Source organism: Pteronotus mesoamericanus, unplaced genomic scaffold (genome assembly GCF_021234165.1).
Source record: "Pteronotus mesoamericanus isolate MK-2021 breed Mesoamerican mustached bat unplaced genomic scaffold, CSHL_Meso_final contig_90, whole genome shotgun sequence".
NCBI classification, from domain to species: Eukaryota; Metazoa; Chordata; class Mammalia; order Chiroptera; family Mormoopidae; genus Pteronotus; species Pteronotus mesoamericanus.
This window is the reverse complement of record NW_026555277.1, coordinates 45043598-45620313: the sequence shown is the minus strand read 5'-3', so window position 1 is coordinate 45620313 and position 576716 is coordinate 45043598. Positions and strand designations below refer to the sequence as shown.

Below are 576716 nucleotides of genomic sequence, written 5' to 3'. Positions count from 1 at the left end.
ACTAATTACAGTGTCAGGTTCCACAGGTTATGGGCTCAGTTCCACAAGACTCTCACCTGAAGTGTCAGATGCCAATCCCCAAGCTGAGGTTGTCACCTGTGCTTCTGACCAACTTTCTCTAAATTCAAGGTTCTTATGAGCTAGAGTGGCTCACAGAACTCAGGAAACTAGTTTACTTACTTATGAGATTACTGGTTTACTATAAAGGATATTAAAGAATAAAAATGAATAGTCATATGAGAGATACACAGGGCTTGGTCCCTATTACAAAAGTTTCTGTCCCAGAGGAATTTGGGGCCTCATATATAGATGCAAATGGTTCACCAGCCTGGGAGCTCTCCAAATCCAAGTTTTTAATGGAGGCTTCATTCATAGATATGGTTGATTAAATCATTTGCCACTGGTGATTGATTTAAGGAAGTCATGGGACAGCAAAGTCTTAACCCTCTAATCACTTGGTTGATTCTCCTGGCAACCATCCCTCTCCCTGAGGTATTTTTCAAAAGTCACCTCATTAACATAATGTAATCACTCTAATTACTTAGGAAATTCTAAGGTTTTAGGAGCTCTGTGACAGAAACAGGGGTGAAGATGGAATACATATTTCTTATTATAAATCATAATACCACACATGAGTATATGATATTAAAGCCATGAGACTTGGGGCCGTATTATGACTTTTGTGAGCCCTAGGCAATTTTGTCTGTGTGGGCCCCTTTCTCCATTAAAAAAACACACATATATATGTAAACCTATTTTTGCCCCACCCTTATATTAAGATGAATATAATCTAGACTGAAGCTATTATCATATTTAATTTTTATCTAATTTTAAAATAAATTAAAATATTTTCATGGACCACTAAAAGTATTGCATAATTGTTAAAGTAACCAGATTAGGCCCAAGATGGAGTCACTCATGCTAAGCCTCATGTCAACAAACCAAAACTTTACTAACTTTTTGTGCTTGGTTCTCCTAAAAAAGGAAGGCTTAGGTCAACCAATCAGCACTGGCTTACTCAGTACAAGTTACCTGACCAGGCTTCAAGATATCCCTTTGCTCCTCCATGTAAGGAAAATAACCCTGCTTTAACCAATCAGCAAATGCCAGTGTAACTTTCTTTTTCCTACTCATTTTGGACTGTACAAATCGCTTGCCTTGTGAAGCTCTTCAGGGATCCTTTCTATCTGCTGGATTTGATGCTGCTCCAATTGCTGAATAAAAGCATAGTATATCAGTAAATTGCCTATGAAAAATTTTCTTTTAACATATCCAATTTTATGTATCCTTCCCAAATCAATCACACATGATGGCTTGCTTCTACTTAGCCTGCCTCCAGCTTCCCCGTGCCAACAACCTCAGTCAGGGCATACCTGAAGCCTCACCTCCTTTCCTGTATAAAGCTTTCTCACTCCCCCGCCTGCCTTTGACGCGGTGGCTAACTCCCTTGTTCTATAGGAATAACGGGCTCAAGCTCCTCATCTATTTCTACAGGGACAAAACCATTTGAAGGGAGGAGGTCAAGAAGCTAGAGTTTCTTGACCTCCTCCGGATAGTGGAAGGATCAAATATGTGAATGGTAAAGTCACCTGGAATTATGACAGGGGTGATCCCAGAGGACTCCTGGGAAGGCCAAGGCAGAACTCAACCCAGAGAGAGTGTCCAGGTTCTTGTCATCATGAAGGAAATAATTCAAGAACAAGGTGGAGAGATTCACCAAAGCACAGCAGATCTTTCGAAGTCATAGTATGCACTCAAGGACGAAGGGAGTACCGCTCCGAGAGTGAGTCACACCGAGGGGGTCTGGGTGGAGGTTTTTATTAGTTGTGGCTAAGGAGGGAAAATAGGGATGGTTCATGGTCTCAGATGCAGGGGGAGGGATGTTGTCAGTGTAGCTCATCTCAGTCCCTCCTCTCTTAGCAGTGGTTGTTTTGGTTTTCTCAGAACTGTCATGGTGATCTGGAGGGCAGAGAGGCTTCAAAACTGTGATGGGGTGAACATGGCTGCCAACTCTGCCGAGGCTGGTTTTTGTTTGTCTTAACTGTTTCTTACCCCAGGAAATTGGGAGGGGAATAACAGGACAGGTGTTTAGCTGCAAGTCCCTTCCTCAGTGCTCTAACTTAGAAAGGGAAGGAGGGGTAGAGCCTGGGGCCTCTGTTCCCTGTGCTAACTTTCCTGCCTCAGGAGAAGGGTTGAAGAATAGACATTGATGGACATTGGTCATTTGAGAGAGAACCCCAAATGTTGAAGAAACAAGTAAGAATTACTAAGGATTCATAGATGGTGGCAACAGAGAGGGATAGTGAGTGATAAAGTCTGATAACATGAGAGTCGAAGCTACCGCTTTTTAGGAAGATGAGAGGAGAATGTCTAGGAAGCAACAAAAAGGAACAGGAAGGCCCTCTCCCCCATCAGTTGCAGTGACAGGAGGGATATGGGAGATCTAAGAGCTACTGCAGGAGGAGCAGCATCCCCACGGAAGAGCCAGGGGAGAAGGCAGCCTACAGAGAAGGCCTGAGGGTTAAGGGGACAGGGCTTATTGTGGCCATGAATTCCAGAGAGTCAATGGTTTTAGCAGGTGTAGAGGGTTATGAAGCGGGGTCAGAATGTAGAGCATATTTTGGGGATTAGTTCTCGCAAATGAGGGCTAAACTGGGGGACCTGGGCTTTTTTCAATAACTGATAAAAATGGAGGCGAAGGACATATGATGGATGGTTGTGGTGAAGCTTCAGGTGTTGAGAGGGAACAGAGAGGTAAGGATCTTGTCAAGGAGGATTCTGAGCTCTGGTGCTTCTTCCAGAAACTTCCCCTGGAGGTGTGGGGGAGGTGTGGGGACCTGCGGAGGGTCAGCTGTCTACTGAGCCTGTGGTGCTTTGTTTCAGCTCCAAAGATGGAGGTGTAGAGGATTCAAGAGGGCAGTGTCACAAGTGTGAAGGTTTCCAACTTTGGCAAAAAGACAGCCTGGGAAGCCTGCCTTAGCTGCCTCAAAAGGCTTACCAAGCCCTCAGCATGAGCCTGATATACAGGCATTAAATATATGTTGAATGAATGAGTAAATGAATGAGTGAATTTCCTTTACTAAACTGAACACGTAACTTTCAAAGTCTAAATCATCTGCATTAGAACAACTCTTTGGGTAGATACCAGCCAGACTTCTGCACAATTAAAAGACAACAAAACAAAAGGGGAAGTATGTCCTAAGAGAAAATTCCAGAATGAAGAAAATTCTTACAAATCCTAAAATGGCCATTTTCTAGGAGTAATAATTTAAAGATCCAGACTACAGAGGACAGGACAGGAAGTTATAGAAAGGGGAAAGGAAGGAAAGAAGGAGGTAAAGAGACTTTATTGGTGGCAGGGGAGGGTGAAGAAAAGATATGATGAGTTTTCAACATCACTTTGAAGTAAGAGCCAGCACTGAGCGAAGTGGAGCAAGTGTAACGTGCATTTCCTCTAAATCACACCAGCCTGGGGCGAAGTTGCGGTACTGGCGTCCAAATACTAAAAAGAAAAGAAAATCAGTTATTTCATTTTTCTTCACTCGCCACTCTGAGGGATCGCGCAGTGTTGCCGCGGTCTGGCCTTGCAGCGGTGGCTGGGAGCAGCTCCCTGGGCCATGGGTGAGGGCCCTGGGAAAGCCATCAAGTGCCTCTTGCCCTTGGATTCCAGGCCTGCTCCAGGTGCACAGCCCTGCAGCAGCTTCTAGAAGAGTCATATTATGCTTCCCGCTTAAAGTGTAGTCCTCTCAAGGCCATTCTGATAAAATGACAGATTAAAGGGACTTTATAGCATTTTTAATCTAATTCCCTATCCGATGCAGAGGTCCTTCAGAAAATGGCATTCTACTTCAAAGTGACACAGCATTTACCAGCCCAGAGTCAGGACATTCCATTTTGGTCCTTTTCAATGAATAGAATGTTAAGGCTCGTTGAACTGAAATCCCTATAGCTTCTTTAGTAGCATTCCTGTCAGAATTTGTAATCAGTTCAATAAGATCAGTGGCTGCCAGTTATATGCCACAGGGTGTCCCTCTAATGACCAGAATTCAGAGTCTCTCTTACGAAACAGCTGATTCAACCCTGGTGCAGTCTTACTAATCAATCTCTTCTATATGCATTATTTATAAATGTTCTTCTATTACATTATTAATTCATCTATTCTTTTTATTCAGTCCAACAGGCATTAAAGTAATTGTGGAATGCCTACTATGCGTCAGACACAAGGGTTATAGTCACATTGGTAAATGAGTCGGATAAAGTCCTACTCTCCAGGACTTTATTGTAGAGGAAGACAGAGCCAAAGAAACAAGCTATAAATCCAAAGTGAGTCAAATGCTGTGTTATGGGAGTTATTAGAGTTCATTAATGTTCTTAGCTGGGCCACCTGGTGTTATAATTCAAATAATATTTGAATTATAATACCAGAAATCAAGTTGCTGTTTTTTTTTCAGTACATGCTAGACCTAAATGTAAACTCCACTCACCTTGGATAAATTTGAATATGTCCTGTGTTTTTATCAGTTATTCATTTACAGATCATCCCCAGTGGCAGGCCATGTGGGTGGGGCAAACCCAGTCCTGGGCAGCCCTGGAGGGAGTAAGTGGATGGTGGGGTGGGGGTGGGGTGGGGCAGGAAGGTGGGTTGACCCTGGGTACATTTCACTGTTGTCAAATTTCAGACTCTCTGGTCTTTCTCTAGTGGGTAAAGTTACTTCTCAGTTAAACATAAGTTCCCAGGACTCTGCTGATAAAATAGAAACACTTATTGTCTATTGATTATTCAATGAAGGAACAAGGTCAGAAACATTAAGCACAAATATTTCAAAAATATATACAGGGATTCTTCAGTTCCTTCTTCCCTCCCTCCCTCCCTCCCTCCCTCCCTCCCTCCCTCCCTTCCTTCCTTCCTTCCTTCCTTCCTTCCTTCCTTCCTTCCTTCCTTCCTTCCTTCCTTCCTTTCTTTTGTGTGTGCACAGATCTAGTGAGCCTCAGTGAAGAGGAAAGCAATCAGGAGGAAGATGTTTTCTTAGGACACTGTTGCATATTTCAAGACAAAGTGATTACTAAATATATTTCCCAAATGTCAAATCGCGTAAGTTAAGAGGCTCATTTCAGTGATAGCATTCCTAGCCTCAGGCCATCTTCATAATTTTTACATTTTCTTTAACTTAATGAAATCTGCCCTGATTAAAAAAACAAGATCTCCATAATTAAGCTCCAAGTTATGGCTGAGGGAAGAGGAGGAGTCTAATTATAGCCTTGTCCTGTGGGAAAGAATGTGGGCTGGGCTTTAATCCCAGCTCCTAACCCTCTTGTCATGCGATCTCCAGTAGGTTCTTGAACCACTCCACAAATGGGGGCAAAGAGAGGCTTCCTGTCATGGGACAGGTGTGAGCGTCGGCCAGCTGTTCATTTACTCAGCAAATACTTACTGAGCATCTTCTCTGTGTTCCAAATCCATACGACTCTTCTACGTGCCTGGGATACAGCAGTGAAAACGACATACAAAGATCCCTGTTTTTGTAGGACATACACAGCACAGGGGCTTATGGTAAACAATAAGCATAATTAGTAAGTTATTTATGTAGAAGATGATAAGTGCTAGAAAAAAATGAAAATAGGGCAGGAGGGACTTGGGAGGGCAGGAAGGGGCTCTACAATTCTCACTTTAAATAGGGCTGTGCAAGTAGGCCTTATTGAGACAGTGAAATTTAAGCCAAGACTTAAAGGCATTACCTAAGCAGGTGGCTAGAAGACCTTTGCGGGCAGCAGGAACACAGTGCAAAGGCCCCGGCGTGGGAAGTTTCCTGGCATGTTAGAGGGTAAAGGAGGCCAGGGTGTCTAGGACAGAGTTAAAAGGAAGATCTGGGACCGGTGGGGGTCTGGGTGTCAGAAGACTGTGTAAGACCTTGTAGGTTGTTCTAAGGATTTAGGTTTTTAGTCAAGGGAACCACGCAATAGACAGAAAATCCTCCTAGGTTGAAATTCTATTGTGTTGAAAACAGACTTCCGGGGAGCAAGCAAGGAAAACTGGGTTGGAGATAGTAGCCGAGGTTAGAGATGATGGGGACTCAGGCATAAGAAGAAGTTGTGAAAGTGGTGGGATTCTACTGAACTGCCCGGGAAAGGGCTGGCATGATTTCTCGGTGGGTTGGATTTGGAACATGTGTATGTTTGTGAGTCAGGAGCTAGATTTGAATATGTTTAATTTGAGATGTCTATCAGACGTCAAAGTGGAAATGTCAAGAGGCAATTGGCTATGACTGGAGTTGGAGGGAGGAGTCTGGGATGGAGATAGGCGCTGAGGAGTCATCAGAGATCCACTAAGATAGAGAGCAAGTTAATGTATTGATAGCAACTAATATTTTGTTGTCATTATATTTTTCCCTCCATAATCCCACTCCAATGACAAATAGGGATGTCAGGCTTTTGTTTCCTTTTGTTTCAGGGAACTGGTTTCCAGTTTGGCAATGGAAAGCGTCCATGTCACGAAAGCAACCCCCTTTCATGGCTTTTGTCTTTGGAAGCTTGGGTTTCTGAAAAGGGCCTCCCAAGGAGAGAGGCAGGTGGTTTGGGCCCAGTTCATCCTCCTTGTCACCATTCAGATAAGCCAAGCTTCCTCAGTCAGAATACAGCGTCCCCCTAATTTCATGTATTGGTTTAGCGGTGTCCCAATTTGTGAGAAGCCCCTACCACCCTCCCCGTATTAACCCCATGACACATTTAAACACTGGGATGTGTGAAAGCATTAAGTGACAGTTTTTGTTGCAGATGGCACATGCCTCACCTCATCTATAAGTGCCTTGAATCTGATTACTTCAAAAAAAATTGTACCATATTTTAATCATGCTAATTTCAATTTTACCTTTCTGGCAACCTACTTATTTCTTTAAAATCTGAATCTCAACCACTCTCTCTAGTGAGTGAAGGGTTTTTATTTATTTCTTTGGAGCTATTCATTTCTTCATGGATAGGAAGGTGATCCTCCTTGTTAGGAGTTTCTCTCAACAACCTTTGCCTAAAACTGACATTCCCAGAAATGTTTTCTCCATTGTAGTCACTTTGATACCTTCCTTATAATATCTGTCCCAAGCCCTTTCTCTATTTGAGTCCCTGTCTTCAAGCTGTTTCATCTTTGTCCTCAGTAAATGTGCATTCTTCATTGCTGATGAGATGGATGCTGATTGATATGAGGAGGTTCCCTCATGGACCCTCAGGTTCCAAATCCTATCTCTGTGTTAAATTTTTAATTTTCCTTCAAATTTCAGACAAAGGGTTTTGGGGAAATACTCTTCTGCTGAGCTTGATCATCCCTTTTTGCCCCTTAAGGAAAATAAATTTCTATATTTATCACCTCTCATGCATTCATCCATCTAGCCAGTCAGCCATCCAACAACTAATTAGTAAACACCTGCTATTTTGGGGAATCAGAGATGCTTAATGGTGTCCTTGTCTTTAAGGACTTGAAAAAAAGACTAACCAATTAACAAACCAATTGCAAAAAGTATATACAAAAATACCTAGGTAGCACAGAGGTGATGATTACCTACTGTGAACTAGGGCGGTGTTTCAGTTTTCTATTGCTATGTAACAAGCCACCCCAAAATTATTGTTGGCTTGAAACAACAATAGTTTGTACCTCATGATTCTATAATCTGGTGTTGGCTTGCCTGGGACACTGTCCTGCTGTATGTGCTGTGGCTGCCGAAAGTCTACGATGACTTCTTCACTTGTATGTCTGGTTTATTCATCTAGGATGACCATAAGAACCGGGTGCTGGCAGGCATCTCTCACCCACGATGTGTCATTTCCACCTGGCTTGCTTGGATTTCCTCATAGTATGGCTGCCTCAGGGTAGTTGGAGGTTTTTTGGCAGGTAGCTTCTAAGAAGAAGGACACAGAAGCTGCTAGTTCTCCTCAGGCATGGGCTTAAAAATCTGAGGCTATCACATTCACCACATTCTGTTGTCAAAACAGGTCATGAGACCAATTCATGGGGAAGAGACCAAGAACTCACTCCCTGACAACTGGAGTGCCATGAAGGTACATGGATGGAAAGCATTATTGGTAGCCAATTTTGGAGATTACAAAGGCGCAAAGGTCAGGTAAAGTGCTGTAAAGAAGTGATTAAATAGGCCAAAGAAAAAATTGTTCAAGCACAAATCACTTAATTTTCTGTCCTGTATGAATTAAGACTGCACATCCCCACCAATTCCTACCATCACCCAGAGAACTAAGCATGGCTCACTTTTGGCATAAAGATAAGACATGCAGAGTAGCTATTTGTGATGTAATAGTTTATTGTCAATACTTACCTTTTTTTTTTAGAAAATGTTTTATTCTCACTCAAGGACATTTTTTTCATTGCTTTTAGAGAGAGAGGGAGAGAAACATCAATGTGTGAGAGAAGCATCAATTGGTTGCCTCCCATATGTACCTGGATGGGGATCATATCTACTCAGACAAGGGATTGGGGCTTGAGAATCCAACCCATAATCTAGGCATGTTCCCTGGCTGGGAATCGAACCTGCAACCCTTCGGTTGTGGGACGACACTCCAACTAACTGAGCCACACCAGGGTATTGTCATTACTCATCTTTTAATTAGCCTGATCCACAATTTGTCTCTCCATGTTTTTGGCATTCTTTTTTTCCCATTGTGACATATCCCCAGTCAATACCAAACTTGTCAATACCTAGAAAAGAAGTAGGTCCTTTTAGTCTCTGTGTCATTTAATTTTGTCCTGATCTTGATTATTTCCTTCTTTCTATTCGCTCTTTGAACATGTGGACTGGTACAGCCACTGTGGAAAACAGTATGGAATTTCCTCAAAAAACTAAAAATGGAACTGCCTTTTGATCCAGCAATTCCACTGCTGGGATTATACCCTAAGAACCCTGAATCACCAATTCAAAAGAACCTATGCACCCCAACGTTCATAGCAGCACAATGTACAATAGCCAAGTGCTGGAAGCAACTTAAGTGCCCATCAGTAAACGAGTGGGTCAAAAAACTATGGTACACTTATATAGTGGAATACTACACAGGAGAAAGAAAGAAGGAGCTCCTATGCTTCATTATGGATGAAACAATGAATGAAACATGGATGGAACAGGAGAGCATTATGCTAAGTGAAATAAGCCAAGCGGTGAAAGACAAATACCATGTGATCTCACCTATAAGCGGAACACAATCAATAAAACAAACATGCAAACAAAAACTATAACCAGAGACATTGAAATAAAGAACAAACTGACAGTTAACAGAGGGGAGGGAGAAAGGGGAGGGGGGTAACAGCGGAAAGAAGGGGAAGGGTCATGAAGGAACATGTATAAAGGACCCATGGACAAAGCCAAAGGGGGGTAAGATTGAGGGTGGGAGGTGGGGGTGGGTGGGGTGGGGGAAAGTGGTGGCGGGAAAATGGAGACAAGTGTATCTGAGCAACAATTTAAAAAAAAAGAAGTAGGTCCGTCAGGAACATATTGAGGGAAGGATTCCAATGGGCTCATGAAGACTGATGAACACTTGGCCTCTTTTGGTCCCACCTGCGGAGAATACTGGAGAGAATACAAGATATATCAGGAACCCAATTTCTATGAAAGAAAACAAAATGGTGTGTGTTGAAAGCGCTGGTCTGGGAACTAGGCAGGCAGTGATGTGGCTGTGGCTGGGGAGGCCTGCCAGCTCTCTGGGGGCCAGGAATTTCCTGCTGCCTTGATGGAAACATGGACTCCAGAAACCTGGCCATCTCTGTTCCTATGGGACTAGCAGAACCACTGTATGAAGGCAGTGGCAGGAAGAGCAGGAGGAGTGCTCCAAGTGAGAAAAAAGAGGCTTTGGTGGGGGCTCCTTGGCGAGCCACCTTTACTGGCTAAAGTCTCCCCACCCTTCTCGTACTTGGGAGATTCTGTGTTCTACTTTCATTTTATTACAGGAGACTGTTGCCAAAGTCCCGGTGTAGGGTCTGAATGAAGCTAATGCTTTGTAAAGGAATGGCCCAGTGTCTCTGTGCATGCTCACCTTCAACACACACACACACACACACACACACACACACACACACAGACTTGTGCCCCCTGCCTAGGCCAAGGAAGTTCAGTTTTTGCTTTGTGTGCACAGCAGCTTGTTTTCCCGACAGATCCCTGTACTTTTTCAGGGCACTGACAACTCTGCCTGGGAGCTGCCTTCTTTCATTATCACCATCAGAAACAGTCCCTCCAAAGTCAAATGGGGGCGTGTCTGGGAACACACGGCACCTTCAGGATCCAGATGCCACCGTATCCAGCCTAAAGACAAATGACACAATTTGTTGCCTTTAATGAAACAGAGGTTAACTTGGAAATTAACAGCATGAGCTATGAGCCCCCAAAGACCCCTCCGCGTCAGGGGTCCAAGCTTGGCAGGATGCCACCGTTGCTCTTGGAACAGGTCGTTCCGAAAGGAGACAAGACCAAGCTGACTCTTCATCTCTAGGTGCTCCAAACGCTTTTGTTTTTATATTTTCCCCAAATGAGTTTTGAGAACCAAAATTTTCTGAGGAATTTTGGTATCAAAACTTGGGGAAAAAATGGACATAAAGAATTACCATAACTTTAAGAGGTTGAAATTACCATCATGCCCATTTTACAAAGGTATGAGGAGATGAAGATACTAGTCCACGTGTACACAGCTGACAGTGGCAGAGACTTGAACCCAGGACTCTTTGGCCCTAAATGGCCTCCCCTCTCTAACGAGGAGTCTGCCAGCCATGGAGGAGCTATGAGGAGCTCCAGGCTGGGCATTTCCACTGCTCCGCCCAGGGTGCTCTCTCAGGTCTGGTCAGCTCCCCACTCTCTCCTGGTCCAAACAGTGGCTTGTTTCAGCTTCTCTTTATTTTTTATTTTTAACCTCTGGAGCTTTCATCACTCCCTCCCCCAGTCTTCTACCCCCAATTTTGGATGCACAATGAGCTGCAATTTATTCAGTTCCCTGCTTCCTCCCTGCTCAAGAGAAGCACTTAGACTTTGTGTTTTAACGATTTCACTGCAGGTCTCTACAGGGATGCAGAGAGGGAATGACAGAAATAAGAGCTCTGCAGAGTCTTTATTGTTCTTGTCTCAGGTCTATGGTTTTTGATCCCTGTTGAGATGGATAAGAAAGCCCTGGTGGCTATCAAACATTCATTTTTGTTTCAGATAGTAGAGCTCACTAGCTCCCTTCTCTTTCCACTGTCCCCCAGCTTAGGAATGGAAATTGGGGTGCTTCCTCCTTTAGAAAGCTTATCTCCAGCCAAAAGACTCTAGCCCCTCTGGGCACTGGAGAATCCTTGCCTCATCTGGGCAGTTTGTCTCTCTGGAGCCTTCCAGGCTGAATCACTTCCCCGACTTCTGCCATTCCAAACTTGTCCTCTGGGGGCGCTGTCTCACTATGATTTGGCCCTAATCTTTTGAGGCCAAGGGGACCCTGGCTTAATAAAGTAATTGGGCAGCTGCCCCTGGCTGATTATTAGGACATTGGTCTCAAAAGGCCTCATAGGACACGGAAGATTAAATAAGTCCCATCAGCCAGGTCCCTGACCAGGAGATCACCTATTTTCTTTAAATTTAAAGCATTTAATTTCTTATTGCCTAGGAAAAAAATCTCATAAGGGAGTCTGAGACATGAACAGAAAGAAGCACTGCTGTAAATTTTTTTTTTTCCAGTGGAGAGATGATACAATAGGTTGGAGTAGAATAGGTGATTGTCTCACCAGGTCACTCTTAGGGGACAGCAGAGATGTTGTAGCTTGAAAATAGTCTAGTATCACCCGCAGCTGTGAAATGGGAGGGAAAGTAAGCATTCTCAGCAGGCAGTGAAAGTCAGTTATTCATTACCTCCAAGACTTGACAGTACACTGAACACACCACATTATATTTATGCTGCATAAAATAACGTGATACAATTTTTTACGACCCAATTTAATCCAGTAGAGGATATCAGTTTAATAAAGACAAGGACAATAGAATTAAAATTTTCTATATATCTACATAACAGAAGGCTAGTAAAAAAAAAGGGTGTCGTGCTAATTTGACAGGAAATAGACAGAGTTGTCAAAAAATTGTAAAATGGAGAGGAAATGCCTCACTTGCCTATCACTCCATGTTGGTACCTTCACAACCTTGCTTACCTTCTAGATATCCATGGCAACTGGCTGGAAATGGCTAATATAAATATAGAAGTATCACCACTAGCTGCTCCTTGGACACATGGAGAGATGTGGGCTCAAAGCAAAGTATGCTTTCATCCAGGAAGGAAAATACACGTGACACGTGGGTGGATTTCAATTTTATGCCACCCATCAAGCGTTTATGGAGCTTCCCCTAAGAGTTCACCTCAGGGCTGGGCTCTCTGGGGACGCAGACAAGCCTGTGACCGAGTCCTTGTCCTCAAAGACCTCACAGCCCACAGTGGTACAAGTTACTCTGATGCGTGTGTTCTTTCTTTTAATGGTTTGGGGTGGAGGGCAAATCCTAATGCTTTTTGTTCATTCTGCCTAAAGGTGTTTTTTAACCTGCCTTCCCAGTGCCAAGTCTGTGGTGGTGTCAGCCCCTCAAGGCTCTTTTTTCCTTTGTCTGTCAATCAACTCCCTTGAATCACCTACCTTGCCTACCGGCCAGAGCCCAACTCTAGATCAATCCAACCACTGGCTCCCTTTTTTTCCTCAGGATCACAGGGGTGGATCTGGGGCTGTCAGGTATCTATTCCTATCAGACTGTTGTCAAATCCTGAGTTTTTTTCTTTCTAGGGTGGCACTCAGCCACTGCCACTCAGAACGCCAAGGCTTCCCTGCAGGAGAGGGAAGAGAAAAGGGAGTCTGAGAAGCAGTCAGGCCCCATTCCCCAGCTGCAATCAGTAGTTCCATTTCCATCTGTTTTACATCTAAACTCTCCATAAACACTGTCAAATCCATATAAGGCTTGGCAAGGATGGAAGCTGAAAAGCAACCACTGGATGTGATCATTTAGAGAGTCTCTAGGGGCCTGGGTGGTTAACTTTACGGGTCAACTTGACCAGGTCACAGTGTGCCTGGATATCTGGTTAAACATTATTCTGGATGTATCTGTGAAGGTGTTTCTGGGGGAGATTAGCACTTGAATTGGTAGACGGAGTAAAGCATTTGGCCGTTCCCAATGTGGGTGAACATTGCCCAGTCTGCTGGGGGCCTGGATAGGACAAAAAGGAGAGGAAAAAAGTATTTGGTTTCTGCCTGACTGCGAAGCTGGGCACTCAGTCCTATTAATTCTGTTATCCTGGAGAGCTTTGACTAATACGTGGCCTCAGATTAGTTTCAGAGGAGTGGAAGGGGCAGAAGCCAGTCTGAAATGAATTGATGAGAGGTGAGAAAGTGAAGGTTAGGTGTTTTGTCTAGGATGCATCTATGAAAATAACTCAATAGCATGGGGCCTGGTATGCAGGGGCAGTCTCTCCTTCCTTCCCTCCCTTGAGGGGAGGAGGGGCATAAATTTTAGGGAGCATTTTCTTTGAGAATTCATGACTCCAAGGGCAGAGGGGAAGCAGCGCACAAGTTGAGAAGGAGAGACTGAAAATGAGTGCAGGTAAGGCAGTTGGTGGCACGTGGTCCCCAGGGAGCAGGTAGGGAAGGAGTCCAGAGCACGGCCTGGTTGTGTGAATTCAGACAAGTTATTCACGCTCTTGAAAACCTCTCTACCTTTATTTGTAAACTGGACACTCCACTGGCTTATGAGGGTTAAACGAGATGGGCCTGGTACATAGGGTACAGTCACTCCTTCCTTCCCTCCTTCTTGCTCAGCTTCCTGACGTCACTGTCCACTGTCTGCTGGTTTCCACGTCTCTGTCTGCACCTGTGATGGGGGCCAGGCAGATGGGATCTAAACCGTGACTGGACCATGCACTAATTTTGGGTAGGTTATCCAATCTACCTAAGCTTCAGTATTGGCATCTGTAAAATGGGAATAATATTTCTACTTTAAGGGTTATTTGTGAAGGTTGAACAGAATTGTATATATAAAGCTCCTAATGAAGTACATAACTTGCACAAAATATAGTCAAGGAAAAAGATAGCCTAAGTGACTCAGCAGAGGTTAAAGGCTTTATTCAGCTGATGTGCATCAGGGAGCACCTGAAGGCCGGGTGACTCTCTGAGACAAAGCAGGATTGTAGTTTTATGGGGTGAAGAGAAGAGACAGGTTTGCATCCTTCTGGTTTGGCTTAGATAGTCACTTTAATCACTGATCGCTGTGAAACTTGGCCTTGGAACAGTGCCTCTTGTTCAGGATCATTGGCGCAAGCCCAGGACAGTTCTTTTAAGAGCTGTTTTTTTTTGTTTTTTAAACTTTGCAGCTTGTCTGCTAGTCAAGGTTACAAGAGGAGGAGGTAACAAAAAAGAGAGGAAAGAGAAAAAAGGAGGAAAGGGGGCAAAAGGAGAAAGGGGACAATGGTTGAAGCAAGGAAATCTGGGGGCCTTTTTCGTGTCTGTTCTCATTCTTTGTAATAGTAAATAAATGTGCTGAATGAGTGAATAAGTACATTCATGTCTGGTCTAGGAACTCAGCTGAGAGACAGAGTTATCCAGACGAAAATTCTTCTCATTCATGCTTGTTTTTATTTATTTATTTTTAATAAACAGGCATTTTCATTTTATTTTTTCCATTACCATTTATCCCCCTTATACCTTCTTCCTCTTCCACCCACTCCGTCCAAGCCGCAGTGACCACTCTGTTGTCCATGTCCATCAGCCCTTTTACTTTATTGCTCATGCTTGTTTTTAAAAACAAGACTTTAAATATATACAGGGTGGGACAAAAAGTAGCTTTACAGTTGTTCCTATAGAAAATAATACAATAATTAATAACAAGAATAAACTCTGCATTTTGCATACTCATAACTGTAAACCTACATATTCCCCACTCTGTATATTTAAATGATATACATTAAATTATTAAATAATACACACACACATATGTGTCTGTGTGTGTGTGTCTCCCAAGTTACTCCGAACTCTCTACCCAGCAGTCTCCTTTTCTTTAAATATTGAGGCAAAATGGTTCAAGATTCCTTCCTTGGTGGTTACAGGAATTGTTGTCTTTTGTGGGTTCTCTCAAGAAGTATTTTTGAGATTTCCCAAGAATGTTTGCATTAGTCAGAAATGGGTCCTGACTATTGCTCGTCACCTCGGCTGGCCATCTTGCTCCAAAAGGCCACCCCTTCCTTCTGGGTCAGCATTTGCCACCTTTTATAACCTTTCTACAGGTTGTTCTGATTCTCATTCTTCCACATAGGCACAGGTCCTTTCCTCTTCGACTAGGACACAGCTAAACTCAACTCATAAAAAAAATTTCACCAAAACTTAACGAAAGGTTTATTGGTGACAGCCTCAACATATAAAAAATAAATCCTAACAGGATCACAGGAATTTAGCCCCTAACCAGCAGAAAACCTAGCTCCTCCGCAGAGGCTGACCCTCCTCTTGGCTTCCTGCTGCCACCTGTTCCAGGCCTAGGGGCTGTCATCCCATGAACACAGACAAGCTTATGGCCATCCCTTCTGCCCAGATTCAGGCCCCTGACATCCTTCGGGACCCCCAGGAGGGTGTGTGGGAAAGCCTCCACCTGCCTTATTTCCATTTCCTCCCTGTCCTTATCAATGTCCCCTCTTCCCATAAAGACAGCTCTTACTAAATAAACAGTGGTTTAATGTCTCCATGTGTCAACGTTCAAAAATGGTAGAAGAGGCTTTATCTTTGCCTAATCAAATTGCTGTCTTAAAGTGTTTCTCCTTCCCAAACAAAAATGTCGTCTTGCCCCAAAGACAATGTATTGGTTTCCTATGGCTGCTGGAACAAACTTCCACAAACTTGGTGGCTTAAAACAGCATACATTGATTATCTTCCAGTTCTAGAGGCTAGAAGTCTGAAGTGGGTCTCACGGGGCTAAAATTAAGGTGTCAGAAAGGCCGAATTCTTTTTTGGAGGCTTTAGGATCTAAGTTCTTGCCTTTTCCAGTCTCTAGAGGCCTCTAGCTTTCATTCCTTGGCTTGGTGTCTCTCTCCATCTTCAAAGCCATCAATGTCCAGTTGAGCCTCTCCCATTTCTCCCACTGACTCTCCTGCTTTCTTTCCCTTGTTCAGGACTCTTTTGATTACAGTGGGCCCACCCAGGCAAACCAGGATGATCTCCCATCTCAAGATCTTTAAGCACATCGACAAAGTTGCTTTTGCCATGTAAGGTAACATTGCCAGGTCCTGCGGATGGGGACATGGACATCTTTGTGGGGGTGGAGGATGGGGGGAGCATTATTCTGCCTATCACAGACGAGTTCTCCTTCACTGATTAAGAAATGGAAAACACCTTTTGATGACTTTAAAATAGTGGTTTGTTCTGAGTATACATATAAATAACTCATAATAAAATGGAGACATTTTGTTGCTGGAATTCCTCATGGGAAGAGTTATATTTGTTTGTAAGAAATAAGGCAATAGGGATGCGGGGGGATAAGGGAATTGGAGTATGTGAAATGTGGAAGGGGGTTGGGTAGAGAAGAGAGACAGACACTTAGAAAATTTTAAAGTTAACAAAAGAAGGTCACTGTAGCATGTCCTGGTGCGGGGTGGAGCCTATTAATCGGAGCACCTATTTTTTTCTAGGAGAGGGTAATGGAGCCAGTACGTAAACTTTATAAAAAGTTTATAAAAAATGGGGCAGAGCTACTTAATAAATGAGATAGAAAATTGAGGTTCTGAAGGGACCCAGGAACTGTGCGGGGAAGAGAGAGAGAGAGAAAGAAAGAAAACAACCAAATTAAATCAAACCAAAGAAACAGACCGAGGACAAAACCTCTGGCCAGAGTGGACAATGGAGACATAGGATGTGAGAACTCCCTCCTTTTTCTGAGACCTTCATTCAAGATTGCTCACCAGTGCCAGGGGGGAATGAGGCAGGCGGAAATGGGAAAAGATGCCGAGTTCTACACCAGAGATGATGTGTGGCAAAGGCAGGATTTAGAGAGAAGAGAACCATGAGATTCCTCAACCACATATGATCTAATTTCCCCTCAGCCCCCACAGACACTATGCATTTTCTGCATTTTATTAAGAGTGTCAGTGCACTTGCTCTATCTCCCTCTTTGGGTCTTAAGCTCTTGAGGAAAAAGCCTGAATAGTCTTTATTTTAGCGACCTCTGCAGGAGATGACACAGAACTGAGGCAGTGACTTACAGTTATACTCAAAGTATTTAATAAGCATCTGTTGGATTTAATTGAAATTGTCCGAGACAACCTGATCCCATTGTCATTCTGAGAAGTTTCAGTCCTAAGAGCCACAACTGTCCCAGGTTACTGTGCAAAATCCAAGCAGGGGTGACCCTTAATGCTTGGTGTCTCAGTCCACTGCACAGGAGGAGGCAGGGCAGGGTCATGGGCTGGACGTGCTGAATTTCAGAAGTCTGATCTCTCTCCCCATTATCCCCAGGGAGGCTGGGCCAGCATTGCTGAGTGATGACCCAAAGTTCGTGTCGTTTTTTCTTATAGAAGCTCCAGCAGGAATATTAGCCTTTCAGTACAACTCCACCTTACATATATTATGTTATTTTCACATCTTTAGTATTTCAAAAAAGCAAAACTCTAGCACTAAGTGAGGACACAGAGGAGAAAAATTGTTTAGTAAAAGGAGACATACATTTGGCATTAAAAAAAATGTCTGGGGAAAGAAGGTACAGACAATCAGGATGTGACAGCAGCCGGACCTTCCAGGAGAAGACACAAGGAGAATCTTCATTTTTATTTCCTCACTTGATAAAACGCTGGAGGTCTTATGCTGTCACAGAGAAGGTAAGCCTGTGATATTTATGTAGCTAATTTCACGTACTTTGACAGTTGCATGACAATTCCAACAGTTAAAAATCCATCTTCCGCCTCTCATCACACTAGGATGTTGATGCTGTGTTGGTGTGTTCTGGGTGCATCCTGAAGCTACACTTAGAGAACTAAGGTCTTTCAGAGTCTTTTAGAATTAAAAACATACCTGCTTTGGACTGATTTACTTACAAAATAACACATTTCTGGATGGACTGAACAATAAACTACAGAGATCATTTCAAGTTGAATTGCAGGAAAATCCAGCCTCTCTCCTAACACATATTATCCTTGTCAAATTCCTAGCAGGCCCTCCCTAGTCAGGCCACCATGTCTTTGCAGATGATGTTCCCCCTGCTTCAAATGCTTCCCATCCATGTACTAATGGGGTCAAGGTCATCTTCAGCTAAGATCAAATGTCATCCTTCTCAACCCCAAGCACAGTGAATCACTCCCTTTTTTGTTCCCCCATGATTTTATACACCTCTCTCTAGTGTTGCTTTTATGTTGCTATAATTATTTGTTTTCATGCCTGGCTCTTTTTCTAGATTGTGAATCCTTTTGTGACAGAGATTATTTTTTTGAGCCATTTTCTGGCTTCTCTTTGTATCCCATGACCTGCATGAAAATTAAAGTAAAACAAAATCCCCATGTCATTATCAAGGAACTGGCAGTTATGAATGCAAACAGAACAGCTTAAAATTCCCTCTACAATAATTAGGATAATAAGAAACTGTAAAAAAAAAAAGAGGAAAACTGGTAATAAAGAATATGATAATGGGTACAAGGCACATACAATACAAATATACACATGCCCAAAATTAAAGTGCACAAAGACGATGCTTTCCACTTTCTACCATTGCCAGATGGACTTACGTAAACAAGAAATAACATCAATAGTGTTAAGTCACACCTTCCTCATTCACTCCTTTATCATTTACTCTTGGTTGTGTTAGAAACCACCCTCTCCACTTATGTCATCTTCAAAATAGGTGGTTGAAATAATAGTTATATTTTATATTTGGAATAATTGGTTTTATTGCTCATTATTTATGTTTTTCTGTAGCCCAAATTTTTCCTTTTAACACTCATTATTCTAGATAAGGCCCTCCAATGATTTCAACAGAATAACTAGTTGGGTTGTATAGGTTTCTGAAAAGTTCCAGGTCTTAGAATGACTTTCATGAAAAAAAAAAAAAAAAAGGTTGAATGGCCATTGCCATCTTGTGTCCCTCTCCTTTTCTTGAAAAATTCTTAAAATAGAATACATTGTCTCCTGGCAGTGTAAGTTCTTATAGAAAAATGTAAAATTATCCTAATTTGGGCCCATTGGACATTTTTATAGGTAATGCATTTAAAAGAGATAAATGCATAGCTGGGTGATGGTAGATTTCGTGGAGTATCTCTGCCTCCCAGTTCTTTTCCCCTCCACCTGATTTCCACCCCAGCCTCAGCACAGGTATGACTATTAGTATACCTAGCTAACAGGTATGACAACTGGAAGAAGTTTCTTACGCACCAACAAGGAACCATAAATGTGTTCTATTTCCTCCCTTAACAAAACAAGTAGAAGGGGAAGGAGTAAAGATAATTATTTTAATTTGTTTGGAATAAAAACAGGATACAGAAGACACAAAAAGAGATGTATTAGCTCTCAGATTAAGCTAATGACTAATGAGAAAGGATGAAGAAAGTAAGAATAGCCCAAAAGGACATTACTCCTTATCTGCCATTAAAGAAATTCTAAATGTATGCTGGAATAGACAGATATAAATTGAAAGTTATAATACACAGAATATTTGTGGAAAGTCTGAAGTTGATGAGGCATATTAAGAGTATTTACCTTCTAAATCATACTAGAATAAAAAAGAAATTGATGTTGCTCTTATATCAAAAATCTATAATAAAAAGGGACCTCAAGGAAAAATAATGTTTAAAACATAAACTAGGATGACAGACCTAGTATTGCAATAATTACTGTGCCATCCAATTTGAAACAGTGGTTTGATAATTTGTAGTTAATGAACCCTTTGGAAGGTGGTGAAGATAAAGGAAAAAATCTTCATAAGGAATGAGGGAAGATGAGAAGAAGCGTTTAAGACGGGAAGAGAAAAGCTGTGTGCGTTGGCATTGCCGTTCAGAAATGAACCTGGACGGGTGGGGGCTGCAAGGCAGGGCGGAAGTGCTGAGCTGACGGGATTTTTGTTATGGTTTTTATTATTGAAATTTTCTTTTAGTTTTGTTTTTATATTAGATTTTCCTTGATTAAATCGAAGCATTAATGACTATAATCTACAACCATCCTAACATATATAATGTAGGTTAAAAATCTTTTCCCACTGCCCCTATCCTAATCCTTCTGAGGTTATCAACATTAACAACCTGCTGTATAGCTTTCCACAATTTCCTTTATGTGCACACACACACAAACATAAACACATATACTTAGGACTTACTTATTGGGTTGTTGGTGGTGTTTCTTTTCATAGAAATAGAATCATACTATAAATGAAACTCTGTAAATTACTTTTCTTACTTAACAAAACACTACAGACAACAATAGCTCAAGATCAGTCCTTTTAACAGTTGCCTAATAGTTCATGGCATATCATAATTGAGTTAAGAATATCTCTTATTCTGGGACATTTCAGTCCTTCCCAGATTTTTGCTTCTATAAATAATGATATGACAAATATTCTGGAATATCTTTATAAACTGAAGTTTTTATTTCTGTCAGATTTCACAAAGTGCGACTTCTAGACAGTTGGCTGTATTGTCTATTAAAAAAAAAGAACTTGAGGAAAAAAGAGAGGATGTATTTTTGCAAATTCATGCATATTTACTTTTGCCCTCGTTTTCTGAGTTATTTGTTACTCTAGCATAATTTAGCCCATCCTGACTGATACCTAGAAAAGAGGTTCAGTTGAGAGATACTGAAGTCTGATCTCAAGGGGGTAGAGTAATCAGATAATAGCTCAGGGGGTTAAAGAGTGGGGGTGTAGTGAGAAAGTGTAAGTAGCAAGTGTTGAATTTCTTTCAAGGTTGCTTAAGTGCTATCAGAACCCAGTTCTGCCACTTAGTTAAGTAAGTGCTCTTTGGGAAAATCTAGGAATAATTCTACAACACTTTTTAAATAGCCCTAGAAACATTAACTGCATAAATAATGACAAAACCAAGACATATACTGTAGAATTCTTTATAGATAAAGAGTCCAGCAGCTTTTATGTATCTCAATGTGCACCGTAGATATAAGAGTATCACACAATAAATTCCTCTGTGTTTATTTCTAGGAAAAAAAATTGTTTTTCTATACGAAATACTTTTCCTTTTATTAGTTAATGAGAATTATGTCAACATTCCTACAAAACCCTTGTTCCCTGTTCTCATCTTCTCTTGGCTGCCAGGGGTTAAAACATGTTTCCTTTACCTGGATGGTCTGGTAGAGCTTTCTTCTCTTAGGATCTCGCTCAAGGACAGGGATCAGGTTTGGGGTGGCGCTCAGACCTGCAGGACTCAGACAACCCAGAGTGGCTGAGGCAGCCAAGGCTTGTTACTGACTACACCCAAGACAACTTGGGATATTTTGTAACTGGAAAAGGCCCAGTTAGACAGTTAGACGGTCTAAAGGGAGAAAACAATGTCAGTAAGGGCCTTATTCCCAGCAGATAAAGACCAAAATTGTTCACCATCATGCAAGATCAGAGTTTTTGGTCACATGCTTTCAGTGGATTATGAAATTGATTTATATTTAAAATAAAGCAGAATAGAACACATCAGCATTCATCTGATGTAGCAGAGGTAAGGTTTTGAGGTTTGTTTTGTTTTGTTTTTAAATGGGACTTTTGTTTCTGGGGGGGGGTGTGTGTGTGTGTGTGTGTGTGTGTGTGTGTGTGTGTGTGTCCCTGTCCTGGGTTGGGGTGTGTGTGTGTGTGTGTGTGTGTGTGTGTGTGTGTGTCCCTGTCCTGGGTTGGGGTGTGTGTGTGTGTGTGTGTGTGTGTGTGTGTGTGTGTGTGTGTGTCCCTGTCCTGGGTTGTGATGGATAATTTCTTACTGAAGATCCTGGGTCAAAACAATTCGAAAGCCACTGGTCTAGAGACTATGGGAGCTGGAATTCATTCTGAGGACAGGACAGACCAGGAATATCGAGACCCAAAGTGGGTGACACCAAAAGGTGGGCAAAAAACTGGACATTGCCGAGGAAAGGAGACCTTAGGAAGCGAGCGCCAGTGGTGGCACCCTGACTTTGAAGTGAGCTGGAGACAAGCATGCGGACAAAAGGGGACGGTTCACATGGGTGTGCGGCACTGCCATGGCTGCACATAGTTTGTGAGAGTCAATAAATGTTTCAATTGCTATACCACGTCAGTAGCAATTTGTATTAAATCTCTCTCCTTGATCTTGGATCAATTTCCTCCTGCATAATAATCAGAGGGATAATCTGAGAGGGAAACTGAAGGTCAAACCAAAGGAGTGGCGCAGAACAGAGGGGGCTGGGGTGAGGTGAGAGTGAAGCGAACGGGGAGGACAGCGAGGTCTGAAGCCGGCAGACTCAGAAGCAGGTCAGGGGCTGGGCCTTCAGGCAGAGACCTTGAAGATGCTGAAGACATGTTTTTAGGTGGTTCTGCTGTTCGGTGTAAAGGCCAGCCCCACGAAGGACCAAATATCTTTCCCTTTGTTGCCTGGCTTTTTGGCTTTGTTATTTTATTTTAGGATGATAATGCCTTTCAATCTTTCATTAAAATTTACTTCAAATTCTTTCCTTAAATCAGGAGTATGTGCATGATAAATAAATAAGTAGAGATCGGTCAGATTTAGCTCATTTTATGTTTGTCTTACCCTCTTGTTTTCACTAGCCTTCGGCAAGTATATCGGCTATAGCTTTTTCCCTAACAATAAACGTTCTAATTAGAGAGCATCAGGCACACCCAAAAGGATGACTAAACTTGGGATCCACAGATACTTTAAACAGTTGCAATAGTTTCTACTAAATTGTTACCTTCTATTTTTCTAATTTAACTTGCAGGCTTAATTTTCTGACCTCTGAAGACTATTCCAGCCACAGAACCAGAACTATCACAGTACGGAGATTTTTTTACCCCCTCTGTCATCCAGGCTAGAATTGTAATTCTGGGTGTGTACAGTGTCACCGCAGTTAAATTGCTGATACAGAACTCTGTTTAGGTTATTGGCAGCGACAGAGGGCGAAACGTGTGCTTCTTGGAACATTTATCTTTTCCTCTTTGTTTTCAGGAAGATTTTAAGAAGGAAAAGATCTTAGTTAGGATAGTAGCATATTTTATTTAACCTAACACTGGTTACTAAATACAAACACAACAGAGAACAAGATTTGTTTTTTGAAAAACATAAATCTACTAAAAAGTTAACTTCTGTCATAATGTCAATTGCCTTTGGTCACTACTTAACCACACCCTTACTTTCATTTGTTTCATTTTTTAATTTATCTATTTATTTACTCTTTGCAGATTAAACTGGTTTGTGAAGATTTGCCTTTGGCCCATTAAAGCCTCTAACAATCAGCTTCTCACTTCAGGCGCCAGTTTTGTATCCATTGATCACTTGGCTTTGTGCATTTTTAGCTTTGATTAATTCTAAAACTCACATTTTCTCTGCTCTGCCACATTGTTCATTTCTTAAAGAGCCCATGCTCCCAACTGCCTGATGGGCATTCAAAACCTGTAGGAAAAATCAAAGAAAAATAAAGAGATTTTTAAAACCCAAAGAGATTTTTTCTATAATTTTAAGTACTACTTCCCCATTTTTATATATATTTGATAGAAAGATACAAAATATCTAAAGGAAAAAAAGTTGTATGCCTCTCCTGTCCATCCATTTTTATATATATTCAAATAGATGTTTTGATAAAAAGATACAAAAATGTCTAAGAAAAAAACAGTTGTATGTCCCCTCCCCACAAAGAGCCAACACAAAGTTTCTGAAAGAGAGGTTTGGTCTGAATTTGGAGATAGCAGAAGTGAATTTTAAAGATAACATGGTTTACATGTGTGCTGAGACCCCTAATTGCCCCTTCTCTGGCTGGCTTGAAAAATTAAACATGCCATGTCCTGGGTACGACCTGATGTGTGTGGCTCCTCATTGCTTTGAACAGTTCCAGGTCCTTAGTAATTTGAGTTTGTCTCAAAAATTACTGAACTGCACGGCAAGAAATTAAAGTAAAAATTACGTTCATCCATCACCTTTTATGAGCCATGAAAAACTACATGGGGAATAAATCTCTGCAAGCAAGACAGCTTCTGTTATAAGTGGTTCTTCTCCCTTTAAATGCATTAATATGCAAACCCATAACCTGTCCTGTGCTCAGCTTTGTGTGAGAAGGAGAACAAATCAATCCCCTCCTTCTGTTTACTGTGTTAACACTGTTTTCATCTGGGCCTGGGGTATGGGAAATAGTGCTGCTTCTCCCTTAAAGGGGTAGGCACTCAGGAAAACCACCCCCGCCCCCCGAAAGAGGGAGGGAGTCAGAACTTACTCCGAGCTTACCATGGGCGCCCAACCCCCTGAATAATTCTGAGAGTGTTTTGTTATCTCCACTTTCCAGTGGGGGAATATAAAGCTCAGGGAGCCTATGTCTGAATCCAGCCCTCTCTAAACACTTCTTAGATTCCTCCAGGATGTTCCTCAAAAAGCAGTCAAAGGAAGCAAGGAAATGAGGCCCCAAGCAACTAGAGTCTTTCAAGTGTCTGCAGAATGGAGAATGGAGAATTCTGCCTATCACCAGTTTCTAAAGACAGAACCTTCACTCTGCTCACAGTTTGCCCAGAAGTCACAGCAGCTGTTCACTCTCTGTGATCATCTGAGTTGTGAGTGGGAAGGTGCCACGAGTGAGTCATGCCATGTGCTCCCACACAGCCCTCAGGAAGGTATGGGAGGCTCCCACCTCCACGTGCTGAAGTAATTCATTCCTGCCCGGGTAACATCGTTGTTCCCTAGGTGTTTGGCAGTCAGTCCCCCTTCCCCCACCTCCAAATAGTTAATAGTTATCAAAGTCAGAACAATTGCCTTCCAAGCAGAAACCCACTTTCTCTACCCTTTGCCAAAAGTCAAGTTGCAGTGTCCTTGGCTGGCCACTGATCACAGGGCACTGTGGTCTTGCTAGCTCTTTCTGGCTCTCTGAGCAGACACTTGGCACTGGTTGGTGCTCATGTGAAGAAACCAGAGAGCAATTCCTCCCTGCAGGTGTCCTGAATTCAAGGCTGTTTAAGCAGCAGCCTCAGTTGATAACTGTTTCACAGCAAAGAAAAATCTCAAGCCTTTTTCACAATTAAGATGCTCTCCTTGTAAACAACCAAATTGTAAATGTTTTCCTGCTCATTACAGAGAGGGTAGGGTGCCTGGTCACACATTCCCCCCACATAACAGCAGGTCCACATCATGTAATACCCTGTGACGGCTTCTGTAGAAAGTGTAATATGGTGAATGACATTCTTATCTCTGTCCACAGCCCACTGTTGGGCTCACAGTGCTCACTCTACATCCTCTCTAACGTCCCCTAGGTCCCCAGCCCCTTGTGTATCCACTGCACCCACCTTGCCAGTCAGTTTCCCTGACTGCTGGAGGAAAAGCACACAACAAGGCCAAAACAGTGCCACATTTTCAAAGGGTCACATTTCAGTCTTTAGCAAGGCTCGTAATGCAGGTAAGCAACAGTCATCTCCAAGTGATTTCTGATCACAGTCACGTCCCCACCAGGGACATGTGTCAATCTTTTACACAGGTGACATCACCAGTGCCTAGGATAGCACCTGGCATAGAGTAGGTGGTTACCTTGTAAAAAACGGGCACAAGTTCTTGGCAGCCCCTCTCATCAAGGTGGGGAGTCTATTTCTTCTACCCTGACTCTGAGTTTGACCACGTGACTGCAAAGCTTCATTAGCAGATGTGACGCAAGAAAGGCTTTAAAAGTGCTGGAGCCCTGAGGCTTACCTTCAGCTGCGGCTGGGAGTACTTCTATGATCATGTGACAATCCCAGGATAGTACCCAATGGAGCACAGACGGGCTGTCCCAGCAAAGTTGTTCTACGCCTCGGCCGGCCTGCCCACCGCGGGAATGGGGAGCAAGGCCATGCTGGACCGTGCAGCCCCAGCTGTGCCACCAGCTGATTACATAACCCCACCCCCCAAGAAACAGACCAGAAGAATGGCCCAACTGGCCTACTGAATCATGAACAAGTAAAATGGTTGTGGTCTTAAACTGTTAAGTTTCGAGATGGTTTGTTACACAAAAATAAATAACTGAAATTGTAAGCAGATAATAAATATAGAATGAGGGTAGGCCAAGCTGCCTGTGTGTTGGCTGAGGAGAAAAGCCAGCACTGGAGGCTAGAGGTTAGGAATGAGTCAAATGATGGAAGCGTGGAAACCTGGGGGGAGAGACACAATGCCGACCACCAAGGAAGGGAAACGCGTCTCCTCCCCCTTAAGAAGCAGTGTGTGTCTTCTACCCTATTTTTCTGACTCTAAACACATCTGCCCACACATAACACACCAGGCAGTCACTGGCCACAAAAGCCAGCTGCAGGCAATGATACCTGATCCAGACAATTGTCCTAGACCACTCCTGGTTGCTTTGGATCTCAAACTCCACCTTTTGATTCCTTGGCCTTCAGATTGCGTAGTTATACTTTGTTCTTTGCCACTGCTGGTTCATTTGGTTCTGGAAACTTCTATGAGATGCTTCCTTATATTTTTGGACTCAACAGTCTATTCTAAGCTCTGTTTGCTCCTTGGTTTCTGCATTCTCAGTGGCTTTAGGTTCCCCTGGGAGTGGGGGGAGGCGGGAACTCCCGAGCCAGCATTAAAGCATTCAGACATTTTGGAGGGTAACTATGATCCCTGAGGCCTCCTGTCACCTGGGGGATGGAGTGTGTGTTTCTCTGTACACCAGACACTTGGTGTGTGCATTGCAGACGTACAAACCAAGGGGCTACATGACAACTTTATCCATTCCATCGCGAAGATAAGAATGAAGCTGTTTTCCACATGCTCCCAGGCAACATGAATTAAGCTGCCACTCCTGCTGCTGCTTTTCCTAATAGATTCCAAGAGGCGAGATTAAGAGGCGGGACTGGGGGTGGCACCAGAAAGCCCTGGAACACAATGTACAACAGGCAGTTCTGTAGGAGCCTCAGGACCACCCACCTAAGTGAGGAGGACAGGAAGAGAACAGAGAGGTCCCCTTTACTCTGGCCGGCCCACCATGGACGACATTAGATCTGGCAAGACAAGTCCGCTTGTTCTGAGCAACTGTCCCAGACAGCAGCCAAGCATTCAAACACAGTGTTCTCATGTTTATTTCCCTGACCTCCATGCTACCATGGCTTTGGCTGCTTCTTATCTCTTAGGTTTAGACAAACTATTTAGACTTCCTCTTGGGCTCACAGGACCCATCTTTCTTTGGATCTAGGTGTCCTCTTCAAAATCCCCTATAGGAGGAAGGTGACTAACTCATATCAATTTGCCCAGTTTTAAAATGGAAAGTCCTGATTCCCAGGAAACTTTTCACTCCTGGACAAACCAGGATGGTGGGTCACTCTAGGGAGGAGACCCCCAGAAATCCCAGATGGACTGGCTAATCCTCCAGCCCCACATGCATCTGGGGAAACCCACATTGATGGGGCATCTAATCTATAAAATGAGAGACAACCATAGTATATGTCGCTTAGGGTGGTTGTCAGAATTCAGCGAAACAGGAAATGTGAAGTGCTTACTGCCATGTAAGAGGTGCCAGTAAATATTTATTATAGTTATTATTATTGTCATTATTAATATTACCTAGGAACATATTCTAAAAGAGCTAAATTAGTCTAACCCAATAGGAGAGTTTAGGACTTGGTGCTGAAGAATCAATGAAAACTAATATAACATTAGATAAAATGAATAAGATCAGAACTTTAGGGCCATGGAGATGCGTACTCTCTATACCAATAACCAACTAATAGTATTTGATGTGAATTACCCATTGTTCACATAGCTTTTGGAAAGAGTGCCTGACTCTCATTTACCAAGAGGGCTCAAGAGAGGGGACTGGTGCCAACCAGGCAATATTACATGAATGAAGCAAACTACTTGAGGAAATTTATGAAAACGTGATACATGTGTTTTGCCTTTGGCAACTAACATCTATTAAGCACCAGCTGATTCAGAATCCCTGTGAACAGATCGCAGAAATCTATGCTTTTAACACCTTCCCCAGGTTATTCTTCACACTCTGAAGTTTGAGAAGCCCACATGAGACCTTGGCTCCTGGCAGAGGAAAGTTGCACCTTGCTCACTACTGTACCCCAATCTCAGCCCCAGCAAGGGGTCTTGGGCTCAGTAAGTGCTACCCAAATGAGTGTTTACTTATCAATCTGTTCTTTTGTATCTGATGCTAAGGATTTGGTTTGCATGGGAAGTATTTCTCTGGACTGAGACGCCAACACATGTTCTAGTCACCGAGGCGTTTATTTAAACTAGTTTTTCGCCCTGGTGGTAATGATTAGGGCTGAAAATGTTTTGAAAATGAACAAATTTCACGAGGAAAGGAACAAATTAAGTCTGTGCAGGCAAGAGGTTTTGATTACATGGAAACCGCACTTTAAAAACAATCGCCCAGCTTGCTACGAGAGGTACAGTTGCTCCTCTGTTCAATTAATGCCATCTGCTTATCCACCAAGAGACAAAGGCCCCTCCCAAGCAACACCAGGCACCAGAATGAGGACAAGTAATCTAATTCTCTACGACACTTGCATCTCCATTTTAATATGGAAAATCTTGATGAAATGGATTCTGTAAGAACAGATTTGCATTATTGAAAAGCCATGCCAGAATGAATTAGCATGAAGAAGAAGCAGGAAAACACTAGATTAGATTATTCAGAACAATTTGATTATCCACCTATTGGCACAGTTGTTTCATGTACATTTAGTAGGCGTTAGAGACACTAAGTATTGTTCTTTCTGCTAGTGAAAAATTGAATTACCAGTCTTGTCTGGGTGGTTAATTTGAACACTTTCTCTGTTATTTCCATGTCATTGGGTTATTTTGCATCTTATCTTGGTTTATAACAGTAGTAGCAGAGCAGTGATTGGAAGAGGGAAATACCATACATAGTTTCATCTCAGCCTCAGAGCCATCACACCTGAGTATTGGGGTCTGTCTGGAAAAAGCCCAGCCATTCTAAATATAATGAGAATGGGTATACAACATCGATGTAACCTGGCAGCCAAGGAGAGTGGACTGGAATGCACATGCATGAACAATAAAGACTTCACTATATTAGTCAGTGGACGCAGTAGCCCTTGAATGAGCATGTGTACTGTGTGGCCGTCACATTCAAAATGACTGAGCAAGTAGAGCAATGATCTACGTCAAATTTTACGTTAAGCTTGAACATTCCTCCACAGAAAGTATTTGGATGATTCAGGAGGCTTTTGGGGATGATGCAATGAGTGTGGCACAAATGCTTCAAAGATAGTTGAGAATCTGTTGAAAGTAATCCATGTTCTGGGAGGCCTGCAACAAGCAGAACACCTGAGAGTGTTGAACGTGTATGGGCTGCAATCAACGAAGATCTGTGTGAGGTCCCAAGGTGCCTACTTTGAAGGAGAATGAAGCATCATTGTACTACGTACAATGTATCTTGTATCTTGTATTTTCTTTAATAAATGTCTTTAATGAACTGCTGACTTTCAGTCAAGATGGCAGTGCAGACAGACATGGCACACCTCTTCGCACAACCACATCAAAATTACAACTAAAATATAGAACAACCATCACACAGAACCATCAGAAATCAAGTTGAATGGAAGTCCGACAACTACAGAATTAAAGAAACCACATGCATCCAGACTGGTAGGAGGGGAGCAGACATGGAACAGTCTGGTCCTATACCTACATGTGGTGGATAAAAATTTGGGAGGGATATTTTGGGAGTGAGGAGTCCCAGTCCCACACCAGGCCCCCCAGCACAGGGTTCCAGTGCCAGAAAGATAAATCCCCACATCTTCTGGCTACAAAAATCAGCAGGAATTGAGTAGGTGGGAGAAACTTCTGGAGCCCCAAGCAGTTCCTGTTAAAGAATTCACACACAGACTCACCTACTCAGACCCATTCCCTCTGAGCTCCAGCACTGAGGTAGCAGCTTGAAAGGCACCATTGGTATATAGGGAGAGACTGAGGTGTCTGGCATCAAGAAGAGAAGAAACCATTGTCCCTTTTCTAAACCTTCTCCCCACAGAGCCAGCAAACTGGTGCCATATCTGAGACTTCATCAACCTGGCTAACACTGTTTGACCTGCCTTGGAGATCCCCAGAGACTCCGTCTCATCCAACTTACTGGCCCACCCAAGCTGTTTTTCCATATGAATGGCTGGTCTTGGCTCATGCTTCACAACTTCCTAAATCCTCTCAAACAAACAACAGCTGGCCTCAGTGAGCTCCAGGCCCAGCGCTAGCAGCAGCCAGCCTAGATTTACAGTTTGGCTTCTTCTGGGAATCTCCAAGCCCAGCACAGGTAGCAGCCATCTCAGATTACTTTATATCTCATGTAGGGTGGCCCTGGACAAAACACAGAATACTGACCTTGGCCTGTACCATCCAGGAAGCCCCAGATCCTGTGCACCCAGTGGACAGCTATAGACCACATCAGGGCACCACCACCCTGCCCCTGCACAGCTGATCCTCCACAGAGGGTTGAGGTTGGTGATCAGTGGTCACAGCCAATCCTTATAGCTGACTAGCCTGGGTTAATCCCTCTCATTGATCTGCCAATAGCAACCAAATCTCAACTACGAGAGGAGGGCGTACTCAGCCCCCTTGAAGGATGTACCTCGAGAACCCAGCTTGGATGATAGGGGAGGTTGTGCCACTGGACCCAACAGGACACCTACTACATTAGGTCACACTACTAGGACACGGAGTCAAAGCAGCTCTACCTAATACATAGACACAAATACAAGGAGGCTGCAAAAACAAGGAGACAAAGAGACATGGCCCAAGTGAAAGAACAGATCAAAACTCCAGAAAAAGAGCTAAATGAAATGGAGATAAGCAATCTATCAGCTGCAGAGTTCAAAACACTGCTTATAAGCACGCTCAAGGAACTTAGTGAGGACCTCAACAGCATAAAAAAAAAATTCAGTCAGAAACAAAGGATACAGTAATTGAAATAAAGAACAATTTATAGGGCAACAACAGTAGAGTGGATGAAGCTGAGAATCAAATCAATGATTTGGAACATAAGGAAGCAAAAAACAACCAATCAGAACAGGAGGAAGAAAAAAGAATCCAAAAAAATGAGGATATTGTAAGCAGTCTCTAGGACAACTTCAAGAGGTCCAACATTCACATCTAGGGGTGTCAGAAAGAGAAGAGAAAGAGCGAGAAATTGGATATCTATTTGAAAAAAAACAATAAAAGAAAACTTCCCAAGTTTGGTGAAGGAAATAGACATACAAGTCCAGGAAGCACTGAGAGTCCCAAACAAGATGGATGCAAAGAGGCCCACTCCAAGACACATCATAATTAAAATGCCAAAGTTTAAAGATAAAGAGAGAATCTTAGAAGCAGCAAGAGAAAAGCAGTTACTTACCTACAGGGGAGTTCCCATAAAACTGTCAGCTGATTTCTCAAAAGAAGCTTTGCAGGCTAGAAAGGATTAATTGGCAAGAAATATTCAAAGTCATGAAAAGCAGGGACCTACAACCAAGATGGCTCTACCCAGCAAAGCTATCATTTAGAATCTGAGAGCAGATAAAGAGCTATCCAGACAAGAAAAAACTAAAGGAGTTCATCATCACCAAACCATTATTATATGAAATGTTAAAGGGACTGATTTAAGAAAAAGAAGAAAATAAAAACTATGAACAATAAAATGGTAACAAGTGCGAGTCTATCAACAATTGAATCTAAAAAACAAACTAAGCAAACAAGAAGAACAGAGACAGAATCATGGATACAGAGTGTTTTGATGGTTGCCAAATGGGACAGGGATGTGGAGGAACGGGTGAAGAGGTGAGGGGATTAAGAAGTAGAAATAGATAGTTACAGAATAGTCATGGGGATGTAAAGTACAGTTTAGGAAATAGAGTAGCCAAAGAACTTACACGCATGGCCCATGGACATGAACAATGGTGGGGGGATTGTCTGACAGAGTGGGAGGTGCTGGGTAAAGGGGGGCCAAAGGGGAAAAATCAGGACAGCTATAATAGCATAATTAATAAAATATAATTAAAAGAATACATATTTTTGAAATTACATGATTGGGTACTTTCTGGACAGACCTCATATACCTAGGTGAAATCTACCCAGAGAACACCACAGTTTCTCCTTACCCACAGTTCAGTCAGCCATGGTCCAAAATACTCAATGGATAATTCCAGAAATAAATAATTCATAAGTTTTGAATTGAACACTCTTCTCAATACTGTGATAAAATCTCTTGCCACCCTGCTCCATTCTACCCAGGACATGAATCATCCCATTGTCCATCTATATGGCACCTGCCCCTTATTCACCTAGAAGCTTTCTTGGTTGTTAGATGGACTGTCTCAGTATTACAATGTTGTGTTCAAGTAGCCTTTATTTTACTTAATAATGCCACATTCACATAGCTTGTACTATAGTAAGTTGTTATACTTTTTCTATTTTATTATTGGTCATTGTTATTAATCAATTACTGTGCTTAATTTATAAATTAATCTGTGTCATGGGTAACATGTATAAGAGAAAACATAGTATATAAAGGGTTTGGTACTACCCAGCGATAAGGGGGAACTGAAATATAAAGGACAAGGAAGAGCAAAATGGTTACAGACTGGCACATTCAGGATTGTGGGCAAGACCTGAACTGTTCCTTTTATGGGTGACCTGGGATGGTGGCTGTAGATACCTGAACTGCTGAGGTCTTGAGGAGACAGGAGTGGGGAAGACTACTTATAAGCTAATGTTAGTGTGGGTGTGACTTACAGACAAACATGAGGTCCCCAAGACATTCCCTAAAGACAGTGTGGGCAAAGTCACCCCTCACCACCAACTACCAAGCCTCCTTCAGGCTGCCCTTGTCAGATTGAAATTCATTCACTATTTCTCGAATGCGTACTACATTCCAGGCTCAGTGTTTGTCTGCTTTATTGTAATTTGGTATTAGAAAACATACACTTAAAATGGAAAAGACAGCCAAGTGTTTCCTCTGCTTTATGACTTTCTGTTTTTGTGCCTAAATTCCTGGGTAGAGACAGGGACTGTGTCTTGTTCAGTCAGAAACTATCTCAGGGCTTGGAGCTTGGCTGGCACATATGAAATGAACAATGCATGAATAAAAAAGTAGATAGTCACCTTGTGGTCTTGGTCTTATCATCCCCATTTTATAAACAAGGAAACGGAAACTCAGCTGTACTTATGCTTAAATGACATGCCTGTGGCACACACAGCTAAGATGTGAGCTACAGAGCCTTGCCCACCTTCGTTTTTTGGCTGACTACCATGATGGGTGGGGTGGAGGGCCAAGCCTTCATCCCCTCTTCTATAAAGTCTAGGAATTCCATTCCCTTCCTCTGTCAGGGGCACTGCTCAGGGAAATATCTGGTTTTCTCAATTCCTTCACCAAGAAACCATCCCTTCCTAACTGGTGGCTTTTCTAAAGAGACAATTAAAGCTGGGCATCCTAATTGACCAATAACCCTTTTCTCCTGATGTTCTTTCTGGTTCAAAGGCTTTGCTGGGTCCTGGCTGAACATGACTCGTGGTGACTTATTGCTTCAGGCTACCACCACTGCCGTTACAGTGGGAAATTATAACAGTGAGAAATTATAACTCACCCCACAATTCACCTGACTTTGTTTCTCCAACTGCAGTCTCTGACTAATAGGTAGCTTGTAGATAAATGGCATGTTTGTATAAGAATCATAGGAACTAACTTCCGAAGACTCAGACTCAGACCTTCAGGCATCCCAGCTCTGGGCCATTTGCTGACCTTCAGTGGTGGAGGCAGGATGACATGAAGCTGGAATGATGTGATTCCAGGATGACACACACTGGACCATCACTGGCCTTATCGGAATGGACTGTGCTGGTCTTCATGTAGAGAACTTTGCAACCCTCTCCCTTATCTCTGTGTTCTGTTCTCCTTTCCCTCCTTATAAAAACCTCTGCCTCCCCTGAGAGGTGGAGATGGGTTTTGCGATGAGTACCCCATCTTCCCAGGAGATGGCCTTTGAGACATGAGTCCCCCATCTTCCAGGTGGCTGGCACCTGAAAATAAACCACTTTCCTGTACATTAGCACCTGCCTCTTGAGTATGGGCTTTCATAGCGGCGGGCAGCTGGGCCTGCGTTCGGTCATACCAGTACTTTCCCTGCCGCTGCTGGCCCTGGGATCTGGAGCTCCCAACACCTGGACTTCCAGCACCGTTAGTGTACCCCTCAGGCCTCTGCCCCAGTCTCTGAAGGGCAGAGCTGCAAGGGTCCCTGCCATGGATTTTCTGTCTGCCCAAGACAGTTTGGAGAACTGTGCTGGGTTTGTAAATAGATGGGGGTAAGGTGGGATACAATGCCGGAGAAGCTACTGGGACCATATCATAAAGGATTTTATGTGTCATGGTAAGTTATGTTACTGTCTCTGAAGGCAACTAACTCATTGGATATCATCCCAAAATTTTCTAACTCGCCAACCATGGATGGAAGCAAAGCTTTTCCCCCAAACTCAATCATGCTATATGACCGATACTCAATCACGGTACATTTTCCTCCATGGAGCCTAGACAGAGAACTGAAATTCTTTTCAATAGTCTTCCAGGCAGCCACTACCAATGCACTGAATTGTCCCATGAGATGAAATCTGTTTGCCAACTTGATTCTAGGCATGCCCCCTATTTCCCTAAGTGGAGAGAGAAAGATCCTGTCATCGAGGGCCCCCCAAGCACTCCTCCCCTCCCCTCCCGTCCTTGCTTCAGAGATCTATATACAAATAACCCTCTGGGTTAGTCACCCTGAAGGACGAACTCTCATTCACTCTAAAAACAACAAGCATCTGTGGCTCTCTCAGAGGCCCTGGGCAACGGCAAACCTCTGGGGAGAAGGCAGGCTTCCCTGCTAAGCGCGCTCAGACTGTCACCCATCAAGGTTTAATCTTGCTTCCTCTGTCAATGTATGGGAGTGGCGCCCTATTTTCTAAGGTTGAAAAACGCATCATTAAGTCCATGGACAGTATGCGGCCATTAACCAGAACAGCGCTTCATTAAAAGAAAGCTTATAATGTTGCCCAAAAGTTCCGTCTGAGCTTTCTGGTACTTTCTAGTCTCCTTTGTTGGGAGAGAGAGCTCACCGCCCAGAGCTTCTCCCAGGGGCGTGGAGCCGAGCCTCCGATGACTGACAGCTCGGAAAGGCACGCGGGGTTCCCGCTGCTGCTTTCTATTTCGGGCACGGTGCTGCGGGGCTAGGATTCTGTTACAGATCAGAGCGAATGCAGACTGTTGTCACCCATGAGCAGAGGCCGCTGTGTGAGGAATTTAAAAGTGAAGTTTATTCAGCCCCAATTAAATCCCATTTTACAAATTCCGCCTGACTCCCCGACAGGAGAAATCTCATTAAATTTTTTCACACTAAGCCAGGCTAGGTGGCAGTGCTGGGCTGTGCCGCTGTGCCGGCCGGGGCGCTCAGGGAGGGCTGTCAGAACGGTGCTGGGGTTTCTCAGCAATGGCAAAAGGATTTATGTGGTATAACTAAGTACCAGGAGGACAAGGTTATTTCTAAGCAGGCATTCGAAAATAAAAACGATGGGCATGAAAAGGGAAAAAAACAATCCTTGAAGAGAAGCTTTGGAGCTACCTGGGGCTCACAAATCAAAAGAGAAAAGGTTTTTTCTTTGTCTTGGCTTCTTTAACGAAGGCCAATTCTCTCCAGTCAGGGATACCCAGTCAGCATTATGGGCTTTATAATGGCTGGTAATTAAAGCAATTTTTAAAAGAGCATCACAGATAAAGCCTCCTGGGTTGTCTTTTAGCTATTGAATGGGTCATCACTAGAGGGTCGGTCCATTTTGTTCACTCATCACCCTTCCAGGAACTGGAAATCATTAGGATACCCTAATGGTAACATGTCCTCCTCACCACTCACCTTCTTAACCCGCCTAGGTATCCGGGAAGCTCAGTAGAGCAGGCACAGAATCAAATTCTCACTCTCCATTCCTGACGTGGAGTCAGACTCCGCTGCGCCCCTGGCCCCGCTTTCCTGTGGTGTGGCTGTACCGCAAGCCTCCCTTCCCACCCCCGGGGAAGCCTAGGGCAGCTTTAAATCCAAGCAGCCAGCTCCTGCCCCTCCTCCGTGGGCCTTGCTGGACCTCTGTCAGCTCCCATGGGACCTCTTATGGATGAGGCATCCCCAGACTCGAGTACCATAATCCCCAGACAGAAGCACCATAAAGGATGAGGAGAAGGATGAGTGGAAAGCGTGGGGAGACCATTACCATGTCCTCGTCCTGCACCTGAGGTTTGTCTATGTCAGACCTGGGGGTCACAGAGAATGAGTACAGCACATGCTGGGGGCAGAAGGCAGAGAAGCTTGGCTATCTCCTATTTTCCTTCCTTCCTTCTTTCCTTCCTTCCTGCCTGCCTGCCACTTAATTTATAAAGTCTAATTAGCTGAGAGTAAAATAAATGAAAGAGCCCAGGGTTTCCACACCATTTCAGAAACAACCTTGCTTTGACTAGTCTTTCAGTTCCCATAGATTTACATTTGGCAAAAGGACACTTCAATTACGAAGAAAGGAAATAGAAAAACTGGCTTTTCTGTGATGTTTCCTGTTTAAAACAACGAAGAAGCCCCGTGTAGAATTCTGGGTGAGTTGAATGAGAACAGAGTGTAGCACCATTTCATCCTTATGCTGACTTAAAAGACAAAGGAATGAAAAGTGCATCTTTTAGAGGAAAACTGTCTTCACTTTTGCTTTTTTGCTCAAACAGGAGATCTGGGGTTCTCTCAGCTGCCAGACTTCCCAGACACCTTCCAGCCCAGATACAGTCAGGGGCCGCATCACAGTGCTCGGTCAACAATGGACCACATATGCACAGAGGTCCTATAAGATCACAGCAGAGCTGAAAAATTCCCATTCCCTAGTGACGATGTAGCACAAGGCATCACTCACAGGTTTGTGGTGATGCTGGTGTAAACAATCCTACTGCACTGCCAGTAGTATTAAAAAATAGCACATCAATTATGTATAGTACATACTACTTGATAATGATAGTAAATGACCATTATTGGTTAATGTATTTACTATAGCATATTTTATCATTATTTTATTTTTTAAATATCTTTTATTGATTATACTATTTCAGTTGTCCCAGTTTTTTAGCCTTTGCCCCCTCTGACCTGCATCCCCCCTCCCTTCAGCATTCCTCCCTACTTAGTTCATGTCCATGGGTTGTGCATATAAGTTCTTTGGCTTCTCCATTTCCTATATTATTCTTAATATCCTCTTGTCTATTTTGTACCTACCAAATATGCTTCTTAATCCCTACACTTCCCCCACCCTGTTCTCCTCCTTCCCCCTCCCAGCTGATAACCCTCCAAATGATCTCCAGATCTATGATTCTGTTCCTGTCCTGCTTGTTTGCTTAGTTTGTTTTTTTTTTAGATTCAGTTGTTGATAGTTGTGAATTTGTTGCCATTTTAATGTTCATAGTTTTGATCTTTTTCTTAAGTAAGTCCCTCTAACATTTCATGTAATAACGGCTTGGTGATGTTGAATTCTTTTAGCTTTACCTTGTCTGGGAAGCACTTTATCTGCCTTTCCATTCTACATGATAGCTTTGCTGGATTGAGTAATCTAGGTTGTAGGTCCTTGCTTTTCATCACTTTGAATACTTCTTAACAGTCCCTTCTTGCCTGCAAAGTGTCTTTTGAGGAATCAGCTAATAGTCTTATGGGAACTCCTTTGTAGGTAACTCTCTGCTTTTCTCTTGTTGCTTTCAAGATTCTCTCTTTATCTATAACCTTTGGCATTTAATTATGGTGCGTCTTGGTATGGTTCTGTTTGGGTCCAACTTGTTTGGGACTCTCTGTGCTTCCTGGACTATGTCTATTTCTTTCACCAAATTAGGGAAATTTTCTTTCATGATTTTTTCAAATAAGTTTTCAATTTCTTGTTCTTCCTCTTCTCCTCTGGTATCCCTATGATTCAGATGTTGGTACATTTGGAGATGTCCCAGAGGGTTCTTATATTATCCTCTTTTTAAAAAACTTTTTATTTCTTGCTATTATGGTTGAATGCTTATTTCTTCCTTATGTTCCAAATAATTGATTTGAATCCTGGCTTCCTCTCCTCAACTGATGGTTCCCTGCAGATTGTTCTTTATTTCTCTTAGTGTAACCTTCACTTCTTCCTTTATGTTGACGTACTCAGTGAGTTATTTGAGCATACTGATCACCAGTGTTTTGAACTCTGCATCTGATAAGTTGGTTATCTCCATTTTGTTTAGTTATTTTTCTGGAATTTTGTTCTGTTCTTTCATTTGAGCCATATTTGTCTCTTCAATTTGGCAGCCTCCCTATGTTTGTTCCTGTGTATTAGGTAGAGCTGTTTTAACTCCTTGTCTTAGTAGTGTAACCTATTGTAGAAAAGGCAGCTACCAATTGTGTGGGGTGGAGCCTTAGGTAATTGCCAGGGTGGGGCAACCCACATCACTGCTTTGTGGCTCTGTGTGGGGGGAGAGCTCAGAGAGGGGACAGTGCCACTGCCTGGTTCCTGGAGGTTTGCCTGGCACTTGCCCCATTTCTAGTCACTTCATCCACTTCCTGTATGCAACTGGCACCCTTTCAGCTGTTGCCCTGGTGCTGAATCCCACAGTGGGTGGGTTTGCATACCTTCTAAGTCCATGCGGGCCCTGTAAACAGAGTCTCCTGAAAATCTGGCAATTTCTTCTGCTGCCCCAGCCCCCACTGATTTTTATCCACCACACATGAATGTGGGACCATCCATTCCACTGTCGCCTCTTCAAGCCACACCATGTCTCCATGACTCCGCCCCTCCTACCCATCTGGATGAAAGTGGCTTCTTTACATCCTTGGTTGTGGGACTTCCATACAGCTCAATTTTCTGATGGTTCTAGGTGTTATGTTTTAAGATCTAGTTGTAATTCTTTCTGTGGTTGTGTGAGGCGGCAAAGCATGTCTACCTATGCTTCCTTCTTGACCAGAAGTTTATCATTATATTAGTGTACTCTTTCTACTTAAAAAAGGTTTGCTGTCAAGCAATATGCCACATTATGTTGGCAGCAGCCTCATATGCCTGATATTTACCATGTCTCTTGACTGCATCATTTTCTCTTGTGTTTGACTTAACCTTGCATGGTTTTATATACTAACTTGTACAGTGTTGTAGTCTAGGAGCACTAGGCTATACTATATAGATTAGTTGTGTAGTAGGTTATACAACCTAGGTTTGTGTAAATCTATAATATTTGCACAATCACAAAATTACCAGTGATGCACTTCTTTAGAATATATCCCTGTCATTAAGCGGCATATGACTGTACTTGTATACAGAGTCTCAGCGGGACTAAGCCAGCAAGACTGAGTCTGAGGGCAAAGCCTAGAATGGCTGGAAGCCAGGAGCTGGCCCATATAGAGGCACGCAGGGCTAAGTCATGCCAGAGCTAATAGCAGAAATGAACTATTGAAGGAGAGAATGGGAGTCAGGGAGCTCTCAGAAGAGGGGTAGGGAGCCATTGATAAACCATAGAGCAAGGTCATACAGCTCAATGCCTATAAAGGCCCAGCTGGTAACTGAAACGAGGGCCAGGTGTAGGGTGTAAGACAATAGGGAGCAGTGGGAACTGTGTCAAACAGAAAGCCAAATGCCTCTCGTTGAAGGGTGCTGACCCTTCTCAGATCCATTGCGTTGTGGCCATGAAAGAATGTAGGCCCAGTATTACAAAATCTTCCCATGTTTAATGAAAAGCATGAAATCTTTTTATTTGAAACATCCAAATGTTAAAACGCTGGGCAAGTCAGTAAAATTTAGGTGGGTTTGGTCATATGACACAGGCCCCTGACCTGCATAAAATTTAAATTAGCAGGCAAAACTTAAATAAAGAAACGAGAGAAGCAGGCCCAAGGCTGAAGATGACACAGACGGGAGTAGATGGGGTTCCGGGAAGAGGTGAGCTTGGGGGGAAAGGGCCAGCTTTCCGAGGCGCACGCAGAGCACAGCCACAGCAAGTCTCTCCGCATGACCTTCCCGCACTGCCATGGGGCCTCCCCACCACCAGCCCTGTCTCTGCTTCTGAGGAACAAAGGAGCTCCCTGGAACCCTAGTTTCTTTTTCCAAACCATGTGTTACCTTCAAAAGTACTATGCAATTTACTTATTGTTTATTGTCCGTCTCATGCAGCTAGAATGTGAGCTCCTCCAAGGTGAAGGTTTCCATTTTGTTCATTGACTTACTACTGGAACAAAGCTTTCTCCACATAGAAGGTAGTAAATAAATACTTATTGAAAGAAAGTACAAATTCGTATTTCTTCTTACTGTCATGTAGCTCTAAGGATGAGATTTTGAGGAGCTTCTTTCCTTCTGTATTTCCTTTCTCCTCTGTCTTGCCCAGAATTCAGTCCAAGTCAGCAAATATTTATTGAGTATCTATGCTGTGCCAAGCCTCAGACTGAGTTCTGAGTGCACAGGGGGAAAACAGAAACAGTGACTAGCCTCGAGGAGCTTCTAATCTAAGAGGTGGTATAGACACATGCACGCATGACCATAAAGCACATGATCACTGTTATTACTGGGGTATGTATAAGGTGCTACCAAAAACAGAGGAGGCCCACTGTGCTAGGGCTTCAAAGACATGCAGAGTTTACCAGAAGTAAAGGACCTCATGGGCATCCAAAGGGTGAGAGTAGGGAGGGGGGAGGGGTAAGTCAACAGAATGATGCTATGAACTTAATTTTGTGGGGTATTTAAATGAAGTCACTTATAGGACGTTGGCTTACACCCCTGTGGAAAATCTGTCCATTGATATTTTGATGCTTTCCATGATGTTGCAGTCCGTTTGCTAATTAAATATTTCATAGGCCGTTCTGCGTCCTTCCTCTTTAGCTTCTGCCTTGAAAACTTCCTGCAATTTAGATCCCTGACTCTGGGCTGGTTATAGGTTCTTGGACTTGAACTGCAAGACATGTGCTTTATCTCATATTTTGATGGCCAGCATAATTTTCCACTTATTTTTTAGAAACAGAAATTTTACTGAAAGGAGGACATAAGTGATGTGAACAAAGCACTTTCTCTGTGGGTTCGTGCTTGTGTCAGTTTTTTAAAAAACAAAATAACCTCTTATACTCTGAGCACCTTCTCTTTTTGCTAAAGCTATCAGGCATTCTAACTTCACTGCATCAAAACCCTGAAGGTCTTTCTTTTTTTCTGAAATTGGTTTAACTATTCAACAAGCATACTCAGACCTATACACTGGAATGGGTGAGTTTGCCTTCCTATAGTTTCCTGGGTTGTTTTTCCTACGTGGCAGGAATGAAAGATTAAACCGTGTCCAAATTGGATGCTTCTGGAAGTAGGAGAAATGCTCTGACTTTCCAATCTCTCAGGCTCCATGCCTGAAAGGGGTGGATACCCCCTTGACTCCTGAAGCAGAGTGAAGCATGCTCACAAGAGGTATTTAAAATGTTCTAAATGTGACTTGAACCAGTTTAAGAACAGTGCTCCTCAAGAACAACTTGAGTTCCTAAATTGGCATCTTCTAAAAAGCCTACTGCACAAACTCGGACCTATGCTGAGTATAGCCTTTTAACAAAAAAAAAAAAAGTTTAAATACAGAACTGGAACTAAATCTGGGTTTTTTTTCAGCCATAATAAGCAAATATTTGCTGAGTGCCCCATTATATAGATATTCTACTAGGTGCTGGGGATACAGAATGAATAATATGTAGTTCTTTTTTAAAAAGGTGTTCAGTTCATTAATCTGGTAGCTACAGATTCACATACAATGTATGTGTCTATATACATTATATATATATATATATATTACATCAAAACGGTTGCATTACAAATATAAAGAAAATCACAAGGGCATAGAGGAATGTATAAGCCTTAAAAACAAATTTTTTCTTTTTATTAAAACAGAAAATTCATTATATATACAGAAAATCTTGAGAAAACATCTGAGCAAACCATACTTTGCTCCTATGTAGGATAAACATAAAGAATTTTTTAACCCCGTATTCTACTGAGAGTTATCTGAAAGCAGGATGTATAAAGTAAATATAAACAGAAAAGGACTTCTAAGGAATAGCAAGAATTTCATCCTCGTTATAATTAACCCAGAAATTATTATTTTTCCTCCTCAATCCAGTCAATACTGAAGCCAATAGGACAGTACTATAGGAGGGAAAGGCATTTTATAGGTGTTTTTATTTAAGCTAGTCACATAGTATACACAAATGAGTAAGATAGCCAAGAGATACCTCAAAAACTAGAATTTAGTGGCAGTTGGTGACAACTTTATTCTTTGAAGACTAAACTTGGAGCAATTTCAGGGTGGGGTGGGGTGGGGAGAGAGGACATTCACTCTGGTACAAGGTGTGACCGGTGTCATATAAACAGGTGTAGATCAGTATGGAGGTCAGTGAGCATGACAGAGGCAGGGACAGCAAAGAAAAGGGATTGGACCCACCCCAGAAAATATCAGATTTCCGAGATCCTAAGATACCTTCAATTATAAAATGCCATTAATTTACAAACAACTCAGGGAAAACAAATACTACCCTTTTAATTTTCTACAAACACTACAAATTTTAAATTTCTACTCACCTTTGTATAATTATGTAGTACTTTCTTTTGTTAGTAATACAATCAAGTCTTGAACCTAAGCTTTTTTAGAACATTAAATTGAAATGTTTTTTCTGAATTATTTTGGGTCAATAGCAGCTATGCTTACCATCACATGATATATTGATTTTTCACAAATCATGCTTTGCACTTCTTTGACCTCTTTATTACCTTTGAGATTGGCAATATGATTTTGAGTCATATAAAAACCCGTGCCTGCAATTTCTATTTGGCTACTGTAGTCTTCCCCCCACCAATGGAATTACTAGAAATTAAACTGGTGGAGAGACTTAAAACGGGTGCACCAAAAGGTTATTTCTTGTATCCAAGATGTACAGCTTAAATCAGCACCCTCATGGCTGAGCAGGAACTGAAAAAACCCTTTTCTAGTGTGTATATGGGATACCACCAAAGATGCTTAAATATGTACTATTCTTTATTCAAAACAAAGCAGGAGCTTGACATCTGATGTCTATGAACCATTTTACCGTGCACTTCTTTCTAGAGTAGAAGACAACTATTGTGCACCTACTGTGTGCCAGGCATTGGGCTGACACTTCTAATCACCAACTTCATTTATTTTTTACAGTGATCCTGAAGGGTATTATACTCTTTCTATAGTTAAAGAAATGGAAGGTCAAGAAGTTATGTAATTTGTTTGAAGTTACATGGACAGTAAGAGTTTAAACACAATTTGACTAATTCTGAAGTCCATGAGGCCAAAGAGGAAGACTTCTGTTGTGTTGTCTTTCTCTGCAATCAAATATAGAATGGGTTCTTGGAACTCTCGAAATCAGACCCACACCATTGATAACCATTCTGTACTTTGCTGCCCCATTTGTCCTGATCTGTCTTGATCAGCTCCACCCACCTCGTGTGCTGACACAGGAATCTTCTCACCCAATGCCTCTTTATACAGTTATCTTTGACCTCAGGAGTGAATTTACCATCCCTTAGAGCCCTTGAAGTCTTTCTTGATTGCACCCTTTGCCCAATCATTTATTTTTTCTTTGTTCTTTATAATCACATACATTTTGATCCTCTCTTATGGTACTTATATTCTCTCTTGCATAACATAATTGTCTTATTTCTTCCCCATGGTTTATTGGGGGCCATGAGACCAGCATTCCATGAAATCAGTGCCCATGGTTTTGTAGACCCTTCAAACAATGCCTGTCAGAAGTACCAGCAACATGACATCTTCTTTCCCAGACACAGAAACATTCAGGTCACATGAGTGGCTCGCTGCCTAGTCCATCCACACATTCTTATAGCTAGATAGATGATAGATAGATAGATAGATAGATAGATAGATAGATAGATAGATAGATAAATACCTATAGATATCCATACATGATATATGTATATTTGTAACACCAAGTTGGTGCTTAACCCTGCCTCTCTGAACATCTTTGTTTTAGAATTGCTTGAAAGGAAAGGGAAAGGACATTTTCTACCTAAATTTATGCGAATCAAAAGAGAAGTAGTAATAAGCTTCAATCCAAAATAAAATGCAAAAAATGACTCCAGAACTTAGATAAGGAAATGCTGTGTCAGAAATGGTTTGTAGCCAAGCGAATTTAAGGGAATAGAGGTGGGCTTAGCTAGCATGAAATCTGCTTAAAATCCCAACACTACCTATATTTCTACCACAAGTATAGCAGCCTGTGCCCTTCAAGGTAGCAGATCCTGAAAGCTATGTGTTTGCTGTTCATCTTCCCTCTTCTATGTATACTGACCCATCTTTTAACACTTTCACAAACCACCACTCAGTACTGATGCCCCAATATGTCAAAGCCAAGTTTATCATCAAATAATATTATGACTACCATTGACATTATGACCCATATTACTGGCTGTCTCTTGAGGTGAAAAAAAATCATGTATCACCTCAAAGTTTAGGAACATCTCCAAATGCATACAAGTCCTAAAGTAAAGAAGCCCATTTAAATTAGTTTTAATACCTACAGATTTATTTTGATAGAATTATTGTGAGCAGATTTATTTTGACAAAATACCACCCTTATGGTTCTAGGTCCTTCTCACAGTCCCAACTTTTTGGGAAGGCTAACTCAGAAGATCTCACCCAACTGTTCTCCTTTAAGAAATTCTATTTTAGGCACTACTGTTCTATAACAAAAATATAGTCAGGATATGAACTTTGACAGTCTCTGCCAAGTTTATCATCTCATTAAGGCTTGTTAGTTCCTGCGGTGACACTGTAAAATTTCCATTTAGAATTAAAACCCCAAAAGTATTTTAGGTATGAGTAGGTGGTTTTTGTTTTGTGCAATAGTTTCTCATGGAAACCTATTTGTAGTTGAACCATTGTTTGCCATATTTTATTTAAATAGAATTTTTGTTTGGAAAGCTACTTTTAATATACTTTCATGAGCCAACTTTGGTGTTTTGGAGATGTTATATGATATTCAGAATACTTTATATCAGAGAAAAATGTCTTGTTTGAAGACCTTTGAGTGACTTTTCCATTCAAAATATGTCAGCCTGTCTGTTCCTAAAAACTCAAGGGAATGTGAGCACGGCTTTATCCAGAGCCTACAGTGAAGGTCAGTAAATATTTATGGAGCACCTACTTTGTGCCAGACTGTTCCGGATGCTTGGAGATAATTGGTGACCAAAGACAGAGAAGGGCCATGAGCTCTTGGATTTTACACTCTGGTGGAAAAGAACAGGAAATAAATAAATGAGAGCAGCATGGAGAATAATTAATGCTCTGAAGGAAATAAAGCAGGTGAAGAGGAAGAAGGTGGCTTGTGGGGGTAGGAGAAGAGAGGCGTCTCTGAGGAGATAACACTTAAACTGAAATCCAAATAAATCGAAGGTGCCAGCCTTGAGTAAAGGAAGAAGATTGTAGACAGAAGAAACACCAGGTACAAAAATCCCTGAGATGGGGCAAGCTTGAGATCCTCAGGCACAGAGAGGGAACGAGGGAGGAGCGCCCGGGTAGTGCCTGGGTATGAAACCAGAGAGACAGTGGAGAGGCAGTCAGGGGCCAGGCTGGGCAGGGTCTTGAAGGCTGGGATAAGGAACTGCAATTTATTCCAGGGACAGTGGGAAGTCATCAAAGGGTTGCATCAGGGGAGCGGTGTTATCTGATTTACATATCACCAATGTACGCTAGCACTGAAACAGCTTTAGGCAGCTTTTTTTTTTTTTTTGAAGGTTTTATTTATTTAGACAGAGGGGAAGGAAGGTATAAGAGAGGGAGAGAAACATCAATGTGTGGTTGCCTCTCATGTGCCTCATACTGGGGACCTGGCCCATGACCCAGGTATGTGTCCTGACTGAGAATCGAACCAGTGATCCTTTGGTTTGCAGGCTGCTGCTCAATCCGCTGAGCCACACCAGCCAGGGCAGCAGCTTTTTACTTAGCACCTTGAGATCAGTTATCTCCACCATACCCACATCCCTATTAATCTTGGCTGAGCCTCCAAGTTCAAGCCCTTGCAGTCACCATTCCACTTCTGGGGTTTATCTCCCTATACCCCACTCCTTTCCCTCAGAATGGTTCTATTTTGCCTCTAAGAGCCCTCACTCCATATTAAACAATCCCCTTTCTTCTCGACATCCTCATATTTATCCCCTTCACCTTCTTGCCTTAACTGAAAGGCAAGGCAGTCCTTGAGGTGCTGCTTAGCTGAGGGTCTCTTCTGAACATTCCCAGGGTGTTCTCCCAAGGGCACAAGGCGGAAGGTGGGCACCCTCTGCTCTCCACACAGCTGCTTGCTCACATTGCTTGCGCATGCCCTATTCTGGGTTACAACGGATCTTTTTGGCAGTCTCCTCCAAGCCATCCTTGTTCGTTCCTTTTCCTCTGCCTGTCCCTTAAGTTTTCGGGTTCTTGGGACTCTTTCCTAGACTTCTTTGCTTTCTTACTTAACACTCTTCTCTTGGGTTTTCTAATTCCCTCCTCCCCCACAGATTCAATCTTTATCTATAACCTGAAGGCTCTCAAATCCATGATTCCAGTTCAGACTTCTTTCTTGAGTTCCAAACTCTTAAACCTTACTGCCTCCTGGAAACCTCCACTTGAGTATACCACAGGCACTTTAAACATAATATGTCAAAACTGTGTTAAATTTATTAATGTTACACTTATTAACCTCGACCACCACCCAAGCTGCTCCTCTTCCAATAGTTTCTCTGTGTCTGTTGAATTGTTCTATTGCCTAAGCTAGAAACCTGGAAGTCACCTGGACTCCTTTTTCCCCTGACTCCCAGCCACCATTCAAATTCTGTTGCTTTTACCTAAAAATTTCTCATATTCTATTGCCTTAGTTCAGACTTTCATCACCTCTTACCTGACGAGTACTAACTGACTAGCAAATATCTTTGCCTCCAGGCTTCCCCGTCAAATCCATTTTCTAGGGGGTTACCAAAAGTGATCTTTATTAAAACTGGTGCACACATTTGTTGCGCTTACCCGCTCAGTACCCATTCACCTTTATTTGGCTGGTAGTATCCTTTCGTGGAGGGACCACCTGCCCCTTCCACCCTCTAGGAGTTTGAATGGGGTACTGACCCTGGTTCAAAGGGTAGAGCATGAGAGCAGCCTAGCCAATCAGCACACAGCCCCAGACACAGCGGTTGGTTCAGAGAGGGCATGTGACCAAACTGGTCTAATCAGAAAAAGTACTGGGACTCAAGTGAAGTACCAGGAAGAAAAGCTTTCCTTATACTGGCTTTAACTCTGGACAGACATGGCCCCAGAATGATCACCTGAGAGACCTGGAGAATGAAGCCAAAGTTTAAGAGAGCAGAGCCAAAAGGTGACAAAGGACCATCCTGGTAATATAATTTAAGCCCTGTATCAAGATTTGATGGAAGCCACTTTCCACTTTTTAACCTTTGCACTTTTCAGTAATGTGACTGGTAAATTCGTGTTTTTGTATAAGCTCGTTTGAGTTTTTATTTTCATCTACGACTAATCCAGACTCATGCCATTCTTCTGCTTCATGGTTTCCAAGTGTTCTTCAGGATGAAGTTTAAAGTCCCTAGCCTGTCATAAAAATCTTTATGATTCAGTACCTGCTTATCTTTCCAGCTTCATCGTTTGCCACCCTGCCCCCCACACCTCTCCTTGGTCTCCCATCACTCACGGCTTCTTGTAGGTCTCGGAATTTATCACCTTTCCATTCACCATCATGTGTTGTACTCCCAATTGCCTCTCTCTAGAAGAATCTCTGTTCCTCTCATTACCTCATTTTATTTTTTTTCTTCAAAATTGAAATCAGGAATATTCTCTTCCAGGGAATCTTTGCTGATTTTCTTTCCTAAGTTTAGATTAGGAAACCTCCTTTGTGCCCCTTTGACGTGTAATCCTCAATAATTTTCTATGCTGTTGGTCTCTCCTCCTATTACGAAAAACACCTTGAAGGCAAGATCTATGTCTATCCTTAAATGTCTACCATTATGCTTGGCACAGACTAAGATCATCAATAACATTTGAATCAATAAGCGTCTTTCAATGTTACTTACATTTATAGGCAGTAAATTACACATTCCTTAAAAGAGGGGATACTATTTTACTCTTATTTGTATCACTCATGGCATGAATTTGGCTTCTTATATAGTATACACTTTGTAAATATTTGTTTAAAAATGGATGAAGAAAACATATGCCGTCAGACTATGCCACCTGGTACCTCTTCTTGTTGTTGTCAGCCACCAATTTCCCCGCCTCCCCATCATTCACTTCAGCTTTTCATACCACTCCTGACATTAGCAAACACTTTGCTAATGCCAACATCTGTGAGGACGCAACTAATTACTGGCTTCAGACATTCAGCTCCTCACCTCTCGTGGTGAATTTCCCCACCCCACTTCAGCTACCAATGCCTATGTCTAGGTCTTGTCGTCAATAGCTACACCTCATCTTAAAATCTCAATTTTATGCCTCTTACAACCTCCTGCCAACCTTTTAGCACTTACACTGTAATAATTCTTCGTCCTCATTTGAACCTTCCGTCTATACACTCCACCACTTTTTACTCTCTCTTTCTCCCTGATGTCCTCATCTTCCTCCCTGTCTCTCATAGCTTGGCGTTCTCATCAGTCCCCTTCAGTTGGATCATGCCCCAGACGAGTGCTGGGGGCAGAGCAGGAAAGAAAACACAACCTGGTTCTGTGCTCCCAGAATTTACAGTCTAGTGGGAGAACAGATATTAAATATGAGGAAACATACAGATGTATGGTTAAAAATTATGAGAAGTGCTTAAAAGGGAAAGTACAGGAGGCAAGGAGTTTGCATAATAAGATGATCTAATCTAGTCTCTGGGGAAAGGGAAGGCTTCCCTGAAGAAAGAATTTTCTTTCTTTTTTTTTTTTTTTAAAAAGAGAAAAGTGTACCTGCAGTTTAAATGTTAACTTTTAATTACTTTAGAAATCCACTCAACTTTTACCTAGAAAAAGCACTGATAATTGCCTTGTAATGGATCTCAATACTTCTGGTCTCAACACCCTCCTGGGCATGTCAGCCTTCCTACGTATCTCCTATTGTCTATATTTTCTGTCTCTCTCCCCCTGCCTGAGGATGCTGCTGGAGACACCATCATAATGATCAAAACAGATAAGGCCATTGGAGACCCTGAAAATAATTGTTACCTTTCCTGCCATGTGCAAAACACAAGCACAATGTTTCATATTTGTCAGTTAAAATAAAACTCAACACTTTGGATTTTGTAATTAAAAGCAGCTTATTGGCTCCTTGGCTCTCTCCCCACAAGGCTTTCTGGAAACTCATTTGTCCTTCCCTGGTCAGTGGCTGAAGCCTTCCCCAGAGTCTGGGAGCCTGGCTCTCTGCAAGGGTTATCGTCATTTGACCTGTCCAGCCGCACTCTGACAGCTTAATGTCTGAGTCACTAAACTTCCTTGCCACCCTGGCAAGGACATCTGCTCGGTTGATTACAAAATGCTGTGTTTCTCTTACATACCAATAAAGTCCATTCTACTGCTCCAGGGAATAAATCATCCCCTTGTAGCTGGTTGAAACAAATTACAACTGCTCTCTGCCAACCAGGACAGACCTGCTGAGGACTGGCTCTCCAAGCAAAGAATTCCCTGAGCCCCAGGAGCTTCCATGTCCTGCTTCCCACTCATTGTACAGTACTAACCCATAATTTGCCTCAACCGTTCCTCTGGACACCTGATTCCCCTGGAGACAGGAGTAAAATGGCCAGAAGAGATAATGTGGCTCTTGGAAGAAAAAGAGAGAATTATTAGCTCTTTCAGACTTGAGAGCTTGAGGAATAAATACTTTTCAATTGGTTGCTGCATATTCTTGACTAAGGATGTTTCTGAAGGTGTTTAGGAGATTAGTTAATAAGACAAGTGTGTGTATATATATATATAGAGAGAGAGAGAGAGAGAGAAGAGGGGCCAGTGCAAGGAGCAAGAGAACAAGAATGATCTTGAATGTTAACCACTGGGAGTCCAAGGAGTTATGACTTGCCTAAAGCCATCTCAGATAGGTTTTTCACCTTTTGAAGAGTTCCTCCTCTCTGTGTTGAAGTTTTATAGCCTCTAATTCTTGACATAAACTTTCCTAGTGGCCCTGGCCAAGTGTCTCAATCGGTTAGAGCGTCGTTCTGATCCAAGGGTGGCCAACGTTTTGGCATCTCTGGCTACACTAGAAGAGTTTTGTCTTGGGCTACACATTAAATACACAAACACTAATGAAAACTGATGAGCACATAAAAGGTTTTAAGTAAATTTATGATTTTGTGTTGGGCAGCATTCATAGTCATCCTGGGCTGCTTGTGGTCCGAGGGCCGTGGGTTGGACACCCCTGCTGGATACACCAAGTTTGCAGGTTCAATCCCCTGTCAGGAAACATATAAGAATCAACCAAAGCATACATAGATAAGTGGAATAACAAATCCATGTTTCTCTCGCATTCTGTCTGCCTGTCTATCTCTCTCTCTCTCAAATAAATAAATTTAAAAAAAAAAACAAACGTTTCCTAGGATCACTCTTGTGATGGGTGTGATGGGTGGTTACTGAACTAAATAGGAGGAGGTCAAAGCCAGGTACACCTGCTGGAAGGGTAAGTTTATCAAGGTGAGAGATGAGCTAAGACAAAGACTATGTGGATGGGAAAGAGAGGAGGATGGAATAAAAAGATCTTTAGAAAGTAGAACTGGAAAGATTTGTAAATTATCTATATCTGGAGGAAAAGGAAGAGGAAGAGTTCGTGATAAGATCTAAATTTCTGGCTTGAGCCATGGTGTACATTTTCACTGGGCGGGGCGGGGGAGGGGGATAGAGGTGGATGGAGGAGGACAGTAGCGAGCCCTGGGAGGCGCCCGTGGAAGGGAGCAACCCTGACAGCCATAGAAGGTAGAGAGGGGCATACATTCTGACAGTCCTAACTCTTCACAATTGGGCCTAATCGGTTGTGCCGCTCTTTCCCACTGAGCTGGAACCCAGCCTCAGAGCACTTTGCGATATAATGGTTCCTGGAAGTCATTATCAGTTAATTAAATTTAGTTCTGATGATTAAAGCTGTTTGCCCCCTCTTAAAATCCCAGAGGTTTAGGAGCATACTTTATGGATAAGAAAGCGGCGGCCCTGACTTAGTACCTGTGTAGCAAACTCACTGCTACCCAGGCCAGCTTCCTCACTGCCATATTCAGACTCTGCCTTTTCCCTGCATCTCTGAGGGCACTGGGCAAACAGGTCTCAGTAACTAAGATCTAAAAGGGCGGCATTGCACCACCCGGACCTGGGCTCTCTCCATGTCCGTAGTCTTCATACAAGCCAAGCAGCACCAAGCTTCCAACAACCACAGGGAAGTGCCCCTTTGGCCTCCCCCATTTGAAAAGCTGTGTAGACAGCAGCCCTGGTTCATCTGGAAACCTAGAGCCTGAATCTTGGGAGCCTGAGTAACGATCGCCCCCCAGGGAAGGGAGACAATAGCAGTATTGACCTGCTGGTGGGAGGCAGCCCTTGCCCGCATGCTCCAAGGACAGCTCACAGACAGGCTTTTCCTTCCACACAATTGCTGGCTGTTTCCCATGTTCCACATGAGAAGGGGCGCACATTCCAGACAAGGGGACTATTGATTTTCCCACCGAAGGAGACACGTGGCATCCAGAGGTCGAGCTCAGGCCGGGGCCATGTTTGCGGGACTAAGACTTGCCTTTTCCCAGAGGCTTGGATTGTTCTGACAGCCTCCCCAGCTGTGTCCTCTGTGCTGGGAACGTTTCCTCAACTGCTCTATACAAACACCCATACTCAGTCTTCTGGGTTTATTTATCGACCAAAGTCAAGGAATGAGTACCCTCTCAGGAGGCTGGTGGGCTCCAGAGGGCTCTGCCACAAACAGGTGGGGGAGGGCAGAGGTGGGACCCCCAGGCTGCTCCTTCTCCATACAGTCTGAGCAAGAAAAGCAGAACTGAGACAATAAAGAGGGCTTCAGGCCACAACTCTACCCCTTCAAAAGAAACTCTACATGGCTCTGCCTCTAACTAGCAAGACAGAGGATGTAGATGGCTTTCCTCCCTCCTTACCTTTACCAATGGCATGAGAATTCTTTAGCAATAGCAGTAACAATAATGATGAATTTTATTGGAAAAGCACCTAACATCAAATGAGAAATGCTCATGAAATGCTCAGTACAATCTGCAGAGGTGAGTACAAATGTGTTTCAAAGCATGTGCTGGGTCGGGCGCTGTGCTGGATAAGAGTGTCAGGGAGGTAGGCAGAGGGGCAACAGTCTCTGACCTGCAGAAACCCACTGTTATGTGTGTGTATCAGAACGGGGAAGACAGCAGGGCATTTTGACTCTGTCTCCAGTCCCGAGGAGTTCTCAAATTTTTGCTGCCCTTCAAGGGAAATTATGTGCAGGGGAGTAGGATAAAATCTGTGCACAAAAATTGATTCTTTCCAAAGTCCAGGCCCAAGTAACAGCAAACTTGGAGAGATTGATTCAAAAGCTACCTATACCTCACTTGAAGAGTGTGCTTACAGTCTAATGCAAAGACAGCGACCAGATTCATCATGAGTGATTATTCTGATGGGAATCTCAACTCTGCTATTTTACTAGTTGTGCAACCCCAGACAAGGTGCTCAAGGAAGTCAGCAAGTGCATGTCAGCTTCCCGATCTTTAAAATGAAGTTACTGTTACTGTTTACTTTATATGTTGGTAGTGAAGAATAAATGAATTAATGTTTGTGAGTGCTTTGACTTGTACCTGTCACATGTGTAATACATGATAAATACATGCTAGTAGTTGTTGTACTGTTATTTCAGTGACCACATGGATGGTGAATTGGACAGAAATAAGATTAGAAGCAGCAATACCAGTTCAGGCATTAGTGAAAAAGGCCAGAGGAGAGTCAGGAGAGCCTCTCTGAAGCCCTTTCTTCTTCCTTGCTTTCCTCCCACCTACCCCTATTCCTTCCTATTTTCTCTTTTTTGGTAGCATGAGTATGAATAAGAAATGGGGAGTGCCCTGGCTGGTGTGGCTCGGTAGATTGAGGGCTGGCCTGTAAACCAGAGGGTCACCAGTTCAATTCCCAGTCAGGGCACATCCCTGGGTTGCAGGCCATGTCCCGGGGCGGGGGGAGGGGCGCAACGCGAGATGCAACCACACATTGATATTTCTCTGCCTCTCTTTCTCCCTCCCTTCCCCTCTCTAAAAATAAATAAATAAAATCTTTTTTAAAAAAAAAAGGAAGAAATGGGAAGAGTTAAGGGCAGATTAGGTGGCCTTTGATTGGAACTAGGGCAAGTTCAGACCCCAAGCTCTGGGAAGAACCAAAGACCCATCCAAGCCCGAGACCATGAGGGAGCATCCATAAGTCAAATGCTGGAAACCAAATATGCAGTTGATGTGCCAAGGGTGAAGGAAGATTGGAATCAGAAGGCTGGATGCAGAGACCAGAGATTACAGTTGGGGAATGGGGTGAGGATGAAAGCGGGGTGATAGCAATCAGAGAGGTCCAAAAGAATTGCCATGAGCTCTGGCTGGTGTGGCTCAGTGGACTCAATGCCAGATTGTGAACCAAAGGGTTGCTGGTTCAGTTCCCAATTGGGGCACATGCCGGAGTTGTGGGCCAGGTCCCCAGTTGGGGGCATGTGAGAGGTAAACATTGATGTTTCTCTCCCTCTCTTTCTCCCTCCCTTCCCCTCTAAAAAATAAATAAATGAAAAAATTGCCATAAATAGTCCTAGGAGGTTGAGTAGCTATGTTGAACGGTCCTAAAGGGTCAGAGACAAAAAGGATATAATCACTCATCACCAGTAATAATAATGGATAACATGTCTTTAGCACTTCCTCTGTTATGGCAGTATTCTAATCCCTTCATGTCTGTTTCTCATGTAATATTGAGCGGGTGCTATTATTCTCCCCATTTTGAAAACTGAGGTTCAGAAAGTTGAGCTTCTTGCTCAAAGTCACAGAGCTGGATATGATGGGGTAGAATCAGACTTGGGACTAAATTTGACTGTGGAGCCCATACGCTATACTCTGCTGTCACCTTGTACTCAGATACATGAGCTGAACATCCCTAGTGCCCTAGTCTCTGGACAAAGCCTTCTGAAGTTTACACAGACGAACCGGACTTGGCCCCTGTTCTCCTGGCTAACAGTGCAGCAGTAGAGGCAGCTATCGAATCAAAGTAAAATTTGTTAAGCAGCATGATACATTTAAATTATTTTAAATCTAAGTAATACATTTTTTTCAGGACCATATTATATCTTGCTGTGGAAAGTGATCAAGGTTGTCCAGAAGCAACATCAGGAACGTGAAAGTAACTTGATCTAACAGATTCTGAATTAAGGGAGAGGACCAACAGAGGCAGCCAGCATGCAAGGCTTTATGGCGTGACTAAAGGGAATAAAGACAGAGGACTGGCCAAATGAACTTGGCCCAAGTGAGAGGCAGCCCACAGGAGCAGAAAGAGCAGGGACTTTGGAAATAAAGACAACTGCTGCTCTCTAGTCCTGGGGCCTGGAACAAGTCTCTTAACTTACATAAAGTGAAAATACCTTACTGTCTCAGAGAGTGGTGGTGAACATTAATCAAGATAAGCTATTGACAGAACCTACTACAGTGCCTGACATTATAGCAGATACAAATAAATGGTGAATTGATGGAGGAGTGGAAGAGGGGTAGGAAGAGAGGAAGATGATGCAAAGAGAACGCCAAGGGGAGGATGTCTTCTAAGCAGCTCCTGGAAGGAACAGGTTATTAACTTTACAGGCAGCCATGTCATCCACGGAGGTGGTGGGGATGGCTTTCTGGTCTTCCGATCCATGCAAAGCTATGGAATAAGCTAATAGCACTTGGGAGGTTTCCGCAACACACTGCAAGACCGTACAGTTCTCCCGCGTTGGCAAATTTTACTCGTGCACTCCTGAAACGGCAGGGAACATGCAGGTCTGCAGCCCCAGGGGGAAACAGGGAAAAATGGGGGCGGGGCGCTGCGGGGGTTGGAGGGAGGCTGGGGGGCTGGCAACTAAAGGGCAAGAAAGCAGTGTTATCACCAGAAAAGCTGATTACCTGATGGCTTCCCAAACCCCTGGGAGACCAGCGAATGCTCGACATCTAAGGTCTCCCCCACAGATGGCCCTGCTGCGCCCCCTGAACCGCAGTCACAGCAGCCCTCGCACTTAGCGCGCGCAGGCAGGCAGATAATGCGCTGCAGCGTTCAAGGACAATCACACTCAGCAAAGCGTGAAATCAGTTTTTTTCCGACGAAGTCCCTCCAGGCTGAAGGAACGGTTTCTATCTTCAGAAAGAGAGGAGTAACCTGTCATTCCCTGAAGCAATTTACCTCTTTCAGTGGAAGCGAACGTTCTTTTAAAAATCGGGGGCATCTGTGCCAAACCAAGGACTGCCGGTGTGTCCAGGCGCGCGGTACCGGAACAGAGCCGCGAAGGCGGCTGGCTCTCTTCTCCGCCTCCAGGCCGAGGGCATGGGATGGTGGTGGCCACGTTAGAAATGCAGATGTCACACGTCAGCAGCCCAGAGCCATTCAGTTTGCATTCATTAAGCACTTCCGATGCCTCGGGCCCTGGGTCCCATTGTGTTGTAAAAAGAGACAGAAAAATATAGGACTGTTTATAGATGTGCAGAGTCAGATTATCTGGGTTTAAGTCTCGACTCCACTTACAAGCTGTTAACCTTGAAAACTTGCCTTTCTTTTTTGTGCCTTGATTTCCTTATTTGTAAAATGGGAATATAAAAATGATGTCTGTTTCATGAGAGTATTTTAAGGCCTGTTATGATACATACAAATGCTCCTAGAAACACTCCTGGCACACTGCCAATGCTCCATAAATGTTAGTAAATGCTATGGTCTGAATGTGTGTCCCTTCAAAATCCGTATGTTGAAAACCTAATGCCCAACCTAATGGCATTAGCAGGCGGGACCTTTGGGAGGGGATTAGGTCGTGAGGGCAGAGCCATCATGAATGGAACTAGTTCCTTATAAAAGAGACCCAAGAAAGCTCCCTTTGTCCTTTTGCCATGCACAGCTGTAACAAAAATAAATAAATAAATAAATCGCCAACCAGGAGGAAGTGGGCCCTCATCAGACACCCAATCTGCTGGCACCATGATCTTGGATTTCCCAGTGTCCAGGAATGTGAGAACTAAATGTTATCATAAGCTATGCAGTCTGACGTATTTTTGTCACAGCAGCCTGAACAGACTAAGAGAGCACAGAGAAGCAAACCCATTTGATTAATATGGTTCATGCGTGAATTGATGGAATGAGGTACCCCACTGTATGAGGGCACTGAGCAAGGAGTGCCTGGAAGAGCTCGTGGGTGTGGTGGTGGCTGGGCCGAGTCTTGAGGAGCGATCGGGAAAGCTTGCGACAGGAAGCCGCGCATCACGTCTAGACCCGAGGTTCGTGTGGGGAAAGAGCAGGTAGTGAGGGAGGAAAGACTGGCAGGGGAAGATCGCAGGTGGCCTTGAATGCCATGCCAAGACATCCGGGATTAGGTAATGTGTTGCAAAGATGAAACTAAAATGCCGTGTCATTATTCATTCACCTAGGAAATGTTCTCTCATCAGGAAGGTAGAATTAGAGTTTGTTTGTTTTTAACAAAATTGATTTTTTTTCAAACCTCCTATCCCTTTGCCAATAAACTGTTGTGCCACTGATGCTGCTTCATATGCCATTGCCTGTGCTAGTTGGGCTGTGATAATTGTTTTTCCTCATGGGCTGACTGAAGCATTGGCCTGTGAGGCAGGAGTTCAAGTTCAAATTAAATGGCATTTGCCCTTATTTAGGTCCACCTGTTTTGAATATTTACAGAGCTTGAAAAAAGAAACAAGTGAGCAAGTGGACAATCTGTGATGGTCTAGGTTGGGCAGCAATCCTCCTGGTAAATGTAAGCACAGGTCTACATATGCACCCCTTCCAGAGCTCTGTCTAGGCCTAGGGGTGTCCTGAAGGAACTTTTAAGTGTCCTTATCAGGATCCTTTTCATTTTCACCTCACAGCGATCTTGCCTCCTTGCCCAGGGCTCATGGTCCAAAAACAAGGTAATTTGGAGAGTCACATGCAGTATATCAGGAGGTACCTAGGCTTCCGTGGCAGAAGACCTAGGCTGGTCTCAGCTCAGAGCCTTTGTCTTCTCATTCCTAAAAGGGGCGTCCAGATGCTGCTTATCTCATGGCTGAGAGAATGAAGTGAGGTCACCATTGAGAATGGTAGCCACAGCACAGTGTGGACAATTATTGTTATTCACTCTGAGCCCTCAGTCTTGCAACTTCTCCACCTTCCAGGTACACTCACAGTATCACCCTCACAGAATTCATATTTGCCCCTGGCTGGTGTGGCTCAGTGAACTGAGTGCTGTACTATGAAGCAAAGGGTCACCAGTTCCATTCCCAGGCAGGGCACATGCCTGGGTTGCGGGCCAGGTCCCCAGTAGGGGGCATGCGAGAAGCAACCACACATTGATGTTTCTCCCCCTTTTTCTCCCTCCCTTCCCCTCTCTCTAAAAATTTAAAAAATTAAAATCTTATTGAAAAAAAGAATTCATATTTGCACAAAACAACAGCACAGCACAGGGGCACCGTCTCATTAGAAACGTGGGACCATGCTGCCCATTGAGGGTAAGAGCTCAGGTTTGGGTCTGAACCTGACCCTGGGCAATGGGGAGCAGGTTCTTATGGAGGGAAAGGGGATGGTGCATATGAAGTGTTTTTCTTTGATCTCAGCCTAGTGAACACCCAATAAATGGCAGGTCCTGGCTCAGCAGTAAGGGTGTTTGAGAGGGGAGCAGTGGTAGTGGTGTTGGTGGGGCTATTTTAGGTGCCGAAGGGTTGTACTTCAGGGAAAACTGAAGACAAAAGCACAGGGTTAATGTCAGGGGAGCCAGAACAAGAGAAAATGACAGACTCACAGAGAATAGAAATGCAGATACAATGGCAGGCAAGGAGAAAGTGAGGGAAAAGGCAAGCAGGCATTAAAGGGAGGGTGGTGGCAGGCCTGTAACACAGGGGTGGTGGCACTGGAAAATTGGACAGGGACCATCACTGCGAGCAAGATGTGTCAGCTGCCTGAGCCTCTTTTTCTTTATGGGTAAAATGGTGGGGAAGGTAGGTGGGAGGGACCTTGGTGCAATCAGTGCCTTATGAGGTAGAAACATCCACTTTCCGGTTTCAGACAACATGGGTTGATGTCCAGGTGCCATGCCTGGCACACAGGAGGCCATATCGCTTATCATCCAAACCAGGTCACTTCTGAGAGTGAAAGGAAGAACTATTATGTTTTATAAAATTGCACCAGGGCAGTAGGACAAACCTGGACTCTCCAGGTCCGGCACGGAGTAATTTCTCAAATAAACATTGGCTTTCCTTAGGATTCCTTAGTGGGAATCACACGGTTAGAAAAGGCACTCACCGAATTCTCCTTTTTTCTGAAAAAAGGTGGATATTGGGCAAACAAATGCCTGATGCCGGTAAACAGAATGTGTCAATAGGTTAGAAGGTAATGGTCAGAGAAAATACAGGAACTTTAGTTAGGTTTAAGTTTCAGATACACTACAAATAATTTTTAGTGTTAAGTATGCAGGGAACATACTGTAAAAACCGGTCGTTGTTTGTTGAAATTCAAACATACTGGGTATCCTGTATTTTTATTTGCTAAATCTGGCAATCCTACCATGATGGAACACAGGATTCTATGGAGTCAGTTATTCAATTCAGTTAAAAACTATTCAGCGTATACTTTCTATCTGCCAGACAACAGTGCTGGATGCCACAGTGGCATCTCAGGAGAATAAGACACCCTTTCTGCCACCGATTCACAGGCCAGTGAAGGAGGGAGGGGAAAGGAATTAAGGCGACATTTACTGAGCACCTATTAGGATCTGGGCTCAGTCACTGATGTTTTATATGTTGTCTTGGTAAATCAGGGTGATTCCTATTTTTCAAGTGAGAGAATTAAGGCCCAAAGAGAAATCATGTGCCTAAGGTTTCAGAGTTCTTAAGTCAAAGTTAAAACCCACATCTGACTCCAGAGCTTGGCTCTGTCCTTTGAAAACACATTTTCCATAAAGACATAGGAGTACACAAATTGCAACATCTATAAGCTGTGAGAACACAAAGGAAAGAGATAAACTCTGCTTTGGGTAATCAGGGAAGTTGTTATCATCATCTTCTTTTAGTTTCAAGTGAAATGACTTCATTATATAACGAAGGGGGGGTTACTAAAAGGAAAACCAATGAACTGAGATTTGTGATTGGAGAACTGTTGGGAGTTGAGGCGTCTCTCTTCTCCTCTCTCCGTCTCTCCCTGAGTCTTGTGGTCTCTGTCTTCGCATCTTCCCTCCTCTCTCCTTGGTGTGATCCATTCTCTTCTCACTACTGGCTGCCTTCCTCTGCTTAGTCACAGATTCTGCTCCATCAAAACTTTGACCTGTGGAGTCAGCATGATTTCTCAGGGCCCCAAACACTTCCAGACTTTTGTTTAAATTCTCACCAGTAAATGCCTCAGTATTTCAAAATCCCTGGTTTAATTTTAAAAAATAGTCTTATGAGGTATATTTTACATGCCCCCAAATTCACTCATTTCATAAGTTTTGCCACAGATTATGAGGCAGTTTATGAATGAGCTGCCCTCAGTCAGTGCTCATCCCTAGCTCACACACCCACCCTGGATCCAATAGCTGTGACCTGAGGACAGGCCACGTGACTGTCCTTTGAGCACGTGCGGAAGGTTGAGCAGTTTCACTTAGGATTGTGGACCTTCAGCACTGTGACTGACATGCCTAATATAGGAAGGTTCTAAGAGGAGATGACATTTGATATGGGTCTTGAAGGACGGCTTAGTATTCACCAGGAAGAACAAAAGGGGGAAAAAAAAACCAGTCCAGCCAAGGAACATCACAGGCAAATGCAAAGATGCACAAAGCAGGAATAAGCAGAGAATAGTGTGCAGTTTGGAGAGCCTGCAGCACAGGATCCTAGATGGGAAGGCAGGATGGTATAAGGTAAAAGTTTCCAGGTTGGCTACTTGGGTGGATGCGCATTGGAGATAGAATGAGATTGTGCCTCTACGAGAGGTCTAACTTTAGGAGGGAAGACCGATGTGCTGGTTCGGGCATTCTGAGTTTGAGTGGCCTATAGAACACCTAAATGGGGGAGGTCCAGGAGGTACTGTAGTAAGACTCATACTTAGGAACCTATAATAAACGTCACCACACACTTTTCTGAAGTTCACCAAAAATGTAGCCCTTGGAAGACCTTGATGCTGAGCTGTAAGACAGCACAGCAGGAAAGTAAAGCCACTTCCCCAAAGATACCTGCTCAAACCACCCTGAGGGTGGACCACACCAAGTTCCACATTGTTGACTCAGCCCAAATTCAACCACCTGTGTAGCTTGTGAGGCAGTAGAGAGCAGCAGAAATCTGGCATGCTTTATGTGAAATCTATGCTTAGCCAGCACGTTTAGATATTAAATGTTGAAAAGAAAAATATGACCTGCCATAAATTCTCATTACACACATTATTGCCCTAATAGTACAAGCACAGATAGGCCCCTAGAGAATTTTCTGATTTGTCATCAGTATCTAGTTTTAGCTTTTGATTTATTAATTTGTTCTTTTTTCACATATACTTATGTAAACATTTTAGAAAAATGGATAATTTTTTTTAAAGGCAGAAAAGAAAAATCACCCTAAATCCCACCACCCAAAGATAAACCAATGTCAAGTATCTGCTTCAAGCTTTCTTTTTTCCTTAAAGTTAAATTTTAATTCTAAGTACTACACACAGAAAGTTATACATCAGCTGGTACAGAAAAGTTTGTGATAAAAAGCAGCTCGGCTCCATCTCACCCTCGTCAGACTGTCCTGCTTTCCCAGGAAGAAGATGTTTAGTGGATCCTGCTTCCCATGGGGGCTGCTGCCAGAGCTCATGTCTGTGTATCCAATTTGCTGGCCACTAGTCACATGCGGCTCTTTAAATTAAAATTAATTAAAACTCAAGAAAAGTAAAAATTCAGTTTCTCAGTCTCCCCAGCTACATTCAAACGCTCAATAGCCACATGTGGCTACCATATTGGACAGAGAAGATACAGAAAATTTCTGTCATCGCAGAACATTTTATTGGACAGTGCTACTTAAGACAAAAACATACTTTTACCTTTATCTATTGATTGATCAATTTTAGACAGTATCAATGGCCTTCATGCTGTTTCTATTCAGATGTTTTTTTATAAATTTTTAGAAAAACTAAAATAGAATGAACATACAGAAAAGCATATCTGCCATAAATGTAAATGTTAGTGACTTATCACCAAGTAAATAATTGCGTAACTGTCCCCCAGAGCAATAAATAGAACATTATGAGGAACCCAAACTTCCTCTTATGCTTATCCCCAATTACTAACTACTCTCTCAATATCCCCACTTCTATCACCATGAGTTGTTTTTCTCTCTTTTTGCCAGTCTTTAGTAGCCAGCCTTTTTTTCATACAAATTATGGACGTGGGATTCATCTCTATTGTGTGAAGGAGAATTCATTCATTGGAATAGTATTGCTGCATAGTTTGCACTGTATGAATATACTACTGTTTTTATTCATTCTACTATTTAGAGACATTTGAGTTCCTAGTTTGATGCTATTATGAATAATGTAGCATGAACGTTCCTGTACATATCTCTTAGTATGCAGGAATAGACGTTTCTCTTGGCTATAAACTCAGGAGTGGAATTTCTGGATCATAGGAAGTTGTTATCGTCACTCAGCTTTAATAGATCTTCCTAAAGGGATTGTACCAGTTTGCACCCAGCAGTGTTTGAGAGTATCAGCAGGGGCTCCACATCCTCGCTAACTCTTGATAGTCTAACAATTACATCATCATGCTTTAAATTTGCATTTCCCTGAAAACTGATGAAGTTTAAGATCTTTTCAGATATCTATTGACTATTTAGATAGTCTCTTCTTGTTAGTGTCTGAGTCTCTTGCCTATATTATTGCTGGATTTTTCTCTTTTTTGAAATATTGATTTGTAGTTATTTTAAATATTTTATGGATATAAGCACCCTTTCACTTATATGTGTTGCAAGTATCTTCTCTCAGACTGTACCTTTCAAATATCTTTTGATGAAGAGAAAGTTTATAATTTTAATACAGTCCCTTGTACTAGTATTTTCCTTTATGGTAATATTTTTGTGTCTTACCTAAGAAATCTCTCTACAATAAGTTGGTGAATATATTCTCCTATCTTATTTTCTAGAAGCTTTATGATTTGACTTTTCACATTTATGTCTATAAGTGAAATAGAATCTGTTTTTATGAATGATGTGAGGTAAAAGTCAAATCTCACTTTTTCAGTATGGGAACCAATTGGATCTGTATCATTTATTTTAAAAAAAATCCTTTCCTATTTCATTTCAGTACCACCTTTATCACAAGTCACACACCCTGGCCACGTACATGGATCTGCTTCTGAATTCTCTCTCCCAGAGATCGGTAAACTAAGACCAGCTGCCCATTTTTGCAAATGAATTTGTATTGTAACACAACCATGCTCATTCATTTGTGTATTGTCTTAGTTGTATTCATGCTACAACAGCCGGGTTGAGTTATGACAGACCATGCAAAGCCTAAATAGTTTTTATTATCTGGTCCCTTTCAGGAAAAAAGAAAAAACAAACTGACATCTACATTCTGTTCCTTTTTTTTTTTTTTTTAAATTCTTGCTTTAATACTATACTGTCTTAACTATGGTAGCTTTACAATCAATCTTGATTTTTTTGTAGAGTAAGTCTTCCAGTTTTGTTCTTCAAGATGGTTTTGGTTATTCCTGGGCCTTGGTATTCCCATTGGAATTCTATTCAGATATATTTTGATTATAACAATGTTCTTATACAAATTGCATAGAAAGTTTTGTAACTTGTCTTATAAATGACTTGATAGGTAGTATAAATCTTTCCATGATATTAAATGTTCTCCTGCAACATTAATTTTAATGACTTCATAGCATTCAATTACGCAGATAAACTATCATTTATTTAACCAAATACATTGCTTGGCTATATGTCTTATTTACCTATCATTAAATTATAAAATACTTCTTTAGCTTGTTCATACTCTTTTATTAAGTAATTTCATTTATGGGAATTGAACCAAAATAAATTATCTTCAAAGGAAAAAAATGCATGAAGTGTTTATCACAACTATTTATAATTATGAAAAATTAGAAATGACTAATTCACTGGCACTTGGTAAATGGCTAATTATGGTACTTCCACTTCTCAGAACATTGTGCAAATGTTTAAAACAATGCTCAGGGAGACTGGAAAATTATTATGGAATGTTTTATGCAATAAAATATGTGTACTCTTTAATTATAAGTATTAAAATATAGCTTCTCAGAAAAGGTCTGGAAGAATATACAGGCATACCTCTCATTTTATTGTGCTTCCCTTAACTGTGCTTCACAGATACTTCATTATTTACAAATTGAAGGCAAGACACTCCACCAGCAAAATGAGTATGACTCACTTCATTGTGATACTCACATTATTGCTGTGGTCCAGAACCAAATTGCAGGATCTCTAAGGTATGCTTGTACACCAAATCAAAGTTAGTTAATACCAGGGAGTGGCGTTTGTGAGGTGAGGGCAAGAGAAAGCACTGCATTCACTTTTGTCTTGCTTGAATATTTTATAGAACTTATGTTACAATAAAAACACTTGCAAATCATTTTTGAATAGATTGCATGATGCATGAAATGATAAAATGGCAATGCCCTAAGGAAAAGATAAGCCTTCTGGAAAAAGCAGTACTAAGGCTTAGTTTTAAGCATAAACAGATTCAGATTTAAAGGCAAGTCTAAAACACCCCAGCTTGGCAAATGAATATAGCACAAAAGCATCGAATCCACAGAGGAAGACTCAGTCAGACCAGAATTATTTCCTTAGCCACACTGGATACCCTCATTACCAGCTCCTCAGTGACTGTGACCTGGAGTCTGAGGGTCCTTAGAGACTGGTTGAGACAATCAGAGTCAACTGCATGTGGTTCTCATTTCAGAGTGTGCGCTAAGGGTGATCTTGGGAGAGACTGAAAGCGACACTGGAAAATGCATTGCATGGGGCTCTCCTGTGAGTATCTTTTGGGGACCATAAAAGCAGACCACGATCTGGTGGGTGGGATTTTCTCTCTGAAGAGGCAAATATCCCAGTAGCTAATCATCTTGGAAAATGTCCGTGAGGTGGGGCTTTGGATTAGTGGAGAGAGGAACATCTCTCTCTCCTCCTACAACAGTACCAGCCAGGAGCAGCTGAGCACAGACACTGGGAGGGAGGTCTGTAGGAAGTTTGGTGGTAGATGCAACCCATCGCTGGCCATGAAGAGGCAGGTGGGAAGGAGCCACACTGTGATATAGTTAACGAGAGCAGAAGCAGCAGAACAGAAAGGCTGCTCCTACAGCAGCCGACATCCAGACCTGGAAGCGATGTTTACAGAACGAGACCTCTGACGTCAGAGGGCCCATGTCTGGCTGCCAGCACCACTGTAAAAAATACTGATGCCCAGGCCTCACTCCAAGCCAGTTCAATCAGAATGTCTAGAGGGGCAGCCCAGCGTCTGTTCATTTCAAAGCTCCCCAGGGGTTTCTAATACACAGTCTGGCTTGAAGACCACTGCTTCAGGGTAGCATTTCCCCACACCCTTGGGTGTTGGACTCTCACCATTTCACTTAATTTGGTTTGTGCTGCCCTGAAGAGTAATGATGGGTAATACTTTCATTCATCAACAACAAGCCACAGAGTCCTATAAAATGACTCCATTAGCCCTGGCAAGCTGCCAGCCCTTCTCTTCCTTCTTTGCCAGAGAATTAATGAGATCATTTATTGAAAGGTAGAAAACGAAACACTGCATTTCCTAGTGTTGTGGGTCAGACTATACACATTCTGCTATACTTACACTTCCATCAGAAGGAGTAAAGGGGAAGGACCCTGGTTATATGCCATGCCGTCTTCCCATATGTTATTTCTCTTCATCCTCTTGAAAAATCTGGGAAAGTAGGTATTACGATCCACTCCTTCTTATAGAGAAGGAAACTAAGACTTTAAATGGATAAGAAATTTGACCAAAATTACGTGTAGTGTAAGTGGCAGAGTGGGGACTTGAACAAGGTTTATCGAACTCTAAAGTTTATCTCTCGTCTTTCTTTTCATTTTAACACCCGCTCTCCCTTGTTCACTGTTGCACATGAAGCACTTAAATAATATCTGGCAAATAGCAAGTGCTCTATAAGTACCAATTTCACCTGGAATTTTACTGTGAGGATGAGACTGCTCACCAAATCCTAAACGTGAATTGTAGAAATTCAACTGTGTTGGAGAAAAATATCAAAGCCTAGAAATTGTGACTGGGTGAAGAAAATTTCCCAGCCTATGGCTGAACTCTTTATTCTGAGGATGTAGTGCCCTGTCAATCCATTTATACAAAATAAAAGATTAAGATTCAACTTTTCTAAAACAGAAAGAATGTGATAGGTTGTTAAGTGCTTTTAAAATGCAAAGCAGGTTCTCGAACTTATTGAACTCTTTTCTTAATTAAGCAAATCTTTTATCCAGAGAAGGGCAGTAAGGTTCAGGAGTTTCAGTGATTTCCACTGTGGGTGGGTCAGGTTGTGAAAGGACCACGTTTGGAAGCACGTGGGTTCCTCTGATGTTCTGGAAAGGGCAGAAACAGCAGGTAAGAGCAAGTGTAAAGGACAGCAGGGAATGACAAGTCTTCATGACAATCATCTCAGGCCTGGCCCCTTGTCAGAGCACGGCTTCTCCCAGGGTAAGACAATGAGGGTCTCCGGTGAATGAGGGTCCCTCCCATCACTCCTAAATATGGTTTCCCTTAGAGGGGCTCCCACTATCTCATCTCCTGGGAATGCCACTCACTGTCTTTGAAGACTGGTCTTGCAGAAATGGAAATATATTTTAAGACAGTCTGACTTCCTAAAGAAACTTTAGGACAAAAAGGGGAATGAGAGAGAGTACAAACCATAAAGATAGACTATGAAAATGATATTTTATGTTTCTATTATTTATCCCACATGGCTTCTGACTCCAAAGGATCATTTCATATTACATGTCCTGCAGGTCTTCCCTCCTTTGCTTGTGCCAGGTTGTCCCCATTATACCCAAACTTGTCTCCCAAGCGTTCTTGACCCATGAGGGAAAATGGTCTGCTTCCTCTCCACCACCACCTTCAGTATAGTCTGTGGTCTGAGAGATGGCCTTGCTCTCACTGAGCTGATGAGCAGGCCCACGGTGGTCGATACACAAGCAAAAGAAACTTACTCCTCAGATGAGAATCCTGTTTCTTTTCACAAAGCTAGGTTTTGTCCATGTAGATTGCAATGGAATAATATCTCAAACACTAAACAATATCCCTTCTATTAGACAGAAAGGAACAGAAATATTATTTTTTAATAATGGCATCATGAGCACAGCAAAATTTTTTTTTCCTGACTCTGTTCCTGGTGGTGTATAATCACACTCTGATTTCCTAGAAAGCATCTTCAAATAATAAGCTCCCATTGCTGATGGGCCTTGTTACAACATCGTAGTGTCATCCTTTAGCTAGGCAGTGGGTCCTTTCTTTGTGATTTATATATTAGTTGGAAGATACACATTTTGAGGGATTTTGATCAGGAATTCCAAACTCTCAGTAAATGCAATCTCCACAAGCAAATATCACAGGAAGCCCTGGAGACATGATGAGCTCTGTATTTGCTCATGCTGTGAGTGTATTTTCATGTGCCCCATAAGCTCAGATAGCAAAGGACCAGTCTTAAAGAGTAATTAGAGACAGTACTCACTTATGTCTTACAAAGTCACACTGGATGTCTGCTAGAACATGTAAGTAGCCACGGCTTCTGTGAAACAATAGTATAAAGTGACAGTAGAAGGTAGTGTGTGATTAAAATACAGCTGGAGCAGAGGTAAACAAAGATGACTGAGATAAGAATAAATTACAAAGAAACTAAAAATGCAGTAGCGGAATTAATATTTACATTCAATGACTTACAAGCAGAAGGAGCATTGCTGAAAATCAGATTAGCTCTGCAGAGAATGAATTGCAGAAGGTCTCAGAGAATGCAGAGAAAATGAAATAAAGAGATGAAAACAATAAGAGACAATATGATAGCCATGAAAAGCAGGGAAACTTTTCATCCAATAGATGAAATATAGATTTTTTATTATTAAAAAACAGAATAGAAACAATAATCAAAGACACACTGAAGAAAACTTTCCTGGGCTTAAAAACAAATAAAACTTTATATTTCTTAAGTAAACTTTTTATTTTGAATAATTTTAGATTTATAGAAGAGTCACAAACATGGAGTGCCTGTACACCCTTTCTACAGTGTCCCCTAATGTTAACATCTGCCTTAAGATTTGTCAAAACTAAAAAAATAGCATTTACACATGATTATTAGCTACAAAGATTCACCACTTTTTCTATGGTCTCCTTCTGTCTCAGGATCCAGCCCAGGATATCACATTGCATTTAGCCTTTACATTTTTTATAAAAATGGAATTGCAATGGGAAACCGTAACACTGAGCTATCTACCCAAGCTGCTCAGAAGTTACTTCTTATACCTCACCCTGTCTCGTTCTCAACTCCTCTGGTTTTTAATTTTTCAATTCCTCTGAGTGCTCTCCTCGCCCCTGAGATTGTGCACACTATGACCCTAGAACTTCTATTATAATGACTTCATTCCCCACACGCACTGTACCACCTCCAGGGCCTTGAGTAATGGCCCCGTTGGTTCCCCTCCTCGGTTCCAAGCACCCTCTCACCCTGCGCTGCTTCCTTGGGGCACCATCCCCCCTGCCCCTGTGATATGTGATCAGAACCCAGTCAAGATGAATTTCTCTGCTACTATGTAGTCTGGCTGAAAAGACAATTTAGGTTTAGAGAGGTCAAAGGAAAAATGAAAAATCAAAGCCATTTCTTTTTGTACACAACTCAATATGCCCCTCTCTTTCCTTTGAGAAATGTGAGACCTTTTGAGAATGCCATGATTTCAGTTTCACAAAAGAAAAAACTTTCATGGCTGGGCTTGGGTCGGGGGAGGAAGTTCTCTTTTGGGTATTATTATCCTGAGAGGTCACTGCAGCCTGGGATCAGACCCTCAACCTTGCAGGCTTAGCAACCTACACTCATCAGCTTTTCAGAAGATGACACAGCGGAATACCCACCCATGATAACAAAATCTCTAATAAGTGGGAATAAAATCAGAACACCATCTCATTCATTTGCAATGAGCAATGCACCTGACAGACGAGTCTGTCACCGTGTGAACTTGACCAGCCAGCTCCACAGAGCCAAATTATCTGATGGGTGCTTGGTGACTATTAAAGCAGAACAAGGGAGTTAGGGGATGTGAAAATTTAATGTCATCGGGCCATGAAAAACTGATTTCTTTTGTAAGCACGGGCCTGTTCAGGGCTTTGGGCACTTGCTCGGGGTGGGTGGGCACTCTCCTGGGCACTATTTGGACAGCACTTCTTTTCTCTGCGCTGCCACAGCTGACCAGTCCTTCGGCTCAAGCGCACATTCTTTAGATGTGACCATCTGTTTTTTCAGATTCTTGTCCAAGCATGGGAATCGCTTTGGCTCTTTAGGCTGCTGAATATGATTAATTATAGTGGGTCTTTATTTTAATTTCCTAAGACCCACTTATTTCGGATTCCTTTGTGTGTGCGTGTGTGTGTCTGTGGGTACTTACTGTCAGGTATATACTGTCTATGTTCCCTTGAATGTAGCTCTCCCTGACCCCAGCAAAGTGGGGAGGACTTCAAAAAGAGAACATCAAGAACTGCCCCACACCCCAACATGCCAGGCCTGCGGCAGGTGACCCAAATGAACCTAGTCCCTGCCTTTGTGGAGCTTGTGATCTGGTGGGGGAATACTGCCCTTAATAAAATAACCACACACATGACAGAAATTCCAGGAATGCTGTGCAGGGCAGGACGGGTTGCCACAGACCACCTAATGAACACCTGCTCTAGTTCGTGAGGCTGGGTAGGGTTTTCTTGAAAGAGTCACACTTGAGATGGTATTTAAAGCTTCAATGAAAATTAACTAGAGCAAATGGGGAGGTCGGAGAGCTGGACATCTTCCAGGCCCCCTTCTGTCCTCTTCCACCTGGCCCTCTGCCCCTGCAGGCTGACCACCTGGGAGTACATCACCAGCTCTCCTCCCCTCTCTGGCTTTCTACTAGGGAGCCCTAGCTGCCTAGGGAATCAGAGGGAGGGAGGACTGTGAGGTCAAGGTACGTCTTCACTGTCTTCCCTGTGGAGTTGCCCGTGGTTAGCTGGGTCCTTCGACAACAGCTTGCAGTTCCTGCACCCTCTCTCCTGTAGCGCTGCCCTTTGACCCATGAGAGAGGGCCGCTGCCATGCACACCATATTTTAGGACTCTGGTCCTCCTGCAGCGACATCCCTGCCCACAGGGTAAGAGACCCTGCCTCTCCATGTTGTGTGCCCGCACCCCATCTCTCTTTCAGAGTGTGGACTACCCCAGCGATGTCAGGCCTCTTAGCCCGAGGCCCGAGTGTTGGCCAGAGGGCAGTGGTGTATGGTGGTGGGTCCTGGGCCGAGCATGGGTGTGAGGGCTGGGGTGTCCGTCTGTATGAGCGAAGTCACTTGCAATGGCAAGCAAAGGCGGGGTGGGAGGAGAAGGGGTGGGCTGTGAGCCTGGAGCGCGGGTCCAGGTGTTTCTCTTCTGCCACATTTCTGCACAGAACCCTGAGCAGTCTGACGCGTCTATATTCAAACTTAGTCTGCCAGGCTCTTATAAAGGAATATTCGCCAAGGTCAACAGATGAAATATACTTCGCTTAGTGGTGGGTTAGTTCGAGTTACAACTTTCAAATGTTCAGACACGTGGTTTGGGAGGTCTCTGATTGTTCTCCTGTCCTGGGCCCACAAGTGTGTGACATGAGCCTGCCTTCCAGTAGCCACCCCCTCCCTCGTCCTGTCCCGCTGGGCCTGGGGGTGGGATGCCCCCGGCTGCTGCACAACCCCACGTGCTTCCCCCATACTCACACTTGTGTAAAAGGCCCTCTGCTAATGGACTCTCCTTGAAAGTACTCTTGTGAGCGGGCCATCTGTTTCCTGTCAGGACCCTGACTGGTTCAGCAGGTGTTTCAGGCAAAGGGAACAGCATGGGAACAGCATTCGATACACACACACACACACACACACACACACACTTTTTTATTTATACCTTTCAGTTCTTCTGTAAGCCATTTATTGTAAGAAGCAAGGTAGAGGGAGATGTTAAAAGAGGGAGAAGGGCTATGGGTTATGGCTCTTAAGCCAAAAACAGAGAGAGTGAGAGAGAGAGAACACATGGGAGGGGCTGTGGAATCTCAGCTGCCACCACATATTTCCTCCTATCCCCTACGAAAAGTGAGTGCGCCCAAGCTCTCTATGCAGAGCCTGACTGGCATGCACTAACCCTTTGGTATCTTCAAATGCTTCCATGACCCCGGCCGGCCCCTCCCTGCAGGAAAACTGGATTCCCGTCCCCTCTTACCCCTCTCCTCAGGAACACTATTCCCCAGTTTTGCTCATGTGACCTCCCACACTCCCCCAGGGCCCTAGCATTTATGCAAATGTCCCTCCATATGCAAGTGTGTAAAGCCAGCTCAGGTGAGGTCACATATTCAAATGTAACTGGATGTTGAACAAACACCACATGTGGTAAAATCAAAATACAATTTTATTTTTGTCTCCCACCACCCTTTTGCAAGTTATTCAGTAGGGATACATCTCCTCCTGACCCAGATGAAACTGCCAGCAAGCTTGCAATTTTTCTGCTCACTCTGAAGTAATAGATAGTCCTGGGTGACTTTAAATTGCACAGTCTAATTTAGTTTTTAGAATGTTCAGTCCCAAACTCTAAACTGGATTTAGCTTGGTGTCTCCTCCTCGCTGTCCCCCAGCTTGGGCCGACTTTAGGGTGGGAGACTACAATGGGAAATACAGTGGTGTGGATCGTGTTCCCATTTCTCCCCCTGGGGCCCCCCTCCTATTCAGTTTCCACAGTGGGATAGGCAGGTGGAGTTGGTGGGGGTAGAAAAGGCCTTACTTGCAACGTGTGATCTCATCTGACACCATGCTCTCTCATTTTGGTAGGTGCTTGAGCTGATTCTTTCTTCCTTGGGTGTCTCTCTCAGGTTCTCAAGAGTTTCCTATTAGGCCCTTCTAGCCTGAATTTCTCTTCACCCAAGGACCTGCATCTTTTTTATGGGTGGTAAACTCCTTGCCCTCCCATAAATTAATAGGACCTCCGGCTGCCCTTCTTGAGTGTAGCCCACATGTATTCCTTGTCCAGGCAATCTCTACAAGTGCCAGAGATCTGAAGGTAGCAGCCTCCCGTGGGTCCATGAAGAAAGCAGGCAGTCAGCCTCTTTGTCTCCCCATCTCCTCTACATTTCCCAGGTGCTGTCTGTGTGCACATAAGGTCATCATTGGGTCCTTGGTCCTATTCCCATCATGTGTCCATCTCTTCTTTGGCTGTTGAAAGCTCAGAGGTAAGTTGGCAGTTCCCTTTTAATAATCCTGTGGCAGCCCTGCAGCTTGTACATCTGCGTTTTAATATTTCTGCTGAATCGTATCTCAGAGAGTGTCGTAGACCAGGTTCTCTGATGTGAAGATCTGTGCAGGAAATGTATTGGGTGTACTCTTGGCAGTGAGACCTGTGGGGGAGGGAAAGAAGCAGGACGGGGCAGATCTAGAAGGTGAACCACAATGCAATACAGCAAAAGGTCTCAGCTGATCTTGGAGAGCTCTATAACTTGGATGGCCCTTTAAAGTTGTCTTGAAGTGGGGCAAGGGGCCAGGCCCTTACACTCCCTTATACTCCCACATTGACCTGCCAGTGGATATGTGGTATAACTTTGGTTATATTCCCCTCAGCTGGGGAAATGAGTGTTTCAGTCCTGGATGTGCAGGACCTGGGTAGCACACCACAGCATCCACTATAGGGAGGAGCACTCCTCCTGATGAAGCACTTACATCCTGGACTCACACTCCCTGAGTTTGAATGCTGACTCAACCACCTATTGGCTGAATGACTTTGGGGCAAGTTCCATAACCTCCTCACCTATAAAACAGATCAGGATTATATATATGTCACAAGCTTTGGTAAGGCCCCATTGAATAATCCATGTAAAGTGTTTAGATTAGTAGCAGGCATGTAGTAAGCACTCAATAAATGTTAGCTATTAACATTATGGTAGTTCCTATATTTTCTGGTCCAAACTTTAAATTCATTGTTTATATGCCTGTGTTGTAGATAATGGTCTCAGGTTACATAAAACCTCTGAGCTTTGAGGGGATTGATTCTAGGTCCTGGGTGTGATCTGCAGTGAACCTAACACAGGGATCAGCGCAGCTACTCAACAGTTATGACCCTACTACCTACCTCCTTTGAGACCCATCTGGAAAGGGCTAAGGTTGGTTGTTGACAACTAGCCTGTGCTGGGGCCTAGAGTGGGGCAGAGTCTGAGGATAGAGCAGAAACAAGATAAGGCTGACAGGTACTGCTTGACAAATGATATTCAGATACGTACAAACCTTGCTTCCAAAATACGGCTTCTGAGCAAGGCCAAAGATATTATGTTATCTATCATAAGATTTTCTTTTTCCCATGTAGAACCCTGCCAGGAGGTTAAATGATACAGAAAACACGGTGACAGCATGCTGTGTTCCTGACCCCATTATGTAGCCAGTGCGTGAAATATGTCTCCTTTGTAAATAAACAGTTATTCATCAAGTTTTCTCTCACTGGCGTGGTTCCCTACAAAACAGCATGATGTAAAGATGGGTTTCAGTGGCATCAGCTTGTTTGTAAGGAAAGGCTGGGCCTGCCTCTCCCTGGGCTATATTGTCACTAAATACTCCTGTCTTAAACTAGCCGTCTTCATGATGTGCATAACAGAGAGATCAGAACTTTTAGGTACCCGACCTGAATCTGTGGGCACGCTCTCATGTTGCTCCACTCCAAGGTTTAGTAGTTCCAACCTTAAGGCCCCAACTTTCAGGAGGTGGGAATGGGTCAAAGGGATATGAAGCCAGGTAAGAGGCCAGGACAGACCCAAGGATGCAGGCATTGTCCGTGGAGAGGAGGCAATGCAGCAGTGAGAAGCTGGGTGCCAACTTTGAGTGCAGGAGAGGTGGCAGCCTCACTTTGTAACATGTTACTAAAAACCAGAGGTTCCTTTCTTCAGCCTATGCAATTATTCACGGCTAAAGTCAATAGGAGCAAAACACATCAGTTATATTTAGTACTTTTGCCTTAGGATATATTAGTGTTCTAGAGTTTTATGTAGTGTGAGTACTTGCGCTGATCACCAAGTTGTTTATCTAATGCTCCTCCATGCACAGTAGGTGAGAAATGAAGCCACTAAGCTTGACACTCTCTGTACCTCTCCGCTCTATTGACACCATGGTGTGTCTGCTCATTCCTTCCTCTTACCCTCTTGTCACAGAGGAACAGGTGTCTCTACTGTTGTCCAGAACTCATCCTCTTCACCTGGTTTTCTTTCCCCATGTATTTTTAATACCCTCCTACCTCTATAGCACTTTTGCTCCATCAATTATCCTATAATTACGCAAATGCATGTTTTGCATAGTACTTGACATAAGAATTCAACTCATATGGCTACTACTACTACCAAGAAGATGCCAGTAAGCTATTTTCACATGTGGGTTCGTCCATACCTTCCACAACTTAGAATGGTATGTGCAACTAAGTGCTATTATGCTTGCTTATATGATCCTATCCCTCCTCATTATTATTATTAATTATTATTATTATACACCTGTATAAAACTTCTCCCAAGGTTTGCCTAAGGTGAGTAATAGAGTGACATATGACCAATGAGCCAGTTAGTTTTAATTGTGAAGAATTAAAAACCATTAACAAAATCATTTCACAGGACATTATAAGCTCTGATGATATACAGTTTCTAAGACAGTTCAGCTTCAGAGCTTTATTTTATTTTTATTATTTGTAATCCTCACCTGAGGATATGTTCATTGATTTGAGAGAGAAAGAGAGGAACATCAATGTGAGAAATATTGATCGGTTGCTTCTCACATGTGCCATGACCCAGGATCAAACCTGAAACCTAGGTATGTGCTCTGACCAGGAATTGAACCTGCAACCTTTTAGAGCACAGGACAGTGTTCCAACTGACTGAGCCATCTGGCCAGGGCCAGACATTTGTATTTTATCAACAATATAACTCCTGCTGTCCTGTCTGTAATGGGCATGGTAGGAGTCGTGATGCGGAGAGAACACGCTCGTCTGAGTAGCAATCCAGCCTAATGTAACAACAGCAAAAATTATTTCATCACATCTTCCACCACTTCCCACTGTCTTCTCCACCTTCACCAAAACACAGGCTCATGTGGCCTCTATTACCCCAAACTCAGCCATTAACCCAATATTTCCCCTCAACCTGCCATTCTATAGTCCTTCACAGCGCAAGTGTATTTCTGGAAGAAAAACCTATACTCATCATTTCTTTTTCTTTTTAATCTACTGGCTCCTGCTCCCACCATTCCATTCAAGCTGTCCTCCCCAAGGCTCCTACTTTTAGGATTCTTGTCCTACTCCTCTGACTTTCCTTTTTCTGTGAGTTTTGTTGGCTCTTCCTTTTTTATTTAAACCTCAAATTCCAGAGTTCTGTCCCCAACTGAGTTGCCAGACTTAGAAATAAATAAATATTTTTATCTGGCAACCCTCGCCAGCTCCCTTCTCATTTATCTAATCTCCCTGGGAAAGCTTGCCCATGCCTTCACCATCCCCTCTGCATACATGTCTCAAAATTCATATCTTCAACTCTGTTTCCCAACACTCACGCAGAGAAGTCCAGTAGCCTCCTGGATGTCCCCCAAACACCTCAGATTAAACGGGTCGTCTCCTCAAAACCTGCTGCTCCTCCTTTGTTCCTATCCCAATACACAGTAGCCTTGCTCCTCTTGCTAAGCTCAAACTTGCCTCTTTCAGAAAGAAGAAATTGATATGAATGGGTCATATTTTAAAAATATAATCAGGTCCTACTTACTTCCTATTTACTTGGGTGATCTTGTTATGCTTTAGAGTGGGGGCTGGCAAACTTTTTCTGTAAAGGGTGGGATAGAACCTATTGTAGTGGGCTCTACCTTCTCTGTTGAAACTCAATGTCAGCATTGACAATAGGTAAATGATGGGCCCAACTGTGCTCCAATAAAATTTCAGGTATGGACATTAAAATTCAAATTTTATATGATTTTCATTCCCCATGAAATATCATTCTTTTAATTTTTTTCCAATTATTTAAAAATGTAAAAATAATTCTCAGCTTGTGTAAAAACAAGCAATGGACTGCATTTGGCTCATGTGCTGTAGCTCGCCAACATTTACTATAAAGGTCACTATGTTGGTGGGGTTTTCTCTATTGTTTTTCTCCCTCCTTGTGGTAAGAGTAATTTGCTGACCCAGGGTCTTCTCTAAGTAGGTAGGTCTGACCATCTGTTTCTTCTTTCTACACGTCTAAATCAGGGCCAGTGATCAGCCTGGCTGTCCTGTATTCTGTCTCTTTTTGGCTTCTTCCATCCATATGATCAGTGTGGTAAGAGTTGAAATTTGAGTTTGGGCTTTGAGGGAAGAAAGAACAGCAAAATTGGGCAGATGTCTTAACCTGCTTCAGCCTATTCTTTTATAGCATTTTCCTTGTGTGTGTGTGTGTGTGTGTGTGTGTGCGCGCGCACATGTGCATGTATGTGTCTTCTTCCTTGGTAACTTCACAGTGGGTGGCTATCGTTTGGGAAGGGATTGTGACAGACCCTGGTTTTCTGGCCAAATACTAAATAATAGCACCTCAAATCACAGTCCAGACATACCTTGAAGATGTCACAGGTTTAGATCCAGAACACCACAATAAAGCAAATATCTCAATAAAAGTGAATCATGCAAAATTTTTGGTTTCTCAATGCATATAAAAGTTATGTTTACAATATACTATAGTCTCTTAAGTGTACAATGGCATTAGTCTAAAAAACAATGCACATACCTTAGTTAAAAATATTTTATTGCTAAAATTGCTAATCATCATCTGAGTCTTCAGCAAATCATTGTCTTTTTGCTGTTGGAGGGTCTTGCTTTGATTTTGATGAAAACTCAGTGTCTGCAAAGCACAATAAAGCAAAGCACACTGTAACAAGCTATGCCTGTACAATTTCTAACCAATGATATCACCATCCCTCCAGGACCCAAGCTATGGAATATAAATCATTTCTGTTTTGTGATCTGTAATCTCCAGCACCAAGCCGTCTTGAATTACTATAGGCACTATCGCTGTTTTGTGTCTTAATGTCAATACCCTCCTATCCTCCACTCTCAATGCTTTTGTAACATGTATTCAAATGGGTATAAAATAATTTTTAAGATTGCAGTGGGAGTAGGGGGGAAATTGCATGGTAATGACATGATACCAGACTAAACCAGAGATTTAATTTGTTTAGAGCAATGGTAAGTAAAAAAGTAATTGTGCAGAAAAACAAGACGGCAGCAATGAGCACATACAGGATGGTAGCCAGGTGCTTCAGAAGGAGAGGTTGGCCCCACAAAGTAAAGAGATGCTTTATTGTTTGGAATTCTGCATGTTCTAGGAATATATTAGAGACTTTCAAAGAATAATACAAGCACTTGGGAGGAATAAGCAGCAGCTCTGCAGGCAGCAAAGGAGAGGCTCCCAGGATCTGGAAAGTACTATTCCACACCTTTTTCTCTTCTCAGACTTCAGATTTATGAATATACTCACCCCAACCACCCTAATTAGAAGGGACTTGTAAGTCTTGGTTAGATTTAATATCTATGATATGTTTTCTACGTTTATTAACATCCTCCCTATGACCTGTACAAAAAGTACTTATAAAAACAGGGATAATAAAACCCTACTTCATATGACAAATATTCCCAGATCTGTTGGGAGCAGAAGTGCCACTTGAGACAACCTCTCCTTGAGGAGGTGACCTCAAAGACTTGCGAAAGGGAGATGCTCACCTTTGTGCCCTGCCATCCTTGTCTCCTGCCCACTGCTCTTGTCTCCAATCTCTATCCACTCTGCCTAATCCATCCTCATAAAGGGCATGTTTTTAAAGGACACATCTGAGCAAGGCTCAGAAACTCTCAGTGGTAGATTTTCCCCACAACCTACAAATAAAATCCAACTCCAGAGCAAGGTATTTAAGTCTCTCCCTTTGAGCTGGCTTCCACAGGCTTCCCAGCCCCATTTCTGACCATGCCCTCTCTGGCCTCCCTGAAGGTTCAGACACCTTGGGGGTTCAGGCACCGAACTTTCATTATGCTAACTGTTCAAATGACTTCTCTACAGCAAACAAACCATATGCTCTCTTGTTTCTGTGCTATTACACAATTCCCTTTATGTGAAATGGTTTTGTTCCTAGTCTCTGCCTATTAAAATCTTACTAAGCCTTCAAGGTCAAATCCTGTCTTCTCCATGAAAATTTCCCTTTCAGTCAATACCCCCGGCACATTGCCATGGCCTTTGTTAAACACTAGTTCCTTCTGACCTCTGTTATGTCAGTTTAATCATACATTTGTTCATTCCATAAATATTTACAAATGACCTTCTATGTGCCTGGCACTACATCAAGTACAGGAGATAAAATGGGGAGCAAGACTGACATCTAGACGTTCTTCCTGACCACATGGGGTGGCGAGGGGCACTGCTCTAGACCCTTAATAGCAGGCATAGTGGGATGAACCCAATGGTCCTGGGCAGCATAAATTAAGGAAGAATAGCAGTCAGTCTGGCTATCTCTCCTTGGTTTTATTAAATGGCATGTGCGACTTGATGAAAAAACTGAATTGCTTGGGAATTTTGATGGCCTTGACAAAAAGAGGACAGAAGAAAGAAACTCTGCAGAAAGTTGTTCTTTCTCTAAAGGGAGGAGGCTCTACAGCAAAAATTAAAATATCCAAGAGAAAGTTGGTTTAAGTGTTGCTGTACTGTATGGAGTGAAATGAAGTCATCCATGGGAAGTATTCTGCACCATGTCTAACATATGTTAAGGATCAAAAAATTTAGTTGCTGTTGTTATTATTATTGTTATTTTACCTCTTCTTCTGAATTGCCATGAAATCATTAACATCAGCATTACTTGTCAATTTTTTGAAGCTGGTTTTTTTTTTTTAAAGAATGGAGGATATCAGGATGGGGCAAACTGCTAGGGCTGCTCAAAGAGAACCAGTCACATTTGAGGTATAGACATTTTATTGGGTGCTTAGGAACCAGGATAAGAGCTTGACATATATTATTTTATTCAATCCTCAAAACACCCTATGGCATAGGTGCTATTATGATCTCCCAGTTTACAGGTAGAAAAATGAGCCACCAAGAACACAAATTATTTGCTCTAAGTTGCACAGTTACTAAGTGGGTGGAGTTGGCATTCAAATCCCAAATCTCTAAAGTTAACCCACTTTGCCCTATTGTCCTTCCACTAACCATGAGCTTTCTAGGGTATTATCTTAATCTTACAAAGAAGATTACTGAGACTCTAGACAGTTAATGACATGATCTATACATTTTGAAATCAGGACTACACTCCTGTCTTCTGACCCCCACTCAAGTGCTCTTTCCATTATAGGGAGCTGACTTTTATGTGAGAACAATCGCCATATCATGCATGATTGCTGTCTTCACTCCTGGGCTGACAGGATCACCAAACCCCAGCCAGGACTAGAGTCTTCTTCAATTTATGGCCTATTCTTTTCTGCTCTGGGTTATTCAGAGGTCAGTTTGGCTAATGGATGAGGGCTGCTTTGCAGCCTATATCCAATTTAAAGGCATGATGCCTGTCAGACTACCTTTTTAAAAAAAAGGGAGCTCTCATTGGAGTAGGGATGCTATTTTAGGGACAATTCTGTGATTGATTTTATGGAGTAGATCAGATATGATTCAGAAAGACAGTGTTGAAATTCATGACGTGTGAAAAAAAAGGAACCCATGTGCTCAAATGAACTCTTGATAAGAACAAAAAGATTTTCTGAAATATTTCACTAAAGTCTTTTGAGGCCATTAAAAAAGTGCTCAGCCAGGACTGAAAAGTGCATTAATGATTATTTCTTTACGGCAATTGAATTATAGCATCAATCTCCACCTGACTTGAATCACATTGAAGTAGGTTATTTTAAAAATTAGATACAAGTGTTTTGGTTTAAAAGGTGGCTGGCTGGTAACCCTTGACACAACTGCTTCAAACCTTCCAATTAAAAGCTATGAACACAGAGATGTCAAAAATGCATTTAAAAAACTGCAGGCTGTGACTCCTAGAATCTGGGGCTAATCAACACCAACTTTAATGCCAATAGAACTGGCCTGAGAATGCAGATTCTTTCCCACCCTTGCTCTGACATTAGAACCAGAGTCAAGTCTGCTAGACTGAAGATAGTAAGAGTAATAAAAACAGTTAACTCTGTTAAAAGATAAACTGAAGCATATTAAACATTTAAGAGTTTATTTGAGCAAGATTTCGTTGGAATTGGTCAGTGACAAACCAGAAGGTGTTAGGCATGATTAACTGACAGAAGCTAGTGGCAAGGGTTTATAGAGAAGATGCAGAAGCCAAACAAGGAAATCATTAGACTGACTGGAGCTTAAGCAGTTGCATTATTTGGGAAAGACTGGATTGTTTGTGACTGGTTGTTTCTACTGTTGAAGCATTTACAGGAATTGACTCTGGCTTAAGTTTTAGTTTTCTTACCGTGGCTACCAAGGCATTAGGGTCACCTCAGTCCAACAGCCTTCTTTGATTACATTAACAGCATTTACTAAGTGATGACTATGTATGAGGCATTTTGCATGAAATAAATCATTTAACCTTACCAACCACTCTATGAAGTAGAAACTATTATTTCTCTCATTTTATAGATGAAGAAACTGAGGCACAGAGGGGCTCAGAATCTTGCTCTGGACTGCAAAGCTAGTTAGTAATAAAGCCAAGATTCACACACTTTATCTAGTCCTTCTTTCACTGTGTGCACAGATCAGAAATGTAAGGTGTTCTTATCAGTAATCCAGGCAGCCATACTCTACAACATCCAGCTATAACAAAGTGTATTGTCCTAAAATGTCATTGCTAAATTATGAAGCATCAAACCAAATAAATAAAAAAAAAATGATTACACACGTAAGAAGAAACTGACCCTTGTACAATTACTTCTGCAGAAACTTAGTACCAAAATCTACCCAACACTCACAAAACTGGGGTTATAGAGAATTTGAACTATATATATATTATAATAAATAATATTATTAGAAAATATACCTTTTATTAAAAGGTTGTAAAAGCATTTACAAAAACAGATCTTATACTAGACCACAAAGAAAATTCAATAAATCTTAAAAAGTAGAGGCTGTAATGACTACATTTTCTGCCTAAAATGCAGTAAATCTAGAAATTAAGAAAAAGGGCTTTTTTTAAATGATAAAGCCCTCAACCTCCTGTAAATGAAAACACTATCATAAAAAACTGTCATTAAGAAAGGAAATCAATGCTGTAAGTATAGATTATTTAGAAAATTACAGTGAGAATATAGTACATAAAAATTCATGGAACATTGTGAAGCTATCCAAAGGAAAATTTATAGCATAAAGTTATCTAGTTATTTAACAACAACAAAATAAAATAAATGTCCTTATTTGACTCAATAACTTAGAAAATGAACAGCAAGGTAAATAAGAAAGAAGCAGAAACAAACACCGTGGAATTGATAGATGTGAACACTATAGGATGATTTTCTTAATGTTTCCAAGACTAATTTCATTTTGTCTCATCTGCTTCTGTGGAAGGTGGAAAATGAAATAATTAACTTCCAGGATACTTTAAAATTAGATGTGCTCATGTGAAATAAACCTTATCACTGAGACATCAATAAGAGATTGAGGATGTTTCTTGGACCACTCTTGCTTTAATGGTATACTTGAGTACAGAGCTGATTCAGTGTTTTCCCTCTTCCCCTTTGTGGAGAGCAGGACCAATAAAATGGCATTGGTCCAGGCAGGATAGCATGAAGTATATAAAACAAAGTAGAGTCCCTCATGTCAACCAAGATGGCTGCCAGTCATCCATGACACTTTGGTTCAAGAGGGAAATTACCTAAGTCATGCTAGACACATCTAACAAGAAGACACACCCAAGATATCTGCACACATGATCAGAATAGCCATGTCTGCAGAGTGGGACCACTCTGGGGAAAGGATCCTGGAAAAATTCTCCACTTGCCATCAGGGGTGCCAAGACACTTATCAAGAGACCCAGAAGGGTGGAGTACGCTACTTTCAAGGTATAACTGAGGCAGGCTCCAGACCACTGCTGAGACAACCAAACTCCACACACCAGAATGCTCCTCCCTGCCACAGTGATCTCCTTTGGCATTGGCTGCCGGAGGCTCTACCCTGCAGGACTGAGGACTTCATTTGCCCTGCTGCCCACCTGGCTCTGGAGATCCTTCCCTGCAAGATGCTGAGGACTCCCTTGCCCACTGAGCTGACTCCCGGACCTGCAGACTGAGACTCTGGGACTTGGGTTCAGTATTCCCCATTGATTGCTCTGTGTGTGTGTGTGTGTGTGTGTGTGTGTGTGTGTGTGTGTGTGTGATGTTTCTCTTAGATTGCTAGAGTATGAGTAGGATACTAATGTATGTTGAAGTTCTACTTTGAGTGAACCTGCATTCAATAAAAGCTGAGTGAATACCATAGTTACCTTGTGTGACTCTTGTCTATTCCTTGGTGCCGGGCTGCTCAGCAGGCGGCTAGCTGAGCAGTTGCCTGGCTGACTTATAGGAAAAACTATATTGTGAACATATGCTTGCAACACCATTCCCCTGGCTCATATTCTGTCTTGAGTGTACTTCTGATGTCTGATGTCATAATAACCATCTTGTGACCAGGAAGTCACAAATATGAGAGTAAGCCAATGGGCTTGAGATAGTGAATCTGAAGAGCAGAATGACTCTGAATCTGATGGCACTGCTGAGTAACTGTGTTATGTTAGAAAAGCCAGTGCCTTCTTGTTGAAGCCACTGTCAGTTTCATTTTCTGATGCATGTGGCTTCTAACTTACATGGTATACAAATCAAAGAACTGATCTTAGAAATAAAAACAAAACTCCTGGCAAAACTAATAAAATTAAGATTTAGGTCAGTATATATATATAGAGAGAGAGAGAGAGAGAGAGTTTTTAAAACTTTAGAGAATGTTATACTAATAAAATTGACAGTCTCAAAATGGATGTTTTGCTATAGGAAAAACTTAAAATAATCATTACATATTTAGGCTTTATATTTCCTTCTAATTATTGTATTAGTCAAGAGTTTGGTCAGAAATTTAAAGTACTCTGGGTATTTCAGGTAGAACATGATGCAGGACAGGGAACCATATGCTTAAAAAGCCATAGGGAAAAACAAATGGAAAGAGACACGCAAAAACATGGGAAGAGGCAGAGAAGCAAAGGTCAGGGAAGATGGCTGAGAGGGCTCAGCTTCCTCCTAGTTCTCAGGGAATCAAGAAGTTACTACTCTCCCCAGTCTGCAACTGAAAGTGACCAACCACTGCCAATGGTCACATTTGCCTGCAGGATCAAGGTGGGTGTCTTTGGGAGAAAAGGTCCTGGGGCTACCCTTCTGCCTTTGAAACTCACCAGGAGTGCCTCCTGTATTGGACTGTAAATCTGCTTGCGAAGGATTTGGGGAAATGTAGTTCTCAGATTTCCAGCTCCTGCAATGTAGAGCCAGCAGGGAAGGGGTGGCAAAAGACAAATGGTACAAAATACCAGTGGCTATTCTAGCACATTTATTTATATTATTTTTGAATATTTTTATTTAGGAAAAAACAAAAAGCCCATATTCTCTGTCTCTGTCACCCTATAACATATATAAATAATTATATATAACATATACATTATATAATTATATTTAATAATTGTGTTTTATATCCATTCATAACTATATATAATTACATAAATATATATTCCATGAAAAATCTCATGCTATATAACAGTGTACATCCTTCCCCCCAAAATATGTTATATTAAAATACTTGAAACAGAATTACATTCAAGTGGGTTTAACTACAGATGATTTAATGAAGTGATTATGTATAGAGATGTGGGTGAGGGTTTAAGAACTTCGAGTATATTGAGGTAGTTAACACCTCAATATATGTTGCTGACTAGCAACAATAAGAAGCCATTACCATCCCAGCCCTGAAATGAGCAAAGGGAATGTGGAAGTCTTAAAATATGTCCTTATATTCGTTGGTACTCTGCTCTTGAAGATATGGAGCTTAATTCCCTTCCACTTGAGCGTGATCTGGACTTAGTGACTACCTTCAAATGAACAGAATGTGGCAGAAATGATGGTGTGTGTGACTCTGAGGCTAAAAGGAGGAACATGATGTCCCCCTTGTTTTCCATTTTGGGAGAAGCCAGCTGCCATTTTGTAGGACACTCAAGAAACACTTTGGAGAGGCCCCCGGGGTAAGAACCTGAAGCCTTCCACAGGAGAGCTTGGAATCAGATCCGCCAGCCCCTGGCGATCCTTCACAGGATTGCAGTCCCAGCTGACATCTTCACTGTAACCTCAGGAGAGACCCTGAGCCAGAACCGCCCAGCTAAGCCGCTCCTAGATGCCCCACCCTCAGAAACTGTGTGAGAAAATACGTATGTTGCTGTTAAATTTTGGGATAATTTATTACACTGTAATCGAGAACTAATACAGGGAGAAAATAATGTCCCTAATTTCAATTACAGAGGAGGGGTTTCTGGTCTTTGCCAAGAACCATCGGGCCCAGGTGGGAGGGAGAAAATGCTCTTCCCTCCTGCCCTTCAACCTTCTGCCTGTACATACCTTGACCAAGCCTAACAGAAGCCGGAAGGCAAGTGAGCCTCAGCCTGTAAAGATTAGACTTGGGGCACAGAGCCAAGCAGAGCAGGTCAGAGGAGTCAATGAAAAATAATTGGAGCACATTTAGACCAATCTCACTGATGAATAGTATTTTAGTCAGGATTTGGTCAGAGAAGGAGAACCACTGGGAGAGATGTAATACGTGATATCTCATATGGATTGGACCTTATGCAGTTGTAGGAGCTGCTTCAAGTTTCTATATGGCTGTTACTTCTGTGTTTGGGGCTGGAGGCTGAAGTCAGCAAAACAGGCAGTGAGGAAAGAGATAAATGTGAAAGGGGAGCAGTAAGATCTGGATCCTGCAAAGACAGGCTGGAGCCTACATTGGTCTCTCAATACCCCCAGGTCTCCAATTGTGATGATGGGGTAGGATCTGCAGGAAATTGGTACTGTTCTCATGGAGCTGAAATGTATCCAGCCCAGGAGTCAGGGAAGGTGAAGGTGTTGGCACAGCTGCTGCCACACCTCAACCAGGCGAGGCAGCAGAGCAGTGACAACATCAGCTCCTTGTGTCCTGTACCGACCTGTGAGTGCATGAGAACACGGCTTCTGATTCACCTCCGCCTTCCCAATCTCACACAATTGTCTCCTGTGACCTGACCAACCCAGAACTACGCACGGAAGGGAATTCTGGACACAGTCCCAGCTAAACTAAATTGATGCAATGCACATTCACCACAGGGCTGCAAAAGGACAAAATATACAATAATAAGAGAAAAATGAAGTATTAAGAGAATTATCCACCACAGCTAAATCAGGTTTACTCCAGGGCAGCAAGGATAGTTTCATGTTAGATAAATGCATGAATGCAATGACATCAGTTCAACAATCTCAGTAAGAAAAATTGTATGATAATCTCGATAGGTGACAAAAGATATTCAGATAAAATTCAATATTCTTGTCTGATTAAAAAGTATTTTTTCGTAGAAATATAGGAATAGGAAGATACTCCCTTTAACATATAACATCTTATATTGACAGTCTGTATCACCCTTAATGTTGAAATACCAGAAATATTCCCATTAAATGAGGGAGAGGCAGAGATGTCAGATGTCTTCATTATTATGTAGCCCTCTTCTGGAAATTCTGTCTGATGCAGTAAGACATCAGAAAGGAATAAAGGGTAAAATTATTGAAAAGGAAGAGGCAAAATCACTGTTAAGTGCAGGCAATATGATTACATATCTTTAAAAAAAACTGCAAGAAAATCAGCTAAAAGCTCTTAACATTCATTCACAATAAGTGAAATGGGGGCATACAAGAAAAATGTTCAAAATCCAGTAGCTTTCCTCTAAGCCACCAATGCCACACAGATAAGAGTGTAATGGTATATTGGTGCATGGAAGCCAATCACAATAGAAACCAGGGAACATTAAGAGCCCCATGACATTGACATTTTTGAAGAATATTGGTCATTTATTTTGTCGGATGTCTCTCAGTTTAGGTTTGTCTGATGTTTCCCCATGATTAGATTCATGTTATGCATTTTTGGCAGTAATATCTCAGAGGTGATATTGTACCCTTGATGCATCCTATTATGAGGAACATGATGTCAATTTGCCCCATTATTAATGATTCGGACTTTGATCTATGTTAACGTGGTGTCTGCGCTTTCTCTTCTATGAGGTTATAATTTTTCTCTTTGCAGTTTTTAAGCACTTGTGGGAATTTATTTTGAGACGATGCAAATATCCTGTTTCTCATCGAACTTTCATCCATTGTCAACTATTTTATATAACACTGGCAAGGATGTGGTGAGATGTATATTCATACAAAGTGCTAGGTCACATTCTCTGAAAAACAATTAAGTGACCTTTATGAGGAACAATAAAAGTTGTCATAGTCTTCGATCTAACAACTTCCCTTCTAGGAATCTATTCTAGGGAGGATAGAATGTGGCCAAAAAGTTATTGTTTTCATTTTAGAAATATTTAGAATACTAAAAATTTGGTAAAGGTAAAAGTTCAACAATACATGGGTTCATAAATAAGTTATGATAGTTCTATATGAAAAAATAATCTACAATCCATTATAGTATTCTTAAAGAGTACTATACTATTCTTGAAGAATACTATATGGAAAAAAGTCATTAAATAACATTGAATGAAGATATGAAAGTTTTAATATATTTTATTGATTATGCTGTTACACTTGTCCCAGTTTTTCCCCCTTTGTTCCCCTACACCCAGTGCCCCTTATTCCCTCCAGCTATTTGTCCCCCTTAGTTCATGCCCATGGGTCATGTGTTAAGTTCTTTGCCTACTCCATTTCCAATACTGTTCTTAACATCTCACTGTCTTTTCTGTACCTACCAATTTGTACTTCTTTATCCTTGCAGCTTTTACCCCATTCTCCCCCTTCCCACTCCCAGCTGAGGACCCTCCAAATGATCTCCATATCTATGATTCTGCTTCTGTTCTGCTTGTTTGCTTGGTTTGTTTTTTAGATTCAATTGTTAATAGTTGTGAATTTACTACCATTTTAATGTTCATAGTTTTGATCTTTTTCTTTTTCTTAAATAAGTCCCTTTAACATTCCATGTAATAATGGCTTGGTGATGATGAAAAAAAAAAAAAAGCCTTTAGTTTTACCTTGTCTGGGAAGCACTTTATCTGCCCTTCCAGTCTAAATGATGGCTTTTCTGGATAGAGTAATCTAGGTCGTAGGTCCTTGCTTTTCATCACTTTGGATACTTCTTGCCAGTCCCTTCTAGCCTGCAAAGTGTCTTTTGAGAAATCAGCTGAGAGCCTTATCGGAACTCCTTTGGAGGTAACTCTCTGCTTTTCTCTTATTACTTTTCAGATTGTCTCTTTATTTTTAACCTTTGGCATTTTAATTATGATGTGTCTTGGTGTGGTCCTCTTTGTGTACATCTTGTTTGAGACTCTCTGTGCTTCCTGGACTATATATCTATTTCCTTCACCAAATTAGGGAAGTTTTCTTTCATTATTTTTTCAAATAAGTTTTCAATTTCTTGCTATTTCTCTTCTCCTTCCACACCCCTATGATTAAATGTTGGTACATTTGAAGCTGTCCCTGAGGCTTCTTACAATATCCTCATTTTTGGGGGGGATTCTTTTTCTTCTTATTGTTTTAATTGAATTTTTCTTTACTATTTCCCAAATCATTGATTTCATTCTTGGCTTCATCCATTCCATTGTTGGTTCTCTGTAAATTTTTCTTTATTTCACTTAGAGTAAACTTCATTTCTGCCTGAGTCTTTTTTATGCTATTGAAATACCCAATGAGTTCCTTGAGCATCTTAATAACCAGTGTTTTGAACTCTGCATCTGATAGATTGCTTATCTCCCTTTTGTTTAGTTCTTTTTCTGGAGTTTTGATCTGTTCTTTTGTTTGGGCCATATTTCTTTGTCTCTTCATTTTGGCAGCCTCCCTGTGTTTGTTTCTATGTGTTAGGTAGAGCTTCTTTGACTCCCTTAGTAGTGTGGCCTGTTGTAGAAAAGCACATGGGGTAAGTTGGATGGGGCAGAGCCTTAGGTCATCACCAGGGTGGGGCAAACCAGTGAACCAGGTTGATGGAGTCTCTGATATGGTGTCACCGCTCTGTGGCTCTGTGTGTGGGAGAGCCTAGAAAAGGAACAAAGCCACTGCCTGGCCTCTGGAGTTTTGTCCAGGAGAAAGTTGTCCCCTGGCACTCACTCTGATGCCAGGTACTTCAGTTTCTCCCTGTATGCCCTTCCAGCTATTGCCCCAATGCTGGAGTCCAGAGGAAGCGAGCCTGTGTTAAGTCCGAAGTCTGTGGTAGGTCCTTTAAGAGGAGCCGGCTGAGAATCTCACAGTTTCTTCTGCTGCTCCAACCCCTACTAGTTTTTACAACTAGAGTTTATGGGGACTTATCTTCCTGTCACTGGAACCCTGGGCTGGGTGGTCTGGTGTAGCTCTGGGATCCCTTGCTCCCAAGGTATCTCTCCTGATTTTTACACATCACATGTGGGTGTGGGACCTCTTGTTACACACTTCCTTGTCTCTTGTCTCTGTGCATCCCCACATCTCCACCTGTCTCTGTCCTTCCTAACCACCTGGATGAATGTGGCTTCTTTAATTCCTTGATTGTCGGACTTCCATACACCTTGATTTTCTGATGATTCTGGGTGATAGCTGTTTTATAGTTTAGCTGTAATTTTTGCCGTGGTTGTGTGAGGAGGCAAGCCATGTTTACCTATGCCTCCATCTTGACCCCGAAGATATGAATTTTAAACTTCATATATAGTATGTACTTATAGGATATTAATCTTTTAGAAAAACTACACCAAATTTTTTTTAAATTTTCTTTTTCACAGCTTTATTGAGATGTAATTCACATATCATACACCTCCATTTACAGTGCACAATCCAATGGTTTTTAGTATATTCAGAGTTATACAACCATCACTACAGTCAGTTTTAGAACATTTTCATCATCCCCCCCAACACCATACCCTTTATTTTTAAAATTATATTTTATTGATTATGCTATTATAGTTGTCCCAATTTTTCCCCTTTGTCCCCCTCTACCCAGTACCCCGCACTCCCTCCAGCAATCCACCCCCCGTTAGCTCATGTCCATGGGTCATGTGTATAAAGTCTTTTGCTGCTCCATTTTCTATAGTATACTTTACATCCCCATGGCTATTCTGTAACTACCTATTTGTGCTTCTTAATCCCCTCACCTCTTCACCCATTCCCCCACAGCCCCTTCCCATCTGACAACCATCAAAATGCTTTCCATATCCATGATTCTCTCTCTGTTCTTCCTGTTTTCTTAGTTTGTTTTTTCAGATTCAGCTGTTGATAAGTGTATATTTATTGCCATTTATTATTCATAGTTTCGATCTTCTTTTTCTTAAATAAGTCACTTTAACATTTCATATAATAATGGTGTGGTGATGATGAATTTTTTTCTCTGGTCTGGGAAGCTCTGTATCTGCTCTTCAATTCTAAATGATATTCTTTGCTGGGTAGAGCAGTCTTGGATGTAGGTCCCTGCTTTTCATAACTTTGAATATTTCTTGCCAATCCCTTCTCGCCTGCAAGGTTTCCTTTGAGAAATCAGCTGACAGTCTTATGGGAACTCCCACGTGGGTAACTAACTGCTTTTCTCTAAATAGTATTTGTTTCCAAGGGTAGATTTTCAGGTAATATTCATTGTTTCTTTTATATTTTGCTGTATTTCCCCAGTGTTTTACAATAATATACTTATGTGTTTTCCTAGAAACAAGTCTTAATAAAAAATGTCATGTACAAATTATATTTTTCTGCTTATTTTCTGGTATAAATCTGTGATCAATGTGTTACCTTCTGTGGAGTCAGTAACAAAGAGTTGATGGAACAACTGACAAAGCAAGTGAAATCACTTTGATGTGTTTGGTCACCATTAAAATGTGACATGTAATAATACTACAGGATTATATTCATCTGGTCAAACCATTTCATTGATCAACCCCACTTACTTAACCAGCAATTCACCTAATAGTTAGGCAATACTTTATAACTCACAATGTGCTTTCTTATACATTCTGTCATTTATTAAGTGCTGACCCGTTTTAGGTCATTTTAGTCTGACCATGAGGAAAATCTTAAAAATTTCATTGAAAACTAATATCACTTTTCCTCCTTAGACCTCTTTCCTTACTCAAAGCACACTGAGATAGGAAGAGCTGAGGCCTGAGACCCCCAAGGCCAGGGATTCAGTTGTCTTTCTGCTCCTTATCATCAATGTGACCCTCGCCCAGTCACTTAATCTCTCTGTGCTTCATTTTCCTGGCCTTCAAAACAAAGGATTTCTAAGATTTCATTTAGCTGTGCTAGTCTGTGATTCTCATGCAACATGTCAGTTCCTTCCATGTTCAATATGCTCAGTTCTTGTGAGTCACTGCAATGTCAACAAACATCAGTGCCCTTGCTATGTGTCTGCAAACATCATCCCTCAAGTACACTTTAGCAAGTTCATAGCAGAACAGGACTGAATTTTATTTTTCCCTGACAATCATAAGCACTGGGCATTTCCATTTCATTTCTCTAGAAACTTTAAACCTTTCTCAGTTCTTTGGTGTCAATTCTTTTCCTACTCTAACCCCTTGACAAACTATTGACCACATCACAGCAAAAGAACTTTATAACTAAGTGCACAGCTATTAGGCATTCTGCAGGAGGGTAAGCCCCAAAACTCCAAGCTCAATAAACAGTGTCTCAAATAAACACTTCCCAGTGTGTGTGGAGAAACAAGTGGGAAAAGAAGTAGAAACCCCCAATTCCCCTCAAGGAAACCATGCCTTGAACAACTATTTACAAGAATATGTTTTTCATTTGACCCTCCCACTAGATCCCATTCTTCCCAGTAAGAGCTATAGCACTTTTAATAAAATGAGCTCCTCATAGAACAGTTTGGTTAATGCCTGCGTTGCTTCATCTGAGGTCTGCTTTGGATAAGGCTTGCTAACCATGCCAAGTTTTTAGGACTTCCAGCAGTCTCTGTCAAACCAGGAGTTGGGAAAAGAATAATATTTATTGAGGAACAACCATGGTGTGGTTAAAGCCAATTATATCTAGTAGGCTACAACAACCTTATGAGCTATTTCATCTTCATTGTACCAAATGGGAAAAGTGCCTTGAAGAGATTAAATGAGTTACCCTAGGTCACACAACTAGGTTGATCTGCCTGAGAAAACCTATGTTCTTCCTACTGTACCATGGCTGTTCAGATCTGGGAAGTTCTGAGTTAGTTTCAGTCCATCTTCATTCTGTTGCTATAGGGTCATATATCCATTCAACAAACATTTAATCAAATGTCCGTTATATGTCAATGTCTTGGTCTGTTCTGGTTGCTATAACAAGACAACTTGGTGGCTTATAAACAACAGATTTATTTCTCACAGTCTGGAGGCTAGAAGTCTGAGATTAGGGTGCCAGAATAGTATCTTTGTATCCTCACATGGCAGACAACAGAGCACAGGAAGAGAATAGGAAGAAAGTTCTCTTATGACTCTTACAAGGGCACTGGCCTCATTCATGAGAACTCCACCCTTACGATCTCACTTAATCCTAATTATGTTCCAAGCTCCCCACCTCCTAATAACATCACATTGTGGAGGTTGGGTTTCAACACTGGGAGATGGACACAAATATTCAGTCCATACCAGTCAGGAACAATACTAGTTTCTGGAAATTCATCATTGAGTAAAAAAGAAAAAGTTACCCCATCTGTTGGAGCTTAACTTCCAGCGAGAGAGACAGGTAATGAACAAAATAAGTAAAATATCTAGTGAGGGAGTGGTGTTACGTGTTAACAAGAACAGTGGGATAAATTGACAGAGGAGCTTGGTTTGGGACGTGGTTAATTTTGAAATGTCTGTTAAACAACCAAATGAAGGATGAACTAGAGGACAGTTGGATACAAGGTTCTGGAGTTCAAGGGAGAGGTGGATGAAAACATTTCATTATAAAAAAAAAAGTCAGAGGAGAAATTCTAGGATTTTCTTCATTTGTCTTTTAATAGCCTCCCATTCTGACCCTGTCAACAAAGTCTGAGCAAGTGCAAAGACCTGAAGGCAAGAGAAGCAGTGTGTGTTTGAGAAGCTAAAAGCTGCTCAGTATAGCTGGAGTGTGGGATATGAGGGGGAAATGGAAAAAGAAGAGACTGGAGAAGTAACCAGAAGTCGGATGGAAAAGATCGTAAGGAGCTTAGACTTTATTCACAGAATGGGAGGTCCAGGAAAGGGTTTAAAGGAGAGATGGTGTGTGCTTTCAAGACAGAATTCTGGCTGCAGTGAAAACTGAATTGAGGGTGAGACTGGAGGCAGGAGGCCCACCCAGAATCTGCTGCAGGAGCCCAAGTGAGACTGGTGGCCTTAGCAAGGCAACGGCAAAAGACGGAGAAAAGTGAATGGGGTCCAGTTTGGTTTGGACTTAGAATCAACAGGGTTTGGTGATGGATTAGGGGTGACTGGTAGACAAGAGTGAGAAGCGAATTGACGATGCCCAGGTTTCTGGCTTGGACCCCTGGGTGGATGGCAGTGCCTCTACCCAGTATGGAGTCGGGAAGAGAAGCTGATTTGGAAAGGCCAAAGGTGAGTTTCATTTTGCATGTAGTTGTCAATATAAAAAACATCCTGTGAGAATATTTATAAGAATTTGTTTGAGCCAAACTGATGACATATGAAGGGGGTCCCGCCCAAAACAGAATTTATTAATTAAAAAAATTGCATATTAATTCTTACATGTTTAAATTTCAGTCACCTTCAAAGTACTCCCATTTGATGCAATACACCTATTGAGATGTTTTTTTCCACTGCTCAAAACAGTTTTTGAATTCATAGCTTTTGATGCCTTTTAATGTTTCTGCCATTTTTTTGTTTCATCTCTTCTACATCAGCGAAATGTTTCTTTTTGAGGACTTTTTTAACCTGGGGAAACAAACAAAAAAAATCACTCAGGGTGAGATTAGGTGAATAGGGAGGATGGAGCCAGGGGTCATGCCATTTTTGGTCAAAAACTGCTGAACCCTCAGTGTGATGTGGGCAGGCGTGCTCTTAAATCACCCATCATGAAATGGGCAAATGCATAGAAAGAGTCTTTAAAAAAAATTTGCTGAAGGTGAATGCAGCCTCTCCCAACAGCGCCAGCTGGTACACTGATACTGATGGTCTCCTAGAACACTCACCTAGCAGGGGAAGCCTACACCACAAGGGGCCCATCCTCCGAAAGATAATTCCATTTTTCAGGGGGGTCCCCCCTTGTATGCCAAAGAGCTAGATCTCAAATGCTCTGGGAAATAACAGTTTTGCAGCTTTTTCTATGTATTTGAAAATAAGGAGAGGACATAAAGGTCAATGAAGGTGGGAGAGAGCAAGGGAGGGATTGGATTATGGGATAGTTCATAAGTCTTTGAGCTCCCTTGAGTATTTTTACCCTTTAGAAGGAGGGGTCTGAAAAGAGCCATTTCAAAAAAGCATTCACCTAAATGCACAGAAATAATGGACAGGGCTTGCTTAAGGCAAAGATAAGCCTTTTACTAAAAAGTTATATACCTGGGATGCAACTACCCTCCATCACCTGCCCAATCGATTATGATCAGATCACCCTGTGATTTCCATAAAACCCCTTTTACATCCACACAGTTGATCCTTAAACAACATGGGGGTTTAGGAACACTGACCACACCACCAGCAGTCAAATTTTGTGTATATAACATTTGAATTCCCCAAAACTTAACTACGGTTGTTTATTCGCATGCGCAGATTCAACCAACCGTGGATGAAAAGACAGTATTTTCAGTCTTCAGTTGGGAATCCTCATTTGGGAATTGGTGGTTGGGAAACTGCTCTTGGGAAGGCAAAAGTACTGTTTTCTATCCTGGTTGATTGAATCTGTGGATGGGCACCCATGATAGGAAGGGCAGCCTGTATTTATAAAAAATATCTGTTATAAGTGGGCTTGCACAGTTCAAACTGTTTTTCAAAGGTCAAAGGTATATTGTGTTCCAGGTGGCTGGAGAAAATCCAGGTAAGCAGTTGAGTGTTTGGTTCTGAAATTTAAGGGCAAAATCTGAATTGCACATATTTGGAGTTCATGACATGCACCGCCCCCCCCCCACACCAAAATGGATAGTGTCACACAGGGCCTGTGTAGAACATGCAAAGTGAAGAGCCCAGAACCCCAAGGAGCCTTGCGTTTCACATGCAACAATGAGACACCTAACTGATTATTTTAGTAACCCCTGAGCTGAGTATTACCGTTTCTGTTTTCTCCAGAATTGATTGATTAGACAACCACTGGCACTTTCCAGCTCCCATACTTGGGAGCCTCATTTGTGTAGCATCTGGGACCCTTTGTCAAGACCGCTGACTTGCGAGTTATACATTTCATGCACAAGGAGCACCCGCCGCAGAAGGTGCATAGAGAAAGTTTGAGCCCTGTCATGAAGCTTTTCCTTTATGCCAGAATGATGCAATACTCTACACAGATTAAAAGAAAAATGCCCCCAGTTTTACAATTTTTGAGGCAAGAATATTTGGACTGTTGCTGCAGTTTAGACTGAGAGCCAGGAGAGTTACCAACATGGTAGAAGTCGAGCTATAGAACCTGAGAGATCAGTCAGACCTTGGAGGTTTTAGTACATGAAAACAGTCTTTTGGTTTTTTTAAGGGGAAAAAAATAATAAAATTTCCACATATCCCTCCCAGTAATTGGTCAAGAGAAAAGGTGGTTAGACAATAATTCCTCAAGAAGTATCACTAAATCCAAAGTATCTTGGTATTACTTTTTAGTGCCTTTCTATTGTAGGAGTTCATAAGAAGAAAGGGAAAATATTTCTATAGAGTCTTAAGAAAACCTTTCCATGTGGGCTGATCCCAAATACATAAAAGAATAGAGGTTTTTGAAAGGAACATTTTAAAATAATGGGTGTTTTTTCCTCTTGAAAAATTGTTATACAGTGTGATTTTAAAACATTTTAATCCCCAAATAGAAACCCACTGAAATGCAATAATTTCATTGTAGGATATACTGAATATAATACTTAACCCAGTGACTGCACATCAAAGTGAGGAAGATTATATGCTAGCATGGCACATGGAGCGCCTTCCATGATCCGCATAGCTGGCTGCCACAGAGCGCCTTCAGAACAAGCTTGACACTTCCAATGCCATTGTGTAAGTATTCATACTCAGCTTAGCCATGAGATATCACCCCTACATTTATATAAAGGGGAAACGAAAGTCATTTTCCAAGTTTGTTTCCACAGCAACAATATTCCATGTTTTCTTTTTCTATGTCTAAACATGTACAAGATTCTATTAGAGGGGGATGGAATAAAATCCTTGTAAAATGCCAGATAGGACCAATTATGAGTGTGAAAGCTCTAGTGATCATATTTAACAGGTGTTTATTAGAAACCTATTCTAAACCAGGAACTATGTTAGGCCCGGAAGTTATAAGAATCAAGAAGACCCAAAGCCTGCCCTCTAGATCACTGTATACTGGTCAGAGGTGGCCAGGTTAAAGGATGAATATAATGCATTATAATACTATTATATGTGCTATAATAAAGGTATATTTGATGTTTTAGAAGGGAATAATTAACCGCCTGAAGAATTCATGGATATTTGACCTAGATTTTGCTTAACTGGTGAGCAGTTGCCAAAAGAGAGAGGAAAAAAACAAAGAGAGACAGGAGACAATTAAGGCACAGAGAATTGTATATGCAAAAACATACAAATAGAGGTATGAGAGCAATGTCATTGAGAAAAACACTTTGCAATGATTGGAAGAGACATAGCGTGGAGGGAGTGGGGAGCATAATATAGGGCTAGATATGCAGGCTGGGAAGGACTACACGTGCCCAACCAAAATGTGAGAATTTGATCTTGTAGATGATAAGGATCCACAGAACCTACTAAACCAGAGGCATGATCAGATCTATGCTACTAGAATATTCACATGAGCTCCAGAGTGAACAATGGGGATAATTGGAAGCTTTGGGGGTGGGGGAGTGGGGATGGAGGTAGAGAGACCCATGTATAAACTTAGGTTCTTGAGAGATTACCCAGCAAACATTGGTTTGTTTTCTTGACGTCCTCTTCCTTCCACTCCATTCTTGTTTAACCCCAGTGTGGGCAGTTGAGCTGGAGAGAGTCCTTTGCTGGGATTTTGCAGATGAGGAATTTAGGCATGACAAGATAACTAACTAGTCCAAGGTTCTAGTGGCAGGGCTGGAATTTGAACCTTGGCGTTCTCACTTCAAAGGCTGGAATGTGTAATTATTACACTGTGTCACTTCCAATTGCAGGGGAGTTTTACTGTAAGGGTTAAATGAGAGGAGATGTGTCTCTTGCTGAGGTGATGGTAGAGTTAACCCTTTAATTGATTCGCTATTCCTCCCCCAGTATGTGTTCTCCTGTCATGAGCTTGCCATTTTTTCAGAGTCTCACATTAGTCCTTGCACTTCAAAACGTACCTTCTTCCCAAAACTAAAATTGCTCCCTACAATCTTCAGGTTTTCTAATCCCAGGCCCAACACATATTCTCCCGTGCCATAGCTGAACCTCTTCATACAGCCCCTAGTACTCTTCCCCATTAAGTACATACTAAAAGTGGTGTGTCACCCAGCTCCTTTTGATCAGAGATCTTGCATATTACAGAAGCATTGATCAATGTTGCTGAGATGCCACTCTACCTAAATTGTCCCACTCAAAGTTCTGAGACACTGGGCACTTTAGTCCACTGGCTGACCAGTGACCAGTTCAATTCTCCTTTTCTTACTGGCTCCAACTTAGACTAAGAGACTCCTAGAGACTGAGTCTGTCGGAGATGCTGGAGCTTGGCAGGCAGGTGGAGCAGGAGCCCTGGCTCTGCTCATGGGCCCAGTAGAGCTGCAACGCACAGGGAAGAGTTGAGAAGACTGACTCTGCTGCCCTTAAACTTGGGTCTTGATTTTTATTTAGACTGACCCTCAAGCTACACTTTCTGTCTTTGGGATCTGAGAGCTGTCTCCTGTCTGCTTCCAATGAACTGTCCTTTTAGATTTGTGTCATTTTCAATCAATTTCTGTTTCTTACAATCAGTTATTTGATGACTCTGCTATGTAACCCTAGATGGTGTTCTCATGCATGAGTTTTATGTGTGCTAAATTGTAAAACCCATCAGAGCCAGGTTATAAAAAATGTTAAGGGGAGTAAACAAATCCCTACTGAGACTCAGCATTGGAAATGGATTTGGCCCTGGTTGGTGTGGCTTAGTGGATTGAGTGCCAGCCTGCAAACTTAAAGGTCGCCAGTTCGATTCCCAGTCAGGGCACATGCTTGGATTGCAGGCCAGGTCCCCAGTTGAGGGCATGTGAGAGGTAACCAATTGATGTTTCTCTATCACATCGATGTTTTTCTCCCTCTCTTTCTCCCTTCCTTCCCCTCTCTCTAAAAATAAATAAAAAGAAAATCTTTAAAAAATTGAAAATGGATTTGTTTACTCATAGCTTATAATGATGTTGTGCAAGAAGCTATTTCTATTGCCTCTTACTTTTTTTTTAACCTCCAAGTAGTTCATGTCAAAGGTCTCTACACAGCATGTTTCCATTTTTAGTTGGCTTAAAATATTTTGGCCACCCTTAGTCTAATCATGTTGCTGACTATGAGAACTAATACTGATGACTAATTTTATAAGTCTTAAGAATACTGGTACTGAAGAACATAAATGTAGAATGGGGCCACCAATAAATTTTAGGATTTAGATAGTACATCTGTTTTTAATTGTCATAAGTTTGCATGCGTGTGAATGCGCGTGCACACACACACACACATCAGGATTCCACAACACAAAAGATACCACTTAACTTGAAAATATGTCCTTTTTGATTTTGACAGTGAGCTACGCCAGGTGGTCAATTTGAATGAGCATTAATCAGTGCAATGGGGTGTCAAAGCAGGCAGGAATCATTAAGAAGGTACTGTCTCTGCAAGGTTTTGCAATTTTCCAAATTTATTTTTACCTACAGAAACTCATGGGGCTTCACAATGACATACGTGTCCTATTTACTCCATCAGAACCAGGGTGGCCTGGCACAGCTGCACTGATGAAGGGTTAGCTAAATCAGGCTGGAGGTGGCTGCACTCTGAGGGGTCAGGACAGACTGAAGCAAAGGGTCAGCACAAGGATGTCATCTCATCCAAGGCGTGCAGCTGAGTAGGGGTGCCTGACGGGGTGAAGTCCCTGAATACTGCCAGGTCTCTGGAGATTGGCATCAACAGAGGACAGCTCTGTCCTGGGCAGGCTGGCCAGGTGCTGCAAAGTTACAAGGTTGGTAGTGGGATAGGTGTTTACCCTCAACTAGGGGAGGCTTTCTATCAAAGGTAAGTACCCGATTTTTAAGGGACACACCTTAGCTAGTCACCCTCGGACATCTGAACATTGTGATTAAACTGTAAAACTGTCGCAAAGGGAAGTGTGAAGATTAAGAGATAATATGCTTTAGCACTTAATTTTGCAGAATTCCAAATATAAGAAAATGAATTTTCTGGCTGCTTCCCAACGTAGATATAAATAAGTAGCTATTGAGGCTCTAATTTCCTGAGAATTTTAATAAAGTGAAATATTTATGGTTTAAAATTACCTCCGAAATTATGCAGTGAAGAATAGTTTATGACTTCGGAGGACAAAAGGGAACTTGCAAATACTTGATGCTGGCAGATCAATTAAGTGGTAATACATGCTACATTATAATTTTAATTACTATGAAATTAAAATATGGTAATGAGTGTTAACATGACTTTATCCTTTCCAACTATCATTTAATTTGTGAAACTTTTCTTGACTATTTTCTTAGTTCCTTGGTTATTTTTCTTACTCTGTGTGCTGCTTTCAATTATACAATTTCCAATGCATATTATTTAAGATGGCTACCAATTAAATGAGTTCTTCGTCCCTTATCAATTAAGGATCATGTAGGCTATTCCTGCTCATTTTAATCTAGTTTTCTCTGCCTCCCTGCATAAAATATAGAGAGAATCAGAATAACTCTTTTTTTAAGGTCTCTTTTTGGTTTTCAAGTTGTCCATTTTTCCCAGCAATACAAAGACAACCCAAGTGTCAGCTTGCCTTCTTCCAGGGCAGCCTTCCTCCAACATCACTGGGAAAAGGAGGGAGTTCGTTCTTGGCCCGTACATGGCAGCTCTTTGGACCAGCTGCACTCCTCCTGCCTCTCTCACCTCTGTTGCTGCTTCAGGCCCTTTCCTTCCTCTCTGAGATGCCGCTACCCTGCACTGGCCTCAGTGTATGGGTCATGTTGCAAAGACCATGTTTCCCCTTACTACTCAAGCCTCTAATTGCCAGCACCTCACTTTGAGAGTTCCACACTGGGATGTACAATAATTATCTCAGTAAAGGAGACAAAAATGTTTAATTGTGTACCCAAAGGGACTCAGCTCATTAATCCCTTCCCAGAGGATCCCACTATGCCTCCCTAAGGTACCAGGTTACTCCTTGCATGTGGAGGTCAGCACACCCCTCCGACCCTGACCCCTCTTCTCATTCAACTTCCTACATGTAAAACTGCACCCCTCCCCTACAAGGTGAGGAGCCTCACCCTCTATCCAAGCTGTCGATCTAACCCTACAACCCATTTATTTCAACAGTGAGGCAATTCTGGGGACATTTCCAAACTTTTTTTTTTTTTTTTTTTAGAAAATAAGATTTATTTACCCAGAAACATCATAAAGAGGGCAGGCAGGGTGGGTTGGGGGTAGGATGCAGGAGCAATGGTTTCTGCACTAAAACCAACATAATCCCCCCACCCCCACATCACACAATGCTGGGACCAGGCACACTTTCCTGTGCCTACGATAATCAATACTGAGATCAAGCAAACATAACTTAGCTGCTTGCTTCAGGAAATAGCTCCTGCAAGGTGAGGCTGTGAATCAGCTAAACAGTTAAATTATCAAAACTAAGAGCATGCTTATTAAAACTTACTTGAAAATCCTAACCTGACCACACTCGCTGGTCTAAAGCTATAAACAATACCCAATCCTCACTAGTTCCTTCCTTTGTAAAAATCTCCCTATCCAGGCCTTGTTACATGCTTCAGTGGCTCCCCATTAGCAATAGGGTAAAGTAAAAGCTTCTATAAAGTAATCCTGGTTTATCTGTTCAGCCTCATCTCCATCCCTCCCAACACTGAGCTTTATTCCACAACCCTGAAGAATCTGTAACCAAGCCCAACATACACATCCATACCGAGATGATCCACATCTTCATGCCTTCATTCATTTGCCTCATGTTTTAAATATTCTCCTTCTCTCCCCCTTGTTGCCTTGGTTAAGTTCTCCTCAACTGTTAATTGTCCAAGGCCTCTCTGAACCTCAAGGTTACATTAGGTACCCACCCTTCCTCTTTTCTCAGAGCTGCCTGTGCTCTTGCAACACTGGAACGGTCACCTTCTGTCCTCTCAGCGAAGCCCTGGGGTGCCCGTACCTGACAGTTCTAGTTACACAGGAATGTTCAGTTGATGTGTGTTGAGCTGAACTGAACTGGATTTTGCCGTTGCAGTAATGGTGAATTTTTTTGTATTGTTTGCCTTTTATTTAGGTTGTGTGGGTTTTTGACATTGAGTAGTTGTTAATTTTTATGGAGTCACATTTATTGATCTTTGTGTGGTTTCTTTTATTGATTTTGAACTGAAAAAGTGACTGACTGATTTTTAAGAGACTCTTCATGACTTGGCCGAGACATTCTGTAACCTCATTCTCCCCACTGGGAACAGGAAAATGGAGTAGGGTTGAGAAACAAAGGAGGTATTGTACCGAGCTATTCTCAGAAATTCATGGCTCTTCTCCTTTCCTCTTCAGGGAGGGATGGTATATGGGTCAACGGCACAAGTTATATTTTGTATCTTGGCTTTTATAATTTTCATCAACATATGAAGCCAGCTGTCTTTAAGCTCAGCAATCCCATGTGTCCTTAGCCGCCCCCCGCCCCCCATAGCCTAAGCTGAAATGCTTTCAAGTGAAGGGAAAATAACATTTGTTGTTTTACTCTTTTCTTACTTTATTTTCTAAATAAGTATAATACTCCACGGGCTGTGCTTGCCTGGCTCTGTGTTTTGCTTTTGACTTTTCTCAGTCTGAAATGTCGGCTCATACTCCAAGGGCCAGCTCAAATGCTAGGACCTTGAGAAGCCCCTTTCTGAGGAGTTTCTTCTCCTACTGAACCCCTATTGTCCCCTTGTAGGTTTGTGCTTGTATATGACACTACAGAATGTAAGCAGCACAGGTTATTCCTTTGCTATTCAATGTCAAGCTGAGCAGGTGCTCTAAGCTAAGCGCAGTAGAAACAGTGGACACCACGAGAGGCACCAGCTCTGCCCTGCTGCAACTTGTACTCTAGTAGAGAAGACACTTAACAGCAAATCACTCATTCAATTATCATTGTGGAAAGTGCTACAGAGGAAAAGTCTAGCAGGATAAGAGAATGTATAACAGTGGGGCGAATTAAGGGGAGGTCAAGTAAAGCTTGTCTGGAAAATGATTTTTTAAGTTGCTATCTGAAGATTGAGGGATGTGTTAGCTAGGTACAGTTGGAGGAGGGGGAAGGCAGGGCATGCCAGGCAAAAGGACAGCGCATGCAGAGTCCCTGAGGCGTATCACCACTTGGCTGGCTAAGGGACCCCACCTTGGATACAGAAGGGACCCAGCATACATATATAATAAGTAAAGAAAATACCATGCATTAAATAAAGCATTATACATAATAATATTTCTTTCCAATATTCTAACATGTTCATCTCTTGAAAGTAGAAGCAGCAAAAGTAAAATTAACTGTCAATTTACTAGGGAGGCAGAAGATGATAATGATTAACAGCATGGAGTCCAACAGGATTTAAATCTCAGCTTTATCATCTGCACTAGGCGCGTGACCCTGGACAAGCTACTTAATTTCTCTGCACCTTCCTTTCTTCACCTGCAAAATAGAATAATAATAATAATAATAATAATAGTAATAATAATAACAAATAGTACCTACCTCACAGGGTTGCTGCAGCGATTAAATGAAATAAACTGTGAGGAGAAATACAAAAACAAAGCAAAAGACAGGTGAGGAGCTGAGAACACTCAGTAAAGGTCAGCTCTCATCATTTAGTGAAACCAACATACCATCTGTAAATCTTCTCACTATCACTACCTAAATAAATATTTATTTGAGCTTGAATTAACAGTACTAACCATTACCTGGAACAGGAAAAGTGTAATTTTTCTCTTTTGCTTTCTGCCTAACAAATTTTCCTCCTGAGCATGTCTATATACAGCATCGTTGGTGAAAAGTAGAGCAATGAAGATTTCCAAATGATAAAACCATATTTCAGTTTCACTTGTAATTACATACCTTCATAGCTACTCTCACGAATTCCAAGCATCATTGCTCCTGTGTTTTCACTTTTAAATACCTATCAGTTTTGGAATCCTTTTGGCAATCTTCTACAACTTTTCAAACTGGCGCAGCTTAATTAAAATCTGACTTCTCTCCTTTCCATCAGCAATTTGCTTAAGTTTTGAAAAACATCATTAAAACAAAGGATGCAGTGAATCTGCCAGAACATGGGGCTTTTATTTGTTTCTCAGACAAGAGCATGAGGAGGGAAGTGACTTGCAAATGATTAATGGACTTGATATTTAGACTTTCCTAGCTTTGGAACTTGCATCTAGTTTTGAGAAAGATTAGGCTATTGCTGTAGATTTTCCTTTTCCACTTCACTTTTGCACTGGATTGACCAACCCACCAGCTTTTCATCTCACCCAACAGACCTAGACGGGAGGTACAATGACAGAGAAACATTTGAGGGGCAGCCTGATTAGAACACAAGAGTAATTATTAATTTACTTTTCCCCTCTCACCTCAAACAAAGACAGGCGCTTGGTCTATTCATCCCCTGAGGTCAACCCTGGTGAGGATGTGTGTGGTGCAGGTGGCTGAGGCTGCCTGAATCAGAGGTGTGGGAAGAATGGAAAATCTGGTTAAATCACCAGACTCACTGGTATTGAGCTTCTGATTTGGAGACTTAGTAATTTATTGACTTTCTCTCTCTTTCTTTTTGGTAACAGCTCTGTTTATTGAAAGAATCCCCACACTATACAATTTGTCCAATTAAAGTGTACAATTCAACGATTCTTACTGTATTTAGAGTTGTGCCACCATCACATGTAACATTTTTATTACCCCCAAAAGAAACTCTGTATCCTTTAGTTATCACCAGCATTCTAATACCTTCATCCTCTTAGCCCAAGGTAACAACGAATCTACTTTCAGTCTCTATAGATTTGCCTGGTCTGCCCGTTTCATATAAATGGAATCATACAATAAGTGGTCTTTTGTGACTGGCTTCTTTCACTTAGTATAATGTTTTCAGGGTTCATCCATGTTGTGCCATGCATCAGTACTTTACCCCTTTCTATGGCTGGATAATACTCCATTGTATGGGTATACCGCATTGTGTTTATCCATTTGTCCATGGGTGGACAGTTGGGTTGTTTCTACTGTTTGGCTATTATGAATAACACTGCTATGAAGGGTCCTATATCAATTTTTGTGTGTTTTCATTTCTCTTGGGCATATATCTAGGATTTGAATTGCTGGGGCAAATTTTCTTGATGTTTGAACTCAAATACAAACCTTACAACAAATTAAACTAAATACTAGCATTTAGTAAATAATAAAGCACTTATAAAAATAAGGCTTAATTATAACCATCTCCTAGAATATTTAATCTAATTTATTCTAGTAATGTAAAATCAGTTTCTGTTATGTACTTTGCACTGTGCTATGTCCTGGGGATAAAAATTCAAAGAGAACTAAGACAAGGCCCCTAATGTAGAAGGACTTACAGTTTATAAAAATAACTAATGTGTATTGCATCCTTATTCTGTGCCAAGGATGACACTAAGTGTCTTATGTAGGCTAAATCCTTGCCTACTACTGTCACCCTATGAGGTAGGTACTATTTTTGTCCTCATTTTGTAGAGTTTCATAACCTGCCCATACTTCATGGAGCTTGTAAGTGGCAGAGGTGGGTGATCTTTATCACTTTATCATTCCCCCAGGCTGCTTCTCTAGCAACAGAACAACACAAAGAGTTAAGGCTGTGTCATCTGAAGTTAGACATCCTGAGTTTGAATGCACTCACTACATGAACCACACTTTCTGTGTCTCCAATGCCTAATCTGTAAAGAGGGGCTGATCCAAGTACCTACATCATACAGTTGCTAGAAGCATGAAGTGAAACAAACATATATCAGTTGCTTGACATGTAGTTGGTGCTCAGTAAATATTAGCTGCTATTATTATCCATTATAAACTTTACAAGCAAAACACTGCAAGGGCATGTGATATGGAAAGCTGTCAAGGGCACTTTGTCTCTGCTGGAAAGGGGAAAAGTCAGGCTAAACTGCAGAGAAGCTAAGCCTGTGTTTCTCCTTTTACCTGAATTCTATTAATTGATATTAACAACTGACATCTTAACAACTGGTTTCTACTTATCTCTTCCCCTTCTATCTTCAGCACTGCTGGGGAGCCTAATGCAGGAATGTGATTTGTATTCTGTGAGTGTCTTCTGTCTCATCAAGGAAGGAGCCAGTCCAGGATTATTTTGAGGTGGTTTTGGAATCTGACACCCAGGAGACGGGGGAAGCAGCAAAGGGTTCAACCCAGGCATCCACGGAGGTGCCGGCCAGGCAAGATCCATTCCTCTGCGGGCTCCTGCAGGGAGGGAAAAAGTCAAACGGTTTTGCAAGGGAAGTTCTCATAGAAATATATGAGGCCCTTAAACATAGATATTTTCTGTCCTCAATAACTTGGGGGAGTTACTGTTGCCTTCGGGTCAGCCTGACATGGGGTTGGGGAGGCTGAGGCTGTAGTGTGACTTGTCACACTAAGTACACTTGTCTCCCAGAGCAACAGGTTACTGGGCAGCGGGAGGCAGCGGAGCTGGGAAAGCATTCAGGAGAACGGTCAACAGGGAGCCCCTCTTTGCATATTTATCTGGCCCGGATTTGATGGATGGTTTCAGAATGTCTTAAGTGGTCATCAGCATTCCTGGCTGCTCTTGGAGATGAGGTTGCTCCCGAGTGAAGAAGAATCAAGATTAGCTTCCTGGTCCTTGTTACAGAAAAGTCAGACATCTAGGGAATCCCACCATGGAGAAGGCAAAGTCCAAAATGAGTATGAGTTTATGGGTGCACACATCCAAACATTTACCATAGTGAGTCCTCTGTGGGTCCCTCATAGTTAATACCTAATAAATATTTATCCCCTCTCTTCTTGTCCCTAAAGAACTTCTCTTAGATATCTGTATGTATCATAACTACTTGCTTACATCTGCCTCTGCCCACCAGCTTGTTGATTTTCAGGGTAACAGGTGCCATACGTTAGTCTCTTAGTGTTCCCAATGTGACATAGCACAGAATCCAGACCATGGCACATGCTAAAAAAAATAATAATAAAAAATAAATAAAAATTCTAACTGAACAGAATGTTAAGGGTGTGTATAACCTTTAATCTGGAATTCTATTTAATTCAATTATCACATCAAGCCTGTGTGGTGGTTTTTATTATTCCTGTTTTAACAGATGCAGAAACTGAGGTTCAGGAAGGTTAAGCAAACTGTCCAAGGTCATATGGATGGTAGAGCTGGAATGGAAATTCAGGCTAAACATCTGATGGGTTATTAAGACTTACATAAAAATCAATCACCCTATTATCACATTAGAACACTAACTGGGATGACTGAAAGAAAATGCCTGAAGCTTCCAGGAAGTTCGATATCATCAAAGAGCTTACGTTACTTGCCTTCAGGCCCGTGGCACTGAGCTTAGTGCTGTGAAAGGTAATCCACACAGATGGCATAGCTCTCAAGTTGATTATTAAAAATAAAAACCTATATGTAAAATGTAATTAAGTATAAGAGGAAGATTAGCACCACAGTGAACTTGAGCCAACCTGCATATGAGCCAGATGGGTGAGCTCCCTAAGAACAAGGACTGGGTCTTTTTAATCACTGTCAGTCCAGGGTCCCACACAGGCCGGGCACAAAGCTGCTACCCAGTAAGTGCGGGTGAGATGAATTCCATTGTGCGTATAAAGGCTCTGTAACTATTGAATCTAAAATACAAAATGTCAATCAGTAAGATTAGAGTCAAAATCATGCATCCTTGCTAGCTGGCTTCCCACTTCTGCATCAGGCTTCCTCTGCAGAACTTGCAGGGTGTTCGCTTCGTGGGGCTTGAGTTGCAAGTCATGGATAAGTCATCTCAACTGGCATATTCTTGGGGTTAGGGTAGCAGCTCTGACTACAAGCACAGGATGGGGGTGTCAAGGGCCAGAGGGGTGAAAGTAATTTATCACAGCATTAAAACCACTCTTTCCCCCTCTCTCCTGGAAACAGCCTGCAGGTACAGAGAGAGCACCAGAGAGGTGAGCAGAAGATAGAGATGGAGGCAGACATTGTTAGCAGAGCCTAGGGAATGCCTCAGAGTCCAAGGAGTAGCCATGGGAGGTTGATGCTGAGACCTAGAATTTGGGGGCTACAACCGGGCTAAGTGCAACTGCAGATGGGAGCCGTTGTGGGTACAAGGTGGGAGCAAACGTGCTGGAGGGCCTAGCTCTGCAGCAGAGGATGGGTACAGAGATGGGGTGGTGGGCTGGGAAAGCCGTGCATATTCAACACAAGGTGCCATGGCTTGTGGGTGGGCAGTGGGGTGGGGTGCTGGGACAGTGAGAGAGTACTGTGGGAATGGAAACAAGAGCGAGCTCCAGGAGTTCGGTCGAGAGAGGAAGGCAGACAGACATAGCCAACAGTCATTCTGTGTGGCGAGTGGGGAAAACAAAAATGGAACAAAGCATTACAGTGGTTTTTAAAAGGGCAAATAAAAAAAAAGTTTACTGAAAACACATGCCAACAGTTGAAGAGTTGTGGGTTCAAATTCAAATTGTCGTTTACCAGGGATATATCCTAATGTAAGTCACGTAGTCCTGTCTCAGCTTCAGTTGCCTCATCTGTAAAATGGGTATAACACCTACTTCACAAGATTTTGCACTAATTAAAATGAGAAGTACTCAAAGTGTTTAGCACATGGCCTGGCGTTATGCCCTACAAACTCCAAGACTGAATAGCAACTCACTGAATAGTAGTTGCTATTACAGCTACTACTGTTTCATCTCCTACTTGCCAGGCACTGTGCTAAGAGCTTTTGTCTGTGCTATTTAATGATTACATATATTCTGCTATGTTAAAAATAACTAGCCAGTTATTTTTACCCTCACAATTTAATAAATGAAAAAATGGAATTTCCAGGCATGTCCAGTTTTAGACATTCTACTCATTATCCTGCTGCTTTATTATTCTAAAGATATATACTGTAATAGGTACTTACAGGCAACTGCCTAGGTTAGTGCTTGGGTAATAATAATTATAACAAGAGTAATTATAAATACATCCTTATATAACATATAATTATACATTTATAATTATTGTTATGTTTATAGCAATTATGTATTTCTAATAATAATTATTAGAGTATTTATGTGTCAGGCACTAAACTAGGTACTTTTTATACACTAGCTCATTTAATCTTTATAATAATCCTATGAATCAGGAACTATTAATATCTCCATTTTACAGATGAAATTAAGTGACCACTCAGGATGACATATCCATTAAGTGGTAGAGTTCTATTTTAAACAGATGGGGGTGAGGTGGTGCGGCCTGACTTCAGATTCCGTGGATTTTGTACTAGTCCAACTTAAAGTTAGTTGTGGCATTTTTTCATCTTTTTCTCTCATTTTCCCCCTCTTCCTCACCCTTCTTTCTCTCCTTTCTTCTCATTGGTTTCTTAACATCACTTCTCCCTTATTTTCATAATCAGGTTATAGTCACCCAAAGGGAACACAAGACTGGAAAAAGAGCACTTAATCTCCCTAGTAATCAAAGAAATGCAAATTAAAATGAAAATGGCATTAAGTTAGGCAAAACTTTTTAAAAGAGAAAACCCAGGTCCCCAGGGAGTCAGGTCCCATTTCCAGTGACAGCATCAGCTGGCACCATCCTTTTGGCAGGAACTTGCTCTAGGTAGTAACAGCCCAAAGGGGGAATTCTATTAACAGTCATTTACTCATTTAACACTGCGACATATACAGCGGCTTGGGAATTTATCATAATGCCACAATGGAAATTAGTTTCTTCTCATGGGAATTCCACTTAAGAAGGGGTTGCATGTTGCTATTTATTCTTCGCCAACCAGCTATCATTTCCTACAACTCCCCCGGGACTAGCTGGGCGAGGCCAGCTCTGCTTCAGGCTCTGTGCATTACCCCAGCCCCCAGGACACTGTGTCTGGGGACTCAGGGGGAGCCACGGGCTCATTTGTCTACCAGGATGCTACTTAGGTGAAAAGTAGGCCGTTCCTGATGTGGGTAGATAGCATAAGGAAAGTCCAGCTTCCTCATTTTTTAAAACTGGGCTATAATTTTTAAAGATTATATTTTTCAACTTTACTGAGGTATAATTGACATAACTGTGTACATTTAAGGTGTACAATGTGTTGGTTTGATATACTTATACATTGCAAAGTGGTTGCCACTGGCTTCCTTGTAAACAGACCTCCTAGCTCTCTGTGGTTGAACATCCTGATTTTGTCATAATGATTCTGTGGATAGACACGGGACCACATACCAAACCTGACAAGTTCAGGGGAGGCCTTCATGGTGGCTTTTCTAACTCAGAGACTGAAACTAATGCCATAGGGTGGTTTGGACATAAAAATTCCTAACTAAAAGAGAGTCTCAGCGGGTCGTCCTGTCCTTGCCCGGTACCTTCCATGACAAAGATCAAACTTTACCTTAACTGATTACTTTAGCCTAGTAATCCCTCTTTTCCAGACCCTCAGGGCACAATCCCCACCAGAACACAAGACCACAGAGCCTCTCTTTGTTATATTGTCCCCCCCCATTCCATCTCTATGTGCAGTAATTGTTCATTGTTAACTACCCTATTCCCACCAATGTAAAAGAAGTACTTGTCTCTTCCTTTTACTTTTTATCCAACCTCAGATATTCCTCTGCTTTACTCTTTCCCGCCTCCCTAATCTCTCACCAATGAATTTTATGTAACCCTCCTTACACCTCGTCCTTTGATTTTAATGTATAAAATAAAGTGTAAAACTGCCATTATCCAGACTATTTTCTCTGTGGAAATTTCTGTTGAAATTTTGCTTCCTGGCAATTGTCATCAGTTTGGCTCACATAAACTCATAAAAATTCTTACAGATTGGGATATTTTTCACATCAACAATTCATATCCCTTCATTCCCCTCGCTGACCTGCCTACCCCCATCGCTCCTACCTTCAGGACACCGGTTTCTTCTTAACATCTTACTCCAGCACTTTGCCAACCATTTAATTCCAAAGACTCTTCATCACCCCAGCTGGGGTCCCACCCCTTCCCAACAGCTGGGGGTCTGGAGCAAATGAATCTGTGGTCATAACCTTTCCCAGTAGCCTCTGTGGCTCGGCTCAGCTCCACTCTTGGTACCCTCCAACTCTTGGGAAGCACACATTTAAATCTGAGGACTGTTAGCTCTGACTGGGTACAGGGGCGGGGCTGTTAAGGGGGTCAGGGAGCACAGCACTGAGTATTCTCCTGCACCCTTCATTGCCTGCTATTGATCTCCCACCCTCACTCTTCCACCGCCCATAAAGCAACCACAGTAGTAAAGCTGTCAGGACATTTTCGAGAAGAAAGATGTGTGAAAGGGAAATGCTCTTAGTTCCTCTTAAACAAAGAGGCACAGGGTGGCTCTGTGGGAGCTGCCAGCGTTGGTGTGGGCTCCGAGTGGAGGATTGGTTTGGAGTGAGATCCATCAAGGGTGAGGCTGCTGATGTTCCCAGAGATGAGGGAGGCACCTCGGGCTAATTCTTCTCCCTAGCAGGGAGCACAGCTCATGTTGGAGCTGCTGAACTGCTTCAGTGTCCCAAGGTGAGGCTGACCGCTTACTCCGCAGGGAGTCCCACAGGTCCACGTAACTCCAAGTCCCTTGGATTTCATCCTACAATATTTATAAGAAATATATAATTGGTCACTCAAATGACCAAAATATATTTTTTATGTACATATATTTGGATCTTTGTTCCCATGTCCTGGCTCACAAGTCCCCAAACCCTTGGAATTTCCTAAGTATTGGGAGAGATAAAGGTGTATGGTTAGCATTAAGGGAGTGACTTTGGAAAGTCCCTAAGGATCGGGGCTGGTTCCCAGTGGAAACAACCCTGTGATTAGAGGCTTTGAACTTCCATCCCCGACCTCCAGGAAGGGGAGGGGGGCTGGAGATTGAGTTCAATCGCCAATGGTCAATAATTTAATCAATCATACTTATGTAATAAAGACTTCATTAAAATGCAAAAAGACTGGGTTCAGAGAGCATCTGTGTTGGGGAACCCTTGGACATGCTGGGAGGGGGGTGTCTGGAGAGAATGGGAGCTCCATGCCCTTCCCACACGTTGTTCTGTGTGTCTCTTCCATCTGGCTGCTCCTGAGTTACATCCTTTTCTAATAAACTGGTGATCTAATAAATAAAATGTTTCTCCGAGTCTGTGAGCTAGCAAATTAATCAAAACAAAGGAGGGGGCCATAGAAACCTCTGATTTATAACCAGTTGGTTAGAAGCACAGGTAACAGCCTAGTCTTGCAACTGGTGTCTGGGGGGAAGGGGGCCAGTCTGGTAAGACTAAACCCCGAACCTGTGGAATCTGATACTACCTCCAGGTAGGTAGTGTCCGAATTGAGTTGAATTCTTGTACACCAGCAGGATGTTTGTTGCCCTGGGCTACAATGCCCTCCTCCTCCCACCACCATTGTCTTGAAAATTGAGTCTCAGAACACCAATTTACTTACATCCCCAGGCCAGAAAAGAGAGAAGTTCAGAGAGCTGAAGGTATGCATAACTTACAGAATCTATGCATCATGAAAAACACTATTGTCTACCAGCACAAGTTGCAGGATGTTGCTAAGATATTTGGTCTGATCAAGATCCAGCTCTGCCTCATACTGGCTCTGTGGCTCCAGGCAAGGTACATAAGCATTCTGAGCCTCAGTTTCTTCCTTCTTCAAAATGGGGATACCAGTGCATACTTGCAGGGCAACTGTGAATATAAAAGTTGAATCCTATTAAAGAATGTAGTCTAATGTCTTGTACGTATGTATTCAATAATGCTTCCTTTGTCTGTTCTTCAATCATTGGCCAGAGCCCTTAACCCAGTCTGTGCATGGCCTTTCAGAGACTTATGGATCTGTTCTAGGATCTTCCTGGTTTAACAAAACCCCTCTAATAGCTTAAAAAATCATTCTTGTACCTGAGTGTAAGGCAGAACACCACAGTATTTAAATCAGGAGGCTGCAGGCCATTAGAAATGATGACCTCAGATAAGTGATATAATTTAGTTGCTCATCTTCACAACAATGTAGTGTTTATAAAACTGTTCAGCATAGTGGACTAGAGCAAGCACGCATGAGTGTGTGGTAAGCAGAATTCCTAAGATGATCCCCAAGATTCCGATTCCCTGATTTGCATGTCCTGTATAATTTCCTCCCCCAAAGTGTGGGTGGGACTTGTGAATAGGGTAGATTTCACTCTAGTAAGTTATATGGCAAAACTAAAGGGATTTTGCAGATGTAATTAAGGTCCCAAATGAATTGATTTTGAGTTACTCATGAGGGACATTATCCTGGATGAGTCTGCCTCAATTAAGTAAAAGCTCTTACAAGAGAGACTAGGCCCTTACTGAAGGGAGAGATTCTCCTACTGGCATTTTATTTATTTATTATCCTTACCCAAGAACTTTTGTTTTTTCATTGCTTTTAGACAGACAGGAACATTGATTTGTTGCTTCCCATTCATGCCCAGACTGGGAATCATACGCGCCTGGACCAGGGATCAGACCCACAACCTAGGTATGTGCCCTGACTGGGAATCAAACCCCCAACACTTCGGTCATGGGACAATGCTCCAACCAACTGAGCCACACTGGCCAGGGCTGCTACTGGCATTTTAAAGAGCACTGCTCAGTAGAAGAAGTGCAGGCTTGACTCTGGACCTTGTGGTTAGAAACAGGAAGCAAATGTTCTGAGATATGAGTTTGAAATATGAATGTTTCCCTTCCCTCCATTTCCAAGATTGGACCTTCTCCTGCTCACCTAAAATCATCTGATTCTTTGTCTCAGGGATGGAATGAATCCCAGAATTGGAGAAAACAGAAGCTTTCTGCTCTTGGTTTTCAGAAAGCCAGTCCTCAAGGGTGACATGGAGAACTCTGGGCTTGAACAGTATGCTAGGAGACAACCAAAAAAGTAAGAGCTAGGCTACCCTCACTTCAACTAGAGTCTCTGATGTGGGGAAGGGGAGCCAGAAGACAATGGAGATATCCATCAGCACTGTGGGTCTCAGAAGAAGGACCTTGTTTATCCTTCAATCAAGCAAAGCTCAAGGCAGGGCAGATGCTTCAGAAAAGTTGGGGCATATGGAGAGATGAAAGACCCTTGTATTGTTTCCTGTGTGGAACCCAAAAAGCAGCAAGAACTCAGAAAGGAAACAGCTGCATTGTATATGGAGAAAATCTTAAACAGCCCCACAGAGATTCCTTTAGCCCAGTGGGACCTTATAACAGTAGAATAATTGAGTGCATCACAGCAGGACAGAAAAGTAGCTGAGAGGTGATCAGACCTCAAGAGGTCTGTGTGGACTCTCCATAGAAGAGCCAGTACATCCCACAAGTGCTCTCATGGATAGATAACCTGCAGCAGATAATGCTTCCCCAACACTGGAACTTGGATGCAACTTCTAGGAAGCAGGAAAGGGGAAGCAAATAAAATTTAAATTTGAATTTCTACCATCAGGCAAGAAGGGGTGGAGGGCTTCAATAAAAATTGTACTGAGTTCAGCCAAACTGAGTTATGTAACTGAGGCTTATATCCCTTGAACAACTAGTCTCCTTCTGGGAGACCCAGGAAGAACCTCAAAGCAGGTGTCCGGGAGGAAGGGAACTGGTAGATCATTACAGGAAGGGTTCCAGGGAATGATGCTTCCCTGATCTCCCCCTCCTTCTACACCCTCCCCATTGCCTCTTGTGTGACTTGCTTACACCAAGGGACATTAACAAACATGAGGCTGGCTGAGGCATGAGCTTGCACATTGGCACTTGTCCTCTCTCCTGCTGCTTTTGGAACCAAGCGAAGAAGCCCAGGCTAGCCTTCTGGAGATATGGGCATGGCCCAGCTGACAGCCAGAACCATGTGAGTGAGGCCATTTCAAAGCATTCAGTCACAGAATGTTGCTGCCAGATGACTTCAGCTGCGCAAGCCCTCTTTACCAATTTTCTTTCCCATGGAATCACGAGTAATGAAAATGGTTGTTGTCACAGACTGCCATATTATGCAGCGGTTTGTTACACCGCAAAAGATCACCAACCTAGGGGCACACAGGGAGAATACCCCTGAGACCTGTGAAATTGAGCTCCCCAGGAGGAGCTCAATACAAGTGAGTTAGCCAATGATCTGACATAACTGTGCATTTGAACCAGGAACCTCTACATCATTTGATTTCCCACACTGACCCTGTGAAGTGAGATTTACTAGAGGTAACTCAGGCCAAAAGATGATGTTAAAGCTCCTGGTTTTCCACTGAGTCCAATCTGTGTTTTAATAATGTGCCTGAACTCTGGTCATATACTGTAGCACTTCCTATGAGGGTGGAACACAGCCTACAAAACAGTTAAGTTCCCTTTCCTTTCTTGCTCTCTTTCAGATCCAGTTCCAAAACTGCAGCCTATCTACCACAGGTCCCTTCTTCTCCCAAAACAAACAGAAGAGTTGGAGGGAAGAAAGAGGGAGGGGGATGAGTCTTTGTAACACCACCGGGTGAGAGTCGAAAATCACCATGGAGCTCAGTGGTCTCATATGAGACAAAAGCATTCAACTGCCCTCTGTTTGGACAGCTGAGACTGGTCCCTCCCCTGCCCAGCGTGCATGCCAGGGGACCCAGGCTGAATCTTAATTCCAGGCAGTCAAAGGGGACTTCTCAGGAAAGATTTTCAATAGCAAATAGGTGAACACTCTTTAATGGTCCTATACTGTCTTCCAGGAATACTTCAGAAAAATTTTGGCTCTATTTTCTGTCGCTCCTAATTTTTTACCTCATCATGCTCAGAAAGCGGAGGTATATAAAAGCGGAGTATGTGTTAAGGAGGAGGAGGAGGAGGAAAAGACTTTAAAGAAATTATTTAATTCGCCAAGTTTTAGGTTGGGAGATTCTCTTGGGCCTTTAAGCCATGCAGAAGGCAGATCTCTGTCAAGAAGTCCTTTCTCCAGAGCAGTTCTGACCCAGCTTTTTACCCTTAGAAGATGCTGTAGCACCGAAGGCATCAAAAACCATGAGTCAGCACGTGGTAGCTCTGTAGCTATGCTCTTTCTAAAAATGCTGGATCTTGTTGCCTATCCTAAACTCGGAGAAGGGGTTGCATGTGCAGATGTGATGGAGAGTTCTAGCTCTCTGACTCACTGTCAGAGCCTGTGTGGAGAGCAGTCTCAGAGGACGGGTGTGGGCCTGAGCTCCCTCCTGTAAAACACAGATAATATCTCATACCTTGCTGTGTAGCTGTGAGGATGAAATTCAATAATATACAAGGGTGAGCAAAAGTAGGTTTATAGTTGGGAGTATGCAAAACAGAGTTTATTCTTGTATTATATGTTTTTCCATATCAACAACTGTAAGCCTACTTTTGCCCACCTGTTCATAAGTTTCTGGCATGGCTTCTGCACATGTTAGGTACTCCTGGCCCTGGCACTCACAGCAAGTGTTCAGTGAGCACCAATTCCTCTTAATCTTTCCACACGTGTATTTATTGAAGGGGTGAATGGACAACAGGTTGTAATTTTTATTTTGTCCAAAAAGGCAAGAGCTCTTTATTTTGTTTACACAGGCAGAAACTTTTTATTCTGCATTTCTGGAAAAAAAAAATGCCCTGGTCAGTGTGGCTCAATTGGTCGGAACATTGTCCCGTAGCCTGAAAGGTTTCAGTTCTATCCCAGGTTGGGGCACATACCTAGGTTGTAGGATAATTCCCCCTCTGCCCCTGTCGAGGCACTTACAAGAGGCAACCAATCAATGTTTCTTTCTCACATCAGTATTTCTATCTTTCTCTCCTCCTTCCCCTCTCTCTAAAAAGCAATGAAAAAAACTGTCCTTGGTTGAGGATTAAAAAAAAAAATCTCTCTGAAGGCTCCTTTGCTAAATTGGAAAATCCAATCAACCCCTCTAGAGTGGACCAGTTGATTGCCTACCGAGCGATGTTTCTACCCTCCCCCACTCCTTTTTATTTCCTCTTGCTTTATAGAATCTTAACTGCATACAGATATTCATACTCCTCCCTGACCACGGGCCACAAGGAAAGTAGCCTCTGCCCCAGCTCCAGGGCAGGATTCTAATTGATTCAAGCCAGGTTTTCTCAATCTCAGAGTTATTGATATTTTGAATCAGACATTCCTTTCTTGTAGTAGAAGCTGTCCTATTCACTGTAGGACAGTTTAACAGCACTCCTGACCTCTACCTACTAGATGCCCTTTTCAGACATGACAATGAAATGTATCTCAAGACATTGCCAGTGTCTCCTGGTGGGAGGGGACAAAATCACCTCCTATGGAGAACTGTCAATCTTAGCCAATCATAGTGGTCCTATTACCCCTGCTGGTGATTACCTTAGACATTGGCATGTAATGCATTTCTGGCCAAGAGAGCTGAGGCAAAATTTGCTGAGCCTTCTGAAAAAGGTTTCCTCACTCTTCAAAAGAGACTCCAGGAGTAGATAGGTCCCTTTCCTTCTGTTGTACATTTTGGGGTCTGATTATAATGATCAGAATTGTAGGAGCCATTTTGCAACCATGGAAAATGAGACTGAAGACAAAGTTAACTCACCAAAAGATAAACTGAATCTCAATCTTTGACGTTGCCATTGAGCTACTGAGTTAACCAAGCCTGGAGCTTACTTGCTGCTGTGAGAGATCATTCATTTGTTCACTCAAACATTATTTCTTGGATGTCTACTATGCACCCACTACTGTCGTGGAAACTGGGGCCTGATTGGGAGCAAAATAGTCATATTTCCTGCAATTATGATACTTATATTTTAGTAAACTTAGTGCTTAAACCACTTTGAGAAAATTTTCTATTACTTGTTGTCTAAGGCAACTGAACAATAAACCAACCAAATGTTAAAACTCTCAGTATCACTTGGGCCTTTATTGATACCTTAGGAGGTTTGTTCTTTCTTTTGTCTGAGTTCTATCTCACTCTCTACAGAGACCCTTCCAAACCTTCTACACTTTCTTCAAACCTCTGACCATCAGCTACCTTTCCCAACTTGGCCCTTACTCGTGAGCTACAGACTTCCTGCAGTTGCCAATGATACTTTGTGCATACCAATTTCATTGCATTTGTCTATTGAATTTATCGTGGAGTCTCTGAATGCAGAGGGGTAGCTGGCTGGACCTATAGAAGGAGTTGAAGTACTAAATGATAAAGAGAAGCCATGAGGGAGACCATGTCTGGTATAGATGGATGTCCTAAAAGCTTTCTGTTTTCTTTTTCCAGCTCCCACAAGTTCTTGTTATAGCTTTACAGAAAGAAATCCTTTTCTTAAATCAACCCTAAGGGTATCTCTGTGTCAGAGATCAGCAAACTATGACTTATATGGGTCAAATCTAACCTTCTGCCTCAAAATCTAAGAATGGTTTCGCATCTTTAAATAGTTGAAAAATCAAAAGAAGAGTAATGAGCCATGAAAATTAGATAAAATTGAAATTTTGTCCCAGCCAGTGTAGCTCAGTTGGTTGAGCATCCAAAAACTGAAAGGTTGCCTGTTCAATTCCTGATCAGGGCACATGCCTGGGTTGCAGGTTCGATTCCCATTTGGGGTGAGTACAAAAGGTAGCCAATCACTGTTTCTCTCTCACATCAATGTTTTTCTCTCTCTCTTTCTCCCTCCCTTCCCCTCTCTCTAAAGTCAAAAATAAAAAATAAAATTAAAGTCTATTCACTTTAATGATTTTTTTAAAAAAATTCAGCATCCACCAATTAGGTTTTATTGGAACACAGCCACTGTCACTTGCTTATGTATTGTCTTTGGCTGCTTTCATGCAATAATGGCAGAGATGACTAGTTGCTACAAAGACATTAAGACCCATAAAACCTAAAATATTTGTTACCTGAGGAAGTTTCTTGATGCCGGCTCTGTTTCACACAACAAAAAGAGCCCTGCTGAATACATGTTCTTCCTGAAATTAGAGATTATCAGGACCTTTAAAATAGATCATTTAGTGTATTTCTGATTGGGTTTGATGGAATCATTTTCTACTCCTAAGAAAACAGAAGGCAGAAGCAGAGAAGAGACTTGAATTTAGCCTGACAGAAGAGGCCCAGGCACTTGCTTTTTTAAATTTTATTTTTCAATTACAGTTGACATTCAATACTATTTTATATTAGTTTCAGGTATGCAACATAGTGGTTAGATAATTATGTAACTTATGAAGTGATCTTCCTGGTAATGCAAGTACCCATCTGGCACCATACACAGTTATTACAATATTATTGACTGTGTTCCCTATGCTGTACTTTACATCCCATGACTATTTTGTAACCACCAATCTGTACTTCTTAATCCCTTCACCTTTTTCACCCAGTCCCCCAACTCCCCTTCCCGCTCACAACCTTCAGTCTGTTCTTTGTATCTGTGAGTCTGTTTCAATTTTGTTAGTTTGTTTATTTTGCTTTTTAGATTCCACATGGTATAAGCAAGGTCATATGATATTTGTCTTTCTCTAACTCACATATTCCACTTAACATAATACTGTCTAGGTCCATCCATGCTGTTACAAATGATAAGATTTCATTTTTTTTAATGGCCGAATAATATTTTATTGCATATATGTATCACAACTTTTTAGCCACTGAACTATTGATGGACACTTAGGTTGCTTCCATATCTTTGCTATTGTAAATAATGCTGCAATGAACATAAGGGTGAATGTACTCTTTTCAAGTAGTGTTTTGGGTTTCTTTGGATATAGACCCAAAAGAGGAATTGCTAGGTCAGAAGGCAGTTCCATTTTTAATTTTTTGAGGAACCTCCATACTGTTTTCCATTGTGGCTGCACCAATTTATAGTCCCACCAACAGTGCACAAGGGTTCACCTTTCTCCACACCCTCACCAACAATTGTTTTTTTGTTGATTTATTGATGATGGCCGCTCTGCCAGGTGTGAGGTGATATTTCATTGTGGCTTTAACTTGCACTTCTCTCATGGTTAGTGACATTGAGCATGTTCTCATTTGTCTCTTGGCCATCTGTATATCCTATTCGGAGAAGCAGACCCCTACTTCTTTTGTTTCCCAAGTGTGTTCTGCTAATGCTCCCTGGTGGTTTTGAATAGCAAATGTCACCACACAAATATTGTCAAGAAATGTCATGGCCTACACTGTACATGCAGCAGAAACAAAACACTAAGCCATTCCTGCCCTCCGAATGACTGAGCATTCCCTGTTGTATTTCTACGGTTGATTGAATTCATTAGTTTGTTCATATATTAGATACATTTCCTCAGTCTACATGCATATATTGGAAATTGTGTAAGGAAAGTTGGAGACCAAATTGAGCAGAGACATGCATCCAATATCAAGATCAACAAAACAGACCTTTTTTGGTTTTTTTGGAAGGACAAGTGCAGGGCCCAGTGCTTGCAGCTTTAGGAAGGGCTGTGAGGAAAGCAGATGACAGGGAGAAAACAGAGCTGCTCCTCCCCTCGGCTTCCATCTTTGTTAACTTGAACGCTCATGGGACTGGTGAGGATGAAAATGTATATTGGCAAGAGGGACCTGAAGTCTACTAAAAATTATTGGAAAACCAAGCTGCTCCACATAATGCCGAGTTTCTCAAATTAAATAAATTACCCACCTGGGCATGAAGATAAGTGGCCAACAAGCTCACTGGCACATTGACAGTGGGGCTGTGGGGAAGTCAGTGACGCTGGAAATCAGAAAATAGTCAAAGAGCATCTCGATTCTATATCACAGAAGACAAAGTCTGAAAACTACAGAGCAGTGGTGTCATTTCTGGTCAGAATTCCAGGACAGATGTATCGTTTTAGGGTCACATGTTTCTGTTGGTAATTGGAACCCCAAGGAGTAGCTTCATCAGTTTAGAGGCTTATTTTTCTTATTATGTGAGCAGCCCTAAGGCAGGCATTGGTTTAGCTGCTCAAGGATGTCAGGTCTCAGCTCTGTGAGATTTTCTTGCCCTTTCCCTCATTGTCACCTTACAGTGGCAAGATGGCTCCTTCATTGCCAGCATAAATTTCTATGTACCAGGCAGAAAGAAGGGGGAAGAACAACAGCAAGGTGATTCTGTCCATTCTTCCCCACCCCTTCCTTTAAGGAGCTTTTTCCCAAACCTCTACCCAGAAACTTCATACAGCTCATTGGTCAGAATGTGTCCGATGGCCCATTCGTGCCTGAAATAAGTGGGAAATAGTTTTTTAGCCGGGCGCATCGCTCCCCTCCCCCCAAAAGACCAGGGATTTATTAGTAAGGAAAGAGAGAATGGTATTGGGGGCATACCTAGCAGTCTCTCTAACAATGGATTTTCTAAGAAACAGGTTATAAGCACGCTTTGTTTTAAGTGTTGATCACTAGGAATTTCCAGGAGTTTGCAAAGAAACTATCAAGCAGATTAATCTACCTTTCTTTAATGAAAATGTTACTGGCTGTCAGAAAAAGAAAATATGGGAGATGTAGTAAATGCATTTATCATCAGCAAGGCACTTTACAAACCCACTTGTAATGTCCTTATAGATAAGATGGAGAAATGTGAACAATATGACAGCAGAGTAAGGTAGATTTATCACTGGTTAAAAGGCCAAAAAAACTTTTGATGAATAGTCAATGTCAGCTCTATAAACAAAAGCTATTAATATTGCATCGTATTATTTTAATTAATGTCAGACTTGTGAACAATAACAATATTTATAAATGACAGGAGACTCAGTCCTTATCCTGGTCAAGCTTCACTTCAGTTTCTGGGATGAGGATCTAGCAGGACTTATCAGCTGGAAGATGATGTAAATCTGGAATTACAGATTCAGAATCCAAAATTATCTAGATGGCCTGGAAAAGTGGAGCAAATAAGATTAGATATCATTTATTGAACATCTACTACATGCCAGATAGTATGTTAAATGTTTTCCATGCGTAATCTCTTATCCTCTAAATAGCCCTGCATTGTAGGTCTTCTTACCATCCTGACGTTGCAGATAAAAAAACCCAAGACTCCATGAGGTCGAGTCACCTGCCTAATATACCTGGAAGTGAAAGAACTTGATTCCTACCCAGGTCTCTTCATCTTTAAAACCCTTTCTATCCACCCACTCCTATGCTTTCTGATTTACTATGCTAATAACTGTAAACAAGTCCTATATTTTAGGACCAAGCATAGGGTGTGGAAAAAATAGGTTGTGGGAGGGAGCAAGTAAGGAAAGGGCTTGGTGATTTTGTCTGAAAGGTCAATGGGGATGACTCCAGCTTACTTTGAAATGCTTTAAACAAAAAAGAAGAACTAACGGAACGGTAGAGTCATAGATAGATTTGTGATAAAACACGTGTAGTGAAATGTTCATTGTGGAATCTAGGTAGTGGATATTTGGGTGTTAATTGTACATTTTTTTCAACTTTCTGTGTGTTTGAAAATGTTCGTAATAAAAGGAGGAAAGAAGTCAATGTCAGTTGACAGCACGATGTGGCCATGTTAGGACGTGGGCCTCTCTCTTTGGGGATAACACGGCCATACTTAAAATTCTGTTTTCAGTTCTCAGTGCCAGCCTTTTTCAAGGTCAGAGACAAGTTGCAAAATGCCATTGGGAGAGAGAACTGGAGGACAAGGGATTCAGAAACAATGTCTAAGCTGGAAAAGAGAAGGAAATAGATCTTAAGGAAGTAGTTTTTAATCCAAGAGAAAGGAAACTTTCCTTACAATTAGAGTCACCTAAAAGAACAAGAATGAGTGTACTTCACTTGCGGAATCCACAAGGAATCTGAGCAGTTGACTGGAGATGTGATAGTCATTCTTTCATTCAACAAATACCTGCAGAGCATTTACTATTAGCCATGTGCTGTGTGAGGAGCCATAGATGCAACAGTGAGCAAGACAGATGGGGCACCTGCTCCCACGGAGTTTACTATCCTAAGAGAGTGAACCAGCACATCAAAGAATTATAGGTTGTGATGAGCGTTATGAAGTCAATAAATAAACAAGCTAGTATAATAGCAACTAGAGGCTGAGGAGCTACTTTGGTTTTACAGAGAGAGTTCATAAAAAAAATAAAGGTTTGGACCAGATAATCCTTTAGATTCCTTTCCATGTAATACTGGTCACTCATTCATTACTTCATCCATTCATTCAACAGACACTTGCTAGCCTCTACTATGTGCCAGGCAGTAAGCAAAGTACTAGGGATACAAAGCAAACAGTTCTTCCTTTTAAAGACACTGGCCTCTTGTAAAAGTTAGCAAGGTGGATATGTACACGATGATTCCATTTGATAAGAGCTACAGGCTTATGCACAAGGAGCCTGATGCACACAGGAGTGACACCCCTGCCTGGGGCATTAGTGAAGGCTTCACGGAGGTGCCATTTGAGCTGCATCTGCAAGGACAAGGAAGGGGACTAACCATCAACGTAAGAATCTCTCTAAAAGGTCAGCATCTGAGATGCCAGGACCTGTTAAGGAGAATGAAGGAACTGAGACAAAAGTGAAATGTTAAGTTTAATGAGTGAAATGTTAAGTTTAATAAGTTAATGGAGCCTGATGAAGGAATGCACTCAGAATACTGGCTCCAGCACACTACATTAGGATGCACTGGGCCGAGAACTGAAGGCTCATTTCACATTTAAAACTTCTCAGAAGAAACTGCAATACCACAGTCTCATCACAACTCTGCTTCTGTCATCGCAGCTTTCCCTACAATTCTCTGCTCCAGACAGGGCGGGCCCCTCACTGCACCGCCACTGTTTCATGCTCCAATAGGCTGTGCTACTCGAGATGCCTGTCCCCCAGATTCTACCCTTCCATCAAGTCCTACTGCTTCCCTTGAAAACTTTGGACCCCGCTAGCCTGTGGGGTGCCTCTCTTTGGGGACTTGTCAAGGAACACTGAGACCATTTGTCTCGGTTCCTCATTGATGCTGAAATGTCTCTTGTAGATCTGCATGGGCTCTCAAAAAAGTTCTGACTTTGGGCAAACAAGTCACCTAACCTCCCCGTGCCTCAATTTACTCATGTGCAAAATGAGGATTAGATGGGTTTATGACTATGAAGCATTTAGACCACCTGCCTGGCTCATAGCAGGCATGATCACTGGCTGCCTTAATTATTGCAAGCCCTTTGTAGACAGGAGGCACACGCTTCCATCCTTCAGTGACTCAGTAAAGAGCTCAGCATTGTCAATGTGACCCCTATCTAATGAATGAATAAAATGTTTTATTCTTACTTTCTCTTAATGCCCAGACCAACATTCTTGGTTCCAATTTTCTGAGAAAAATGAATCCAGGGCTGATTATGTTCTGGGGACTTTTTTATTTTTCAGGTCCTAGCTCTTTGGGCTGTGTATTTGAAGTAACAGTTGGACGCAGCTTATTTAAAGCCACAATCCAATCCAGAAACCTGACACTTCAGCAATTATATTTTTCAGATTTGGAGAGGTGCAAAACTTGAGCCACAGATAATTGGAAGGCAAAGGAGACCTTTTTTATTTTCAGCACATGGACACTTAGTCAAGATGATAGCAGGAGGAGGGGAGCATCTTTTTCCCCTGCCCTTTCTTTGTTACTCTTTTCTGGCCATTCCTGTCTTCTTCCTTCATCTCCAGTTTCTGGGTCTCCTTCCTTCCCTTCTGCCTCTTCCTCTTGTCATCAGGCTGAAAGGATATGGGTCCATTTTCTCCTTCCATTCTAGTCTTGTGGGTAAGCAGAGCAGCTGTCAGCCAACAAACCCTGAAAGCTGCCCAAGACCACAGATACCTATGCTCCACCTCTCTGGTTCACCTTAGGGTGCCGCTGTAAACAGCCACATGCCACCTGGTGAGCCAGGTAAGGAACACAGAGGTTATTTCTTTCTATTAACGTGCTATCAAGAGTACATTTTTCAAATTGGCCTGTTAGTTTGGAAATCAGGGCACAATTCCTGATATGAGAGGAAGCAACATAGGACTTTGGGAGCACCTTAAATAGTGGTGCTGGGACCCAATATGTTACCAGCTCCCAGGTGCCTGTCCCCAGCACCCACCTATGTTCTGAGCTGGAGACCTATTGTCTTTGACGCAGTCCACAGAACACCCCCCTTAAATGGGATGCATCCACAATAGAATGTTTAGAACCTCATCCTATCCCCTATTCCCACACACCTCATAGCTTTTCTTCTTAAATTCGTTATCTCGGGTAATTATATCACCACCGACACTCCCTGCCCCGTGGCTCATATGAGAAGCCTCAGAGTCATCCCTGACTCCCTCCTCCCCTCCTACACATCCCCATGTCCAGCATCCCCTTCACCCCACTTCCTAAGCAACTGTGGATGTCATCCTTCCCTCTGTGGCCTTAAGCCTGCCCGCTGCCCCCCTCCAGGCTGCTACTGAAGCTTTTTTGCGTATGTCCCTGCCCCAGACTCTCCCTGACAATCCGTCTCTATACAGTGCCACTGCAAAGGTCATTCCATCACCCCAAGGACATATCTGCCTTTTCGCACCTCTCTGCCTTTGTACTATCTGTTTCCTCTGCCCAGAATACCTGTGCCCTTTTCTAATTGGCAGGTTGTTACCTATCTTACAATAAGGTGTTGAGGGTCTTTTCAAATGTTACCTTTTCCTGGGCCCTCACCTCAGACGGAATTCGTCTCTTCTTTCTCTGTTCTCTAATTAATATTTAGTACGTGTGAGTCTTCATTTTACAAATATCTGTTTTACCTGTCTCTACAGCTTCTTGAAGACACGAATTATGCCTTCCCTTTGTTATCACCCTCCTCTTAGTTAATCAATAAACGTTTGTTGAATGAAAGGCTTAAATTTCACAAAAAAGTCATTGAATAGCTAGTTCATGCAGACATAATTTTCTAAGCACAGTGGAAAACTCAATGACTCTTTACCAACAGAACAAACAATCCAGTCTCAAATTGGCTCAAGGAGGTGACCTTACGAGTACCTTCGGAGTTCCTTACTTAATATTGTTGCATGGTCAGTTTGTTGTCACCAGGTGGCAGTAGTGTGCCATGGTCATGTGGTCCAAGCCTTGAAATTCCAGAACTTCAAAAGGCGGTTGGGGGTTGCTAGATTAATAGCAAGGGGCAGGGGTGGGAGGGGTCGGGATGTGGGCTATCACTAGGTTCTGTATGTGGCTGAACATGCAGGAGCTTACGCTTGGGAGATGCCTGCAGCTGCACCTGACATGCTGTTTTGCATTCAGACACCGTGTTCTCTCTAATCGATAAACCCAAAGCAGGGAGACTCAGAGGTCTCCAGGTTGGGACCAGGTTTAGCCTTAGAACCCCTCCTGTTATGCACTTCCCTTTGACTTCTTCCAGTGGTGAGCTTCCACTCGGCCGTGTAATGACAGGGCCCTTAATAATAGCCTTTGCCCACTTTAATTCAGACCATAACCATGGCGATTAGGAGGTCTTAAGTGACTTCTGTTTGAGCAGTTTCAATAAGAGATACCAGCTGATCCCAAACGGCACTGCATGGGAAAAAAATGATTGGAAACGAAGGGACCAGAGGTTACAAGGCAGTGCACCTCTTTCAACAACTTTGACTCTGGAACAAGAGAACAGCTGGAGACGGAGAGAAAATTGGTGAAAGGTCCGGTGTGCCACCTCATCCCCCCCCCCCCCCCCCCAACTCCGACTACCCTCCCAGGACATGGACAGGAAGGAAAACAAACACTCAAGAGGGAGAGAGGGTCACAGCCTGCTCAGTGCTCAGTAGAAGGCAGGAGGGGATGAGGAAGAATTGAACCAAAACTCTTCTTCCTTTGAGGCAAGAAATGAACTTGGCTTTTGCCTGAGTTTGGTAGGAGGGGAGAGGAGACAGAGATTTGAGGAGGTTCACGTCTAAGGTCCTTTACTTGAGGGTGAAATAAGTGATATAGCAAGCTGAAAAAAAATGATAAGGACTAGAAGCAAGAGAGAAAACACTATGAAGAATGGGGAAGGAAACTGATTAGGAATAAATTTAAGAGCTATGGTTAAGTACAGAATTCATGAGTTTGTAGTAAGGCTTTTGGTGGGGTTGCCAGGTTTTGTGCAGCAGAACTCAGAAGTCTGGGACAGTTCTGTTGTTCTGCTTAGTTGATCTAGGGATGGGGGTAGTTAGGGACGTAAAAGCGGTGACCTAAAGAAGAGTGCTGGTGAGGATGCGGTTAAAATGGCTGAGCATGGTGTCCAGACGGGTGGGGCAGGAATTGACAGCAAGATAGGCGGGGAAATCGGAAGTGAGTAAGCCATTACAGGTCTCAGGGACACAGGGGGGTCAAGGCAAGGGGGTGAGGAAACGGGAAAGCTGATGGTGAAAGGAGAGACGGCTGATGGAAGTCAAGATTTCCGAAGCTAAGGATGTTCCTGTGGGAGAGACAGCTGGCATGGAGGGAGCTAAGCTCATCAGAGCCATGGAAGTTAGTGGGATGGGGGCACCTCAGGTCTGAGTTATGAACTCCAGGACGGTGGTTTCCTACACTTCAGGTTGAATTTGTTCCAAGTACCAAATCAATAGGTCTGGGATGGGATTTTGGAATCTGCATTTGAGGCAAAGATTGGATGCTTGTGTTTCAATGACCATACTCAGAAAGACCCTAATCTAGAAACTCCTTTTTCTTTCCTTCTCTGTTAAAGAGAAGGTGCAAGAGGGAGGCTGATCTTAACTTTTTCAAATCAAAGAGATTTTTTTTTTCTTGGAGAAGTGAAGCCCCCAGCTCTTCTCTTCTCTGACTTACCCATACACACTGATAAAGTTAATTATATGCCCTGGCTAAATGACTTTCCCTAGCAACGTCCTAGCAACTAACACCAGCTCTGCCTTAGGCTAGAAAACTGGAAAGAGATTTCTTGAAGTCCAGTGTATTTTACAACAGAACAAAACATCAGAACAGGAAATTAAACAGAAAATAAACTGGATTCATTGCTAAGAGATGAGACACAGACACAATAAGACACAATAATTCATGACAATCCATCGGAACACAATAGTCAAAATAAGAAACTTTCTCCTCATAGATTCTACTGGAGGCCAGAGGAGAGAATGAGCGATCTCATTCCATGAAGGAGAAGAGAATTTAACCAGGCAGGAGGAGGAAAGGCGTCCTAGGTGATGGGGAAGCTATAAACAAAGGTGCCAAGTCAAGTCTGAATGTGGGGGACAAGGTAACCCAGTTGGTGGCACCGGGAGCTCAGCCTGGGATCTATGACCAGATCGTGGACGTCCTGAGGTCACTTGAAGAAATTGGGTTCAGTAACATGGCACTGGGAGACTGTTAAAGACTTTTTATTCCTAGAACAAATACTTAGGGAGCCAGGCACTGTGGTGTACACAGAGAATACAGTGGTGAGCTCCAGAGACAGTTGCTGCCCTTACAGAGCTTAGAATCTAGTGATGAAGACAGACACCAAACAAATACAAAATGTAAAAATCAAACATATAAATGAGTAAGTAATTATAAAACTTGAGAACATTAAGAGAAAAGGTATCAGGTTCCAGGAATGCACATAAAGAGGGGCAGGATCTGTTCTAGGAAACCAGGAAGGACTTCTCTGAGGAAGTAGTTTTGCAGATGCATAGGAGTTGGCTGCAAGAAGGTGGTGGTGGGAGAGACTAAAGAGCGTTGGATTCTAGTTGGAGAGAACCACAGCTATGGTGGCTGGAGGCCATGAGAGAAAGGGCGCCTGGCCTGAGAAGCCGCCAAGCGGAGCCTTGGAGGACACATTAAAGATTCTGTCTTTGTTCTGAGCACCCTGAAAAACCACTGAGAAAGGATTTTAACCTTGGGATTGCCATTCAAGACTGTATGTTAAAAAGGATCATGGCAGAAGACAGATCGGACGGGAGCGAAAGGAGATGCCTGGCAGTCCAATTAGGAGGCTGAGAGATGATAACAACGCAGACTGGTGTGGTGGCGGAGGATACGGGGAGAAGTGGATTCTAGAGATAGTTGGAAGGGAAACTAATGAGTTGGCGATGGCTTAGCTGGATGTGTGGAGAGAGCGCCGAGGTCTGATGTGACAGCAGAGCTGGGTAAGGGAAATCTAGCCTGGGTGGTGGGACTGAAGCGTGATGGGCTGCTTAGAGCCTGCTGTCATTGCCCAGATGATGGGGTCACCGTGATAGAGTGGGAAGAACCCCATTTTGTTATTGACGAGGCCTGATTTGAATGCTGGTTCTTTTCCTCTTATTAGCCATGGCACCTCGACAGGCAATTTTATAGGTTCTTAGTCTGGAAAATAAGAAAGGGGAGGGAAAATGGGCCTGCTCTCTCACATGGTTTTTCTGTCAGTGTGCCATAAAAAATTAACTATTACATCCCAGCCTGCTCCATGCCACCTACCTCCACAGTAGGTTGGAATGTGTTGATTTAGATGAAAAGACATTCAAGAGCACATGTTTGGGCTACTGAACATGCAATAAGCTTTGAGCTTTGTGAAACGGAAGCCATGTTTTATGCATCTCTGCAGTTTCCTGTCCTCTGAGATAAAAACTGGGTATACTCTAATGAACCGCTTAGTTTGTAGCATATATCACAATTATAATTAGAAAAGATTCATGTGACTGCATTTAATATTTGCCTTTCCCACAGGATTGTAAGATCCACAAAGGCAACGTATGTCTTGTGCCCCAGAGCTGAACATATGGAGGGCCTTCAACATGAATGAATAAATGAATGAATTTTTGTTCTCTCTGGTGCCTGCTGCTCAGCCCAGACTTGGCCCCAAATCGATACTCCTAGCAAGCTTGCTGGATGACCGGGACTGTGCACCATGGAATCCAGCATGAGCTCTGAGCCAGTACAGTGATGCTCGGTGACAATTCACTCAGGATGCAGATGTGAATCTGAATGTCACTTTTGTAAAGGAAGGCTGGCCAGCTGGATCCAGTGCTGTTGAGGGTCAAGGAGGGTCAGGGCTGAGAAAAGAGCATACAGCAATGGTCTTCAGCAACAGGCTACTCTCGGGTGACCTCTGAGAAAAGATGTCCAGTTAACAGTGGCAGCGCGAGTCCCAGCTCAAGAACTGAGTAGTAAGTGGGCTGGTGAAGAGGAATGGAGACCTGCAACGCAGATGGCTCCTCAGGGCTGTTTTGTCAGTGATGTCAAAGAGAAAAACCTGACCTGGAAAGCAAAGGAGATAGCTTTTTAAAAGTAGGCTCTCGAGGTGCGTTGACTGCCACGGGGAAGGGGGAACTGGGTAATAAAAGCTCCTGAGAGCACCTAGGGAGGCGTGGGCGTAATGGAAGGGGGCAGAGGTCTAAGGCATCTCCAAGGTAGGCTTGGTCTACTTCGCTGTGGTACTCAGGGTCAGCCAAGACTCACCCGCTGACGGGATGGAAGGGTGGGGACACTGGAGAGCCTCCCAAGTGTTTTATGTGGGTCATTTCATTTGGTTCTAGCAATCCCTAGAGGAAGAGTGTGTTGGTCCACAGGCACACACCAACACCTTCCCCAGAGCATGAAACTGAAGCTTGGAGAGGTTAAGTAACTCTCCCAAGTCTCACAGCCGGTGAGTGGCAGAATTAAGGTTTGATTCAGGTCTGTCCCCAGGGACTCACTGGGAAGAAATTTCTTCACAAGGCCTTTCTCCTGTGTGGCCTTGAGGTTGATGCCTGGGGCTCCGCTGAGTGATGCCTCAGGCTCAACTCCTCTCCAAACATCTGTCATGGGAGGCCTGAGAACCTGAACTAAAATCTAAGCCAAGAGAACTCAGGCTTTACTCTGAACCTTTCAAAACCCCTTTCCAAGGCTATATGAGGACTTTGTGGACGTTAGGCACTTTTGTCTTTGTGAACTCCTTTCTTCATAAAACAGTAGTAAACATATTTTATGACTGTGTAGGTATGAATACAAGTATATTGATGTTATATAGTGAAACATTTTATTGGGTCTGATTTTCTTTCTTCTGATTTTAAATGCTTCAGGAATCTCCAAAAGTATGACGGGCCATAGGCACTCTGCCTCCAGGGGCCAATGGATGAGTGATTTTGTCCATTTCTCATACTCCAGTCTGACTTGTTGCAACAGCTGCTAGGGGAGGAACAATAGTGAGATAGGGCATCTGACCCCTCCTGAGTTGTTTGGCTGAGGCCTCAGTTTGCTCATCTGTACAATGTGTGAAAGTAATGTTATGTTTATTGTGTTCAGTGAGGGTGACGGTGAGCGGATACCATAAGTAAACCGCCCAACATAGAGCTAGGCACACAGTAGGTGTGCAACAAAATTCAGTTCTGTCTTTCCCTCCTTCCAGTACCCTCCTCCACGCAGCCCAGAGTATAGCGGGGTTTGGGGCAGCAGCCTCCTTGGTGGTGGCACAGAGCCGACAGTGTCCTTGTACCCTATGATTTCCTCGTCAGACCCTGGGAATCAGCATCGCAAAATAAACACCGCCGTGCCGCTAATCGCCTGCTCGGAAACAAAACAGCGCTGCGCTCGGGGATCTGGGCAAAATCAGCCCTCCCTCTTCCTTCGCCACCGCCCTCCCTTCCTCGCGCTGCTCTGCTCACTCAGCTCAGCGCAGCGCAGCACAGCCGCCAAACCGAGGCAGGCACGGTCTTTCGGCTCCGAGCTCCCGCTTCCCGCCCGGGCTCCGCCAGGTCTCGCTTCCGCGGGGACCCCTTCGGGCAGGAGTCGCGTGCTGAGGGCCGGCGGCAGCGGCACAAAGTTGGGGGCCCGCGAGGATGAGGCTGTCCCCGGCGACCCTGAGGCTGAGCAGTAGTCCAGTGCTGCTGGCCCTGGCGCTGCCCCTGGCCGCGGCGCTGGCCTTCTCCGACGAGACCCTGGACAAAGTGCCCAAGTCGGAGGGCTACTGCAGCCGCATCCTGCGGGCTCAAGGCACGCGGCGCGAGGGCTACACCGAGTTCAGCCTCCGAGTGGAGGGCGACCCCGACTTCTACAAGCCGGGAACCAGCTACCGCGGTAAGTGGCCCGGCGCGGCTTTGGGGTCGCGGGACCCGGCCCCCGGGGGGCGCTGACCGCGCGGTGCCGGAGGAGGGCGCACAGTGTCTGGGCGCACGGTGCCGGCGCAGCCGGGCACGGGCCCTTCTGCCCTGGCTGCCCTCAGCCCTTCTAGCTGCGAGCCAATTCCCAAGCCCGTTCTGGGGCCGTCGCGGGGCCCGCAGCCAGACGAGCAGCCCCCATCTCCGACTCGCGGTTCCGGAGCGTGTGCTATAGCAAAGCAGCGCGTCACACCGGCCTGGCTGGGAGGGAACCGCTCGGCTCCCCGAGAACAGTGGAGACCCGCCTCTCTCCAGATCAGTCTCTGGAGGGGAGGAGACCCTGGCTTCTCCCAGTTGGGTCCCTGGCAAGGTGGTGAACTCCGGCTTCCCCGCTCCCATTCCTAAGGGAGAAGATATCAGCTTCTCTCTGACTGACCCCCGGCGGGACGGTCACTCTAGCTTCCCCGACAGATCCCCAAAGACTTTAAGCTTCCCCCTTAACTGGGCACGGGGAGGAGGAGAGGAAGAGCCTGAAGCTTTTCGGAAGGATCTCTGGAGAGAACTCTCAATAATATTCTCCTGGTCCCAGGCAAAGGAGAAGACCCTGAATTTTCTAGGCTAGGCTTCCAGTGGAACTGGAACGGGCCTTCAAAGATCCCTGGATAGTCTCGGAGAGGAAAGGGAGCCCGATAAAGACAGAAAGGGGAGCTCGAATTCCTGAGGCCTGCTCCCTGGAGGCCGGGGGGCCTTGGCTCAGGAAACCCCGAGGCTCCGTGCCCCAGGGATGTGACGCCAAATCTGCTCGGTTGCGAGCGGGCTTTCTTTTCGGGAGCGCTGGGAGGGAACGTCCAAGCAGGTGAGCGCCTTCCAGGCAGGACTGGCAGCGCCACCGGCACAGACCTGATGACCCCACGGCCCACCTCCTCTCTCCTCAGCCCGGCCATCCCCCTAGGCATCCCCCCAACCCCCGCCAAGCAGTAGCTGCCTTCTCCAGCTGGGAGACAGGACCTGAGGCAGGGAAGGACTCCTGCCGGGCTTCACCTGGGGCTCCGCAGGCGGGGAAAGGCAGGGCGCACGTCCCTTCACGCCCGCCCGCTCCTTCATAAGTCAACTCTGGTACCAAACAGGGAGAAGTGGGATGTTGGGGAATCTGGTGGGGCAAATGGGTTCCCAGCCGCCACCCTTCCACCCCCGCCTTCCCGGTCCCCAGAGCATCGCGGGAAGAAGCGGTGGGAGCAGCGGTGGGAGCGACAGTGGAGAAAGTTCGGGGCAGTGTCAGCGGGCGCCCGGCCCACACGGGCGACCGGAACCACGGGCCACTCTTCTCAGAATGCGTCTCTCGTTTCCCCGGTCCGTGTCCCTGACTTTCTCCACCTGGGGCTACCGAGAGCGGCTTGCAGGCGCCCTCGGCACCGGGAGGCGCTCAGCGCTTGGGCGCGCGGGTCGGAGAGATCGTCGGGACTTCACGGCGAGGAGGAAGACGTTGGGCGTAGCACACGCGACCCAGCGCGGGAGGGAGCTGGCGAGGTTGGCGCGCTGCTGAAGGAGCCGAACCGACGTGTGGCCGCAGTCTCTCCGCCAAGCTGGGAGAGAGCCTCTGGTCTCGGTGGACCGGAGGGAAGCGGGCAGAACCGCGCTGGCCTGTAGCTCTCCACCAAACGGAGGATCTGTGTTCTCCTGGGAAACTGCTCCAGCTCCAAAGGGCAGGGAAAGATGTGGCTCTGGAGTCAGATCGGCTTGGGTTTCGGAGCTGTATGACCCTGTGCAGATCCTTAATTTCTCTGAGTCCCTTTTCCAGTGTGAGGATACTAGCTATCCACCCTCTGTGTGGCTGTCAGGAGTGAATGAGTTTACGAAGTAAGAGTGTGCCCAAGGTCTTTCATACCTGTTCATTGGAGCCGGATATGCAGCCTTTATTAATTTAATAATGGAGGGATGTACCTGGTCAAATTTGTTTTGTTTTTTTTTGGGGGGGGGGAGGGGGTGTGTGTGTGTGTGAGAGAGAGAGAGAGAAAGGCTTTCTCAGGACTCCACCTGAGCAATCTCTCAGTGAATGGTGATTCTCAGGGTCCTCAAGAATCAACTGAATACATGAATGATTGATTTCTCCATGGTAGCTGCCTTGCCTAAGGCTGTTCCTAATTTAAGCCCAGGAGGATTTTTTTTTAAGGCAGTTTAGACCAGTGTGGGGCCCAGGCCAAGGGTCCTACCCAACATCTCTTCCCACGCTTGCTGCCTGGCTCGCTTGAATCCTTCCAGTTTGGCTGGGCACTGGCAGCAGCGGTGGCCTGGGCCCTGGGAGGGCGGGGGGTCAGGTTGTCACCCGGACAGAGAGGTCCCATGGCTGCCTGCGTGTCGGTGGCCTGGAGGTGGGAACTAGACTTGCACCCTGCAGTAATTCCGACCTAAAATGTTAGCCTTTTGGACTGTGAAGTCCCCACTCAAACTACTAGGTGGGCAAGCATCCTTTCTTCTTTCTGGTGGCTAAGAGATCTTGAAAAGAACGATATTGCAGGAACCGTTCTGAGACTTTCTGTGATTAGCAAACCTGATTCCGCCACTCAAAGTTGGGAAGAAGGGGGTGTTGACCTAGTTTGACATTTTTTCTGTTGGCTTATACTTTCTTAGAATACTTGTGTGAAAAGTGTTCTGCTTGGAGTATTGACTTAGGGCTGTGGAAATTAACATTCCTCTGGTGTTCCACTTGCTTTTTTTTTTTTTAAACTTTTTCCTGAATTAGTGCCCCTCACAATCCTTGGAATCAATCCTTGTCTTGTTTTCCTACCTCAAATCTTTATCCCTAGCATTCCAGCTCATCTCCAAATAGCTTCTGCTCTCATGCTCCCCACCCGTTTATCCATTACGCATTTTAGACTGGAATAAAATGGTCACTGTTAATATATATATATATGTAAAAACATGGCGTTTCTTCTCAATAGCCAGGATCCAGTTGAGATTATTATTCAGCCGTCTCCAAGTTGTTAGTACTATATTGACTTCCTTCTCACTCCCACCACTTCTCTCTACTCTCCCTCCTCCTCCCCCCTCCTTGTGCCTCTGCAATAATTGTGCTTTAGAAAGCTCTGAAAGGCCCGCTCTGTTTCTGACCACGCACTCCTTTGAAAAGGAGATTACAGTGATTAAAAATAACAAGTTGAGGATCCTCAAGGGGCATTCCTTATGGGAGGACAATTTGCAGGACCAGCCATTCCCAGATCACAATTTCAAGCCAAATAGAAGAAAATCAGCTGAAATGTTCAAGAATTGATTGAAAATAAAAGAGGCTCTTTTGTCTGACTAGAGGTCTGTTTATTAGGAAAATAAAGCCAGACCCTGGCTAATGAGAGTGGCTTTTCCTAGATGCTCTTTAAAGGGAAATTTCAAGGAACTTGATGGGAAAAGAATGTCCAATTGAGATTTGAAAAGCTTCTCCAACTTCAAGCATAATTGGGGGATTTATTCTAAACTGGGAGGTTTGGGGACCTCCAAAGCTGCTTCGCCTTCTCTTTCTTTGTCCCACTCCGGAGCACACACACTGCCATAGGAGTGTGTGTCCCACCTCAGCCTGGTAGAAAGAACGCAGGCTTTGATATTGGCTGAGTCTGTTTCAACTCCTGCTCAGTCACATAATTACTTGGCAACCTCAAACAGGCCACTTCAACTCTCTGACCCACAGTTTCTCCAATTGTAAAATGAGAGTGCTTTGCCGCTCTCCCGCCTCCCCCCGCCCCCGCCCCCAGTGTTGCTGTGAGAATTAGAAATAATCCATGTCAAAAGAAATTGTCACACAGTAGGTGCTAAAATAAATGTATGTTATAAGATGATTATTTTAGAAATAGAAAAATACTTGGCAGCGAGCACTGGATGAGACATTGCGTTAAGTGCTTCCTACTCATCTCACATCTTACTCCTTGTAGTACTTTGAGGTGGTCTTTTATTCTTATTTGCAGATGAGAACACTAAGTTTTAGTGAGTTTAGTACGTTGCCATGGTCATAGAGCTAATAATCAGTGGCGTCAAGATACAAATTCAGGGATGTATTACTCCTAAATCTGTGCTCTTAACTTGTCTTCCATACAGACTCAATAAAATGAATTGGGAGTAGAGTAAATTCACTCAGTGACCCTAAGCCTTCTGGATGGTGTGTTCATGGAAGGAAAGCAGCAGCAACAAATCAAGATAATAACTGACATATCTTGGGACACAAAGAAGGTGATGGGTCCTTATTTACATTTGCTTTTTTTTTTCTTATTATAGACTGCAGCTTTGCCTTTTCCCATAAACCAGAGGATTAATTTAGAAGCATGAAGAACCTTGTCAATCATTAGCCAATTCCTCGTTTGTGGGGAAACAAACAAATTGAGTTGGAAAAAAGAAACTAATTTGACTATTGTTTTATTTTTACATACAGATGTTATATGATCATGCCTGTAAAATCATATTTGAAAAGTACATCGGTATATTTTGAGAAATTTAAGCTGGATGAGGTCTTTTAAATAAACTTATCTAGTGTTTTTATTTTAGGTACTGCTGATGATAATTGTAATTAATTGTAAGTTGCTCCTCCCACCTCTCCTCTTTTCTTCACCCTTTTTAAAAAACAACATTTGAGGTATAATTGACATATAACTTTATACTAGTATACAATGTAAGATTGAATATTTATGTATACTACAAAATGATCACCACAATAAGTCTAGTTACCATTTGTCACCATACATAGTTGCACATTTTTTTCTCTTGATGAGGGGTTTTAAGATTTACTCTCTTAGCAATTTTCAATTATGCAATACAGTATAATTAACTACATTCACCATGCTGTGCATTATATCCTCAGGGTGTATTTACTCTTAACTGGAAGTTTGTGCCTTTTGACCATTTCATCAACACCCTCATCCACCTTCTTCTGGCGTCCACCCATCTGTTCTCTGTATCTATAAGCTTGGTTTTGTTGTTGTTTTGTTTTTTTAAGATCCCACATATGTCAGACTATACAGTGTTTGTCTTTCTCTGACTTATTTTACTTGGCATAATGCCCTCAGTGTCCATTCATGTTGTTATAAATGGCAAGATTCCATTTTTTTATGGCCAAGTAATATTCCATTGTACACATGTACCACACCTTCTTTATCCATTATCCATCAATGGACACTGAGGTTGTTTCTACAGCTTGGAAACTGTAAATAATAGTACAATGAACATGGATAGCCAGTTATCTTTTCAAACTATTATTTTCATTTTCATTTTCCTCTTTGTTATTATTTAAATTTATTTTTAAACTTTCCCCTTTTAATAAATATTTAGTTCAAACTGATAATAAAAATTAAAAGATGCATATATGAGGTCTGTCCAGAAAAAGACCAACCATTGTTAATATAATGAGAACAGTTTGCATAACATCGATGTAACCTGGCAGCCAAGGAGAATGGACTGGAATGTGTACTGACAATGATGACTCGACTCTACAAGTAGTGAAGATGGTAGAGGCCATTGACTGAGCATGTGTACTGTGACCGTCATGTTCAAAATGACTGAGCAAGTAGAGTAATTGTTTTTGCATTAAGCTCAAACATTCCTCCACGGAAACTATTCTGATGATTCAGAAAGCCACAGCTATGGGCAACTGGTGATTGGCAGCTTCATCACAACAAAAAGCCTGCTCATGCATCACATCCCATGTGGAGATTTTTGATGAAACATCAAATCACCCAGATGACTCAGTCCCTCTACAGCCCAGATTTTGTGGCCTGTGACTTCTGGCTTTTCCCAAAACTAAAATCACCTTTGAAAGAGAAGAGACTTCAGACTGTCAATGAGATTCAGGAAAATACTTCAGGGCAGCTGATGACAATTGGGAGAACTGTGTGAGGACCCAAGGTGCCTACTTTGAAGGGGACTGAGGCATCATTGTCCTGTGTACAATGTTTCTTGTATCTTATATCTTCAATAAATAACCCTATTTTTAATAGTACATGGCTGGATACTTTCTGGACAGACTGTGTATCTAAATGCTTAATGGTTGTGGAGACTGTTTATTGCTTTAAGTTTCATGAAGTGCAAAGATATCAAGATATAAAAAAAATGAAAGCATATCAAGCTGTAATTTTTCAAGATTTAAAACTTGAGTACTTCTCCAAACACAGTTATATTGTTCCTTTGCTAGCACTCTTCTGTCCAATAGGTAGCCAGGAGTCACAGTACCTGCAACAGGGCTAATCCAAATTGGGATATGCTGTAAGTGTGAAATGCACACTTGCTGTATAATTACTCTGAAGAAAGGTTAAAACTTCTCATTAGTAATTTTATATTGATTATACATTGAAGTGATAATTATAAATGTTAGGTTAAATAAAATGTGTTGTTAAAATTCTATTTATTTTATATTTATTCTTACTGGATACCTATTAACAAAGAAAATTAATTTCACCTGGCTTGGGCTTATTTGTGTTAGATGGCACTGTTTTAGGATGTTTCTATCAGCATAGATACAAGCCAGCTCATTTACCACCACTTCTGAGTTCCACTAAGTGTGCAGCTGGGAAAAGGAAGTAGAGGACAAGCAGCTTTCTTTTAATGAAGTGACCCAGAAATTGCACCCAGCACTTACAAAAATACTCCACTGACAAGAATTTAGACACATAGCCACATCTAGCTGCAAGGGAGCCTGGGAAATCTAGCGTTTACCTGGACTAACACAAATGCAGCTAAAACTTGGAGGAGGAGTTTATTTTTTCAAAAGGACAAAGATGCGAATGCAATTAGGGAGTCTCTGCCACATGTTTTAATGCACAGTCATGTAAAAACAGAATATTTCATGTTTTTTTAGTGACAGGTCATCTAGATGGGTCTTCTCAACAGCATGTGAAGTTGATATAACTGCTGACTGAATCTGTAGGGGAAGACGTGTGTGTGTGTGTGTGTGTGTTGATAGGTTTCATACTGAGAAGACAGGGGCTAGCTAATATGTCAGAGTTGCCTGTTCTGTCTCACCTTCCCCCTTAATAAAGGAGGAAGCTGCAAGGAAAGAAAGGGGTGAAAATACAATTGGATAAAGCAAGTAAATGCATATGTGTTTGTGTATGTGTGTGAGAGAGAGAGACAGAGAGTGAGAAGATGAAGGAAAAAACCTAAATTAAAAGGAAAGAAAAAGGAAAACACTGGATATACATTCAGAATGAAGACAAAAGGAATAATTTGAATACAGTGCAGTCTCATCTTATTTGAGGGTTATATTCAAAAGTCACTATGGAAAGCCACAATCACATAAGTCAAAATTATTCCTTTTAAATCTTTTCAAATTGTATATAGAACATAACATAGATACTAGGATCAATCTACCCTTATTTATATACCCTTACAGTTTTGTTTTAGGGAAGGGAAACAAAATGACATTTCTCAGTAAGTCCAGTACTTTTGGCTTTCCCCATAGCTTTGGAAGAGATTAATGTTTCCTAGGTTGAGTACCAGATAAAATAATTGGTTCACTTGTACTTAAACACTGACATGACAAATCTGAAATGCTATATTATGGAGTATGGGAACTCATGCTCATTCAAGAACATAATGAAGTAGCAAGTGGCCCAAATTATCTAGTTTTTTTCCTCTCTTTTTTCTCTAATGGTATGTAGTTGTGTTTGAACATACGTGTATCAGGGAACTCACTACACCACATTAAGCATTATATGTGGCTGGTCAGCTCTGGTCAGCTCTTGCTAGTATAAAATTTTTACTAGATGTCTTGGCTGGCCTGGAGTTGAGACAGATAGGAAGGGTCAGCGGTTAGGTGACGCCACCAGAAATTCTTTGCGAGCTCTGCATAGACAAAGCTTCTAACTTTCACAGAATAATCATAACTGCTATGGAAATTCAGGGAAAGTTAAACAGAATCCTACTCACATCTGCTGATTTGCTCAGGCACTGGAGATCCAAAGGAAATAACGTGAATCCAATTTACAGTATGGTTCAGATATTCTCAAGTATGTCTCATGGACTGTGCTAGATAAAGAAGGGAAGAGCTCCGAGAACAAACCACTGCATGTGGGGGATAGGAGTGTGGGAAGGTGGGCAGACTCAGAAGCAGGACATAAAAACTAAATGTTGATTCTAGGTGCCAAAGGAAGCTCTCCTGATGTTCTTCCTTTCTTCCCTCTTCCTTTTCTCCTCCCTTTCCTTCTTCTTTGTTTTCTCTTCCTCCCTTTTTTACTTCTCCTTCTCCTCAAAACAGCAATACTGCTCTTTGAATTTTCTAAATACAAAAGGCTTATTCCCACCCCAGGGCCTTTGTACGTGCTCTTATCCATGTTTAGGTTGCTGTTTGTATGGCTGACTCCTTGTCTTTTAAGTTTCAGCTCTGATGATATCTCTTTAAAGAGGATCCTCTGACCACCAATTTATATTTCCCATTATTTTGCCAAATTTTATTTTCTTCATAGCCCTTAACCATTCTCTGAAATGATCTTACCATCTGTCTCCTCAAGCTAGAGTACAAGCTTTATGAGATCAAGGACTGTGTCTTTCCTATTGCCATTGATGAAAGCTGGATCCTTGATGGTTCAGAAGTGAAGGGCAGAGGACAGAAGGCAAAAGAGCAAAGGAAAAGGGCTGCCAGCTTCAGACACTGACTCTGATTATACAGAGAATAGGGCAGAGGGGACTGTTGATCCATCAAACCTAGAAACCATGTAATAAAGTGACTTTCCCTGAAATCAGCACTTCGTGGGATCATTTGTGCTGTTTCCAAACCTAGCTATGCATCAGAATCACTTGGAAAGTTTTTTTTTTATTGGCGTTCTATTACAGTTGTCCTAATTTTCCCCCCATTGCTTTCCACTGCCCTGCCTACCCCTCTGCTCCCACAGTCAATCCCTACCCTGTTGTCCATGTCCAAGGGTCATTTATACATGTTCATTGACTAGACCCTTCCCCTTCCTTCCCCCCATCTCCCCCTCCCCCATCTTCTCTAGTCACTGTTAGTCTGTTTCTTGTTTCCATGCCCCTGGTTCTGTTTTGCTCATTTGTTTGTTTTGTTCATTCGGTTCTTCTTGTAGGTGAGACCATATGGTATTTGTCCCTGGCTTATTTCACTTAGCATAATACTCCCCAGTTCTATCCATGCTGTTACAAAAGGTAGGAGTTCCTTCTTTCTTTCTGCTGTGTAGTATTCCATTGTATAAATGTACCACAGTTTTTTCATCTACTCACTTACTGATGGGTACTTTGGCTATTTCCAGCACTTGGCTATTGTAAATAATGCTGCTAAGAACATAGGCTGCATAGGTTCTTTTAAATTGGTGTTTCAGGATTCCTAGGGTATAATCCCAGCAGTGGAATTGCTGGATCAAAAGGCAGTTGCATTTTTTTTTTTTTTTGAGGAAAGTCCATACTGTTTTCCACAATGGCTGCACCAGTCTGCATTTCCACCAACAGTGCACCAGGGTTCCCTTTTCTCCACAATCTTGCCAGCACTTGGTGTTTGTTGATTTGTTAATGATGGCCATTCTGACTGGTGTGAGGTGATATCTCATTGTGGTTTTCTTTTGCATTTCTCTGATGGCTAGTGATGCCGAGCATCCTTTCATATGTCAATGAGCCCTTGGTATGTCCACCTTGGAGAAGTGTCTGTTCAGGTCTTTTGCCCATTTTTTCATTGGATTGTTTGCCTTCATGATGTTGAGCCATATGAGTTCTTTATATATTTTGGAGATCAAACCCTTGTCCAAGGTATCATTGACAAATATGTTTTCCCATACAGTTGGTTCCATTTTCATTTTGATGATGTTTTCTTCATCTCTGCAGAAGCTTTTTATTTTGATGAAGTCCCATTTGTTTGTCCTTTCCTTTATTTCCTTGGCACTAAAAGATATATTGGCAAAAATGATGCTGCAGGGGATATTTGAAATTTTACTACCTATGTTTCCCTCTAGGACTTTTGTGATGTTACAGCTTATATTTAAGTCTTTTATCCATCTTGAATTTATTTATTTTACTTTATTTTGGTGTAAGTTGATGGTCTAGTTTCATTTTTTGGATGAACCTGTCCAGATCTCCCAACACCATTTATTGAAGAGAGTATTTCCCCTCAATTTTATGCTCCTGCCCTGTTTGTCAAATATTAGTTGACCATAGAGACCTGTGTTTATTTCTGGACTCTGTTCCCATTGATCTATGTGTCTATTCTTATGCCAGTACAGACTGTTTTGATTACAGTGGCCTTATAGTATAGTTTGACATCAGGTATTTTGATCTCTTCTACTTGCTCTTCTTTCTCAAGATTGTTGAAGCTATTCAGGATTGTTTTTGGCTCCATACAAATTTTTGAAATATTTCTTCTAAATCTGTGAAATACATCATTGGTATTTTAATAGGGATTGCATTGAATCTAGGAAAGTTTTTAAAAAATAAGTAGCTTTACTGGCCCCACCCCAACAAAGGGCAGAATTCCAGGAATCTATATACTTTATTTTTTTCTTTTGAAATGAGATGGTGAGGCACAAAGAGAAGGTGGCCAAAGGGTGGTCACTCTTTCCTATGAGCATGCTATCCCATCACCACTTTTCCCAGCCTCCACCTCTAGACTCCTATGCCTCATGTATTCTAGCACCTGGTCACTTCACTGCCCTGTTGCTGTGGACAGAGTACAGTGGCCAGTGAAATGTTCCCAGACCCACCACAATAGCAGCATCCCTTGCCTTGGCAGTGGAGGCGAGGAGAGAAGAACCTGAGCTTCCTTCAGGTGACCGCTCACAGACTGGTGGAGCCCGAGCTAGGGCTGATTAATTGTACTTCTCTGTTGCCAGCATCTGCCTCCCATGTGACTTTCACTCTTCATTCAGGTTCTGTCCTTGGGAGTCAAGCATACAAGGTTTCCCCTTGGCCATATAACAGCCCTTGAGGTGTTTGTGGAGAAATAGCTACTATGCCTTCTGTCTCAAATGCCCTATTTCTTTAGCCATTTTTTTATAGGATGCTGTTTCTTGTTTCCTTGCCCTTTGTACTCCAGATGTGCTCTGATCAGGACGGGACAAGGCCGAATGATTATCTCGCTTGTCCTGAACACTGTGTTTGTGTTACGCTTGCCAGGTCTTGTGTTTGCTATTTTGGCAGCTGTACTCTGGGATCATACCAAGCTTGTAGCCAGCCAAAATTCCTGTGATTTGTTGGGAGGCCTGCTGCCCTCCTCATGCATAAAATTTGACATAATTCTCCATTATATTTATTCCAGTATGTTTGGGTCCACCCTTGTAGCTATCAACCATTCATGAATCTGGATTCTGTCACTGAGTGACTAATCCACATTATCTAATTTTCTATTATCCACAATTTTAATAAATAAGTTGTTATTTGAGAAGTTGATAGGAATGTGGACCAGAGCCCTCCGACATCCTTTAAGAGTCTTTCCCTAAAGGTGACATCTAGTTAAGTAGTTTTGAAGTCAACTGATCTGCTGTCATCTCAATGACATTTAAATACCACTGCCACCTTCCTGGTCAGCCATCTCAGCTTAGTTATGAAAACTGTTTCTTTAGCCTGCTAATGTATTTTATAGTCTGGGCAGAATTATTTTCTTTCTTTGCTTCAAGATTAGTCACAGCTCTTTCCACTGCGAGTGACAGAGATGAAGTCAAACTAAAGCAAGAAAGAGAATTTATTGAACCCCATATTTAGAAAGTCCAGGGGTGGACTTGGCTTCATATATATATGAAGCTATATATATATATATATGTATGTATGTATATATATACATACATATATATATATATATGGGACTCAAACATTCTGTCTCTCTCCCCTCTTCCCTTTCTATCCCCCCTTCTACCTACCCTGTCTTGCTCCTTTCATCCTTTGTCTCTCTCTGGATTTCTCTGTGTTACTCTCACTTTGCTTATAAGAGAGAAACTTTCTCCAAATGACAGGAAAGATAGCTGCCAATGACCTTCACTGAAAAACCTTTCAGCTAGTTTTGTAACTAAAAAAAAAAAAGAAGAAGAAGAAACCCTTTCCCTTTAATTCCAAACTGAAAAATCCCAGAGAAGGGATTGATCCAGCTTGAGTCACATACCCAGGGAAATAGGGTATAGAGATGGGCTAGTTCTGGGTCACTCATTTTTGTGACTTTATATCTTAAGATGGAGAGAGGGACTATGATTGCTATCCCTGAAATATCACAAGGTTACCATAGTGGAAGAAGTGAGGCCCTGCACAGCGTATGTCCTTTAGAACTTCCTGCCTTCATCCATATTCTCAGCTATGAGTATATATAAATGTTTGCCAAATTAATAAAATATATTAAAAAATAAGTCAGTCTCCTGTATAAGATAGGGATCATCATTATCATCTCATAAATCTGTCATAAGGATTAAAAAAGATAATGAATATGAAATATATTACAACAGCTCAATATAAGTTCGTTCTTTCTCCCATGTGCTACCTCATCATGAGATGGTTTGCATCCAGATGAATAATACATAGATAGAAAAAGGAATGGATAGCAGGATGGGAGCATCCTGACTTCTTTTTAATATATTTTATTTATTAATTAATTTATTAATAATATATTTTATTAACTTAGCAGACATTCATATATACTTAATATTAAAAATATTAATTCATTAATTGTCATAATAACAACATGACATAATTACTACTATTGCCATTGTATAGGTGATTGAAAACTGAGACAATGAGTGGTTATGCAATTTGCCTAAGGTTACATGTAGTAAACAGGGAAATTTGAATGTGGGTCTGTTAGCTACATCCATTGTAGAAAGACAGCCCTTGCAATTTTAAATATGCATGATCTCTCATTTGGAATGGGAGATGTTTCATCTCTGCTTGAGAATTCTGGGAGGATTCACTGAAGAAGACCATAAAGGGAAACAGTATAATTCAGCTGCACTGTACACACTTGCTCACCTTTGGACTTTTCGCTCTGCCTTCTTATCTGCTAGCCCATCACCAGCATCTTTTTCTGCCTGATCCTGGGGGAGTGGGCTGAATGATTGTGCCCGTTTCTAAGTGAAGCATGTCAGTTGCAATTCCCCAGAACTCCAGAAGCTGTGCAGAGTAGGGAGTGGACCATGGTGGCTGATGTAATGCTCCAGCAGTCTATACAATGTCATGTTACACATTAAGGCAGAAGCTGAGTTCCTTATAATTGATGTGTGGGATATAGCATGTGGGTGGCAGGGGCTGGCTGTGCAATGGAGCTGGGATGTGGTTCAGGACCTTCTCATTGAGGTTGGGTCTGAAACCCAGAGTCCAAGTCGAGCAGGTGATGACACTAGACAAGATTCAGTAAGGCTAATGGGCATAGCCAATGAACTGGGGAACAGTTCATCAGAGTTTATGTTGGATGGTTGACACGCAAGCATTTGAAGGCCCCAGAGAGCTATTTGGGAATTAGGTGGAACTGAAGTTTTCGCATGGCAAGTGTACTCAAAGGTGGGGAGAACTCAGCCTTGGTTGGAGATTTGAGGCTAGGCTCTAGTGTGAATTATCAGTCCTCATGTAAACAAGGCAAGAGAGGCCCTTGCCACTGAGCTGATTTTTAGGGTAGGGCTGTCATCCAATAGTCATGTAACTTTCAGCCTGATATTCCTAAAACATAAATCCAAATATGACATTCCCTAACTCAATTCAACAGGGCCTCCTCATTGCCTCCAGGGTGGTGTCCACACTTCTTAGCAAAGCTTTGATGAAGCCTTTAACTGTTTACCCTCTGTGTTCCTTCCTCCGCCAGCCCCTTATCACAGCCTCCATCGCAGCTTGCTACTTAAGAAATACAGAATTAGTTCTGGTTTCCAAGGCTGAGACTGGACTACCATGCCTTTCTCTCTATCTGGGATGATATTGCTCATCTTGTCCCCTGGACAGACTCCTGTTCTTCATTCACCTTACTGTTCAAATGCCATCTCGTCCTCAAAGCTACCTCTAAATCCCCCAGTAGACTTACATGTTCCCTCCTCTGGGATCCCAGACCATTTTTGTTCATACCTCCATAACACCCATCACATGTTATAAAAAATATCTGCTGATGGGTCTTCTCGTCTCATCAATTACACTGTGTGCTTCTAGAGAACAGATGCCATGCCTCTTCTCTCTTTGTCTCCAGGGCATATGTCTCTATGTCTCCTGGGCTGACATGGACTAGTGCTTGGTAAAAAAGAGGATAAGGGAGGTTGAGATAGCACTTAGGGTAACCCATAAAACCCATGAGAACTTTGGAGGAGGAACCACAGCAGGGATAGCAAACTATGCACTAGAGAACTTTTTGTCATTCATTCATTCAACCAGAATTTATTGAGGATTTTCTATGTATTAAGAGGTATGCTAAAAGCTAAAGATACAGTGCAGTTCAAGAGAGACTTGGTTTCTGCTCTCACAGAGTTTACAAGTCATTAAGGGGGACTGCCATTTAATAATTCACAAATAAATATTTTGTTAAAATTGGGTGAAAGGTATTCAAGAAAAGGAAAGGGGTGTTGATAGGGTACATTGTAGATGTGGAGGGCTGAGAGGACCTCACACAGCGCTCTGTCTTGTGTGTGATGAGCTGCAAGAAGACCCAGTTCAGTATAAGGACTTACTCAGATCCCCGCCATAACCTGGCCATGCAGAAGTCATCTCCTCCAACAATTATCTCCATTGCAATCCTTTTAGTGGTCTTTCATTAGCACCTGTTGGAGTGTTTCTTTGGAGATTCAGGCATTGTCCCTGGGAACCAGCTCTTTGAAACTCATTGGTTGTGGATTAGCCTACTGGGCATCATGATCTTCATCATCATAATCATCACTTTTCATCCTCATCTTCATCATCCCCAAAATGACCATCACTACCACCACTGCCCTCATCACCCTTTACAATTCTTGAATCCTTTATATGTGCCATGCACTTTGATAAATGCTTATTTAATCCTTTCCACATTCTTATGAGAAAGGCAATAGCATTAACTTCTTTTTAAAAATGAAGAAATAAGGAGGTTAAGTAACTTATCAGGGGTCACATAATTAATAAGTGTTAATGCTAAGATTCTAATCCAAAATCTTTGCTCTTAACCAGTTTCCTGTATGTGCTCACAGAATGGCTTTGAATGGACTTTTCTTTCTTTCCTTCTTTCTTTCTTCAAACCCTTTGTAAGCATTTTTCTTGAATTTCTTAGGTCTCTTAATGGCCTCTCTTGGGAGGCACTTGGAAGAAGTCATTAGAGAGAAATTTCTATTATTTATTGCCAAGCAGTCATCTTTAGTCATTACTGGGACTCAGAACACGCTGCACATTTGTTCCTTTCAGGAGAGAGTCATATAATGGGGTCCTTTGGAGAGAGAGGACCTCCTCCCTTCCTTCAAATTAGGTATACTGTGTGATACCAACATCGCCAGTGATAATTACGGACTGAAACACCACACTGAGTTCAGCATCCAGAGCCTCCATCTTGTGGGTTGTATTCAATAAGGCAGAGTCAAACCATAGTTTTCCAGAAACTACAAGAATCCAACATTCTGGAAAGCGAGTTTATGATCAGTCCTTTAAGGCACTACGCAGATGTACAAAAAGAACATTTATCATTCAGAAACATTTAATCAAAATGTAACTTACATACAGAAATATTCACTAATCATGCAGTTTAGTGAATTATAACATGTTGAATATACTCACACAATTCATGACCAGTGTGTCTCAGTTGGGTGTCCTCCCGCAAAGCAAAAGGTCACAGGTCTGATTCCCCATCAGGTCACGTGCCTGGGTTGTGGGTTCAGTACCCAGTCAGGGCACAAGCGAAAGGCAGCCAAGACATCAATGTTTCTCTCCCTCTCTTTCTCCTTCCTTTCCCCTCTCTCTTAAACAACAACAACAAAAACATGACAAGCACTCCAGAAGCATCCCTGTGCCCCATTCAAATCAGTGCTCATTTTCTTCTCCCACATGTATAACCACTGTCCAGACCTCTAACATCATAGGTTACTTTGCCTGTTTTTGAACTTTATATAAATATACATAAATGTAATCATACCTTTTGTATTCTTTTGCGTCTATCTTCTTTCACTCAAGATTATGTTTGTGAGAATTAATCATGTGGTATGTAACAGCAATTTGTTCATTTTCATTACCATAAAGCATTCAGTTCTGTGAATATGTCACTCTGTGTGTGTGTGTGCGTGTGTGCGCATTCTATCGCTGATGGACATTTGAGTGTTTCCAGTGTGTGCTGTTACACATAAACTTACTATGAACATTCTTATACATGTGGAGTGGTTCCCACATATGTATGCATTTCTGTTGATTTAGGAGTGGCAATGCTGGGTTGTAGGGTGTCTATATGTTCAGCTTCAGTAAATACTGCTGTAGCGTTTTCCAGTAAAAATCACTCATTTTCTGTTTATCAACACTGCATGAGAATTCCAGTTAACAACATTTGATATTTTTGATCCTTCTAAATTTAGTCAATTTTGTGGACATGCAGTAGTATTTTATTGTGGATTTAATCTTTGTTTCCCTGTGGACTAATAAGGTTGAATGCCTTTTCATATATTTATTGGCTTTGGGTACCTTCTTCTGTGAAGTAGTAGCTCATGTGTTTTGCCTATTTTTCTCTATTAGGTTGTTCATCTTTTTTTATTGATCTGAAAGAGTTCTTTATATATTTTGGATAAAAGTTAATTGTTGGTTATATGGATTGAAAACATCTTCTTGCATGCTGTGACTTACTTTTTCCTAATGGTGTGGTTTGATTAGCAAAATTTTAATACCATCCTTTTTATATATCTTCTCCTTTATTATCAGTCCTTTTAAATGTTCAGTTTAAAATTTTTTTTAGGTCATTCGTATTTTATTTTACGCTATCTTCTACAAAATTTATTGTTTTACGTTTCTCATTTAGCTCTACAATCTATGTGAAATTTATTTTGTGTATGATGTGACATATTGGCCAAGATTCACCTTTTTCTGTATGGTTATCCAGTTGTCCTAGCACCATTTATTGAAAATATTCTTTCTCCCACTGCTCTGAAGTACATCTTTTATCATAAATCAAGTTCATATCTTTGTGAAAACTTTCTTGACCCCACATTGTTCAATTGGCCTATTTTTCTTTCCTGGCTTTTGTATATTGATTTAATCTCCAGAGATGTACATGTCTTGATATCTGGTAGTATAAGCCCTCCAACTTTGTCCTTCTTCCTTGATCACCTTAGATATTCTTAGCCCTTTGCACTTTCATATAAATTTTAGAATTGGCTTATCAATATCATAAAAACATGCTGGGATTTTAATTTAGATTGCACTAAATCTATAAATCAATTTGGGAAGATCTGACAGCTTCATAATATTGAGTCTACCAATTCATGAAGTAAATTAATTATACATCAACTCTGTGCTAATCACTATGCTGAGCTCAGAAGTGGTTCTTGCCTTTGAAGGCCTTACAAGTGGGTAAACAAATGCTTATACACAAAATATAACTAGTGTGATAATATCATCATTGATAATAGTAAGAGCTAATATTTATGACATGCCTATTATTTGCCAAGATGATTTTTAAGGAATTTACATGTATTAATGCACTTATGCTTCACACCGATACTATGAGGTAAATGCTACTATTATGCCCACCGTATAGGTATTTATTTTTAATCTTAACAGGGCCCAAGACAAAAGAGCACGCAGTCCTTGATGGGGAAGTCAGAGGACACATCACACAAAAGATGAAAATTTAGCTGATTTTTGAAGGAGTTTATTAGGAATGGAGGAGGTGGAACATTGCAGACCTCTGAGTAGCTTGTGGAGAAAAAAATAATGCAGGGTGAAGTGATAAGCTTTCCAGGAAACTGCCAGTGAGTGAGTCCCAGGACTGGAATGTGGTATGACCGGGAATGGGGATGTGGTTGGCGAGGCTGGAGAGGCAGAGGCTGAGGGCCTATTAGTCTATGCAGCTTGAGCTTTATGCTGAAGCCAGTGGCTGTGAAGCAGGGATTGACTATCTGTCTGAGGTTGGGTTCCCCAGAAGCAGGCTGTATTCATTTCCTGGGGCTGCCACATATAGCACCACAAACTAGAGGTTCAGAACAACAGGAGTGTATTCTCTCACAGTTCTGGAGACTAAATTCTGAAACCAACATGTCAGCAGAGTTGGTGCCTTCTGGAGGCACCAAGGGAGCATTTCTTCCATAGCTGTCCTAGCTTCGGTGACAGTCCTTGCCGTTCCCTGGCTTGTAGATGCATCACTCCAATCTCTGCTTCTGTCGTCACCTGGCATTCTTCCCTGTGTGTCTCCATGTATCTTCTTCTAAGGACACCAGTCATATTGGATTTAGAGCCCACTCTAATCCAGTATGATCTCATCTTAACTGATTATGCCTGCAAAGACACTATTTCCAAATAAGGTCACATTTCCAGGCATAGGGGGTAGGATTGCAACATACATTTTTGGAGGACACAGCTTAACCCATAACACAAACCCTCAAGTGAGGATTTGGGTTGCAATGATTTATTAGGAAGTGATCCCAGGGGAAACCAGTAAGAGTAGAGAAGCAAGACAGACAAGGGGAAAGTCCCTGACAGCCTGTGACCCCATGGGAGGTCCCTAAGAAGAGTTTAAGTCTGATTCTGAAACCATTTTGAAGTGGCAGGTACCCATCAGAGTTGTCCTCACCTGATGCAGGCAACCGGGACTTTCATGTTCGGTAGAGCAGACTCCAGTAACATGAGGGCCACAGGTGCTGGCTGCTAGAAGCAAAGATGCATCACCCTCAGGGTCACTTTAAAATGATAAAAAGGAATTTGAGGGGGTCTGGAAAGAGCACCTCTATTGTCTGCCCCCCCACCTCCAGAAGTAGGACCTTAAAAGCCACCCCACTCCAGCCTAGATAGCGTCTGACTGCTTTGGGGCTATCTGTCTGTGCCTCAGAGGTATCAGCTCTTCTGATATCATAACCATAATTTTCTCCTTGCCGCTGAGCACCATGATTTTCCTACTGCACTTTTATAGCACTTATTCTCCCTCATGCTTCCTTCTTTACTTTCTATTTGACCTTTTATAGACATCAATAGCCAATAATAATGCTCCTTTAGTTTTACGGGATGAACTGACCAATCACAGCAGGAGATTTGCAATCTTTGTGTCTCAAAGTTCTCTGAGAAGTGTTGGTGGCTCCTGGACCACTGCTAATTTATCCAAGATGATGGTTTTAGTTTTCGGAGTTTCAGGGTCCTTCGTTTTCAGAACTGGAAGACTAAGTGCTCCTCCCCAACAGAGGTTTGCTTGTCAGAATTGTATAAATATTATGTTAAATGAACTTATTTAAAATTAAAAAAAAATTTTTAATTTTTCAATTACAGTTGACATACAAAATTATATTAGTTTTAAGTGTACACCCCAGTGATTAGACATCATATGACTTACTAAGTGGTCATTTTGATAAATCTTTTTTCACCCATCCTCCAAACGCCATGTCTTCTGAAAACCGTCACATTGTTCTATCTATGAGTCTGTTTCTCTTCTGCTTGTTCATTTATTTTGTTGTTTAGACTCAATTGTTGATAAACATATATTTGTTGCCATTTTATTGTTCATTTTTTTGACATTTTTTTCTTCTTCTTGTTCTTCTTAAAGAAGAACCTTTAACATTTCAGGTAATACTAGCTCCTTTAGCTTTTTCTTGTCTAGGAAGTTCTGTATATGTCCTTTGATTCTAAATAATAGCTTTACTGGGTAGAGTAATCTTGGTTGTACATCCTTGGTTTTTTTATCACTTTGCATATTTCTTGCCAATCCTTCTGGCCTGCAGAGTTTCTGTTGAGAAGTCAGCTGACAGTCTTATTGGAGCTCCCTTGTAGGTAACTAACTGCTTTTCTCTTGCTGCTTTTAAGAATCTTTCTTTGTCTTTAACAGTTTGCATTTTAATTATGATGTGTCTTGGTATAGGCCTCTTTGGGTTCATCTTGTTTGGGATTCTGTGCTTCCTCAACTTGTATGCCTATTTCCTTCACCAGGTTAGGGAAGTTTTCTGTCATTTTTTTCAAACAGGTTTTCAATTTCTTGCTCTCTCTCGTCTCCTGGTACCCCCATGATGCAAATGTTGGTATGCCTGAAGTTGTCTCAGAGACTCCTTACACTGTCTTCATTTTTCTGTATTCTTCTGTCTTTCTACTGTTCTGACTGGATGTTTTTTCTTCTTTATTTTCCAAGTTTCTGATTTGGTTCTTGGTTTCTTCTACTCTATGTTCACTCCCTGTAAGTAGTTCTTCATTTCAGTTAGTGTTTCCTTCATTTTTGACTGGTTCTTTGTTATGGTTTTGATGTCCTTTTTTATGCTTACTGCCTCTTGTTGAAGTTCTTAGTAAGTTTATTAAGCATTGTGATAACCAGTGATTTGAACTATGCATCTGGTAGATTGCTTGTCTCCGTTTTGTTTAATTCTTTTTCTGGGGTTTTGTTCTGTTCTTTCATTTGGGACATGTTTCTTTGACTCCTCATTGTGGCAGTCTTTCTGTGTTTGTTTCTATATATTAGGTAGAGCTGCTATGTATCCTGGGCTTGGTAGAGTGGACTTATGTAGCAGGTGCTCTGTAGGGTCCAGTGGCATAGTCTCCCCAATCACCCGAGCTGGGCACTCAAGGTACCCCCACTTTGTGGGCTGTGTACACTCTCCTATTACAGTTGAGCCATGATTGCTGTTGGCACTTCAGTTGGAGGGATTTACCTTCAGGATGATTGGCTGCAAGGACTGCCTACAACCACCGTAGAGGAGCAGCTGTGCAGCGTCTACTCCACAAAGCAGGACTTACTTAGGTAGAGCTCTAGTGCCCACTCATTCCCCAACTTGAGTGTGTTACTTGTGAAGGTATTTGGGTAGTGCGTGGACATGGTCTGAAGATGTCCACTGGGTGCACTGGCTCTGAGGCCTCCTGGGAAGTTCAGGCCAAGGTCAGTGGCTGCCTGTGTTCTGCCCAGGGCCAACCAGCATTCACTACAAAGAGATCTGCAGATGGCTGCTACTTGTGCTAGGCTTTGAGGTGCCCAAGTGAGTCCAGGCTGTAAATCAAAGCTGGCTACTGCTAGTGCTGAGCTTGGGGCCACTTAGCAAGAGATATAGGGCATTCTGAGGCCAGATGCTGCTTGTCTGAAAGATATTAGGAAAGTCTGAAGCATGAGCCAGGACAGGCCATTTGTAGTGATAAGCCACTGGAAACAGTTTGGGTGTACCCACAAGTTGGGTGGAACAGGGTCTCAGGGAATCACCAGGGCTGAGCAAGTAGTGTTAGCCATGTTGATGGAGACTCAGATATGGGGTCCACCTGCCAGCTCTTTGTGAAGGTGGTGGGTCTCAGAAAAGAAACAATGGCCTCTCCCAGCACTTTTGTCTGGCAGAAAGCTACCCCTCATTTCTCTCCCTGATACTGGGAAATTTAGTTCCTACCCATATGTCTCTGGATTCTTTCAAGCTGTTGTCCCAGCACTGCAGCTCAGAGGGAGTGAGTCTGAGTAAATCTGTTCATGGGCCCTTTAAGAAGAACTGCCTGGGACTCCAGAAGCCTTCCATCTCCCTCAGCCTCAATCCTCACTGGTTTTTATAGCCAGAATTTACAGGGACTTCTCTTTCTGGCACTGGAACCCTAGGCCATGGGAGCCTCTTGTGGGACTGGGACCCCTCATTCTTCAGGAGGGGCCTCCACAGCTAAGATATCCCTCTGCCTCTCCTACCAGTCTCCATGTGGCTTTTTCTTTAAATCCCTATTTGTAAGACTTCCATTCTGCTAGATTTTAAGCAGTTATGAATGATGGCTGTTCTGTAGTTTAGTTGTAATTTTCATGTGGTTGTGGGAGAATTCACATCTCCTACCACAGGTACCACATCTACCTAGGTGGCCATCTTGACCAGAAGTCTCCTACAAACATTACCACACCATAGCTCCAGTGGGGCACAAACCCAGGACCATCTGTGTGTAATGAAGATGTGCTAACTGCTATAATATGGAACCGCACTATTTCAAAAAATTTTAAATATAATCAACACTTGTGGTATACCCATACTGTGACGAATATACTCAGTATGTGCAACCTGGGTGGGGTGCTAAACCTGGGAGACAGTTTGGCCCTAAGCCTGCTTCTGGGTAGTCTTACTGCCTTGGGGGTGTCTGATGACCTTTCTGCATCTTTGTTTCCTATCTGTGAAGTTGGAAGGTTGGAATGGGGGATACCTGGGGTAGCTTGAGGTTCTAGTAGTCTATAATTCCATGTAAGGACCAGAATTTTAGTACTTTGATCACACAGTAAAGTAATTTAAACCTCAACTTATGTCAATTTCAAGGAACTTGAATGGAGTGTCTATTAAATGCCAGGTTCTGTGCTAAGTGCTAGGGATACAAAGATAATTAAAACCCAGTTTCTCTCTAGCATTAACTGTCAGTCCAGTGCTGAAGAAAGGTAAAAAGAGAATTGCAATTCAGTGCAAGTTTACAATAAAAAATTTTCATCTTAGGAGATTGGGGATACTCAGGGAAGAGTGACCATCATTGCTGAGAAGGTACTTAAACTAGATTTCAATGAAAACAATTCTCAGGGTAAATGTGGGAAGAGAGAGGGTAATACAAATTCATAACCCCAATTTCTGTAATAAAACCCCATAATATAAGTTGATTTCCAGTTTATGCAAAGTACAGCATGGTTGTCTCTGGTCAGTGAAGGATTCTTTGTGGTTTTTCAGAAGCCCGGGTTCCTTCCATCTTGCGGCTCCTTCTCCTAGTACACCAGACTTCTTGGCTGGATACCCTGCATTTGGAAGGCAGAGGCAGGAGAGAAGAGAGGAGGGTCATGTGGAAACCTTGTATGGGCCAGGTCAAAGGTGGCATACATCATGTCTGCCCATGCTTTCCACCTAACTGCAAGGGAGGCTGGCAATGTGGTTCAGCTGAATGCCCATAAGAGAAAGGAAATGAGTTTTGGAAAACACACAGCAGTCTCTGCCAGTCTGTGCTGTGGCTGCTAGATTTCCCTTGGGCAGATCTAATGGAAGTGTATCATTAGATAACTGTCAAGAGTAGAGTTGCTCACCAGGGACTATTTTTATCAAATCGTGGTTTACTGGGAGAGAACTCACCACAGCCTTGGTTAATTGAAGAATTCCCAAGTGAGATAGCAGTTCAGTCATTTAGCAGGTTCTGAAACATAAAGAGAGCTGGGTGGAGAGAGTGAGAGTTCACTAAACTGGACGAGTCTTTCCCACCATCCATTGCCTCTCTAACCCACAGGTCTGGGATGCTGATGGAGAATTCATGTCTATCCACTTGGCAAATAGAAGGCAGTTGATTCTTGTGCTTATAATCTGCTTTCTTCTCTCCACAGTGACACTTTCAGCTGCTCCTCCCTCCTACTTCAGAGGATTCACATTAATTGCTCTCAAAGAAAACAGAGAGGGTGATAAGGAAGAAGACCATGCTGGGGCCTTTCAGGTAAGATCCTTTCTGGGCTTATCCAGTGGCCCTTATTGCCCTGGTAGGTAGAAGCCAAGTGAAAGGTGGACAAACTGAGAAGCCTGAGTCAAATGAGAGGTGCAAGTGTCTGAGGCAGCTTCTTGAGCAGTTCTGTTGACCATTGACCAGGTGGGCTGGGCCTATTTGGAAGACCCATGATGGAGTAGGTAGCAAATGCCTCAAACATAATTTAAGGGGTTGGCCACCAGGCAGGGCTCACCATACTTTTAGGCAGCACAGCCCAGCACGGAATGGGCACTTGGAACCTGGGTGAGGCCCGGTTGTTTTTCCTATAGAGCCATTTCATGATTGGCAATTCTCAACAAGAGCTTAGGATGGCCAGACTGGAGGGAGTTCAAAGCACAGGAGAAGGACTATTAAGAGAACGAAGGGATTGATTTATGGGGGAAGATTAAAAGAATTAACTATGCTTTGCTGGGCTAAATGAACAGGACCGAGTTTAAGAGGTGGTAATGGTCTTTAAATGTCAGTCCTCACAGAACACTCTCCTCCAGGGGGAGGCTTCGTCTGACTTTGTACAAAAGAGCACAGCACGACGAAAGTGGGTCAAGAGAAGAAAGGAAATCTCAAAGGCAAGGGCCCTGACAGTGAATCATATTTCACCGTCGAATATCCTTCCAAGGGAAGTGGCGGGAACATCATCCCCTTTCAGAGGTTTAAAAAGAGGCCGGCAAGTTGTCAGAACATGTCCCAGAAGGACTGGGGCGATCCTAGGAGGGAGCCTGGCCAAATTTGCTGTAACCATTACTCATCTCAAATTTCCATTGTTCTAGAATCCATTTCTATCTGGCATTTGCAAACTCAGAAGAAAAAGAAAAATTCAGGGGAATATTACTTATACCCGAAGCTAGCTGCTGGGGAGTCTGATACGATTTGCGGGCTTCACAGAGAACCCTGGCCCACAATATCTTCCCCATCCAAAGATATTTTCTAATCCCTTGTGGCCAGGTTGTAATTTTGAATCCTGTGCTTTTTTAAAAAAGTCCATTTTTTAGGATTCTGGGCTTCTGGCCTAGAAGATCTTCTAATACCATGTTCATTGTAATTCCTTCTGTGGACCTAGATGGCAGGAACTTTCTTGACACGTATTTGAAGGAGTTACTGATAATAATACTGGCAGTCAATATTCTGGGGTTTTTTGTGGGGGGTTTTTGGCACTTACTGTAAACCAGGCACTAGGTTAAGTGCTTTCCCTTATCTCGGTTTATCTTAATTTAATTAGCTTGCCTTATCTAGTTTTTCAAAACAATGAAGTAGATAAGAACTTTTATTTCTATTTTATAGAACAGGAAATTGAAACTAGAGAGATTCAATCATTTTCCTAAACGGTTAGTAAACAGTAAGGCCAGGTTCCCCTATCACATGTCTGATTCCAGAAACTTTTCCTTAGGGGACTGCATAAGCTCCAGGCACAGGTGAGTTTGGATAGTGCGTCAGTAAGTTTTTCCTTGTAGGGAAAGGAGGATTCATGCATGCACTTAGCCCATAATGCATTAGAATATATCCCCTTTGTCCTTGTTGTGCTAATTTACCTAGAGAGGTGGATGATTTATCAGATTCAGGCAGCTGAGAGATCTGGGTATCTGGGTGTCAGGAGGGGTAAAGTTCTTAGAAAAGAAAAAGTTGGGGGTGGGATGAGGGAACATGATTTTAATTTTCACCCAAACCCAATTTATCTGCTTTAAAATGATGCTTTGAGGTATAGTCCCAAAAGAGTTAGAAGCAGGGACTTGAACAGGTATTTGTACACCCACATTCACTGCAGCATTATTCACAATAGCCAAAATAGTCCAGAGATAGATGAATGTGTACACAAAATGTGGTATGTACATACAGTGGAATATTATTCATTCCTAGAAAGGAAGGCAATTGTGACACATGCTATAACATGGATGAACCTTGAAGACATTATGATAAGTGAAAGAAGTCAGCCACAAAAGGACACGTACTAGTATTCACTTATATGAGGTCCCTAAAATAGTCAAATTCACAGAGACAGAAAATAAAATGGCAGTGACCAGGGTATGCAAGGGTGGGGAAAGGAAATTATTGATGAACAGCTATGGAGTCTCAGTTTGAGAAGATGAAAAAAGTTCTGGATGGCGGTTGTAGTCGCACAGCAGTATGAATGTACTTTGCCACTGAACTGCCCACTTAAAAATAATTAAAATGGTAAATTTTATGTTATGTATAAATACCACAGTTTGTAAAAACTGATGCCTGAGTTGGGCCAGATGGGGAGATGATGTAGAGTCAGGCCTCTGGGGCCATGGCTTCGCTTCCTTTAACGCTGCTCCGTTTTAACTCTGTTGGCCAGTAGTCCTCTCCAACCTGCTGTTGTTTCTGCTCAGCTAAATCTTGGTCCCTGAAAGTGATTGGTGGGTACAGGGCCCTGCTCACAGTGGGCGGTGAGTGAATGTTTGTTCAGTGAATAAATGAACAAATTATTCTTTCTACCAGTGTCCATAATTCAGTCCTATTTGGACTTGTTTCAGAACTTCTATCTTTTTATGCATACCTCCTTTTTCATTCTCTTGGAGCTTCTGACATCCCTTCTTATTACATCTCTGTGGTTCTCAGAGTATGGTCTCTGGACCAGCAACATTAGCATCACCTGAGAACTTGTTAGAAACACAAAATCTCAAGTGCCACCCATACCTACTGAACTGGAAGCTCTGAGGGTAGGGCCCCCACAGCCTGTGTTTTAACAAGCCCTCAGTGTGAAACCAACGCACACTAGGGTTTGAGAAGCAGTACTGAGGGGAGACGTAGATCCAGCCCGTCAACACGAACTCCTCCAGCATCATGTCGACATGTCCGTCTGCTCCTGTCTATCCTCTCATTGCTTCTACCAGCCCTAGAGGGATCAAAGTGGGAAACAAATAGGAAAAATGCCTACATTCCATAATGATGCTTGTGTGCCAGATGTGATTCTAAGTGGTTTACATTTACTAACTGATTTAAGCATTATTGTCCTACTTTTCACAAATGAGAAAATTGTGGCACAGAGGAATTAAGTAATTTCCCTAAGACCACTCAGCTCTAAGTAATAAAGGTGGGTTCAAACCTAGGCATTCCAGCTCCCTGCTTCCAACCACAGTGTATGCTGCCTCTCAGTGTGTATGTTAAGTGAGAAAATGAGGGTGTACTATGACTTTTTTATGGTGGAAGTTTCTGTGCCAAGGACTTTATGTACATTTTCCTACTTGTTTCTCGTTAACAATCTTGTGAGGCCAGTATTGTTTTTCCCATTTTCCAGGTGATAAAACTGAGTCTCCAAGAAGTTAAATAAATTGACTAAAGTAATCCAACATCTATGGGAGGAGGAGGAGGGGGCAAACACTGTGCCAAGTGAATTTCTCTCACTTCATCCCCACCCCTTCCTGCCCTATCTTATGCCTTGAACTCAGACTCCACTGGGGTTCCCATCCTTTCAGATGTTAGATATGAGGCATCATAGCTCATGCTTCCATCTTACGTCTGCTGCTTCAGACATGGTGGTCTCTATGCTTGCCCCTCCCACTTTAGCTAAAAAGTCTTCTCTCTCTGTACCAAAGCTGCTATCTTTGGAGTCATTCATTTATCCATCAGAATTGATTGTTTCCTACGTGCCAGGCACTGAGGTTGGCACTGGGGATATGAGGATGAGAAAAATGGACATAGTCTTGCCCTCATGGAGCATAGTGTCCTCCTTGTCACTGGGCCTTAAATTTCCTCTGTGGCCAACAGGTGTGGTAGAAAGTCAGCAAGTCATCATTTGAGACATGAGTAGATGATCAGAAATGACAAATGCTATTATAATTTTAAAAATATATGCATAGCGATTAACACATATTTAGATATACTTCTTTGTTAACACCCTCACTCTAAATCTGACAGCTTTGAGGACTTAACATCAACAACAAAATTCTAATACTCTTTAAATCTGGTTAAAGTTTACATTCTTAGTTCTAAAAGTGACTCTGAGAGTGGGAGATTTTTGCTTCTAAATGAGAGCTCCCTCACCCAGAGAATCCAGACTCACCAGGTACAGAGACAACAACAGTGAACGTTAATACCCCTTTAGACTCAGTGGGGAGGGACTGGGGCTGCTTAGTGCAAGGAAGTAAGGGTTACAACTCTCACCACTCCGGCAGTGGGCCCGAGAGAAGAGGTGGGGCTGCCTTCTCTGCTCCCAGGGGGAGGCCCAGCGTGGCAGCGTTGGCACCGACTAGGGGATCTGATTCTGGCTGCCAGATGGGAGGGACCCAGGACCGTGTCTTTGATGAGCTGATTGGGTATACTCATGGCTAATTAAAAGTGACAAGGAATGCAGGGCCGGGCTGCCAGTACAAAAGTAACCCGCCCATCCTTTAATATTGTATTGCTAAAAACGGATTGCCGCCTGGAACGCTGGTGGCCCAGCCAACTGCCTGGCTCTCTTTCCCACCCCCTTCATGTCTCTGCTCAGATGCCCCTTTTCCAGGAAGACCACCCTGATGACCCAGTGTGAGAGTTCATCCTCCCTGCTTCCGTCCCAGGGCTGGACTCCCTCTCCTTCTTCCCCACTTGATTTTTTTCAATTGCCTTTAGTGTCACCTGACATGCTATCTATTCTATTTGTTGACTTGAGTATTATCTGCCCCCTTCCACTAAATTATAAGCTCCATAAAGCAAGGATTTTTATCTGTTCTGTTTGCCATTGTATCCCCAGCACCTCAAATTGTGCCTTGCACACAGTAGACGTTCAAATACTTATGGACAAAACTGTAAGCTGATAATTTATAATACTGTAGCTTTATTTAATTTTACTTGAAGGGCTACAGCATCAACTAGTTTAGGTAAGAGTCTGCCAATCAAAGGAAGAAAGACTCATAAAGAGCTCTTTGCCTGAGGAGATCCCTTATCAATGCCATACATACAAGTATTTTTTTAAAATAGCTAATTACTTCATATTATTAATCACCTGTTTCTAAACTACTTTCATTATCTCTTCATTAGCAATAAATATTTATTACCATTTAATGGGTCTGAGACATGTGAGAAGCTAAAAGAGTTTTTGACACACTTTTCAAAAAATGAAATGCTATTGCAAGACTGTTCTTAAGAACTCTTAGTTTATAAGAAAACTTTTTTTTTTGTTACAGTCACCTAAGCTTAATTATGCACCTTATGAGATATTAGGATTTTTCCATCTGTTTTTCACTGTTATAAAGAATGGAGTAAATACAGTTTCTTGCATAAAAGTGTTTTTTTTTCTTATTTGATATTATTTGCTAGAATAGAGTCCCAAAAGTATAATTAAAAATGCAAAGGATATGGACATTTTTATGTTTTTTGTGTGTATTGCAAAGGTGATTTTCGCACACCCCCCTCCAAAAAAATGTCACTCAGCACTCTTTTTAACAACTTGAACGTGGGCCTTCCATTATGGAAGCCACATCCACTGATGTGAGGGGGAACATATACTTCCATATCAGAACTGAGCATCACAGGATGTGGGCAGGTCAACTTGATGGACCAAATCTAGTGGGAAGCTAGTGGAGAAAACACGAAAGTCACCTACCCCAATCCAAATTTCAAATAGGGTAATCAGAATGGCGTCTCTTGGAGGAGATAAAGAGTGCAAGAAGAGAGACTTGAACCTGTGGCAGCACTTAAACAAACAACTACAAAAATACCCTAGGATTTTTAGTGCCCGTAAGTAAGTTCAGAATGCATCATCCATGAAACAGGACCATGAAAACCGATAAGGTCTTAGGATGCATCACAGCAACATGAATACAGGGGTCAGATTGTTTTATAAGATTCTTAATCTATCCTGAGAGAGCCCACAATATTCTCTTTCTTCCTTTGTAAAGTGAACAAATGTCGCAGTCTAAAATATACAGTGTTTTCTTTTATTCATTTGTTTATTCATATATTTTCACAGCATTCATAGAACCCTGTACTTTTCCTTCAGAGTGAATATTATAGCTTATTATTGTGTATTTGTTTACTTGTTTACTATTGCTCGGCCCTGCCAAACTGTAGGACAAAACCCAATCTATTTTGTTAACTAGTGTATTTCTCACAACTAACACTGTAGGAGGCATGTGATGGACACTCAATAAATATTTGCTGAAATGAATTAATGAAAGCAGTAGTTACCAGCCACATGAAAGGCAATGCACTAGGCTCTGGACATATGGATGTGAATAATTAAGGCATGTTTCCTGGTATTAGAACTTCCCAACCCTGGTATGCTACATACACTGGTGGATTACAAATAAATTATAAGAGAGCCTAGATATTTATTTCCTTGGATATTGGGGTGGTCTTATCTGTTAGGGAAATTCTCTCATTTCCTTCATGTGACAAAGAGTAAAGCGGTTTCTATGCAAAGAGGTATACTGCAGTATGCTGGTGTTATCATTGTTGCATGTGTGCAAATGGGAAACTGCAGCAAGTGAGAAGTGAGTGCTGATTTGGGAGAATACAAAGGACATTTATTGAGATAACTTTCAAGTTGATTCTTTGGGTGATTGAAGTTTGCAAGTGGACAAGGGATGAAGATGAAGGGTGTGTGCGAAGGCCACTCCACTCTTTCATCACACCTCTATTTTAAAACTTGCCCTACTTTACTATTTCTCTCTATCTTCTTTGACAAGTGCATAGAGTCCATCCAGGGCCCAGTAAAATTTTCTTAAGTGAATGAATGAATAAATAAAACAGGATGAATGACATACTATGCCTGCCCCTGCCCTTCAGAAACTCACTCAATGTAATGTGTCTCTGCGGAGTAGTGATCCTAAAAGAACCATCAAAAGAATACATTTAGAAAGCAATATCAATACCTCTTTCTTGTTCAACACTTAGATTTTCTTTTTAAAATTGCTATCTGAAACTTGGAAGAAGGATGAGAAGCAGCACGCTGTGTGAATGCCTGGGGCGGACACTGGGTCCTCTGGCCCCCACGGCCCTGGTCTCCAGTGTTTGCTAGCAGGAAGGATGAAAATCAGCTTCCTTCCAAGCAGACAAGCGCTGAGTCTGGGAAGGAGACTCCTTATGAAGGCTTCCACATCACTCTTCAACAGAGCACACACTTGTTTTGTATGGAAAAATACAAAAAAAGATAGAGAAGGGTAAAAAAGAAATAAAAAAATAATCATCTTTTAAGCTAGAGATAGTCACTATTAACATTTGGGTACTTCCAGATTTTAAATGTATGTATGCATAGATATAATTTTTCAGCAAAATTTTGGAATCATACTATATACAGGGTCTTATATCCTGTTTTATTTTTTGTGAAAATTATATTATGAGCATATTTCAACGCAAGTAAATATTATTCCACATGAATTTTAATGGCCTTGTAACACTCCACTATACTGTTGAATTATAATTTTTTTCAGCCACTTCTCTATATTGGACAAGATAGGGGTTCCAGTTTTCCTTTATCTTTTTCTCTTTACTCTTATTTCTAAAAACACTGCGATGAATACCTTAACTCATAATTTTTGTCAGCATGTACGAGGGAGGGCCTCAAATAAATGGAATTCATTTATAAAACATTGTGTATTTATTCTTACATGTTTAAACTTCAGCAGCCTTCAAAGTACCCTCCATTTGATGCAATACACCCATCAAGATAGGTTTTCCATTGCTCAGTTTTTGAACTCATGGATTTTGATGCCTTTCAGTGCTTCTGACATTTTTTGTTTCACTCCTTCCACATCGGCAAAACATTTCCCTTTGAGGACTTTTTTCATCCTGAGAAACAAAAAAAAAAGTTGCTTGGGGCCAGATCAGGTGAATAGGGAGGGTCATGCCGGTTTGGGTCAAAAACTGCTGAATGCTCAGTGCTGTGTGGGCAGGTGCACTTGTAAATCACCCATCATTTAATAAGCAAATGCTTTGAGAGAGTCTTCAAAAAAATTTCACTGAAACTGAACACAGCCTCTCTCAACAGGGCCAGCTTGTACACTGATACAAGATGGGTTCCTAGAACATTCACTTAGCAGAGGAAACCTGTACTACAAGGGGCCTTCCCTCAAGGAGATAATTCTGGTTTTGGGGGGGTCCCCCTCATATATTTACTTATTATTATTTTCAAGAATTAAATTATGAGGTTAAACCAAAGTCTCTCTCTCCCTCTATCCCCCTCCTCTTTCTCCTCCTCCTGCCTCTCCCTGTGCCTGCATACACACAATACAAGGGTGGGCAAAAGTAGGTTTATAGGTGTTTGTATGGAAAAAGACATAAAGTTTATGATTCTTACAATAGTTTTATTAACTCAAAAGAGTGTCACAAGGCAACTGTGAACATACTTTTGCTCATCCCTGTATGTACGCGCTCCTGGATTTCCAGAGGAGGCGTTTGGATTTGACAGTGTCAGTGGTGGGCCCTCAGGTTATGACAGGGATGACAGGAAGAAACATCCCTATTTTCAGGCTGATCTTCCTTCTCAAAAAAGACCATGTATCTTATTATTCTTCCGATTCTAGCTTACCTTTTCCATTCATAAAAGGGTGTGTGGAAAGAAGGTAGATTTTGGAATCAGCAGACCTGGGCTCAAACTCTGTCTAAGCCAGCTTGGTGATGAAGTTGCTTAGTTTTGAGTATCAGATGAGATAATTTATGTAAAATGTCACCAGAGTGCCTGGACATTATGGGCCATCAATCGGTGCCTCTTCCTCCTGAGCCAGCAGCCTAGTATACCCTTTCCACATCTCTGTCCTCTGACTCACAAACTGCATCCTTCTGTGGACATGGGCAGACATCTCGGCTTAGGTATAACTGACCAGCTGTCTGTAGGACTCTACCAGGTGAGGGGAAAGACAGGCTTCTCTCTTCACGGTAATATGCTTAGGAGGGCTGTAAAGTAAAATTAAAAATTTCATTGCTGCTGGATAAATGATACCCAGTAAATAAATACAGAACCGTTCAAAAGTGGATGCTAGCTCTTTGGCTGGACTCAATTCTGCCTTTGCGACCTATTCCCACACAGCAGTTTCACTGAAGAAGGCATTCAAATTATTCCTTGACAAAGTCCCCACACCTGGGAATGAGCAGGTGGAGGAAACCACGCCAGTCACCTCCTGGTACTAACCAGTCCAGTTGCTTCATTTACTTTAATTCTCATTCTCTCGGTTGTAAGTTCCAGAAGAAAAGGGACTGTTTGTTTCTAGCACACCTAGTGCGGGGTGCAGCGCCTGACACACAACAGATGCTCAGTAAATATTTGCCAAACCAATCAATCAATTTCTTGTCATTTTCAGACCCATCCCTTGGGTAGGCGCTATTATTATCCCCATCTTATTATAAGCCAGGTAACACAGAGCAAATTAAAAATGTGACAAAGGGCACAGAGCCAGTCAATGGCAGTAATCAAAGAATAAAACACCTGAGGTCTGTGCCATTTTCTCTACTGAGCATCTTTTGCAGCTGTAGGGGCAGATGGTGGAAAAGACAGATAGACATCGACTACTTGGTCTCCTGAAATCCATTCTGGGTTGCTCCCAGGATCACACCAGATTTGTCCTCTCCCGGATCCTTCATCTTCCAGGTCTCAGCCCTTCACACACCATCTCCTCTGTGCTTCCTGACACTCATGTCTTTCATTCAATTTAGATTCTGAGCCCCTGACCCCATCTCTGAGCTCTCAAACACTAGACTCATCCCTTTATCCTAGTTCTTCATTTATTGTGTGACCTTGATGTGTTAAATCCCTATTGTTGTGCAAGATTCTGCAACAAGGCAGAAATCTGGGCTGCAGACGTCTCTGTATTCCCACGGCCTCACCAAGACTTGGCACACTGGCCAGTTGATAAATATTTTCCAAATTGATGGATGACTGCTGCTGGAATTCCTGGCCCTGCCCACTTCTTCGCTGGCATTAGTTGGCCTCATGCTTGGGAACTAACATTGTTTCCTATTTTCCTATACTAACATTGTATCTATTTTTCTAAAGGTTTGGAAATTAATTTCAAATATATTATAGAATTGTTTAGCAGACAATATAGAACTTTTACTGCCCCAAACAACTTTTATTACATATGTATTAAGTAGTTTAAAAATACCAGTAAGTCGCTGTGTGGCCTTGCAATCCCTCACCTTTAAAATGAAAACAGTGAGGCTCCATTCCGGAATAACTATTTTATCTGGGAAGGATCTCAATTCTGGTTTTACTTAAGCTATCATGTTTGTTTTTTAAGATAGTTAAATCCAAAGAGTGAGTGGATCATAGTTTACTTAAACAGAAGCCTATTGTAGGATATTTAGGTAAATTTCTAAATGTTATAAATAATTGAGCAATGTACATATTTATAAAGAGAATTTCTCATCCATTTATTTACTGATTAAAAAAATACTTATTAAACCTACTGTGTGCAAGACATGTTCTAGGCTGTGAGAATGTAACTATGATAGACAAAAATCTCTTCCCTTATGGACATTGTGTTTCTACTTTTTAGATCATTTTCGTGGGATAGAGACTCAAATTTCTGGATCAAACAGTGTTTAGGCTCTTGATATATATTATTATATCACTTTCCATTGTACCTGACCAAAAAGGAGTTTGAGGAGGAGCCTGACTTAGAGCTTACTTTTAGGGAGAATGTATAACCTTTGCCAAGTTACTTTGTCTTGGTTTCTCCCTTGGACAGAAAACTGTCCCTCCAGTTGATCCCCAGATGATACCTGGTGTCCCATAGTCCTTTGTTTTGGGAGAGGCCAGAGTGTTGGTTGGAAAGAATTCTCATCTATCTACTATGTAGTTACTAAACCACAGCTTGCAAATCCCATTCTTGTGCAATTACCTTCTTGGAATAAAGTTCAAGACCTTAGGTTTTTGCCCTGCTATATTGATTATTCAACATGGTTCATCTGACTAGCATTTCCTGCTTCTTCTAGACTTGACATCTTTTACCCAACATGGTTAATCACTGTACTCACAGCCTTTGTCATTCGAGGATTGAATGAACCTATAGCCTCAGGTGAGCCACTGATTCATGCTTCAAGGACTTTGTGTTTCCTCTTCTGTTTACTCAGGCACTTTCCCCTAGGTATTCACAAGTCTCACCTGCTCACTTCTTTCAAGTTTCTGCTCAAACATCATTTTTTGTCAAATAGTCTATTTCTGACCATATTTTAGAAAACAATACCCCCATCACTCTTAACTCATTTATCTTGCTTTCAATAAATATTATCTTGCTTAACCCATTTATCTTGCTTTTGTTTTCTTCATGTGACTTATCACCACCTGACCTGGTGTATGCTTACTGCTCTATTAGCCATTTCCCCCTACTGCAATGTCAACACCACAAGGGTAGGGACATTGTTTTGTTCAGCACTGCCACAGTGCCTGGCACATGGTAAGCGTTCAATAAATTGCTGTCAGTTTTTTAGGTGTGCCTTTTTAAATTCAGCCCTGAAACCAGCTGTTCTTTTTGACAACAAACTGACTAGAATTCTGGCCCCCACACTCAGCCTCTTGACCTCCCAAAGTCAGCCGAGATCTAGGGCTTCTTCACACATACCCATATGGGGACAGGCATGCTCATCCACACCTCCAGGCCTCTTACCAAAGCAACCTGTACTCGTACAGCTGTCTTTCTGGATCCTAGTATAGGACTTTGCCTGAATACCAATGAAATGTTTTCATGTTAGTAGCAACATAACCACTTTGTGCTTGTACCTGAGCCCTGTACTTAGAGAAAGTCGTGCTGCAGTACAGATTGGTAGGTAGACATTGTCTTAGCTCCCTAAGGCTGCTATAACAAATTACGACAAACGTGGTGGCTTAAAACAACAGAAATTTATTCTTTGATAGTTCTGGAGTCCAGAAGTCTAAAATCAGTTTCATTGGTCCAAAACCAAGATGTCAACAGGACCACACTCCCTCCAGGGAACTCTAGGGGAAAATCTGTTCCTTGCTTCTTTTGGTTTTTGGTGGCTGCCAGAAGGCTGGGGCTCATAGCCACATTACTCCAGCCTTTCTGTCTTCACATTACCTTCTCCTCTGTCTCTCCGGCTCTCAAATCTTGCTCTGCATCTCTCTTTTAAGGATACATGTGATTGCATTTAGCCCCCCGCACCCCTGCCCACCTCAGATAGTCCAGGATAAATGCCTCTTTTCAAGATCCTTAAATTAATCACCGACTTTGCTATATAAGGTTATATTCACAAATTCTGGGGATTTGGAAGTGAATGTATTCTAGAGGGACTTTTTCTGCTGAACACACATATCCATTTAGGAACATTAATCTTGGAGGGCCTTCCACCTGCCGGGCAATTGGACTACATTACTCTAGAAAGTTTTCTTTCCCACTTCTCTTTTGCTGATTTTCTGTAATTTCTCACTTTTTTCTACCTCTTATCTGCTCTCTCTCATTAAATGACCTTTTTTCTTTCTCTGTACAAAAAAAAAAAAAAAAAGGGAAATTCCTCACCAGAACTACTAAATGTGTTAGTATCAAGTTAATAAACTTCTCATCACCCCTCCTCCTAAATGAATAATCTTTCTCCTAAGGCTAAATCCTCTACTTAGGCTCTGCACGCAACCCTTTCCTACCTTCTTAGGAACTTTAAATGGCCACTCACCCCTTCTCCTTTCATAAAGTCAGACTTTTCCTCTCAATTAGATCCTTCCCTTCATTTCAAGTTCTATAACTCTTCCTTCATGAATCTCTCTTCAAACAACAACATCCCACAATAAACAAACTCCATCCCCTAACCAATCCATCACTAATTCCTATTGATTGTACCTCCTAAGGATATTTCTAATTTACTACTTCTTTCCTTCTCAGCCTAGTCTTAGTCCAGTCTATTGTCATGTATGCCTGGACCGTCACAGTGACCTCCCTGCACCCACTTTTTCTGAGCCCCTTCCGTGGCCTGTATGGCCATTATGTCACCTCCATTGGATCAGGACTTTGTTTCATTCTCTGCTGAATGCCCTGTGCTCATAGCATCTAGATAAATGTCTGGTGCTCATTAAATGATTGTTGAAGACAATCAATGTATTATGAATTTCAGTAAGAAGACAAAATCCCTTCACAGCTTAAAGGTCTTGGCCCCACTCATCTCTCTTCTCACATCATCTCGTTCTTATTCCCTGGGTTCTGTACACACTGGTCTTCTGTGAATACATCAAGTTCCCTACTACCCCAGGGCCTTGGTAAATCTATGTGTTCTCATTATTTGGAACACTCAACCCATCTTTTCCTACCTAATGCTGACTCAATCTTCAGATCTTAGCATTGTAAGTTGCAAGTTGCTTCCTTGTAAAAGCTTTCTTCAGTGCCCTTATTTGCTTTTATATGCTCTCAATGCACACATAGATTTTCTTTGTAGAAAATTCCCCAACTATAATTGTGTTCTTATTTGATGAGTACCATTTGATAATGGCCATCTTTCCCAGCAGATGAGAATAGGGGCCATTATATTCCTAGCGATTAGCATGTTGTCTGACAGAGATGCTCAATAAAAATTGCAGGAATAAATGAATAGATGATGAAATAATGCTGGGGCTCAGATCAGAGACAAGAAGGAAGAGAGAGCTAGAAATATAGATTGGGAGCTCAAGACAAGCTGATTATTTAGACTTAGATGGTTGGTGAAACATGGTAGACTGGAAAGATTGGAGATACAAGAGGATTAGCACCTGGAGATGAGAGGTGGGCAGGTTAAGAGCAGACAAGGAGTTCATTTCAGAAAGGAAGAGGTACATATGTGAAAGATGGGTGTTGATAGAGATAAGTGTAGAAGATTGAAGGGAGGGAAGAGTTTGAGGGGGATGTGAGTAGAAGGTGAGACCAGATGAGAAGAAAGGAAGAACTGGGGGAGAAGAGGGAAGGTTTAGATTTACTGGCGGGGGGGGGGAGCTTCTCTTGACATAGATGAAGCAGGTAACCTACATGAGCAAAGTGCGTGTGTGTACACACTTATGTGTGTGGGGAAACATCGTCACACTATTCTCCATGTGAACCTGTTTCTCAATAGATTACTGTGCATCTGTTTACAACTACCCAAACTCACTTAAGCAGGTAAGTCAGGTGTGATGATCTTTCTTTTCTAGATGTAGTATTAAGTTGGATTCATGTCCTGTGCCTATGCTCTTTCTGCTAAACCACAGTCACTGTCTCACCCTGCTCTAGCCTACCTGCCTGGGCTTGAGCATATGTTCCTCTCATCTTTCAGAATTTCAGCCTACTGTAGATGCAGCTGGCCTCCAGCCAGGGGAATAGAACATCTTTAATAAATAGCAGTATAATAAGATCTCAGCTTTAAGAAATCTTGATGTTTCTTGTAACAAGCCATTCTCTTTCTTTAATGATGGAAGAATGAATTACATTGTCCTAATTGTGTGGGTGTTTAGGACAGACCTGGACCAAAATGTTATGCATAGAATATGAGAAGCACGAGCAGCCCCAAGGCAGACCTCAGTCACCTCAATTTCTTTGTATGGGTTTGAATTCTGCTCAAGAAGCTCCAGAGAAAAAGCATTTGACTCTACAAATATTGTGAGGTATGAGGCAGCTATATAATGCCTGGCAAGTGTTCAGCAGTCTGGCCAGTATACAGTGGATGAGTGTAAGATGGTGAGGTACCTCCAACTGACACAGGTGGTTGAGGGTCAGGTCATGGGGATCTAATAGGCCACGGGTAGGAGTTTGTCAGTGCTTCTTCCCTTCCTTACCTTGAGCCAGATTTGACCTCAAGTCAGTTCTCTGACTTACTGAATTAGGCTCAAGAGTTTCTGAACAGCCTTCCAGAGGCTCACCACTCAGTGTTCCCAACTCCTGTGCCTGGTAACACGTTGCTGCAAAGCCTCCTCATGCCAACAGTGATTGCAGCCCAAGAAGACCCAGCCTGCTGACAGGCACCTTCAGTCCCAACACCCATCTTGGCATTTCATCCAGGGCCACAGGACCCAAATTGGGAGATTAACACCATGCCTCTGCAATGTGTTCTGAGATCTCACATGTGGATCAGCTCTTGACCCTGGTGAGATACATCTGGGAACCAGATTAACACCTTCTCCCTCATAGAACAACTTAGCGATGCAAAGCATATTTCTCACTGTGGAGCCTTGCAGGCCCCATTTATCCTGTGTGCAAGGGAAAAAAGCTTTTTCCTTAAATGCATCCTCCACATGCTGTAGTCTTCTAAGTAGATACAAGGAACCCATCCAGTGGTTGGCCTGGCAAATGCTCACTCCTCTTTCAGACTCAGCTCACTTCCTCTGTGAAGCCTCTCCTGTTCCCCTTCCTGACCCCAGGCCTCAGTAGAAGCCATGCCCTCTGAGGCTTCCATTGTCCTTGGTTCAGGTGAATTTCCCTTTTCTCCCCACCTCTTTGCCTCAGTCTTCTAGACTGCAAGCCCCTTGAGGACAAAGAATGTTTTAATCATCTTGGAATCCCCAGGGCCCAGCTCAAATTTTAGTTCTTAATAGTTAATTAATGTGTTTGTTGAATAAAAGTATGGCTATATTGGATGTCCCCTTCCTTAGTTATTAATTATTAAATACATCTATTTATGTATCCTGCCTTATTGGAAAGGTGAGGCTTGCCCCTGCACAAAATAGTCCCTGATGACCATAGTCTGGTATTTCTTGCATCTTTTCCTTGTGAGTCTGTTTCTAACAGCAACATCAACCTTCAAATGCAATTTCACACATGTTAATAAGTCAGTTTGCTCCATCCTGAACCTAGGTTCCTGCTTCTCCTTCAGAACAAGTTGCAGGCTGGGAAGACAGATCCAGGCAGTCCCAGAAGGCCCATCCTAAGTAGATTGAGTGGGCCCAGCCCAGTGACTTGTGTCCATGCCATGTCTTCTTAATAGTAAGTGACATGTCAGCAAGCAGACAGAATATCATGAGTGGGAAAAGAAAGGACAGGCCACCACAGACCAGGGAGGACAACCACAGCATTCCACAGATTCTAAAATGCCCATTTTAAACATTGCAGTCAGAAATCAGAGTGCACCTTACAACAGATATACATGTTGAAGTGTAGGATTCTTTCACCCCATGGCATCTAATATTCAAGAAACTATGGCAGGTTTTCTGTCTTGCACTCCAGTTCTGGTCAGTTGTTGGAGATTATCTGGAGTTTGGGAGGAGAAGGGTCGATGCTGTGTCCTGTCAAGTGAGGAGGAAGGATAAGCTGGGGCGACAGGGTGCGTGGGAGACGGCAAGAATCCCCAGCACCAGGCGTTTGCAACTTCACGTTGTGTCTTTGGGAGTAAAAGAGGGAACACCTGCCATGTCTTTAATTGTAAACTGAGGGACACAAAACACAGGGAACATTTCCTAGGGACCAAGTTAGAGGCTTGCCTCCTCTCACACAGATTTGTGACTTTGGTCTTTTTAAACAGCTTTTTAAGTATTAATTTAATGATAAAAATAGCACATGTTTGTCATAAAACAAAGATGTGTAAATATTTTAAATTAAAAAAATTTATTTTATGAATGTTATTGTTAATGGCCATATATGTACATTGTTTTATTAACTTTTTTCTATTACAAATAAAAATGCATGTTTACATGTATGTATGCATGTGCGCACACACATACTTGCATATCTACAGAGTAAATTTTTTAAAGAAGCAGAATTTTGGGTAGACATTACTTTTAATAAGCAAAAAGAAAAAATTAGTCCACTTAACCTTTCCCTATTGAGGTGTAGCTTGAAGATTAGTTCCTGGTTTTCACTATTATAAATACTAGAAAAAATACCCTTGACCAGAAAAGCTTGTTTTTTAAATGTTTTAGATTAATTTATTAAAGTGGTTTCCCAGAAATGAAATATTAATATAGTAAGGAGTATGAATATGCTTAATGTATTTGATGATTTATGAATTGTTTCATAGACTTGGTTGATAGACACTTACAACAATGGATATATTTAAGCTCAATAATAAAGCCTCTGCGTTTCCACTGCCAAAGAACAAAAGAATATTGGAAGTACCTCACTGTGTATCCATGGTGGCTGGTTAGCAACAGCTCTTGCTAGGAGTGGAGCAAGTGCGGTGAACCAGGGATGCAGGGTCTTACAGACACATTTTGGGAAATATGCATACTCTGGGTCACCACCAACTTTACTTGCCTTAAGTGAATTGCTCACAGCAGACCAGGGAGATGTCCACACTGCCAGGCCTCCAGGAGGGAGCTCCAAGGTGTCAGGCCACTGTCTTTCCTTTTCATGGGTCAAGTGCAGATGGCCACCGAGGGTTAGGCTGTTGCTGAGTTAGCCCCTGGGGTCAAAAATATCTTGGGATTGATTCTCGTTAAATTTCTTTGAAGGGGATGGGGAAGAACGAAGGGGATGGGCTCCGACAGCAGCTTCAGACACTACTGTTCCTGTCTGTGATGCTGTGTTCCCCAAGGAGGCAAAAGTATAGGGATCAAAGTAGACACTTATATAAAAATAACAGTCAGCTTAGTCATTCATTTATTTGGAAAAGGGCCCATGTCATTATGGCATTGGTTATGCTTTCTGTAAATTTGATTAGTAGTCCAATGAACATACTGTTCATTTACATCACTGTTAATGGGTGCTTTAAAGTAAGTTTTCAGAGTAGCGGGATTTATTTTCTGTTATATTTTTATATTCACATTAAAAGAGAAATATGTGCCCAACCTTGTTAAAAAGAATTTAAGATAGCTCATATCCAGTTTACTCTAAAATTAATCCTTTTTAAATAGAATTTTAAAATGACCATTTTAGTAGTGACTTAAATTGGGAAAGAGAGGAAGCTTGGTGTTGACTCATACAAGTGCTTTCATCTCCACAAGGTTATGTGCCTTTTTTTTTCCTTTTCATTTCAATGTAGGCAACGCTTCTTGACCACTCACGAAGTGCTAGGTGCTGCCTTCAGCCAGTAAGACCTATGTGCATTGTGCAGCAGCTGACAGCCGATCAAGCAGACTTTTGCTTCCAAAATGGACACATGGCATTGCAACTTTGCAAAGCAAGCTTTAGACCCCCTTTGCATGAATTGCTGGTGTTAAGGGAGATTTTTGGTGGTTTCAGTGCCACTGTCAGGCCTATTTTCACTGGCAGTGACCCTCCATGTTGCATTTTCTTATGCCACATGTTGCATTTTCCTATATTCAGATGAGAAATGTCATTTTACTCTCTAGAAGTATTAATTATTAATGACAGTATTACAAACCACTTTTCAAGTAGACTGAACAAAAGGCCAAGTATAACTGGATCCAAAGCCTCAAAATAATGATATTATTTCTTTAAAACATTTTCATTGAGTTGCAAACCAAAGAGGCTGCAAATAAGAATAGTAAAACTCAACAAAATAATCTCACTTTTTAGTAAATAGGGAGAGCCAGATAATGAAATAGGTTTAAAAAATCAGTGTCAATGTGTTTTTTAATTAATTTTATTGTTTTTAGACTGAGCATTAACTGAGGGATTTTAAATTTTGCTTAATTTGATTAGTTTTGGTTACTCATCTCTAAATAAAACCTTCCTTTCCACCCCCTGTATTGAACACGTACTGATCCTTTTGCAAAATGCATCTTACATTGCTAGAAAACTTAGCAGGGTATAACTAGTGTTCAATTCACTCTCATTTGAGCTCCATGATAACCCTATGATGGAGACAGAACTGGGTTCTTATCCATATTTTACAGATAAAGAATCAGAGGTTGAACAACTTGGTCCCAGTAAGTGGCAGGGCCAAGCATATCTCATGGGGCCATCCTGCCTTTCCATATATTTATAAAATTAGACACTTGAATGGAAGTGTGAAGGCACAAAAATAATTTTCTAAATCCTTCTGGCTAGGCTAATAATCAAATTAACATGAGACAGATGAACAGGAGAAAACATCCAAAATTTATAACAAGTGTACATTCGGGGGTGCCGTAAGAACATGAGACCCAAGGAGGCATTGGGCAGCAGGAGGTTTATATGCCATCTGGAGCTAAGGAGAAAGGTGGGGGGCGGGGGTTGTAGTTTGGGACTTCAAAGGGCAGGAAGGTAAATTCATATGAAGATGGAAAAGCAAATGTTTGGTAAATAAACGTTTGCTGGGCCATCTTTAACAGTAGGACACAGAGAGGACTTTGAACAAATGAACCCTGTCTATCACACACAAGTTTATATTAAACTGTAGTAATCTGTGATTATCTCTCCCTTCCTGGAACAAGTCCTCTATCTAAATTCCTTTTAGGCAGTTAGGGAGAGGGTCAAAGGTTTTTCCTGAGTCTTTTGTTACTTAAAAATAACCATCTTAAAAATCAATATCCCAAAAGGCATATTTTGGGGTAACAAACTCTTCTTTCCTTCAGAAGACCTTCACCAAAACTCTGCTTGCAGTAGGTCAGGTGAGCCAAGTGGGCTGGAAGGTTTGGGATGGCGAAAGACAAGACGGCAGGAGCAGCTCAATCATGAAGAGCCTGGTCACAGCAGCCAGCACTCCTTAGGCATTTACTGTAGGATAGAACAGCGGAAGAGTTCGGAATAGGTCCAGAAGGTAGAATTGTCAGCAGGTGGTAACTGGACTGAATGTGGGAGAAAAGAGAAAAGCACAGGTCCAAGGAGCCATGATCAAGAGGGAGAGTTTGAGGGAGGAGCCCATTTATTAGGGAGAAAAAGGATGGGCCCTATCGGGGACATGTTAAGTTCAAGGTCTCTTTAGTTATCCTAGGTAACTGAGTGGCAGTATAATACTGTATTTGGGCATAGAAATCCTAAAAGCAAGCTTGGCCACTTAGATTTATGACCTTAGGCAAGTTACTTAAACCCTCTGTGCCTCAGTTTCCTCATCAATAAAATGAGGGTACTAATAGCTCTTTAGCATTAACCTTGTAGAGTTGTAGTGATGTTTAAATGATATATATAATTTAGAACAGTTCTTAGCTCATAACAGGTACTTAATGAATGTTTATTGTTATCATTACTAGCAATATATTATTATCATTGTAATAGTTCTGAGGCTCAAGAGACAGCTGAATTGCCACCATCAAGGTAGAATGTTGGGCCAAGCTGACCTCAACGTATCTATCTCTTAGAAAATATTTGACTATAAGGAACAAAAAAATCCATTCGAGGCTCTTCTTATAGACTATTTTATTGTTTAGCTAGGAATTTGGAGATGAGTGGTTTTAGTGTCCTTTAGCAGCTCACCGATGTCAGGCCCGTGGACATCGGTGTCCAAGGCCTGTGGTTCACTTGGCCTTTCTCTCCTGGCCCATAAAATGATTGCTCAAACTCACAGTGCCTTATCCTCCCCAGCAGCTTCCAAATAGGAGGAAATGAGGCTTGTGGGGGAAAAAATTCTCCTCTCACAGATCTCTTTTCTTTCATTGTATCGGAAAATCCCAGAAGCTCCAGGGCGAAGTTCCCCTTGGGTCTCACTGGCTAGAACCGGGTCACACTGGCACCAGTAGCTCACAGAAGGGAAACAGGACAGCCATGATTGGCTTAGGTCGTTCATGATTCATCCTTCGGGGCTGGACACTTTAAGCCTTGAACAAAATTGAGGTCCTTTTAACAAGGAAGTAGAAGGGGATGGCTGCTGCTCTGCAGTTAAGAAAGTCTGCCACACTAAGGAACGTGGGCATTTAGAGCAAGAAGAAGGAAAAGGGAGAACCCAGGACTCCATGGACTCGTGGCATTCATATAGGGAAGAGAGTGGTGGAGAGATTTTGAATGCCAAAGAAATAGGAGAGGACAGCCAGAGGAGAGAGCCAAGAAAAGCCTAGGAAGACTTTCCAGGAGGGCATATCTACAGCGGTTCATATGGCAGAGCTTTGAGCTAGAGGAGGCTGTAGAGAGCTGTCAGATTTGAAAGTGAGGGGGTCACAGTGGCCACTGCCAGAGCAGACTCAGTGGTGCCAACGGTTGAGAAGAGAATAGCATCTCTCCCACATGCAGTTGGTGGAAATGTAAATTAATTCAACATTTCTATCGGTTTGGCAATGTGTATCAAAATTTAAAATGTTCATACCACTTAACTCTGAAATTTTACTTCTAGGAATTAATCCAATAGGAAGAATTGGACAAATGTAGGCTGATATAGTAGAAACAAGGGTGTTGATTGCAGCCTTGTTTATGATAGGGGAAAAAAAGAAAGGAGGGATAATGGATCTAAATGTCTACCACGCAGGATTAATTAAAACAAATGAGGGTACATCTTGGCAATGGAATACTAGACACAGTGGCTAAGAGCTGAAGTTCTGGAATCTGACAGCCAGGGCTTGAGTTCTGCCTCTGCCATTTACCAACTGCTTGACCTCAGCTTTCTGGAACACCTTCTGGGGCTCAGTTTCCTTAGCCATAAAATGGATAATTATAGTACCAACTCGTGAAGCTATGGTGAGAATTAAGGAAATTGATACAAATGAAATACATCAAATATGACTGGCACATATTATTATGCAGCATTAAAAATATATGGTAGATCTATAGGTATAGAAATAGAGAGCTGTTTATGAGATGTTAAGAGAAAAAAAGTGATGTTACAGAGTAACGAGAAAATATGATCCAACAGTTAAACTAGTACTTTTTTCTGGGAGATGGAATCATGGAAACAATTCATTTTCTATTTTATACATTTCTGTATTTCTTACCTTTAAAACAAAGGTATTTTAACATCCAGTTCACCTGGCTGACTGTAAGCCACATGAGGGCAGTTACCATTTTTGTTTTGTTCACAACTCTATATTACAGTACCTGGCACATTGCAGACAGGTGATAAATATTTGTTAAGTGAAGGAGTGAAAAATAGAAAGTGTCTTTAGGAGGAAGTTACATAGACCAAGATTTCAAACATGTAACACTTCTACACTAGCCAGGCCCAGGATGACCTCAGGGAGGAGGGACTCAAGCCGGGCTGTCTGTCACTCATCAGCATGGATGCTGCAGTTTTCCAGGACAGGGACAGCATGAGAGGAAGCAGGCCCAGAAACACTGGAATCCAATCCCTGCTTCTTTCCAGCCGTCCCAGAACTGGCTCAATCTGAGAGCACAACCATGTATTTTAGAACCGCAGGGGATTTTGGTGGTCTTGAATCATTTTACATGAGTGAGTGAATGCCCAGAAACGTTGGGTTTCCCATGTTGCCCTAGGATCTGTGTCTCCCAGTTCCTGGGTTGAGATTGGTTCCTTCCTCCAAGGACCCAGCAATGTGGATATTTCTGATACAAATGACATTGTTGTGAGAGGACATTCATTGGATCTCTAAGAAACCCATTTCTCTTATGTAGCATGACTTGCATTTCCAAAATTCATTGATCACACATGACTTTTATTTTTGTAAAGAACAAAGGAACTCACCCACAACTCCCATTGTCCTAAGTCTTTTTTAAAATCATTTTTAATTTTTGAATTACAGTTGACATACAATATTATATTAGTTTCAGGTATACACCCCAGTGATTAGACATTATATAACTAAGTGATCATTCTGAAAATCTTGTACCCATCTGATGTCATACATAGTTATTAGAATATTATTGACTATATTCCGTGTTGTACTTTATATCCCCATGATTATTCTGTAACAACCAAATTTGTTCTTCTTAATTCTTTTATCTTTTCAATCCATGCTCCTAGCCCCTCCCATGTGGAAACCATCAAAGTGTTCTCTGTGTCTATGAGTCTGCTTCTGTTCAGTTTGTTCATTTATTTTTTTTAGATTCAATTATTGATAAATATGTATTTATTGCTATTTATTGTTCATATTTTTAATGTTTCTTCCTCCTATCCTCCTCCTTTTCTCCCCCTCCTCCTCCTTCTCCTTCTTCTCCATCTTCTCTTCCTCCTCCTTCTTATTTTTCTTCTTCTCCTAGAAGACCCTTTAACATTTCGTGTAATACTGACTTGGTGGTGATGAACCTCCTTAGCTTTCTCTTGTCTGAGAGGCTCTTTATCTTTCCTTCAATTCTAAATAATTGCTTTGCTAGAGTAATCTTGGTTGTAGGTCCTTGCTTTTCATCACTTCGAATATTTCTTGCCACTCCTTTCTGGCCTGCAAAGTTTCTGTTGAGAAATGAGTTCACAATCTTATGCGACCTCCTGTGTAGGTAACTAACTGCTTTTCTCTTGCTGCTTTTAAGATTCTCCCTTTGTTTTTTAACTGTTTGCATTTTCATTATGATGTGTCTTAGTTTGGGGTTCTTTGCTTCCAGACTTGTATGTTTAGTTCCTTCACCAGGTTAGAGAAGTTCTGTTGTTATTTTTTTAAAATAGGTTTTTAATTTCTTCCTTTCTCTCTTCTCTGTCTGGCACCCCCACGATGTAAATGTTGGTATGTTTGAAGTTGTCCTAGAGGCTCCTTAAATTATCCTTAGTTTTTTGGAATTTTTTTTTATTTTTGCTGTTCTGATTGAGTGTTTTTTGCTTACTTATATCCCAAATTCCTGATTTGATTCTTGGCTCCTTCTACTCTACCTTTGATTCCCTGTAAATTATTCTTTATTTCAGTGGTGTGTTCTTCATTTCTGACTTTCTTTTTTATGGTTTCTGTGCCTTTTTTATGCTGTTGAAATTCTCTCTAAGTTTGTCTAGCCTTCCTTTAAGTTCACTGAGGATTCTTATAGCCAGTATTTTGAACTCTGCACCTAGTAGGTTGCTTGTCTCCATTTTGTTTAGTTCTTTTTCTGGAGGTTTGTTCTGCTCTTTTATTTGGGACATGTTTCCTTGTCTCCTCATTTTGGCAATCTCCCTGTGTTTGTTTGTATTTATTAGGTAGAGCTGCTATATCTCCTGGGGTTGATAGAGTAGCTTAATGTAGTAGGTGTCCTGTAGGGTTCAATGGCACAACTTTGCTGTTCACCTGATTTGGGCACTCCAAGTGCACCCACTGTGTGGGCTGTGTATACTCTCCTATTGTAGTTAAGCCTTAGTTGCTGTTGCAAGTCAATGGAAGAGATTTACCTTCAGGCCAATCAGCTGCAAGTACTGGCTGTGACAACCCACCACCATCATGGAAGATCAGCTGTGTAGGGGCCCACTCCACAGAGCAGGACTTACTTCAACAGGGCTCTGGTGCTTGCTGAATTTGCCTCTTGAGTGTGTTGCTTGTGGAGGTGGTTGGATGGTGCTTAGATGTGGTCTGGAACTGTCTGTTGGTTGCACCGGCTCTGGGGCCTCCCAGGAGGTACAGACCAAAGTCAGCTGCCACTGTGTTCTGCCTGGGGCCAGCCAGCATGAGCTACAAAGTGATCTGCAGATGGTGGTTACCTGTGCTAGGCTTAGAGGTGACCAGGTGATACCAAGCTGCTAACTAAGGCTGGCTGCTGCTAGCCCCGGGCCTGGGGGCCACATAGCGAGAGGTAAGGGACATAGTAAGGTTAGATGCTGCTTGTTGGAGAGATTTTAGGAGAAGCTGAAGCATGAGCTGTGGCAGGCCATTGTATGGGAAAGCCACTGGAAACAGCTTGGGTGGGCCCACAAGTTGGTGTGGCAGGCTCTCAGGGAATCACCAGGGCATGGGGAACAGTGATAGCCAGGTTGATGGAGACTCAGATATGGTGCCTTTCTGCCAGCTCTTTAGGGGTAGGGCTCAGAAAAGGAATGATGGCTTTGGCCAGCACTTTTTTTCAGGAAGAAAGCTGCCCCTCGAGCTCTTGTCCTTGTGCCAGACACTTCACTTCCTTCCCCTATGTCCCTGTTGCCTTTTGAGCTGCTGCCCCAGCGCTGGAACTCAGAGGGAGTGAGTTTAACTAATTTCATGCATGGGCCCTTTAGGAGGAACTGCCTGGGACTCCAGAAGCTCTTTGTCTCACTCAGCCACAATCCCCACTGCCTTTACAGCCAGAAGTTATGGGGATTTCTCTTCCCAGCACCCCCAATTTTTATCCACCACAGGTAGGTGTGGGACCAGCCCACTCTATGTCTCCTCCCCTCCTACCAGTCTTGATGTAGTTTCTTTTTTATATCCTTAGTTGTAGGACTTCAATTCAACTAGATCTCAGGTGTCTTTGAATGATAATTGTTCTATAGTTTTGACATGGTTTGGGAATATGCAAGTACCGCATTTACCTCGCCACCATCTTGACCAGAAGCCCTAAGTTTTTTGTGAAAGCATTGATTATTGTTCCTATTGTTGAAAGCTGGATTGTTCTCTTGGCAACACACAACCAGAAAGAGGACCCTGCATGGCACTCAGCCTGTAACACTGTTGAAGTTTGATCTCATGGTTCAGAGGAAAAAAAAGAGAAAAAGCAAAAAAAGCACTAATTGAATGGAGAGTCATTTTGATTTGGTTACCAATCTAAACTATAGAATGCTTTGAGAGAAATCACATTTGGTTATTTTCAAGTACATTTAGGAATTCAGAATACCAGCCAACTGAGTTCTCAAGGACAGGCCCTTAGAGGATCCAATTTAATGAATATTTAAGAACAGCTTGTTGTTACAATATTACAATTAGCACAGGTAAATGGAGGCTTCAAATGTGCTCTTGGAAAGCTGCCTTTTCTCAGTTTTATATCTTAATCATTGATTACTCATACTTTGCTGTTTACTCTGAGGCTGCTTTTACTAGGAAGAAAGGATGTACTTTAGTGACAGAAGATGGTGTGGTAGAGGAGAGAGCCTGAGATTTGGGTTCTGATGCAGCTGGGTAGAGTATTGGTTCTGTCCACTAGGAAAGCTGTGTGTCCCTCAGCAAATATCTTAACTCCACTAAACCTCAGTTTCCTCCTCTGTAACACAGGATGATAATACTTATTTCAGTGAGTTGTTCTGCTGATTCAACGAAGTCATGTTTAAAAGTCCTGGCACATAGCTCAATAACTTCTAGCTTCTTTCTCCCAAAGCTGAACTTCTGTTCCCTGACCATCTAAAAAAACCAAGAATTACGGAAATCTTTCAATAGGTAAAGAGAAGTCAGTGCATTGATTCCTTACCACAGTTTGCGTGTGCATTTGGCTTTATCCATAGACTGTCTGGAGTTGCTTCATCTTTGTTTCCTGTAGCAGCACACTGAGAAAGCAAAAGTGAGGGATGAAGGTAAAAGTAGGTTCATGTTCGTTCATCTGAAAACCAGTTACCATGAAATCTCACGAATATTTAAATTTGTTCTTACTGTTTTCCTTCCTTACTGTTTAAGATCTGTGGATGGGATCATGTAGGGTGGAGACAGCCAAAAGCAATCTCAAAGGCTCTGGAGTAGAGTATGTTTAAGAGACTGGAGTGTGATGGACAAGACTAAGAGTGGCAAAGGATGCTGTCCAAGAAGTTGGCAGGGACCAAATCAGGTGGGGAACTTATCCACGGGGGTCTGCTCCAAGACCCCCAGTTGATGCCTGAAATCAAGGATCGTGCCAGATCCTTGTTTTTTCCTAGACGAATGTACCTAGATGTATGTTTTTTCCTGGACACATGTATCTATTATAAAGTTTGATTTATAAACTAGGCATAGGAAGAGATTAACAATAACTAATAATAAAATAGAACAGTTATAACTACATTCTGTAACAAAACTTATATGAATAGTTTTGGGGACACTATTAAGTAAAATAAGGGTTACTTGTGCACAACAGCAAAACCATGACAATTGATCTGACAGCTGAGATGGCCACTAAGTGACTGACGGGTGGGTAGCATATACACTGTTGACATGCTGGACAAAGGGATGATTCGCATACCCGGGGGGGACGGATTGCGATGGCAGGAGACTTCATCATGCTACTCAAAACAGCGGGCAATTGAAAACTTATGAATTGTTTCTTTCTGGAATTTTCTACGTACAGTAATATTTTCAGAACTGTGGTTGACTACAGGTAACTGAAACTGTGGAAAGAGAAACCACACGTAAGGGGGAACTACTGTATGAAGTTTAGAGTTTAAGTACTATGGAAAGGCATTGGAAGTCTTTAAACAGGAAGTGGCATGATTTGGTGGATTATTTTCAATGTGCATTCTGACTGCTGCAGGCAGATGGGGTTGTAGGAGTTCAGGGTGGAAGCCGAGGTAAGTTAGGCTGTTGCTGCTGTGGTTTATGGAGTCTGGGTGCTCCAGGGCGCTGGAGAGAACTGCTGGAGAGGCACAATGGACAGGCAGTCAGAGGTGAGGCTTAAGTAAGATCATAGAATGAAGTTCCAAGTGTGTAGTTGATATAAACAAACACAAGTTCCCTTCCTCCTTTGTGCTACAACTACATCAACAAAGTGATGCTCTTTTCTGGAATTGGATTTAGAGGGATGAGAAATTAATACCATGTTTTCTCAGCTATGGATTTGCTCTTTGGAGCGAGGGCTGACCAGGACATGAAGGCCAGCTCTTGTGACCACGGCCTGCCTACTAGGAATACTTGCCGCAGGAGGGAGAAAGTAAAGAGAGGCAGGAAGCAGGCGGGAAGAGGGGGGAAATGTGGGGGAAAGGCTGGAAGGTGCAATTCAGAGACCTCCTAACAAATCTGAAGATGTTGCCGTGTGCAGAAGGTGCTGGCATGAGAGCGGGATAGGCCTCCTCACAGTGACAGTACAAGGATGACAGCGCTGTCTGCTGTGATCAGAACCGGAAGGAATCTTCTAGAGGCCATTTCATCCAATGCCCTCGTTTTAGGAAACTTAGATCCAGAGAGAAGTGACCTGTGCAAAGCCACATAGATAATGGCAGATGCAGAGCTGGTAGCAAGATAGAGTAGAAAGAGATTGATTTTCAAAGTAAGAGACAAGGTGCCGTTTTTATTGAATAAACATATCCTGAGCCCTGTTCTCTCTGAGACCCAACTCTAGGCATTGGACACACAGAGCGCAATTAAACAGACTAGGCCTCTAAGTCCCATGGGGCTTACAGCAACTTTGCCACCACTGGCCAGCTATTTTGCCTCCATGAATCAATTTCCTGTTCTCTAAAAAGGCAGTAGTAGTACTTAATTTATCAATTCATTCTGCAAAGATTAATTAAGTGTATATAATATGCCAGGCACAGTGCTAGATGCTGGTAGCACAAACGTATGGCCTTGCTTTCAGATGTGATTCCAGATGATGTCATCCTAAACGTCCATCAAAATCCCCCAGGGCCTTTTAAAAGGTCCTTACTACCCTGGCCCCTCTCCCAGAACTTCTGATTCATCTGGTCTGGGGTGGAGCCCAGGCGTCACTAGTTTCACAAAGTTCCCAGGTGGTTCTAATGTTCAGGTTGGGGGTGGGGTGGTGAAGAAGCCCTGGAGAGGCAAGGGTAAAGGACACAGGCTGATGAGGGAGGTGGCAGGGCAGAGCACATATGGCTTAGGTCCTGGGTTTTGGGAAGGTTTCCCCAGAGGAAGCGAGGCCACTAGTAGAAGCTAGTTTAGCAACGAGAAGAGGGAGTGTCTGAGAAGGAGGGAGGGCCTCAGAGAATTGACAAGCAACAAATCAATGCCATTACCACCGGCCAGGGCCAGTGATGAGTACTCAGCCATGGTTCCTTTGCCTGCCTCTGTCTCTCCCTTGTTCTTCCCAGCCTCACTCCCTTCCCATTAATGATCTTTCTCTGGCAATACGCTGTGTTGACAGGACAACAGCTGATTCTCCAGCTTCCAGTAATTATCTGGAAGAGCTTCTTCTGTCATCCATCAGCTGGTGAACTGCTCACATCAGCCAGGCACAAGCCAGCCCCTCGGCCCCCTTCGTGCAGCGCCCAGCTCACATGCCCACTCCAGCAGAGGGGTAGGCCCGCACCCTTCTCTGCATGATTTGATGAGGGTAGCCCCCCCCCCACCGCCCTACCCTCCACCTTCATGCACATAAAGACAGAATGCATTCTCCTCAGGTATTTAATTTGTTCTGCACTCAGTTACCCCCGGCTGGTGACCAACCACATCGGATGTCTTTGACAAATAGCCACTGAGGGTTACCATAAATCTATTTCGTTAAGAGAGACTCTTTGTGTTAAAATACAGTTAGGTTAAAGTTTGGCTCTTCCCCAGGATGCGGAGAAGTTCAGAGACATGGACCGTATTCAGTAAGTTTTAAGTCTGTGCACGATGTCTGCCGCTTTCATGCTAAAATGGGAGGGAAATTTGATGCGCTTTTATATCCCAGAGAATGAAGACAGTCAAGGACCTTTTTCAGCCCCTGTGGAAGTAACCTCAGCAGAACCTTATCTCAGTCCCAAGGCGAGAGGTGGAGGAGAGGGGAGCCCACTTTTGACCCTGTGCTGATGTCTGCTGACTTAAGCAGAGTACAGCCAAGCATCAGGGTAAGAAGGAGACTGGGACACTGAGGAGAAAAATCCATCTTCTGCTGGAAATGTCATTGTCCTATGCCAAGGTGGGGGAGAGATAGAGAGTCCACTTCTTCTATTTATACTCTTCTAAATGCAGTGTAAAAAAGGATGATATTATTTTTTTCTAGCCTGTAAGATAGCCCCATTTTTTTCCTCCTCCTTCTCACTTTTCCTCATTTTTGGGCCACTTTGACATATGGGTACGACCAGAAACAAAGGTTGTTGTTTCATCCAGGCAGCCATCTGTCCACACTTGCTAGTGAACTGAATTTGCCAAGAACTCCCACTCTGGGGGCTCTCAGGAGAGGCAAGCTGATAAGCCTGTGCCTTTGATAAAGCTCACAGCCTCAGATGATCTGGGCAGGGTGGGGAGGCTGAATCCATGGGAAACGAAGTCTCTTGTGGAGATGGGTCTGCATCCCTCTCGGCCTGAGGGTGCTGACATTGTAAGAACGAAGGAATGAGGAGGGTCAGGTGGGGCTGCAGGATCCACTCAGATGTTTGAGAAGCCAGGGCTGCAAATAAATCTGGCTGGGCTCAGTTTACTTCTGCGTCTGACCTTACTGCAATCCTCTTTCCAAAAACCTAACCCTTTTCTTTCCAGAGGCTGGTATCGTGGAAAGGCCACTGGTCCAGGGCCCAGCTGCCTGGTTTGGGTTCACTATGAGCCTGGGGAATCTGATTAAGCGACACCATTTCTTTGATCCTCAGTTTCTTCAGTGACATGACAAGCATAGGCTCCCTCGGGACTGTTAGGGACTTTAAATGTGCCAACATAGTCAATACATATAAAGCCCAGCACAGTGACCGGGACATGGAGGGTTCTCAGCAAACTGAGTTTTCACTCCTAACTTTGTCCTTTGCTAAATGAAGTCAAACCGTTGAACGCCCCACTAGTGTACAAGAGACATTCACGTATCCATCCCAGGGGGTGTCAGCCCAATATAAAAAGGCTTCCTGAACAACTTCGGGCAAAACAGGATAGAGAGACATACATTCTGCTGAGGTGATTGTAAATCTGAATGAAATAATTATGTAAAGTACTCAAGAGCAATTCAGTGAGAAGATGCCTCATCTACCTTGATGGGCTTTTCAATTACTCATTTTTAGTACTGCATCATACCATTCTGTGGCAATAATTATTAAACACTGCCACTGTATTGCAATATAAAACTTAAAAGGCTGATTTAGTTCCTCGGCATTAGACTGCCTAGGATAGCATTCCCCAATTGTATGGTTTTATTTGTTTAAACCTGTTTACCAGAGTGATTTTCTAGCATTGAGAAAAAATGGACACCCTCTCCCCAAGTGGAAGACAAGGCGACAGTGAGTTAGGTCCAGCAATTACAAGTTTTGGAGACAAGGGGGACATAAGCCCCGGCTCCCCACTTCCTAATCCAAGTTTCTGAATCTGTAAAATGGGGATAATTCCTACTTCACAGGATTATTAAGATGATTATGTGAAATAACGGACAGGAAGTCTTAGCAAGAACACAGAGTACGGACGGATAATGCTAGGTGTCATTGTTGTGACTGTACATTCTGGGATCCCCTGGAATTCCCAGTTATTTGCACGTGTGCCTCAGTCACCTTCTAGGTTCTGGGCACTGAAGGTGCAGTCAGGGTACCTTTTCTGCTTGTCACTTTAAGAACTGAAAGGACGCCACAGTCATGGGCCACCCAACTATTTCAGCCACGCTGCCAGGCACTTTCATCAGCATGACCCAGCCAATTTATAGAGAGGGACACTGAGGCACAGAGAGGTTAGTTACTTCATTCAGGCTCATTCAATAACTAACACAGAAATCAGACTCAGGTCTCCTTGGCTCCAAAGTCCATGCATCCTACTCCCTTCACAACCCAAGCTGCTTCTCAGGATCCCAGGAGGCACATGTCACCTGATTTGAAGGAGAATTCTTCCTTCTCTTCCTGAATCTTTTAAAGGGAATAACTCTTTTCTTACTGAGGATTACCTACCCCTGAGAAATGACCAGTTCCCCCGAAGTCCATCTGTACCTTTTGGGATCCCGTGGGAAGCAATCATCACGTGGGAAATAAAGTGCTCTGTTTCTCTCTTTCATTCTCTCTCTCTCCCTTTCTCTTTTTAATCCTCACCTGAGCATATAGTTAATGACTTGAGAGAGGGAAGAAGGAAGAGAGAGAGAAAGAGAAACATCAATCAGTAGCCTCCAAAACACATCCCGACTGGGAATTGAACCCTCAACCTTTTTTTGTTGTACAGTATGACACCCGAACCAACTGAGCCACCCAGCCAGGACAAGGCTTTTTTTAGACCAGAGGCTACACTGTGGACAGAGTGATAAAGCAATGACACACACACACACACACACACACACACACACACACACACACCCCCAGTTCCACTGGAGGCTGTCCATTGTACTTCAGGCTCCCAAGCCAAGATGGATTTAGGTGCAGGCCAGCTGGGCTGATGCCAGGACACCAGTTTGTAAGGAGCACTAAAACGCTGCTGAAAATGTAATGAGTTGGGGAAAATAGTCTTTACCAGAATCACTGAGAGTGAGCATGACATGAGAATGATGATAATGTTTATTATTAAAAGTGATGTACAGTGATTATAACATACACAGCAATAGCTTTATGCCAGGAACTTCTCTAACTGCTTCCCATATATTAACTTATTTAAACTTTCCAGCCTATTGAGGTGGCCCCATTTTAAAGATAAGAAGACTCCTTCCAGAAAGGTTAAGGAATTTGCCAGTCACGCCACTAGTAAATAGGCCATTGGCTCTCCCAGGATGTTCACAGTTACCTCTTGGTGGGGGGAAAAAGCCCTATAAGCACTTAAGTGATAAGAGATGGTGTCTAGCCTGCCTTCCAGTCCCCTGAGTTGCTAGGTGACATATGCAAGGTCAGGGCTGGGAGCTGAACTGCTCAGGGCAATAAAGCGTAAGTGAGTGCTGAGCCAGCAGCCTTCCCTGCCCCCTTCACACACACAGTGCTCAGCCTTTCCTCCCAATGGGTGTTGGGTATCTACTTAGAGCAGATCATTTTGAAAGAAGACTCGTTATTAGCCTTCTCAGAGCATCCATGTGTTCTGGTCTAGCTCTGTCTCCAAGCCTGGCCTGGTGTGTTTGCTCTCAATATGGGAAACAACCCATTTAACTTGGAGAATTAACCTGCTTTTAGAGAAGAACACAATCCATTAGCTCTTGGGACTCAACCTGGATTGGAGGCCGTATGCCCAGGGCTGGGTGTCAGAGGGGCCGCCTGCAATGTTGACGCCACCTCTGCAGGTTCTCAGGTGCTTCTCAGGGAGGTGGAGGGCACACCCCAGGGAAAGAGAATATAAAGCAGAAAGGGTAACAGATGAATACAATGAAAATAAAAATCTGTTGAAAGAGATGCTAGAGCAGAAAGGGGTGCTAGTTACTTCAGTAAGGGGATATGAGGTTGGGAAGTGAGAGTCTTTGTAGGACTTTGTAGGACTTTTTGGGAAAGAAAGATCTTGGGCCTAAATCTTTGCAGCCTAGAAGAGGGATCGCTGTCAAAAGTTACACTGGATAATGCAGCCAATGCAGATATTCAGGTGATGTTTCCAGTACATTTCGAAAAACCTGGAAAAATGCAGAGGCTCCTAGTACAGGCATAACATTTATACACACAATATGAACACAACTATTTACAAATTTTAATGTATAACTATGGAAAAGTCTAGAAAGACACACACAAACCAAAATTATTGAAACAGTAAAGGATTTTTTTCCCCTTTACTTTCTGTCTTTGTAAAGTTTTTTATAACAAACTTTCTCTTTAGAGCAGTAAAGAAAAAAATCTTAATTTAATTTTTAAAAATCTGTATTGAAAGTTCTTTCATAAAAGACAAAGCAGCTGTCTTTCCGTCCAAGATTTTTCAGACTGAGAAAATACACATGGGAAACCAGAAAGAGATGGTTTAATGGCTGGGATTATTTTCTTTGGAATCTCTCTCAGATATAACTGAAGTGGTTCAAAAACCCTTCCTGGACAGATTCAGCAATAATAATCTGCATTAATTTTACTCCCAGAAAAATGAAAGATGTGAAATTTAGTGATAAGGGATGATCTTAATAGCCTCAAATTATAAACAACAAAATGTTCAACGCACTGAGGTTTGTTAAATAAAATGTGGATAATCCGTACTGCGGCTATTATGCAGCCAATAGAAAATTTTACTGAGATATATATTAAAGAGAAAAGAAAAATATTCATGATGTGTTGTTAAGTGAAAAGCAGGTTCCAAGACAGTGTAGTATAACCTTATATTTTAGAACTCTGTGTGTGTGTGTGTGTGTGTGTGTGTAATCAGAAAAGATGTGCTGTCTTGGGGGTAGTGGAATTATGAGTAATATTTGTTTCATAATTTTTGCTTTTCTGTTTTCTGATTTTGCTCCAAAGAAAAAAAATATTCCTGCTTTTTCTCCTTAGAGTGTTTTCTCTGTGTTAAGTGTTTTGCGGACCACTTTCCTCTAACTACAATATACTGAGGACCCATTATGTGTACTGAATGCTTTGAAAATACAATCTCATGTATTTTTTTTGTTGACCAAGCAAGATGGGTACTAATATCTTTATTTTGCAGATAAAGAAACAAACTCAGACAGGTCAAGTGACTTGACCACAGTCATACAACAGGAAAATGACAGAGCCAAGATTTAACTCAAACCTAGCTGACTCAAACATTCATGCACTTTCCTTCTATTGAAACCAGAAAACCCGGCATTCCTGCTCCCTGTCACCTACCAAACCTAATAAGCAGAGACAGGGATGGAATCTTTATGGGCACTTTATTCAGATGGTTGGGTATCTGAGAAGACAGTGGGTTTATACCCTAACAGGCCATCTTAAATTCCATTTTAAACTGACCCTTTTTATATGGAGAAGAAAAATGTAGGTAAGGGGCTTGGAATTCAGGGAAAAAGTTAATCAGATAAGAGCTGCAACATTCTTTCATCTGTGTCCTGGGCGATGGTCTTTATCGTCCTGGGTGGTGGGCCTCTTCTCCTGGAGCACAATGGCTCACGTACCATCTTGATTGCTGGCAGCCCTCCTCAGGCACTAAGGTGGAACTGCTCATGGTCTCCTGGAGTCAGGGTGGGTCATACCTTCAGTTCCTGAAATAATAGCTTTTCACATGCATTGATTAGTAAGCTTATGAGCTATTACCTGAAACTAAAAACTTTCCAACATCTGAGTCCCCCATCAATATCACTACTCACAGACCCCTAGAGAAGAAATATGTATGAGATGACGCCGTAGAACACATCTTCCCCCCATCCTCGACCCCAGTCCTTATAACGTCCCTTCCACTTTCTGACTCAACAGCCTGTATTCAGACACTGATGCCCACTCCTTCAGACTCAGCCCACTCACTACCCAGACCAATAAGGACTTAAGCAGCCACTGTTCCCTGTTGAGGGTTATCACATCACCATTTCTCATAGGTGTGGGGACATGAAAACAATTTTCCTCCCACCTTTCTTAAGTTCTTCTGGCTGGGCTAGTCATCAAACTAACATGAGACAGATGAACAGGAGAACATGTTCAAAGTTCATTATGAATGTACATTCAGAGGTACCAGAAGAATATAAGACCCAAGGAGGCACTGGGCAGTTGAGGTTTATACAATATCTGGAGCGAAGGAGAAAGGTGTGTGTGTGTTGGTGGAGGGTGGGGGAGTGGGTTGTGGCTTGGGATTTCAAAGGGCAGGAGGGTAGTTTACAGGGAGATGGAAAAGCAAATGTTTGGTAAATAAATGTTTGCTGGGCCATCTTTAACAATGGGACACTGAGAAGACTTAAGACAAATAAACCTTGCTAGGTTCCTCTCTGTCCTTCGCACACTAGTTTATATTAAACTATAGTTATCTATGGTGATTATCTCCTTTCTTAGAACAAATTCTCTATCTAAACTCCTTTTAGGCAGTTAGGGGGAATGGAAAAGTTTTTTTCTGAGTCTTTTGTTTCTTAAAAATAACCACCTTAGGCCTGGCCAGTGTGGCTCAGTTGGTTGGAGCATCATCATGTAACTGAAAGGTTGTAGATTTGATTTCTGGTCAGGGCACATACATAGGTAGCGGGTTCGACGCCCACCCCCAATTGGGGTGCATACCAAAGGCAACCAGTCAATGTTTCTTGCATTGATGTTTCTCCCTCTGCCTTCTTTTCTCTGTGAAAATCAATGGAAAAAAGTCTTCAGTTGAGGATTTAAAAAAATAAAGAAAGAACTATCTTAAAATCAATATCCCAAATGGTATGTGTTGGCATGACAAAGCTTTGGTCCCCTCCTAGGCATCCTTGGTCATAGTGCTGTGTGTCGATTCCTGAGCTCCTGAGTTGCTTCCTTACTCACATCGCACATCCCCTCAGCAGAAGTCCCTTCTTATCCCAAGGCTCAAGTTTCCAAACCTACCCTCTCCTGCCAACTCTGCTGCAAGCCCATGCTCATGGGACCAACTTCCTGTTGCAGATGTTGTTTCAAGCTCCTGTTACAATTATACGACGTATCCTCAGTTCTCATGTGGAAACTGGAGCCCTGACCGCTAATCCTGATCTCTGTGCCTGGGGCTCTGTTTCCCAAACAAATGTCCAAGGGGACACCTACATGGATTTGTGCATAGTATTCTCCTAGATGCCTAACTTTCACAGTCCACATACTTTTTAGAACACTGTGACTTCATCTGGGATTGCTGTTTAGGTTCATCTGCTGAGGCTTATGTCTTTTGGACCAGAAAGGGCGAGACAACTTATTAGGAGAGAAAATCCAGACCAGGGTTGAGGAAGGGAGCCAAGATTAGTTTTAGGAAAGAAGTATTGTGTATTCAAGTCTAAATAAAGTGAGGCCATAAATAGGATGAAGGACGAGTAAAACACCAGGGTAAAGGTAGGTCATGATGCAGCTTTCAAAATAGGTTTGGTATATGATTCAGGACTAAGACTGTGACCAATGAAAAGTTTTGGAAGCCTTTAAAGTCATGCTGATGAGGTAGCTGAGAACGTCCCTCATACTTGAAAAGGCCTGTTTGTGACCAGATGCCCAACCGGTTGCCTTAACTATAGGTTGCCAAGAATTTTGGAAATCAAACCTTGTCCACCTGTGTTAACCTGGGTCTCACCTGGCTTACCTGGCTATTTCATCTGGTTTGACAGGGACAAGTTACAGTTACCGGTCCTTAAACTCTCTGCCTTGCAGGGTGTCCAGCAGCCTGCTTGATCAGCAAATCTCTCCCAAGTGACATTAAACTTAACCCGAGAAAGTTTCTTTTAGCCTATCTTTAAAAAATGGAAATGTTACCCATGCAATGTTGTAATGAGGTTCTTCAAAAACATTAGAAACTTCTTTATTTAAAGTAATACCTCATCCTGTAGAGAATTTAAAAAATACAGTAAGCATAGAGAGGAAATAAAAATCACCCATAATACTAGTACTAGACACAAACCCGCTATTATAATATGTTTTAATTTTCTGGCCTCAGGTACTCAGAAAAGAAACCAGAGATTGAAATGATTGGTGAAGGCTTTTTAAGGGAAATTCATTTAGTTGGTGGCTAACGTGATGAGTCTACTCTAGACCCTGACAAATGTGGAGATGTTTGGGGGTTGGGGAAAGGCACAAGAACAGGTTCTGATAGGATCAAAGCATGTGGAAAGAAGCTGATATTTTCTGAAAAGCAAACAACTTTGGAAGCATTCCCTGACTCAGAAGAAACAATCCCTTCTGTTCAATACTTAATTACCATCTGGCATCTGAGGTGGATAAACAACTGTATTTACCTGAGGAGGCTTTTATGGTTTAGAAAACAGTCTTCTTGGTTTCAGTTCTGGGCCAAGGGTCTTAGTCTCATTGCCTGCTGGAGTCTTTGCCAGAGGGAGCTGGAAAGAGCACAGGCTTTGGCTTCAGGCAGCACTGGGTCAGAATCCAGCCCAGATTACTTTGAGCTTCATTTTCTTATCTGTAAAATGGTAATAACTTTTCCTATCAGGAATTCAATGATGGGACCATATTAACATTGTTGACACATACTAGGTGTTAATTAAATATTAGTTCCCTTTAGTTTTCCAAATGTAGTCACCCAGAACCCTCCCAAGGCTTTTAAAGATTTAGGATCAAAGGTACCTGTGAAAGTTCTCTGTGGCATCTGTAAAGGGAGTCCTCACTGGAGTCCAGCTGTTCAAGTCCAGGAAAATCACATTGTTTGGAAATCCACCCTCACGCCAAGAAAGCTGCAGAAGGAAATCTAAGTACTCTTTAAGAAAATATGAAGCAAAAGTACCATTTACCTTTACCAAGTGTGTGTGTGTATGTGTGTGTGTGTGTGTGTGTGTCAGTCTGTCTGTCCGTCCGTCCGTCTGTCTGTCTGTTGGAGTGGGGTGTTTAGATGTTGGGGGCTGGTTGGTCCAGTGTATGTGGTTCTATGGGACTAAGCCTGGCGACCTAACATGAGGGGAAATGACACTTTTAGGAGAGACTGTGGTGTAAGAAAAAGAACACAGGCATTAGAGCCACCTAGGACTGATGCTAACTCCTGGTTCTGTCACTTGGGACTTGGACAGGTTATTGAACCCATCTGCCTCACAGTAGTTTCTGCAAGGATAGGTTTAATGATGTTTGAGGAGAGTGAAAATAATATATGTAAAGTCCTTGGCCAATAGATAGCTGCTCAAAAGTTCTAGCTATTATTATTATCAAAGCTATTAATAACTGTCTAGGAAAACAAAGTCCAAAGTCAGAAGGAGGTCCAGGGAGCTGTCTAATTAGTGGAGCTGGGGCATATAGTGCAGTCAGGAATAGAGCCAGGAATCTCAAAACCAAAGGGAGTGGGTGAGTACACCTGGTTCTTCAGTGCACACCCATGATGGACCAGGCACTGTGCTAAGTGCTGAAGAAACAATGTGGGAAAAGCATCGAGAGAGAACTGTTCTCATGTAGCTTACAGATTCTTAGAGAAGTAGATATTAATCAAGGAATCAAACAAATGCATATAAAATTAAAAGAGCGATAAAAAGGAGAAAGGAGGGCAGTGGGTCTCTGGGAACATGTAAGGAAAGGGAATTGTCAGAGTGAAAGAAGACAGGGAAGCCTTTTTGGTGAAAAGCTGGCTAAGATGGAAGAAAGCAATGAAAGAAGGAAAGAAGGAAAGGAGGGAGGGGAGGGGAAGGAGGGAAGAAGGAAGTAGGAACTGACTAAGCTTTGGCAGAAGAAAACAAGGCCAGCATAGCCAAGTGCAGAAAATAAGGGAGGTGGCACAATGAGACTTAGAGGTAGGAAGGCAGGGACTCAACCCTGGTAAGGATTGAGTCTTGATTCTGGAAACAATAAAAAGCTGTGGAATTGTTCTAAAAAGGGAAATATCATAATTACATTGCTGTTTTTAAAAGATCACTCTGGCTTGCAGTATAAAGAACAAACTGAAGAAAGGCAAGGGAGGATGTACAAAGACTAGTTAGGATAATTTCATATTGTTTTAGATTAAAAATGATGCAGCTTAGTCTAGGGTAACAGCTAAGCATGGTAGTAGGAATTCAAGAGAGATTTGGAAAGTAAAAATGGATAGCATTTGGCCTCAAAGTGTGAGAGAGAGGGCTGAGCCAAGGATGGCTTCCAATATTTCTGACTTGCACAATTGGAATAGGACCAGGTTAGAGGGAAGATAGTTGAGTTGTTGACAAGGAGGATTTGAGGTGTTTTTGATCCATGGAGGAAATGTAAGTAGAATATAGAAGGTTGGTGATACATGCCTGGAGCTCTGGGAAGCCACCAAGGCTGGAAATACAATATAAATTTGTGAATTATCTACACAGAGGTAAGTAATTAAAGCATGAGCTGAATGAGGTCACCCACAGAGAGATAATAAAGTCAGAACAAGAGAGGGCTTAGGACTGAGATTTGAGAAATTTCAAATGTAAAAGCCAGTAGAGCCCTGGCCTGGTGGCTCAGTTGGTTGTAGCATTTTCCCATATACCAATAAAAATATTATGGGTTCGATCCCCAGTCAGGGTGTGTGTAGGAGGCAACTGGGCAAACTGATCAATGCTTCTCTCTCACATCAATGTTTCTCTCGCTCTTCCCACCCACTTCCTCTATCTCTAAAGTCAATAAAGATGTCCTTGGGTGAGGACATTAAAAAAAAAAAAAAAAAAAAAAAAAAAAAAAAAAAGCCAGTGCAAGTAGGATGAGCAGCCAAAGAAAGTCAAGAAACAGTGGACAAGAAAGTTCAAGTAGGAGAGGAGGGCAGTGAGCAGCTATTGCACAGAAACCAAGGAAGGAGAGCCTTTCAAGAAGGATTACATAGTATCTATTGGGTTAAGCATTGCAGAAGCCAAGGACTGCCTTAGTTAGAGCTGTTTTGGTGTGTGATGGGTCTCCAAACACCTAGAATTGAGTTGCGAATATGTGGGAGGTGAAGCGCAGACAGCATGTATAGCCAACTCCTTCAAATAATTGCATTGTGGTAGAGAGGAGAGAGATACCACCATAACCAGAGGGGATGAGGGTTAACTGTATCTCTTAATTTTTTAAATGGAGAGATTGAAATGTGCCTAAAAGTCTAATGGAAATCATTCAGTGGGGGCAAAACTTGAATATGGAGGAGAGAAAAGGGGAAATTGTCAGAGTCAGGAAGAGGAATGGGACCAAAGCAGAGAGGGAAGCAAAGAAAGGCTCCTGTCTTAGAACAGGAATGCAGGAGATCAGGGGGGTTGCAAAGGGAAAATGAGGAACTCTGCATCTGATAATCTCTGTGTTGTTTGTTTTTTTCCTGTAAGGTAAGAGGCAAAGTAATACCATAAGAGGTTTGGGGAGACTTGGAAAGATTTGAAATCATCATTGTCAAGAGTGGGAAAGTAACAGCCAGCTGCACAGAGCACTATAGCAGGGCACACTTGTGCTGGGAGTCTCCTAATGCAGGAAACAATCAGTCTTATCACAGGGTTGGTCCAACAGCACCGTGCTTCGCAGGTGCGAGGAGTCCATCTAGGTTTGGGATTTTGTCACATCAGGAAGAGAAAATGATAGAGAGGTAAGGGGGCTTTTAGATGCAGGGGTGTCCAACCCATGGCCTAGGGGCTGCATGTAGCCCAGGATGGCTATGAGTGCGGCCCAACACAAAACTGTAAATTTACTTAAGACCTTTTTTTGTTTGTTTGCTTGTTTGTTTGTTTGTTTTTAAAATTTTTAAATCATGTTAATTCTATTACACTTGTCTCAGTTTTTCCCCCTTTACCCCCCTCCACCCATCCCACCCCCACCCCCTACTCCCACAGTCAATTCCCACTTTGTTGTCCATGTCCATGGGACTTAAGACCTTTTTTTGCTCATCAGTTTTTGTTGAAGTATTTGTGTATTAAATGTGTAGCCCAAGACAACTCTTTTTCTTCCAGTGTGGCCCAAAGACACCAAAAGTTTGCACACCCCTATTAGAGTATTTATACCAGAGATGAAAAATAAAGATCCACAAAGATATAACACAATGTTGATAAAGAAGAACAAGGAAGAAGGACTTGCCCCTCCAAATATTAACTGCCAGAAACAACATGAGTTTTTAGGAACTTGGTATGTGATTACATCGAACATACATCCCTTTGCCTGGGAAAGTCTCAGTTTTGTCTGTTGTCCCAGAACAATTATTAATAGCAGCCTTTTCCAACCTTGTTTGATAATAAATCACATCATCACTCGATATATGAGAAAGAGAGCACCACAAAAAAGTGAGGGAAAGATGGACTAAGTAGTATTAAAAGTAGCTCACAGTATGGGCTTCTGGGGTCCCGTCCCACATTTAAGGAGTTTGGAAGTTGCCCCTCTACACTAAGAACAAGTACAAAGACAAACAGACTGAAAACAAAATCAACAACTCTTGCCATCACAGGGCAAACCACAGCCCTCAAAATCAGAGAGAAAGGCAGGAGGATACACAGAATCACAGCTTACCAGAACAGAAACCTCCACATGCCAGGGTAGGAACCCCTGAACTGTAGTTGACAGATTACCCAAAGCTCAGTGTTGACAACTGGAGAGCTAAAAACTGCAGGGGCCCCCATTTGGTGAATTGGGGAGGGGAACCAAACTTTTGTGAGCTCTACCAGGTCCATCCTCACAGTGAATATCAGAGAAAAATTCCCTCGTATATACTTCTGGCAGGGAGAGGAGAAAATGAACCATTTTTAAATCTGTCAGAGCATTGTGTTCTTAACAAGGCCTGCCCTCAAGACAAACTATTTTACCGGATCCTAACTATGGGAAGGGGTGGGGCACACAACCCCAGCCCCCTCCAGGCATCCTGTCTAATCTAAGGAGGGGAAAAAAAGTAAGGAACTCCCATGAAGGTCACAATCCAGGAGCACAAGTCACCAAAAGGCAAAGACCTAACAACAGAACAATAGAAGGGTCCCCCACAAAAACACACACCTTACCACCACATTACTAAATACCTATTTACCTCAGTTTATTTTCCTCAGTACGTCATATCCACATTTCAACAAAAAATTAAAAGTCCTGCTACAGGGCAAAAAACACAACTTGAAGAGAGAGAGAAAGCATCATGACCAGACGTGGCAGGGATGTTAGAGTTATCAGACCAGGAATTTAAAATAACCATGATTAATATGCTAAGGGCTCCAGCGCACAAAACAGACAGCATGCAGGAACAGATGGGTGATGTAAGCAGAGAGATGGAAATCCTCAGGAAAAAAAAAAAAAAGAAATGCTAGAGATAAAAAACCTCGTAACAGAAATGAAGAATGCCTTTGATGGGCTTATTAGTAGACTGGACACAGCTGAGGAATCTCTGAGCTTGAGGATATATAAACAGAAACCTCCAAGACTGTAAAGCAAAGAGAACAAAGACTGGGGGAAAAAAAAAGTGAGCAGAATATCAAAGGACTGCTACAAAAGGTATAACATACGCACAATACAAATCCCAAGAAAGAAAGTATAAAACAGAAGAAATATTTGAAACAATAACAACAGAATTTTCTCAACTTAATATCAGACACCAAACCATAGACCCAGGAAGCTCAGAGAACACCAAGAAAGATAAATGTCAAAAACACTACATCTAAGCATGTCATTTTTAAACTACAGAAAATCAGAGGTAATAAAAATCTTGAAAGAAGCCAGAGGGAGGGAATGAAACACCTTATCTTAGAGGAACAAAGATAAGAATTATGTCCAACTTTTCTTCAAAAATCATACAAACAAAAAAGAGTTCAGTGAACAATTTAAAGGGCTAAGAGAGAAGAACCACCAACTTAGAATTCTGTACCCTGAAAAATTATTATTTGTAAGTGAAGGAGAAATAAAGATTTACCCAGACAAAGAAAAATTGAGGACTCTGTTGCCCGTAGATGTGCCTTGCAAGAAATGTTTCAAAGTTCTTTAGTAAGAAGGAAAATAATATAGGCCAGAAAGTCAGATCTTCACAAAGAAGGGAAAGACATCAAAGAATGAATAAGTGAAGGTAAAATGAACATTTTTATTTTTTATTCTTCATTGACTGAACACATCATGAACAATAGAAAGGTCCCCCCCCCAAAAAAACACACACCTTACCACCACATTACTAAATGCCTATTTACCTCAGTTTCTTTTACCCAGTACATCATGTCCACATTTCAACAAAAAAATTCATTGCACACATCAGAGAGGAATAAGAAAATAAAAACAATGTTATTTTGCTCATAATAACAATGTATTCAGTTTTGTGTACTTATAGCTATAAATATGTTCATGTATCCTTATGTATAAGTGAAATAAATGACAATGATATAATGAACAGGATGGAAGTATTAAGAATATTTTCATGTAAGGTATTGGCATTACCTGTGAAGCAAAATAGTGTCATTTGAAAGTAGACCTGGGTTAATTGTAAATATATATTGTAAGGCAAATTCTAAGACAACCACTAAAAAAAGCAAAAGAAAAAGTATGATTGATATGCTAAGAAAGGAGAGAAATAGACTATATGAAGTGCTTGGTTAAAACTATAGAAGTCAGACTTGTGGTCAGGATGGAATGCGGTCAGGATAGGTAAACGTGCTTCACTTCCATGCATAACTATAGCAAAATATACAGCTATACTACAAAACAAATATCACCCAGAATAGACAGATAATCAAGCTGTGTGGAAGTCTGACAACCAGGGACTCAAAGAAGCTACATTCATCCAGACAGGAAGGAAGGGCAGAGATGCAGAGAGGCGCAGAGAGGTGCAGAGATAGGAATGGGTGGTCCCACATCTACATGTAGTGGATAAAAAACACCCTCATGTGTGAAGGATCCCAGCCCCAGTCCAGATCACCCAGCCCAGGGTCCCAGAACCAGGAAGGTGAGTCCCTATAAATCGGGCTCTAAAAAACCAGTGGAGGTTGGGGTGATTAAAGAAACTGTGTCCTCTCAAAGGGCTCACAATGGACTTGGGACTCATGCAAACCCACCCCCTCTGGGATTCAACACCAGGGCAACAGCCAGGAGGACACCAGTGGCATTTGGGGAGAAAGTAAAGTACCAGTTGGAAGACAGCTTCCTCTTGGGCAAAACTCCAGAGGCCAGACAGTGGCATTGTCCCCACTGCAAGGCCTCCCCCCACAGAGCAACAGAGCAGTGGCGCAGGCTGCGCCACTCTGGTGATTACCTAAGGCTCTGCCCCATACAGCGTAACAGGTGCACTAAGACAGGGAGTCAAAACAGCTCTACCTAATGTACAGAAACAAACACAGGGATGCTGCCAAAATGAGGAGACAAAGAAATATGGCCCAAATGAAAGAACAGAACAAAACTCCAGAAAAAGAACTAAGTGAAATGGAAATAACCAACCTATCAGATGCATAGTTCAAAACAGTGTTTGTCAGGATGCTCCAGGAACTCATTGGGTACTCCAACAGCATAAAAAAGACCCAGGAAAAAATGGAGGTTGAATTAAATGAAATAAAGAAAAATCAATAGGGAACCAACAGTGGAGGATGAAGCTGAAAATCAAACCAACAATTTGGAACACAAAGAAGAAAAAAACATTCAACCAGAACAGCGGGAAGAAATATGAATAAAAAAAAAACACACAAAAAACCAAAATGAGGATAGGCTTAGGAACCTCTGGGACATCTCTAAATGTACCAACATCTGAATCATACGGGTGCCAGAAAAAGAAGAGGAAGAGCAAGAAATTGAAAACTTATTTGAAAAAACAATGAAAGAAAACTTCCCTAATTTGGTGAAGGAAATAGATATACAAGTCCAGGAAGCACAAAGAATCCCAAAGAAGATGGGTGCAAAGAGGCCCACTTCAAGACACATCATAATTAAAATGCCAAAGGTTAAAGATAAAGAGAGAATCTCAAAAGCAGCTAGAGAAAAGGAGACAGTTACCTGCAAAGGAATACCCATAAGACTGTCAGCTGACATCTCAAAAGAAACTTTGCAGTCAAGAAGGGACTGGCAAGAAGTATTCAAAGTGACAAAGGCAAGGACCTACAACCTAGATTACTCTGTCCAGCAAAGCTATCAATGAGAATTGAAGAGCAGACAAAGTGCTTCCCAGACAAGGTAAAGCTAAAGGAGTTTGTCATCACCAAGTCATTATTATATGATATGCTAAAGGGAATTCTATAAGAAGGAGAAGATCAAAACTATGAACATTAAAGTGGAAATAAATTCACAAATATCAAAAATTGAATCCAAATAACAAACTAAGCAAACAAACAGAACAGGAACAGAATCATAGATACAGAGATCTTTTGGAGGGTTATTAGTTGGGAGGGGGTAGGAGGAAATGGGGGTAAAGGTACAGAGATTAAGAAGCACAAATTGGTAGGTACAAGCAGATAGGGAGATGTTAAGAACAGTATAGGTAGTGGAGTAGCTGAAGAATTTATATGCATGACCCATGGATGTGAACTAAAGGGTGGCTTGCTGGAGGGAATGGGGTTACCAGATAGAGGGGGACAAAGGGGAAAAAACTGGGACAACTGTGATAGCATAATCAATAAAATATATTTTAAATAAAATCACAGAAAGCAGAAAATGTGTAGAAGGCAAAAATAGGAAGAAAGAACAAGAACAAGTAATAGAAGATAATAACAAATATGGCAAATATTAATCCAACTATAATCAATAATCACCTGAAATATCAATGTTCTAAATACACCAGTTAAGATTCAGATTTTCAGAGTGAATTAAAAAACACTACCCAACTATGTGTTGCTTACAAAAAACTCACTTTAAATATAAAGACACATATAGATTAAAAGTAGAATGATGGAGAAAGATATACAATGCTAACACTAATCAAAAGAAAACAGGAATAGCTATATTAATTTCAGACATAGCAGACTTTAGGGCAAAGGAATTTAGCAGGGATAAAGAGGAGAATTACAAAATGAAAAAGCACTCAATACTTGAAGAAGACACAACAACCCTTAATGTGTATGTGCTGAGCAACAGTGTATCAAAATACGAGAAGTGAAAACTAATAGAAATGCAAGGACAAATAGGTGAATCCACTTTTATAACCGGAGACTTCAACACCCCCTATTAGAAATGGTCAGATCCAGCTGGCAAAATATCAGTAAGGACATGCTTGAACTCAACCACACCATCAGTCAACTGGATATAATTGAAATCTATAGATTACTCCATCTAACAACAGTAGATTACACATTCTTCTTAAGCTCACATGGAACAGTCAACAACATAGACCACATTCTGGTTCATAACACAAATCTTAAGTTCAAAAGAATAGAAAGCATACAACAACTGCTCTCAGACCACCATGAAATTAAACTGGAAATCAGTAACAGAAAGATAGCTGGAAAATCTTCAGATATGTACTTAGACACTAACAACATACTTCTATCACACAGGTCAATGAAGAAACTTCAAGCTAAATTTTAAAATAGATGGAACTAAATGAAAATGAAAATACAGCTTATCAAAACTTGTGGGTTACAGCAAAAGCAATTTTTAGAGGAAAATTTATATCATTGAATGTACATACCAGAATAGAATAAAGATCTAAAATTAATAATCTAAGTTTCCTTCCACTTTAGGAAACTAGAGAAAGAAAATAAAATTACATTCAAAGTAAGCAGAAGAAAAGAAGTAATAAAACTTAGAGCAGAAATCAATGAAATTGAAAATAAGATATCAATTAGAGAAAATCAACAAAACCAAAAGCTGGTTCTTTAAAAAGTAAAACCCATAAGCTTCTAGTCAAACTAACTAAAAAAAAAGAGAGAGAAGACACATATTACTAATATCAGAAATGAAAGAAGAAACATCACTTCAAATTCCATGGACATTAAAAAAATAAAACAGAATATTATAAACAACTCTATGCCCACATATTTGATAACCTAGATGAAATTGTTCAATTCCTTGAAAAACACAATCTGCTAAAACTCACACAAGAAGAAATAAACAATCTGAGTAAGCCCATATTTAATAAAGAAATTGAATCAACAATTAATAACCTTACAAAACAGAAAACACCAGGGTTCACTAGTGAATTTTATCAAATATTTAAGGAAGAAATTATACCAATTTCCTACTTCCTAATTCATTTTATGAAGCCAGCATCATCCTAATACTAAAACCAAACAGAGACATTGTAAGAAAACCACAGACCCATTCTCTCATAAACATAGATGTAAAAATTCTCAAGAAAATATTAGCTAATTGAATACAACAATATATAAGAAGAACTTGGTTGGGAAGAACCCAACCAAGTGGGATTTATCCCAATATGCAAAGCTGTTTCAACATTTAAAAATCAATAAGTGTAATCTATCACATCAATAGGCTAAAGAAAAAAAATCACATCATCATATCAATAGATGCAGAAAGAGCATTTGACAAAATCCAATATACATTCATGTTAAAAACTCTCAGGAATAGAGAGGAATGTCCTCAACTTAATAAAGAACATTTACAAGGAAATAACCTATAGCTAATTTCATACTTACTGTTAAGAAACTTGAACCTTTCCTGTTAAGGTCAACATCATACTGGAAGTCCTAACTAATCCAATAAGACAAAAGAAAATAAAAGGAATATAGTTTGGGAAGGAAGAAATAAAACTGTCTTTGCTTATAAATGATATGAAATATGTAGGGAAATCTGGAAAAATTGGTAAAAACATAAAATAAAAAACCCTCCTGTAACTAGTAAGTGATTCTACTAAAAGATTAATAGTTGCCAAGTTTTGGGGTAGTGGAGGGAAGTAGAGATGAATAGGTAGAGCCCAGAGGATTTTTAAGGCAGTGATATTCAGTACAATACAACAAGGCACAATGCCGTAATGATAGATACATGTCATTATACATTTGTCAAAATCATTAGAATGTACAACACCTAGAGTGAAGCCTAAAATAAACTATGAGCTTTGATTGGCAAGGACATGTCAATGTAGGTTCACCTGCTGTAACAAATATACCACTCTGGTGCTCGGTATTGATAATGTAGGAAGTGCATGTGTGGGGACAGGAATGTGCGAACTGTAATTTCTGCTCAAATTTGCTGTAAACTTAAAACTGCTCTTTTAAAAAATTTATACATTTTTTAAAGTAGCTTACAGTATGGAGAAAATGGAGTTCGATCTCTGCTTTGTCACATTAAAAAAATAAATTCCAAAAGGATTGAAGACTTAAGTGTGAAAGGTAAAATTATAAAGCTAATGGAAAAAAAAATATTAGAGAATCCCTCTGTGATCGCAGTTTTTAGACAAAATGAAAAAAGTGCAAACCGTAGGAGAGAAATTGATGAATTTGGCTACATGAAAATTAACTGAGCTCTGTTAAATGAAGAATTCTAAAGATAAGACAAACCTCCGAGGAACAGAAAGATACTTGTAAATGATAGATTCTTATCAAAAGTCTTACAAATCAGCAAGAAAAAGGCAGAAAAATCCACCAGTAGAGATTCTAAGGAGGCAGTTCACAGAAGAAAATCTGATAAATTTGTGAAGAGATGCTCCCATCTGCTAGTTAACAAGATACTGCCTTGGCCGGTGTGGCTCAGTGGATTGAGTGCTGACTTGTGAACCAAAGGGTCGCTGGTTCATTTCCCACTCAGGACACATGCCTGGGTTGCAGGCCAGGTCCCAAGCAGGGGGTGCGCGAGAGGCAACCACACATTGGTGTTTCTCTCCTTCTCCCTCTCTTTCTTCCTTCCTTCCCCTCTCTAAATATAAATAAATAAAATCTTAAAAAAACAGGATACTAATTTACATGCACCAAATTGGAAACTATTAGAAAAATTAGAAAGTCCAACAATCACAGTACTGGTGAGAATGTGGGAAAATGGAAACACTCATACAAAGCTAATAGAATAAAAGTAGGCATCACCATTCTGCAGAACGGTCTGGCAGTAATTAGTGAAATTAATATGATTATACCCACAACCTAATAACCCAGCGATCCCACTACATGGTTTATATTGCTGAGGAAACTCTCATGTGTGTTCACAAGGAGAGCAGCACGAGAATCTTCATTGCAGCAGTGTTTCTGGAGGCAAAGAGCTAGAAGTCAGCTAAGTGCTCCTCACGGGGAGGGTAGATAGATAGCATGTTGTCTATGCGTGCAGTGCATACTAGGCAACAGAGTCAATGAATTACATTCACACATAGTCACACTGACATATCCCAAAACCATAAGATTAGGTGAAAGAAACATTAAAATACAAAACAGTTCTATATAACTTCAACTAAGTGATACACACACACACACTCAGAAGAGCATATATTAAATATTTAGGAGTAAGTGCTAGAGGAGGGAAATGAGACTAGGATAAGGAATACAGAGCTAAACAAAATGTAATAGATGATTGCCTGTGCTTTGTCCAGTGATGAAAATATATGATGAACTAACAAGTTTGAGAGACTTAATTTTTTTTACCTGCTGTGCTTAAAAAAGAAGAGGAATTATAAAATAAAGTAAAATAAAATAAAATAAAATAAAATAAATATGGGTATAATGATCTCTCACATTAGGTTATATTTGAAGATTAAATGAGTAATTCAAATAAGCACTTAGTTTAGTGCTTGGCACATACTAAACACTCCATAAATGTTATTAACAGTACTCATGACATAGCTACTACCTATCAACTGGAGTTGGCACTTAAGACCAATTGGATTTCGATGATTCCCCCAAAGATCCATAGTCTATGGTTCTAATAGATGGATAGGCAAGTACTGGCAGCAGACCCAGAAGCAAGCAGCAGAAATGCTAAAAGCAGCCTTGGGGGATGGCTACCAGCTTTTTTTGCAGTGTCATAGGAAACCTTGATGGCTAACGTGGGAGAACAGTAATAGACTGCACAAATTAAGAAAGTAGAGATTGCACGAGTAAGCTGTGCTGTGAAACCGGGGAACGTTACGTACTTTGAGATACTTCTCCAAAGGGGTGTTTTCTTCTAACATTTTAATTTCAAGCTATAAAATTGTAGCTGAGTCTAGCTATGGTATACAGAGTGTTCGCTTTGGATTTCGTATCCCATTCTCCTCTTCCTCTCCTGAAGTGGGACATACCTGTCTTAGTGAAATGAGCAAGATCATCACCTAGTGGTCTGTTCCTCAAAGTGCTGACCCAGGATCCTGGTCCGAGGGCGCAGAACATATGCCAAGCCCTTGCCATCGTGTTAATTCAACAACCATTGGCTGGGACTCTATCCCAGGCACTATTCTGGTGTCTGGAGATCTAGAGCCACTAACACAAAATGACAGGTTTAAAAATAAAATTAAGGAAGTGTCAACTCGGAAACTTAAGAGCCTTTCCTAAGTGAAGCACATTTTAATGTGTTTATGTGTCTCTGGTTTGCCATAGATCATAGATGAAGAAGAAACACAGTTTATGAGTAACTGCCCTGTCGCGGTCACGGAAAGCACCCCTCGGAGGAGGACCCGTATCCAAGTGTTCTGGGTAGCGCCGCCCGCAGGAACGGGCTGTGTCATTCTGAAGTAAGTGAGCATGAAATTCTTTTAACGCTTTGCTTCCCTTCCCTGCGGTCCGTCAAAGACTTCATGGTGCTGCAGAAAGAAAAGTGGTTTTGCTGGGGTACCAGGCAAACTGCATAATTTGTCTGCCCTCAGTTATCTCAACTTGGAAATGGGACTGTAGGCCTTTATTGGCAAATTGCTATAAAAGTCATTTGCCTGAATCTTGATTTTCATCTAATACAGTGATTCTCCTGGCCACTCTCTATCTCCCCAGAGATAATGATATTATGGCTGATTGAGAAAGATTACAGAGCAAGTGAGGATAATCTTTGACTTTCTCCATCTGGAATTTGATACCTAATATCTTTAACCTGTGCCAGGCTGACCTGAGACCCAGCTGTAACCTCCACTAGCCTCCGGCTCTGCTTTATGACCCTATCTTTTTCCTCCTCCCATCAAAATTACCCTCCTGTGCCATTCCCTACGGGGTCTCCTGATTTTCCTTTTGGTGAGTTACAGCAGATCATATGAGGTGTTAACCAGCTAATAGTTTTCCTTTGAAAGGTAGCAAAACTGTGTCTCCAAAATTGTATGTCATAGAATGGTGTTCAGGGAGATAGCTATAAATAGGTGGGCAGGAAATCAACCTCATGGTTAAACAAGTTTGGAAAATGCTGTACACTGTATCCTCTTCTTGCAGATTTGCAACATATGTCAGCATATTGAAGGTTTTGTAAACTCCTACTAATATGAATGTTTACCTTGGTTTCACCCAGCATTTCCCAAACTTATTTGACTGCAAAGTTCTTTTTCTACTGAGACATCTGTTGACATTCACCAGTCTGGGAAACATAGGAACGAATTTTAAATAGATTATAGACTGTATAGAGTGATGGTGAGAATTTTAGGATTTCAGACTGGCAAATAGTCCTGGTTAGGTGAGCAGGGCTCCAATTCCAGTGTCTGACAAGTCATTTTCCCATGGAAGTAGGGACTGGGACCTTCCCAACCACCTTCGTCTTCTTTCAGTCACCCAAGGCCTTATTCATGCTTTTGGTTCACTTGTCTGTACCTCTGGCAGGTGGACATTTCAACAGGCTTACAACTGTAGTTAACTTCAGCCCAGCCCTGAGGAGAGGCTGATAAGGAAGCATTTTACCTATGCACTCCATTACCCACAGTTTCTGGACTCAGCTGTGCCTGACATGGGAAAAAGCCCACAGAAATCTCAGGAAGCTTCTGTCCCCAATCCAGACTCAGCCCCGTCTTTTGCTTCTATCTTTCTGGGCCTCATTTGTTTCTTTTTTAGTTCAGGCTCCTTGAGAACTTTAGCTCTTGGCATTAATTCACATTGGAGATTTGTTTTAAAAATTTAGCAGTAGAATTTTTTAGATGAAATATTATATAGAAACCCAATATATAACATGCATCTCGTATCTAGTTGAAATGTGGGAGAAGATCTTGTGGGAATAAACAAAAACACTGAAAGGAGAACAAGCAGAGACTGTTTATTCAGAGCTTGCTATATATCAAGGGAGTCAGCTGCCATCGCTAGCATTTGGCTGAGACTCAAAGGCAGGCAGAGGAGCGGGAAAGCTTTATAGTGAAAAAGAGGGAAGACTGCAGGTACGTTCTGATCTGATCGGAGGTGGTTGGCGTGGGGAAGCTGGAAGGCGGCTAAAAGTGAAGCACTTTATGCAGCTGGTTTGGAGAGTGTGTTTGGCTTTCTTTGGTTGGTCCTGAGTTAAAAAATAAAGGAGGCAGTGGGGGCAAAAATTAGAGAAGTTGGCTGTCATTGACCAAATCCTACACGTTCGGGGCTGATAGCTTCCGAGGTTGTGGCTTGGCCTCCCTGGTCATTTGCTGCAAAGGTTGAGGTCAGATATCTATTGTCGCATATGGCCTGGCCATTGTCCAAGACTATATCCAATCTCTCAGTCTGAAGATGGCATCTCAGTTTGGCTTTCTCGTACCCATGGTGGCCCTATCACTCTGTGGAGCCTGGGGCTCTAAAGAGAAAGTTGGAAAACATCAGACCTATGTGATGAGTCTTCCCACTTCAAAACTTTTCTCTCTCTGGCCTAGTTCTCTGATTTTCTTTGACTTCTCATTCTCACAATGCAGAAGCATTTGATCTCCCTGGTGGAACGGCATCACAATGAACACATGTGAACATATGTTTATTTATTAACAGTTAACCAATGTGGCCTGTGTATTCACTTATTCTTTCAGCAAATGTAACTGAGCCTCTGTCTGCACAGGCATCCAGGATACACAGGCAAGTGAGGCGTGTTCTTGACCCTTGAGGTTCTCATGGGCCAAATGGAGAAGAGAGAAAGAGTCACCCAGTACTTTCTGTGTACCAGGAACTCAGCTGTACCTCTCACAGGCTTTATCTAAATTAATCTTCACAACAACTACCCCATTTTACAAAGGAAGGGTCAGGTCCCAGATAATTAGACAAGTTTCTTGAAGTCACACATCCATGTAACTCTAAAACTCCCTGTTCTTCCTTTCTTTTGTTTCTTTTGAAGGAATTAAATACAAGTTTTAACTATTCACTAAAGAAATAATAATTTTATAGGTAAGATGTAAATATATTCACATTGTAAAATTTCAAACAATGTAGAAAATAGTGAAATACAGAATGTAGAAAAAGTGAAAAAAATCCCTGACATGGCCTCCAATAAATCTCAGCATTTCCTACACAATGGTAGCAAAGAGATCAATTTGGTGTTTATTCTTTAGATTTATCTGTATTTTATATGCATACAAGTAAGCATAAAAGAACATAGTTTCATTTTTGTGGGAATTTAAATTTACACAAACAGTATCATGGTCTATGTGATATACTGAACTTGAATGGGTTTTCACTAAATAAAATATGTTAGGGAGATTTCCAGGTCAGGACATATAGATCAACCTCTTTTTAAAAACAGTTGCATACATTCTATAATGGGAATGTGCTAATTATTCCATAGTTGATGGAAGACATTTAGATTGTTCACAGTTTTTTACCATTACAAATAACATTATGATGAGCATCCCCTTGTATATGCTTCTTTGGGCAAATATGCAAGTTTTTATCTCTGTTTGATGCCAAGAAATGGGATCATAAGGGATACTCATTTATAATTTTAATAGACATTGCCAGATTTTCCTCCTAAACATTTGCCAACTTAAACATTTTCCCTGACTATGAACAAGAGAGCCTATTTCATCACTCACCCAATAACTCTTGATATTATCAATCTTTCTGCCCATTTGATAGTTAAAAATGGTATCTCTTACAATTTGCATTTTCCTGATTAATAGTGATATTAAGAATCTTTTCATGTATATTCCATTTCTGTTTCCTCTTCTGTGAAGGGCCTATTCATATTCTTGTCTGTTTCCCTAGTGATGTATCTTTTTAAAATTGATTTTAAAGTAGTTAAATATATAATTATATAAAAATATTTTTATGTGCAAAAAATAGTTTATATATAGCATTTAAAATTGATCTATATCTCTCTCTATAGATATTCCATGAAATAATACTTTGTTATACATTTTAAATATTTCTTTCCACCTTTCTCTTAACTTTGGTTATAGGTATCTAATCATCTGGAAAATTGAAATTATGATTTCAATCACATGTATCCACACTTTCCTTTATGAAGATTGGTTTGTATCTATTTTTAAAAGAGTCTTCCTATGTCCAAGATTATAAATGTATTCCCATAGGTTTAATATTTTTATACATTTAAAAATAAATTTCTGTCTTAACTTTGTGAATGATATGCTTCAAATAAGTCTCAATAGAAAATAGAGGATAAGCTGAAAATGAGATTACCAAAGGGTCAGTTTAACAAAGGGTCTATTTACAATGGTGTGACCATGAAAACAGGGAGAGGAGATTTCACTGAAGAGCATGAGGTGGGGAAAGAGAGGACGGAGCAGAGGAGACCATCGCATCTCAGGAGCTGAGACGCTTGGTTAAGGGAAGCAACTATCTTGAGGTTATAGAGACTCTTATCCTACACCTTCCCTTTGATTTCCTGCCAGTTCTCCCTTTGGCCTGGCCCCAATTCCCAGGATGATGAAGCCCAGTGATATTAATATAGACCATATAGATTCCCCTCTCAGGCAAAGACCAGGGCGCTGAAGGATGGCGAAGGTATCTGGAGAAACAAGCCAAAGACATCAGCGCAGACAGGAAATCAAAGTCTACCTCTTTTTCTCAAAATGACTAGTTAGTTGTCTCACATCCATTTATTGAATAGTTTGTCCTTTCCTTTCCATGATTGCTTGACATGCTACTTTATCTAATATAAAATTTTGATACAGGTCTGTTCCACTCTGTTGATCTTTTTATTCCTGCATGAGACCCACACCATTTAGTAGCATAATTTTAAGTTTTGCTAGCAAGTCATCATTCATTAATCTTACAGTTCACAATGTTCATGGCCATTTAAGTAGATTCATAATTCCAGACAAACCATAGAATAAGTTTGTTGCCTAAATAAAAGCTTACATTGGGATTTTGAATGGTGTTGCATTGAATTAATAGTTTAATGTGAGGAGAGTCAGCATCTCTACAATATGTTTTCCAAGTCAGAAACATGGAGTATCCCCTATTTATTTGGTATTTTATGTCCTTTATCAAAGTAATGTAACTTTTCTTCATTTAAATCACACATTCTAATGAAGTCCCCCACCCATAGGTATTTGACAGTTTTATTGCTATTTTGAATGGGCTCTTTTTCCCTATTATACTCTCTAATCATTGATCACTTGTGTTTAGGAAACCTAATGATTCATGTATCTAGAGTTTGAATCTGGACATTGCCACGCCCTCTTGAGAGTTCTAATGAGTTGTTCTTTCATTCTTTGGGGATTTAATGAATAAGTATACCTTTTATTTCATTTTCACGCATTAGCTGCTTATATGTCACCTCTAGTAGAATATTAAATAGTGGTAGTCATGTTTATTATCTGATTTTAATAGGAATACCATTATATTTCATTTTTAAGTATAATAGGAAGTACAGGTTTCAAATTGATGTCTGTAATCAAGTAGAGAAAGGCCCTTTACCTAGCTGAGACAGTTCCATCTTTTTTTCATGTGGAAGGTGGTTGGGAAAGCAACCAAGCAACCAGTATTGCATGTGCACCTACCTTGTACACAGAGTACACAAGCACTGATCTTGACTTTCAAGACACTTTTATTCTATTGTGATAAATAAAAATATGTATGCAGCCCTGGCTGGCGAGGCTCAGTGGATTGAGGGCTGGCCTGCAAACCTAATGGCAACCAGTTTGATTCCGAGTCAAGGCACATGCCTGGGTTGCAGGTCAGGTCCCAGTTGGGAGTGTGTGAGAGACAGCTAATCTATGTCTCTCTCACACATAGATGTTTCTCTCCCTTTCTTTATCCCTTCCTTCCCCTCTCTATAAAACTAAATAAATAAGATCTTTAAAAAACATATGTATGAGAAAGTTAGCAAACCCAAGCAGACATGAACAGGGGACAAATTAAGCACAGTGAGTCAGAAAGGAGATGGGTGAGGAATGGAATAATGGGAGCACCAGAGCTTCTTGGAAAGGTTAGTTTATAACTTAAAGACTGAAGTAGGGTTTGGGTAAGTGGACAAAAGGGAAGAGGTTATTCCAGGTGAAGGGGGTGGACAGAGTGAAAACTGAAGAGCTTAGAGGTGAGAATAAAGATGGCAGCCTTGGGAGACACCAAAAGACAGACTTAGTGAGGTTAAAAGGTCTTTGGGGACCAAAATCCATTGCTCAATCATGGAGGTCCTCCAATGTCAAGATGAAGAGATTGAACTTGATTCAAGAGGACCGAGGGAGCTCTTAGTGGTTATTAAGCAGTAGACTGACATGCTGGAGGAAGTTTCATTAAAAAAGGTAGTAAGGACACTGAAATCTGGCAGCAAAGTTCAGGACAGATGAAAGGGGAGATGCCAACTTTGCTGCAGACCTCACTTGCAAAAAGGAGTATTTGTTGTTGCAGTGTTTGGGTAATGTTCCTGGGAGATGACAGTCTGGTAGAAGAAGCTGCAGAGTCTGCTGAATATCTGTGGATGACAGCTCTGAAGCTGGTTGGTTGTGTTCCTTTGCCCAGGAGGGCTGGGAAGGAAAGCACATAGCAATTATGACTTTCCTTTTGGCACAAACTTGACATCATTTCCATTGGATGCAAAGACTTGAACATTTCTAAATTATAAGCTTTTCAGGCAGCCCTCCTCATAGCCTCTCCCTCCAAATGAATGACCCAGCCCTTAATGTTTCCCTGGCATGCTACAATACTGCAAGAATACCAAAAGCCAGTACAGCAAAGTCACAACTGATTGGAAGATAAAGCCCTCATGAAGAGAACAGATATTTACAAGATCCCACCGGAGGGTGGTCCCGTCCTCAGAAGTGATCCTTTCTTTCCGTACATTTATTGTCTTCATTACATACTCTTATTACCAGGTTTCTGACACTCATTTGTCACTTCCAGGGAGAGTCTGAGATGTCATTCTAGCCTGAGGCGACCAGTCACTTGGTGAATCATTTTGGGGGAATTCAACCTTATGGAACAATGGTCGGCTACAGGTAGCCAAGAGCGAAGCCCCATTCTGGGTGCATTACAAATACTTTTTAAATTTTCACAGCGACTCTAGGAAAAGGGAAAGCTAAGGTACAAAGTGGTTAAGTGACTTGCCCCAGGTCACTGAGTAAGTGACAGAGCTGGGATTTATACAGAAGTATCTGGGCTCTGGAGTCTGTGATCACAATACTGTACTCTGCTGTCTTCAACTGGTGTGACTCGGTCAGGTTTAACTCCAACTTCTCCCTCTCCCCCAATGTCAGCATCTGTTTCCTCTATCACTTCCTTTGCATTCACTGCCTTATTCACAGACACCCCTTGCCTCACTGTGGCAGGAACCCCCCAGGCCTTACCCTAGCACCGTCCTCACGCTGGTGTAAGACTCGCTGCCCTCATACGCTGTTGACTTACTCCGCTTACCTAGCAACTTAAATGAGGGTTTCCATCACCTCCCAGATTAAGTCCGGAATCCTAATCAGAGCATTGAAGTCTCCCTGTGTCCTTTACCACAGTCCTTGGTTAGCCTCCTCTTCCACTGAATCCCTCCTCGAACACTGTTTTCCAGCCGTTCCTGGGTGCACACGCTTGGGAACACTCATTGTGTGCCTGCTATGTGCGGGCACTGAGGACTCAGATGCTGACTCTGAGGACATTACAGTCTAGGGATGAAATACAACAAAACAAATCAAGTCCAGAGACTGCAATTCTGAAATCCAAAAAGCTCTAAAATCCAAAATATTTTTCTTAACTCAGGGCCCAAACTGCCCTGAACTGCCCTGAAGTCATTTATAGTGTTTTATTATAAATATTAACATATTTGATGCTGCCTCAATGGGGCCCTAATGGGGATATTACAAAATATATTGAATTTTCATTTTATTATCTTTCCAAAATCCAAAAATATTCTGAATTCTGAAACACACCTGGCCTCCAGGCTATCAGATTGGGGACGTTTGCCCTGTTGATACAGTAGGGTGGGGGCGGGGGTTGGATATCCTCAGAGCACTGGAGGAGTACAGATGAGGCAGCCCTTGGGCAGGACTGGGTTTCACATAAATGTTAAAAAGAAGCAATTCACTTCTTGTCAGTGCAATAATCTATTCCCAGCTGCAGTCCCTACCAGATACAAGAATTGATTTAATGTTCCTCATTGCTAAAGGCAAAATTCCTTAGCATGGTGTCCAAGGTCATTTATGACTTATTCCAGCCACGTTAGGGTCTCATTTCTAGGCACTTCTCCACCCCACATGAGATTATAAGCTTCATGGAGGAAGCAATCAATTTTATTCCTCTTTGTGGCCCTAATGCAGGGGGCAAACCATGATGAATAAGCTAAATCCAGCCCACTGGTAGTTTTTGTAAATAAAGTTTTATTGGAATACAACCACATTCATTTACATGTGTATTGTTTAGAGCCACTTTCACACTAAAGCAGCACAATTGAGACATTGCAAGAGAGACCTTATGGCCTACAAAGCATGAAATATTTCTTCTCTGTCTCTTTATAGAAAAAGCATACTGACCCCTGCTCTTATGCATCCCCGTGTGCTAGGAACTCAGGAACTGCTGATTTCTGGTCCAGGTTCTCCCAAAGGCCCAGCTGAGACAAAGGCTTGTATGCAAATAGCTTGTTTGGGAAGTGATCCCAGAGAGCAGGGGGTAGGGGTGGGGGCCTGCACGATGTCAGGGTGTGGCAAGTGTGATTCAGTCAAGTGTTACCTACTTGGCTGTTGTCACTATAGGCAAGAGGTGCTTGATCCTGCTGTGACCTTAGGAGAAGGCTTATATGTGTCTTAGAATAGTGTGTCCAGAGATGCAGGAGGAAGTCATTATCTGTTGGCTTCCATCCTCCATTATCAAAGGGGGCGGGGCACAAGCATTAACTCCCTTGAGCTTCTGGGGTGCACATATGTGAGCGCTTCTCAGATTCTGAACACATACTACAGTATCAAAGAAGCTCTGGGACAGAAAGCAAGCCATGCAGGCAAGGCGCGCATCATCTAATTACAGCGGGGCAGAGCCGGTCACAGCACAGCAGTGGTTGGAGTCAGAGGTGGATGACAGGGTGTGAAGAGACATATAGAGGTGCCCAGCATCCCAGTGCACAGATTAGTATGAATAACAGTGGAAGTAGTTTACATTTATTACCATCACTATGCATCATATGCCTCACCTCAGTGCTCAGAAAGGCTTCTAGGCCTTCTCTACATTATTCCCATTTTGCGATGAGAACACTGAGGTTTAGAGAGTTTATATTCAGGATAATAAAGCAGTTATGTGATAGAGCTGAGTCTTACACCCACTTCTGCCTGACTTCAAACCCCTTGTTGCTAACTAGTCACCACTAAACTGCACTGACTGAGCTTGACCAACCCCACCCCTCGTCCTCACCTTCTGCCTTAGTTGACCTGTGAGGGCATAGCCCCTCCTATATCAAGCGGTAGAAGACTGCCTGTTGGGGGAGATGTTGTTCCCCAAGCAAGGAAACTAAATGTCATTTATCATTTAGAAAGTGGAAAACAAACCCACAGATCTGGCAAGGGAAAGGCTTATCAATTATGCTCCTTGATTCCCTGCACCATCTCCCCCTTGCTCCCCCTTCCCCCTCCCAGCTGATAACCCTCCAAATGGGGGATGTTAAGAATAGTATAAGAAAGGGAGAAGCCAAAGAACTTACATGCACGACCCGTGGACATGAACTAAGGACGGGATGGGGGACAAGAAATTGCTGGAGGGAAACAGTGTACCAGGCAGAGGGGGAGCAAAGGGAAAAAAATTGGGACAACTGTAACAGCATAATCAATAAAATATACTTTAAAAAGAGTACATGCTATATAAAATTCTATTTATATAAAGTTCAAATGCAGGAAAAAATAATCCGTGGCGCTAAAAGTCAGATGACTTTTACTATCTGGAAGGAGATGCCAGGGAGTTTTCTGGAGCGCTAGTAATGTTCTACTTATTGGTGAGCATAGTGTTTTCCTTTGTGAAAATTCATGAAACTGTACACTGATCATTTCTGTACTTCCTTCTATAGGTTATTCTTTAATTTAAAATGAAATTTAAAGCTAGTCTTCTGAGGGAAAAAAAGGAGAGAAAGGCTTATTAGTGGGAAGAGAAGATGAATACTGAGGAATTAGCTAGCACTCATAATACTTTATAGCTTCACAGAGCTCACCAGCTCTTTTTATCTTGGAAGGAAATAACATAGACAACCCACATGAGACCCCTGTGTGTGATTTAGAGCAAGCTGGCAGGCTTAAGAGATTTGATGTGGCTGGGGTGCAGCTTACCCCACAAGTTTCCTGGCATTAAGTAATGAGAAGAACCACAGACTCCTTTGTCGTAAGTCAGGGTTGCTTTCCCTTGAGGTTGTCTAGAACCTCAGTGATGTTAACCAGGAGAGGAAGCAAGGAGTCTGCAGAAAAGGGGGGTGAAAAAACCCCAGCCCCTCAAGTGCCTGGTTCTTGGGAGAGCACTGGGAAAGACCGAGACCGTGGCTAAAAGGACATGTGCTTGGTTCAGGAAGACTTAGATACCCTAAGACCTACCATCCAACCAGTGGAATCCAGATGCCAGGGCATCCTGAAAGGCTGGTTGTGGCACAGTTCCAGGGGAGCTGTCCAGTGGCAGCAGAGATGCACTCAGCAGCCGGAGTCCCAGGTGCCGGGTCCAGCCCCCAGGGGAGGAAGCCGTCCAGGATTCAACAGACGGTATGGGCGGCAGAGGCGCTCCAGGCCCAGCGGTAAACTGAAGCTCAGGTGGGAGCACTGAAGCCCTGCTATGGACTGTGCCAGCGCTGGAAGGGGCCAGGGGCTTATTACAACTCGGTGGGCATGCGTAAGTACACGGCCCACCCCAGTTGTCTACCAGGGCCCCGGGCTCTAGCAGCAAGGCCAGCCTCGGCCCTCTCCCGCAGATGGAGCAGGAGTTGCCAATATATTCCCTGCCCTGGTCACAGTGGGATCGACACAAAATATTTAGACCCTGTGGACATTTTTTAAAAATTGAGATTAAATTCACATGGCATAACATTAACCGTTTAAAGCCATCAATTCAGTAGCATTTTAGTACACTCACAATGTTGTGCGACCACCACCTCTATCTAGTTCCTAAACATTTCAATTGCTTCTGCGTAAAGCTCTTTACTCGTTAAGCAGTCTCTCCCCGTTCTCCTCTGCCCCCTGCCCTTGGCAACCATCGATCTTCATTCTGTCTCGATGGATTTACCTATTCCTGATATTTCATATAAGTGGAATCACACAGTACGTGATCTTTTGAATCCAGCTTTTTTAACTTAGGTAATGTTTTTGAGGTTCATCCATGTTGTAGCATGTATGGTAATTCATTCCTTTATAGATCTGAATAATATTCCATTACATCTATATACCACAGTTTATTTACTCCTGTGGACATTTTTGACGTGAAATTGTCAAAGGATAAAAACGGAAACATTTGGGCAACAGTGAAAAAGTACCAGGCGGTATCATGCCTACATTAATCTTCCAGCCCATGTGTTTTTTTAAACCGAGAATAGATCATGCAATAGACGTGTTGCTCCACTCCTGAGCCTTTTCCCACCCCAGGAAGGACAGTGATGACTCTGGGAAAAGGGTAGAAAAGGACGAGGAAATGGTTCCATGCCTACTTTGTCTTTCAGGGTCATGAAGTAACTGTGAGACAAGTTAGCAAGTTTTATCCAGTCACAAAATGGCTTGGTTAGATTTTTACACTTGGTATGTGACCACAGCGTCACAAAGCCGTATCCCTTGGCATGGGTTACTTCACCTGGAAGAAGCGTGGGCGGAAGCCCACCCCAGGTGCAGACGATGCTGGAAGGATGAGCCGACGGTGCTCAGGATGGTAGGAGGAGGTGCTCCTCCACAGGTGCTCACGGCTCCTTCGCCGTTCGCTTCCAACCAGTAATCAAAGAATTGTCTCTGAATTATTTGCCTCGCTGCCAGCCTGCTTACCACAGAGAACGCCCAACCTAAATCCAATGAATAAGTGAGATTACATGAGAAGAATGTCCTCCTGGCCTTTCATGATTAATTACTGCAGGTTGATTTCAGCTACATTTTTCCTTGGGCATTTTCCTAAGATTTCACATATAATAGCCCCTGGACGCTGGAAAAACAGAGGAGAAAAAGCTCCATTATATCTTAGTTCTATGCAACTCATAAATGAAAATCATTGTTAATTTAGAGTCTGACAGCTGTGGAGTATTTGTAAGTTTAGGGCAGCCGTCATCAACACTCGAGCTTATTTTTCAAACAGATGTTTAATTTGACTTTAGTGCTATTGCCAATTTTTGAGGAGAAAGGGGGAAGCAGAAACAGAAATAATCATTATATTCATCATTTGGTTTCCTTTCAAAACATAAATCGGCCTGATTAACGATGACATCAGAATTGATGTCATTGCAGTTCTGGATGCAGGACTGGTTAGCTATCATCTCCTTACTTGATCCAAACTCTTTTTTTTCCCCCCCTAAAGTCAGAGGCTGTTTTGTGATAATTACACCCAGGCTCTGAACAACAGTCCCAGCTGACCAGAGTACAGGAAAAATTAGGGAGTGGCCAATGATCGGTGACTGGGTCCCAACCCCAGAGGACAGTCACAGGGCTAAGTCTTGTCTTGTGGCTGTGGAGTCAGGAAACCAGTGAGAGCAAACAGAGCCCTCGGAATGGCAGCCAGGGTCTCTCGCTCCCCTTTACATGTCTACCCTGCTTATGTGGCTTAGGTGGCTGGGTTCCTGCATACTCGCAGTGTGCCAATCGGTCTCAGTGTATAAAATTAAACACATGTGTGGCTCCACGTAGAAATCGGATGAGTCAGAATGTGCTTGAACAGGCCCTGCTGTTCCAGTCCACGTTGCTTGGAGGGAATCTTCCTTCACACCAGCTGTGTTGCTAGGTAAACCCACTTCCCAGTTCTGGTTTCTCTGCCTTTGCCTTCTCGTGTTTGGGTTTCAGTCGTCTCCTTTGGCTTTTACTTTTTACCATCTATCATGTGTTTGATTGTGGCCCTCAGTACCTCTTTGACAATGACTCTGCAGTGGGAACTCTAGGTGCAATAATACACAAGTATCTTTGTACTTGTTTCTTTGGACATTGAGATGAAAGATTCACCTTGCCTTCTCCCTCAGTCAACAACTATGATACGTACTGTGGTGAAGAAGAATCTGCCCCAAGGAAAAATTGGGCGGATATCTTGGATTCCAGTCTTAAGTCATGGTTTGATAGAGGAACAATCCACAGCCCGATCCACCTCGTGCTAGAAATAACAGGGACCTAAACAGAATCAAGGATTTGTATTCCAAAGGCCAAGTCTGAATCCTTAAAGGTGCCCCCCTCAATCTCTTTAAATGGAAAGTATTATTTTCAGATTATTAACCCAGATCTAATTCTTCCTTTACAAGAGAAAGACCAGGCTTCTGCCAGGTTGACCACTCAAGAATGTGGAGGAATCTCTAGGGAATTACTGCACCTATCAGAAACTCCTGGCTGTGCTTGCCGACCCACCTTCTCCCTCCGCCCCTCCCCTGGCCCTCTGCCTGGGCCTAGACTATGTGTCTGTTTTTCAGACAGCAGCTCCCCTACCTTTGCTCCATGCTCGGAGCCCCTCCTTTGCTATCCCACATCACAGCTGGGGTCAAGCGATGATGGTTAATTAGATGTTATTGCAAGCTGGGGAGTGCCAGATGGGAGTTTTACACAGAGAACCTATATAACTGGCTTATAGGTTTGGCTGCTCTCAGGACCCAGAAACCTAGGCTCATCCTCAGGAGTTCCCCCCTCTCAGACTTGGTGGGTATTAGGCTCCCAGCCTAACCTCAGGAGCCAGTTTATTTCCTGCCAAAAGAATGCCCCTATGCGAGTCCCAGTTGCCCCAAATTTCTGACCCTAATCCCCTCCAGAATAGTTTTTTAGCATTATAGTTACAAATGTAGGTTCACAGGTCAGGGGGCCTGTGATTGAATTCTGGCTCTACCACACACAGATGACATTAGGCAAGTCATTGTAAACTCCCAGTGCCTCAGGTGCTACCCTGGAAAATGAGGATAATAAGAGCACCTACTTCACAGGGCTGCTGTGAGGATTAGGGGAGTTATATGCATGCAATGTGTTTAGAAAGTGTCTGGCACAGAATAAGCTCTTTACAAGGCTGCTTATTATTCTTGTTTTGTTGCTGTTGTTATTGCTTTACATTTGCAATAAAATGAAGATCATTGTATAGATGTTTCCTAAGACAAAAGAAGTGGTTCACCCCTAGAAGTGAATTCCAGTACTGGCACTCAGGGCAAAAACTGTACAATTTTAAACGTGGTTTTTCAAACTTCAGAACCTATTAAATTTCAGTCTCACTGGGCCTACTTTCATTTTGCTTGCTTCCTCCTTGCCAATTAGCATAAGAAAAACATAATACAAAATAGTTATGTTAAATTTTAAAAAATCAAAACCAGGTAAAATAAAAATTTAAATATAACATCAAGACAAGAGGAATACACGTGGGCTCTAAGTTCCCACAGAGTTGCAAGAGTAGCAGATTATGACCTATTAAATAAAATGGAAAGCTAGACGTCATCTGATATAAATACATGCATATGCCAGTTAAAGAAATGAATAAATGTAGGAAAGTTTGATAACAAGAGAAGGTATAACCTCAAAATATCTGCACTCAAAATGCTTCCTAACTATAAAGAGAAAAACAGGAACTTTAGAATGGTGAAGTCTGGCAGACCCCAGTAATGGGACAAATCTAAATTTACATCATGTGCCACCTGATAGGATACAATGAGAAAACACAGCATCACTTCTCTAATATTCCTACTAAAGACGCATAACTTAAATCTAATCCTGAAGAAACATCAGATGAGCTCAAATATTTTACAGAGTTACTGACATGTAATCTCCGAAAGTGTCAAACTCATAAAAGTTGAGGGAAGACTGAGGAGCTATTTTAGATTGAAAGAGACTAAAGGAACATAAAATCCAAGTGCAACACTGTGATTCTAAACTAGACCTTTGGTTATAAAGGAACAACTGGCAACATTTCAATAGCGTTTGAGGATTAGATATATTAATGTTAATTTCCTAAATCTGACAGTTGTATCAAGGTTCCATAGAAGAATGTCCTTGTTTGTAGGAAATGTATAATAAAGTGCTCATGGTGATCAGATATCATGTCAACCACTTGTTCCCCAATGCTTCAGGGGAAAAAAATTCTTTGTACTGTCTTCTAAGTTTTCCTTAAGGTAGAAATGGTTTCAAATTTAAAAGACTCAGCTCAAAGAGTGGAAAGGAAAGGAGAAGAACTGCATTTGCATCTCTGTCTCTCTCTTCTTGTTTCCATTTCTTCCTGGCTTCTTCCTCTCAGCAGCTAGGGCTTAGATATGGGGGAGAAGACATTGGGTTCAATGGAGAAGACAGGCCAGGCTTGAGAGGCTGAGCTGAGTTCATTTGTTCTTTGACTCCCTCGCCCAGCACCCCTGTTTCCTACCAGGCACCATGCCAGAGGCCGAGAATGCAGAGCTGAGCGAGGCACAGCCTCCTGGGAATGCCCAGAAGGGTGGGCAAACAGACAACGGGCAGCAACTACGTGGTGTGAAAGAGGCCACCCTGGGAAGAGCCCAGGGCTGCGGTGGGCAGGCTCCCAGCCTGTTTGTGGGGGAGGGGTCTGGGAGGGCCACAGAGCACCCAGAGTGAGCAGGCACTGCAGCTGGGGAGAGAGAGCAGAAGAGGCACTGCGGGGGAGTGTCCTTAGCCCAGAGAGGACAAGGAACGTTTGAGGACCTGCATGTGGATCCCGATGATGGAGCAACAAGGAGTGGGGTTGGGGCGGAAGCGACAATAAATGTGAGTTTTTTAAAAAAAACTTTCCTTCTATTCTTTAGCCTCTCCTTTGCCAAAACATTCCTTCCTTGAGCCTTCAGCTGAGTATTCCTCCAATTTTTTAATAACAGTAAAATAATAGCTAAAATAATCTGCCAACAACCCTATAATGAACTTACTACCCCATTTTACTGGGGGGAAACTGAGGCATACCTGCGTAACATCGTAAGTAGCAGAGCTGGGGTTTAAACTCCAGACAGACTAGCCCCCCAGCTCAAGCTTTAGATTTGTCGCAGTGCAGATCTTTGATGAGGCTGAATTCTTGCAGGGATTGTCTTTTACGGGCCTCCGTAGTTCTCTAACTAGAGCAGTGAATGAAGGAGATGCTTGTGAACAGCCCCCTGTCAGTGCATCTTACCCACTCAAGTCACCTCCCCTCTCACCGCACTTCCCATGCTCGCACGGTCAGCAGTCGCGTGAGCCCTGCCATGGTGAGCTTGGAGCCCGGGTTGGTTATATCCTGAGCGGCTGCCGAGCCAGAACAGCTCCATGGAGGAGGGCAACAAAAGATCAGGTTAAAGAAGAAAGTCTAAGATTCAGGCCCAAAGCATCTTGGGGGGAGGGGGTGCGGGGAGGAAGCGGGCAACACAAGGGAAGAAATGGGGCACAAAGTTGGGTTAAGATGAGCTGTTTAGGATAGACCCAGTGATGCAAATGAATTCACGGGTAGGAAGGCAAAGGTGTGAGTCCCGTTTGGGTGTGGTACTACAGGTGGCACTTGGCCTCAACGGGAAGGCACATCAATATATCTTTCACCACCCTCCACACCCCACTACCCCACAGGACTCTACTGTTTATTTGACAAACATTTTGTGAGCACCTATTATATGCCAGGCTAGCACTAGGTATGGGGATGTGAGAACAAGCTTGAGGGACTAGTCTATGAATATTCATCTGAGAACCTGAAATGCCAGGCTGTGTTTGGAATGAGGCTGCATTTTCATTTTCACTTCAGGCCCTGGAACAAAGTAGGCAAGTAACAGCTACCAGCTGGGGGTGGAGTGGGGGCGTGTGGGAGGGAAGAAAAACAAGTTCCCTCCAGTGGTAGGACAGTCTTTAAAACAGCTTTTCACAGAAAGCCTAATTACTCCATTATTCCTCCACAACAGGAAAGGTCTCCCTTTCCACACTCCTCTGGCCTTTACTACAGATTCTATGGCTAATCACATTTTTCAGGATGGTTCTTGACTGGTTGCAAATGTTGGATTAGACAGTTTGCCCCTTGCAGACAAGCTCTGGCGACGGTCAGGTCAAGATAGGAGTCCTAGCTCCACGCATTCTGAACCTGTTTGGGTTTTTTTCCACCTATAAATGGGAATGAGTCTCTAAGGCTTAGCAAGAGCCCATGAACATTTTTAGGTAATTTAGGGTTCACAGAGCACCTTCCCAGTTCTCTAGCAAGGTTGACGTCCTTGGGGGAAATTGAGGCTCAGAGACAATGTGATTTGAGCAGGATCACATAGATCGTGAATATAAAAGTCAAGATGGAAACCTGGTCTCCGCTTTTAAAATAGAAACGATTTTCTGTACTGTGGAACATTTTCTTTTTTATGACGATCAAAGCCACTGGGTAACACTGGGGACACCTACCTACTCTACTTTTGCCCAGGAGTTTTAGCTTGGGATTTCCTTATCACGTGAGAGTCAGCAGAGCAGTGAAGAAAGTGATAGGTTGTGGTACCAAAGTCTCTACCTGATCCTGGCTCCACCTCTTAAGAGTTATATAAGCTCGGGCAAGACACTTGGTCCCTCTGTGCCTCAGCTTTTGTCATCTGAGAAAGGAGATAATAATAGTAACTATCTCATAGGTAGGAGAATTAAAGTAATCTAAGTCAGTGGCTCTTGGCTGCACTTTAGAATCTGAGCACCTTTTAAAAATTACCAGTTTCTGGCTCCATCTCTGGAAATTCTTATCTCCTTAGTCTGAGATGGAATCGGGGTGTCAGTGCTTTTTAATACTCCCCCAAATAATTCTAATGAGCAGCCAGAGCTGAGAACCCTTGAGGTATGTAATATGCTCCCTACAGAGTGCCTGGAACATAGTAAGCACTCAATAATGTTAATAATTATTGTTGTACCAGCTGGTGATAAAATAAGGCACGTGGGCTAACACTAGTGAATTGGTACAAACACCCAGTGGGTTCCAGCTGCTGTGCAGTGCACTGTGGGTAGATACAGTGATTGAGAAAGAGATTCCTCAATTTATAAGAGTTTAATTAACTCCCTAGTTGGGCAGGAAAGGCATAAATACATGAGAAGTTAAATAGCAATGCGAGGTTTAGAGTAGAAGGAAGAAAGGAAGATAACACTTTTTCAGGCACCTACTTTGTGCTAGGATCTTTACAGACCAGCTTAGCTCACTAATCTCACAAGAGTCCCATAAAGTTGGTATTAACCCCAATTTACAGGGCAAAAAAACTGAGGTGGTGGAATGTAATTCACATACTGCACACTGAAGAGGTAGGTCAGTATCTGCCTGGCTACAGAGGTCTTTGTATTACGCCATGTCTCTATCAGGCTGGTTTCATGGTGATTATAAACAAAAGTAGTGAACTAGTGGGGATTAAATTTAAAAGGTTTAAGTATCAGTCCTTACATAAATATGTATATGCATGTATCTTTTATTCTTTGTAGCTACCATTCTGTCCATTTATTCTTCCTTTTGTCTATCCATTCATTTAATTTGGTTACCCAACATGGTTCTAAAATAAGATTTTTAGTTTAATCAAATATTTTGGTTAATAAGCCAATCTGTTGGGTAAATTTTAATTAATTTTCTATTTTCTTGCATAAAGTTAAAAAATTAGCATTAAACTGAACAATATATCACAACCACAAATCACAGAGGAATGGGAATGCTCAGGTTATGCTTCAAGGTATGCTAATGTATCAGAGATTTTAATGTAGATTAACTACCAGTCCTAAACAGTAATAGAAATAGAGGAAAACAAAATTAACATGATTAAATACACTCAGAGACTATTTATTCTGTTAATTGTTAAAATTTAGGCAACAGTCAGATTGCAAGGAGACTTGCAGCTGCAGTTCTGAAATAGCTGGTCCTCCCCTCAGCTGTTGCTAATTAATGTGATTCTCCTAATAACAGTTGCCTGATAGCAGAGAGACGGTAGCAAATCAAAACAACTTCATCTCAGTGTTGATGATCCCTGACAACAACAACCAAAGAACCCAGTAAGATCCAAATGGAACTGTTGCTAACTGGAGGCTTACATGTGTTTCTTTTTCTTTTTTTTTTTTTTAACTTTTTTATATATTGATTTTAGAGAGAAAGGAAGGACAAGGGAGGTGGGGGGAAGAGAGAGAGAGAGAGGGAGAGAGAGAAACATCAGTTTGTTGTTCCTCTTGGTGCATTGGGACAACACTCTAACCAATTGAGCTGCCAGGCCACGGCTATATGTGGTGTTTCTCGTGCACCACTGACCTCTCGTGCCAGAAGTTTATCATACAAATACATGGGGTATATGGGATATGTGGGTAACATCATTACATTAGCCACAGTCACAATGGGATTATGCCACAGGCTCCAGAGAGGAGCAAAAAAGTACTCTGGACAATTGTTCATTGCCCTGGACTTTGACATGTGCAAGTGACCCATCTTCTCTTAATTTGTCTGACATTTTTTCCCCCAAAAGACAGAATTTAAGAAGCCAATTTGCACCATATGATATGTAGAACCCTACTGGGAAGAGCTTTCAGGAAAGGAATCCAGAAGTAGCGAGCATCTCTCATACCTAACCCATCTATGGTTGCCTTTGGCTCATGTATTGATCCCCATTCCAATCAGCTGCAACTAATTGGTTTCACCAAAATATGTTGAACAAATCATAATTTATGGATGAAAGAGCTGGTTTGGTTTTCCTAAGGACGATACCAGACATATGGAAGACTAGACATATGTATTAACCTTTTCTACCAGCAATACACTATAGCAGCAATCGTAGACTGGACCAGTCAGTGACATTAGACCACTGGCCGTGAGGGGCTCCTGGTCATCTCTAGGGCAGCTTGGACAGAGAAGACTCCAAGTTAGCAGGAGGTTGGATAGTGGGTTTCCAAGGCCAGCTATGTCATCCCCCCAAAAACACTAAGCATTTGGACAAAGAGGGGTTAAACACAGTACAAAGTGTCATTACCAAAAAGTCATTACCAAATACCTGGCTAGGACAAGGATTCTGCTAGTTTACTTTCTTGAAATGTATCTTGTTTTGTATCAAAATGTCCTTGACATGGAGCCATCCAAAAACTAGGGAAACATGCACCTCAATGTGATGGCACAAACTCAACCAATTGCGAACACAAAATGAAGCAGCGTCTGTGACCAGGACAATAGACACTGACAGGTGTTTGATCTTTGCATCCACCACACTGTGAGGGTCCAGCTTTGAGAACCTCTGTTGTGCTGCCCCCTGGGGGTGGTTACCATCTGGCTTTATTCCTGTTCCCTTATAGAGATGAGACAGTTGAAGCGTCCTCCTCTCCTCTCTGCTCTCTCCATCTCCACTTCTATCCCGACTTGGTGACGGTTCTAAGCGTTCTCTTAGGAACACATGCACTGAAGTTCAACTTCATCTCACAGAGATAATGCAGCATGTAACTGTAGTGACACCATCACCTTTAAGATAGAGAGCTTTATTGATTTGTTGGGTTTTAGTTTATTCCTTGCCTACTTGGAAAAAAAAAAATTCAGTACCTTGTTTAATGTGGATAAGAGGCTCCCGATTCATCCCCAAGTCCCCCATGCGAAGCATTAGTGAAATTTTGTACTTTATTGTATTTTTAAAAAGAAGTAGTCACTTTTATTCTACTCTGCATCATAATGAGGTTCCATTAATTCATCTTCCGCCTATTTTACTCAGAAAATTAGACCTCTTGACCTTCTTTCTTTCTTTTTCTCCCTGCCTCCTTCTCTCCCTCCCTCCTTTTCTTTCTTTTTTCTTCTCTCTTACAGTATTTTCTGTGAGAAAGGCTAGAAAGCAGAGCAAAGTATGCCCAGATTTTGTAGCTTACATGTGGGTCATGTTGTTGTCCTAGGACTCTTTAGTGGTCAGGTGATCAGGGCTTACCTCTGATAAGCATATGTGACATCAGAATGAGGTCGGGTGCTACAAGAAGGGTGCAGATGTTGAAAAGAAGAAATGTGGGATAAATCTGGAGTGAGTCAGAAATGTAAGGCCTATGGGTATCTTTTATTTTATTTTATTTTTTTGGTAAGGGTCACCTTAAGAGATAAGCAAAGGGGAACACATTGTGAAATCAGCTGCTCTCTTTTCCATAAAGAAAGCTCCATCCTTGGTTTAACCTCTTCCTGGCAGACACACTAACATCCTGCTGATTCCCAACATTGTGAAGAGATTTTGAATTCAACCCAAATGGTTCCTTTTGAGAATAATGGTTGCCATCAGTCAAACAGCCTAGCTTGAACAAGGCGAAGTAGGCTTAACTGGCCTTTCTGCAGTAGGGGATGTCACGTGACTCATGCCAACCACCGTTTGCCACTCACCAGCATTCCAGGTGCTGCTGCTAACACTGAGGAACTTATGCTTCTTGCCAGATCATGGACATATGGTAGACACTCAACACTCACTATGTGTTGAATATGAAAGAGTTGAATGATAAGTAGAGTCAAGTGTATGAAAATATATCGGTCAACACACCTTCAATGCCTCCTGCACAAAAGGCACTAAAAGCTAGAGGGGCCCCAGGGGTACAAATAAGGCGCCTTCCCTGAAAGTGCTCAGAATTCAGTAAGAACTACACAGTGTAAACACACATTAACTGGTAATCCAAGATATTCAAGTTCAAGCAAACATCAAGAGTAGCCAATGCCCGAATGTCAAATGGAAAGTAATGACTGGCAGTGTTCTAGAAACCCAACGAGACTCTGAGGAGATGGCGAGGGGGGAACAAATGAGTGGGGTGTGGTTAGGCACAGAAGAGGCAGAAGCGCGTCCCTGGTTTAGTGAGTAGCACGGGCAGAAGCCAGGAGGGGTCATGGGACCCACGCTCTGCTGGCATGGTGGTGCCAGCAGGGTGTCAGACCTGGAAGGCGATATGTACCTGGGTGTTCAGGAGTGTGGTCATTTAGCCAAGGGTGTGGGCTGTAATCGATAAGTGAGAGAGGGCCCTTTTGGGGAGGGCCTACTATTTGTAAGACCCTGTGCTGGGGTGGGCTGGGACAGGGCAGATGTGGGAGATGGGATAGTTAGGACTATGGTTCCATTGCTGCCTAACAATCTATGAAACAAAGTGATAATACGCTCGCGGTGACGATTAATCGGTCCCCTGACAGAGTGTACGTAAATTGGATGGGTTTGCAAGGAGAGGAGATTCATTAGGAGGTTACTGCAGCAATTGCACAGGGAATCCTTCCTTTACTTTTCCGTGCATGTTCTTTTTGGGGGTGGGGTGGATAGGACTCAGGTGGATACGAACAGGCATAAAAATCATGACTCCTAATTTCGAGCAAATGGATTTTGCAGAATCTCTCCCCAAAGCCATGCACATGCTTACCATTTTGCATACGGTTTTTTCAGGGGTTCAAGAATCCTCTGTAATTCATTCAGCAACATGAATCCCTAGCTAAGAACCATAATCCCCCTCCCCCCAGTCCCTAACCCGGCCTGCGGTAGGGAACATCTCCCAACTCACAGGTCTGCTACTGTACCAGAAACTCCCATTTCCATAGCAGAAATGTGACAGTCGGGGAAGCTTTCTGAAGAATGGGAAGAATGGCAGGTGGCCTGTATTTAAGGACATTTCTCCGTCGCCCGGATTGTTTCCTTACACCTGAGGGGACAATGTTGCCAGCCCTGGCTTAGGGAACCCATAGAAAGGGGAGGCAGCTGAGGCCAAGGTGGAGTAGGACCAACTGCAGAGAATAATAACTAGTGTAAACCAGCCAGAGAGCTTGCAATGAGGCATTTCCTCTCTAAGGAGGGATGGGGTGATTACAGGGTTACACCCACGCCCTGCGCAGAGCAGCAAGGACAGAGCAAGGAACCCCGAGAAACCCAGGAGCAATGCTCCGCTTTCTATTTCTTGTTTTCCAGACGAGACAGGTTCTATTTCCGATCAGAGCACAGTCTGGAGAGAAAGCAGTTGAAGCCTTGGGTGCTTGGAATAAAAATCTAACCTTCATCTTTAGAAAAGAAAAGCATATATCTCAGTTGAAGATTTTTATTAAATGGAATGACAGGCATACCATTTCATGTCTCTCCTAGCATGCATTTCAGAACTAACAGTGGTTCTTACGCTTTTCAAGGTCAGGAACCCCATTGAGAAGCAGAGGAGAGCTGTGAACTCTTACCCAGGAATATGCACTTGTGGACGTCACACAAAGTTCTGTCATCCTGAACCCATCTGCAGACCCCAGATTATAAACCACAGGTTCCATAAGCTTTGAGCAGATCCTCTGCTACGTTCCAGGTGCCAATGAGGAATAAATAAGACATAGACCTGGAGCTCAAGAGGCTCCCAACCTGCGGAGGGTTTATAGACCTGGAGAAGTGGGAGGAGAAAGCGAGGCAGGAGCTGACCACAGCTTAACTGTATGAGACATTACCCAGAACAGTCATGGGCTCAACAATATTAGACACAGTGAACCTAACTGTCAGCTGTCCTTGGATTAGTCATACCCCAGGTACCATTAATCATGTTACTAAATGCTGAAAAACATGTTAAGGTTGATTTTTCTTTAAAAGTAACTTTTCAGGAACATAAAATATTATGGTTTTGTATTCTTAGCAAAAAAAGATATCCTGGCCTCAAGATGCATTGGGAGATATTGCCTTCCCGCCAGGCTCATTTCTCTTTGCAAGGTTAAGAAATGCCATGGATAATTTAAGCCAGAGAGAAGAACCCAGAAGGGGTCAAAAGATTGTGGGGGGAAAAATTGAGTGGTTTAAAACAATTATAGGAAATGAGAAATGGTCCTGTTCACTACCCAGAATTGCCTACTTGCCAGAGCTTCCACAACTGGGACTACTTCCTGCAGTCTATTTATTTTGTCTCTGTGAGTTTATTTAAGATTTTTTTTCCACCAGGTGACAAATTTCCAGCCAGTGATCTATCAGGCACCCCTAAGGGTTTCCACTGTTTCCTCAGCCATGGCGCACGGGCATGTGACAGCCTCCTCCAGAGAAAAATGATTTCTCTCGCCTGTGTTTTCCTGTCAAAATCCCAGCCACCCCCCTTCCTCCTACAGCCCAGTCTCTCTTCACACTGGCGTGTACTTGCAGGCATGCCTGCTCTCTTCCTTGTCACTGGGAACAGGTGCCTGTCTTCTACACTTGATGGAAAGTTTTGGCATATGGCATGACCTCCTACCCACCAATCCAAGCCCCCTTTTAAGGCCTCATTCATAATGTCCTACTCCAAGACTCTTCTGACCAAACTGTCCCACCCCTGCTCACACCTAAGTCCTGTAGTGGCTTCCCAGTGCAGTCTCGTGGCCTGATGCATAGAGGTATATTTTTCTCATATAACAATAAGGCCAGGGGTAGGTGACTGCTGGTATTGTTCCAGCACCTAAAAGATGTCAGGGCCAGTGCCTCTGTGATTTTCCTTGGCCTTTTGTTCATCCTGCAAACCTGACTGTATATTACTGAGGCCACATGGGGGTTATATACCTTCCATTCCCCAGCTGCAAGGAAGGTGGGGAAAGTGAGAACAGGATACCATGACTGGCTTACCTTGTACTACCCCCTGAGAAGAGGGTTTGGCAGACACGACAGATGGAAGAAATGGGTCTTGGGTAGACTCTTGTACTTGCTATGCAGTATTTTGATTCATCAGAGCACACATCTCTCTCTCTTTCATCAGGCTGTCATCTATTTGCAGTCACGCACACTGTCTTATTCATCGGTGTACTTCCAATGCCTCACACAACTGTTAAACTAAAGCATGAGTAAATTAATGTCTTCTGCTTTTCATGCCTCTCACATCTAAATTCATTCTTTTAAAACATAATCCAGTTTTATTCTGTTTTTATGCCTCTCTTGTGATACGAAAATTAATTCCTCATTGCTAATTTTCCATTGGATTTGGCAGGGGAGGCGGTAAAATTTTAAACCCTAGAGTCATAGTATTGACAAGATATGATAAAGATGAGGTCTGAAACTGGTCAATAATAAGAGAAAATGGGGCCACAATAAACTTGTGATCCTCAGGGTTATTCTAAGAAGAAATAAACTGAGTGCTAAAGCTAATTTTCCCCTCATTTCTGTTAAAATTAGAACCATGGTTTATGAATGAGTGATAATTAGGCAGGAATAATCTCATGGCAGCTACTAGAATTGCTTCTTTGCAGTAATGACAGACAACTAGACCAATCTTTCAATCAGTAGTTTTATGACCTCAAGCGAGAACTGTGACCTTATTATTGGGCACATGTGGAGTTCTCATGTGTGTGTGTTGTAGACCTGCAGGTAAGCTTTCCCTTTTTTCTCCCATGGGCACATAATCATGGGTACCAGGATGTCTATTGACTCCCGGACACAGCGCCAAGTCCCGAGATCCCCCTAAAGCCATATAAAAGATTGATAAGGGTCGGAATCATGGAATGCACCCGGCCTCTATTCATATCTGTTAGTGAACATGAGGCCGTGGTCAGGAAAGCAGCTGGGTTCCTTATGAAATGAAATAAGGCAGCTAGCCTCAGTTCCTGATGATATTACCATGGCTATGCCTTTAACATTTTATTCCTGGCTCCCCACAGAGTTGTTCTTCATGGTAGAAGGAAGATGATACTCATTATAAACTGGATTACTTCTATGGAAAACATCCCTGAGATCACAGACAAACTTTGTAATGTATTATAAGAAATGTTCAGTAGTAGGGATTTTACTGGAATTGAGAGGATTGGCAAAAATAGTCTGGAGACCACAAACCCAAGCTTCATTGTGGCCATTCATTACCTCTGCCTGCAACAGGTGACCAGGGTAGCCCCCTCACTCCTCCCTCCTCCCTCCGCAAGGGAAGGAGGCAGACTTGTCATCGATCTTAACAATAGCTGCTATTTATTAAATATATTAATATGCCAGGCACTTTTTTAAGGGCTGGTGATTTACCAATAACAACAATAATGGCCACCACATACTGAATATTTATTTCGCAACGTGCATGTAGGGGGGACCTTGCATGAACTATCTGTACACAGCAGTGACCCAGCCGCTGAGGATCCAAGTGCATTTTTAAGTTATTTCATGGCCATGTACTTCAGTTTCTGGGGTCTCCCTGTCCACTCTCAGAGAGAGCAAGGATCCCCAGCCCTTTCAGCACCAGACAGCAAACCCACAGCCTAGCAACCTCTAACTTCCCTTCAACAGACAAATTCTCCAAGGAAAAAGAACAGCCAATAAATAAACCCTTCAGACAGAGAAGGGCCAAGCATCCAAGATATTCAGGATAGCGTTTCTGGAAGTGTCCCACTTTAAGGTTTAAAAGAAAACTTTTGAAATGATTAAGTTCTTTAGAATCTCAATATTCCAAAGTTTGAGAAGCTAACACACTGAGAAATTTAATTTAGATTTCCTTAACACACTCTCTCATGATAAGAGAGCATTCAGTAGATCAGTATATAAATGCTATGCAACAGGACTGCCAAACTGCAACACAGAATGGGAGAAATTTGTCATTTTGAAATGCTAAGGGAATTCTTACTAACAGCTTTCTCATCTTGTAAAGCTATTATTCTCCTGAACGATAATATGATTTATAAATCTCAGCTGAGTTTTATACTTTGATGCGAAGAGACTTAAAGTGAAATGCTTTTTCTCAGAATATAAAAATCTCTCAGGAGTTGACCAAATGAGGAGTAAAAAGAAACATCTTCTGCAACTAAGCACATCAAAGTCTTGGTCTCTGCTCGTGTATCAGTAGGTGTTGGTCTTCTTCAGAGTTCTGGGCTTAGCTTGACTTCTTCCTCTGTACACTTCCCCTGGGGGACAGCCACTCTGAAAGCTTCAACTTTTACTTCTGCCTCAGTGACCTCCATTTCCACACTCCCCACCCCTCACATCTCTCCTGAGTTACAGTTCCCTATGTCAAACTGCCCACTAGCCCCAAACTGCCTACTCACCTTCATATCCTATAGATAGCTCAATCTCAAATTCTCTCCTTTTCCCCAAACCCTGTCTCTTCTCCCAGTACTACAGTGATGTTAGTAATGTCTATAGAAATAAATAAGATGCAGTTTCTGCTCTCAAAAATCTAATAATCTAGCATAGGGATAGAAAAGTAAACCGGCGATTACAATACAGGTTAATCAGTGCTGCGGTTGGAGAAATCCAAGAGGCTGTGGCTGTGGTTCTCATAGGAAGAGCACCTGGTCAAGGAATCATGAGAAGGAAGTTACATCTTAGATCAGTATAACCAAGTTCAGTATAACTTAGTTCAGAGTTAGGTAACTGAAGTGCGTGCACGTGTGTGTGGTGTTGAGGAGTCATGAAGAAGGACAGAAGTCCCATGGACAGACGCCCAGAGGTCTAAGACCATGAACACAGGTATAGGACACAACTGGGAGAGAGTGCTCATGAAGGACTGGATAGGGATGAGGCCAGATCAGAACAAGCCTTGTAGCCCACATTTAATCTGCGCAGAGTTTGAAATCCAAAGGGCATGACACAGGGGGCTGACCAAGCACATGAAGATGTGTGCTCAGGCTTTTCCTAGTGGGCACGAGCCCGGCTCCAAGCAGACCCACCCAAATCTCAGTTCTCCGCTGTGTGTTCCATGAGATTATCCGAGGAAAACAGATCCAAGGAAAATTCATTGGGGTTACATTTCATAATAATGCCTACCTCACAGGGCAATTGTACTTTTGATACCTAACCTTTAATCCTTACAACCACTCTAAGCATAACACCAACCATGGACTTTGGAGGTAGACAGAAGAATGCAAAGCCTCACGCATGTTACTTTCACCTTCCTGCGTCTCAGTCATTCTTGTTTCAAAGATAAGCCCTCATCTTAATCCCTCTGAAAACACTAGCATTCTTATAAGTTTGCCAAGCTTGACCTGAAGTGACTTGAAGCTACTTATGGTTTTATTTACCCTCTTAGTATAAATATTCTTACATTTTGCTGCAGAATATTGATGTATTTAATTTTAGGAATGTTAATAGTATCTGAAAAATTAATTCAAAAACACATCTAGCCCAAGGGTCTTGGATGAGGAATTTGAGGACCTGTAGTATATATAATGCATATCATACAGGGAATAATGTGCATAAAGGGCCTCCATAGCACAGGGACTAGCAGGCAGGCACAGTGTAAGGGCTCAGAAATTACAACTATTATCAAAATGAGAAAGTGAGCCATGTGAGATTTTAGAAAACAAGGAATGAGGGAAACTGAAGCATCTTACAGGAAATACATATTTTCTATCTCTGGCCTCCCAGATTTTTACAATCCTAATTTTGGAAAATATAGAGATGATTTAATTTTTCAAAGTGTGATCATGCTTTTAAATGATTGGCTTTGACATTCATTGTTCTCCTATTTACAGCAAGAGGAAGAAAATTCAAAATATTTGTTAGAGACACTAGCAAAGGCAGGGTCTGGGAGCTTCTGAGAGAGGAAACAGCACAGACAAGGGCCTGGTAGAGCTGAGGAGGAGTTCAGGCAAAGGGACGTAAACGCCTCACAGTCCGCGACCCAGGGAGCATGGCACCAAATGGCAATAAATGAAACCACAGTAAGTTTGTATTTCATCCTGTACATCAGGGGTTTTCAAACTATTTTGGCAAGAGGGTTCTATTGAGACAAAGTTTGACTGGTGTGGGAGCGCTTTACTGCAACCACAGACCCACCTGTTTTTACTCTATGGCCCAAGTGCTTTTTCAAAAGCGCAAATCTGATCATCTCCTTCCCCGGGACACACTCTTCAGAGCAATCTCATCAGGCCTGGAGTAAAAGGCCATCTCCTTGCAGGCTCTGAGTGATGTGGTTCTGCCTGCTCTCCAACTGTCTCACACCACTTCCTGGCTCTCCGTTTGTAGGTTCTCAGATGAGCCCTGCCCCTCCCCCACTTCAAGGATTTTTACAAGGAAGGCCCTCTCCCTTGCTTCGCCTTTCCACTTGCCTAGTTAGCTTCTCTTTCAAATCTATGCTTAGCCATCTTTTCTGGGGGAAGCTTTTCCAGCTTGATCAGGACCCCCTGTGTTAAACTCTCCCACACCTTGTGGACTTCTCCATTCAGCACTTAATCACAGTTGTGTTAAATGAGTAGGTGAGGATTTAGTTGTTTGGTGCTTTTACTTCCACTGTACCGTAAACTTTGAGCATGGAAAGTTGCCCCATCTGTCTTGCTCATGACAGTGCCCCTAGCCAGTGTCTGGCCACTAAGTAGTCCTCCAACAACTATTTGTTGAAAATGTACGAGTAAATACAACAAGAAGGCAGGAGAGGAAGGAGGCTGCTTTGGCTGAAGTGAGGAGAGAGCCTTTGGTTGAAGCAAGAATGTGGGACCTGGAATGCTTCCCACTAGGCCGCCTTCTCCTTGCCTTCTACAGGGATCCCTGGGGCCCTTCTCGGTGGGAAACACTCTGAAAAGCACTGTGGGATACTCTGACTAATAAAAGGCTGTAGTATCTGGCTTTGGGATGAGAGTAAGTGTTCTCAAGAGTGTTCTCTTGGCCTGAGGAAACTTTCTGCTTGATGGTCAACAGAATGATCATTGTAAATGATCAAAGTAGCTTTGTGTTGACAAGAAGTATATTTCATTCATTTATTTCAACATGTTGTCTCCCTTGGGTGGGGAGAAACTATAAAAGACATATGTAGATTGGTCTGAATTTTATCCTTTTGTGCAAGACAGGGTGCAGAGTAGACATTTCTTTGGAAAGTCATCTTGGCCTAGGCCCAGACCATTGAGAAAAGTGCCTCTGTACTCAGCAAATCTGTGCACACTTGGCTTCATTCTTGCATGTGAGATCGTGTGACACTGGGCAAATCGTGTGACTTTCACTCGTTGAGTATAGACAACTGGGATGAGTCAAGGGCTCCCTTTATCTGTTTAATAGGGTAAAGCAAAGTAAAAATTACCTTTTGATTGAGTAGCATTGCTGAAGAAAATCAGCAGAAATGGCTGGAGGTCCATTGGCACCATCTCAGCGTTAAGTGTAGTAGGCTTTTAAATTACTGGAACACTGGGTTTTGGGATTCAACTTCTGCACAGCCAGCTAAAAATAAGTAGCAGGGTGGGTTAAAGAAGAAGTAGAATGTCTGTGTGATCCTAATTAACGAGAAAATATGTGCTGGCTAAAAGTAAGTCATTTTTCAACCTCAAAATATTCTTTCCAGATTCTAAGAACCTGTGTTTGACATGTTTAAGGGAGAGATATAACAGCTGAAGTTGTCTTTGTTCAGAATGCAGGAGACAGTTTTGTCTAGACTTTCAGGAAAGATATAGAATGACATTTTCAGAAAAAATCAGAATGTATTTTTAAATTCCTTTTTTCCCCTTCAGGAAGAGGATTTGACATGCTTCTCTGATTTGAATTTGGTTGATCTACACATGGCCTCAATAGTTTATATGAAACTAGAGTGAAATGAACCATTGAGAAAAGTTATTGAAAATGCTGTTAGTTCACTTTCTTACCTTAATGTTAGCACCAACACCGCCAACACAATTACTAATATTTATTGAGTGGTTTCTAGGTTATTGCTAAGCTCTTAACATATATTCTTATTTAGTTCTCACAGCAATCGCATGGGGTAGGTATTATTATTAATGTCAATTTTCCTATGAAGAAACTGAGGCACAGAGCATTGAGGTGGCTCTTCCAAAGCCACAAAGCCATGGGTGGCCAAGCACGGAACTGACATCCCCCAGTCTGCCTTCCTCATCACTGCACTTGTGTCTTTCCCCACAGGGCCAGCATCGTACAGAAACGCATCATTTATTTTCAGGATGAGGGCTCTCTGACCAAGAAACTTTGTGAACAAGGTAAGAACATGTGGGTGGGAGAGGGCCAAATAAGTGGAACGCGGCTCATTCAGTCCAAACATCTGGCCTCGGGAATAAAGATGATGGGGCTTCCTGAGTTCCTCCAGTCCTGCTTCCTCACGTAGCTCCAATTTTTAATTTGGCTGTGTGCTGTGGATAATTGGATCCGCCTTAAGCTCTAATTACCCAGCTTGATTCCCTGGGTAAGAGATAATGTACCTTATATTGGTGTCGTCTTTTATTTTTGTGAAACAGTGATTATTCTGAAGAGGTTCCTTGGAATAAATTCACAGGACTTAATTAAGGAATGCACAATTGTGTACCTTTAAGAAGTTTCTAATGGCTTTCCAGAAAAACTGCCAGCAGGAACCTGTGTAGCACCCAGGCAATGTGGGGGGATCTTCTCCAGGGAGATGGAGTTGCTAAGAGGGCACTGACCTTGTGATATCCCCACCTTCAGAGATCTGGTCCTTAGATTTGCAAGCTCACCATCGCCCTCTTGATGGGTTGAAGGCAGTCTAACAGAGCCCATGCAGACCGAATAAACAGGGGAGGTCAGAGCAGAGAGGCCTGGTCTCAGATCCATCCCTGGTTTAAAGGCTGCCTCTGCCCTTCCTAACCATCTGACTTAATGTATGTAAAATAGTACCATGCGTCCTTGGCACATAGTAAATGCTATTTATAAGTATTAGATATCATTATCTATATCTGAAAGCTTGTTTGTTAATCTTCCATAAAATTAAGACCTTAAACATCTGAATGTGTTTAGAAGTCATTAAAAAACTAAATAAAAATAGAAAATGTTCTATAATTATACATCTTTATCTCATTTCTATTCATTTTTTGCAAGATTTTATTTGCATTTAAAGTAATTAGCATTTTGAGAAGAACTAATCCTTTCCCATTCTAGCAAATCATAAACTACTAAGAAAAAGGTTGATAAAAGTCTTCTGGGAGAATTATAAGAGAGAATATTTTTTGAGTGCTTGTTACATGTCAGGCACTATTCTAAGCACTCCACATCTTCAATCATGTAATCTGCACAACCCTGTTTGGTAAAAACTATTAATTACATCATTCCTATTTTATAGATGGCCCCAGGCAGGAAAAGTTTAAATGGCTTGCTCAGCATCATACAGCCAGTGGTAGGAGGCAGGGTTTGAATCTAAGAGCCAATGCCCTTAACCACTTCCTTTCTATCAAAGGGACTACCTCCCACTCAGTAGCATCAAATGTTACCTTTGTTAGATCAAAGCATAGTAACGCATAGGCTTCCCTATAGATGAACTAGAACAGAAATTAGGTCCTAAATGCGGGGGAGGGGTGGTGCACGGGGACCATGGAAAGAGCAAAAGGGGAGAGGTCAGATACCATGCATTAGAGCCATAACTGCCATAAGGGCCAGAGAGCTGGAACCTGTGGGCCAGGGCCCTGGTCGGCTTCCAGACGGACATCACCACACATGGCTTTCCTTCCCTGTGTTTCATTGTCCACTGGTTCACCCAGCTTTCCTCCAAACAGAGAACATCTCAACTGTTGAGGCTCTTGGTTCTTAAAGAGCAATCACATTCCTGCCCCGACTCCATGTGATGACATTGAGGGCCCATGGGTTAGAGTTGTGGGTTTTCTGGATCACATGTTTACAGGCCGCCTCTCAGTTTACACCCACGGGCGTATGCCTTTGTTAGTTTGACTATCAGAAAACAGCCTTATTTCCTGGATTTGAGGCTTCTTAGAAGACACTCGTGGACACATCCATGTACTGATAGAAATCCTTAACTAAGTGCAGTTTCCAAAGTCTCAGTCGTTGTCTAAGCTATGAATATGCTAAAATTCTGCACATACAGTGTCAATAAAATGGCATTGCAAATCTCTGTTGGTTGTCATTTCTGAAGCAGAGATCCTATCAAAATGACTAAGCACACACCTGCATAAAACACCACTTTCTAATGGCAACTTTATGGGGTGGGGGGGAAAGGCCCAGCAGGACCTGGGCTGTACAACCCTTAGGCACAGTTGGAGATGATGCCTGGAAGCAGCAGACCCATGAGGAAATTCATCAATTAGCGTGCAGATCACGTTAAGAAAGTCTTTAATTTATGAGCATAGAGCAAAGGGATTTTTCTTAAATGTGTATGACTACTTAATTATCTCTAGCTCTTTCATTAAGGTCTTTACGTTCTTTGCTTCTGTGGTGAGTCCAATCAAATTTATCAAGGAAGGAGAGAGAGAAACGAGTATCTATTTTTTCCCCCAGTTGAAGCTGTTAATGCATAGGGGAAAAATTAAGAACTGCACGGATCAAAGGCAACGGCAATCACTATTTCAAAAAAGGAACATAAAACATTAAGCTACTTACAATTAAATGAGAAACATAAAATATTCAAAAAGGTGACCTATCATAAACATATGCACCCACATGGTCACTTTAAAACCGTGTCACAAACAATTAAGGGAAAGAGACAAGGAGAGGGAAGGATGAAGGGAAAGCAAAAAAGAGAGGAGAGTGTGAGAGATAAGGGATAATGAGAAAAGGTAAGAAGAACGAAGCAGACAGAATGGGAGCTGGAAAGGAAGCCGATGGATTGAGAGTAGAATTGGGGAGAGAGCGCATTTCGGGAGGTGCTGCACCACCTGAGGTTGCCTGTAGTTGGCAGGCCCTGCTGTGGTTAGGAGCAGAGGGGGAGTGAGCATTTGTTATCGCTGCCCTTTGAAAACCTGGCTCACATTCAATAGGCCTCCCCTCACTAGGAAACTGTATGTCTGTTTCTAATTTCAAACTTAGACATTTATTTTTTTAAGTGGAAGCTTATTTTCTCTTAGAAGTCCAAAGGATTTATTATAAGTGTATTCCTTTGAACTCCTGGATACATCTTAAGTTTACTACCTATACCTGAGAGCCCTTTTGATAAGGTAAACTTACCAATTTGCCTTAGTTTGGTTCCTTGAAAAATTATTCCTGCCTCATTTGATGCTGCCTGGTGGTTAACATCTCTGAGCTCTAAATCCCTTTTTCAAAACTGATTTGGTTTTTTTCAGAGCAGAGTTGGTCATAATGGAAATGTAAAAAACAAAATATCTTCAGGAGTTACTGATTTACCCTGCCTTTCCTAAAATATATTCAACAGGGCTTGTCCCTTAACTATCAAAGTGGCTCTCATAGGAATCAGATGTGGGTTTCTTGTGCATGAGGCAGTGGGGAGCCTGCTCCTAAGCACAGACGATGCTCTGGCCTCTTCCTCATGTACAAAGAGTAGCCACACAATGATTTCTATTTTGGGTGGTTTCAGACCTCTTCTTTGGGACTGTTTAGAAATCCTGGAGCTGTTCAGGGAGATAATTTTCTAAATAGACCGTTCTTCATTTGAAAAAGCAAAAAGAGAAACACAGAAAAAAATTCATTCATTGGTATTTCTGCAGACCTATCCAGCAAAAGGTCTTTCCTAGCCGTGTATAATGCAGAGGTTAAGAGCATGGGCCCCAGACTCAAAAAGGCCTGACTGCCAGTTCTGCTGGCACCACTCACTAAGCCTGTAACCTTGGGCTGGTGACCTAATCTGCCTCTGTTTCCTGATCTGTAAAATGCGGTTAACTAAAGTATTTACCTCCTAGGAGTGCTAGGACAAACCTAGAAATATATAGAAAAGAATCAACACATACAGGGACTCTTATGGTGTAGTTATTATTACAATAACCCATCCTTTTTCCCCATCCTAGAACCCAGAATGCACTTCCTCTCCCCATCACTGATTTTGCATATGCAAAGCAAATGAACCCAGTAAATTCCATATGGAACACTTGTAAAATGCTCTTCCTTACACTCAAGAGATTTTTGTATTATTTGTTACTGTTCTTTATATAATATTTAAGAATAAGTGTCCAACTTGAGGATAAAAAGAACATTTATGTTAATACAGCTAGGTGAACAGAAGATGAAAAGACGAAGCAATTGAAGCAAGTTCCAGCTGTAGTCATTGTTTTGTTTTAGAGTAAGAGGAACAGACTACAAGCAACAATGCACAGTTAGGGATGTGGGCTTGACAATCAGATATTCTGAATTTATTCATGTAATCTCTCTTTCCCTACTTATCAGCTATTCACAGCTAAAAATAGGGACAGAGAGGGAATCTTAACTTTTTCCTGGCTAGCACTGTGCTCATAAGTAAACCTGAATTTAGGAACATATTTCTAAATCCCTACCTCTCCCATTAAAATTTCTGAAGCTTGATAAGAAGTAATGTGACTGTATATGCATATCTTTTTTAAAAAATAACTTCAGCCCTGACTGATGTGGCTCAGTGGATTGAGTGCTGGCCTGCAAACCAGAGTCATAGGTTCAATTCCCAGTCACGGTTCATGCCTGGGTTGTGGGCCAGATACCCAGTCGGGGCCGTGGGAGAAACAACCACACATTGATGTTTCTCTCTCTTCTCTTTCTCCCTCCTTTCCCCTCTCTCTAAAAATAAAGTCTCAAAAAATACATAATTTGGAATTTAAAATAATAATAATCATGATAATTTTCAGCAGTCCTTTATCTCTCTGTCTCTCTGTCTTTCTGTTCTCACTGCTCTCCTTCAAAGCAATTCCTTCTGATCCTGGCAATTTGGCCCCAGAGGATATTTCTTAGAGAAAACACACACGTACCTACATGCATATTCCTTAATTTGGTGGAAAACCCTAGCGGTGTGGCTCAGTTAATTAGAGCATCGTCCCACACACTGAAAGGTTACAGGTTCAATTCCCAGTTGGGGTGCTTGCAGGAGGCAACCAACTGATGTTTCTCTCTCATATCAATGTCTCTCCCCCACCCACCCACCCCCACACACACTTTTCTCTCTGAAATCAATAGAACATATCCTTGAGTGAGAATTTAAAAAAAAAAAAAAAAGGTGGAAAAACAGTGTTGTAGGATGGGTAAGAAAAGAAACTGGGGCCCAGAATGGATAACTGAATCAACTTTATCAAGATAACCTTCATCCCAAACATTCTGCCATATTGGTCCCACAGGTCTCCTCGCTTAATTAGAGCAAAAGTTCTTTTTCTTTTTTCCAGAATATAATTACCATACTTAGAGGTATATAAATCCTTTATAACCCAAGTACTGACCTGGTTCTGAGTGTTATTGATCAATGAAAACACTACCTCATATTTTTTTTTTCCCAAGCATTAAGAACGAGACCAAGACCTACATGTATTTCCTAACTTGGTGCCTCTCCTTCCTGTTTCAGATTCCACATTTGACGGGGTGACTGACAAACCAATCTTAGACTGCTGCGCCTGCGGGACTGCCAAGTACAGACTCACATTTTATGGGAATTGGTCTGAGAAGACACACCCAAAGGATTATCCTCGTGAGTAGAGTAGCTACTTTATGGGTTGGGAAAAGTGCATTACAAAGTTCTGTCTGTCTAGTTATGGAATACACGAGCTAAATTATGTTAGGTCTGCTCACTCTTGCCAAATGATTCATGAAAGACACATTCCCCACAAGTGAATTCATCAAGATAGTGGAATGCATCTAGCTTCTTTGCATAGCATCGTTTCAAGTGTTTCCTTATTTGTGATTTTAAAAACTATTCCTGAGGTTGTGTGGCTTATCTTCATGTCAGACATGTGGTAACCTCAGTCCTCCTCAAATAGCTCTATCCACAAATCATACTGCAGATATCTTTGTGCTAGAAATAGCTGGCAAAAAGGACCTGCTCTTGACGCCACACACCAAGGTCAACAACAACTCCACATCCTTAACCACAACAGATACTGGTAGTCTACCAGCACACCCTTTCCTCCTGGCTCCACGTGGCCCCTGAGAATCCTTCATGACACCATGCTCCAGAGAGCCAAGACCAATCCATGAGAGCTGTCAGGAGACCTCAGACTTGCTCTTTTGAAATAGATCCTAAACTAGGACTCTGCCAACTCACTTTTATCATACAATTTTCTCAACAAATGTCTAGCATGTGCCAGGCACTGTGCAAAACTCTAGAGATAGAATGAACAGAAAAGGACAGAGCTTATGTTCTTATAAAACTCAGAGATTAATAGGGAGACAGACACTGATCAAATGATCACACAAAAAGATGTAAAAATTATGACAGTGAGTAGTAGACTTACTGTGTGCCGTGTGCCATTTATATATTATGTCATTTAATTCTCAAAAAAAAATAACCTGTTTTTGTGTGTGAGCTCACTGGAGATCAGAGAAATGTCATGATTTGCCCAGTCAGGTGGAAGTAGTGGATCCAAGATTCCATGGGGGCCTGGCAGGTCCTTGCCTGCCATTCGTTTGGATTGCCTTTGAGACCCAGTGTCATCCATTCTCTCTAACTGTGGGTGGCATGATGTCCGTGTGTGGCACTGAGCATGCTTTTTCTGTTCATTGTTTTATTCTTGTTCATTTCACGTTAGAGTTGCCACAGCTGGGAGAGAATAGTGGGCCTGGGAGAAAGAGATTAAAGAGAGGGATCTGAGTCAGCCCCAAAGAAAGGAGGAGCGAACGATACATGGTTGGCGCTTAAGAATACCCAGTTCAGACCAGAACCTCCATGGTCCCCAAACAGCCCACCCAGAGGGCACTCCATTTCTTGGCAGATTAAGAGCCCTATTGTTTAATTGTACCCACATGTAATTAAGGCTTGGGATCTCAGAAGCCTCTTAATGGTTCATTCTTCTGACTCTGGGATTCAGTTTGATCTGCTTCAGCTGGTGTGGGAGACCTGCTCAAACTCGGGCTCTTTGCCTGGGGGTAGAAACCACTTGGAACAAGTATGAAGGAAAAAATTCCCTCCAGTGCCTCCCATCCACCAACCCAGAGGAAATAAAATGTTAGGGGCCCATTACTCATCTTTTCTAATCCTAATGAGCTTCTTGCTCTTTTCTGTTCTGACACCATTATTTCCCAGAATTAAAAAATAAATTTAAAAAGGTACAGACCATTGTTTCTGGGTCTTTGGGACAAATCAAGGACAAATATGTACAGAATTTCTATGGAGTTTTGAGGAGTTTCTTAAGAAATATAGCAGACATGTTCCAGATCCCTCAGGGCCGTTCCATTGTCAGCTGTCAGAGTGTGTCAATTTTTGGTTGGAAAAATTTGGTCACTATGTACAGAAGAGCATTTATCACCTCATACTGTAATTATTTCTTCGGGAGTCTCTCTTCCCCATCAAAGAAAGAAAGTCCCCAGGACAAAAGCCACGACACATTCATTTTTTATTCTCAGTTTCTGGAAGTGCCTGGTACCTCCCCAAGTACTGCGTCCTGCCTGTTGAACTCAGAGTGACATTCACCGTGACCTAGGAGGCAGGTTTCCAGTGCACATCTGGCCACCATGGCCAGTGCAGAACAGGGAGTGTGAGTCAGGCCCTCCTTCAAGGGAAAGGGCAGATTTGTACACTCAGGGGACTGGAGCCAGTTGGAAGGGCACAGAAAAGGTTAATCAGGACTTTTAAAATGTGATATTCTCAAAGGTTATCTTTACCATCTTAGGTCATAGCTGACTTTCCTTTGGCCTCTCCAGGGGTGATTTTGTCTTGATAACCAAAATTTGCCATTAAGTCTAATTAAGCCATGATGCCTCCCCACAATAGTACAAACTAGTAAATGTGGAGTTGCCTTCTCCTTATTAATTACTTATATAAAACACTTACTTACTCTGCAAGGATTTTGGAGCAGCAGTTCTCAAGCTTTTTAATTGCAAGGCCCCTTTTACACACTTAAAAATTTTTGAGAACTCCAGCATACTTTTGTTTATGTGGGTTGTGTCTCTCAATATTCACCATATAAAAATTAAAACAAATTTAAAAATACTATTTAATTTTAAAAAGCAATGTACAATGAATTAACAATAGTAAACTTATTACATGTTGATGTATTTTATGAAAATAACTGTATTGTCAAAAACAAAGGAATTTTAGTGAAAAGAGCGTCATTATTTTACATTTTTTCAAATCAATTTAATATCTGGCTTAATAGAAGACACATGGATTCTCATATTTGCCTCTGCATTCAACTTGTCATGGGTTACTTTTTTTTTATTTTAGCATATATGAAGAAAATTCTATCTCACACAGAGATATATAATTAGAAAAGGAAAGAGTATTTTAATAACCTTTTCAGATAAGTACAGATAATCTTCTTTGATACTATACCAAAACTCTACAAATGGTGCAGTGGTCCTCCCTTATGTGCTGGGAATACACTCTAAGACACCCAGTGAATGCTTGAAACTGCAGATAGTATTGAACCCTATATATGCTGTTTTTTCCTATACATACATACCTATGATAAAGTTTAATGCTTTTTCCAGCTTAACTAAGCACTTCTTACACACACTGGACATAGCTTTGTAATCTGAAGTGAGACAGCAAAACTGGAATAAATTTCTTTTTCCTTCTTCACAATTTCATTGACAGAAGATTCATTCTTAGACTAGATTTTAGCAATCTCAGCATACAATTGTTTTGTGTTTGTTTGTTTTTTTCCCTATGACTTAAAGGAAGCACTTTACACCTTCTGTTTGGTATATCCAAATGGCAGGCATCACTGCTCTTGTGATTTGTGGCCATTACTAAGTAAAATAAGGGTTACCTGAACACAAGCACTGTGATACTGCGGCAGTCCGCCCAGTGACTGAGACAGCTAGCTACTAAGTGACTAGCAGGCAGGTAAGCTATACTCGTGGATACAGCGGACAAAGGGAGGATTCACTTCCAAGGCAAAACAGCGGGATGGCATCACACTTCTCGGAATGGTGTGCCATTTTAAAGCTTAGGAGTTGTTTATTTCTGGAATTTTTCATTTAATATTTTCAGTTTCATGATTGACCTCAGGAAACTGAAACCGTGGAAAGCAAAACCTCAGATAAGGGGGGACTACTATACTTTCTTAAAGGAAAATTACAACATAGAATATTAAACTATGTTAATGAACTTGTATTCTGTTACATGAAAATGCATTGCTTGCCTTTGAATAATCTTTTACAAATGAATGATTTTGTAACATCATTTACTGGTCATTTGGAAAATACTGGTTTACTGAGTTATGCAGATGATCCAAGTGTTGAGACATCTCATTATACAATATCAAAAATCACATTCATTAACATCATTTGCAGTCTCATCAGAAAAGGGTTTAAATATTGGAAAGCTAAAAAATTCATAGTGCCAGATACAGGTTTTCTAAATGCTAGGTTTTTCTGGAGAGCTTGAATTTTATCACTGGCAGCAAATGCTGTCGGCTGTGTTCCGTGAGGTGACAGGCCCACTTCGCTTTTGAGAAGGTGTCTGCCAGGTCCCCAGATCTGAGGAACCACAGTTTGGCAGCCCAGCTTGCAGCTCAAACAACCACACAAGTTGTTCTACTCGAGGTAATCATGGTACTTCGGTATATCGTGCTTTATACATATTTCCCAATTAGTCACACCATATAATAAAAAGATGTGTACTCAAAGGTACAGAAATTTAATAAAATTAATAATTTTATGGTTTCATCAGTGACGTTCCTAAGTGAAACTGAATTTTTAGTGGTTGTTTATCACAAGTTGCTGGCAGTAAAGAACACATTGACTACGGATACACTGAAGGCCACTGCCTTAATCTGCTCGGAGTTCCAGTGGTTAGTCTGACCTTGCTTTCACACCATCAGTGTTAATGTGAACATATTACAAAAGGTAAATAATATCTTAGCATTATTGCAAGAATAGTTTTCACCTCACAGTTCCCCTAAAAAGGCCCCAGAGTCCTGATGGGGTCTCTGTAGTACTGTCTCCAAGTAAACTACACTTTGAGAACCTCTGCAATAAGGCAGCAACATGGGGTGTCTGTCCTTCTGTTCTCTTTCGATACATTGAGAATTTACGTTGAACTCTACACGGAGGATTGGGCAACACCCTTATGCTTTTGGCCATCTTTTTTGGTGGGCCACGTCTGCCCATGGCTCCTCTCAACCATTGTATAAAATGGTTTATTCCAATGCTGATTTTGGAGTTCCCTCTCTTGCAAAACAGAGCAAGCACTCTCTGTATCCAAAATACCCCTTCCTCTATGAAGGGATAGGTGTGGTGAGCTAAGGAAGAAGGTCTAAATAACTTCTGACTTCCCCTCTCTATTGTAATGCCATGAATCCCTGCTGGCCATCTGGAAATCGTAAAATCCTTTCAAAACACTCCCAATTGAGTAATTTTTGAGAAATCCATTTTAAGGCTGGATCATGCAAGTTTCACCTCCGAATTTTATAAGTGGAAAGAAAACCTGAAGCGCTAAGAAGTTAAGGGCTTAGATCTCATAGCCAGAGAATGTCAGAACCAAAATCAAAGCTCAGATTTCCTGATTCATTTTTGCCTTCCTCTGGGGCTGTCATGAGGCGGTCGTCCCTCCTCTGCAGTAAAATTAAATGTCTTATAGACAAAGAATCTTCTTTAAATTTTTTTTAAATGTATTGGTTTTAGAGAGAGAGAGAGAAACATTGATTTGTTTTTCCATTTATTTATGCATTCATTATTTGCTCCTTGCATGTGCCCTGATCGGAGGCTGAACCTGCAACCTTGGCATATCAGGATGATGCTCTAAGCAACTGAGCTACCTGGCCAGGGCTAAGCATCTTTTAATAAGGCCCTGCTGTACCACCATGAATTCAACAGATAGCAAATTCTGAACTGCTCTGCCCCACAGTACAAAGACCTGCTCTGCAGAGATCCTAACGTAGAAGTGAGAGAGAGAAAGTCTGGATTCTCTGAGCCTGAACAGAGTTCCAGAACCCTGGGGTACTAGAGGTGCAAGCCCTTCTCCCTCCCCACCCCTGCAGTGTCCACCCTCAGCATTCGGAGTCTCTAGTGCTCAGCAGCTGCCCAGGAGCACATGGTCTTTATAGGAACATGGTGACTGGGCAGTGCTACTGCATAGGGATGTCCCAGAAGTTGGAGACATGCCCCATCTTTGCCAGAGGATTGGGAGTTGCCTAACACATGCTGAGTCTCTTTATTCTCTTGTTCTGAACATAGCTCCTGGGTTTTTCCCAAATCCTTCCACTCTGGAGAGACTCTGTAATCTCCCTTGACAGTGTAAAATGCATAATGCCCTTCATTTTTGATATAGGTTTAACCCTGTTCAACAAACACATATTGACAAAAGAACATTTTTTTCCAGGAGCCAATTATTTTTTGCATTTAAGAACACTTTGCCTCAAATATAAACATGGCCAATGGGAAATATACTCTACACAATCAAAGTTAATTTTACAATAAAATTCAGCCATTTTTTAATTGGGTCATTTAATTTTAAAAACTATTAATTATTAAATCCAATGACATGAAAGACCACCATTCTGACACTTGGCAACTACTTTCATTTCTTTGTATATTCATTTCTATATAGAATTTCTGTATCACATTGGAACACATTGTGTCCTATTTTTTTTGCATTAGATTTTGTTTCCATGGTCACAATTTATTACATCAGCTTGCTCTTAACTGCTTGCCTTTTATTGAACATATAGGTGATGTCAGGTCTTTTGTTAACATAAGAAGCACTGCAATACCAAAACTTTGTATGTAAAGTCTTCCTCCCCCCTTTCTACTTCCTTTGAATTATTTCTTTGAAATAATTTCCCAAGACTACTGGATCAAAGGATATGGACTTTTTCAGCTCTTGAGATTTTTTTGTCACATTCTTCTACAAAACATTTTTATCAATTCACCATGTTACCAAGAATGAATAAATATATCTGTTTCTCCCAACCTCCTCATTGTTCAATTTAATCTTGTTTGTTTGGTTTTTGCCAAGTAATGGTAATAAAAAGCAAATCTTATTATTTTAAATTAGGATTGGTTCAGTCACTAACACACTTGACTCCTTTTTTTCATGTTTATTTTCCTTTGCCTTTAAACCCACTAGGGTGTTGGCAGGAATCAAGTCTAACTTTGCTCATTATTTCCCCAGAGCCTAGCCTATTGTCTGGTGCATTGAAAGCCTCTCAATAAGTGATGTTGAATGAATGGATGAATGAATGAATGGCACTCACAAAATGAGCAAGGGAGAGAGTGGAGGGAGATGAGCAATGAAAAACCACAAAAAGGTGAGGAGAGGAGAGAAGTACTTTATGTGGCTGCTGAGTGGGGAGCACATTGGATGGAGCTGGTAGTATATGGAAAGCTGGGTTAGGAAGATATTGTAGTGATGGCAGTGGCTCGGACTAAGGCTGGTAACACAGTGATTGAGACAGGCAATGGATTTGAGATCTTTAGAGGTAGATTCTATCATGGATTGGGTGTGGAAAAGTGAGAGAGAGAGAGAGGCATCATAGCTGACAAGCCAGGTTTCTGGCTTGGAAATAAAGGTACTCTTCCTTCTTCAAATATTCCTCAATATTATTGTCTGTCTATTTTTAGAAATGATTGTGACATCATTTTATCAAGTTCTATAAAGATCCTGTCAGAACGGTAAACAGGATTGCACTAAATCCCCAAATTCCTGGGAAGAATGACTAGCTTTATAATATTTAACTTGCTTGGTTTCTTCCCATTCACGAACAAGACTATATGTGAGTTTCTTAGGGCAGTGGGTTGCTTAGGGCAGTGATGAGCCACAGTGATGAGCCACAGTGATGAGCCACATGTGGACCATAGGACTCCTCTCTTAATCTAACCTCAGAAACAAAATTAAACATTCAACAAACTAGTTGGTCCGAAGGTTGTGGGTTATTGTTAAGCTGATTAACATTCAATAAACAATAATCCCACTCCTTTCTGTCATCACTGGAAAATTCTTTCCCAAGCTGAGTAATTGTGTCCATCAGAGCCTCCCAGTTGTGCCACTCCCAGACTGAGTCACAAATAGAGCATGTCACCAGGAAATAAAATTTGGTACCAAACACCTGTACTATGTTATAGTGTATGGGTTCAGTGATAGAAAGGGCAAAAGAGGAAGAATTAAAAAGCTTCTTCCCCCTTTTCCTCCTCCCTTTCCTCCACCGTTCTGGGAAGTCATATGGCAACACTCACTATTTATGAAATGGAGAAGGAAAGTCAGTAACCTAGTCTTCCACTTAAATATGTCAAATTAAACACACATATTAGCCTCTGACCTTTCCTCAATTCCCATAAAGATAACACTGGATGAATAAAAAAAGATATAAACACACAAAGACAAGGGGAAAGAAGGCTACCCCAAACAAGAGGTATCACCAAAATCTGCACAAATGAAAAACAGAGAGACAAGATGCAACTGTCTCAGCAGAGCGCAGAAAGGTGGGTCCTAAAACACAGAAAGATGGGTCCTAAAACCTGCAGAGAGGACAGCGCCTGAGAACCAAGCCAATTCTTCGAACAAACGTGGGAATAGCCTCAGGAACTGAAAGAAGACCAAGTGCTCCATGCAATGAATGAAAAAGTTGTATTATCTTGCAATTTTAGAATAATGAGTATAGGGACAACCCTAAAACCATGCAGGAAAACAGGTAACAAACGAAGGATCAAGAACCAAGTGGCATCAGATCTCTTTCAAGCAACACAAAGCTACGAAGAACAATGGCGCAATGTCAAACTCCAAATCCATGGTTATAAATTCTCAAGGGAGACAATTTTTGTTCAGCTCAGAGTCCAGGCGGAGACAGAGAACCTTTCTTTCTGGATCACTTTTTCATTGAAAGTTTTCCCCTCCAAAGGCCCTGCCTTCCTGCTTCCATTTAACCCTGCCATGCCCCCCATAAACTGTTCCTTCATCAAACTCTCCTCTCTTGCCTCACTGATCACGTCATCAGTTTTCTGTGGGACCCTGACTGCTATGGCCACATTTTCAGAAATTGATTCTTAGACTCTGTACATGTACTCCCTTGATTTAAAAAAAAAAAAAAAAAAAAAAAAAAGCAAAATTAACAAATACAATAAAATCAGTTATCACTGTAGGATTTTGCCTGTATCCCCGCTACAGCACTACGCCTTTGACTTAGAATCCCCCACCTCTCAGGGCTGCTTCCCTTCCGTGGCCCCTAGGACCTGGAGACATCCAAACGGGACTGTCTTTCTGGGTCTGTGGGTAAACTCAGAAGCCAATTCAATTCCCATTCCTAAGAAGTCTAATTCCCTTTTCCCTTTACCAACACTAGGTTCTCATTCCAACCAAATCATATTCAAAGCAGCAATGTTACAATTAGACGCGTTGGTGCTTGCGTGCTAGGTTGTTTCTGTAATTTTAGCCAAGAGAACACCCCTTAATAATGGGGAGTGCATTTGCACAGCTCATGTTTCATGGTGTAAACATATATGCGACTTCTGTAAACACTTAGAAGAACAAATTTTAATTTTCCTAAATGATTTCCTTTCCCCCATGAAAGCTTTCAAATTCCTTTCTTGTATAACCTTCATAAATTCCTAGGATTATTTTACATTTTTGTTATTATTATGCATGTGATTTCCAGTTCTCATCATGTTTTCTGCCAGGTTATACTTGGCATACTAAAATGTTATTGATCTTTCATTCACTTTTATTGCATCTATATGTTTTTACTGCTAATAGTTTTAGCCGCAATTCCTTGGATTACATAAATAATCACTCATAATTTGCCTGCAAAAAAGCAACATGTGTTTTGCCTTTTTTTCTGATCAATATCCTATGATTTCTATGGTCTCCTTGTTCACTGACAGGAGCCATCACTACAATAAAACAATAACGGCAATAACAGGTAGTTTTGTTTGGCTTCTACATGCATTTAAAATGCCTTTAATATCTCAAGTACAGTGTTGGCTTATGACCTTAAGTATATTTATAAAAATGTCTATTTTAATGTTTTAAATGGTTATTGGGCTTTTCAAATGCTATTTTAGCACCTATGGATATGAACATATAATTGTTATGATTTAACCTCTTTTTATAGAATATTTTAATTAAGTTTCAATTTGCTAGACTATTTACTCTTGCATTCTGTGATGGACCTAACTTGATGATACTGTATTTTTTTCCTTTGGTGCACATGCATAATTATTCTTCCTCCACTATTATATACTATTTGTAAGACATTAATATTAATTTTCCACACATTTTCTCAGTAGCACTTGCCTTAGCCCCATAGGATGAGTATTGTGTTTCCTATTTACAGAAGAGGTAATTGAGTCCCAGGGAGATTAGCATTCAGGTGCAGTTCAGAGAGTCTGTGTGGGTGGAGTCAGGCTTTGAATCCAGGTCCTCCTGACTCTAGAGCCCTTTGGCCATGACTCACCTTTAAAATAGTAATCGATCAGTATTGTCTCTAAATCTTTCACAACTACATGCAAAAGTAAAATAGGTCTAACCTTCCTGATTTTTAAATCTGCTCTTCATCTGATTTTAGTCTCAAGATCATATTAACTTTCAGGAAGAAATTAGTTACTAACTACTCATCTCTATTAGTCATTGATACTTTAAAAGAGTTAACCACAAACACGGAGAATTTCTCCTCCATCCTCAACTCCAAGTTCTCTTCCAATTTCTTCATCAGTTATTGATGTACTCAGGCTCTTTCTTTTGTGTTAGTTTTAGAATTTTATTCCTTTCCTTAAAAAATTATCTACTTTATTCAGATTTTCATAGTCTATAGCAAACCACTATAGAGTACAAAAAGATAATTCTCCTCTATTTCCTAACTAAATCTATCTGTGTTGACTTTATAAGTTTTGTTAGCTTAGTAAATAAGGCTATTGTACTATTGTTATCCCTTTTCCAATTTACATATATCTGGTTTTGCATATACTGTTCTCTCATTTCCTTTGGATTACCCTTTTGTTCCTTTGCTAAATTTTTATATTGTTTAATTAATATTGCTTACTTAATATGCTGATTTTTACATTTTTGACTTTTTAAAATATTAGTAATAACTGCACTTTAGGGCTGGGAATTTTCTTCTTTAGCCGAGCTCTGGGCCCCTCCTGAGATTTTAATATGTAGTTCTCATTTTCATGTTTTTTTTTAAATGGAGTACTTTTGTACTTTATCTTCTTGACAGACTTGTTAACAAGCAGAGTATTTTTAAATTTCCAAGTGGTCAGGGATTTTGGTTTATATTTTTGTTCTTAATTTTGTTTATTTTGTTTAGGTAAGAGAGTATTATATAACTTCCAATTTTTTGTTTTAACAGTTTTTTTTTAAATAACATCATTTATGTTTAGCTTAGAAAGCTTTTTTTTTCTTATTCCCCTTCAGGTCCTGAGGAATATGTTACTTATTTCATGACACACAAGCATCATTGCTCCATGCAAGGCCCTTACGGCTTTATTTGTGTTTTTTATTATTTTCACTTAATTTACCCCACATATATTGTGATTACTGTCATAGTACAGTATTTTTCTGCCATCTTACTTATATTTTCTTATTCTCTTTCTTTCTCTTTTTAAAACTATTTCTTTTCTTTCAATTGCCTAAATTAAGTTTTTTTCTACTGATTTAAAAGTTATTTAATTCATATTTGTCGCTGTTGTTCTTTGGGTGGTTGCCTTTATTCGTTGTTGTTGGGTTATTTTTCTTTCAAAACTTTTTGTTTTACTTTCTCTTTTTTACTTTTTTTAATGTGTTTTTGGGGAAGGTTGCCTTTGAGACACATGCTTATGTTTATTTATCTCTATTGACTTCATAAACATTTTAAGATCTATGTCCTCCCTGAACAAAACAAGAATGTTGGCATGCTTTCAGATTCCTTGGTCTCTAGCATCCCTCTACTCAAATACACACTTTATATTGACTATTTTCTAGAATTTTATTTCTAGATTATTATGGATATTTTATTTTCCTATTCTTTAGTCAAACCTAATTTTTTTCTGAACTTTAGAGAATAAGTAGCAGATATCATGCCTGTCCTTTTACCCTTAAATCCTTCAGTTATGTATTTTCTAAGAACAAGGACATTCTCTTACAAATCAAAGTGCACATCATTAACACTGATAAAATACTATAATCTACATTCCTTGTTCAAATGACATTAATTTATCTCCAATGTTCTCTATAGCAATACTATACTCTATCAGTATAATTCAAGCCATAAATATGAGCCACATAGGAGGTCTGTGTGGAAAAAGTCCAGCCATTGTTAATGTAATGAGGATGGTTTGCATGGCATCAACGTAAACTGGCAGCTAAGGAGAGTGGACAGGAATGCAACTCTACTGTGTTAGTCAATGGGGGTGAGAGACGCCCTTGAGTGAGCATGTGTACTGTATGGCTATCACATTCAAAATGACTGGGCAAGTAGAGCAATGAATCTGCATCCAGCTTTGTGTTAAGCTTGAACATTCCTCATGGAAACTATCTGGATGATTCAGAATACTGCAGCCTTGGGCAACTGGTGATTGGCAGCTTCATCACGACAACATGCCTACTCATGCATCATGTCTCATCTCATGCAGTTTTTTGGTGAATCCGCCAAATTTACCACATAACTTAGCCTCCCTACAGCCCAGATTTGGTGTCCCGTGACTTCTGGCTTTTCCCAAAACTGAAATCATCTTTGAAAAGGAAGAGATTTCAGAGCATCAATGAAATTCAGGAAAATATGATGGGGCAGCTGATGGTGATTGGGTGAACTGTGTGAAGTCCCAAGGTGCCTACTTTAAAAGAGACTGAAACGTCTTTGTTCTGCATACAATGTTTTTTGTATCTTACATCTTCTTCAATAAATGTCTCTGTTTTTCCTATTACATGGCTGGATACCTTCTGGATAGACCTCATAGGTAATTTTAAATGTTCTAATAGCCACATAAAAAAAAGGAAGAAAAAGCTAGTGAGCCCTGGCTGGGTGGCTTAGTTGGTTGGAGCATTGCCACGTGCACCAAAGGGTCATGGGTTCAATTCCTGGTCAGGACACATACCTAGGTTGCAGGTTCGATCCCTGGTTGAGATGCATACAAGAAGACAACCAATCGATGTTTCTCTCTCACATCTCTCTCTCTATTTTTCCCCTTTCCTCTCTCATATCAATAAATATATCCTTGGGTGAGGATTTTAAAAAAATAAATGAAGTTAATTTGAATAATTTATTTTATTTAAGCCAATATATCCAAAGTAGTATCATTTCCACAGGTAACTAATATGAAAATTTACTATTGAATTATTTTCCCATTGTTTTTTTATGCTAAAACCCAAGGTAAATTTTACAGTTAAAGCACATCTCAATGCAGACTGGTCACATTTCATTTACTCAGTAGCCACACATGGCTTGTGGTCACCATATTGCACAGCTGTGTAGCAAGTTAAAAATAAAAATTTCAGCCCAAGATCCAGTCTAGGATCGCACACTGCATTTCTTGTCATATCTAATGACAAGAATGATTTAGATATCTCTAAAGTTATATCACCAAAGAAACATGCAGGTGGTCTTGTGTTTCTCTGGTGATATAACTTTAGGACTGATAGTGTGTGACGGGAAAGGACCAAATCCTAAGTGGTACTTCTGCTAACGTGTGTAAGGGACAGGAAGGGAAGGATGCTGAGGAAGAGAAGCCAACCACCACATCACTCTATCTACTCCCCTATTTGCTCTCATTCTCCTGGGTACCTTCTCCAGTCAAGGATTCATCTCAACACTCTTAGAACAAAACAGGAATACAAAAAGGTGATCTCCTTAGGTTCTACTCCCCAGCTCTGTGAGTTTAGAGAGGGAAGGGATGGAGAAAGGTACACCCAGAGGTACCTGGGCTCCCTTCTTCTCTTCTTCCTTTGAGGAGAGCTGTTTGCTGCCCTGAGATTGCTCTGCACACAGACAGAAATAGGGCTGACCTGCTGCTGCAGACATCTGAGTTGCAGGACAAGCAATGTCTGTCCCTTGGAGGTGTCAGAGATGGGAAATAGGAGAACGAAAGTCCTCTCAAAACCATCCTCCCACCACTGGGTCAGAGGAAAGAGGAGGACTCATCCGTCCTCCTCTGTCCACCCTCTTATCCAGGCTCAGGTGTCTGTCATCCCTTCCCAATGCTCCCGTCAAAACAGCCCTTTATTTTCTAAACTTTTTTTTAATCATCACCCAAGGATATGTTTATTGATTTTGGAGAAGAGGAAGGGAGAGAAGGAGAAACATTTATGTGAGAGAGAAACAGGGATCGGTTGCCTCCTTTATGTGCCCTGACCAGGGATCGAACCCACAGCCTAGGAATGTGCCCTGACTGAGAATTGAACCTGCAACATTTTGGTGCAAGGGAGGATGCTCCGACCAAATGAGCTACCCAGCCAGAGCAGGACAGTTTCTGATCTCCCTTTATTTTAATGTCTCTGTTAGCTCCATGGGTCTGTGATTCCCTCCATTTCTAAAGTTTTCTGGAGTTAAATTTAGAGGAGTGAGGAGGATATGCTAATTCACCATCTCATCAGGTACCAACAATGAATTTTCAGGGTTTTTTGTTGTTTCTATGCAATCCACTTAATTCTTGGCAATATCCAGTCTTACTGCTTAATCATGTTTGTCAGCCTCTCTATTCTTTTACCATTTTCTTCTTGGTTTTTCTATAATGGGCTGTTAACACCTTGATCTAATATCATGTACTTACTTCTCATTGATTTTTAACAGTGATTGCCTTCTATCGGTCACTATGTTCTTTGGGCCCTATAGATACATCATTATGCTCTCATTAACTCTGGCTTTTATCATTTCATAATTAATATAATCAGCCCCCTTTAATAACATTTGCCTTAAATTCAACCATGTATGACATTACACCTGCTTTTTCTTTACCTCTTTAATGTTTTTATTTTTTCAGTTGTGTTTTCCATAAAACATTTCTGACTACCCCAGCTAACATGCCTATTCATCTTCTGAACTCCTAACTGGTATTCTGTTTCGGCACCTAATCATATGCAGTCCTACGACCATCCTTGTCTCAGCCTGTCTGGAAGTGTTAGTTACTACTTTATAGTTATAAGGAAGACCAATGGGATTTGCACCAGACCTGGGTTCTATCTCTTGCTAGCTGCGTGACCTTAGGCAGGTTAATGTGAAACTGGAAAAGCGGGCATTCCTGCTGCCTGTCACTACCCACTACCGGCACCAATAAGCAGAGATAGGGATTGGATGTTTATGGGTACTTTATCCAGATGGCTGGCCATCTGAGAAGATAACAGGTTATGTTCCCTAACAGAACATCTTAGATTCTATTTTAAACCAACCCTTTTCATAAGGAGAAGGAAAGTGTGAGTAAAGGGTTTGGAATTCAGGGAAAAAATCAGATAAATGCCGCAACATTCTTTCATCTGTGTCCTGGGCGGTGGTCTTTCCTGTGTGGCTCTGATACCATCTTGATTGCTGGCAGCCGTCCTGAGGCACAAAGGTGGAATTGCTCATGGTCTCCCGGAGTCAAGATGAGCCATACTTTCAGTTCCTGAAACAATAGCTTTTTACACACATTGATTACTAAGCTTATTAGCTATGACCTAAAACTAAAATTTTCCAACAGGAGTCCCCCACCAGTTTGACCTCTTTTACTCTTGTTGACATAAGAAATGTCCAAACCTGTAGAGAATTTTTATAACAGTTTATTTGAGTCAAACTGGTAACACACACCAGGGAGTAAAATCTCAAATGGTCCTGTAGAATAACAGTTTCATGACTTCTTTTATGCATTTAAAATTAGGGAGGGAAAGTAAGGAAGGTTACACAGAGGTGGGAGAAAGCAAAGCAGGGATTGGATCACAGGAGAGTTAACAAGATTTTGTGCTCTCTAGAGGGTGGTTACAGCTTATTTCAAAGGTGTGTTAATCTAGATGCCCTGAAACAATGGACAGGATTTGCTTAAAGATAAACCTCTTACTTACTTACATTCCTGGGCCTTGACTACCCACCATGACCTGCCCAGTTAGGAATTTATGATCAGATCACCTGTGAGATTACTTTCCACAGAACCCCCTTTTTCATCCACATTCATTTTTCCTGGAGTTTCTTGTGATGACTATGACAGCTACTTCTGAAACCTTTGCTTCAGACTAACTTGTGACATTTAAATGGGACTTAAAATTGAAAGGTTCACAGCCTCCCACTCTGCTTTCCTCTGGAAGTCCACAAACTATATTTTTTGAGCATATCCTTTCTTAAATAAGACATACCTCTATTAGACTGACCATTCAGCATTCTATAAAGTAATATTTTCCTCATATCTATCAAGGTAAAGTTCCATTATCACTGATAGGCATGAGTTAATTTATTGATAATTTGCCATTGACTCTTGCTGGTTGACAGTTGAAATAGGACACGGTTTCTGCATCTCATTCATGTAACTTAAATAGTCATTTGTCTTGAACTGATGTGAATAGAAAAAAAAATTGGAGTCATTGGCACATCATGGATCAGTTATTATGTATGTCCTAATGCTACCAGTTTCCCTGGCAAAATAGATGTGATTAACATTCAAGTATGAGACCAACCCATGCATTTTTCCTTTAATATTTCCATCAAACCTGTTTGCCATTTCTTATGTTGTGATTCCAAGAAATGCATGCTTTAATAATAAAGACTTAATTTTCCCTTTGCATGAAAATATCCTAAACTCCAAAAAGCTTTATGAAATCATAGGAAAGGGAATATACAAAGTCCATTAAACAACAGCATTAAGTATGGTTACCCAGGAATTTGCGCAAAAAACTCTGCTAAAGCTAATGGCATTTCTGTACTTAAGTTTTCCAAACAATGAGTTGAAAAATATACCCTCAAGGATTGTTTATGCCAAGAGAGGCCAACTATTTACAATTACAAGTGGAGTTTCTGCAAAGGTCTGCGCCAGGCACTACAGTCCTGGCAAACATTTCTCCCAGTTTGCAAGAACTCTACGGTTTTGCGCTTGAAGAGAAGCATGAATACAAAGAAATACTCTCTGCTTTTTCCCAGTCTCAGTTAAATTCACAGTGAAAGAACAAACCTACAAAAGGACAAAGGGTATAGGAAATCGCAGCCCAGGCAGCCTTGCCCCATATTTCGTGAGAAGGATTAGTAGCAGGGACCCTGCAGTAAAGCTCGTTGCTGGTGATTAGCGAGTAGGTTAGTTGTAATCCCTTTACTCTACCACTGAGCTGATTGATTAAATTGAAAGTTACACATCAAATGCCCCAGAACATCTTGGAGCCTTTCAGAGTCTGGGCACATTCGTGTGATCCTGGCGACCTTGCCATTGGCAGGGCAAGTGTGCACTGCCTGCAGGGACCCCCTGAAGAAAGGCGGGCCGAAGCTAAACTTTTCCACAACTGCCAGCAAGAGTTTAATTAAACTCTCTCTAACTTAATAAGCTTGGTTCAATTTCAGAGGAAAATGTGCCCTTTTTCCCCACACATGGAGCTTCTTCACAGGGTCTTGCAGCTCAAGTGGAAAGAACAATAGAAAGCAGAAGTCTTTCTCTTCACATCTGGCTCCTCAAAATGAGCTAAGAGGCTTTCTGTAGGCTTTTACTGGCTGGGACAGTTAGTGTTTACAGATGTGAGTGGCTTTCAGTCATTGAATGCAAATTGCAATTGCTTTGTTGCACACACTCTGGGAAAACCAAGAGGAAGAAGAGGAGTAGTGTTCCTTTATCTGCCCACCCACATTGAGATTCAGGGCACAGTCTTTTCAGGTTTGTTGGGTCCCTAAGCAACCTTTGAAGAGAGCTGTACATCTGTCCGGCTGTCCCTACTACAGCAGACATGGATTCATTTGGCTTTGTTTTTCAGCTTTCTGGTTCCATCCTTGGTCCATTGACTTCATTTTTAGGTGAACATTTCTTGCCTGCCGACCAGAGTGGCTACCCAGCTCCTGGGCTAATTCTGCCTCCCTCTTAAATTTTGATCTGTATTCTGAAGGCAAGCTCATCAGGAAGAAAAAAAAAAAAAAATGAAAGAGGGCTAGCTTTTAGTGAGGAGGCTTAAAGCCAGAAAAATAAGCTAAAGCAGGAAAGTGGGAGAGAGCAGGTTCTTGCTGGAGTAATGAATCTGAACACCAAATATCAGAAAAATGTGGAGCTGAAAGAGCATTCCTGAAATGAGAGAAACTGTAATCCAACTTTCTCTTGCCCCAAGAAAGCGTGGCCTGTGGTCAGCACTCTGCCAAAAGGCAACATGAACCGCGTACAGTCCAAAACATCAAGGACTTGGAAGTCGGGTACAGCTTGGAGTCCTGTATCTGAGACTTACAATAGGGCTTCAGGACAGTTGCAGTAACTCTCAGGCCTCATTTTCCTCATTTGTAAGGCATGGATAATCAAACCTCATAAAGCTCTTTTGAAGATGGCCTGGGTTCAAAGCTATGCTCCTCCATTGACTAGCCTGGAGGACGTCAGAAAAAAGACCAACTGACCTCTCTGAGCTCTGATTTTGCACAATAAAACCAAACCTACATTATTGGGTTATTGCAGGGTTAAATGAGCTAATATTCTTATAGTCCTTAAAACAGGCTTGGCATGTAGTAAGAGCTGACAGTGTTAGTCATTGTTATTTTAAAATGAAATAACGCATAAATGGTTTTTGAGCTCAGTACCAGATACATAGAAAGTGCTGTGTTATCTGTGGCTGAGTGCACTTATTTCTAGCCTTATCAGTAGAGCCACCCAAATTCTCAATCTTTAAATTAAGGATTTAGCTCTGATCTCATGATGATACCTTGGACAAATTCTCTCATCTGATTGGTTTCTATCATCCTGTGAGAATTTGCGGATGTTTCAACCTAGGTCCTGAATTTCCTCCATATTCCACATGGAGAGCGCCTGAGCTCCAGGTGCATTTTATCATCCTTAACTCTACAAATACCACTGAAATTGAATGGCCCCAAATTTAAAATTAAAATAAACTTTACAAAAAATCTCATACTGCAGAAAGCCTAACCAGCAATGAGGAAATAGAGCTTGAGTTTGTGACTTTTTCCCCCCTCGGAAAGGAATTTAATAACAAATACAACATATGTTTCACCATCAGCCAGCCAAACACATGGAACTAGTCAGCTAATTTTAATTACAAGTTAGTGTTTACTGACTTGTATTTTTGTACATAAGCTAAGGCAAGTAAACATAGTTTGGGATTTATGCGTTCTGTGATTTCTGTTGGCCAAGATCAGTTTTACTTGGTTTCCCTCCTTTTTTTCCCTCTGTTCCTCTCGCCCCAAGAACACACAAAAGCAATTCTTAGGTGGGATTTGCCTCAAAGTATATGAGGGCTTGAGCAACAGCCAACTAAAGAAGCTACAAAGTTCAGATGAGAAAATGAAGCTGACCTAAAATATTAGGCGCAGTCCTGTGTGTGGCTCCTTTCTGTCTTCCCCAGGCCAGCTCTGGCTCAGCCTTCCTAATGCAGCTGAAACCATCACTTCTCCAAGGTCTTCCCCGACACACCACACTGGACTGAGTCCAGTTCTCAAAGCCCCTTTATAACATTTTGTCCCCTTTCTAAACCATTTATTATTTGGTTTGACTGCTACAGGTCTCCCCAAGGTTATGTTCCTCAAGATATCTATATAATTTAAAGCTTACAGAATTCAAGATTAATCCTGAAGAGGATTAAGACTGCTTTTTTTCAAACCAGCTATGAAGTGGCGCATCTGTGAGCCAATAACAGCTTAAAACGCACGCAGTCGCCAGCTTTGAAATTATGATACTTGACAATCCTTTTTAATTTGGGGCAAGGGTAATTTGCATTGTTTTACATTTTGTGCATAGAGGAGCTTTAATATTTTATTATCTCTTTTTATATGTCTTTATTAATATCTTTTTATATTGCTATGCCCTATGATTCACATCCACGTAAAATGAAGCTACCCTGTAATTATTTGTTTAATTACCCAGCCCAGGACAGGCCCTTCACACTGTTAGCCTCTTCTGTTTGCAGCAGAAGGAAGTAGAGAGCAGGGCCCACAGCAGGGCGCCCCCTGCCACAGTCCCCTCCTTTCTACCCTCCAGGATGTCATTGGTGGGGGGATGGGGTTTGCCTAGCAGCGGGAGACTGGACTGGCAGATATGTTCCAAAGGCGGCCTCAGCCCTGGACAACCAGGGAAGCCATCCTGCATCAGCCTATTAGGACAAGTGGGAGGGGCAGCACAGGTGGGGCGCTGAGCTACCCAGGGGCAGGTGTGGGCAGGGAGTGCAGGTGAGCCCCATAAAGCTCAGTGCGATCACTGGACAAAGAACACAGAGCCAAAACAGGGCTGAATTACAGGTCAAAGGAGAATGAAGATAATGGGTTAATCCAGCACGTAAGCAAAACCCACTGTTAGGGCCTGAACTGAGTCCTCCAAAAGATGTTGCAGTCCTCACCCTCAGGATCTGCAAGTGTGAATTTACTTGAAAATGGGGTCTTTTCAGATGATCAGGTTAAGATCCTTATCCCTATGACTGGCAGTCTTATGAGAAGAGGAGATTAGGACAAAGAGACACAGAGGAAGAAGCTGTCAACAAGCCAAGAAGCACTTGAGGCCACCAGAGCTGGAGGAGAAGCCTGGACCGGGTGGACCCCTGGAGCCTTCAGAGGGAACGCGCCCTGCCCACACCTTGATGTCAGAATTCTGGTCCCAGAACTGAGAAAGAATAGATTTCTTTGTTTAAGCTGCCCCTGCCCCAAATTAGCTGTCTTCCCTAACGGATAACTTCCAGAAACTGCCCCACTACGATTGCAGCACAAGAGCGTGCAGCAAAATAGTGGCATATGGCGGACACTCGGGAAACCTGGGAGGGGCTGATGAAGGTAGAAACTCACATCTTCTGAGACTCTAAAAAGAGAAACAATTTTCTTTTCTCTACGAGCAGGAAGGACAGTCATGTCTTTCATCTCAAAAACAGAAGAAAGAGTTATCTATTCCTCTGGGTTTCATCAGCATTTTGTGCACTCCTACAGCATGGCACAAACCCTAATTGGCAAGAATTATTTATCAATCTATCCCCCAAACTAGACTATTAGTTCCCTGAGGGCAGAGGCCATGTCTTCCTCATGGCTGTATCACCTCACAGCCTACGCAAAACAGAGAGGACAGGTATGAGCATCAGATGGATGAAAGGGCAGATGAATAAACTGGGCTCCTGGGTCCACTCCATCCCCTGTAATGATACCAAGGAAATGTCACAGAGAATAAAATCTAAACCATCTCTGAAACCTACCTTAAATACATTCTGCTCTCGTTAATCTATAAGATCTGGAAAAATATTTCCTATTATCCTCAACCTTGGCACATGCAATTACACTTATAATTAGCATCTTGAGGGTACTATGTATATGAGAAATAATATTGGACAAACTTCCTTATGATCCTTAACCTCTATTCCCTGTGTCCTCATAGGAAGGGAAAACGTAGATGTTCTAAAAATCTGAATAAGGTTACTCAGGATTGTATAGACAAAATTCTGCTGAAGCTAACAGCATGCATGTGCTTAAGTTTTCCAAACAATGAATTGAAAATATACCCTGAAGAATTGTTTATGCCAAATAAGGCTGACTATTCACGGTCATGACTAGAATTGCTGCATGTTTTGTGCCAGCCACTGCATTCCTGCCAATTTGCAAGGATTCTTGGGTTTCGCTTTGGAAATAAAACAGGAAAATGCCTCTTCAACCCAACTTATATGGATCTTATTCTTCATTAGCACTTACTTAGGCTACACTGATTAGAGCAACATCCTAACTCTGTTTCGAAATGCTTATTTTGGTTGACAAAGTGGCATGGATTTTCAACCAAAGAGCATGGAAACAAGTTAATAGAATTGTGATGTCAGTTTGAGCCCTGAACACACAACACTTGGAAAATGTCTCACACTACTTCCGTGCCAGAGGCACCAACTGAGAGGTTGTCAGTCAGATATTTCTATCAGCCAAAGCAAAACATCAGCTCCCCGTCCTGGTGGCTGATGGGCCAAAACTTGCAGAACAGAGGAAAAAGCACAAAATTGGCAGACTGAGGTGGCTTTGATTTGCTAATCACAGCTACTGGATGGTATGCTTGGAGGATTACTCACAACAAATAGTGCTTACAGGCAAAAGTGCTCCTGAAAAGTGAACCAGCTGAGGACCTTGAGCCTCTTCTTCAGACTCAACCCAAACCCAGCTTTTGGAACCAGTGATTTTCTTTGTTTGAAAGAATTTTGCAAGAGCTCAATAACCCATCATTGTCCCAATTCTAACAAGGCCATCACATCTAATGGTGAAGAGTTTGGACACTGGAACCAGACTGAATCCTGCACCTACCACTTAGTATCTTTGAGGTGAAAGGCAAGTCACTTAACCTCTCTGTGTTTCAGTTTCTCATCTTTAAAGCGGGAATAATAACAATACTGACTTCACAGGAGTGTTGTGAAGGTGAAATAAATTAATATATCTAAAGAGGTCAGAAGAGTGCCAGATATATAGTGTTACATAATTATTTGCTATTATTATACCTCATTTTTTGTGATCCAGTCTTGCCTTGGACCCCAGTTCTCAGAATTATGTCTCAATCTTCAGGCACTCGTTAATTCCATAGGTATCTAGGGACTGCCTGCTCTTCGGCTAACCTTGCCCTTAATGTTGCCTTTTAGCTCAGTGCCAGATGCACAGAAATGTTCGTGAAACCACGTAGGAGCCTTAACTTTGCCCCTCCAAGGTTGTGAGGTCCCTGCCTTGCTCCTACCAATCCTTCCAAGCCCTGGAATTCTGCCTCTTGGAGCTGTCAGACCTGCCTAATGTCCAGTGTACCTGGTATTCCCTAATACTGGGGGGTCCCTGGCCTGACCATTCACCTCCACTACCAGTTTCTCTGTCCTGTCTTTAAGTCTGGTCTGGTCTTGATTCTGACAGCACCTGTGAAATTTGTGCAGGCAATGAATAAATTATTCAATCCTTTATTTCCTTCCAAGGAAGGACTAAGAAGCCAGACCTCATGGAAGGAATTCCTGCTGCCCCTGCCCCCAACTTACTGTGATAATTTAATCAAGCTGATAACTAATGAGGGGAGGCAATTAGGGTGTGGAGAGATCAAACAAAGAAGAAAAAGGATTCATGGACATGGACAACAGTGTGGTGATGAGGGAGGGTAGGTTATAAGGGGAATAAATGGTAATGAAAAAAATAACAATAAAAATAAATTTTTTTAAAAAAGAAATAAGGAAATGTCCTTCTAATCATAAACTATCCCTCTTCATCAGGAGAAAACAGACTTCTCCTGCCTAGAACTGCACAAACAGAACTCTTCCATTTCGCCAGAGCTCCAGGGAGTAATAGGCCACCAGCTGCCACCTTGGGCTGCAGGTTTCAGGAACGGGAATTTTCCATCCTGACTGCTGCCTCTGCAGTGTTCTCAGCCGCCAGCATATGGTGGTGGGCGTGCGTCCGAGCCAACTTTTGCGTTCCTAAGTAATACAGCTGAGATGCTGTCTTCCTTTGCTCTGAAGTTTTGGGCACTCATCAATCACCCTGTTTCCTGCATGTTCCTACTATATGCAGGCCTTTAGAAAACAAGTCACCTACTTACATATTTTTAACACTATAGGTGGGAAAGCCAAAGTAAATTACATAGTCAAGGCAAAACTAATAGAGTTCTGATACTAGCAAAGCAGATGGAACTTGATCAAGGTCACAGACCCCAGAAGAGTAAACTCAAGATTTCGTGACATCACCCTTGGTTAAAATACAAATTCTTCATCTGGGCTAAATTCACTAGGGCCTGACCAGTACCAGTGTAATCTCTTGCCCCTCTGCAGTTTGTACTCTTGTCTCCATTGCCACCTTAGGTTCCCTGACAGCGCCTTGCTCGTTGTTCTCCAGACCTTTGCTCATGTCCTTTCTTGTGCTTGCAACACTCTGTCCAGCTGCACCCCCTTCACCTGGCCGATTGCTGGCCACACTTACACTCTTTGCATAAACCCCGTTGCCCCAGAAAGCCTTCTCCTTGCAATCTAGATTAGCAAGCCTCTTTTCTGCTCAAGCCTTGTGGTTATCCTATCGTGACAAGTTCTATGCTGCATTGTACTGTCTATTCGTGTGTTTGTTTGATCCCCCTCATATGTTGAGGGGCCCTTGCCTGGTTTGTCTCAGAATCTCCAGGACCTTGCATAACACTTAGAGTATAACATGTGACCAGTGAGTTGCATTAAGATAAACGAAGCTCTAGTTCTACTAAACTGCCTCCCTGGGAGGTCAAATCCCAGAATAAAGATACCAGCTTTGCAATTCCCAGCTAACAGTCCCTTGCAGGCTGAGCTCCTGGCCCAGAGCACCTGACCTCTGATCTTTAGAATGTGCTAAAGTAACCTTTGACCTCCTACCTCTACCACTTACAATTTCACAGCTCGTTTCTGTCATTTTCCTGTCACATTCCCATTATATGAGAATTAAACTTTTGGTTCCCATACCATGCAACTCAAGCCTTGAATAGTCCAGAGTGAGACTTGAGAGACAAGGAAAGAGAGGTAAGGCTACTTTTACCTTCACATGTTCTTTTTTTTTAAGTGAACTTTTTATTGAAGCATAACATACATACAGAACAGTAGGCAGATTGTAAGTGTACAGATCACAGTTTGCCATTCATTCGAACACATTCAAGTTACCAGCGCAAAAATCAGAAAATTGCTAGGACTCCAGAAACCTCTTTTTTTCCCCTTCCAGTTTTGCAAAAAGCAACCACAATGTTGACTTCTGTCACTGAGTAATTTTTCTTGTTTTTAAACATTTTATAGATGGAATTTTATAGCATATACTCTTTAGAGTCTGGCCTCTTTTGTCAACTTTATAGTTTGTGAGATTTATCCGCACAGTTGCAAATAATTTTAGTTTGTTCCTTTTCATAGCTGTATAATATTCCACTGTGTGAGTGCACCACATTTCAATTATCCATTCTATTATTGATGAACATCTAGGTAGTTTCCAGTTTGGTGCTATTATAAATAGTGCTATAGAACAAGCATTCGTGTATATGTCTTCTGGTAAATATTTATGCATTTCTGTTGGTTATATATTAGGAATGGCATTGCTGGGTCATAAGATATGTAACCTAGTTTTAGTAGATACTGTTAAGTAATTTTGCACAACAAGAGAGATCTAATGAATCTACATCCTTGCCAGCACTTGATAATATTGGTCTTTTTTTTTCATTTTAACTATTTGCTGTATAGGTAATGATGTCATGTTATGATTTTAATTTGAATTTCTTTGATTTTGACTACTATATTCACATCGATCATTTGAACTATCTAAAGTGACTTGTTCAGGTCTCTTGAACATTTTCTCTATTGAGTCCTCTTCCTTTTTCTTATTGATATATAGGGGTTCTTTTTATATATTGTACTATATATATATGAGACCCTTGTCAAGTATATGTATTCAAAATAACTTTTCTCATTCTGTGGCTTACTCCTAATCTTTTTTTTTTTAATTTTCTAAGTGCATTTTATTGACTAGATTATTACAGTTGTCCCAGTTTTCCCCTTCGCCCTCCTCTACCTATCCTCCAGCAATTCCCCCCTTTAGACCATGTCCATGGGTCATGCATATATGTTCTTTGGCTCCTCCATTTACTATGCTGTTCTTAACCTCCCCCTGTCTATTTTGTACCTACCAATTATGAGTTTTAGTCTCTGCACCTTTTCCCCCATTCTCACCCTTCCCCCCACCAGCTGATAACCCTCCATGTGATCTCCTCCATACCTATGATTCTCTTCCTGTTCTAGTTGTTTGCTTAGTTTGTTTGTGTCTTTTAGATTCAATTATTGATAGTTGTGAATTTGTTGCCATTTTAATGTTCATAGTTTTGATCTTCTTCTTTTTCTTAAATAAGTCCCTTTAACATTTCATATAATAATTGGTTAGTGATAATAAACTTCTTTAGCTTTGCCTTTGTCTGGGAAGCACTTTATCTGCCCTTCAATTCTAAACGATAGCTTTGTTGGATTGAGTGATCTAGGTTGTAGGTCCTTGCTTTTTATCACTTTGACTCCCTGCTTTGACTCCCTGTAAAAGGCACCTGTAAATTGCGTGGGGCAGAGCCTTAGGTAATCTCCAGAGTGGGACAACCCACATCACTATTTTGTGGCTCTGTGCGGGGGAGGGCTTGGAGAGGGGACTGTGCTGCTGCCTGGCTTCTAGGGGTTTGCCCAGCACTTGCCCCATTTCCAGTCACTTCATCCACTTCCCATATGCGACTGGTGCCCTTCCAGCTGTTGCCCTGGTGTTGAATCCCAGAGCGGGTGGATTTGTGTTTGTTTTAGGACTATGCAGACCCTTTAAAGGGAGTTTCCTGAAAACCTGGGAGTTTCTTCAACTGCTCCAACTCCCACTGAATTTTAGAGCCAGAAGTTATGGGGATTTATCTCTCCAGCTCTGGAACCCTGGGCTGTGCAGTCTGGCCTGGAGCTTGGATTGCTTACTCCCAAGGTATTCCTCCCAATTTTTGTCCCCTACATGTGAATGTGGGACCACCCATGCCCGTTGCACTGCTGCCACCACCTCTCCATGCCATACCATGTCTCCTCACCTCTCCTTCGTGTCTCCATGTCTCTGTCCCTCCTACCCGTCTGGATCAATGTGGCTTTGTTAAATCCTTGATTGTGAGACTTCCATACAGTTTGATTTTCTGACAGTTATGGGTATTAATTGTTTTGAGATTTAGTTGTAGTTCTTTTTGTAGTTGCACGAGGAGGCAAAGCATGTCTACCTACACCTCCATCTTGACCGGAAATGTATTACTCCTAATCTTTGATGAACGAAAGGTCTTAATTTTAATGTAACCCATATGATCTTTTTTCTTCATGGTTAGCACTTTTTGTGTCTCATTTAAAAATTTTTTGCCTACCTCCAAGTCATGAAGACTTTGTTCTATATTCTCTTCTAAAAGTTTCATTGTCTTAACCTTTCATATGTAGATGTTAAGTTGATCTGTAATTGTATTTTTGTACGGTTTGAGGTAGGGATCAAGATTCTTCCCCCACCCCACCAGACTTATGGATTAGAAGGCCCATCCTTTCTTTTTTGCATTAACGTCAACTTTGTCATATATCAAGTGACTATGTGTCCGTGGGTCTATTTCTGGACTCTGTATTCTGTCTTTCTGTTTCATTGGTTTATTCATCTATTCTTCATATCTGGGAATGTTAGGTCTCCAACTTTGTTCTCCTTCGAGATTATTTTGGCTGTTCTTGGTCCTTTGCACTTCCGTACAAATTTTAGAATTATGATCTCAATTTTTATTTTTTTTAAAAACCTGCAGTATTTTTATTGGGTTTTTGTTGAATTTATGGAAAAATTAGGGGAGATTTGATAACTACATCGTTGAAATTTTTAATCCACAAATTTTTAATATTTCCTGATTTATTTAGATTTACTCTAAGTTCACTCAGTAATGTTTTATAACTTTTTATGAAGTCTTGTTCATTTTTCACAAGACTTATTCCTTAAAATATGTGTTTTATGCTATTGTAAATAACAGCTTTTTTATGTATTAATTTTATTTGTTGGTTACTGGTATATAGAAATTAAACTAATTCTTGTATATTGACTTAGTATCCAGAGACCTTGCTAAAAACACTTATTAATTCTATTTGTTTATATATAATTTTGGAATTCCTCACAGGCACAATTATATCTTACCAACAATTCCTTTCTAACCTTTATGCTTTCTATTTCTCTTTCTTGCCTTGTTGCAGTGGCTAGAACCTGTAGTACAATGTTGAATAGAAATGGTGATAATGGGCATTCTTGCCTTGTGGGGAAAGTATTTTATTTTAGCAGTAATTGTGGGATGCTTTTAATATTTTATTATTAAATACGATTTTTGCTATAACATTTTTGTAGACTTTTTATCAGGTAAAAAAAGTTCCCTTCTATTCTTAGTTTGCTGAGATTTTTTAAAACCATGAATGGATATTGAATATAATCAAATGCTTCTCCTGTACCTGTGAAAATATTCATATAATTTTTTCTGTTAATGTGATAAACTATATTGACTGAGTTTTAAATGTTAAACCATCCTTATATTTCTGGAATAAACACTACATGGTTGTGATGTGGTATACTTTTTCTGAATAGCTGGATATAAGGTTTGCCAATATTTTGATTGAAGTTTCTGCATCTATGGTCATGAAAGAAATTGGACTCCTATCTTCACTACTACCTTCAAATTTGAGGTAGAATTTTTTTCTTTACCTCAGCCTGACCCCTATTTCATCTTATATGTACACTTGGTTAAATAGACTTTGCTTCAATTATTAGCTTAAACTTTCCCCAGAGCCTCTTAGCTTCACTCTCCCTGACAGAACAAAAAGTTTTCCCAAAGATAACATAATCATGATCCAGATCCTGGCTCAACCACTCATGGGCAATGTGCCCATTGGCAAGTTACAGGTTTCCTTCCAGCCCCTATCTTCTTATCAATGAAATGGGATAGAAAGTAAATTAGGGGATGCATATGAAGCACTTGAAACTAGTATGAGCTCAGTAATTCCTATTCCTCACTACCTCTTCTCTCTGCTGCCTATAAACTTTTTAAGTACAGAAGAGCATTTTGGCTTACTATTTACAGGGCATAGCTTACAGTTAAAATTCAAACCTGAAAAAATGAACTAATGGGCGTGGGAGAATGCCATTTTGTTGTTGTTGTTTTTCTACTCTAAAAAACAAAGCAAAGTTATTTACTGCTCCTGCTAAGTTTTTAAATACAAGCTCCTAGATTTTTAAAATTAGATAAACACTGCTAGAATTTATCATCCAAAGTACTACAGTTTCTTCCCTGGGGTTTCAAACTCAGATGTTAATGGTATATTAAACATTTGGAAGGTGTCCAGGAATATAGCCTCTCTCCCATATTTAACAATGTTTATGTGGAAAAGTCAGCTTGGAAGGACACTTAAATAAAGTTCCTCTTTCTAGAAATATAACCCCAGTGCTATTTTGTCAGTGCACAATAAACTTTTAACCAGCCTCCACAATAGCAATACACACAGGAGTCTGGGGTGCCCTGAGATTATGTTCTTTTCCACTAAGATGAGAATCACTTGGTTGACTAGGCTTTAGAGATGTCTAAATAAATCACAGTCAGAAGTTCAGAAAAAATTAGGTTGGAAAGGCGGAGTTTGAAGAAGGCTGAAATTTATTATGTCAAGAGCCAATGTCTACAATGTTGTCAAGGGCTCTGGATAAGCACAGTTCTATTTATCCCCCTGGTATACTCACTCCAAGAGCTGATTCTGGTGACAGCCATGGGTGACATCAGAATGACCTTCTCACCACATCTGGACTTAGTTCAAGCTCTAGATCCCCAGTGGAGTAGCAAAGGTATGGCCTTGGCAGATCTGGCTGTAATCTCAGCCCTACCACTTACTAGCAGCTCAGTTTCCTCATCTGTAACGTGGGATAGTAACTGACCACCTGGGATAGCCACCGTGAGAGCAGCAGGATGCTAGCTAATAGCCTGTGAAGTGCATGATGCAGGGAATGTGTTCAATAAATTGTAGTGGTTAGGATGATAATGATAACAATGGCCACAATGATGATGACGATGAAAATGACAGTGACAATGAAGGCAATGTCCATAGCGTTGGTTAGAGGGATGCTGAAGGGTCATCTGTCCTCTATAAGACTACCCTGCTTACAGAAACAGGAGGAGCAGCCCCAGCTGTCTCTCATCTAATTCCCAGACTGTTATTTTATGGGTCTCTGGGCCCCAACACATGATCTTCCTTGAATGAACCTGTTTCAGTTTTCCCAAAAGCAGAGCCCGAGGCGAGGACCTTGGTGCAGACACTTGATGTAGATGATAATTCCAGAAGCAGGAGAAAAGGAATCGGGAGAGAGTGGAAGGGGAGGAGGAGGAATCAATCTAAAAGTGCATTGGCATCAGTGTACTCCTGGAAAGCGTACAGAATACCCTCATGAATTATCTGCCTTCCAGACTTGTCCACCAGCACCCACCCTTCCACAGGCTGCAGATTGACTCCAGGAGCGCTAACTTCCCTGCTCTCCCAGGCGCTGACCTGTAGGCCAACTGGGCCTCAAAGCTTCAAAGAAGGCCATGAGGCAATAAATGGAAAGAAGCACAGGGCACTTGAAGCGGATACTGGTTGACAGTGTGAGTGTGCACTCACGCCTGCCTACCATCGTATGGCTGAAGTGAGAGGTAGATGGAGGGTGCATGGTACCGAGCACCAGATGCAACTGCCACAGGCCAAATCTTAGTCAAGTGTGCACTCTTGCTACATGCTATCTACCTGCCACATGTGATTCACCACTGTGAGAGACCCCAGTCCCCAGGAGGGTTCATCTACTTCCATCTCCACTGCTCAGGAAGGGTTACCTGCACAACTGATCCTTACACTGAGCAGTACTCAGATCTACCCCAGATTCCAGAGTTGTGCTGTCCCATGTGAGAGCCACTAGACACATATGGCTATTTAAATTGATTAAAATTAAATAAAATTTAAAATTAAGTTCCTCAGTCATGCTGACCTCTTGTCACTTCAAGGACTCAATAGCCACATTAAGCAAGGGACTATCATACTGGACAATGGAATATGGAACACCTCCATCTTCACAGAAAAGTTCATTTGGACCGAGCTTCTCCAGACTCCCCGGTCCAAATCCTGGCTCTGCTACTTACCAGCTGGGCAACTGAGCAAGTCATTTAAACTTTCTGTGCTTCAATTTCCTAATCTGTTAAATGGCCTTGTTCAAGCTTTTAATTAATAACAATATAAAAAACACATGTTAAAGGCTCACTAGCTATTATTCGTTATTATTATTTCCCAGTTTCAAGGGCAATTCCTATGTGAGTCAGACCATTGTTAAAGACCCTTCAGCCCTGATCCAGGCCGTGGGTCCTTTGGGGTTCATCTCTGAGTTCCTCAAGTATCTCCGGGCTCTAGATGTCTCTGCCGCATGCTCCAAGTCTCAGAACAGAGAGGCTGGTTTGGCCACTGCTTCCTTCTCAGCCTCTTTTCCATCTCTCACCCTGACTCCAAAAGGTAGAACCTGGAGCTAACTGCACACTTGTGACAGGGGCCCTCGTGTCTGTACCCAAGACTCCTGCTGCTGCCCTTCTCTCATCCCTTGCTCCACCCACCTGATGGACTTCTAGTACCCAAACCCCCCCCCACACACACACCCAGAGCTGACTGCCACCTGAACCACAATTAAGCTGACCAAAGCACTTGGAAAATCCAGCTATCCTGCAAGATTTCACCTTACCCTAATGGATAGGTCCCAGGCATGCTCCAGTTTGCTCCCAATCCTCGCCTTCCTTGGAGAAATGGAATATTAATATTAAAAGTAACAGTTATTTAATGTTTATTATATAATAGAAACTATACTGTTTTCACATGGATTTCTTTCTGTAATATCCATAACAACCCTAGCAGGTAGGTACTATTGTTATTTTCTTTTCACAGATAAGAAAACCTAGGTAGCTTGTTCAAGGTCACACAGCTAGTAAATGGTGGAAACAGGAATGTGGTGATGGATCAGGAGGGGGTCTCCTTTTTTTCTCTTTTAAGACATTTGAGAAAAGGATGAACCGGTACATAAAACAGCATGGGTGAATCTCAAATGTATTATGTTAAATTAAAGGAGCCAGACTCAAAAGGCTACATGCTTTGAGTCCATTTATACCATATTCCAGAAAATGCAAAACTATAGGGACAAAAAACAGATGAGACGTTGCCAAGGGCTGGGGGTAGAGGAATGAGGTTGACCCCAAAAGGGCACATGGCAATATTTTAGGTAACAGAACCATTCGAGATCTTGATTGTGGTAGTCGTTGTGTGATTGCACGCCATTTGTCAAAACTCACTAAACTGCACATTAAAATGGACAAATTTTACTGAATTTTAAGTATACTTTTATTTTAAAATGGAAATAAAGCATACGGTCATTTTCCTCTGATTGCCCCCAGCAGCTGTCCAACTACAGGAATAAAGTGGAGCAAAAGTCAAAGTTTCAAAAACTTGATGAAATACATGAGTTCAGGACTAAATAAGTGAGGTCTAAGATATTTTTATGACTAGAGCTGGCAGGTCCACAGATCAGGATCGGGTGGCAAGGATTCCAGAAAAGAATCAAGGAGAGAAAATGAAAAACAGAAAAGTGAGCTTAATTTCCCTGAAAAGCCTGGAGGTGTAGGAAAGAGAAAAGGTAGGCTTTGTGGGAAGAGAGCATTGATGGAAGATTTATTTTCACCCAGAATGAGAAGCCTTGAACCTCTTTACTTCAAGGGAAAAGCTCTTCAGCGAGAAAGAGATTAATGGTGGAACTTTACCCATGTATTTACCATCCCTAGTACCCTTCATCCTTTCATGTAGGTCTGAGTGGCCACCTGTTTTCATAGCCCTTCAGCCTGAAGAACTTGTAACAAATTCACTCAGCTTTCATTTATCAAAAAAAAAAGTGTTTTGTTTCACCCTCATTTCTGAAGGGCATTTTTGCAGGATATAGAATTTGAGGGTGACAGTCTATTATTTCTTTTAGAACTCTAGAGGTGTCATGGCATTGTCTTCTGGTTTGTTTTGTTTCTGAAGGCAGCAGTCCTTTTTACCTATGTTTTCCTGATTGTAATCTGTCTCTTGTTGCCTCTGACTGGTTTTAAGATTTTTCTCTTTATCTCTAGTTATTACCAATTGGTAACAATGTGTCTAGGTATAAGTTTTTTTAATCTTCACCCAAGGATATGTTTTATTGATGTGTGTGTGTATGTGTGTGTGTGAGAGAGAGAGAGAAAGAGAGAGAAACATTAGTCAGTTACCTCCTGCACACACCCTGACCAGGGATCGAACCCACAACCTAGGTATGTGCCCTGGACAGGGACAGAACTTGCAACCTTTTGGTACACAGGACAATGCTCCAGCCAACTGAACCACCTGGCCAGGACTAGGTATAATTTTTTAAATCCTGTTTGGAGTTTATTGAGCTTTTTGGATATGTAGATTGATATTTCTCACCAAATTTGGGGGAATTACAGGCATTATTTCTTTAAATATTTTTATGATTTAATATCTCTATTCTCTCCTTCTGGAACTCCAATTACCCCCAGGTTAAACTACTTATTGTTGTTCTAAAGGCCACTGAAACTCCAACTCGTTTTTCCATTTTTTTCCTCCGTGTTTCATTTTGATTTGGTTCTGTCACCCTATATTTCAGTTTACAGATCTTTTCTTTTGCCATGTCCTAAAACAGGTATTATATTTGTCAGTTCTAGAATTTCCACTGGGTTTTTAAAAATAATTTCTGTTTTCCAACTGAGAGTCCCCATCTGTTCACTCATTAAGTTCATCTTTTTAAAAATAAAAAATCCTTGAACATACTGATAATAGGTGTTTTAAAGTCCTGGTATGCTAATTCCAACATTTCTGGTACTTCAGAAACTCTTTATTGATTTTTTATGGTCATAGGCAATGTTTTTGTGCTTATCCACATTAGCAATTTTTAATTGTATGAGGGACCTTGGAGACACTGCATTGTTAAGTATCTGGATTTGTTGGTGTTTTGACCTGGCAGATGGTTAATTTACTGGTAGATCTACTTGATTTTCTTTCAAGGCTTGTTTTCTAGGCTTTGTTAGGGTAAATCTAGACTGGCATTACTCCAGAGATAAAGTAGTTTTACTACATTGTGGCTTTTCTAGGGTCTCAATTCAATGCCCAGGGATCAGCAAGACCTCTCTGATGTGGATGGTTAGAAGTCCTACATCTCTAGCACTGTGTGAATTCGGGATCTCTTAGCTCCCCAGTCGCTGTTCTCTCCCAGGGCTGTGGCATCTCTCCCTGCTCCAGTACCTTCGTGTTTGGTTAAAGATTTAAGGGGACGCCTATGCCTATTTATGATCTTCCTTCTCTGTGCAGCTCCCTCCCCTCTGGCATTCTTACCAGTAAATGCTATCTACCTCAGCAGCCTCAAGTTCTACCTGCACGTCCTCAGCTCAATCGGAGTGCTACCTTCTGCTGTGCCACGCCTTCCTGCACCACCTACCAGAAGTTCAGGACAGATCTCAGGCTCACCTCTTATGTTTCCCTCTTTCAGGGATCAGAGTCCTTTGCTGTCTCTTTTCCAAAATCTGAAAACTAATGTGTCATATATTTTGCCCAGTGTTATAATTATGTGTGGAGGGTAGTTCAGCGCCATTTACTAAGAGAAATGAGAGGCAGAAGTTGTGTGAGCAAATAGAGATTTGGGAGTTGTCGGTAGACAAGACTATCGTATTCTCTTCCCTGATTTACATTGCCTTCAAGATAAAATAAAAACTTACTGCTAAGACATTCATTTCTCTTCATGATATGCCTGGCTGAATGGCTTTATTATGATTATCCCTTCCTTACAAACACACACACACACACACACACACACACACACACTACTTGACCTACTTTGGATTTCCATGGACCTCTGCTTTTTGTTACGCTCTGCTTTAGCACATACTGGTCATTCTGCAAAAATACCCTCCTTCCTATCCCCTAATTGCCTTGCTAACCGCTATTTATCTTTCAGACTGTAGCTCAACTATCCTCACCTCCAGGAAGCCTTTTCTGGGTCACTCAGGGTTAAATGCCCCCTTCTTTTTGCTCTTATGTCACCCTGTGTGTGCCTTTATCGAAGCTGTATTGCACACGGGTTTTTGTAATCGCCTATTTTGACCTGTCATTCATGCCCTCCACCCTGTCCTCCATCTATACATCTCAAGGACAGGGACTACATCTGATTCTTCTCAGAGCCTCACTGGAGTGGCACAGGTTCTAGCCAACTTTTTCTATAAAGGGCCAGATAGTAAATATTTTAGTGTTTGCAGCCAGACAGTCTCTCTGTTGTTACTACTCAACTCTGCCATTGCAGCATGAAAGCAGCCATAAACAGTAATAAATAATATGTAAAATAAAAAACTTCATTGGAACAAGAACAGGCAGTGAGCTATAGCTTGGTGACCCCTGAGTTAGCACACAGTATATGCCTAGTAAATGTTCATTCGATGAACTAATTAATAGAGTAGAATATTATTATTGGAGACCTCAGAGGAAATACAAAAGAATATAACCAATTGCATAAGTGTAAGTGTTTGTCCTGGAATGGAAAAGTGACACTTTTGAGACCTTAAGAAAGGAAAAAAAGGTGGTTGAGTGCTAGAACATTGAGGATTTCTGGCCTAATTGACATATTTCCCCACAAAGGGCTTTTTCCGGGAGGCCATACAGGGATGAGATCCTGAAAACCAGAATGGCTTGGTCAGAGTGAGTCTCTGAAGCAGCCAAGAGCAGGAAGAGCCACAGAGCAAGTACAATCTGTGTCCTGGCAGCACCCAGGGGCCAACCCAGAGGAGCCAAGTCCTGTAGCCAAATCCAAAGTGTCAGAAACCATGCAGATTCTGGAACTGAGCCTAGGATGAGAATAACAAGGGCAAGAGGGAAGTGAGATCCAAGATGACTTTATGAATAGAGCTGGCAGGTCCAAAGTGTTTTCCTATTGGTCACTGGCCACATGGTGCATGGATGAGTCTGTGGATGGGTCGACCTTGGTCTTCAGAAGAGTTAAGTGACAAGGTCATCTACTAAGAAATAAAAAGGGGAGAGGAGAATAAGACTTAGAGATCACAGGAGTTCTGGTGTTGCTACTATAGCAAACCCCAGCCTTCTCCCCACCCCAAAAAAAGATTTGCTGAGCTGAGATTGAATAACGGGAAGCTGTAGCAAACCAGTCACCAAGTTGTAGAATATTCTCCAGTGAAGTGCTATAAATGGATGTGAAGGAAATGAATGAGTGGCTTTCTTCAGGGCTGGGATTGGCAGGGGAATACAGTCACTGTCAAAGCAGGAAATCTGGGCTGTCACTGAACACCTGCCGTATGCAGAACACCTCAGGGAATCGATCTACCGTGCAGCATGCCTCCTCCCACACCAGACAAAGGCTGGGCACGGTTCTTCTTTTATCAGTTATGGCCCTTTGGGCATCATTTTGAACACTGGTAATTTAATACCAGCAATGACAACAGAAAACATATCAGAAATAGGGTTACTACACATACATTCGGGATATAAGTCCCTGGAGTGGTTTTTCGGACAATGCACCTGGTTGGCTATCAGTATCTCAAACTCACATGTCTAATTCTTTCTTCCTCCCAGCTTCCCATCAGCCTCTGTCCCATCTATGCCTCATCCAAGCTACTGGGGGTAAATGCCTGGACCCAATGTAGGCCAATTGAATACTGCCAGAACCTGAGAGAGGCTTGCTGAATCCCACAGTTATGGCCGTACCTGAGAGCAGAAGGGGCAGGCGATAGTCTCAGTGCCTCTGCCCCTGCCCCCTAGACTGAAGCCCCAGCGTTTCCTAAAAACCACAGCAGGAGCCTCCCTGAATATTCCTTCAAGAAGACCACAAGCTTTTAGCTGGTTCCCTATCCCCAGGCCTTCTAATACCTGGGACTTCCTTCTCCCTCTCCTCCCTTATTTCCTGGAAGATGGTGGAACCAGGTCTAAACTTCTCTGTGTCTCAGTTTACTGGATTCTGTTTAACCACCTCATTCTGCAGGCCCCAGATTACTGAGTCACATTTAGACAACTTTCTACCACTTTTCATATTCAGGATCTTGCCTCAGACATTTCATTTCTATGTACCTGTTCTAAATCAAACAGCCGCCCAGTCACCCAATCAGATTCCTCTTGGTTCTCATGACATCCAGAGACTTGTCTGGCTTTGCCCTGCCTTGTTCCAATTTAATTTGACCGGCTAACATTTATTAGCATCAAGCCTGTTTTATGTGCCAGCCCCTAGTCATTACATCAGCCTCGGAACAACACCAAGAGGGTGGTCATGTCAGCATTCCTACTTCACAGAAGAAGAAACTGAGGATGAGAGTGATTAACTGACTTACTCAATCTAGAAAGTTTGAGAACTGAGACTAGAATACATGTTAGTCTGATCCCAAAATCAGAGTGTCAGCCACTTCACCAAACTGCCTCCCAAGGACTGTTCCATCTTCCCATCTTACTGGCTCCTACCTCTGACCCCATGTCCCCATTTTCTCTCCACAGCCCTAAGTCGGACCTTACACAACTCATGCAGAAATGTTGATGGGTTTTCTATTTGATCTGCTCCCCTTTGGGCCCTTGAGAGTGTGTCCTGGCCGAGAGGTGGTGCGGTGTGGTGTGGGGGAGCTGGGCTCTGGCACCAGACAGACCCAACTCAGCGCCAGTGCCTCCATTCCTCTGCTCCTGTGACCATGGATTAACTCAACGTCTCTGAGTCTAAGTTTCCTCATTTGAAAAATGAAAGTTTATAAGAGCATCTGTAGCAAAATTGGGGGAGTTTTTTTAGTATTTAATGTGATAAAGTTGGTCAAGTCCTTGGCACAGTGCCTGGTACATAGTATCAGCTCTCTATGTAGCTATTGTCTTGTCACTCTTCTCAGAAGGAAACTCCCATCACATTTCCCCCTTTTGCCAATGCCATTTACCACAATGGACACTCAGCACCCTCTCCAGCCTGACCCTGGCTCTCTTTTTTATCTTATTTATTTACCTTCTAACTCTTCACTCACCAAATGATCTTTTCTGGTCCCTGACCTCTCAGTAGGATGTAGAAAAAAGAGTGTGTCTTCTGAGATGAGGCAGACCTGGGTTTGAACCCAAGCTTTGCCCATCACTAGCTCTGTGAGCTTCAGTAGGTTCCTTAATATCTCTGAGCCTCAGTGCCCTCATCTAGAAAATGAGAATGAGGTTGTAGTGATGTTTACACCTAGGAAAGAATTATACCTAACACTTAATAGGTGTTTAACCCTCTTATCTATTTTTTAATAGAATCCTTTTCCTACCGCGGGATCTTCCCTTGGGAAATTTTCCCAGCTCTCCCGCTTTCTTCCAGATTCTTCTTGTGGATTCCCATAGTGCTTTCTGTCTGTAATCATTCAAAGACCTTTGTTTTGTATAGTTCTTTAAAGTTTTTATAGTTCTTTCTGAAACCAGTCCAATTACCTTGCACAACTCTGCAAGATAGTCAAGCCCAGTAATTATTCTCTATTTTCCCCGTACAAGTTGGTAGTTACAGAATAGTCAGAGACATGGATTGCAGAATGAGGTATATAGTCAATAATATCAAGACAACTGAGTATGGGGCGGGGGAGCTTTGGGCAGACTGGGGACCACTCTGTAGAGTACATGGTTTTCTGGCCACTGTGCTATTGTACATCTGAAACTGGCATGGAATGGTATTGAATATAAACTATAGTTTAAAAATAAATTTTTAAAAAAGAGGTAAGCTGGGGCTCTGAGAGATTGAATGACTATTTCATGGTCATGAATGGAGGCCTGGAGCCCAGATCTTCTGGCCCTTGGCCACCATGCTTTTCTGTACCTGAATCACTGCTCCTCACCTGAAATCATTACCCTTTCTAATGTTGCAAATTGTTTTTCCATGGGTGCCTGTCCTGTCCCACCAGGGAGCGTGTAGGCTGGTCCCTCACACTAGCCTAGTGCCCTGATGTTATCTGCTGTGTGGTTCATGATATTCAATGTGTTGAAATGTGAATTGATGTGGTATGTCTAAAGACCATTGTTGAAAACTTACAACTGTGTTGACTAGAAGATTGAACTGGTACCATGACATTTATATAAGGGTAAGAAACCACAGAGGCATCCCACTGTGAGGCACTTGCTTCTCTGCATGTGCGCCTTTAGACTGAATGCTGGGATGTTAGGGGAGTTTGGAGTTAGCTGCTGCATCCCCTGTGCTCTGTGTTCTTTTTTCTGTAATACCCCCGACCACGTTTAATTGTAAGTAATCTGCTCCTCCATCTGTTTCCCCGCCCCTGGACTATGAGTCTCTCCAGAGCAAGCACCATATCTAATTCCTGTCAGTGTCCAGGGCCAGCCACTGCACTGGGCACATACTTAATGGAAGCTGAATGAATAAACCAAAAAGATCCATCAGGGCCCATCTCCTAATCCCCCTATGAATGTGCTTGTTCCTATTCTGTTATCCTGTTCCACATTGTCTATTTCTTATCTCCTATACTGAATTAAAGGCAGGTTTCATATTTTACTCATTTTTATAGTCTCCCTAACAACTAGGAAAGGAGGGAACTATAATTATTGAGTGTCTATTGTGTTGCCAGTAGTGATTGCAGACATATTATCTCATTTTTTTCAAAAATTAAATTTAATTCTTATAATAGGCTGATAAGGTAGGCATTATCATTTTTGAATTACAAAGGAGGAAGCTGAGACTTGGGGAGATAAAGTAATTGGAATTTGACCAAGTTTACACAGGTAGGAAAAGGCAATGGCGGGATTTGAGTGCCTGTCTGCTGGCTATAAGACCAATGCCTTTCTTTTTTGTTGTTGGTTGGTGCTTGTTCCTTAACAACATGCAGGATAGCTGAGCATGTTAATGTTAACTCAGTAGGTGTCAGGAACTCTGCTGAACTGAGACTTGAATTTAATCACATTGAATCCAACCCGTACAAGCCTCCTCCCAAATGCTCTGAGCACATATATAGCCACGTTCCCACTAGATTGTTTGTATGAAATGCTCTAGGAAACATGCTAAGTGCTCACAATGCATCAGGCACAGTGCTAGGTACTGGGGATACAGTGCTATAGACAGGCTCCATCAGGGAACTGCAGTCTAGTAAGAAAACAGACATGTAACAGTGATTATAAAAGTGATCTGTGCTGTGAGGAGACCGAAGACAAGGGCTTAAGTCAGTCCAGGATAGCCTTAGGAGGCTTCTGGGTAAATCATGAAGAGGAATGAGTTAGCCAAGCCAAGACTAGGAAGCATGGAGGGAACAGCATGTACTAAGCCACTAAGGTATAAAATTGCAGGTAGGATGGGTCTGGAACAAGGGAGAATTTTGGTAGAACAGAGAAGGACCAAGAGGTGCCGAAACTGGTCTCTCTGAGTTTACATCATGAACCAAAGGTCAGCACTAGTCCCTAGCCCTTGCTTACACAAGCAGTCTTCTGGGCTTAGGTGACAGTGAGGAAGTGAGTTAGAGAAATAGCTGGCAGCATCTCCATCTGTCTTCTCTAAGGACATGACATATTAACACAAGTTTTCATTTCCCTGATGTGTGGGAAATAATGAACAAGCAGTTGGGCAGACCCACGTGGTGATATCATCTGCCTGGGATGGGGAAAGCCTGCCCTCAGCAGGCTAGGAGGCTGGCTTGGTGCCCACGCTCTTAATGTGCCCTTGGAAGCAGAGACCATGGGGCAGCAGGTGGCAAATGTAAACGCGACCAGGCCCTGTTGAGAATCATTTTCTTAAGTGACAGGGTGGAGTGGAGAGTTCTGCCCACTCTGGGCCACAGGGTGGTGAACTGCAAACATCAGTTGAGTCCACCCAGTTCAAGTTCTCCTCTTCACGAAGCCTGAAAATGTTCTTTAAGTTGAGACATTATAGACCCAACCAAAGAATGGTGAAGAACTAAGCCATCCTTAGGATGAATCATGTGTCACTTAGTAAGAAATATGTATGTGCTTATATTCATCATGTGCAAAATAAACTCAGTGTCACACCAGTGTTGTCTCTGTTCCTCTCCTTCCTCTCCCTGGGACTTTAAAAAAAAGTCTTCAGGTTAAGATCTATCTTGGTCCCACTCAAGCCTTATTCTGTTCTCCTCTTGAGTCAACCATTAATTCCCACCCATATCCCACAACAGTCATCCTCCTGCATGATTCTCACCAAACCACAGTGGACTGGTCACTTCCTCATATTTCAGATGCCTTCCCATCCTTTAGCATGGCTAGCCTGCCTACCCCCATCCTGAGAGGTATATCAAAGCCAGCTAAAGACAACAATGCTCATTCCCCAGAATTGCTAAGCCTATTTCACACTCAATCCCTTGACCTTTTGCTCCTTGCTGACCTCCCCAACTCTGCGCTCCAATTTCGCTCCCTCTCATGCATTCTTTGCACTGCTGCCTGGATGATTTATCTGAAATTCAAATGTGATCGTGTCATTCCCCAACTCAGAACCCTTCAGTGGTTTCAGACCCTTTCAAATGACATCCAAACTCCTGAAGTATTTAGAACAAGGCCATCCGTGAGCAGGCTTCTTCCTCCCTCTCTGGCATCATTGCCTGTCTCTCCCCTTGACAGCCTGTGACACAGCAATGCTGCGTTACTTACGGTTCCCCAAACACACAATGTTATTTAATGTTTCTTTGTCTGCCAGAAATAGCCTGTTCTCTCTATTCTGTCTTACAAATCTGATCGGTTTTTAAAATCCTCTCAGCTGTCCCCTTCTCTGAAAATCCTCTGAAGCAGAAGTCATCATTCTGGGCCACCTCCGTGTGTCGTTCAGGCCTTTACTTTTGCCCTGTCTGCATATTCCCAAGACTTACTCATTTATAGGGACTGTCTTATTCACCACTGAATAGCACAGGGCCTAACACTGAGCAGGTGCATAACCAGATCTGGTTGAATCATTGTCCAATTATGCCTCCCGCTCATCATTTAAGGGATTTGAGTTGTAGCCACAGCCACACTGATACCTGCATCCTCATTGGCTTTCCTAGGTCGGGCCAATCATTGGTCTGCAATCATTGGTGGATCCCACTCCAAGAATTACGTGCTGTGGGAGTACGGAGGATATGCAAGCGAAGGCGTCAAACAAGTTGCAGAATTGGGCTCACCAGTAAAAATGGAGGAAGAAATTCGACAACAGGTAAGAAAAACAATCACAGAACAATCCCAAAACAGAAATGCAATCAAAACATTTTTTAGATTTCTTTCCCAGGAGCTTGAAATTTATAGTACAATATGCTGGAAAACTGGTACTGTAGGAAGCAAAATCTATTTGCTGAGTCCAGAAGGTTTAAATTAGGTTGAGGATCAAGGCACCAATGTCCATCTTGTTGTCATTCCTTGATTGCACTTGTGTGTTCTTCAGTATGTGCTAAAAGCAGCTGCTACGGCCACAGTGTTGGAACTCCACGTCTTTGGTTTCCTGAGAGTCAGTTTGGTGGATTGTGGTTTGCTTACTATGATTTTTGAGAGGGTCAGGGAGTGATATCCAAGTTGTCTAAGCCAAAATTGCCTTTTCCAAAAATAAACATTTTTATATCAGTACACGCTCTTGCAACTATGTCTTGAGGTGTTTGATAAATTAGTCATAACCATTAGAGACTGAAGCATCTTTTAGGTACCATGTGAGATGTTATGTGGGTCTAAGAGCTGTACCATTATTAGACACCCACTCATACTACTGAGAGACAAAGGAGAAATAGCCTGTCATTCTGATGAGGAATCTTGGAAGAGGAGCTGCAGTGTTTCTGTGGCCAGGTATAGTCTGCCCCGTGGAGAAGAGATGGTCTGGCCTTGGTCACCACTACCCACAAAAACCCTTTAGGCCAGGAAGAGCTCAGTGGGCAGCCGCATCTCACTGCCCACAAGCACTAGAGAGAAAATAAAGGAAGAGCAAGCTGTGCATGGAATGTGGTCATTTCACAACATAGGTCACTGTGAGGCTGCCACACATCTCCTGAGACACCAGGCCCATGTCGCATGATGTGGCTGTGCCCAGAGACCTGAGCCGCACAGCTGACGGAGGTGCTTTCCCTTGAAATCAAACATCTGGCCTACCAGCCCCCACAAACCCTAAGTTGAATGCAACAAAGGTCACCCTGACTCCTACTATAATCCCTGAGGAATCTTTTTGTACCAAAGTCCAAAAATGCCCAGGAATTAGCTTATGTTTCTTATTATTTTGATTTAAAGTCTTTTTCCATTCTTAGGAGAAAAAATGTTTAACCAGATGTTTTAAGATTGCATGTTGTTCATCATAAGGGTATCTGACCAGCTACTTAGTGTTCCTCTGATTCTGGCTGACATACCTCAGTCAGAACTGGTGTCAGTCATTCAGGCTGCAGCTCAGCCACATATACCTGTAAAGTCATGGAGGGCTCCATATGGGTCCTGGTCTCTTCGGCTTATCATGGCGAGCAGGGTTGAGGGAGATCCTTTGTTTGGGATCCTGAGGGTCTTTATTTCTAGTTCTCAAGCATGGAATTGTGACTTGCTGGCTTGTCAAGCTCTGTTGTGTGGTATGGCAAAAACCCTTTGTTACAAATAATGATCGAAATGCTAAAGTTTGCGAATAATTTAGATCAAGAGCAAGGACATCTTCATAATCATGCCAGTCTCACTTATTGGCTATCTTGAGAGGTTTCTGGAAAGGAAGGAAGCATGAATGAATTATGAGAAACTGAGACCCTGTTGTGTGGGTGAACATCGTCTGTCATGTGTCATAGCAATAAAAAGCTGGTAAGTGATGGATGGGACCCTCAGCTTTAGAATGTCCCCCTTAGGAGAACATTCTTTGCTTGATGTGTTCTTAACCAGCACACCTGGGGTTAGCTTCTGACCACACAGGCAGTGTCTGCTTGTCCCATGTGGCTAGTGTCCCTAACATTAAGTTATAACGATAAGTTTAATTAGGGATACTGCACACAAAGTAAAAAAAAATCCCACTGAGCATATCTCAGGGTCTATCACTGCCTTTCGGCCCCCCTGGATACTGGACATGTACTTTCAGCTCTCACATCTAGTTTGAGAAGACAATCTATTATCAATTTTACAAGTAAAGAAACTGAAGCAGTCAATAGCTCAAGAATACCAGAACTTGAACCCAAGTCCGTGTGGCTCCAAACCCTGTACACAGTACCAGATATGAAATTTGCAAGGTCTTATGTAAATGTCAGTTGCCCTGTTCAAAACTTGTTAAGAATTTCAAGATGGTGATGCTCTGAATTTCACAGCATGAAGCCCTGAGAGTCTCCAGGTCGTACACCCATCAAGCGGGCCTTGCCCATCCATCTTTCCCACCCTGCACAACTGTCCAACAGAGGAACTCCTTTCACCAGCCTTTGAGATAAGCCTTGTTTCCAGAGTTCCACTAGCAATGCATCGAACTCCCCAGCTCCTTGCAAAGTCAGTTGGGTAGAGTTATTTCGGGGCTCCTTCACTTCCAAACAATTCATGGTTATAACATCCAATTTATTATATTTTTATGTAAGTCAGGTAAGAAACAACATAAAAAGGAGAAGGAATGTGAATCCTTCTAGAATATAAAAATGTCCTCTGAATAAATGGGAACTTGTTTGAACACATCTACAAACTAGCACAGTGTTCTCAGCCTTTAATACTTTGTATCCTACCAATCACTCTATCAAAGAACCTGAGTCCAACCAGGATGAAAATAAAAAGCCCTCTATTCCCAAGAAAGACATTTATATGCTTACCAGCATTTTCTTATTACAGACTTATCACTGACTGCAAGTTTCAAGGGCATTAAAAATCACAGTAGATATTGTTGAAGGTAAATCTTATGCTGATGGCTTTCAAACAAATGAACAATCTAATAATCCCATTAGTAGTGGAAAATTGTAATAATATCCTTGGGTATAAATGTTAATGTTAATATAATTACAAAACAACAAGAAAGTTAATTAAAAATTACAGCAGCATTATTGGTAACAATGGCACTGATGGCTGGAGACAGTAGGGGAAGGACACACTGCACACTCCTTAGCAGGGAGACAGAGGCAACTGTGCTCTGGTGGGAACTGCGGATTAGCCTGCAGGTCACAAAGGGGTAACACAAGGCAGGTAGAGGCAGTAGGAAATGATAGATGACAGTTATAGGTACACCTGGGGAACAGAAAGTAAGTTGTAGTACTAAGATCATTTCTACTTCAAGTACACGTTTATGGCATGTGTACTAGGTGTCTGGTTTTCTGCTGCCTTCTGGCCCAGCAATGGTGCCCCGTTCACCATGCTATTCTTACTAGAAATCTAGGCTTCATTCTTGACTCTACCCCCTACCCTAGCTTCTGCCTTGTCTCTCTCAGTCATCCAGTTACTCCCTCATCGCCCAGCCCAGCCCAAGCCGTCCTCATCTCCTGCCTAAACCACGGCACTAGCCTCCTGATCCCCCTGCCTCCCATCCTCTGCCTGTCATTCACGCTGCCCCAGGGCCACTTGGTGAACATGAGTCAGGTCATGCCACACCCCCAATTAAGAGTTTTAATGTATTTAGTCAATCAATACATTAAATATCTACTCAATGCCAGTCATTAGAGATGATATGATAAATTTATTTCTGCCTCCATGGCATCTACATTCTCACAGGGGAGACACAGAAAAAAAATAAATAATTATAAATTAAAAGTGAAAAGAAACAGGGGGGTAACATAGAAAACAGGGGTAGAGAGGGACCTTTTTCGATAAAGTGGCCAGGAAAGGTCTTCCTGAGGCGTGACCATTAAGCTGAGACCCCCAAAAAAAGCATAAGGAAAAAATCATTCTGGATGGTGGCAACAGCGTGGGCAAAGACCCCAAAGCAGGAACGAGCTTATTGTGCTTGGAGAACGAAGAGAAGAGCAGCGTGGCAAGAGGAGAGAGTACGGGGCAGTGTGGCACATGCGACCAGGGCGTTTAAGGCAGGACCGCTTTATCTCCACGCTGCAGGTATTCACAGATTGGGTGGAGAGGCAGGTAGTTACTGAGGTAACTATTTAGAAATTATAAAGTTTCTTTAGGGGCATCTCTGCATCAGCTGGAGGAAGGCAGACACTGGACTGCGACAGTTCCTGAACGTGCCATTTCTGAATCATCTGAGGCTCCCCTGCTGTCTTGTTCCCTCTCCCAAGCAGGCTAGGTGTCCCTTGAAGGCAGGCACGCACTTGGTGGCCTTTCTCACTGCCTCTGTTCATACTCATTCTACTGTTTCAGTGTGGCTACTTTTACCTCTTCAATTTTAAACATGTCTAATTGCCTCCTTCAGATTATTCTATTATCTCAAGGTCTTAAAGACTAATGTTCCTTTGAATTGAACTTGTTCTCGCTCTCTCCCCATCGCTAGTTTTCTCATTGGTTTTGGACTATTTGCTCATCTTTAGTGGTGTTTTTCTTTCTTTCTTTCTTTCTTTTTTTTCTCCAGCAGGGATCTGTGCTCAAGTTGTGGTGTCTCCTTGGGGTGACATTGTATCTTCATCTTGTCCGCCTGAGTTTTTATGTCATTTATCAGTTTGGAATTCCCCACTGCATGGCCAGTATGAACATGGACTTTGCATTCATAAATGGGAGAGGTTAGGGCTTCCATCTCTTGCAGGTGAATTTTACTCAAGGGCCTGGACAGAGGCCATGCTTCCTTGCCACCTTCCCAGGAGGTGGATGGAGAGTTTTCTCATGCCCTGTTCATAAATAGGGCAGCCCTCAAGTATCCAGCATGATGCAGGGGTGTCTTCTGCTATCTCACCTCCCACTGGCTCAAGACCTCCCCACATGGCTTAAAAATCTCCACCTCTAACCTCTGGGACCCATGTCCTGGCCCACAGCCCAGACATGTCACCATTGGTCTGGGTGAGATTTTTCCTTCCCATTTCAGGCATCAAGGAATTTTCTAAACTAAGTTAGGTGTTGTTAAAAATTTGTCTCCTACTTTGTCTAGCATGTCCATGTCTGCAGCAAGAGGGAGAACCTTCTGCATCAGCTCAGTCTTTCGTGTTTCCAGATGCCCACTCAGTACCTCCGGCACCTAATACAGAGTCTCATACATAGTCACTGCTCAACAAATATCTGGACTGGTTAATCAGAAAGCAAGCCACAGATATATCTCTTGCATAAAACCATGAGCTGTGAATTGCCACTCACTCACAAAAAAAAAAATTAACCACAGAAAACACTCCAGCTTTTAGATTTCTATGGACTCAAGGCTTCCCTGCCGGTGAGAGGTCAGCTGATGGCAAGCCCTAATATAGGCATCGATTGTTTCATCTTCAGGAGGCCTTGCTTTGGCAGATCACTTAAGCCAGCCAGCAGGATGATCATATCACCTATGGCACAAGAATCGATAGATAAGCAGGTGTTCTTTTTCTTTAAAATTGAAGCAGTTTATAAGGCCCTGAGAACTGGCAGAAAAGGTTTGAGAATTTTTTTCCTCATCTTCTTTAAATCTTTAGAGATGATACATGTCTACTAAACTTTTCTTTTTCTTGATTGATTCCTAAGATTTGATCACTTTCCTCTAATGAAAACCACGGCCTATTTCTGATATTTTCCATGGATTATGGCATGCCGCACCAACTGGTTGAGAAAGTCACACATATAAACAAATACACATATACACACACACTATAAAAATAAAGCTCCAGTGATCTTCAGTGCTTGTGGGAAGTAGTACTGTCTAATAGCTAAAAGCATTGGGTCTGAATCAAGAATTCCTGTGCTCAGATCCAGGCTCCATCATGTACTGTGTGACTTTGGGCAAGTGACTTAACCCCTTTGTGCCTTGGTTTCCTCTCCTTCAGCATGAGGATGGTAATAGTGCCAACTTCATAGTTACCATGAGGACCAAGTGAGCTGATACGTGTGAAGTGCTTGGAGGCAGAGTCTGCCCTGTAGAAAGTGCCCACTAAATGTTACATATAATTACTATGTTTTCATTCTTGGTTCTCCATTTCCTCATCAATGAAATAAGAGGTTTGTCCTAATACTAAAGAGCCCCTGCAGGAGCTAGAAAAGTTAATGTTTCTAAAGGTTCAAGTTTATCACGTGACTCCTCAGCCTGAGAACAGATGCCCATTCTGTTAAGAGGTTAAGGACACAATTTCTCTGCCATCCCTCAGGCTCTGCTTCTGCCTGCCCCTCCTCCTCCTGCCCAACAAGGTCATCCCCCATATAGGCTAGCCCTGTATCCCAAAGTTGACCTTAAATAATTTGAGGACAATAACCATGCCCTCAAATAAAAAAAGCAGCCACGATAAAATGCCATGCCCATTCCAACCCTACTTCTGTGCTTTGGCTCTTCCCTTTCCTTGGAACAGCCTTGTCTGTATGCCCCCAGGAGCTAGTTCAGGGCCACCTCCAGAATAACGCCAAGCAACAGCCAAGAACAGATGTGCCCACGTGCACTGGGACGTCAGCCAGATGACAGAAATGCAGACAAGCCTCCCTACCTAAGCAAGGAGGTGGTCCAGTGTAGTCTCTTGATTGCAAGTAACAGCCGCCCACTGAAACTAACTCAAGGATAAAGGCAACTTCATTATAGGGAGAAAGTAGAATTCAGGGGAACACAGGCTAATACTCAGTGCAAAAAAGCCTCAGGACAGCTGCAACTAGAAGGCATTCACAAGTTGTTGCTCTCCCCTCCCCACCCTACCGCCACCGTCCCCAGAGCCACGTGGTTTTTTTCTAGGCTCTTCTTTGTGGGTATCTTTCCCCATCCTTTCTCAAGAGACCTGCTGTCTCTGCTTATTTATGTTGCCCGTGGCCCCAGTGGTGACTCCACAACTTTCTTCCTTGGCTTCCCATGAGAAACTAAGTGATTTGGCTGACTCTTGGTTGAAATACTGGAAAGACAGGTTGATCATTGGACAACCTGTGCATTGGTTCCCCCTGCATTAGACATCTGTCCCTAGTCCAACCAGTGGCCACCCCCATGTAACAAGCACCCAGCCAAGTGTTCCGTACAGGAGCTGTGAGTAGGGGAGTTTATACTAAAAGAGAGAATCGAAGGTAGAAAGTAAGTTGATTGACATTTCAGAGTAGCAGTGGATTGTCAAGAATTAGACCGAGTCACAGAACCCCAGCCAAAGGACTGGAATTCAGGGCAGGATGTCAGGCCTGCAGGAGGGAGGAACACTAAACAGAACAGAGACTCAGCACAAATGAGAGGGGAGATCAGCAGAACCCCAGGATGCAGAGCTAAGCCAATTAGGTAAGAAATGCTGGGTCCAGAGATTCGTTCAGCCAACTAGATGGGACCACAAGACATCACTAGACCTAAACATAAAAATTTGGAAAGACAGAGGTCAAGGAAATGGTATGAGGGCAGAGAGCACTGTCAAGACCACTTATTTGCCTTTGTCACCTGCTACCTTGTTCCTTAAGAACCAGGAAAATAGTACAAGACAAGTAAGCTTAATGTGGTTTCCTAAGTCTTTGACCTTGAGTAAGTCACCTAAGCCCTAGATGCTTCACTTGCAAATGGTGATAATGAGAATATGAACAGCATATGTTTGTTATGAAGTAATGCACCTACAGTGCCTGGCTTCAAGTATGAGCTCATTATTTGTCTTATTATGTGGATAAAAAGTTAAATTTGAAATATTTGTAATCCTCTTTTTCTCCCACCTTCTAAGAAGGTGCCTTTGTTTTAGTGGGTGGGAATGCAATTTAAATAATAGGTAAACTGTGCTACATTAAAGCTGCTTGAGAATGAAGACCAAAAAAAGAAGTGAGGGAAGAAGTAAAGCCAGGAAGCTGAGACAGTATCAGAATTGTAAGGAGTGAGAAAAGACATATTTGAGCAGCTGCCATTCGGAGTGGAAATCAGGGAAAGAAAGGAAGGTCCAAAGAAGGATTTAATAAGTATGATTTCTAAAAGGAGAACCATCAAAATGGACCTTGAGAATATCATGCTAAGTGAAATACGTCAGTCAGAAAAAGCTAAGAACCATATGATTTCACTCATATGTGAGACATAAAACCGAAACTCGTGGACACAGACAGCGGTGTGATGATTGCCAGGGAGAAGGAGGGTGCGGGGTTGGGGGCCTAAGATATGGTGTCAGAAGATGTTTTGACTTTGGGTGATGAGCGCCCAGTGCAATATATAGATCACGTATCATAGTCATGTACACTCAGAACCCATATGGCCCCATGAACCAATATCACCTCAATATATTTAATAAAAATTTGAAAAAAAAGAAAAAGAGAATTTTTAGCAGTACATTTGGCAGCACAGTGTGTGATGTAATTTGCCCTCTGCTGCCTCCTCAAGACACACGCAGTAAAGACCTACAGTACGTCCCAAGGCCCCCAGGAGTGCGCAGTTTTATCTGTGTTACATTAACATCATACCTCCTTTGTCCCTCCCCATCTCATTCAAGGATTAACTCCATGAAGTGCATAGAAGTGGGCACTTGTATCTGATTAAAATAAAGTGATGTAGGATAGGAGTTAACGATTCTCAGTCACAGACAGTTGATACAGAAATTAGAATATTATTTGAAAGGTGTGATTTGAGTCACAAGAAACTTCTTGTTTGTTTTCAGCTGAGTCTTCAAACAAATCAAAATCACAGTAGGACAAGCAGCCAAAGTGACTCAGTGATGCCTGTTCTTTAATAAAACCGGCGCAGGCTACCTCGGGTGGAAGGAGGCAGAGTCTGACTCTTAACAGCAATTTCTAACCCCCCCGTTTTTACACCGGAGCATCACCAAATCCTAGAAATTTTTCTGAGAATCTCTCTATGAGAGAAATGTGTCAGTGTTATTCAAAACTTACAAATTATTTAACTTACAAAAAAATCTATTTTCTAGAAACTGAGCCAAAATATTGCAAACCAAAGGCAAAATGTAAATGGGGAATAATTATTTAATACATTGCCTTAAGAGTCAGAGGGCAGTTTGGCAATATCTATCAAAACCGTACATTTTTTTTATTGTGGCAAAACAGATAACAATTTTTATTATCTTAATTTTTAAGTGTACATTTAAATAGTGTTGAATATATTTACATTACTGTTTGTACATTTTATTTGTACCTACAGACTAATTCTATGGCAGAACTAAATAGTCAAAAATAGTCAGAAAATGGCTTAATCAAAATAATGATTTGGGAAGAGGAGGAGAGAGAAGACTAGCTAAACCAGATATTAAAACTACATTATCAAATTACATTAAATAAAACTGTGTGAAACTAGTGCATAAATAGACAAATTAATAGGATATGCTAGAAAGTCCAGGAATAGACCCAAATTTTAAATTAAGTATATGAAAAAAGTATAATTTCAATCAGTTGGGGAAAGATGGATTATTTAATAAATGATAATGACGCAACTGGACACTGTTGGAAAAACAGTTTGTTCCACACCTCAATCATTAAAACCAAAATAAACTCCAAATATATAAAGGATGTAAATATTTTAAAATGAAAAAAACACAAGAGAATCATTTTTCTAATCTACAGCAAAGTTCTTTCTAAGAATGTTACAAAACCCAGAGGTCATAAAATACTGATAAAGAAAACTAAAAACATTTTTAATTGTGAAAAAGAGTCTTTAAAAAAGATGGACTGCCCTGGCTGATGTGGCTCAGTGGACTAAGTGCCAGCCTGCAAACCAAAGTATCTCCAGTTCGATTCCCAGTCAGGGCAAATACCTGGATTTCAGGCCAGGTCCCCAGTAGGGAGCGCGTGAGATGCAACCATACATTGACGTTTCTCTCCCTTTCTTTCTCCATCCCTTCGCTTCTGTCTAAAAAATAAATAAATAAAATATTTTTTTAAAGGTGGACAAAATGGGAGAAAATATTTGTAATTCATACAATACCCAAAGGGCTAATTTCTTTAGTACACAAAGAGCTCTTATGGGTCAATTTTGAAAGACCAATAAACCAATAAAAAGAATGATCAAAATACATGGACAGGTCTCGAAAAAGAAATTAGATGGCTTTTAGATATTTTTAAAGATGCTCAACTTTACTTAGAATTACAGAAATGTAAATCCATTCACAGAGCTACATTTGACACTTTAATATGCCAGTTGTGGCAGTGCAGGTTGGTACTGCCACAACTGTGTGGAGGGCGCATTTCTCTGGCTCAGCAGTTCTTATCCAGGAATCCATATGTGCAGATACGCATAAGCACATGCTGTTTATTGAACATTGTAACAGAAAGAGTGGAAAAATTTAAATATGCATCAACAGGGGGAACCAGTTAAATAAAAAATAAGGATTTGAGATTAAACATTGCCAAGACAAATCATTTAGTTAAAACAGAAAGTGCAGCAGAGTATTTATAGTGTTCCCTTTGTGTTATCTCTTTGAAGACATATGCGTATATCTCTTGAAGGATTTATAATAATGTAAATGGTGGTTGCCTCCGGAATGGGGCTGAGACTGGAATACAAATAGGAGGGGAACCTTTCATTCTATTGCCTTTGGTGCCTTTTGAATGTTGTTCCATGTTTTTGCAGTATCATCCAAAAACTGATTATTTCAGAGTTGAAATAAAAACAAATAAGCCAAACACCCAAGCTTGGGAACCTTTGAAGATACCATATAAGGAAACACATTGTGTGTTCTTGGTGGGTTGCTGTCATCCTGGTGAGCAACACAGCTTATCTGGACTCTGCTCACAGTCAGGCCAACATGGTGCTGGTATGCCCCCCAAAACCCACTTAGGACCTGGTCCCAGAGACTAGGCTGCTCAGAGGCAGAGATTTATAATCTACATGGCTCAAGGCAGTTACTCAGAGAAGGAGTGTGAACCATGGCCAAGGAGGAAAGCAAAGGTAAAGTTGGTGCCTGGCCTTAGATCGGAGGGGTTCGGCCACAGACAGGATGACCCCAGAAGCCCAGACAGCATGGGAAGGGCTGGAAGGTGCCTAGAGACCCTTCTGGTATGTTGGCTGCCCCTGGACCTAGGAAGGCCTGATGTCTTTAGGGATCAGAAAGGACTGGCCAGAAGTTTTTCCAGAAAGGCTCCAGAAGTGATCACAGCCACCCATCTTTGCCTTCAAAACTACCAGGCAGCATTTCTACGTGCTTTAAGTGTTTAATACCCTGCAGGAGATAGAACCTTGTCTGTGGACTGTCCCATATTCATGAAACTCTAGTGTGAGCTGCCCTCGGGAGAGTGAGTTCCTAAGCCACGTTACACTAAGTGTGGTCTGCGGCCACTGTCTGTCCACAGGCCATTTGCAACCAGTCCACGATGCACTAAGCCCAGAAGGTAAGAATAAGCACTCAGAAATGACAATTTTACAATGTCCATGAATCTAATAATAAAAATATCAGAATTTGAATTGTGTATGCTTTCACTTTTTCTTTTACTGTTTTTTACTATTACATTTTAGTTATATTTTACCAAAATACAGTCTACAGCAGATTAGATTTTTTTCACTTTCTATTTTTTCTTTTTAATTTTTTTATTGTTCAATTACATTTGTCCCCACTCGTCCCCCATTGCTCTCCTCTGCTCTGCCCACATCCCCTCTCCTACATTCAATCCTCCTCCGCAGCCCCATTATCCTTGTCTATGGGTCCTTCATATACATGTTCCTTGAAAATGACAGCAATGAGCTAGTCTTTCACAATAGGATTAGAAAGCATTGGTTCAAAGACAAGGACCATTTCTCAGTCATGTCTTTACTTTCAGTACCTGAGTCAGGGTCAGGATACCATAGATGTTAATAAATGTTTGCCTGAGGTTATCACAGTCCACTGTTTTGTGTTTTTTTGTTTTTGTTTTTGTTTTAGATAAGAAAACTGGGGCTCAGAAAATGTATGACTTGCCCAAATGCTCATGGCAGCACAGATCTGCAGCTGGGATCCCTGACTTCCATTCTGGTGCTTGCTCTTCTCTCTGCTAATACAGAAGAGGGATAGGCAGCCCTGAAGATTGCACCCTGTATGAACTCGTCCAGTTTACTGAAAAACTTACGTAGTTTTCACTAGATCGCTTCTGAGACAGTTTAGAACTGGACTTTCCAATGAATATTTGCCACCTAGTGGGAAAAAAAAGGGTATGCACCTAGTATAGACTTCCATCCATCCATCCATCCATCCACTCATTCATTCATGTGTCAATCACCATCTTTGGGATATCACTCGTGTTAAGAGGCTCTTGATCTCTTTGGGAAAAAATTGACATAGAAATTGGTGATTATAACACAGTGCAACTTAAACTAGGAAAATCAAGTACAGGGCTGACTACATGCACAGACAGAAATTTCTCCTGCCTCAAGAAGTTGAGGTTTCATGAGCAGCATATTAAGCTCAATATTTTGATGCTCAGAAAATATTAGCTCCTTTCTGGTCTTGCTCTTGCTGGACCATGAGGACCAGGATAGCAGTTTTTGTTGTCACCTTCCTTATATAAGGACAGACTCCCAAACTGAGCATGTTAGGATGCAGCTGGTACATGCTGTGTGGCTGAATGGGGTAGCTGTCTCAGGAACTGTACATGTACCACCCCTCCATCTGGGCTTCAGGTCAGTTCTGAGAATGGGGTTGTTCATTTCCTACCTCTTGTCAGAGCATCTGTGAAATGTCCTTTCTTTAGCTATCTTATCCTGAAATTCTCCTGGAGCTAATCCTGGCATTCCCCAGGCAAACAAGTTCTTCCATCCCATAGAAGACACCCTCCCTGGAGCCAAGAACCACCCCCCCAATACTCCAGCTTGCCGTCAGTGAGAGAGGAGTGGCATAAAGGGACAGGGGACAGGCCTGTACAAGGAGGTTGGGATCATCTCATAAACAAACTTGAGTGTCAGGCTGTAGAGATTCCAATAGACCAGTAGGAACGAGACAACCCCTGAGGATTTCTGAGCAGGGAAGTGACCAGAGACCAGGGCATTTATTCAATCAGCAGATAATTATTGACAGGTGTCAATAAGAACCAGTGTGGGAGACATAGGACGTCATCCTCCTGGGTTATAATATGCTCTTTTACCCCATGCAACAACTTAAAGTTCTTGTCTCAGAGAAGGAAAGAAATTAAATTGTCTTTGAAACTTCAGAGCATATGAAATTAGCTACAGAAATTATAAAGTCATAAGTCACACTTCCAATTGTTCCGTAATTGCATAAACATAGCAATTTTTCTTTAGGATAGAAATATATAAACAAACAGAAGAAACAGGAGCCGTGACTCATGAAGAGAGACTGTGCTGCCTTCTCGAGTTCTGCCCCCATTATAACATGTCCCCTTGATGCCATGTAGCCAATAAAGCTTATAAGGCCTGGCTTTGTGGACTAAAGGAGAGGGAAAACGAAGTGATTTCAAGCTGATGAGCTGTGCGTCATGGTAAAGTTTTGTTTAAGGTTACACAGGAGTACTAAGGAGAAAGTATCAGTTCCACCTAATTCTGTCTTGAATGAAGGAGCCCACAAAAGTCATGAGCTGAATTTTAAAGGTTTAAGAGAGTTTGTAGGCAGACAAAAGGGAAGGGCATGCCTAGCTGCATGAAGGTGGGAAATACCTTCATGAAACTGTAAGGGATAGGAGAGCAGTCAGCAAAGGAGCCAGGCGGGACATGCTCATTCACTCTTCCTTTCCACGAATGTTTCCTGTGCCGCTATTATGGGCCATGCCCTAAGATCAGCCAAAAGGCATAAAAAGGTGCCTAAGACACAAGTCTTACTTTGAAGACCTCAAGTACTCAAAGCTCATAAAGGCAGAAAACTCCCAAAAAGCAGTACACTGCCTTTGCTTCAGAAAAGGAAGGCAAAAGGAAGGTGAATGATTCTTTCAAAGTCTTGCTATCATTTCTGTAGCTTCTTCTGCTATTGTCTGCCCTGTACTAGGCACTATGATAGATTCCTTACAGACTTACAGATTTCAATGAATCTTAACAACATTGTAAAGGTGGTTATTATTGATTTAACTTACCCAATAGGAAAACCAAAGCCCAGAAAACTTAGGTAACTAGCCCACAGTCACACAGCTAATAATTTCAGTGGCACTGGAATTTGAGTTCTTCCCTTTTCTCTGGCCCTTTCCTTTTCTTTGTTTGTGTTGCCTCTCCATCCCCAGAACTTTCCTTCCCAATCTGTATCTATCAGAATTCCACCCAGCCTGCCATATCCCAACCTCTCACGATGCCTTTCTTTGTCCTTCCAAAAGCATGCTGTTTCTGTCTTCTTAGATCTTCCAGAGTATCTTGTATCCCAATTTGGCTCATTTCCTGTCCTGCATTATGGATGTCTGCATCTGCCTCTGGAAGGCAGAATACAAAGTAAGAGTCAGTCTGAGCTGGGCTTTGCCCTGGACTTACCCCTCTGCTCCCAAGTGGGGCTTTGCATATGACTTATGCATTGACAGGTATCTGCTAAATTAAGTTGAACGCGTTAGCCCCCAGTTCCATGACAGAAGGACTGTCTTAACAAAGTCAGCCATTCCACCTCCTTTGTGTCCATACCTACAACCAGTTCTCCAACCTATAGTCTATTCCCCAGTGGGCTCCTGTTATAGTACTTCTTAATTTATCTTCTCATTTAAAGGCAAAATGACTGCTTCATTAATCAATAGGTAAAGAAAATCAAAAGTCTATTAACTGGCAATCCAATGCTATTCCAAACGGCATTGATCCACCTACATTATGAGTAGCCTGGTCATTGGTAGCTACAGTTCCTGAAATCAGCTTTCTAGGGTAGTAGTGGGGGAACTGGAATCTTTTTCAAAATAGTCTTTAAATAGATAGAAACACATCAGATTCTTATTGGGGTTTTTGTGGAAGGACAAGGAGAGTAAGAAAGGGGAGACTATTTGCTTGTCAGTAATAAATATGTCATAGGATTTATAGATGCATGCATTTAACCAATAAGCACTGACAGATGTGTATGTGTTATCTGGAGCAAAATTAATTTATTCTTTAAAATTTAATGAGCTCGCTGCAGAATGTATTCAAGAATCAATGCAAACACAGAAGGTGTGCTCATCTAGCTGATGTTCTGGGACCACAACTGCCGACGTGGTTGGGGCTTTCAAAATGAGGCTTTTCTCTGTACCAGTGTCCAAAGAGTTTTCTTTCTGAAATAAATTTGGTGATCATTTTAAACTCACCCCTACACTAAGATTAGTGACCCCAAATGAGCAAATACATATCTCAAGTACATATAATATCCAAACCTACCACAAAGAAGTGGGTCAGAGGCTAACTCCAAAGCCCTCCACATTAGGGCCTAAGACAACAGCAGTGCTTGTTGCAGGGGAGGTGTCTGGCCTGGGTTCGGGCTTGATTTTATTATTGCAACCTCCATTAGCTTGTTCGTTTTACATTCTTCCACTACATGCATTCTTCTACAACACGCATCCTAACTTCCTGGAGTCTGATCTACTAACAACTAAGATGCTTTTACTACATCCAGGACAATGCAGGGACCTTAGAACACTTTAATTTTCCTCACCCCACTGACACTTTAAGTATTATTGTTGCCAAATAATCAACTTTTACAAAATCTTAGCCTACAAGGCATTGTTGGGGCTGTTCTGTACAGTCAATATTCCTTTAGCGTTACCCATAGACCTACCCTCGGTGTTGCTCTTCCTCCCTTTCGGCTCTTTCTTCCATTTCTATTCAGGGGTCATTCCCTTCTACCTGAAGGACTCCTTCAGCATGGCCCGTAGTGAGAATTTGCAGACAAAAATTCTCTCAGTCTTTTTCTGAAAATGTCTTTATTTTTGCCTTCAGTTTTGAAGGATTTTTGAAAAGAAGCTGGCAGCGATTTTCTTTCAGTATTTTAGAGACATCATCTTGCCTCTGTCTTTGGCTTTCATCATTTCCTTGAGGTCACATGTCAGTCTGGCTGCTTCTCTTTTGAAGATAACACATCTTTTTCTAGAGCTGCTTTGTCTTTGGTTTTCAGCAGTTTTACTACATGCTTAGATGTGGTTTTGTTTTCATTTATTCTTGGTGTGGGGGATTGTAACACTTCTTGAATTCATGGCTTGATATCTTTTGTTGGTTTTGGAAAATTCTGGCCATTATTTTTTCAAAGATTGGTTCTGCTTCAATTTTCTCTCTCCTCTCCTTATGGGACTCCAATTGCACATATATTAAATTCTGCCATCATTTCTCTTGTTTCTGAAGCTTTCTTTTCTATATTCTCCATCATTTTCCCCTCCATATATTAGCCTGGATATTCCCTAATTCTGTCTTCTGCTGGTGTTAAACCTGTTAGCTCTTAATTCTAGTTCTCATATTAAACAGTTCTAGAATTTCCATTTGGTTCTCTTCTAGAAATTCTGGTTTATTGCTAAAATTCTCCATTTTGACTCTATTTCCTTGAACATTTTAATCAATTTTTTTTTAAATCCAGGTATGATAACTACAATACATGGACTATCTGTGGAGTTGTTTCTAGTATCTTTTCTCCTTGGTCTGGTTTCCTGGTATGTCTGATAATTTTTTTTATTGAATGCCAAGCATTGTATATGATAAATTGTAAAAGCCCTGGTTGACATTATCTTCATTTACAGAAAGATCACTTTAATTAAATCTTGGGCTGGGCTGTTTTGAAGCTGAATGTCAGTCTTTGTGGGAGCTGTTTTATTTATGGTACACCCTTATTCCAAAGGTGTAGCTGTTCTGGGGTCATGACTGGAAGCCCAGGGAGCTTTCTAGTGTCTCTCCACCCTATGGTTTCTGCCTTCCAATTTTAACCTCAAACTATGAGGCTGCTGAAAGCTCTGTTTGACCTCTTTACCACTAATTCCTACTCAGGTTTGTGAACTCTCTATCCTGTGACTCTTACAAATCAGCAACTGCCTCAGAAGGAAAAGCAATGCCAAGTGTTGGACTCACTTCTTGTCCTTTCTTTCTTTTCAGGATCTTGGCTCAAGTCATTTTCTCTTCCCAGGCCTATGAGACTGCCAAAAGCTAGGCTCAGCTTCTAGCCTTCTATGGCTGACAGAAAAGTCAATGCCCAGAGGGTGAAAGCAACTCAGGATCTCTGACTCACGTCTGTACATTTCCCTTCTCTCCAGGATCTTGGCCTTCAAACCCTGGCTGCATTGAGAGCTCCCCAATGCTTTGAATCAAGTTGGTTTGCTTTGTTTTTTCTATCCTTTTTTGTTGTTCTTGGTAGATAGTTGATCTGATAGAGCTATTTGTTCATTATCGGGGGTGAAACTAGACTCTCTTCTTGAAGCATTTGGGTTCTGTCTGTCCAACATAAAACTGTGTCTCTGACATCATTCTGGTCCTTTGTCTTAAACCCAATCCCATTTCCTGGTGTCGGTACTAATGTGAAGAGCTCTGTCTTTCTAACTGCAATTGTTCAAAGCCCTCCCCCACCTCCGCCCATTAGGTGTGTTGTTTATATTTGCTGTTTCCATTTCTCATTTTTATTGGAAAATACAGTATTGCACCAAGCATGACTTTCTTCAATGTAAGTGCCTTGGCAAAATTCTGCCAGGGGGAAAGGGCTTATAATGCTCGGGCACTTTCACTGGCTGGTTTTCCTCCGCATCGGAGTCTCTCTCCTGCTAATCAAAGCATTCTCTGGCTGTGTCTAGCTTCTCATTCACATAACTCCACTACAAAGGGACCACCTGATCTGTGTCTGTACTCAACCTATCTTGGAACTTTATTTCTGACTTATTGACACCCAGTGCGTATAAGTGAAAGATGCTAATAAAACTGGGTTTTGGTTTTTTTCAAATATTCAAACCCTTCAAAATTTTTAAACCCCTATGGATTTAAAATAAATACTATTAAAATTAATTAATTAAAAATAAATAATTAAGCATAGTCAACTAGTAGGACTCTGATTCTAAGATATTGTTAAATTGTGCCATTTTTCTCAGTGTTTGAGACATTACATGTGAATCAGAAATTATTAAAGAATTTCTTGATGCCTTTGAAAAGGAATTAAAATAACAAAGAATTGGCTGTATATACAAAATGAAGTATATTTGTTATATATTGAGCACCAACAAATACACAAATAGAACTGTCTAGTGTGGTAAATGAGCTCCAATCCAACTCAACTGGGAGCAGCAATGAGTACTACAATCTAAAGCAGAATGTGTTAAAACAGGAACTTATAAAAAGTAATACATGAATATGTCAAATATAAAACACTCCAAAAATTTATTATCCCTGATTTCCAGTTTAGGTTTCTTGAAAATGGACCTAATACTTAGCTCAGGCTGATGTGGCTCAGTGGGTTGAGCACTGGCCTGCGAACCAAAGGGTCACCAGTTCCTTTCCTAGGCAGGGCACATGCCTGGGTTGCTGGCCAGGTCCCCAGTAGGTGGTGTATGTGAGAAGCAATCACACGTTGATGTTTTTCTCCCTGTCTTTGTCCCTCCCTTCCCCTCTGTCTAAAAAGAAGTAAATCAAACCTTTTTAAAAAAGAAAGAAAGTGGACCACGTACTTAAAGATACTAGCCAAGCAGTCTGAGTGTAGAAACACCAATCTTGCAACTTTGCCCAATCTTGACAGTTCTCTTATTCTCACCTATACATAATATGTTTAGCAACTTATCTTTATTGAGTCTTTTCAAAGCAGTCACCTTCTTTTTCTTACTCATTGCTTATTAACTTTAAAAAGTTAAATGATATAAACACAGAATAAGAATAAAAGCAGTAATGAGCTGCTATAGCAAAGAATGGCCCTCACTGGAGCATTCGGCATGGGGTGGGCTCTGTCAGCATTTACTCGAGAGGGATGACAAGCATTGGTTAGTCCTGCAAGGAGGTTAAGTGGCAGACAGCCAAGAAAGCTTCTACAGTACTACTAATAAGCACAGTACATTTTGCTCAGGTTGGGGTTGAGTGTTGTCTATTTGAAGTCACCTTCCTTGCCACCGTTCCTCTTACCCTTCATATTCATTCACTGGCATGATTTCAGGATGACTGAAAACAGCACCTTCACTTATTGCCTAAGTTTACTAATAATAACAGTGAACTCAGTGTGTTACCAAGTGTCAGACTGCTAGACACTTTACATGAATCATTTCATTGAATCTTTAGAACCCTATTAAGTAGTACTATTATTATCTTTGTTTTATACTTGAGGAAATTGAATTTCAGAAAAGTGAAATGATTTGCCGAAAGGCTTATAGATAGTTGATGGTTCAATGCAGAATTCAAACCAAGTTCAACAAAATCCAGAACTCGTATTTTTCCCAACACACTTAACTGCACCCCTTGTCATGGAACTTGGAAGTGGTGGTGAGTCCTGTCTGCTTCTCAGGCCAGGGCTCACTCCCCACACTGCCGTTTTCCTTTTTTGGCTCTGGTAAGCATCTATAAGCTCAGCCCACTTTCCTTTCCTTTCCTTCTGGAGTTGATCCTTTTTCTCTCTGTAGCCCTCCAAATTCTCCCTGATTCCCCAAACCTGGCAAAGTACAGGATTCCAGCATCCTCAGTTACATGCAGTGAAACCTATTCCTAAGTGATAAAGGTAAGAATTTCAAAAGTAGTTCAGAGATTGAAAGACTTCTTCCTTTTTCCCTCTCAAGGTCCTTGTCATATGAAGTATATTTACATCAATGATCCTCTGGCTTTCTTTTTCTTTACTACACTGTCTTAAAACACACATCCTTTGGTCTCAAGTGACTGGGGAAGAGTCATTTACTCTAATAGGTTATATTCTACACACAATTCTTCAATTAAATATAGGTTTAAAAGTCAGAAACAACACAGAATCCTACACAAACTTGGTCTCATCTTACCACCAATCCCTACCTCCATCCCAACAGTGGGAAAATTAATGAAATCATTATTTCATTAATGATTTATTACTATTATTATTATTATTTCTTGAATTCAATGGTTACATATCCTTCAAGGAAATGAGAATAGATATTTCCAAGACTGTACCATCATACAAAAACTTGGTTATAAATACAATAAATGCCTAAATAAATCAAGGCTAGAATAGGTAAAGTAATTTTTTACCATCATATAGTTCCTATAAAAAAACACTGAAGTGTCAGTCCAGTTGATGCCCCCAGCCTGGGTTCAAGTTGTCTATAAATTACACATCCGTTTTATCCACTCCTTTGCCATCGTGGCAAGCATCTGGTTCATGTTGTCCCACCACTCCATAGATTTTCATTATAGCTGCTGCAGCAGACACCTTGAGATGCTTTTCCTAGAAAGACAATTGCAGTCTCCTTGACTGGCCCAATGATGATTAATTTCAGTGACTTGAAGCCCTGAGGAAGAGGGGCGCCACTTTCATTTTAATTACATCTACAGGAGTGCAACAGTTGGACTCCAGTTCATTGTCCTGAAACAAAAGACCTCCCGAAAGGAAAATAAAATCCAGGATGTGGTGGTCTCTACTTATACAGATCTCCTTTTCACAGTTTCTATTGTGCCACAGCTCAGTCAGCTCCATATTGGGAAATACTGGGATTTACAAGAAGTTTACAACCCATGAAGAAATCATTGTTCAGCTTATTTTTGTTTATTTTACTTGAGCAATTAAAATGCATTGAGCAGCTCAAGATATGAGACAGCATCTCACCATTATTGCAGATGTTCTGCATAAAAAGGACAAGAATAATTAACTCTGACATGCAGATGTATTTATTTATTGTCCCAAAGAGACAGAGCCAAAGATATTCTTGGGGGTTTCCAGAACACTTCATATTCATTTGTGCCTTTGGATACTGGCACATACTATTCCGTTCCCTCCTTTTCCATTTGGATAAATAGCATTGTTCAGCAAAGCCCAGCTTGGTTGCTGCTTTCTCTGCCCTGCCCTGAAGTGGGGCGGGGTACTGGGTTGTCACTGAAAGAACAGAAGACCTTAGGTGAGACATATCTGACTGGGAATGCCCGTGCTATGTTGACCTTGGGCAAGTTACTTTGACTCTCTGAGCCCCAGTGTCCTCATCTGTACACTGTGGGGAGAATTAACATTCTCCTAGGGTCATTTATTCTAATAATTAGAATATAACTAATATAACTTATTAGAATAAATGTTATACATATTAAATAATATGTTATTTGAATGATAAATAGTATGTTATGCATAAATAATATGTTATGCATATTAAAGGAGATACTTTATATAAAGCACTCAGGATGATGCCTGGCTATAGAAGGGGCATTACAGGGGTGATTTACTTTCCTTCTGGCAGCTCCAACCGTAGCAGTTTTTTAGTCTTCTTTATGATGCCCATTGATGAACAAGTCAGAAAACAGGGATTCAAATTATTCTTTATTCTTTTCTCTTCCTCCTAGCCAGGTAAAAACGTGATCAAGTTTAATTGCCTCTACCTCTTGTTTTATATCTGCTCGCTCCTCTTGGTCCACACTGCTAACTGTCTTGACGAATACATGTTTGGGGTTTTTTCATCCTTCACCTGAATTAACGCAATTATCTCTTTACAGATCTGCCTGCCTCCCATTTTACCCCCTCGACTGCATCTCCCTGAGGCTTCCACAGTGACCTTCCCTGCCCCTCCTCTGTGGGATAATCAACCGTCTCAGTTTGCCTAGGACTGAAGGGGGCCCCTAGATGTGGGATTTTGAGTTTTAAAATCAGGAGTGTCCTGGGCAAACCAGGATGAGCTGGTAACTCTACATCCCCTCCTTAAACTCTGTCAGTGGCTCCACAAAGATTCCAAGACACACATACATTTTTAGTGTGATCCAGCCCTGCCTCCCCTGCTACCTTTTAAATCACCACACCCTTCCTATTCCATACACAAACACACGCACCCTTTGCTTCAGAATTACTGGGCCCTAGATCTTCTTCCACAGGCGTTTCATGCTCTTTCCCAGCCCTTTTTCTGTCATTGCTCCAGTTCTTTCTGCTTGCAATGCCCATTCCCCTACTCATTTCATCTGGTGACTCCTTCAGATCATAACACTTCACCTTCACTAAGAGGTCTCCCCATTGCACCTGCCTCGGCCAGAGGCTCCTCCTCTCCATTCCTATAGCACCCTGGCTTTGAGTCCCCCTGACATCTATAGTCTGCATGCCCTAATAGACTGAGAGGTTCTGAGGATGGGGACTGTGTCCTCTCTTTATAACTCCAGTTACTGACACATTGTAAATACTCGCTGTTGAATGAAAAAATATGTATACATTTGCCTCCCCACCCCATGACTGTGTGAACTCCTCAAAGGCAAAGGACAAGTCTTGATTTTCTTTAATTTCTTCATTGTCCCCCCCAGCACATGGTACCCAGCAGGGTTCAATTAATATTTTGAATGAATGAACGAATGAATCTTTCTTTAGTTATGAGCCAGACAATGAGATTTCAAGGTGAAATAAACTTCCCTTCAGTTTGTCCCCTCCCCTAACCATGTGCCCCAGACAAGGTACCAGATATCAGACTAAACATGGCCTCATGCTCTCTCCCAGATAACTCTCAGCAGGAAGTCACTGGCGTCACAACCTCGCCTATAGACACAAACTCCAGAAGAAAGATGGTTTCTTTCCAAAGGCAGATTTCATATCTAAGAAAATTCTCAGCTAGACTCCCTACACAATTGAGTATAAAGGCCACTAGCACATGGGGGAAAAAGCTACACCAGATGGATTTCCCACTATAAAGAGATGAAATATGTGTCATTTCCACTTCTGTAGTGGTTTAGTCTTTTTGGAGCTCAGCATTAAACAGCTGGGAGTCCTTTCCGACAATGCAGATTCTACTGCCCGATGGCAGGAAGTTGAGCAGCGGGCAAGTTCCATCCATTTCCTCCAACCACCTTTCCAGCCAGCGAGTGCTAACTTTCTCCCCTATAAAAGTTTTATGGTAAGTTGAGTAGAGAGCCTAGCAGGGAATAAGACCTCAAGAGGTTTGGCCGCGTGAAGAAAATGAGAGCAGACTGGAACATGAGTGATTGTTCTTGGAGTAAATGTGGAGTGCAGAAAGTTCCAAGGGCCTTGGGGTCACAGGGACCTGGGATGAAAATCTCACTCTGTCAGGCACAAGCTGCATGACCTCTGTTTTCTAATATCTACAATGAGAAGAATAAAAACCCCACTTGGCACAGGGCATTTCACTACATGTTAGCTCTCTTCCCTGCTCTTGACTCTTACTATGCATGCTAAAATGACACTTCTGGTTTGATAAAGCATTCCCCCCCCCCCTCATTTGTAGGTTTCATTTTAATGATAACTCTCATAAAGATTGTTTTCAATGGAATCAAATTTAGATGTATGCATTTTTGAATTACTTACTTTTGAATAGAAGGTCAATAGTACACTGAACAAGAAAAAAAATACAACAGTCAGAAGTGTGTGGGAAATGCAGTGGTCTGTCCATTTGCCAACCATGAAAGCTAAAAAATGGTGGTTTCTAAGTTGCAGTGAATCTCTGGAAAGGTCTAGAAACACTTGTGCTCTGCTTTAACTCTCATACTTCAGCTCTTACATCTCCCAAATGAAGAGAGGTCTCTAATAACCTTAAACTCTCTTATATACCCCTTGATATCTGTCCTTTAGCCTCCTTATTTCCATATAGGATTGTTTCTGACAGTTATTCATTGGCCTTCCAAGTTCACTGATCTTTTCAAATTATGGTACATTTGAATAGGCATGTATGACGGAAGGTGACTCACTTTCAAGCCAAAATCATCCCATAGGGAGCTATAGAAGACAGACTACCAAGACTCAGTGAGCAAGGGTTTCAGAATCAAAGGCTAAATTCTAAGTGTGGTCCCTTCATCTTCACACAAGACCAATGCTTTTGTCTAGCAGCCATTGGATAAAATCTCCAAACACCCATCACTTAGTCCAAGTTCTCCTCTGTGCTAGAAACCACTCCATCACAGTTCTGGCAGAAAGTCACCCTCCTCCTGCTTGAGTATGTCCAGTGGCAGGCTCCTCATCTCGCTCACCCACCATACATGGCAGCGCAGCTTGCACACCACACAAAATCACCAGCTGAAAGCCAGTTTCCTTTCTGCTTGTCAAGCTGGGTGTCCCTAAATGGATGCCTTTTTCTAATTTGATCACCCATAGGGGCTCCTTTTTCTAGTTTTCCCAAAGGCATCATATGGACTAGCAATGACCTTGTCAGGTCAGCGGACTCCAGGGCTCTTAGAAGGGATACTGCTCCTTGAAAAGTGGAAGGGACTTCAGTCTCCATCACAGAGGTGTCATTGCACATACCAAGTAAGCAGGAAAACTTTGTGTCTTTTGGCTCCTCTTGGTAAGAACCAAGTCCACAGATGAGTCCAGGTGTGGAGAGACCTGCAGTTAGTGGGCATCCCATTGAATGTCTCTGCAAGGGAAGAATATAACAAAATAAACAAGGACCTGTGGCAGCAAGCTCTGCTGGATCATTTATCAAATTGTAAAATCTTATCCATGACTGTGAAATGGCTTTATGGTTAGGAAAATGTACTAATAATTTTATTAGGCAGCAATTAAACTTAAATTCCTTTTAACTGTATTTGATGTCATCCTTTTTCTGAGCCCATTAGAGTAACATTAAGGTGTTTGTGCAGATAGCTAAGTCATTTCAAATTACTTCCCTGTCTAATGTGGGAGCCTTTAATAGCACACTCTTAGGTTGAATTCAATTTCAGAGACACCAGGCATGCTAATTAGATAGTCTCGGTGTTCCTTGTAGGAAAAGCCAAAGAAGAACTATTTTTCCCCCTCTTCTGCTTAGTAATGTTAGTGGAACGCAACTTTCCAAGCAATTAGAGGTATGGACCCTTTACTGCACAAAATCTCACTTGAACTATTAAGTATTGCTAGCAGACTCAACGTCTGGTTAATATGACACCACTCTTAAGTGTTTTTAAGATCTAATTAGAACCAGTACGTTGTCTCTATTATTAGTATCATAGCTAGTATTTGTTCTGGCTCAGCCCTCTAACATTAGAGTTGAAAGAAAGGCAAGAGAAAGGAATGAGCATTTATTAAGTACTTACTATCTCCTAAATTCTGAATAAGAGAAGCTGGCGGTTTAAATCCCACTCCACAGCCTGCCAACTATGTGACTCTGGTGCTTTGCTTACCCTCTCTGAGCCAAAGTTTCTCCATCCCTAAGTGGAGATAATAAGCCACAGCTCACAGAGCTCTTACAGGCCATAAGCCTCTTATCTAGAACTTAGGAGATGGTAAGTGCCTAATAAATGTTCATTTATGATCTATAAAACAGGGATGATAATAATACTCATCCTCCTCACAGTTCATTGTGTGGATCAAATGCAGTAATAAATGTAAATGGTCCTTACAGAAGGTGAAGTGTTATACAGATATAATAGGTATATCCATCAGTTTTGTCCATGAAGCCTTAGGAGAAATCTGCCTTCTCTCTGTGGGGCTGAAACCACATATTCAATGCCACAAGGAATTTGGAGAGAGCACCAGTTAAACCACATACTTGGGACTTCGGTAAGTTAGGCCAAAGGGAAAAGAAGACAACACCATGAGGGGGAGTCGTTCATGGTTCCAAAGGTGATTTGATGGATTTACAAGTCTTGAAGTGCCTCAGTTTCCCCATCTGTAAGCAGGGAGTGGGGTGTGCAGGTTGATCTGTGGATTAGATGGTGTTCTGTAGAACAAACAGCACATTGCCCAGACCTGAAGCATTAAACAAAATAATAATTTCATTTCACAATAATTTCAACCAGTTTTAGTCCCTGGAAAATGTCCACCTATGTCATTGCTGCTCACTTATAGATTGGTTTTTTCACGGCTCTTTCCTCATTGATCTATTAACATAAATTCTTTCTCCAAAGAGTCATTGTACTTGACATCGATCTACTAACTTACAGCTATTACAACCATGATTGCAATTACCGTTTGCCCAGGCTTCTTGCAATGTCATCATCATTTTCTCTCAGTTACCATGATAAATGTTACTAATAACTCCTGCCTCAGATTCTTTGTGGAATGAGGAAAGAGATTAATTTATTAATTGATGGATTAATGACTCATAACTCTTACAATCATCATTAATTGCTGTTACCTTTGAAGCATCAAATGGTAAAGGGGGTTGAGAGCTAGGCTAAAAGAATGTTTCTCCCTCTCATAGAAAAGATGAGAGAAGGCACCAGCCAGGTAGAGAAAGTGAACATCACCTTAGAAAAACAAGTGTTTTAAGGCTGTCATGGCACAAAGCACAGCTGCACCAACCCATTCCTCTGCATTCCCTGGCTTTCCCCAAAACTACTATGATTCTCTCACCATTGCATCCCCGCCCTCCCGGCTGCTGGCATTTCCCTCACCCCAAGACCATTCTCCACCCAGGAATTCCTGACAGCCAATCCGGCAAAACGTTGGTCCTGCCATCCTCTGGGGTCCCTGAGGGCCCTGGCCAATGCTTCATGTACTTGCAATCTCGTCACCTCGTCTTTGAGAGGGAAGCCATCCTCCCGCACTCAGAGCCCACAGAAGACAAGAGCTCCTGATGCTCAAGTCAGCAGGACACTGGGGAGAGCCCAAACCCTGCGTCAGCCCACTCCACTCCACCCCCATTCTTACCCAGCTCTCACACCGGAGGAAGGTCATCCTGGAAGAGTCACATCAACCTCTCCTGTAATTGCATTTCCACTTACACACCAGAGTAATGCCAATGCAAAGCACATTGGCTTTTGCTGAATTATTCCAGTCAAGCAAATACAGTGTCACACATTCTCATCACAGGGTCTACCATCAGCAAAGCTGATCGTATTCTCTTAAATATTATAGCCATTGGTCTTGCTTTACAGTTTTGTCCATGGAATACCCCCATCCTTTACCATCTAAGATCTGTATGGACTGTTTTCCCTCCTTTTACTACAAACCCTGACTGTTGTTCAAACCCTATGCACCTTTTCCCCCTGAAGAGCTTTTCTTAGCCAGACTTGGCTGATCTTATAACTCATCTGTGGAATCTTGTAACTATGTTCCTGAAAAAAAAAATGGGAACAGACAAGGGGCTTGGTTCCGAATTCAGCTCTGGGTTTGAATCTAGCATTCAACTGCTTTTAATTTAGCTCTCCATAGCACTTAGAGCCTTGGTTTTCATGGATTCCATTTATTCTTCCTTGAATGGTATTCTCACTGGAAATGGTGTCATGGCAGCTAGGCTGGCGGGAACTGCCTTCCTAGAATAATGTCTGTGGGATCTGTGTGTTTCAGCGGTGGGCCCTATGAACAGGAGCAAAGCTCTGTACAGATCCATCTGTAAGAAGATGTGTTTTGTGGCGTGCCCCTCACGGACCTCAGGATGCTGACCAATCAGTTAGGGGTTTGACACTCCTTATCAACAGCTGGAACAGTTCCTCACAACAGAGAGGGTAACACCAGCAAGACTGTCAGTGAAACCTGAACATACACAACAGAAAGAATCATATGCAGTTTGCCAAAGAGATTAAAATGTATACAGAGCCACCATAAATAGCATACAGAGCGAAGTTGGATTAAACATCAATTCCTCCAAAACATGGCATTGGGCAATCCCTTGGCCTAGGCCCTCTGAGTAGATCTGTCCTGGACCTTCTCAATCCACCTCTGTCTTTGTGGTGGTTCTGTGATTGCTGCTGACCAACTTACTTCTCCATCCAGGCTGATCAACACACTTTCTGCTCAAACTGGCTATATCCATATATCAGAGCTGATGTTCATGTTGCAAAGAGTTCTTATTTTTTATGTCAGTCCAACTGATCTGAAATGACTAGGATGCCTTTCAATGCCAGATTTTGCTTTTGATCATATAGTCAATAAAAATTATTAAGCTAAAGAGTAAATCCTAATAATACACACTTCCTTGGGTTGTATGAGGAACAAATGAAATAACACATGCAAAATGAGTTCGAAAAGCACATAGGCCTGCTTGTTATTATTTCTTTTTGAAAGGAGCTATTCCCTATTAATGATTCCTGGCTTGCCCTTTGGACTCCTCTTCAAAAAGGCAAGCCAGACACATGTGACAAGTTAAAGAGGCATAGAAGATATTTTTATCTGTTTAAGCCAACAACAGTAAATGCATCACAAGACAGTGTGTGATTAATTGCCAAGTGAATTGTGAAAAGAATAATTGCAAGAAGAATATGAACGAGGGGGCTCACTCTAGCTGACGGGGGAAGGAGAGAATGAGGCCCTGGAGAGGCTATAGAGAATAATAGAGATTTGTTCTGGGTCTTGTAGAACCCATGGGAATTTTGGTTGGTGAGGAGAAGGCATTCCAAGGAAGATCATATAGAGATGGGTGGCCAGATAGACAGTGGGGTGTTCAGGGGAAGGTTAGAATGGGGGGACCAGGTGCAGGGTAGAACATGGACACAGTGAGGAATTATGAATGATGTTTGCTCTGACTATACCTTTCAACAACTTAAACACACCTATGCCATATGCTCTAACCAAATGAAAAATAAGCCCCCAGCCTGGCCATGTCTTTTGTCCAACATACACTCCTTCTTGCTCCCTGCCCACCCTTTGCCATGCCAGCTCAACTAGATTCCTAATTTGCCTACATTTCCATTTACACCTCTGCTCAGCCCAGAGTGCTTGATTCCAGTGTTTGAGCTCCAAAGTTTACTGCTCAATTCTGGCTCAAACCTATAGAATAGAAGCTAACACTTACCTAGGCTTTTGTGTGCTGAACACTTTAAGTATCCTACCTCCTTTAATTCTCAAAATAACCCTGTGAGATGGTACTGCTTTTATCCCCATTTCACTGATGAGGAAATTGAAGCTTGAGATGTTAAGGTCCAAGTTCACATCACCCACCAACAGTAGAGTCAGGATTTGAACCTCAAGCTGTCTGACTCCATAGAATGATTCCCAACCACTACGCAGACAATTCAGCCTCTCTTTGTCTAAATCCACCCTTGAGTAGGATGGCTTACTCCAGTCAACCCTTGGAAACCTGTCGCATGCTGCCATTCTACTGCAAACCCCGTGGTACCAAGGACATGATACAGATGAGAATTGTTTGTGAGGCAATTGTTTAGGGTCCTAGAAGACTTTCAACACCCACATTTATATTTCATCGTTTTGACAATGAGAGCTGATGATGATTTCATGATGATTATAATCACGAGGAATAATATGTTCAAAACCCATGTTTTCACAAGATGAACCAGGGGACCCAATTCAGCACTGGGTGGAACATCCCTGGCTGTTCCACCCTTGACTGTGGAGAGGTTGCAGGAAAAGGCAATAACTTGCAAATTTCTTTGTGGTTCAAGGAAAGGTAATAGGATCTGAATTAAGGTAACACTTTTAGAAATAGAATATGATAAAGAATCAAATCATTTCACTGTGAAATAAAATGTAAATATATTTCTTATGAAATAAACTTTTTCACTAATAATGTCATGTTATCTGTAAGGAATTAACTTATAGTTCAGGTGCCTCTCAGGTGCACTGTTTTTCCTTGGATTGTGTTCTTGAAACTGCTGGAGACAACATGACTTTGGGGGGAAGTCATACCCAGAAGTCAGATAAGCACGGTTCAAGCAGTGGTTTGGCCACTCACTAACCATGTGACCTTGGGAAAGTATTTAATCTGTCAAATGGGGATAATAATAGTAATGTCTGTCTCACAGAGTTGTTGTGAGGATGAAATAAGACAGTGGATAGAAAGGCTATGATTAACACAAAATAAATGTCAGATTTTGTACTATCATTTCTTAGCCAAACATCTCATTAAAAGCCCTGCATAATCACCCGTAAAATCTTGTTTGAAATAAAAGTGATTGGGTTCAACCAACCCTTTGGAAAGCAATTTAGCTTTCCAAATGCTCTCCACTGTGTATTAAGACACATAAAAATGTTCATTTCATATCCTTTGACCCAGTTGTTCCACTTCTCGGAATCTATTCTTAGGAAATTGTCCTCAATACAGGAAGAGCATAATGCACAAAGAGGTTCACCGCACAGATGGCTAAGAGTGAAAAATTAGAAGCAAACTGAGCGTCCAGGAGCAGATGATTGAGGAGTTCTTGTGCAGTCTGCTGATGCTCTAAAAATGTTTTAAGTCAGTATTAAATACAGAGTTCAAAAGAATGTCTCAAAATGGATAGTCAATCAAGGATCGAGCATATCCTTTTCTTCAATTCATTAACTAACCCCTGTCCTCCCCAGGGGTTCCCTGCATGGCCCACAGAACGATTCACCCCCTTTTCTCCCATTGTCTGCCCTCTGGGCAGTCTATGGGGGCCTCCTGCCAGAGCCCACTGCACAGCTTTCGGCTTCTTCCCCCCCACCCCCAAACTCCCTTACCCCCCCCCCCACCCCCAAGAGGTTCTCTCCAAGACAGAGAGCTCTCTGTATGACTCCAAGGCTGCCTTACCAATGCATCTTCCTCAGCCTTGCCCTCACCTCTCATCCCTGCTGCCTCCCCACTTCCAACTTCTTTTCCATTATTTTCCATTTGTTATGTCCTTCTGAGCAAGGGAAAGTGTTTTCTCAAGTGTCCAAAATGTGTTCATCCAATTAAATGTAAAGGAGAAAAAAGATTGACTTGGGTGTTAAATGTTATTTAGAAGCCCATTTACACTCAGACTCTGAGTCTTGGAGCCTTAAATGCTTTGCAAAATACTTCAAGAGAAGACTGAAATTTTATTAAACCACATCATTTCAAAGCTGGCACCCATGAACTTAAAAACTTAGACATTTAGCTGGTTAAAAAAAATCCAGTAAAATCACTTGGCCTGCCTTTATCTTGTAAGCTGGAACTTCTTTTGATAACACTTGAGAGGAAGATCATTTGCTTCCTCTTAAGTTTGTATAATTATGTGCATTTTACAATTTCGTAGCTGTGGCAGACTCTGCGTAGTCTGCCATTTGGCTTCAGTGCTTTCAACTTTAAGGACAGTTTCAGAACTGGGCTTCTCTGGAAAACTCAGACATCTGGATCCTGAGTGGCTCAGGCTCAGCATGTGGTGAAACCCCCCAGCAAACCCTGTCAGCAGAGCTCAGAACATGCTGTACAAGGCTCTGTCCTTCCCTCACTCCCAGGACCCCCATTGCAGGCCTCCCACAATTGCTGCATAAGTTACAAGCATTTTTTAAAAAGTAAATAGGACAATAATCTTTATTAATGTTTCCTCATTGAACAATTATCGATATTTCAAGTCAATAGTCACTCAGCACCTACTGCACGTCAGGAGTCCTGTACTGAGCACTGGAGATAGGAAGATAGCTCATGTTTGATCATTCTGGCCCTTCCTCCCTCCCTCCCTCCCTTCCTTCCTTCCTTCCTTCCTCCCTCCCTCCCTCCCTTCCTTTCTTCCGTTCTTCCTTCCTTCCTCCCTCCCTTCCTTTCTTCTTTTCTTCCCTTTCTCTTTTCTTAGGTATTGCTTAGATAATGCTAAAAAACAAAAAGGAAAAAAGTTCTTACAACCCTACCACTTTGTATATGAAAAAAAGAAAAAAATGAATGTCTCTCTTTTCCCATCCCACCTTTGAAACCCCAGAGGCAGTAACTATCCTTAACAGATTGGTATGCATCCCTCCCAACTTCTTCTTGAATTTATATAAATGAAGCTATCTATCTATGTATCTGTTTACCCAGACATTACTTAGAGAAATAGAATGATGCTATACTTAGTAGTCCCCACAACTTGATTATTTTACTCAATACAGTATGGATTTTACCTAATTATTTTTAATGGCTAATTAGTATTTCGTTCTATGAAAGGTCTATAATTTATTTAAACATTGCCCTATTGGTGGACCCTTAGGTAGTTTTTAGTTTTTGTGCTATTGCTATCTTGAACAATTGTGCTGTGAATATCCTATGAATATATATACTCATATATGCTTACAAATCAGTGTTATTATTTATTTATAGTAGATGCCCATAAATGGTATTAGTGACTCAAAGAGTATGTGTCTTTTTCATCTAAAATAGGCATTACCAAATCGCTTTCCAGGTACCTGCCACCCATTCACATTGCAACCAGCCGCATGGGACAGTGCCCATCTTCCGATCTCTCTCCGGCCCTGGAGAGTCCCCTCTTTTTCATTGTTGCCAGTCTTGTAGACAACGCTATTACTGTTTTAAGTCATATTCCTATTCCTCTGACTTATCGAAAGTTGTATATCTCATGTTTTTGTATGTTTATTGGCCATTAGCACATATCTTTAAATCGTACCTTTGTGTGCTTCATTACTGCTGTCACTGTTAACTCTGATGTATTGAACGTTGGCCAGGAAGCCAGTTTCACTAGACACTTGACATGCATTGTTGTGTTTAATTCTATAACGCTGGTAGGAAGTAGGTGCTATTATCACCTCCATTTCACAGGTGAGAGACACCTGAGGCTCAGGGCAGATTAGCAACTTATTTGTCCAAGTGGCATAGCTGGGATTTGAGTACAGGTCTGCTGGCTTCTAAGCTTTTGTTTGTTCCACTCTTCCAGGCCACCTCTCAGAGATCTGTCCTCCTACATACGTCTGAGTCTTAGCTTTCTTCTATAGATGATTTTGTTCATCTCATCTCCCACCTGCCTCAGTGGCCCACAGTAGCCTTGGGATGAGAACCCAACTCCTGCACCAACTGGCCCCTGAAGCAACAGGAGTTACATGAATAAGGACCCATCTCTGCCTGGGAAGAGCACATAGATTAAGGTTATAACCAGTGCACTGACAGTTAAATTTCCACTTTAATTTATAACCTTGTGTCTGAGCTTCCTGGTCCTCCTACAGACCTTCCCACTCCGACCTCCCCTAATGTAGAACTCCTTTAATGTTGAGTCATTTCTATCTTCCCTCCCCACACACTTAAAACAGTAGGGCACATCTTGTTCTCCATGAACTTGCAGGACTGGGCACACATTGTGAAATAATAAAGGAAAGGGAGGAAAACAACAAGGGCTGCGTGACTGTCTGGCTCCAGAAACTTTCTTCCAGAGTAAGTTAACATCCAGTTCACTCTCACAAGCAGCCCTGAGCCAAAAGATTCCAAATCAAAGCAAAAATCTATCAAGAAAATTCTGATTTAAAACTTAAGAAAACAGCCTGTACGTATTTTTAGAACAACCCAGAAAAGAATACATCTGTGACTTGAAACAGCTGGAAATCTACTTTTTGCCAAAAGTATGCCAATTACAAAAGCCATAATAGAGAATAGGCATTCAAGATCCAAGCAGTCTTGTATTTTTTATATATTCAACTTCCGAATAACCTTCGCTTTTATACATTAAAAACTGACCTCTCTCAACTGCCTTGTGACCATGAAATGCCAGCCAGCTGCACAGTCTGTACAGCGTGTTTGTATAGCTACTTGAGGATTTTATTGTATTTTGCCCTTGTTGGCTTAGTAAAAGAGTGGTAAACCAAAAGAACAAAAGTAATAAGAAGCATAGGTCTTATAAGCTCATCATGTATTTCAGGAAATTGAAGAAATTATGAGGCGTGCTGAAAACAGAGTAACATTAGCCTCAGATAGTCATTGGACTTCAGCCAGTCAACCATGTGTTAAGTTCTTAAGGAAGACAACAAAATTAAAGAACATGTGTTGAAAATGTTGGTAGCAAATTGTGGATAAAAGACAAAGTGTCTTTAGGGAGTCAAAAAAAATTGGAGGGGAAGTGGGTTTACTGAAAATGAAACCTTCTCTTACCTGGGTCCCTCCTACGGCAGGGCCTCTCTTATTCACTATTATGTCCCAGTAGCTTCCTTGCACATAATAGATGATCCATAAATATGTCAGTTGCAACATTTTAAGGACTGCAACATGCAGAAAAGTGTGTTTTTCTGTCCCTAAATATAGGAAAAGAAGCAGGAAAGCAAGGATCCCTAAGGCTGCCCTGTTACTGTGCTTTACAATGGACGAGCGTCTTATGGGGGTGCAGAGTAGATCTGAGCAGAAAGGGTGGCAATGAAGCCTTTTGTAAGACTATCATCCAAATGCTTCCCTGGACAGCACCCCTTCCTCCAATTCACACACACACATACACACACACACACACACATACACACACACACACACCTCTGTGCACAGCTGTACCCAGGAGACCTAATATCAAGAGCAAAGCCAATCCTCCAAGCTTTGGAATAAAATGAAAATGTATAGTTCAGGTAAAGAATCAAACCAGAGGTACTAATGCTTGAGGAGTATTCAGATGAATGAGTTTAGAGGAATTCTGAAAGTCAAGTGAGTGCATCCAAACTGGTGTTTCCCACCAACCCTCTGTGTGCATTTGAAGGAAATGGAGCGGACAACATGTAGCTACTTTACAGAAGATAGATAAATGACAACATCAAAAAGAAACTTGTGCTCCACCAGAGTAACTCTCTGGAGTGTGAGCTCCAAAAAATACTGAAGCTAAAAATTGGACACATTGAGGTCAGACACTGGAGAAGTGGTTCAGTGGCGCCAATGCCACAAGTGTAGAGGAAAAGCAGAGTCAGCAACAGGGGAGGTCAAGAGCAAGATAAGAGCAGGATGAGCCTGAGATTCCAAGATTGGAACCAGAAGGGTTGGCCGGAAGGCCTAGGAGATGATCAAATGGTTCTGCAAAGACAAAGCCTCCTTCGAAGGCCCTAGCCCCTAGCCTCACCCCGATGGCCACATCATCCCAACCTTAAAGACAGCACACCCTGAACTTCACCCACGATGGCTTGTGAACATGTGCTTGGCCCAGGAGACACTGTGGCATACATGCATACATATTTATCATTCTGTTTGAGAGTTTTTGAGGATAGTAAGCCTTTCTTGTCCCAAAAGTGGTGAATCAGTTTACTTAAAGCAATCTTAAAGTTTACTTTAAGTGAATTTGCACTCAGTGTGTCTTGCCTTCAAAAAGTTCCTCCATGAGATGCTTGAGGAGGAGGGTCTTTTTCATTGTTAAGTCTGCTATAGCTCTACAGTCCCCCAGCTGGTCTTCCTCAGACAAACAGAGCTGGGACATTGTCCCCAAAGCACAGGTATTGCTGAGAAACCCCAAGAGAATGCTGGCTAGGGGATCTGATCAGCTAAGACCACTACTAGGCTCTCAGAGTAGATTTTTTTCATACAAATAAGCCATGTGTTTCCTCAAACCCTAGAAAAGGTAAGTAGTAGGGGGCAGAAGAGTGGTCAGTGTTTGTATGGGAAGGAGATGAATAGGAGGGAACGCATGTTCAGAATCTCACCATTGCTTTTCAGGCGATGCCCTCAAATGGGATCTACAAGCTGAGTCGTAATTCTTTCTTGAACTTGGGCCCCACCTGAGTTTCCAATCACATCCATGTTCTGATGGGAAATTTGTATTCTGTCTTCCTGGTGAGGAGATGTCAGAATATCCCATCAATCTATACGCTCCACTCCATTCTCTGGGGCAGCCCACAGCAGGGTGACCCAGACTGTGAAGCCTGGCGCATCAGAGCACCCTTGCAGACGATTGCCGTCGAGTCTTTTGACAGCAAGGGCCATTAGTGGCTCTCAGGGTTCCTGCTCACCAGTGTAGCTCTTTGGTGGCTGTAAGACTCTCACCGATGCTTCTGAAAGGCAGCAGCTTAGACAAGGACCCCGCGGAGCCCCTGTTGAAGCCGAGTTACTGCACAGCTTGCCCAAGAACATCTTCCTTTAGAAACTTCCTCAGCCCATGGATACTGCTTATAGAAAACACGTTTGCACTGGTAGTTACCCCTAGAGACCCTCTTCCAGGACCCAGCACAGGTCAGTGGTTCTAGCCCTTGTGGTTTAGGATGAACTTCACCTCTCCCAGGTTTGTCTTCCCACCTACTGCCCACCAGTGAGGCAGAATATGCCTATTATACTTTCCGATTGGTAGCTGAGATTTAATCTCAAGGGTATCTGGAAAAAGCTCTAGTGAAGCATATACCCCTGGCTATGTAATTGAGTAATGACAGTCCTAAGTATCCTTCAGCTTCTTAAGCAATAAATGCATATTAAACTTCATTACTAACTCTAACTGGAATGGCCAATGTCAGCCACAGGATCAGCATCAAGCTGCAGGGTAGATTTTAACAGTGAAACACCCACAGCAAAACCTCACATAAAAGTACACCAGAAAGCAACGGGAAAGAATTGAGCATCCAGACCTGCTCCGCAGAAACAGGTTCTGCCTTGGCTGACACAATAAATGTGCGTGTTTATTCACTCATCTAGTTTGTTACAAAGCACCAGTCACAAAGATATTTGTCTCTTTCCTGCTCTGGTAAGCTAATTACAAAGTAATTAAATTAGCTACAGAATAAATTAGTTGTTATCAAACTGAAAGTAAAGGCATTCTTCTAAAAATTATTTAGGGTAAAACACTGGCTTGAATGATAATTCCAGACTGAGAAATATTTTATTTCCTTCTTGTACTAATGTATTTATTATTTTAGAAGGAAATCCTAAATTTAAATGTATACCTAAACACATATTGTACCTTTAATGAATGACAAATAAAGGACAGCATGTCTGAATCTTTGAAAACAAGAGAGGGGACAGCCTACGTGAAATGTTTACATGATAGTCCTTGTCAGCTGAGGTCGCTGAGATATTGAAATGTCTTCAGGAGTGAATAAGGGGGCTGGAAATTAATGGTGCTTGCTGTACATATTACCATTTGATTTAGCTGCCTTACCACATGTCACTACTAAGTAGCTAGAAATAATGCCTTTTTTCAAAAGTGACTACCCTGCCCTCTTAAAATTATGAAAATATAAAAAGTTATTTCCAAGTTCTAAATTACACTCCTGTTAGATGCCAAGGTTCAAAAAATGGCTGTCTCTGATCAATTGATTTTGCAGAGCCCTTAATGAAGTCATTTCTATTTGATCACAAATAAGTCTGAAAATACCATGTAATAAAAGTGTCAGGCTTTCAAGCTCTCTAACAAGATGAAAGTTATTTATGAGTTGAAAGAGCGTGAGATATTAATGGTGAAGACAAAAAGACTGGCAAAAGCCTGGAGTCAAAGGACAAAAGCTGGAATCATTAAAGATAATAGAGCAAAATCCCACAATCAAAAACCCTGTGATATCATGGATTTCTTTATAGCGCGGGTCAAATCGGGTCCTGTGATCAGAAAGCTTTATGGGGGAGGGTAAATGTCAGGCCCCACACGGGCCCCAGAACAACAGCACAATTAACAAGATCAGAGGACTGTATTGGGCATAAATACAGGGTCCAGCAGAAGTAATGCCATAGAGTGTGGTTGGTAGGGTACATGAACATCTCGCATGAGATGGACAACAATTTGAACATTTCACCTAAAATGCCATATGGTGTGCTTGAGTGTGATATTGTTATGTTGCAGAATTACGGGCTTATGGTTGTGTAATAAGAAACACTTATGTAATAAAAAAGGAGCGTTATTTGTGACGGACCCTGTATAACTTGCATATTTTAGTGACTAGTAAAATCAGTCAAAGTCAATAGCATGCAGAGGCTGCAGAAAGACCAATGTGAGTGTGGATAATGTTAGAATATCATCTGGAACAGGGGTTCTTATCTGGGGCTTCCTGTGTGGAATGTAGAGGTCACATCCTCTCTTGTCAGAGACATTTTACAATTTTCAACAGTACTGTTCATGCTGTCATGATCATCCACGTCCATGTATTTTTGCAGCCATTCTGACGAATGCCTAAGGATAATCCTAAGAGTGGAACTGCCGAGTCTAGGGGTGTGTATACTTTTAGTATTCTTGGTGCATCTTGTTAAATGGGTCCCTAGGAAGGTGGTACAATCGCTTTTCCTAACATGAGCATTTGAAAGTCACATTTTCTCCGTGCTTTTCTCAAGGAACAAATTTTAAAGTAGAGTATTTAAAGTAGGAGAGAACCAGAAACCCATTCCTTTCATTTTTAGAAGAAAACCTGAAGCCTGGGGGAAGTGAAGAGATGAAAGCTAACAGCAGACCTGGTGGGGTGGGGGGAGAAACGGGTGTCTACATGTATCCTGGCCTCAGACCTGATCCATAACAAGTCCTCGGAAATATCCAGCACGGACAGATCTACAGGAGCAGAAGGTAGATGAGTGCTAATGGGTGTGGGCCCTCGGGTGAGGGGGACAATGGTTGTACCACACTGTGACCACACTAAAAACCAAAAAATTGCATACTTTAAACAGATAGGCTATAAATATATCCCAATAAAGTGGCTATCTAAATAAAATAAGGAAAAGTGCTTAGTAAACATTTGTGGGAAGAAAAAAGAAAGGGAGGAAAGGAGATCAAACATCTCTGTTCCTTGATTTCCGACCAGTGGTCTGTCCGCTGTCTCCATTGTAGAGAGGTAGAGCAGGTCTGTCATTGATCCCAGCATCGGTTCAGGGGTTCCTCTATTTAGGTGTTTCCCTACACATTTCAGTACACATTGATCTGCCTCTTCACAGAATTTAGGAATAAGAAATTTTTTTAAAAAAGGATCTGATCATCATTTCATATTCCCCTAAGACTCTAGCTCAGGGCTAGTTACAAAGTAGGAACTTGATAAATGTCTGTTTACAGAATTACTGGTGAACTGTAAGTAAATTAAATATTAACAAGTAAGGCAGTGACATAGTACTATTTCCTAACATTGATGCTTCATTTTTCTGCAGCTGTCAGCTCAGGCTCCATAAATTAGGTTGACAGTTACAATTTGGTATTTTGGACATTCTGATTTTCCTCCTGACTTTTCACTGCACAGAGTAAATAAGGAGTCATGGATCCCATTTTTTCCCTCAGTGCCAGAAAGCACAGGACTAAATTTAGGGCTCAGGGGTAGTGACTGCTACATGCAGGGGTGACTCCAGAATCCATGGGGCTTAAAGCTTATTTAGTTTTAAGAAAAAAATAATACAAACTTATGAATGCAAATTAAGTAGAGAACCTTGGAGAGCTCTGAAGGTCTACCTTCCTTTCCCTCTGGCCACGTTTGTTTCTCTGCTCATTCTAATTGCATTTTATTTTGTTTTGGCGTTTAAATGTCCATTGTTACCAGCAGTTTAGCATTATAAGCCTCCTAGCCTTCTAATTCTTCTTAAAAATAGAGTGTAAGCAATTGTTGAGTTAACATCCACTGCCAACATGCAGATACTAACTAGAATAATGACAGGAGCATCCCATCTTGGGTTGAGGTTGGGCTCTAAAATCATTCCACAGTGCGAAAATTATACATCATCATCATCGTCCTTACAGTCCTAGAAGTTGCTTGTTAAGTGCAGAACATGGGGTTTTTATCTGTAGGACCTTGAGTTCTTGTGCACTCTCAAGTTCAAAACCCACTTAGCCAGGTCAAAGGTAGGGAGGTGCAAATGCAGGTGGCAGGACTTACAAACTTCTTTCCACTATGGCAAAACTCAGTCCTCTAGATGGAATGGAAGGTGGGTGCGCACCTGGGGTGTTTACTCCATCCTGTTTTAATAGCAGGATTTAATACCTTTATAAGCTTAATACATGTTAACAGATTTGTTTGTTGTTATGGAAGTTTAAAAGGTGGTATGATACATATAAAAGCAAACAGACCAGGACCTAGCATAACAGGTGTTCCGTAAATGTTGGCTGGATTTAAATCTCGGTCTCATTTGATTGGGTCCTCATACACACTGCTGTGTACAAAGACAGTGTCTTCTGAGCTGGTGTTTCTACAGTGGCCCCAGTACAAAATCTCATGCTCAGACCCGTGGGCCCTGGGCTCAGCATTGCAGCGTGGGTATGGGATTCCTTGGACAGATGGAGTGGTCTCAAGTCCTTATCTAAAAACACTTCAACATTACAGCTACTTTATCTTACTTTGTATATACAACAGCTGTTTTGGAATGAAATTATTTATTTAGTAATTTGTTTGCTATGATACATTTGCATTCTTACTTCTTTCAAAAGCTGCTGCTTAAAAGAGAAAAAAACGCTTCTGTTTTGTTTTTATTTTTAAAACTGACTAGAGCAAGGCAATAAAGAGATTTCCAAGAGGCAACCAGGATTCTAGCTAAATTGGTCTCAGGACTTCAGTGAACTTTGCCCCTGCCTTCATATTTAATCAAGTGTCTCATTGACATCAGCAATAGCTTTTCCAAAATAAAATCTCACAGCATGATCTACTTTGAGGTGAAAAGCAGAGAGTCCCTTTGGTGGTACGAATTTACTTAGAAATTTTTTTATTTTATTTTATTGATTACGCTATTCCAGTTGTCTCAATTTTTCCCCCTTTGCCTCCCTCCACCCAGCACCCCCCACCATTGTTCATGCCCATGGGTCATGCATATAAATTCTTTGGCTACTCCATTTCCTATTCTGTGCTTTACATCCCCATGACTGTTCTTTAACTACCTATTTTTACTTCTTAATCCCCTCACCTCTTCACCCGTTCCCCTATAACCCTGTCCCATCTGGCAACCATCAAAACACCCTCCGTATCCATGATTCTGTTTGTTTGTTTTTTTTTTAGTTTAGTTTTTTTTAGATTCAATTGTTGACAGTTATGTATTTATTGTCATTTTATTGTTCATAGTTTTGATCTTCTTTTCTTAAATAAGTCCCTTTAACATTTCATATAATAATGGTTTGGTGGTGATGAACTCCTTTAGTTTTATCTTGCCTGGGAAGCTCTTTATCTGCCTTCCAATTCTAAATGATATCTTTGCTGGGTAATCCAATCTTGGCAGTAGGACCTACTTTTCACGACTTTGAGTATTTCTTGCCAATCCCTTCTAGCCTGCAGAATTTCTTTGAGAAATCAGCTGGCAGTCTTATCGGAACTCCCCTGTAAGTGACTAACTTCTTTTCTCTTGCTGCTTATAAGATTCTCTCTTAATCTTTAACCTTTGGCATTTTAAATATGTTGTGTCTCAGATTGGGCCTCTCTGCACCCATCTTGTTTGGGACTCTCTGTGCTTCCTGGGAGGTGCAAATGCAGGTGGCAGGACTTGTGTTTTGCCCAGGACCACCTGCATGAGCTATAGAGCAATCTGAAATGGCTGCTACTTGTGCTGGGCTCGGAGACCCAGGTGAAGCCAGACTGTGAATCTAGGCTGGCTAGTGCCAGGCCTGGAGCCACTTAGCAAGAGGTACGGGGTCTGGGAGCTCACTGAGGCCAGATGCTGCTTTTTTGAAAGGATTTAGGAAGTTGAGAAGTTTGAGCCAAGACCAGACATTTATATGGGAAAGGTAGTGTTAATAGCTGTAAGCTGGGTGGAATGGAGCCTCAGGGGATCTCCAGGGCAGGGCAAACAGCCTTAGCCAGGTTGGTGGAGTCTCAGATACAGCACCTGTTTGCCGGCTCTGTCACTTGGCCTTTCTTTCTGTCTGGGAGAAAGCTGTCTCTGAGCTCTCGCCTCGATGCCAGCCACTTCATTTCCTCCCTGTATGCCACTGACGCCTTTCAAGCTGCTACCCTGGGGCTGGAGCTCAGAGGGAATGGGTCTGAGTAAGTACATGTGTGGGTTCTTTAAGAGGAACTGCTTGGAGCTCCAAAAGTTTCTTCTACCAACTCAATACCTGCTGGGTTTGTGGCCAGAAGTTACGGGGCTCTGTCTTCCTGGCACTGGAACCCTGGGCTGGGGGACTGGTGTGGGACTGGTACTCCTCACTCCCAAGATAGCCCTCCAGAATTTTTATCCACCTTACGTTTATGTGGGACCAGAACATTCCTCATCTTTGCCCTTCTTACCATTCTGGATGGAAGTGGCTTCTTTAATTCCATAGTTGGCAGACTTATTCAACTCGGTTTCTGCAGGTTCTGAGTGATGGTTGTTCTATAATGTAGTTGCAATTTTGATGTGGTTGTGTGGGGAGGCGAGCCATGTTTCCCTATGCCACCATCTTAACCAGAAGTCTACTTAGAACTTAAATAGCAGTCCAGTGCTGGGCATGGAGAAGGGGGGAGGGGAGTGGGCAGGCAGCAGGGGGCGTGGTCCATAAATAAACAGAACTGACCACCAAGGAACAACAGCTATAAATCATAAACTATTCTTTGATTCTATCTCTTCTTCTTTCTCCTCTACTTATTCCCTAGTTGGGGAAGCCTTCCATGTTCCATCCACACCCCTAATTTCTTAATTAAATCTTCCTCCCCTAAGCTCATGTATGGCTCCATGCTTATCTCTAACTAAGAGACCACTCAAGCTTCTGGCTTGTCTTGTGCACTAGAGTATAAGCTCCTTGAGACCAGGAACTTTGAATTATTAATTTTTAAAACTTCAATGCCTTGCATAGTGCTTTGCATCCTAGGTATTTGTTAATATTTGATATTTGTGGAAGGAAGAGAAGAAGAAAGAAGAGGTGGAAAACTGGAGCTATAATCATTTCCTTTCCATCAAAGCCATAGGAAAAAAATTTTTTAACATTCATTTAATTAATTTCATGCAGTTTAGGTCTTTATGTAAAAGATCTTTTGGCTGATTTCTGTATTCTTACTTTTTGTGATTGCTCCAAAGTTATAGAAAGGATTCCTAGAACCCTGTAGTGCTCCCAGCTTCCAAGAAGGCCCTCTACACTGTAGAGTCTACAGGATGACGGCTGAGAGATTGAGCTCTGGAGTGAAACAGACTTGTGTTTGAATCCCTCTTGGCCGCTTATATCTGTGTGGCTTTGGCAAGTTACCTTCCATCTCTGAGCCTCAATTTCCTTATCCATATAATGGTGATAATAAAACTACCAACTCCATAACATTCATTTGGAATTTAAATGGGAAAATACCTACATTTGAGTAAATACACATGTGCCAATAAACGATTATTATTATAAGGACAAAATCTAATATATCCAATCTTAAGTCATGGCTTCATTAGCAAGTAACTATTAAGTAGTGGATTCTAATAAGGGAGAAAAAAAATTCACTGAGAACTTAGAGATGTAATGAGATGATGAAGAAACCATCTTTTTCTAATATGTTTAGCTCGTTTTCTTATAATTAAGCTACAAGATAATTCCTTCACCTACAGAATTGATAAATTCTTCATTGCATTGACTTGTTCAAAAAGATATCCTAGTTTAAATGAAATGAATTTCCCTTTAATATGATTTTTCTAGCAAGATTAGATTCTAATATGGATTAATATCCTAAATTGAGAGTTCTAATTGAACACTGCAGGAAGCAAGCATGAGTCCAAGACATCATCCCATTTACAAACATCAGTCACTGAGGAGACATTCCTCCATGTGTTAGAGATATCTCACAACCTCAAAAGAATAATCCTAAGTGATATTGACTGAGTGCTTCCTGTTGTTAAGCAGGCCCAGTCAGGCTACCCAACCTGAGCAAAGCCTTATGCTTACACCAGGGCTGACTCTCCGTTTACAGAGAGGGAAGTCCCTGGCTAGTGAGCACAGCACTTTCATCTGTTCTCCGGAGCATCCTTTTCTCAGGATCTGGGGACCTGTCCAGTATCCTCTGTGATCAGCATGGATTCCAGCAAAGAGAAGGAGGAACTCCCCAAGGCTCTGTCATCCAGACCAGGGTGAGACTTGGAAAGCTATTTGTCTCCCTTCCTTTCTGCAGAAAGACCTTCTCTCCCCTCCCCCATTCATCCTCAAATATTTTCTTCACAGTGCTTATTGCTTTCTGAAGTGATCTTGCACTTTTATTTTGTAGCATCCTCAAGCTTCCATGAACACAAGGGCCTTTCTGTCTTACTCACTGCAACCCCCTACCCATGCCTAGGACAGTGTATGGCCCAGAGTGATGCTCAAATGACTCTGCGTTGAATGCATATAAGGAAGGAACGTGGGCAGGAGAACAACACCCTTCGATGGTGGGGATTCTCCTGCCTCCAAGGTCCTGTGCTTGCTTGCCCAGACTGGGTCACACTTGATCAAAGTCTCTCTCCTAGGTTCTGTTTCCAAGTTTCCTCGACTAACCTATGCTTCCTTTGAGCCAAATTCACTGACCAGCCTTCAGTTTCTTTCACTTTCAATCATGTCTGATCCTGTTCTCCCTGCTCAACACTTAAGGACATATCCCATCTTTTACCACAATTTCTGCAGGTGGCTAATATCATCGATTATTTGACTCATTCAACTCTCAGAGGGTAATCTTTTCTTTAATCCAAGTTTTAAGGCCATCTCACTGTGGGTTCCTGTATATCACTGATTACACCGGGCAGAGTCAAGCAGAGGTGTTGGCACTGCTCTTTACAGATTCCTCTGGAAGCTCTGGTGCTGTTAATCTCTGTGGTGTCTGTGCTAATAGTGCCTGTCTCTAATCAAGCCCGATCTACCCTTCACCACGCCAAAAAGATAAATGCTGGACGACAAGAAACAAATGAAAGGCCGCCCTCGAGGCCCAGAAAATCTCATCCACTCTGCCAGGGCCCAAGAACTTCTGATTTAGGAGGTTGGTCTCTCCTCTAATTCATCCTTAAAATGTATTGCAAACTCAAAAGCCAATAGTTACACTTCTCGGCAAAGGAGCAGACAAAAAATGTTTTTGTTTGACGCAGCAGCAATAGAAACAAGATCATGTTTCTCTTTTATGAAACCTCTGAGAGTAATCCATTGAGATCTTGACATTTAATATCACCTAATCACCTCTCCAACAAGATAGTTGTTTTGGCTCTATCAGCCTCAAATGCAGACATTGCTGCTGCCACTTACTGGGTCTCGTTGTTAGGCGGGCTGCTTTAAATACCCAAGGCAGGATTTGGCAAGAGGAAACAGCACCTGCTTTATTGAAATACAGCTTCATACTTTATCCTCTGAAAGAGAAATGTGCCATGTAAATGTCCTTAAGAGATGATATTCATACATCAAGACGTCCGTTCCAACAAGCATCATACCAGATGCCCAAACACACACAGTCACCCAGAATGGAGGTGGCAGATGGAGAATTTGAGCTTTTAGAGAAAACAAATTTGTAAACTCCTAAGTGTCTGCGTGTTTCTGGCCAACACACCCCCAGGTACTTTTTTTTCAATTCTCACCCAAGGACATGTTTATTGATTTTAGAAAGGAAGGGTAGGAAGAGAGAGAGAGAGAGAGAGAGAGAAAGAGAGAAACGTCAATGTGAAAGAGAAACATCAATTGGTTGCCTCTCATACAGGCCCTGGGCAGAGATCAAATCCACTGCCTACCTATGTACCCTGACCAGGAATCAAACCCACAACCTTTCGGTGTATGGGACCATGCTCCAACCAACTGAGCCACCCAGCTAGGGCCACACACCTAGGAACTTTGAGTAGCACCCACTGGCTTGGGAAATAGATTCACACCTCAGAGAGGACTGGGGAAGAAGATGACATTCAGGTCCCTTGTTGGCTGCAGTCTATGAATAGATACCCACGGGATACACAACCTCAGCCTGGTGAGTTTTATGCACTGAGTTAAAAGAAAGGATTGAGTGAGCACTGTCCATCGACACATTAGTGTTAGTTCCCTGGAATCAGGGGAGACATTAACGTAGAAGACATTTTCTCTCCACTTTTCAAAAATTGAAACAATCATTCCAGCAGTGGGAGCAGGGAAGTCAAAAATCCATAATGCTTAGCAGCTCAGGTACAAAGAAAATGAAATCAGAAATCCAGGGTGTTTTGCTATTACTGCCAAGGGCCTATCTTCGGTATAAAGGCAATCTTTTAAATTTCACACGGTTTGACTCCTATAAATCTGATTGAGTCATTCTCTGTCGAAAATCCTTGTGTGGCTTCTATTGTGCACAACTGTAGCTCTCAAATTGTTCGGGGGGCGGGGGCGGGGGGGCAGTTACGACTTTATATTTTAAATTACTACTCCACATATTTTGTGACAAGGACTAAGAATGCAATGGTCTCATCCTACTGAAATAAGCAGACCTCAGTCTGCAACGTGAAACATTTCCATGAGATACCAAAGAAACCCATAACACATAGAAAAAGATTCTGAAAAACAGTCAGATTAATACAATGCTCTTTATGTTATATGAGCAGGAAGAAAGAGAAGTGGAAAAACAAGATATTAGGGGTGCTTTAAATGTAGGATATCTTGAGATCTTACAAAATATGTGGAATATTTAATTTAAATTGTAAAGTTGTAACATACATATGTTAAAAATAAAAACCCGAATGAAAAAGCTGTGAAATGTCTTGTGTCCTATGTTCTCTGTATTTATGCAACTGATTTGTCTGTCCTTTACTGAAGTGTGGGTCCAAGGACTGGTCTCCAGCCAGTTTGCATGTGTAACCTACAAAGATTCTGGGAAGCTGCCACCTCAGTCTTTTCTTTGTATTACCATAGTTGGGTTTGAATACAGTATATAATAACAATGAATACCAAAAAAAGGTTTTGTGGGGCCTCAGCGAAGGCATCCGTGGGGTCTGAGGGGGAGGAAAGTGGCTCTCAGCCCCAACTCCCCTGCCCCATTCAGAGATGCTTGCCTTTCATCTGTTCTACAAGTTGGACTGCCAAGTAGGATTATCAACAGTTTTGTGACTTAGAATCAAAGTTTGAAAATGACCTGCCTAAAGGATAAAATCTAGACAAGTCCTGCCTGTTCTTTATCCTATTTGCCTCTCAGACAGCCCCCAGCATACACGTATAGTCCAGTCCTGCCCAAAGACTTCAGTTTCTCTTGTGCGTCCAGTCTTCCTTCTGTTCCCGCTGCCTGAATGTTCTCCCTTCTTCCCTACCAGGTAGATCTGTACTCTTTTCTGAGATGTGGTTCAAATTTTGCCTTTTGAGTGCTACTCTCCCTACATTCACAGCAATTACCCATACTTCCATAGCATTTGGGCATGTGTTCATATACATGGGACTGGTATATGTGTCTGTATCTTGGGTCAGTTTGCACACTCATAGAAGATAGAGTCCATGTCTTATTTCTTTCCTTCTCCACCTTCCTCCAGGGCCTGGGCATGCAGGGGGCACTCAATAAATATTTGATGGATGAATGTGTAGCTGTTTAATTCACCACCAGATAGCAAGTTGGCATTTTCCCAAACAGCTTGATTCAGAAGGAATTCAATGATACAGAGCCACAGTCTCAGAATCAACTCAAGCAGCTCTGTGTTAACAAAAAGCATAAATTCTTTCAACTAGCTCTGTTTGGATCTGAATTTCATTTTTGTAAAAATAATGATTACAACAACATTAAAATAAATAGTATACAGAAGAGAGGTCACACACTGAAAGCCATGGGCAATAAGAGCCTCTTAAATTGGCATAGTTTGGCCCCGCTGCTCTGATCGAATCACTTCTCCACTTAAAATCTTTGTGCAGCTCCCTGCTGCCCCGTGGCTTTCAAACTCCTCGACGGGGCTTCAGGTGTTCCACGGGCACCCCAAAGAGTAAGGTCTCCATGGAGATCTGACTTGGGGGATGCGGTTCTGGCCTCACACCCTTTGCTCCAATCAAGGAAGGTTCCACAAAATTAAGTGTTTAAGTGTTTTGTGTTTTAATGTTTTTACTTGAATGACTTTGGCTCAGCCTGACTCTCCAATTCATCACAGGCCTCACTGCTTTTTTTCCTCTCCATACTCACCTGCGCGGTCCCTGATATCACATGAGTTTACAACTCAAAACTCACTCCAAACCCAGCTCTCTCACAGCTGTTTTCATTTTTATGAACTGCTGCCCAAGTCCAGAGCACACACTTGTAGCCATGTGGCACATACCATTTTATGTTTTCTTTCTTCACCTAACACTGCATCATAAACATTTTTCCATTACGTGAGACACGTCTTTCATGGTTACTTTTTAAATGACAAATTTTTAAGTTGGTTGGCTCTAATTTATTAGGTCTTCCATTACTGTTAAAACAACTTTTGACTCTCCAGGTCACTTGAGCTGCTTCCAACGCTTAGCTATTGTAAATAGTGCTGCAATGAACATAGGGGTGCTTATATTTTTTCAAAGTAATGTTTTGGGTTTCTTTGGATATTCTCCCAGAAGTAGAATCGCTGGGTCATAAGGCAGTTACATTTTTAATTTTTTGAGGAAACTCCATACTGCTTTCCACAGTGGCTGCACCAGTTCATATTCCTACCAACAGTGCATGAAGATTTCTTTTTCTCCATATCCTTGTCAACACTTGTTCTTTGTTGCTTTATTGACAATAGCCATTTTGACAGGTATGAGGTGAGCTCTCATTGTGGTTTTAATTTGCATTTCTCTGGTGATTAGCCACATTGAGCATCTTTTCATATGTCTATTGGCCATACTCTGTGTTCTCTTTGGAGAAGTGTCTATTCAGGTCTTTTGCCCATTTTTTTTAATTGATTTGAGAAAGAGAAAGGGGTGGAGAGAGAGAGGGAGGAGGGGAGAAAGAACATTGATTTGTTGCTTCACTTATTTATTCACTGGTTGATTCTGCGTGTGCTCTAATCAGAAATTGAACCCACAGCCTTGGCATATCAGGACAACACTATAACCAATGGAGCTTCCCAGCTAGAGCCCTTTGCCCATGTTTTAACTGGATTATTTGAGGGGTTTTTTTGGTGTTGAGTTTTATAAGTTCTTTGTAAGTTTGGATATTAATTCCTTATCAGATGTATCATTGGTAAATACTTTCTCCTTCAGTGGGTTGTCTTTTCATTTTGTTGATGGCTTCCTTTGCTATGCAAAGCTTTTTAGTTTGATGTGGTCCCATTTGTTTATTTTTTCTTTTGTTTTCCTTGCCCAAGGAGATATATCAGAAAAAAAATATTTCTTGAGAAATGTCCAAGATTTTATTGCCTATGTTTTCCTCTATGATTTTTATGGTTTTGAGTCTAACATTTATATCTCTAATCCATTTTGAGTTTATTCTTGTGTATAATATAAGAAGATGGTATAGTTTCATTTCTTTTTCACATATCTGTCCACTTTTCCCAACACCATTTATTGAATAAACTATCTTTACCCCATTGTTATGTTTTTGCCTCCTTTGTCAAATACTAACTGACCATAAAGACATGAGTGTATTTCTGGGCTTTCTATTCTGTTCCATTGATCTATATGTCTGTTTTTATATCAATACAATGCTGTTTTGATTACTATGGCCTCAGCCTTGTAGTGTACTTTGATATCAGGTAGCATGATTCTTCCTACTTTGTTTTTCTTTATGCTTAGTGAAATAAACCAGTCAGAGAAAGACAAGTACCATATTATTTCACTTATGTGTGGAATCTAATGAACAAAATAAACTAACAAACAAAATAGAAAGAGACTTATAGATACAGAGAACAGACTGACAGCTGTCAGAGGTGAGGGGGGCGTTGGGAGGCTGGGTTAAAAAGGTGAAAGGATTAAGGGAAAAAAACCTCATAGACACAGACAACAATATGATGATTACCAGAGGGAAAGGGGGGTGGAAGGAGGTAGAAAAAAATAGGGGGGGATAAATGGCGATGGAAGGAGACAACTTGGGATGGTGAACACACAATATACAGATGATGTATTATAGAACAGTACCACTGAAACCTATGTAATTTTATTAACCGATGTCACCCCAATAAATTCAGTTTTAAAAAAGAGGAAAAAAACTTTATGTTCTTAGAAATAATGCTGTGTAGAATATCTTCATACATCTTTTTTTCTATAAGTAAACATGTTCTTCTTGATTTTAACAAGTTCTATAGATGTTTTTGATCGCACTATTTTGAAGCAAATATTTTCTCAGTAGTCTCCTTTTTCTTTTTTATATTTTTATGATTAAAATATGTTAAGTATCAGCCTGACTGGTGTGGCTCAGTTGGTTGGGCATCATGACACAAAGCAAAGGGTCGCTGGTCCAATTCCCAATCAGGGTACATCCCTGGGTTGCAGGTTCCTTTCCCATCAGGGCGTGTCCTAGAGGAAACCGATTGATAATTCTCTCACACATCAATGTTTCTCTCCTCTCTTCCTCCCTCCCCCACTCTCTAAAAATAAATAAATAAAAATTTTTAAAAAATATATGGTATTGTCCAGTTTAATTTTTTATCTCTTCTATTATTATTTCTTCTGTCATTTCAAGCCCTTAAAAGTTTGCGGTTTTTGTTTACAGGTCCCAAGATCTGATGCAATCTTGGTTTTCTATTTCTTTTGGTTCTTTGAATTTAAAAATATGTATATTTAACTGTTTAATTCATTTGAGTATATTTGGGACATGTTTAGATATAAATGATATTTAAATTGATCATTGTTTATTTAATAACTTCTCCTTTGCCCATTGTTCATCATAGTTCTTCATATATCAGATTATCATATATAAATAGTTTTGTTTCAGTGCTTCTAATTCTCCTCTACCATCTAGTTTGCACCAGTACTATACCATTTTAATTGCTCATGCTTCATAATATGTATAACATTTACAGTTCTAGTATTATGTAACCAGAGGTCATCTTTTCAAAATGTCCTTTTCTGCTCTTAATATTTTGTTTGCCTCATAAATGTTAGAATCATGTCAAATTCTAAGAAAAAAGATTTTTATTTAAAATTAAGTCTTTATACTTAACAAGCCATTGCATGCATCTTGTAGTTTTATATTGTTGTAAATACATGAGTTGTGTATAGCAATACAGTGTATATAGCACATAGTAACATATTGTGTAGAGTAATGCTACAAATTTTTGAATTTGAATACCAAATCTTCCTTCTTTCTAGACTTGTTGATTTAGTTCCAAGAATAAAGTCTTTGTAAATATTTTTATCTCTTTCCCAACCGTTATTGTTCTTTATATCTTTTGCAATTTGCCTAAAGCAATATTAATTATAATGGTAGTGACATTCTTGTTTGGGGCCTATTTTTGAAAGAAAAGCTTGACTCAGACTAAACCCAACTTTTGAACTGGACAACAAAATGGGCTTTGTTCATCCTTTTGAAATGGAGCCCAATTATGTTTCCTTAATAAATGAAACTCTGTGTCCAAATAGGAGAGACTCTGTAGAGCAATGGTCAGGAAGCACTTTGTGTAGAAAAAAGCTGATGAAGTTTTCAGAGGACATTCATTTGCCTGGAGCTGGTCTAAGACAGAAATTTCCAGCTTCCGAATCCCTCTCTTGTTTCCCTATTCTCCCTTTTCTCCTACATATGTTTAACTATTCTGCATAAGATTTATTTTGCCTACTTGATGATGAATTTCTGTGTTTATTCTGTCATTTAGGAAAAAAGTGCACTATTAAAAACATTTCTAATCTGTTTCTAAATGTCAACAGAAAAGTAAGCCAAAAGGCTGACAATAGTAATTAATCAAATGATCTTTATTGAGCTCTTTCTATCTACAAAGCTCTGTAGTATATGCTATAAGGGGAGACTTAAGAAATAGTCTCTACCCTCAAAGGCACTTTAATCCAGTTGGGAAAATGGCTAAACGACTGCTGGCTATAAAACATGAGAAATTGAAATAAATGCTATAATTAGGTCATAAGCCACACCCTGTAGATCAATTGGGTCTGCGCGTCAATTGATCTGTCCACAGATCAATTGGAGGAATGAGCAAGTACTTCATGAGCAGCTTGCATTTAGGCTGCATCTTGGAACATAAATAGGCTTCCTGAGCATGTGGATCCTCAGATTCTTTTAGGTGAGTCACCCAAAGCACCCATGAACTATGCCCCAGATATCAACAAGCAGGAGCAGCTATTCTGGGCTGGTCCACCAGCCCCATGTGTGCACACAAGCACACAGAGATGTCCCAAATCACATTGTTTTCCTATTCCTCACTACATGTTTCCAGCTCCAAAATCTCATTCCTAGATGGCCTTTGGCCTTCCTCAGTTTGGTGACCTCCAAAGTCTGGCTTCTTAGTTCCAGTCTTTTCTGCACGGTTTTGGGGTTCTGCTCCCTTCCTTGAGTTTAAATCCTTTCATCCACATTGTTTTGTGAGAGAAACTCTCAGATCTAGTCTTCTGTTCATAGAAGCCTCATCCCCAGCCAGACATACCTTGTGTTGAGGGAGCTTTTGGAAGAATTCCCTTCATTGCCCATCCAGGAGTCATGGGTGTAATTTGGGTTCTCCTCCAGGCCCTGGCTGTAGGTAAGGTGAAGGGAGGCGAAGGGAAGGCAGATGAGAAGATGTGCAATGGATTGCCACCTGTGTTGTCCACCAACCAGCTGTAATAACTGGAGGTTATGCATCAAGTTGCAGGAGAGACTCAGAAGGCTGCCTCAGGACAGATCAGCCATTCTCAACTAGCAAATTTATTGAAGAAGCCAGAGTCTGATTTCAAGCCCAACCAAATCCTCTGGCCCCTGTTACAAACTCCTCTTAAAAGACAGGGTCGGGGGAAGTTTTTGTTAGAATGCAGTCAGCCACAAGTAACAGAAAACTTAATCAAAAGTGGCTTAAACTATACGGACTTTTCTATCTCACTAAATGACAAGTTGGGAGCTGGTTCCAAAATTAGGACAGTGGCTCATTGATGCCATCAGAGACTAAGACACTTCCACATTTCCACTCTGCCATTTTTAACATGTCATCAATGGCCCAGTTTATCGGCCACAAGGTGAATACAACAGTTCCACACCTTTTCTCCTCATGTGACAACCTGGGTGATTTCTTCTGCTCAGAGTACTATTGACCAGGTTACTCATGGTATTCAGCTGGCAGATGGGGTGATCTAATGGATCTGAGATGGTATTAGGCGTACAGTTAGAATCCTGGAGGGGTATCTGGAAGACTGGAACTGTCAACTGGAGTGTCCACACATAGCCTTTTCAGCATAGTGGTCTCAGGAGAGTCAGGCTTCTTAAGTGACAGCTCAGAGTTCCCAAAGGGAATGTTCCTAAAGACAAGAAGTATACGCCGCCCATTTCTGAAGGCCTGGGCCCAGAAATTGGCCGTATCAGTCACAAAGAAGTCACATTCAAGAGGAAGGGACATAGACCCCCATGTCTTAATGAAACAAGTGTCAGGATTTATGGTCAGCTTTGATCCCTGCATAAGTTATAAAGCTGATGCAATAAAGAAATTAAAAATCTGGTGATTTAAATCAGACAGAAGTTTATTTCCCTCACATATAACATGCAAAGTGAGCATCACAAGGGTCTCTTTCTGCCAGGCACTGCACATGGCCTTCATACCTGTGTCCAAAACGGGTGTTCTTCCCCAAACAGTGGGAAGGAGGAAAGAGAAATGCAAGGCAAATAGCTTCTTTGTACAAGGTGATCAAAAGTTATACACATCCTTTCTGTTTTCATTACATTGGCTAAATATTGATCACATGGCCACACCCAACTGCAAGTTATTACCAAATGGAAGATGGGGAGAATGGGAATTGGGAGATAGTTACTTCTTGGTCTCTCTTGACAACCCAAAAAGAAATAGGTGGTGGTGGATGAACTTCAACTCTAAATAATGAATTTGTGTCTGGGAGTGGTTTATGAATTAGCCCTGTAAGTACAAATGGTCTTGACACACAGGGCTGGACAGTGCATCATAGGGCACTCTGAACACACCTGTAGGTATTGGTCTATTCTCCCAAGCAGAAGCAAATAACATGCAGGTAACCCCATATTAGGAGTGGTTGCTTTCTTGAATCTCTCATTGAATAGTAATGATAATGAGAAGTTGGGTTTGCTTGGTGGGGTCCCTCTCCTTAGAAATATTTGATGTGGTATCTTACTCTGACCTTCACAAAGACCACTGAAGAATTAATTGATAAAAAATAAGCTAAATAGTTCAGTAAATGGTTCATCACCCATAAATATGACAGATCTAATTTGCATTAAAAACCACTTGTATAAGGAAGGCCTAACAACAGCATTAGCTGGATCTAACCAACCAACCCCACCTCAAGAGGGTGTCGATGAAGCCACTTTCCTGGGAGAAGGTGGCATGCATCATGGGTGTTCGCTGGGATTTCTTTTGCCTTCTTCCTGGTTCTGAGAAACTCACTGATCAACTTTTGCATCCAACTCAAAGGCAGATCAGAAGGTTCTCTTGCTTATATCAGAGCCAATGTTCCCATGGAAAGAGTTGATGTTCCCATGGGGAGAGGTCTCAGTTTCTGCCCACAAGTGCTCACAATTCAGTCATTTTATTTTATTTTTTTAAGATTTTTTTTTTATTTAGGGAGAGGGGAAGGGAGGGAGAAAGAGAAACATCGATGTGAGAGAGAAACATCAATTAGTAGCCTCTTGCACACCCCTAACCAGGAGCTGAACCAAAAACTCAGGCATGTGCCCTGACCAGGACTCGAACCAGCAAACCTCTCACTTTGCAGTGCCACAACCAACCAACTGAGCCACACCAGTTCAGTCTTTTTAGTTAATGCCAACATTTGTTTCATAAGTATAGAAGCAGCTCCATTGCTCTGTGCTTTATATATTTTTATATATTGAGGTTCTGAGTATACTTTTGCTTAACAAAATGTGTTTCATTACTTAAGAAAAAGGGAGGAGGGATTAATGGCTATTGGCTTAGGAGGCTCCTTGGGCTCAGGGCACAGCCAGCTCTTGCTCTCATATATTTTCACAACTATTTTCAAGAAATAAATGGTCTTTCCACTGACTCTTGAGGGATAATTTTAAAGTATTGGGGACATATTTGAAATAGAATAAGGGTATTATGACTCTAGACTCCATTTATTTATAGTTAAATCTCTTTAGCTTCTATATTTAAAAAGAAGAAGAAGAGGGGGGAAAAAACACATTTTTACAGAATAGGCAGAAAAGGGTGACAGAAAAAACAAATTTTCTACTCAAAAGAATTAGGTTTCAATATCCTATCTCTGCTACTTATTAGCTCTATGACCCTGGGGAAATATTGAAATCATTGAGTCTCTACTTTCTCATGTATAAAATAAGGATAATAATGATAATTCCCGCAATACCATGCTACGGTGAGGGTTAAGTTAGCTAGTTTATGTAAAGCACTAAGAATAGTGCCTAATACTATTAATAACCATCATTTATTGATCCCTTACTAGGTGACAGATACTGTCTAGGTCAGTGGTTGTCCCCTGGGAACTTATTAAAAATAAAAAATCTCCTTGGGCCGCACCTCAGACTCACTGAGTCAGAAACTCTGGGGGCGGGGTCCAGCAGTCCGTTTTAACAAGCCCTCCGGGTGACTCTGATGCACTGAAGTTTGCAAACCGTCAGCCTAAGTGTTGAAGAAATGGAAAATGTGATTCTCGTATCCGCATTACACTGCAGCTACTAATGTGTGCTGAAGAAAAAAAAAAAGAATGCAGACATGCCCTCTTCTATTTTGTTTGATGATAACCTCAGAGTCTTACTGACTTAATCACACCTGTGATATTTGTTGTTCTCAGAACCATTTCTTGCAAGGAGAGGGAAGGTAGGAGACTTGGGAAACACCAAATCTCTCACCTCTGCCTCCCTCCCAGGTATCCCCTCCTCTGGCAGAGGGCCTGTGCTGTGTCTCTGTCACATGGCATGAACTGTGTGGAGAACTCAGCCAGTTAAGAAAGCATGAATAGCTCCACCTTCGTGCAGCCTCGGCACCTGGGGCCGCTATCTCCCCAACTTGTCATGTGTGTTCCATCCGTCCCCCTGATAAAATACGAGCTCCTTGAGGGCAGGAACCATGTCTTAATCATCTCTGTGTTCCCAGCGCCTGGTACACATAGTAGACACCTAATAAGTGGGTGGTGAATGAATGAAGTGTCAACCCCAAATCAGAGGGGCATTTGTTCCAGGAACATTCAGGTGGTGGGCGTGCCCTCACAGCCAATATATCTCTGGCCCTGGTGACAAGTAGGCAACAGGATTGCCTGGAGACCTGTGAAATGTTACCTGAGTCATGCCTCCTCCATCCATCAGCTGGGTTCAGTGCCACAAGGAAGCCTGTGTGACGGTCTCAGGGCAGATCGGAACCACATTAGGAATAACCTAGGAAAGCAAACTGAAAATATCCATTTCTTTTCTCTGCCATAAATTGTTTTCCCAGTTACAGGCAAGGTTGAAATGAGCTTTGTCTGTTGACAATTTGGATAGAATAACTTTTCTGTCTCATGAATTCTGAAGAGTGGAGGACTGAATTTTGCTCTGGGCCATGGATAATGAACAAAGCACTCAGGGGGATAGGCGGGAACTGAGCACAGCTTAGCTGAAGAAGAATTTGGCCCTCTTTGGCCCTCCTTTGGGCTTTCCCTGAATTGTTTCTGCCTGCCAGGTCTTTTCATACTGAATGGGTGCAGAAAGCCATCCTGCTCCCCAGCCTGTCCCCAACCCACTGCCACCTATGCTGGAAGCCATCCCTCTAGCTCACTTAAAAGAACCAGAATAAATATAGACTTCTCCTTCCACACATTAATTTATGGAACTTTCCTATGTCTTTCTCATTGCAATGTCCCTACCTGCAGCGGTCACATTCGACTTTATTGAAAAACAGCAGGGAAATCATCCTTCGCTAGAAAACTTTGACGATTAAATTCAGACTCTAAGGGAAAATCTATTGTAGTTTTAGCCCCTCTCTCTGAATGCAAATGTAGTCAGTACTGGGCTATGTGAAGGGTCCCCACCATGAGGAGAGCAGGCACCCTCTAAGAGTCGAAGAAGAAACAGTGCACGGAAGTGCCCCTGAAATCTGGTTACAAGTGGGTGATGGCCTAATTCCAATCATCCAAATTTGGTGTATCCTCTAAAATTTATTATAAAACTTAATTATAAAATTAGAAAATTTACTATAAAACCGCCACTTACCTGTATTGGATTGTAGCCTAGATGAAAGAAGAAGGTGCAGATAAAAGGGGGTGGTCTGCCTGGCCTCTAGACAGAGGCTGGACAAAGAGGGGAATCTGGGAAGAAGGTTTCCTGTGCAGCCTAAGAGAGAGGTTACCATGGCCAGCAGACACAGCGTTTTGATCTATCCTTATAATGGAGGTAAATTCATTGGACTAAGATAGTTCCATGAATGTGTCCATTAAAACCATTCAGCTACACCCCTTTGCTTCAACTCTGTGCTTCCCAGAATACTAGGTTCAGATTATAGCTTCTCAAAAAGACTTTCCTACATGTGTAAACTGTGCTGCACAACACTTGTGGGTTTATATGAAATCCACTTGACTTTCCTATTTCTCACTGTTGAGCGGGTCTCAGTTCCTCTGGTTGACCCCCTCTGCACACACCACCAAAATCAAGGTCTCGGGTCAAGAAAGGAGAGAAATATACTGGTCCAGCCAACATCCTAGATGACAAAGGCCTTGAATTCAACTGGGATGGAGATTTGTCTCCCCTGTCTCTATCTTCAGAGGGCCAGTGTTAAAGTTAAATGACAATCTTAGTTTCTTTTTTTTTTTTTTATTTTTACTAAGGTGAATTGTTAGGTTGTTTTAAACACTCCTTTGAAGTGATTTTATTCTAAAATTTTCTAATTTTTGTGCATTATATATTTGAAAGGGATTTCAAATTACCTGGTAGTAGAAAATGAAAACATACAAGCTATACACTCCAACCTTAAAAACATCTGTAATACATCATTGTAAAATATAATTAGAAATCCATTCCAACATCACATTACAGATCTATGACTTAAAGGTAATTTCTGTCATTTGAATATGATGGTGAGCTGATGGCTGAATTGGATTCTTATGATAAAAGCAATTCATCCTGCATTAGGAGTTATTACCTTAATTGAATAATATCTGGATATTGCCAGTAGTTAATGTTATTACCCATTATCTTGGTGATTTCACCCCCCTGTTTCCAGAGAAAATATAGCCCATTAAATGGATGGTAGGATTAAACTAGCAAAAAGCTGCAAGCTTTTCATGGCTTATTATGCCAAGGTCAGGACAGAAGAATGGCCCTGACCTTGAAATAGGAGAGAGGACCTGACCTGGGCTAAATGCTTAAAAGAGTTGCAAAGGAAGTGTTGTCAGTCATGGCATAGTGCCTTGGGTTTCCTCAACAGTATCTCTCTCTGAAAATTAGCATTCATTAATTAATTCATTTATCCATTCATTCCTTCAACCATCTAATTTATTCATTCAACCAACATATTCTATGCACCTTCATGAAACCATAGATGGTGACTGATAATGGAGAAATTTAAAAAATTTAGTCAAGAAGGGAAGAGCAAGGCTTATTGAGAATCTACTATATCTCAGACAATATAGTGGGAGCTTCCAAAAATATCTGGTTTATTCTTCACTGCAACCCATATGGTAGGTAGAGTTACTGTGCCCATTTCAAGTTCAGACATGTGAAATGACTTGCCTATGGCCTCTTAGCCAGTAAAAAAAAAGAGAGAGAGAGAGAGAATTTACTTTATCTTATTTCAAGGCCTAGGTTATTTCCACTACAACTGAAATTTGGACTTAGGACATAGACACATTTTTTAAATTATAAATGCAGTGTGATAAATCATATATAATAAATGGAGCAGGAAAACCACACTGGGGAATGTGCATCCCCACTCTGGTGGACTCATTGACATTTTGGGGCAGGGGAAATGCCTGGATGGTCCTCATCTCTCCTCCAAAGCATCTCTACATCCCTAACCTCATCACACAGCTTTGTCTCCATCTCCTTCTCATCAAAAACCCGGTCTGTATGCCCCCCAGTCTCTCAAAGGAAAGTCATTTCTTTCCCCGGAGTCGACATGACTCCAGACAAGAGAAGGGATGAGGCTCCACTTCTTTTCCATCACCTGCTCACAATTTATCTTACGGAGAGAACCATGCTCCTTTGAGGCTCCTCGCACCCAGCCAAATTAGCCTCTGTCCTGGTCTCTGCCACCTCCCAACCTTCTGGTCACTCCCTGTCCTCACTTGCATATGTTGGGGTGGCATATTCTGTTACGCTTCATCTGTCACTGGACCTTAACTGGATCACAAAATAGCCAATACCAACTACAAGAGTTAAAGATTGAAAAAAAAAATTAAAAAAATCAGGGAGTCCAGCTCCTCCCTGCACCACCAAGGATCAGCAGTTACTTACAAATGATGGGCTTTTTCATCTGTCTCCAGCCTGGCAAGGGATCTGGTGGAAAAGAATTCTTCCTGAATTTCATGTTCCTTATTTCTCTGAGCCACTTCTGGCAAGAACATTATAAACAAATCAAGTTTTGATTACTGGAATCCTATTTGAAAGCTCTAGGAAATGCTGCTCGTTCATTCATTTATTAAACAAACATTTAATATCTCCCTTGTGCCAAATCCTGTCTTAGACAGCGAGGGCAGGGATATAGAAGTGAACACGACGGAGTTGCCCCCTTTGGGCACGCACAGTGGGGAAGGGGAGGGAGGGCATACTTGACATGTAAGAGGGTAACTGCCAGTCATGACCTGGGTCAACACAGGGTACCTTGGAAGCACGGGGGAGGGGCACTACACTAACCTGAAGGCTAGAGCTGCATTCTGAAGGACCAGAAGGCATTATCTAGGTGAGAAAGGGTTAAAAGCCACCTCAGGGAGATGGTGGTTTATGCAAAGGCACAGAGGCGTAAAGAAAGCATATCTGGCTCAAAAAAACCAACAGACTGTTCAGTAGGAAGACAGGCACCCTAATGATTGTGCTTTGACATCACAGGACCTTGGGCCCAAATCCAGGCTCCTCTGCTTATTAGCTGCGTGTAGGGAATGAATTGTTTGGTTTCCCTGAGCCTGTTTCCTCACCAACAGATTCCCCCTTTTAAGACTATAGGTACCTACCACCTAGACCACACCCAGTGCTTGGTAGCTGGTTTGGTGATGAAGAAGAAGGCAAGGATAGTGGTGCCTACATAAGGAGTACCCGTAAGTAGAGGCAAATGTGAGGCCTGAGGATGGGGGAGCTGAAGAGTGAAACCTCTGTGTTCCACATGAAAAAATTTGGACTTTTTCCCTAAAGCCAAAGGAAAAATTTCAAGAGATGGTATGACCTGCTCAAATGTATGCTGTAAAAAGATCCCCATGAAGGTTTGGAGGGGGTGTGGGAGAATAAAACTGGAGACAGGAACTGAGTTAGGAGGCCTCTCACACAAATATAAAGGCAGGTTGGGGGCGGCCTCTCCAGAGCGCAGCTGGTGGAAGACGGAAGCTGGAAGCCTTTCCTCTGATTTCTCCAGCTTTGGGGTGTGGCTTTTCCTAGGCCAGGCCTACATACCTGCCACAGGGCCCAGCTACCCAGAGGACTAGAGAATCCAGGCTCTTGTTGTCATTGGAATTAAGTTGCACTGGTGACTCCATAAATGTCACATTCAGTCACACTGAAGTGTCTGTTTTATAACTTAAAATGTAAAAAGTTACAGTAATTATCTGTGGGTGGTATACAGGTTGTTTTTACAGTATTCTTTTTGGCCTATCTCTATTTTCTAAGTGTTCTACAGTGAACACAATTTTCTGTTGTAAAAATGATTTTTAAAAAACCAAAACTAAAAAAATTACAACTAAGCTAGAGAGCGACCATTACTCAGAACCACCTGAAATCTGGCTGAATGGAAGTCCTACAACTAGAGAATAAAAGAAACCATATTGAGACTGGTAGGAGGGCCAGAGATGTGGAATGAAAATCAGGAGGGATATCTTGGCTGCTGAGATACCCTCCTGAGGAGTGAGGGGGCCCGGCCCCACACCAGGCCCCCAGCCAAGGTTCCAATGCCAGGAAGAGATGTCCTCGTAACTTCTGGCTGTAAAACCAATCAGCTTGGCTGACTGGGGAGGCTGTGCCACTGGATCCAGTGAAGTTGAGGCTGAGGGAAACAGGCTTCTGGAGTCCCAAGCAGTTCCTCCTAAAGGGCCGACACATGGACTTACTTGGACTCATGCTCTCTAAGCACCAGCACTGAGACAGCAGCTTAAAAGGCACTACAGACATGCCGGAAAGAACTGAATTGTCAGGCATCAAAACAAGAACTAGGGAGTAGCTTTCTCCCAGACAGAAGTGCTGGCAGAGGCCACTGTTCCTTTTTTGAGCTCTCTCCTAACAGAAACAGCAGGTGGGCACCATATCCAAGACTCTACCAACCTGGCTATCACTGTTCTCACAACTCTGGTAATTTTCCTGAGGCTCTGCTGCACCCAACTTTTGGGCTCACCCAAGCTATTTGCAGTGGCTTTTCCATACAAGTAGCTTGCCCTGGCTCATGCTTCAGACTTTCCTAAAATCTCTCAAACAAGCAGCATCTAGCTTCAGCATGCCCTATACCTCTCACTATTTGGACCCAGGCTTGGCACTAGTGGCAGCTGGCCTTGGTTCGCAGCTTGGCCTGGCCTGCACATCTCCAAATCCAGCACAAGTAACCACCATCTGCAGATCACTTTGTAGCTCATGCCAGGTGGCTCCAGGCAGAACACAGAGGGCAACTGATCTTAGCCTGCACTTTCTGGGAGGCCCCAAAGCCAGTGCACCCAGTAGATATCTTCAGACCACTTTGAAGCATCACTACCCAATCACTTATAGAAGCAAACCACTCAAGGGGCAGACTCAGTGGGCACCAGAACCTCACTGAAGTAAGTCCTGCTCAGTGGTGTGGGCCCCTGCACAACTGATCCTCTACAGTGGTCAGAGGTCGGTAGTCACTGCCAGTACTTACTGCTGATCAGCCTGGAGGTAAATCCTTCTCATTGATGTGCCAACAGCAATCAAGGCTCAACCACAAGAGCAGGGTGTACACAGCCCACATGGTGTGGAGTCGGGGGTGACACCTCGAAGGCCCAGCTTGACTGATTGGGGAGGCTGTGCCACTGGACCCTACAGAAGCTTATATTAGGCCACTCTACCAAGCCTGGAAGACACAGCAGCTTTACCTATGACATAGAAACAAATAGAGGAAGACTGCCAAAATGAGGAGACAATAAGACACGTCCCAAATGAAAGAACAAAACAAAACTCTAGAAAGAGAACTAAACAAAATGGAGACAAGCAATCTATTAGATGCAGAGTTCAAAACACTGGTTATAAGGATGCTCAATGAACTTAGTGAGAACCTCAACAGCATAAAAAAGGGCCAGTCAGAAATGAAGGATACAATAACTGATAAAGAATAATTAACAGAGAATAAAGAGTAGAATAGATAAAGCCAGGAATCGAATCCGCAATTTGTAATATAAGGAAGAAAAACAACCAATCAGAACAACGGGAAGAAAAAAAGTCCAAAAAAAATGAGGATAGTGTAAGGAGCCTCTGAGACAACTTCAAGCACACCAACAATTGCATCATAGGGGTGCTGGAAGGAGAAGAGAGAAGCAAGAAATTGAAAATCTATCTAAAAAAATGATGACAAAAAAACTTGGTGAAGGAAACAGACATACAAGTCCAGGAAGCACAGAGAGTCCCAACAAGATGAACCCAAAGAGGCCCACACTAAGACATCATAATTAAAATGGAAAAAGTTAAAGACAAAGAGAGAATCTTAAAAGCAGCAAGAGAAAAGCAGTTAGTTGCCTAAAAGGTAGCTCCCATAAGACCATCAGCTGATTTCTCAAAAGAAGCTTTGCATGCCAGAATGGAATGGCAAGAAGTGATGAAAAGCAAGGACCAACAACCACAATTACTCTACTCAGCAGAGCTATCATTTAGAATTGAAGGACAGATAAAGAGCTTCCCAGACAAGAAAAAGGTAAAGGGGATCATCTCCACCAAACCAATATTATATGAAATGTTAATGAGTCTTCTCAAAGAAGGAAAAAGAGAAGAAGGAAGAAGAGGAGGGGGAAGGAGAAGATATAAAAAATATGAATAATAAAATGGCAATAAATACATTTCTATCAATAATTGAATCTAAAAAAAGAAAATAAACAAACAAGCAGAACAGAGGCTCATAGATACAGAGATCATTTTGATAGTTGCCAGATGGGAAAGAGGTTGGGTGGATGGTTAAAAAAGGTGAAGGGAATGGGAAGTACAAATTGGTTGTTACAGAATAGTCATGGAAATGTAAAGTACAGTATAGGGAATACAGTCAATAATATTCTAATAACTATGTATGGTGTCACATGGGTATGAGATTTATTGGGATGATCACTCAGTAAGTTATGTAATATCTAATCACAGGTATACACCTGAAACTAATAATGTATGTCAACTATAATTGAAAAACAAAAATAATTTTAAAATGGAAAAAAAATATACATAGTTTCAATCAAAACAGCAATTCTTTCCTTACTACCTGAGTAAAGAAATGCTCAATTGAATTACAAAAAGGAAAAAAAAAATGTTTATAGGCTCCAGCTTCAAACTTGTAACCTATTTGTTTTCTCCCTTTTGCTTTGGAAGATGGTGCTGTGCCAATGAACATAGACTAGAGACATATGAACAGACTTACTTTTGAAAAATTATAGCAGTTTTTATTGTTATAGCTGCAAGCCTGGATTATATCCATGATTTATATTCAGGAATCTTCAAGTGTAGGAAAATTGCCCAATAGTTAGGGATGATTGGATTACTGACACTGTCTTCTTCAAGAAAATAAAATATCCCATCAGAGAGAAACCCAAGTGACAACAACGTCTTCACCCTCAGACTGGGTTGTAAATGGAAAGAACTAAAGGTGGGCCTTGGGGTCAGTTTAGCGAAGTTCAGTGGGAACTGGATAGGGGTCTAAGAACTGAGATTTTTTCAGCAACATGCCCCAAAATATTGAGGCCAGCATTCATGAAATTCCCTTAGATACACATTTTATTCTTTGTTAGCGCATCTTCTTAAGCAGTAGAATATCGATTAAGATTTTCCATTTATTTTTTTAAACAATAATAATGAGAAGAGTTCACATAGTTTTATGGTTAATAAGATATTCAACATTTAATCCTCACTGAAACCCCATCTTTAGTCCATTTTAGACAGGAAGAAAGTGAGTCCCAGAAAAGCAGGCTGACAGGCCGAGGTCACACAGCCACATTATGGAAAGACCAGGATCCAGATCAGCTCTTCAGACTCTAACAACGATGACCCTTTCACTCGCCCTTTTTGCAACTGGTCTTTTGTTATTTTACTATTTTCACTAAACTTACTAATTGCAAGGGCAAATAGGGCCCACGGGAATTGTATTAGTTCCTATTACTGTTATAACAAAAGACCACAAATTTAGTGGCTTAAGAAATACAAATTTATTTTCTTACAGTTCTGGAGGGGAGAAGTCCAAAATGAGTTTTACAGGGCTAAAATCAAGGTGTTGTCTGGGCTGATTTCTTCAGGAAGCTCCATGATGCTTTTTGCCTTTTCCAGGATGTGACAGGTGGCATTCCCTGGCTTGTGCCCACGTCACTCCAATCTTTGCCACCATCCTCAATCACCTTCTCGTCTTTTGTAGTCAAATCTCCCAGTGCTCCCCTATACTAAGGACGCTTATACTTAGGGCCCACCCACATAATCCAGGATAATCTGCCCCCCCCTCAAGTTCCTTAACTTAATCACATCTGCAAAGTACTTTGGACATACAAGGTCACATTCACAGGTCCCAGGAATTAGAACATGGATATCTTTGGGAGCCATTATTCAGCCTGCCACAGGAATATTTATTTCATGTACTGACTTGTCCTTAAATGTAAAGTTCTCCAAATTTAAATTTAGGCCATAGCTCTTCTTAGTTTTCTATTTTTAACCTTTCACTTTTGAGGGCCTTGGGGCTTTCATGTGTGCTTGCTTGCTAGCTTTTAAGTAAGTTTAACTCTTAACTATTATTGGCAGTAACTTACCTAAAACCTGATCCTTCTGCTATCTTCAGGGATGGGGGCAGACAGAGGAGTTCTTCCAAGTTAGGGAGAGGCTTACAGAGCGGTGCATTGTCTACTGTTAGATCTCTCCTGCCTGTTGCCTTTATTGATCACTTACTAGGTATAAAAACTGTGCGAGCATCCTACATTCACTCATAGCTAGTTTATTTTTTCTTTTTTTATTGTATTTTTTCCATTACTATTTATTCCCCTTATATCCTTTTGCACATCCACACACCTTCCACCCCCTGCAATCACCACACTGTTGTCCATGTCTGTAAGTCCTTTTTCTTTTTTGCTCTGTCCCTCCACCCCCTAACCACTACCCCACCAACCCACCTTGGGCTGTCAGCCTGCTATTTAAATCTTGCAACAAGCCTATAAGGTAGATGTTATTATCCCCATTATACTGATGAGAAAAACAAGGTCCAGAGTTAAGTAACATGCCCAAGGTTACACAATTAAGCCACAGAGCCTCCAAAACACAAGCTCTTAATACCATGCTGTCGCAGCTGGATAATTCCCAAACCTGAATAAGGTATGGACTTTTTTTAAAGGTCAGTTGTCACAAACCCACAGGGTTGAGTTAGATATATTTTTACCATATTACTTAAATATGTGCAAAGATAACGAGATATTAACTCCCTATTCTTATAGCTCTCATATGACTATAAAAGCAAAATGGCAACAATAATAATAATACAAACAAAACTAAAAACCTTTTAAAATGCTAATTAGTAGCATTGTTTCCATGTGGTGGATGATGCTGTGTTGCTGAACTTACGTGACTGACTGCTCGCAGTCTACATGCGATGCTGACTGCCGGGACCCAGGTCCTTATGAGTTTGGCGCACCTGTACACCAAGGTCCTTGGGTCCAAGGCACCTCTCCCACTACTCTCCCAGCCAGCGACATCACACATATCATTCGGGCTTTACCTGGTAAACATGTCACGGATTTGTTAACTCTGCCTCTCTTTTCCCCACCTCCCTGGAGCAGCTGGGTTCTCTGGAAAGCAGACCGAGTCAGGGTTAGCGTGCGGGAAGTTATCAGTGAGTGCTCTTGGGATCCACACCTGTGGCGGTGGGGGGCTGAAGGAGAAACAAGCAGAGGGAGAAGCGGAACTGGGCCGAAGGCCCAAAGAAGGCTTCTACCAATCCACTGGGCAGGGGTGGCTCTTCAGAGGTGCCCTGACTTGGGGGTGAGGGGCCCGACCTTTATGCTCCTGGAAGGAGGCAGTTTCATCAGTCAACACAATCCCCCAAAAGAGCTGACAGATACGGGCTGTCTTCTAGCCTCCTTCCCAGAAGTGGAAGAGCAATCTGGGAGAATCACGGGGTCCGCCACACTAGCCCACAATAACGTTGTGCAGAGCAGCAGTGGCATGGACACACACATGTGTCCTGGCCGCTGAAATTGCCTGCTGGCGCCCGATTATACGACTTGGAGATGATTCGCAATATTCTGTAATTGATTTTTTAAATTATCATAAAATATAAAATGTTTAAATTCCCATAGACAACCGAGAGACACTAACAATGACTTCACAGACCCCTAGGGTTCCTCAGACCTTACTCTGAGAAAGAAGGACATTAAAAGTCATCTAGTCAGCCCTGCTGTGAATTACTATAAGATCCTGTGATACCTTCATGGCACGAAAATCACATCAAATTCTTCTTTGGGTGGCAGTGATAATGATTTCCAAGTCCTCTCTTCATTTACAAGTAACATTGAGGAATAGAAATTTCCATTTATTGAACATTCATTTAATATATTTCATCAAGTACCAATACTAAGGAACAAGTGCTCTGCCAGGCACCTTTTGGTTGGAAAGAAACATTAAGTGAACAAATAATCATGCAAATGATAATGCAACATGATTGAGGTCATGGGAAAGGAGAGTATGGAGCCATCAGGAAGGTATTATTAGACGCAGGGAGATGGGGAAAACGGGACGGTGTTGAGTGGAGGGTCCAAAGTTTCACTTACGCAGGATGAGTAAGTCTGGAGATCCGACGGACAGCATGATGAGTACTTAATAATCACAAAGGAGTCAACTATATGAAGAGGTCAACATGTTAATTAGCTTGGCTGCAGTAATCCTTTTACTATGTATATGTATATCAAAAATCATGTTGTACACCTTAAATACAGTAGGCCTCCCCCCAACACTTGGTATCACTTTCTGCCATTTCAATTACCCATGGCCCACATGGTCCAAAAATATTAAATAGAAAATTCCGTAAATAAATGATTCCTAAGTTTCTATTGCATGGCATTCTGAGTAGCATGATGCAGTCGCGTGCTGTCCTACTCCTTCCCACCTGGGACGTGATGCTTCCTGTTGCCCAGTGTATCCACTGTATATGCTCCCACCAGCTAGTCATTTTGTAACCATTTGGTTTTCAGATCCACTGTCATAGTATCTCAGTACTGTGTTCAAATAACCCTTATTTTACTTAATAATGGCCCCAAACTGCAAGAGTAGTGATGCTGGCAATTCTGATATGCCAAAGAGAAGCTGTAAAGTGCTTCCTTGAAGTGAAAAGTTGAATACAGTACAGTAAGAGAGAGACCACATGCACATAACTTTTATTGCAGTATACTGTTATAATTGTTCTGTCTTATCGTTGTTATTGGTTAATCTCTCCTTGTGCCTAATCTATAAATTAAGTTTTATCATAAGTATATATAGGGAAAAACATAATATGTATAGGGTTTGACAGTATCTGTGGTTTCAGGCATCCACTGGGGGTTTTGGACCATATCCCCAGAGGATTATCGTGGATAACTGTATATAAATTTCTATTCAAAACAGAAGACAACAGCTTTCCAGAGGAAGGGTTGCCTAAGAGGAAAGGGATAAGGGCCTTCCAGGCAAAGAGACTCACAGTCTTGAGCCAACCTGGACATGACAGGTCATATAGGAGGTTTAGGCTGAAAGGTAGGTCAGCAGGAACGGGAGATCATAGTGAAGGAAGGGGTATGGAGAGATGAGAATATATTTAAGTGATCACTGGTACCCTTTTCATTACCATTCACATGACCCTTGATTTACCTTATCTCATTAAATCTTCATGTGTTATTATTAACCCACTAGAGGACACACCCCATAAGAGCAGGGACTGTCACCTAGTCCATTGCCCTATACCCCATGCCCAGCAGTCTCTGACCCCCCCTAAAAAAGAGCTCAGTAAACATGCGTTTTACACATGAGGAACCCTTTCAGTGAGGACGAGTGACTTCCCCAAATTTACACAGCACATAAGTGACTGTACAAGACTTGAACTTCAGTCCCCCATACTCTTCCCGCACCGCCCATTCACTCCCATTCCATAATGCCACAGTAATAGCTACAAGGGGGTTTCCACAGTTGGGGAAACTTCTGTTACCATGGGAAGTGGAAGCCTGTGTGTGTGTGTGTGTGTGTGTGTGTGTGTGTGTGTGTGTGTGTGTGTGTGTGATCTTAAATTCCTGGTAGAGATATCCCTTCAATGTCAGCCAGCAATGCACAGTTTCTCCTATTGCCTCTGTATTGTCTCTGTGAGTATATGGGGGTCTCAGGGATGAGAAGGGTTAAGCTTTTACAGCTTATCAAGTTGTTCCTTTGCATTTAAATAGCACCATTTAAGAAAGCAGCATTTCTGGAACCTTATTTGAAGCTGAAGTGCTAAGCACCTTAAGGCATGCTTATTTCTCCCCCATCCAGGTCATTTAGAGCTTCATTACTTAATAATTTGAAAGCTTTCTCTAGAAATCAGTGGATGAAGGGAGATGATGAAGTGAAATGTTGTTATATTTAAGGACCCAGCAAAAGAGGCAGACACCTGGGTGGGAAGCTTCTTGTGGGGGGAGAGAGGAGAGGGAAATCTTAGTGTGCAATTGAATTCTCATTTCCTTTTGAAACTGTTTTTATTTTAAAGATAGTAAAGCCTAACAGGCTTTAAAATTGTCAAGTAAAGAAGCCATCAGATGTCTCATCAACTCTGCTGCTGCTCTGGTTCTTCTGCCCCTTCTCCCCACCCCCTGCCTTGGCTCTGAGCCCATCACCTCTGCACATTTGCCCTGACCCCCTGCACACACAGTGAAGGTCTCACACATGCCCCTAGGAAGCCTTCATCACTGTCCAGTTGAGAAAGCCAGGGGAAACAGACTTGAAGTGGCCCTTTCTTCCCATTTTTCATTAATGGCAATATATTCACATGGTTCCAAATTCAAAATGTATTTAAAATTACACAGTGAAAAGTCTCGTTTTCTTTGCTCCCTGGTGACGCGGTTCTCCTCCCCAGTGACCCCAGAGAAACTGTATGCAAATAGATGTACAAGCCCACACACGCGCATGCACACACATTTTGTCCCTACCATTTCTTTGCACCATGGTAGCTAGGTTATTATACACATCGATTATTACACAAACTGTCTGTACCTTGCTTGATTATTTCCCTTATTTTAGAGATAATCGCACAAGCGATGCAAGTACCCCCGTTTTCCCAAAGTTTGAGCTACATACACCACTTCACTTTTACATAAGACCCACATTAACACCTGTGTTCACGAAAGAAATCCAAAGAGGATTTTCACCTTTGCGAAAATAAGGGTCCGCCTTGGTATTGCCGTGAGCCCTCACCCAGGCAGCGCACACTCCGAGCAATGAGTCTGGCGCCACCAAGCCCCTTTTCCGGGAACTACACCCAATATCTCAGCATCAAGCCGCCAGAGCTTCGAACTATGTCTGTGAGCATCTGTGCTCTATCTCAATTTATTTTGCGCATCCGTTAGCAAGATGTGTCCTAAGGCAACTGCTTCTTCGCTTCATGCCATTTCCCCCTATGAAAGGTTTTTACAGGAAAGCTCTGTTTTCAGATAACCGGAGAAACCTGTGTAGCTCTGTTAATGATGAACCCGAACACCATAGAGCAATGTTTTAAAAAGACCAAATATATGCTTTTGTATTTTTTTTACATTGCTGTCATCTTTGAGTTAATTATTAAAGTAAGTATATCATAGATTAAATTACATCTAAGATATATTGAATGATAAAGCAAGATATGGAACGTTTTATATAATCTGGCTAGCATTGTGCAAGAAAATGGTAGTAATAAAGAATGTGTGTGTGTGTGTGAGGATAATCTCAACTATGTGACAAAGACATACTTCCATACAAATGAATATACTAACTGATTATAGCTGTTGGGTAAGGATGATAGGATTGTGAGTGTTTTGGGTTCTCTCTGTAACTTATAATATGGCTCTGTCATTTTTTTTTATTTTTAAAGACCTTATTTTAGTAGGTAATGGTATATTTTCATCTTGGTAGAGTTCTTTCCTGGTCCTTTGCATATGCATTAGCACCTCTATCTTACGGTACTTGTTCCTTTATCAGTGAAGTCTTCCTATACTGCTCTATTTATAATTGCAGCGTTCCTCCCTGTCCAACCCTGACCTGTCTCTTGGCCTCCCCTGCACTGTTTTCTGCAGAGAGTAAAGTCTGGCACACCATGTCTGTTCGTTTGGAATGAAAGCTGCCTGAGGGCAGAGACTGGGGTTCCTTTTGTTCAGGGCTCTGTCTCCAGCAGCCAGAGAGGGGTCAAGCACAGAGTAAGGACTCAGCCAATACTTGTTGGATGAATGACTCCTTGCCATTGGCCCCCAGCAGTGCCAGGAACCACGGGCATGTGGAACTACTATGCTCTGCCTTCCTCTCTGTCCTTCTGCACTGGCTGGAAGGCCGCCCTCCCGCTCGGGTCTGGATCTCACCTCTTTCCATCTTTTCAAGGACCCCATTCCTGCAAGTTCACCCTCTCTCTCTCCTGCCATAGCAGTTTCTCTTTATTGAATTATACCCTTCCACATACAAACTTACCCTAATGGTGCTCGTTTTCTAAAAAGAATTAATCACATGTCCTTCCTGCTACTGCCAATTTTCTTGACTCCCCACATAGCAACCTCCTCAAAAAGAGCTGTCTGGGCTTGCAGGTGGCGCTGCCTTCTCTTTCCCTAAACCTACTGCCGTTGCATTTTCAGCAGTGACCAGCAGGGCAGTGGAGGCAGCAGTGAGCAGAGGGACAGGAGAGAGAGCAGAGGGCAGTAGGGACGTCAGGGGGAGAGTGGGGGCAGTAGGAGGACAGCCAGGATTGCTGAGGGCAGTCGGGACAGTGGGGAGGAAAGTGGAACAGCACAGAGCTCTGAAGAGGCCCTGTAGGCTGATCTGAGTGTCCCCCTGTCTCTCTGTTCCTTCCTAGGCTCTGTGCCCTTCCCCCCCCTCTTCTCTGTCTCCACTCATTCCCCAGGTACTATGTCCTGTGCCTTTCACTGCCACCTACACGCTGAAGACTTTCAAATTTATGTCTCAGCCTGACTTTTCTCTTGAACACCAGCCTCCTATCTCCAACTGCCTCCATAATACCTCCCCGTGGAGTCATCCTTGGCCCCTCGTTGTTTGACACCCCACATCCAATCCGTTGGTGGAGCTTGCTGTTTCTCCCCTTAAGTAATGTCTTGGATCCAACATCATCTCACCCTCTTGATTACTCTCCCCTGGTCCAGTCCCCCCTGACTGGCCTCCCCGCTTCCGCCTTGCCTTGGGACACTTACTCCCCCCTCCTCCCCCATCCCCACAGCCAGCAGACCCCTCTAAACATGGGATTCGGGCTATCGCCCTCCTGCTCACCACCCTCTCTGCAGCCTCCCAGACCCACAGCTCACAGAGTGCCCCCAAGACCCCCTGAGAGGGCAGCCAAAGCCAGAGGCTTCCTCTGCCTTGTCGTTAACTAATTGTTTAATTCGCTAATCCATTATTCATCCCTTAACCATTCCCTGCATACCTTCCCCAAGCCAGGTCGGTGCTAGGGACACACAGAGGACACAGTCCAGCTCCCTCTGTAACACTGGCTTCCAGGCCTGGAGGGATTTGTCATCAGAGGAAGGTGGGAAGGGGGTACAGGGAAGAGGAGCAAGGGCTGTCGAATGCTGTGTCTTTAAGACCCCCAGAAACAAGCGGGATTGGGGTGCTGCCCTTCCAGTTTGCCTTATAGGCCTCTTCAGCCAGACCCAGTCTGGCTCACACTCTCTCTGCAGGCTCCAGCTGGGCTTCTCTGCAGCCTCGGCCTCTTTGAAAGCAGACAGCCCCTGCTTGGCATGCTCTCTCCTGTGTGATGTCAGAATCTCGCCTGGCCTGGCCCCTTTCCTACTTCTCAACTCTGCGGGCCCCCCCCCCCCCGCCCCCACCCTGCACTACTGTTTTTCTAATTGCTGCAGATAGGGGAGAAGGTGGGTTGAAGGGCCTGAGAAGATCAGGCCGCCCGGGGTGGGCGGGAGGGAGAGACAGACATGCCCCAATGACCTGTTTGGCTTGCTGCTTAAACTTTGAGGAGAGGTAGGCTTTCACAAACATCATGAAGGACACATTAAAAATCCAGAAAATGAGATTAAACCCAGGATTGGCAGTTTGGTCACCAAAAGGTGAGCTAAGTCAATGCCTGTGGCAAATAGAAGCACAGGGAAGGATGGCCCTCTCCCTCAGGTCACAGAGTGATGCCTGTCCTCAGAGCGCTCCCCCTGCTGAGACAGGCAGACACGGGTGGAGGGCAGCGGGGCGGGCCCAGGCGGCTCGGATGGGCCCCTTCTCTCCCGCTTCAGAAATGCCAAGATGCTTTCACAATAGTCTCAGGGGAAAATTGTTATCTACAAGCATTATGCAATTTTCCCATCAGAATTACAGGCTGTGTTTGAAAAGAAATAAAAAGAAATTGAATTTGAAATGCTTCTGTGCAACCACATCATCTTCTTGTGGATCTGTGAATGGGCTTCAGATACCTTCTCTGGCTTTGAAATAGCTGATCAGACAGCAGCAGGCAGCGGCTTCCCAGGGGACAAGGCATGTGACGGGCACTTCCCAACCGCCAGCCCCGGTTTCCGGAGGCAGACTCAGAACCCGTGAGCTCTGGCCATGGCTCCTAACGTGGCCCCTGGGTCCTGTCCCATTCTCCGCCCCACTTCTACTACCTGGCAGTCCCAACAGAGTTTTCTGGCTGGTGCTCTCCTCAGGCTCTTCCAGTGCCTGGCAGCTCAGCGCCCAGGTCTCCTTCTGTCACTGTCCGCAGCTCCAGCTCCACCCTAGGACGGTGGGGTGCCGGTGGATTGGGGCTCAGAAGACACCGGCTCCTTCCTCACCACAGCCTCTCATTCATTCAACACACACTGAATGAGCGTGTTGCAAGCGCAGTCCTGAACATCGATAGCACAAGGGTGAGCAAAACAGGTCCCTGTCTTCATGGAGCCTTTATTCAACAGGAGAGATAGATGATAAGAAAGTAAATAAACAAAATACATAGTATACAGGACAGCGACAAATGTTTTTGGAAAAAAAGATCAGCACGTAAAGTGATGGGGGTGTGCTGGGTGGAGGAAGGGAAGGGACAGGGAATTGCTCTTTTGAGGGGTGTGGTCAGCAAAGGCTTCACTGGGAAGGTGACCTGCTGGGGGAGGCAAAGGAGAGAGTGTTCTCACACGGTGGGTGGGGGAGGGACGCATTCCTGGCACAGGGCAGCAAGTACTTAGTGTGCCTGGCATGTCTGAGGGAAAGCAACACGACCAGGATGGCTGAAACCAAGTGTGTAAAGGGAGGGGTCGTAAGAGATTAGGTTAGCGCAGTAACAGGGACAAGCAAGGTCGTGACAGGCCGTGGCAAGGTCCCCGTCTGCTGTGAGGCGTGTAGCCACTGGAAGACTTTGACCAGAGGAACATGGCTACGGGGGAGCCTGCGTAAAGTGAGGAAGGAGACACAGACATCAGCTGGGTAGCAAATGCAGTTACCTAGGGGACTGACGGTGGTAGCCACCGTCACCAGGACCAGGATGGTGGCAGGCAGGTAACAAAAAGTAGTTGGCTCATAAATACAGGGTCCAGCACAAATAATGCCCCTTCTTTTTATCACAAAAATTTTTATCACAAAATCATAAGCATGTAATTCTGTAACATAACAATATCACACTCAAGCGCACCATATGACATTTTAGGTGAAATGTTCAAATTAAAACGATCAACTATTACACCCGTATTATTACCCTACCAACCTCACTCAAGCCCTCGCTCTGCTGGACCCTGCGCATTTTCGAAGTGGAGTTGACAGCATGTGCTGATGGCTCAGATGTAGAACCCAAGGGAAAGAAGCATCAGGGATGAGAAACTAGAAGGACAGCTCTGTCATTTCATGGGAGAGGAAGAAGGGAGGCCAGGTTTGGGGAGGGGACGATCAGGAGTTTGATTTCAGACCCATTGAGTTTGAGATGCCGATTAGACATCAGATGAACACGTTTGACGGCTGATACACAGAGGCGAGGTTGGGATAGAAGACGGAGTAGGTGTCAGTGTACATTTAGCTAGTATTTTAGGGCACGGGACAAGTTGGAATCACCCAGGCCGTGTGGATAGAACAGAGAAAAGAACCCAAGGCTTGAACCCAGGGCACCTCAATGTTTGGAGAAAGGCAAAGAAGGGTCAGCAAAGGAGACTGAGAAGGGATGGCCAACGAGGTTAAACTGCTTAAACTTAGAGGAGAGGTAGGCTTTCACAAACATCATAAAGGACGCATTAAAAATTCAGAAAATGAGGTTAAACCCAGGAATGCAGAGACAGCAAGTGCCGGAGCCCCAGGCAGAAAGTGCTTCAGGCAGAGGGAGTGACCCGCCACCGTGTCAAATGCTGCTGAAGGGTCACAGAGGCTAAAAGCTGGGCATGACCTTTGGCAGTGCAGAGCTCCTGGGTGACCTTGACCAGAGCAGCTGTAAAGGCGAGAGGTGAGCCTCAGTTGCTTCATCTGAGAAATGGGACCACCTGCCTGCTTACCCTCCGAGGGTGACAGTGGAGACCCCATGAGACTGTGGGCAAACGGGAAAGCACCAAGAAATATGAGGTGCCTGTTTTGATTTATGACCCCATAAACCCAGAGCCTGTTGAAATGGTGGGAGGGACCATTGGGCACAATTGATTTTACAGATGCTTATAGCCCCATTATCACCTCATAAAATGGCTCATTTCCTGCTGCTCATCCCCAGGACACTCACTGAGGAATGACTTTCCACTTCCCTTAGGAGGTGGAAGCCATCAGAATGATACATTTTATGGATGGTAAGTGGGGGTTCTGGGTAAGAGGAGAAGCAAAAAGTGGGACCTAACACTGCTCATTAGGATCTTATCGCAGACGGGGGCTGCCCTCCCAGAGGAAACCTGTGACCCTGCGCCTCAGAGCAAGGGCTCCTTGGAGAAAACTGTCAGCCAGGAGCAGCCACTCTCTTGCTGAAAAAATAAGCAAAAAAGGGAGAAACGAGGAGATGGAGAGAGAGAGCAGACAGGGAGGGTGGGAAGAGCATGAGTTTTGAAGTTAGACACATCTGTATTAGGATCATGGGTCCTGGTGGTCTCCAGCAAGTCATGTGACTTCTGACCCTCAGTTTCCTCATCTGCAAAATGACATCAAAGTTATTCCCCAAAGTTTTTCATAAGGAATAAGATGATGAATGCACAAAGCTGCCCAATGGGGCAGAGCTGTGCACATGCATGGGGATCACCTTGTATGCACGTGAGGGTATCACCACATATGTTTGTGTGGGTATCACTACGTGTACATGCATGGGTATTGCTGCGTGTGCATGAATGGGTATCTCTGCATGTGCATATGTCGGTATCACTGTGTGTGCATTTAGTGTCATTAAGTTTCCTCCTCTTTAGAAACCGACGATCTCTCCCCAGCTCAAGGACCCTTGTGCTCCCCCACCTTCTTTAAAACCAGGACCGTATTAACGTTAACAGTATTGTGAACGCTCCGATAATCCTCCGAGTGTGGCTGCAGTATTCACACTCAGAGTAGGCTCAGATGTGCCCTCAAGGGCGGCAGAGGCACGGACCAGGGCTGGGGTCTGACCTGGCACAGGCGCCTGGACCCCCGCACCACAGCTTACCCTCTGCCTAGTTCCCCTCTGCCTGGGTTCCCAGGGCGGTGGGTGTGGTCTCCAGAGTCAGACTGAGGTTTAAACTCCCTCTCTGCCATTGACTAACTATGTAACTAATTTGGCCAAATAATTATGTTTCTGAAGATTCAAAAGTATATGCCTACCTTGAAATGTGTTGTAAATATTAAATAAGATACTATATGAAGGTATAATAATTAGCAAGATGTCTAGCACATTAAAAACAATAGATCACTGTTGTTATTGTTGTTTCTCCCTGTTTCAATTCCTTTCTCGGTCTAATTATGGATTGCATCCTTCTCTTCCCGGGGGTTGGAGGCAGGTTGGATGGGCTGACTGCAAGGCTGCAGGTCTGGGGCAGGACATGTTATGGTTGGGGAGCTCAGCCCACTGCCTCCCTGAGCAAAGGGGCCTTAGGATGAGGAACAGGTGTGGGTCGGGACTACAAGATGAAGGCAAAGGGCCAGGGTCCAGGAAAGCACAGGAATAGAGGAGGAGGTGAGGAGTAAGGCAGGCAGGAGGAGACAGACTTTGGCCTCTTGCTGTGGGCCTGGCTGAAACGCCCAGAGCTCTCCCGCGCTGGGTGTGGCTCGGAGGGCTCGGGAGAGTCAGTGCCGGGTAAGCTTGGTTCAGACACCAGCCCCTGCCCCAACCCCCTCAGACTCACAGTCTCTCACTCTGCTCTGCTCAGACTTGGCATCTCATGATGTCAATGTGAGTTCTGCCTCCAACCAGTCCCGGCCTGTTTTCACTCCACACAAACCTTCGTTCCTCTAAATCTGACCTCAGCCCCGGACCTGTTTGGGGCTGTGTGATTCCCACTTGATACTAGTAACTATGAAGTCTGAATACAGCCTCACATCTCCTCAGCCTGTTTATCAAAAGCGAAATGAAAGAACTCATCTCCGTGCAGATGGACACAAGTGACCTGTAGCTTTGGGGGTTTTAAACTTTAATTGGCATGTCTCTCAAAATTGCTAATGTCATCCAAACAAGGCATGAACTGTGAATGTCCTGAAACACTTTCCAAAGGGTCCTATGGGAGATGTGTAAGGGCTCGAAGGATTGTCAAGAGATCCTTTCTGTGCCTTAGAGGCTTGTTAAGATGGCTTTTCCCTAAGTCTGAAGTTTGGATTGCTTACTCTGACCGTAAGTCCGCCATTCTTCAAAATGTGAAATGCCTAGTGCCCCCGTGACCCCAGTCACGGCTCACCAAGTCACATAAACTTCCTGTCACTTGCTCCCTGAGTTTCTCAGTTCTCCTGAAGCTTTGTTAGTTCATTGATGCAACGGTGTGCTCCGCTTTCTGTTCTCAAGCCCTGCAAATTGATTTTAATACCAGTTTGGCCTGAATGTAAGAATAAGAATAGTAGCTAATATATACTTTTTAAATCCTTGCCTGAGGTTTGTGTGTTTGTTTTTTGTTTGTTTGTTTGTTTGTTTTGGGTTTTTGTTGTTGTTGTTTTACTGATTTGAGAGAGAGAGAGAAAGAAAGAAAGGGAGAGAAACGTCAATGTTACAAACACCAGTTGGCTGTCTCCCATATGGCCCCTAACCAGGGATCAAACTCACAGCCTAGGTATGTGCCCTGACCAGGAATCAAACCTGCAACCTTTCGGTGTATGGGACAATGCTCCAACCAACCCAGCCACCCAACCAGGGCGATAGTCACTAATATTTATGCTAATATAGGCACTGTATTAGCACATTACATGAATTATGTCATTTATTCCCCCTAACAACCCAAGGCGGTACTCTTTTTAATCCCATTTCACACATGAGAAGCCTAAGAGAGGTTAAGACATTTGCCAAAAGGACAGAGAACTAGTAAATGGTGAAATCAGGATTTAAACTCAGGTATGACTCCAGAGCTTGGGCTCTCAACCAAACCGCATTCCTGCCTGCTGGGTTAGTAAATACTGAAGAGAATGATAGTATCTGCTGTGTCCAAAGTTGTGAAGATATGGGCAGGCACATATACATTCTTGCTGGAGTATAAATTGGTGCAGACATTTGGAGGAAGAATCAGTAGGCTCTGCCAAAAGTTTCAGTCTGCTTTATCTTTTAATCCTTCCTGGGAAGCTATGACTCAGGAACCCTTGGGTTTGTAAACAAAGAAATGCATACATATATGTTCATCATAGCATCATTTGTGGCAACAATTAAATATCCACCCTTTAAAATAATTAGAGAACAGCCCTGGCTGGTGTGGCTCAATGGATTGAGTGGTGGCCTGTGAACCAAAGGGTCACCGGTTAGATTCCCAGTCAGGAATCTAACCTGCCTGGGTTGCTGTTCAGGTCCCCAGTTGGGGGCGTGCGAAAGGCAACTTCTTGTACATTGATGTTTCTCTCCCTCTCTTTCTCCTTCCTTTCCCCTCCCTTTAAAAATAAAAAAATAAATGAAATCTTTTAAAAAATTAGAGAACATCCATGCTATGGAATTCTACACGTACTCATATATCAAAAAGAATGATGTCGCTTTGCTTTTCAGAAATTTACTAATCCTCTATCATGGCATTTAGATATGGCCATAAATGAGCCGGACACTCTCCAATCCCGTAGGACTCAGGTTCTCCCAGAGAATTTTGATGTGGTAACAAAATGATTTAGCTTTAAAAACAGTCTTCCAGAATGCTCCTGCTTTCTTATTTCACTGGATAACACAAATGATCACAAATGAGGGACAATAAGCAGTTGATCCTGCAGATGGTGTGGAACCACTAGATGAAACAAATTACAGCAGCAAGCTGTTCTAATGCCCAGACGCGTGGACGCACCATCCTGGGAGCCTCCATAGCTCTGAAAACTACAGACAGGATTACGTCACCATAAATAAACACCAATGAAGGGTCCAAACAATTTTTGTCGAGTTATTCTGCAAAAGCAAAATCAATATGTCATTACTTGGGACCCAAACACCAAGATTTAATTGCCGTGCAGGGTGACTCTGCAGGGCCTGCTAACTTGGCGTCTACTGTAACTCCACCCACGCTGGGTTTTTTTTCTTTTCAGTAAAGCATTTCTTCTAGGGCCAAACAATCATCATCTGGCAGTATCTCATTTCTTGGATTTCTTTTTTATTAGTCTTGACCAGGCTTAACCATAATTTGAAGACGTTCAATTCTTTAAAAATCAACAAAAATGGAGCTATGATGCTGTATCCATTGACATGGGAAGTTTCTCATAATGTAATATAAAGGAAAAATGGAAAAACCATGGATAAGGCCCACAGTATAAGGAGCTGTGTCCAACGGGCGCACACACACAGAGTTGCATATGCGTAGCCGAAGGCCTGGAACAACACACCCCAAACTGCAACATCCTGGAGAAGGAGGCAGAAGGCAGGACGCCTGCCAAAGTGGAAAGTGCTCAACATTTACATTGTGCACTTCTGTGATGCTAAATTTGTCTACAATGAATGTGGATTATTCTGGAATTAAAAACCAAGTATACCAGGAATTTAAACATGATCATGGAAGTTGTAGGGAGCTGCTGAAGGGTTTAGGCAAGGAACGGCGAGGTCAGATCTGCAGCAACGTGGAGGGTGCAGTGGGGGAAAGCAAGAAGGTGCAGGACGTGAAGAGACCAGCGAGGAGACTGTGGAAAGACTCAAGAGACGTTAAGGCTGTGAACACACCGGAGGCTGGGGCGCGCTCGCTGTGAAGGGGCGTGCGGTGGAGTAATGCTGGTGACGCCTGGTGTCTAGTTCAGGCAGCAGGTGGATGTGTCTTTACCCACATGGGCTGCAAAAGGAGGAGGGGTTCTGGGGTCAGATGAAGAGCTCACTGTGGGGCATGGAATACATGAGATGACTGCAGGCAACCCAGGCCTCAGGAGACCCAGCGCTGGCATTCAGGAGACGGGTCAGGTCTCACATGGGACTTCGTGATAAGCAGTTTCTTTCAGTTATTCAATAGGTATTTATAAGAAATGAATCAGGGAGACATTCTCAACAAACAAAAATGTCTCTCATGAGAAGTATAAACCTCTCAGTTAGGACTTAGAAATGCTCTCCCTGAAGACAGGGGAATGTGGGGTGTTTATGCATCCAAAGAGTCTTTCTTCTGATTAAAAGTGGGAATCCTGGGCCCTGGCCAGGTGGCTCAATTGGTTAGAGCACCGTCCCAATGCACCAGGGTTGCGGGTTCAATCCCTGGTCAGGGCTCATGCCAGAGTCAACCAATGAATGCCTGTGTGGGTAGAACAACAAATCAATGTTTCTCTCTCTCTCTCTCAAATCAATAAATTTTTTTTTTAATTTTTTTAAAGAGGGAAGCCTGAGCTCCGGAAGAGGCTGCAAGTTTCTGGGGGGTGGAGTGGGGTGAGGGGACTCTGAGGCTTGTCCCTGTGGGCCACACTTCTGCCCTTCACCCCACCAGGACTATCTGTGATCCCCAGGCCAAGCCGGATCTCTCTTCCTCTTAAAGGCCTTCCATCCACCAACAAGGTGCTCCAGACTAGCAGGTCTCTGATAATCTTTTGCCTGACCCTGGAGACACTTCTGACCTCCTTCCATCTGGTCTCCTCAAGGCTGTGGGATTTTCTGGGTAAGGTACCCACCTAAGAGACCAGCAAGGAGACTGTGGAAGGATTCAATTCATTCCAGTTCATTCCAAATACAATGTTCTAGGCACCCACAGCCAGGCACAGCTCTAAGAACTAGGGCAGAGCTGGGTGCCACCCAAACATGTCCTTGTACTCCTGGAACTTAGGGACATGTCTAGTCAGCAACAAAGCTCTTCCTTCCCCAGCTGGTGACATTCTGGGCATTTCTATGCATAATGGACAATGGTGTCTGAACACTGTAGAGCCCAGGCCAGATGGAAGGGAGATAGCGTATGATACTCCCTCACTCCCAGTGTGTAATTGAAAATAAGAACCCAAACAAACCTCTTACTTAACAAGATCAGCAAAGTTCTGATTTTTTTTTCTCCACGATGATGACTTAATACTTTCCCGCAAAGTGTTACTTGTCACATTCTTCCTCAGAAAATTATTTTAGGTCCCCACACCATGGGGCCCCGGCTTTGTTCTGGCCCCTCGTCTGAAGGAGTCTGACCTGGTGCTTGAGTCCCAACAGCAGGGGAGGCCTCCAGGGTGAGAACATGGGGGCCAGTTGTTGGCTCCTGCTATGGCGTGGCCTGGAGCAGGCCCCAGTCCGGGCTTGGACCCAGAACACTCAATCTTCCCTCTGGGTTAGACACGTATGGAAGTCTGGCCATCCAAGGCAGAGTCCAGGTCAGAGCCCGACTCCAGCAGGGAAGGGACAGGCTGAGCTGGAAACCAGCGGTGTGTCTCGATGGACCCTCTGGTATCCAGCACGCACCAGGCACGCGGGACGCTCAGCCCCGCCTCCTGGGATTGCCGAGGCCCCAGGGCTTCCCCACCCTCGGGCCGCATGGCTCCCACACCTGGGCAGGCAGAGCCTCAATAGCAGGTAAGTGAGTGGGAGCCGACGGTGTGACCATGTCAAAACCCTCTTGTGCCCATCTCTCCTCACCAAATATCTGTGGTCCTTTTTTTGCAGAGCGATGAGGTCCTCACCGTAATCAAAGCCAAAGCTCAGTGGCCAGCCTGGCAGCCTCTCAATGTGTAAGTAACAAACCGATCCTGGCTCTTCCCTGGCCCTGTCCTAGCCTGGAACTCGGAGACGCTCACCTTAGGGCCACCGCATGCCGGTCAGCTCACTGCAGTCGGCAGCGCCTCTTCAGCGGACACACAGGTCAGAGGCACTGCCCGTGTCTGCAGTGTCACGGGCACCCCGTCTTCTCAGGACTGCAGTCTGGGTCTCTGTTTCCCCCTGGTGGCCCTCACACTGCAGAGGATCCAACTCAGAACACAGATTAACCCGTGTGTATTTACTTGTGCTCTCAGCCACAACTAGCTGAGTGAGACCCATCACTCTCCACGCTCACGGGTGCACTCACCCTAAGCAGATATGCCTCGTGGAAAGGCACGTTTGCCCCAGGTTCCATTCTCAGTCTTCATCTTTTCTGTCTCCTCTATCACTTGGAGATTTCATCCTACCATGCATATTGGTACAGAGGGGCACGTGATGGCTCCCCAAAGTGCCGCTTCCCCAGGTAGGTATGAAGGTAGGTGATAGATAAATCCATTCGTCAATTTATTGGACGCCTCTGCGGATGGCTCACGTGGCCCTTGAACTCATCATATCCAAAGCAGAACCCATCAGTAAGTCCCATTGGTTCTGCCTTCTTAGTATCTCACAAATCACTCCTCACCTGGCCATTCTCCTGCCATTAGTTCAAGCCACCATCTTTCGTCACCTAGGCTACTTCGATCCTTCCCTACCCTGTGGCCTCCCCGACCTGATCCTCCATCCACGGTTAATCAGAGTGATCGTCAAAGAATCCAAATCTGACTCCCTGCCTTAGAATCCCTCCACGACCTCCCTTCATCTCCAGGATCCAGGCTGCACCCCTCAGCTCCCCTGTGAGGACACAGTGAACATAACACACTTCAGCCCCCACCGCCTATTCCTTGGGGCTCATGCCTTGCCGCTCCCCCCTCTGCACCTCACTGTGACACCCTGAATCCCATGCGGTTCCTCCAACAAGCCTTGATTTTATTTCTCCTTTATGCATGCAAGGCCTGGAGCAAAGATCCCAGTCAACCACCGAAAAAGGCTTATGAAGAAAGGCTTGGCTAGCCCCTCTGCGGCGCCATCTACATCCACTAACACTAACGCTGAGGAAGGTGGCGACAACATGGGGAATGTATGAGATACTGCTTAGCGGGAGAAAAGGCAAACTCAAAATGGTAGGAAGGGCAGTACAAGAAAGACTCCACAGGTTGGCTCTGCAGGAGCCGAGGGAGGGGCACTCGCACACGACCAGCTGGTGGCAGGGAAGCTGTTGCCAGGTACCTGGTGACCCACTGTTTGATCACTCAGGAAATTAATGGTTCGTCCCCTACTATGTGCCTGTCCTATACCCAGTCCCCACCCTTCGAGATGCCCAGCCAAGAAGGAGACAGACAATAGACAGAGTTCTACCACTCCAGGCCTGCTCTGCACAAGTCCAAGTGGCACCATATATTCAGAATAGACACACTATACTGCCCCTGTGGTAGCCCTCTTTGCTCCCAAAGGAGAAGTGTTATGATGAGGATGTGAGTGGCTCTGGGAACCCAGAGAAGGGGCGCAACCCAGCCTAAGGTTGGGACACGGTCAGGGAGTCTTCATGCAGGCGATGCCGCAGGGCTGGGTCTGGAAGGATGCTCCTTGCCCCGGAGCGGCCCCGGTCTGCGGGAATGGAGGGCCTGCGTGGAGGCCTGAGGAGAGCAAGAGGGGATGGGGGTGGCGGACCAAGGGCGGCCCGGCTGGCTGTGTGGAGGCTTTTGCTGGCCTGCTACGCTGTCCAAGCCCTGCTCTGGACCTCCTCTGAGGAAGCTGAGAACAGAGTAAGTGAACACTGAAACAGCGCAGGGATTTGGGGTGCCAACCCCTTGCACAGCTGGAAATCCATGTATAACTTTTGACGCCCCCAAAGCTTAACTACTAATAGCCTACTGCTGACCGGAAGCCGTACCAAAAACATAAACAGTCGATTAACACACATTTGTATGCTTTATGTATTATACTCTGCATTCTTACAATAGAGTAAGCTATAAAAAAGAAAATGTTATTAAGAAAGTTATCAGGAAGAGAAAAATACATTTACAGGTCTATATGTATTGATTGAAAAAAGTTCCCCATGTACAGGGAGGGGCAAAAGTAGGTTTACAATTGTGAGTATGTGAAACACTTAAGTTTATTCTTGTATCAGTATTTATTATCGCATTATTTTCCATGTGAAGAACAGTAAATCTACTTTTGCCCCACCCTGTTAAGTGGACCTGCACAATTCAAACTCTTGTCAAGGATTGACTGCAACTAGAAACCTGCCCTGGCCGTGAAGCGCCTTTCCCTCCGAAAAGCAGTAGAGGCAGGGCCTGCTGCCGCTCTCCCCTGGTGGGCGGGCATTTGCTTCTTTCATGCCAGTGCCACCGGAAAACACAAAACACAACACCGATGTGAATTCACAAAGGCCCTCTGCCCCTTTTGCATAATTAACATCAGTCAGGAGAAATATCCACTGTGAATCCTGTTTGCTCAGGCTCTCTCCTCAGCTGCTCCCAGCTCCCAGGCTCCCAGGCTCCCAGAACTTTTATATGGAAAGTTCCTCACCTTTGATTCTTTAAACAGGCAGGGGCCGAAGACCAGGTAGGGGCGGGGGACATCTGGGCCACAGCCTGTGGATGTCAATTTTTATACCACGCAGGAGTCCTATTCCATTTTCCTTGAGGAGCCTGGGTTTAGAAAGATGTAAACTACAAAGCAAGGTGTTTCAGGAAGGGAAGAGGGAGGAAGGGAAAGAGGAAAGGAAGAAAGTAGAATCCTTGTACCCTGAGCACCTACTGTTTGCCAGATACCCTGGTAGGCACTTATGTTCCTTATCCCACTTAATCCTCATACTAACCCCAGGAAAAACCCCGTAGGGATTATAATCCTCACTTTACAGAGGATGCGACTCTGGCTCAGAGGTTGGATGGCAGGTCCAACCTCAGCATCCAGCTCTCAGGGCAGGAACTATAATTCAAACCGTACCCAGCTGACTTCAGTGCCTACGCTTTTCTCTACAACAAGGCCCTTCCAATTATGTAATCATTCATTATCCATTGATTAATCAATCAAAATATGTAGCTGCCACTTGGACTTCTGATCAGCATGAAATTAGCAGTGTGACCGCATCAAATTGTCTGACTTCCGGGAAAAAAAAAGATTCTTACCTTTCGCTTACCCTGGGTTCTCTCAAGGGTGATTGAAACATTTAATTGCCTCAACCAACATTTATCGGGGGTCTCCCAAGGAAAGCGCTGTGAAAGATTCTTAGGGACGCAGTGCTGAGCAGAGCATATCTTCTCGTGGAACTCAGAGTTTAATGAGGGAGAGGCATTAACCAAATGATGACAAATGTGATGTGTCTCTGAAATAAAGACATGAGCTGGCGTGAGAGTGTGGTTGGGACCCCATCCCAGCCAGGAGGTCAGAGAAATCTTTTTTGAGGAAATGGGAACTGAGCTAAGAGTTAAGGAATCAATAGGAGTTAACTAGGTAAAGGGGCAAAGCAAGGGGAGAATATTCTAGAAAGTCTAGAGAGACCATTACATACAAAAGTCCTGAGGAGGAAGCAGAGCATAAGATACTAACAGGTTATGGTACAATTATATCCAAAAATCAGAGCTGAGCTTGGTGTGGGGCCAACCCACGTGACATTCGGGATTTTGATTTTTACACTAAGAGTAATGGGAAATCGTTGAAGGGTTTTAAGCAGGATGACAACATGATCAGATTTAGATTAAAACACCACCACCGCTCTGGCTCTAATATGAAAAGGATAACAGTAGATGAGGCGAGACCAGTGAGGAGGCTATTGCAGAGGTCCAGGGAGAATTAAGGGTGACTTTGACTAGGATGGTCGTGGTGGAGATGGAGAGGTGCAAGCACCTGAGAGACACGGAGGAGTAAAAACTGGCAGGTGACAGCTTGGATAAGGAGGATGCGAAAGGCGGCAAGGTCAAGTGCATAATTAATGAGTTGGTGGGTTCTCTCATAAGATAGGGAACACCAGATGAAGTTCAATGGGAAAGATCATGGGTTCACTTCTGTGTGGGATACATCGGAAATGCCTTCAAGATACCCAGTTGGAGTTGTTACATAAGCAGGCAACTATAGAGCTCTGAAGCTTATGGGGGAGAATTCTGCACTAAGAGCCAACAAGGAATGGGAGATGATGGCAAGGTTATGGATGAGAGAGAGCTTGGGAATAAGTCAAGGACTTCAGACTGAGTCCAGAAGAGCACCAGCATTTAATGCTGAGGAGCACTTGCCTGCAAAGGAAATAGAAAAGGGATAGCAAAGAAATTCGGGAAGGAAGCTTGCTATCAGAAAGGCCAAATGAAGAACTCATTCAAGGAGAGAGTGGTCAGCCTATGTCCAATGCAGCTGAGAAATCAAGTACAGTTAGAGCTGCAAAATGCCCACCGGATTTACCAACATGAAGATCCATCGGCAATTTATTGAGACTCCTTCCTGCTGAGTGATGGAGAAGAGGTAAACAGCATGCAGCAGGGTGAAATGTGACCAGAAAATGAGGTCATGGAGTCAGTGAGTACAGACAACTCTTCTGTGAAGTTTGCTCTGAAAGAAGAGACTGAGCCGCAGCTCCAAGGGGATGAAAGAATCAATAGTCTTCTTTTTATTCTTGGTTTTTAAGACGGGATAGGCTTTCTGAAATAATGAGAAAAATATTTAGAGATACCTTCCCACGCTTCGCCCATCCCTTAGACATACTAAGACCTCAGCGGAACAGAATTAATTGATGGTAAACACTCAGACTTCCCGAACACCAAAACCCTCTCCACTCAGTGCCACCAGCCTGTTAGGGGAACGTTATTTTCCTTTGATATTCTCATACCCTGTGTTCCTCTTTCCCCTTCCAAATCTCATTAGGAAGTCAAATTAGGAAGCCTCCACGAAGCCAAGTTTTGTTTTGCAGACACAGCCCTGCCCCTCCTCACGGAGCCTGCTCGATTGAGGTTAATGGGATTCCAGCCTCTCTCAGGCCAGAGGAAAGCCAGGGTGACCTACTTTGCGAGGTCCTGCCCGTGGAAACTGACTTGTTTTCCAATGATCTTCATCTTTATCCACTAGGCCACTTCTCAAAGGACAGCCTTGAATGAACAAATTAGCTGTTGACTTGTTTAGCTCAATAAATCAAGCTGTGGCTCCAACAGCCCGGAGCACAGGTAGAGACAGGAAAGACAAATTCTCAACAAAACCTACATCCGTCACTAGTTCCTCTGGTGCCTGAGCAAAAAATGCCCAGGTTTCCTGCAAATCAATTCTGAATTTCCACCACCCAGTTCCTCTGGTTTAGTCTGGATGCTAGGAATTACTGGAACTTTAAAAAAAAAAAAATTTTCTTTAAAAAAATAAAATAGTAGAGTTTATTTTTAAAAAGAATTTATACTCCCTTTCTTATAATGAGTCCTGTCAAGGACTGCAGTCTCCTTAATTATTCCCAACCACTCTGTTCAGTTAACATTTGATTAGTCAACGGTCATGTTTGCAAGACAGATGAAAGGTGGGTGAACTGGAGACACGGTCGCCCTCCCCAGAAATCCCACCTCTGGAGTGTCTGTGCCCCAAACCCACCCAAGCCATGGTTCCTGATAAGGTCAGAGGCATCTTTATGTCAAATCAGGTCTGAAGGCGCAGGGCCCTCCCTGCCTTTTGCAGCACTTGCCCAGGTCCATTGATGTCCTCAGGATTGTAGAGGAAGATTGGATTACATGATATAATCAGCCAAGATGGACCCTGAACCCCAGGTGCCTCCGGGTTATGCACGGTTTTTTAAGTCTGGAAACCTCACTCGAACCTTCCTCCACCCACACAGGGCTTCAGCCTAGGGCGTGGCTCGAGCGCCCTCTAGTGGCTGTATTGAGTTCCTGCAACATCAAAAGTTATTGGGGATTATTTGAAACGATTCGGGACAGAACTCAGTATATGAGTGATCTGAGTCACCAATGAGATGTGTAATTTAGAAGGGGATAATAAATCTCTCAAGGACAGTAAAAATCTTTTATTGCCTCTTTTGTGGGGTTTTTTGGAATTTTTGTTTAGAAATGTTTTCTTTATCTATTGAGATAGTAATATTTTTCTTACAGATTTGGATTAACTCTGTATATGCAATAGATATTAACATTTGTCAGTTACACTAGAGGGAGACCTTTTACCCACATTTTTTTTCTCTCAATACAGCTGTTTTCAATATACAGATGTTTCTAGTTTATGTCGAATTCAATTAGCTACCGTTGTAATTGCTTTTATTGTTAAAAAGCTGAGAAAAATTAACATTTCTCTAACAGGTCAGAAAACCTGACTTTTTCCCAATGATCTGGTTGTTTTCTATTTAACAGTGGACTTTTTTTTTTTTTTTTTTTTTTTTTTGGTGTATGATATTAGATGTGAATCCCATGCAATTAAGTTAGCCCAACCCCACTTATTGCACAATCTTTTCTTTCTCCCTAAATTGAATAAATCTTTCTCTAAAATGTGTGGGATCTCTAGTCTGTGCCACTAATTTATATTTATTTCTTATCCTGAATATTACATTATTTTAATTATCATGCTTTATAATATACTCAGTTATATGTCATGGCCAGATCAACCGTCTTTGCTAGAAAACTGATTAAAATTTAAATCCCACATAGAAAAATGGAACCAAATTAACAGAATACCATATATGGGAAAAATGTCGCATATGAGAAAGCATGAATAAGAATTTCCATTATGGTTTGGACAAATTAAAGGACTCTAATCATATTTAGCACTTCCTGAAGAAAATCCACATCACTCTTAACTATTTCATTATTTTAAATAGCATTTTTATTATAGAAGTGCTAATACTTTGAGGTGATTTTTAAATTAAACTTGAAGGTCAAAGGAAATACAACAGCTCCATATTTGTTTCTTGGATTAATTCATTTATTTCAACAAATATTTGACGAGAATCCACTGCATGCCAAGTTCTAAGCCAGGCACTGGGATATAACTGTGAACAAGACAAAAAATGGTCCCTACTCCATAGGAACCCATCAGGGAAGGTGGAAATTAAACAAGACAATCCACAGAAAGACTGAATTCAGCCTGCTCTGGGAAGGTCCACCAGGGGTCCTAAGCAGTTGAGGCATTTTGTGTAGGGATTCATTGCTGCAAATTTCCTACCTCTTGAAATAAGTACCAAGGACTGTAGAATACCTCCCTCAGATTACAGATTTGGCCACAATGCATTTGCAGAGAATGATCTGTGTAAGTCCTTATCAAACACACAGTTCTCAGACAGTCAGAGCCATCAGCTGAGCAGCAAATCCAGGGGATGTTGGGCGGGGTGGTTTGGTTTCCCCAGCTCCGGATTCCTCAGTAGAGCTGTCTTCTGCCCTCGGGTTGTCATGGTGAATAGTCTCATCAGGGGGGCACAGGATATGGACAGCTAACCTGACCCAAAGCCACATGCTCAAGGAGATTAGGGAGGAATAGGTGAGAAGGCTGGTCTCTATGGCGATGGGAGAGGAAGCCTGCTCTCCAAGGCACTGCTGGACTCTCAGGGGCCAGTAGCCAAGGAGGGCTGGAGTGCAAAGCAGCCCCGTCCAGATGCCAGTGTTCTCTATCTGGCACTTAAAGAGGCAGGCCCCGGACTGTGTCCTATTAGTCCCTAGGGGAGCCATGCTGCAGCACCCCTGACTGCAAGCATTCTAGAAACCAGGTCCCTGAAGAAGCTGCTAAAGCCCCTGGCCTCATGCCAGGAAATGCATGCATGGGGAAAGGATAACGGGCATAGAAATGCTAGCTCAGGTGTCAGACTCTGGACTAAGTACTGTATGCACGTTGTTTCTCCGAACACTCATAGTAACCCATATGGGGATCCCCATTTTATAGATTCAGACACTGAGGCACAGAAAGGTTTGGTAATTTGTCCAAGGATACTCAGGCTTCCCTATCTCTCTGCTCACTGTCTGATCCCATCTGGCCTGCGAGAGCCAGAGCGATCCAGTTCCATGGGGCCCAGCCAGGTCTGGAGTCAATGCTTTCTGGGGACAGGTGAAGGCAGCCAAAAGCAGCTGGTCCCAGCAGAGGGACACAGGGACTCCTCAACAGCTGAGGTGGACCAGCTGCCAGCTGGACTGAAGAGACAAGTTGGTCTCCGGCCAAGGATTCCCCACAATTAGCAGCCTGGGGGTGCAGTGTCAGGCAGCTTGGCCTTCAAACCTCCACCCGAGTTATCTCTAAGTTGATGAACCTCTATACACTTTCCTTTCTTCTCTACAAAACAATATAATACTTCTAACCCTGCAGGGAAAAGGAAATTAAATGAGGCAGGCCTGCTACCAAGTGGGTGCTGACTGACCCTAATCTTCCAACCAAGCCCCTCGCTGGGCTGCCACCATTGATCTCATACAGCCCTGGCCACTCCTAAGGCCTCTCCTAGCAGCACGAGGAGACAGGTTGAAGATCTGCCTCTTGTAGCTCAGTGGTTGTCAGCCAAAGGGCTCCAGCTCTTTGGCCGGGGCCCCGCTCGCTGCCTGGGGCAATGGCTGGGAGCCAGGCGCTGGGGCAGGGCCTTGCTGTACAGCAGCCTGTTCCAGAGACAGCAGGATGGCGAAGGCGCTCCCCCTGATGGCACAATGTAGACCTCAGTACAGCGACGAAGGGGCAGGGCAGAGGGTGTAGAAACTGATGATGAAAAGAATACTGGCCCTGAACGAACATGGACTTTTGGGATGTGGCCTCCACTCTACCACTTCGCTTTGTGACTTTGGACAAGTCACATAGTCCTTCCGAGCCTCAGCCTCCACAGCCATAAATTGGCGTCAGTTATCCCGTCCTGAGGATTCAATGAGAAAGTACAAAGGCTTGGGGCATTGTTAGCCAGTTTCTCTTTGTCAAGTTCATCTCACATCTAGCACAGCTGGGCTTACATATAGAACCAAGTATTTGTTTATTCATTTATTCAGAAACATTCCATGCCAGGCACTGTTAGAGGAACTGGAAATAAAGCCACGATAAGGAAGAAAAGAGCCCTGCTTTCCCAGAGCTCATAGTCCTGTGAGGGGTGACAGTCAATAAGCAGCTAAACAAATAAATAAGAAAATACAAAACAATAGTAAGTGCTGTTTACACTTTAAAAAGGGACCGAATGGTAGCATCCAGTTCTCTCTACGTGTGCCCGGAGCATGGACCCAGGGGAGAGAAGGGTGTACACCACCCATGGCCAAGGGCTGTGGGACACCGAGAATCCACCTTCCTGCTGGGCCTCTCCTCCTTTAGCCGTGATTTGGCCAGATGCCCCTCAGAGTGGGCCCCCCCGGAGTCCCTAATGTAATGGTCCCTGTGTTGGTTTCCAGGAGAGCAGCACCCTCGGCTGAATTTTCCGTGGACAGGACACGCCACTTAATGTCCTTCCTGACCATGATGGGCCCGAGCCCCGACTGGAATGTGGGCCTGTCTGCGGAGGACCTGTGCACCAAGGAGTGCGGGTGGGTGCAGAAGGTGGTGCAAGACTTGATTCCTTGGGACGCCGGCACCGACAGCGGGGTGACCTACGAGGTGGGTGTGTGCCTGGAGTGGTAAGTGACAAACCTTGCCCAGCCCTGTTGCAGAGGTCCTGAGCACAGAGGTAACCGTGGCCCAGGCTGCGTCCTAGGTGAACTCACAGAGCAGTAGGGGAGGCTAGCATGCGCTCATTACCTCACGCTGGCATCCAGCTAGCCAGGAGGGCGCCGAGAGGGCATCTGCTGACTAGCAGTTCACAGGTAAGCAAGGGAGCAGCAGACAAAAGGCAAATGCATGGAGGAAAGGGGAGGAGCAGAGGGAAGGGGGCTGGGCCGCATTCCAAAGGTTCCAAAGGAGTTGGGAATCCCTCCTGAATGCCAATATTTCTCAGGTATGGTCAATGCGCCAACCACATCAAAATCTGGAGCCATCAGAAAACCAGTGGTAGAACAATCTAGAACAGATGATAGTAACTATGGTTTGTGGGACAAATCTGGCCTACCACCTCATTTGTAAATAAAATTGTTGGACCCAGCCTCACATATTCGATTACATGTTGTCTGGGCTGCTTTCTCACTATAACAGCTGAGCTGAGTCCTTACAACAGACACAGTTTGGCCCACAGAGCCTAAAATATTTACCATCTGACCCTCTGCAGACAAAAGTTTGCCAGCATCTGGGCTAGTAGGAAGAGCTCTGGATTCAGGCCAACCTGGCTCCTAGCTGGGGCGGCCTCTCTGCAACTTGGCTTCTTTGCACATAAACCTATCATGTACACAGGAGTATCTGAAAGTATAGACCTACAGATTTCCATGCACGACACATGGCATGAATAGAATTCCGTAATATAAATAGTAGTTATACTTGTTAAATTCCTATCAAGGTTTTTGTTCCGATCATACTACAATCAAATTGCTTTTGCAAACAACAACAAAAAATTGCTTTTGTGGTTTTCAACCAATTCTATTTCCCACTCTCTGTTTTTTTTCTCCCATTGCAGTCACCCAACAAGCCCACAATTCCCCAGGAGAAAATCCGGCCCCTGACCAGCCTGGACCATCCTCAGAGTCCTTTTTATGATCCAGAGGGCGGGTCCATCACTCAAGTAGCCAGAGTTGTCATCGAGAGAATTGCCCGGAAGGTACTGGGTTAGAGCTCGCCCTGGCATAGACCTCTCCCACCAGGAATACAAAGAAACTGTATCCCTTTCTGCTTTTGAATCATGGGGTCCCTGGCATATTCCAGGCTGGAGAATTCCTGGGCCTCCCAAGGTTTCTAGTATACAAATTATTCATACCATATAAATGAGCAAAAAGAACATAATATGGTTTGATGCTCAACTGAATGATTCGATCCAGGCAAATAGATTTCTTCATGCGTTCCACAATTGATTACAAATGTCTGCCACAGGTCAGGTTTGGAAGTGGCTTTATTGCTATTTCTTTTCCAGTCAGGTTGTAAGAGTCCCAGAACTCTGCCTTGAATACAGGGTGGACATTAGATGTTCCGTCCTCCCTCCTCTCCCCTCCACACATTCCATTCTTTAATGCCAACCCTCTGAGTAAAATTCCTTTTGCAGGGGGAGCAATGCAATATTATACCTGACAACGTGGATGACATTGTAGCAGACCTGGCTCCAGAAGAGAAAGATGAAGGTATGTTGTTTCCCTTTATTGCCAGTGGCCACAAAAATTGGGTTGGTACCATCTTTCTGGAAAGCAATTTGCTAATATGTTTTAAAAGCCACAGGTACATCTTTGTTTTGGCAATCACATTTTTGAGGATTTCTGCTTGAGATATATAATCCAAAGCAAGGCCAAGACTAGGCACAAAGTATCAGAGAATCAGTGAAGTATATGCCACTGGAATGAGCACGCACTCCACAGCATCTGGCTTTGAAAATGATCACATAAGTGGCAGTTGTATAGGCTTCACCGTGCTCAGCCCATCCCTGCTTTGATTCTCCTGCTGGCCGGGGAGGTAGACAGGGCTGAGTCCACTCCCCCAGCAAGAAAAGTGATGCCCAGGCCTTACAGTCAGGAGGGGCAGGAGGGGGTGCCAGAGCCATGGCTTCAGCTCATGTTTTCTCATAGGCTCTGGAGTCACACAACCAGGGCTCTCATTCTGTGGCCATGGGTGAGAAGCTCGCCTTTCTACCATGGTATCCTCACCTGTAAAATGAGGATAATAACAGAACCTGCCTCAGAGAGAGTTGTTGCAAGTCTCAAATGGGATAAAGCATGTATGGTTCGTAGAACGATGTTGGCACATAGTAGTAAGTGCTCAGTGAACATTGGCTGCTCTTACTCTTCTCATGACCCCTGGGTATGTATCACGATCAATGGGAAGATGAAGCAGCAACACAAAACCCCATGCTTCCCCGAACTGTCTATGTTGTGCCCACACCTGTGTGGAAACAGTGCCACGGTAAAGGACTGGAAATGAAAAGATGTTCATGTGTTGAAGGGAAGGAATAGGAAGAGAATCTTTCCCTATTATTAGATTATTTAGATATTGATTAGTAGAAGCTAAGATGTAATTTTTAAGGAGAAGTGACTGACTTGCTTCCATCCCATGAGTATCAGGTTCACAGAAGCTGGTCAGGCAGCAGGGATTTTCTTGTCCCCAAATGAGCTTGTCTGGGAAGAGGGTCAGTCCCAGTGCCCACAGACTCCCAGGGAAAACCTGTCACATACTCTTCCCAGATGACACCCCTGAAACCTGCATCTACTCCAACTGGTCCCCGTGGTCCGCCTGCAGCTCCTCCACCTGCGACAAAGGCAAGAGGATGCGGCAGCGCATGCTGAAGGCGCAGCTGGACCTCAGTGTCCCCTGCCCTGACACCCAGGACTTCCAGCCCTGCATGGGCCCTGGCTGCAGCGATGAAGGTGAGGAGACAACCCAGGCTGGTGAGTGGCTGGCAGAAGCTCAGGAGGGGACACTTGTACCTGGCGATGCCAGCCCCGCACACCTGGTCAGGCTGAGTCCCCAGCGGGGCACCAGGATCCTGACTGTATTTGTCAGTGGGGTCCACCTAGGCCAGTCCCTCGTCTCCAACAGTGTCTCCAGGACTCTGAACACAGAACATGTCTTATGACATCAAAAGAATCCTTGAGATTGATTGGCCTCCCTCCTCCTTCCCCAGCCGTGGAAGAAAATATACACAGGCTATTGAAGAGCTAGCAAACATCTCATGACAAATTACAAATAACAAATAGCCTGCTTCTGGGCCTTAACACCAACCTCTTTTTAGAAGCAGAGGAGCCCTGACCGGTGTAGTTCTGTTGGTTGGGCGGCATTCCACAAAGCAAAAGGTCACTGGTTCGATTTCCCGTCAGCGCACCTGCCTGGGTTGCAGGTTCAGTCCCCGTCAGGGCGCATACAAGAGGCAACCAGTCAATGTTTCTTTCTTATATTTGATGTTTTTCTCCCTCTTTTTCTTCCTCCCTTCCCCTTCCTCCCTCTCTTCCCCTCTCTCTAAAAATAAATAAAATCTTTTAAAAAGAAGAAGAGGAAGCCGATGAACAGGCTGGGCAAGACTGAATCTAGATCCAGTGCCCTGATTCTCTGTCGCTGACAGACCCTCTTGAAGTCCTGCCTCAGCCTGAGTCAGAGCACTCACTTCCTTGTGTCAGGGCCTGGGGACTGATTGCAGGAATCCTCAGACGGTCCCTCTCCCTCGGCCACTGCTCAAAGGTCAGGCTTGAACTATGAGCTTGCTCCACCTACGTCATGATGGCTCAAGCTCCCAGATGGCACCAAGCTGATTGCCGCTGTGCAAAGGTCAGCTGCCTCCTTTCCAGAGTACGACTCCCACTCCCTCTGGACAGATCCATATATACTCCGTACGCAGTGATCTTACCTGTCTCAGAGGTGTGGTGAGGCGGCTGGAAGGGAGGTATAGACTGAGCTGGTTTATGGCAGGAAGAAAAACACTTCCAAGCTGAGGCTAGTTGAAGTAAGCTTACCCCACTGCAGGCCATCTGCTCTCTGGTTCTTCCTGCGGGGCAGCCTTCAACACCTCTGCTGCTGCACTTCCGCACTGGCTTGTTGCTCACTGTGCCCATGATAAGACACCTCAGAGGGAAGCGAGCCCCAGCATAGGCAGGCCATTCCCACAAACCAGCAGGGAGGGGGCTGTGACGGGCCTGGCAATGTGGGGGACGCTCTCTCTTCGTCGGGGCTCAGTCTTTGTCTGACTGAGGCCTGCGGTGGGAGTTAGGGTCTTTACCCTGCCCCCCCCCCACCACAGAGGACAGTACTTCCTTCTATCGGTTCAGGTGGCTCCCACGTGGTGATAACAGTTCTAAAACACATTGGGCTGTGCTGGATTTTTTTTTAAAGATTTTATTTATTTATTTTTTGAGAGAGGGGAGGGGAAGGAGAAAGAAAGGGAGAGAGACATCTGTGAGAGAGAAACATCTGATCATAGGCACCCTGACAGGAAACTGAACCTGCAACCTACGCGTGTACCCTGACCAGGAATCAAACCGGCGACCTTTCACTTTGCGCAACGGCGCCCAAAAAACTGAGCCACGCTAGTCAACAAAAAGCTGTGCCTGCTCCCCCACCCCCCCTACTTTTTTATTGTGGTATCTAACATCAAATTTACCATCTTAACCATTTTTAAGTGCACAGTTCAGTGGTATTAGGTACATTTAATGCTTGTACAACCGTCACCGCTGTCCCTCTCCACGGCTTTTTTTTTTTAGTCTTGCAAAACTGAAACTCTGTACCCATTAAATAATAATTCCCATTCCCCTTCCTTCAGCCCCTAGCAACTTCCATTCTACTTCTTCTCTCTAAGTTTAACTACTCTCAGGACCTCATAGAAGTATAACCGTACAGTATTTGTCTTTTTGTGACTAACTTATTTCACTTAGCCTAATGTACTCCAGGTTCATCCATGTTGTAGCATGTGTCAGAATTTGCCTCCTTTTTAAGGCTGGATGATATTCCATGTATATATTACCTTTTTTTAAAGATTTTTATTTATTTTTAGAGAGGGGGAAGGGAAGGAGAAAAAGAGGGAGAGAAATATCAGTGTGTGGTTGCCTCTCATATGCTCCCCCAGCTGGGGACCTGGCCTGCAACCCAGGCGTGTGCCCTGACTGGGAATCAAACCCTGTGACCCTCTGGCTCACATGCTGGCGCTCAATCCACGGAGCCACACCAGCCAGGGCTGTATTACCTTTTTTTAATTCCTTCATCTGTCAATGGACATAGGTTGCTTCCACATTTTAACTATTATGAATAATGATATAATGAATATTGGTGTACAAATATCTTTGAAACTCTAATTTCAGTACATTTGGGTATATATCCATAAGTGGAATTGATGGATCATATGGTATTTCTCATTTTTTTTTGAGGAACTTCCTCCCATACTGTTTTCCACAAAGCTGTGCCATTTTCCATTCCCACCAACAGTGCACAGGGTTGCAATTTCTCCGCGTCCTCACCGACACTTGCATTTTCTGTTTTTAGTTGACAGTGGTTGTCCTAATGGGTATGAGGTATCTCATTGTGATTCTGGTGGCATTTCCCTAATGATTAGTGATGTTCAGCATTTTCATATATTATATCTATCATATATATCATATATCATCTATCATATCATATATCATCATATATATGATATATCACATATCATCATATATATCATATATCATATCATATATCATATATATAATTGCTTTCCAGTGCTGTCCAATGGAATTTTCTTCACAAAGGAAATGTTCTATATCTGCACTGTCCAATATGGTAACCACTAGGCATGCCTGCCTAGTCAGCACTTAAAATGTGGTTAGTGACTGAGGAAGGAAGTTTTAAATTTTATTAAATGGTCTTCAATGTATAATACATCTTAGATCATAAAAGTGGGCTATGACTTATCTTAAGTTCTATGTAGATTAAATTAATATCTTATCACACATGTATTATGTATAAAACATCCTTCTATCCATCCAAGTGTCTTTCATATGTATTATCGGGGAATAAAGAGTAATCCTTACTTACTGTCCCATGTGTCTAGAAAAAGGCATTTCATTTCCTCCTAGAGAAACTCCTGGTTTAAAGACCTTTACCTTTTAGGTTCCCATATACCCTCAACTACATAACTCCCCTTGAAAACCAGCTGGTTCCTTCTTGAGTCCTGCTCTTAAGGGTTGGGTCGCGCGGGCCACTTGTGGCGCGCCCCCTGGCGCAAGGCGCTGGGACTGCAGAGGCCGCTCTGTCTGTTGCAGATGGTTCCACCTGCACCATGTCCGAGTGGATCACCTGGTCGCCCTGCAGCATCTCCTGCGGCATGGGCATGCGGTCCCGGGAGAGGTACGTGAAGCAGTTCCCTGAGGACGGCTCCGTGTGCACGCTGCCCACCGAAGAGACGGAGAAGTGCACGGTCAACGAGGAGTGCTGTGAGTGGGGACGCCGGGGGGCGGGTAGGGCGCCTGGATCCCGAGGCAGCGGGCGCGACTCCAAGGCCGCGGGACTCCCCAGCTTCCAGCAGCTGCCTGATGACCGAGTGGGGCGAGTGGGATGAATGCAGCGCCACCTGCGGGATGGGCATGAAGAAGCGGCACCGCATGGTCAAGATGAGCCCAGCGGACGGCTCCATGTGCAAGGCTGAAACATCCCAGGCAGAGAAGTGCATGATGCCTGAGTGCCGTGAGTGGGTGTGGGAGGTGGGGGAGGGGTGGGGACAGGGACACTATGGAGGACCACAACACCCCCTACTACCACCTCCATCAAGTCGGAGGTTGGGCAGGTACAGGGGAAAATGTGGTCCTCCGTCCTTGCCGGGCACTGCTAGGATCAAGATGAGGGCCATAATTGTGTAGACATCAACAAGACCCAGAGAGAGTGGCTTCCTTTGAGGGACATTCTGAGCAATGCTGGAGTGGCAAATCAGTGACTTCTGGATAGAATTCACCTGCAGCTGCGTCTATTAGAACCCCAGAGTCTCTTTGTGAGGGTAATAATTCATTTAGACGGGATGTACATTCCCCAGGTCATCCTAGGCCTCCCCACTCTTTTACATTGGATTTGCCTGGCCCCATAAAGCATGACAGCCCCTGCTCTATGCACAGATGCACATAGGCCCGCTCATCAGCACACATATGTACACATGCACACAGTACATGCACATTCCAGGGGTTTCGGCACCAGTGCCCAAAAATGCAGCACAGAGTCTATGTTTCAGTATATGGTTCCTGGTGTGTGTGAGCTGTTTCTGTCTCCAGTAAGACCCTGCTCAGACCCTCAGTGGTGTTTCAAATGGAGACTTGTGTATTCGTATTACCTGTGTATTCAGTATCATCGGATGTCAACTAAGCCTCCAGCAGGGCCAGGGGAGTTGCAGGAGAGTGAAAAGAAGGGCAGAGTCTGCTGAGCCATTTCTTGCCCTATGGGTTTCACTTGAGTTTTCTGAGCCCATCGGTCAGTTTCACTGTATTCCAGGGGCCAGAGTAGAGGGAAGGGAGTCGGGGAACAGAGATCAAACAAAGCAAAGGGGGGCCTAATCTCAATGGCAAACCTGGCTTTGGCCTAGACACCATCCCATGCTTGTTGTCCCCATGGTCCGAGTGGAGCGACTGCAGCGTGACCTGCGGGAAGGGCATGCGGACCCGCCAGCGGATGCTCAAGTCTCTGGCCGAGCTCGGGGACTGTAATGAGGAGCTGGAGCAGGTGGAGAAGTGCATGCTGCCCGAATGCCGTAAGTCCTGGAGCTCTCGCAAGCCCACTGCTCCGTCCTCCATAAGCCAGCCCTGTGCGGGATCACACTGCTGGGCCATGAAGTCCAGCCGTTCACTGGGAAGGGAGAAGGAGCATGGATTTGGACCTCTGTGTTAGCAAAGTTATTTAAACTCTCAATCTTCTTGTTAGCAATGAGGATCCCACTGCCATCTACAAAGCACACAAACTGCAAGTTGCTATGGAGCCTAAATGGGAGACTTAGATGAAAAACTCTTCGCACAAGGCTCTGTAAACCTTAGTTCTTTCCCTCCCCCACACCCCCCATCCCCAGTTAGGGGCTGTCTGGATCAATGGATTTTCCAAGCTTTTTCATTTTATTCCTCCCTCTCACCATTTTATTTATCCATGACCAGAGGGTGGACATTGAATTAGTGACTCCAGTGCTCTCGCAGCCATGATAAGACCAGCCAGCAGGAGAACAAGCCAAGGGCTCAAAAGCTCGCTGCTCACCCCCATCTCCTCCAAAATCTCTGGGATCAGCTGTATGTACTACATGAGGACTAATCTCCAAGGGGAGAGAGCCTGTGTTTCTGGCTAGTCTCCCAAGAGAGCTTCTCTTTTAGGTGTTGAAACATGAGACACACTCAGCTATGATCTGCTTTTTGGCTTCCTCTGAAATGCACTAGCAGTCGTTCATGCTTCCTCTCCCTTATTACTCAGGCTGCTTGCCCAGATTCAGATCCAGTCCAGAAACTCACAAAGCAAAGCAAGAGGCTCTGAACACATCTGCAAAGTGTCCCCTACCCCCACAAGCCTTCTTGAGCCACAGAGAGGCCACAGAATGTGGGTTATAACCTGGGTACCAATCCTGCCTCTGCTGCCTATGAACCAAGTGGGCTGGGTGAAGGCAGTCGGCCTCTTGGAGCCTTGGTTTCTTCTGTGAAATGACATAACAGCACCTGCTTTGCATTTCTCACAGGCTTGTGTTCAGAGGTTCAAAGGAGAGTGTAAGTGACCATATCTCGTTTCAGACATGAGATACACTCATGCCCATCTGTGTCTTGCCAGCCATTGATTGTGAGCTCACTGAGTGGTCCCAGTGGTCAGAATGTAACAAGTCATGCGGGAAAGGCCATGTGATTCGAACCCGGATGATCCAAATGGAGCCTCAGTTTGGAGGCGCACCCTGCCCAGAGACTGTGCAGCGAAGAAAGTGCCGCGTCCGGAAATGCCGAAATCCATCCATCCAGAAGCTGCGCTGGAGAGAGGCCCGGGAGAGCCGGAGGAATGAGCAGCTGCGCGAAGAGTCCGATGGGGAGCATTTCCCAGGTACTGATCCCGAGTGGGAGGCTGATGTTCAGGGAGATGTCAAAGAGGGGAATTAGAGTGGGTCTTGAAAAACCGGCAAGAGTTTGCCAGTTAGAGAAGGGCGTCCCAAGCGGCAGGATGAGGAATTGCAAAGCCACAGAGATACCAACGAGTGGGTGCAGATGGAGCAGAGTGCAAGGGGACAGGCAGGAAGCCAGGACGGAGTGGTGGGGACCAGACCAGGAGGGGTCTAGTGGCCTGCTGAGGATTTAAAACTTGGTTCTATAAAACGTTTTAAGCAAGAGTGACTTTCACAGACAGGTTGAGGTGGCAAAACAGAGGCATAGAGGCAAGTTATTCAATTTAGTTTGTAGCCTAGAAAAGAGATCATGTGCCACTCTCCTCCAGCATAATGTGAGGGAGTTTCAGGATTTAACCAAGTTCCATGCCTGAGGCTTCGCTGCTGAATAAGTTACTCCAAGCCAAGACTGCCAATCCCCAGATCCATGAACAATGAGTTGGGAAGACCCATAGTTCACTCTTGGGTACAGGTCAGGGGATGCATGGTCTCTAGATTCCATAGAGTGGGCGAGGAAGGTGCCCATGTAAACATGAGGGTTAAGAATATATTGACTTTGACTGTTTTTAAAAACACAGCTCAAATTACCCCTTTTTCTTCTCTCCTCCTTAAGGCATTCCATCTAGGGCGATGAGAAATGCACGTATGAGGAGCTGCCTGAGAGAGTTCATGATCTTTCCAATAGGAAGCTGTTTGCATACCAGAATGTTGTCTGTTATACATAGTAGTCAGTCTGCCAGTCAACATTCATTTAAGCCCAACCATGTTCTAGACAATCACTATGCCACGATCTTCTCCTTCATGAAACTTAGCTTAGTATAGAATGATCATTAGTTGGTTCTACAAAGCAGTTATATATGGAGCACCAAGGAAACTTCTTTTTAAAGATCTAACCTAATATCTGGGGGTCAGGGAAGTTTTCTTTGGGAAGGACACGTTTATGTAGGAAAAATAAATTAGACTTGAGTTTACTTAGTATTTGCGTGGCTAAGTGTTTGGGGAGCAAAGCATTAAGAGAAAGAAGTGATTAATTGCACAACTTCAGTGGTTGCTGCATTAACAACCCACCCCAAAACAGTAGCTATTTAAAACAGTCATTTATTAACATGACCCTGTGGCTCAGTTGGACATGTCTTCTGTGGTCCAGCTTAGGCTCATTCATGTGGTAACCGTCAGCAGCTGGCTCAGCGGCGGCTGGAAGGTTTATTCTGGCCTCACCTGCATCTCTGGGGTCTCAGCTAGGGTGGCTGGGGTCTCTCCCCCACCCCCCTCCATGATCTTCCCAACAGTCTAGTCAGGCTTTTTTACATGGTGGCGGAAGGGTCCCCAGCGCCTTTTTCAAGCCATGTTTGCTCGTGTCCCATTGGCCAAAGCAAGTCATATAATCAAGCCCAGATTCAAGAGGTAGACAACCAGACTGCCCCTTGGTGGGAGGAGCTGCAAAGTATTTGCCGTCATCACCGGTGAACTAACAGGTCCCTAATAAGGACTCAGCATTATTTAATTCAACAATTCATTACACACAAGAGCAGTGGAGAAGCCCAGATTGGACAGTTGTTAAGTACTTGAGTTCGGCCCCTGTGTTCTGTCCCCAATTTCTGTTAACCTAACCTTCTCTCGCTCTCAGGCTGTAGGATGCGCCCGTGGACAGCCTGGTCGGAATGCACCAAACTGTGTGGAGGCGGGATTCAGGAACGCTACATGACTGTAAAGAAGAGGTTCAAAAGCTCCCAGTTTACCAGCTGCAAAGACAAGAAGGAGATCAGAGCCTGCAATGTTCACCCTTGTTAGCAAGGGTCCAAGCGTTCCAGGGCTGCACTCCAGATTCCAGAGGCACCAGTGGCTGGATCGTTTGTTTGCTCGTTTGTTTAAGGCAATGTAAATCGTGTACACTAGTTTTCGTTTCTGCCGCGTCATTTGCCCAGTAGTCTTGCGGACGCCAGGGACACCCTTTCTGTATACTTCTTGGTAGGCACAGGCTGAGTAGGGCTCCCTCATCTCCAGCCAGCCCTGCTCCAGCAGAGACATGGGTAGTGTCAGCCACCCTGGACCAAACAGAAATGTGTCCCTCTGGAGCATCCACCTGGGCGCAGGACAGAGACCCTGGCCTCCGTAAGAGGCAACTGTGTCTGGAAGTGACTCCATGCCTCAGTCTGGGGGTGCAGCAGGGAACATGTCCCCTCGGATAGAGAGAGCAGATTCCTTCCTTCTCCTCTTTGGCCAGCTCTCTCTAGCAGGAAGCCATGTTTCCTCATCTTTGTTTCCCTTAGCAGAGCTTTAGGTCCCCTGTTGAGCCTCCTCAGTCATCAGTAGTTCTTGGGGGAAAACAGAGCTGGTAAAAGCAGAGCTGATAGGTGTGAAAAGGAGCACTTATGTGGGATGGCTTTCTTCTTTCACTGAGAAAGTCTGAGTATTTATCTCACCTCCTAATCCTGGTTCCCATATACCCCAATGGAAATGACGGCTGTTTCATTTGAATGTAAGGTTGCCAGTTCTTATACCCGATGCAAAGGATGACTAAGTCCACAAAGAATTTTTCCCTTGTTTTGGGGGTTTTATTTTATGTTTTGCCACAATCTTCCAAGGAAGCCAGCCTAATGAAGTTTCCAGTACCAGATCCTTAAGAGAACCAAGGCCAAGGCAGCAAATGTGGCCTTGCCAGCGGTTCCAAACCTGAGTTTTAAAAATCTTCCCACATGCATCCAGACTTTTAAGTTGCTAAGTCTCCCCACAGCCCATCAAGATGTTCCTTTAACAAAAATACTATCTCTTTAAAGGGTTTTTTTTTAGTTATAAAATTTTATGTGTAGAAAGAGCCTTGCTTTCTTCTATAGAAAAGTGTTGCAAAGCCCTTTAGAAGAAAAGGTAGAAATCTAGAGAGAGAGAGAAAAAAAAAAAAAGAGTATGACAGAATCAAGCTGGGCAAAAAAATCCAGTGGGAAGTCAAACCTAGGCCAGCTCCCCACTGGAGGGCTCTGGTCCTCGACCCAGCCCTGGGGAAGGCCCGGTTTCCCCGCCCCTCCCCAGCACTCACAAGTACACCAAATGCAAGGAGACTGACTACCAAGGATTAGTGTAAAAGGACATTTTACTGGGTGGAGCCCATCGGCAGTTTTTACCCATTCACTTGTTGTTAAAATTAGTTTCATTTCTGTTGCAGGTCTTTTTTCATTATGCTTAATCCAAATATGTATCATGGATGAGATGCATACAATGCTTTGAATACACTATTTTAAGAATTTGCATTAAACACATCAGGATATTTCCAAACACAACATATATGTGCTATAGTCTTGAATCTGTATTATTTTCTTTAACACAAGAGAGACTGTTCAATAAAAACCTCATTTGGGTCTGTCTTTTGTGTTTTTACACTAATTGAGTGTGTGGAAGGCTGGGTCTGTTTACCGTTGTTATCCACCTCAATCATTCTGCTAAAGATATAGTTTTTGCTCCCTCATTCTGGAGGGGCCATTGTTACATCTCCAAGTTTCTGGAGCTTTGTTTCCAACGTTATTGTTGTAGCCCTTAAATGAACTTTCTGTCTCCCACAAAGGAACATAATATAAAGAAATAAGAGGTTTAATTTTCTACTTGGACAAAAAAGAGTCAACACAGAATCAACACTTCGGCAACATTGCTCTTAGCTATCAAGAGGCATACTTACTATTAACCTATGAAAATCAAGTTCCTTAAGATGGTGATTCCTAAGTAACATTAAGGACAAGCCACCCTAGTGCCTCCTGTTTTTATGTGGTCCCTATTGGGTGCATTTTTAACCCTTATTTGGGAGAGTTAACACCAGGTAACTGGCTAAAGGCTGAGAATGGGGCACATCTTTCCTGTTAACGTGAGTGTTATTTCTTTTGCTTACGATAGTTTATATAAGAAACGTCAAATCTCTTTTTTACCAAAGTCTTGTGTTAGGTGATTTATAGTTTTTCTGGTTAACCAACCATTTTGGAAATAAAGACTTTTTACTACAAAAATGAAATCTGTTTGGACTTCCACTTGAGATGGTAAACAGATCATAAGACGCCCAGTAAAAATTGCCACATAAAGAGCAGCTGTAATTGTTGTATACATTTTTATCAATGCCAAACCAGTTGTAATCCACTTGATATCCACATTGTAAGATTACAGGAAGTTCAGAGACATAGTCCCTAGCCAGACACTGGGTCACTCGCCTGTCACCTCGCCAATGCATTATTTGAAGGAAAACTGTTGTAGCAAATGAGAATAAAGCCTGGGTTTCTTTGGACCCAAAATTTAAAACAATTAAAGATTTTGTGTTGTTTTTAAGTCGAACTTTGTGTATTAAATATGTTCTAGGCACACTCCAAGTCTGTGTACTTCTTCCAGGAAGTAAAACATTCCCACATGAAACTCAGTCCAGGTCAAGTCCATGGCTAAAATGTCCACACACTAAAATTCCCCATGTCAAATTATTCCTGTGACCTAACAAAAAGCCCACACTTTTCAGGCAAGTATAAAGGGGTTCAATATTAAAAGTGTACCAGGGCTGTACGGTCATTACCTTTTTTCCCAAAGTTAAATATTTATATCTTAAAGGAAAGGATACTATTGTCCAAATAAGACTAACCGGTAAGTGTTTAATCCCTAATCACAACACAGAATCAAGGATGACACAGACATTCCACTATTTAGTCACTTGGTACCACTAATTTTGACAGAATGATTCGTTTTTGTTCTTCCTATTGCCCAACATCGAGAATGAATGAAAATAAAAGTTCCTTTTGAAAATGAATGAGATGCTCTAACAAACTATAAATAGCACCTGAATGCTAATGAGCATGAAATCTATAAGCAAGAGATCTGTACTAAAATGTCAAATTTAAATAATGACACCCTTGATTTAGACACCCTGTCGGGTTGGAAGGTTTTAATACACTCTGCAGGGCAGAGACGCAGAAGGTGTGTAACAGTCAAGCCAGGGAACCTGCGTTCCAACACTGCTGTGCCCCTGAAAAGCTGTGAGAGCAGGGACCAGCTATTTTACCTTCTGTGGCCTCAGGCTTTTCTTTTTCTTTTCTTTTTTTTAAAGGGAGAGAGAGAGAGAGACATCGACTTTTTTGTTCCACTCATTTCCACATTCATTGGTTGATTCCTGTATGTGCCCTACAGAGATGGAACCTGCAACCTTGATGTATCTGGATGATGCTCTAGCCAACAGAGCCACCCAGCCCTCAGGCTTTCATAGAAGCTTTCTTCCCCCAGAGGGTCCCCCATCCCACCTCCACAGTCTAGCCAAGTCTCATTTTGAGAGCACATGCTGATGGTATCCTGACATGGGAGTCACTGAAAGCCAGTTTCACCCCATCAGTCTCTCGGGTCCCCCGTTTTCTGTTGAAGCAGCTTGAGTTGCATGCTTGTCACTTACAGCCGAAAATGTCCTGATCAATCAAATACACATGCAATACTTTTACCCAGGTATCATCAGAGCAAAATGCAACTTCAGACTTTCCACTTAAAATTCATGTCATAAACTAGCATTCATTCACATTTTCTCATATTGCTCTAAGTTCTTCAAAAAACTCAGATTACGTTCTTAACTACTTCCTGGCTTTAGAATTGATTTGTAATAGCTCTCATATTTTAAGCAGTTACGTGTTTAAAGACTTCTCCTTTATTTCAAATAATCTTAAGTATTAGCAGAAGGGAAAAGGGCAAACACTGTATTCAAGATTACTAACTCCGTGACAATAGCTGGAGCGAATAAAAGTAAGAGTTTCTATTTTTTTCTATTATTGGCACGCAATGCCTACTGCATGATCTTAACCTGGGATTTACCAGCCTATCTGAAAAGTCAGAGGGCCACGTGTGAAAAACACCTGCATCTCCTGCTCCCTCACCTTCTACACCAGTGCTACTCAAAGCGGGACTTGCAGACCGAGAACATCCACGTTCCTTACCATCCTACAATGAGATGCAGAAACTGAAAGCAAGCACTCAAAGTTTTATAACAATTTGACACTGCACGATATCCAAGAGTATTTATTTTTCTAGTAAATTCATTTTTTACTACATTTAGCAGAAGTATCAGTCCATGAGAGTAAAGATGAAAGATTTTTAAAAACTAGCTCTTCACTGCAGACGGTCCGGGGAGCGCTGCACTGGGTCTCTCCCAGTCACCAGTCAGGAAAGGACGGCTGCACAAAAACCCCAGGCTTTCGAATCTCTCTAGTGCTTAACTATCACAGCAGTATCCACCTCCAGGCCTGTATACCTACATGTCTACAATTCAGTACCCTGCACTGGCTCTTTTTCTCACTCCTCTAACATCCTACCCTACCAAGCAAGGTAACTGCCCCCTTTGCCCTCTGATTTTGCTACAGAATTTTTCGTAAGAGTAGCTCACACTGACTTCCTCTACTTCCCTGCCCTCCAATCACACTTCAATCTACTACAATCTGCTATGCACAACCGGATGACAGACACAAATCTCTGAGTCATCAGCAACCTCTGAACGAGCACTGCCGCTTCATACTCCCTGGTCCTAACACGGCTCTTCACCGCCCCCTCGCCATGCTTGACAGGCAGTCTCCTGGCTATTTCTCCAGGTTCTAGCTGTGTCTCTTGGCTTCCTGCCGCCTCTTAATCTTCTACCCTCATAGTTCATTTTCCTCAAAATTTCTACCCTTGGACTTTCCCTCACACACATTCTTCCTACTTCAATCTATTTCCACCTCTTAGATAATTAGCTCAAAACAGATACAAATTCCAAATCTGCACTTCTAATCCTCGCCTCTTCTGAGGCTATTTCCAAAAGCCTCCTGGACTAGCCCTGTATGTAATCGGCACAACCGCCATCTATTTCAGTCACTAGAGGGCTGCCTGTGTTCCCTATTCATTCATCAAATGGTTTTTCTGCACATGCCAGGAAATGCGGGCACAGCAGTAAACACAGCAGACGTGGTTCTGTCCTCACAGAGCTTATGGCACTGAGGTGGCAGGTCAGGAAAGACACACAAGTTATGACAGGTGGTAAGTGTCCTTCAGTAAATACAGGGCAGTGTGATACTACAAGAAGTGATCAAGAGGCCTCTCTGAGGATGTGGCATCCAAGTCAACAGCACAAGGATAAAGCAGTTTATTGGAATAGTGGAGTGAAGGAACTGATTTGGAAAATACACTGTGTTCTAGAGTGTAACAAAGCACATCAACTTGAATGTAAGTAAGAAGCAGGGATATGACAGTTCCTTGTACACTATGGTGAGACATTTAGGTATCAGTCCAAGTGCATCCAGACAACAGATTTTAAGCAGCAGTTTAACATTTACAGTCTAAAAAATATCCCTTGGCCACACTGAAATACCAGTTTGGGGGGACAAAATGGAAATAAATAGACTAGTTCAGGGGTCATTGTAGTAACCTGGGTGTGAGATGAGGGGCTTAGACAAAAGTGGCTGAAGTGGAAAGAGGACAGATTCCGTGATTCCAATAACCTCTTACCTGATCACCCTTCCTTAAGTCTACACCTCTCTGCTGCTCATACCCCCTAGGTAAGTCCTAGGCACCCCTTGTTCCGAATCCTTGATAGTTTCCCATTCTAGACAGATGGACCAACCTGCTTAAAGCCTTCCACAACCCAAGCTGAGTCTACTGTACCTTTTTTTTGCCCATTATACTGAATATCCTTTTAGGTTAAGGTTCCCAGCCCAAAATACACCTTGCATTCTGCCAACCTAGTGCCTTTGCCCAGGCTTTTTCCCAGTCTCTCCACCTCCTCTCTTCCCCACCCCAAATCCTACCAATCCGCGGAGCTCCAGCTAAAACACCACCTCTAATTAAGTGGCTTCCTCAGATTTCCCAGGAGGAATATACCACTTCTGCTGAACCTGATGACTTGCTGCATGCTTCTCATACTCTGCCTTAACTCGACAGCTCCGGCATTTGTTTTTTTCACTCCTCCTCTTCCTCTACTAGATACTGAGGAATTTGTAGGAAGAAAAAGCTCCAATGTATCTGTCTCCCCAGAACACCTAGTAAAGATTTGTAGAAAAAAATCTGTTTAAATTAAAATACCTTTTCTCTAAAAAGTACTTTGAAACTTTATAAATAGTCACTGGTTAAATATTCCTAAGTGGTCAAGTGATACTGAAGGTGACTACTTTATCATCACCTCCTCATTTACCTGCCAATCACCTGTTCAATGGGATTATTATGTATAGGAATGGAGAAAGAAATAAAGTGGAGTAAGTGTTGATGAAAAGTTAGAAGAGAAACAGGGTAGATCTTAAGTATACACAACCTTGTGCCATCAAATTTTAAAAGTCAAATGATAAAGAAACCAATTTATATTCTAAAACTCGAAAACCTCAAATTTAAAGAATCATCAATGTAAGATATACAGCAATAAGGCATAGTTCCAACTCTAAAATATTATAAATCTTTAAACAATATAGGGAGAAAATTCCGAGGACAAATATTCATGATTGTCAATTCAGGAAATCCTATTTGAAAGAATTTCCAAATATATACAGCAACAGAAACATAAGAGATTCTAAAGTTAGAAACACAACCTCAAATGCTAAATGTGCTAAAGAGCAAGATTGGCAAACCGTGGCCCGCAGATCAAATCCTGTCTGCCATCTGTTTTTGAACAGAAAGACTTTTACAGTCTTAAGTGAATCTTTAAAAATTCAAGAGATTAATATTTCCTGACATATGGAAATGATTGAATTACAAATTTCAGTGTCCACAAAAAACGCTGTACTGGAACACAGCCATGTTCACTCATTCAGCTATACATTGTTGACGGCTGCGGCAGCGCTACGATGGCACAGAGACCGCAGGGCCCACAATGCCCAAGGTGACATTTACTATCCAGCCCTTGACAGAAAAGTCCGCTAACCCCTCAGCTATAGAGAAAAGAGTTCATGTCATAGATTAAGGCGACTACAAGGCACCTCTGACTGTATGAGGGAAATCAAGTAGGAGAGACTTCAGCTTTCACCCACGGTGAACATGAGCCAGATTTACCCTCCTGCCTTAGACAATCAGGAAACTGGAGTAAATATTTGAAACAATTGCTTTCTGACATACACCAAGCAGCACGGGACTACAACCCCTGATGGAAGAGAAACAAGTAAGGCAACCCTTAAAATTGCACTGGGCTTCAGCCTAGAGGCGTGCTCCAGGCTGCAGATCGGGCGAGGAATTCTAAACAGGGCACAAATGTGTCCCTCAGCTGAAAAGACAGACACTGGAGATCAGGGAGTTTGAGGCAGGTGAAATTGCAGGGCGAGGTTCTAGAAAGGAGAGAGCTGCACAGAAAAAGAACTCTGAAAACATGCATAGGGTCAATGAGTCTTCGTTGAATATTAAGATATGCATGTATAGAGTGAAACTCCAGTTAGCTGACCACAGAATGATGCAGGAGCTGTGAACAGAACAGTCCCCATAGCTCCCATGGCCTGTTTGTTTCAGATCCCACTAACTAAATAGGAAAGTCCTCATTGATTAATCAAGGCATTTGGTAGAGACCCCGAAACGGACCACACCTCTTAGTGGAACTAAACTATTCTAGGAAATAAACTACTTGAGACTGCATGAAGCTTAAAAGCAGGCTTTAAAAGGATCAAACTGAACTGTAAGTAAATTAACCAACTGCCAGAACAAAGCCCAGGAATCTTTAGATTAATACAACAAAATCTAGGCACCCAACATAAAATACACTGTCTAGCATCCCATCAAAACTTAGCAGACATGCAAAAAAGCAAGAAACTGTGACCTATAACTAAAGAATTAGTCAATAGAACGGATCCAAAAATGGCAGAGACGATGGGATCAGCAAAAAAGAACCCAACAGCTATTTATAGCCATGTTCAAATATTCAAAGCAGCAGGAGAATTAAGCTCTATAGAAAGTTATCTTTGAGAGACTGTTTTCAAAACTCCCAAGGATGGTACACAGCTAGTACCATTCTAGGTGCAAAGAAGAGAAGTTAGTTTATTACATGCAACAGATAAGGTATTAGACTCAATTCTCTGGACACCCAGTTGGGAGATGCTGGGTAAATACACAAACATAATGAGGAAAGAAAGAGAAGATAATAAAAAGAACCAAACAGAACTTCTAGAGAAGAAAAAAAAGTATGATATGAAAATTTCTTTGGATGGGATCACTGACAGATTAAGAAGTAAAAGTTAGGGAACTTCAAGATATAGCAATAAAATTTATCCCAAATGAAGCACAGAGAGGGAAAGAAAACAAAAAGCAAAGTGAGATAACAAAATTTAACTTTCAGACTGCTTTGCTACAAATCATCTATTCAAAATAAAATAAAAGGTTTCCCATTAAATCTGGATATTATGTAGACAGTCTCATGCTATCTGAAATTACCCACGATAAACAAAAAACTTTCCCAACTGAAAGCACTAACAAGGATACACGATAGTGCTACAGTATCAAAAGCCACCAGATAAATGTGGTATCTTACTGGGCAATAATTATAATTAACATTCAAATAAATTCGTGTGCTTTGCTTCAGTTGTTTTAGGCTTCATCCTCAAATGAACTGCTCTCTCCTCTACAGTTGGGGTTCTCTTCAGGAGCACTTTAGAGGAAAAGTTTAAGAAAACACTGACTTAAGGAAATACTCAAGAAGTCACTAAGAACCAGTTCACCTACTAAATGACCAATATTGACTTTTAGATTCAAAGCCTAAAGGAATGTTGGGCAAAGGCTTAGAGCTATTAAAGTAAGTTTCCTCCACCAGTCACTCCTTCAGGAAACCGCCAAAATAACAAGTCATCAAGCAGCATCTTGTGATAACACAACAATTTTAATTCTAGCACCTGAAGCTATACAAGGGTACCCTTTATAAACCTCATGGGACTGTTGTACACGTTTAATAAAGTGACAACTGTGCAATACCACTTAGTATGTCAAAATCAAGAACATACTTTTGAATTGTTTAAACACAATCCACAGAATTAGAAACAAAATCAGGAGCCATCCACAGTTACACTAATTGTCGATTTAAAGTTTTACACATACTACTTGATATAACAATCAAATCTCTAGTAGGGACGTTGAGAGTGATTTCAGATCCTCATCCTGTTGCACTCTGTTGGGAAGGTTTCTTGAGTAGCTGTGACTGGCCAGAGGTGGGTGTGACCAGGACCAGAACAGCAGGTAAAGTTCTACCACAGCTTCTGTAGTTTTCACGTTTTTTCTTTGTCAGTTAAAAGTGAACAGTGAGAATTAAATACTTATCTTTACATATACACAAGGTATGCTGTGAAAGCATAGTTGCTTACAAACATATAAAAATACTTGTTAACTAGTTTGATAAGAAAATAATGTATAAAAGTATATAGCAAAAACATTAATCATCTCTGACTCTGGAAAGATCAATTCCATATTTTATATTACAAACAAAAACAGTTTTAGTTTTTGTGAATCCCTTATCCAGAAATACTTACAAAGGAAGACAGACATAAATTCTTTATTTTTACTCTCAACAAGGTTGTGAAAAGACTTAAATTAGAAAACCAAGCGCACTGAAATGCCTAAGTCAAGAATGAGTCCAAATATTTTGCCATACAGAATATTTCCATCTAGAAGAGGAGTAATATTAAAGACTTTTAAAGTAGTTTTTAATTCATAAATACATAGGCATTTTGGTATTTTGGCTACTGGAAAACAAAGGCTGTAAAGGTCTGAGATGTCTCACTTCTGAGGAGTCAATTCAGTGTATTTAAGGTAACTGAAGGTGACATCAAAAGTTTCAGATAGACAAAAATTCACATTTAAAAAGAAAACCTCCCCATGTTTCTATTTAGAGTAACAGTAGGCAACATGATTCCAGAAGTTAAAAGTTATTTCAAAACCTATGACTTCAGCTTGGCAAACAGCTTACATACCAAATCTGATTCATCCTTATTAAAATGTAAGCCCTTCAAAAAGAATGTGTCTGTGTACAGATATATATTTTAAAATAATCCGATAATCTTTGAAGCAGCCTTAGTGTTTCCTTTAAATCTGTCTTGAAATGACCATAGGATTAGCTTCACGGAAAGGATTAGCCAGCTTCTTGGTCTAAGGCTACCGCAGTGATCATTTGTCTAAGGCTAGAAAGGTACCAAGGTGACGTAAACTGTAAGGAAAGAAGATGAGGGCTCTTCCTGGCAGTTGGTAGCTAAAACTCAAGGGATTCTTAGAAAATGACACAATGGCAGCCTTTCTTGTCTTTTTCTTTCCGCGATGGTTCTGGTGAAGGAGGACATTCCTGCTCTTGAAATTTCCTGTAAGACAGAAACATCTACATATAGTTGCCTTCTTGGTAATATATTATTACAAATGCAGGTTGTTTTTGGGTAAGTCTAGTGTATGTGCATATGCTTTTCAATGCTAAATTTCAATTATGGAACCAAAGCAAACCTGGGGGCAGAGGGGGAACTCGCAAATGCTTCAACAACACCCGCATAAGCAGGCTGTCCAAGTTTCACTGATGGTGAGTCTTAAATCAGATAAGATGCTGAACCCAGTATCTCTAAGTCCCCCCCATAATTTAAAATTCCATGATTCTAAGGCAGCGATTTTCAACCTTTTCATCTCATGGCACACATGAACGAATTACTAAAATTCTGCGGCACACCGAAACAATCTATTTTTTACCGACCTGACCGAAGAAAGGGATAATTTTGCATTCACACCAACGCCTATTGTTAACGTTGGCTGTTGTCCTTTTTTATTTTTTATTTGACAATCAAAGGGAAAAGAGGTCAGTGCACCTTGACTAAATAGTCAGGTACTGCATGTTTTAAAAATTCTTGCAGCACATCAGCTGAAAATTGCTGCTCTAAGATATACTTAAGAATAAACATCCTTAACTAGAATACAACATAAAATTATCCTTTTGAAGTATTACAGTACTTATCCATATCCTACCACTTATTAGCTATAAACCAGTATTATACAAGTTAGCTGACCTCTCTGAACCTTGATGTTTAGAAGGGAATAGTAAAAACCCACCTTTTACGGTTGCTATGAGGAATACAAAAGATCTTGTTATGTTTAAATGCCTAACAGCACCTGGCATTCAAAGTCCCCTTTATCTACCCTTACTCCTGACTGATTGATGGATATAGATACTGAGGATCAAAACCAGACAAAACGCTTCAAAATGTCAGTGAAAATTTTAAGAACTAATTTGTCTGTGTGTTAAAATATGCATAACATAAAATTTACCATTTTAACCATTTTTAAGGCTACAGTTCAGTGGCATATAAATATATTCACAATGTCATACAACTATCACTACCATTTATCAGCAAAGCTCTTTCATCTCGCAAAATTCAGTCTGTATTCATTAAAAAATAACAGACCTCAGACTTTTAACTAGTACTAAAAAAAATCCCCAAAATAGAATCTCTATCTCATCCCCGACCCCATAAAGAGGACACTCTAGCAAGAGGCTAAAAGTTACAAAAAGCCCATAGTTCAGATGTCAATTCAGCTTAGACACAATTAATACAAGCCCACTCCACATGCCTGTCAAACTATCTAACTAGCAGAGAAACCAGTAGATCTAGAGAGCAGAGGGTAAAAGTAGGGGCAGACATAGACTCAAAATAATCAAATCAAACCCTCCTGCCCCCATATGCAACTCAATCTGTCTGACACGCAAGCATGTACAGTAACTCCAGTGACCTCACCCATCACCTCAAGCTTCCTAGAACTCATTAACACTTTCTGAACCACAGGGGCCTGCTGGGCCTGCTGGGCCAGCTAACAGAAAGACTCTTTGTAGTCTGACCAGTATACTTCACGGCCCGTGGGGATGCTGAATCGCTATCATTCATTTAGCTTACTCTTTGCTGGCAGGAGCTGGTAAGAAGCAAAGCTAAGAGCACAGGCTCTGGAATCAGGGATACGGATTCGAGTCCCAGTTCTGCCATTCACTGTGTGTAAGTTTTGGACAAGTTATCTAACCTCTCTGTACCTGTCTCCTCCTCTGAAAGTGGGGATAAATGAAAGTATTTTGCTCACTGGGTGGAGGTGAGGATTAAATCTGAGGCACTCAGCACAGGATCCGACAGAAACTACCACTCAAATGCAACTGCTGTCATCACCACCTTCATACCACCGCCACCTCTGCACGTGGCACAGACTGTTTTCAAAATCACTGTGTGTGCCACCTACTTCACTATAATTAAATTAGGCTTTATATGGAGGAAATACCTAGAATATAATATGTACTTAATTAAAATTTTTAACACACCATGTGCATTAATCCCTAGAATAGAATCACTCCTATATATAATATCCTTTCTTACTAAAAAACATTTAATGGGTTTTTTTTCCAATTTACGGTTTTTAAAAGCACGGTGTCAAATTCAATAAATTAAAGTAAATTTCTAGAATGTGTTTTGCTTACCTTATCACCCGGACAAGTTCATGGAAAGCCTGATCTACGTTCATCCTAATCTTTGCTGACGCCTCCATGTAAGTCACCTTCAGTTGTCGTGCCAATTGTTGTCCTTCCTCTTGTGTTACCTGAAATTCCAAGAGGTGTGTTAACAACTAGACCTGCTCCATCGAACCCCTGGCCACAGGATGCACTGTTAATCCACCCAGAGGTCAAGCTGGTTTGTCACAGATGAACCAAGAGACTTCATAACTCAACATACTGAAGCCCAGCTCTGCAGAATAACTCATAGAAGAACGAACCTGTGGCAGGAACAAGATTTCAGCCTAGTGATTACTCAAAAAGTATTAAATACAACAGTGATAAGTTCTGGGAAGGTACTATGAGAGTCACAAGGTGCTATGCGTATTTATAACCCTGCTGGGATCCGGGAAAGCTTCCCGAAGAAGTTGTATCTAAGCTAAAAACTAAATAAAGAATACAGAACTAGCTGGAGGTGGGGTGAGGAAGTATCCCTGACAAAGTGGAAATGGCACCTGTGAGTGCCGGCCACAGTGGCAAATGAGCTTTCTGAGTCCCCATAACTGAGAGAAGCCTAGAATGGCCGGAATACAGCAAGCTAGGAAAGAAACTGGCAAGAGGTGAGGATGAAGAGGAGGACTAGCCTCAAGAGGGGCCTTTTTCAATTCTGTCCCTGGCACATATATGGGAAAAAAGAATCATAAATAGGATCACAAGCCCTTACAATGCCTTCCTTACACTAAGGAGGCAAAGGTAGGTAGGCAAGGAAGGGGGCCACAGCTGATGACACAGAAAATGGAAGGCTGGAATAAGGAAACATTAACTGTCTAAGTAAATGCCTTATATATTTTAAAGGTGAAAGGTCAGAATAGTGATATTTGTCTAAAATTATTAAACTATATTACATTTACATTATATAATGGGGCTGAAAAGTTATGTTTTGAAAAAGTGACTTTTACTGCTGTCATTAGCACAAAAGTAAACACTTGCAGAAAAGTTAGAAAATAAATATAGGGGGGAAAAAAGAAAAGAAAGTTTAGGAGCCCATCACCCACAGAGAACCACATTCTTCTGGTTTTTCAATGATGCACATTTTTCTCTACAAAAACTCGATGGTAACTTTTGTATATTTGCATTATACCCTGGAAATACACTAAAGTCATTTATTTAGGTGTTCTTTTGTAAATGCCATAGGCTTCTTCTACTGAGTCTATTTTCGGTGTCATTTCTGGGTCTGTTTCTATTCATTGTGTTTTTCTTATTATGAGTCATATTTTCCTGCTTCTTTACATGCCTGGTAATTTTTGAGTGAATGCTTGCTTGGGTACTGGATTTTTACCTATTGGGTCCTGGATAGTTTGTATTCCTACAAATATTTTGCCCTCTCTTTTGATTCAGTTATTTAGAAAGTTTGAGCCTTTTGGTTACACAGCGCCAGAACAGTCAATCTAGGGCTAGTTTTGCCCCGCTACCAGAAGAAACAAAACCCTTCTGAGCCCACCACTCGGTACCCCAAGAATTCAAGCCTTTCCACTCTCGCTAATAAGACTATGAATTATTTCTGACCCTATCTGAGCTCAGGGTATTGTTCTCTCTAATCTTTTCAGGCAGTTTGTTTTCCCATCTTAATATTCCACTCCCAAAATCCAGCAACCTCAGTGAAATGTCATTAGGTTATTACAAAATTCATGCATAGAGACATCTAACAAGAGTTAAAACTTCATAATATTTTATACCCTGTTATGTTCAAAAAGGGCGGCAGGCAGTTTTCAAGTTTATGTAATTTTTACATTTATCCTTCTATTCAAAATAGCCTATGTACCCATAACACCTTTGGCTTTGAATTATAAATCAATCAAATCAAACAATTAACAACAGATAAGGAAGCCAAGTAAGAAAAGAAAGCCTCACCAAGCCAAGAATTCAGAAAGAACAATATCTATTTTTTAAAAACTCAGCATGGTAACTTCCTTCCTATAAAAATACCCCCATTCTGTCAAATTCTCTGCCCTCTTCCTGGGAGAGACCTCCCAACTCTATCCTCTTAATTTGTTTCTTACTTCAAGACTCAGGCAATCAGAAATTTCTCCTTAGTGTTAATGCTATTCTAGCATAGCACGCCAGTGACAAAAGTCTGAACACACCATGCTATACTACACTTTTTCGTTTTGTTTTCTCGCTCTCCTGCCATTATGTCCTTTGTAGCTAGGGAATACGGTCTATTGGAAAATCTAGAGCCTAGAAGAGTACAAAGTAGTTAACTGAATAAACATATGTTAATGAATATCACCAATCATACACCTTGAAGTAAAAGATGATATAGGAAGAAAAACAGAAATAAATACTTGACACACGCCAATCTCAACAACTTGTTTCATTAATATAATTTTGACCAGGGGGCGGAGAACCGATGTCCTTAAGACGTTTGCTATCTGGCTTTCTGCTCAATTATTCTTCAAAAGGCAGTTCGCCCTATCCCTCCTACATAACGTAATTCAGTCAGAGGGGAACAGCAAATGACCTATTTTTATACACAGTAAGGAAAGTAACAAATTAATCATCTACATGATAAAACAATCCCACTGCTAAGCTTTTTATGTGCTTCATTTATTTATTTTTAAAGCATGGTCTCACACCATTGTCTTCCAGGAATCGAGGTTAGCTAAGTTCATAAAACCACATTTCTGGTCAAGAACTCTCTAACCACACATGAAGGTGCTGTTGAGCCCACTGCTGCAGCCTTATTTTAACTAACAAGTACAAATAGCACTGCTCCTACCAAAGCAAACAAAAATGAACAAAAAACCCCACGCAGAACAAAGCAAAGCCACAGCACCGTGAAGCCAGAAATCAAGAGAAGACTGGAAAGAAAGCTCACAAACAATGATCTCTGAGGTTCCCCAACTCAGAATTTTTAAAATATGTCAGCTACTCAGCCTTATCTCCTGGATATTCGGATTTGGTAGATCTGAGCCTTATCTAGAAATGCTTTGTTTTAAACCACCAAGGCAAATCTGATACAACACATTCACTGATGTACATGTACGAACCTCCATTGAGACTCAGTTCAAAGGCACAAAAGAGTATTAGCAGATATCCACAACAATATGAACTTATCTAGTACTGTATGTTTCCAAAGAGAGAAGGATAAAATGGGAAGGATAAGAGCAATTTTATTAATAGAAACCGGGTTTAACTGAAACAAACCACGACATCTGTAATACTCAGGGATGTGTCCAGTTAATGAATAACCTAAGTTTATAGAAGCAAAACTAGTTTTTCAAAAATACCTATTATGTAGAAAGTTATCACAATAGCACCACATCTTGATTCGTCGATGCCCTGATTCATTCATTCAGCAAATATTTATTAAGTGCATATCTTTGTTCTATGTGCTAAGAACAAACATAAACAAAACCAACAGGTGGAAACTGAGAAGTTCTCTCAATGCATTTACTTTGAGTCAATGGTTTACAAACCTTTTAGGTGCAGACAAGGCACAAACAGGTATGGCTAGAAGACCCTTACTCTATTGTCAGAGAGGGATGGGCTCTTTTTCCTGGGAGGCTGCAGGGGTCCAGGTACTGGCAGAAAGGAGAGCTGGAAGTTAGTACACTTTGCTATCTATTATTGCAAGTGTAACGGGTTCTTGAATTGACAAGGGCCACTAGCAATTAAACACCTAACAAAGGGGAAAGAAAAAGGGTAATCTAAGGTAAGCCAGAAAAAAAAAAAAAGAGGATAAAAACAGTGCATTCTAGACATGGATGTGTGAAGGACAAGGAATTTGAAATCAGAGGTAACATGAAGTCCACAGTCCAAGACCACGCGCTGCCAGGCTAAGTCTCAGCATCAGTGCTGTCGTATCTCCTGCTTTTACATGTCAGCAAAGGGGAAGCAAACCGTGTGCCTATGTTTTCTCCTTACACCCTGGACAGGATAAACAAAATGATCGATGTATCTCTAAGAGGCCAGGTATGTGGTAATGCTAAATAACCATTCAAATTCTACAAATCTCTTTTTACTTAATGTAAACTTCAGTGACTTAGTTTTTTTCTACTGCTCTGTCATCAGTGTCTGAAAAAAGTGTTCAATAAAGATTAGATGGATGGGTGAAATGGAAGCACCAAGTCTACGGAGATACAAAAGCAGAACCTAAAACGAAGCAGGCAAAGCCTCTTCTGGCCAAATTCCCCTCTCTGGTGGGTCCACAGTCTCAAAAGCCAGTAAAAGGAAGGCCCAAGGCTGACCCACAAACTCAGAGAACATGGGAATTTGGCACTTGCTATGAAAGAGAAAACAGGCTAGAAGCTAGAGTAAGTCCGAAGGATCATGTCTAAGGCAAAGGCAGAAAAGAACAAAGCTAGATCAACGACTACAAACAAGCCTGACCAGTTACTAAGAACACAGAAACGACCAAAATGCAAGCATTTCTAACCAGGGGTAAATGAGTTTTTATGGGGTCCCTGTGGCCTGTCTGGGCTCAGGTGGTAGAGCAATTAAGAATGCCAAGACATTACAGAACATCACCTTTAATTCTTAAGAGATTTTTAAAAGGTAGCAATTTTTAGCATAACATCGTAACTTCAAATGTACTGAGTTGGCCCTCAAGGCTGGAAGGCATGTTTGTCTTTGTTCATCCCTGGGCCCAAAGATACCCTAGAAAGATAAAACAAGAAGGAGCCAAGAAAGGCCATTGTGGAAGAGGAGAGAGAAGGGGAGGGAATGGTGTTCCAGAGCTACGTAAACAGTGTTTCAAAAAGGAGAATGTGAGCAACTGTGTCAAATGTCACTGACATCTGCGCAAGTGGTGACCTTGACTGGGGCACTGTGTGCCTGAAGTCAGTGCAAGCAAGAATGGCAGGGAAGAAGGTAGAGAGAGCAAGTGCAGATGATGCTTTTAAGGAGTTTTGCTATTGAGGAGGAGCAGCACAAAAGCACTCATAGAGGCATGTGAGATTAAGAAAAAATTTTTGCTAAAATTCCTTTTTGTTTTAAAGATGAGATCCATTGTAGCATGGTGTATGCTGATGGGAATGATCATGTGGGAGAGAAATGGACCAAATGGGATGGAACAATAATTGCTGGAGAGGTGCCCACACGCTGGTGAGAAAGAACAGGACCCAGTCCTACTGAGGGGGCTGGTCATACAGAGATGAAGAGTTTATTCACGTAAGCCGGGGAAGGAGGACTTGAGGGGGGACATGTGCCCTGAGATTAGTTCATGTAGAGGTGGGAACATGTAGAAACTTCTCAGTGAAATAGAAAAATAACACTCATCACAAACTGAGAGTAAAGAAGGGGAAGAAAGCGTTGTAAGTTTAAGAATAGAAAGTATGTCATAATCATCCAGTCAAGTGGGAAATGAATGGACTGGGAAATGCGAGGTTTCCAGTCGGCTCTACAGGCAGTGGTCATGACTTTAAAGCGAGAGCAGCTAACGTGCTGGAGTGCATGTGTGAAGGAACCTAGAAAAGAACAGACGAAGCATATGAAGAAATAACATTTTTCTTTGTACCTAACCTTCAGAGAATAGACTCTAAAGGAGTGAACAGAAATGAAGCAGTCAGGTTTCAGCTACCTGCTTTTCTCCCTTGAATATACACATCTGAGCTTTCAGTACACACATAACTTATGTTTAAGGCAGAGAAATAGAGAAAATATTACTCCAAGCTACCTGCATGTCTTTAAGGTGATGGAAATATGAAATTTATTATTCCCTGTATTGTTTCTCACCACCTTGTTTTACTTTTATAAAAAGAAAAAAACTTAAGATGAAAAACCTTTAAGTCTCTGGTAAAAAAAAATGGCTGAAATGCCACAGTATGTTGACTATCTGCAGGCAGATGGAAACCACACACCAAATACTGGCCATCTTCAATATACAGATGACTTAAACATAACTCATACAGAACCCTTGCCCCAACTAATCACATTTGGTCCTGCTGGCATACGCTCCCCTACCTTCACTAATCTGTCACCACCTGTTCTAGAGACCTTCACCTCACCCCAGGCCCATTCCTTCCCTGGAGTCACCATCATGAAAACTTTTCTGAAAAACGTATTTCTACAATCAGGGCAGAAAGACATTACAGTGAGATAGGAAAGAGAATCTCTTGCTTGCTGCAGAGCTACTTTGCCATTATTTCCCAGATCCAACGATATATGTATGTCTTTCTACAAGCAGAAAAGACTGAGAAGAGCAGCAGGCAGGTTCTGCTGGGTAACACTCACTAACTATAATTAGGTTTAGAAACCCTGAAGGAAATGACCCAAAGAAATAAAAAATAAGTTTAAAAAAATGGATGGACTATTGACTCTAGGTCTAAGATGTGGGCAATGCGCCCTGGCTGGTGTGGCTCAGTGCACCAAAGGGTCGCTGGTTTGATTCCCAATCAGAGCACATGCCTGGGTTGTGGGCCAGGTCCCCAGTAGGGGGCATGTAAGAGGCAACCACACATTGATGTTTCTCTCCCTATCTCCCTTCCTTCCCCTCTCTCTAAAAATAAATAAATAAAATAAAATAAAAAAGTGAGCAATGCCATATTTTAAATTATATTCAAACAGTTTATACTGGTTTGAAATGTAGATCAAATTTTTTACCTTAACTTTATAATAATTAAGATTTGAAAGAGATCTAGCAGTAAAATTTATTCTATATCAAATATCATCAGTAAACATTTCTAAATTTTAGCATTAGAATAATATTCTTGTAAGTTCATGATTTAAACTTGGTATACTTTCAACAAAAATTTTACAAAGAGAGTACACAAATCAAAGGTTATGTTTTAGGTAGTTAACTAAAAAAATGGAAGGCTGTCCTCAGTGCTGTTTATTAAGCAATTTTTCCTGATGTTTGTACATTTTAAACAAAATCTTAAGACTCTGTTAACATAAGGTTATACAAAAACAAAAAAGAACTTAAATATCAGCAAAAGTTAGGCAATAATTTAAACAATTCTATTCCAGATGTGGGGTAGAGAATAATAAAAGATCTAAAAGAAATAAAGAAGCATAAATTTACATATCACCTTGTTTCCTCACCCACACAGAGATGAGTAAACAATATATACCAAAATTTTTTTAAATTAAATGTGAAACAGAATGGTAGAGAAACAAGTGAGTATAAACCAGCCTTCAACTAAATACCAAAAATATTCTCTTCTTTGCTGGTTATTGGGTAGATCTAGCCAGTGTGAAAAAGTTAACAGAAAATTCAGCCATTTAATGAGACTCAAAAAAAAAAAAGAAAGAAAAATCAAATACCGTAATTTAAATCAAATCTGTTCTCTAAATGAAGGTAATTTAGTATTAATACTGAATAAATTAGGCCTTTAGGGGTAACTTTAAGATTATCTAACTAAATTAGAGTTTTGGATGTCACCCAAGAAATTATAACATGTGAACTGAGCTGGCACAAATACTTGCAGGCTTATATAGTCCACTGGATTTCGATGCAAAAAAATTTGAATATTTAATTTCCCCAAATCTATTTCCTTTCAATTTCTCACCTATTGTGATTCAGTAAAACCTGTGCCAAGTATGCCAAACTCGGCACAGTTTTTTTTTTTACTAAAGCACTTTCAATTGTTACATTAAATACATCCATTCACTTACACATCAACAACACGTTTCCCAAATGCAAAATTCCTTCTCACCTGTCTTTGATGATCCAGATCTGCTTTGTTACCAATTAAAATCATTGGAAACTCATCACGATCCTTTACTCTGAGAATTTGCCTTTGAAACTTATAGATTTCTTCAAAACTAAAAACACAAAAACAAATTAATCAATCTGGCCAAGTAGCAGCTCCGTCCCATGCCCCATTTAGTACTCTATTTCCTTTTCCATTTTTATAAACACAGGAAACTCCAAATTCAATAAAACAGGGGTCTAGACTGAAGAGTAGATCTGTATTTTAATATTGATACAAACCTGCCTCTATCTGTGACTGAAAAGACCAACAGGAAACCCTCGCCAGTTCTCATATACTGTTCTCTCATGGCTCCAAACTCTTCTTGTCCTGCTGTATCTAGAACTAAAGAAAAAACAACAAATGTAACCGTGTTTGTGTTTTCATTTTACAAATGGCATCCCCACAAAGGCAGGCCCAATTAATGTGGATCCTTTAGAGCAAGTTACACTCAGTGTAATCCTCTTAGTACTTTATTCTAAATACTAAAGACAAATACATTCTAATGGCAGCCATTTCAGAATTATCTTCATCAGTACAGGTTGATTTTGTAGTTAGAATATATTAGCATACCAATCACAAGGTTAAAAATATCAACTACATCTAGGCAGATGGGAGTCAAAGAACCTCTGAAATCATTTGAATGATTATCTCCTCCATGAAAAGAACTGAAAAAGATACCTATAAACTCAAAAAGAAACTTTGCTCTACCCTACAAATACCATACTTAAAGTGCAAGTGAATGTATTTCTTCAGCTCTGTGAAAGAAGTTAAAAGAACAGGGCTTTCTTTTGTAGAGAGGTGAAATGTTTGCCAAGCAAAAAACACTATTTGCTAAAGCCTCTGTGCTGTAAATTGCTATATATAGCAAGTTAACAAATATTGAAGCTCTACTTTATTCACTTCATCCATTTTAAGCTTCACCAAAAGGTAGTGACCAGAAAAAAAAAAATCCTTCGATGCTCTAAATTAAAATTACAGTGGCCAGAGAGTGGGAGAGACATAACAGTTAGTCTGTCAGTAGCTGTGGACCAGGACTGACAAAAGACTACTCCCATTCCTCCATATCTGCTGGAATTTAGGATTAATTTCCAGGTCGCTACTTCCGCGATTACCCCAGAGAGAGACTGGCCGAGCTCCACAGGGTCCCAGAAGCCTCCACTCCTCGTTTACGTGAGAGCTTTCGAACCTGCTGCCCACCACTGATCCCCAGGCACTGAACTTCTTCCCTGGACTCTTATCCCAGAACAAGCTCACTTCATTTTCTCCCAACCCCTTTGTCTATAAATAATGTAAATCCTTTTTAGAAGGACTTACCTCTTTCTCCTCCCCACCCCAACACATACTGTGTGAAACCGCCTGCACAACTCCAGATGACACGCTGTCTTTCCCCCCCAACCATCGCTGGTGGTTTAGATTCCATGCCCCAAGATTGGTCTTTTTTTGCTAGTGAAAGCCGAACAAACCCTTTCTTTTAAAAAAGACTTCCAACCATGGAAGTGAAATTTTTTGTTTAACAGTGAGAAGAGCTGAAACCTCACAGGTTTTTTCCAAACGTCCCCCAAAAAATACAACTTCACGTTACAATGTTACATGACTAGTTTCACCAGAACAAGACGAATCCAGGTGCTGTTGTTTTACGTTACATTTACTGAGGAATATTTAAATTCCCTAATACACAGATTCATCAACCAAATCTAATGAAAGAGGCAGGTTTATATGCAAGATCGTCATCAATTATATTTAACCTAGAAAAACATCCAAAGCTTAGTTTTTAAAAATATGGTATGTGAACTATCAAAAAAAAAAGATACTTACTATCTAGCCGGGCTGCTCTGTCATCTATCACGCACTGCTTCGTGTAGGAATCCTCGATGGTTGGATCATAATCCGTTACAAAATAGGACTGCAAGAAAAATTACCTTATTTTAAAATTTATGTCTGCCTATACAAGCATCAATGTAACTTTACCAAATCCCACATATCTAGCATTCATCAAAATATTTTCATTGTGTATTAAGGTTTATCTTTACTATTTCAATTCCCCCATTAAATAAAGTCTATTCAGAGCAGCTTCCAAGTGGAGAAAATTATTTAAGTATCTCGGAATTTTCCCACCCAAAATATGCAAGACAACTGTAGAAAATCTGTGATTTTTTTTCATAATTAATATATATCTATATATACACACACACACATACATGCGCATATACACCTAAGTATCTAGATCTCAAGAAAAATACAGTAAATTATAATTCAGGTTTATCTGCAATCTGACAGAAAGCATCAGTCCTAAGAACAAAGTAGTTTAAAACAAATGGAGATAACAAAGAGGGGCCTGGAAGAGTCCATGTCCCATCTTCTGTCCCCTATTCTTTTCTCACACCTTGTCTTACTCCTCTTTTATCTGCCTTGTATATTATTGTAGGGAACATGACTTCAGAATTCTTTCATTTACGGGGATCTCAAACTTATCCTTTCACTGATATTTTTGTTGTTGTTGTTGTTGTTGTTTTATCTTAACTTCGATTTCCCTCTTCTGTCATTAAAGCCTCCCAATTGTTATCCTCTCAAGTCATTACCAGAAGAAAGGACAGTTCAGGTAACAGAGTCAGAAGGGAAGAATCTCAGTGAACCACTTAAATGTTTGTGTATTACACTTCACAATATTTTTCAATGTTTTAAAAAGAAACAACAGCAATAACAAGAGTCTGAAAGAGAATATAGTTCCCCATTCTTACAGAAGGGCACTAACTAGTTAGTTCACTGACATCATCCTGCTTTTCATTCTGAGTATCTCCTTCACTCTCCTTGACTGACTGCTGCCTCAAAGCCTATTTTCCCACTTGTTCATTACAAAACCTGAGGGAATGACTTGGAGGAAAGCAGCTTAATGCTAACAACCAACACCAACGGCGTTCAGCTACTCTTCAGGACCTGTTTGGCGCCAGGGACACAGCATTCTTAAGCGACAGCCCTGGGCATGGTGACCTATGCAAACTTCAGAAGGTTCCTCAGAAACAGGCATTCTTTGCACAGGACAGCAAAGAAACTCCTGGTTCGGGGGAGGGGTAGGTAGGGGGAGAATACTGATTTGCTTGCTACTATGATTTTACATATTTATTTTATCTTTGAAGGGCACGTTCCACATTTATATTTTAGGATTAACTTTAATCACAGAATTCAATGTCCATAGTCTTATTTCCCTTTTGATGGTTTCACTTAAATGCAAGATTTATTAAACAAAGTCTGTAAAAGAAACATTTACCAACAGGAGCAGCTTTGAGTAGAAAGCCATTTCTATCACCACTCCATTCCCCATTTAAAAATAAACAGGTGTCAGAAGAAACTCACTTCTTGGTGCCCATGCCTCTTCAAAAAGCAAGCACAATTGGCAACAATATTCTGTGTACCAACTGCTCTAAACAACTTAAAACTGCAGTCTTTCAAAACAAGCTGGATGAAACACACTGTTCATCTCCTTTTTAAGATTAGTTTCCTGAAACACGTTTCTCCACAGCGATCTGATACCTCGCGCCGTGCTTTTATCTCATAAAACCTGAATTCCATTGAATAGTCTCAATTTATGCATAAATGGGCTAAAATGTGGCCCACTATCCTTCCCACTTTGTCTGAAAACATAATGGACAAATATTAAATATATTTTTGTCAAATATCCAGGTCATGTATAACAGCTAGAATTCTTTCAATATGACCGTTCTTTTTGTTTTGTGAAACCAAACTAAAACAGTAACACTTCTAGAAGACTGATAGTTTAAGCAACTTTGAGGGCTATTAAAATAAATGTAGTGGCTGTGGAAGTTTCATGTTTTCTTTGGATGTCTTAGTTCTTGAAACACAATGTTATAGGAATTTTGCCACTTTGCTAACACCAGCAAACATTTATTCCATTTATATTCATTTTTAAGACAAATTAATTGGAATTTTTCAATATTTTGGTCCGCATTTCATCCTCATTGTGTCCTATTTTCATAATTTGTCTTCAGATCCCATAATCTTACCACATGAGGCGGTAGCCAACAAAACCAGAATTATCTTCTGGAGGGCAGGCCTCTTGGTAGTATAGGCTTCCTCCACTAGGGTGAGTGTTCTAGGAACCCACCTGTGTCAGTGTACCAGCGGGCACTGTTGTGAGAAGCTGCGTTCGCTTCAGTGAATTTTTTTTGAAGACTCTTTCAACACTTCTGCCAATTTTATGATGGGTGATTTATGAGCAAACCTGGCCAAACCGTGCTGAGTGTTCAGTAGTTTTTGACCAAAAACCAGCAGGACCTCCATGCCCCACCCTCCCTATTCACCCAAGCTTGTCCTGAGCAGCGTTTTTTGTAACCCCGGATGAAAAAAGTCCTCCAAGGCAAATGTTTTGCCAATGCGAAAGAGGTAAAAACAAAAAATGCAGAGGCACTAAAAGGCACCAAAATGGACGAGGTCAAAAATGTTCTGAGCGGTGGAAAAAAATGTCTTGATAGGTGGATTGCATCAAATGGAGAGTACTTTGAAGGTGAGTAAAGTTTAAACATGTAAGAATAAATACACAACTTCTTATACATTCCATGTTTTGGGGGGCCACCCTCATACGAAGATTTTAAAGAGCCATCCTTATTGAAAGCATCTTCGTCTCTCACAGATCTATCCTAAGGAACACTGTTAACTAGGACTAGGTGAGGCAGAGCTTTAGATATAAATCCTATTTCCTTACTTGCTGCCAAGTCACTAAAACTACCTTGTGACAATTACATGTCATTCTTGAAAATAACACCCCAAGCAATGAACCCCTTGAGTTCAGACAACATCACTCCAGGCCTGACTGTCACAGAACCAAAGACCGCCTTCCCCTCTCATAATTCTAATAAGGCACAGGTCAGAAAAGGCCTAAAAAGAGCATTCATCATGTGCAGATAACAAATGTAATCATTTCCTCCCACCACAGAAACATGTATTTTTTGTTGCTTAAACTTAGGTACCAGATATTTAATCACCAACGAGAAATCAGCATCACACTGGCTGGTGTGACTCAGTTGGTTGGAACATCATCCCGTGAACCAAAAGGTCATGGGTTCAATTCCCAGTCAAGGCATGTACCCAGGTTGTGGGTTCAATCCCTGGTCAGGATATATTCAAGAAGGCAACAAATCGATGTTTCTCTCTCACAATGATGTCCCTCTTTCTCCCTCTCTTACTCCTTTTCACTCTCTCCCTTCTTCTCTCTAAAACCAAAGAAAACAAATGTCCTCAGGTGAGGATAAAAAAAATTTTAAAAATCAGATTCTGGTGATGAACCATTCTGGACTGAATTCTAACTCTATTTGCAAACTGTGGAACCTGAGGCAAATGACTTAACCTTTCTAACCTTTAGCATCTGTAAAATAGGATAGTAACAAAACCTGGTGGAACAGATAAAAATGAAGTAACGTATATAGCACCAAGACATGGTGATGATTCATAAACGTTAACCCTAATAATCATTGTATTACTTTTGTCATGTGGTTACATGGTATGAATGAGTGTTTTTACTCAAGTACAAAGACTTGCTAATCCCAGGAAGCAGCTGTAATAATTCCAATCCTAGTTATAACACAGACCAACCATGGGACTTGGTATCCAAAAATGTTGTGAATCAAGATAAAAGCTCCCCCACCCATCTGGGGTCCTGGAAATATTTTCTGGATCTGAGCTGTGATTGCAGAGGTATATACATATGCAAAAAAATTCACCAGGTTGCACACTTTTTTTTGCATGATACAAAGTATACCTCTCTAAATTATATAAATAAAGGGTGGGGTTAAATGGTTCCTTTGTTGCTTATAGGATTCAATACTTTGTTTACACAGTAAGCAAAGCCTTCTAGTTTGATCTGTGCTATTTACCAAATATTTATTTTCACTACTTGAAATCCATCAGCCAACTGCCCTTGCTCACTTGGTGTCGTTCATTTGCTTGACAAATATGGAGCATCACAGGGACAAGGTCCCTGCTTTCACAGAACCCACTGCTTTTTGTACAATATCCAGTAATTGTGCTGTGATTGGAGACAAGGAGAATGTGGAGTGGTAAATGCACTGGCCAAAGAACAGAAGCAGCCTGACATGCTAATACCATGCTTGTTCAAAAGGCAACAAAGTGTAAGGGGTTAATACTTCAGTTGTGCATAGAAATTATGTGTACATTCATCTACAAACACAGAGTCCCAGCAATTTGCCAGGGAGAAAAAAAAAAAAATCTCTCTTCTGAAGTTGAAAAATGTTACCAACCACAGTCCAGACAGGGTATTCTGTAGCAGAAAACAAGCTGGAGCCCCCGGGGCGGGGGGGGGGGGGGGGGGCGGGTGGCAGGGTATTGCAGTGTGGAAGACAGTAAGGGTTCAGCCAAAGGCAGGAAAGGAGAATGTCCTGAAGAGCTGAGAAAAACACACTGAAGGGGGGAGAAGGGGGAGGTGGCGGTGCGGGGGAGGATAACGTGCTTTCCTGGTACCCCAGGAGGGGACGCACGGAAGAGGATCCCAGCCCGAAAGAAGGGGAATGCCTTCTTTCAAAGGGCAATCCCAGGTAGTAAGCTGGGCAGATGGACCTACGTCTCTTTGAGGTTGTTAGGAGTTGTAAAGAAAATATTAGGATTAGGGAAGCTGTCCCACTCAGGCAGGGAGATCTACTTCCCTTGACCAATTTTGATGTAGGTAAGGTTGCCGGATGCCCTTAATAATGCAAGTGTTATGCTGTGAGAGCAGGAATATTATTCCTGATTATATGCCACTGGATTGCACAACGGGAGCTCTGTTTGGCCAACTCACTATCTTCCCATTCAAACCATAGGGAAGAAAAGAAGAGAGGAGGGAAGGAATGAGAATGAGGTGATGCAACTTCTGCATTCAGTGGGCAGGAGTGACAACCCGCTTTCTCCTGATGCCAAGCTACTGGTGAAAGTGTAGTTCCCAAGCACTGCCACAGAGCGGTGCCCGGTCTACACACCCGGTCAGGAGCTAGTGATTCTGGGAGACTCAGTAAAGCCAGAACACTGGTCCACTACCCTTGCATACAAAATGGGGAGGAGGCTAGATCTACCGGGGCCCCTGGGGCATTGTAAACAAATGACAGAGCATTTCTGAGCACAGCACCATTCTGAAGAGTTTCAGGAGTGCTCTGAAAACATGGGGTGCAGAAGGGCAGGGGGAAAGGAGAGAGCAGGGGAAGGAAATAGAAGAAATTGTACAGAAAAACCTTGATAACTACTGAATCTGAGTAATATGTAGTCACACTATTCTCTCTACTTTTGCATATATTTGCTAGTTTCCATGTGAAAGTTTGTTGTTGTTTTTTTTTTAATCTGGTGGCAGCACATATGTACTTATAAAAAGGGTCAAAGCATGGGGAAGAAGGGATACTTTTTAACAGCTTTCACCTCATTCTACTCAAGGCCAACTCACCCAGATGCCTAATTTTTTTTTTTCTTGGTAAAAATATTTTCCAGTTTTCTTTACATTTTATTTTTTACTTTTACTGTCCATTCTGTCCCCCATCCAACCAGAATATAAACTCCATGGGGACACAGATTTTTGTCAGGGCTAAAGTGACTTGCCTAGTTCTTAAACACCAAATCACCGGCAGATCTAGCACTAAAATCGAAGTTTCCAGGCTCCTTCTGCTTTATTTGTTTTGCCTTTCCAGAGGTAAATGACACTCACGCTCATCCCTCATTCCTGCCTCCACTGCTCCCATTTAAAAAAAAAAAAAAAAAAAAAGCAATACTCTCAGTCACAGTAACAGCAGCCACCCTTTATTTAGCATTCGGCATGTGGCAAGCAGTTTATAGCATTGTCCTATTATGTGATACATATGACATTTTCCCAATTAATTTCTACAACAAGGCTGTCGGTCTCTGGGTCCTCCAGGGTTGGAGCTGAAGGTCGGGGGAGACGTGAGACGGGCAGTAAGGCGGCACCATCAAGCCTGGCGCCCGGGCTTCCTCACCAGGGCCTCTGCCATTCCTGGAAGGGTGCCTAAGCGGGGACCCCACGGGCACATCCAGGACTTTGGTGAGACCTGGCCACGTGACACCTCTAACCTCAGTCCTTGCGGCTTCCATGGCACCTCCTCCTGGTCTACATTATCTTCAAGTTCACCATGCCCAGTGCCCCCCCCCCACTTTTGTTTATTGATTTTAAAGAGAGAGGAAGGAAAAGAGAAACATCCGTGTGAGAGAAACATCAACTGGTTGCCTCCCATACGCACCCTGACCAGGGCTCAAATCCACAACCTAGGTATATGCCCTGACCAGAAATCGAACCCACAAGCAGTTGGTGTATGGGACGATGCTCCAACGAACTGAGCTACGCTGGCCAGGGCCACAGCATCCCTTTCTAGAAGGCTTTAAGCTTGTTCCATCCAGAAGCTCTGGGAAACAACACTGTCTTCTGAAATTCAGATTCCTAACTACAGGGTGGAGCAAAAGTAGGTTTACAGTTCTCTGTATGGAAAATAATACAATAATTAATAAATAATATAAGAATAACCTATGTCTCGCACACTCAACTGTAAACCTACTTTCTCCCACCAGGTACATAGCCCTCTTTTTCTCTCTGTTCTGCTATCAATTCACAGATTCAGATATTAATCCTTAAGCTCCCCAAAAGAGATACATGACAAGTTCTCAAAATAATTCTGTTAGCACTTTCCCCATCATCTGGCTTCAAGGAGGGGGATATAAGAACAGCATCATTCCTCTCTGCTATGTGTGAAGGAGGAAAAAGACAAAGAACTTGCCACCATACTAACAGCTCTCTCCAAATACATCTTCGTCTCAGAACTCTTAACTTTCCACACTTTTATTTCCTGGAGATAAGGTATGAGCTAAATGTGCAAAGCTAAATTAAAGCTACATTCTATGCACGTCCTTGGAATACGAGGGCAACTTGGCAGCTATTACTTTACTCTCAGCCTTTGGGGCTTCAAGAGAAATTTAAAAAGGTTAAAGTTCCAGTTAAAATCCAGTTCAAGTAGATTTGATGTATCCCAAGTCTCTCTCATGCTTTTTAGAGTTTCCTTGCAAGGGAGTTAAGCAGTGTGCCTTGCACATAGCTAGGACCTCAAAATACTGGCTGTTGGAAAACCCAGTATTATAAAGATCGTAATGGGGAGTTAGGAATTAATTTCCCGGAGCACAGTAAGGACCTGGTTAGCTATCAGTAGCCCCTACTTACTAAAACGAGAGCAGTGCAAATTCCTCTGGTAACACTAGAGAAGAGCGGAGCAACTTCAGGCAGCTGTGAGCCAGAGCCCGGCTCTTCCTGGTGTCACTTTTTAAACAGCAGCTGTCAAGTCACAGAGAACCTTTGTTCCCTGCAACAACCTCTCTTATTTTTATGTCAAATGTTTCCAATATGCTTGATATTCCTTTCACTCAAGGACTTATTTTCTTCTGATTGAAATTAGTATTTCATCTTATCTAACATGTATAATTACAGAGATCTCCATAATTTATCCTCAAGAACAAGAATGAAGAATAATAAAATCTACACTGGGCCCAGTAATCCTTTTTGTTTCTTTTTAACAAAGCTTGGGCATCCATGTGACTTCTGTGCAATCTCAGCGATCTGCACGCCTCACGGAGAAAGCATCATCGGTTGCGAATCAATGGGCCTGGTATGCAACAGGCACAAGCACAGTACAAAGTCAACCTACAAACTGGTTCTACTACAAAAGTTGTTGCTAAGTCAGTTATTTGGTACTCATTTCCCTAGAGAACAAGCTGTGTTTAGGTCCACAGGCCAGAAGACCACAAAAACTACCAATGAAATAGAGTCCTGAGCCAGTATTAACCCTGAGTTTTAACATCTGAAGCAGAGTCATTTGGCCTAAGAAGAAATGGGAAAAGGATTTCGATTCCTTTCCCAGAGCACAGAGCCAGCCCTAAGCTACACTTATAGGGAAGAAAACCTTATCTTTGGGGCACCCCTTGTATACCTCAGACTCCTCACCCTGCCCCAACGCTCCACTACCACACTCTCACCCAACCTCCAGCCTCATTCTGGAAACGTTCTAGGTTCAAAATCACTTCCCCCTCTCCCCACTTTCGAATTAAAACTAACAGTGCCCTCAAGAAAGCTCACCTCATCAAGATGCACAGGTGAAAAATTACCAGCCAAATCAGAGCTCACTGCAGCATGAGAAAGCTCACCCCAGCCCCTCAAGGGACGCCCGCTCTTCTAAAAGGCAACATTCCAAACCAGAAGGACTCTTCAGTCACATTTTCAGCACAGGTGAGGAAGGAAAAGCTTCAGATTGTGAAGGGAGAATTATGCAGAGAGGTCAATCACTATTTCATGTTAGCTCCCCAAAAGGAACTTTAGCTTATTCTTCAAAGCTTTTATACTTCCAAACCCACGAGCTTAAAAGGAAAGAAGAGAGAGTTCTTCTTTCCCCTTCCTCGACAACACTACAGCTTGTAAAACTAACCTACTGAGCAGACAAGGTCACACAACGATTTTTAGTTCATAATACCAGCGGAGTGATTTTAAACACTGTCAACATGAGGAAAGGGAACCTGTCGTGGCTACAGCCGCTATTCTTATATACAAACAACCTGTAGATAAGAAAAGCCTGGCTGAAGGACTGCCTACAATGACTACACATTCATCCTTTAGAGTTGGCATATTTAGAAACCATTAAGCAACAACAAGCCAATGGTCTCTATCATGCTGCATGAAACATTTGTTTCCCTTGCTTGATCTTAATAGTTACTTGTTTTCTCTCAATTTCCAATTATTAGTCTTATTACAACATAACACATAAAGCCTATATAAAATTTTAAGGATAAGAATTAACAATTTTTTCAAAGCAAATGATGTTTGGCACAGACTAACAGATAAACAGAGAAAGCCTGTATATGATATGTAGACATTAAATATTTCACACCATCCCCATAGGAAATTTGAATAAATCCCGTGACATTCTTTTTTTCACGCCCAGACACAAGGCTTTATTGTGTCTATCAGCTCTTGCTTTGGCTGAATCTTGCTCTTCCAGGGAATTTCCATATCTACACCATCCTTTCCATCCCAATAGCTATTACCTTAGTTAAGTTAGCCTTCCTTATCTCCACCTCACGTGGACCACAGATGCCTAACCAATATAATGCTGGCCTCTCTGGGATCCTTCAGACGAAAAAGACAGTCCCTGATCTCTGGGGACATGCAATATCCAGGCTTAACCTGGGTCTTATTCGTGTATCCTTCTCCATATCAGGGTCCTCCCCACACTGGAGTCCCCTAGGGCTTCTATGCAAGCTCTGCCCCGTCACACAGACCACAGGCTCAACACCTACTTCAGACAAGAAGCAATTTCAACCATTACAAGATCGACGTTCAGAGTCTCAGCATCGTTAGCTTTGTTATTCATCTGTCCTTGGCAATGCTGATAACTACTTCTGTTTTATTACCAAACCCCAATATCACCAATTCTCCTCTGTCTTCTCAAGGATTTTTCCACTCAATAGGTATTCCAGCTCTTATAGTTCAGTTTCTTCTACTCTGCACTTTTTCTTATGCTGATAATCTACTAAATAATACAGGTCATTCCTAGAACCAGGGCTGCTTTTTTTTTTTTTTTTGGTCCTCTGCACGTTCATCCTTATTGTAGCATGTATCAGTACTTCATTTCTCATTCCTGTCTATGAAATGCCATTGTATGGATATACCACACTATATTTATCCATTCACTGTGTGATGGACAGTTGGGTTGTTTCCACGTTTTGGCCACTATGAACAATGCTGCCATGAACATTCATATACACCTTTTATGTAAACATGTTTTCATTTTTCTTGGGTATATATCGAGTAGTGAAATTACTGGATCACATGGCTATGGTTAACTTTTTGAGGAATTGCCAGTTTTCCAAAGTGGCTGTGCCATTTTACATCCCCATCAGCAGTGTCTAAGGGATCTCATTTCTTAATAGCCTCATTCTCACCAACACCTGTTATTGAACATCTGTCTTCTTGATTCTAGCCATTTTAGTGGGTGTAAACTAATGTCTCCTTACAGTTTTGATTGGTATTTCCCTAATGGAATGTTGATTATATTTTTATGTGCTTATTGGCCATTTGTATACCATCTTTGAAGAAATGTCTGTTCAAATCTTTGCCCACTTTTAAACTGGGTCATCTTTTTTATTGTTGAACATAAAGGTTCTTTATATATCCTGTACACAAATCCTTTTGTCAGATATAGGATTAGCAAGTATCTTCTCCATAGTCATTATTTTAGAGTCTTCCTGCCATAAATTAGTACACAGTTCCTAAATCTCAACCCTGGGCCAAAGTCCTGTTACCCACAAAGAATTTCCCATAATTCTAACTTCCACATACGCAAATTTGTGGGTAGCATCTGCTCCTATGCCTCTCCAAGTAGGCGGTCGTCCTAGCCTCCCACTGTGTGGTGGGTCTGCTGTGCCGACCGCTCGCCTAGAACAACACTCAAACGCTACACCCACCCCTCTAAGACCCATCCACCCTCCACCCCAACCCTGAACTTTCCTCATCAAACTACAGTCCTCTACCTATACCATGCCCTAGCACAGTTCACTTGTGTGAGTATGTGGAATCATCCTGCTTCATCAAATTTAAGATGCCATCAACTGTAAGACCATCATTATTTTGTGTGCCAAGAAAGAAAGGAAAAATGCCAAAACAGCTAGGGCTTGTATTTGATTATGAAGCATTTCAGTGTCAGAGACACCAAAATGTAGAGGGGGAAATGTGTGTCTTCCAATCAATGACATACAGGAGTTCTAGACAACATACTCTGTAAGGATATTACTATTCCCATTTTACAGATATTACTGAAGCTCAGCATTTGTAACCCACCAAAGGTCACAAAATCACGAGGTTGGTGGAACTGGATCCAAATTCAGATCTAACTCCAAAGCAACACTGCTTCCATTAATCTTTCTTTACCCTGCAATATTAATGTAGCGGCACACAGCACACACCAGTTTAAAAAAAATTCTATTATTCTTAAGTTATTTTTTAAATTATAAACTGCTACTGCCAAATAAAAAAAAACAAAAACAGTTTCACTCAAAGTGAAAACACTCCATTTCTAAATTAAAAATAATGGTTAAGTATGGCAATATAAAAAAAATATGTATAAAAACATTCTGTTTGACCTCACAATTTTATTTCTAGATATTTATCCTATCAATACATCTGTGCCTATAAGAAATGACATATGCAAGATCATTCATTATTGTTTTTAATTTAAGAGACTGGAAACAACTTTAAATGTCCTTCAGTAAATGAGTGGTTAAATTATGAAACATGCATTCAATATGAATGAAGCCATTTAAAAAAATGACTTCCTGTAGTAATATGGAGTGATCTGCAAGATACATGGTTAAATACACACAGTTTACATATTTGCTTTACGAAAAATATTTTTGTAGGTTTAAAATCTGAAAATGTGAATGAAAGAGGGAACCAAGGGGAAAGACCTACACAAACTAAATATAAACTCTTTAGTAATAACAGCAGAGCACAGGAGCATGAGGAAACCTAGGTTCCAGTCCCAGCTCTACAGCAACTGGATGAGTGTTCCTGGGTGAGTCACCCTCTTTTTTGGCTTTTAGCTATACATGAGGAATTTGCTCTTGTGAACCCTGAAAGGAAAAAAGGACACCTGAGGACTGAGAAGGGCTCCTGGTGGCTACCTAGGTTCAAAAAAAAAAGAGGGCAGAGCCTAGTAGCGATTTCTGCGCAGGGACCTCTCACACAAACTGCACTTCACAGAGAAGCGTATGCGCCAAACCGCCTGCCTCTGAACTACTAGACTGTGTAGTAGTCTAGTAGTGAGGCTTTCCCCATCCAACTGGAGCTATGCAACTGACCAATCAGAGTAGCTCTATTCTTTTTTTTTTTTAATTTTTAATTTTTTTTTATTTTTAGAGAGGGGACGGGAGGGAGAAATAAAGGGAGAGAAACATCAATGTGTGGCTGCCTGTCTCTACGGACCTGGCCCTCAACACAGGCATGTGCCCTAGACTAGGAATCGAACGGGTGACCCTTTGGGTCATAGGCCAGCACTCAATCCACTGAGCCACACCAACCAGGGCAAGGCCACTCTATTCTGACCAATCAAGAACCAGGGGCAGGAACTTCTGTCTATATAAGCCAGCTTCCCTGTGGATCCAGGAGAGCGCCATCCAAAGACTGAACACTGAGTTTCCCAGGCTGAAGATGAAACACTGACGATGTCTCGCCAGTGCAAATGCTGTTTTCATAGCCATGCTGCATTACAGTGAAGCTGTTTGCACTAAATAAAATTTCCCCCTTCACCGCATCCCAAACTGGGGGTTCCTGGTGGCATTTGAATTGGCGCCAGCGACCATTGGTTGACACTCTTTATGATCTCTTAAAAGATTCCAGCTCTCTAATTTTATTATGACATAGTTAGCTCCTACAGTGTGTCAAACATAATGTGTAGGTACTCTCGACAATTTAAGTCTGTGGTGGAACAGAAAGAATATTTGATTTTAAGACAGGAAAGGTTGCTTACAGCTCCAGCTCCTGCTACTTCCTAGCTGTAGAATTTGCAGCAAATCACCGACATGAAGTTTCATTATCTGTACAGTTGAGGTGATGACTACTTTCACAAGTTTGTCACAAGGAGCAAATAAGATACAAATTTTCTGAAATTTTTACACCATCACGGAAAATGTAAATTAATATACATAAAACTCCCCTTGAGGTATTATGGAGTGTAAGAAAGAGCATGGATTTTGGAGTTGGGCAGACTTGGATATCCTCATTGCTGTGGGATCTCAGGAATGTTATTTAACCTCTTAAATCTCAATTTCCTAACCTCTAAGATGGCGATGATGATTCTTATTTGAAAGGACTATTGTGAAGATTAAGTAACATTATAAGGTACCCAACTACACTGTTTAGCTCAAAATTGGGCATTCAAAAACTGGTTCTCTTCCTTTCCAAACTTAGAAATGAAAGCCTGCCCCATTAGCAGGTAGCTGACCAACTCATTTCTAGCTGTAACTTTTGCTCCCAGAGCCTGTTTACTTCCTTTTTCATTTCCTTTCCCCTCTATCCACTGTTACCTACAAATATCCTAAACCACATTTTCATTTCTCGTATCTTCTAAAGAATGGTCTGCAAAAGTAAAACTAGACATAAAGAAGTAGCCCACATTCTACTAGACTTTGAAAACTTCCACATAAATCTTCTTCCTTAAGTTCATTCATTAACCCCCTTAAACTACAAATGCTAATTGAGCACGTACATTGTGTTAGGAGCTAAGGATGAAATCTCAGCTCTCACCAGGCTTTCAGTTTTTTGGAAGACTGACCATCAATAAATAAATAAACATAAATCAAGCTCTGTCCAGAAAAAAATCCTGCCTCTGTTAATATAATGAGAATGGTTTGCATTACATCGCAAACCTGGCAGCCAAGGAGAACGGACTGGAATGCCCGTGCACGAACAATGACAACTTCATCGTACTAGTCAGTGGGGGCGGTAGACGCCATTGAGTGAGCATGTGTACTGTGTGGCCATCACATTCAAAATGACTGAGCGAGTACAGCAATGAATCTACATCAAATTTTGTGTTAAGCTTGAACACGGCTCCACAGAAACTATTCAGATGATTCAGAAGGCCACAGCCATGGGTAACTGATGAGTGGCAGCTTCATCACAACACACCCACTCATGCACCACGTCTTGTGCGGCAAATTTTGGAGAAACTTCAATTCACCCAGGTCACTCAGCCTTGCTTCGGCCAACATTTGGCGCCCTGTGACTTCTGGCTTTTCCCAAAACTAAAATCATCTTTGAAAGAGATGAGGTTTCAGACCATCAATGAGATTCAGGAAAATACAATGGGGTAGCTGATGGCAATTGGGAGAACTGTGTGAGGTCCCAAGGTGTCTACTCTGAAGGGGACTGAGGCATCATTGTCCCTTGTGCATGTTTCTTGTATCTTCTTCAATAAATGTCTATTTTCCATGGTGCATGGCTGGATACTTACTTTCTGGACATGCCTCATATATCACAGGTGATATGAGCTATGAAGAAAAATAAAGGAGGTTGACAGCGCAGGAGCTAGAAGGGAGGATGTTATATTGCAAACAACAGCCACAAAAGGCTTCGCTGACCATGTGGCACTTGAGGAGAAATTCCAAGGTCAATTGACGGAGTGAGCCATGCTGCTATCCAGAAGATTACTCTGGGCAGAGTGAAAATGAAGTTAAAGGCAGCGAAGTGACAGAATGGGTAACACACCTGAAGAACAGCAAGGAGGCCAGTACAGTCGCAACCAGAAAAAACAGTAGTAGGGAGAGTGCTAAACAAGTTCAGAACATTATCAGGGAGGCAGAGAGAGCCTTGGAGGCCACCGGAAGGACTTTGGATTTTATTCTGAATGAAATGAAAACCACTAGAGCTTAGTGCTCTAATCTTCTACATCGGCTGTTGCTTTTCTTACCCGGGCTTGCCATGCAATGGACAGAGGGTTCTGATACTTCCTTCCACAGGAATTAGCCAACATCCATCCCACAAAGGCAATCAAAGAGTGTATATACACACACTGCTCACAACTGCTTACGATTCCCTTTAAGATGTTGTGGCAAGCGATTTCCATGAATCAAGAAGGAAAAAAACTTACAACATTTTAAACTGTACTTAGGAAAATGTAGGTCAATTATACTTAGAATTATTACAATAATACATTTTTAAATGTGCTTTATTGTTTTACAGGAAGGTAATTATAAATGAAGGAAATTAACATTGTTTCAACTACCAAAGCTACATATACAAATATGCATACACACGAGCTGTTCAGGCAGCTTTGTTCATTATTGTGAAAAACTATTAACAACCTAAGTGTGCATAACAGGTAATAATTAAATGGATATGGTATATCCATTATAGAACAGTAAACAGCCATTAAAAGGAATGAGATAAGTCTCTAAGAACAGATTTCAAGAGTATCCATGATGTACATGGTGGGGCAAAAGTAGGTTTATAACTGTTCACATGGAAAATAATACAATAATTAATAAATCATAATACAAGAAAAAACTGTTTTATGTACTCACAACTGTAAACCTACCTCTGCCCCACCCTGTATTAAGTTCATTCATTCAACAAATATCTGTTAGGTGATTACTATTCCAAGGAGCTGGAATATAGTCCTGAAGGAAAATAAACCTGACATGGTTCTAGCACTTCTGGACCTTATATTTTAGCACTCGAGGAGTCAATACATACATAAGCAGAATAAAGAAAATAATGTTTGAAATAAGTGCTACAAAAAAAACAAAAAAGACGAATGTGGATGGAGAATGAGTGAAGAGGCTTCTCGTTTTAGAAAATTACAGTGTTAAATATTATAGCTATGGGTCTACAGCAAAACAATTTAAAATTTATTTTTTAAAAAACCCTATTGAGCCTATATCACTGTTGTTTATCCTGGTAACAATAAGAACTAAATTCTTCCTGACATTCATCTCAAAATGGGAGAGAACAAGAGACTGCTGTCACCAAAGCTGCTCTCCAACCACATGCCAGGAGGCGAGGCCAGGACTTCTCAGAAAGTGCCCCTGTCCACACCATGGACCCACCAACCTTCTTACCTCTAATTATTTAACCTTGTTTATCCACCCAGCAACCCTCAGTAGTTTCTATAAAATCCCTGCTTGTGGCATATAAATGTAAATCAGACTAGATCACTGGATAAATTTAAACTCTTTCAAGTAAAGACAAACATTCATATCAAAAGAAACCACATAAACATTCACCTTACAAAAATACCCAAGTATGTAGGTTTACAAAGTCAAGTACTAAATGGCATATGTTCATACAATTTAAGACTTTGCTCACACCATTTAAAAATCACAAATTATAGCCTGTCTACATGTGTACAGCCTAATTTCCCAGTGAAAGAATGCCACATCAATTGCAAACCACATGAAGAGAAAGTAAACATGCAACTAAATTCTGAATCACATTTATATATGTGCAAGCAGCCTATAACTATTATTTCATTTAGTAAAAGTACTTTTACAGTGCTTATTAGCAAATTCAGGAAGCGGTTTACTCACTTTAGTGGGTTGAACTGTGGCACCCAAAAAGATATGTCTAATTCCTAACTCCTGACACCTATGAATGTGTGACCTTATTTAAAAATAGGGTCCTTGCAAATGCAATTAAGGATCTCCATATGAGATCATCCTAGACTGTCTTACTATAAAAGAGTGAGAGATAGGAGACACACAGAGAGAAGAGCTAGGGAGGGGGCATATGGAAGCAGAAGCAGAGACTGGAGTGATGTATCCACAAAGCCAAGGAACACCACAGGCTGCCAACAATCGCCAGAAGGTGAGGAGTCATGGGGCAGGTTCTCCTTTAGAGCTTCAAGAGGGAACCCACCCTGTCAACAACTTGATTTCAGGGTTCTGGCCTGCAGAACTAGAAGATAAAAAGTTGCATTTGTTTAAAGCTATGAAGTTGATCGTAATTTGTTACAGCAGACCTAGGAAATACACTCAGCTATGAAATTTAAACGCCCCATTCATCCTAATTATTTTCTGTAGCTTATAAGCCAAAAAGGAGTGGATAACAAAAATTTTCTTCTACTCGTAAGCTACTGAAATTCAAATATTAAACTGTCTTTGCAATACCAGCACTACAATTTATTGCAAAGATATATTCATAGACACATAAAATGAGTTTTTATTCTCTGAACTAGAGATTCAGTTAATCAACAAAACATAAAAAGTGAAAAAGGATAAGTGGATTTAAATTGGTTCTAAGGTCTTAGTAGTTTCAGAAAAGCAGTCGAAAGAATTATTGGTTTTAAAATATAGTAAGTCTGAAGGCTACAACAAGTTAATTTTCTTTTCTTTTAGTTTTTTTCTTATTATAAAATATACATTTTCATTGTAGAAAATAAGAAAAATCATGAGAAAAAATTTTTCCAGTTCATCTTTAGAATTAACGCCTGTCTTGACAATTTAACTTAAAATGTAAAATTAGGCATATATTTTCTACCCTTCAAGCTGAATATCCCTTTCTCAAATTGCTCAAATAAGGCCCATCATTAAAGGCCTTTGTTTACAATCAAGTTTGTAAGACAGTTACACAACTATGAAATTGAGAGTCTACAATGGAAATTCTGATCTAATTTTAACGTAAGCCTTATAATTGAAACACACAAATGGGAACTACAAGGAGAGGTTCATTGTCATGGGGGTTTCCAACAAGGTGCTTTCCCTTGATCATTTTGGGTCCTGAACTGTTCTGGTCTCTAATCATAATTTACATATCAACTAAGCCCTCAATTTTAGAAATGTTTTTAGTGCAGAAAAGCAATAGATGAAGATCAAAATAGTAACAAATTTTATTCAAGAGTTTTTGACTAATGATCTCCCACATTTCCCTTTCATTTTACTTTGTAAAAAATAAGTTATTAAATAGATAAATCAATCAGGTAAAGAGGAACATCTAACATCTAATAGCTGCCACACAATAAAAACGATTGAAGCCCTGAGAAATTTTAAAAACTTGAAAATTTTGCCAAACCAAATCTCTAAATGTAGGCACACTTTTTAACATTTTAAACAATGGTGTTTTTGTTAAAAACAAATATTTCACTAACTTCAGATACATATTTAAACTGTTCTGCCATTTAAATGTTTACTCAAAATTACACAGCATCCCTCCTGCACATTATGACTTCCTTCCAAAGAAGACCATATGGTACGGAGGCGGAAAGGAGAGCAGTAACTTCACAGTGCAGAAACCAAACACTACCTCAACTTAGATGATGAAGGTCAATATCGACAGTCACAAATCATGTTGACAGTTATGTACTTTTGATGTGATGTGATGAAAATGGCAATTGACCTCTGTGGTCTTCATCCTAAAACCCATAGTCCCAGTGCAGTCATGAGAAAACATGTTCCAAAAGTGGGGCATTATTTAAAATACTTGACAAGTACCCCTCAAAATGGTCAGGGTCACCCAAAACAAGGAAAGTCAGCCAAGAGGTGCCTAAGGAGACATGACAGCTAAATGTAACGTGCTATTGTGATGAGATCCCAGAATAGAAAAAGTATATTAGGTAAAAACTACGGAAACCTGAGTAATTATGAACTGTAGTAAATAATAATGCATCAGTATTGGTTCATTAATTCTAACATATGTACCATACAATATCAGGTGCTCATGATAAGAAAACTGGGTATATAGAAACTGTTTTACCTCCTCAATTTTCCTATATATCTAAAACTCACAAAATAAAAAGTATTATAACAACTTACATGGTAGTCATTTCCAGAAAAACACCAATTAAAGTGCTAGATAAGACTTTTCTAACCACACACCTGTAAACACTTAAGAAAAACAACTAGACCCACTAAGCAATTTCTTTTAGCACTAAGATTACATCTATATTTTACGAGAAAGATATTCAAGGTATTCAGGGGCAAAGTCTACTCCATCTGTTCAAGCAAACATTTAACTTATTGTGATAAGGTTGTGAAAATCCAAAATCCCGTAGTCACAATATTATTTATAAATAAAACAGATAATTTAAACTAATTTAAAAAAAACAAATTCAGAAGAGGATTCTTATAAAGCAGAGGCCTTGAGCAGGAAGTCTGGCCTTTCCTCCATCACCACAGACCAAACATTATGTCCCTAAACACATTTACACCCCATTTCCTTATTTACATGATGAAGAGTTACTATGGCACAGTGCAATATCCAAAGGATGCTCAAAACATAATAGCACATCATAAATGCAAACAGAGCATTCTTACTCTTTCACTTCATGGCATCTGCTAAAAACAACAAATTCAGGTAAAGTGTATGTAATGCTTTGTCAGTGAGGGATGCAGAATCAACCAAGAGAAAGAGAAGGGGTAGAAAGAAGGGGGAAGTAGAGTAGCATTTAACTACTCACCAGCCTTTACCAGGCCCTCCTTTTCTATGTCTCACCCTGCAAACGTGTCTCGCTGAAATTCTCATCAAGAATTGCGATGATCCTGAAAACTGTTACACTGCAACTCAACAAAACCAAGGCTCTAAATGCAAATCAGACCGTGAAGATAACAATAAATGAGTATCAGTTCTTGCCCTCAACGACCCACTGTCAAGTAGGAGGCCAGAGAAGAAAAGGAATCCCATCTTTTGTTCACTCTAGGATGCCATCAATTGGAAGACACATCCTAATTACAAAGACATTAAAAGAAGAAAATTTTTCAAGGTGTTTTAGAATGGATACTATAGTTTCCAAGTGGTTAAGTGCTAGAGTAGGTGTAGCATAAGGGACTCTATGGGAGCACAGGTGTAATGGTTCTACCACTTGACATTGCTCCCTCTACAGGTGTTTAAGCAGAGGAGGGAGATTTGAGCAATTTCACAGGCTGTTAAATCCTTTAAGCCAATGGAAAAATAGAATTCACAATTTATACATCTTGCGAGGAACAGATTTATTTACAAAATGCAAAACAGACCAGAATATCTTTATTAATAAAAAAATTTTTAAGCTAACGTAAATTCATACTGACATTTCACTAAACTTTTTGGGAAATAAAATTCACACGTTATTTCTTTAATTCTAAGAAATGTAGCCTTTTATCAACAAGAAACTCAGAAGATGACAGAACTTAGTTTTCCCTCTTCATCTTCCTCTACAAAACAAATCACAGCAGAGCTTTTAAGTGTACAAAGGGGACAATCATAAAATAAACTACATTTCTAAAGGAGAATTGTGTCTTTTCTAGAAATAGCAGGAAGAACAAAACAACCATTTTCATATTTTTCCCTTCGATTAGTGCTAAAACTCTACTTTTGGACAGGAAAACCTTGTCTTTGCAAACTCCTTAAGGCCATGCACATAAGCCTTAGAACATAATTTGTTGAATGACTCACTACCCCAATAAACCATATTTGGACATTGACTTCTTTTTTTAATTTGTTAACACTATAACAGATGTCCCTCATTTTCCCCCACTTTGCTCCCTTCTACCCAGCCTTCACCACATTGTTGTCTGTGTCCATGAGCTATGCATATATGACCGTTGGCTAATCTCTTCCAGTCCCTCCCCTCTGAGATCGGTCAGTCTATTCCATGTATCCATGCCTCTGTTATACTTTGCTTGTCACTTTGATCATTAATTCGACATATGAATGAGATCATATGGTATTTGTCTTTTTCTGACTGGCTTATTTCACCTAGCACAATAATCTCCAGGTCCATCCATGCTCTTCTGAATAGACACTTCTCCAAAGAGGACATATAAATGGCCAATAGGCACGAAAAAAATGCTCAACATCATTAATCATATGAGCGATGTAAATTAAAACTACAATGAGGTATCACCTCACACCTGCCAGTACGGCTACTATCAATAAATCAACAAACAAGTGCTGGCAAGGATGTGGAGAAAAGGGAACCCTCATGCACTGTTGGTGGGAATGTAGACTGGTGCAGTCACTGTGGAAAACAGTATGGAGTTTCCTCAAAAAACTGAAAATGGAACTGCCACATGACCCAGCAATCCCACTTCTGAGAATATATCCTAAGAATCCCAAAAGACCAATCTGAATACACACCTCTAAGCTCAGTGTTATTTACACTGGCCTAGATTTGGAAACAGGCTAAGTGCCCATCAGTAGATGAGTGGATAAAAAAGATGCAGTACCCTTATACAATGGAATACTATGCAGCCATAAAAAAGAAGGAACTCTTACTCTTTGAAACAGCATGGGTAGACCTGGACATTTACTTCTTTTAACTCTAGAGTACCCAAGGATGAAGTGGCATCTGTTCTGTTAGGTGCCCTTGTAAGGGACGCAAACCCTTCTTTTACAGCAGAACTCCTGCACCCAGTCAGGTGGAGCCCTCATGCAGTCGCCCAGGACAAGCTTCCCTGCTGCAGTCACTCCAGCAGAGCGCCCAGCTGGACTGTGGAGCAGCTAAGACAGAAGAAGTATTTCCGGAGGAAGACAGATTGTACAGCACAGATACACAGACATTTTACTGACTCTTTCAAAACTCCTCAGGGAAACATGTATCTGCCCACCTTGAGTCATATATGTGTGTATTGACTTGGCAACAATACCTCTATAAAGTTTTACTATGCGCCAGGTACTAAGTGCTTTACACATATTCATTCACTGTAAACTTCTCTATTAGTCCCTGAAGTAGGGGGAAAACTCTTACTATTGTGTCTCCATCTCACATCTCAGGGAATGGAGACGTTGCGGGTTGAGTGACTTGACCAAAGCCACTCGGCAGTCAGTGATGGAGTGAAGTCTGATTCCATCACTGGATTCCAAGCAGTCGGCTCGATTCTGTGCACAAAACCAGTACATCATTACACTGTGAGATACCTTCAGAAAACAGAATAAAGGGATTGCCTCTATCTTCTCTATATTTACGGAGTTAAATGTCCCAACCTGAAATCCTTCTCCCCACACACCTCAGTCAGTCCTGACACTGATAATAAGTGGCAAGCAGGAGGTTTCCGAGGTCTGTGAACATGATCTGCATTACAATGAAAATAGACATAAACTATCTATACTCCATTCTGCCTTCTAAGAGCACAGGTAACTGCAAGATTACCATACGTAATGAAGAATTTTTTTAAATTATTATCATAATATCTCATACCCAACACTCAACTGATTAAAGGCCATGATTCTACCCAAAAGACTTACGGTAGAGATATAAATGCCAGTTTTATTTTTTTCAGTAAAAACCAGTTGTGTAATCAAAACAGCAAAAATCTGCGTGATAAACCAGCAAAAAACATATGTAAAAGAATTCAACATAAAAGGGGGTTAGTGCCATTCAACCCACAGATCTCTTTTTTTATCCTCACCTGGGGACATGCTTATTGATTTTAGAGAGTGAAAGGGAAGGAGAAAGGCAGGGAAAGAAACAACAACATGAGAGAAACATCTATCTATGGCATCTTGTACACATCCTGGTCAGAGACTGAACCCACAACCTAGGTATGTACCCTTGCCAGGAATCGAACCCATGACATTTTGGTCAACAGGACGATCAATGCTATGCTCCAACCAACTCAGTCACCAGCTAGAGCAACACATGGATCTCTTATTAAGGCACTCACAGTAAGTAAACTGTCACCCTGAAAGGGAAAAAAAAAGGGAAATACCAGAGAAATGATAACAAAATGAGGTTACAAAAAATACTAAGCTAATTGTAGTTATAGAACATATTTACAATGAATTTAATCACTGTAAAAATGTTTAAAGAATAAGTAGTTGTACCCAAAAAAAAGTCACAGTGTGAAGAGAATATAAAGATGAGTAAAGGTCTTCCTGCACAATTCAATGTGTTTATTTAGTTGTAACACTGCCCACCCACAAAAGTCACATTTTATTTGAGGTCATTTTACCTCTTGCTATTTCCTTTGCAGTGAGTCTGCAAAGTTGTGATGCATGGTATGATCCTTCCTATTCATTGAGCAGAAAGCAACTGAGTAAAACATACCAGGAACCAAACTTCTGGCACCCTGAAAACCACAAGAGAGCAAGATCTTTTTTCCCATGTCCTAGCATTATTTTAAGGCGGTTTTCTTAACCAGCAGTACACCTAAAATGATTGCATGCTTGTCTAGTCACACACACCACTCTCTACCAAAAAAGTAAAAGGTCAATTGACACTGAAACTGGAAATTAATCGTCAAAAATGTTAAACAGACTTCTTTAAGCAGCTCTCATTTACTTGCTCATTTAGCTAATTTCAACCTATAAATGAAATAAAAGCAGTGAAGTTTTTCCTATAGCAGCTCATGAATGCTTAGCCTTCAAAGTTAAACTTCAGGTTGGCCCAGAGATTTCTCTCAATCAATTTTTTGCTGCTTTCAGAAAGCTGTGCAAAAACATTAGCTAAGACAGGGAAGGAATTTTTCTGAAAGGCTGTCAGTTTATATAAAATAGCATAGATTGGCAAAAATAAAAATATCAAACAATTTAAATGTATTTCAAAATTCATTTTTCAAGACCCTGACAACTAGTCATGAAAAGAAGTATGATGTGGAAGATGGGAAAACTGACAATGTGAGTTAATCTCAGTAGTAACTTAAGCAACACAATGATAAACTGACTGTAAATGAATGAATGTACATCAATACTTAGAAAATTTGGCAATGTCCATACCATTTCTCCTCTACTAGTCTGATTGTTGACAGCAAATTTTAGGTTTTCTCAATAAATTTCCCTTCATGTGGTCAGATGGAGAAGGGAATTCTACAATGATGGCACCAAAAGCCCTCATTCTTTATATTTTCACTGCAAAAAAAGTCAAAAAGTGTCCAAATATCTGAGGACCCTGCACAGGGTGGAGGTGGAGCCTAAATCTGTTGTTTGTTCTTTCTGCCCTGTCTTGTGCTCTGTTACGTGGTGCACATGTGTTTGATCATTCAGCAGTGAGTGGGAGTAGGGCAAGCAGGGGTATCTCTCCCTGCTAAGACTCCCACTTATGACCACTTCAGCCTGGCAGAAGGATCCTTCTTAATAAGGAAAAGTCTCAGATTTAGCTCCCTTTCCACCCCGCAGCTTGCTGCTGACCCCACAGTTCGTAGCTGAAATTCTGATTCAGTCTTGAACTTCTGCCTTCCCTGTGTTTTCTTATCAATAAATGCTCCTAGTCTCATTTGAGCTCACGCTTATTTAGGGATAGAATAACTAGTAAATCTGAATAGTCCTAGGACCAATAAAGGAGGAAAAATTAAGAAAGAAAAGAATCTTGCCATGCATACATAGAAAACCAGGTTCAGACCTGTAAAAACCAGTTCTACGACACTTTCGGGGACAGGGAGTTCCAGTATTACACAAATTCTTACAAAGAACAGAAAAGGAGGTAATGCCCCCCAACTCAGAGCCAGTATAACCTAGATACCAAAAACGAGACATCATGAAAAATAAAAATTATAGGCCAACTTAAATAACATAGATGCAAAAAAAAATAAAAAGCTTATAAATAAATACTAGCAAACAGACTCTAACAGTACTTTAAAAAGAGTATACATAATGACCAGTGTATTACAAGAATCCAGGAATATAAGGATACAAAAACCTTTTTGAAAAATTACCGTGTAATTCACCATATGAACAAAGAAAAAACAATAAGCTCACATGATACAGGAAAAGCATGAGAGAATGTCATATTTACACTAAAAATTAATATAGCAACTGGACTAAAAGAGAACCAAAAATCTACAGCAAACAAGATTTTTTTAACAGTGAAACTCTTTAAAATCAAGAATAAGAAAGAACAGCCTCTATTACTATGTTTATAATGGAGGTCCTAACAAATGAAATAAGGCAAGAAAACAAAATTGTATAAGAATTGAGAACAAATCATTTGATGATATGTTTATCCACACAGAAAGCCCTACTGAATATGCAGAATTACTGGGAATAGAGTTTTGCAAAATGTCTGGATACAAAAATTTACATAACCCTCAACCCCCTCTTTCAAAAACAAATTTCTGTATGCAAGCCATTAGAAAAATGAAAAATAAATGATACCATATACAACAGACAACAGCAAATATATGGTAACTAGGAGTAAATGTAGTAAAATACATTCTAGATCTTAATGGAAAGAAACTATTAAAGTTTTATACAAAGGCCAAAAACGGGGAAGAGGAATATATATGAATGAAAAAGCATTCAATGTTCATGAATAAAACTGTCAAAATGTCATTCTCCCTTATCTGATACAATTTAAAATTAAAAAGCTATTGGGTTTTTCATTAAACCTGACAAGCTAATTCTAAAACTTATAAGCCAGATAAATATACCCAAGAAAATGCTTACAAGAATAAGCTCCATGATAATTTTTCATTATGTTCAGTGCTATTTTCCTAGCACTTACACAGTTCCTGGCACATAATAGTAGTAGTTATTTAATAAAAAGTTTTATTGAATGAATGCATCAATGAAGCTTATCCTAACCATCTATGAAATTAATAAAGTGGAACTGACACAGAAATAGGCAAAAAGATGAACAGAATGGAATATAAGGCCTAAAAAAACAAATCCACATATATGAAATGCGAAATATAAAGAAGCAGAATAGCAGCTCACAGGGGAAGGACAGAATAGTCAATAAATGATTCTGGAACAACTGCTTATGCATGTAGGAAAATGTAAAATTGGGAGAAGGGAATTATAAAGGACCTATATAAATCTACCAATACAGCATGCATTACCTCTAAACTCTCCCTAGAAAAGTCTCACAAATTTTGATTTTTCTAAGTATTTAGATGCTATTTTAATTGAGAAAATATGTAGTGCTTTCATGGAACAGCAATGTTTAATAATGTAAGTACTTACTATAATGTAAATACTATAGCTATTATTACATCTGAAGCTTTCGCACTCAACCTTGCTGTGAAGCTTTGCTTCAACCACTTCCTTGCTTTGCAACCTTAGAGAGGTTACTTGATTTCTCTGAGCTTCACTTTACGCATCTACAGGCTTACTACACCTCATCACAGTAACTGTCTGATGGGGTTTTTTAATCTTTTTAGTTTTGTATTAGAATGCCATTAGGTTTGTAGATTAAGTTTTAGAGTTGGCACAATTAAGAACTTGAATCTTCAAGAATATAATGAGCTTTTCTATTTATTTAAGTCTTATATGTGAATCACGGTAGTATTTTTAAGTTTCTTGTGCTGTTTGTACAAGGGGTCTCATCGTCCATTGTGCCTTCTGTTTGTAAAATGATAATTTTTGCATAAAATACTACTGTCCAGTAACAGAATGGAGTGGGAGTTGGGGAAGGAGCAGCAATTGATCCCATCTTGAGAGAGGGTGGAGTTTAAAATCTCACTAGGCTTCTCTCATCTACTTCCTCAAATTTAAGACTTTCTGTCTGGGAATATTACAGAAAAGCATTCAGCAAAGCACTGACATAGCAGAATTTCCTCAAAAGAATTTAGTTTTCTTTCCCTGAATAGCACTAAAAATGACCTCATTATCCCATGACATGAACTCAAAAATAGTTGTGAAGGCTTCAACAGAATTTGTACAAATCTGAAAATCTCAAGGCATTTACCAGGTGCTCTATTTTTCAAAGAACCAGAAATAGCGACAGCTTAAAACTACAAGTCACTAGAACGTTACACAACTTCTAAAATGTTGCTGCTACTATATTAATTTTTAGTATTCTGTATGTTGAATGTCTGTGCCAGGAAGTATGGAATTATTAACTATTTTACATGATGCTTAAGTATTTCTTTTAAATAAAGTTACAACACCTATTAGATTAAACTCAACCACACCAACTGTTGTGATAGTAAAACTATTTAAGGGAACAAATGCTTTCCAATGCTAATAAAATTTTGGAAAAGCTTGTAAACATGCAACATAAAATTATCAAGTTTCACTCATTCTGCAATTTGTTTAGTAAGAGCTTTGAAAGTTAAACAATGGTTAAAAAAAAAATTAAGGGGTAAAAGTTCTCCTATACTTTCTTTCTAACTGACACAATAGCAGTCAATTTAGTACATGGTTTCTAATCAGAGCAAAATGTCCTCTACTGGAGTGTTAGAGGTGGGAAGGTGAGGACACTACAAGCAGCCAAGCAGTTGAAATTCATGCTGTATCCTAAATAATTTACATGTTAAACACAGAAAAACAAATACTGTGAATCTATTAAGGGTAGAATTTTGCTATTCGGTTCCACTGTGGAAACTAGGCATTCACTTGTTAAAAACACTACTCAGGAGAAACAGCAATAGCATAAATCAATTAAACCAAATTAAATCAAAACAACAGCAGTGTTTTAAGACATGCACAAATTTCTTTTTTTTTTACACAAATTTCATGACAGAAGCCATTATAATTAAAATAACCACTGAGTATACTCAAAGTGACATGTAAAAATAAAAATAGCTGAACAGAGGGTGATCAAACCTCAAAACAAGTGCTATAGCCACCACCCAAAAATGCAAAATAAAGGAAGTTGTCTTCTTCAGGGTGGGGGGAAAAAAAGTCTCATTCTATCTACTAGGTTGGGGGTCCTTGAAGGGGAAATCAGTTCCGGGGACCAGGGATTTTCAACCTTTTTCATCTCATGGTACACAGAAACTAATTACTAAAATTCTAAGGCACACCAAAAAATATTTTGCCCATCTGACCAAAACAAAAAAGTAGGTATAACTTTGATTGACTTACAAAAAAACAGTAGTTACTTACTCTTTTTGCTCCAAAGTGACTTTTTTCCCGTTGCTTTTTTACAGACAGAAAGGAAGGGAGACAGAGAGATATTGACTGGTTGCCTCCCACACCCACCAGAGCTTGACTGAGACCAAGTCCAGACCCGCGGTCACAGGCACCTACGCCCAAACCAGTGATCAACCCCACAACCTAGGTATGTGCCGTGACTGGGAATACAACCTGCAACCTTTCAGTTACAGGATGATGCTCCAACCAACCTAGCCACACCAGCCAGGGCTCAAAGTGACTTTTTTAAAAATCAGGTGGCTCTATTTGTATGTAATTAACCAATGAGATGCACCCTTATTATGGGATGTGACCAGTAAGATGCCAATTCTATTCTATTACCTATTATTTATGGTTTAAGATAGGGCATTCACACAGACAGTTATTGTGTTGGCTGTTCTCTCTCTCTTTCTTTTATTTTTTTGGTCATCTCGAAGGGGTGTCCAACCTTTTGGTGTCTCTGGGCCACACTGGAAAAAGAGTTGTCTTGGGCCACATATTAAATACACAAACACTAATAAAAACTAATTAAAAAAAAAACAGTTTTAAGTAAATTAGTGATTTTGTGTTGGGTCACATTTATATCTATTCTGGGCTGCGGGCTGGATATCCAACCCCTGAAAGAGAAAAGAAATCAGTGTCCCTGAATAAATAGTCAGATATTGCATACTTTAAAAATTTGTGAGGCACACTGGTTGAAAACCGCTGACATGGCCTTCCTAGGTGTTTAAAAAACAAATACAATTTATCACTACTAACAGTAAAAAAGGCAAGCAGTGTTATGTTTGCTTCAGAAGCATGCTTATCCGTTCTAGCAAAACTGTCTTTTAATTTGCACTAATCAAATAAGCAAACTAAGTCTGAATTGCTGGACTGTACATACATACACACACACACTATCTCAAAGACCCCAGAAGGATGTGGTAATTAAAATTTTACTCTGGGAGGATAACTGGTTATCTTATTAATTCTCACTTGATTTCACTTGAAGTCAAGTTACCAGTAAAAAAAAATTGCTACTAGAATTGTGACAATACAAATTCATGCAATATAGCCCAAACAACATAAGTTCCCCCCTACTTAACAAATTTATAAATGCTTTAGAGAAAAAGAAAATGTGCAGTACATAATTTTAATATCTTCCAACCAAATCTTCATACATTCAGATATACTTCTTAACCACAATCACAACTCATCAGAGAAAAAATTTCATAGATGAAAACTTTATTTACTCTCCCTCCCACATACTGCAAGTAATGAAAATAGATGTTGCTCCTTAAAGGTCACAGTAAAATAACGAAACTAAAACACTTTTCAAACACAGAAAAGTATGGCCTGGCTGGTGTGGCTTAGTAGATTGAGCACCAGCCTGCAAATTGAAAGGCTGCTGGTTCGATTCCCAACCTAGGGCACATGTCTGGGTTGCAGACCACGTCCCTGGCTGGGGGCACACAAGAGGCAACCACACATTGATATTTCTCTCCCTTTCTTTCTCCCTCCCATTCCCTCTCTAAAAATAAGTAAAAATGAAATCTTAAAAAAAAACCCAAAAAACCCAGAAAGGTATGGAGGGAAAAATACAAAGAGGTTAAACTGGAAACAAAATGATCATGATAAAAGTTTAGTGGCTTTATTAGAAAAGAGGCTCAACAAGATTTCTTTTTAAATAAAATCCAGCACTGCAATGCTTAAAAAACATAAAGGTAGTAAAAGGTTAACAAAAAAATGCATCAAATTTAGTCAACAAAGGAAAGCAAGTAAGCTATTATAATTAAAATAACCACTGAGTATACTCAAAGTGACATGTAAAAATAAAAATAGCTGAACAGAGGGTGATCAAACCTCAAAACAAGTGCTATAGCCACCACCCAAAAATGTGTTTATCAAGCATGGTAAAATTTATTGTCAAGAACTATAGTGAAAATTTAAAATGCTATTATGCAATAATGGAAATGTTATTTAAACAATAAAAAGTATAAATCAACGCAAAACATTATCTATATCACATAGTCAAAACTGTAAGATACAAAGGCCATAAATAAAATTAATGAAGATTCAATGTACACAAGTCAAATTTCATAATTCAAAGCAGATGCAGATTTGCCACAAAATGAAGGTTGGGCTTTGAGGCCATTTACATAGATGCCTTTCCTCATTCTAAACCAATGATTCATCTGTGTACATAATTCTGTATCCTATTTTTCAAAGAGGGTCCCCAGTATCACATAAGCTCTAGGCCTTTTAACACTTGGATATGTCCCTGGACTAAAGACAACAAGTATATCTTCTTTAATGTCTAAAACTTCCATATCCCCAGCCACAATATGCCCCTACCCCCCAAAAAGGCAGCAACCAACAAAGAGATAAATTTCAAAAATACATTATACTAAACCATTCAAATAAGGGGAAAAACATGTTTTAATTTAGAAAATTAAAACAGGAATTTAACAAATAACAAAATTACTAAATACAGTCTTCACAGGTGAAATCAGTTTAAATGTGCTCATCAAAAGCGAAAAACAGCCTTGGCTGGTGTGGCTCAATGGACTGAGCACCAGCCTGATAACCAAGGGGTTGCTGGTTCAGTGCCCAGTCAGGGCACATGCCTGAGTAGAAGGCCCAGTCTCCACTGGGGGGGCATGTGAGAGGCAACCACACGTTGATGTTTCTCTCCCTTTCTCCCTTCCTTCCTCTCTCTCTAAAAATAAGTAGATAAAATCTTTTTAAAAGAATGAAAAAAAAAGAAAAACAAGCAAATATAAGATTTTAGAGAACTATTAAACCCAAAGGAAAACAAAACATAATAACTGGTAGCACTCACAATTTAAGAGCTGGTACCTGGGCCAGGAACTGGTGGGGGGACCCATTCTAAAAAATCTAAATGAGTAACGATCAAGGGATGCCTTGATCATCCTAGATGCCTTGAAAAAGTATGTTGTTAACATGCAGTGACACTTTAAAAAAATGTTAAGATGGTATTTATTTACTCGAAGGAAAGAGTCCCTAACAAAAATAAGATATTCTTATACACAACTATATAATGAAAGTTGACAAGTTTAATTAATGTGTTTATACCAAAATTTATAAAAGAAAAAACAATTATACACAAAGCTGAAATATCAAGAACTGGAAAAGTATACCAACATTAAATAAAATGGACAAAATTATCTAAAAACCATCAAATTCATATCTGGAATTAATGATAAAAGTGGCAAATTCTGATTTTTAAAGAACATAAAATTTAAAATTCTTAAAGAATATGAAGATGAACATACTATCTAATTCACCCTACAAGAAAAATATAATCTTGATCACAAGTTTTATGTACCCAAAATATAGAAAACAACACCCATGCAATACAACACAATGAAATAAAAAACAAACTTTTCAGGTAAAATGATAGTATGAGGTGTTCAATAAATGAAGTGATACATGTTCTAAATGTGTAAGAACAATTCAACATTAAATACCACAATAACAATTTTAATAAAAACAAGTAAGATCCGTTTCTATAGATGCCAAATGCATCTGATGAAACTGCATTGCTAATACTAGCATTCGATAAAATACTAAAGGATACTTGTTTTACCTAACTTATCCAAACAACTTTTAAGCATGTTTCAGTTATAGAAAAAAAACAGTAGCTAAACATCTACTGTGTTCAACTTGATCTAACTCTTGTTATTTTGAAAGTTCAAAAGTTCTGGCAAAGCAATACAACTATATAAATAGAACATAAATATTAAAAGGGAACAAAAGTGTATGGTGACAGATGTTAACTGGACTTACTGTGATCATTTTGTAATATATACAAATATCAAATGGTTATGTTGTACACCTGAAACTGATATAATTTTTTATGTCAATTATACCTCAATATAAAGAAGCAAATAAGAAAAACAAAACAACAAGGGGAAAATATTAACAATACACACAGGGGACAAAAAATTTGTGTTCCCAGTATAAAAAGCCTTATAGTTTAGTAACACAAGCAACCCAAATTTTAAAACAAATAAAAGATTTGAAGAGACACTGATGAAGGTATACAAAGGCCCAATATATACACAAAAAAGATGTTCAACACCATCACTCTGAGAACAAATTAAAACCACAATGAGATACCAGCCATTACATACCCATTGGACTGGCTAGAATACCAAGTGTTGACAAGAACCCAGAGTACCTGGAATTCCCATACATCTTTGGGTGTGAATATAAAAATGGTACAACCATTTCATAAGAAACTTGTCAAACTGTTTTCCAAAGTTAAACATACACTTACCTAATAGCCCACAACTTGGTTTTATCCAAGAGGTATGGAAATATAAATACATACAGTAACTTGTATATGATGTTACTGTCCAAATGGAATGTCCAAAGCAGCTTTATTTATAATTCCTAAGATCTAAATCAACCCAAATGCTCCATCAACAAGTACAAAGGCAAATAAATTTGGTATACCCATTCTGTGGAACACTACCAAGCAATAAAAAGAAACAAATTACCAAAATAAGCAATGTCATAGATGAGTTACAACCAAGAACAATAAACCAGACAAAAAACTCCCAGACACAAGAGTATATGCTGTGTAATTCCAAGATATAAAGTCTAAAACAGGCAAAACTCAACTGTGGTGATCAAAATCAATACAGTGGTAACCTCTGAAGGTCACTGAGTGGGGAAGGGACACAAGGAATGTTCTACAGGTGATGGAAAGGTTCTTTGTCTTGCTTTTGGTAATGGTCACATAGTTTTCACATACATATTTGTCTAAACTCATCTAACAAGGCAATTAAAATGGGTGCACGTTACAACTGTATGTGGCTACTACTAGAGAGTGAGAACCTAAACAGGAATAAAATGGAGGGGCAGAGTAAGAAGCTTTTACAATACTTTTTATTTTACATCTTTGTATTGCTTACATCTTTGCATATTAGGTAAAAATTTTGTATTGTAATGAAATTTTCATAAATTTCACTCAGTATTTCAATTTTTTTTAAAAATCACACACAATAAAGTTAAGGAATAGATTCCTTATAAAAGACATAATTGTAAAAAAATCTGATCATATGAAATAAAAACATAGCAGCTCTTAAGAAAAATTATCTTTTTCTAAGCTTTAAATGATAGAAGAAATCTTGATTTGTAGTGTTATAATGTGTATCACTACAAAATAGGGTAAGTGAAGTAAATATAAAAGACATATAGTGGCTTTTTTTAAAACAGAAGAGGGTAATAGAAAAATGGGCAAAGACACAAACAAATTATACAAGAAAAATTGCAATAGTAAAAATAAGAACTCAAACTTCCCTGCATATCATAAGAATGCAAACCAAACAATTTTATGTATCACTTTATATTAACTAGCAAACTTATTTTCAACTTTTTTCTAATTATAAAACAATGGCCACTGTAGAAAATTTACGAAGGAATAAGGAAAATAGATCAACATTTGGGTCTCTTTCTTCACATTGTTTTTTCTGTTATTTTAACAATGAAAATCAGGACGAGACTTAATATATATTTTATATTCTTTCTTCACGTAAATGATAAGCAACTTCCTGTGCCACTATATATATTTCCAAAATCATATTTATAGGCTCCATTGATCTGCATTAAGTCGACCAGAGCAACGACCTACATTTTAACCATTGGCCTCTTTAAGACAATTATAGCATGTCACTATTATAAATCATGTCATGATAAATATCTTGGTGTAAAGAGCTTTACGGTTCTTACTCGTTTCCTTAGTAAAATCCCTGGAGGTTTATTTATCACGTCAAAGGATAAGGTTACGCTATTGATAAATACGAAACTATGCTGTAGAAAGCTATTACCCGTTGTATTCCCTCAGAGTGCTCACAGCAACAATGACACGTTAAAACTCCTTTTAGGATATATTACATATGTAGTGAAGAAAATCCAGACACAGAAAAGAAAAAAAACAAGAATAATCAAAATCATCCAGGGATGTTTACTCTTCACTTCCCACATGCATATATAAGTAAATATGTATTGTATTGTATATTTAGTTTTATAATCTGCTCCCCCCATCACTTAATGAGCATTTTCTCCCTGCCAAATAGTCTCTTAAGATTAATTTTAATGAAACTATTATTTATTTTTTATTATTGACCAATAGGCTATTTCCAATATTGTATTATTAGTAACACTGTCAAAAAATTTGTATGTAAACCTCTGCATATATAGCAAATTAGTACATCAGGAAAAATTGCTTGAAAAATAATTAATGGTCAGAGTGTATGAAACCTAAGACCTAATTCAGCTTGTTGGTTTACAATTTCAGTAGCAGTGTGAGAGTACTCACATCCCCACTCCTTTACTTAAAATAGGTAACTTTTTACTGATCTTTGCTAACTGATAATTTTTAAATGGCTTCTTGTTTTATTTTGCATGTTTTTTTTTTTTTTTTTTTTTTTTTGCTCCTCAGTGAAGGGTAACAATTTAAAATATTTATGTATTTTGTTTTTTAACTGTCTGCTCATCCTGTTGCCTTTTTCTTTTAAGGTACAAGAATCACTTGTTACTAATCAGCAAATTTTAAAAAATATATGCAATTCTGATATGCCTGTAATGTAACATGAAATTACCATTGGGTAAAACTTTTTTAAAAAGCACCTATGTATATCTAGATTATTTTGCCTATTTCTAGCTGAAACTCCCGTCAAGCTCTCCCTGTTTCCAAAAGATCTCCTGCATTCATAATCATATGCATATAAATATCCTTTCCACCATTCCTAGAGGGTAGAAAATAGTATTATTCTTACTCAGTTTTTAATCCTTCCATTGTGCTCTAGATTTGATCTCCTCCACCGTTTTCAAAGATCTCTTCTCCAATATCTTTCCTATTGTACTAGTTCTTCATCTTGAGCATATAAACCCCAACCTCTTACCTTCCTTCTTTTTCATCCATCAATATTTTCCTTGCCTTCCCATTCAGTAGTGTGGCTTCTATTTATGCCATTCCCCTATCATTGCTCTCTGTACCTTATCTACTGCTAAATCCAATCTCAAATTTTCACCTTTAGATGATGTACCAATCTGAGACATGTGCCCTGCTGAACACTCACAACCATTATCAAAATTCTCTTCTCTTGGTTTCAGCAATACCTAATATGGTTTTCATGTCCAGTTCTCCAGGAGGTTCTCTTCAGTCATCTTCCCGCCCTCTTTTCAATAGCAATCTTTCCAGAGTTCCATCTTCAGCCAACATCGATAAGCCTCATCTACACAAACTATCTTCAAGAATCATCTATTATGTTAGATTCCCAAATCTATCTCTCTACGCAGATCTCTTTCCTACTCTACTCTTCTACTTACAAATAGGGACAGTACATGCCTGCACAAAGCTGCCCCTAAGCATCTCAAACTCAGTAGGTACAGAACTAAACTCATGATAAAATTAAGTTTAATGACATAATGGCTTGTAATGTGAATCAAGAGGTATAAAAATATTCATTCATTTTTGAGCTGATAATCTAAAGTCAAAAGAAATAAGAAAAAGACTTTGGAAGAAAATATTAATTACAATATTATTTAATATAACAAAAACAAAAAAAAAAACCTTAAAAGGACTTTTCCTTCTGGAACGATGGAATAGACATATTTTTCCCATTCCTCCTGCTAGGCCAAAAACTCCCTCTATAATGATCTTCATTATACAGTTAACCTTTGAACAACATGGGTTTAAACTGCATGGGTCCACTTATACACAGATTTTATTTTTGAAAAAATACAAACAATGGTGTGTTTTCTTTTCCTTATGATTACTAATAACCCTGTTCTCTCTAGCTTACTGTATTGTAGGAATACAGTATGTAATACATATAACATACAATATTATGTGTTAATTGACTGTTTATGTTATCAGTGAGGCTTCAGTAGGCTATTAGTAGTTAAGCTTTTGGATAATCAAGTTATATGCAGAATTTTGACTGCACAGTGGCTGGCCCCGCACCCTCTGTATTCTTCAAGGATCAACAGTTTATAAAATTAACATAAGAAGATTCTGAATGTTGGAGAGAATGCAGACAGGCTAATGCCTTGGAACCCAAGGAACAAACACCATGGTGAGTTCCCTGGGTTTTCTTTTCACCCTAAAAATTCCAGAATTGGGGCTGAAAACGCCTGTGACCTGGGACTGCCAACAGGCACAAACAAAAAGAACTCCAGCTATACTGTGCTCTCTAGCCAGGGGGCCAGCAAAGGGGCAGCCCATAAAGACAGAAAACATAGGCAATAACCACTGTACTCCAGTCACACACCACAGGACAAAACTGTGGCCCCACCCACACTTCCACCATCAAAGGCCCAGAGGAGCCTAGAATTCCACACTCAAAGCTATACGGAGGCACCTCAAAACCCCATTACGGTGGTGTCAGAGAAGCTCAAGCTGGGAGCCTGGACTTTCAACCCCACCCAGCAGTAATAAAGAATGTCCTCCCCCCTCAGATTTCAATGGAAGCTGAGTGGGGGATCTGGACCTCTACCTCCCTTGGCAATAATGAGACAGCACCTCCATCTCCCATGTCTTGCCAGAACAGTATGAAAGAGAGTCAGCTAAAACAGATGGTTTGAGTAAGGTCCAGAGCCTCAGAATAAAATATGAAAATGTGCAGTTTTCAACAGAAAATCCAAGAACCAGAAACATCTCAAGCTGAATGACAAAAAGAAAAAGAAAAAATGACCAGACACCAACATAGAGATGACAGAGATGTCATAATCATCTGACAAAGTCATTAAAGCAGTCTTATAAAAATGTTTCAACGATTCCAAGCACATTTGAAATAAATGGGGGAAAAGAAAACCCTCAGCAAAATAAACCAAAGTCTCAGCAAACAAGTTATGTTTATAAAGAACCAAATGGGAAATTAAAACTTAAAAACAGAATAGCCAAAATAAAAGCTCAGAGGATGGTCTCAACGTCAGGGAAAGAAAGAAGAAATAATCAATGGAATGGAATACAGAACAACAAAAACTACTCAATCTGCAAAACAGAGAAAAATAGACTTTAAAAAATAAACGCGAACAGAGGCTCAAGGCCCTGTGGGGCTCAAACAGGAGATCTAACATTCATATCATCATAGTACAGGAGGAAAGGACGAAGACAGTGGGGCTGAAAAGTACATGAAGAAATAAGAGCTGAAAATTTCCCAGATTTGGCAAGACAGAAACCTCCACGTTCATGAAGCTGAGCAAAACTAACAAGGAAAAAACCCAAAGAAATCCACACCAAGACACATTATAGTTAAATGTCTAAAAATTAAAGACAACAAATTTTGAAGGCAGACAAACACCTCATTTATAGGGGAAAAATAATTAGAAGAACAGCAGACTTCTCATCAGAAACCAAGGAGACCAGCAGTGGCACGATTTTTTAGATGCTGATCTGAAAGAATTATCACCCAGAACCTATACCACACTCCCCAAAGAACAGTATTCAGGAATGAAGATAAAGCAAATATAGGAGAATTTGTTACCAGTAGGTTTACTCTGAAAGAACGGCTAAATAAATTCTCTGAAACGGAAAGGAAATGATAAAAGAAGGAACCTCACGAAGGAAGGAAGAGCAACAAAAGTATGGATAAATATGAGTGCTTTCCTTCTCTTCAGTTGTCTAAACTATGCTTGACAGTTGAGGCAAAAGGCATAATAATATCTGATGTAGTTCTATATGTCTTTAGAGGAAATACTTAAAATAATTAAATTATAAACAGGGGAGAGTATAGGGGCGTGAAGGGAGGTAAGGTTTTCATACTTCACTCAAACTGGCAAAATGACCATACCAGTATACTGTGATAGTAGGTGGGGGTGGTAATGGTACTTGTGGGATTCTAGCTTTTTGTAGGTATTCTAGATATAACATGCTAAGATTCCACAAGTACTATTACCGTATCAGTGAAGAAATTAAGGATCGGAGTTGCAAAAGTACGTAGATAACAGTTAGGCAGTGAATATGAGACTCAGTCCCATAATCATCTGGCTCCAAATCCTTAATTTTTCTTTCCACTGGATTTTTAAAAAAGGGTTCTTGGGATTAAACTTCAAAACATGGATGGGGCAAAATATTCTCTTACTAATCTCCAACTGAAATTCAGCATTTTCTTCACTAAACCACTGTAGCAGTATCTATGATTGTGACTGATAGAAATCACAGATATTTATTATATAACAGTGGTTGCAGATGATTCAGAATAGGCTTTACACTCAACACAAGTTAAATAGAAAACCTTTTAAAAAATATTTTGATTAATTGTATTTAAACATAATTGGTCACCTTTATAGTCCTATGTATTTTATTTTACACATTAAAAAACAGCATTCTGAGGAGTCCACAGACTTCACCAAACTGCCAAAAGAGTACTGTGCACAAAAAAAGGTTAAAACCCCTACATGTGGAACATTTTCCGAATTCTCTCTTACAAGAAACATCTTAATGGACCACAGTTTCCACTTGCCACTGGGAACTGGAAGAATAGCTCTGCTTTTGAGAATATACCAGAGAAAGAAAACCTATAAAATTAAACCATGCCAGAAGCAAAACACTTTAAAATTCTCAAAAATCAATACCACAAGAGTCTAGTCTTTGGATGACACTCAGAATCCATCCAAAAATATTAGGAGGCCCCCAATTTGTACCACGGGTTAATTCATAGGTAATCCCCCCAAAAGGAGATATGCAAACCTCTAGAATAAAAAACTAGAGTGGTTCTCCCTCTCTCCACAGAGCATGCCCGCTCAAATCTTCCTTTGAGTATACATTCCTAAGCTCCAAGGGCCCTTCTTTTGCCTCTGTAACTTGTTTCCTTAGCCCATTTCTTCTACAGCTTACCTTTACTACCTCTGGAACTTTCTAAATAAACTTTCTCTTATAATTTGAGTTGTCTCTGATTCTGTCTTTGCCCAACTCAAGAACTGAGGTCCAACTTCTCCAGCAATTGGTGCTGTTTCACTATCAACATGGCAGGTAACACAGTGGGCCTCTAGAATACCTCAGAAGATTTTTCTCTCCTTACAAAAGATAAGTTTTACACTAACTAGACCTACTTGATATGCTTAAATTACACAGGAACCTTTGCCAACTAAGGAAATAAATTACATTGTATTTGTATGTATATATTATTAAATGGATATTCTAGGAATTACATAAAAATTTCCAAGGTCTACAAAGTCCTGATACAATCCCCACTTGTAATTCTTGGTATCTTAAATGTTATGTTATAGAAAAGCAAAGTTCTCTGTCAACTGCATTATAAGATCTAAAACTATGTCATTAAAACAAAACAAAACGAAACAGAACAAAATGAGCATTTATTCCACCTTCTCCAGCCTCTCTCTTACCCACCCTAGTCCACGCCATTTACTTCCTCTTAAGCACACATTATGATCTATAAATCCAAAGATGCCTTTAAATCACATTTTCAATCAATTTCTTTACTGAGGAATTTAGCAAGTGTACATACTTTCACATTAAAGAACAGAGAATTCCTTTTCTCTGTCACATTTTACCTCTCCAAAAATAAGAATTACCCATATAAAGGCAAAGTTCTGAGATAAACAACTACCAACATTTTTCCTAATCCCACAATCACCCAAACTTGAATATACAATTCCTTTCATTCACAAGGTCACCAAAAGGGTAGCACATTTTAAAATAAATAATTCTAACTGCCCCCCCACATATACACACAAAAATCAATTCTTGATGAAAATATTCTCAGTCGAAAAGTTACCCATTTATATTATAAGTAAATTTTATTACCAAAAAATGTCAACAGTATAGCACAGAGCACGGTCCAGTATACTATATTCTAGATTTTCTTTTAATCCATACTCATACCTACCTAAAACCACATTATGACCACATTATGTGAGCATTCATTTTGTATACCTACTAATAGTATTATGAATTTTGTGCTGGGAAAAGTTAAAGGTATCACTTCTTCATACAGGAAATTTAAGACAAAATTAATCATCAGTTCCTGTAACCACCAAAATGAAATCAAATAACTGTGCTTTGGAGAAGGCTTTAGAAACTGTGCATAGATAGTAATTTGAAAAGCAAATCACAATGCACAGACTTAAACACATTCACACAAAACAGTTTTACTCACAAACTCAAATATGAACCTTTTACTATAATAAGTATTATACTCAAGTTCTATTTGTTGTTTGAATAGACAAGAGGAAAAAAGAAAGAGTTTCCCACCCTGGAGGAAAGCCCCTAAAGAACACACTTGTGTCTGGTCAACCAAGTCAAGTTACCTTGAACGCTAAATGAAAGGCTAAAAGTTTCCAGTCAATTCAGAGTACATTACTGTTAATTAACTATATCAGAAAATGGTAATGAAGAAATATTAAGATATGTATACCTAAGTCCCAATTTAGGAAATAAAACATTAGCAATATGATTCTAGACAGTTATGTGTCCCTCGACAATATATTTCCACCCTCTTTGTCCTCCCCACCCCAAGATGTAATCAATACCGAAATTTGGTGTTTGTCATTCTCCGGCATTCATACAACAGTGATATTTGTAGAATGGATACTTCAGTCTTAAGCTACACTTTATTTTTTTTATTTTTATGAAGATTTTATTTATCTAGTTTTAGAGAAAGGGGAAAGGAAGGAGAACAGAGGGAGAGAAACATCACTGTGAGAGAGAAACATCATTAGGTTGCCTCTGGCAGGCGCCCCACCCCGACTGGGGACCAAACCTACAACCCAGGCATGTGCCCTCACAGGGAACCAAACCGGAGACCACTCAAGCAATTCCCTGCCTTGTGGGACAATGTCCAACCAAGTCACTCTGAGCAGGGCTTCTGCTACATTTGAGAGAGAAGATGCCATTACAAATCTTGGCCCCATACCAACTTTTCCCTCAGTTACCATCATTAACAATTATCATAGAAACATATCACGTCATCAAGCATGTTTATGATGAAACCTCACTTACTCTTCCCTTTCTTTCCCCTCACCTATTTAGTGCTCTAGTCACATAACAGAATTTCATTCATTTAAAAACTATCTTAGCACTCTTTTCAGTTCCCCTCTAGTAAGTGTTGACATTTTTGTTCCAATTTAACATTCATAATGCTGTAGTAAGAAGATTCTCTACTTTAAAAGTCAGAAAACCGCCCGACCGGTATGGCTCAGTTGGTTGGGCATCGTCCTGCAAAGGGAAAGCTCATTGGTTTGATCCCCGGGCAGGGCAAGTGCCTGGGTTGTGAGATCTGGCCAGATCCGTGCAAGAGGCAACAAATGGATGTTTCTCTCTCACATCAGTGTTTCTCTTCCTCTCCCCCTTCCGCCTCTCTAGAAACAAATAAAATCTAAAAAATAATAATAATAATTTTAAAATAAGTATTTTTAAAAGAGTCAGGAAACCAATATAAATAAATCCCAGCTTCTCTGTGTCTTGCCATAGGACCTTGGGCAAATCACTTCTGCCCAAACCTCCATTTCTTCATGTAGAGAATGAAAATAACAATGGCCAAGACGATGCCACACTGCCTTCCTATCCATAAAGGGTCCTTGCTGGTACAGAAGGAAATCATGTACACAAAAGATCCCTGAAAACTAAAGTATTACACAAATGTGTATCATAATAAGCACTAGTCATAAAAAATTCTTAAGAATTATTTTTAAAAGTTGAAGTGTGCCCCAATTAATTTTTTATAATTCATTAAATAACCCAATGCTTTTACTACAGAACTGAAAATTATTAACGATGCTGAAATAACACTTGACTCAGTCTGTTTATAATGAAATAATTCTACAACTAAATACTTTGTTCTAATTCTACACTAAATCAAGATTCTCACTTCTTTAGAAACTCTGTAAAACCCTCCAGAAGAAGATATTATATATAAATCACGTTTTTCAAGGTAATAAACACTACTGGACGGAATTGGGGTTTTCTTCTTCTTCTTCTTCTTTTTTTTTTTTTTTGCTTTTTTGTCTTTTTGTTTTAAACAATTCAGAAAACTTTATGGAATTACAGATTTTATTTAATAACTGTTATGGGAATGAGTCCCCTCACTCCCACCCCTACTCCAGCAAAAGAGAAGAATATCACTTTGTCTTCCAACTTGGGAGAAGGCATTATCTAGATATTTTGTTCAAAGTATCCCTTGAAAATATCTTGGCCCCAATCAAAGTTAGAATGCTTCTCTTACAGGCCAAAGCAATGAGATATTTATATATTGTACAAAAATAAGTATTTAAAAACTTCATAAAAAATGTCAAGTAAGATATTAACAATCTAATTTTTTTAAATTCAAAGTCATGTGCCGTAGGACTTTAGAATCTGAAAAGACCTTAGATAAAACCTATTTCATCCCCTTCATTTTACAAATAAACCAACCAAGACCAAAACAACATAGATCCTTTAACTGATTAAAAAAAGATATAGTAACTGGGGGCTTTTGTCCCTAAAGAAAATGTGATGCAAGCATTCTTTGAGGGCATCTAAAACATTATTTCACAAAATGCAAACTGGAGATAGTAAATGCAATGAGAAAGAAAAAAACTAGGAAACAGGAAGGGAGAATGGAAAGGAGTTAAAGAGAAAGAGGTCCAACACCAAAGGCTCAAAAATCACTACTTATAACCTGGTCTTATTATCTCCACTCACAAGATATTAATTACAAAGGGAAAATTACTAATTTTTCAGCAGATAACTAAATTATCAGGTTTTACATTATCTTCATTGGGTAAAATACACAGATGTGCTTCTATGATACGATGTACTGGAGACTTTTCTTTCATGCCTTATCTGCCAAAACCATACAATTTGATTCTAGGGATAAGAAAACATCAGATAACCCAAATTGTGGGATATCTTATAAATAACTTTACAACTAAAAAGACATGAAAAATAAGTGCAACACGCTATCCTAGATTGTATCCTAGATCCAAAAAAAATTTTGTATTTGTTACGATGGACATTATTTTAACAATTGGTGAAGTTTGAGTTAAGTCAGATAATAGTGCTACAATTTCCTGATTTTGATAACTGTACTAAGGTTATATAGAAGACTTTTTTTGATCTTCATGAATTAAACACCAAAGGAGCATCACTTCCACAACTTGCTTTCAAAAGCGCAAAAAAAAAAAAAAAAAAAAAACCCCACACAGGATACTATGAAAGCACATTGGAGGAGCACCTAGTCCAATATGGATATTCCCTCAGGAAAGGCTTGTTGAAGATAAAAACCCTTATTTACACCTAGAAAGATGTCTAAGAATTAGTCAGCTAAAAGGACATCTCATGAAGGATGACACAGCTTCAGAAGAATCACAGATGCGTGCTTCACACAGATTGTGACTAAGTGTGATCACTATGTTTCTCCAGTACCTGTGTGAGAGCATGAAATACAAATAGGTACTAGGCAGGTTTCTGAGGGTTGCTAGGTAGGGAAAGAAGAGCAGGCACCGAGTGTAGGAGTGATGAGAAATAGACCACAGGGTGGCAGGAGGGAAGAAAAAAGGGAAGTAAAGGGAAACTTTCAACAAAACTATACTCCCTCTTCAATCCCAGCTCTCCTAATTTTTCAACTAAATGGAAAATGTTCCATGAACCTAAGCATTTTTTTTTAAAGAAAGAAAAACTTAGGCAAAGCCTTCATTATTAAGAAAGGCAGGTAGGTGGGTGGGTAGGTAGGTAGGTAGGTAGGTAGGTAAATAAATGTTTAAAATAAGTGTTTTAAATTAAAAATAAAATGTTTGAAGGCCCAGGTAGTATACTTCTCTGGCATTTTGTAATAAGAAAATATGGCTTCAAGTCTCATATTGTGGGACCCTGAACAACTTATTTAACCTGTGAGCCTCAGTTTCCCTATTTATAAAAAACATATACTAAATTGTAAAGATTAAATAAGGCAATGCTGTTAAAGCTTTTACCATGGTGTCTAATGCACAGAAAATGCTCAATATATGAGGTCTGTTCAGAAGGTATCCAGCCATGTAACAGGAAAAATAGAGACATTTATTGAAGAAGATACAAGAAACACTGTACATAGGACAATGACACATCAGTCCTCTTCAAAGTAGGCACCTTGCAACCTCACACAGCTCTCCCAGTCGCCAACAGGCTACCCCGTCATATGTTCCTGAATCTCATCTACAGTCTAAAGACTCTTCCCTTTCAAAGGTGAATTTTTCTTTTTTGCTTTGGGAAAAGCCAGAAGTCTCAGGGCACCAAATCTACGCTGTAGGGGGGCTTAGTAACCTGGGTAATTTGATGTCTTGCCAAAAACCTCTGTAGGAGACATGATGCATGAGAATGCATGTTGTGGTGATGAAGCTGCCAATCACCAGCTGCCCATAGCTGTGGCCTTCTGAATCATCCGAATAGTTTCCTCAGAGGAATGTTCAAACTTAACACAAAATTTGATGCAGATCCGTTGCTCTACTCGCTCAGTCATTTTGAATGTGACAGCCACACAGTACACATGTTCATTCAATAGTGTCTGCCACCCCCACTGACTAGCACAATGAAGTCACCATTGTTCACGCATGAGCATTCCGGTCCACTCTCCTTGACTGACAGTCTACACTGATAAGGCGCAAACCATTCTCGTTACATTAACAATGGCTGGACTTTTTCCGGACAGTCCTTGTACATTAGTCATTATTGATTCAAAATATTCTTCAGAGGTCCCTATTTCTTATCCTTACTAAAATAACAAAACTTGAAACCTTTAGTTTTATAATTCAGTTTACTATATAGGATAGGAATATCAATTGAAGTCTAACCACCTCATCAAAAACACAAACTGAAATCTACCTATACAGGTTCTACACAAATTTTATAATCACACTATTATGGCTTTTCACCTTACAATTCTATTGAAATTAATTAATAGAATCTCTTCTCTCCTTCTCCCTTCCTTCCCCTCTTAAAAAGAATGAATTAATAAAAACTCAAGGTTAAAATAAGAAATTAGAAGATGCCAGTTTCATTACCCAGATACCAACTACTTATCTGGGGATATTATGTTCGGTTCCTTTTTCATTGTTAACCACTTAACTTGTCTTGTATAAATATTTCACAACTGCAACTTTAATTCCCAGCAAAGAAAGTATAATACGAGGTTTAAATCTATTAGTCATAATCCATTTTAGCACCTTTCTGAATAAATAGCTATTGACAGGCATAAAAGTAAAGTCATTAAAGTAATTACTAGGATCCACTTTAATAGAATATTACAAGGGTTTAAAAAAAAAAAAAAAAGGAATGTGGGGTATTTTGTGACAGACCAGTAAGACAGCTGGAACAAAGCTGTTGGAGCAACAGCTGTGTACTATGTACTGTTCATCTAAAACCACAAACTAAAGTAACCCATGTCAGACAACTTCATTTGACTAACCAACTCAGTCAATGGCTCCTTCCTAAATTGAAACTGCTACAAGGAAATCTAACCATCTACATAATTTGCAATGATTTGAGGAAGGAGAATGAAACAAAACAAAACATCAGTCTGTGTCTTTAAGTGTAAAATTAAAAACTGAGAATCACAGTCTAATAGTATATAACAGACTGATATATTTTAACACCTTCTAAAATTATGACCATAGAACCAAACTTCGTAATGGTAAGGAAATAATCCCAGAAACCGAACATTTGATGAAGTTTGAATTACTAACTTGCAACCTCACCAATTTGTACTCCATTCTTAACTTTCAGCTGAGTGAAAAGTCTCATACCATAAAACACTGCAGTGGTTATAAGAAAATTTTAACATTAACTAAATGGACAATTTGATACTAGTTAATTCAAACCAAGTTATTGGCATGGAAATTTCATGCAAATATCTGAAAATAATAAATTCATATTGTATTCAAAAGCTACAACCATCCATTTAAACATCTGCAGTTATTAAATTAGCAGGCCTACACCATTGTTTTATATTTTACTTCCAATTTTTTATTTCCAAAACCCACGAATCCTTTTCAAACCTTAAGTTCACCTTTTCCTAGGTTTAGGTTATACATATTATTCTGTGTGCTTGCACACACGCCTATACCTGCATAAGGTGAATTTCCCTACCTTATTTAGTTGGCATAACTTCAGAGGCAAAAGGGACCAAATTACAAATTTAAGTCACACATCTTTCCCACAAGATTTTTCAAACTTACTATTATATCACAAACCTTCCTTTGCATTTTGACTCGATTACTTGCTTAACTATTCTTTTCCTTTCAGCTAACAAACTGCTGACTGTTTTGATCTCAACCACATGTCATTTAACCAAAAACAAAACATTCAGAGAACACCCACTAGAAATAAAACAAAAGTAATAAATCTTTAGACCTCACTCTTAGGCTGTTTTACGTTTCCTGAGTCAGAATTTTCAGAGAGAAATTAAAATGGCACTATCTTCTCTAAAGATTATTTTGAATAAAACTGAATGCTATGGATCAACAGCTAAAAATTCGAAGAAAACTCAAGATTCAAATGTGCACATGCCACATATACAGAACCTTTTAATTACAGAGAAACTATAAAATAGTTATTTGTCCTCTTCAGTAACTAGCTGCTATGGAACCATAACAGATAAACTCATCTTTCCTAAGACCTCTTTTTACTTCCAACTATTTGCTATGTGTTGTTCAAGACCTAACACTAGCAATGAATAAATTTTCACAAATATTTGATTCATTCTTATTTTTATGTAACAAAGGTACTCCCAGTCTATTATTCTTAAAATCTAAATAAGAATAAAATGTATAAATACAACAAAGGGGCAGACATTTAAGCAAAATATTCCAAATCTATAAAATTTTCTGCTAAAATATTTGTTTTACTTGTAAACATTCTAGTGTTTTTAAGATTTAAAATAATGCCAAAGTGCACCACACATAGAATATTTGTCTTATCTGAAGCCAGTCACACAGTAGCTGAACTAAGATCTAAATGTCTTGATTTACAAGGATTTTACATTTCACTTGCAAGTGACTTTACACTACTTCAAGCTGCTTTTTCTCAGATAAGCAGTCTATGAATTTTTCCAGGTCCAGGACATCTTTTAAAAAAAAACATGGCATCTGTGGTGCTCAATTTTATAAGGCAACCACAAGGAATAAGTTGCTCAGAAACAACCTCTACTTTTAAAATAATGTCTTACACTACTCTCAGTGCAGGGAAAATAAGGCAATTATAAAACTTAATTAAGCCTACATAAATAAAGGTTAAATAGGTATGAACTATAAAAAGAATAAAAATAATTTAGATAACTTTGTTTTAATCATTTTACAAATATGTAATTTCACATATAGAATAAATGTAAAAGGGCTGAATTCCCGTATGAAAAGACAGATTCTCAGGTTTGATATTTAAAGATCATAGTATGTACTATTTACAACAACTTACCACAAAACAGAAAGAAAAAAAAAAAAAAGCCCTGGCCTTTGTGGCTCAGTTGGTTGGAGCACCCTCCCGTAAATCAAAAGGTCATGGGTTTGATTCCAGTCAGGGCACATGCCTAGGTTGCAGTTTGGAGGTTTGGTCACACATGGGGAAAGCAACCAAATGTGTCTCTCACATAGAGATTTCTTTCTTTCTCTCTCTCTCATCAAAAAACAAAAAAATGTAAAATACAAATGAAGTAAATGCATACAAACAAAAAGCATGAATGGTAATATTAATATCACAGGATAAATTCAAAGTAAAATTCAGCACAAGACTGATACTAATTATAAAAAATCCAAAGATGTAATCATCATAACATTTTATATACCAAAAATGTAACATCAAAATAAATACTAGAAAGACAAGAAAAAATTAAGTCTTCACAGGAAATTTAATAAATGTATTTCACAATTTCACAGGTTAAATAGGCAAGGAAAAAAGGAAGGATATAGAAAATAAGAATAATACAATTAACAAATTCCATTTTAATAGATTTGTGTAAAACACTGCACCTTACATAATAAAAATAAATGCTCATTCTTCTCTCGTGTTCTTGGAATATTTACAAAAATCAGTGTAATACTGGACCATTACATTAAGAATTACTAATGTTCCAAAACAGAGAATTTACAGGTCACATTTTTTGACAACAGCCTGATAAAGCCAGCAATCTTTAGAAGGATCAAATCAATCTTTAACCCCGAATTTAAATTACTCAAAACTCAAGAGGATATTCAAACTCAAATGAAAATTAGTCAAACCTTCATTCTCAAACATCCCCCAACCCAAACAACTGGGTTCTCAACCAAGTCATTCATGTCTCTGTTCATGAGACATGTCTCATGTCTCTGTTCTCGACCAGAAAACCATTTCGTGCTGATACTGTATTTCTAATGGGAAAAAATGATTTGGTTTTCAAACAAATTGTTTCTCGAACAGCCTTCCAGAACAAATTAAGTTCAAAAACCAAGGTTCCACCGCATCTTAGAATTGATAAAAGCACAAGACTTATCAAAGGAAACAATGCAAAATCAGTCTTGCAATGCTTTTCCAAAAGTCATTAAGGATACTAGACTTCGTGATGACAGTAACGTAAGAAAACATTCTGTCCTCACTAGAATTCCTTTAAAATATCTTTAAAAATATGAATGATAGCATATAATATACCTAGAGCACAACAGTGAGAAATACATGGCACTCTCATTAATAAAAAAAAAGGAGAAAACAACAAAAATTCATATATGAAATCATGAAAGACATATAAACTATGCAGTATAAAATAACCATACTTCAGATTTCTCTCTTTCTCTCTCTCTCTAGACTCCTTTTGCTTCTAGATCATTCCAATTTCTATACCTACTGCAAGAAAAACCTTTCCCTTGATCAGCATTTTACAGCTCCACACACAAGACACACACCCTCCCCCCAGACTTTTGTACTTGCCTCAATGCAAAAAACTTAGACTTGAAGGATAAATAAATTTGAAAACTATCCCTCTTGACCATCTATATTTCTCCAAATTTATACCGCTCAGCCAAAAACCCAAATGTGGCTGAATGTCTTACCAGACTTAAAAAGAATTTCATATTTGTTGAAATCCTGCCACCAATACTCCAAAATTTCAAGCTCCCCGGTATCAACTTGCCCTTGGGCATCAAAAAAGAATGGGAATCTCAGTCATCCACAGTAATTCTGAAGGATGGCCAGTTTTTCACGTCCAAAAACAAGAACAGCTAAGATTAACTCTTCATATGGGAGAATACATTTTAAAAAAACATATTCTGCCATACAAGAAAAAAAAATCAACAACACAAAGTAAATTTGACAAATTCTTCCTTTTTCTTTTCACTGGATAACTTAAGACAATATGGTATAAAGATTTCAGAGAAACAATGCACAAATAATAGCTATTTCACAAGATAATTGAGAAAATAGAGAAGAAAACCTCCCCTGACCTGAGCGAGTATTCCATAATTTCCCAGGGAAAACTAGTGAACAGAGAAAAACTTCTAGTTCCTGATTGTTTCCATTTCCAATGATAAGAAAAGGCTACAAGTACACAAGTAGAAAACCAGTCATTCCTGCAGAATAGAAACTTGATACCAAACTGATAAGGGTAAAGCCAAGGAAGAGAAATAAAGCAGTACCTCCACTGTCTTACTACAAAAAATGTTGGGGCCCAATAATTTTATACCCAGCCAAATCATAATCGAGCATGCAAAAGTAACTATAATCTTAGAGATCTTCTCATTAAAAAGTACCTGAAAATGTTCTCTGAATCACAATTCATTTAAAAACTAGCTGTTAATGAAGACTGCTTGTAAGCACTGAAACCAGTCAGAATGATAGACATGGCAAAATACTGAGACACAGATTCATACCACTGACTATCTTCTATTATTATAAACTGCAAAACACAAAAAATCTTTTAAGAACAATTCAGTCACACACTTTTGGTTGCTTTAAATAAGGACACTAATTTATGAAAGATGTGGGTGGAAACAGAGCAAACAAAACTGCTAAACAACTTTGTTTTCCATTAACTGGAAACACTATTATTCTGATTTTCTAATTAAATGTTTAAGAACATAAATAATTTTAAGTTAAATCTGAGTAGTAAAAAACGAGAATCTACCTTGCAAAATCACCACAGAGCCCTGACCAGTGAATTGTGGCTTACCTGGTTGGACATCATCCCACAAAGCAAAAGGTCGCCGGTTTGATTCCGGCTCAGGGAGCGTATGACATAGAGAGCTGATGGAAACTTCTCACAATGTTTCTCTCCCTTTCTCCCTGCTTTCCCCTCTCTCCAAAAATAAATAAAAATCTTAAAAAAAAAACAACAACAACAACAGAAAAAAACCACAAACCCATCACAGAACACAGACGGGAAAATCCACAAAGCAAAAAAACAAAACAAAACAAGATTGCTGCAATCACTAAAGATCACAGCTCAAACCTGTATCGGTCTAACTAAATTTATCAACCTTCCCCTTGAAAGGTATCTGCCTACAAGGTTAAGCAGAAGTTTTCTCCTTAAACAGAGAGAAAACTCGTCCCCTTTTTGCCTCAACTTTGTTCTTTAGGCTTACTTTCATTCAGTGCCTAGCCGGAATGACTATGAAGACCAGATCTTGTTGGCATAATAGAGTAAAACAAACTCTGTTGATTACCATTACCCAAAGCAGTGCCAGAGGTGTTATCTTTACTTACTCATTCAAGGTTTATCAGCAAGGTTTCTCTACTATGGTTATTATTTTCCCCTTGATAATTAATATCTTACAGGCAGACACTCCAGCTACTTAGACTTTCAGCCACTAGTTTTAACATCCGTTTATGACACATACTTGAATCAACTGTTATGACTGACAAATGATTTTCTAATTCTATCATTTTCTCTATGCTTATTTAGCCAGAAGTCTACCTTAAAAAATCCCTTCCTCCTTCATTTATTTATCAGTATGGAGTCTTTATTTATGGGCAATTATCAATTACTATCTTTATTTATTTCAATGATCATATACTGTCCCAGAGTCAACCAGTGGGAGGTCTTACAGATCGACTGTTGCGTCTTTGACATATCACCATCATTGTGTTTTTTGAGCACTTCTTTTACTTGATAGCACTACAAGATGCTCCAAGCTCCTCTTCTATTTTTCCCTGCCCCAGCCCTGGGGCCAGTCGTTTCACCAAGGCTCTGTTAGTAAAGAGTGGTACTCAGAAACCAAGGTCCGGCTCTACGTGTTTTCCCTGCTAATGGAGTGCCCATGTTTCTAGGCCCTCTCAGCAGACAGAACTGGCAAAAAGATAGATGTGTGTATGTGTATCCACACATATCTGTTTCTATATCTATCCATATACTTTTTAAACCATGAGTTCATGCCAACATTTTCAATTCCAATCAAATATCAGAGATTTTTTGCCCTGGCCGGTGTGGTTCAGTTGGTTGGAGCGTCATCACATAAAACCAAAAGGTCACAGGATTCGATTCCTAATCAGGGCACAAACCTAGGTTGTATGGTTGATCCTGAGGTTGGGGCCCCTATGGGAGGCAACAGACTGACGTTTCCCTTTCATGTCAAGGCACTCTCTCACCACCCCCCTCTCTCTCTCATCAATAAAAATGTCCCTGAGTGAGGGGTTTTTTTTAAACTTTTTAATAAATAAAACATCAGTGTTCATTCTAGGCTTCCCCTTTTCCACATTTATAATTCCCTTCTCCAAGTCAGAAAATGTGGCTTTCTACAATTATATTTACTTATTTGCTTACTTCTATCATAGAACATCATATCAAAATTGCAAAACCATGCTTCTGTGTTGGGGGGGGACTATTAACTAGTGTCCAATGTTTGTTTAGAGGTTGTTTTGGGGGGGATGGGGAGGTGAAGCATCGGTCCTTATCCCAAGGACATAGTCCAAATACCAGGTTCAAAAGTTACTTAGTTTTTCTTCTTCCCCACCTTTAGTGTGGTTATGTTACTCATTTGAAAATAGGTTTGGTTCACTTGTTTCTGTGTATACTTTACCTTAGGGTGGGTTTTTTTCTTCATTACTTGATTTTACTTGTGTTTGCTGTTTATATGCTGAGTATGTGAAACATTAACATGGTTCCAAACGTCGGAAAGGCATCCTCCGAAGGGTCCCCATCCCCACACCCACGCGCCCACCTCCTATGGATAACCAATTTTATTTATTTCTGACTTCTCCTTCCTGTGCTATTTTCATCCAAATGAACAAATATCTATGTATTTTTCTTATTTCTCCTTCCTTCTTACACAAAAGGTAATATATGTACAGTAGATACTTTTGTACTTTCCTTTTTTTCACTGGACAACATATCCTAGAACCAGTTCAGAGTGACCCTTCCCATTCTTTTCATAGCTGCATATAATGCTCCACTGGGTGACTGTATCATATCTTACTCACCCCCTCTCCTATCCTGTAGGTTACTTATAATTATCTTAATCACAAACAATGCTGTGAGCTCATGTATGTGTATTTACGTAACTTGTTGGAAGCATAGCTTCATGATAAATCCTAAATTTGGGATTACTGAGTCAAAAGATAAGCACATATGTAGTCGACTCAAAACATATCTGATGTCTCCTAATATAATGCACTAAGAAGAAACCACCATTTTTGTTATTCCTGGCCCCCAAAACGCATAACCTGAATCTAACCATAAAGAAACAAACTCAAATTGAGAAAACTCTACAGCTAACTTATACTCTTCAAAAATGCCAGTGTCATGGAAAACAAAGACTTTCCCCACCCTCCCCCACTTTTAAAGTTACAATTCATTTTCTTAAATGAATTAAACAGACTACTTTCATTTCAAAGCTTAGGAAAGACCCATGGCACTTTAGCAACACAGATGAATTAAAAATGCCATCTCAGTAATTAGCTGCCTGTCAAATTAAGAAGCAGGGAAACAGGATGCACTGCATACTGAGATGTTCTTTCGCTATAAAGGGCATTTTTGCGACATTTCACAAAATCTGAAAAAGTTCTGCGTATTAGAGTAGTAATAAGTCAATTCTAATTTCTGATTGTAGTTACAAACTATATTTATGTAAGTAAATGTCCCTATTTTTAGGAAATCCATATGCAAGTATTTAAAAATAAGGGGCATTGTCTTCAATTTATACTCAAGTGACTCAGAAAAAAGCAGTGTATATATATATAGTATGTGTATATGGGGGGGAGGGATGAAACTAATATGGTAAAATGTTAGCATTGGGGAAACCTTGGCAATGTCTTTCTATAAAGCAATACTGGGTGTCATTTTGACATTTATATTCATATTTCTAGTACTGAACATTTTCCACTTGTGAAGAAAGCTCCTCCTAGGGAGAAAACATTACCACATGAGATGACAAGATAAGCTGGTTGGTAATATTAAATTAATGTATATCAACAACAAATTCTGCGACTATAAAAGTTTTAATTAAACTGAGACAATGCTATTTACTGCTAGGTAAACAATAAGCAATCACATTGCTTTTCTAAAACACTAAAAATAAAACAATTTACAAGGTTAAAAGGAACCAAGTCTAATTACATCGCCAATAGCACAATTTGACAATTTATATTTCTTTGCTTCTTTCAGAACCACACAGAAAATAAACAAACATATAAATCTTTATCTTTTTCATAAAAGCCAGCGAGACATTTTTCTTTGCAAAACAGAAATCAGAGGCCTACCAAAGACATTACTTTAAACTAAACTTCAATCCCAAACACAGACTCAGTGGCTCTACAAAGTAATTCAAGATCAAGGCCTTTCAAGAAGATTCAATGACTATTAACTCCACATTGTCTACAGGCAGAGTGAAAGTCTTTTACTCATTATCACTTTTCAGTAAGGAGGGTAGAACAGAACTAATATCCTATAGGTACTTCTATTTTTCCACTCCAAAAAAAAGGGGGTGAAGGGGGTAAATGTTCATGTCATACCGCAAAATCTGTTTCAATTTTAAGACATCAATTTTAATTTGAAGAAAGAATGCTTAAAATTGTTTTAAAAATACAGCTTTAAGAAAGTCTCTTTCCTTACCCTCCCCCAGTTTTAAAGTTACTAATTTACTTTCCTAGGTAAATTAAATACGTCCATTTCAAAGCTTAGGAAAGACCCAAGACACTTTAGTAACACATGAATTAAAAATTAGCTGCCTGCCTGTCAAAAGCAGGGATCTTGAAGTACTCAACAGAAGTGTCCTCGCTACACTCCTGCAGTTTCCCCCTCCCAGGAGGGATGGGCGGACACACCCACCCACAGGCTAGGACAAAGAAGTATGAGTTTTAAGAAATCCTAGGTTAGAATTTCCTTGTTTCTCCTCCGACCAAAGCAGTCACACTCTTATAAGAAGACAGTGAGCTCTTCTTGAGTACCTGGCATTTGTGTCCAGTAATTGCCAGTGGAACCATTTCAACTGTTTCCAAAATGAGGAAATCTCCAGTAAGCACCTCCATTGAGAGAGCTGTCTTCTTTTTCAATGCTAAGAATTCATTTGTAAATGGCTATGAAAATGTAAACCAGTAATCTACACACTAAAAATAAGTCTGCAGTATAGTTTCAAATTCACAGATAAAAATAATTTTAAGTGATTTATAATTACAGGATGTGTCTTCAAGATGTAGCAATAGAACAGCAATTCAGGAATCTAAATCTTCACATATGGATCAACTAACTATGAACACAACTACATGAAGTCTTGAAATCTCTTGTAGGATCTCTGTTAAAAAGCATTCCACAGAAGACAAACTCTAGCCCTGACTGCAGCTCAGGGGTTGTTCATCAACCCACCAAGGAAAGGTCACTAGTTCACTTCCGGATTAGGGCACATGCTTAGGTTGCAGGTCTGGGTCTACATCAGGGCACATTCAAGATGCAACCGATCAATGTCTCTCTCACACATCAATGTGTCTCTCCCTCTCTCTCCCTCTCTTCTCCCCTCTCTAAAAATAAGTAAAATCTTCAAATAGTTCCTAAAACCGTATATGAAATCACTTTTAAAAAAAGACAAACTTGAGGTAAAAAGCAATGTCTACATCAGGTCCAGACTAAGAAGTTGTAAGACTGACTAAAACTCAGTATGTGAGAAATCAGCTACCCACTATATAGCTCAAAATCTGACAAACTGTTGAATTAAAGTCAGGATGCTTAAACAAAACAGAAACTGGGAAATTTCTCTCTTTATTTCTGTAAAACATGTTTGGTCTCTTCTCAGAGCAGCTACAATAGCATTAACTCAAAACCCCAATTACTCCATTATTCCCCAAAATTAACCCCCAACTGATAAAAAGAAGTTCCCCAAAGGGAAATGGGTACCTAAGTACCACAGTGCAATGAGGAAGGAATTATGAGGTTGAGGTGAGAAGGGGGAGGAGGGTGTTGAAGACATAAAATAAGAGGCCAGATTATGTGTCAAGGAAAAATGAACAAATTACAACTTTTGTTTCGGAGGAACAAGATACTGAAGTAACAGTTAAAAAAAAAAAAGCAAGTAACAATTATTACTTACCTACTCTGTAGATGGCACTGTGTTAAATGATTTGCATGTATTATATTATTTTCTCCAAAAATCCTAAAGGCACTACTATTAGTTCCCTTTTCATATAGGGAAGCATGCTTGGAGAACCTAAGAAACTTGACCAAAGACCCACAGCTAGTTAACTAAGTAAGAAAGAACCTTGAATTTGAAAGATGCAGAGATTTGTTCAACTAAACCCAGTATTTCAAGAAGAAACTGAAGCCTTGAAGAGAGTAGGGAAATTAAGGTCTGTCACCCACTGTCAACTGAGTTGGGAGGCCTGGAACACAGATAGTAAATGTTCTCTCCACTTCACTTTCTACAATGTTTAAGATAATTTCCTAACTAGAGTTTACTCGCCATTCTACTTACCATGAGAACTTAAAAGTATTTTTCAAAAATCTATGAACAACATAAAAGTGGCCATGTATACACATATACTGTTAATAACAATATTTTACATTTTATCACATTTTATGATGTTATATTCACTTTAAAGAGGAAAAGCCACCTCAATTAGGTAATTATTAGCTTAATTTCCTAATTTTGCTGTTCATAAGCATTGAAGGCAACAAGTAGAGCTAAGGTTAAAGTTATGGCTAAAGGCAAAGTTATTTTTAAGTCCTCCACTCCCAAATTCACTATTTTTTTCTACTCAAGATTATAAAATAGACAAATATATATTGAACACTATAAAAACTTTTTAATCTCAGGAGTCTTAAAACCAATTTGTGACATCTTGATCTCCTCCAAAAAGAACTGACTTTTCCAGTTTTAAGGTTATTATCCTTCTGCCATTTCCTCTCCCTCCAATGACTACTGCTAGACAATTAAAGCATAGTGAATTTCAATTTTCCAGAAGTCAGACAATAAATAGCAGCTCTCTTAAGTGTATATTATAGTCACACTAGCTCCATAATCTAAGATTAATATAACAATGAAAACAGTAATGCCTGTAGCCTTAATACGCACTAGACACTGTTCTAATTTACACAACTATGGTATGTGGTACTTTGTATTTCTCCAGTTTACAGATGGGGAAAGGAGAGGTACAGAGAGGTTAAGTAAAATTTGCCTACAATTACAGCGAACTAAAACTATCCAGGTGGTCTGGCTCCTGACTCTCCAGAAAGTCTCCTCAAAGTTAGAGCCTCAGTTTCTCCCTTTCACTTGGCCCCAAGTCACTAACTGCCTTTCCCACATGCCTCCCTGATTGCCTCCTCTCACAAACTTCCTCTCACAAAGCTAGCATATATGACTCCCCATATCCCCATAAGACATGCCCTTATTCCCCACTACCAACCCTATATTGTACTTTTCTTTTTATCTTCCCCGAGGACATTTTTAAATTGCTTTTAGAGAAGAAGGGGAGGGGAGACAGAGAGAATGAGAGGGACAGAAAGAGAGAAACATCGATCAGTTGCCTCTGGCATGAGCCCAGATCTGGTTCAAATCTGTGACTTAGGTATGTACCCTAACCAGGAATTGAACCCTCAACCTTTACATTCACAGGAAGGCTCTACAACCACCTGAGGGCCACATAGCACATGTTTTTTTAAAGACGGGTAAGGGAGGGAGAAAGAGAGGGAAAAAAGCATCAATGTGTGGTTGCCTCTAGCACGCCCCCTACCAGGGAACTGGCCTGCAAACCAGGCAGGTGCCCAGCACTAGGAATCTAACCTGCGACCCTTTGATTCGCAGGCTGGCACTCAATCTACTGAGCCACGCCAGCCCGGGCAAGCTACAGAGCACTTTTATCAGTCCTTTCCAAACTGACTTTTCCCTGATTCTGAATTCCCTTTGCATGTAAATATGTTACAGAACTGTACACTCAAAAACTTAACAGTAATAGCCATAATTAACCAAGTACATACTACAGGAACAGTCCCGTAATTTAAAGAATTGTAAGGAATGTGCGATCAAACCAATTTTACTGAAGAGAAAATTGAGGCTCTGAGAAACAAAGTACTTTGGCAATGTTCTCACAGTAAATAAATAGCAGAGCAAGACAGGCATCAATTCCGTATGTTTAAAGCTCACACTATTTCTCTATGTATAAATATATGTCTTTCCGAATGCATATGTGCCTCCTCTATTTCTTTTATATTATCTAGAGCACTTAGGTCCATATATATTCATAAAGGAGGTATGTAACAAATGATTTCTTTAAAAAATCATTAGAAAGCCAGCAAAAGGTTCCAATTCTTTAATAAAATAATTCACTTACACTCAAATTCAAATACATACAGATGGTTCCTCTCCCCAAAAAAACTAAAGAAATATTTGTGGTTTAAGTCTTTTAGGTAACATTCTTAATACTGGAACCCAGGATTACTCTCTCACTCCTCCCCAACACCCCCCCATTAACTGCGATCCCCCAAGAAAGGGTTAGCTATAAATTGTTTTGTTTTGCCATCAGTAACTTAAAGTCTCTCTCTCTTTAGCCCTAGGGAAATAGCAACGTGACAGCATCCCTGCTTCTTCAGCTTGCTAAACTTAAACCAATCTCACCTCTTAGTGTAATTTTTTTAACCCACTAACGAACATACTGTAAATGCTCATTACATAAACATCTTCTCTTCCTGGATACAAATGTTTAAGCAGCAGTTTTTTAATACCGTGAAATAGCATAACATCAATTACTGTTCATTTAGTCAATGTGAAAGGTAACGATCACATTTACGTTTCAGTACTCTGTATTCTAATGTCACTATGAACATTAAGTGAAACGAAATAAGCTATTCCAGTATCACAACTGATAACAAATGGATGAAACGTTAACCAGGAAAAAATAATTCACTCAAACCTCTTAACATTACTCATTATATACTAAGAATATCTTTGTTACCTCTTTTAATGGGATACCTTCATTCTATCCCAGCATACACCACACCTTTTAGGTTGACAAAAGCAGAGACATAACTAGGTTTCTCTTTTTAAAAATCCAAAAATGATCACTCAAACCTCTTATTAAGACTAAATCCCAAGAAAGAATTATTCCACCTCCCTTTCTTTACAACCCTTGACTTTCCACCTCCAGCTACCAGAGGGTTGAGGGTGGAGGAGAGGGTGGTTGCGAACAGACAGAATGCTCGACTCGGCAGGTCACCTCCTAGTCTGGCCCATCCCAAACTTCACCTTGGCACGGCTAGGAGGAGGAAGGCACCAGGAATTCCTGGGAAATGGTCTCATCCGTATCGGAGAAGATTCTTCACCTCCTTGAAGCCACCATTTCCCTGGAGCATTATCACACACTCTCACCCGGGCACATTAGCTAAGAGATTACTTAAAAGCACATACACAAAGAGAAACAACACACTGCTTGAAGCGGGCAGCTCCGGCACAGCGCGCGTGGAGAGGCCGGGAGTCCACGCGGAGCCACAGCCAAGTTGCCAACGCGATTGCACCGACGGTCCAGGAGGTGGCCGGGGCAGCTGAAAACCCACCGCAGGGGGCTCAAGCCCCATGCCCGACGCCCCGCGCCCGGGCCCAGCCCTCCGAGCAGGAAGCCCGGTGCAGTGGCGCTGCCTCTCGGGGAGGGCACGGACACGGGCCGAGGCCCCGAGCGATAAGGTGGATCGGAGCTTCCTACCCTCCCAGCTCCGCCTTCCCGACCACATTCCTCAGAAGCACGACTCCCTGGACGCCGAACAGGGCGCCAGGCAGACAGGAGCGTGGCTGCGGCGGTAGGGCTGGAGGAAAGAACCAACCTCGCGCCCCCTGCCTGTCGGCCCCCAGCCCGCGCAGCACCTCCGGGGCGGGGTCGGGGCTGCCGCCTCGCCACAGGTAGCGCGAGCCCCTGCCCGCCGTCACCCCCCCACCCCGCGCCCCTAGCAGGCCCGCTCTAGGCACCTGGATGAACTGGATCGTGAGCGCCGACTTGCCCACGCCGCCCCCACCGACCACCACGAGCCGGTATTTCTCCTGGCCGGAGCCGTCCCGCCAGCCGGCTGCGGCCATGGGGACGCCGCCGAGCCCAGCCCGGCCACGCCGAGCCGCCGCCCGCCCTAGGCCCGGCTCCGGGTTCGTGTGCGGCCGGCGGGCTGCGGGCGAGCAGCCGGGCGGGGGTCCCAGGCACCCGAAGCTTCCAGGAAGGCTGGTCCGTGCGGCAGCGCGGTGCCCTGGCTGGCCAAGTCCGGCCTGAGGCGCGGAGAAGCGGGGTGACCGCAGAGACGAGGGGCAGCAGCGGTCGAGAAGCGCACTAGTCCCCCGCCTCCGTAGCGCCTGGCGAAGGCAGCCTCCAGCGCCGCTACAAATGGCCGTCTGGGGGCCGGGCGGTACGCTGAGGTGCTGCATATGCATGAGGGGGCGGGGCTGGGCGGGGCGCGTGGGCCCTGCTGAGATTCCCGGGCTGAGATTCCTGAGCTGACCCCAGGGCTCAGACCTCTGAGGATATGGCCCCTGATTCCCATTGTGAGTGAGTGCGTGCGTGAGTGAGTGAGTGCGTGAGTGAGTGAGTGCGTGAGTGAGTGAGTGAGTGAGTGAACGTGTGCGTGTACGTGTGTCAAAAAGTGTGAGAGAGGGTGTCAAGTGGGAGTGGGAAGAAGACAGTCTGACTGTAACTGAGTATGTCATGGATTGTCAAGGACTATGTGGATGAAAAATACAGTATGTGAAGGCATGTGTGAAAAATAGCGCTGTTGTCATCTTAACTCCGTTTGTGGGAGAATAAATATCCTGTTTTAAGAGTACAGATGGTAACCATGATTGTGTGAAAAACAGCAGTGTGTGGCAGTGATTGAGGATTAGAGCTCTGTCACAGCATTGTGTGTGTGATGAACCTGTGGTGGTGACAGTGTGTGAGGAATGTGAAAGAGTCTGAGCATGGGGAATAAGTCACAGCGACTGAGCATGCGTGGGCAAGAGTGAATGTAACAGATTTTGAACGTGTCAGGAGAGTGTCTTAGTGGCTGTGTTTATGTGTGAGAAATATATGGTAATTGTGTATGAGGAGCGTGAGTATGAGACATTAGGATGTATTTATTTGCACACCACATACCGGGCACTGTGCTGGGGATCCTTTCATGAACAAAACGATATCCCTGCCCTCAGGGAGCTTAGAGTCTGATGGAAGAGGCAGCCAGGTCAACAGGCAAAGTATAAGGCACAAGGATGAGGGCTGTAACTACTAAGCACTGGTAGCCTGTGCCCCCATAGGAGAAGCACTCACCCCAGAGTTGGGCAGTCACAGAAAGCTCCCTAAAAGACCTGAATAATAAATAATATAGGCAGACAAATAATTGGAAGGAAAGGAAACCACATATGTGAAAGTCAGAGCTGAAAAAGTAAGAATTGTGTCACATGATTTTGAATATATGGGGAGTTTGTATACCACTGATTGTGAATGAAAAGTCATTGTCTCTGTGTGTGGCAGTTTAACTGAATGTGGCAGGAATCAAAGCTCTATGACGAAGCAGTATAGGGTAACAGATAAGGGTAGTTGATAAGGCCATGGGCTCTGGGGCCAAACTGTCTGGATTCAAATCCTAGCTCTTCCAATGATGGTGTGATGTTGGAAACTTATTTAACCTCTGTGGCTCTCTTCTCTAAAATAAGGAGACTAAGGCTACCTACTTGAGGGGGTTCTTTTTAGGAAGAACCAAATGAATTAAAACATATGATAGCCCCTGGTATGTAGTAAGCATTTATGGCAGTTTTGGAACATGATTGCCAGTTCTCAGACGCAAACCTATTGACTCTCTTGGAACCAGTAGAATCAACAGAAGAGATGCTGTATAACTTCCAAGGCTAGTACAGAAGAGGCCATGTACCTTCTACCTGTTCTCACTCTAGGAGAAACAAAATAAGAAGTCTGCTTACTGTGAGACTGCCATGCTAGAGAGACCACACGTAAACATGTCAGTCAAAGGTCCAGCTGACCTGACTGGTATGGCTCAGTGGGTTGGGCATGACCCTGCAAATCAAAAGGTGGCCAGCTAGATTCCCAGTAGGGCACATGCCTGGGTTGTGGGTTCAGTCCCCAGTTGGGACAAGTGTGAGAGGCAATCAATCAATGTTTCTCTCTCCCATCAATGATTCTCTCCCTCTCTTTCTGCTTCCTTCCCCCCTCCAAAAAAATCCAGCTGAGATCCTAGCCAATAGCCAGCATCAACTGCCAGCCATGTGAGGTATCTTGGACACCCAGTCTGCCCAACCTTCAGATGCCTGCAGCTCTTGCTGGCATTTGACTGACTGCAACTGCATCACATTCCAAGCAAGAGCCACCCAGGCCAGCCGTTCCTGACGCACAAAATCATGAGGAAAATAAAATAGTAAACTGGTTGCTCTACTTTTTTAAACTTTTTATTTGGGAATAATATCTATATATAAACTATAAAAAACACCCATATACCTTTACCGAAACTCAACTGTTGTGAGCAATCTACCCTACTTCCTTTATTATTCTCCCCTATCTATTTTTCTCTTTCTCTCTCTCTCTTTCAAATATATATGATATATATGACATATATATATAAAATTCATAAAATGAATGTTTAGCTATTTAAGGGTAAGTTACAGACACTATGGCCCCATACCCGCAAGTGCTTCAGTGTGCATTCCCTGCAATGGGGCTATTATCTCACATAACCATAGTACATGTTTCAACTTTAGTAAATTTAACATCAATACAAAAATGTTTGTATAGTCTACTATTTATATTCCAATTTTGTCAGTTGACTCAGTAATGCACTTTAGAGCATTTGGCCCTGCTAGTACAGGATCCAGTCTAGAAGCTGAACTTGCATAGGTTATCAACTCTCTTTAGCTCTTTAAAGTGTGGTACAAAATGATTGTTTTAAGCACCAATTTTTTTTTAGGAGGTGGGAGGATATTTGTTACACATCTGTAGTAACAAGAAAAACCTCAGTGACAGATGTTATTATCAATGTGAAAAGAGGGATAAAAGGGAGAGAGAAAAGAAAGAGGAACCCATGCCATGAAGAGCTCAGAAGGACCAGTTATGCTTCCCACAAATGCCTGTCAGTGTTTACCTAGCCCTGAAATTTGCCATAATTTTTCAGGCCCAGGAAGATCACCAAAGAGTTCTTCGTATGCTCCTTCTCTTCTAAAGCACAGTCCCAGCCCTGGCTGGTTTGGCTCAGTTGGAGCATCGTCCCATAAACTGAAAGGTCAAGGGTTTGATTCCCCATCAGGACACATGCCTAGGTTGCAGATTCAGCCCCCAGTGAGGGCATGTATGAAAGGCCACTGATTGGGTGTTTCTCTCTCATATCAGTGTTTCCTTCTCTCCCCCCCCCACCCCTCTCTCTAAATAAATAAATAAATAAATAAGCATGTTTTCAGGTTGGATTTTTTTTTTAAATAATAAATAAATAGGACTTCTGGTTAACATGGAGGCATAGGCAGATACACTTTGCCTCCTAGTGCAACCACAGAAAGAATTACAACTAGATCTCAAAACAAATTAACACCCAGAACCATCAGAAAATTGAGCGGTGTAGAAGTCCAACAACCAAGGATTTAAAGAATCTACATTCACCCAGTTATGAGAGGGAGGTGTCGCAAAGATGGGCAGAGTAGCACGGTGTGGCATGGAGAGGAGGTGATAGTGCCACCTTCACATATGGTAGATAAAAATCAGGAGGGATACCTTGGGAATGAGTGATCCAAGCTCCAGGCCAGACTACACAGCCCATGGTTCTAGCACCAGGAAGATAAATCCCCTAACTTCAGGCTGTAAAACCAACGGGGTTTGGGGCAGCACAAGAAACTGCTGGATTTTCAGGAGAATCCATTTAAAGGGCCTGCATGGACTTAGAACATATGCAAACCCACCCACTCTGGGATTCAGCACGAGGGCAAGAGCTGGAAGGGAGCCAGTCACATACGGGAAGTGGGTGAATTGACTGGAAATGGGGAGAGTGCTGGGCAAACCTCCGGAAGCCAAGCAGCAACATTGTCCCCTCTCAGAGCACTTCCCCCGACACAGAGCCACAAAGCAGTGATGTGGGTTGCCCCACCCTGGCAATTACCCAAGACTCCACCCACAATTGACAGGTGCCTTTTCTACAATAGGCCACACTACTAAGACAGGGGGTGAAAGCAGCTCTACCTAATACACAGAAACAATCACAGGGAGGCTGCCAAATTGAGGAGACAAAGAAATATGGCCCAAATGAAAGAACAGAACAAGACCCCAGAAAAAGAACTAAACAAAATGGAGATAATCAACCTATCAGATGCAGGTTCAAAACACTGGTGATCAGGATGCTCAAAGAACTCATCGAGTACAGCAACAACATACAGGAAAAAATGAAAGTTACACTAAGTAAAATAAACGTAAATCTGTAAGGAACCTACAGTGGAAGGGATGATGTCAGGATTCAAATGATTTGGAACATGAGGAAGAAATGAGCATTCAACTAGAACAGCAAGAAGAAAAAGGAATTAAAAAAAAACAAGGATGTTATAAGGTGCCTCTGGAACATCTCCAAATATGCAAACATCTGAATCATAGGGATGCCAGAAGGAGAAGAGGAAGAGCAAGAAATTTAAAACTTATTTGAAAAAATAATGAAAGAAAACTGCCCTAGCACAGAGAGTCCCAAACAAGTTGTACCCAAAGAGGACCAAACCAAGACACATCATAATTAAAATGCCAAAGTTTTCAGATAAAAAGAGAATGTTAAAAGCAGCAAGAAAAAAGCAGAGAGTTACCTACAAAGGAATTCCTAAAAGACTATCAACTGATTTCTCAGAAGAAACTTCGCACGCAAGAAGGGACTGCCAAGAAGTATTCAGTCATGAAAAGGTAAGGACCTACATCCAAGATTGCTCTACCCAGCAAAGCTATCATTTAGAATCAAAGGGCAGATAAAATGCTTCCCAGATAAGGTAAAGCTAAAGGAGTTCATCATCACCAAGCCATCATTACATGAAATGTTAAAGAGACTTAGTTAAGAAAAAGAAGATCAAAACTATGAACATTAAAATGACAAGAAATTCACAACTTTCAACAACTGAATCTAAAAAAACAAAGTAAACAACCAGAACAGAAACAAAATCATTGATATGGACATCATTTGGAGGGTTATCAGCTGGGAGGGGGAAGGGGGAGGATGGTGGAAAATGTGCAGGGATTAAGAAGCATAATTGGTAGGTACAAAGAGACAGGGGGGTATTAAGAATAGTATAGGAAGTGAAGAAGCCAGAGAAATTATATGCACAACCCATGGACATGAACTAAGGGGGGAATGGGTAGAACCCATGAACTAAGTGGGTAGTGGGAATGCTGGAGGGAATGAGGGTACTAGGTGGATGGGGGCAATGGGGGAAAAATTGGGACAAGTGTAATAGCATAGTTAATAAAGTATATTTTAAAGTCAAGAAAAAAAAATAATAAATAAATAAAGTACAACCCAAAATCTTTGTCTTTTTTCAAAAACTTTTGGTAATCAGAAAAGTTTACCAAATCTCAAAAATATCCATTAAAAAGTTATTCTCTGAGCAAAAAAACAAAACTATACTAGCCACAGCTATTTAGACTTGGGGAATTAGGCACAGGTCCTAAAACAATTGTAACGCATTCCTTAGTATTCTGTGACTCGGCATCTGGCAGAGAAGTATTCAGGGGTTCTGAGCCTGATAATAGTTTTTGGCCAGAAAAAGAAAATGAGGAGGATACAGTAATAAATACAAGCTGGTAAGCTTCTATGTGTCAGTGACTAGAGTTTTCAGGGAGAAATCTATTTTCAGCAGAACCTATTTCAATAGCCTATTTGCTGAGCTGCTTCTCTCTCTGAGTCCCGACCATGATTTTCTTTCCTTCCTACTCTGAACCACTATGATCCTTGTACACAGGACAACTCCAACACTGAAACCAAGCAAGCAAACTTGGCCTGTAGAAAACATACTTTAGCTGACTCCCAGGAGACCACTTCTCCTTGTTTTCAAATAGTAGCTCCAAATTTCCCCTCTGTAGTTTGGGAGTGACTGACACCCACCCCTAGTTCCAGTTCACTCAGATTCACTTAAGATTATCAATCTCTACTAGCCACAATAATTAGCTAAAGGATGGGCACGCGATTTAAATCAGGCCAACATGGAACAGATCGAACTGCAGAATCAAAAATACAATGAGATATCAGTTCACACCCATTAGGATGACTATAATCAAAAAGACAGTGAATTTTGACAAGATGCGGAGAAACCGGAACCCTCATGCCCTGCTGATAGGAATGTAAATGGTGCTGTTGCTTTGGAAAACAGCTGGGCATTTCCTCAAAAGTTAAACATAGAGTTACCATACAGCCCAAAAATTCCACCTCCAAGTATATACCCAAGATAAATTAAAACATATGTCCATAAAAAAACTGTACATGCAAATTTATAGCAGCATTATTCATAAAAAACTAAAAGTGGAAAAACTGAATTGTTTATCAACTGATGAACAGATAAACAAAATATGTCATATTCATATAATGCAATATTATTTGGCAATAAAAAGGGATGAAGTACTGACAGATGCCACAATATGGATGAACCTTGAAAATGTGCTAAATGAAAAAGCTGGTCACAAATGACCAAATATCATATAAAAGGTCCACGATAAGAAAAATCTTTAGAGACAGAAAATACAGATTGGTTGTTGCCAGGCATAAGGGGGGAAATGCTGAGTAACTGATAATGGGGTTTCTTTTTGGGCATATGAAAATATTCTGAAATTACATAGTTGTGATGGTTGCACAACTCTGTCAATATACTAAAAACCACTGGCTTATACAAGTTTAAAGTGAATTTTATGGTATATGAATTAAATCTCAATAAAGCTATGAGAAGAAAAAATTCAAATACAAGGTTTTATATGAACTATCAAGAAAATATATTTTTGCCCTGGCTGTTGTGGCTCAGTTGGTTGGGCATAGTCCTACAAACTGAAAGGTCGCCAGTTCGATTCTCGGTCAGGGCACATGCCTGGGTTGCGGGTTCGGTCCCTGGTTGGGGTACATTTGGAAGGGAACTATCAATGTTTCTCTTCCTCTCTTTTTCTCTCCCTTCCCCTCTCAAAATAAATAAATAAGTAAATAAAAATAAATAAATCTTTTTAAAAAAAGGAAAGAAAGAAAATGTCTTCTGCCCTGGCCAGCGTGGTTCAGTTGGTTGGAGTGTCATCCCTTAAACTGAAAGGTTGCAGGTTCAGTTCCAAGTCAAGACATGTGCGGGAGGCAGCCTATCGATGTTTCTCTTCCTCTCTCTTTCTCTCCTCCTTCCCCTCTCTCTAAAATCAATAAGCATGTCCTCAGGTGAGAATTTTTTTTTAGTTCTTTTTACTTCAAGATGTCCCTCATATCAATTCTATTCCTTTGTTGAACCCTCAAAATCAAGTGTTCAGCAAGTAAAAAGCCACCTAGTCATCCTATCCCAAAATGCTTTCTTGCCCTCAGAAAATAGCCCAAAAGCCTGCAGCTAAAAGATACTCCCCTGCATAAACAAATTGCTGAAGACATAGAAGAATATGAGAGAGAAAGAACTAGTTGTCATTCAAACCAATTAAAGATGAATTGTTCTCTTAATCCAATAATGTCACTCTTAAGTAGAGGGTATATAATAAGCAAGTACATAAATCTTCATGAGAATAATAATCTAGAATCTTGGGAAGAACAATAAAGATCATCCCCCCTACCTTGACAAAAGAAATCCAGTGACTAGGGAAGGAATTTCTTTCCCAATATTACCTAGCAGGTTGTTAGCGGGATACAGTTCTCCTGACCCTCCTGCTCAGAGCACTTCACCTCATTCCAAGCCAGGTATTGTCCAGAGCCCCTCAGAGCTTCACAGCACAGACAGTGAGATGCTGTCAATCAAGAAGGCTGTTGAACTCATCGTTTTGACTTAAATTGAGCAAGTATCTGGGTAAGGAGTTGTCAAGAGATTTCAACAGGCAAACTCAGGGCCAGATTTGACCAATGATATGTTTTGGCCCACAAATCAATTTTTAAAAAACATTTGAGTTGGTTGCCAATATTTAAAAGTAGGATATTTTACAAACAAAATCTGGATATCTTACTCTTCCTGAAAAAAAAAAATTTTAATGAAATATCTAGCAACCCCAGGGTAGCATTACCATATGATAACTTGGCTAAAGGTAAGTACAGGGTGCACCTTGAAAAAAGGTGTGGATGCTCCTATTCTTCAGTCACCAGCACTCTTGCATCACACCCCACCTATTTGATGTTGCCTGCCTGGCCTTCGTGAGCTTTAAGAATTTGCAAATCCTGCTACTATTTGCCAATGTTTTCCACCTGGGATGCACACCTGAATCCCCTGTAGTGCCTTAAAATGAAGAATCTGGGTTCTGCCTCACAATTAATAAATAAGAATCTCTGAGGTTGCAGACCAAGAATCTGAATGTGTATATTTAAATATCCACAGTAACTCTGAGACACTTCCATAACTGAGAACTCTTGGAGAAGAGCAGACTCATTCATGTCCACTCAGTATTTCAGGATAAACAGTGACCTTCTCTTCTGGAATGTTGGTTACTCATCATCTCTAAAAATCACCATTGCCCGAATACCATCCTTGGCCCATCCCAGACAAAGGATCTGGGAGGGGAATGGGGAGGGAGCTCCTGGAACCAAGATTCCCCTGACCTCATCCATAGCTGAGTCAGATAGAGCCAGGCCTGGTGACAAAAGAAGGTCAACCCCCTTGGGGGTCCAAATCAGAGAGCATTTGATCCTTATCATGGTTGATGGAAGAGTACCATCCACTTATTTCCTTAATGGGCCACTGGTTTTTTTCTTCTTCTTCTTCTTCTTTAAATATTTTATTGTTTATGCTATTACAGTTGTCCCACTTTACCCCACTTCAGCCTCTTCTACCCAGTCTGCCCCCTACTCCTGGGCCACTGTTTCTAATATGAATGAATGGCTGGTGGAGAGTGAAACAGCCCAACAGGAGCCGCATGCATCTGAGATGAGACAGACACACCAATCTATTCCTTGTTTAAAGATCACGCTGCTAAGAATAGAAACTGAAACACACACTTAAGCGTGTGCACACACACCCCTAAGAAGGCCACAACAGGGCTAGAGAAATCCACAGCTTAGCAGAGAATCATCTGAGAATCACAGAGCAGAAAAGCCTCCCTAAGATCGTTCCCACTAAAGCTCTCATTTTACAGATGAGGAAGCAAAGGCCTAGATAGAGAAGAGCAGTCCCAGCATTGCCTAGAGACAGAATGCAGAAGAATGACTGGAATTCAGATTCTATCTCTCAGCTAGGGCCCCAACATGGTGCGCTGCCTTGGAAGCCCCAGAACCTGGAAGGCAGAGCAGGGCCGAAGTCATACCACCCATCTCAGACACGTCTGCTGGCAAAAATCAAGCAAGAACGTCTACCACAGCATTTTGTAAAATAATAAAAAACTAAACACTACCTAAATATTCCACAATAGGGATTTAGTTAAATAAATGAAGCTATAGCCATGGTATGAAATACTATGTGGCCATTAAAAATAATTTTTATTTATACCAGAAAATGAGAAAAGTGGGATACAAAACAGTGTGTTTAGCATAATTCCAGTGTTATAAAATATAAATAAGTATATAATAGCAACCATTTACTGAACATTCACCATGAGCCTGGCACTGTACTAATCACTTAAAACATTATCCAATTTAATCCACAAATCAACCATCTGCAGTGGGTTCTGTTATTATTGGTATTTTACAAAAAGCTGCATCATGGAGATGTCATAGCTAGTAAATGTCAGAGCATATATTTGAATCCAGAAGGTCTGAGTTATAGAGCTTTTGTACTTGACCACCATGTATACATTAAAAAGAACCTGACTGGCAGGATGTTCAGTTTATCCTGGGCAGGGAGATCACGGGTGAGTTTTATTTTCTACTTTCAGTTTTTCTGTACATATGTCTTTATATTTCCTTTTCTTTTCTTTTTGTAATTCTCCATTCTCTCCTATCTCCAATCCTTGATAATCTCTAATCTACTTTCTGTCTCTATGAATTTCCTTATTCTAGACACTTCGTGTAAGTGGAATCATACAATATTTGTACTTTGATGTCTGGTTCATTTCACTTAGTATAATGTTTCAAGGTTCGTCCATGTTGCCGCTCATATTCATGCTTCATTCCTTTTTATGTGAATAGTATACCATTGCAAGGGTATACTACGATTTATTTATCCATTCATCTATTGATGAACATTCGAGTTATTTCCACCTTTTTGGCTACTGTGAATAATGCTGCTATGGATATTTGTGTACAAGTACCTATTGACAAATATTTTGGGTGTATGCCAAGGAGCAGGATTGTTGGGTCAAATGGTAATTCTGTTTCATTTTTTGAGGAACTACTAAACTGTTTTCCACAGCAGCTACACCATTTTACATTTCCATCAACAATGTACAAAGGTTCTAATTTCTCCACATCTTCATCAGCACTTGTAATTTTCCATTTTTTTATTATAGCCATCCTAGGTGTGAAGTGGTGTATCATTATAGTTTTGATTTGCATTTTCCTAGTGACTAATAATGTAGAGCATATTTTCATACCCACATTTGCAATTCATATGTCTTCTTTGGAGAATTATCAAGTCCTTTACCTATTTTTTAGTTGGGTTGCTTGTCTTTTTGAGTTGTAGGGTGCTTTATATATTCTGGACATTAAGCCCTCATCAGATATATAATCTGCAAATATATTCCCCCACTCTGTGGCTCTTCACTCCCTCGATGGAGTTCTTTGATGCACAAATTTTAATTTTAACAAAGTCCAATTTTTATTTAAGTCCTAAAATTGTAAAATTATGTCTATGAACAATTTTTAATGATATGGAAAAAGTAGAAGCCAAAGTTACATATACATGTTCTAACTATGTAAAGCAGTTGTTCATATATGATCTATGTAAAAATAAGTGGTAGTTTGATAATCGAGAAGAATTTACTATTCCAGGAAGACTGAGAAACAGGTCACTGTAAAGAAAGCACTTATGTTGTCCTCTGTCACTCAGGCTGAACTGTAATGGCTGCTTTGTCTCTTTCTTTCCTGCAACAGCTTTCCAAAAAGAGGCACAGCCTACTGCTCTAAAGGGGCCGAGCCCCGAAAATGAGCTTCCTGTAGCACCCAGGTCCGATTCACAGAGCTGCAAACAGGTCTATGCCTGCTTTAAAGATTTGTGAATAACAGAAAAGACCGAATGAGTGGAAGAGAGGAGAGGGAAGTCCTTTTTTCTTCTTTCAAATGATAAGCCTCCAAAACAGAAAGGAACTTCAAATGCAGCCATATGGATTTAGGTTAGACGGCTGGTAGAACCTGATAATAAGGCATGGCAAACAGCTCCCAGGAAGCTTTTACAATGCGGGGGTTTCTAGGTGCTTTTCCTGCCCCACAGAATTACACTGTTTCAGGAGCGAACTGAAAGGAAATGCCTTGTGATTTAATCTTCCCTCGTCTGCCCCAGGGGGCATGGGATACTTGTGTCTCCCACAGGTACAACACCACTGGTCTGGTGAGAACAAACAAGGATTTCTTCACAGGGCACAGGGAGCCCTGGAGAGAATGCGTGAGGCACGGTGTCCTAAATGTTAGAATGGAAAAGGCCTGAGAAATCGTCTACCCTTCTCCCCAAATTAGTCCATGTTGGGGCATTAGGGGATTCTATAAATAACTCATTCCTCATCCAAGGACTGAACCAATTGAGAAAACAGACAAAGAAAACCAATAGATGGAGATCAAAATGTCAGCTATATTACTAATAAGAGCTAGACTAAATTATATGGCTTAGATATGAGGTCAAATGGGCTTGCTGACACTGTTTCCAGAATACACTTACCACTGAGCTGTAGGCAAGGCTGGAAAAACTGCAGGGAACTGTCTTCGCAAACTGGTAGCAAGCACATGGGGGAACACAAACAACTTCAGTTTTGGGTCAGGCTTTCTCACCCAGCCTCCCTCCCCACAGAAAGGGAGAAGTTAAACTGAGTACGCCCAGATCATCCTCCCGCACTCATTAGTTAGATAATTCAGACCTTCTTTGTGGAGAACAATGAAAAAGGGGTGGGAGGGAGGCTAGGAGTCTTACTCTAGTGATTTTCAAATTTTAGTGGGCATCACAATCACCCGGACAGCTTATTACAACACGGATTTTTCTGTTCCACCCCCAGAACCCTGGTTCAGTAGGTCTGGCTTAGGGTCTGGCGAAGGGATAAATCATGTTTTTTTAATAAGTTCTGTAGTGATGCTGATGCTGCTTATCCTGGGACCACACTCTGAGAACCAAAGGTCAAACAAAATCTCTTCACTGGGAAACATAAGGAGAGGTACCGTTTCCCTTGACAGTCAGGACTTGTTTGGTTGCCAGTGACAGAAACTCAACTCAAACTGAAATAAGAAGAATTTATTGGTTCATGTAACTAGATGATACAGCTGTTGGTCTAATTTCAAGAACAACTAGGCTCAGATAGTATCTTCAGGAGTCTTTCATTCTCTGTATCTTTCAGATGTGTTTGTGCTATATGACTCTGGTCTTAACCAGGGTTTCCCCTGGCGCTTGTTAGCAAGAAAGGTCCACTTACACTCCTTCCCCCAAGCTAGTATTTCTCAAACTTCAGCATGAATCACAATCACCTAGAGGGCTGGTTAAAACACAGATGGCGGGGCCCCAACCCAGGAGTTTCTGATTCAGTAGGTTTGGGGTAAAACCCAAGAGTTGAGAATTCTAACAAATTCCCAGGTGATAATATCGATGCAATCAGAAAAATGGAGAATGGATGCTGGGGAAACACAAACAATAGATGTTCACTACCCTTTCTTTTATAGATCAAGAAACTGAGAGGTTGAGTGGCTGGTCTGTTTTTTCCCATTTAGAAGATACAAGTTTTTCCAAAGGGCATGTTGGCACAATAGAAAGAGCACTGGTTTTGAAGAAAATCTGATATCAAATCCCATCCCCACCACTGACAAACTGAGTGGTTTAGGATAGATCACTAAACCTCTTGGCTCCTCTCTGTAGTGTTTTAAAATGAGAACTGTAACAAGTACACATAGGGTGGGATGAGGATGTGATGATTTACTGGAACATGTAAGAGACCTTTATAATTAGAGAAGTATTACATAGATGGGAACTTTATTTTATTTTATTTTATTTTAGTGTGTTTATTGCCATTTTATTGTTCATAGTTGTGATCTTCTTGTTTCTTAAATAAGTCTCTTAAACATTTTATATAATAAGGGTTTGGTGATGATGAACCCCTTTAGTTTTTTCTTGCCTGGGAAGCTTTTTATCTGCCCTTTGATTCTAAATGATAGCTTTGCTGGGTAGAGCAGTCTTGGATGTAGGTCCTTACCTTTCATGACTGAATACTTCTTGGCAGTCCCTTCTTGCGTGCGAAGTTTCTTCTGAGAAATCAGTTGATAGTCTTTTAGGAATTCCTTTGTAGGTAACTCTCTGCTTTTTTCTTGCTGCTTTTAACATTCTCTTTTTATCTGAAAACTTTGGCATTTTAATTATGATGTGTCTTGGTTTGGTCCTCTTTGGGTACAACTTGTTTGGGACTCTCTGTGCTAGGGCAGTTTTCTTTCATTATTTTTTCAGGTAGATTTACAATTTCTTGCTCTTCCTCTTCTCCTTCTGGCATCCATATGACGCAAATGTTGGACCTTTTGAAGTTGTCCCAGAGGCTGCTTATAGTCTCCTCATTTTTTTTTTAATTCTTTTTTCTTCTTGTTGTTCTGCATGGTTGTTCTTTGCTTCTTTATGTTTCAAATCATTGATTTGATTCTTGTCTTCATCCACTCTACTGTTGTTTCCCTGTAAATTGTTCTTTATTTCAATTAGTGTATCCTTCTTTTCTGACTGGATCCTTTTTATATTGTTGAGGTTCTCACTAAGTTCCTTGAGCATCCTTATAAACAGTGTTTTGAACTCTTCATCTGATAAATTGCCTATCTCCATTTTGTTTAGCTCTTTTTCTGGAGTTTTGATCTGTTCTTTCATTTGGGCCATGTTTCATCATCTCTTCCCTTTGTTTGTTTCTATGTATTAGGCAGTGTTGCTATGTCTCCCAGGCTTGGTAGTGTGGCCTAATGTAGTAGGTGTCTTGCAGGGTCCAGTGGCACAGCCTCCCCTATCACCCAAGCTGGGTGCTTGAGGTGTGACCTTTGTGTGAGCTAAGTGTACCCTCCTCTTGTAGTTGAGCCTTGGTTGCTGTTGGCAGATCAATGGGAGGGATTTACTCAGGCCAGTCAGCTGCAAGGATTGGCTGTGGCCACCTGCCACTGGCCTCTGCCCTCCATGGAGGATCAGCTGTGCAGGGGCAGTATGGTGGTGCTCTGACATGGTCTGTAGCTGTCCACTGGGTGCACTGACCCTGAGATTTCTTGGGTGGTGCAGGCCAAGTTCAGCCCCCACCTCTGTTTTCCCAGGGCCACCCTGCTTGAGCTATAAAGTAATCTGAGATGTCTGCTGCTTGTGCTGTGCTCGGAGATTTCAAGGCAAAGCCAAGCTGTGAATCTAGGCTGGCTGCTGCTAGTGCCTGGTCTGGGGCTCACTGAAGCCAGCTGTTGCTTGTTTTATAGGATTTAGGAAGTTGTGAGGCATATACCAAGACCAGCCATTCATATGGAAAAGCAGCTTTGGTGGGCCTGTAATTTAGCCTGGGGTGAGGGTAGTCTCTGGGAATCTCCAGGGTGGAGCAAACAGCATTAACCAGGTTGATGGAGTCTCAGATATGGTACCAGCTTGCTGGCTCAGTAGCTCTGTGGGATAGGGTTTAGAAGAGGGACAATGGCCTCTGCTGGCCTTGATGCCAGACACTTCAGTTTCTTCCTGTATGCCACTGGTGCCTTCAAGCTGCTACCCTGGTGCTGGAACTCAGAGAGAGTGAGTCAGGGTAGGTGAGTCCATGTGTATGTTCTTTAAGAGGAACAGCTTGGGGCTCCAGAAGTTTCTGCCACCAACTCAATCCCTGCTGGTTTTTGCAGTCAGAAGTTGCAGGGCCTTATCTTCCTGGTACCAGAACCTGAGCTGGGAAGCTTCATGTGGGGCTGGGCCTGCTTGCTCCAGAGATATCCCTCCAGAATATTTATTCACCACACATGGGTGAGGGACCGGCCCATTCCGCATCTTCACCCCTCCTACCAGTCTAGATGGGTGAAGTTTCTTTAATTCTGTAGTTGTCAGACTTCCATTCTGATGGTTCTAAGTGATGGTTGTTCTATATTTTGTTGTAATTTTGATGTGCTTGTGCAAAAAGGCAAGCCATGTCTGCCTACACTGCCATCTTGACTGGAAGCCACTCTAAATTATTTTAAAAGTCAAGGTGAATTACAACATACATAAAAATTAAAACTATATAGTTACTATTTCTTGCTTTATGAGTGCTATTTTTCACCTAGGCAATTGTCAAGATCAAATATTTGAGAACACTGGAGCAAAAGTCTCCAAATTCATTGCTGGTGGGGGCCAGTGTGTATCCTAGGGATCTTTCAATGTACTCAGGGACCCAGTACCCAAAGAATTTCATCTCTTTGCCGGAAAGATTCTTTGAATCATGGAAGTCTATTCTGGGCACCAGTAGGCTAGGTCAGGCTGTAGAGTTAACAACTACTGCTCCTACTTTCATCTCACACTTCACACTACATATTAAAGATGCAGACTGTGATAAGAGCTTTGAAAAAGCAATCACATTTTAAAGTCACAATTGCCAAGGTCCAGGCCTCAAAGTACACTAGTGAGCAGGAGGGAAAGCCATTTCCTCTTTGGCCCCTCTGCACAGATTTTCATGCCAGAGCCGAAGCACAGGGACCAACAATGGAGTTCTTGATTCATACCATTTTTTGACTGGGGCATGCCAGCACCTGGGGACATGCTACAGAACAGGAATCTATTAAAAATGATTTGGAAAATATTTTTTTACAAACAATTTTGCTTTTATAGTTCCTACTCAGTGACTGGTACATTGAAATTCTCAGAAAACATTTGTTTTTTTTTTTAATTTAAATTATATTTTATTGTTTATGCTATTACAGTTGTTCCAATTTTTTTCTTCTTTTCCTCCCTCCACCTAGATTCCCTCACTCCCTCAGGCAATCCCCACACTTTTGTCCATGCTAATGAGTCATGCATAAATGTTCTTTGGCTACCATATTCCCTATTCTGTACTTTATATCCCCATGATTATTCTGTAACTACCAATTTGTACTTTTTAATCCCTTCACCTTTTTTATCCATCCTCCTGAAAGCCCTCCCACCTGGCAAACATTAAAAAGTCCTCTGTATCTGTTATTCTATTGCTATTCTGTTTGTTCATTTTGTTTTTAAGATTCCATTATTGATAGATATGTATTTATTGCCATTTTATTGATCATATTTTTCAACTTTTTCTAAATGAAGACCCTTTAACTTTTCATTTAATCCTGGTTTAGTGGTAGTGAAGTCCTTTATCTTTCTCTTGTCTGGGAAGCTCTTTATCTGCCTTTTGATTCTAGATGGTAGCTTTGCTGGGTAGAATAATGTTGGTTGTAGGTCCTTGCTTTTCATCACTTTGAATATCTCTTGCCAATTCCTTTGGGTCTGCAAAGTTTCTTTGAAGAAATCATTTGACAGTCTTTTGGGAGCTCCCTTATAGGTAATCAACTGCTTTTCTCTTGATGTCTTTAAGATTCTCTCTTTACCTTTAACCTTTGGCATTTTAATGATGATGTGTCTAAAGTGTGGTCCTCTTTGGGTTCATCTTGTTTGGCACTCTCTGCACTTCCAGGACTTATATGTTTATTTCCTTCACCAACTTAGGGAAGTTTTCTGTCATTATTTATTCGAATAGGTTTCCAAATTTTTGCTTTCTTTCTTCTCCTGCTGGCAACCCCATGATGCAAATGTTTATGCCTGAAGTTGTCCCAGAGACTCCTTAAACTATTCTCCTTTTTTTTTTTTTTTTTGGATTCTCTTTTCTTCTTGCTGTTTTTACTGGGTATTTTTTGCTTCCTTATATTCCAAATCACTGATTTGATTCTTGGCTTCATCCACTATACTGTTGATTACTTGTAAATTGTTGTTCATTTCAGTTAGTGTTTCCTTCATTTATTACTGGTTCTTTTATGGTTTCCATGTCCTTTCCTTATTCTGTTGACACTCTCTCTGAGTTCACCTACTCTACCCCTAAGCTCATTGAGCATCCTTATAACCAGTGTTTTGAACTCTGTATCTAGTACATTGCTTGTCTCCACTTTGTTTAGTTATTTTTCTGGAGATGTTTTTTTGTTGTTGTTGTTCTTTCCTTTGGGTTATGTTTCTTTGTCTTCTCATTTTGGCAGCCTCCCTGTGTTTGTTTCTAGGTATTAGGGAGTGTTGCTATGTCTCCCAGGCTTGGTAGAGTGGCCTAATGTAGTAAGTGTCCTGTAGGGTCCAGTGGCAGAGCCTCCCTTATCACCCAAGCTAGGTACTCAAGATGCACCCACTGTATAGGCTATGTACGCCTTCCTCTTGTAGTTAAGTCTTGATTGCTTTTGACAAGTCAATAGGAGGAATTTACCCATGCCAATCAGCTGCAAGGACTGGCTATGAAAACTGATCACCAACTTCCAACCACTGTAGAGAATAAGCTGCATGGACCCACTCCACAGAGCAGGACTTACTTCAGCAGGACTCTGGTGCCTGCTGTGTCTGCCCCTTGAGAGTGTTGCTTGTGGAGGTGGCTGGGTGGTGGTGCTCCAACATGGTCTATAGCTGTCTACTGGGTGCAAATTCTCTGGGTTCTCCTGGGAGGTTCAGGCAAATGCCAGCTGCCACTTGTGTTCTGTCCAGGGACACCTGGCATAAGCTACAAAATGATCTGCAGATGACTGCTAATTATGCTGGGCTTGGAGGTGCACAAGTGTGGCCAAGCTCTGAACCAAGGCCAGCTACTGCTACTGCCAGGCCTGGTCTAGTTAGTGAGAGGTACAGAGCACACTGAGACCAGATGCTGCTTGTTTGAGAGAATATAGGAACACCTATAGCATGGGCCAAGACAAACCATTCATATAGAAAGTTGGGTGGGACAGAGCCTCAAGGAATCACCAGGGTGGAGCAAACAGTGTGAGCCAGGTTGAGGGAATGTCAAGTATGGCACCCGCCTGCATGTTCTGTGAGGGGAGGGCTCAGAAAAAGAACAATAGCCTCTTCCAGTACCTCTGTCTGGGACAAGGCTTTCCCCGGCTCTCGCGCTCATGTCAGATAATCCAGTTCCTTCCCATATGCCTATGGTACCTTTCAAGATGCTGCCTCAGCACTGGAACTCAGAGGGAGTGAGTCTGAGTAAGTCCATGTGTAGGCCCTTTAAGAGGAACTGCCTGGGTCTCTAGAAAGTTCTGTCTTCCACAGCCTCAATCCCCCCTGGTTTTTACAGACAGAAATTATGGGGACTTATGCGCCTGGCATTGGAACCCTGGGCTGGGGGACCTAGTATAGGGTAAGACTCCTCAATCCCAAGATATCCCTCCTGATTTTTCTCTACCACAAGTGGATATGGGACCACCCCATTCCATGGCTCTGTCCCTCCTACCAGTCTCAATGTGATTTCTTCTTTAATTCCCTAGTTGTACTATTTCAATTCAGCTTGATTTTTGGAGGTTCTGAATAGTAATTGATCTGTATTTAGTTGTAATTTCGATGTGGTTGTGTGAAGAGGCAAGAAGTATTTACCCATGCCACCATCTTGACCCCAAAGTTCTCAGAAAATATTTGTTGATTGAATGAACCAGTGACTGAGCAATGTCATGTGACAGTAATGCAGGAATTCCAAAGGGATAAAATACAGTTTCAAGTTATGACTCAGTTGAAAAGTCAAGACAAAAATACCATAATATTTAGGTAAGAATAGAAGCCAGGACTATAGGTAAGGTCTCAGTGCTAAATGAACCCTGAGCTACAGAAAATCAGAGGTGAGAAACAGCCCCATGGGCTGAAGTAATGGGAAGATGACATATGGAGAAGCAGAAATAAAAGGCATTCTGGGGCACAATTTCTAGGGGAGATATAAAATAAGCCCAACATCTTGATGCTTGTGAAAGAACTACAAGATTTGGAATTGGATAGAACCAGGGATTGAATCCCTATCTACCCCGTACTGATGGGCACAATTTCTTCACTCCTCTGATAAGGATAATAATGGGGCCTTGGAACCAGCCTGAGATATTTGCACTATACAGCCTCCATTGGTGGCCACTCTGATTGCTTGGTCTTCAGGATCTCATCCTTCCTTGAATGCCTGTCTGAAGCCCGATCAGAGAGAAGAAAGACTACAAATGGGAGAGAGGAAAGGTTTTCTTTTATAACCCTGAGATCCTCCAGACCTGGAGCCAACTGGAAAATGATGGGAAAATTGGGGGGTCCCTAAATGGAATGTGAGACCTCCCCAGATCCATGAGCTAGGCAAAAGCTGGGTGGGGCACTCATGGCAAAGGGACATCTTTCATCGCAGCCCCTGACATCATCTCAGCCTCTGTCAGTCACTCACTCCCACAGTCTCAGTGGTCAGCAATCCAGGCTGTGGGCCTGAGACCTCCAAAGCCCCCCTCCCCTTCCACTGGATCTTGATTTCCCTCCCTTGGCTTCTAGATCTTTGAGTCTTCTCTTTGTTTCTATTTCAGTCTCTATTTCAGCTTTTTTTTTTTTTTTTGTCTCTGTTTCAGTCGTTCTCTCTCTCTGTTTCTCTGTCAATTATCTCATGTTCTTTTTCCATTTTACTCATATTTCTCTCAGTAACAAGCCCCAGTTCTCTGACAATACTCCTTGCATTACTGGAACCCAGAACAAAGAAAAACAGAAACCCAGAGGCTTGGCTTATTCACAAAAGCATGTCAATCTAAAAGCCAGTGTATTCATTTAGATTCATACCTTTATACAATGCTCAAAACTATATCTCAGACAGATTAAAGAGTTAAACATATAAAAGCCAAATCACAGAAAAACTGGCAGGAAATTGAATCGACTATCAGATCTTTGGAGGAATTGTAACTTTCAAAGCATTAAGCAAAAGAAGAAATCACAAAAGAAAAGAACAGATTTTACTACATAAAAATGTGAAGCTTCTGTACAAAAAAAATATAAAAAGATGAAAGCAAAAAGAAAACCAGATGAAGAAAAATGTTTGCAGTAACATTCAAAGAATGAATATCTAAGTTATATGAAATGCATATGATAAAAAGAAAAATTAAAGCTTGAATGATCAGCCATCTTCCATAAATAGAAATATTACCATAAATCAACATAAGGAAAAACAGTTTAGTTTAATATTCTCAAGTATGTACAAATTAAAACACTAACAGGAAACATTTCCCTGCCATTATTCTAGCAAAAATTAAAACAATGATAATACCCAGTGCTTGTGGTTAAGTACATTTACACAATACTTTTGGAACGCTCTTTGGCAATAATTATCTAGAAACTTTAAACTATTTGTACCTTTGTCCCTTAATTCCATTCCAAGGGATTTGTCCTAAGGCAGATTTTAAACTATGCTACTTGCAACCTTAGAAGTTCTGTAGAGTTGTCTGTGGGACTGCTAAGAGATTGTATGTATTCGTCAGGGCTTGGGGCTATATGCAAGAGAAATTAACCCTATCATAAGTAAAAGGTCAAAGCACTGAAAGAAAAACTGAGAAGCTCAGGGAATCAATGGTTGTACGGCCATTCAACCAGGTTCTGAAAACAGGCAGGAAACAAGAGAATTCCAGCGGGCTAAGCAGCTGGAACCACACCACAGGTCACAGAGCCAGAACAATCAGACGCACGTGGCACTGCTGCTGAGAGAAAAGTGACCTCCAGTCACCCCCACATGGTCACGTACTCATGATTCAAAAACATAGGGGAGAATGCCTGATTGACTGAACCTAGATCACATGTCTCAGGTTTTGCAAGGAAGATGAAGGTGGGGGCGAAGAATCTGGGTCTTTGGCTCCCTAATGGGACATGGGCACCATCTCTCAAGTCTACACATATTTGGGAAGTCCCCCAAAGGGGAGCCTTGGGGTAGTAATTGCAAGATGACATGGGCATTGGACAGCTAGCTGGAAATCAGGAAATATCTTCTCTTGGGTGTTAGGGTGCTGACTACCTAAGGCTTTAAGCTCCTATCCTCAGCACAGTAAAAGCACTCCACTTTCATCAGCTTTTCCAAATAGGATCCCAGGCAAGATTTTACTTAAGGAAGGTTTCTGAAGCTCCAACGCGTCCACAAAGCCTTTGTTACAGCACCAGGAAGGCTGGTTTAATGCACATTACCAACTCTTCTTCTTTGCTGCCTCCAAATAAAAAGGTTGGGAGGATATTTGCTTTTGTAGCCCCCCTTACCAGCAGGGGTGACCACATAACACAATTCTGGCCAAAGAGGCATTAAGTGCATGTCTGCTAGGGATGATTCTGGGATGATAAAAACAAAAAGGCAGACCTGACTGGCATTATCTCTCCATCTTTTCTGCCTTGAAAGCTGACGAGGCCTTCAGCAGCCATTCTGAGATCATGAACAGAAGAAAAAGGCCAAGGGAACCAAAGACAGCAGTCATCCACTTCTGAATGGCTTGTTATATGAGAAAAACAACCCATTATTTTAAGGGCCACTTAGAAAAGCTTTCTGTTCCTTGCAAGCTAAACACATTACTAATTGATAAACCCCTAACGGGAAAATAAAAAAGTAAAAGTGTGTATTGGTATGTTGTTCATGACAAAGTTCTCCAAATTGGTAAAAAAATAAAAACCAAATAAACTAATTTAAATGTCCAACTATAGGCAATTGCTTAAATAGGTTACATTCTACCCCTTGGATGAACCATTATACCTATATTAAACTGGGTAAGTGTAAAATCTTTATATGCTATGACATGATCATTCAAACACTAGAATACATCATTTTATCAATGTTATTATTACTATACATAAAAGCCCAGCTACCTACAATAGCTATTATTGCTTTTTAAGGAACTAAATCACCGAAGCACCTGCCGAGCAGAGTAGCCCTAAACAACCATGTTCTGTTCCATATAGTTCTATGACCCTTCCTCTCCACACATATGATTGGCTCTGGGGCAGGGAACTGATTCAGAGTAGCCAACATCTTCTGAGATGCTTTGCTGCAAGACTCTGCTCAAAGAGGGTGAACTGGGCCAATAGGTTTTTCATTCTTTGGAATCAGAATTGGGGAATAGAAGAGACTCAGGCAAATCACATCAGGGGCTAAAGCTTAAAAGATGTATGAGGTCACCAGGTCAAATACAGGAATGAGAGCCTGTGAGCACATGTGTTATCAGGAACCAGAGAATATTAGGCTGAGAAAAGACGTAGAGTTTGAGGAAGTCAGCCAGGTGAGGTAGACAAGGAAAAGAAGCAATTGGGTAAATGGCAGAGCATTGGAGTGAAGATCGAGAAGTCTGCTGAATTCTCGAGAACTGCCTCAGATCCAGAACAACTTTCCAGCTCCGGTCCAGCAGGCCAAGCTGCACTGCAGCCCCTTTTGCTAAATTTTGGTGCAACTCTTCTTTTCCCTTTTAGCTACACCACGTGGCCTATATAAGTATGCATTCCTGGGAATTATAATAGCCTAACATAGGTCTAAACACAATCATGAAAAATTCTTCCGTATGGACAGGAACACAAGCAAATAAAAATAACTTTTTTCAGGGAATAAGTTTGCGGATGATATATTTTTTCAGGCATTCGTTATTATTGCTCTAATGTTGTTTTTACATTGAATAACATTGTTTTAAAACCACTGTAGAACTGCTGGAGGAAACCTTTAAATGTGTGCATACTGTTTGACTCTGTAATACTATACTTCCAAGAATTTAAGATATTCTATACTAGAGATAAGGCAGGAAAATGTAAGTTCTTGAATACTCATCACACCATTATTGTAGTAGGAAAAAAATGTAAAATCACTAAAATGCCAAACAAGAGTATTGGTTAAATAAATTATGATATATCCATAATGGGATGCTATATAACCATTAAAAATTACACTGTAGTCCTGCCAGGTAGCTTACTTGGTTAGAGCATCATCCCCATAGCCAAGGTTGCAGGTTCGGTCCCTGGGCAGGGTACATACAAGAGTCAACCAGTGAATAGGAACAACAAATCTCTTTCTCTCTCTCACACACACAAATCGATAAATCAAAAAATAATTTAAAAATCACATTGTAGAAGAATATTGTTAGGCAGGCACAGAAAATGTTATGATTTACTACTAAGAAGAAAAATAAAACCCAACCAACCAACACAATAGTAACTACTTTGGTGCCTGTTTTTGGATAGAGAACACAATATATGCTATTATAGGTCATACACACACACACACACACACACACACACACACATACACACACAGGAAATATATAAGCAGGAAAGGACAAACACTAACATGTTAACAATAGTGGGAGGTCAGAATGACTAGAATAAATTTTTGTATTTTTCCTTTATGCTATTCTTTTCTCATGTGTTTCTGTCTTGGGTATATATCTTTATGCAATTAAGAAGGCAAGGGGAGGCTTTTTTTCCCCCTTACTTTTTTTTTTTTTAAGAAAAACCTGCTGATTGCCACAATTCCCAATATCTCCCACAGTCCCCGCGCTGGAGAAATCAGAGCCAAGTGCGCATGTTAACAGTAAGGAGAGAAGAAGACCAGAGCACGGAAAACAGGGGTTGGGGAGCTCTGAAGAAGCTCAGGCTGTCCTGAGGCCAGCGGCCAGCCTCCCGGTCGAGAAGAAATCACCCCCACTCCTGCCCACGCTGGCCGGTGACTCCCTGTGCTGTGTGACTCTGGAAGGACCCTGAGCTGGGACGCAGGTCGGGGCAGGGAGGGGTCACCCCAGTGCCGCAGAACCTGTTGACAAGGGTGCTTACAGACTGAACTCACAGAGGTATGAAGATTTAAGCCTGGGAAAAGCCAAGCCAGCTGGGCAGCAGCGGCTCGACAAGCCCGGGCCGGACCTGATGAATGCAGCCCGAGCCCGCCCTCGGAGCCCGCACGCGTGCGAACCGCAATGACGTGGGGCTCCGGCCAGGACGCAGGCAGCCAGCCGGCCGGTCAGAGAGAAACGCCAGAGTAATCAGGACAGGCGGGGATTACGTGCTTCAAGGCCAGGTGCTTCAGTCCTCCCTGCCGTTTTTGCCCAGAGGGCTGTGGATCTTGTTTCAAAAAGAAAAACAAAGAAATTATGGTGACGCAGAAGGAGTATATTGTAGAAAAAGGAGCCAGAGGACTTAAGAGTTGACTCTCAACTCCTGTGACCACGAGCAGGTTGCTTTTTCATTCCTCAGTGTCCCAATCTGTGACATGGGGATAATTATAATATTTACCCCAATAGATAGCTCTGACTTGTATTAATGAAAACAAAAATGATATGAGAAAGAATATGTCAAAACAGCTTCATCAGTTATGAAGGACTAAGCTAACGACAGTCCCTATTCATCAGATGTGTGCTTTTTAGTTCTCTAATTTTGAATGTTAATTGTATTTAATGGTACCTCACAGCTTTCCACTTCCCACAGCTCACGATGGAAGACTCCACAGAGAAATGATAATTTAGATGTAGGAAGGAAATCAGATCCAAAGCAAAGGAGGATACATACCTGCCAATATAAAGATCAATATAATTTTCTGAGTTTCACAACAGAAAAGGTGTGAAAGGAGCCATGATGAAATATGTTGTTCTCACTATTGGAAAAGAAAATTAGCACAGAGGAGGTTAAGCAGGTTAAATGTCTTCAGGGGAAATAGAATGTTTTCTAAACCCATACAGCCCAAGTATTGGTCATTTACATAACAAACTCATGTGCCTTGCTGTATCTATAGGCCACATGTACTTTTCATTAATGAATACTTTTTCTGAGTCTAACAAAAATGGTTTCCTACAAAAAATATTTTTTCCTAATACATTGTATTTTATTTAAAAATACGTAACCACTAGAGTTGAAAGTATTCACCTTCTAACCAACTAAGATCATCTAAAAGGCCACATAAGATGTATGTGTGTATACAGTATCTGTGTACATGCTGGGGAAACTGCTCTCTGTGTTTAGTGCACCCCTTACAGAGCCCATCATGGCCGGTCCACACTGACTGAGATCCTAGTTATCACTGGGGCCAAATTCCAGGACCATCTCCCAGGAGAGTGAGGCCCCACAATGGGACAAGACCTGCCCAAGATCACACATCAGGGAAGGAACAGGCTGAGGGCTCCTGGCCTTCAGTCCAGTCCCCCTGACTCCCCTTTCTCCACTGCCTCTCCTTGGGTCCCACCTCCATCATGCTGGTTGACCCCTGTTAAAGATTTTGGACAATCTCCGAAGAGTCATAGGAAATCATTGAAGCAAAAGAATGACAAGAGTTTGCTACAATGATGACTGGATGCAGAACAGAGGCATGAAGGCCTCTTAGGAGGCTCTCTCAGTAATATATTAATGTGCCCATGACTGGTTGCGAGAGGAGGTGAATTGACATAATGTGGGTGACTCCCCAAAATCACCTGAGACTTTTCTCCTTGTCTCTTTCCCTAAATTATGAACTTTGGGACAAAAGGAGCTGTGATTTAGGAGGTTGGTGTGGAACTATAGGTGTGAAGGTGGAGTTTTCTAGACCTCACCTTAACAAGTAGGTGGTAAATAAGCTCTGGACAAATTGCACAGGATAAAGAGAAGTGACCAGAGGAGGGAAAGAACTGCGGGCAGGCTGCAGCTTCCAGTGGGGCAATTTGCGCCCTGATGGCAGGCACCCTGCAGAGGAGGCGGCCCCGGCCCTACCGGCGGCTGAGCCAGCAGAGGAAGGAGGGTTGTGTGTACGGGCTCCTAAAACAGTTCCCTTTCACAATTTAGCCTCTTGAAGAGCTGCCTGCTTGTGACATGCCCTAAGGTACTGTATGTAGTAGCAGGGCCCTAGATGGGTACGAAGGAAATTTATATCAAGGATTGCAATGTGATAACCAGAAACTCAGATGATCCCCTGGGGCCAGACAGGGATGTATTGCCTTCACCCAGAGCCCCCCGCCCCCAGGCCCCTGCAGAGCCATGAACTGTTCTGCCATGGACTGGTCAGGACAACCTGCAGAATTCATTTGGAGCAAGGCTATGACACAAATTTGAGTTGGAAACAGGGGTGCAGAGACCCCTCAAAATCAAGTAGTCATGCTGCCAACACTCAAGGAAGAAGTGGGAAATGCCTTTTCAGCGCCCATAGTCTCTGCCAGGTGCTGCTGCTTGAGAGGCTGTGGGCTGAAGAAAAAAGCCCTGGATTAAGAGCCGAAGGCTATAGTTCTTGCCCTGCATCTGTGTGATGTTGGGCAAATCACTTTGCTACTCTGGGCTTTAGTTTCTTCATCTACACAATTATTTTCCTAATTTGTACCCTGCTGTAAGAATTGGGAAATTCAGGTTCTGAGGTCAGGTCGGCTTGGTTTCTGGTCAAGTTCTTCCCAAAGGAACTCACAGTTCAGTGGAGGACACAGACACACACACAAAGATACACAATAGACACTGGCACAAAAGCGGTAACCTTGCTTCTTGCCCAAGCCAGCACAGACAGTGAGTGGCAGAGTGAGGACTAGAATGCAGGGACTGGACTCTAACATAGAGACACTTCAAACCAATAATCATACAAATAATTAATACAATAGTTAATCATAAAAGTGACAGACACTGTGAAAGAAAAGTAAAGGATGTAATGAGGACACAAAACAGATTATAACATGACATATAAGACATGTTAAAGATTTTGAACATTCTCCAAAGAGTCACAGGAAATCATTTAGACAAAAGTGGTAGTAAGACTTCGCTAAGCGAAGACTGGATTGGAAGGACAAAGAGCATAAGAATGAAGGCCTGTTAAGGGGCTCTTGCGGTAAAGAGACAAGAGATGGCAAAGGCATGGGCCAGGTAGTGGGAAGGCTAGACCAATGGGGCAGAACCATCAGGACTCAGTGATGGATTCAGTATAAAAGGGGGAAGGGAGAGGGCAACGTTAATGATGACCTCCGTGTTACTGGAATGAGCAATAGGGTGAATGATGGTGTCATTTATTGAGACTGAGTATGGGAGGAATAGCTTTTGCAGGAGAAGATACTTAGTTTGACTTTGGCCATTTTGGGTTTTCCAGTGGTGGAGGTGGTTGTTTTGGTTATTTTAGTCTGGGCAGACCAAGTTTGCCTGTGACTTTGAGAACACAGTTGGTTGGCTGTGAGAGCTTCTCAGGCTAATTGAGGAGAGGGCTTTAGAGTCAGCCTAATAAGGCAACTGAAGCCACAGTGGACAGGGAAATGTAGCTTGCCTGACTCTAAAGCAGAGTAGGTAGTACACTGCGCATAGGCTTTGAATGACACCTATTGGTTTCTGTTCCCTCTTTATTCCCAGCCATGTGACCTTGGGCAAATTTCTTCATTTCTCTGAGCATAAGATTCCTTATTTATAAAATGGAAATGATTTTAGCTACCTCACCAAATTATCATGAGAATAATGCTATAATGCAAGTTAAAGTTCAAAAGTGTTGGAAACCATCCCACCTGGTTTCAGGGACTGTAGCTTTGCCAACAGGCAAGAGGGCCCCCAGGCTGGAGCTGAGCAAGGAGGCCTTGGGAAAATAGGCGACTGAGGAGACAAAACCTGTCCTCCTGGCAGGGGCACAGCCCCTGCCTCCCTCACATCACCCTGCTTGGCCCCAGAGGATGGCTGGTTAGTCAATGATGGTTAAGACCCCTTGATGGCAGGGGCAACCTAAGACAGGCACAGTCACATAGGGGCCATCAGGGAAGGACTTGGGGGACACAGAAGAATGAGAAAAAGACCCTCACCTCTCGGCTTTGTCATGGCCAGAGTCCTCATTCTATCTGAAAGAAGTCTCTTTATCTCTGTGTTGCTCTGCCTGCTACCTGACTGGGTCAGTGAAACAATATTAAAGACAGGTACAGCCCTAAACTGGATCAGGCAATTCCCAGAGACAATTAGGCCTGGAAAAGGAATGCATTAAATCGTATGAAACTTACTTTGCTAAGAATGCCCTTGAGTAAATGAGTGCTGATGTTTGGGGTCGAACATAGAATATGATCAGTTTCCCAGCTTTCAGCGCCAAATGGGCACCACCCTCTCTACCAGACCCTGACCTGAGGGAAATCTCTGTGTCCCTTCAATCATAACCTTTTGACATTGATTGATGAGCTTTGCATCCATGCTGTATACCCCTTTGCATATTGTTCTCAATAAAAGCCACTGCAAGATAGGGGCTTGGGACATTCTCCACTAAAGGGAATCACCACCTGTTTTTCCTGGCAGTCCGAGAGTGTCTGGAATGACTTATTTTATTTTCCTCCATCTTCAGTGACCTGGGGGGGGACTCTGCATGGGACGTGGTACCCCCCTCACAAAAGACTCTCATCTACTATACAAAGCTTGTCTGGAAAAAGGCCAGCCATTGTTAATATAACAGAACAGCTTGCACGACATATAAGTAACCCGGCAGCCAAGGAGAGTGGACTGGAATGTGCATGCCGGAACAATGACAACTTCACTGTACTGGTCAGTGGGGGTGGTAGACACCACTGAGTTGGCATGCGTACTATGTGGACCTCACATTAAAATGACTGAGTGACTGGAGCAACAAATCTGCATCAAATTTTACCTTAAGCTTGAACAATTCTCCACAGAAACTATTTGGGTGATTCAGAAGGACACATCCATGGACAACTGGTGACTGGCAGCTTTATCACCACAACATGCCCACTCATGCATCACATCTCCTGCAGAGTTTTTTTGTGAAACATCACATCACCCAGATGACTCAGTCCCCTAAAGCCCAGATTTGGTGCCCTGTGATGTCTGGCTTTTCCCAAAACCAAATTCACCTTTGAAAGGGAAGAGATCGCAGACTGTTGATGAGATTCAGGAAAATACTACAGGGCAGCTGATGGCGATTGGGAGAACTGTATGCAGTTCTAAGGTGTCTGCTTTGAAGGGGACTGAGGCATCATTGTCCTATGTACAATGTTTCTTGTATCTTGTATCTTCTTCAGTAAATGTCTCTATTTTTCATATTATATGGCTGGATACCTTCTGGACAGACCTCGTATATAAGGATATTTCTTTTTTCTCCCCTAAGGAGGGAATTTTTAAATTGAATTTATTGGCAAGACATTGGTTAATAACATTAACCACCTGCATATTGTATTGTGTGTTCACCACCCCAAGTTAAGTCTCCTTCCATCATCATTTATCTCCCCTTTACCCTTTTCTACCTCTCCCACTCCTTTTCCCTCTGGTAATCACCATACTTTTGTTTCTGTCTGTGAGGGTTTTTGTTTGTTTGTTTAGTTAATCTCTTTACCTTTTTCACCCAGTCTCCCAACCCCCTTCCTATCTGACAGCTGCTAGTGTTGTCTCTGTATCTATGAGTCTGTTTCTATTTTGTTTGTTATTTTGTTCATTAGATTCCACATATAAGTGAAATCATATGGTACTTGTCGTTTTCTGACTGGCTTATTTCACTTAGCATAATACTCTTCAGGTCCATCCATGATGTTGCAAAAGGTAATATTTCATTATTTTTTTACAATAAAGTAGTATTTCACTGTGTAAATGTACCACTGCTTTTTATCTACTTGCATACTGGTAAGGCACTGGGGCTGCTTCCAAATCTTGGCTGTCTTAAATAACACTGCAGTGCACATAGGAGTGTATACATTCTTTTGTTTTGGTTTTTTTCATTCTGATTTATTCTATAACAGTTATCCCAATTTTCCCCCTTTGTCCTCCTTTATCCAGCTCACCCCCACTCCTTTATCCCTCCCCACACTGTTGTCCATGTCCATGGGTCCCATGGATCATTTTATGAGGATATTTCAGACAACCACCTTATACTGTATCTTATAAGCTTGGTGTAAGGTCTAAAATCAATACAATTTCTCTGAACACAAGAAAATATCCAAAGCACTCGTCATAGCAGAGAGATAGTATAGAATAGGTATATACAGATATTTTAGAGATAGACAGTCCTGGGTTCAGGCCGGGCTTACCACTTCCTAACTGCATGACTTTGGGCAATTATTTAGAGTTCCCTTTTCTGAAAAATTGGAAGAATAATGAAATCATCCTCATGTGATTGTTATATACCATAAATGAAATAATAATGCAAAGTAACTTGCACTTATCATGTGCTCAAAAAATGCTAGTTATTGTTATTATCCATCATACTGTGCCTGGCACACAGTGAGTATTCATTATATCTGTTTTCCTGCATCCTCCTCACCACTCCTCCACCCTCCTCAGGTCCATCTGTACACATTTTAGATGCTCAGGCCTCAGTCAGTATCTGTCCACAGAAGCAGTGCCCTCTAAGTTCTAATTCCTCACAGCAGCCCCAATTCAGCCTTTTCCACAGCAATCTCTTCTCCCCTTCATTCAACAGCATAACAGATAATATAGGACATTGTTACGTTGTTCTCAAGGAGCAACTCCCCTCCTTCACGAGACTGTAAGAGACAGAGTCTTTAGGCCATATGCGTACATCATCAGCTGTGTTTCCATGACTACCAGTCCAGCATAACTAGATGTTTCAGCAGGGATGAGCTGTGATACCCAGCTCTCCACACAATATAGCAGACTAGCTATTATTATATTCCTTGCACTGACCTAAGGGCTAAAGCAGACTAGACATGATTCTTTCGGGTGGATAAGTTTGTGTTTGCATAAGTAAGACACTGAATTTAAGAATGCATTTGGCTATCCATTGCAACAGTAACTGCTTAGGCTGTCATAAGTTAAAAGAAATCTAAAACCAAACCAAAAATGCCACAACAGAAGAAGGTCTATTCCTATGTGAATGTAATAATGATCTAATTTTTCCTATTAGGCTCATAGAAGGCTTTGTTTTAATAAATAGAGTAAGGGAAAGATGAGAAACAGAGAGAGACCTGTGAACAAACTTGCAAAATTCATAGAAGAGATGATGAGATCTGAACTAAGTTAGTGATGATAGGAGTTGGGGTGGGAGTTAAAGAGGCAGACAGAGGAAATTGGAGATGTTAGATTGTCAGTGACATTAAATACAGAGATTGATTGGTTAGAATGCTACCTAGATTTCTTATTTCTGTAAATGAGTAAAAGAGTCTTGCTATCATCTGAGTGGAAGATCATCACAGGAACAAATTTGAAGGAACTGATGATTAGCTCAATTAGGTAAATATTGAGTCAGGGGACCATGGTACATCCAGGGAGCAGGACAATATAGAACAGAGGCTATCAGAAACAGAGAGCAGCTGGTATGGGGAAGATAGGAGAAAACCAAAGGAATGGATGAGAGCACCCACAGCAAAAAGGCAGTATGCCAAGGAGAGAACCCTGGGTGAGAAGCATTTAAGGAATGGGCCATGGATGAGAATTCAGTGAAAGAGATGGATTTGGAGAAACCAGAAGAGGTAGAAAGAGAACCAGGAGCAGATGGTGTTATAGAAACCAAGGGAAGAGGATTTCAAAGGAGAATGTTAAGTCCTACAGAGAATTTGGGAAGATAGGGGATTGGTTTCAGCTTTTCAGCTTTAACGACTTTGATGATGAGAACAGTGAACGCAGGCTATGCAAAGTCTTTCTACAAGTCTGACTGTGAAGGGGAGTAAAGAGATAATGTGACATCTGAGGCAGGTGAGGGGTGAAGGATGATTTTATAAATGTGGAATGAGGCTTGAGCATGTCCCTAGGCTGAAGGAAGAAGCCCAGAGCCAGCGAGATGCTATCATTAACATGTCTCTCCCAGATACAGGCCAATTTTGAAACAAAACTCCAAAACCTAGTCTCTCCTCCCTGCTGAGGGTCCCTAGGGATGGCTCTTCCTCGAGGAGTCTCCAGGCATCCCTCAGCCTCTGCTTTTTTGATGACATTCACCCACAAATCTTCATTGTTCTTAGGAGACACAAGGGAATCAGTCAGGATCTCCTTACTACAGGCTAACCAGGAATTATGAAAAATACCAGCTGTCTCCCAGATCACCTTAGGGCGGTAATTTCATGGAAATGACTCTGAGGCGGAGCTGAGTTGCCCAGCAGGGAGCCTTTTACACAAGGCATCTGTCTTCCCTATCTTCTCTGCCTCCTTTGGGACCAGCCCCATTGTTGTCCATAGGCCATTCTCTTTGGGGGCTGCACCCTCAGCTTCTTTGCTCCCTTCAGACTCAGTGCAGCCTTTGCCCTGGCCAGTCCCTCACTGTCCATCCCTTGGGGGCTCAACCTGGACTAGGAGCAAAGAACAGTGGATGCAGCTTGGTAAGTTTAGGGGTGTGTGACCCAAAACAGACCCTGGAAAAGCTGTTAAGACTGTGCATATCCCAAAAGAATCCGAGACATGAAGCCCTTACCCTCACAGCCCTAGTGGGAGACATAGTGAGGTTTTGGCTTCTCTAGAGAATCCACCAGCCTCACCCCAGGAGTTTACTCTCAGAAGCCATGTTATTGCTTCATCACCCTATTTCTCATCCTCATCATTGGCTAACTGGGCCAGTGGGGACCCTAGGCCCAGCAGCTTTCTCCACAATCTTTTTTACTGCAGAATCCCAGTACTCCCACTGTATCTAGTACTGAGACAGGGTGGTAAGAAACGAGGACAATTTTTTGGCAAGTGGAATAGGGAAACTGAGACAGAGAGCTGAACACAATGGCAGAGCAATTAATTTACAGCCAGGTACAGATGGTTACCAGGGCAAAGGAGTGCCTGACGGGAATATCCTCTCCTCCCCTGGCCTTTCCTCCCTGGAGATAACATCTGGGAGATAACATCTATGCGTCAGTTGTGTTTCAGCTCCAGGCTCAGAAAAGCAGCAAAACCAGGTAGGTGACACCAGGACCAGCTGCAATGACTAAAGACCCCCACCCCCTCACCCCTATCACTGACCAATCAGGGGAGACTATGACCCTGAAAGGGCACACAGGGAGAACTGATGAATATTTTACTGAAACCTTCCCCTGAGGCCTCCCCTAAGATTCCCGCCTGCAAGAAAGAGATGAAAGCCTCAAAACGAAGCACCCACCAGCATGCTCTCTGAGGAGCAGCCGGCCAGACTTTTTCTCCCCCTCCCAACTTCTTTCCCCACAGGCACATGTCTCCTAAACTCCGTCAGTTGTCCCAAGCTGATCCCCTGAGCCTGTCCCCAAAGCCCCTTTTTCTCTGACTTCCCAGTGAGCTAAGGCAGCTCAGCCTGGGCTCTCCTGTTGCTTCTTCTGCACTAAACTCTTCCTTGTTTTACTGTCCCCAGGTTTAATAAGTGGATCCTCACAGTCACCAGGATTTGGGTTGTGAAACCTTTCCCACATGAAGTCAAGAACCCACACGCTACCGCTGGCCCTAGGCTGACCCATACAAGGCCAGGCCCCTTCTCTGGTAACAGTACAAAGCAGGCACTTGGTAAATATTTCTTGAATTCTTTTTTTTTTTTCATTCACCACATGCCGTTTGCTTTACCAGGGAGGCTCTTTCCCATCCTCGTCATTTGGCTGATGCCAACTCATTCTTCCAAGCTCACCCAAAACACCATCAATGCCATGAAGCCTTTACTGATTCTCCACCTCTGATCTGTCCTGCAGCATTCAGAGCTTATCTCTGAGGTAGAATGTGTACTTGGTGTTTCAAATATTTTCATGCTTTTCTGCTATGTTGACCTCTCCTTCAATAAATAAATTGATAGGTAGGTATATAGATAGATATCCTAATGCATTTGAGATTCATTCATGTTGTAGGATGCATCAGTACTTCACTCCTTTTTATTGCCAAATAATATACCATATTTTATGTAGTCATTCTTCAGTGATGGACATTTAGTTTGTTTCTACTTTTTGGCTTTTATAAGTAATATTGCTATAAAAAATTTACATACAAGTTTTTGAGTGGGTGTACATTTTCATTTCTCTTAGAATTGTTGGGTCATATGGTACCTCTATGTTTAACCTTTTGAGGAACAGATAAACTGTTTTCCAAAGCAGCTGTACCATGATACATTTCTACCAGCAGTGTATGAAGATTCCAGTTTCTCCACATCCTTGGCAGCACTTACTGTCTTTTTTATTATAGCCATCCTAGTGGGTATGAAGTGGCATCTTATTGTGGTTTTGATTTGCATTTCTCTAATGATCAGTGGTGTTGAGCATCTTTTCATGTGCTTGTTAGTCATTTGTATATCTTATTTGGAGAAATGTCTATTGAAGTTCCTTGCCATTACTTTAATTGGGTTATTTGTCTTTTAATTATTAAAATGTAAGCATTCTTTGTACACGTATATTCTGAACAGCTTTTTAAATCAGATGTATGATTTGCAAATATTTTCTCCCATTCTCTGGATCGTTTTTTTACTCTCTCATTAGTGCTCTTTGAAGCACAACAGTTTTACATTTTGCTGAAGTCCAATTTATTCCATTTTTTTCATCGTTTATGTTATTGATGTTGTATCAAAGAAAGCTGTTACCTAACCCAAGTTCATGAAGATTTATTCCTATGTTTACCTCTAAAAGTTCTATATTACCTCTTCATTTATGTCTATGATCCATTTAGAGTTTAAAATGTTTAATCTTAAATTTGGTATAAATTTTATCTTCCCCCTGCCCCACCCCAGGCTCAGGTTGAAACCTTGATCGCTTAGAGTGGAAGTAGGGGCAGAGGGAGGAGCGTGAAATCTAGCACAAAAATACCTCTCCTCCTCCCTAGGGGAAGGCTTTTCCACCATCCACATTGTATTTCCAATGAGCGAGCCCAATTATTTGACAGTCTCCAATTATTTATTCTGCCCACAAAAAAGTAGAATGACTTACTTGATTTGTAAATTTGGGAATAGGCTGGATGTGTTTGATTCAGTGACTCCTTTTCCTCCTCCCATTTTTCTTGGGGAAGAGCCCACCTGGGGGAAGTAGGAGTTCCCCTCTGCTCCTCTGTCCTCACCTGGGCAGGACTCCGTGTCTGCAGGCTGTTGAGGTCTGGGACTACTTTCTCTGTATGATGAGTCTGCCTAATGCTGAAGTTCAGTTAATTACTAGCTCTGGCTGTGAGCTATATGCCCCAAATGAGCTTTTGTCACAAAAAAAGATAATACTTTGGCCACCATCTACCTTATTATTTATGCAATTTCTTAATTTCTTTAGAATCCAGGCAGTGAGGGAGACTAATTGGGGTATCTAATACCCTTTACCCTTCATCTTGCCTGTAACACATTGGAGTGGGCAAGTCGGAATAGGAATTTGGCTGGCTCTGGTTATAGTCCTCCTTCTGCTGGGTGTTGTTGCTTCCCTGGCTGTCAGTGACTGGCCAGTGATGACCTCTGTGAGGCAGACGTCCAAAACTAATTTCTTTCATGGAGAGCATGTGGGAGTTCTTTGGGAGGGAATTGCAGGAAACTCCCCACTACAGAGTTGTCAGACGATCAGTCAGAGTCCAGGCAGGAAACAGACTCCACATTCAAAAGTAACTGAAGGGACTCTAATGTAAGCCTGTTTACAGGGGCGTGTACAAGGTTAGGGGAACCAGCTAGGACTGCTGAAGCGCCCAGGGACAGTCAGTGGAAGCCTTTACCACTGCTGGGCTGGAAGGAGTATGGGGAAGAAATGGTTAACCATGAGAGAGGACCAGCTTGAAAGCTGTGGTCCTTGGAAGATGAGCGACGTTATTGTAAAACCGTGGCCCAGCAGAGAGGGATTTGAGATGATGAGTTGGAGGGTAATAAAGGTCTTTCTTTCCTCCCATCCTCTGATCTCTTGCTGGTGTCTCTGATTGCCCAGACCCAGTTGGAAGCCCGAGGGCAAGAGAGCCTTACGATGAGGTCCCTAGGAGTTAATGTCCCAGGGCACAGAGCAGGGCAGGGAAGGTGGAGAATGCAGTCAGAGGGGCAAGTAGATGAAACTGCACATCTGCCCTGGCTAGTGGCTCAGCTGGTTGGAGCATCACCCTGTGCACCAAAAGGTTGTAGGTTCAAACCTCAGTTAGGGCATATACCTAGGTGGCAGGTTCGATCCCCGGTCAGGGTGCATATGGGAGACAACCAATTGAAATTTCTCTCTCACATTGATGTTCCTTTCTCTCTCAATTTCTTTTTCCCTTCCTCTCTAAAATCAACGAACATGTCCTTGGGTGAAAATTAAAAAAAAAAAAAAATCCTGCACATTTGTTATAAGAGATAGGACTCTGTCTCTGCTCTTCACACACCTCAGCAAATTCAGCAGTACTGCTGCCAAAGTTGTTTACCACTGGTATACATTCTGATTAAGCAGCCTCCATGCTGTCCAGCTGTTAGATATTTATTCTGAATATCAACCCAGAACACACTTTACAGCTTATTAATGTTAGAGTCTCCTGCCTGGCAGTACCATACTCTTGGATAGAATAACAATTAAATAAGAGAGCTCAAACTTTCCTACTGTCTGTGATGCTCACTTGACCTTCAGGGAACTCACAAAAACTTTCATTTCCAAGTTGTGGGTGCACAGACTATTCCACTCCCCAACTTCCTCTCCGGCCTGCCATTTCCCTCCAATTTTTTTTCTTACCTGCTCAGTTCAACACTAGAGATGGTTCAGTAATGTACTGCCTAAGCAGATGTCCAACTTGCCTGTCTCGCAGGCAACTCTAATTTCTACAAATGTTTCTCTTGGAGTTCCCCCTCCACACCTCAGCACTGGGCTTCAGGAAGAGAAGAAAGAACTGTCTCACCATGAACAAATGCTGCAGTCTCCACAAGGCCAACTCCCGTCAAGAAACCTCCCGTGTCTCCCCCACCCTATCTTTTAATATATTTTTGGAACAGAGTATAGAGGTGGAGAGGTGATAGATGATGGCACAGGACAAATTCTGCACCCTGTTTGTAAGCCTAGGAGAAGACTGAAGGGTAGGGAGGTCTAACCCCCAAATGTAGGTTGTTCTCTTTAGAATGTGAGGTATTTAGGCATTTGGTTTTTTGTTTTTGGTTTTTTCAGTCATGGGCTTTGGTGTAACTACAAGGCAAGAGAAAAAGGGCCACCAACATCCTTTTAAAAAATGGTTCTTGCCATTTGCAAAAATATTTTTTAATTAATTAAATTTTTAGAAGGAGAGGAAGGGGGAGGGAAGGGAGAAAGAGAGGGAGGTATAAGAGAGAAATATCCATTGACTGCCTCTGGTATGCACCCCTCTCATTAAGCACCCTAACCAGAGACCACACCCGCAATCCAAGCATATACCCTGACTGAGAACCGAACAGGCGACCCCTCACTGTGTGGGACAATGCCCAACCAAATGAGCCACACTGGTCAAAGTGGTAAAAATATTTCTAAATACCATAAATACAGATGTTATATAGAAAGTACAAAGTTCTCATTATCCTACTTCTCTAAAAAAAAAAAAAAAAAACAGTGTTAGTACTGCTTTTGTTTGATACATATTCTTATAGTCTTTTTTGGTAATGAATACTAACTTTAAAAAGGAGGATCTCATAGTATACATACCATTTTGTGGCTTCCTTTTTTCACTCAACAGAATATCTTAAAAATCTATCAGTTCTGTCACTGTCTAAGTATGAAGTTAAAAATATTGAAAGGAAGAAAAACCAGAATGTAGTATTGAATTCTAAATCGAAGTATTGGTGGAAACTGATAACTTTCAGTATGTATGGATTGATGTAGAAATAAATAAAAATATAAACGTTCATATACAAGCACACACACATCACAACATAGATACATACACAATGAACATACCTAACACTCAGTTTTTGGTTCCCCAAAACCATTCTCCACTAGAAGAACCAAAGCTCCTAGAAGAAGTGGTTGATTACAGGGCTCAGTCAGTGAAAGTACAGGGTGACCTGGGACGTCTCTTTGAGCCAGAATGTAAGGAAATGTTCAAAATCAATTGTGTTAAAAGGACACAGAAGCAAACTTAAGGGGAACCCCACTGGCCAAATCTAGAGTAATTTGAACATCAAAAGGAATAATGATCATAACAGATTATATTGTGAATTTACTACATAAATTAGGAAACCATGAGTACATACCGATATAAATGAGTGAATAAATCAAAAGCTTGAAGAAGAAGAGTGTATTTCCATGCTTTCAAAACACATCCCTACAAAACACTTATTAGTTACAAATGGAGAGTTGTTGCTCAATGGATGTAGTTTCAGTTTTGCAAGATGAGAAAAGTTCTAGTGATCTGTTGCACAATAATGTGCATACAGTTAACACTACTGTACACTTAAAAATGGCTAAGATGGTAAAATTTTGTTATGTGTTTTTACCACAATAAATATAATACTTATTTGTTACAAAAAGAAAGAGAGTATATCTTCAATAGAGAAACCTGGAAGACACCACCTTAATCACAGGATCAAAGTAAGTATCATTAGCAATGGGACAAATTGAAACCATGTCCCACCTATAGAGGCAATGAAGAGACAACTTCGTGCCTGTGATATCCCTACCAAAGATGCAGAACCTGAATCTAATCATGAGGAAGCGTAAGACAAACTTAAATTGAGGAACATTCTACAAAATAATTTGATTGCAATCTTCAAATGTGTCAAGATCATGAATGTCAAGGAAAGACCAAAGAACTGTGTCAGATTAAAGGAGACTAAGATATGACAACTTAATGAAACACATGATTCTGAACTGGCTCACTTTTCTGTAAAAGATCTCAATGGGATAATTGGTAAAACTTAACCGGGTCTGAAGATTGGATTGTGGTAATGCGTCAGTGCTGATTTCCTGAGTTTGATGGTTATATGCGGTTAAGTAGGAGAATGTCCTTGTTTTCAGGAAATATACGCTAAAGAACTCAGAGATGAATCATCATGTCAGTGCCTTATTTGCAGATAGTTTGAGGGAATAGTAGTTATTCCATACATTGAAATTTGTCAGTTTCCACCAATACCTCTGTAGGTATTATACTTGCAAACTTTCAGTAGATTTGAGGTTGTTTTTTCAAAAAAATATTCTGCCGGAAGAAGACAGTGGGGCACTAAAATGCTGATTGGAATCTGTCTATGGACAGAAATTGTTGGCTAGAGAGCTTCCCTGTAGGTTTCCCGTAGGCAGAGCGATACATTTTTCATTGGAGGATCTCAACACTTTTCAGAGCATCTGGTACCCCTCCAATTCCTGAGTTTTTCTAGGGCATTGAAGGAAACATTGATTTTTTGTCAGTGTGCCCCTCTGCAAGGACTGTCTGCCTTAGTTTGGCTGGGTGCAGGTAGTTTGTCTAAGAGACAATCCCAGGAAGCAGGAGTAAGGACGCCGAGAAAGGCAAGTCAAGAGAGGATGGAAAATCCACCGTAAGGCGCTGTGTTATTGAGGCTGTGATCGTGGGTAGAGGGGGTTAGAGCGGTGTCCTGCAAGCCTCTCAGGACTGCCTGCCCCAAGCACTGGCCTCTGGAGCACTTAGAGGCTCTCTCTCTGGACACTTTTTGGTTGAAGACTGCCCCGAGTAGCAAAAATGTACTTTCCCCAAAATACACTTTCACTTGTACATGAGCCAAGGAGTTTTCACAATATCAGAGAAGGTCCAAAGCAAAAAGAGAGAAGATGTAAGTCCCGTGCTTGAGGCACAGAGCTATCGCGGCAGGCGAGGCTGGGCTGTGGCTGAAATCAGAGGAGGGCTGAGGACGCGTGAGTGCGACACCACCTGTACCTGCTGTAGCAGCTCTGCCTTCCTCCACTTTCTTGGTTTTTTTAAAAAAATTATTTTTGAAGTACAGTTTACATTCAATACTACTCTTCATTAGTTTCAGATGTACAGCATACTGGTTAGAAAATCATGCGCTTTACAGAGTGGTTCCCTCTGTTGCTTCAAGCACCCACCTGGCCCCACACATAATTATCTCGATATTATTTCTTAAGACATTTTCCCCACCTGCTTTCTCTAGTTCCGATCCCATCATAAAAGATGGAGTTTCTGTTTTTATTGGTCTCATTGTTTGTGTGGGCTGATGCTGAGTAAAGAAGGAGAGGGAAAAGAGCTGATTTTGCTAACTTGTAATCAAAAGTTCACTAATTGATGACTGTAACACTTGCTTATAATTTATTTGATACTTGCACTGCTGTCACTGATCCCAAGGCACTGTCCCCAACCCTCCTAGTTAACTCCTTTCCCAGGATTTCTTTGGCATTGCTGCTTAGTGCAGTGGGATTTGCTGAGCTTTGCCAATCCACAGGTTAGACTCCTTCCATCCAAAAAGGACTGTAACTCAGGGTCCAGAGTTTTCACAGAAGCGTGCCAGTTTTGGTCCTTTTGGTCTTATATTTAAAGTCTATGGATATGGTGATTACCAGAGGGGAACGGAGGAGGGGGGTAGAAGAGGGTGTAGGAGGGATAAGTGGGGATGGAAGGGGGCTTGACTTAGTATGGCGAACACACAATACAATGTACAGATGATGGATTCTAGAATTGCACACCTGAAACCTATATAATTTTATTAACCAATGTCACACCAATAAATGCAATAAAAAGGAACAAAAATAAAGTCAATGGCTAGCCCTTTAATCATCAGAAGGATGCCAGAAGCCCTTGCCAAGAAGGAAAACTTACAAGTGAGTGCAAACTACCTTCTTACAAGAAGCACGGTTGGGGGTGGGGAGGAAGCCCAGTTAAGAAAGAGACTTCTTGAGAAAGGAGCATGCCTCCCTCAGACAAGATCAGATCTTCTCTCGTGCAGTTTCTCCTGGGTAGCACTCTACACTATTATGATTAAATTATCAGTTGTAAAATCAGTTGTCTAATCCCTAGCCCCCTTCCACTGTAAAATAAGCTCTATTGGAGTTGAGATATGTTATCATTTAAAACTGCTTCCTCAGCACCTTATAAATAGTTGGATTCCAATAAATATTTGTGGAATATATGATTTCAGTTGCAAGTGACTAAGGCCCCAGCTGAAATTTGCTTTAAAAGCAGAAAATATGCTTCTATACGTAGGAAGATAAAGGTAGGGTAGGTTCCCAGGTTGGCAGCTCAGTGATGCCATTAAAAATCCTGCTCATTTTCAGCTCTCTAAATGTCATCTTTGACTTCATCCTCAAACTGCAAGAAGGCTCTAAGAGCTCCAGGAATCGTACAAAATCCAGACAAAGAGAAATCATCTTTCTGCGGCTCTTCATTTGAAACAAAGAAACTTTCCCCAGAATCCTCCAGGAAACTTCCCAGCTCTCATTGGCTGGAATTGGATCATATGCACATTCCTAGACTAATCATGGCCAAGGGGATAAGATTACCTTTTCACCAGTCAGTCAGGCCTATCCCTGGAAGCCAGGAACAAGGTCCACTTCCCCGATACACACGGCTGCGTGAGGGAGAAGCGGGTAGCATAACAAAATCACAGTTTTATTAAGATGGACCTGGAGTGTCAACTGTGGGTTCACTCACCATATAACTCCCCACACAGCAACACTGCAAATTCAAATCTGCTAGCCTGGACCAGACAACAATCTCTGTAAGAGATATCAGCTGTCTTCACCACACTCTGTTCTAACGTAGACTCTGCCTCAAAAACATTACTCAACTTTCTTGTTAACCACCTCCACACTGAGTTCTAGAATCAGCCTCAGACACAGTTTGTGTTTCCCTTGAGATTTTTGCTGCACTCCCATGGAAGATACTCTATGTGCTTGTTTACTATCCATTGTATAAGAATCTGTGACAAATTTCTCCTTGAATTACAAGTTTGTGTCTATGGACAAATATCCTCTCACCAAACAAGGACAATCACACAATCCATGGCCTTTCTTTCTTACAGCAGTGAAACAGAGCTATGTGTGCTGCTCAATAACCACAATGATCTCATTCCCAGGCTCTTGGTACTATTCTGTTTCTCCTTTCTCTGTGTCTAAGATTGAGTATTAGTTTTTGTTTCTTTATGTAATGAGTTTATTCTGGGAGAGTCTGAACCCTAGAATTTTTGAGCCCTTGAGGAAAGAGCAACTGAAAATGAGCTGAGTTTGTCATATATCCCCTTGGGTCAGCAATTGACATTCTAGACTACATATCTTAATTTGATATCTAAAGCCCCCTGAGGAAATAATTGGAAATGTATTCAAGTCAGATTCTTGTGGTTGTCTTTTGAGAACCCTAAGGCCAAAACATACCCCTTTGGGCATGCAGCAGATACTTCCTGAAGGGAATGGATATTGCCATTGTTAGTCATCCTGGCAAAAGTTCAGCCCTCTGGCTGGAAATATGGTCTGGGAAGCCACCTCATGAACTAGGGTAAAGGGAAAACTTCCTTCTCTTTCAGGGGCCTTGGGCTAATTTGGCTTGGTCTCTGAAGTGGGGACATTCCTAGAGAATTCCTGGTGGTGATGAACCCTGACCCTAGCATAGCGAGGCTAAGCCTGGAACACAGCAGGAAGAGGGACCAACAGGGGATACGTGAGGTAGCACCTGAGTTTGTGTAGTCATAGGAAGTTATCTTTTGTTATTCTTCCCTTTCTTTATTCTGGAATCATCAGTCCCTTTTCCTTATACATTATTGGCTAGTCTCTGCAGGAACATGGGAGATGGAAGGTAAGACTTTGTCTCACACTTGGGCCAAAGAAGCCAAGAGGAGAACAGCACCTTATATGAAGCCCAAAACGTGTTAGCAGAGGACAGCTAGGCCCATGGAGCAGCAACCTCAGGGGCCATTGTATCAGAGGCAGCAGCGCGCCTTCTTGGAGAGAAGGCCAGAGCAAAGAACAGGAAGGATGTTTCCCCCCCCTTGCTTCCCTTGCTTCCTTCTTCCCTTTCTTTCTCCTTCCTCTCTTCTCTTTTCCTCCTTCCCTTTCTCCTTTCTTCCTCCCCCTTCCTCTTCTCTCCCTTTTCTCTTTCTTGTTTAAACAGGCAATATATTCACATGGTTCTAAATCAAAAGTATACAAAATATATGCCCCAGACATTCAGTCAACCAATCCCTTCCCCACCTTTATGACTAGTTACTTTTTAATTCTTCCAGGGATACCCTATGAATAGAAAAGCAACTATAAATATGTATAATACATATGTTCCTTTTTATTCTCTTCTATGAAGATTAGGATACTCTACTTACTCTTCTGCACCTTTTTTATTCATTCAACAATATACCTTGGAGATCGTCACATAGTAGTACAAAAAGAGCTTCCTCATTTAAAAAAATAGCTAGATGGCATTCCAATGTATGGGATCATAATGTTTTATTTAATTTTTTTCTTTCACCAACAGTGTATATTTCATTTCCCATGTGAATAAGCATATCTATTGAAGACAGTCTTAGAAGTGGACTTGTTGGGTCAAAGGGTGTGAGTATGTACAAGTTTGATGTACATTGCCTAACTGAGGAGGGACCTATTCTTGAACACAATGGAACAAGCGGAAAAATTCTCAGAAATAACTTGGAGAATCCATAAAGAAAATGTTTTTCTGGCAACTTATTGCTGGGACTTAGTGGTTTGAGCCTATAATTTGGGTTAAGATTACATCTCCTGGGTAATGGTTATTTATCATTATAAGACCATCTCATGACAGAGACTGCCAGATATTCCCCCCAAAACCATTATCCAATTCTTTTATAGTAATAGAGAGCAACCTAAGCAATGGTTACCCATTTTCTGGTTAGTTTGCAGCTTAGTGTAGCCTCCTAACTACATCATCACCAATGGACTATGAGTGGAAGCAAAGGGTGCAGCTTTGCTTCATTTGTTTAAAAAAAAAAAGAAATCACTTGCCTAGATTCTACTCTATCCCCTTCTCACAAACTAAAACATGTATGGATCACACTTGACCCATATTCGTAGACAATGGCAGAATAATAAGATGGAAAAACTTAGGACTCTTATGACTGTGTGGATCAGAAGGGTTCAGCCGCCCTGGTTTCTTTACCTTGGGGTTCTTCTGTGAGAGAAAAATGAACTTCTATTTTTTTTTTTTTTTACGTCATTGTATTTTGGACCCTTTTGTTATGGCAACTTAGCTTTTTTCCTAATATCCATCCAATATTTTTTGGAAAAAGGCACTTGGATTATTACTTTCAGTGTCTAAGCCAAATGATTTATTTCTATATATTCCGCCTATTTAAACAAGGATTTAAGAGGGCTAAGGGGGGGCCTGCCACAGAGTAGGCAATCCCTTTCATAGTATTTGTTGAGCATATACTAAGCAATAGGTGCATTGCTAAGTTCTAGGGATACATTTGTGAGCAAAAGAGATACTACCCCTCCCTTCATAGGCCTTCCAATATGGTAGAACAAACAGACATTATTCAAACTGTCACATAAACAAACATATAGTTAGAAAAGTAGAATATGAGGAAAACGTCTTGTTAGATGGGGTTGGCGGTAGGCAGTGGCCAGGGCTTACAAGGCCTTATAGGTGCTGATAAAGCCAGTCTTCTGGTCAGTTTTACTCTGTTCACCCATCTCCACCCCCTTTCATTTGTTTAACAGATATTTATTCATCACTTAATTAGCTGATGGACGTGAGGGAACTATTCAGGTCTTAGGAAGACAAAGTGCTTGGGCTTTAGGAAAACCTTCGCTGTCAATGTCCATATTCCTCGGAAAGGAGAAATTCTCCAGTTAAGATTGTGTACTTAGCCGGAGGTAGAATGATGCTTAGGAAGGTGTGAGTTTCTGCTGATTGATGGTGTTCAGGCAGAAGCAGAATCAGTGCCTCATAGAGAAACTAGCATCAGAATTCAGGGAACCAATTCTTGCTACCTTGATACCAAACGATTCACTCAAGGTCAGCAAAAGGGGACAGAGCCAGCACAGGAAACTGCAGCGTCACACAGTTGTTTCTGAACTGGCTGTTCCTGCTAAAGCCTTTCCCTCCCCCGGATGAGGAGGGAGCCGCTGCCACTTTCCCCACCGGGGCCCCTCAATGAGTGCAGGCTTCACCTTCCCTCGTGCAACCTAAGTTTAGAACAGGACTTCCCAGGGCCTGCCGAGGCCTGTAAGTCCTTCCTCCTGCCTCCAGGGAGTGCTGACCCAGCCTCATTTCTCCTTCTCAAAGATCTCCAGGGAAGCTGAGAGGGATGCTGGATTTTCAGTCAATGTTACTACCTAGGGAACAGCAAGATGACAGAGCAGAGATGGATGAGAAATCTGGTTGGAGCTCCATCATGTTGACAACTCTCATTCCCTCAGTTTCCTAATCTGTAAAACAGAAGCCTTTCTGCTCTAATACTCTGTAGTGGTGGTTGTCAATATGTGGTTCTCAGCTAAACAGCATCAGCATCACATGCAAATTTGATATAAATGCAAATTTTCAGGATCCACCTCAGACTCACTGAACCAGAAACTCTGGGGTGGGCCCCAGCGATTTGCAAACTGTTGTTCTGCAGTATGGTCTTTACGGTACCTGCTGGGTCCTGAGCCTATGCCCCGGCTCTGGTGTGATGGGGTGGGAGGCTGCTGCTTCTGACTGTGCAAGGTGTGCTTTGCCCAGCTCCAGGGAGTGCCTTTCACATTGTAGGCATTATAGGTTTGTAGGCTATGAAGGTAAGTTTCCAGAAGAAAGATGTAAAATACTGTCTCTTAAAGAGGGACACAATTTTTTTAATCCTTAGCTGAGGACATTTTTTTTTTCATTGCTTTTAGAGAGAGAGGGAGAGCGGAGGGAAGGATGAGAGAGAGAGTGGAGAAAGAGAGAAGAGTATCGATTGGTTACCTCCCATACACACCTGAAGCAGAGACTGGCACTTGCAATGAAGATCGGCACCCAGACCAGAGATAGCACACACCTAGATTGGGGGTTGTGCGGGGCCCATGCCGGACCAGGAATTGAACCTGCAACCTAGGAATGTGCCCTGACCAGGAACCAAACCCAAAACCTTTCTTTTATGGGCGGCACTCCAACCAACTGAGTCACACTGGCCAGGGTAGAGGAGCACATTTTCCTGTCATTGGAATGCAGGTGAATCTGGCAGGGACTGGAGTTTGGCACTGGGAGCCGGAGTGGGCGGAGCTGAGCTGTGAGACCTTCCCCGCTGCCCAGTTCCCGGGCTTGAGCCACTGCCACTGCTTTAACTGCTTCGAAGCCTAAAAGAAGGGATTCGAGCGGAAACGTCCTCCTCCCACCACTCTCCTCCAGAGAGCATTTGTTTCAGGTCCAGTGATTCAAAACTGGAAAGGCCCTGAGAGCCTTCCTCACCCGCTCTCTTCACTTTACAGGTGAGGAAACTGAGGCCCAAAGAAATTAAGCATCTTCCTTAAGGACACATAGAGTTTAATCCTCAACCAGGATTAAACGGAGTCTCTATCTAGAGGAAGAGCTCTGTTGTAATCTGCGCTTAGTGGGGCCCAAACCCCAATTCTGAACATACTTTTTCTTTCAATTCCACCTCCTACATTGACCACACACACACACACACACACACACACACACACACACATACCCCAGCTCCCACTGCTCTGCTATCTTCCTCTCCAAACCAGAGAAGAGGAAAGTATGTGAAACTCAGTCTTCCATAAAGCCCATGGAACTGCAGTCAACTTTGAGGATGGCTTGGGCAGTAAAGGGAGTTGCACTTAAATTGGGACCAAAGCTGCCAGGTAAAGGGAAGTGTCTGCTGGCTTATCTTCAGCGTTCAGAGCGGCTGGGGAAGGCGCGCTGGGAGGGGAAAATCTCCAGGCCTCCTACCCTGTGCCCCGATATGGCCAAGTGAAGCCCACTCTGCCCACCCAGGAGATTCCCAGGGGCTGTGCGGCCACCGCCCACTGCCGTCCTTGCCAAATCTGTGAGGCAGCGGACTTCATCCCGTAACTCAGCTCTGAGGCAGGGTGGCCAAGCTTCAGAGCCAGAGCCAGAGCCAACGCTGTTAGGGGTGAGATTGCAAATGTGCCCCCTCAGGCTTTGACCACATCATCCCTGAATTACTAAAGCCCAAAGCAGAAAATCAGAGCTTCTCCAGCAGCCTCTTAAACAGGCTTCCTCCCAAGGGACAACAGCGTTTCTCTGTATCTCTGAGACCCACATGGAGGAAGGATTGTCCTTCCCTCGCTGAAGCAATTCTAAATTGGTGAAGGGAGAGGAGAATTCTGAGTTGGGGGAAGGAGAGTGAGGGATAGGTTTGCCCCAACCAGGCAATCATTTGGGAACTTCCGGCTACAAAGAGTCAGTCCAAATCACAGACCCAGGTCTCCAGGGGCCAAAGCCCCCTGAAAGAGTCACACTGTCACAGCACCAGCGAGTGCAAACATTACAGGACGGTACTCATTGTGCCAATTAACTCAACTTTATGTCCACATTCTCTCCATTCATCGTCCCTGCTGCCAAGGAGAGCCCTGCTCTTATGCTGTGACTCCACCTCCCCTTGGCTACAGCTGACTGGGCAGGTGGAAGTGAAAAGCTGAACCCAGGTGTAACACACTCACAGGCTGGGCAATGACCTCCAATATGGAATGGCACAGAAAGAGGAAATGAAAGAATTGCATTTTCTTATTTGAAAATTTAAACAGAGAAACACAGAGAGATGAGGCATTTAGCAGCAGGAGCAGATATGGAAGGGTTATGATGTGTGTCCAACCCACCGTGGTCCTTGGGCCTCATGCAGCCCAGGATGGCTATGAATGTGGCCCAACACAAAAATCATAAAGTTACTTAAAATATCATGAGATATTTTTGTGATTACATGTTGCAATGTATTTAATGTGTGGCCCACACTTCTTCCAGTGTGGTGCAGAGGTGCCAAAAGGTTGGACACACCAGAACCAGGGGCAACCACAATGAGCAGGCAAAAGTTGTTGTAAGGACACAGAAATCATGAGGAATCAGAAACTAGGAGTGGTGATGATATTGAGAAAACAGAGTAGCCCTCACTGGTGTGGCTCAGTTGGTTGAATATTGTTCTGCAAAGCAGAAGACCGCCAGTTCAATTCACAGCCAGGGCACAGGCCTGAGTTGCGGACCAGGTCCCTGGTTTCCCCTATATGAGGCTGATGTTTCTCTCCCTCTTTTTCTCCCTCCCTTCCTTTCTCTCTAGGAAAAATAAATAAAAAAAATTTTTTTAATGATTTTATTTATTTATTTTTAGAGAGAGGGGAAGGGAGGTAGAAAGGGAGGGAGAGAAACATCAGTCAGCTGCCTCTCACATGCCCCTATCTGGGGACCTGGCCTGCAACCCAGGCGCATGCGCTGACCGGGAAGGAAGGGAGAAAGAGAGAGAAGTATCTGTGTGAGAGAGAAACCTCAGTCAGTTTCTTTGCACAGGACTGCAACCCAAGCATGTGCCCTGACTGGGAATCAAACCAGCAACCTTTCAGTTGCAGGTGGGCACTCAATCCACTGAGCCGCACCAGCCAGGGCCCCTTGAGCTTCTTTAGATACAGAGCAACCTTATGGCCCAGCCACACTACTATCAGGGTTTTCTCATTAGAGCTGATGACAAGTTTATCTCCTTTTTTCATCCCTCCCTCTCTCACACACACATATTTCTTGAGGTATAGTGAACGATTATTTGTTCCTGACAGCCAAAAGAACCAAGCACAGCCTAATGTCAGATTTTTCATAAATACAATGATTCAACAGTACCAATGACATTGCTGAAAGAGCAAGATAAAAATCACCCACTATGCTTTCCCATTTAATAAAGTAACTAATGATAATAATAGTAGCTTTCAAGTCGCTTAGATACATACTTCTGCTCATCCTTGTATACATTTGTACACAACTGAAATTATGGTGAACATAGATTTTTATTTTGGCTTTTATTGACTTCTTGGAGCTTTCAGAGATATTCAGGAGATGCGTGAGGAAGAAATGAGGGTCCAGAGAAGGCCTGAGTCAATGCATAGGACTATGCTGTCAAACACATGGCTATTTAAATTTAAAATAATTAAAATTAAATAAGGTAAAATGTAAGATTCTGTTACTAGCCGCACTTCAAGTGTTCAATAACCACATGGGGTTAGTGGCTAACATATTGGCCAGCACAGACATAGAATATTTCCATCATAGTAGAAAGTTCAATCAGACATTGGTAGGAGACAGGCTCCTTCTAATATCACAAAGGTAGGCAAACTTTTCCTGTAAAGGATCAGAGAGTAAATATATAGTAGACTTTGAAATCATGGAAGCAAGCGTAGACAGTATGTGAACAAGTGACCATAGCTGTAGTCTAATAAAACTTCATCTAGAAAGAAAAGGCAGTGGGACACATTTGGCCCCACAGCCACCTAGAGTGCCCTTGCTTTACCATGTCACCCTTTTTGTTGTCTTCACAGCACTAAGCGTTTTGTATTAACTTACTTCTTTCTTTTTTTTTATTGCCTTTCTCCCCACGTTAGACTATAAGTTCCATGATGGTAGAGATGATGGCTCTCTTGCTCACAGCGAATCCAACGCTGACAGCGCATACTTCATTAGTATTTCTTGACTGGATGAATAATGGTGTTGACACTTGGCTAGGGAACGAACACTTTTTTAGGGAAGATAATGATTTCCCTTAGGGACATGCTAGTTGTGTTATAATTCATTATTTTTATGACTCTCTCTAGAGTCTCTTTCACCTTTAGCCTTATTTAAGCCTCATTAGTTTGGAAGGCAGTGATGTTTTTCAGGAGCCAGAAAGAGTTGCTGCTTTTTGGACCTGCTCCCTGAGAGGCTGTAATTGGAGGCCCAGCCATTGAAGAGATTCCCTAGGACATCAGCTCTGAGCCAAAGAAGCAGGAGGAAGACTTGGGCGGAGCCTGGCCATCCAGCCTGTTTGTCAGTGTTGGCTGGGAGAGCTTAGATTCCTTTCCCATTCTCTTGGAGCTGAGCAAATCTCTGACCCAAGGAGTTACTAAAGGCAGAATTTCCCAAATTTCTGTCATTCATGTACTCTCTTTACAGTTATTACTGCATTTCCATACCACCTGGAAATACGTTTACTTTAATACTTTCAACTCCTGTGAAATCTTTAAAATGTTTACATCAGACTGGATCACTCTTTGCTCAAAACATTCCCCTGGCTTTCCATTTCTGAGTTAAGTCCAGAGTTCTTACCATAGGCTACAAGACCTATATAATCTGGCCCTTGGATGCTCCTCTGACCTCCCGTCTGCCACTGATTCCATCCACTGCTGCCGCACTGACCCCTCCTATTCCTCGGGCATCCCAAGCCAGCTGCTGTCTCAGAGCCTTGGCTCGTCTCGCCCGGAACGCTTCAGTCCTCAGGCTCATGTCTCAGAAAGGTCTTTCTTGACCACGTTATGTAAAATAGCAGCCCTCTTTGCTCTTTGCTCAAACACATTTTAGATTCAGCTAGAAAAATTTCACACACACACACACACAAACACACAAACACACACACACACACACAGAGTCAGCATATTGATTGGGATTATATACATTTCTAGAACAATTTGGGAGAATTGACACCTTTATATGTTGAGTCTTCTTCCTATCCATGTTAAGTCTCTTAATCTATTTAAGTTTTATGTTTTTCATTAAAGTTTTACAATTTTCTTGGTAAATACCAAGCACACATCTTTTGTTAGATTTGCTTCTAGAGGCATAAAATTGAGTTGCTTTTGTAAAGGATATCTTTTTTTAAAAAATTACATTACATTAGAAAATGTTTATTGCTAGTATATCTTTTTTTTTAATCTGCTGTATCAGTTGTGGCCCCATTTTTATTTCTAATATTGTTTATTTGTGCCTTCTCTCTTTTTTTCTGATGAGTCTTACCGGTATTAGAGAGATACCAAAGACTTACTAGCACCTAATCATGACCTTTTTGATGTAATCAAAAGTGTTGAAAATGGATGGAAAGCGGAATAATTAAATATTATTTATTGCTGGTGTTTATGTACACACCTTCAATGGTTTTGCATCCCTCCAGTGCTATATAGTTTACACACTGGGGAATATTGATTATTTAAATGTCACAAGCGTAATGAAACACCTTTTGAGTTATTAGTTGCTTTGGCTCACCACTAGGCCTGTCTTGAGCTCAGGAGGTGACAGAAGGATGTTGGGCTAGAAGAAATGGGTGTGGAGGGCGCCCCCAGAGAAGTGGGGAATCCCAGAGCCCAGATAAGCTGAAGGCCCTGTCTCCCCAGCCCGTCCTGCTGCCCAGAGTGCTGCTATGAGTGTCTCATCGGTGCACATAGAAATACAGCCCAGGGTAAGGTTTTGGGGGTGGAGGGAGCAGTTGGGGAGGGCCTCCCTGACTTTCCCCACCCAGGCTCTGGATGTTAAGCAGGAAATGGGGGCTTTTTAAAACTGTCAAGATTTCCTGGAAGCCTGTGAGAGCTGAGGCCACCTGGCTTTCTACAGCTCACTTTCTGGTGGCGTTTGGGACCCGATGCAAGGAGCCTTCTCTGGGGACATAAGCTCACTAGGTGTAAGTTCTGAGGGTCTGAGGGTGTTCATGTTGGACTGGAGAAGGAGGCTTTCAGACCTGGCTCTTCCAAACTCTACTGGTGTTCACCACAACCCCATACCCCCAGTCCCCAGGGCAGTGCTTGTCAAATCAAACTATGTCTTCTGGGAAATATGATCATTTTGAAGGCTCCTTCTCTGAGAAACCCTTGAACTGAGGAAGACAGGAAGCCACAGGCTCCTGGGTGGGCAGAGCCTACCTGGGTTACCCACCCCCTACCTCAGAGGGCAATGCAGCTGTTCTGAGTCATCAAAGAAGCCTAACAAATAACAATTTTTTACATGTTAGCATCATCAAAGCGGTAGGTTAGAGCAAGGCTATGGCTGGCATGAGGGCACTGAACAAAACACAGCTTTTGGGGCTCCAAAGCCCAGGTTCCAGTTCTGGCTTCTGCACCTCCTGATTGTATCTCTTAGATGACCTCTCTCAGCTGTGAAAACCAAATAACACTATGGTATAGTGTGCGATCCATTTAAAAACAAAAATTTGTACAGGTGATATAATACAAAATTTTAGCTTGTGTTTGTACATGCTATATTAATTATTGTACTTCTAGCTGCTGCAACAATAAGCCCCCCAAATGTATAATACTAGCTCATGTCTCACTCACATAAGTTCAGGGTTGTTTGGCAGGTGGCCCTTTTCTCCTCAGTGATTCAAAGACCCAGGGTCCTTTTATCTTGCGGTTCTGCCATCCCCCGGGGCTTCAACAGGCAGAAGGAGAACAAGGGTGTGGAAGAGTCACATTCACTTCCTGAAAGCTCTGGCCCAGAAATGATATCATGTCTTTCCGCTCACATTCCAATGGCAAAAACTGTACACATAGCCACACCTAGATGCACGGGTGGCTAGAAAATATTTCTTCACAGGTAGCTGCTTCTGACAATAACTTGTACTATAGAGGAGGAAGCAAAATTCTGGTGGACACGCTATACATGCCCCCCACCAAAAAAAAAAAAAGAGTCTGGAGAATGTACACCAATCTATTAACAGTTGTTACCTCTGGGGAGTAAGATTAGAGATGATAGAGACACTTCTACTTTTTATTTTAAACAAGTAATATTTTATGAGCACATGTTAATTTGGTAACTAAGAAAAGAACAATGAGCATGGTTCATCATAAATTTTTGGGCAAATATGTGTTATTTGTTGTTATTTTTATCTTGTTCTTTTGAATAGTCCTAGAGTCAAAAAATATTACCCAAGAAAAGAATGTCCTATTACATGTCCCTTGTTAGAGGCGGAGAGTCTTAAGGGTGGGGCAGGGTGAAGGGAAGGCAGAGATTTTTTTTCTTACACTTTAAAAAATATTTATGTCAGCCCTAGCCAGGTGGTGCAGTTGGTTGGAGCATTGTCCCACACACAGGGTTGGATCTCCGGTCAGGCCACGTATGGGAGGCAACTGCATGATGTTTCTCACATCGATGTTTTTTTCCCCCTCTCTTTCTCTCCTTTCCTCTCTCTCTCTCTCAAAACAAAAACAAAAACAAAAACGAAAAAAAAACCCCCAAAAACCCAATGAACATATTCTCGGGTGAGGATTAAAAAAGTAATAAATAGCCCTGACTGGTGTGGCTCAATGGATTTAAGGCCAGCCTGCCAGCTGAGAGGTTGCTGGTCCAATTCACAGTCAGGGCACATGCCTGGCTTACAAGCCAGTTTCCCAGTTAGGGCCGTGCAAGAGGCAACCGATTGTTGTTTCTCTTACACATCAATGTTTCCCTCCCTTTCCTTCTCCCTCCCTTTCCCTCTCTCTAAAAGTAAATAAATAAAATCTTTTATAAAACAAAGGTAATAAATTAAAAAATATATTTATACCAAACAAGACCTGAAAGGGGATGCAAATTTAGAAAACTGATGTGGTAGACTAAGAAGCACCAACTAGGACATACACATTTCTTAAACACATGCATAAAAACATAAATGCAGTTCTCAAAAAAAAAAAGGGGGGGAGATTCCATGTCTCAAATCTTTGCAAAAAGGAAGGGCCACTCTGGTTTTCTACTTTTTTTAACACAAGATATTTAATAGTTTTTAATGTAACCAATAAGAGGTAATCATTAGCATGAAAAAGGAGAAGAAAAAGATTTATAATCAATACTATGTAGAAAGAAAGTAAAATTACAAATACCAGCCTACTACACAGATGGGTTTAGAGAGACAGGGAGACATCTCTGGGGAAAGTAGATGGAGAGAGAGAGAGCGAGAACAGGGAGAGAAGAAAAGAAGGATCTGTGAAAGTCATGACTGTTCCCAGGCCCCATAACAAGTACAGATCAGAGGCATCTGGCTCTGGCCAGAATCATTTATTCATTCAACAAATTGTTACTGTGTGCCTACCATGGGCTAGGACTCTTCCAGGTCCTAGAAATAGAGCGTTGAACAAACTAAAACCTCTGCTCTCATGGAATTTGTTTTCTAAAGGAAGGACACAATAAACAAATAAAGCCAAAAGTATATGACATAACAGGTGGTGGTAAATGCTTTAGATAAAATTAATGCAGGATGAGGAATATAGGAAGTGCAGGAGGAGAAGTGGAGGAGACAGGCAAGTGTGTGTGTGCGAGAGAGAGATTTGATGTAACTGGTCTAGGAAGACTTCACTGGTAAGGAGCCATTTGAGCCAAGGTATGAAAAAACCCAGGTGAACTACCATGCCAAGAATGAAATAGTAAGTATAGCAGAGGATGCTGTTGGTTGTCAAGCCAACATCCAGATATTCATCCATCCTTTCTAACAGAGCCCCTCCCAACTTGCCATGATGTAGTCATGTGACCAGGAGAAAGATGGACTCCACCTCCAACTCCAGGGGTGAATCCCAATTAGTCTAAGCCAATCTTGACAACCCAACCTCACTTAAGAGTGACTGGTTCAGAAAGCCAGGCTTAAGTTAACTAACACAGGAATCCCCCTGGTCACTGTATTGGTTCAGGGGCAAGTCCTCAACCTAAGCTGGTCTTAACAGATTGAAAGAAGGGATCTATATTTCTGTTTGAGGAAGATTTTTTTCTCTCTCATGATGGATATGAACAAGGAAGCACATTGTGACATTTGCTCAGGACATGGTGACACGGCTGTCCTTAGACAATGAGCCTACAGACAAAGCCAATACAAAAAAGAGGACAGAGCTAGATGAACTGCAGAGAAATAAAGTCAAGGCTCTGATTATTCCATGCCTGGAGCCCACTCTACTTCAAGACTCCCCATTATACAAGCTGAAGAATATCCTTACTGTTTATGCCAGTTTGAGCTAGGTTTTCTGCTCCTTGGTGCTTAGAGGTTCTTAACCATGACAATAAAAAGAATAACAGCTAACATTCCTTAAGCATTACCTTGTGCTAGGTCCACTCCTTAAATTTGTAATTTCATTTAATGTTCTGAACAATCTTATAAAACAAATAAAATTATTATCTTTATTTGTAAGATGTAAGTGACTTTGCCCAAGGTCATATGGGTAGTAAGTGGCAGACCCAAAATCTCATAGAGCTCAGAGCCTGTGCTCTTAAACACTATGATGGTTCTATCAATATGTGGGGCAGAGAAATAGAAAGATGAAAGAGGATATGAAGAAGCCAAAGGAAGAGGAGCTGTGGATACTCTTATACATTTTATAATTAAATATAATTTTGTGATCTCTGCCTGGAATACCCTAAACCAAGAACACCTTCTCCCCACTCCCACTTCTCTGCCTAAGAACTTCTATTTGTCCTTTAAGACCTTGACTCAGATGTCACTTCCGTGGACTCTCAGTATACTGAGGAGCAGTTTTCCTCTTTCTTTACCTCCACTTCTCTTCCCTCCCCCTCCAGGTCTCCACCTCCCAGGCCCACAAATGCCAAGCTCACAAGTCATCTGTTTTGCCAAAATTCTGTTCCGATTTGATAAACTCTGGCTGGGCCAGCACACTCAGCATGATTCAGCCAGGGAGAGAATAGTGAGGCTGCATGCCCGGCATGCCGACTGTCTGAGCTCAGGCAGGATGGGCGGCGCAGGAACCTCAGCCTGACAGATGGCTCCACTCGGCTGTCTTTCCCGGCCTGATGCCAGGGGCAGCGCTCGCACTCTGCAGGAGGGAGGGCTGGAGCCAGGTCGTGTGATTCTCACATGCATGGCCGCGTGTATGTGAGTGGTTACATAGGAAACACGCACGGGTGAGGCTGTGTGTGAACCAGATTGCATATTTGAATGTGGCAAGTTTGTGTGTACATGTTTATCTGTGTGTGTGCAGGTGGGTGTGTATGGGCATGCCTGGCTGTGTTCTTGTGTGCATATTTGCGTGCATGCAGAGGTGTGTGTATGTTTGAATTTCAAGTTTGCATTCATCCTGGTAATGTGTGCTCATGAGCGCGAAAGGGAGAGAGTCAGGGGAGGAGAGAGGGAGGGGAGTCCTAGGCTTTGGCATTCAGCCTTTTGAACGTTCCCACCTATGGTGGAGGGCTGCTGCCTACCCCTCCCTCTGAGGGACATGAACTACTGCAGAAAGTCACCCCATTCACAGAGTAAAGTTTAGGTTTTAGAAACCAAGCGTCAGGTTTCTAAAATTAACATCCTTGCTACAGTTCCTCCCTAAGGTAGAGATGCTTAATCTTTTGTGAATTCAGGCCCCTCTGAAAATCTGATGACTACAATGGGATCTTGTTTCCAGGAAAATACTCTCAAAAAATACAATTTAACATACACTACACAGAGTTCAGTTGCCCTCCAAAGTCTATAGGGACTTCAGTTAGGAAACTAAGTATTATACAAACACTTATTGAGCATCTCTTGAACACTTATTGAGTATTACCATACTTAGCCCTTGTTAGGTAACTCCTAAGAGGAATAAGACGACCACTGTTTTTGAAGAGTACACAGTCGAGTAGGAAAAATAGATGTAAATGTGTAGTCACAGGTCACTGACACCAGCGCAATAATGGTTGAATGAAGAAACTGCCAGGGCATAAAAGGAATGCGCTTTTTGAGAAGTTCCAGGAAAAGATTCACTGAAGAATGAACATTTCAACCATATCTTGAAATATGAGAAGACATTGGCGAAAAAGAGAAGATGGGGGAGGGCTTTCCAGGCAGAATGAAGAGCACGTAAAAGGCATATGGGATGATGTATTTATAAATAATATCTGGGATGATAAGGAGGTAAGGCTGAAAGAGGGCCTGGAGTAAGACTGTGCAGAGCCTTGTAGCTAAAGGTTAAGTTTTATCCTGTGTGATGGGGAATGCTTGGAGCTCTTTAACCAAGAGTGACATGATCTAATCAGTGTTTTGTAAAGACCTCAGTATATCCAGAACTCATCCAGGAACCAGATAAGAGACTGTTGCAGTAGTTCAGGTGGGATATAATGAAGGTGTAAACAACAGGGATTGTAGGAAAACCAGGGCACAGGTTTGAAGAATAGAGATATTTAGGAGATAGCTAGTTGAGAATTATGTGCTTCTATTAAATGTATGGGGTTAAGAAGAAGAAAGAAGGACCAGTTGAGCGTGGCTTTTCTGTTTCTAACTTGGGAAGAAAGGTGGATGTTAATGCCATTCACTGGAATGGAACCAAGATGCAGAGTAGGTGGTGGGGGAAGATTATGAGTTCCATTTGGGACACATTGTGAGACACCCAACAAGAGACGAATATGAGGCTACTGGCTATACCTAGGTCTGAAGTATTGGGGAGAGAGATTCAGAAATATAAATTTGTGAGTCATAAGCAGATGAATGATAACTGAAGTCACAAATAACAGTTAAAATCATTCAGGGAGAATATAGATAGTGAGTGAGAAGAGAAGCAAGGAAGAAGTCAATATTTAAGGGTACATGGAAGAAGAGGAATTTGTGAGGGAGGATTCTTAGAGTTTGGATGGGTTGAAATAAAACTAAGAGAGAGAAATTTCCTGGAAGCTAACAGTGTACAAAATTTTTAAAATGAGGAAGTGGTCATTAGTGTCAAAGGCTCGAAAGAAGTCATATAAGGGAAAGATCGATGTAAAAACCATGCAAAATCAAAAGATAGAAAGAAGCCTGGAAGGAAATATGAAATACACAAAGTCCTGACCAGTAATTACTACAGGGGGATTATGGGAGTTTTTAATATTATTTTTTACAATTGTCATCTAAATATTCCGAGACCGATCCAGTGTTGGAGGAATCGTGCTACCTGATATCAAACTGTGCTACAAGGCCATAGTAATTAAAACAGCATGTTACTGGCATAAAAGCAGACATATAGATCAGTGGAAGAGAATAGAGAGCCCAGAAATAAACCCATGCCTTTATGGTCAATTTATATTTGACAAAGGTGGCAAGAACATACAATGGGGTAAAAATAGTCTATTCAATAAATGGTGTTGGGAAAATTGGACAGACATACATGCAAAAAAATGAAACTAGATCACCGTCTTATACCATAAACAAGAACAAATTCAAAATGGATTAAAGACTTAAATGTTAGATTTGAAACCATAAAAATCCTAGAAGAAAACATAGGCAGTAAAATCTCAGACTTTTCTCATAGCAATATTTTTTCTGATATGTTGCCTTGGGCAAGGGAAACAAACAAACAAACAAACAAAAACAAATGAGACTACATCACACTAAAAAGTTTTTGCTCAGCAAAGGAAACCAACAAATGAAATGACAACCCATTGAATGGGAGAACATATGTGCTAATGATACACCTGATAAGGGATTAATATCCAAAATTTATAAAGAACTTATAAAACTCAACACCAAAAAATAAATCCAGTTAAAACATGGGCAACAGATCTGAATAGGCACGTCTCCAAAGAGGACATACAGATGACCAATAGACATGAAAAGATGCTCAATGTTACTAATCATCAGAGAAATGCAAATTAAAACCACAATGAGGGGCTTCGGGTAAAGATGACGATGTAGGCAGACATGGCCTGCCTCTTCGCACAACCACATCAAACTTACAATTAAAATATAGAACAACCATCACTCAGGAATGTCATAAATCAAGTTGAGTGGAAGTCTGACAACTACAAAATCGAGTTGAATGGAAGTCTGACAACTACAGAATTGAAGAAGCCACATCCATCCAGATTGGTAGAAGCAGTGCAGACACGAATGGGCTGGCCTCACTCCCACGTGGATAAAAATTCAGGAGGGATATCTCAGGAGTCAGGAGTCCCAGACCCATACCAGGACCCTATCCCCAGATTCTGGTGCCAGGAACTTCCGGCGACAAAAACCAACAGGGCTGAGTCAGTGGAGGAGGCTGCTGGAGCCCTAAGCAGTTCCTCTTGGGGAACCCATACATGGACTCACCTATTCAGACTTGCTCCCTCTGAGTTCCAACAGCGGGGTGGCACCTTGAAGGGCACCAGTGGTATACAAGAGAAACTAAAGTGTCTGGCATTGGGGTGAACAGAGGCCATTGTCCCTTTGCTGAGCCCTCCTCCCAACAGAGCCTGTAGGCTGGTGCCATATCTGAGACTCCATCAACCTAGCTAACACTGTGTGACCCACCTTAGAGATCCACAGAGGCTCTACCCCATCCAACCTACAGGCCCACCCTAGCTGCTTTTCCATAAGAATGGCTCGTCTTGGCTCTTAAATCTTATCAAACAATCAACAGCTGGCTTCAGTGAGCCCTAGCAGCAACTAGATTAGGTTCACAGCTTCACTTCACCTGGGAATCTCCAAGCCCAATACGAGTAGTAGCCATCTCAGATTGCTTTACAGCTCAGGTAGGGTGGCCCCGGGCAAAACACAGGTCGGGGATGAACATGGCCTGCACCACACAGGAAACCCCGGGGCCAATGCACCCAGTGGACACATTGGCATACCATCACCCTGCCCCTGCACAGCTGATCCTCCATGGAGGGAGAAACTTGGTGGTCAGCAGTCACAGCCAGTCCTTGCAGCTGACTGGCGTGGGTAAATCCCTCCCATTGATTTTCCAACAGCAACCAAGCCTCAACTACAAGAGGAGGGTACACTCAGCCCACACAAAGGTCACATCTCAAATACCCAGCTTGGGTGATAGGGGTGACTGTGCTACTGGACCCCAGAGGACTCCTACTTCATTAGGCTGTACTACCAAGACACGGTGTTAAAGTAACTCTACCTCATACATAGGAACAAACACAGGGAGGCTGCCAAAATGAGTGAACAAAGAAATATGGCCCAAATGAAAGAACAGATCAAAACTCTGGAAAAAGAGCTAAATGAAATGGATATAATCAATCTATCAGAGTTCAAAACATTGTTTTTATAAGGATGCTCAAGGAAATTATTGAGGACATCAACAGCATAAAAAAGACCCAGTCAGAAATGAAGGATACATTAATTGATATAAAGAACAATTTACAGGGAAACAACAGTAGAGCAGATGAAGCCAAGAATCAAATCAATGATTTGGAACAGAGGGAAGCAAAAACAGCCATGCAGAACAAGAAGAAGAAAAAAGAATTTTAAAAAATGAGGATAGTATAAACAGCCTCTGGGACAACTTCAAGAGGTCCAACATTCACCTCATAGGGGTGCCAGAAAGAGAAGAGAAAGAGAAGAGAAAGAGCAAGAAATTGGAAATCTGTCTGAAAAAATACTGAAAGAAAACTTCCCTAATTTCGTGAAGGAAATAGACATGCACGTTCAGGAGGTGCAGAGAGTCCCAATTACGATGGATGCAAAGAGGCCCACTCCAAGACACATCATTATTAAAATGCCAAAAGTTAGAGATAAAGAGAGACTCTTAAAAGCAAAAGAAAATTTAGTTACTGTAAGGTGGCCAGGTTGGGGGTGGGGGCCAGAATGAGTGAAGAGGTGAGGGGATTAAGTAGTACAAATAGGTAGTTACAGAATAGCCATAGGGATGTAAAGTACAATATAGGAAATTGAGCAGACAAAGAACTTATACACATGACCCATGGACATGACCAATGGTGGGGGGACTGCCTGAGGGAGTAGGGGGTGCTGGGTGAAGAGGGCCAAAGGGGGAAAAATCAGGACAACTGTAATAGCATAATCAATAAAATATAATTAAAAAACAAAACCACAATGAAATACCTCCTCACAGCTGTCAGAATGGCTATTATCAATAAATCAACAAACAACAAATGTTGGCAAAGATGTGGAGAAAATAAAACTCTCGTGCCTTATTGGTGGGAATGCAGATTAGTGTAGCCACTGTGGAAAGCAGTATGGAGTTACCTCAGAAAATGAAAAATGGCCCTGGCCAGTGTGGCTCAGTTGGTTGGAGTATCATCCCATAACCAAAAGTTTGCAGGTTTGATTTCTGGTCAGGGCACACATGTAGGTTGAGGATTTGATTCCCAGTGCAGGCACAATCTTCTGTCCAGACAGATGCATAAGGGAGGAAACCAGTCAATGTTTCTCTCCCACATCAATGTTTCTCTCCTTTCCTCTTTCTCCAAAAAAGCAATGAAAACATCGTCTCAGATAAGGATAAAAAATTTTTTTGTAATGGAACTTCCTTATGACCCAGCGATTCCACTTCTGGGAATATATTTGAAGAAACCTGAAACACCAACTCAAAAGAATATATGCACCTCTGTGCTCATTGCAACAATAGCCAAGATATGGAAGCAGCCTGGGTGTCCATCAGTGGATGAGTGGATAAAAAAAGCGGTGGTGCATTTATACAGTGGACTACTACTCAGCTGCAAAAGAGAAGGAAATCTTACCCTTTGCGACAGCATGGGTGGACCTGGAGAGCATTATGTTAAGTGAAATAGGCCAGCGAGAAAAAGACAAGTACTATATGTGGAATCTAATGAATAAAATAAACTAACAAACAAATTGAAACAGATTCATAGATAGAGAAGAGACTGACAGCTGTTAGAGGGGACGGGGGTTATGGGGCTCGGTGAAAAAGATGAAGGGATTAAGCCAAAAAAATAAAAAACCCCAAATCAATCCCAGAACAAAAAACTCAGACATAGACAACAGTATGGTGATTATCAGAGGGAAAGGGGGAAAGGGGAGGTAAAAGAGGGTATACGAGGGATAAATGGTGTTGGAAGAAGATATACTTGGGGTGGTGAACACAATACAATATACATGATCTATGATAGAACTGTACACCTGAAACCTATATAATTTTATTAACCAATGTCACCCCAATAAATTTAATAAAATATTAAGTTAAATTTAAAAACACATTAAGGTACATCATAATGAAATTATTTAAAGTAAAAAATGATTCAAATGACTAGAGAAAAAACAGATTTATATACCTCTGTACACAGAGGTATAAAGATAACGACAGCAGACTTCTCAAATGAAATTATGCAATCCAGAGGACAGTATCACAACATTTTTAATGTGCTGGAAAAAAAAACTGTCAACGTAGAATTCCATATCTGGCAAAAATATCTTTCAGATATAAAGGAAATCAGTATAGTATTGGCACAACGATAAACATTTAGATCAATGAAAAAGAATTAATAGTCCAAAAATAAAAGTTTACTTTTATGGTCATTAGATTTTGACAAAGGAGCAAGGACAATTGAGTGGGGCAAAGGATAGTCTTTTCAGCAAATGGTGCTGTGACAATTGAACACTCTTACCTTACATGATACACAAAATTAATTTAAATGGACCATAGACCTAAATGTAAGAGACAATATTATAAGACTTCTAAAAGGAAATGTTGGAAAAAATCTTCATGGCCTTGAATCTGGAAATGAGTTTTTAGACACAGCACTAAAAGCATAAGCCATAAAGAAAAGAATTGATAAATTGGACTTCAAAAAAAAATCTTTGTGTTTCAAAAACACCACTAAGAAAATGAAAAGGCAAGGCATGGGTTGGGATAAAATATTAGCAAATCACATGTTTGATAAAAGACTTGAATCTAGAATAAATAAAGAACTTTTACAATTCAGTAATAAAAGAAAAGTAACCCAGTTCATAAATGGCAAGAAGAAGGTAAACAAATGGAGGATTAAGAGATATAAACTTTCAGTTATAAAACATATAAGTCACAGGGATTTACTGTGCAGCATAGAAAATACAGTCAATAATATTTTAACAACTTTGGTGACACAATTACTAGACATATTGTGATGGTCATTTTGTAAGGTATATAAATATTAAATCCTTATGTTGTACACCTAAAACTAACATAATATTGTACGTCAACTATACTTCAATAAAAAGAAAATATGAGATGCCACTATGTACTTACTTGGGAGCATAGTTAGAAAGACGTATAATACCAAGTGTTGGTGAGGATGTACAGAAATTGGAACCCTCATGTTCTACTGGTAAAAATGTATAATGGTACAACCACTTTGGAGAGCAGTTTGTTCATTTCTTAAAATGTTATACATTTCCATTTCTGTGAAGCTATCAAAGATAAATGAAAACATATGTCCATACTAAAACATGTATGAAAATGTTCATTGTGGTATTATTCATAATAGTAAAAAAATGGAAACAATCTAAATGTTCATCAACTGGTGAAAGATAAAGAAAATGTGGTATATCCACACTTGATCTTAGTCAAAAGTCTGAGAAGCAATTATAGGGTACAATGTATCCATATGATGGAACATTATTCAGTATTTAAAAGGAACGAACTACTGATACATGCTACAACATGGATGAACCTGAGAAACTAAGTGAATGAAACCAGAAACAAAAACTACATATATGATTCTGTTTATATGAAATACCTAGAACAATCAAACATAAAGAGCTGATGCGATTGCCTAGGTCTGGGGTGAGAGTGTAGATTAACTATTGAACGGGCATCAGGGAACTTTTTGGAGAGATGATAATGTTCTAAAACAGGATTATGGTGATAGATGTATAACTTTATTAATTTACCAGATCACTGAATTTATACATTTGCAATGTGTGAGTTTTGTTTAAAAGAAAACAACAGCAAAAAATAAAGGTACTTAGACATAAAAAAAAAAAGCTGAAAATAGCCATTATCATCAAACCAACACTAGAAGAAAGGTTAAAGGAAGCATTCCATGCCAAAGGAAAATCATACCAAATGGAAATCTAGATCTACACAAGGGAATAAAAATATTAGAAATATGTATGAGAGTATTATATATTGCTGTGTAACAAATTACTCCAACTCTTAATGGCTTAAAACAGCAAACATTTATTATCTCACAGTTTCTATGGGTCTTGGGACACAATTCCCCATTGCACTTCTGCACCTCTTGTATCAACTTTGTTCAAGACAAAGAATGTTTTTAAGCAAAGAACGTCTTTTTAAGAATGTTTGTATAGCAAAGAGCCTTGGAAGACAGAGCGACACTGTCTTTCCTTCTCCACGGCAGAGGGCAGATTTTTATCCTGATCCATCTAATAAAGATAATGTCTTTGAGGCAGAGGTTGGGTAGGTTTGCTTGCTGCTTCCAGCTTTGAACCATAGACTATCTATGCAAAAGCCGATTTCAGGGTCTTTTCTGTCCCCAGGTCCAAATACAAACTTAATTAGTTATAGCTATGATATTACGTTTCAGGAAACATCTGTCCCAGGAGCTGGAGGGTGAGGGGTGAAAAGATGGAAACAACTATTTAGTATGAATGAGGTAAGGGTTGGAGGAGAGAACTTCAAAACAGAGAAATATACTGCACAGCAGGCCATGCTCTGATAGAGGCTCTTTGCTGTTCAAGACAATGGCTAACTTGGCTGAGGGAACACAGCTCCTTGCCCTTTGGAGATGGCTTGAAGACAGGAGTTTCCCAATAACTGAGATGAGCCCTTGATTGAGGAGAGAAACCACAGAGGTTTTGCCCTACTATCATTCAAACAAAGGAGGCAAACACACACACAGGTCTTGAGACTGGAGATGGCGAGAACTGGAGATGGTCCCAACAGCCTGGAGATGAAATTCCCAAAGGCAGAAAACAGGAAAAGCACACTGGCTTTATTATTTTTTATTATAATTATAAAAGTAAGACATACTTATTGTAAAAACTTTGAATAGTACAGAGAATAGAGTGGTAAATAAAACCCTCTCCCTGCCGAGCCCATTCTGCAGACACGTAAGGCAAAGCAGTAAGGAACTTTCTCGCCCTGCCTCTCCCCTCCCCACTTTTCTAAGGCCCTTTCCCAGAGGTAACCTTCCTTGTTGTCTCTTTAGACATTTATATATATCCCTGTTTTCCCTAAATAGCATGTTCTTATTGCTACCTTTGGTTAATCCATATTAGACATACTATAGTGACTTCTTTTTGTAGATCAGGATTTAGCTCTTACACACCTCCATCCCTTCTGTTTCTTCTCCCCCAACTTCCTGATAGAATTATATTATAATTTTGGGCTAAATCAGCCCTCAATGTTTACATTACGATCTCTATGCAAATATTATTTACAACTGACCATTGAAACATACCAAAATTACATTTTTTTCTACTTTTGCTTTTCCTAAAGTTCAAAATTGCCTTGGTTTTTCATTTACTTAATATTCTTTACAATAATTACCTATAAGTAACTCTTCTAATACCTTCCACTAATTTCTCACTATAGTTTTCCTTGTGGTCAATGGCTGCAGGTCATCTGTCAGTTCCGATTTTTCTCTTGAATACACCCCTCCCAGAGAATTTCATTTTTGGAACTGTTTGTATTCTAGCCATCCTGCTCAGCTCTCTTCTGAGACTTTTCTTCCCTATCATCCTGTGCAATTGTTTGTTTGTTTGTTTGTTTTGTTTTGTTTTGCCTTGTCTTGTATTGGAGTCCTTGTTGACAAGAATTTGTGTCTTCCTCCTTCTTAGCTTACATACTTATTTGAGAGGCCACGTGTACCGGTGGCTTCATCAGTTTTAGCCTGGTGATAGCCCACAACATAAATCTTTTGAGTCACCTTGCTCTTACCAGGTTTGGTTGCCCTTTACACCTGGTACAAAGCTGTGGTCCTAGATTTATCTTCACTGTCACCTTTCAGGTGCTCTTCATCTCTTTCCTTGTTGGAACTTCTGTTTCCTTGGTTTATTCCCTTATTTTAGTGAGAAAGAGTGCATTTCAGACAGGGTATGTCTGTAATGTTTCTTTATTCCATCCTAAAGATGGATGTTTAGGTCATTTCCAAAATTTTACTATTATAAGCAATCCCTACATAAGCTTCTTGGCACAAATGTCTACATTATTTGAGAAGAGAAAGCAAAACTGAAGCATGTGACAGATGCGGGAAACATGATGAAGGGCAAAGAGGGGGAGGAGCTCATTAAGCCCCTGTTGGGTGAAGGGTAAGCTGTGTAAAGGGGAATAGAAGCTAAAGCTGGAAAAATAGGTTGTGGCTAAATCACTGAGTATCTCAAATGTCAGTTTAATAAACTCAGATTTGGAAAGCCATAGAAATCTTTTACACAAGAGTTTGACTTGATAAAAGCCATATGATTCTACTTTAATAGAATGAGAAAAAAGTTCTATTTACCTCCATAACTGTATTCTTAAAAAGTAGGAGGAAAACCAAGAGTTGCTGGTGTCATAGCAACCAGAGGAGAAGCTTCAAGAAGAGAGTAGCCAAGTATGTCACATGATACAGAGAAATCAAATTAGATGATTCGAGCAATAAAAGAATTGTGGTGGCATTTGCCTGAGTAAACTGTCAATGGAGAGGAGCCTGAGGGCTATAAAGTACGTCAGAAACACTGTAATTCTGTTTTAAAAAGTGCACAGGAGGTGAGGAAGTAGAGACAGTAAATGTATTTGTTAGGCTAGGCTATGCTATGGTAACAAATTCCACCCCCAAATTTCAGTGACTTACAGCAAAACTTTGTTTCTTTGTTACACTTTGTGTGGTAAGGGGCACTGCTTTACACAGTCACTTAGGAGCTCAGAGTGACGGAGTCTCCATCATCTTGAAGTTGGAACTTCTAGGGCACAAAACATCCACAATTGCCTCAGGAATTGAAAAGCTCACTGGAAGGTCACGTGCCAGCTACTCTACACTTTAGTCCAAAGTGAGATACTAATTACCCAGGCCCGCCTGCCTTCAAAGTTGTGGGGAAGTGCGGGGAGTGCATGGACTACTTGGTAAGCACGACCATCCCTGACGTGGGGAGAAGAGACTTTCCAAAATTTGTCATAACGAGGAGAGAGATAAGGTAGTATCTAGGGAGACAAGAGGTTAGTGGGTGCTGATTTTTGTTTTTCTTATTGGAAGAGAATTGAGTTTGTTTACAGCACAGGGAGTGGACAAGCAGTAGAGGTTCTAGAGAAGATGGAAAGGGAAATCATGTGCTTCAGAAAGGAGACCTGACCCTCTTTCTCTGAGATTGGCAGGAAGGAAGTGAAGGACATGCAGTTAGCTAAATCTGTGGGTGTAGAGGCAGGAAATTGAGGAAGTTCACACCTGATATTTTTAGTTTCCTAAGAAGTAGGAAGCAAGTCAATTGCCAAAATTGGTGGTAATGGTGCTGGTGTTGGTGGCAGTGGGAGGAATCAAAAGTAGGCTATGGGCCTTTTGGAGTTCGGAGAAGTTTCTCAAATCCATCTCCACTAAGCCACCAGCTGTTGAGTGAATAAGTACAGCAGCTTTCTATCTGGTCTACTTACCTCTGTTTAACCCTTTCAACATCCTACAAATGAATAGACCTCTTTTAAAAGACACGATAAGTCAGATAATGTCATTCTTTGCATAAAACCCTAATGGTTCAAAATTCTTAAAATGACCCGAAGATCTGGCTCACACTGATTTGTCCAACCTTGGCTTCGAACCCCCTCCATACACTCTCACAAGGCCCCTTCCATTGCCTCCCTCCTTCCTGTCTCAGGGCCTTCACAGATACTCTTCCCTCCACAAAGAAAGCCCTTCCCTTCCACTTCTATTACACTTTCACTTAGTTCATTCGAAACTTCCTTTGGGCCAGACATTAAACGTCACTTCTCAGGTTGGCCTTTCTGATCCTTCAGACTAGGTAGGGTAGGTTGTCCTATGGTATTCCTTTATAATACTCAGAGTTTTTTCCCTTGTAGCACTCTTCATGACGGTAATGATATGTTTGTATACAGTGCGGACATGGCTCCCTTTTCTGCTAAACTATTATTCCAGGAAGGCAGGCACTGTCTCTGGTCTGGTTTTGTTTACTGTCTACTGTTTTCTGTTGAACGTGTAGCACATTGTCTGGCATGTAACAGATGATAAGTAAATTATTTGCCAGATGAATGAATGAACTAATCAGTTTTGTTAGTTAAATTAATTCATACCTATTGTGAAGAGGTGACCAAGGTTGCTTTAGAGTCAGCCTGCATGGCTGTGCTCAGGAGCACAAGCTTAGGTGTAAAGAAGGCAGATGGTTGGACTGATACAGAGTTTAGACTTTTCAGAATGGATGTGGCAGAAATAGGATAATGCTGGTTTTCATGCTGTACTACAAGGTCAAGGCAGAATAGAGAAGGAAGCAAAATATTAAGGGGAGAGACATAAGAGAAAACAGGGAGACCAAAGGCGAGGATATCAAGGAGAAGATATGGTAGGAGTGAGAGAGTGAGTGAGGGGCTAGGAGACGACAGGCGGAGAGGCAGTGTACTCGAACCCAAGATCTCAGAAGTGGAGTGCCGGGTCTTGGGAAGGTCCAGGGTGTCACTGTGGCTGTGAGGTGGCAGTTATTGTTGCCAACATTGGGGAACAAACAGGCCAGGATATTGAATGGCTTCACATTATGAAGTCACCTGGGTGAGAGCAGGATTTGAAGTGGAGAAGACTTGAGGGCCTGAGGTGGTCAGAAGAAGCCACTACAAAGAAAACAGAAGGTGGCATGAGCCCCAAAGACAGCCCCCCGCCCCATCATTCCTTCCATTCCTGTGCAGCTCATTCAAGAGTCTCAGTCTCCGGACAGAGGGTCTGATCGCCTGAGCTGGAGGGCATAAGCCTCAAAGGAGAAGTGTATTTTGCAAGTAATCTAAGTGTAGTGATAGGTTAATGTCAGTGGGAAAAGTTGAGCTGGCCAGTGGAAGCCCCAATGGAATGTGTAAGAAGAGGCAGCTTCTAATCAGGGGATTGGAAGAGAATATACGATGTGGCCTCAAGAAAGAACCGAGCTTCCATTAAGCAGGAGGTGAAGACAGCCATGAACATACAGTTTATAGGAGAGGTTTTCGTCTGGTTGCTTATTTTACAATGGATCGGATGTTGTTCCAGCAGTAAAAGTAACAATGTGTCATAGAAAGAGGACAGGCTCTTGGTCAGAAGAGCATTTCTGGCTCCATCATTTACTTGCTGAGCAACCTTTGCCAATTAGTTCACCTCTTTGAGCTCAGAATGTGAGCACCCCAGATATGAGGCATCATGCTTCAGTTTCTGCCTCTTAGCATCCTCCCAATTGTCTGATGATGCCTGTTATTGGCTGGCTGCTCTGCTTTATGTGGGAACAAATGAGAGGTCAGGGGGTCGACTTGTGAACTGCTCTCCCAGGAAACCAGCAGGGCTTTAAAGGAATCATGAATCATGACTTGTCATATACCCCATGGATTGTGCCACATTTGAATGAGGTTGCTGGAGAATTCCCCACCCTATTCCCTTCTCCTCTCATTGTTTCCTTCAGTAACACTGAAGGAAACCCAGGTTATTTCTAGCTCCCCTTTTCTTCATTCCCTTAGGTTCCCAAACTCTGATGGTTCCCTTCTCACTTTTTCAAAGAACATTGGTGAGGGTCCGCCTCATTCCTGGACACTTGGTCATCCAGTACGGGGCCCTATTTTACTTAATAACCAATAATAATAAAAATTATGGTATGTCTATTTTATAGGAAAAGAAACTGAAGGTAAGAGGTGAGGGACTCAGGGTGGGGAAGCCATCTTGGAGGGGCACCAGAAATTGAGACTGGACTGTAACCCAAGGCAAGAAAAATTTGGCTGACTGCCAAATTTTGGCCGTCCAGCATACAAGTCCCCTATCCTAATAGCAGTCTCATTTCAATACCAATATAAGCAGTCTTGGTGGGAGTGGACACCCCGGTGCCTATCTCCCACTACCATTTTCTGAAGGGCTACAGAGTTCCTGGGCGGTTTAAAGGAAGTAGCAGTTCTTTTGCTACCGAGACTAGCACTGTGCCTAGCCTGCAGTCCACGTGTAGCAAATGGCATTTGTTTTGCCATTGTCTGTCACTTATTATCTGTGTGATGTTAGGCAACTCACTTAACATTCTTTGCCTCAGAAAAAATGTGTGTAAAATTATCAGTGTTCTTAATATCTGTTAACTACTATGGTTATCATTTTATTAGTCCTCAAAACAGTGAATGGGTTGAAACAATGGTGATATATCTATCATCAGCATGATAAATTATTTAAAATAACATAGAAGCAGCCATTGACTTCTTGATATAGAAGTTTATATTATTGAGTAAAGTCACATTATGATATTTGGATTAAAATATGTATGTAAATGAATACATGTCTGAAATGATATATCCCAAAATAACCAGTATTTATCTCTGGGTGGTGAGGCTATAATTTTTTAATTTCATTTTTGCTTTTCTTCATTTTTTAGTCTTCATGAGCAGACAGTACTTAGTAATTAACTTTTAAGTTAAAAAGGCCATTACGTAGTAGAAAACTGAGTGCTCTCAGTTGTATTCAGCCAAGGGTAAATTCAAGGGGGAGGGCAAGACAATCAGGTTCCATGGAATAGAGATGGAGTGAGGACGTTAGTCACCACATACTTCTGGTTTAAAGGAAGGTTCTTGGCAGTGGCTAGATACAGATCCAATCCTCTAGGGAGGCTGGAGGCCAGAGCTCAGAGAGTAATTTTTATCTGTCCCCACCTATCTCTTTACTGCATCTTCTACTACTGTCACAAAGTGGGGAGACAGACAGAGAGACAGAGAGAGACAGAATGAATCTCAGCCATTCTGTTCTTCAAACATGCCATACTCATTTTCGTCTCAGGACATTGTATTGCTTACTTCCCTGACAACTCTTTCTAAGTTATCATCTATCTACCAGCCACTATAAATATCCCATTAGTCTATTTATTTCCTTGATAGCACTCATTTTGAAAATATCTTGATTTTTGTCACAAAAACATAAGCTGTCTTGTTTGCCATATATATGCTGTGACAAGAATAGGGCTTGCACAAAGTAGGAGTGCAAAAAAAAATCCCCCCAAACACCAACACCCCTGATTTAAATCAAAGTCAGAACTTATCATCAGAGAAAATGTTAAACAGGGAAACAAGAGACAGAAACCAAGATGTGCCACTGGACCCAGCGGTGTAGAGGGTCAGCAAGTGTGAGTTCAGTTCACCTTTTGGGGTTAGACTCAGTCAGGTATATAAGGAAAGAAATAATATTTTAAGTGGTTTTTTTTTTCCTTTGCAAAGAGCAGTTCTCATACACACATACACACACACCCACACACACACAAATGTGATTAAATTTCCAGGTGAATATGACACAGTCTGTATGCATGAGTTTACTGGAAATCTGGGCTAAATAACTTCCTGAATTACGTGAAAAGTGATGAGGCTCATGGCATTCCGGAAACACTTGACACAAACTGCGCAAAAGCAATCCCATGGAATGGTATTTGATAGCATAACTGGTCATTTAGTTTAAAAGATTTTGGCTTGAAGTTATGACAGCTGAACATTTCTGATACACATCAAAATCCCTGGTATGTAGCTATTAACTCTGCTTTTCTGGGACACAAGGAAGCAGAAAACTAAAGTTTTATGCCAAACCTGTGAACAAGTTAAAAAAAAAAAAAGAGTAGGGCAGTAAGGAACAGTTGAAACTAACTTTTATTCAATACCTTTTACATGCCACATGCTAACGAGGCATGCATTTCCTCATTTAATAACCCTGCACGGCAGGCATTATTTCCATTTTCCAGATGAAAATAATAAGGCTGAAGCAGATTGACTTAATTATGATCACAGTTAATAAATTACAGAGGAAAAGTTGATTCCAGGCTTATCTGACTTCAAAGCCTGTACACTGTCTACCGCAGTTGCTTTCCCAGCATTCCTGGAAATCCCCTTAATGAAATGAATTGCTAATATTAAAAAAAAAAAAAAGAAAAAAAGGGGGCAATGATATGGCTGAAAAAAAAGGCAGGAACTAACAGGAAAAACTAACCCACAAACTATGAGGTTGAATCACATGAAATTGCTGATTATTTTTTTTATCCATAAAAGAGATAATTTCATATCGTCCAACCTCATGGTATTTGTTCTGTGGATGAAGACCACTATGACAATACTATTAATAACCACTCTATTGCCCATTTGTACGCATCTGTACAGATTACATTTCATTGCCATTTCAGTGACCCCCTAAGACAGGAAGGGGAAGGATAATTGTTCCCATACCATACATGAAGAAAAGCAGATTTGGTTGCCTTATCTGCTTAGTAAGAGCATCATTTGCCCTTAGGGAAACCTGTAACACTTTCTTAAGGCTTTTCCTTGTCCTCTACTCCCTGCCCCCACCATGTCTCACTCACATCATGTTGTCAAAACAGTTCTCGAATTTTTTACAACAGGCTCCTAACTGGTCTCCCACATCCCCAATCTACTCTCCGAATTAGCCAGAGGTCTTTCTAAATGCAAATCTCATCATTTCACTTATCTGCTTAAAATCCTTAGTAGTTCTTCATTCCCACAAGATCAAGTTCAAATGCCTCAGCTTGACCCTTGTCTACCATCTCCAGCCTCACCATCTGCCACTGCCCCCCAATACATCCTACATGTATGTTGAGTAGAACACACTTCTCTTGTGCCATGCATGTGCTACTTTACCCTAATTGTTCTGTGGCTGCAATGGCTTTCCCATGCCTTATCTGACATTCAGCAGGCAAATGTATGCTTTTCAAGGCTTAGTTCAAATGTCACCTTTTTCTGAAACCATGCTTGACCTTTTTTGATAGTCACCAGTTTTTTGTTCTCTCACAACAGCTGGTACATTTTTCTATTATAAAACCTATTAAACAATACTCTGATTAGGTGTTTATGTGTCCTTAAAATACTCACCACGCTGTATTTTATCCTCAGTAACTTCAGAACATAGCATAGAGCAAGATGTAGAGCAGGTTATCAGTCAGAACCCAAGGGTCCTAGAAAGTTCCCATCTTGTGACTTAGGGAGTCTTGACTACAGGTTGAGTGCTGAAAACCAGGGCACACTCTCCCAGGGCTTTTCTAGAAGTCATTATATTAAAGGCAAAAGCCAAGAATTACCTGAACTTAGAGTTATACATTTATTACCAAGGGTTATTTTCCTTATAGTAGTGCCTGAGTATATGATCTGTACAAATTACATAAGAATATTTGGATTTTATATTTTGCACAAAAACCTAAGTCCAGTGGTGGAGCATCTAGAAATCAAGTTGTCCTTTGCTGCTACCATGACAGTAACACATTTAATTCAATATGATGAACAAGGAACAATTTACTAGCAGAAAATACATGTCTGCAATGTAAAACCACCAGGAGCACACATGGCCACAAAGACAAGCTATTCAACCAAGAATATTCAGCTGATCAAACATTCCCAAAAGACTTCCTTATAGCCTTTTACATTTGGTAGCAGGTATTAATGTGTCAAAAACATTTATGGAGAAGAAACATACCATCAACAAAAATCTATCTACCAACTTTTCTTGGATTTGGAAAAAAGACCACTATTATTTGATTTTAGCTGTGGGAACACATTAGTCTAGTTTGTGGAATACTACTGTCCTAGCAGATATTTTGAAAACCACATTCTTTACAGTCATATCTTCACTCAAAGCATGAGTAACAGTCATACCTTTACTCAAAGCACAGGGTCGTTTAAAAAAAAAAAAGTGTGATCTGAAACAACTTCATAGAAAGAGAAAATTTTGATTATGATTCATTAAATTCACTTTTAATGTTGTGAGGTTTTAAGAAATGGTTTGGTAGCTCAGAGGCATTCAGTAATTTTCCCAGACAGACGCCTTGAGCCAGATAGGCATTCTCCTGCTGTCCTGGCTGACGTCCTGTGCAGTAAGATTCAGTCCTCACCCTGTCATAAGAGAAGGCAGTACGCACTTACAGGAGGGCGCCAGCCAGCCCTGTGGGTGGGCACAGAAGCAGCTGAAGTTTCAGTCACTTAAAAGCCCAAGAGATCAATATCACAAATCTAAAAATCACTAGAGCTGGATTCAGGGATCCTGGCCAATGAAATATCTTAGCCACACCCAGTGACCTGAGGAGGCAGACAGATTTGTTTTCAAGATGTTCTAGTGATATAACTTATATATTTTGATTTTTTATTCACTTGGAGAGACAGGCATTATACCTGTAACATATCCTGATTCACCTTAATGTAAGAGACATTTCTTAGAGAGTGGTGTCTTTTCCCCCCTGTAACATTATTTCACTGGCACATGTTCAGTGTAATTTAATCCAGTTTTTTTTTTAGCTACATGTTTTATTAATTGGGTCACTCAATAAGTATTTATTGAGCATCTACTATTTACTGGCTTCCCTGATACATACTGTATATACTTAATACCATTTGGATCAATACTCATTTTGGGGTGCTACCATCATTTTCAATTCTCCTTATTAAAAATATTATTAAAATCTTTGGACTTTCTTCTTTTTTAGGTATGTTTCCCAAAATGGCATTACCAGGGAAGAGCTTGAACAGGTGAAGGAATTGTATAGTAACTGTTATGTGCAGTCAAGGTTAAAGCATGGGCTTTAATTTTAGAATTCTATGTGAAATTTATGGTTAGACCATTGCAGTAGACTAGAATAACAATGGCAAAAGTCTAAAACAGGGCAATCTCACTAGGAGTAGCAAAAAAAAAATGCAGAAAAATACTGTGGAAGAAAACGAAACAATGTCTGATGAGACATAGGGGGTGAGGATAGAGTCAAGGGTGACTGCTGGGTTTCTAGCATAAGTGACCAGAGAGAGAACACAGCAGAACAACTAGTTTGAGGGGTAAGATAAGTTCCATTTCATGTTGATTTTCAGGTATTCGTGTGTAGTATCTTGGAGGAGATATTCCAGGTGATTATAAAGTTTGTTGAAGAGGTAGCTGTAAAAACACAAGGCTTTTTATTTCTTTAGTAAGAATTTTATTTTTTTTTAAGATTTATTTATTTTTAGAGAAGGGAAGGGAGGGAGAAAGAAACATCAACATGTGGTTGTATCTCGTGCGCCCCCTACTGGGGACCTGGCCTGCAACCTAGGAATGAGCCCTATACTGGAAATCAAACTGGTGATCCTTTGGTTCGCAGGCCAGTACTCAATCCACTGAGCCACACCAGCTAGGATTTAGTAAGAATTTCTTAAACAGTCAGTTAACTGAATTATTTCATTTTGCAGACAAAGACATAGGCCCAGCCAGACACACCTATTTTCAGAAAGCTACTTAAGGGAATTGAGCTTACATTTAGGAAGACTCATTCAGGACTATTTTAGCTCACCATACTGCATTTCATTTCTGTAGCTTGCTGGTTTTACAATTATTCAAAAATACAAAGAGTAGCTATCTCAGAACCCAATACATAGAGAACCCCATATAAGGTATAAATCCTATTTGCATTCTTTTGTCACTTCCTGACTCCTCAAAGAGATTAAAAAGCAGTCTGATTACTAGAAGTGACTTCTGATCAGAGTGCACAACTCTAAATATCACAATGTTATTATAACCTAGCTGCACTTATTTCTGTGCTCAATTGTTAAAGAATGTTATTTGGTTGTTGTTCTGAAAGGGAACAGAACCAGTATGTTCATTATAGGCCATTTATCACATGAGATAAATGGGTTGTGACTGTTACATGTAGCTGTGATAACAACAGTCGATAAACGAAAGTGTCAAGAGGTATTTTAAAAATTGACATGATAAATACTGTTAAAGTCAAGGACCAATTATACCTCAAATAAAGAATTCTAGAGAAACAAAGTTTCTTTTTAAAAACAAAAACAAAGCATTCAAGTATAGCATAAAATCAGGACCTAAATTTTGAGGGAGGGATCAAGACAATGAGGGGAATAGGTTTGTTTTCTCTGCAGTGTAAGAAAAAAAAGGTGAATGGGCAAAGAAATGGAATGAAATTTACTATGGGCCAAATAGTCATAATAAATACACTGTATCATTTCATTCCTCCCTCAACTTTATGAAGCAAACATTATATGCACTTTAAAAATGTGGAAATTGAAGCACAAAGAGATTAGGCAGTGGTAGCAATGTGTGACTAGTTGCAAGGGCTTTAGTGTTAGGCATCATGGCTTTGTATCTGGGTTCAACTCTTACTGTTAAGCCTTAATTAATAACTTATCCTCTGTATACATTACTTATACATTGTATATACTTAATACTATTTGTTTATCAATACTCATTTTGGGGTATAATCATTATCAGTAAATGATATAATACTTGCCTCATAGAGTCACTGGGAGGATTATACATGTCATGGAGAAAGCACTCAAGTGTTATGCATTCAATAAATCAGCTACTTACCACTGCCTAAGACTACAAAGCAAGTTAAGTGGCAGACAGATGTGTTTTTGATTCTAAACAAACATCTGCACTATACCTACTTAACTCTTTAGGTTCCTGATATCCTGGGGCGGGGATGGGGTGTAAAACAGAACCCAGGGAGGGGGACAAGTAACACTGATGATGTACTAACAGTCTGGGAGAGGGCTGTACGTAGGTAGGGAGCTGATTCACCAGACTACTTTGAGGAGAGCATTCAGAACTGTTAGGACAAAAGAAAACCTATAATTTAATTAATTTTTTTAAAAAAACTATCATTTTAAACTGTGTCTTGATTTAAGGGGAAGGTTATGAGTTATTAGCTAAGAACATTACCAGTGTGGAAGGCAAAAGTCACCAGTAAAACTACCTACTTTACCCAAGACATAGCACAGATATTTCAGATCTGACATTGACTGTCTAAAAATATTTTGATTCTCTTGCCTTTTTAGAAATCCTGAAATGAGTTCTTTTGTCTCTCCTATATTTATAAATCACAAAGAAAAGTTTCTTTTAGCTAACAAAATATCACTAACAACAACTTGAAACTCCAACCACTTCTAATCCCAAAATAAAAGTAATTGCACAGAACCCCCTCTAGTGTCATGACAGCAAAATATAACGGCCATTTAATTCTCTTAAGCTTAACAGATAAATTCATTCAATGCATTTACCTATTATGCCCTCAAATGGTGTCAGTCCTAATTATACATTATCTCCTTTTTCTTTTTTTTAAGATTTTGAGAGGGTGAGGGAGAAAGAGAGGGAAACATCATTGTGTGATTGCCTCTCATGCACCCCCTACTGGGGACCTGGCCCACAATCCAGGCACGTGCCCTGATTGGGAATCTAACCGGTGACCTTTTGGTTCCCAAGCCAGCACTTGATCCATTGAGTCACACCAGCCACAGCAATTATCTTCTTTTTAAAAAATTTTTAATTTAATCTTATATTTTTTAAATCTTCACCTGAGGGATGCTTATTGATTTTAGAGAAGGGAGGGAGAAAGAAAGGGAGAGAAACATCAATATGAGACAGAAATATCAATTGGTTGCCTCTCACCCATGCCCTGACAGAGAACTGAACCCACAACCTACGCAGTGCCCTGACCGGGAATCAAACCCATGACCTTTAGGTTTGTAGGACAATGCCCAACCAACTGAGCCACACTGGCCAGGGCCAATATCATCCAGTGTGAACAGCCACAATTTTTAAATGTATATTATAACCTAATTAAGAAAGCAGTCTAAACAGCTTCTCTAAACAGTGCTGGTATCCAATTCAGTTTACATTAAGTGCACAAAGCTAATAAAATGTTAATGAAGTAAATAGCTTAATGTATAATAGATATGTGACAACCGTGTTAACATCTCTCCTGTTTTCCTTATTTAGGAATTTAAGAAAATGGCAATGTGAACCAATTCGATCCCCTAAAAATGGCCTGAATGTTAGGCAGGCAATTTTCTCAACATTATCAACATAAACATATTCTAGGACATACAGTGGCATAATTTCTTGAGATCTTACATGCAATATTGGTTGACTGTGAATACAAAACCAAAATCTTTAACATGCTAAGTCACTTCTCCCATCCTACATATTGTCAATAGGTGTTCTATGAAAAAAGAATTCCCTGGTCAAGTAAGATTAAGATCTGATGGGTTAAACCAAACTAACCTGCTTTCTTTACTGACGTACTCTCGGAATTTTGAGTATGCTAATATGCATGGTGAATCCCCTGTACAGGACAGTATAAAGTTTTCCCAAACATAACTGACTATGAAATGCTTTTTCTCTCAGAAAATCTAATGGCATCAAGAAATCTAATGTTCAGTGGAGCATACTTTGGGAAATGATCTAATCCAAAAAAAGCTGCATCAGTTTCTCTGCTTTTACCACATATCTCCAGATCTTGACTCTGCATCAACCCAACACTCTCTTCCTACATCCCTAGAGTCTTTCTATGGGTAGCCACTGACTCCGCTTTGAGATTTCGATGCTCTGGAATCTCAAATGCCTGGGAATCCTCAGGTTCTTTTTGATTAAATAAGCAAGAGACTTCAAAGTTTATGACATCATACAAGGTATCAATTTCCTTGACAATCCAAACAAATCATTTCAGTCTCACTCAAGTGCTGAAATAGGAGATGCTGCTTTCACTCTTTCACTGACTTATCTATGGACTCATCCTGAATGTAGTCTGAAGCCTAACGGGAAGACAAAGTATAACAGTTCAATGTTTGGCCCAGCTAAAAGATCATACTACTTCAATCATCCCCAAGGCAGGCAAGGGCCAAAAGGACAGCACAAGCAGCCTCTAGGGAATTCTGCTCAGAAAAGCATTTGTTATCCTATTGGGAAGTGATGGTACCCAGCCTGGTGTAAAGTGAGAAAAAAGGGAGGAGTAAAGTGGGAGACAACATGGAAACAGAACAGCTTTTTGAATCCTCTGGAGTTGAATTCTCCCAGTGCAGCTTCAGTAACTGGCAGGAACCAATTTAATTCCTAACAAATTATAAAGGAACACTCAAAGCTAAATGTGAATGAATAAAATCTATTTTGGGTTATCTGTTTTTCATAACTGCTCAGGATAATTACAATAGTGTGCTTATTTCAGTCAGGGTTCACAAAACTCTTAAACTGAAGCTGGGTGTATTTTCTCAAGTTATTCGATACTTTCTTCCTGAAGCTAAATTCCAGAGAAGAGTCCTTTAGAATACAATGAGGCATTTTTAGAAATACTGATGGAATATTAAGTAAAACTCAATTGAGTAAATGAAGACCTGTCTCATTTCACATCAGTGGGTTTGTAAATTCTCTTAATAAAATTCATATATACACGACTCAAAGTAATTTAAATTTATAATAGAAATCTATAACTCAAATAAAAGGAATCCACTGCTACATAACTAAAATTATGTAATTATACATTTATTTATAAAATAACAAAAGATTTAGGAATAGATCTGTTTATTGTGCTATGGAAATGGTCTTGGTACATGTGAGAAACATTATATACCTTGAAGACACTATACAGAACTGTTAAGACAAAAGACAAACTATAATTTTAAACTCAATCTTGATTTAAGGGAAAGGCTATAAATTATTGGCTGCAATGCATTCAGCATGAACTCAGTTCCTATATAACAAAAAGCATGAGAGAGTACAAAAGATGCTGGAGTCCAATAAGCCCATACCTAAATTTTAGCTGTAAAACTGCAAGGATTTTTTGTTTATTCTTATATACTGGTTTTCTTCTGAGACAAGTTGATTTTATCTCCAAGACTTAAGGCCATTCCCTGTAAACAAAAATGAAAATGTTTATAATTACTGAAACTATGTAAAGCCAGTAGACTATTCTAACTTAACCAAGCCACCATTCAATAACACCACATTTGACAATGAAACCAAGGATATACAAATCAGACTCACCAAAACCACCTTACTTGGTTATTAAGTACTTTTAGTATTAGATTTACAAACAGTCACTAGATTTGTGGCTTGAATTTCAAAAAGCTCTAAAGAACTCATTTCACAAATATCCCATGGGAATCGATCTGGTTTTAAGCAAATACCCAAAACGAAAGGCCCAAAAGATGAGTCATTTTAATAAAATAGAAGTTGTATTTCTTTTTCTTTTAAAAAATATTTCCATTTATTTATTTTTAGAGAGTGGAAAGGAGAGATTCAGGGAGGGAGAAAAACAATGACGTGCAAGAGATACATCGATTGGTTGCCTCTCACATGCCCCCTAACCGGGGACCTGGCCCACAACCCAGGCATGTGCCCTGAATAGAATTGAACTGGCAACCTTTTGGTTCGCAGGCTGGTACTCAATCCACTGAGCCACACCAGCCAGGGCAGAAGTTTTATTTCTATTCAAAGAATACATTATATATATGCCCCTAATGCACAAAACACTAGTAGGACAGAGAATGCCACATACAGAAATAAGGAAGACTTCAATTCTTCCTCCTTTTGCTTAATTCAGGGATGATTTCAAAAAAAGCAATTGTTACCTGACTCTTTGCACGAATTCTTATGTGGCCAGTAACAGGGGCCTCTGCTCCCTGTTGAATAGGTTTCTCAATGCTGACGTTTGCAAGTGCATCTTCTCCAAATATGGATCGAGCATAGAGGTTGGCTGCCATAAAGCCACAATAACCAGAAAGTGCCTGGAAGAAATGTGTGATAAATTCAATACTTTATTATCACTAAAGAACTTAATTATAAGCAAGATCAAAGAACACAGATAAATTATAACTAAAAATAGTAGTTATCTTATAGTAGTAAATACATGACTATAAATTTGTCAGAACTCATGGAGCTACACATGTAAACAGTGTGGATTTTACCATGTCTCTATAAACCTGAATATAAAGAAATAACACTTATCCCAATGTGTATTTATACATTCTCTGTTTACTTAAGAGTTATCCAACTGCTTCCTACATCAGACCTAAGCTCCATGAAGAAAGAGACCTATTTTAATTTTGTTCATTACTGTATATCCAACAGCTCACAGAGTACTGTTGGACTCACTTATCTGGCAGCAGACATTTTTTTACTGATAAAATATTATTATATTTAGCAGATATTCCTTAGAGCCTCAGCTTCATTTTTTTCTTTCTAGTCTTTTTCCATACATACACAAACACAGCAGATAAGCAAAGTATATCAACCATTTTCTACATAAGCAGATATATCCTGACCCACAAGCACAGCCAACAGAAGACATCATGAACATTTTCTAATTGAGTATCAGAAATTATTTTGGAATAAGACTTTAGCTGAAAGGGAGGAGACTGAAGAGAAACTAATTTGACTATTCAGTTGGGTCACTGCCCTAGGAAAAAGCAGGCTGATGTACTGCAGAAGAGAGAGATAAACAGATTCATACGTGCTATGGGATAACTTCTTGTAGCTAGTCCAGAATGACACTGCTTTTCTCATGCTGAATAATAACAAAAATACACTAGAGACATACAAGAAAGCCAGGAATCTACCATACTACTCTCTATCAAATTTCAGAAGGTCTCAGTCAAATCTTACCTTCTCTGGAGTGAGGCATTTCATGTTGGTTGACTTTAGTATGTGTTGTAAATAGTCATTTAAATCAATTATATTTGTGTTAACTGTCACCTGTAAAGAGGTAAAAAGAAGATGATTTTAATTTCTTTTTGAAAAATTTTTCCAATATCAAACATTTTTCTTTATTAAAAGCAATACAAGTACATAAAGATACATAAAATCCTATTATGCTGTTTTCTTTTTTCTTCACCTATGAAGATTATAATCCCTACAATGAGAAAGTTGTGAATTTCTTATGTTGGGGTTGAGAAACAATCACTCATATGTTATATGAGGCCATTCTTCCAAATATTTAGTGAGGGAGAATAGAAAACAAACAAATAAATGACATCTACAGAATCCAACAAACTGTAGGATGGTATCAAAACTTTCAGATACAGGTAACTTCACAGAAGTTCAACACAGTACTGCATACAAAATATTTCTAATAAAAATCAAGGCTCAAAGAAAGTTGTGTTGTAAGCCACTGACTGAAAAGTCTCTTTTGGACACAGGACTCAATTATAACTTATTATTCATACATACAATAAATAAAATACTGTCTATAATGTCAATCAACCAATCAATCGATAGATTATCGAACTGCTACTCTCACACATTTACAACAGTGACTTACCAAACTAACTCGCACGACTTTCAACTAAGGCTAATTTGCAATAACAGATATTCAAAGACTTTACTTTTCACATCTGACACTTTTTAGTGGGATTAATTTTCTAGAAGAATCTTTCGACTAAACAAAGCTAAAAAGAAACAAAGATAAGGAGTTCAAGCAAATCTTGACTAACTTTGTTTTCCCATTCAAATTCGGCCCACATCTGACGGAATTCAGCATCAGTGCAAGTTGCAGGCTGGATATAGTCCATGATGTCAATGTGAATATCACTGAGGACCACACAATTTCTGTCACTTGCTGCTCCAGAGACATCATAAACTGCAATATACAAAACAATCCTCAATCACCAGAGGCAAATTTTACTTTAAGAAGATTTAATATTTCCAAGTAGTAATTATGGTATTATCAAATATTTATATAATGTTTATTATACATTGCTCTATTTAGAATGCTTTACAAATAGTATTTGTTTAATAATCACATCAACCCTATGTTATAGTATTTTTTTCCATCTTACAGCTGAAGAAGCAAAAACAGGGAGAAGTTAATTAAGTTGCTCAAGAACTGTAAGTGGAGGCAGCCTGGATTCAAACTCAGTTGCTGTGTGTAAGGCACACCAGGTGAATACACAAATAATAGTGCCCCATAAAAGGTGCTTAACTAATATTTTTGAATGAATATTGCTTAGTCATAGTACTTAATGATACAAGATTGTCTGCTTCTGTGACCGCCTCTTCCATAGTATAAAGTCATCTGATTGGAGCCTTCCTTTCCTCCTTCTAGCCTCACCTCTTGACATTACCCCACCTTATCTACTTTCAGAGAAAACTGAGGTTACCAAGAATAAGTTCCTTTAATTTTCAGCCCCGCTTCTAAAAACAAATGTGTCTTTCTCCGAATCCACTCTTAACCTCTTTGCCTTTTATATCAGAGAAGTGCTGCCTATTCTTTTCAAGGTTAATGCTTCCTGCCATCTGTGATCCCTGCTTTGGTTCATCAACCGTTATCTCTTCCACTCTGTCTTTACCTTCATATTCTCTATCCACTTTCTTCCCTTGTAAATCATCCTATGAATATACTCAAGACTCATCTTAAAAAAATAAATCCCCCTCATACTTGGTTTCTATTCTAATACCCTCTCTCACTCTTACCAAGGTCCCTATACTCAGAACAGTCAACTCATTGCCATTGCCCAAGGATAAGAAATTTTTTAATATCATTAATCACCAAATCCAAAGGACCCGTTCTTGTAGATTTCATGTTACTTGATCTTTTGCAGATCAGACGCTTAAAAATTTTTCCTTACTTCTCTTACCACACCTGATTCCTTTGTAGGCTTCTCCTCCTCTGACCAGGCTTTTAATACTGCTAGTCTCTTGGATTTGGTTTTCAAATCTCTCCTCTTTCCATTTTTTAAGTGCCACCCCCCCCCCCCCGCCTTGGTGATTTCTTCCACTTCCATAGTTTTTAAACAAATATTTACCTCTGATTCAAGTTCCAGGCTTATATCTACATTGTCCTAGAATATCTTCAGATACTTTATTATGCAACCTGCTCAAGATTTCACTTATTCTCTCTCTCAAATTTGTTCTTCTCTCCTATATTCCTTGTTTTAGTGATTGACATAAACCTCAACCCAATAAAACCAATCAAGACATCAGAGTATACGTTATCCCTGAGCCTTTTGGTGGTCTTCCTTCATTTGTGTCTCCTCCCTTCCTTTCAGCTGTATCTTTGAAAAATGACTCTTGGATTTTTAAGTAGAATGCTACCCCCCATTGGTACAATAAAAATCTATTTGAAAACTCAAATAAAAAAGAAATCTAAGGGTTATTCTAGACACTTCCTCTTTCATCTGTAACCATGTCTTGGGAATTCTATCTCCTTATTACCTACTATGTTTAGCCCTTCTCTCCATCCCAACCATTATTGAGTTGGTTCAAGCTCTCTGTCATGTCTCACATGTGCTCCCGCAATAGTCTACTAGTTAATCATTTTGCCTCTTCCAATCAGTCTTCTACAGTGCTGTCACAGAAATATTTAATCATGTAACTCACTTATAATTCCTTAATGGCTCCCCATTTAAATGCAGGATAAAAAACAAAATCCTTAGCATGACAAGTAAAATATAGCTCCCCCTAACTTTCTTAAGCTCATTTTTTTCCTACCACCACGCTCCAGCCCACTGTAAACTCCAGGTATATACATGCCTTTTTTCCAGCTGAATCCCTGTCTATCTGCAGAACACTTGCTGATCTTTTAAAACCCTGAGAATTAGCTCTTCCACAAAGCTGATCCTAACTTTTCCCTTCCCCATTCCCATTTTGAGGGAACTGAGCTAAGCACTTCATAGACTCCCACAGGCTTCTTTCATAAGTTACCATTACAAACTGCACATATCTATTTTATATATGTTTTCCTTTACTTGACTATAAGCTGAGGACAGAGATCAGTTGTTTCTCACCATGACAGACCCCACCCTACCATAGAAATTGCTAAAAATATAAAAATTAAAATGAAAAGTTTAGTGACTGAATGCCTCTGTAGAAGCTAGTCCTTTGGTAACTTGGCAACAAATGCCTATGCAAAGTTTTAGACTGAGTTCAAATGTTATCCTTTGATAACATACCATAGGCCTTTATAAAGATGTCTATACTATTAGCATTTTCTGCCCATAACCCCAAAGCACATAGTAAAATAAACTACCCCTTATATCACACCACATTGTAATTACATATTTATTTATCTCTTCCTCCTGCTTGTCAGTTTCTTGAGGACGGTGACTCTATCTGGTTTATTTCTGTATATCCAAAATATAGAACAGTGCTTAGAACCTCAGTAGATGCTCCATAAATGAATGCATGAACAGGTTCAGGTTCTGTCCTCAAGAAATGCCACACAGTGACTCATTACAAAAAATTCTTTGATAAAAATATTCAAACATCTCATGCTGTAAAATAATTCCTTACCTATGTTACCAAATATTATTCCATTTTCTGTGGATGCTACTTTGACATTAGCTTTAATATTTGCAAAATCATGAGGAGCAAGAGTCAAAGGAGATGGCTTTTCCACAAGTTTCAGATCCCCTGAAAAAAAATTTAGACATAGTTACAAAGATATATATATGCCTCTCAAATCATAAAACCTTAAAACGTATGCAGCTTAATAGTTTCTAACAAAATGAGAGGGTTGTGATTCAAATATTATGAGGACAAAATAAAGAATCATTTAATACATTATTCATATCAATATGCACACTTTCTTTTAAAAGTTAATAACCTTTTCAGAATAATTCTATATTTGATTTGTGTGTATGCGTGTGTATGTACAGGTCCTTTGGGCATACCATTTTATTTCAATGAATGATTACAAACTTCTCAAAAAGCTTAAGTCATAAACTATACACTCCATTACAAAGAAAGATAAAACTGCAGAAAGATGTAAATTCTTAGAAACATAGTTCTTTATATAGACATCAAGCTATGCTGAGGGCAGAAGTATATTTTCCCTTGATAGCTTGGAGTCCTTTAACTCTTAGTTAAGCTATGGGGAATTTACTAGGGGTACTGCACTGTTCCCATATACAACTTGTATTTCCCAACTTCAAAGCCAGATGTAGAAGAGTAGAAAGTCTGATTCATATGTCTCTAATAAGAAAAAGAAAAGACATATTACACTGCTAAATATGACAAAGATATATTGCTCTGGCCACATATAGTGTATATTGGTTATAGACTCAGAAAATACCTGGTTCTGTATTAAGGGAATTAAAAGTTTAACTAAGTGAGCTACTTGGTAAATCCGTAACTTAAACAGCTCTTATTTCTATCTAAAAAAAATAGATATTTGTGAATGAGCTCAGTGAATAAACCTACTTGGATATACTAAGAGCATAAGCATAAGAAAGTACCACAGAGGTTCAGAAAACTGGAGTTGAAAAAGACTAAGTATTAAATGTAACACTAAGCCTTGACGAAAATGTCACAAAGGGCTCAAGAGAATTCTTAATAATGTGTCATAAGGATTTACTAGAAATATCTTTCCTTTATGGTAAATTTCCTCACCTAGAGTAGCTAACTCTAATGTGCAGTTCTGTAAAGTATCACTGGTTTGGTTCACAACTAGTACATCCAGGACGATATCATACTGGTTGACATGAACATAAGCTTCTGCATATACAGGATCTGAGAAACCTGTCAATTGGGTAACCTGTCAAATAAAAATAAAGAGATAAAAAATGACTGAGACAATTTAGCCAAACATATCCTAGCCAAATGACTAAGTCTGTTAGTTAACTAACAGATGTGCTTAGATTATAAACAAGCCATTCTGAAACAGGTGTAATAAAATTGTTTTGTGATGTAGACAGAGTAAAAGAAAACGTGGACATTAGAAATAAGTCCTAGAGTTTATATCTCAGTAGTAGAAAGACATTAAATATGTCCAGCAAATACATTTAACATACAACTTAGGAAATACATATGGATACATTTTAGTTAAATCCCTCAGCATCTAAACTCACTAATGTTCTCCAAAATTCAAGAACCCAATAAAATTTAGATCATATGGCAGTCTCTACTACCCAAGCTCAGGAGTGAAATAGATTATATAACAAAAAATGTTTATAATTCCATGAAAATAATTTTTTGAATGCCCCCCCAATTTTTTAAAAAAACATCTAAAACATAGCCGTTTTAGGACATAATATTGTCACCGAAAACACAGACAACAAAAGAAAAAAATAGGTAAATTGAACTATATCAAAATTAAAAATTTTTATGCATCGAAGGGCACTATTAACAGGGTGAAAGGCAACTCACAGGAGAAAAATATATGTAAATCATGTATCTGAAGAGGGGCTTGCATCAGAATATATACAGAGAACTCCTATAACTCAAAACAAAATAAGCAATCAGATTTAAAAAATGAGCTAAAAACTTGGATAGACATTTCTCTAAAGAAGATATACAAATGGCCATTAAGCACACGGAAAAATGGTGTCATCAGGCTGTACCATCACTTATCATTAAGGAAATGAAAATCAAAACCACAATTAGATACTAATTCACACCCACTAGGAAAAGTGTTAGCAAGGATATAGAGAACTCTTGTGTACTGGGGGTAAGAATGTAAAATAGTGCAGCTGCTATGTAAAATAATACGGTGGTTCCTCAGAAAATTAAAGCTGAATTACAATATAATCCAGCAATTCCACTTCTGGTTATAACCCAAAAGAAATGAAAGCAGAGCCTTGAACAGGTATTTGTAAACTCATGTCCATAGCAACATTATTCAAAATAGCCAAAAGGTGAAGGCACCACAAGTGTCCATTAACAGATAAATGGATAAACAAAATATAGTATATATTCACAATGAAATATTATTAAGCCTTAAAAAAAATTCTCATACATGCTACAGCATGGATGAATCTTGAAAACATCAAGCTAAGTGAAATAAGCCAGTCACAAAAGGATAAATATTATATGATTCTACTAATATAAAGTATCTAGAGCCCTAGCTGGTGTGGCTCAGTGGACTGAGCAAACCAAAAGGTCGCCTGTTTGATCCTCATTCAGGGCACAATCCTGGGCTGCGGCTGGGTACCCAGTTTGGGGCGTGCGAGAGGCAACTGATAGATGTATCTCTCACATGTCAATGTTTCTCTCCCTCCCTTTCCCCGTCTCTAAAAATAAATAAATAAAATATTTAAAATAAGATACCTGGAGCAGTCAAATTCATAGATAGAAAGTAGAATGGTGGTTGCCAGGGACTGAGGAGAGAGGGAATCAGGAGTTATTATTTAATGGGTATGGAGTTTCAGTTTTGCAAGATGAAAAAAGTTCTGGGTATGGATGGTGGTGACGGCTGCACAAATACATGGCATTTTTTTTTTTTTTCAAATCCTCACTAGAGGATATGCTTATTGATTCTTAGAGGAAAAGGAAAGGAGAGAGAGGAAGAGAGACATCAGTGCAAGAGAAAAACATCAAATGACTGCCCCTTGCACGCTCCCCGAAAGGGGGCCAAACCCTCAACGCAGACATGTGTCCTAACTGGGAATCAAACCCATGACCTTTCAGTTTACAGGATGATGCCCAACCAACTAAACCACACCAGCCAGGGAGATAGGAATGTACTTAACGTCACTGAACTACACACTTAAAGATAGCTAAGAGGGTAAATTGATGTTATCTAAATTATACACGATTTTTAAAAATAAAATCTTTGAAATCTTTAAATGAAATATTGAGATCAACTGTCAATTTGAAAGGCAGTAAAGTGTTCCAGTAGTTCCAGTTCTGCAACTAACCTTATCCTGGACAACAAAATAAATTTGAGACTATTTACTCATCTAACAGATAAAGAAAGGTATTAAACTAGATCAATGATTTGTAAATTTATATATTTTGAGTGTAGTATAGTTTTCCTAATAAAATCCTATATGGCACTCAATATATTAAGAATATAAAAGTAGAGTTGCCCTGTTTAAAGCAGCAGGAAGTAGGAAAAGCTGAGGGCAAGGCATCGGGGAGGAGGCCAGAGCCCGGTCTCTAAAAACTTTAGTTAACCTCTAAGGGTCGGTCCCCCAGCTCTGTGCATTACACTATGATTTCAACAAGTTATAAAATCATGTACTATCGTATGGTAAAGTACTTTATCAGCCTGGGTTTTAATCATGTTTAACAAACCTATCAATCACAATGACTTGACAAAAGCTGATGCTGAATAACTTGTTTTTCTTTCAAAAAAGAGGGACACCAGCAACCTCCTGGTTATTTTCTTAAGTAGCCAATTTAAATAACTGACAGTGTATTTGACATTTTGTTACCTTGTTAAGTTTAGATGCTAGGGGATCTGCTGCCTCTTTCCTCTGTGTGTTACCCATTGCTGCCAGCAAACTCAGCTGAAACTGATCTTCTTTGCAGTTCATTTCATTCTTAGCAGTTAGTTGCATGAAGGAAATGGGGTCATCAGGCTGTACTGTCACATTCCTCTTTTCAGATTCTTTCTGTGTTGAGAAAACAAACACATGTCTCTCTTTAATATGGAAATAAAGATAGCTTTTTGTAAGTCTTTCATAGGGACAGCCCTCATATATGAGGACTGATTTTTTATTTTTTTTTTTAAAGCCACAAAGCACTTTTACAGCTTTATCATATATACCTTACCTTTTGGGATAATTTTTCTTCTTCAAGTTTAGCAGATAACATGTGTGAAAGGGACTGTCTGCATTCCTTATTGAAAATGTCATTCATTAAAGGTGAACATTCAGACAAGACCTTGAGGCACAGGGAAATTCGATCTACATCATCATCTGTAATTGGCTTCTTAGGAAGAGAGGATTTTCCCAAATGAAGGATAGTGGCCATAAGCAACATAGCCTCAGCAACAAAAGACTAGAAAAGCAGAGAAATGGGTTATTTATAGTCATGGTTCTGCAACTGCAATAATGTCACTTTATTATAATTCACATCCCAAGAAATAAAATTAATTTTCACTTCACTTGAATAAGATTTCAAATCTTTTAGATTTTCTCTTTTTGGCATCCTACTTCTTCCTTTCTATGCCAGCTGCCAGCCTCTAAAACCTTCATTAACCTTTAACTAAAAGACAGTGATGGCTTTTAAACTGTCCTGCATTCCTCTAACCCCCTCACATGCCAATGCTATCTTTTAAAAATTCCAGCTACAGAAAAACCAAAAGAATGATACATTTCATAAACAGTTATCATTTTGTCATACTTCTGTTCTTATTTTACTTATATACATGTACACTTATTTTTTTTAGGTAAAGATGTGAAAGTAAGATTCTTTACCTCCTAAATACTTCAGCATACATCTCTTAGGAATCAAACAGCTGCCCTGGCCGATATTGGCTCAGTTGGTTGGAGCAGTGCCCTGTAAACTGAAAGGTCAAGGTCCAATTCCAGATCAGGGCACAAACCCAGGTTGCGGATTTGGTCCCCAGTTGGGGCACATGCGAGAGGCAACCAATCATTGTTTCTCTCTCACATAGATGTTTCTCTCCCTCTCTCTAAATTCAATAAGCATGTCCTCGGGTGAGGATTAAAAAAAAAAAAAAAAAAAATCAGAACTTTCTATGTAACTGCAATATCATTATCTCACCTGAGAAATATAACAATCCCAAAATATATTTACTGTATACTCTAAATCTAAATAAATCTTCCTAATTCTCACATAATGTTTTGTTTTTTAAAATCCAGGATAAGCTTCATTTTTTTGGGGGGGGGGGGGGGGGGGCTCTTATTCTCCTTAGTCTCTTTTAATCTAGACCAGTCCTGTGGCTTTTTGCATTGTTTTCCATCACAGTGATTTTTTAAAAAATCCCAGGCTAGTTGTTTTATAGAATGCCCCCCACTTCTGCATAGATACCAGATAGATTAGATGATGTTTTGCATTTCTCTTGTATCACATCAGGAGGCACATTATGTTAGGTTGTCCCATTTTTGGTGACACTGATCACCTGCTGCTGCTACCTTAATTCTCATTGTATAACAATCACTTCACTCTACATGTGAATACCTTCAATGATTTTCCTAGGCCTTCATATTAACATCCATATGAATTAGTCTGCTACTCAAGGTCTTCTACAAAGTGAATCCAAAGTACTTTTTGAGTCTTATGTAACATTATCCTGACACATGCTCTATATGTCATTACCGAATTGTCTTTGGCTAAGTATTGATTTGCACACATACATGAAAAAACTACTAGAGGCCTGGGAAAGAACCAGAAGAATAAGTGTAATAATCCTCTGAACTGTCACCAGAAGCAGAGGAAAGAGGAGAAAACTGGGGAGAGAAAAAAAAAGATAAAGAAATAATGGCTGAAAAATTTCCTAAATTTGATAAAAACTAAAAACCCATATATCCAAGAAACTCAGTGAAGCACAAGCAAAGTAAACATGAAGAAAACCACACCTAGGCATATACTAATCAAATTACTGAAACCCAGCGATAAGAAAACATATCTAAAACCAGCCGGAGAACATAGGACACATTCCATGCAGAGGTATGAGAACGACACTGGCTTCTTGTCAGAACGCCGTAAGATAATGGAGCTACATCTTTATAATACTGCAAGTGAGAAGACAATAGAGCAACATTTTAATGGCACTAAAAGAAGAAAATTCTCAAAAGAAATCTATATCATAATAAAGGTATCTTTCAAAAATGAAGGAGAAACACTTTTTTCAGACAAACAAAAACCAAGAGAACTCACTGCCAACAGACCTTCAATACAAGAAAAACTGAAGCAAACTCTTTAGGCAAAAGGCAGTATGATACCAGGGAGAAACTCAGACCTACACAAAAAAATGAAGAGTAGTGAAAAAAGGCATAAATGAAGGAGAACTAGTGTGATGATAAACAACCAAACTTCCAACTGCCTTGTACCAAATGCAGCAAACTTCATGAACTAGGTATGTTACCAGAAACCTGGCTCTCTCAAATGTCAGCAAATATTCTCCCAACCTATAGAACTGAGGCAGCCTTTCCACGAGAGAAAATCAAAGTGGACCCTGAGACACAGAATCTTGGAAAATTTAAAAAGCAGAATTTAAAGAATAGGTCATTATACTGTGACAAGACCTGAATAAATAAATAATGGCCCAGAGAGAGTTATGAAATAAATTATTGCCCATAAATCAAAACAAATTGATAAAAAAGACATAATACATCTTGTAATTTGTCTGGCCCTCTAAATCTCATTTAACTTCTAATGATAAAAGTTAAAAAAAAATCCTCTGAAAATCCCAAGTCTAAAATGAAAATGTCTAATTATATGTTGGCTTAAGTAAATGAAGGAATTTAATGGACTGTTACGTAGCTATTAAATATTATAGTATTGCCATTAGGAGCAATTTAGAATAACATGGGAAAATAATGTTAAGTGAAACTGCAGTATTATAAAACACAAAATAATCATACTAGAGTAAAAAAGAGTTTCACAGATAAAAGCCACGTCTTTCTGGAAGGATGTTTTTTCCTTTTAAAAAAATATGTATTTTATTAATTATGCTATTACAGTTGTCCCATTTTTTTTCTTCCCTTTATTCCCTTCTGCCCTGCACTCCCCAGCCCCCGCGCCCCTCCCCTGCTGCCGCCTTTAGTTCACCTCCATGGTCGTACATATAAATTCTTTGGCTTCTCCATTTCCTATACTATTCTTAACCTCCCCCTGCCTATTTTGTACCTACCATTTATGCTTCTTATTTCCCTGTACCTTTTTCTCCATTCTCCTCCCTCCCCCTAACCTTCTGATCTCCATTTCTGTGACTCTGTTCCTGTTCTAATTGTTTGCTTAGTTCATTTGTTTTTTAGGTGCAGTTGTTGATAGTTTTGAGTTTGTTATGATTTTACTGTTCATAGTTTCTGATCTTCATCCTTCCCTTAGATAACTCCCTTTAACATTTCATATAAGGGCTTGGTGATGATGAACTCCTTTAACTTTACCTTATCTGAGAAGTACTTTATCTACCCTTTGGAAGAAGGAAGAATTTTTGTTACTATGTTTGGTAATGTATTTCTATCTCCATATTAACAAGATTTGTACTTCTGTGCTGTGACCAGGAGTAATTTTTTTCTTTAAGCAATGTGACAAAAGAAATGAACAAAGATAATACCATTCACAATTCTATCACACGTGGTAAATATGTGGGTAAATATAAGACTTCTTTCTCATTTAAAGAAAATTTTTAAAGGAAATCGACTATTTTCAACAGGTGAACACATAAACAAAAACAGAAGAATATTATACGTATAGCCTTAAGTAGGAAGGAAATTCTGATACATGCTACCATATCGATGAAGTTTGATGACATCGTGCTGATAAGCAAAATAAGCCAGTAGTAAAAGGACAAAAATATTATATGATCTACTTACATGAGAGATATAGAATAAGGAATTTATACAGGCAGAAAATAGAAGAGTGGTTGCCTAGAACTGGCAGGAGAAGGTATGAGGAATTATTGTTTACTGGGTACAGTTATAGTTTGGGATCATGGAAAGATTCTAGATATTAGATACTGGTAATGGCTGCTCAACAGTCTGAATGTACTTAATGACACTGAATTGTACACTTAAAACAAGTTAAAACAGTAAATTTCATGTTATGTATATTTTATCATAAAAAATTATTTTAAAAAGTTTTTTAAAAGGCACCCAGGAAGGTACCTGAACTTTTGCCCTGTTCCTAACTCTCAACTTCTTACTATTGGCTAAGTATGGCCCCTCCAGATAAGTAAGAAATGGAAAGAAAAATGGTACATATATTAAAAAAAAGATAAACGACCCATGGACATGGACAACAGAGTGGGAATTGACTGCAGGAGTGGGGGATGGGGGTGGGGTGGGTGGAAGGAGGTAAAGGGATAAAAACTGAGACAACTGTAATAGAATAAACATGATTTATAAATTTAAAAATAAATAAAATTTAAAAAATAACTTTAATGCATAAATAATTATAATGCATCATAGGGTTGATAATATGACATGTAGACACAGAGCAATAGCACAAAGGATGGTGGTAGGGGTTAGGGAGAATGGAAGTACATTATTTTAAATGAGCATAGTCAGAATACTCAGAAGCTAGGATGAAGGTTATGAACTAGAGAAATGGGAATACATTTAAGAGACACCTCTGGGATAAAATAGGCAATTACTGACTGGATGAAGATGCTAGGAAGAGGCTTATCCTTCACTGAGCCTTGACTAATCCTTGCAAACAGAAATGACTTCATAAACCCTTATATCTCTTCCACTGGACTAATCGTATTACTTTATTATTATTATTATTGTATTACTTTGTCAATTTTACAATAACATATTACTGTGTCCATTTCTCCCATTAAACCATAAGCTCTTTCATGACAAGAACCTGAGCATTCACTCCTGGGTCTTTCATACTGCAATGCATATAGTAGACACTCAATGCTCACTTGTTGCGTAAATGTAGAATAAATAGACTTACATTTTGCTTTTTCTTCTCCTGAACCAAAGCTACATAGCGCAAGGCAATCTTGGTCAGGGTTGTGGCAAGAGAGGCAGCAACAAAGAAATCTCCGTCCAGAAGGAATCCTCTCAGCGGAGGTCTGCAAAGCAATCAAGGAAGATGAAACCCACCAACTTCTTAATCAGCACACGGCTTTTGCATAAATGATTCAAATAAGGCCACTTAACACTTTCACTGCCAACCTTCAGTGAGGAGGATCTCAACTAGCTCCCTCTTTAGCTCTCAGAAAGAAAAAGGAAAAAGAAAATAATAGATGGATTTAAAACCTATCTTCAAATGATACAAGAAATAAATATAAAGAGAAAGTGGTGAAGGGTACATATATTGGAACCAATGACCTACGTTCAAATCCCAGCTCATCTACAGTATTTATTTATTGTGTGTCTTTGGGTTAAGTTATAAACTTCAAGCCTCAAATTCCTCTTCTATAAAATAGGACAACAGTATACTCAATCTCAATGGGGTTGCAGTGAAGATTATATGAGGCAAACTACAAGCACAATGCCCAGCACGTAATAAGTAATCCCTAAAATTTTAGGCATTACTTTCATCATATTCACTATAAAACTGGAGAACAAAATGAGGACATTATCAAAATTTCATTCCGACAGTTAAAAGTGTAAAATCTTACAAAATGTTTCCTAAAAGGCAACAAAATTCCAATATCATCAAAGTTACTTCAGCTTAGCATTTTCTATATGAATAAGATAATTCTAGCTTAAATGGAAGCCAGTTATTTTAATAAAAACAGTTATAAGGAGCAGAGGATTAAAACCATCGACATAATTCCCGAGAGAAAAAACTTAAATATCCTTCTCCCTTCAAGTATCTTAAATGGCAAAGATTTTCATTTTGGTCAAAAAAGCAAGTAAAAGAAATGAAACCACTTGACTGTTTTATTCACAAGAGTAATAAAAAAAGGAGAGCTGGCTGAGCACACACGCTGCAAATTACCTTTCTTCCTCTTTCTTGGTGGGCCTAGAACTGCTAAGGGCACTCTGAGTTGCATAGGTGCCCATTTCGGTTACCAATTTCTGAACTGGCCCCACAGTTATTTCTTCTTCAGGTTTTAATTCACCAGCTTCTTTCTTTATTTCTGATTCAACAATGGGGATCTAAAAATCAATTGGAAACATCAATTTAGTAATAATATCAGTAGCAAGCAAAATCACATTTAAAGATTTTATTTATTTACTTTTAGAAAGAGGGGAAAGGAAGGAGAGAGGGAGAGAAACACTGACTGGTTGCCCCTCGCAGGCCCCCAAGCAGGGGCCCAACGTGCAACCCAGGCATGTACCATGACCAGGAATCAAACAGGCAACTCTTTGGTCTGCAGGATGACGCCCAACCCACTGAACCACATCAGTCAGAGCACAAAATCGTAATTAAAAATATTCAATAACTTCTACAGAAACGGCATTTCTCAAATGGGATTTTTGGAATTTGGAACTCTCAATTTTCTTTCCTTCCCATGATAATGTAGTGACAAGAACAGGGGCTTTATTATATGCCAGTTATTTGTCATATAGTTTTGTGCAAATTAATAAAACTACTTTGAGACTTAGCTGTGTTTTTTCTCCTAAGATTTTATTTATTTTTAGAGAGGAGAAGGGAGGGAAAAAGAGAGGGAGAGAAACAGCGGTTGGTTGCCTCTCGTATGTGCTCAACCAGGAACTGAACCTGCAACCCAGCCATGTGCCCTGACTGGAATCAAATGGGCGATCTTTCACTTTGTGGGATGACACGCAACCAACTGAGCCACACTGGTCAGGGTGACCCTTAGTTTCTTACTCTGTTAAATGCAAATCTTAATTCTTTCCACACAAGTTACTTAGTAAGAAAATGCTTAGTAGGACAATGACTAAGACAAAAGGGATACTCTTATTCTTCTTCTCCATCCTTTTCCTAAAGAGCCCACATCCTCCCAAAATGAAAAAAATCTGACTTAATTATACAAAATAACTTCATCAACTACCCTTTAAAAAACAAAGGCTACTACACATGTATTCCTCAATACCAGTCTACTATCTAATTTTAGAGCTCTATGAGTCTTCAATCATTATCTATCAATTCCCTTATTTTATAAATAAAGAACATGAGGTCCAGGTAGGTTAAGGAACTTACATTCATCGTCCCAGAGCTAATTATTGGCAGAAGCAAAACTGGAACCCAGGTCTCCCAAAAAGCACTATTCTTTCTATACTCCCACATGGTTGTTGAATGAAGAAATTCTACTGCCAGTTTAGTACATAAATAAAGTCAGCCCTGTTCTTATAATATTTGCATTCTTCTTTCAGAACACATAGGTTAAAGAAGAGTTTTATAAGTCATCTTCTTTTTTAAAACACAGAACCTTCTGTTCAAATCAAATCTTTCCCAGAAGGATGTATAATACAGGGGAAGGGAATCCCCTCCCAAATTTCCCACATCTACTAGATGTAATTATCTGGGTAATTAAAATACATTTTTCAGAGCTCTTTAGCCCAGATGAAAACATGAAAGCGAAAAGCAAATCAACACATAAAAGTCAGATGTAAAAAAAGAAAAAAGGCAAATGTATTAAAGTAAAAATCACAATCTAAAATAGCAGTTAGTCCTGGCTGGTGTGGCTCAGCGGACTGAGTGCCAGCCTGCAAACCAAAAGGTTGTCAGTTCGATTCCCTGTCTAGGACACGTGCCTAGGCTGCAGGCCAGGTCCCCAGTAGGGGACACATGACAGGCAATCACATATTGATATTTCTCTCCCTTTCTCCCTCCATTCCTCTCTCTAAAAATACATATATACATACATACATACATACATAAAATCTTTTTAAAAAAATAAATAAATAAAGTAGCAGTTACTACTAAAGTAAAACATACCTCCCCGAGGGACCTTCGGACCTCAGTCATCACACTCTGAATGTCTTCCTTTGTACTACAGTATTCTCCCAGAATCCATAATGCCCCTCGGTAAATCCTAAAACAAGAATACAGGTTCTGAAACACTGATTTGTCAACAAATCTTGAAGCAATTTTTCTTTGCAAATTTAAGCTCAAGCAAAAAAATAAGATTCTGCAGTTCTAAAGGATTATGAATAACATTTTAAGAAATATAACAAATACACTAAGTTTCTTTAATTCTCCCAGAAATCACAAGCATTAAAAGGAAAATAAGTGCTCTCATCCATCATTATTAAAAATATTTTAAAACTGGTAAACCCAGTAGTAAAAATAAAATACTAAAATGTTTCCTAGAGATGTGTTACTCCATTTAGGACAGAGTTAAAAGTTTATCTTATCACTTACTACTATAAAAAATCTATTATTTTAATGTAAAAAAGTGCTTTTATTTGTAGTCACTGAAAAGAACAGGCAGGATGCTGACCAGGACAATGAACAACAAAGGAGTGCAAAAGGATCAATAACAGGAAAAATAAAAAAGTAAAGAAAGCAACAATTTTCTAGTTAAAAATGTTAAACTAAATAGTCATCTTTTCCTTAAGATTTTCATGAAATTTATTTTAAAAAATCCTAAAAACTGAAGCTTTAATAGATCATGCATGGCTGCCAAAAGCAAAACTTTGAAACATTTTTTTCTCATAAAGGAGGCAAATCTTTGTCACTTCTATAAATTTCAATACATTTTCAATCAGAAAAACAACATTGTAATGGTCTCTTATTTTATACCTAGGCAGATATAAAGCAAGTCTATTATAGTCTAACCAACAGATGCTTTAAAGGAAACAAAATCTGAATGAAAAAGTCATTTCTCATTAATAAAGTTATCTGAAGGGAAAAACGTAATGTCACACTTAGGCTGCATTTGCAATCCTTCACTTTATTTATTTTTTTTTCTTAAAAAACAGACATACACACATGTATACACACACACGTATATATAACAGAGAAGGAGGGGAAGGCAGAGAAAGGGAGAAACATCATTGTGAAAGAAACATTGATCAGTTGCCCCTTGTACACAGCCCAATCAGGAACCAAACCTGCAACCTTGGTATGTGCCCTGACCTGGAATCAAACAGGCAGCCTTTGGTCTACGGGAAGACATGCCAACTGAGCCACACGAGCTGGGCACAATCCTTCACTTTAATAAATGATAAAGGGGAATGTAAATAATAATGATATCCATGAAAATATGTTCTTAGTCACTTTAGGATTCACACTGTTTTAGAGTAAGTCAGGATAGAAAAATTGAGCTAAATCACCACTACAACAAAAAAATATTTTTCCAACAGGTTATGGATCAACCAAGGGTGGGTATATGGTAATGTTTATTGTCATTCTCATTTTGTCTTGATTGTCTTGAGTCATCTTTCCTCCCTTACATTTTAAATCAACTGACCTTTTAAAGAGAGATACCAGTTTACTTGACTTTACATTTAAAAAGATTTTAAACCTACTTGACAGATTTAATAGCATGAAAGACTTCAAGCATCTTCTCAACAATAAGCATTCTCAGGTTATCAAAACGCTGAATGGCTTCACGAACAAACTCCAAGACATCAGCAGCTGCTGCTTCATTACTGTCACTGAGAAATTCCATTAACTAAAAGAAAAAAAAAAGGAAAGAGGATAACAATTTAAACTTAAGGTTTAATAACCGTATACAATTTGTAGTAAGGTTGAAGTAAATTAAAAATATTTACAAAGCACATAATTAATAATTTTCAAATGTGTAACAAAATTTAAGTTGAGAGACAAACACCATTAAATTAAACCAAGTCACAACGAGTTTTCTGTTTTATGGCAGCAAAGTTTATTACAAAACTTGCTATACAACAAAAGCTAGAACTTAAAATAATTAATTGGATCATCTTAGGTTGTAACTAAAAGTAAAATCATTTTAGCCCTGACTGGTATTGCTCAGTTGGTTGAGGTGCTGAGCAACAAAATGAAAGATCACTGTTCAATCATAGTTCAATTCTGAGTCCACGGCACATGCCTGGGTTGCAGGTTCAGCCCCCAGTTGCGACACATGTGGGAGGCAACCAATCAATATTTCTGTCTCACATTGATGTTTCTCACCCTTTCCTTCCCCCTCCCTTCCCCTCTCTCTAAAAATAAATTAATAAAATCTTTATAAAAATCACAGTCTAAAATAGCAGCTAGTCCTGGCTGGTGTGGCTCAGTGGACTGAGTGCCAGCCTGCAAACCAAAAGGTTGCAGTTCGATTCCCAGTCTAAGGCGCATGACTAGGCTGCAGGCCAGGTCCCCAGTTTTAGAAAAACTTCATTTTTAGATCATTTTAGAAAAACTTCAGAGCTCAATGGCGGAATTTCAAATTATAATACATACCTCATTTATCTCACAGTGATAGAAAATATCCTCTAGGTATGCGAATTTTTCCTATAACTGAACCCTTCAACTTTAAGAGGTAAAAACTATTTGAAAGAATTACTGATTTGCCCTAATGAGTTATATATATGTAAACTTATATATTATACATGATTTATATACATATACTTCGAGCAGACCAATGTATATGGTCTGGGACAAATAATGCCCCTTTTTAATTACAAAATCATAAGCATGTAATTCTGTAACATAACAGTATGACACTGAAGTACACCATATGATACTTTAGGTGAATCGTTCAACTTAAAATTATAAATTATTAAATCTATATTATTACCCTACCAACCATACTTCGAGCAAGACTTACCTCTGCCAGACCCTGTATATCTAGAAATATAAATATTTAGCTCTGTCCAGAAAAAATCCAGCCATTATTAATATAATGAGGATGATTTGTGCCACATCAACATAACCTGGCAGCCAAGGAGTGTGGACTGGAATGTGCATGCATGAACAATGACAACTGTACTAGTTAGTGCGGGTAGGTAGATGTAACTGAGTGAACATGTGTACTGTGCCGCACTTGCATTAAATGACTGAGTGACTAGAACAATGAATCTGCATCAAATTTTGCTTTAAGCTTGAACATTCCTCCCCATAAACTATTCAGAAGGCCACAGCTATGGGCAACTGGTGATTGGCAGCCTCATCAAGACCGCGTGCCCACTCATGCATCACGTCTCGTGTAGTTTTTTAGAGAAACATCAAATCACCCAGGTGACTCAGCCCCACTACAGCCCAGATATGGTACCTTGTGACTTCCGGCTTTTCCCAAAACTAAAATCACCCTTGAAAGGGAAGAGATTTCGGACCATCAGTGAGATTCAGGCAAATATGACAGGGTAGCTGATGATGACTAGAACTGCATGAGGTCCCAAGGTACCTACTTTGAAGGGGACTGATGCGTCATTGTCCTATGTACAATGTTTCTTGTATTTTATATCTTCTTCAATAAATGTCTCTATTTTTCACATTACATGGTTGGATACCTTCTGGACGGATTATATATATACACAAACACAAAATTTTACTTTAAGGTAACTGCAACAAACATTAATTATAATAATATGGGAGCTATGTTTTTATTTATTATTTTTTATGAAAATGTAAGAGAAAGAAGTCAAGGTCCTTATTCCTCTGAGTTTAAGAATGAACATAAAGATCCCTTCTGAACATAAGATTTAATAATTCCAGACAACTGAGATTTCCAGCATTTAACTAATGAATAACTAGAATTTTTAAAATTCTTTTTGAGAATTCAAAAGTAAAGTAATCAGAATTACATACCACAGGAATGACATTTGCAGCCATATCTGGAAATCGGACAGAACAGGAATGCAATGTTCGCACAAGGAGTTGTCTATATTTGTCAGTATCTTCATGCTCAGACACATTATTTGTTTTAATCACTTCTTTCTTCAGGACAATAACCAGCTATAGAACAAGGTAAAAATAAGGGGGAATTACAACATGTTTGGCCTGATAGCTTACAAACTGCTGTCAGAATTGTTTTTACCTCTTCAACATTCCTGGAAGAGACAAGATCCAGTGCTAACTGCAGAGTTTTCTTGCGTACTTCTAAGTCTGGTGTGCTTAAAACCCTCAGGATGTCCATAACCAGATCCTGAAAAAGAACAAGAAGTTCAGAATTAACACCAGTGTTTCTAGTTACAAGAAGAAAATCTTAACTGAAAAATGGAGGGTTCTGTTAATGATCACCTTAATTCTGTGATGAATAATAAAATCATTAGTGGTGAAGAAACAAATATTTTTGGTCTCCCAATGCAATGCAATATGAAGTATACAATATCACCTATGATGCATTCAAACTGAAAATGTTTACTCTGGTTCTATCAAGTTTCAGATCAAACTTGCAGTTTGTAGGAAATACAGATGTCTAAGGAACAAGCTAAATGACACCACCAGAAAGTAACCAGACACATCCAGAGGAGGAACACCTGACAGGACAATTGGTCTGGTCTCTTCAACGAGTCAGTGTCATGGGGAAAAAAAAAAAAAGGAAACTGATCAAATAAAAGACTAAAGGGACACAACAACCAGTTATGGTATGGCCATAAATTGGACAAAACAAACAAAAAGGGCATTGGGAGAACATCTGGGAAAATCTGAGTTTGGAGTTGGTATTAGGTAATATTAAGAAATTATTACCAATTTTGTAAGGTGTGATAATGTTATTTTGGCTTTGCAGGAAAATGTAATATTTTAAAGATGCATACTTAAAAAATTTATGGCAGATGAGTATTTTAAAATATCACAAAACTAATTTACAAATGATTTTACTTCTTTAAAACTTTGTATGTTTTAAAAACTTCACTGATAAGCCCTGAGTGGCATGACTCAATTGGTTAAGCATCGTCCTGCAAAGCAGAAGACTGCTGGTTCGATTCAGTCAGGGCACATGCCTGTGTTGCAGACTGGTCCCCAACTGGGGCATGTGCAAGAGGCAACCAACAGATGTTGCTCTCAGACATTGCTGTCTCTCTTCCTCTTTTTCTCCCTCCCCCTCTCCCTAAAAAACAAAATAAAATCTTAAAAATTCACTGATAAGAAAGTGCTAAAAAGTCTAGGAATAAACTCCTGTATTGCCTTCACTTACATTCACCAGTGGTTAATACTTTGCCACAAATGCTTTATCATAATCTCCCTACTCCTAAACATTCTAGTATATATCTCCCAAGAATAAAGGAGATACACACTAGAGAGAGAATAAGGGAGAATAAGGTTCTTATATAACCACCACATAATTACCAATTCAGAGAACTTATTATTCATACTAATACTATTAACTAATATACAGTCTATATTCACATTTCTCTAACTTAGCAGTCCTGGGTCTTTATTTTTATAATGATCATTATTCTCACAGATTAAATAGGTATGCTGATAATTTTCTAGAATCTAATCATCTTTTATTCTCAAACAGCTGGTACAATTATTTTCCAGGAAATGTAAATTACATTCAAATCAAAACAAATGTATCTCAGTTGCTAATAATACCAAGTGCACTACAACAGAAAATGTAACATTAAATAATGTTAGAAATATTTTTATAGCAAAGACAATACCCCCAAAAGAAATGGTAATTCAAGAATTACACCTTAGTTGAGCAAAATTTAAACTGGCCAGTCTCATTTAAGCTAACAAAGATGGCAAGGCTTGGGAATTATTTCAGTATGTGTAAAAGATTTTATTTAGAACTTCTCTTCCAAATAACATTTACCTGTAGTACTCGTTCATGAGCAGGGTGCTCTTTTAATTCTACCAATCGATCCAGAACTATGAGCTTTACGTTGTTGTCACTCTCCTTAATAATTAAATCAATGTAACACTGAGCAGCAGCCTATGTTAAAAAAAAACAACATAACAATATAAGAACATATTCATCTATCTTTAACAGAGATGACAATAAGAAAAAACACCCAAGATGACAAAATAATTTACTACTCTTCCACTAAAAATTTATGCATTTTTTTGAGTATATCTCTCTGTTCCCTAAATTCTAACAAATCACATTATTTTTCAAGTTTGCAAAATATCAGAAGCATCAGGAACTAAAAAGATGAAAAGGGACTGCTACCGGCAGAATATTAACAAAAATTAACAAAAATTAAGGATTGGTATTAAGGAACAAGGCAGAAAAAAGCAGATAAACAATTAAAGAAAAAAAAAATGTATAGCCACTGAGCATCCTTTACTTTAGGTGCAAAGTCTAACACTTCTGCATTACCATCCAGAAAAATCAAAAATATTAAGATGAACCTGAGTTATTAAAAGCAAAGGAAAAAGGTGCAAACCTGAAAGAACTCCCAATGACTTGCAACATTCTGATCAACAAAATAAATGACAGTAATAATGGATTATAATCCTTTATACAATAAAATATCCTTACTAATATAAAGAAAGGAAGGAAAGGAAAGCTGACGGGACAGCTCTTCCTTGAAAAAGAACTCCAATTAGTAAATGTAGAATGAAGAAAATAGAAAATCACCATTAAAATACCATAGTAATAAATGCTGTAGCAAAAAACTACTGATGGATGCTAAAATCAGTTGGTGCAAGTTGAGAAGAAATAGAATATTTGCACAGTTTCAAAGTATCTTCTCATGATATTACTGATTACAAAGGGAAAATCCTAATTCAACAGTGGAGAAACCTGTCAGACACCACCTTAGCTGACTGATCAAGATTAACACCACCAGTAAGAAGTAAGATATATCAATTTCGTGTACTCTTCTATGTTACATTGAGAAGGGCACATCACTTCTGTGATATTCTTCCCCCAAAATGCACAGACTCATGTAATTATGAGAAACCATCAGACAAGCACAGATTGAGAGATATTTTACAAACTGACTCAAAACTCTTCAAAAGTGTCAAGATCATGAAAAACAAGGAAAGGCTGGGGAACTATCACTAATTGGAGGAGACTAACAAATGACAATTAAGTGTCATGTGGGTACCTGGACTGGATCCTAGGAAAGAAGAAGGGCATTAGCGGGGAAACGGATGAAATTTGAATATAGTCTATAGTTTAGTTAACAATATTGTTCCAAATGCAATTTCTGGGTTTTGACAATTATATATAGTTATGCAAGACATGAACTTTATGGGAAGCTGGATGAAGGGTAATGGAAACATTGTCCTATTTTTGCAAGTTTTCTCTGAGTTTAAAATTATTTCAATATAAAAAGTTTTTTAAAAATTTAAAGTACTGGTGTGTACAGCAGTAAATTCTTCTACTTATATAATCTGGCTTTCTAGAATAATTCATTCTCTGAATATAGTAGGGGTTCTTCATATAATCTTGATACAATAAACTGAAGAAGAGACAGATAATATTCCATCATTGAAAATACTGACTGGAACCTTTTTTAGGATTCATCATTAAAAATCCGTAATTCATTCTCCTAGATCTAGCTTTTAATGTAAAGTTTGGGGAGAGATCTTAAAATACCAGAATCATTCTCCTGAAACTAGAAATATTGGTATTATTTCCCTTTCCCTGCATGTGTATATGTATGAAAGCAGGAAGAAGGAAAGCCAGACTATATAATGAATCAATAATTTCATGAAATTTGTAGCTGTCATCTCCATGCCATATAATGCCATGTAATGCCATAGTAAACTGCAATGTCAATAACTCGTAAGTGATAAGACAGAGAGCATTTATCATCTAACTGGCACTAAAAGAAAGAAGCAGTACCTTGATTGCAGTAGGTGCACTAGAGAGTGTCACTAAAGTTCCAGCAGCTTCATATTTTACAGCAGGGCTAGATGACTGTAGTAAGTTGTAGATGCAGCGAATAAAACGAGCCCTTTCTGATGGATTAGCATGACAGACCTGGAAAAGAAAACATTTAGGTTTCAACTGACTTCATGGACATTTGATTTCAAATAATTTTAAAAATATATGTCACTTTATGGGATGCTAGTTTTCTTAGCTCAAAAGCTAAGAATAGTTTTATAAGGACTTCTGAAGATGCCAACCAACCTGGGATGAGACACTGTGACACGACACTGGTAATTTCAGAAAGAAATAGGTTTTACTCCAAATAACTATTACAGCTACTCATTCAATAATTACTTATATTTTCACTCTCTCACAAGAGGTCTTCAGATGACTTATAATATAAGATGCATATTGTACACAAGTGAAATAGAAAAAGAAAATGTAAAGCACAAAAGCAAGGACAACAATACATTTATCAAGTATACTACTATGGGTACTGTGATAGGATATTACATTTGGTCTTAAATTTTTATTCTGGATGTCACGTCAAAAAGGGAAATATGGTGAATTATATAAATCTCAAAAGCTGATAGAAGGAAAACACCAGTTTTTAAAGAAAGAAAGATAACCTCTTTTTAAATTACTACTTATGTTTTGCATTCATATTCAGTATTCAGAAAACAACTAAAACATTCTATCCTGCCCTAAATGCACCTTAATGTCTTTACCTGTGAAGAAAATATCCCTTATTTTTTCTCTTTTGACATTAGTATTTATGTTAGATTTTCCTAAAATGTATCCTGTAAAATCTCTATTACTTGGGCATGACTCAAAAACTATTCCCTCTTACTATAACCCAGCTCCTACTGGACAAATTTAGTCAATGGATAAGCAGAGAACCCCTATTTCTGAGAACCACAGAGGCAACCTCAACCATTCATATGAATTAAGAGGAATTATACATTTATTGTTTTGGTTTCATCTTAAACACCAATTTCGTATGACCAGTACCCTGTGTTAAAAAGGACCATTTTCCTGCAGAAGCAGAGATGGCTATAATGAGTTAGCACTGTCTGCTCTGAGTCTTTTTTGTCCATGTCATGCTATTTAATAAAGTCATTCCAAATGTGTTTTGCATTAGCCTCCAATGGTACCAATAGCAAAAATGGGTGTTAATGCATATTTAATTGATTAAGATGCAATCAATTCTTTCAAATATATATAAAATTAAAATACTGTCAATAAAGTACTTCATTTTAAAGTCAAATCTCTTATTTAGTTTCAGATTTTCTGTTAGTGGCCTACAATGTCATATTAACATGTTTAAAGTCTCTTTTCTCTTTTGCAAATGGGGGAAACATATTTATGGCTTTTGTTTTGTTTTTAGATTTCTAAAGTAGTTTGGTATATACTCAAGAAAAGATCTTGAATTTTATTCCAAAGTCTAAGTCATAAACTACTCTGTGCCTGAGCAACATACGATTTCTTTGCAGCTGCATCAGGTCAAGCCATGAGTTTCTATAGAATTCTTTACAAAGGTTTAGAAAGAATGGAAGCAAGTACTTAGAAAATGCAACAAACCAAAGGAAAAAGAAAGTCTATAACAGAGCATGCTATAAAATATTTCTCCTATTAAAACATATTATCCTAGCAATTAAACATCTTCCCAGAAAAACTATTTAATCTTATCTTAAACTGTTCAAGTTTATTTTCCCCATCATAGATTAGTCTTACCTTATAAATTAGCTCAACAATAACCAATTGAAGAATGTCTCCAAATGTGTGAACTTGATCAATACAAGTACTTAGGTAATCCAAAGCTCGATCCTGAAAAAATAAAAATATATTTATCAAACTCCACCTCATTCAATAAAAGCACTTAATGCAACTTAACAATAAAACATACACAACTAAATAGGAAACAAATGAAGACATCAGGGCAAAGAAAAATTAAGTGATAGAAAAAATGAAGGCTAACACATAAATATAAGTCATAATGTCAAATATAACTTCTAGAAATGGGTCACAAATATGTGATTTGAAGTTTCTAGCAGCTAAACCAAGGAGAAAAATACATGTATTCAGGGTATTTATACAATCAAAACAAACCAGCTGCTTAGGAGTACAGTTCTTCCTATTTCTGAGACCAAGAAGAAAATCTCATAGATTCTCATACACTGAACACTGTAATAAAGAGAACTACAGGCTCAACAATCTCTACAGTAAAAGTATCAACAAATTTTATTTATTATTTCTGATTATGTTCCTTCATGTAGGTACTTAACACCAAAAACACAGATCACTAAAACCAACTCTACAAGAGACCAAAACATTGTGACCTTAATAAGTAGCTTTCTTATAATGTTTATGAAGATAAAACGGCAGCATCCAGATTTCAGAGGAATGAATAGACTGTATTTTTCAATCATCACGCATATTACTCCCCACATTTTGATAAATACTGGATAGCAAAAATTCCTAGATTAGATGCCACCAAGAGGTGCAAAGTCACTGCTAACCACCAGCAAATCCATATTCTTTAACCACCAACGGAGCTGGATGTCAAGTTGATATCCACTTAAGAAATTTGAAGAGCCTAGGTAAGAATACACATCTATATTGAAGGCCGTCCTCTTTCATAGACATGGGTCAGGGTGAACCTTACACAAAGCTACTCTTATTCTTTATTATGCAATTTCAGATCTATACCAAGAGAAGGAAAAACAGGCATCAAAATCCCAAAGTAGAGGGCCATAGGGTATGGCCCTCTACTATAATTTCAGTCTGGAAAACCTGTACAGTGGTTGTTACTAAATGCCTCACCAATGTTTATTTGATATTCCAGAGAAGGATTAAGAAAACTTTTATACAAATTAAGTTCAAAAATCTAAAAAAATTCTAAATATACAAATCACATAGCATAAACAAATTAGTGACTAAAAACTTCATTAGGTCTATGTAATACTTTCAATTATCATTTAAAATACAGTCATAAAAGTAGTTTTTTAAGAAGTACTTCACCTGATCTGCATGAATTAGCATCATAAATGCATTTCTTTTGCAACTTGCATCCTTCTCATTCACCAGAAAATCATGTATCAGTTCAGGAGCGTCAGGTATAAGATGTTCAAAATTTCTGAAATAAAACCAGTAACATTTGTGTTTAATAAAACCTACTTTGTTATTTCATTTTAGTTACTCTCTGGATACTACCAAAATTAATCTTTATCAAACTTTTTAGCAGTATCAATTGTTTTGCTTTTTAAGACTTTAAATCTGTTAGAAAGTTGTAGGTAGGAATCACAAGCTTACACTTCCCCTATTTAGTTATCTAATTATACTTTTCTAGTTCAAAGCAGAGAGAGCTAACTTATTCAACATGCTATCACCTATCTCAAATAATTGTTTTTCATATACTTTGCTCATAATGACATCCTCAAGATACTGAAAGATCCTTCTTTAATAATCATTAGAGCCCCAGCAGAGTAGCTCAGTTGGTTAGAGGATCCTCCCTATAAATTAAGGCTGTGGATTCAACTCCCAGTCAGAGAACATACAAGAATCAACCAATGGATGCATTTAAGTGGAATAACAAACTGATTTTTTCCCTCTCTCTCAAATAAATTTTTTAAAAAATCATTCCTTGAATTTTACTAGTTATGCACTACATTTATTTACTTACTGACTTCTTGTTTTGAAAATTTTTAAGTACTTCTAACAGAATAATGAGCATCTTCTTATTAGAAACCATTACTTAACTCAAGAATTATTAATCCACAGCCATTTTTTGTCTCACCAATATCCCTTCCCTCTCCCCCTCCTCCCATATTATTCAGAAGCAAATCCCAGACCACTTATCATTTTTTTGTAAATATATCTGTATGTTCTCTAAAATTAAGAATTCTTTCTTTTTAATACTAATCATAAAATCCTTTGCATACCTCAAAAACTTAACAAGTCCTTAATATCATCATATAAACTGTCTAAATGGCATAATTTTTGTGCATGTACTGTAGCTTAAATACTGAAATTTGTGTAGTCTGTATATATGGTAGCTTTCAAGGAACTCTACATTGTTAACCACAATACCACTTTCCCTAACAGATAACAAAATATAACAGTAAGAGAACTGTGAAATTATCTAACAATCAACTATTAAAGTTCGAAGATGTTTATAAAAATTACATCCTACTTATAAATGGACTGACACCAGTGACTGTAAAACTCAAGCATTCTAACTTCATCTAACTGGTTCTTTGAGTTTTTTTTTAAAGTTCAAAATCTCCAGCTTTTTAAGAACAAGAATTAGTTGAGAATGGCAACCTTTTCTATTAAATCTTTAAGGGACTACTTTGGAACCTGTAATCTAAAATACTAAACAAACAGCCCTCACAGAATCAGGCCAAAGGAGTATCTTTATTTACCTATAAATAGTATAGATGGCCAAAACAGCATTTCTTCTAACGTAGCTGTGACGATGCTCCAAACAAGCACGGATAGCTGGCATTAAAGGTTCTAGCAATTCTGCTTCTTTCAACTTACAGAGAAAACGAAGAGTAGATCCTCGAATAAATTCGTTAGGATGCTGAAGATCCTGATATAAAAATTTAAATAGGAAACATCAAGTTTCAATATTTTATAAAAAAAAAATATAGATGCAAAATTTTCTAATGAAAAAATGAGAAAGCACCATAGGTTTAAAGAGAAAGACCTAGACTATCAGATAATTTTCATCAGATTCCTGTTGATTAAAGCAGTTTTTTATTTTTCACATCAATGTCAGATTCTGTATTTTTTAATAACATAAAAATGTATGGAAAATGTCTGATAAAAGTAACAATAAAACTTTTCACAATAACAACTTACAAATTCAGTTCCAAATATCTACCAGTAAAACAAAGCTCCTTCCACCAATTTTTCAATTATCTAAAATCAAAGCAATATTCACAGATAATTATGGTTTAGTTTACCTTTCTATATGCATCACATACAAGGATCATTTCATGTAAAAGTCTCCCATCTGGTGTGGTTTTAGGAACAATTTCCCAAAATACCAGAAGTAATTTTTTGATGGTGTGATCCTGAAGAGGTAGCACAAAACGAATGATGGTCATCAGAAGTCCAGGAAGCTTTTCGCCATTCAGAATCATAATGATGACTTTCTTCAAAGCTTCAGTCTTTGACTTCACATCTCCTTTTTCTGATTAAAAAATTTTTAAATAAAACATAATTATTTCAAAAGAAAATTTCTCAGGTAATTTTAAAAGCAATTAACAAAATAAAACATTTTGTCACTTTATCAGCAGCAGTGGTAATAAGGGCACTAACCCAAATGACATGGGTTCTCAATATGGTCATGCCACAAAAAAGCTATATAAATCACTTTACACAAGTGATTTACCTGTTAACCTCATGATTATTTACATATAATATGAAGGTACTGGTTTAGATCTCTGGTACCTAACCAATGGAATTAATGCAGAGACCATAAATTTATAGGTATACTAAATAATATGTCTCAAACAAACCTGCAACCATTTTTCAAAATGTAAATAGATGCTATTATGTGCATCTGAATTCAAAGTAACTTTTAGTCAGTATGTATTGTATTTTCTCAACTAAAGTTACCACCACTATTAGGAGATGGGTATCAGAGACGTGTTTTCAACATTAGGAAGATCTTCAAACTCAAAAAGATTGGGAACCAAAGACTAGATTGATTCCAAGATTCCATGATATTCCTACAGGCTATAAAACTTTAGAACCTTTCTTAAGAAACTACCTAAGAAATCAGGAAAAAAAAAAAGTACTAGATTAGTGGCCACTGTCTAGAATTAAAAATAACACATTTAATATATTAGTTTACTGTTACTTAGCCTAAAAAAAAGATACACTATGAGGTATTTTATGCAAAACAATCTATAACTTCACATCATTATCAATGACTAACAAAGAATTTATGGTATATCTTTTGGATCCAAAATTCAAAGGCAGAAATGTTTTGATCATAAAAATAAACAAGCATCTAGAAGAAAGGAAAAAGAGGGATGACAGAAGTGTTTAATAATCTTAGAGTTACCATGAGGAAAAAAATAGAGCTGAAACAAATTTCTAATACTTAAGAGTCAAGTGGCTATTAGAGTTCTTCACTGTTGCCAAAGAGACAGAGACTGTGAATGATCAGTTGGGAGAGTTATAGGAAGGATTTAAGCTTAAGCTTCAGAAGAACTGTACTAGATAAATCAAAAGTTCCTATCTTCAGGTATTTGAACTGAAAACACAGTAAGGGTTACTGCCATACTTATCTCACAAGGGTCAGTATTTTTGTTTAGAACTGATTAACTTCTCATGCATTTCTTCCTGCTTTAGAATATAGTATCTCCTGCCATTATATGAATAAAAATTGGTGTGTACCGTATCAAATCAAGAAATAAATGTAAAAGGATGAAGTATCAATCTGGGCAAATTCTGTTTTTAAGTCTGCGAGGATGACAAAACAAAGCATCAGAAGAGATAACAGTAGCTGATAGCTATAACCAAGAAAAGACAGAACAGGCAAAGTTCTAAGTGGTAAAGTTGTATTCACTGAGCAGATACAGGTTTTCCTCTTTGTCCCAAAGCTTCCTTTCCAATTTTTTAAAAAGATTTTATTTATTTACATTTCTTTAGAGAGAGGAGAAGAGACGGAGAGAGAGAGGGAGAAAAATACCGGTATGTGAGAGAAACATCCATTGGTTGCCTCTTGCATGCCCCCAGCCAGGGACCTGGCCCAAAACCCAGGTATGTACCCTGACGGCGAAATCAAACCAGCAACCTTTCATTTCGCAGGCCGGTGTTCAATCCACTGAACCACACCAGCAAGGGCCCTTTCCATTTTTTTCTTTTAAATATATTTTTTCTCATTTGTTTGCTACTGTAAGGGACAGAGTCAAAACGGCATAAAATTGTATCACTATGATGCTGGTGGCTTCTTCTGTTCCAGTTTTTGTCTACTTTTCACAAATCAGCAAATCTTAAAGTTTAGCAGGATAAAACACTACTTCTAACTAAAGATTAAGTTTTAAAAGTTTAATAGCAAAGTTGTAACAAACTGCATAATTTATATTTGAAGCCTCCCCAACATCAACTTCCATCATTCCAACAATTCAAATTGAGGTCAGAATACTTTTATCCACATCTTCAAAATTTTCAAAACTCTGTTCCTTTATGAGCACTACCAAAATTATGGAAATTCACCAGAACATACTGAGTACTTCATACTCCAGGTAACATATAGTCATCAGAGCACATATCCAGTAATTAAAGAAAAATGTAGTGAAACAACTCAGTATTTCACCGAACAAAAAAGTATGTTACTCAAATTGGAAAGTACTTCTAAACTTTTTCTCAATCTCAACGCTTTTGAGATAAAGTCAAAAACATATATAAAATTTTAGAATATTTATTTACTGGTTAGGGAAGGGTAGTCAAGGCAGCTGCAATTAAGAAAAGGTGTTGTTTACAATTAAGGACAGATTTTGTTCTTTACCTTCCCAGATATAACCTTAAGTATTTTTGGGGTCTATATATAAAACCACAAGTTCATTCATTATTTTGCATTCCATTCTACTATGTGAATATGAATATATATATTCATAATATATATGGCTTTTGTATTTAAGGGTATCAGTTAAAATGCTATAAAATGGGCAGGGGGAGTTTCTCATTCAGAGGTAGGAATACTTAAGTAAAATATTGTCTCCTTTCAAACTGTGACTATCTTCTAAAAGACACTTTAAAGATCAGAAGCGTAATTTTCATTCTACTCTATTTAAATAGTAGTTATCAGTTTAAGTTAAATTTATTTTTAGTAGTTCAATTAGACAAGAATCATTTTGGAATGTGTATTACTTAAAGTTTATTTTTGACAGAATTATGAAAAGGAGACACAGCATACACTTTTAAAATTCAGAAATATATGTTTCTGCTTTGCATAAGTGATTAAAAAATGAAAGCTTAAACTTTTCTAGCAAATGTGTATTACAGCATTGATTCATTTGTTCAACAGGTGGCTAAACCAAAGAACAAAGTTCTTTTGATTGTACAAGCTAAGTAATATGATGTTAAATGCACAAATGAACTAAGACATTCAAATATACATTCTCTCACCCTGTTACCTACAAAAAATTATCAGCTACATTTAAGCATAATATATTAAACTACACAAGCCATTGTTATTTTTATGACTATCTAACAACTAAATTATTATATATCTTCAGCTTTACTAAGCTGAACTGAGATGTTTTATTTCCAAAAACCAATACTGAAAGTCTAAAGGTAACAAGTTTTCATTTTTAATAAGACTAAAGGTCTACTGAAGAGATCCTAGAAAAAAATTGACAAAAATTAAGCATTTCTAATTATAAAGGAACTTGAAATGCAAATGAGATTTTTATTTTCATATCATTTTCAAAATATTATCAAAGTTTACCTAGATCATTTTTTAAGCTAATTTCGGATGGTGGTTCTGAATCCATTGGCACGTTAATTAACGTATAACACACGTTCTCAGCTGCCGTCATGTTTCCTGGTGGTAATCAGCCCTTGATACAAGATTTAAGTATAACAGATGCCAGAAAATCTAGAAAAATAAATACAAGGATATCATTATAAGGAAACCCACTTTAAAAAAGAAAAAACCGCAACCGTAACTACTTTGATCTTTACCGTCTAAAGTTCATTCAGCTTAGCTTATGAGTTTTGAAGTATTAGAAGGGTTGGGTCAATCTATACTTTGTCCCATAGAAATAGAGCCATATATATATTCTCTATTTTTATATATATATAGCACTTGTCATTTTCGACCTAAGGTATATTATTTTCCACTCCATACGCCCGCCCAGGGTTTCGAATGCTGTACTGCAGAGTTAAGGCCACCATTACAGTGACAGTGCCCGGGCCCCGCCCCGCTATGTTACAGAAGTGATTTAACACAGCATACAATCTGAACTGCTCAGAGTTAAGAGACCCTGTGCGCAATTACTCTCCTAAAGACTTTAAGTGTTTTGTCGCGTTTAACAGTGGGACCCGAATCTGCATACGTGGTGGATCCCTCTATACGTGCGCTGCACCTCCCCCCGCCCATGCCCTTTCCCTGTCCCTTTCTTCCTGCAAAGGAAGCCCCAGCCTCGAGTGCCAAGCCCGGGGGGCCTAGGAATGAGTAGACCCCTGGCCAGTACGCAGGCCGGGACGGGGCGTCCCGCCCAAAGCTTCCCATACCCCTGGCTCCACTTCTCCAGGCCTGGACGCGAGCGGCCTAGTCTTCCCCACGCCGCATCTTCCCGCTAAAGAGCCAGTTCCTCCGACTCTGCCCAGCCCACCACGCCCCTGGAATTGGGGGCTCGCGGCCCGCTACCTGGCTTCGAGGGGCCGCAGCTGGGGCAACCGCTGGACCGTCTACTCCTGCTCCAACCCCCAGCAATAGCGGCGGCTCCGCAGAGTCCTCGGCTGACGTGGAAGGGGGCGGGGAGACGGCCGAAGCTCAGCCACCCAGCTCCTACGGCAGCTCAGAGAGGACATGCCTTCTCCGTTCTGCGGCTGCGTGCTGCCAGTTTGTGCAAGTTTCTCTTTGCTCATCCATGCTTGGTTTAGGCCGCAGAAAGGACTGGAAATGTATTTATTGTTTTCCCTGCACCTCTGAGTTAAACGCTGTGGTCATTTAAACGCTTTTTAGCATTTGTTTTTTATTCCAGGAATTAAAATAGCCAAAGGGTGGAAGTTTGGAGAGAGGACACACATTTTACAGGGTTGTGTTGTCCAGTGGAAAATAGCAAAAGATGGGCAGACGGAAGCCCTTTTCTAGTTCACCCACTAATAAACTGGGAAAGTAACTGATACTATTTAGGTAAGTAACATAAATTCTAATAAGGGACACTAGATTGTATGAAGATCCATTGCTTTCTTAACA

At 41.2% G+C, this 576716-nt stretch overlaps 3 protein-coding genes across 3 annotated transcripts; 1 reads left to right on the top strand and 2 right to left on the bottom strand.

Moving 5' to 3' along the window:
* Nucleotides 1-129607: 129607 nt before the first annotated feature.
* Nucleotides 129608-381858, top strand: SPON1 (spondin 1). The gene is made up of 16 exons (XM_054586072.1): nucleotides 129608-129985; nucleotides 153344-153450; nucleotides 203475-203608; nucleotides 233968-234041; nucleotides 239270-239392; nucleotides 280435-280583; nucleotides 361175-361239; nucleotides 370615-370816; nucleotides 371763-371903; nucleotides 372342-372417; nucleotides 373468-373650; nucleotides 377008-377178; nucleotides 377261-377428; nucleotides 378312-378476; nucleotides 379526-379786; nucleotides 381472-381858. The coding sequence occupies exons 1-16, from the start codon at nucleotides 129748-129750 to the stop codon at nucleotides 381633-381635; spliced, it is 2421 nt and encodes an 806-aa protein (XP_054442047.1). The 5' UTR covers nucleotides 129608-129747; the 3' UTR covers nucleotides 381636-381858.
* An 8810-nt stretch (nucleotides 381859-390668) lies between these two features.
* On the bottom strand, nucleotides 390669-462978 carry RRAS2 (RAS related 2). The gene is made up of 6 exons (XM_054586071.1): nucleotides 462574-462978; nucleotides 403776-403863; nucleotides 402200-402302; nucleotides 401922-402030; nucleotides 394252-394370; nucleotides 390669-392116 (listed from the first exon to the last, which is right to left on the bottom strand). Exons 1-6 carry the CDS (start codon nucleotides 462679-462681, stop codon nucleotides 392029-392031), a joined length of 615 nt encoding a protein of 204 aa, XP_054442046.1. The 5' UTR covers nucleotides 462682-462978; the 3' UTR covers nucleotides 390669-392028.
* A 78400-nt stretch (nucleotides 462979-541378) lies between these two features.
* Nucleotides 541379-576276, bottom strand: COPB1 (COPI coat complex subunit beta 1). Its single transcript, XM_054586070.1, has 22 exons — nucleotides 576165-576276; nucleotides 575241-575390; nucleotides 571741-571970; nucleotides 571195-571364; nucleotides 569792-569906; nucleotides 568505-568597; nucleotides 566744-566881; nucleotides 564761-564880; nucleotides 563036-563143; nucleotides 562807-562953; nucleotides 560565-560710; nucleotides 559030-559126; nucleotides 557122-557282; nucleotides 556126-556246; nucleotides 551305-551532; nucleotides 550965-551144; nucleotides 548200-548344; nucleotides 547102-547221; nucleotides 544305-544450; nucleotides 543478-543567; nucleotides 542445-542600; nucleotides 541379-541724 (listed from the first exon to the last, which is right to left on the bottom strand). Exons 2-22 carry the CDS (start codon nucleotides 575329-575331, stop codon nucleotides 541665-541667), a joined length of 2862 nt encoding a protein of 953 aa, XP_054442045.1. The 5' UTR covers nucleotides 575332-575390; nucleotides 576165-576276; the 3' UTR covers nucleotides 541379-541664.
* Nucleotides 576277-576716: the final 440 nt, after the last annotated feature.

Coding starts and splice junctions, on each gene's coding strand:
- SPON1 (XM_054586072.1), top strand. CDS start 129,748: ATGAGGCTGTCCCCGGCGACCCTGAGGCTGAGCAGTAGTCCAGTGCTG. Junction 153,451..203,474: donor ACCATGCTGGGGCCTTTCAG/GTAAGATCCTTT, acceptor GGTTTGCCATAG/ATCATAGATGAAGAAGAAAC. Junction 361,240..370,614: donor GCCTGGCAGCCTCTCAATGT/GTAAGTAACAAA, acceptor GTTGGTTTCCAG/GAGAGCAGCACCCTCGGCTG.
- COPB1 (XM_054586070.1), bottom strand. CDS start 575,331: ATGACGGCAGCTGAGAACGTGTGTTATACGTTAATTAACGTGCCAATG. Junction 571,971..575,240: donor TAGCTTAAAAAATGATCTAG/GTAAACTTTGAT, acceptor TTTTTTAATCAG/AAAAAGGAGATGTGAAGTCA. Junction 568,598..569,791: donor TGCTAATTCATGCAGATCAG/GTGAAGTACTTC, acceptor TTATTTTTTCAG/GATCGAGCTTTGGATTACCT.
- RRAS2 (XM_054586071.1), bottom strand. CDS start 462,681: ATGGCCGCAGCCGGCTGGCGGGACGGCTCCGGCCAGGAGAAATACCGG. Junction 394,371..401,921: donor ATCTGGATCATCAAAGACAG/GTGAGAAGGAAT, acceptor TTGGAATTTCAG/GTAACACAAGAGGAAGGACA. Junction 392,117..394,251: donor GAACTTGTCCGGGTGATAAG/GTAAGCAAAACA, acceptor TCTGTCTTACAG/GAAATTTCAAGAGCAGGAAT.